Source organism: Acipenser ruthenus, chromosome 22, assembly GCF_902713425.1.
Source record: "Acipenser ruthenus chromosome 22, fAciRut3.2 maternal haplotype, whole genome shotgun sequence".
In the NCBI taxonomy this organism is placed as follows: Eukaryota; Metazoa; Chordata; class Actinopteri; order Acipenseriformes; family Acipenseridae; genus Acipenser; species Acipenser ruthenus.
In genome coordinates this window covers 4843805-5341814 of record NC_081210.1, presented here as the reverse complement: position 1 = coordinate 5341814, position 498010 = coordinate 4843805, and the positions used below count along the sequence as shown (strand labels likewise).

The 498010-nt window shown below is 39.9% G+C and overlaps 17 protein-coding genes, 1 long non-coding RNA gene, 1 other non-coding gene and 1 pseudogene across 44 annotated transcripts; 12 read left to right on the top strand and 8 right to left on the bottom strand.

Moving 5' to 3' along the window:
- Positions 1-66334: 66334 nt before the first annotated feature.
- On the bottom strand, positions 66335-120166 carry LOC117431443 (protein shisa-9-like). The gene is made up of 4 exons (XM_034052335.3): positions 119219-120166; positions 116050-116177; positions 76462-76596; positions 66335-67349 (listed from the first exon to the last, which is right to left on the bottom strand). The coding sequence occupies exons 1-4, from the start codon at positions 119734-119736 to the stop codon at positions 66976-66978; spliced, it is 1155 nt and encodes a 384-aa protein (XP_033908226.1). The 5' UTR covers positions 119737-120166; the 3' UTR covers positions 66335-66975.
- Positions 120167-130399: 10233 nt separating this feature from the next.
- LOC117431802 (serine/threonine-protein phosphatase CPPED1-like) lies at positions 130400-157739 on the top strand (annotated as a pseudogene).
- On the bottom strand, positions 152789-278611 carry snx29 (sorting nexin 29). 7 transcript variants are annotated; one of them, XM_058995860.1, is made up of 23 exons: positions 278103-278611; positions 275041-275105; positions 274371-274423; positions 274089-274213; positions 270480-270660; positions 269988-270058; positions 269650-269892; positions 268997-269297; positions 268504-268622; positions 267871-267964; positions 267365-267447; positions 259235-259298; positions 258661-258789; positions 253654-253739; positions 233024-233130; positions 222943-223059; positions 220542-220597; positions 219059-219140; positions 199952-200092; positions 184627-184766; positions 177167-177232; positions 176818-176963; positions 176399-176501 (listed from the first exon to the last, which is right to left on the bottom strand). In XM_058995860.1, the coding sequence occupies exons 1-23, from the start codon at positions 278110-278112 to the stop codon at positions 176485-176487; spliced, it is 2496 nt and encodes an 831-aa protein (XP_058851843.1). In that variant the 5' UTR covers positions 278113-278611; the 3' UTR covers positions 176399-176484. The 7 variants fall into 7 exon arrangements, 6 of the variants coding, with proteins under 6 accessions (XP_058851845.1, XP_058851846.1, XP_033908374.3 ...); XM_058995862.1 differs by lacking the exons at positions 176399-176501; positions 176818-176963; positions 177167-177232 and adding exons at positions 152789-153230; positions 173206-173379; XM_058995863.1 differs by lacking the exons at positions 176399-176501; positions 176818-176963; positions 177167-177232 and adding exons at positions 167763-168567; positions 173206-173379.
- A 565-nt stretch (positions 278612-279176) lies between these two features.
- Positions 279177-281060, bottom strand: LOC117431007 (tumor necrosis factor receptor superfamily member 17-like). 2 transcript variants are annotated; one of them, XM_034051574.3, is made up of 3 exons: positions 280773-281060; positions 280096-280263; positions 279177-279828 (listed from the first exon to the last, which is right to left on the bottom strand). In XM_034051574.3, the coding sequence occupies exons 1-3, from the start codon at positions 280888-280890 to the stop codon at positions 279509-279511; spliced, it is 606 nt and encodes a 201-aa protein (XP_033907465.1). In that variant the 5' UTR covers positions 280891-281060; the 3' UTR covers positions 279177-279508. The 2 variants fall into 2 exon arrangements, with proteins under 2 accessions (XP_033907465.1, XP_033907466.1); XM_034051575.3 differs by having other exon boundaries at positions 280096-280260.
- Positions 281061-283123: 2063 nt separating this feature from the next.
- Positions 283124-295071, top strand: gspt1 (G1 to S phase transition 1). Its single transcript, XM_034051622.3, has 15 exons — positions 283124-283539; positions 285861-285911; positions 286274-286315; positions 287086-287319; positions 287846-287879; positions 288000-288077; positions 288392-288572; positions 290689-290843; positions 290957-291097; positions 291370-291463; positions 292991-293071; positions 293401-293574; positions 293873-293962; positions 294137-294305; positions 294498-295071. Exons 1-15 carry the CDS (start codon positions 283347-283349, stop codon positions 294548-294550), a joined length of 1770 nt encoding a protein of 589 aa, XP_033907513.2. The 5' UTR covers positions 283124-283346; the 3' UTR covers positions 294551-295071.
- A 1752-nt stretch (positions 295072-296823) lies between these two features.
- Positions 296824-303450, top strand: LOC117431706 (ribosomal L1 domain-containing protein 1-like). 2 transcript variants are annotated; one of them, XM_034052969.3, is made up of 9 exons: positions 296824-296956; positions 297804-297943; positions 298267-298405; positions 298939-299087; positions 300272-300373; positions 300676-300769; positions 301114-301251; positions 301604-301804; positions 301931-303450. In XM_034052969.3, exons 1-9 carry the CDS (start codon positions 296936-296938, stop codon positions 302276-302278), a joined length of 1332 nt encoding a protein of 443 aa, XP_033908860.3. In that variant the 5' UTR covers positions 296824-296935; the 3' UTR covers positions 302279-303450. The 2 variants fall into 2 exon arrangements, with proteins under 2 accessions (XP_033908860.3, XP_058851839.1); XM_058995856.1 differs by having other exon boundaries at positions 301114-301257.
- LOC117431848 (small nucleolar RNA SNORA55) lies at positions 298556-298690 on the top strand. The gene has a single exon (XR_004548726.1). It is a non-coding gene; the product is annotated as a small nucleolar RNA SNORA55 (small nucleolar RNA).
- Positions 303451-304591: 1141 nt separating the features above from the next.
- LOC117431804 (phosphoinositide-interacting protein-like) lies at positions 304592-306952 on the top strand. 2 transcript variants are annotated; one of them, XM_058995858.1, is made up of 3 exons: positions 304592-305069; positions 305543-305704; positions 306051-306952. In XM_058995858.1, exon 3 carries the CDS (start codon positions 306078-306080, stop codon positions 306408-306410), a length of 333 nt encoding a protein of 110 aa, XP_058851841.1. In that variant the 5' UTR covers positions 304592-305069; positions 305543-305704; positions 306051-306077; the 3' UTR covers positions 306411-306952. The 2 variants fall into 2 exon arrangements, with proteins under 2 accessions (XP_058851841.1, XP_058851840.1); XM_058995857.1 differs by having other exon boundaries at positions 304592-305704.
- A 949-nt stretch (positions 306953-307901) lies between these two features.
- Positions 307902-308396, top strand: si:dkeyp-72e1.6 (transmembrane protein 238-like). Its single transcript, XM_058996603.1, has one exon. It carries the CDS (start codon positions 307902-307904, stop codon positions 308394-308396), a length of 495 nt encoding a protein of 164 aa, XP_058852586.1.
- A 4193-nt stretch (positions 308397-312589) lies between these two features.
- On the top strand, positions 312590-321378 carry LOC117431258 (RNA polymerase I-specific transcription initiation factor RRN3-like). The gene is made up of 18 exons (XM_034052021.3): positions 312590-312933; positions 313663-313769; positions 314059-314115; positions 314929-315018; positions 315279-315408; positions 315553-315612; positions 315745-315808; positions 315922-315991; positions 316264-316362; positions 316487-316579; positions 316719-316854; positions 317126-317256; positions 317375-317505; positions 317837-318021; positions 318320-318428; positions 318556-318708; positions 319117-319204; positions 319542-321378. Exons 2-18 carry the CDS (start codon positions 313674-313676, stop codon positions 319695-319697), a joined length of 1848 nt encoding a protein of 615 aa, XP_033907912.3. The 5' UTR covers positions 312590-312933; positions 313663-313673; the 3' UTR covers positions 319698-321378.
- Positions 321379-324098: 2720 nt separating this feature from the next.
- LOC117431257 (pyridoxal-dependent decarboxylase domain-containing protein 1-like) lies at positions 324099-345976 on the bottom strand. Of its 3 annotated transcripts, none has more exons than XM_034052017.3 (24): positions 345888-345976; positions 345237-345473; positions 341561-341637; positions 341222-341281; positions 340461-340541; positions 340110-340259; positions 339551-339740; positions 337362-337430; positions 337037-337115; positions 336863-336947; positions 336509-336557; positions 336161-336262; positions 335562-335687; positions 335297-335347; positions 332976-333039; positions 332699-332772; positions 332389-332494; positions 331962-332133; positions 331491-331609; positions 331065-331186; positions 328053-328145; positions 326948-327044; positions 326723-326827; positions 324099-326582 (listed from the first exon to the last, which is right to left on the bottom strand). In XM_034052017.3, the coding sequence occupies exons 2-24, from the start codon at positions 345255-345257 to the stop codon at positions 326329-326331; spliced, it is 2346 nt and encodes a 781-aa protein (XP_033907908.3). In that variant the 5' UTR covers positions 345258-345473; positions 345888-345976; the 3' UTR covers positions 324099-326328. The 3 variants fall into 3 exon arrangements, with proteins under 3 accessions (XP_033907908.3, XP_033907909.3, XP_033907911.3); XM_034052018.3 differs by having other exon boundaries at positions 332699-332769; XM_034052020.3 differs by having other exon boundaries at positions 340110-340256.
- A 23-nt stretch (positions 345977-345999) lies between these two features.
- Positions 346000-356262, top strand: mpv17l (MPV17 mitochondrial membrane protein like). Of its 2 annotated transcripts, XM_034052023.3 has the most exons (4): positions 346004-346737; positions 353436-353506; positions 353815-353844; positions 354535-356262. In XM_034052023.3, exons 1-4 carry the CDS (start codon positions 346437-346439, stop codon positions 354718-354720), a joined length of 588 nt encoding a protein of 195 aa, XP_033907914.2. In that variant the 5' UTR covers positions 346004-346436; the 3' UTR covers positions 354721-356262. The 2 variants fall into 2 exon arrangements, with proteins under 2 accessions (XP_034782482.1, XP_033907914.2); XM_034926591.2 differs by lacking the exon at positions 353815-353844 and having other exon boundaries at positions 346000-346737.
- A 1796-nt stretch (positions 356263-358058) lies between these two features.
- Positions 358059-374166, top strand: LOC117431720 (bMERB domain-containing protein 1-like). The gene is made up of 6 exons (XM_034053012.3): positions 358059-358425; positions 365035-365158; positions 368538-368611; positions 370736-370850; positions 371318-371400; positions 371748-374166. The coding sequence occupies exons 1-6, from the start codon at positions 358326-358328 to the stop codon at positions 371861-371863; spliced, it is 612 nt and encodes a 203-aa protein (XP_033908903.2). The 5' UTR covers positions 358059-358325; the 3' UTR covers positions 371864-374166.
- A 1743-nt stretch (positions 374167-375909) lies between these two features.
- LOC117431719 (meiosis regulator and mRNA stability factor 1-like) lies at positions 375910-392006 on the bottom strand. Of its 7 annotated transcripts, none has more exons than XM_034053006.3 (27): positions 391880-392004; positions 390569-390784; positions 389206-389985; positions 388006-388180; positions 387656-387861; positions 387383-387500; positions 387080-387252; positions 385902-386363; positions 385103-385263; positions 384803-384964; positions 384120-384318; positions 383792-383970; positions 383615-383695; positions 383285-383521; positions 382892-383011; positions 382204-382379; positions 381754-381977; positions 381215-381357; positions 380890-381023; positions 380518-380720; positions 380044-380271; positions 379670-379903; positions 379038-379259; positions 378479-378539; positions 378291-378392; positions 377953-378123; positions 375910-377842 (listed from the first exon to the last, which is right to left on the bottom strand). In XM_034053006.3, exons 2-27 carry the CDS (start codon positions 390722-390724, stop codon positions 377610-377612), a joined length of 5340 nt encoding a protein of 1779 aa, XP_033908897.3. In that variant the 5' UTR covers positions 390725-390784; positions 391880-392004; the 3' UTR covers positions 375910-377609. The 7 variants fall into 7 exon arrangements, with proteins under 7 accessions (XP_033908897.3, XP_033908902.3, XP_058851835.1 ...); XM_034053011.3 differs by having other exon boundaries at positions 381754-381974; XM_058995852.1 differs by having other exon boundaries at positions 391884-392004.
- Positions 392007-392799: 793 nt separating this feature from the next.
- LOC117431102 (nuclear distribution protein nudE homolog 1-A-like) lies at positions 392800-401984 on the top strand. Of its 2 annotated transcripts, none has more exons than XM_058995850.1 (9): positions 392800-392946; positions 394162-394288; positions 394816-394969; positions 396214-396362; positions 396590-396726; positions 397076-397261; positions 397413-397498; positions 397591-397727; positions 397923-401984. In XM_058995850.1, exons 2-9 carry the CDS (start codon positions 394203-394205, stop codon positions 398014-398016), a joined length of 1029 nt encoding a protein of 342 aa, XP_058851833.1. In that variant the 5' UTR covers positions 392800-392946; positions 394162-394202; the 3' UTR covers positions 398017-401984. The 2 variants fall into 2 exon arrangements, with proteins under 2 accessions (XP_058851833.1, XP_058851834.1); XM_058995851.1 differs by lacking the exon at positions 392800-392946 and adding an exon at positions 393103-393271.
- Positions 401985-402215: 231 nt separating this feature from the next.
- On the bottom strand, positions 402216-434816 carry LOC117431454 (myosin-11-like). 3 transcript variants are annotated; one of them, XM_034052368.3, is made up of 43 exons: positions 434709-434816; positions 430824-431192; positions 429549-429705; positions 423352-423379; positions 421014-421116; positions 420575-420601; positions 418928-419020; positions 418643-418706; positions 418246-418344; positions 417751-417894; positions 417453-417548; positions 417031-417149; positions 416666-416818; positions 416393-416566; positions 416112-416285; positions 415853-415967; positions 415384-415577; positions 415151-415272; positions 414622-414691; positions 414075-414235; positions 413531-413639; positions 413107-413238; positions 412803-413009; positions 411363-411500; positions 410976-411099; positions 410691-410862; positions 409973-410185; positions 409437-409581; positions 408885-409091; positions 408696-408800; positions 408288-408440; positions 407698-407946; positions 407340-407552; positions 407030-407242; positions 406620-406781; positions 406369-406497; positions 406165-406253; positions 405927-406050; positions 405486-405694; positions 405233-405341; positions 404933-405105; positions 404452-404484; positions 403483-403618 (listed from the first exon to the last, which is right to left on the bottom strand). In XM_034052368.3, the coding sequence occupies exons 2-42, from the start codon at positions 431172-431174 to the stop codon at positions 404460-404462; spliced, it is 5844 nt and encodes a 1947-aa protein (XP_033908259.3). In that variant the 5' UTR covers positions 431175-431192; positions 434709-434816; the 3' UTR covers positions 403483-403618; positions 404452-404459. The 3 variants fall into 3 exon arrangements, with proteins under 3 accessions (XP_033908257.3, XP_033908258.3, XP_033908259.3); XM_034052366.3 differs by lacking the exon at positions 404452-404484 and having other exon boundaries at positions 402216-403618; XM_034052367.3 differs by lacking the exons at positions 404452-404484; positions 420575-420601 and having other exon boundaries at positions 402216-403618.
- A 5642-nt stretch (positions 434817-440458) lies between these two features.
- LOC117431018 (centrosomal protein 20-like) lies at positions 440459-443294 on the bottom strand. Its single transcript, XM_034051590.3, has 5 exons — positions 443187-443294; positions 442611-442808; positions 442030-442114; positions 441546-441655; positions 440459-440956 (listed from the first exon to the last, which is right to left on the bottom strand). Exons 1-5 carry the CDS (start codon positions 443245-443247, stop codon positions 440883-440885), a joined length of 528 nt encoding a protein of 175 aa, XP_033907481.2. The 5' UTR covers positions 443248-443294; the 3' UTR covers positions 440459-440882.
- Positions 443295-443660: 366 nt separating this feature from the next.
- Positions 443661-461362, top strand: LOC117431639 (multidrug resistance-associated protein 1-like). 2 transcript variants are annotated; one of them, XM_034052816.3, is made up of 31 exons: positions 443670-444037; positions 445107-445283; positions 445767-445892; positions 446177-446314; positions 446577-446702; positions 446859-446920; positions 447121-447252; positions 447510-447740; positions 447860-448037; positions 448421-448582; positions 448911-449003; positions 450064-450267; positions 450632-450778; positions 450879-450966; positions 451827-451896; positions 452541-452667; positions 453125-453301; positions 453533-453700; positions 453838-454015; positions 454678-454744; positions 455035-455176; positions 455259-455466; positions 456112-456422; positions 457059-457258; positions 457343-457469; positions 458079-458180; positions 458281-458427; positions 458731-458889; positions 459054-459220; positions 459330-459524; positions 459669-461362. In XM_034052816.3, exons 1-31 carry the CDS (start codon positions 443990-443992, stop codon positions 459775-459777), a joined length of 4566 nt encoding a protein of 1521 aa, XP_033908707.1. In that variant the 5' UTR covers positions 443670-443989; the 3' UTR covers positions 459778-461362. The 2 variants fall into 2 exon arrangements, with proteins under 2 accessions (XP_058851831.1, XP_033908707.1); XM_058995848.1 differs by lacking the exons at positions 454678-454744; positions 455035-455176; positions 455259-455466; ... (7 more) ...; positions 459330-459524; positions 459669-461362 and adding an exon at positions 454201-454661 and having other exon boundaries at positions 443661-444037.
- A 123-nt stretch (positions 461363-461485) lies between these two features.
- On the bottom strand, positions 461486-484290 carry LOC117431640 (multidrug resistance-associated protein 1-like). 2 transcript variants are annotated; one of them, XM_034052818.3, is made up of 31 exons: positions 484016-484290; positions 481431-481607; positions 481195-481320; positions 479307-479444; positions 477447-477572; positions 476712-476773; positions 476130-476261; positions 475616-475822; positions 474343-474520; positions 473937-474098; positions 473162-473254; positions 472444-472647; positions 471780-471926; positions 470622-470709; positions 469558-469627; positions 469207-469333; positions 468922-469098; positions 468398-468565; positions 467766-467949; positions 467364-467445; positions 467146-467263; positions 466840-467047; positions 465937-466247; positions 465371-465570; positions 464993-465119; positions 464621-464722; positions 464347-464493; positions 464075-464233; positions 463779-463945; positions 463490-463684; positions 461486-463148 (listed from the first exon to the last, which is right to left on the bottom strand). In XM_034052818.3, exons 1-31 carry the CDS (start codon positions 484055-484057, stop codon positions 463040-463042), a joined length of 4533 nt encoding a protein of 1510 aa, XP_033908709.3. In that variant the 5' UTR covers positions 484058-484290; the 3' UTR covers positions 461486-463039. The 2 variants fall into 2 exon arrangements, with proteins under 2 accessions (XP_033908709.3, XP_033908710.3); XM_034052819.3 differs by having other exon boundaries at positions 469558-469624.
- Positions 484291-490705: 6415 nt separating this feature from the next.
- LOC131699509 (uncharacterized) lies at positions 490706-492743 on the top strand. 3 transcript variants are annotated; one of them, XR_009308184.1, is made up of 4 exons: positions 491073-491154; positions 491884-491998; positions 492251-492319; positions 492431-492743. It is a non-coding gene; the product is annotated as an uncharacterized LOC131699509 (long non-coding RNA). The 3 variants fall into 3 exon arrangements; XR_009308186.1 differs by lacking the exon at positions 491073-491154 and adding an exon at positions 490706-490787 and having other exon boundaries at positions 492251-492743; XR_009308185.1 differs by having other exon boundaries at positions 492251-492743.
- Positions 492744-498010: the final 5267 nt, after the last annotated feature.

The window sequence follows — 498010 nt, the reverse complement described above, 5'->3', positions numbered from 1 at the left end:
TTACAGCTGTTCTGCAGCAATGGAAGTAAATTAAGCCTTGAAAGTTGATGCTAACAATTCCTACAGGTGTCCCAAGTTTTGTTGATTACTTACAAACCCTCTGTCTGTATAAAAGCAGTGTTGGAACAGACTGTGTTACTACACCCTCTTAAGCATTATTTGGACAGTATTGTACTGCGGGAAGTGGTATATTGCTCTCATAATGGCGAGAAAAAAGGCAATTAACAAAGGAAGACAGACAGACCATTATAACCCTTAAAAGTGTAGATCTTTCCTTTAGAGAAATTGCAAAGAAAGCCAAGGTGTCAGTGAGTACAGTTTCCTACACCATCAAAAGGCACTTGGAAACTGGAGGAAACTCTGACAGGAAGAGATCTGGCAGACCCAAAGCCACAACAGAATCAGAAGACAAGTTTCTGAGAGTCAACAGCTTGGGTGATAGGCGGCTCACAGGACAACAGCTTCAAGCACAGCTTAACACTGGTCGAAGTAAGCAAGTCTCAGTTTCAACTGTGAAGAGAAGACTTCGAGCTGCAGGTTTGACAGGTCGAGTGGCAGTAAGAAAGCCATTGCTAAGATGGCAAAATAAGAAAAAGAGGCTTGCCTGGGCCATGAAGCACCGCCAGTGGACCACTGAAGACTGGAAGTTCTTATGGACCGATGAATCAAAATTTGAAATCTTCGGTTCATCACGCAGGGCTTTTGTACGCCGTCGAGTAGGCGAAAGGATGGTTCCTCGGTGTGTGACACCAACTGTCAAACATGGAGGAGGAAGCGTGATGGTCTGGGGCTCTTTTGCTGGATCCAGAGTGCACAGAGTGAGTGGCACCCTGAACCAAAACTGCTACCACAGCATTTTGCAGCGCCATGCAATACCCTCTGGTATACGCCTAGTTGGTCAGGGGTTCATCCTACAGCAAGATAATGACCCAATACATACCTCCAGGCTATGTCAGAACTACCTTAGAAGAAATCATGGAATGGCCAGCACAGTCTCCAGACTTAAACCCCATCGAGCTGGTTTGGGATGAACTGGACAGAAGGGTGAAAGCAAAGCAACCTACATTTGTGGGAACTTCTGCAACAGTGTTGGGAAGAACTTTCCGAACAATATTTGATTTCCATTGTAGAAAGAATGCCACGAGTGTGTTCGCTGTTATATTTGCAAAAGGTGGCTACTTTGAGTCAAAAATTTAGATTAAATTTTGTTAAACAAAACGATTCCATGATTTCATTACAGGACCATGATCTCCAATTGTTTATTTGTTCTATGCTTTAATTTCAGAGTACATTGAGACATTAAACTGCGTAAATTTCACTAACAACTGGAAAAATGGAGGTGTTCTAAAACTTTTGACCAGTAGTGTATATATCCCCAAATCCTGTGCAGCTTGTCTGCATTCTCTCTAGCAACACTAAACATCACACCTGTATTTTGAATTCATAACAATATTCTAACAGTTATAGTGCAGTAAATAGTTTTTTATTTGTATTAATTATTGTAGTCTAACTGCAACAGTGTGTATTTGCCCTCCTGCCTAATGAGTTTCATTAGCCCCCCCCCCCTCCCCCCCTCAGTTAATGTGGCCTTCTTAATTATAACTTCATGAACACAGGCATACAGTAGTCTCCACAGCTGGGTTGGAGGATCTTTTGCCAAAGTTATCTGAGTTACTTTAATGTCTATTATTAAACATCTGGGGCTACATAAAGAAAAGTAAAAGACGTGATTAAAATGTCAAGTGCTTACTTCTGCCCATTTTCCTTTGAAATTAGTTTTCTAAATCGTATTCATCCTTTCCTACCTCCATCACTCTCTGCCTCCCTCTGTCTCACTGAGCGCTGGGTACGCCAGCTAGACCTCATTATAATTGTGTGTCTGCTAGTGGTATGTACTGTAATAAGAAGTGCTAAGGAAATGCACATTTCTCCTGCACAAAATAGATGTTTAAAACCAGCCCTGTGGCCACACTTGGTGAAGCTATTGACCACACCTAACCAAACCATCAGCTAGATGGCGCTGTTGCACCATAAGTGGCTCTTTTTAAGGGGAAAAGAATAAACACACTGTATTAAATTATTTTTTAATTATTTTTATTGAAATTTATAAGGAAATATTCAGTTAATCCAATATGCAAATATAGAGTAACAGATTCTGATTAAACACAAAAATCATTAAAAAAAGTAATTAAAATCTTAAATTGTTAAATTGGATAAGTATGATATAAATATATACCTATACACCACAATATTCTGAAATAAATATAATTTTGACATGTTTATTCATACATGCTAATTGTAAACAAAGACTTTAAAATCCATTTCAGAGCCTTTTCATACATTAATTGTGTACATATATATTTTATGCAAATGCAACAATGGTACTGTGTTTGAAAAATCTACATATTCCCAATTAAAGTAAAAAAGAATAATAATAAACCAATCAAAATATTTGAATCACATTCTAATGGCACACAGTGCACCTGAGATTATGAAGGTGCAGCCAAAACCAGCTAATTTTTTTAAACCCTTAAGTGATATAAAGGTTAAACAGCATTTCTGTAGAATTAAAAAAAGCCTTGCATAATGAGGTGTGAATCATTTCCATGCCTTTATAGCTACAATTCGGTAATCCGGATCAGACAGGCCTGGTAAATTTAGCGTGCAACCCACATGCCTCAATCATAGGAGGCGTAGGATTTAATCAGTGCTAAGAATAACGTGGTTTCAGTGGAGGAGCCTGTCTCTAGCTGCCTCTCCCTGTCGAAGGCAAGGAACGCTTCATTCAGGGCTTTAAACAGCAGAGCTCAGTAGTGTTTTAAGCATGACTCATATTTTTCTCTTCCTTTTGAAATGCAGAGTGGGAGCAAGCTGGCAGTCAAGCTGAATGTTGGATGTTGAAGGCTAAGGGGCTTGATGGCTCAGTGTGTTATTCCCAGGGAAAACTGTACAGTTCAAAGAGTAAACGCAGTACATATCAGTGTCCACTAGGTGTCTCTAGTGTATATACTGTACCCTCAGTGCCAGAATACCTAATGTATGCCACACAAATATTATTTTAATTCCCTCCTGATAGATACAAGTTTGGAAATGGTGGCATCATTCTGTTTCCCATTGTCCCTTTCTATCAGTTATTTAATGAACAACCCCATGGCTACTATTCACAAAGGAGTCAAGAACTGTTTAATGAATACAAACCTTATTTAGCCCTCTGAACAATAAGTAACCCTACAGAAAGATAAAGGTAGGATAATGGATTAAATAAGAGTTACATGCCTTACAATGAAAAAGTCACACAAATATTTGACCAGTCTACAGGTTTATCATGCCATGCAGCAGCAGTCTACTGTCTTGAGTGGAGTTATCATTTCAATACTACAAACAAATATTTAAATGAAGCAAGAGTACAGTTCTGTCAATAGGAAAATGTATCTCTAAATTCACCTGTGTGCAGTATTCTGTAGGTGAAGGAATAGACATCAGTTACAGTACTTGTTGCAGTTAATGTCGCTGGGTTGTGGATAAACTCCAACTGTAGATTCGACAGAACACCTTAGCGGCTGTGTATACAGAAGAGCTAGTGAGGGAATAAGAGTCTTGTCTCTCCTGTGGATCTGAGACTGAAGAGTGTTGAGGAGGAGCTGTTTTATGAGACCACATTCTCAATCATCCAGTCTGCTCCTGGTACCAGTGGAACGTTAAAAAGGTGCCAGGCTGATTTTTTTATATTCTCCAGTTGTATCGGTGTGGCAGTGGGTAGTCAGTTACCACACCCCCTGCTTCTAATCCTTGTTCTTTATCAATTTTGGGAAGTTGTTGGTTTGTTGTTTTGGTTTATAGTTGCTAGCAGGTTGATGCCTCTAAAACACAAAGCAATGGTAATGGTTATCATCAGTGTGAATGTGTAGTATTTTTTCACTGAATATGTGTGGTGTAACAAGCATAGTTTAAACAGGAATAGCCAAGTATAACAGTGTGATTTATACATGAACATGATTAACAATCTACTGCTGTACTAACACTGAGCTGTAGCATTGCTACAACAATAACAATAGACTCTTCCCTATAGGTATTATCATCCTGACTTCTACAGGGAAGGTGTGCTTTACTCACTCAAACATGTGTACCATTTCATGCATTGAGCATGGACTTTGAATCAAAAAGACAGAGGTGTCACACCCAATGGTCACTAGAGGGCAGTAGAACACCGCTGTCCCCTTCAGTAAGGCATCTGGACATTTGACTGGACTAGAGTCTTCTATAACTATATTTATAAGAACCATCTAAAATAAGCAGGATCATGAATAAAATGTCAAGAGATGCGAGGTTTAAGAGCTCAGTATGTGCAGTGATTTATGTGATGTACAGTATGTGCTTGCATGTACTTTTTATGTGTGTTTGACTGCAAGCATTTCTGCTTGTGTCCCGTATGAGATTTGGGAAGATGCAGTAAATATCACCTGCACTATTGCTGCTGATGAATACAGCATTATACCATCAAAAACATTGTAGTTTCAGTGATGCAAAACAGCTGCAAAAATGGAATTATATGACAACAATAAATTACAGTGACAGGGTAATTTCTCGCATGCAACTGGCAAAATCGTGGTGAAAGTGCAGTCTAGATGCACTCTGCCCAGTACATTTATAAATCATTTTAAGTGGAACTGTAATTACAACTTCCGAGGGAGTGTGTGTATATTGTTGTGCGTATATATTATGTGTGTATGTTGTGGGGTTTGCGGGGGTGTTGGGAGATCAAAACAAGGTAATAAAGCAAATACAGCTAAAAGAAAGACACTTTTGAACAGTGCTGTCAGGCATTTTGTGAACCGTTAGTAGAATTTCAGACAGCTGTTCACGCCTTAAGATTGCCCATTGAGCCAGTAAAACTGTCTAGAGTACTCTCTTTGTTGCACATAATTGTAAAAAGACTGTCCAGACTTTTATAATCATATACATCCCCTTTAGGTCTGGAATGAGTTTGGGTTGCTGTAATCTTCCTTCCCTGGCAGGAGTTTTGTCTGTGTTGAACTCTAGTGGCAAACAGAGACATAATCATTACATAATTAGAAATACCCATGGAGCATAATTTAAGGGGAATGGAATCTCTGATATTTGAAGTCAAATGGATATATGAAAAGATGTGAATCGTTGATTACTGTATGTTCAGGAGTTAAAACAATGTGACAGCGAAACGATCCATGTAAATGGACAACAACAGTAATAGAATATGACTGAAAGAATCATAGGAAACAGCTGTGTACCAACTGTAAGGACACTGGACCATATTTCCCCTGTGCTTGAATGATAGGGCATGATTATGTAGTAAGATCAAAGATATTATAATATTGCATTTCAAGAGTATTTACCAGTAATAATCCGTTTTCATTCTATTTACAGTCTAACCCAGTTTTGCCAACTCATTAGCACCTTGACAATACATGTTTCCACTTTTCCGCAGAAGAGACAAGCCAGCCTCCAACTTGAGACAAAGCGGAGCTGAAATGCATGAAGTGTGTGTATTCGAAAAAACTGACAACCGACTTGATTTGTGTATTGTGAAACTTAGCGTTAAACTGTGAACTGTCAAATGTGATCTACTTTATAGGCAGTCGTTTATGACATGTTAGAGTTTGATCTAAAGCACAGGCCTTTTTTTAAATTTAGTAGACGCCAATTATTATTATTTTTATTATTTTCTGTCAATTTAGAATATGCAATTTTTTTTTTTTTTTTAAGCTCGGCTCACCGCTACCACCCCTGCGCTGACTTGGGAGCGGCGAAGACAAACACACGCTGTCCTCCGAAGGGTGTTGCGTCAGCAGACCACTTCTTTTCACACTGCAGACTCACCGTGTAACCACCACAGAGCTACAGCGTTGGAGGACAATGCAGCTCTGGACAGCTTACAGGTGAGCCGGCAGGCACCCGGCCAGACTACAGGGAAAAATGCATCTGTCAGCTGGATTTACTGTTCCGGCGTTTGATTTAAGTGTTCTCCTCCAGTGCTGTTTAGCAAAGCATTGAATGTGATTGGCAGTAAAAAAGAAAACTGACTTGGAAGCCTGGTTGTGAAGAAAAAGTGGTGTGCTGGAAGCGAAAATGAAATGCAAGTCAAGATAATAAATCAACACAGTGGTATGGAAAAACAAGTCAAATAAACTGATATTTTGTCTCCTATGATTTGCTCATAAAGCACCACAGGGACTGGGGTTGTCATTTAAAGATATTATAGGTATTTTTCAGCATGGCTTAACATGCATCTATAGGTGTTTATTTATTTTATTTTCAATTTACAATGAGTGATTTTCAAGACGGTTGATAATACCTTGCTTTCTATCGAAGACGCCTCATATTCTTATATTTAGTCTAAATGGTGCTCCGAATATTTTAAGTGGGACTAGAATATATTCTGTCCAATGGGCTGCATTGCAAAGTAATGGGAAATTAAATGTGTTTATTCATTATATTCCTCTGCAGCTCAACAGTGGCAAAGGTATTCAGAGGGGGCCGATTTCCAACCCATAAAACTGGTGCTCACTGATGCAGAGAATAGTCCTGTATATATTCTGCAAATCATCTCTGATATAATGATGATGTATGTCAATATTGGGATCATGGCTGAACTGGAATGACTGGGGCTAGCGTCTTATTCATCTTCTTGGTATTTTTTGTTGCACAAAAAATATATAAATGTAAAATTGAGTGTAGAGATAGTGAAGTACCAACATTAATTCTGATTATGGGGGGGAATGTTTTCTTCATATGATCTGTATTGTCTGCTTTTAATAGTTTGGTTGCATTTTTGACCTGACTAGTCATTTTCACAGCCATGCAGTGGGAGCATTTGTCAATGTTTGAACCCAGGTTTCCAGCACTAACAGCCCAAGATAACTAGGCAGGTTGAACTTCTAAATAGGCTACAGAATACCCAGGAGTGAGAGCGATAATGTTAATCAGATTCAAGTGGAATGATCTCAACTGCTGTTGTCAAACAATAACAAAAGCAGGAGACTGCCAAACCCGGAAGAGCCTCTTTGTGTGGAAAGGCACAGAGAGAGTCTCCGGCTCTCCGGCTTTCTCTTCCAAGTACATGATTTTGGAACTGGTCAAGCTTCAAGTCGCTATGGTACTGTAATTATATCAAGGCACATCCAAATCCATTGGTATTTTTTATAGAATATTTGCGTTGCTGTTCCTGCTTTACGAAGACATTTTTACACGCAACCTGCATAGTAAACACAAGTGTTTGCAGCTGACCAAATGCAGATCATTCCACAGGGATAGGACCAATCAGTGGTAATGTCGCTCAGCCTGATATTAGCTGATCGCATTAAAGAGAATATGCTAGTACAGTATTATATAACACATTTAAGAGCAATTCAATTGAAAACTCTCTAGTACAATTGTTTCAAACCACTATTCTGTACAGGTTGGTAGACGCGTCCTGCAATCCCTGAGGAAGAAACAAAAAAGGTACAAGTAACATTGAGTATCACAAAAAAAACATGTAAACAGTGAATGTCTTGGAGGATTAACAGCTTCTTAGTATTTAAAGCCTGCATTTAAAGGTCAGTAGGAACACATCTCCCTTTCCCTGTAGCACTGACACTGTAAACTATTTAAAAGATTTGAGTACACAGGAAATTGTTGTTAGTGCACTTGACTGGGTGGCGCCGCAGCTTGAGTAGGCCTAAGTTATAAGACAATCCTCTATTGCCAGCTCTGTAGCTCAATGGTGTTGCCCCTCTCCTTCCAATACAGTGCTGGGAATCTGGTTTGCAGTGAAATTGATCACTTGCACACCACCAGACCATTGTTACTAAAAAGAAATGAAGCAAACGTGGTTACTACAGGTGCGTTTGCATCACATACTGTATTGTATTCTATAGCTGCCCAAACTACAAACTGCATCTCGAGAGCCTACACATTTATATTGCACCACCCATTGTCTTAAAACTAAAAACAATACAAACACCCCAGGGAAAGTAATGTACTGTAATAGCATATCTATCCTGTGTAAATATATTCAAAAGACCTGACAGAATCTAATCTCTAAAAATGAAACCAGGCTTATCGCCACTGTACCCAGAGACCAATGTTAAACACTGACTTGTTAAAACAGGCTTGATTTCCACTGGATCAGGCTTTGCTGCAAGTGGTATTAAATGGTGGCTTATCCTCCTTCCTGCAGTGTTAAACAACAGATAGGAAAAGATGTGTGTCTGAAAATCCTCGCTCAATACCTTAGAAATATAGGATATGTATGTGTGAGTTTAACTAGGCTTTGTTACTTTTTGTAACAATTTACTGGGCCTTCACTTTTATTATGGTCAAGTTAGGGGTGTGCATGCAACCGCGACTCTGAAACCAAACCATATTGAATTAAGGGCTATTTGTGTTAAGCCAAAAAGTAACTATTTTAGATACATTTGAAAACATCATACAAATCTCCCAGAATGTAAACATGGCAGAGCTAAGAAACCAAACATTTCTATGCTATGGTTCTTTTAGAAAAGCTATGCAAATTTAGGAAATTTCCCTCACTGTCCCAGTTTCACTGCTAATTTTAGTAGTTTATGTTTTAATGGGCTATAATCTTGGGAGGCTGTGCAGTGTGAACGAACAGGTAAGGAGAAATGTTTCTGCTTTTTAGATTGCACTGACTGTAGGGATGCTAATATAGGTCAGGATTTGGTGTCACATTGCCACTGAGTGTCCCAGAACCCCATTACAATTAGAGATGGCAGGATTCATTTTTAGAGTGAGCCTTTCTCTCTGTGGAGCTCTCTGAGTCTAGTGTTCACAATGTAGCAGAGAGAGAGAGAGAGAGAGGGGTGAGAGAGCGAGAGAGAGAGAGGGGGGTGAGAGAGAGAGGGGGTGGGAGAGAGAGAGGGAGAGACAGAGAGAGAGAGGGGGTGAGAGAGGGAGAGAGAGAGAGAGGGAGAGAGGGGGTGGGAGAGGGAGAGAGAGAGAGGGGGTGAGAGAGAGAGGGGGGGTGGGAGAGGGAGAGAGAGAGAGGGGGGTGAGTGAGAGAGGGGTGGGAGAGAGAGAGAGGGAGAGACAGAGAGAGAGAGGGGGTGAGAGAGAGAGAGAGAGAGAGAGAGGGAGAGAGGGGGTGAGAGAGAGAGAGAGAGGGGGGTGATAGAGAGAGGGGGTGGGAGAGAGTGAGAGAGAGAGAGAGAGAGGGGTGAGAGAGAAAGAGAGAGTACATCAGAAAGCTGTGGGATTGCATTTCTTTTAATTATTATATTTGTTTCTTGTTACTGCTTGTTATTCCTTGTACCTTGCAGATCACAGGTTGACTGTTGTAAACAGCATGCAACTTGATTATCACAATTAATTGTATAGATTTGAGGACTGATTAATAAACAGCTCAGCTCTGCATTGGGCATTTCATCTTTTGTTAAAAGAATAAGCTAAAGTACCCTTTACAATTTCCACTCACTGAATGGTACCACAGTTACAATAAAAGGCAGAATAATCTGATTAACACATTTCTTTATTATTATTATTATTATTATTATTATTATTATTATTATTATTATTATTATTTATTTCTTAGCAGACGCCCTTATCCAGGGCGACTTACAATTGTTACAAGATATCACATTATACATTACATTTTTCCCCTTGTTTATTTAATATATAATTTTTCACAACAGTCTGGGGCAGACAAACTGCTGGTTTAAGACAGCATACGAAACTGTAGGCTTCATTCTTAAAACTTCATTACATCTTTGGATGCACAGAATTCAAAGACAGTATTTAGCAATCGCTTTGGAAACACTCATATTCGCGTTCTGTTTATCACGTTACCATTTGCTTCCCACCTCAGCATAATTGTGTGCCATTTAAAATGTTTACAATATCAAAAACATTAACCTAAAGATAAAAGTATAATATCTAACTATGATAAACTTTTTTTTCTGTATAACTTTCTGTCGCTTTGCAGTTCTTCCTCGCATTTTTCTTTTGCAAGTAAGAAATGTATCCATTTCAAACACCGAAAACATATTCAACCAGCCGCAATTGCTTTTACTAAAATGCAGACGCGGTAATAAATAAAGCACAAACCGTCAAAGTATTAGTATTGGGATTACTGTTTATGCTTACCAGAGCATTTAAACTTCCAAAAAATGCAGAGACATTGTGCTTCACTGATACAACAAGTTGAAAACAGCAAAGATCATGAGCAGGCACAATCGCCAGACGCCTGCTTCACCTATATATCAAAGTGGAAATCCATGCAAAGTAGACATGATAGCTTATTTGTATGTTTTTCATCTGCGGGTCACTTTGAGCAGCTAAACAAAGATTGAATACTTATACACATTGGTTTAAAGAATATATAATACCGTTAAAAAATCAATTCAAGATCATTATTTTCTTTTACTGTCTTTTTATTTGTTCATTTCTGAGTGGTCCTGCGTACCCCCTATGACCCTTAGAAGTACCCCCAGGGGTACACATACCCCAGCTTGAAAACCCCTGCCCACAAGCTGAGGTCCTCCGACTCTGGCCTGCTTGTTATCCCCAAGCAAAAGTGCACCACACTTGGAGAACGCTCGTTTAGCTTCATGTCTCCGACTCTTTGGAACTCTCTCCCAGCTTTGGTGTGTGATGCTCCCACCGTCGCTCGCTTTAAATCAACTCTCAAGACCCACCTGTTCTCTCTTGCTTTCCATGCTCTTTAAGCCTGATATCTGCTATTAGCTGCTGTGTTGCTGCTACCATTTCATGTATTATGCTACTATCATGTATTATGCCCTTTCCACTGTATTTAATGTATTATGCAGTTTCTTTTCTTCTTTTTCTTTTTCTTCTTCTTTTTTTTTTACTGTATAGAATGTATTAGGGCAGCAGTGTGGAGTAGTGGTTAAGGCTCTGGACTCTTGACCGGAGGGTCGTGGGTTCAATCCCAGGTCAGGGACACTGCTGCTGTACCCTTGAGCAAGGTACTTTACCTAGATTGCTCCAGAAAAAACACAACTGTAAATGGGTAATTGTATGTAAAAATAACGTTATATCTTGTAAGTCACCCTGGATAAGAGCGCCTGCTAATAAATAAATAATAATAATAATAATTATGCATTTCTCTGTATTTAAAGTATTATGGATTTTCTTGTTGTTATTGTTATTGATGGTGGTCCACTATGAAAGGCGCTATATAAAATTAAGATTGATTGATTGATTTATAATCTCCAGTGATCCTTGCAAAGTATTTTTCTGTGTTGTTATCAAAATCTGATGTGGTTTGGGTTCAGGTCTCAGCTTCATGCTCACCCCATTTTCCTAACTGTTTCCCCTTTGTTTTCTCAGAGAGCTACATCCTATGGTAACAGGTCTCAGGTAACACTTGTTAAGTGTGTGCAAAACATTTAGAGTGAACCTTTTCTATTGAAAATGTTGATGCCATTACATCAGTTGCACCCTAGATTTTGTGTACCATGTACAGAATCCCATTTACATGTGATAAAACAACAATATGTGACTTCCGCCATAATATTCCTATTTAATTCCAATTCCTATTGCTTATTATTTTGTTTTAGATATGACCTTACTTTATCTTCTTTAACAGGAGATAAGACGACCATTTGAGAAGAGTGTCTAGGGTGTACTGCCAAAACTCAGGACCTTACCAAGTTACAGCACTCAGCTCAGGAAATACAGTCCAAAATAGAAATGAAACACAAAAACACAATGGCAAGCCAGATCAGTTTCAAAGAGGACGAGACATCTGAGTTTTAAAACCCTTAATATTGACAGAAATTGACTTTTTTCGTATCTTTTCAGAACAAGAAGGATGTTAAGCTGAGTTATTTTCAAAGAAAAGAAATAGACTTTCGTAAGTCATGTTTCAGAAGTTTAAATCTCAAGTTAATATTTCATGAGAACAGATTGCAATTATATTGGTTTGTGTCAGATACAGAGTTGCATTTATTTTTGCTTAGGCGTCAAGCTTCCGAGATTATGTGCTGCAATGAATTCCCCCTCTTCTATGGATGATGAATGGAAGCTCAAGAGACATAAATAAGGGGCAATCATTACAAAGTATTTTTTTTCTGTTGTTCATGATACAGAAGCAAACAATACGGTTCTACAGATTGCATCTTGAATTATGTAGGAATATATTACAAGCAAATACATTTTTCATGCTTATATGCTTTCCACATTTAGATAATACTTCACATACTGTATCCTTAAAAGTCAAAGAAATAACAAAAGTACAGTTGAGGGCTAAAACATCTTTCACCCCATGAAAAATAAATGTGCTATTAGTGCTGAACTGTTGAGAAACACTTGATACGGTTATTTTAAATGGTCAAGGTTCTGTAACATAACAGCATTCCCTCAGATTGTTTTGTTGTTGTTTTCCAGACTTTATTTTCTTTTTGACTCTGGTCTTTGCATAACACTTTTAGTTCAAATGTTACAGATAATAGGACTCTGCGGATCTGAGTATTACTGAGTATTAGTAGTATTACTTAATGTGCAATATGCTCATTCCTCCGATTGGTGCCATGAGAGGATAGAGTCACAGTATAAGGAGCTCCAAGGTATGTTAAGCAACCTTCGCCCCTGTAGCAACAATAATAATAATAATAATAATAATAATAATAATAATAATAATAATAATTAGTCATTTAGCAGATGCTTTTATCCAAAGCGACTTACAGAGGCTAGGGGGGTGAATTATGCATCACAACTGCTGACCTCTGTTTTATGCTTTATCATTATAATAAAGCTTCATTTTAATGTAATATATATATATATATATATATATATATATATATATATATATATATATATATATATATATATATATATATTACACCCTGCAGCAAACAGCTTTGATAAATTATAAAGGGCTGTGTGGAGATATGCGAGTAGTTAAATCACTGGAGTTTATTAGGTTAGATAGTTTAAAACTTCACCAATAAAAAATGAGTCACTCATCTGTTTGCATACAATATACTGCCGCCACCACTGGGAGCCTCCCGTGTGTTTTTCTTGTCAAAAAGTGTTTCAATGTTCATTCAAATAAATAAAGCAAGTTGACTGAGATATGAAGAATGCAAAAACGCATCTTCAGGTGTCCTGATTGATTCACCTTCATTCAGTGGGCTGCTGGTGACACTTTCCAATGAAAATACAATAAAACCTGAATTAGCATAGGCTGTGTGAGTGTTATTATTACACTCATGGATAAGGAAAAAGACAGGTATGATTTTGGGTTGGGGCTGGTGTCTCACTTGATTATATTTCTTGCCTTTTTAAGCACAAACTTTTAACTGTCCCATTGCTAATGTTGTGCCTCATCCAGGTAGAATATGTGTGAATCTGTGCATAGTGGATAATGACAGTTGGAATTAACTCTCTGCAGGGGCTGTTTGATTGAATGGTGCAGTGGAACAGTAAAATAATGCATGGACTGTAATTGTTTTTAATTGAGTCATTTAACATTAATCTCTGAATGTAGTTGCTACAAGCATCAAAGCGCTTTGTGATGGTGGTCCACTATGAAAGGCGCTATATAAAATAAATATTGATTGATTGATTAAGGACAGTGATGTTCCTTTTATTATTATTATTATTATTATTATTTATTTCTTAGCAGACGCCCTTATCCAGGGCGACTTACAATCGCAAGCAAATACAAATACATTCAAGTGTTACAATATAAGTCATACAATACAGCCTTTCCAGCCATTCGTTACATTGTTGATCCCATATGTGTGGATGCTGAAATCAATATTGACTTCCCGTATTTTTGGCTGAGCTGTTTTAGACAAGCATCACGCATCCTGTACAACTGACAAGCTGCCTTTCAAGTTAAAAAACATGCTCCTGACATTACAGTGTTTGATGCCTCATTAATGGTCACTGTCTACAATCCTCTGTTGTGTCTTCATCGCTGCTAGATATTTTCTCATGTTTACAGAAGCCAAGGGGAGAAGCAATCTGTTACTGCCTGTTGTAGCGATGAAGGATGGTATAATAATTAATAATAAAGATGGTAAAACTAACAGAGCACTATTCATTAGTCAGGACTGACATTTTTGAGAAGTGGAAACTTTGAGATTTAATACTAGCGGTGTATATCTGATAAGACAAAATAATTAAAAAAAAAAAAATACATTACAATTACACTAGTAATTACATATATGTTGGTGTGGTTATAATGCACAAACTTGCTTAAAGTTTGTAGTTGGTTGTGTCTTTTGTAATGATGTGGTTGTGTTATAATATAATTACTATCTAACCACACAATTAGAGTGTGGTTTACCAGACACCTTATGTAAAGTGGTACCGAATAGGAAGAGAACACTGACGATGGGTCATTTTGCCTCAGCTTGCCAGGTTAAAAATGCTCTCTGCATCCTAGTGCACATTGCTGGGTTTAGCTCCCCTCACATTAGTGTTATTGGTAAATGCTGCAATGATACTGTTCCAGTTTCAGCTACAAAAATACAGTAATTGATTTTCCTCCTGCCTTTCACTTTCTTTCTGTTCTGCAAATCACGAATCATAAAGCAATTCATAAAGGAATCACTATTGGCTCTTTGAAATAAAAATAATATGTTTAAAGATTTACTCAAAATTGCACCACGTCCACAATGGGAAGAAAAACAGCACCATGTCTGCCTGTCTATCTGGCTTTTTTATTAAGGATGGTTGCTGTCCCAATTTATTTTAGTTGCAGAGGACAAAAAATTAGATTACCTGCCAATCTGCCGCAGACAGTGTTGCACCATCGTGGGCAGCCAGTGTGGCTCTGTTTTGATGAGTCTGCAAGATGATAAAATGGGTTTGATAGGATGTGTCATTTCTCATTGATTATGCCTCCAAGTCCATCATGGAAGCTGGGTAGACATGTGGTTCATTATGAGTATCAGTAGATTTTGCAGCACATAAAACTAGAAGTCAAATATGGTAACATGGCAAGCTACAAAGGCTGCAGTGCAAATCTACCATGGTACTGTTTTTATCAGGAAGAGAAAGACAGAGAGAGAGACAGAGCAAATTTAAATCTCATTACATTACAATCCATAAATACATCCACAAAAGCAACGGGTGCCGCAAATTAGTCTTGTAAGTACTTAAGCACAAAGGCAAAATGGTAATTAAAAGACTTACGGTAAATAACAACGAATAAATCTTTTTAACATAATGCCGAGTTACCATGAATTAAATTAAGGTGGATTCAATAAATTGAATTTTCCCTGCGGGTCAAGAGATTTGTAGTTTAAATCTGAGCTCTGACTACTGTATTGTAGAGAGACAAGAAGATTGTGAGCTGACTTGGCACACATACTGTTTACAGCACTGCCTGTCTTTAGACAAATGAGATGAAAAAACAATTACTGCACGGCACGACTTGAAATAAGGGAAAATAAAAATAATAAACAAAAAATCAAATCAAATAACCCTTCAGATGGAAAAGATGATGTTGTCTATCATATCTACTATATATATATATATATATATATATATATATAGAGAGAGAGAGAGAGAGAGAGAGAGAGAGAGAGAGAGAGAGAGAGAGAGAGAGAGAGCATCAAAAGAAACTTATCACATATTTGAGCAGCAAAAGAAACGTATCACTCATATTTGGATAAAATGCACTAGATGTGATCGAAAAATGACAAACTCTGTCTCAGAGCAGGTGCAGTGACTTTTTATTGTGCTGACCAACAATTGACATTTTACTGTCTGAAGTTATGAGTGGACGGGGGATACTGTGAAAGTCACAGGCTAATCGTGTGTGTGACCCCCGTTGGAAGCAACACAAGCAGTACATCTGCGACGCATGCTTTGCACCAGGTTTCAGATGCTGTCTTGTGGAATCCTGGCCCATTTCCCTTGTAGTGCCTGGATGAGCATCTGCCTGTTCAGTGGTCTCCGAGCCCTAGAAGCCACACGTCATCCAAGTTCATCCCACAAATGTTCAATTGGGCTGAGGTCTGGGGAATAAGGCATCCATGGCATGACTCTCACGTTCACATTCTGCAAGAAAGCTGTCGTGACACGAGCAACATGGGGACGTGCGTTGCCTTGCTGGAATGTTGTCACATTAGGATGGGCTTGCAAGAAGGGCACCAAATGAGGCCTTAGGACTTGGTCAACATATCGCTGTACAGTCACATTGCCATCAGTCACTACCAGCAGAGTTCTGAAGTGACTAGACACTCCTGCCCATCACACTTGGACCTGCCCACCGATTGGTCTCTCGTACACAACAATTAGCGTATCGTTCCCCACATCTACGCCATACTCGCTGACGTCCATCAGGGCAGTCTATGCAGAATCTCGATTCGTCACTGAAGAGGACCTGGCTCCACTGAAGGCGAGTCCACCTAAGGTGTTGTTGGCACCACCTCATCCTGTTGCGATGGTGCACATTGCTGAGAACCGGACCCCTGTATGGTCGTCTGGCCTATAGATGATGACTGTGTAACCACCTTCTTACAGTTGAACTGCTGATGTGTGGATTGTTATGACCTGCCGTATCAGATGCTATTGGTGTTTTTCTGTGATTTTCTTTTATTCAAGCTTGCAATTCAACAGCTGAAATCACTCCGATCAACGTCCAATCAACTGTCTCACTAATTAGGTGATTAAGTGCATATGCTTCAGTCACAGTCACTCAAGCGTGTCATGGTCAAGGATGAATGATCCAGTGATTAAAAAGAAACCAAAAACATTTCATCAATGTCCATCACTTATATACCTTATTTTTTCCCGAAAATAAATGTGTATTGATAGTGATAAGTTTCTTTTGATGCTCAGTATATATATATATATATATATATATATATATATATATATATATATATATATATATATATATATATATATAATCTGCATGTTAATCAAACAAGCCCCAGATGGGGTTCCTGTGAAGTTCTGAAAACACATACTTTGGTATGGTTTGGGATATGGCTTCATGCACAATCCACTTGTGCCTTCACTAAACTTGAAAAACAATGCACTGCCATTGAATAGCATTGTTATTCAATATATTTATTGCTGTCATAACTGTGTCTGAATTGCCAGCTACTGCGTATTTTCAAATAACGTTCCTTTGTTCTTTTAACTAATCCTAGCAAGACAAAAAAAGTTACATATATTATGATTTGTTTATTTAGCAGATGCCTTTATCCGAGGCAACTTATAGAGACTAGGGTGTGTGAACTATGCATCAGCTGCAGAGTCACTTACAACTTCTCACCTGAAAGAGCACAAAGTGACTTGCTCAAGGTCACACAGTGAGTCAGCAAATGAGTTGGGATTTGAACCACGGACCTCCTGTTTACAATCCCTTTTCTTTAACCACTGGACCACGCAACCTCCTTAACCAGCTATTGTGTGCCATTAGAAGAGTCTGGCACAACAAATCACTTATTTGTCTTCACAGTTTGCAGTGGAGTTCAATCTGGTTTCGAAGAAAATGTTGCTGCGGGGCTTGGAATCATCTGTTCACTTTGGCTGGATCCTCTTTTCCCTAAAGTATGTGGAATTGAAACTGTTGGCAGGCCGGGGAATGTCACCCTTCTGTTCTCTCCTGAGACACCATCGCCTTTTTGCCTAAAACATTTCAATCACATGTTGTTGCCCTTTACAGAGGTCATTATATTTCTTTTCTTTTTTTTTTTTTTGTTTATTGCAATTATAGAGCTTCACATTCATTTCTCATGCAGTCTTCGTTTATCTAAATACAGTCAGTTACTGTATAGCTGTGACCCTCTTTAAGCTCTGGGCACCTGCTCGCTCTTCTAATATCTCTGCAACCTTGTTTCTATCCATTAGCTTAAATTGGAAGTAACTTGACCTCCAGAGCAAATGATATTTGCTCAAATGTACAGTACTTTTGCGTAGATGCTGACTTAGATATGCTGTTTGTTGTTATTTATTGAAAAGAAAAATGATGCAGTAGCAATTATTAGGTACTGAGCGCAAGAAGCTAGAGACTGTGGATGAAAACCTGAATTTCAGTCAGGTGACAGGAGGAATTTGATACAAGAGGCCCTGGGTTCTAGTGCAGCCCAAATTCCCTTGTATCTTTTTCTTTAAGATCGAGTTTAAAATGATGATGTAATGATCCCGTAGACAGGACTATGTCACTTTAAGAGGTTGGTCTCTTACCCAGAGTGCCAAACAAAGATAGCGACAATGGCGTTGACACTAGGTGTGAGAAGTATGAGCTCATTTGGGTACAGGCCCAAACATAAACAAACCCTCTACACTGTACTTAGAGCACTATTGCAAAGTATGCTAAGTGAATTGTATGCAACTCTACTCTGCTCTGCTGTGGTTGCCTATATAAACAGAACGCTGCTTTCAAGTCTTGTTGTGGTGAGTTTTCCTAGAGCTAGCCAGGGACATTTAGGGAAATCGCCACAATGGCAAGACTATAGAGCAAGTTAACCAATTCAATCGAGAGTCAAATAGGATAAATAATTACAGCTTATCTGAAACTTTGAGCCAGATTACACACAACAGAAAAACAATCAAAGAAAGTAATTGGATCGGAGTCAGAAGCTGATTGAGTTAACCATCAATAAATCGCCCCTGGGGAGCATACATTTGGGATGAATACATTTATGTTTTTTTGGGGTTATACTACAGAAGTGGTGATGATTCAATTAACTTTTAATGAACCAACATATTTCCTTTTGAATTCCTGTAAAGTAAGCATCAATTCAGGATACAGTCAATACTTACTCATAAAGAAGATTTTTTGTTTTTAAATGTGCTTATTCATGGTTAATCAATGTTGAATTGTTTACATTCCTTAAAATGTAATAGTAAAATGTATGCTTGTTCTTATATAATTACTTTTGAATCACAGACAGTTCTACTAAATGTGGAAGCAAGGCGAAATGATAACTTATAGTTCAGAACTGCTCCCAAATTCAAATTTGGCCTGACTTCCCAATTATAGTTTTGGAGCCCTTCCAAGGTAATTTTGACAGCTGTTGTAGGGAATGAAGAAAATTTTATAATCCTCCTTAATAAACCTGTTCCTGTCTGTGCACCTGTCTAGCATACTGTAGGTTAATGATTCTGCCTGTTACTCCCATCTATCACTCCCGTTATAAGAGAGGGCAATGCATGTCTTCCTTTATTGGGAATCATACAGTCATAATGCTAGATTTACTCAAAGGAATGTCACTTTAGTTTCAGTCCTGTTGTTGCCATTTGACACCTTTTAACTAGCTTTATGTCAGTGCAACTCAGGGTTATACTGAATGTTTTTCTGATTTGAGTATGTTGCTGAACCCCCCCCCCCCCTCCCCCTCCCCCTCCCCCTCCCCCAAGGTACAGGAACCTTCCGCACTGCAGTCACCTGATTCTGCGCAGGAACTTGTGTTCCAGACACTCAAGGATAAGAATGATTGACTGCTGCAGCTATTAAGGGAAGGTAGGACAGACAACCTAATTGGGTAATTAATCATGTCACAGTGCAACTGATATAGAAACTGTGATACCCTTAGGGAGAAATCAAATAAAACATGCTATAACCAGTCACAGAGTTATGCTCCTGGACTTAAAATATATGAAGTAATCTGGTCCTCCTATGGTTTAATCTATATAGATAGATAGATAGATAGATAGATAGATAGATAGATAGATAGATAGATAGAAAATATAACAGTCTAAGTTTTACATCAATAGTTCATTGAGCACATACATAATGTTATTTCCATTTTAAATAGTGAGCAGATAGGTTTGTTGGTTGTTTCAGTAGTATTGTTCCTTGGGATAACAAAATACTGAGTTCAAGTCACATGATTTCATAAAAAATTGGATCATGTGATTTCATGATTTTAATTAACACAAGACCAGTGAAAGACACAACCATGCCCTGCTTGAGTAATGAAGATCGCCTGGTTGCTATCGGCATGATTGAAGGCGGCATGTCTGTGAGAGAAGTTGCCAGGAGAATGAGATGTTCTGCTTCAACAATCAGCAGACTAGTCCAGAGAAACCAGGAAACTGGCTCTGTGAGGGACAGGCCACATCCTGGAAGGCAGAGGGTCACCACACCAGCCCAGGACCGTCACATTTGACTGATCCATCTGTGTAATCGTTTTCAGACTGCAGTGGCTACAGCATGAGAAATTCCAGGAAGAAATAACCCACACATCAGCAGACTGTAGCTCGCTGTCTGCATGAAAATGATTTGCATACTCAGAAGCCGTTCAGGGGTAACATGTTGACAGCTGAGAGACAAAATTGCCATCTTCTGTAGGCCAGAGAACATCTGAGGTGGCGGCAGAGAGTGGTGGAGTGTTTTATTCACAGACGAATGTTGTTTTGCCCTTGACAGATCTGATGGAAGACAACGTGTGTGGAGACGTTGTTAAAGCCAACCAGTGGGGTTGTGGAAGTGTGACGATGTGGGGAGGAATCTCCTTTAACGCAAGAACGCCTTTGGTGCAGATTGAGGGCAACCTTACTGCTCAGCGATACATTGACAAAGTCCTTGAGGCAACAGTTTTTCTGTTCCTGCAAGCCATTCCGGAAGTGTCGATTTTCCAGCAGGACGATGCAAGACCACACAGTGCTAGGATTACAATTGCATGACTTCAAAAAAACAATGTCGAGGTCTTGCCGTGACCAGCAATAGAACATCTTTGGCAGACACGGGCGAGGAAAATGAAAATATGTAGTCCCCCAGAATGCCACTAGAGGGAACCTGGCTCTAATAATGAATGAGTATCACCTGCCTGTGATTAAGCAGGCAGGTATAAAGCAGTTCAGAAATGTTTGTTCTGGGCAGTCAGTAGTCAGTGTGAAGGTAACGGGCTGTCAGTAAGTAAGTGACTAAGGTTTCTGTAATACTTAAAGGCAATAATTACAATTTTGACAAATACTAACAAGGGAAGGTAGATTACAACAAATACATTCAAATGCCATGATACTAATGTAAAGCTTAATTCTTAATGTCAATTATGCAGTTTCTTATTAATACCATAATCTTATAACACTGTATTGCTACAGCATGTTATTATTATTATTAACATGTGTAGTGTTAATGCATTTTAGAGTTTTATAACAGATGTTTCAGCTAAAGTGTTGCTTTTAACTTAAACAGTCTTATCACAGGTGATATCGTAGTATCCTATGCATCACAGAAAATATACCTCCCCTATATCAACTACTCAACATTCACTTCCCCTACTTGCTATGAACGTATTTCTATACCAGTCCCCAAACTCCTCCTTCATCTTCCATCACTGAACTTCACTCCAGATTTAGTAGTGGCACTTTCTATGGGAATTTATAGAATGTAATCCAGTTTGCTTGTAATCCTCATGCTTTCTCTGTCTCTATAATGCTAGTCCCATGAGATGCACGTCACTCAAAGTTCATTGTAATCACACTTTAGTTAAACTGATCCCATCCACCTGCATGACGTTCCACCATTCTGCCACGCAGTCTGCAGCCACACCACCTTGGATCTCGTCAGCTAGCAGAAGCTGTTGCTTTTATAAAAAATATATATTTTCATTTTTATTCCTGACACATGTCTTTTGGCATTTTCTTAACACGTTGCCATACACTCTTTACCTCATTAACCTGTGCATTAGGTAAGGTGTCCATTTTATTACATGTTTGATTTTGGTTTCCTCTGATGAGTTAATCTGAGGTTGGCGTAGTCGGACTACATTCTCATGAGCAGCATTAGCCACAGAGTTTCTGTATGCCCCTGTTGAAGGAGGTGCTATAACTTGGCATCAGGTAATGCTATTCTGGAGGGGGGCTCCTTTTCCACAGCATGGTGTTGAGGAGCAATGTGATGGAGAAAAAAGTCCACTAGTGGTGTTAAACCAAATTCCTTTCTTCTGAAAAAATGTTCAGGGGGCATTAACCCAGTTTTCTGGATAAAAAGCAACACAGCAAAAGTAAAACTCTGGTTAAAATTCTGGATAAATTCCCCAATTACATTGCTACCCACTGCTGTTTAGTATGGTGTGAGGATAAACACATAGGATCAGGTTTTGAACATTTTTGGAAGTGTAACTTTTCATCTTTTCCTTTGACCCAATCAACTCGATTTCAGGACCTTTAAGCACACCTACTGTAAGATCAGGAGTCCAATCACGGTCCAGGAGGGCTATTCCACTCCAGGTTTAACAGGTAAAATGAGATTATTAGCTTCAGGGTCTGGTTGGAGGTTTAATTGGTACAATTAAACAATTTAGAACAGGGTTGGAACAAAGACCAGGAGTGGAAGGGCCAACTTTGGGCACCCCTGACCTAAGGTGTTCCATGCTAGTCTTGTACCATTGAATTGCACTTAAACTAAAGAGTTACCATGTGTTTAATACATATCGTTTTACTGTTTTAAATGGTTTTAAAGGGTTGCAGATTTAAATACACTGTTGGCATGGTACATTTCCACATGCTTCTACTTTTCTTCTCTCATGCTTTCCTGTACCCTGCCATGATTAACTATGGTTTTTACATATACTTCACCATACTATGTTTTGCTACACTTGGCTATGATTTTAACATGGTGTAACACAATAAACATACTCAGAAGAGCCCTGTATTTTTTTGCTACTCTCTAAATAGTAAATACACTGAAGAGACCCAGTGCCAGTTTTATAAAGAGCCCTTCTTATGATAATTCAAAAGAGGCAAGCTTGCATCCCATTCATTTAAAATTAATAATTATTGGGTGGCCATAGAAACAGGAATCTGTAATATCGCTTTCTGCAACAGCCTGTAATTTCTGTAGAGAGATAAGTAGCTTGCCCCTGCCTAGTCCAGCTGTATCTTGTTATCATGTAAATGACAACAATCTCAGGGTTCTCAGTAAAACCCAAACACACACACACACACATGCACGCACATGCACACACACACACACACGCACACACACACACACACACACACACACACACACACACACACGCATTCTATTCCTGGAGTCTCCTTCTGGCCACACTGTTGTCCAAGAGCAATTTCACAAGCCAATATCCCAGGCGTAAGCAAGGCATTTCAATTTTGAATCACATATTGCTATTTGTATTATTTTTTGACACAGCAGGTACCAGAAGATTGCCAGTTCTACAGACACAATGCTCCACAGTGCAGAGATGCAGATTCTCATATTTGGACCACTAGCTAACGAGTCTACATTTTTAGAAGAAATTGCATTTTTGTTTCTCCTGACAATAATACATTCAATTATGTATTCATCTGCACATAATTTATACACCAAGTTGTACATTTGTGAGCTGGGCTGGAGAAATAAAGGTATCTAACACTGACTTACTTTTGATATATATATAAAAAATGTAGGTTTCAGATACATACGTTTGTGAACATAAATAGATAATAAGGGCTAGAAATTTGTGAAAACCCCCAAAACACCTTGTGCTGATGTATCTTTATAACAGGTTTTTTACACATTTCAATTGTTTTAGTCACTGATGAAAAATATATCTTTTTATTTACATTTTACTGGTCCACAGTTGTGTACAACTGGCACTGAAGTTTCAAACTAACAGGAGGTTGTATTTGGACATGCTTTACAACCATGTAAACCAACCAGCATTATCCCAACTCTTATGTGTGGCAGCTGGCAATTTCTTCCCATAATGGCTAGCAGAATTTGAATCTGAACTGTGATACAGCTTAGTGTTTCTAGCCACATGCACAATGACTAGAGACAACAATGTTGCAGACAATACTGTAATGGGTGTTAAAGTGTTGATCTGGAACCAAACTAGCAATCTACTCATGCCAAGAATGTGCAAAGCCAAACCGGAATTGTGCCCATTGAGTCTTGGGGTGTAGCTATCCCCTCCCCAGTGTTCATGGGGTTTGTTTGATACTCTGCAGGAACATTGTCCCTGGGAGAGATGAAGCTGGAGAGCTCATAATTCAAGAGAAATTCAACTGAAGGATATTGCTGAATACAATTATTGGATGCTTTTTCCCTTCAGAGAGCACAAACATTTTATAATCATTTGTTTAGTACATTGTGTTTGGTTTTGATTCCATGGGTTTTGAACTTTAATTGTCTTTTTTTGTTTGTTTTTATTTGTTGATTTCTCTCTATCTTGTCTTATTCATTGCTGATTTCCTTATTCCTAAAAGATTTTTTAGGGAACTTCAGCATTTTCATGGGATCCATTTTTTGTTTTGTTCTGGTTTAAAAAACTTAACTCCTTCATAAAATTGCAGCATTCTTTGACATAGCAAAGATTTCAATGTTCAGACCACCAATTGATGCAGGGAATGAAAGCAAGTATTTCAGAGGTGAAAGGTTAATACATTAAACCACATCTCCAATTAGTCACCCTCAGTATTTCTATGTGTCTTCTTAACATATTCTCCCCTTACCCACCCCGTGGTATCCATCTCAGGACTGTTTTGCATTGTATTTTCCCTGTTAGAAACAAACCCAGTGCTGTGACTTTGACTTCTAGGAAACACCTTGAAGCTGAGAAACCTGAGCCTCAATACCAGGCCTGTCTATGCCTCGGAACCAAAGAGGGATCTTTAGGAGGTCTCTGAGGAGCATTATATTGAAGGAGTAATTCCTGTATTTCCTTTCGCCCTGCCAAAAATAATAAAATGACAAACTCTTGTCTGGGAGAGACGAAAAGAAGACTTAAGAAAGGGCAGTCAGAGCTACAATAAGACAGAGACAGACAGTCTCACATTTGGCTCCCAAAGAGTAACTGCAAGGGACTGGAAGATGTAATTAAACTGTCACAACTTTGTGTGAAAATAGAATATCCTGTCAGAGAAAGAAATGGAATGAATTCAAAGGCTGTATTTAACAAGGACACTTTTTCTGTGTGATCGAAATGTAATAAAGCGAACTGTATTGTGGTTTGGTGAAATAATCCAGGATGAAAACTATGGACTGACAAACTGCAAATGCAACAGACAAGCACTAATGTAGAACGGTTTCTGTTTTCCCTTGCTTGAAGGAAAGAAAATACAAGGGGTGATTAATGAGAAACCTCTGTATTTTAGACTGTATTGACAGTGTTATGGTGGGTTTTTCTAACACAAACTCAAGCAGTCTATTGCAAAGTGACCCACATAGAGCATTTAAATTGAAAGGGGAGTATAAAAGAAAAGAAGGAGAGAGTATTTCATGCTATGGGAATATATGTTTCTCAGAAAAGACCTGGCTTGACAAATCTCACAATTAAGAGGCAGTTTATTATGCCAGTTCATTTATGGTAGTTGAATGAATGTGGTCTCTAGTGAAGCAGTAATATGTGGAGGAGCCTGAATTAGAAAAATGAACTTTGACCCGAGGACAGGCTACTTTATTCATCAGTCCAGACTGCTGCCTGGACTGATGGAGGTTCAGATAGAGGTCAGGTAGAAGAATTGTGGAAGAGGATCAGGGAGACAGTGTTACTGGAGCTAAAACCAGTAGGTGTGCAGTAGAGACATACTGTATACTATCCACACATCAGTCACAAGGTCTATTGGTATTTGCATTACGTAAAACAAAAGTAAAACCAAACTTTTGATGTTACATAAGATACTGCCTCTAGTGTATGGCATAGTCAATGCATTACGCGACCTGAACACAAGTGGCACTGAGAACATTGAACGACAGGAGAGTCCTAATTGTAATGAATTTCACCTCAGATTTATGCCTGAATATGTTGGCTTTCTATTTCGTCTTTGTTACCTGGCCTTTTTGTTTTATTTATTTAGTTTTTCAGTATGTAGAACTGACACGTCATATCAAGTGTCCCAAATTGCATGTAATTAGCACAAATGAATGAATTAACCTTTTAGACTGTGAGGAATTTATTCTGTTTTTTTATGGATGAAAGAGCCTTTTGTGCTTTTCCTCTGCCCAAATGTTTGCTTTTTCACAGACTTTAAATTGTGAAATCAAGGAAATTTTTTCATTCAAATGTATAATTTCTTCAGAGCCTGCTGTTTATATGTGTTTAGACTACTAAGTTGCACCTAATATCTGTACCCTACTTAACACAGTTCAAGCCAGTGCAGCTCAAAGAACAATTCAGTGTTTATTCTGCGATAGGGCAATGGTTATTTCAGCACTCTGCTCTCTGAACATGAAGCTCATTACCGAGGCTGCTCAGAAAGCAAGCTAACCCCATTCCCCTGAAATGAGAAATATTTAAATGGTCCACAGCACCATGTCTAAAACGGGTCTAAGATTGATTGTGGCTTGTGATATTTCTTTTTTAAACCACTAGGAATCTGACAAAGTTGAGACATTTCAGTAATGCAATGCCCATTCAGACTGCTTCATGAGACTAAAGAGTAAGATTTGCTCTTTTCCAAAATAAGAAACCTGAAAAGATTACTGTGCAGAAAGATAGAATATCTCATGCAAGCTGCATCCTAGCAGCGCTCACGGCAGCTGATGAATACAGCTGAGAATCAATCTGTCTAAAATGAGTGCTAGCAAGGTCAAGTGATGGTGTTAATAAAGAGAAATCAACACCCATGTTAAAGTAACCTTGTACTGCTATGTTTCTAGCCTTGCATGTAGTTAATCTTAGCAGACCTTAATTAACTACAGAGTCGCATCTGCCTTATCCTATGTTCATTAAGTACTGTGGTTGTGTTTATGATCAGTTACCGCTTCTATTAATTATTAACATACCAATTAAAATGAAATAGGAACAAATGTCATTTTATGACTAGGCTATTATCTGTTGCAAAACATGAATTGGTGTATGTAAATTGTATCCTAATTTAGTAAGTTTCCCCTCTTTTTACATGTGAATTAAACAGTTTGTGGGTTGCCTTGACTGATGTGTCATCTCATTATCTGAAATTATATTCAGGCCATTCTCTTTAAATCCTTCTCCCTCTTCACATGGTTTAATCCCCCACCAGTTTTCAGTGAAATGTTTGTTCCAGAAAGTATTGGGACAGATGTATAAATGCAGAAAGACTGGTCTATTTACCTGTTTTACCCCACTTAACCTCTGTCTCGTCTCGGTATCTTGTTTTCTTTGAGTGAATTATTGTATCTCTATAAAATACATAGAACATATTTGTGTTCTGCACTGCCATTACGGAGTCTGACTCCTGTTGAAATGAGGTTAAGAATGTGTGGCTACAGATAAACTGAACAATTTGTAAACCAGGCCTAAACTGGGTTCAGTCCCAGCCCTAGCTATACTGCCTAATCCAGCTACTTGGGTGCTTATCTGTAGTCATACAAATAACAACTTGCTGTTCTAACTTCTGAGTTTGTAATGTTGCCATACTGATGTAACGCAGTCTCTAGGGCACTTTTGTAAACACGTTGTTATGGCTCATTCAGTTATCTCCAGTGAAATCTGTAGAACTTAGTTATTACTGTATGTAATGTTACTTTGACATTAGTTTGACACCACAACACAACATTCTGCTTAACCTTTTCATGACAGCAGATACTGTCGACCATTAACTTGGAACAAACCAAAAAAAAAGTGTTTCTGAATATGACCGCTTCGCTTGCCTTTGAAGGAGATTCAAAAATCCCCTTGTGGGGCTCATAATAGCAGAAGGAGACCTGAATAGCCTAATCCTGAATACAGATTAATTAAGATAATTGCTTAACAGACGGTAGCTGAGAAAAGTATTGTGAAAAATGAGGCCTTCATTAAGGCCCTTTAATTTCATATGCCACTTGTTAACAAAGACCCTGATAGTTGGATGATGGAAAATGTCCCCCTAATTTAGTTACACTAATCAAGCAAATATTAGCATTAGAGAGAACTCCCCCGTGATCAGCAAGTCATTAATCACGATGGACAAGAGCAGGGCTAACTTTGCTATGCTTTATCCACACCGACTTTATTAGATTTGACCTTTTGTGTACCGAGTCGTGGTATTTTTCTTTTCTCGTTGTGTGCATTTTTCAAAGTGGTGCACTTATCCTATCTCTGTTATATTGTCACCCAGATGCACATTGTAAACAGCAATATTGAGCCTGAATGTAAATATGCAGTTCCTAGCTATTTGATCCCTTTCTCAGATAAACTGCAGTTCTAAGTTTGTCTCGTATACGAATTTAGGTGCTTGATTAAAAGAGCATGATGTGTTACCTGCAGTTCAGGTAAGATCTGATTGACTTATATCCTCATCCCTTCTATAGGGGTCGGGAATTGAAGGTGTTTATATGAACTTCCATCCACGGATTTGAAAAGATTTTGGTTTGCAGTCCCCAATATAGAATGTCCCTTCAGAGACTTGAACTGCACATGGGAGTTACTGCAAATACAGGGCTGGCTAATTTAACAACGCTATTCTGTGTGAAACAATAATAGGAAAATAGAAACATGCGTTCTACCTGCTCCAGTCATTTAGCAGCAATTGCAGGGCATAATTGCTTGGTTGATTACTTTGACCAGGGCAGAAAACTAAAAGACGTGTGCCTCTGGTGAGGAGAGACTTGTGACTGTATTACTTTCCCTCTCTTATACAATGTTGCTGTCAGCTCCACATGGCAACTGTCCTGGCAATGTCCTATTCCCCCTTTAACTTCAAGATCAGCTGTGCCAAGCCAATGCAGCTGAACCAATCTGACCAGGGCACTGCTTGATCTTTTGGAAAGCATTTGGGGGTTCTAGAGAGGATGTCAACACTATATGTTCATTTAAGTCTTAGATGCTTGGCTATGGAAGCACATGCCATTTGAGTGCCTATTAACCACCTTGTGAAATTGCAATTTGCAACAGGGGTATGCAACTTTTTTTTTTTTAAATATTACAAATCAGGCATGCCGTTTGCTTATCATTCATGTGAGCACATTTACTCAAAAGGGGTGTGCTACAAATCGCAGGTGTCTTCTATTTATGTATATCGTGCATGCGTTTATGTATATGTAAATGATTAACAATATGTAAGATAATATGTAACACAGACAAGGCTGGCTAGTTTATATGCACTGTATATGCAAGAAGCATGGCAAGAAGAAACAACACAAACCAGGGTAATGAAGTCATACAACAAGAGAAAATAAATATGTTTCAGGCAGGTGGCCTGCAATTAGACTGCCAATGCTCTCTCCGAGTGGCAAAAGAAAGAAATCCCTTCTCGCCTGTGTTCTTTGTCAGCTTGACATGATGCTGCATTAAGTGGTTTTGTTGAATATATTTTCAACAGTTCTCTCACTAAACCTGCGTGGTCATTCCCATGTTTTTTTAATTTTATACAAGTTTACTATAATCTGTCAATGCACCATGGTTAATCATTCTTTGTGATCTATCTTGCTTGCTTGCTCTTTTCCATGCTTTAATGTGCTGTGTAACATATATGCATTAGAAAGTATAGCACAGAAAGGAAACTTCACATGGTTCAATTATACATGCAGTGACTGAAGAAGAGAAATACATATTTAATACCCTTCTTGTGAAAAGCTAAATATTGTGTGACAATCCTGATCATTAATTCATGCCCGACTTCATCTCCAATCTAGTCTATTTCTGTTAACTTCATTAAGACTAAATCCCCATACAAAGCAATGTAATTGCCATTAAATGCAAATATAAATTCTGCTCTTTCTAATTTGCTAGGAATTGTGAGAAACACAATCATGTGAATCATAAGAGACACAGCGATTAGAAGGGAGCTCCAGAGGCTGCTGAGAAATCCATTCCCCCATAAGTCATGTGATTATACGACTCCTAGCAACCAGAGAAAAGCTTGGGGCAAATTTCTGAAAATAACTAATTTACAAAATCAGATACGTCGAACTACAATGGATTTGAGACTTTCGTGAAGAATTGCACTACTTTCAAGTTCTTTTAGTCACAGCAGCTGTGGTTTAAACAATTCAGCTGTAGTTTTTATTCATTCTGGGTCTGGCGGTAACTTTTTTTAGCTTGAGCTTATCCTCTGTATAGCTAATTGCTAAGGGCATTTCCACGAACTGCACACACAATTGTCAGCCCCATTTAGTCGCCTGCCATGTTATTTGAATTGAGTTGAATGTTAATTACAACAGTACCATTTATCACATTACTGAGCCTCTGACATACATCAGGACGCTGGCTGCTGTAATTGTAAAAAAATTTAAAAAGCCATTTTCACTCCTGACCTTGCTTTCTGAGAAGGATGTGTTTCTGAAGCTAATTTATTTGTGTGGTTGGGGCTTTATATTAGATGATATAGAACTGGAGGGGAAATACTTAGAGTTCAGAGGTGCTTGGCTCTTTGTTATCACAACTCAACTGCAGTGGTATTGCAGTGAAAATGACTGGTAACATTTTCATATACTCATGGTATCACAATGGGTGAACCAATACACAGAGTTGTTTTCCTAGATTGTGGGACACTACAGCTTTAATATGATGACAACACCTTGTCGTCAATCTCTTTAATTGTATTCAGTAATTGAAATGACAGGGAATGCAGCGCACGTTAGATGAGTGAGTTGTTAATACCTATATGCCTAAAAGCTGCCCAGCTGTTAGGAAAAGTTGATTACAGATTTTAAAAACAGGGCAGCTGATTAGAACAGATCTGATTGTTCGTTGCCTGTAAATAAGACTGTGTGTTGAAATTATATATAGCCTATCCAGCAGGGTTTAGTATGTGAGAACAGTTTTATCACACGTCACAAATCTCTGCCCATTTCGCTTTGGTCAGTGCTCACTGGTTGATCAACGAGAGTAGACTTAAGCAGTGAGACATGAAAACAGCGGCATGGAGTAATTATTATTTTCTTAAATTCTGAGAAACTATCTGAATATTCAAACGACCATTGCTGCACATGAATTTGAACATTCACAGTAGTGTCTGACATAAATTACACAGTTGATAAATATTATAATTATTTATCACACAGATAGCGCCGATTTATAAAATGGAAAGTGATGTGTGGGACAGTAGGGATTAAAATAAAAAAACAGGATCAACAGAGTAAAGTGCTGCTTCAGATTTGGCAAGTGAATAAATGTACAATGCCAACTTTTCTACAATTTATTTAAATTAAATTTGAGTTTGCATACATAAACCACAGTAAAAAAAAACAAAAAACAAAAAACAAAACCTGATGTCTACTTTTATACTGTTTCTGCCTGAAATATACTAATCCTTTTCTGGAATAGATCATGGTATAATTCATCTACACAGAAACACAACAGAGAAGCACACAGAATATATTGCTGGATAAGTAATCTAAAATAAAATAAAATAAAATAACAGGGATATATGTTCTAATCCAAGGATATCATTGTAGCATGGCCAGGTCCTGTTGTGAGTGAGCACCCAGGGTCTGGAAAGTACGGGGAGGATTTCAGAGAATACTATGGAGATTGAAATGGCCAAGTCAAGTACATCATTTTGTTTAGTAGTGCCTGGTACATTAAAAATTAGAGGGGTATTTCAGCCCCTATTGTGCATTGTTTGACTTAGACCTTTTTATATCATTTGTTTATATCACAGTTGTTTTCTTTATACACATTTTGTATATTATCCTCCCTTTTTTTAGGATATCTTGAAACAAAACTCCCTCTCTACAGCAGTTATGGCATAGTGTAATATTTCTTAATACTTGTCATTTAATGTTTAATGAAAGTGTTATATTACAGTACGTGACTGAGTGATACACGCAGAGGGTACAAATCTTTCAGTATTTTCAGCTTCTTTGTTTATGATAAATTGGTTATATTTTATCAGTTATTTTTTAAGGCTTATTTTGTATTCCTAAATATATTGTGTACTGGCTGCGCATATGAGTACCTGCACTTTTTTGTTGAGAATTTCACCTCTGTGTAAAATAGATATGTAGTTTATCGCTGATACAATAATGTGCTCTGTTAAAATGAAAATCATTTTAATGGGACTTATCACAAGCAAAACACAAATAGAAGATTGACAAATAAAATAGAAACGCTTGTCATTACACTGTCAGACCTTGACAGTGAGTCAGCAAGTCGTTTAAATTGTTTTGGAGGTGTATGTGGCTAGTCCCCAATGCATGATTATTGCATCTAGTGTAAATCCTTGTAATGCAACATCAGTTTTTTGGTACTAGCCAACCAAGAGCCCACTATTGAGTGTGTTCTGTCTGCTGCCTGCTAGAACGGAGTAATACATTCTCTGTGTTAAAAAGATGTTATAGAAGTAAGAAAACCAATAGTTGCTTCTGTGGGCTGCACCATTCTAACACAGACACATTTAAATAATCAAAGAAAAATAAAACACAGCCCTTCATACACACACATTCTAAGGCACACAAAATAAAGCCCATATGTTTCTACCAATCCTCATTTCCTCTGCATGCAGTATGGCTGCTCTGGTTACTATGGCAACCTAAAGTCCATAAACTCCATAGCTGGTAATAAAGCAGCAAACCCTGACACCCACAGTACCAATACAAAATACATTTTGGGGTTTGGTTGCATTTAATGTCTTTTCTCATCGTATGGTGGTAGGGGACCTTGTAAAAAAGAGAGAGCGCATTGTTAATACACCATTTTATTTTTAAATTCTCCAGAACGCGGGTCATTTTGTAAAATGTAAAATCAATTTTAAGCCGAGCCTAACTATCAGCACCCTTAAAAGACACAACACATTGTGAATGCCTGTCCCTGCTCGCTTTGACTTGTGTGGTTTTAAAATGACTAGTTTGGCTTGGCCCACGATAAAGTTAGCCAATCAGCATTGTATTTTATTCCAAAAATAAAAATGTATTTTCTAATACATAAACCAATGGCCGCTATTAAGTTTTTGAGCATTGTTCAACCTTGAACAATCACTAATAAATGGCACACCGTGTCTTGTTCTGTACACAATGGGCACTGATCTATGATTTCAGGGTTGATTCTCTCACAAACTTGTTTGCGGCAATGATAGTGTTCAGGATCCTCCACTGCAGGTCCCCAGAACCTTTTGGAATGGGTGGGTTTGTACAACGCACTCCAAGCAGGGGAGACAGACAGACAGGTGTGCTCTCCAGCTCGTGTCAGCCTGATCTTTTAGCTGACTGAATAAACACCAGCCTGATCTTTTAGCTGACTGAATAAACACACCTTCACGACACACCTTACAGCTGTTTTTTCTCTAAAGTCTGGAAATGTGCATTGTTCCAATTCTTAAGTTAGCAGCTTCCTTGTCTCTTCACTCCCCTCACAGACCGAGGGAGTCACTGTTAGATGAGGAAACACTGGCTGCTCTTCAGACAAATGCTGCTTTGCTAAAAAAAAAAAATTAAGAAATGTACAAGCCCAGGAGAAAGTGAAGCTCTAAAATCTAAAACAACCCGTTCTAAAAAACTAACGCAATGGAGTCCGACCTGTATAGCTAAAAGCTCTCCAGATTTCCACTTAAAACAATTAAAGTCTATCAAGTGGGAGAGCTTTGTCACCCCTGCTTGTGTAAAAGCAGAATAAAGCTTGTTGGAGGTAAAAAAATAAAAATAAAACTGACTGAGAGAGAGAGGGTAGGTTTACGGTATGTATGTGTGAGAAAGAGAGATATGGCAACACATCTAGCTCCGATGGAAGCTTTAGGTCTGTAAGGAGTCTTTAGAGACATTAACACAGATTTATATCACCGGGCTAGAGTCATTCCATTATTCCATTAAAAACCTTTGGGAGATTTTTGCACATAATGCTTTAAAAGCAGTGCTGGATCCTGACAGCTTCTGCATCTTACTTTCTCTCCAGTGTTCCAGCCATGCGATTTTCTACCCACTCCTGTCAGATTTATTTATTTATTTTTTTCACCGATTATGTTCAGTTGGTAATACAGCAGTGTTCACAGGACAGCTAAATGACTGTGGGAGATATGACACAGTGAATTAGCACCCTGGCACTGCTGAGCAACAGCCTGCAATGTTAAGGGGCTGAGTTAAGAGTGACAATAAGCTCAATGCAGGCATTTAAACCTGTTTTTTTTTATTATTAAACATGTGGAACATTGGTAGTAACAGCTGCAGAGTAGTATTATGAGACTGTAATGTAACTGCAACAGCAACTGAACAAACAGGTGGTTAAAACCAAATCGTTTCATGGTCTCAACTCAATGCCAAATAGTCAAACATCATGAAACTACCACATATTTTGACACAATTGGCAGTCCTAGCCACATTTCTATCTGATCTCAATCTGCTGCTGTTGGAATTGAAGCAGTCTGAGTCCATATTGCCTTGAAGTGAATCTCAGTGGCAGATGGAAATGTAGAATTGGTCAGAGAGAGTCCCAGGACTGAATAACGTTCAGGTCAGGATTGAGTTGCGTTTGAGTTTGAGTCTCCCAGCATTTAAAAAAAAATAATATCCCAAAGCAGCACAGGTTCATCTTCATTTCAACACTGTAGTTCTGTTCCCACAATACAGCACAGCGATGGTGTTATTTTATCATTGCAGTTATTGATTACACTTCTTAAGCACCATTTTTGTTCTCTTTCCAGTGTGCCTGACAAGTGTGAATTAAAATGCTCAAGCTAATTTTAAACACTCTTTCAAGCAAAACAAAATAAAAAAAAAATAGAGATGTGAAATTAGCTGTACCACAGCCTCTTCATGTTTCTCCACAGCACATATAAATTGTACCATTGCTGAAGTAAAGAGGGATGTTTGTGCTGGGAGTTTTAACCCCGTTAATGCCAGGGTGCACTTGCAACAAGATAAAAAAGTAATGTATTTGAAATACAACATTGGATCTCAGTATCTAAGCTCTAAGAACTCCTCCAGTGTTGTGACCATGGTTAGCATGTACTTTGATTGTACTGTGCTCAGTGACACTGACACAGCACCTCCAAAGGGGGCTGGCACAGGCCTTTTGAAATGTTTAGTGGGAAAGCTGCTCAGTCATGCAGGTTGTATTCCTGGACTGCGGACAGTTGGAGGTGGGGACCTAAATGATGGATGCCATCGAAGCCTTCATTAAGAGGGGGCTGGATACCGAGCAGATGTACTTAATGATGCAGAACGCCCATCTTCGGAAGCGCTGACCCTTTTCTTCACAAATGTTAGAGGTGGCCAATGAGCTGTGGGGATTATTGGCTCTAGCTAGGACGCCCCTTACCAGCAGTGAAGACAGGAGCTGGTGGAGGGGAGGGCTGTACATTAGCTATTAACAAAGTTAAGCTTGCAAAGTGTTGTGTTTGAGAGGGCAGACATCTGTCTGCTCAAATACGGACATAGAAATTCATGTTACTATCTGATTGACACATTTTAAAAGAGGGCCACTTTTCTGAAAACAAACCATTGAATACCATTGAAACATTTACCATTGAATATTACAGTAGTTGCACAATTTCAGTTTTTCAGAAATGTCTGCGTAAAGCTTTTTAAATCGAGACTTAAATTTGAATTGCAGAAGTAACAATCATACAATAATCTGTTATGTTGGTGCAGTTAAACACAACACAGAGTGTTCATTTGCTGTAGTGAATATTTAAAAGAATAAAAAGCTATGGTAACAATAAAGGATTACATAACTCCAATCTATTCCGGAATGTCATGCTTCTTGATTCGTCTCCTTTGTACCCACAAGTGTCCTATTCATATACCATAACCAATTCCACCGTTTCATTTCACTAACGGATAATGTCTTTATGGTAGTGTTCCCCTATGTAAAGCCAGGATAAGCAACTCATGTAATATACAACAGCTCAAGCTTTCTATTGTGGAACAGTCCTCACGTCCCTTTCTCATCTCGCTGAGTAACATAATTACACTCTTTACTCTAAAGGGCTGATAGTTCTGCAAACTTGCACAACTTTCTATATGAATCATTTTGAATCCAAGTGTTTTGTTTTTTTAATAAGTCATTCTAATTATGAGTATTCATAATTAATACAACTATTGTTTTTTTTTTGAATAACAATATAATAAATATGTGAATAGAAAAAGACAATGAATAAAAACAAAACAAAAAAAGGTGAATTAATAAAAAAAAATAACTCCTGGCTTTTCCAGGCAGCGGAGGTGGGGATAAAAGTCAAGGTTTACAAAAATGCACACATGTACACAAAAACATTTAATAACGTCTGTTACTAATGCAGGAGCTTTTGCTCAGAACAAACCAACCTTTTAGAAGTAAGAAGGTTTTTAAGGCTGTAATACTGGATTCTTTTTACAGCTAAGAGCCATAATTAATCTTATCAAAAGGCTTGCATGTGTGATAAAAGTTTGACTAAGTCGTCTAAAATGTATTTATTTTAAATTTAAATCTGCCCTTGTTAACGTTCCCGAAAGTCATACATTGAAATGATTGTAGTTCTAAGAATACAATTGATTGAACACGGTATAATTATTGACATTATAAACACACACAAACCAAAAGATCAATAAGTGAAAATGTCAAAAAAGTCACATTTAGGCGATTTCTCGCTACCCCTCATTTTATTAGCCTACATGGTCCTTAGAAATGTGGTCATGAAGGCCACTTTTCACACAATCACAGTATTAAATGTATCTTACAACAGCTGTTGCCACTCCTATTCTCCTATAAACCCGCTGTATTGGGGACAATCTGATAAACTGATGGTTTAAAAAACAATTATATGTGGAAATACAAGGCTGATCTCACCGCACTGATCACGTTCCAGGTATGAGCTTACAGTTTGAAAAATGTCAGCTGGGACTAAATACATTAAATTCAGGTTAATGAGTGTACAGGGACATGTTTTTGTTTGGAAGAGACAAGTTTTTTTTGTTTTTTTTTCACTTCACACAGCTCCGATTCAGAGAAGCAGAGAAGCAGATCAATTCTGGAGAGGCAGTCCACAGTTTCTCCAGGGTAGTGTTGCCAGCCAACTGAACTCTACCAATCACATGCCTTTTCTTTTCATATATATACACCTGTATTGATTCTACTGACTGTATAGCCAGAATGAATAGCCAAATAAAAAACTGATTAGTTACGACTGACTAATGACTTTGGGCTTTTTTTATTTGCTCATCTTGGTTAGATTTATAAGGCAGTGCCAAGGGCTTAGTGAACCAGAGAAGGGCATTTGAAGACAGCCATGATACCTGTTTACAAATGTTGTATTGATATTGAGACATTCAAATATGTGTGTGGAACTACAGTATGAAAGTAGTTTGGACCAGTTCTCAATGAAGACTAGTTTACTATATTTCCACTTTACTGTTATTTCAAATCAAATCAAGGGGTGGGACTATATCTGTCTGTCTTTGTCAGTCTGTCAGAATCAATAACAGAGAGCTATCAGGCACCTGGAGGCAATGAGTGACAGACTGCATAAACAAAAACTATTTTGATACATGATACAAACTAAATTAAATGAAGTTTTTGTCTGATCCCCCAGTGTTTCTCTGCAGTGCATGTTTCATGAAATGCAATTAGCCTGTGGATATAAGGGACACAAATACATTGTAGGCAGCACGAAGCTGGAACAAGGCAGAAGCTACGAGTTGGTGGAAATCACTTCAGTAAGTGACCCGGTGTGAGATGTCTCTGTACTACAAGCTGAGGGGCTTATTCAGGGGAAGAATGATTCGCTTCACTTGCAGCCATTCTCTCACAATCGTCCCCCACTGTCAGCATCTGCCTTCTCAAGAGTATAACTGCAAGGGCAGTCCAGAATCACTTCCAAAGGCTGCTTCATAGAGTTGTCACTGGGGTGGAGGGGGTCACTGTATTCATGAAACATTTTCCTACCTGATGATCTTTTCTCCCAATCATAGCAAAGCTGAAGTTATGGATTTGGTTGATATTTTATACTTTTAAAAAGCCCTTACAGGTGTTATTGATGATCTTTTTGTTGAATATTTATTGAATACTAAAATAAGTGTTTCATTTATATCAGAACAACCACATCAAAAATCAATATACCGCAGATCTTCTATAGTAAAAAGTACATTCAACTGGAGCAAGCGACTGCAGTTTGCTGTACAATGCCAGTTTACATACAACATGTAATTTAAAAATCGTCTGTCACAGATCCACATGTAGTTTCCTTTTACAGCGACATACCCCTTTAAGTAACCCGTTTTACTGACTGTCAAATAAAACAAAATCCATTCTTCTTCATGTTAAAATAACTACAGATTTGAATTAATCTGTTTCTGATGTACAACGAGTTCTTAAAATTTCATTGTGGACTTAATGAGTGCAATTCTTGAATAAACAGCTGTCACGAGGAATTCTCTTTTCCTGGACTCAAATGTGAGTTAAAAATAGCAAAAATGCAATTTAAAGCCTGCCTTTAGAGGCTACAACAGTATTTTTGATTTGCATTTACAGATGACAGTATATAATTAAGGGTAATAATAATAATAAAAAAGATCATTTAAAAGAGGGAGCAAAGAAAACTAAGCTTGCATTTATATTATGGAATGCATCTCAAATTGTAGGTAATAAAGGTTTGCCACAGTCTAGATGATAATACCATGTAAGCACACTACTATTGTATGATTGATCAAGAACTTTTCTAAGAATGTGATAATGCATTTGTTTTGTTTTTGGTTATTCTTGAACGGAAAGCTGTCCTTTAAAGCATAGTAAAAGCTTTGCATTTTTTAAAATGATAATAGCAAACTTGCATGGAAAACAAAACTCTTAAGATATGTTATATTTTCCCCATGGGTATGAACACACAAGAACAAAAAAATAATAATAGTAATAGTGTACATTATACCAAGTGATTAAAAATGAATTTCCCCTAATCTGCATCAATTTTTCATTTCAACGTGTTGCTGGAGACCAAAGAAGGTTAAAGTTTTTTTTTCAAGATGTGGCGTTACTGCGAGAACTGGCGATCTATACAAGGAGATCAATACTGTAATGAACATCTGAATTTGACAGGGAAGGGAGGAAAGGAGCAATTACTTTATTTTTGAAAATGGCAATACAGGTCAACTGTCCCCGGGGCTGGTGGAACAATGAACACTATGGTCAAGCCAGGACAAGATTTATGACTTTTAAAGCATTAGCGAGTTTGTGCTTTCAACTAAATACACCATAATGTAATGTCATTTTTTAAAAGAACATGCCAACATAACTGATCTGATATTTAAATTCAGATGTCTTGAGTCACCAATGCAGTTTCTAAATAAATAATGTATATATATATTATTAATTTCAGGTGTTTGTTCATGAAAGGTATACAAGGAAAAAACACACAGTACAGTACAAATCTCTGTATTCAAATGAATGGCTAGCTGACACAAAGCTGCCTTACAGAAGCAACATTTTTAGATCAGAATACAAAAACACCATTACAGTCAAGGCAGGTTCCATACAAAGAATACCTGTGGAAAGTTAAACAGATTCATAAATATTGGTGCTCAACTATTCGTACTCAATTACCTTTGGTATTACAGCACTGTAACTGCTGTGTAAGAGTACCGGAACCCTAACTATAGTTGAAGTAACTGCACTATAACTGCATCAGGGCATACATTATAGTCAAGTCAAATTGTACTTACAATGAATTATATCACGCTGCAAGCATTTCTACCAGCATGGTCGTAGGTTTTGCACACAGGGCAATGAAACAGAACTTATTGAAAGCATTAAAATGGATAACTACATTTGCTGTAACATGGCATTGTCTGCATCTGTCCAAAATGGTGCTGCTACATCTGATTAAGCCATTATAAAATACCAATTTTACACTGGCAGCATGAATTAGTGCTAATAGCAAGGTGGTCAACTTGCACTCTCTGACTATCCAGGGACACGCCCCTTTCAAACTCTGACAACTATGTTACTTATTTTATAGCCAACTGCTATAACCAACTGTTCTTTGACCCATATACTACACAGTCCATCATGTAATATACAATACTGGTTCAGCATAATAGTGCCCACTAAACAAAATACAATTAAATAAGCAACCCACTATAGTCCAGGCCTGTTGTTACTTTTCTTTTCTAATCTATCCAGCTGTATTTTTAGGTTCATCAGTAATCATACTGACCCAGACTAATCCGGTTGGCATTGCTTATTAATTATAAATACACCCTTCCACAAAGGCATCGCCTTTGATAAAATGCAGTGCTTGACAGGGTTTGTAAGGGCGCAATACATTTCCAATCCCCTGTTGCCGAGGGTAAAATATTATCATGTAAGTATTTGGAGATTTCTTCATCAAACACATTTTCATAGAAGGGCTAGGTGATGCAGTAGGTTAATTAAATCATTTTTTTTATATATCTGGAGGTCTGGGCTTTCTGTTAAAAGTATTAATATTTCACTGGTCTCATCTAACTCCTCAGTGGAAAGTAGTCTACAAAACCACCAACTGTGGGGTGGTCACACATCCTACTTTGTGTCATATTTTTAGATCCTATGGTACATGTTGTGTTCCACAAGCCATGAGCAAGCACTGTGGGTGGCAGCCTAGGAGCGACTCCACTTAATCTCTATGTTGCTTCCTCAGTAGAGACATTAGGACTGAAAGATGGACATAAGAAACATAATATGGAAAAATCACAAACGAGAGCAAGCCATTCAGCCCATCAGTGCTTGTTTGGTTCAGCTCAAAACTTTGATCAAGGGTTAAAAGGTTCCAATGATTCACCATCAACAACATGGCTAGGTAACCCATCCACTACCCTCACCACTCTTTGAGTAAAGAAGTGTCTTCTACCCTCAGTTCTAAGCCTGTGTCTACATAATTTATAACTATTTCCATCTACTTGGCCAACCCGGAAAGTTGCCATACAGCTGTTGCCAGACAATCCCTCAGGAAGAAATGAATCGCCATGCAGGTAGTAACACTAGCATCTTCAGTACTAACTTTTTATTTTCCCATAAACCTTCAAAGGGGGACAGGTGTCCCCTTCTCGTCGTGCAGAGACAACCCATGAGTGGCATTACCACACAGCACCTGAAGTGGATCACAGACCTTACTCACCGTATCTGCTAAACTCACATCCCAGAACTGAATGCTCTGTTTATCAGCAGTGCCTGATAGTGCATGATATTACTTTATTAAACTACATTGGTACTAGGTTACACTCATACACCAGAAGCAGCTGTCTGGAAAGGCCTTGCAGACACACTGCAGAAACAAAACCGAAAAGTAGGGCTGTTGGTTCAAGACAGCTACCGGCTACATCACACAGTGATGATGTAATGGTTATATTATTTGTTTAATTAATCCTCTTTATGGGGGATTTAAGAAGCTATGGGGAGCTTGATCCAATTACATTTGCTGAGAATGATCAATGATTTTGTAATTAACAGAAAATACATGTTCATGATTCGAAAAGCACAAGAATAAGACCGGTACATTGGAGTTATATTCCAATACATGTGTTTAATTGATGTATAATTACCAGCAAGAGAACACAGAACTGTTAATATGGAAATAATGGCCTGTATGTTTTCCTTAATAACACTGAGTTCTGAGCAGATGTGCTTTTGTAACATGAGGGCAAGTTGCTAATTCTCTGTATTGATCTGCCAATGGGTGTTGAATGCTACAATGTTGGGACCACTTTGCACATTGTTTTGCCCTTGGAATGGGGTTAAACTTGTTCTGATAGGGATGACATTGTCATATTACAAATCTCATTTCAAGACCCAAGCTGCTGATGAAATATGTGCCCATATATCTCCTTGGATGGCCAGCAGACAGTTGACTGCAAAAAAAATGAGTCTTGAACCGGAACCACTCACCATCTGTCCATGTTTCACTGCTTCATAATGTGACTGGTCCTCTGTAACATAGTGAGGTAAAGACTTTGAAGAGTGGATTAGAAAAAAAATCAAGACCATCTGCTACAGTACTTGCTGTAGGGGGGATTCAATATTAAAAAATAAACAAATCTAGCACCTGCTCTAGGATGACATTGAAATAAACTTCCCTAGGAAGTTTTGTAGATGTGTTTAAAATCAATGGCTCATTAATAAGTAGAACATGAACATTTCCCACGTCAAAAAACTGTATTTATTTATTGAATTGTCCACTTTGACTTTTTAGGACTTCAAAAAAGCTGCAAATAAAGCTGTCATAAGATGAACCTATATAAACTGCAGCATTCTCCTTATTTCCCTGAGTTTTTAGTTGTGTTATACTGTAGAAAAGTATTGTCTTTAGGAAATATTTGGGTGACAGATTCCACATCAAATAATCCGGATATGGTCCATGGTATTGCATTGAATTATCAGTGTGTATTGATTTGTACCATTATTATATAATTGGAATGTGAAAATATGAAAATACTAGTCTAACAATGGGTCACATGATTGTGTTGCCAAGATCATTGGTAAGGGGATTTAACTACCTCACTACAACTCATGAGACCTGAACCCCCTTCCTTGTTGTTTTGTATAATCACAAAATGTATTTAGACTCTGGTGGGGGGCTGTGGGGTTTGTGTTGTAAGAATAAAATCCAGGCTTCTAGAAGTGTGTGGATAATAACTTTGATTTCCTTTCGGCTCTTTCAGAACTGCAGAGAAAGTTACATTTAGCTACAGCAGCCATATCAAATAAACTCTTTGCAGGCGAACTGCGGATCAATCCCAACTATAACAATTTAATTGGCCTTTGTGTAGGGAAGAAGCTGCTCAAGCGGTTTTGACCCTTGTGTACGAGGAGGATGCAAACTCCAGGACAGCGTTTCCAGTGACTTAAGCGAGTGAGTGAGCCCACTTAATTTGCTCTTTTTCAAACGGTGAGCTCTGTCACAGATAATTAGATTGCACGCCTCGCTCTCTCTCCAAGCGATTGCTTTACCTACCCGTCGCCTCTAAATGAGACACACATCAAACACTCGCTGAGGCTCTGGGATTACGCACTCTTTTCTCTCCAGCTTGTGGTAGAATACAAAGTGCTGCAATCCTGTGCAGATATCGTGCTTGTATCTTTTAATTCTGTCACAGGGGCTAAACAGTATTGTTAAACCTAAAACAGGGCACTATTGACAAAGCTGATATGAATTCCTATCTTCAGATTCACAGATGCCTTGTAGCTAGTCCATTCCCTGTAGAATTTACATGTCCAAACTCAAAGAAGTCTTACTGATACTATAATTAGGAATCCATACCTAATTATACAATTTGACTAAAATAGATTTTAATTGAGGTATACTAATACACAATATAAAATCAAATAAACCTACAATATGCTATTGTATGAATTCTGTTGAGGCTATAAGGTACCCAGAAGTCCATTTCTGACCTTGATTTCAGAAACAAAATCCATAAATGACACTGTCTTAGGTAACCAGTTTAATTCTGCATTAGGAAAGCAGTGACACAGGGGGTTGTGTGATTCTATCAGACCTTGACTTCTTTCTGATGACTAAATACATTTGAAATGCCAAGTTGGTTGCTGGACAGCAGTCTTTAAGTTTAAAGAATTGATATGGAATGCAAAGCTATCTAACATTTCAGACTGAAAACTCTAAATACATGTGATCATTTGATTGACAGGAAAATCTTTGTGACCAAAAGTCAAGCAGACGTTGGACACAGGAGGTAACATTTGTGTCAACCTTCAATCAGTGACAGCTACCAATGGCAATCAAGCCATGCACTTTAAACCTACCTCTGTGCCATGCTTTTAACTAACCTTCTCCCCAGTCCCCACCTAATTTTCAGTCTTGCCAGGGGCGCTGGAAGTCAAACTGTCTCCCTGCCAACCTTTCAGTGATGGCTGAGAGATGTACTGTCTGAAGATCTTTTGAGGCTGTATCAAGTGCCCTTGCAAGAGCTGTCCTGACTGCAAAATAAATCAAATGTAATCAGGCTGTTTTGTTTAACAAATACATTCTGAATCATGCAACGTTCTTATACTAGTAGAATGTTCATTCCAAAAAGTTCTGAGGTGCCCCATTTTCCTGTAGTGTGTGTTCCATAGCAATACCACAAACAGTGATTTAATCAAAATAGTGCCTGTACTAAAATGTTACACAGTATATAATTCCCTTTTTAGTGCATAAGGAGTGTTCGTAAACAATGGAAGATGATTTAGGTTCAAGAACTTCTGTTTCTATTTATATGAATTGTCTTTTTTATTTATTTTTCGCACGCGTGTGTTACAATTGTTAACCATGGATTTTCTTTTTAACAAAATTCTCACCAAAACTGTGAATATTGTTTGTGGTATGCCCTATTTTGTGGCCTTGATTGTAAGTGGGGAGTAACTCTTTATAAAGCAGTGGTCATTTTTAAAATAAGGAAGCCTTGCAAGCTCATTCCAGGTGTACTCGAGGTGTCTGGGATTAGCCAATGGCTGACTGGCAAGGGGTGGATATTTAAAAGAAGGGAAGGCACATGGTGAAGGGACTTATGCTGAACATGTCAGGGGAAAGTTGTATGTATTGAAATATCAAACACCAATTTATTTACTTTTTGTTTTGCTTTTATAGACAAGTTGGGTTTGTTGTGGAACTGGGGAAAAAAACATACAAATATTGGAATATATTTTTCATTGGAAAAAAGCTTCTGTGTTCACAGCATCTAAGTCTCGTTTTGGTATTTAGTCATTGTTTTGCTTAATATTACAATTAAGAACTGTTTTCTGGGGAGGAAATATTTCAGTTTTCAGAAAAATGTTTTTAGCTGGTATTAGGAAATAAAATTGTGAGTTATCAACTCTTTCTTAAACCCAACTTTTTTTTCATCAGATAAAGTTTAATGCAATGATAAAGCCACTGCAGGATCTTGAAAGGTTAAACCAGCTAAGCAACACTACTATAAAAATGCACTATGTTTCTTGTTAGAAGACGGTACAATTGGCCAGTCAATGTTTTGGCGACCTACATGTATTTCCACACTGTGAGCTATTCACTGCAGGAGACGAATGAGAATTACTCACACAACTGACTGTATCATTATTGGTGATCCACAGAGACCAGTACTAAAACACTAGCGAGTCTTGCAGTCTGGAGCTAGCTATAACTCACCGGCTTGGAATTGGTCCCCAGGGACCTGAGATGATAAAGACATTTGTAGAGAAGAAAATAACTCTACTCCATGTCTTCCTCTCCACTGAATAACATTTTATAGCCCAGTTAGCAAACACTAGACTGTGATAAAACCAGCAATTCCTTGGCCCTGATCTAAACTTTCAATTCCACTATAGGCTTTCCATTTTCACTTAAAAATCACTGACCTTTTCCACTTCCTTGTTGAATTTCACACTGCTAGACTGACAGCAGAGAAATAGCACAGGAGGATATGGTCTATCCAGTAAAGACTGGCCAGCTCCAGTTTTGCAAGATACAGCATCCTTGTATCATATAAGAAATACAATGTGCTTAAACTGCAGGAAAAGACAATATACTGGGGTACCTGAGCTGACATACTACTGTACCTGGGTGCCTTTTTAGGTTTACAGTTAAGTAACGTCTGCCAAATTGATACCACAGCAGGTTTGCTTTGTCTCCCCTTGTCAGTCTCTGAAATGCTAAGCCAAACCAGCATTGGATACATTGAACAATGATGGGTATCATAATAAACATCCAATAGAAACCTTTAAAATCTTAGTATACCTTATTATAGATCACAGCATTTTTTTGTAATTAAGTTTTTATTGAAAAATGATATACAAAGAGAACAGAAAGACATTGAAAAGACAGTAATTGAAAGGAATTCCAATGGTTAGAAAAGGCACCTGCCAAGTCACTGACAAATGCAGCACTGTGTGAATTATACTCATTACTCAGCAAATTATTAGATCAGTAATCATGCTAGTTTGCATCCTAGCAAACTGAAGAATAAAGTGGTTAGACTTCTGTTGAGCTGTAGTATTGGAATCCACCACTGTGAGATGCTATCCACATGGAATTGTGTCACAGAGAAGGGAATTTCATTGGTTTAAGATGGCATTCAAAGAGGTACTTTATAGTACCTGACTTATTAACTTAGGAGAATTAGGGAAAATTGGGATTGCATTGTCCTTCATACATCGCAGTCCTGGAATTCCTTTACCTGGTGGTGCATAATGCTTCTTCTTCTTCTTCTTCTTCTTCTTCTTCTTCTTCTTCTTCTTCTTCTTCTTCTTCTTCTTCTTCTTTTGATTTTAAAAGAAGATGACATACTCATTTGAATATATTTTTGTAACATTACATTTGTAATTAAACTATGTTTGCTGTTGTATAGAATATATAATGTATTACTTGCTGCCATTTCTGTAAACAAGGTATAGATCTCGGTGTCTTGTTCTTGAATCTTTTTTTTTGTAGTTTTTTTAATTGCTGATTTGAAACCGTAGCCAAAGCTAAGCCAACAAATGTGTTACGATGACTTAGAAAGCTAGAAGCTTCCTCTAGCTTCAAATTCAGCCTCAAGAGAGCAGAGGTTCTTTCAGGTTGCCTTGCAGGTTTCTGAGGCTTTCTGGCACCTCAGAAGGGTTCTTTAATTCTCACCACAGGTTTATGATTTGCAGTTCTCAGCATTGTACAGCATTGAAGCCGGTGTGCAAGACTAGAATTCTCTCCTGATTAGTCTCCTCATCGTCCCATTTCTTTACAGATCCCTTTTCATGTTGTTTTCCTTGTCCTTCCTTGTCAAGTCTAGGAACCTGACCATCCAATTCTAGGTATTTTCTCGATAGCTTCAGGACTTCTGAATTTAATTGGCTGCAGTTCAAGTCCCTTCCCTCTAGCTGAATCATCCCCCTTGACAGTCATTGATGTCTTTTCCACCACCAACAACATTTTCACCAGTTTGAAGCGGCTTGAGTTGCATTTCATAGCTGCAATGGGGAGCTGAAGCAACATGTTGTACATCATTAATCCTTCTGTTGGAGAGCTTCTTCTTCAGACTTCTTTTTATAGTTGCAGTGTAAACAATCTCATCTTCAACTGAAAAACATTGCTCAACTTCCTCAAGACATGTAAAAAAATATACAGAAGTATTTTTTTCAGATTTAGTACAGCAAAACTACCCACTTGACCACACTCCTTAAACCTAAACCAAGAACGTACCACAAGTATATACATGAACGCCACCTGGTGGACTTTTATTCATACAAAACTTAATGATAAATACCCAAAGATATTGGTATCCCATTCAAATTAATGTTGCGTCCAGGAACCTGATAAAGAATCCAGATTGTAGTTCTAGTAATTTTCAAGTGTAGTCCAAGGATAGTATGTAGAAGTATTAAAATAAACTAATACAATTTTGACTACAAGTCTGTATCAAAGTCTCAAATGGTACCATAGCAATTAGTACATCTTATCTACTACATACATTTCATTCTACCCTACACTGCAGTCATTTGTACCAACTGAAAATGCTTTTACAGCAAGGATTTATGTTATTATACAGTGCAGTACAGCTGTGGAAGCTGTCTGGTTACCAGTCAGCCTACATTATTGCTTTACCTGGGTCAGAGATTTAACACATTTGCATCAGGATTTCATGAAGGAAATTGAAAAGCGAATGCATTCATCACAACTGAGGCCTCAGTCTAATAAGTTACTGCAGTCAGCCTAAATACAGTGCTGGGACCTGATCCAGTTGTGTCAATGTGTTCATTTACATCCCATTTAAGGACAGTTTGTCCACTTTTACTTGCATATTATTCTCTCACGTGTTATACCAACACGACCTCTGAATGCATTTTAAATTGTGTGTGTGTGTGTTTTTAACTGCATTCTTTACAGTTGGTAGGGGTATTGAATTACCAGCATGAGAGACACAAGCCCTTTCTTTTTATGCATAAGACAGCTTAGCATAAGCAATAGCAATGTTAGCTTTCCCACTATCTTTTAAAGAAAGAGTTGCATGGGGGTTTTGTTATGTCGCATCCAAACCCAAAGATAAAAGACTAGTGTGTTAACCAACTGCGCCCCATAGCCCCCCTTTATGTGTTTCTAAGGTTGAGAAGAAATTGATAATAAGTGCTTGGTTTGGGATATGGACAGGCTTCCAAAATGGTCATACATCTGTTCATTTTGTTATTTTATTTTTTTGCTTTTTTAATAATGTCATCGAAATAGGAGCATCACTATGGAAACAATGCCTGGAATGGAGATTGATGGCATTGTGCTTGACAATCTCCAATAACCGAATTAACCCCCGGAAAGCTGCAGAGCATTCGCTAACAGGGACGGAGATAAGAGCCAGAGGGCCTTCGCTGAGTTGTGACAGCGCCAATGACAGATTAGCATAATCCTCAACTCTATTGTTTCATTCATCATCTCAGGTTAATAGGTCTGAGGGTGCTGTCTCGCCGAGATCTGCCAAAGAGGCAAGGCAAACTGGGAATGATGGTCATTTGTCAAGGCTGTCAGCTGAGGCAAACAAGGGTGGTACAGTATCCTCCAGGGAGTGTGGCCCACACAGTTAAACTGTCAACTAAACTAGGAGGGAGGCTGTATACAGTATACTGTATTACAGGCTCTGAGATCATGAGACTTGAGTACTAAGCTCTCTATTAGTTTGTGTTGTATATGCTGGCAATCAGATCACACAAGGACCAAATTCTGTATTGCATTGGCTAGTGCTTAAATCACCCATATCTACATCCAGCAGTGCTGAATTTAGAAATGCTCTATAATGTTTTTAATTTCCAGGCTCTCAGCTCTCCATTCTGTACTGAATTTGCAGTTCAGAGTTCTCTAGTATTTTATATTGAATCTGTTCTCTCAGATACCCCCAAACCTGAGTTTTCTACACTATAATGAATTTGCTAAGTCTCAGATCATTAATAAGGAATTCCTTCATCAGTATGGAACTTTCTTGCCTTCAGATCCCCAGTAAGTTTCCGAAATTTAACTTAGTGTTATAAAAGGCCCCAGTATGATTTATATTTCATCGTTTACAAACATATAATTAGTGGTTCATTTTTGTATCTTGTTTTTGTATCTTTAGAAATGTATATCGGCAGATATGTTTTTGATACATCATGTTAAACATATATAAAGTATAACCCAAAGCTAGCACCCTAGGCACGTCTTCAAAGGGGGATAGGAAGGGGTGTGGCTGCATTCTCTTTATTTTATTTCATCTGAATTATGCACACTCCTCCTGAGCAGCTGCAGTGGGGTTTTTTTCAATTTGCCGGAAGGAGGTCCTAAGGGCAACATTTATCAGTCCCATAACTATTATAATGCCCCTGTACACTACTGTTCAATTTATCATTCTGTTAGTGGAGTTTTGTTCTCTGAATTCAATACTGTTGAGTCAATTCTGATTCTTTGTACACACACGTACTACACCGTAGAACATATAGACACAATGAAAGACAAATCTCCCTAAATAAAAATGATCTAAACACTATGACTTATAGAATATGTTAGTGGAAAGAATTAAGATGTGCTAATGTCCTCTGCATTGTTTAATGGAGTTTTCTATTGGCGAGGTCTGATGCAGAATTTATTGGTCATAAATGCTATACATGCTTCATCTGTACGTTTGAGTGCAAGTAATTTGTTTTTATTCCAATTAAAGCCCTTTTGTACTTATTATTGTTTCTCCAACCGGTATTAGTAGTCTGCTTCACTCATAAGTATATCAAAGTCTTTAATAAGACATTTAAATCAATCAATAAATACATACAAATCTGAGGTGTTGCCAGTGATGGTACTGCAGGAACGTTGTAAATAATGTAAAGCATGAATAAATTACTGCATTTGCATTGGGGAAATTGCTAATGCAATGGGATACTGTAGTTTTGCTATTTTTTAGGTTCTGGGCAGATTGTCCTGCATAAGTCCATACAAATACAAATGAATATGACTGCGCTGTAATTTGGAAGGGGAGCTGGTTGCTTCTTCAATGTTAAAAAATGAATATGTTAAATTTAGTGATTAATATGTAATTGAATAAAGAAAATAGTCATAATGTGCAGTATTGTGTCTAGGGCACATTTGAAGTTGAACTCCATACTGGTTTCCATAATTCTGTTTGTTTTATTCATAGTAGAGAAACAAACAAATCTATTAGGTGAGAAAAGTGATGTATGTGTTCTATATAAAACATGCATATGACCAGACGAGTTGTTGGAAGAAAATAAGTGGAGTCATCAGTGCAGTCATTTCCAGTCACCTAACTCCGATCCCTGGCACTCTATGAATCTGAATCCTTAATTGCCTAAAGTCATTGTAAAGTCTATTCTCGAGACTGGAAAAATTGAAAGCAGGGGTATTCTCATTCTCCAAAGCTGTAATTACAACCAGGCGTAGGGCTAAGGGACACAAAACAGTGCTCCATGTGGAAGAATTTTAAATGAAGGTCCCTCTGGAGCCTTTCAACAGTTATGTCAGTTCAGCAACAACTGGTTGTCTTCCAATCCTACATTAAAAACAACCTCTGCAGTTGCAGGGAAGGCACAGCTAGACTGCCACTTAAGTGTGGAGTATAGCTCTTTAAGTTCTTGTATACTTTAATGACTGATGCTGGAGCACTACAAGACACACTATATGTCAGAACACTAGATGGTGTCAGTGATTAATTATTGCAGAGTACTGCAGTGGAATGCAGTATTTGAACAAAATAGCTTATGAATATTTTGCAGTACTAGTGGTGCATATGCAGTACAGATGTTGTATATGTAGCTGAGCATTGCAGATTCAAATGGCTTAAGACTTGTCAGAATGGAGAATGATAACTACTGTGTCCAGCCGTCTATTACTGGGATAGGGGACCTGAGGTTTAATGTCACTAATTTCATATCTGAATTTTCTTAATGTTCCCCTTCAAAACCCAGAGTGAAATCTAAGTAAATGTATTTGAGCTGACATCATTTTGTTTCTGTACAATTGTGTTTGTCTGCCTTGAAATCAAAGATAGTATTGGTTTTTGCTCTCTCCCTCCCTCCCTCCCTCCCTCCCTCTCTCTCTCTCTCTCTCTCTCTCTCTCTCTCCCTCTCTCTCCCTCTCTCTCTCTCCCTCTCCCCCCTCTCTCTCTGAGCTGGCTAAGGAAAGCGGATTATGATCTTTCAGTTGTCCTGCAAGAGCAGTGAAGAGTGTCATAAAGGGAAAACGAGAACAGCTGGCCTCACGATGTAAGGTGTCAGTGCTAATTATATAATAACACAGTGGCATTGATTCTCCACTGATCCATACCTTTTATTTTTAATGAGGTGTGATTTGGGTCATTTTCTTGGATTTTGCGGATTGTGCTTTTATTAAAGAGTTTTATTTTCTAATAGTCATGGTTATTTAAATCACATTTAATTCAAAAGAGATATAGGAAAAACCCTATGAGGAATTATCACCGAGCAAATGAAATGGAACACCAAGGGGGAAGTCAGGCCTTTCTGCTTACTGAACACAAAATATACAATGTCATCTCAACACAGGCATCACAAGGAAAGAGCCAAAACAAGCTGGCACACTCACAATATATACACGTCCAGCTTGTTATCTCTGTGGATTGATTTACAGACCCAGCTGAGGTGCAGTGAGAGTGTAATAAAAGGGTGCACATAGAGGGTAGGTAGCAGTAGTGGCTGCTGACTTTAATAAGTGGGGAAGCTATATATATAGTCAGCCAGATACACGTCAGTCATGTTTTACCACCCTGGTATTAAGAATAAACTCAATCCTCATTATATACATATAATAAATTAACGCACTTACCTGTCACACACCATTTCTGACTCTGTCATCAGTTTTCTGATACAAAGCCCATCTCTTCAATGTTACAATGTACTTGTTTATTCATCTCAGCCTAAGTCTGTCTATTGTGCAGTTGCACAGTGCTTCCTCCGATTTCACATGACAAAAATGCCTCAAAAATAAAGCAAACAAGATAAGCTACAGTAATGTAAAAGTTAATCATTAAACAGTTTTAGATACTGTGATGCATTTTTATTTAAATCTGTGATCTTTAGTTGCTTTTCTGCATTTTCTTTTGCAAGTGGACTGTCACATTAGGGCCTTACAGAGCACTATATTCTTGAATTTTGAATACTGACCGGATACTGTTGTTGTTGTTTTATCTTTTGCTAAATTGCATTTCCGTTTACATTTTATGCAGTTCTGTGCATGGGTAACATTTTGATTTCATTTTGCTGTCATTGATGGTGAATTTTACATACTGCTACAATATGTACCGTATTTAAAAGTATGTACTGTATTACAGTCCACGTGTCCACAGTCATCTCTTTTGGCAAGTGATATTTTCAGAATCATATCATTCTGAATTAAAATACTTCTTCTGTTGAAAATATAGTACTGTACCAACAAAACCAACTACAGTACATCTAAATGGATTCCTTATTTTAAACAGTCCTTTCAGCTATGTATTTTTGATATTGTATCTTTTTTGGGTTCCCTGAAAAAACGGACAAGGGTTGGAATGGGCCAAAATGAAATAATCAGATATGCATCACACTCATTTAACCGTCACTGAAGTCAAACTTTTATAGGGTCAAATATGTGAGTGCTGACTGTATATATATATATATATATATATATATATATATATATATATATATATATATATATATATATATATATATATATATATATATACATGTATATACAATATATACACACTTTGTATTACACGCAATAAAACGTTGCATGTTTCAAAAGCAAGGAAAATGATGTATGAACTAAAAATATCTACAACGTACTATATGGAAATCGAAACTTAAGGGAGTAGCCACACATGACACAAACCTGCCTGTCAACAGATACATCAAGATTAAGTCTAATTATGAGTGGTAGAGGCAAACTTGCATCATGTAGCCAATACAAATACAGTAAAACTTGACAAACAGATGGGTGATTGCAGGTTGAAGACACACAGAATCCCACCCATTTAGAGGCTACATCAGCCAATGCAGTAGACCTTGGAAAGCATGATGTATCTTTTTCTTACTTTTACAAAATGACACATAGGCTTAGCCTCCATAGCCTCTTATGACGAGCCACCACTGGACTGGGTAGACTGTGGTCCCATTTTAACTACAAATCTGTACAGCATAATTATTGTAATTCAGAAGCAGACCAACAAATGACAAATAACCAGCAATGATGACACAGAATGAAGAACACTAATGTCCATATTCATACAGCATGGCCTGGTTGCTATTTTTCTTCACTTTTTTCTATACTTTTCTCTGTCTTTACTGTTATTAGTATATGCACTTCATTTATTGTTCATGTGTTTTGATACCATATCTGGTCTAAAACAACTCTCTCAAAGGCGCATATGTTTAAGTACATCCTTCCACTGGAGGGTTCTAAGAAGTTGCTGCCAGTCCACAGCAGTAACTTTTGGCTTTTTAGTTTTTTGTCCATTGTTTTCCCATTTGTAAATATCTGCACAGGTATTATACATATATATGTGTATACACAATCTCAGTAACACATTACTGCACTGCATATATTATATGTGTCACTGAGGTCACATTGTATATTATTAGCTGAAACTGAAGACAAATTGAAATGCTCACCTAGATGGTTCAGATTCAATGCGTTGAAGGGGTTAATGGAGCCGTACCAAATCCAACAGGTGTTTTATATCTGACTTTCCATGTACTGACCTTCTAATAAACGGACACAGACTGCAGTCTTTAACAGTGGCTCTTACCTTGGGTTCTGCAGACATGCATCCAAGGGAGTACTGCCGGCTGCAGAAGGAGTCAATTATAATAATTTGAATAAATATCCATGCATATATTAATAGAGAGTGCTAATTTCAGATGGTAATGAGTTCCAGGAGGCCCGAGGAGGAGAAAGACATGCTGCCACCAGAGCAGCCTGAAAGGACTTAGGGAAGGTAGTGACACTTCCTGTGGAGCAGAAAGGGATGACCAGTGGTGGACCAACCAGACCATTACTGTCTATCTCCATTTTATTATATACCAGACATAAAGCTCCAAAGTGAGTTTAAGGACCTCACAGGAATGGGGGGCTCCCGAGTGGCGCATCCAGTAAAAGCACTCGCTAGAGTGCAGGATGCGCTCTATTCCACAGCCGACCGTGGACGAGAGCTTCCAGGGGGCGCCGCTCAATTGGCCGAGCGTCGCCCGGGGGGAGGGAGGGTTAGGTCGGCCAGGGTGTCCTCGGCTCACCGCGCACCAGCGACCCCTGTAGTCTGGCCGGGCGCCTGCGGGCTTGCCTGTAAGCTGCCCAGAGCTGCGTTGTCCTCCGACACTGTAGCTCTGAGGCGGCTGCACGGTGAGTTTGCAGTGTGTAAAGAAGCGGTCGGCTGACGGCACATGCTTCGGAGGACAGCGTGTTTTCATCTTCGCCCCTCCCGAGTCAGCGCAGGGGTGGTAGCGGTGAGCTGAGCATAATAAAATAATTGGGCATTTCAAATTGGGGAGAAAATAATTTAAAAAAAACTGACTGGCAACGACTAAATTAAAAAAAAAAAAAAAAAAAAAAAAGGACCTCACAGGAATGGGCTTAGGATAAGCATCATACAAACAGACACATCAGTAAAAAACATGAAAACCACAGGTAGTGTGTTTAACAGGAGTAGTGAATTCATTTCAACCCATTCATATTATTGGAGTTGTGCATGCTATTATGACATTTTCTGTACACTACAATGGACTTGAAAGACTGTAGGCATTGTAGTCCACCCACATTTTAAATGAATGCCATGTAATAGTAAAAGCAGAACTGCATCCAACAGGGAAAAAAATCAGAACTGTCAAACATAATAAAAGACATTAAGATGAATGTTTTTAGATGTTCCGAGGGGCGCCCTGTTAAAGGACTATAATTTCACATTAGAGTTTTCTCTTCTCTTCCATTTAAAATATGGTTTTTTTTTATGTCTATGGAAAAATAAAAAGCCAACAGGAAAAAAATAAAATGAATGTAGAGCACTGTGGCAAAGTGCCCCGCCCCTGTGTGCATTTGTGTGATCTGTGTTGTATGTATGCGTGCGTGTGTTAATGTTGGTGTATAGATTGGTACACGGGATATAAACGGGTCTGTGTTTCACGTGTGTTTAAAGTGTAGATTTGTATTTAGGCACGAGGAGAGCACAAATCACTTCACGTGCTGGTTAAATGTAATATGTGAGCACGGGGTTGCACAGAATTAATTCACGTGCTGGGATTCAAGTGAATAATTAATTAGTAATTGAATCCCAGCACAATAGTATATATAGACGCACATTTCTTGCACTCGGGGGTTAGGTGTTCGGTGAGTGGAGAACGGGATTGGAGACGGAGGTAACTGTGTATCGTAAAAGTGAATAGTAGTGAAATCTGCTCACCGTGTTTGTTTGTCTGTGTAGTCCGTTTCGTTTGTCTTTTTATTTTGGCGTGTAGTGCCGTGTCCTGTGTTTTTGTGCTGTTTTCAACCCTTTTATTTGTTAATAAACGCTGAGTGCAGCCATTGCACTCAGCTCATCATCAACCACTGTCTGTGTGTATTCCTCTCTGGTCTGACGCCACCCACTCTGGCCGTCTTTGTGACGCGTGGTGTCCTGCGTGGGATCGACAGCGCCTCCAGGACTCAGGCCAGAGCAGGAACCGCAGTTTGGATTTAAAAAAAAGAAAAAAAAAAAGAAAAAAAAATGGCAGAAGACGCCATCAAAGTGCGGGACTGGATGCTGGAGAATGCTGGGCTGGAGGCCCAGTCTCTGCCCATAGTCGTCCAGGCCCTGTGGATGATGGACAGTGAGAGATGGGAGGCCTATCAGGAGGAACACACCCCAAACACCTTGGAGGAAGGTGTGGAGTTTCTCCTCAGCTACCTGGAGGCAACGATAAAAGGAACAGCAGCCCAGGTAGCAGGCCCACCAGCAGAGGGTGAATGCCTGCTGTCCCCATCTCCACCAGCAGAGGGTGAGTACCTGCTGTCCCCATCTCCACCAGCAGAGGGTGAATGCCTGCTGGTTTTGCCTCCACAGCCCAAATGGGAGGAGCCTGAGCATCCACAGCCCAAATGGGAGGAGCCCAAGCGGAAGGAGCCCGAATGTCCTACGCCTGAGTGGGAGGAGCCCGAATGTCCTACGCCTGAGTGGGAGGAGCCCGAACGTCCTACGCCTAAGTGGGAGGAGCCCGAACGTCCTACGCCTGAGTGGGAGGAGCCCGAACGTCCTACGCCTGAGTGGGAGGAGCCCGAACGTCCTACGCCTGAGTGGGAGGAGCCCGAACGTCCTACGCCTGAGTGGGGGGAGCCCGAACGTCCACAGCCCAACAGGGAGGAGTCGGGGCGTCCACAGCCCAACAGGGAGGAGTCGGGGCGTCCACAGCCCAACAGGGAGGAGTCGGGGCGTCCACAGCCCAACAGGGAGGAGTCGGGGCGTCCACAGCCCAACAGGGAGGAGTCGGGGCGTCCACAGCCCAAAGGGAGGCAAGTCGGGGCTTCCACAGCCCTGGGACCCAAGCCACCAGCAGAGGGAAAATGCCTGCTGGTTCAGCCCCAAGAGCCAGAAGGGGAGGAGTTACAGGCTCAACCCCCTGAAAATTTTTGGGGGGGAGAAGGGCAGGATGCTGGTGTCCCCCAGCAGCCTCTCGCTATGCTGCTGAAGGCAGCACGGCGTGCACATGCCCAGCCGCCACAGCAGAGGGAGCCAGCACCGCCAGGAGCAGAGGAGCTGGAGCTGCCTCTACCTCCACCACCTCCAGGAGCAGAGGAGCAGGAGCTGCCTCTGCCTCCACCACCTCCAGGAGCAGAGGAGCAGGAGCTGCCTCTGCCTCCGCATCCACCACCGCAAGGAGCAGAGGAGCAGGAGCTGCCTCTGCCTCCACCACCTCCAGGAGCAGAGGAGCAGGAGCTGCCTCTGCCTCCACCACCACCAGGAGCAGAGGAGCTGGAGCTGCCTCTGCCTCCACCACCACCAGGAGCAGAGGAGCTGGAGCTGCCTCTGCCTCCACCACCGCCAGGAGCAGAGGAGCTGGAGCTGCCTCTGCCTCCACCACCGCCAGGAGCAGAGGAGCTGGAGCTGCCTCTGCCTCCACCACCGCCAGGAGCAGAGGAGCTGGAGCTGCCTCTGCCTCCGCCACCGCCCGGAGCAGAGGAGCAGGAGCTGCCTCTGCTGCCCGTACCTCCGCAGGGAGTACGGTGGCCGGAGCCCCAGAAAGGGGAGCTGCCGGCCACGAAGAAGGGGGAGGAGGTCTGGAGACCACTTTCCCCAGCAGCAGTTTCGCTGCAGGAGTTCTTGTGGCCGGAGCCCCACAGGAGGGAGCTGCTGGCTACGAAGAAGGGGGAGGTCGGGGGACCACCCGCCCCCGCAGCTTTTTCGCTGCAGGACGGGACCAGCATGCTGTCAGCCGTGCCACTACCGGCAGGGGAGCTGACAGCATTTCCAGCCATGGGCCCACTGAAGCCTCCCTTCCCAGCCCGAGACTTTGTCCTGGACTGCTGGGTTTTTAAGGGGGGAGGTGGCCGTTGAGGCCATGTGTGCTGCGCACAAGGGGGGGTATATGTGGCAAAGTGCCCCGCCCCTGTGTGCATTTGTGTGATCTGTGTTGTATGTATGCGTGCGTGTGTTAATGTTGGTGTATAGATTGGTACACGGGATATAAACGGGTCTGTGTTTCACGTGTGTTTAAAGTGTAGATTTGTATTTAGGCACGAGGAGAGCACAAATCACTTCACGTGCTGGTTAAATGTAATATGTGAGCACGGGGTTGCACAGAATTAATTCACGTGCTGGGATTCAAGTGAATAATTAATTAGTAATTGAATCCCAGCACAATAGTATATATAGACGCACATTTCTTGCACTCGGGGGTTAGGTGTTCGGTGAGTGGAGAACGGGATTGGAGACGGAGGTAACTGTGTATCGTAAAAGTGAATAGTAGTGAAATCTGCTCACCGTGTTTGTTTGTCTGTGTAGTCCGTTTCGTTTGTCTTTTTATTTTGGCGTGTAGTGCCGTGTCCTGTGTTTTTGTTGTTGTTTCAAACCTTTTATTTTCTGTCTGTTATTAAATGCTGAGCGCAATCACGCGCTCAGCTTTACCAAAACCCCATCTCTCTGTTTATTTATTTCCTCCATCTGGTCTGACGCCACCCACTCCGGCCGTCTTTGTGACAAGCACATAAAGTGTGGTCGGCCTGCAGCCTTTCTTACCGGACTGCCATGCAATCAAACATTTGTTCTCCTGCAGAGATTTGCATACCCATATCTTTCACAATTCTTTTGCGTTGCCCCTGGTTTTCTGAAGCCTCATACAGCAATCAAAGTGTAAGGAAACCATATTTGTCGTAAGCACACTTGACTCTGGCAATGTTTGCTTATTAAGTCAACATAATGGTACTTTAGGACCTCTCCTTGCTGTCATGCTTTAGCTCTGAGCTGCCATCTAAGTTGATAAACAGTAGTTGCACTTTTAAATACTAATAGGCCTGCTCAAGTGTTTTATGTATTCATTTTGCATCTCAAGTTGCCACCAGGGTCAAGCACTGACGCAGGCTTGAAAGCATTTTTGGTATGAAATTGCTGCAGTTATTCAGACATTTAAATTGTATGTTTGACCTATTCTGGCACATCCGAAAGCCCTGAGTAATCACTCATGAGCTGCATGAAGACAGATGCAAGTAACGCTCCATGTTACAGGGCAAGAAGGGCAAAAGCCTATTGAATTTATTCACCTTGCTTTGCATCTGCTTCAAATTTAATCATGAGAGGCTTAGGTAGAAGCATTAAATACAATGCTCTAAACTTTAAAAGGTCAGACAGTGCAGCCGTGTTAATAAATTGCATTTCAAGGTATTTTATTGTACAGACCGCTTTACAAAATTAAAAAACCAATAAACATGGTTGAATACAGTCTTTGCCTCTTGCTTATTGTGAAAAATGTGTCACTGTTGTAAGCTACATATAAAGGTTGCGGTCTTACAAAGTAATTATAATGCTTATTAAACTCTGCTATGATTCATGGACGTGACTTTTCTGCGCCGCAAACAAGCCTCCATCACCTACAGCTTGTTCAGGGATCATCTCTCCCTCATTAAGGGACTTCATTACATTGTCTGAAAGTCCATTTCCACTCGGCAGCCAGACAGCTCATCAATAAGCCGGTCCTGCTAAACCCAGGGAAATAAAACCAACTCCCCAAGCTGCAATTTCCTAAACAGTAAAATTGAACCCCATTTTGCTCATCTTTTTTTGTTGGTACAATGGCTGTTAATATTGATTATTGTGTCTTTGACAGTACACAATAACAAAAAGGTCCTTCTCCATGCTGGGGTGGCAATGTGAAGATACTGGTAAAAAACGCTGTTTGGTAAAGTCTCTTTATCTGAAATACCCATGAATTTAGTTACGGTGATTTCAGTCAGGCTCTCAAACTGGCACAGCAATTTAATGCTATGTTTAATACTGTACCTAGCTCAGTCATTCACTTGCTTTGTAAAGTGCCTTGAGGCACTCCAGCACATTTGTAAAGTTAAAGATTGTTGTTGTTATTATTATTATTATTATTATTATTATTATTATTATTATTACTATTACTACTACTACTACTACTATGACTACTACTATTACAGTTTTTAATGTTTTTTTGACTTCATGACTCCCACAATTCACACTTCAGGGTTCTGGGAGGAACACAGCATACTGTTTTCCCATCTGTAACTGTGAATTAATGACCTGCAAGAGGTTTGGAGTAAGTTTTGCTCAATTCTGCCAACCTCCAGCTAACTACAGGGAAAGTACATCAATTTGCCCTCTGACGGATGACCATTACATTTATATAAACAATTCTAAACATCTTAATCCTTTTTTTTCTTCTTAGCATCTTGTCTATTTCTTATTGTACTGCAGATTAATGGGTGAAATGGATTTTGTTTGGTGAGCAATCATTGCAAACTGTCAGTATGCCAGCTGTTGCTGAGTAGCCTATCATTATTTAAGAAATAAAAACAAGTCACACTTCTTCAGTGAAGCTTCTACTGGACAAAAAAAAAAAGTGGTTTTGTATTATTTTTTTAATGCATTTTATGATTGGGTGTTAAAATGCTTTAGAGTGATAGTACATTCATTTTGTTATGCTGTTCCGAAGTAGGTTTTTCTGTGTATTCTTCCACAGACATTTTAGCTTTAGCTTCAGGCCCACGGGGTAGACTTCTCAGGATAAGATTCAAGGACACATGAGCTTGTTGGCAGTGATTCTGCAACTCGAAGGGCGATAATGCATGAAGGTCCCCACACAGGAGGATCGATGAGACCATAGGCAAAATTGACATGGGGAAATGTCCCCCTCACCTTGCAGCAGTACCAAAAGCTTTATTTCTCAATCATGTATTCATATAATCAATCAATAGTCAGCACAGCAGTCTCCACTAGGCCCCAATTTCTCAATTGTGATACCCATTCCGATATCTAGGGTCTCAATACTATAAAATGATTTTCTATTGGAACATCGTGATGTTATTGTCGTAGAATGGTTGTGTAATACCCCCTCCTGTCTTCTTAAGAGGTAGTTGACGACTGCAGAGGCACCAATCTGATTGATAATTGTATTACTGTATATAATTTAGATAGAATAATGTTAATGCATACCCCAGCGACATAAACTGTCGTCACACACCCCCCCCCCACACCCACACTTTTGAAACCAAAGTTATGCCATTGGACGAGACGCTTATCAATGTAAGAAACACAGTGTTGAAATCACGGGGTTGGGGTTGGAAAATGAATGCACTTGCTAAAAGAAAGTGGGTATTTAGTTTTATTGCCACGTAAGAAATTTAAATATAGTACAGAGAATAAATAGTTTACAAATCAACATTCTGCCAAAAAAAAGAAAGAAAAATAAGGAAAGTCAACAGAAAATCTTAAAACTTTTTTTTTCTTTTTATCAATACCAACATTACTGTAAATGATATGGTATAACAAACACCAATCCACTTTTTTTTTTTAACCAAAACATACGAGTACTGAATTAATGGATTAATACCACAAATGAAAAGGGAGCTTTGCGCAAGCACAGGACGAGACAGAAAATAAACGTTCTGCGTTTGTTGGAACAGGAAACAACTTTATATATTAAAAAAGCTTTTCTTCTTTTTTTCCAAAAAAAGAAACATAGAATGTTTCTGTTTTCTATTAATCTCGTAACTCCGCAAACTAACCTCCCTGCATTGCACGATAACAAGAAAAGAAAAGAAGTGAAATAGTAATTATAGTGACAGTAAGAGTGGAAAGTCGATTGAAAAGCGGAAATAAAGTCTCCCTTGGTATTGTACTTTTCCGTAAACATGCTGTAGTTTAAACAGCACCGAATCAGTTTCAAATGATGGTTGAGTTATAATAGGTAACGCTTGTTCAACAGTTCGGAATCTGAATGTGCATAGTTGCCGATCATCCTGAAGTACCAGACACACTTTACTCACATGTTTGTTCGTTCAAATATTATACCAATGCATACCAACCCTAGCACTGTCCCTAATTTCTAATACTCTCTGATATGCAGTGTACTAATATACAGTACCAGTGAAAGGAATGATTCACCAAGCCTCTTTACTGGAACTAAAAACATACAGTACTTTTCGATCTCATTTTTCAAATACTTACTGAACATCTTAGGTACCCATACTGTATGAAGCCCTTAATTAAACGGTTTTGAAAAACTATAATATTGTATGCTTCTTTAATTTTGAAAAAAATGTGCAATATGTTGCACTCCCACAATATTTCAGCGAGTGCCATTTTGAAAAGTTTAATCAAGGCATCTCTACTAATGATTTGCAGAGCAACTGAATATTGGTACCTTTAGTGTGGCTAAAATCACTTTCCCTTTAAAGGGATTATGTATTTATTAGTAAGACAGGCATACATTATTTTCATAAGAAACTAAGCTTTTATATTGCATTTAACACCACCTGGAATGTCACAAATACACTTCACTTTAACTGCAAAGTAAATCTGAATTAAGTTATTCCACGCACCCTTAATCTCTCCTCAATTACCACACTTACAATCCAACTCACGCTGAGCATGTCCTTTCTGCTCAGCAATAGACCCAAATTATACCAAACTGTTAAGATGAAATCATTGCTTGTGAACAGGTTTCGGTACAGAAGCACGGTCATAGATGTATGCATATTAATAATGATCTCCATTGTTCCCTAACATTCAAGTACACTCTTTATTTTTCTCTTTTTTTTGGATCAGAACCTCCAAAAAAAAAAAAAAAAAAAAAAAAAATAGAACAAAAAAAAAAAGTCCCTTGTGTCTGAATTGGAAATTTAACAGAATTATCAAGTTGTTTAGTGATTTTACATGTAAGAAAATTGAATTTAGTCTATAACCACTGTTTCACATCCTGAGATTCTTTTTTTCCACATCACTGATCAGTAATAACATTCTGTGTAATGTGGCTCATATGTTCAAAAGCCTGGCTGTTCATACCAAATTCGGTTAATTTTAATGTGGGAAAATGTTATACAAAAAAAAAAAAAAGAAAAAAAACTGTTATTGGACCATCCCATAGCAAAGTATGTTGAACTGATATTTTTTCGTTATTAACTAATTGGAGATTTCCCAGGTGGAATCCTTTAGCTGAGACATTCTGGTGCGCTCCAGCATACCAATTTCCTTGTGCACCACAATCCAAATTAAATCTGCTCCCTTTAAAGTTCACAACTTTCTTGGCTCAGTGAGGAAATTAGCAGGGATTAGTTCACAAAGGAGTGTTAGCATAACTGTAATTGCAGATCTGTCTGAGTTATTTTTTCTTTTTGTTTTTTACACAAAAATAAATAGAAGTTAAACCGAGGCTCAGTTCTGGATGCAGAGCAGTGGAGTCATCCCTGTCCTGTCTAAATTCCCCCAAACATGACAAATATTATCAAACACCTGTTTTTATTTTCCAGTATCTGGAGATCAGCATGAGAGAAAAATGTGAAACAATGCATGAAATCTCAATAAAAAATAAATAAATAAATAAATAAAGTATCCCATTCAAGTCTTAGTTTATATGACATGGAGAGGGTCTATTTTACTGATCTAAAGAGTTCCTGGTCTTTATATCACTACCCTCAAAGTTATCAGCCTTTTTCATTGTGGATCGCTTGTCACTGTTTTGTTCTTGTATATAGTAATGATCAGCAGGATTAGTACAGAGGTAAAGAGCTGCTGGAGAAGAGTGTTTTGCGATGGCAGTGATGACAGATGGGCACAAGAAAAGCATTGAAAGGTCAGTTTAGACCACTATGTATAAATCCATGTGGGACAAATTAGGAATTGTTTTACACATGTTCCATGAAAACTAAGGATCTGTTCCTCGCTGTATCTTTGTGTCAGCATGTTGGACAAGCCAATTATCCCTCATCAGGCAATATTAAAGCACGGGCCATTGTAGGCCAATTGGTTGAGTGGAAACAAGAAAAAAAAAGTTAGAAGATGGTTATTTTTAAAGGTCAATTTACACCGTGATGTACTAGCATCCCTTCCCAAATGATCTTCATTGGCAAGGCAAAGATTCTGTACTAAAGGGGTAATGGTTGGACATGGGCAGCTACAATGGCTGTTAATAGAATGGTACCAAAGAGGTAACATCCCTGGATATACTGTGTCTGTTAATGGCTCTTCTAAAGATTCTACAGGGTAATCCACTAGCTGATTTTCTAACTTTTCTATGAAGTTGCACAGTATATTGTAATTTTAACATGCACATTCATTCTGTATTTGACTTTCCATGAAATATATACTGTATATATATAGTAACACGCTGGCACTGTGTACAATGGCCTCAGCAGTATAGTTATTCCTGATTTCTGAACTCATTGTTTTGCTTGATACTTAATTTAGAAAACAACATGCACTTGATTGGTGATTCACTGCCCTCTCTTTCTTTGACATTGGGAAAGGTTTTTTTTTTTTTTTTTCTTAAACAGCAGAGTAAATGTTTGTAAAATAATCCTCTGCAGCAACAAGGCCAGGTCACGAGCAAGACTGATTTTCCATTTCAATACAGCGCTAGTCTAGAGAATATTGTGGGCATTTCGATCCTCATATTTGATTTGATTTTTAGAATTTCATTGGAAGCCTTTTCTTCTTGTGACATCTGCCTCACCAATTATGTTCACATTTACTATATGGATTTTTTTAGAGTGGTTTTAAAGAGACAGGCATACAGTTTGAGATAGTATGGAAAAGTATGTTAAAGAAGTCAACTCAAGTCAAAGAGGACACATTGCTGTAAAGTGCAGCCTCAAATACAACACAATTCCACCACAGCTTATGGAAGGGTAAAATATATAATTATTGTTTTTGTACTTTAAATATTTGTTTTGGTTTCATAATAATGGTCTCTATTTGCAACAATAAATTATGTGTTGTTTAAATATTTTATGATTAATTAAATGAAGTTTAATCATATCTTCTTGTATATTATTGGTTTTGTGAATAGAACCCAGTGTTACAGTTTGTTAAACTGCATTTATTTCTGTTTGGGACAAATGCACTGAACTTTTGCACATACACTCTCTTCTTAAAATAAAACAGATATGCCCTTAATCCCTTTCATTATCAGAGGAGAACTTGAATCTTGGCAACATCAGCATCTAAAACGGGTCTGCTCATCTGTTGCAAAATGCAAGCCACCTGTTTCATACTAAAAAAAACAGTAAAAAACATGTTAATTATGTGCAAAAATGACTAAGCAGTTCAAAGACTATTTACCTCATTCCTCCTCTGAGGGTTCTCAAAGACCTTTAGAATTCAAAGACTATTTACTCCAAAACATCATTACTGCATTTTTTTCTGAATGGAAAAAAAAAACCCACAAAACCTAATACTTCATTCAAGCCCCTGCTTTTCAATTCAAATTGAATTAGTTGACACTGCAAGTTAGTTTTCATAGGGGATTTAAATATCCACTTCAAACGAATATGAAAAAGAACAAGCTCATAAAAAACATGGTGCAAATTGCATAGCTGTCATAAAGGAGTTCATTGTATCCCTACAACTTTCTTTTGTTTTGCTTATTTTCTTGAATCCACTTAACCTTATATTCCCCCTCATTTCACTTACATATCCACATGGCAGAGGAAAAAGCCATTCGCTTACTCTTTAGGCAGCTCAGATTAATTAAAAGCTGCTCTGAGAGGGCTTTCTTTTTTCAATACCTCGTCACAATGTTTTACTCCACAGAAGCACTTCTATTGTCAGAGAGCCTGCTAGCTGCTTATCTAAAAGTGCACAATTGTGTTCATACAGGACATGCTGGCTGGAGTTTTTATTTTTTGCAAGCCTGATGATTTTCTCTAGCGGATATTCCAAACAAGATGCAAATCAATAGCCTAATAAAGGATATCAATCAAATGCATTGAGAGAATAAATATTAGCTATTTGCTATGCTTATGTATTTATGTATGTATTTATTTTTTTGTAGTGAGGAAATGTTCACTTCGGTTTGCCTTTCGGTTTTGTTTTGATCTTGTGGTTCTATGAATTTTGTGGAAAGATGTTTCTTATTGTGTGACAGACTTTTGACTTAAATCTCATTACACCTGGCAAACCTTCCTGTCGCCATTTTACCTCAATCTCACTCACTCACAAATGGATTTAGAATTCAAACAAGCAACGTATAACATAACATGTGGTTTGCATTATACTGCATGTGGCTTCATATATTAAAAAAGGGCTGAACAGAAAAAAATCAGATTTGACTTTCCTATTAAGATCCTTGCCACAATTATTTGGCCTCCTGCTGGCACTTCGTGCGGATAGGTACAGGGCTCATGTGCATGAGCTGAGCACTGGATGGATAAATCAGATCATCTACTTTGAAGCTATACCATGCACCATTGCAAGCTGTGGAAAACATATATAGAGATGCTTTTTCAAGCTCAGTACTATCGCTACACTGTTCTGTGCTCTCTGATTGGGCCAGCCATTTAGGTCAGTATCTCTGATTGGCTCGTAGTTTCTTGGGTCACAATCCTGCCGGTTACAGAACGCATGTGAACACCTGAAAGAAAGTACATGCATGTGTTACATGTCACTTCACACAGGATCCTTTCTATTCAAATATGTATACTGACGGGGGGATTTGTGGGACATAATTACTAAACCTCTAGCTGTAAGCACTGGATTTCAAGTAGACTTCAGGGAATGAGAAATCCAAACTTTTTTTTTTAACAGATTAGGTGACTTGAAAGAAGAAGAAGCAGCAACATAAAGACCGGAGAAATTGAAATTTACAACTCAAGACAATTCAAAATCCCATGGACAGCCAGGGATGGCTGTTAATATTAGTCTCTAGATGAAGTGTTTCTTTTCTTTTTAAAATAAGATAACCGTACACTGTAGTTCAGATGATAGATGGTACTTTTTTTTTTTGAAAAATACAAGAAAGGCACAGCCCCACATCATTAGAATGAGTCAGGAGGGAAAACACAAGCCACAGGAGGACCAAGCTGCCAACAGGCACCTCTTCTGTGTATATACTCCACATGGACACGTCTTTCTTTCCAGCGTCAACGTGTTCAATCGTCAGTAGAAACTGAGCATATGTGTGTGTATATATATATATATATATATATATATATATATATATATATATATATATATATATATATACATATGCTCCACTTCAACAACACTGCACTGCATTTTTGTACATGTGGTAGACCGCCTCTCTTGTCAGTTACTGGCTGAGGTATACCTGCCATGAACACATTTTATTGTCAAGCTATCGCTGTAGAGAGCTGATATAGGGTCCAACTGCCCTTCAGGGAACAAATCCAAATGCTCTTTCTCTCGTCACCTCCCTTCTTTTATTTTCACATCTCATAGTTTCGTATGCTGCTAGTTGTATCACAGTTGTGGATTCAGGTACATTCCACTGTAGTGTACATTATATATTATATATACACTACAGTGGAAGCAAAAAATAATTAGCTTTCCAAGTTCTAAGCTCCATTTTTTTTCTCATATTTTTTGATGATGTTCAGTTTTTGTATTAAGGTATTGCTCTGTTTTGGGTCATCCATGCTTGATGGACTTTGTACATTTGCAGCATGCATGCACACATAGGACACACACGCTCGCTTGCCTGTGGGTCTGTGTTGAAAACTTTTTACGTGGCTATTCTTGTTCATCACCACTGCACACTAGGGCCAAGCTACAAACCATAAACCCAAAGTCCCAACACCCATTCCACCCTCCCTCCCGAGGGTCCCTCTTTCTCTCTACTGCTCTCTCTCTCCTTCTTTCTCTCTGCTAAGGTGGGTTCACACAGTCACCTCCGTTTTGCTGTTGGTTACAAAGTAAGGCTGCGGGGGCAGGAAATGCTGGCTGCGGCTGCTGTGTAGCTCGTTGACCTGCTCCACTGTGCAGTGCTTCTTGTTGCTGTAGGTGTGCCGGCGGCTGGAGTCATCATTGGGGTCCCAGCCCTTCATCGTGTTGGAGCTGAAGGCCAGCGGGTGCGTGTGCGTCTTGCTGATTTTGTTCTTGTGGCCGTTCTGTTTGACGGCGGTCAGGTCGGTGTTGTACGGGTTGCTCTCCTCGTGCTCCATGCGGGTTGGGTGTAGTGGCAAGGTGCCCTTAGCTGCCAACTCCGCCAGGTGCCGCCGCTTTGAGTAGAAGTCATTGTTGGCCTGCTCTGCTGTTGGATACAAAAAAAATATATATGTATATATATATATATAAATGGGAAACATTAGACGAAAAAAAAGTCAGTAAAGAGTAAGAGCATGGATTTCAAAACCGATGCGTTTTTTTGCAGCTGAACCAAAAACATACTTGTTACAACTGTTTCATTTCCTGTTAGTCTGCAAACACAGGGGCAGCTGATTAGGACTGTGACTGCAGTAAAGAGGATTATAACAAAGACGACAAACTAGTACATGAAAATATCAATATCAAAAAATCTCTGACCCATTTTATATGCCATTGCAAATTGCTATGGCTTGTATCAGACATGCTGCAATATGCATTTTTCTTTCCTAGGCAGCTGTGTTTTCTATACCAGGGAAGAGTTAAAACAGGGAAGTGTGCTGGCAGCGCTGTAAGGATGCAGGTCAGTGCCAACCTTTGGAACGTTTGACCTCTGTGCATAGCAAGGTTTCAGTGAGGCTCTATTCCAGAAATCCTCTATGACTCACCATGACATGTAAAGCAAGTCAACAGACAGCTGAATACAACATCTCAATGGCAATTATGGGAATATGGGGGTGTGTGTGTGGCAGTGACATTGCTAGGATTTGTGTACTGAGGGGTCATAACCATTTTAACTTAAGGAATATTCATTCAAGGATATTTTTTATAGATAAAATAAACTTTGTGATAAAGGAACCAACAACAGTTTCATGACTATCAAACCTTCCATCAAAACAGACACATGAGTTAAATCTTTGTGAATAGGGGCCCATTGCCAATGTACAAATCAGTGCTCTAGGGGAGTTATTACACAGCTTGTTCCTCTGCAGAATTGAACTTTTGTCCATTTGGGATGATGGAAGCAGAATGCTGCAATATGCTACCTTTCATAAAAGAAGAAAAAACTCTTCCTGCACAATTGTGCCTCAGTGCTGATGGGGCTGCTGTTGCCAGGCCTGTGGGTCTGAATCACACTCCTGTCGCCAATCCACTCCTCTACATTGCTGGCGCTGGATTCATATTGAAAAGGCTGTCTCTTCTGCACTGACCCCTGAGTGATAGCGGGATTACTTCCCTGCAGGCGCTCCAAATGAGTAAACTAGGCAAGCCCTATCATTTAATCATTAGCCAGCACTGGGAAAGCTAATGCAGTAGCAGACAGATCCTATTCCAGACCCATAAATAGAGAGTTATAAATACACCTGCATTATTTTCTTCTCTCTTCAGCTCATTGTAACCGAGTGTGACACACAGCATAGGCCAATTCCTTTAACTCAGCTGGTGAAATATTTAGACCCAAAAGGTCTTGGGTTCCAATTTACCATGTGTAATCTATGTATGCATGATAAGCAGCTAACTTGAGGGAATTAATGTGCTTGGCATGTAGGCACTTCTTTACACAGCAGAATTAGGTTAATGCTTTTTCTTTAAGCGTGCCCTATTCTTTAGGGGGCTTTTTGGAAACCTAGGGCCTCGTTTACGAAAGGGCGCTAAACATTATGGTGCACCATAATTGTAATTAGTGTGCACGTTCACGATTTCCGTATTCACTATTGCAATTGTATTCATTATCACGCAACAAAGTTGGCATATTTTATTGTGCCGCACTATGATAATCAGAATGCATATGTGAGTTGCATGGTAATCCATGCTAATGCATTTAAATGAGGCACCACCCTCTGAATAATGAGGTGAGCTTTATTTACACTGTATTTACTAAAGGGCGATAATCGTGCACCTTAAAGCAAGCGATAATTTGTTTGTTTGGAAACCAAACACTATTTAAACCTATTTTTCTGGGCTGAAATTTAATATAATTTCTTAGATTAAATTGTATAGTTCATTACATTGGCACAAATAATAAAGTGCTTAAATAAAACACTGGACCAAATAAGGTATCATCATTTTAAACAACCCCCTAATTAACTCTGAGCGCTGTAACACTAGAATACTCTAACAGTGACCTCGAATTTCAGTTACAAAGTCATGTTAGAGTGCTGTCAACACTCAGATGGAATAGAATGTGAAAGGTATTCATCCAAGAAGAAGGAAGGAAGGAAAGAAAGAAGAATGGATAACCTTGACGGGATAAAAGCAACACAACAAAACATAAATTAAAAAAAAAACAAAAAAAAAACAGCGTAGGTTCTTTACCAGGACTTCCCAAGTGCAGGACTCTTCCTGTTGTAACTCAGGTCTAGAAATAGCATTAATAAATGACATTGTTCTTTGCTTTCTCCTGCTATGTACAAGATGATATACTTCAATTAATGTTTTATTGATTGTGGACCTGTAAACACCATAAAGAGATGCTAAATTAATACACTATCTCCCTGATGCAATGCCTTGTTGTAAAGTAATACGAGGAATTCCATTCCACAATACCAGTACCTGCTGAACTGCCTGTCGTGTTTGAAAGGATGCTTGCAGTATGTTTTCACACTGCATTGATTTTATTATTACAGTTAGGGAAGGATGTTCTACTGTGCTGGATTGTTCTGAATGCATGCACTACACTGTGGGATGAACACCGCGGTCAGCGCCTGGTTTTCCCTGGAAGTCTCCCATCTGAGACTTCCAATAAAGCTGCAGCTACAAATAAGTAGGTTGAAGGGTTTGCATAGTTTAACTGACAGTAAATTGTGAATCTTAAAGACTAGGAGGTCTTGGCTGGCGAGGAAGGAATGTTGTTGTTTTGGCAGGGGTTGGAGGGATTTGTATGAAAGATCAAGCCTATGATAGTCAGCATGCCTCTGGTCTTTCCATCAGTAATAGTAAATGACAGACTGGGATTTATGACCAGGTTGAATCTACCCATACCCCTAACTGAACCATGAATTTAGATAATTTTTCATTTTTAATCAGATTATTTTTTTTTATGTCTTTCCAGAGAGAGCAGCCAACCAAGTTGTTTTTTTATCTTAGAAGAGCTCCCGACAGTGAAATGCTAACCAAGAATGCATGGACGATGGTATCGGGAATGACAGCTTCCATTCAATGTTTTTTTTTTAACGGTCTACGATGACGATCAGAACACCACCTTCCTGTGGTGCCAAATGGTTTGGTGGCTTTGTCATGTGGACTGATCTCCACAACGGGCATGAGAAAAACACAAAAGGCAAAGGTTGAGATAAAGCAAAGGTTAAGAGATATCCAGTTCCTATCAAAACCCTGTGTAGTCCCCCTCCCTTCTGTCAGGGGTGCCCGTTTAACCCCTCTTGTGACTCCTGGGCTTCTGTGAGGAGGTGTCCATTTAACCCCCTTTCTACCCCCTAAGCCCGAGTGACTTTTCTCCACTCTGGAGTTTTCTATAGGTGGTGGCCCCAATGCTGGCAGTGGTGCTGGGCCTTCTGTCAGTGCTGGCTGCACTGTGCCCTTCAGCGGTGGCAAAGCTGGCAGGAGCGCATGGCCTCTGGCAGTGGTGGAGGCGCTGGGTCAGGCAATAGCTCCTACCCTTCCAGCTCTTGAGATGGCATCAGCTCCTCCCCCTTTTGCACGAGATGGCAACAGCTCCTCCCCCTTTTGCACTGGAGACGGCAGAGGCCCCTCCCCTTCTGGCTCTGGAGACACCAGCAGCCCCTCCCCCTTTTGCACTGAAGACACCAGAGGCTCCTCCTCTTTTGGCTCTCTGGCAGGCAGCACCTCCCTCTCTGGCACTCAGGCAGATACACCTCCCTCTCTGGCATCTAATCTGCCATCCCATGGGGATTGGAAGGCAGAGGGGCCATCTTTGGCCTTTGGTCAGGCTGCTTTTTATACATGTGGCCACTCCCCAATTAGCACCAATTACCTAATTGGGGAATGGCCACACCTGTGATTGCTGGCAGGGATAGATTTACCCCCGTCCCTGCCAACCTTACATTCCCCCACACACACACTATTTACAGCAGCAGGGCTTCTGTCCTGCCACGCCCCTCAATTGGCTATTCCTTACATTTTGCTGCAGCATTTATGCTAGATTAAGTGCAACCACAACCACAGGTCACGTGGGTCAGCATTTCCCCCATACTGGATGCAGCAACTGGATTTGTCAGTCTCCCAGGCGGAGTTAAGGGGAGAGTGGAAGGGTACAGGTGCTTGAATGTGATTGTCTGTCTTTCTTTCTCTCACCATCTGCTTGTCTTAATTAGGTCATAATTGTAATATCAGGTCCCCCTGTCCAATTACGGAGGATTCTGTTTCAGCTGCCTAGGTCTTTGTCATTGCATTGTTATTTATAGTGCCATTGCACTCAGGCATCTGATTTTCATTAAAAGAAGTTCACATAGCAGCCTTTCCAAATGGGCAAAGTCTGCAGTGTCTGCCCTCTGTGCCAGTCGATTTTGTGCTTTGTCGTATTTTGCTCTTTAGTATCCCTCATGGATTCCTTTCATTTGTATGTGAGATAAAAAAAAGATAATAAAATAGGATAATAAAATGAAAATGAGTATTATTCAGTATTTAAGTAACCATGATTAAAGAGGGAGAGTAAAAGAAGAGATGAATGTCTGGTCTGTAAAAACTAAATGTCGGGAGAGCTTGAACTGGTTGAAGTGGATTAGAAAGGGCAGCCTGGATCAGAAGAGAAAATATGAAGAGAATCGTCTTCTAATGACAGCGATTGATTTGCGAGATATCATCTATCTGTGCAGAAAATAAAACCAGCCTCCTTCTCATAGGAGCCCTTGACAGCACTATATGGTGCTTGATATAGGCTTGCAATTATACTCCTCATTATTGTGACATGAATATAGAACTAGGCTGACTGTCTCTATTGAATAGGGGTTATTTCATTGCTGTTGCATACTCTTTAAAACTCCTGATTGCATGGTTCTTATCCCTGTGTGCTCCTGTCTCCTGACAATATCTGAGACAGATATGAAGGCGATACCTTTATTTGCCTTTATTCACCCTTGAATTTAGTAGGAGTGCAGCCTTTTCAGAGAGTTCCAGTGAACTGCGAAAAACACAGTGAAAGAGGTCCACAGGGGAGCAGGTTCATGAATTTTAGGAAGATGTTATTAAGATCTATTAAAATAATGTAGAAGCCATTAAGAGCGATGCTGATATCCTTCATGATGTCTATCAAGGGAGTGTCTGCTAATTCTAAGCACGACTATGAAGGGTAAAGGTTTATTTGCATGTTAGGTCTGTGTCCCTCCTAATTACAAAAACATCACTGACAGAAAGGGCGAGGTCCTCTCAATACAGCGCGGGTCTCCAAGCCTACGAGTTATAAAGATAACAATGTCAAACCCTTCTTGTCATGAGGGATAGCTTACTGACATTTTCATGTAAATTTGACATTAAAAGAATGATTGCCAAATCCCATGCTGGACATTAGAAAGCAAATCAAATAGCTTTCTCATTTAAGACTCAGGTTGTTTTTTTTTTTTTTTATCAGTATCTGCTTTTCCAAGGCTCTCAGAAATCCAATAGTGTGACCTCAGCGAAGTGTTTGGGGACAGTATTGATTACCTAGACTGTGTTCTGATCTGGCTCCTGTTTGAGGAGAGGGGGCAATCAGAAAAAAATAACAGAAGTAAATAACATTATTTCCCAGGGAGACCGTTGACAAACCTGTGCTGGAGGTTTTGGGATGTTGTTGTTGTTGTTGTTGTTGTTTTTGTTGTTGTTCCAAAAATCTATGATTCATTATTTGTTGTGGTGACAACGTGTCAGTCATTTCTTCTCGCAAACATTATTTTTGTTTCATTTGCCAAGCAGTACAAATAAAAGATTGTTGTGAGAAACATAATGAACTTAATCGATACACACTATTCAATCTTGTCTAAACACTGAGTTATGCAGGTTTTGCTTTTCAATTACAAATGTGGCACCTGAAACCACGACTCATAACTACAGTTTATCAATAAATGTAAACCTTGGCATTCACAAGTAAAACTTAAAGAAATAAAGTCAAGTAGAGAAAGATCATTGTGTAACTATCCAGTTAAATAAACTATGTGATCAATGATACTCAGCAGCTCTAGTGATTTATATGTATTTATAACACTCACAATGCAAATGTCCTTAGCTAAGCTAAACAGCAGTATCAAATAGTGTGGTTAAAGTCAAAATACACTCTGGTGTTGCAATGACTACACCTTCACTAGAATCTGTGAGCTACTTATTAAACTAATCTTAAGAATCAATATAATTATAAATTCATAATAAATAAATAATAGTACAAAAATATATAATAACATGTTGTGAGTGACTTGGTTCATACTTCATAAATTAAAAAACATGGCAAGATCTCCTTTAAAATAAAAATAAAATAAACATCAGAGAGGCTTGATTATCATTTCAAAGTCTGTCTTTGAGACAGACAGGGCCTGGGAGCTCTGTTCTGGACACAGAGAGAGAGAGAGGGTCAGAAGGAATGTGTTGGAGTGTCTGCACTTACTGTCCTTTCAAGATATTCACACAGGACCACTTTAAGCGGATGTGTGCATCTCCAAAGGAGCAGTGAAGCCATTTACTAAGAGACAAAGCTGGGATCCAGGTATTCAATACCACAACTGCACTGCAACCAGGAGAGGAGTGCAAAGGATTGACAGCTCACTTTTTATTTTAAGATTATTGCTGTAATTATAGAATTTGACAATATTAGTACAATACCCGAAATGATATTTTAATGGGGAAATTTGGTTCGGGGATTAAAAACCCAGATGTCCTGCAACAACAGAAAAAAAAATCTCCTTCTTCAAAATGACATTTTTAAATTGCAAAGAGAAAAGTTGGGGCTTGAGATATTTAAACTAAGAAGAGAATAAAGAAAAAGGATCTAAAGTTGCACACATATATTTTTTTTATTTATGACAGGGAACACCACATACAGATGCTATTTGTTTAACTAAAATATTTGTGGGGGTGTTTTAAGTGTTAAATATGACAATATTAATGACACATACTATTAAATGCCAGTTCTTATTTTCTATTACATTCTAGTTATTGTTTTCTAAATAACTATGCTACATACTAATGTTATACTGTAGCTTTTTAATGTAATTAATTCCATTCAAATATTACAGTAGAAAAATGGTAACTATAGTCTTCATTAACACAAAAATGTTTGTATTTATTTTATTTTTGATCAAATAAAAATGTTACATTATTATATTTTAAATGCCAGTTCTTTACAGGATAATCATGAATGTATTTCCACTGTCCATGCATCACCTAGAAAGAGAGAAAAAACACAAATTTATATCTAGCTAGTAACTTAATAATATTATTAATTAATAATATTAATATTCATTTGCAAACTTAATTAGAGTTGCCAAGTTAATGCATGACTAATTCAATTTGCATACTTTTAAAGTTCCCTGAGTTTTTAAATATGACCCTTTCTAGCTTCAATGCCTTGTTTAACTCGTCTGTATTACTGTGCATTTTCAGTTTTCCAGCGTCTGGGTGTTTAAAATAGTAAAGAGTTGCACATGTTGGTCCCACACCACTGGAATTCTGTTTCCAGCCAAATGATGCTGTGTCCTTGGTTATATAGGAGGTGAAGGCCCATAAAAAGCATTCATATGCTTAGAAGTTGCAGCAAGCCTCTGATTTATTGTGAAATCTCCAGGATTAACTCTAACCAGGTTACTTTCAGGCACACACACCGTTTAAACATAACCCATTCCTGATTCCTTTACAGCCTCCCGAATATAGCTGCCTTCACCTAGCCCTCACACTTCTGCCCTACTGCCTCTAACTCTACCTCATTTTTAACTAATTTTGTTCACTTTAGTCGTGTTAATCAAGCACTGTGTCATCAAGCATCATGCTTAATACATATACTGTACATACACAAAAGGACTTGTATCTGTTTTATTTAAAGAGTGTGTCGGTGACCATACATCTTTTTAAGCATTCATTGGTATTCTGTCCATTTTCTAGAACACGGTGATTCCCTTCAGCCTCCTCCTGCTCAACCTCTTTAGAGAAATCTGACAAATTCAGCCATGTTATGCAATGTAGCTACTGCACAAACAATGATACAAACCATGCATGCCAGTGGAACCTTCTTTTCCATAAACCGATACAGCTCTCCACAACATCCCTTGTTTTGGCTTGGGCATTATTACATTTCTGTTCTGCTCTGTTTTTTGGGTAGATGCATGGTGTAAAAATGCAATGGCCTGCAGTGGATAGTCACTGTCCCCAAGCAAAACACCCTTTACTTCACATTAATGGCATGCGACATCACATGCTACCTGAACATTAATAGAATGATAGCCTTTGCTATCCTCAAACAGTGGTTAATGTTCCAGTTGGGCTTGTATCCTCACATGGGTTCCATCGATAGCAAATCCAGAATGCCAGCCAATGTGTGGAAACTCATTTTGCTTTTCATTGTAGCAGACAAAGATGTTGGGAAGACAATTTGGCATTAACTGTACGAGAGCTTTTGATACACGGTGGGGAATCCTAGAGGCAGTAGATTCATGTACTCCAATAAAGTCTCCTAACATTTACAAAAAGGCAACAGTGGCATAAAACTGTAAGGCCATACAAACTTGAATTCCTGGTGGAACAGCTTTGCGTCTGTCTGCCAGTGGTTGGAGATCAAATTCCAAAAAATCTACAATTTCTTGGATGTCTTACCTTCTAAAATGGAGCATCTGATATAACTCAAATACCAAGAGGATTCTGCCTCTGTAAAAGCTCCCTCTCCACTAAAGCTTTCACCATCAGCACTTGCAGTAACAGTGACTTAGGCTTGACTTAGACCAATATAATTCTTGTATTAGACCAGGATAAGCCTTCTCCATGCAAGCTTAAAAATGACTGCTTAATACCATTTTTAAGATCAGTCTAATTTTAAAACAGGCATTCTGCAATAGTCTTTTATTTTCAGACTGGTCCCATAATACCTATAAACGTCTTTATTGCACCCTGCCCCTGGATATTTCCCTGGTGACTGGGATACAATAAGTGTCTCTAACTATACACTAATTACACTGCTATAGCATGTGTGGTTAAGTACAGTGAATTTACAAAAGGACTAACAACTGACAACATTTTTCTTTTGTAACTGATCATGTTGTTGCATTGTAATTACACAACCATTACAGTGTAGTTAGAGGCACTAAATGCACACTGGTCTTTAATAAAGAAGCAGCAGCAGGGTGTCTTACCTACTGCCTTGAGCGAGGCATACTTGTTGAGCTTAGCGGGCGGCTGCTGCTCGTAGGGGTTGGTCAGCTGGCTCAGGACCGGGTAGGAGTGCGGGTGGGACATGGTGGGGACCATGTTGTTCATCTGGGAGGTGTCTGCAGAGGAGACAATGAGCAGGGAATCAGCTTTATCTTACTGCATCAACACAAGCTGTACAGGAATCCCCACATTGGGTTTAATAATATGATGACTTACATCTCAAATATTGCAGTTACAGTGTAGGTATATCACAAAACTGTTTCAGTTAATGCAGCTTTGACTTCATACAGTGTGGAAACACAAGGGGAAACCAAGCACGGACAAGAGATGAGTGGTTCAAAGCTCAGAATGGTGAACTTGTCCCATTTGACCCCGGAGTGGCCCAGATCCCCACAGGGGGTGGGGTTCCAGAATGTGCCTCCTCTTGGCAGCAGTTATGTATCAATTGGCCTGCTGAAGCAGTGCCTAAAACAAATTATTTCTTTCTACAGCTCACAAGCCAACAACATGAGGACTCATCCATGACACAGTAGTGTTTAAAAGAAACGTAGTAATTAGGTTAGACAGTGTTGCAACCTGAAGCCAGTGTGCACAAGGGTAATATATTGTATCAGTTAATATTGTACATAGGTGCACTCTACTTTAACTGTTTAGTATATACAAACATCTAAAATTGGTTTATAAAGTACAGTACATTGTAATCCCCCTGGTACTCTGAACTAACCTATAATCCGAACAATAATATCATGATAATGTATGCAGGTAGCAGCTCTAGAAACCAAACCAAACGCTGTTTCCAGTCTGCTATTCTACCGTCGCTTAGAAGCTGCTTTGCTACAATAGCTTAAATTATTGTAGAAAAAATAAGGTCTGTGATTGACAACTCAAAGATCTGACACATATATACAGTAAGAAGCAGGATTCATTTTTTAAAATTTTTTTTAATTTAGAAGACTTCCTCTGCCTGGGGTTGAAGATAGAGAGAGGTTGTTGATTAGTCCAGGATCATGTGGTAAGCTTTTCCAGTGTGATGGATTCAGATAAAGAAAAACAGATACTTTTTCCTCATGGTTAGCTGCATGTCACAGTTTATATTGCTTCACACAGGAAACCTGTTGTTTTCCAGAAGGAATTACCATTCTTCAAATGATCTTAGAAACTGCATTTCCAAGTTCACACTGTTTCCCAATTTAAATATACCTACGGAGTACGGTTGACTTTTTTTAATTTAATAAAGTCTGATCAATTTTATCTCCGTTTTTTCAAGCTAATTTGAAATGGCCAAATCAAATGTCGTCTGACAGCTGCAACCCACTTACTGACCAGGAGGAATGAAGATCCAACGAGAGACTTCCACTGTTGGGCCAATCTTCTTTCTACCCAACGGAGACGCAAACCCGCTCTGATTTTCCACCCAAACCCCATGGCAGTGCAAGGCCAATGCAGACCTCCATGTGGATCCCCAGCCAATATTAGCAACTTTGTCTGAATGGGGTTGGAACCAGACTTGGCATGGCTCACCCTGCGCTCCAAAAGACAGTGATTTTACTGTGTAAGTCACTGGGGACCCTCATTAAGAATGCTATTTAATAAAGGAAATATAATTTTGTGTAACTCTCTTCAAGGCAAGCTATAGAGTGGAAATTATTTGTTCTTTTGTAAAAATCAAACCAAATAAGGATGTCAGTTTGTCATTGTAAATATCAACAAGTACACATCTAGGCAAACAATTAAAAATGCCACTAGCCTGGTGTGAGTCATTTTCCAGATACATAATGACCCTGTACCAGACTACTTGAGACAATACAAGATGCCTTTTATCACCATTAATGCCCAGTTCATAACAGGCTATTGGGAGTAATGACCCCTTCTGCATAGGACTAATTTCAAAACAATTATAATTAGTTTGAAAATGGGATTTTGATGTTGGGGGGGGATCAATGGCACTACAAAGCTATCTACTAATGAGAACATTAACAGTTGCATCTTCAGCTCTCAGAGGTACTCATTTCAATCCTCAACAAGAAACAGGATTTCATTTGAAAATGGAAGAGCACTGTGACAGGGTCTTCCTCGTGTCACGCGTGTGGGTAGCCGCTGTTCAAGCATACAGAGAGACAGACGTGGTGGTGTTGAAAACGCCGGCACAGGCGCGCAGGTTTTATTCACAAACAGAAAACGAAAGTAAAATAAAGGTGGTCATGTGACGTTACCAACGATGGTAACGCACAGAGGACTAGTACATCAAGCTGTACAAAAAGTGCAAAATAAAACACAATACCACAAACTATAACTCAAAGGTGCCGTGAAAATGGCAGGCCTTGCAGCAGCCCTGAACCATCTCCCGCGGGATGTTTTTAACCTGACGGACACTCGATCAAGACCCGCCCACCTGCTGATTGAGGTCCAGCCCAGCCAATCACCTGCTGCCCTTCCCCTCAACCAAGCCTAGCAGGCAGCAAGTCTCAATCGAGCGTCCGTCTGTAAACAATAATTCAATCAAACAAATCAACTCCCAAAACGACACAAAATAAACCCATTTCCCCATACAAATGATATCAACACTAAAATGCACATATGCAGGGCAATCGCCCTGCTACAAGCACTTATCCATATCAGACTGTACTATGGTAGCTTTCACATGGTATTAGAGCCATGTAAAATGGAATGATCTAAACACAGAGGACGATCACACTTGTTTAAAATGAAGCATTGTACTTTCATTGGGTTTGAAATAGGGTCCTTTTGGATTATGATTTGTGACGGATTAGTTACACATAGAATACTGTACTGTTATTCCACCCTTACCTTGCTTTACAGTACTCTTGTATTATAGCTTTCTACAAAAACAGTACATAGAATAAAAAACTTGTTTTTACTAATATATATTACTGCTTATTACTTACAGTACTATAACCATGTATATATTTGTCAGTCACCAAATGGACACTAATGAGTATATACACCAATGCCACCTGCTGGACATGTAACATATCACTGCTCATTCTGTTAAATTAAATATTACTTCATCAGAAACTTGACATCAGACAGTGCTGGAATTTTGGTTTTGGCACAGTTAACTTCAACACTGAGGTAAAATAATAAGAAACACATGTTTGGCTTATCAATGTAATGGTTTCCTCTTAATCTGGAGCACTATTGCGTTCCTTGACTGAAACTGTTTGTGAAAGATGCTCTAAAGATCTGATTCTTCTTGTGGTGTGTGGATCCTGCAGTGCTGTAGTTCACCTATAAAAACACCCACTCATACATTCTGAGCCAAAGCCATAAGAATCTAAGGTTGACAGACATGATAGTTAACACCTTCGGCTATTTATGACCTCCATCTCAAAAATAAATATTACTGCAGTTGTTGTGTCATTATCTTGGCCTCCAATTGTGTTCCAATATATTTATTAGATTTGTTCCAATTTACTGCACTTTAACTTCGGTTGCCTTGCAAGAGCTATTCCTGTATTCAGTTCTGTTTATTCTGGCTTGAAAATTGACAAACAAAGCTGTACCTTTATATTAAAGTTTAGGTATCATAGGCCAGGACCCTAATTGTGACCTTTTTTTTATTATGGCATATTTATATTTCTTCATTATACAATCTACCCTTTCTTTTTTAATTTGGCACTTTCTGAATATAACACATCCTCACATGGCTGACATTTTCTTTTTAATGGGCTCTTTATGTACAAAAAGGTCAGACTTTCTAAGTCAATTTGAGTTTCCCAACAATACTCAGTCATGTCCTATGACTACCCTCTTAGGGATGAGGGAGCAGTTCAGTCATGAAGTTCAGAATTTCAGCAAATTAGCTACAGTCCATGGAGGGCTGTATTGAGATCACCAGACTAATTGCACTTGTGGTATAAGTTGGATTCGAACACAGGCATCGGGATGTCAAAGGTTTGTGCAGTAAAGCACTCTGCCAGCTCAACCCCCTTTGTCAATGCACCTATTGTCTCTACTGTTTGCCTTGTCAGTCTCCTGTCTCTGTGTCTATCTGTGAGCAATGTGGACGGACATGAGAGGTAAAAAAGAAATGAATCGAGAGAAACTGAAGCCTGTGACAATGAGGAGGACTGACAGAATGACAGGAAGGGATATAATTGAACCCAATTTGTTGAGGCCATCATAAGCAAAATGTTGCAGGAAAGAGATGTCACCTTTCACAAATGTCAGATTCAGTGGTCTGTGTTTCAAAACGCTGATATGAAGAAGCAAGTAACGTTGTCTGTTCCATTTCAGAATACACTTCAAGAGATAAGGGTCCTGGCTCCAGCGACACACAACTAGTTTAACATTAAGACAATTAACAACTCCTTCAACGTAGAAAAACGTGTCAGGCAACTATTACCCTTTATAAAGGACTAATGGTAACACTTTACATTAAGTGTCTCTAATTACTGTGTATTTACATAGTAGTTACTTAGTAAATATATTCTAATGTTACAATGTGATTATGCATAGTTACAATGTACTTAATGTGTAAATCTTTTTGCACGATATATACAAGTACACAATTGTATCAGAAAAGGGTTAAAGTTAGGGTTACAGTTAGAGTTAGAGTTAGGGTTAGAGTTAGGGTTAGGGTTATATCATGCAAAAAGCTGAACACATTTAGTACATTGTAACTATGCATAATAACTCCACTGGCTCCCGATCACTGCTTGCATCCAGTTCAAGACTCTTGTACTAGCCTACAGATGCCTTGACCAGACTGCACCCAGCTACCTCCAGACCCTCATCTCTCCCTACACCCTCAATCGACCTCTCCACTCCGCCTGCACTAGAAGACTGGCTCTACCTCCTTTACGCTCCCCTGCCTCCAGAGCCCACTCCTTCTCCACCCTCGCCCCGCAGTGGTGGAATGACCTTCCTACAGATGTCAGGACTGCCCAGTCCCTGACCACATTCAGATGCCTCCTCAAGACTCACCTCTTCAGAAAGCACCTGTAGAACTCCTCTGTTTTTCCCCTGGGACACTTATCACCCTTCCTTAAATGCGCTTTACTTGCTCTTATCTGCCCCCTATTTTACTGCATTTAATCCTGTACTTTAGAGTACTGTGGGGCAGCAGTGTGGAGTAGTGGTTAGGGCTCTGGACTCTTGACCGGAGGGTCGTGGGTTCAATCCCCGGTCAAGGACACTGCTGCTGTACCCTTGAGCAAGGTACTTTACCTAGATTGCTCCAGTAAAAACCCAACTGTATAAATGGGTAATTGTATGTAAAAATAATGTGATATCATGTAACAATTGTAAGTCGCCCTGGATAAGGGCGTCTGCTAAGAAATAAATAATAATAATAATAATGCTGTAATCTGCCAAGTGTTATTTAATCTGTAGTATTTTGTATTTAATTATATCCTGATGTAACTATCACTGACACTGTTATCTGCTGTATTATTGAATCGTATTTTGTCAGACTTGTACTTGCTTGAACCAAAGTCATTGTATTTATCTTGCTCTTAATTGTATTATTACTTGTACTGCGATTCTTGAAATGTATTTGTTTACGACTGTAAGTCGCCCTGGATAAGGGCGTCTGCTAAGAAATAAATAATAATAATAATAATAATAATAATAATAATAATAATAATAATAAGTACACATGTATTTACTACGTAACTACTATGTAAATACACAGTAATTTGAGACACTTAATGTAAAGTGTTACCAAAAGGCCATACACAACATGTATAACTTCCATTACACAGGTGACCATTTTAATACCTATTGATTTGTTCTGCATAGATACAGATTTTAACATCCATTTAAACCCTTTGGAACCAAGAGCTGGAGAACCAATTATGGCTAAATGTTACATATTGAATCTTTAGGTATCTGACTTCCATTTCAAAAGTATTTGTGATATTCAGAGAGGTTCATATTAACAAATAATCACCAAACCATGCATCGATGCGTAACACCACTCTATATTCATTTTTTAAATGGAAAAACTGTTATCAGGTGAGATTTGCTCAACTGCTTATTACTATGTAACTCAATGACACTTAAGTCGCTACATCTCAGCTCCATTAACACTGCTGGACGCAGCCTCACCAGCAAGGCAATATGCAGAGTGGCTGCAGGCTGAATTAAACACAAAGGGCCTATCCTCTTCCTCTTTTGATAACCTGACAAACTCAGATTCCCAGGAGGAAAAGAGTCAGAAATATGGCTACAAACCAGCACTCTCTCCTTCCATTCCCTTCAGCTTGAGGGGACTCAGACCTGGTTGAAAGGGAGCTGAGAGAGACTCCTACTCCCGTGTTCCAGAGAGAGCCTAGTCTGGGTAGTGCCAACATGAATAAATAATGCAGAACTGCAGAAATGCAGTGTGTAGTGAGAAAAAAAGAGAGGCGATGGAAAAAGAATGGAAGACAACTAGTAAGAAAAAAGAGAGAGAGGGAGGGAAAAACCTAACAAGTTTGTAATAAATCTCCTCCTAGCGGTTGATGAGTTAATAATACTGACATCAGCATAAGACAAGTACTTATCTCTCGACTACAGAGCTTGTTCTTTAGTTGAATGGTTAGATGTTTGTCTTTGAACTGTATGGTTTACAGTTTGCGTCCACCCCTTGCCTTTCCATTCCATTCAATGGGCGTAGTTTCTGTATCCAATACCTATATTATGGTACAATGTACCTAATGTTGAACAAAGTGTGTGTGTTTGGGTTTGTGAGGGATGGAGGTATTGGCAAATTTGTAGATGCAGTAGTGTGAGTTGGATGATATCAATGTAAATTACTGTACGTCATAGAAGGCATAATATCAGGATGGGAGAAAACACAACAGAGGCATGAAACACTGCAGGACTTCTCCCGGTAATACAGACATAAGCGTCAGTATATTCGAGCAGCAAGCACTATTTATAAATATATATAGTCTAAATAGATCAGAGTGTAGGTGTATATGCACTGTTTCACAGTGAATACTTATTGGAGCTGCTTTACTGTCAATGTTTGGGAGACATTTTTAGTCGTGAGGGTTTATGAACAGGAATTTTCAAGAAATCAGCGGGTGAGGGGTACTCAGCGGGTGGGGGGACACTCATGTTTGTAGAGGCTTGCTAATACAACACAATACAACACATTATTTTGGGAGTGTTGATAGGGTATCATTCTTTAGGATTCTAGATCAATATCTTGTCAGCTGTACCTAAAATAATGCATGTGCTGAATCCACGTGATTGCTGTTGATGTTTTCAAAGTGTGAAGGCCACTCGTGATGTACAGTAGGTAATGTGAATAGGATAATAGACACATGCAGGTACATGTGTTCTAGTATGTAGAAAATATGAATACTGCAGTTGCTAACCAACAATTCATCTTGGTTGACTTTGTATAGCATACTTTTCACCATGGCCGTTATGAATACCAAACCCTGAAGCTGGACGCTTCTTGGATTGTTCCACCAGATGTAGGAAGTAGCCACCTGGCACCTCAGTTCTGGAAGGATGTCCATGACTCTGATTCCTTTTCTATGTTTTCATTTAAACTTATCATCTGTAGTAATAACTAAAGAATCATCTTTCTAGATTTCAAAAAGGCAGCCAGTTCAGACAACACCTTTATCAGTCTTACTGATAAAGGCATTATCCAAAACGTTGTGTTTACTTGACTTAAAATCACTGCACCTTGAGATGTTTATCGTGAAAGAATCTAGCAGCAGATATGAATTTCAAAAGCACCTGCAGAATGATAGATTGATATGAAGGTCAGCACAATGGCTGTCTTTCCTTCTTCCCGTAAAAATTTTTAAGGCACTTTTAAGTACAGGTGGTGCCAAACAACGGAAGATTAATTCAAGGATATGGGCGGAAGCTAATCTGAAGTTGTTTGTTACAACACTTGTAGCTTTACTGGTGTAAACTGCATTGTTGAGAGAATGGCAGATTGATTCTAAAATAAAGCTACTGCAATTGCACGGCCATCATCCGGAGCGAGAGTGGGAACAATGAATAACAATGAATTTGTGAGAGTTTCATCTCTCTGTAATGTCAATGTACACACTAAAACACATCTAAACAGCACTGTTCTGTATGTTGTTAATGTTTAACATGGCAAGGTTATTACAAAGTAGAAAGAGAAACGTGATAAGAGAGCAGCTGTACTGAAAATCAAAAATGCAATAATATTTTGGGATCACGATTACCCAATGGGATTGCCCTAGCAGAAGGGCACTTGTGCTCACAGGTCATTTTATGTTCAAATTGGAATCCAGTTCTCTGTGAACAATTTCCAGCTGCCTCTCGAAATGACTTGTAAAGCGATGTACGCAATTTAATAAGAGGGATATGAGGCTAGTCATTCGGAAATATCAACCTTTTTAAAAAAAAAAGAAAGGAAGATTGGAAAATACTTTTGAAAGCAATATACTTGTCACGTTCTCTTCTTACGATTCTTATTTCTCTGTCTCTCTGAAGCTTGTATGCAATGCCTTCTTGAGCCCCAGGGAAGAGAACGCTGTGTCTCACACCAATGGCACCAATGGTCCATAACTGCTGGAATACTGCACCGTGGAGACCAGTACAAGGAAATGTGCTGTGGCCCTATGTGGAGATCATAATACAATAAATATCCTGTTTATCTCCCTGTCTATATCCATTTTAAATTCCACAATGTATTAATTGTTGGACGAAATCAAAAAAGTGCACATAGAATTGTACAGTATGTAGGATCAACAAGCTGAACAATAAACAAAGGGTTTAAAACCCTGAAAATGCAATACATAAAGCAACCTATATTTCGTATGTTAACATTTTAAACTGTTTGAAAAAATAAAAGTCCTGATACATGAAGAAAAACTAAATACTAAAAGGCTTTGAGCCTTTTCTCCTTACAGTATTAATAAAGTAGTTATTTACAAAGCTACCAGTGTTATTTCATTTAATGACAAAGTCCTTTCCATTTCCTCCCAAAATTAAGTAAAAAGCACCAAACAAACAACCTCCAGACTATTCACAGACATAAGTTTATATTTCTATTGCAAGGCAGTGACTTTTAATTTTATAGAACTTCAAACGTCTTGCTGACAGACACCAATGTTATTTAAAAGCATTTCAGGCCTTTGAATCCAGTGATAGATTGGTGCCAGCCAGTAGAGGAAGCTTGTGGGTCACACTGCAGGTTAACTTAGCCTTGAGAATCCACCAACATTAAGGCCAACCATGGATGTAGAAATAACCACAACTTAATGAAACTTGAGATTTTAGATTTTGCCATCCAGGCCAGTAAAATACAAGCATGCAGGAGCCAATAGATTCTCATTAAAATGAAAGGAAGACCAGTGATGAGGTTGCTCAGGATTCCAATAGATTTAGCAATGGATTTAACTTTGCTCTCAATTCAGTCAGGGTATAAATAGTGCCCTTCAATACGGAGGGCTTGTAACAGTAGGAGACTCCGGCTCTAGTTAATAGCCTCCAATCACAGATGAAATGAATCCGAGATGGAAGACGTTTCTTGCATAGGACACAGAGAGGCCCCCTTGTAGGTCACTGCTCCCAGAGATCGCCCACAGCTCTCCCGTCACTTTAAAGAGACTGACAGCTCCTTTGAAATTACACATGGTCACACTCGTCCTTGGAGATGTGAGATCATTAGCTGCTCTTCCTCCTGTCACTCTGCCTAATGTATTCTCTCTCTGCCGAACAACAGGGCTGGCTGTATTGCAGTGTGTGTCATGCAATTAGACATTGATGCTAACCATATTAGGACTGGAAGCGGTTATCAGTTAACATTAATTATGTATGCTTGTCAAAGTAACTGATTTGGCTAAGGGAAGTGGAGCAGAAGGAAGCTTTTCAGTTTCGCAAAGAGGGAGGTTGTGGAGCTAGTGTATGATCTTGGAAAAGCCTAAAAAATACACTGCACAATGATTATGAGTAAAAAAGAAAAAAAAAAAGGGTACCCGCTATAAAGGAATGTAAATATTGCTTGAAGGAAAGTATTTCTATTCCCGTCTGGCTTCCCCCATCATTTTCAATCCTACAGTTGTTATTTTTTTGTTTAACACCTAAAGATGCTGCAAACCCCCAAGGTCTTCACAAAAAGCCAGTCACAAAAAATAGAAATTGTTTCAGTACAGCAATTTTGAAAACATCACCCATGCATTGGGGGAAAGCAGCAAGCTTCAGAAAGAGATACATGAGATGCCAGTCTTTAAGCAGAGCTGTGCACATGGCACCAGCATTTCCCAAATAGAATGAACTTTACGCTCCATAAACATTAACACGCAATTCTCACATTTGCGTGTAAATCAATTCACTGCGTGCTCTTGTTTAAAGAGCTTAATGAACACGGATAGACCCTTTCTTTGTGAATAACACTTTTTGTTTCAGTAAACAGATCCACTGCTTTAACAGTGTTGTGGTCCTTCTGTATATCACGCTGTTGATAAAAAAAACAACAACAAAGAATTTTAAGAATCGCTGTTGTTTTCTTTAGTGGCTCCCTCAGAGCGATCAATGAATGACATCATCTACCATAGACAGCAATTACATATAGATTCAGTGAGCCCATTACTTTGGGTCATATGACCATTCTGAAGCACTGGAGCAGTGAAGTGAATGTATATACAGCAAGTGCATTAATTACAATATAGTAAAACATTAGCAATTCAATATTTTTTCATATATTGTGAGTTTCATAACACACAATTCCAATCGTGTGAAGTAGTTATCACTGTGCAGGGTGGGGGCATTATCAGACAAGCAGTGTAGAATCGACTTTAACAAAGTGTGACACCCAAGCCTAGAAGAAAAAAGAATTTAATAACCAGGAACAATTATCAGATCTGTCTCCTACAACTACAGGGTGAAGATTTAATTCAGCACACATGGCACAAATATAGAAAAGTCCAACTTTTAAATAAAACCTAAATCAAAAATGTGTTTAAAAGTCATCTACCTGTCAACTTGTCTTTGCGTTGCCACATGTTGCAGTCTCCTTGAGGAGGTGAATATGTCTAAGTGTACCGAATTCTTTTGAACCACCTCACAAATCACAGCCTGGATTATGGATTGGTTTATCTGGCTTGCTTCCAGTTTATAATTTCAGTTAAATTGACTTTCTTGCAGTGAGGTTTTGAAGATATGCCTGGCCTATCACTGTCCACTTAGTGGCTGTGTTAGAGATTCTGTTTTTACCAACGATAAACTAGGAAAAAGGATCCAGGTGATTGTAGCGTTGCTTTCTCATGGAATCCTGTTACTGGAGTTTTGCAGGAACCCTGGTCAACTTCAGAACACATCCTGGACCCCCAGCTCATAGCCAGGGTACTTCTCTATAATCCTGGTATGTGGCATGGCTACCAAGCTCTCTGGAAGTATGCTGGGTTAAACACAGATGTGTCCTCCACACAGACCTTCTTGTCTCCAGTGCTTACCCCACAGCCTATCAGTAAAGTCAGACTCTCACACAAAGTCTCCCAATCCACCCAACTCCACCTGGAACCTGTTCAGATCACTCCCAGACTGGACAAAGATTTGCAAAGCTGTGGCCCTGACTCAGCTCACACCACCAATGATGTATTAACTTTGTGGTTTTCCCAGGATTTCAATAATTTGTTGCTGTATTGAACATCTTAGCTTTTAGTGGGGTGAAAGTAATTGTGGAAAGAGCAAAATAATATTCTCTTTCTGTGTGATGCTGCTTATACACACACACACACACACACACACACATAGTGCCAGAGCCATGAACCCTTAGGCTACCTTCTAATCCTAAAGCCTTTGCATGACAAATATATATCTATTGTGTGTGTGTGTGTGTGTGTGTATACATCCATAATGCATACTGAAAATTTGGTTTTGTATAAACCTTCACAAAAGCTATTCTGGCATGAGACACTGCTTCATTACTTATAATGATACAGCATCCACCACTCTTAGCAGTTGAGTAAAAAACTATTCATTTATTTTACCATATATCTATAGCATTACTATACTTTGCATTCACCAAGGGATAGTGCTCTGAAGAGTACAATATCAACAAAAAAAACACTAACAGCTTCATCAGACCCCCTTTGATGTAATGTAAGGAACTACGCTTGATTGGCTCCACAGCCTGATGGTATGGGTACTGGGAGAGTATGTGTGTTTTTTAATGAGAGGGACGGGGTACATCAGCCTATGACAGTACTGGTTCTCAGACAACATGATGGTAATGACAGAGGTATATAAGCAGGTACAGCAGCAGTGTCCCCCAGCTGGGATTGAACCCACGACCCTCTGGTCAAGAGTCCAGAGCCCTAACCACTACTCCACACTGCTCAAACTGGTATTCTTTAAAGAGCTCAGCCCTCCAGCAATATCTAATGACGTTTGCTGAGTTTCACCCAAAAAGTGAAACATCACTACAGAATCATCATTCTCTCTCTAGGGACCAAAGACTTTTTGGATCTGAATCACCAGAGAGGTAGGGTAGGGGGAATATGCATGATTTAGTCAAGTCCTTTTTGATCTGTATTGGTATTGAGCCATGACAACAGGATGAACATGACTGCTGCTCTTTGAAACAGTGCCATGACATTTTCCATGACCATAAAGCAGACCTAAAGCCGATGAAAGGACCTGGACAGCCATTCCCTAGCAGTTTCTAACAGAAAAACACAGCATGGTAAACATGCAACTTGACACATTATTCAGAGGGTTGCTCTTGGCACCCTTTCTCCGCCTGTATTACCTGAGGTCAGCGTTGTCGTGCTACAGGTGAACCAAAAATGCTTCACACAGTACCTTTGAGGACTACGACACACAGTCAGGCTCTTCACACAGCAGCCCAGATGAGACTGGCTGCTCTCTTTAAATTCTCTGCAACTGGCTCTAATTTACAATGATAGATAGATAGATAGATAGATAGATAGATAGATAGATAGATAGATAGATAGATAGATAGATTGTTTGATTCTAATTATGTTTTTTGGCATCTACAAGAATAGTCTGATCTTTCTTTCTTTCTTTCTTTCTTTCTTTCTTTCTTTCTTTGTTTTTGCTCGTAATTATTCTGTAGGAAATACTAGCTCATTCAAACATTATGCTAATTTCCTTGTAATCAACAAACCCCAAACAAGTCAAAAGCCGACACATACTATACCATTCCTTCATATCATTTATCTTCCCTTATTAAAACATCTCATACTGTAGTTCATGCAGAAGTTTCCTATTTATACGCATTGATTGAGTGAGTAATTAGAGAGAAGATGTGGTGTGATAAATACATGTTAAAATAATAATTTTTAGTAACTGATTATTTCAGTGCATAATTGGTGGAATACATTTTATCAAGAACTACTTAAACCAAGAACCAAGGCAAATGTAGTATCAAACAACCTGAGCTCTGCAAAGCTGTCTTTTAAATTAAATATATATATATATATATATATATATATATATATATATATATATATATATATATATATATATATGATACATAAGTCACTTGACCACTGTTTCTTCAATATGGTTCAGCCAGACAAATGGTCCCTATAATTACAGTTACAGTTAGAGTTACAGTGCACTGTCAGGTGCTAAAATGATCATTTAGGGTCTACACCTACCTAAATTCTATAATTACTTTATAGTACCCTGTATTACATAATTTCACTGCAGAATAGTACAACTGGAGTAGCTATACAATACAGGCCAACTTTAAAATATAGATATTGTGCAGTAGTTACTTAGCATGCAGTTATATGGGATGTTAACCAAGATATAAAATATATGCATTAACACCATCTTTTCAGCACAGTTAATGTACTGGTTTTTCTTAACTGTATGCAGTTTCTTTCTAGAGCACTTTAAAAAGTGCTGCACAGCACTCAATTAAAACCTCTGATTAAAGGTATAACACGCTAAAAAAAACAGCCAACATAACAACGTACATACAAATCAAATAAAAGCTCAAACGCAGATTCGAAACATCAGCCTGGACTAAAACTGCTATGATACGAACAGCCAGAGTAAACACATCCATTCTCAGGCTCGGCTCTTTTGCATTGGGACAGCTCTCGATTGGTTCTGCTCATATTTATCAGGTCGTTACCAATACGTGTCCTATGCTGGTCATAATTCTACAAATATTCGCCTTCTTCATGGAGTCCCACAGGGTTCTGTCCTTGGTTCTGTTCTTTTTAACATTTATATGCTGTCACTGGGTGATATTATTCAAAAGCATGGGGTTCAGTTCCATTCTTATGCAGATGATACACAGCTCAATTTAAAAATAAATTCTAACACATACAGTCCTATCTACTTGTCTGGCAGATATTCAAACCTGGATCTCAAATCATTTTTTGAATGCTAGTAAAGCTGAGCTATTGGTTACTGGCTCTAATACCCAGCTTTGCTCTTTTACTGGCTCTAATACCCAGCTTTGCTCTTTTACTGGGTTTGCATGCTCTTCTGGTGACTGCCTTGTAGATGCCTCTTTGTTAGTCCGCAGCTTAGGTGTTCAACTTGACTCAAAGCTTTTATTTGAAAACATATCTCTTCAGTGGTAAAGACAGGGTTTTATTATCAGTGTGTCGTTTTCTGCCCCCTAGGGATGCTGAGATTCTTGTTCATGCATTTGTTACGTCTCGTTTGGATTGTTGCAATGCTCTTTTGGTTAATCTTCCTGCTCGCTCTTTGCATCGATTGCAGACAGAACACATTACTCCGGTCCTTAAGCGTTTGCATTGGCTTCCTATTCAGTCCCGTTTTTCCTTTGAAATATTATTTTTGACCTACAAGGCTTTGCACAGTCAGGGTCCTAGTTATATAATGGACCTTCTTAGCCCTTACATCCCTGGGAGGCAGATTAGATCCTCTAACTCTGGATTGTTAAAATGCATGCTTCCAAAACGTGTTGCACTCGGAGGGCTTAGTTTTAGCTGTGTTGCTCCTTTTCTTTGGAACAAACTACCGACTTTCATTAGATAATCTGCAACAGTAGCCACATTTTAAAATACCCTTAAGACGCACTTATACTCCGCTGTATTTTTTTTAAACTCTTTGACTCTACTGCAGTCTGCACTGTTTATTATAATATACTGTACTTTTATGATGATCGATTTTATCTCTATATTTACCTATTTTATTGTATTTTATTTATTGATGTATCTATAGAACTGATTCATTGTGTTTTTGTAATGTTGATTTGTGTTTGAGTGTTTAGTTTTGTACAGCGCCTTGAGACACCTAGGTGTGAAAGGCACTATAATAAATTAGTTATTATTATTATTGTGGTAAAGACGCTCTTTTGAGGTGCATGGGGTCACCAGTTTGCCCCCAGCCTCCATCCTGTTACACTTAACAGCAGTAGCTGTATAAAATATTAGCTATTTTGTAGCGTAAATACTGCATACTAAGCACAGTAGTAATAGTGCAGCTAAGCTACACTCTGCTGTTGTAGGGTCTTCATTTGCAGTTAATTTGTTGCATATTAGGGAATCAGCAGAAAAATAAATAAATAAAGATTAAATTAAAGACACAATTTAGCGGAGTAAACAGTTTTAGTTTTTTAATTGTAGACTGCGTTGTGCAGCTGTGAGAGCTTCATTATAACACCTCTAAAGAAAAAAAAAAAGCAACTTCTGCAAATACTATTTCCAGAGAGGGTTGTATCTTTTACAACATGAGTAATGTGCTTCAGACATTCATTAAGAAACTGAACTGATGTTCCTCAAGCTGCGTTCTGACCTTTCTTCAGGGAGTTTCTGTAACTTGTTTTCACCGGAGAGTACATCATATTAAACTGTATCTGTAGAAGTATGTACATCATTTTGCAACAAGGATCGATAATTTTCCCGTGACTGCAGAAGTTAACAGTCTTACCTTGTATCAAAGCTGTTGCAACTAATACTTTAAGTGCACAGCTCTGATATCATCATCAAACATTATTATTCTGCAAATTCCTGCCTTTTTAAATATCGGTCTTGTGTTTTATATCAAAAAGGTCTCACGGTTACAGTTTAATTACATGCACCTATTATTAACCAGAATTTTATTTTACAGAACCCATTTGATACATGTCTTCATGCTGTGCCAGTGCCACTGTCTGATGACAAGAAGTACTCCAATATGTGAGGCTTCAGCTTGAGTACTCTTCAGTGGAAATACATCTAAATGAACAAATAAATAAATAGATGTACCACTGCCGCCCATAAGAACAAGGAATCTGCAGGAATCAGCGTATTAATGGTGCAAAGCCAAGGATCTCACATCCAGTACACTGGGTCAGAGCTGCCTGTGCTAGGAGGGGATGGATATCGATGGATGTCAGAAGCAGTTCTCAGTCCACAGGCACAGATGGCCAGAGCAAAAGCTTTGAATGCCTCTCATCCTATTTGCCATGTTTTCTGGAACTGAATAAACTGCACTATAGGAGTGCCTCAACTTTTATATATATTATGGTTCATTTAACTGTATTTAACTCAAGAGCAAGAAAATCAGGAGAATGTTATGCCAAAGGACGTTCAGCCGTCACATTGCCGTTTTCTTTCTTGCGTACAAAACCTGTTTCATAAACAAAGTGCTCAGGGTGCTTAGTGCGACACCATGTAGTAAAACTGGAGAGACAAACTGTATTCCAAGAGATGCCGACTGGCCGAGCTGGGTCTTTCTTTTATTCAAGACGCCTCAAACGTGAACTGATTGGAATACTGCTAGACAAAGATTTGTCAGTTCAAGCAACCTTTTAAAAAAATGCAGTATTTTCAATAACAATCCCACAGAACGTCTGTGAAACAGTCAATCCATCAATAGCCTTTGGAATAAAAAATACACACAGACTGCTGTAAATGTTAAAACCTAATTTTGATATTGCAATCCGGTTTCTATGGCTGCAATCAGCATGCAATTCATTATGACAGCATGGTTCAGATTATAACTGGTGTCTGGATAAGTCTCCGGTGTAGTTAATATCCCAGCTATTAAGAAGCCAAGTTGTTTTTTTTTTTTTTATGCTCATCCTGATCCACTGTCTTTTTAAAAATAAATTATATTCTTTAATTCTCCATGCAAATTCATCTCAGGCAATGTGCTCCTTTTCTCTCACTGGCACAGAGAAGCACATGTATACCTTGATTCAATATGCCCACCAACCCGGGTTGAAAACCCTGCCGCCCTTGATACTGTGTTTCCATGTTAATTTAGCCAACCTGCATTGGCTGCCCATCCAAGCTGCCCCAGATTTTATTTGTATCTTTTCCCAAAGTGGGATGGGCGGGAATCATGGAAGTATGTCACAACATTGACCAATCAAGTGACAAGTGGGCGTAAACATTTAATCTACATGCGGGGTGAGCAGGTTTCTCTGTGCTTTAGTATTATCATATCATTTTTTGGGCGGGGTGGGGGGGTTGGGTTGTAACAAAAACCTCCAAAGAATTGTTAGGATAGTCGGAAGCAAAGCAATAGCATCCATGCTTTCAGTTTTGTAAACAAATGAATGTGACCACAACCGCAGGGCTTGCTGGAAAAGAACCATCAACAACCATCAAAAACTCAGCTCGGGTAGACTACCAATGGGGGTTGAGGAGAAATGTGGGAAAACCTGGATCAGCTCAGAATGGTAGTCATGGAAACGAGGTATTACTATCTTTCGGATTTAATAAACAGATTGAGGTTGCCCCGCTTCCTGATAATCAAATTGTTAATACATAAGAGCTGTGAACAACTGTCGTGATCATTGGAGGGTTCTGTTTCACTTATTTATCTTTTTTGCAATATTTGGTGTCTACAGCTGCATCCATTACCTTGGCGGTACTGAACTGAATATTCGCAGCCAATGTGGATATTAACTGCTATTCAAAATCATTTTAAAAATGGTAATGTTGCATACGTGAGAAAGTGTGTTAACAATCTCACTGGAACCAGCTGCAGTCCCATCACTAACAATAAACTGGAAGGTACATTGATATGATAATAAGAGGTCAAGTCCTCTCCACTGCAGCACCATTTTAAATTTTTTGGCAATGCTGTGAAAAAAGTATAATAAATAAAATGTAGAAATTTGAAGTTACCCACAGACATACAGCTGTTTCAACAACCAAAACAAAATACTACTGGACTATGTGTTTAAAATAAAAGCTGCTTTCTCAAAACACTTTTGATATCATTAGGTTCAAAATGTCTGTGGGGATAAAGTGGTGACTTTAATGAAAAATACAATTTAATTGTGGGTAGCTTAAAACATTACCACAAAAAAAAAAACCAAAAAGATTTACCTTACAAAATAGTTAAAGTGTGTCAGCATTACAAGCATCATTTGACTAAAACATATACCAACATAGTGTATGCATTCATTGACATCTATCTACAGACCTTCACGTACTGCAATACATTGCAATCTCTGGTGGTTTTGTGCTATTGACACCTGTAGATGCTATGATGTATTAAGAAATTAGGGCAACTCTGGAATGTCTGAGAGGCAAGAATTACCCCCATTCTGGGGTCGCTTAGCAACAGAGGGATGGCAGCATTTCATTTGCTAAATTTTGTATTTCAGGATTACATAATGAAGTATCTTAAAAATTCACAGGTTCATGGCTAACAAAAGGAGTACATTATAAAAAGTACCGTTTATTGAATTTAATTATCTCTTCCAAATGTTTGCTAGTTAAAACATATGGAGGTGATGAAGCATTCACTTAGTCAGACCCTGATATACAATTTAAACAAAAGAAACAGGAACTTTGCCATCAGCAACTTTCAATGCGCAAAATTACAAAATTCATTGCTGACCTGGTAGTGAAGATTCAAGCCCAGGAATCTCATTAAGTTAGGTACGTTCTATAAATACTTTACTTTCTACATGTAAATGTATATGTATGTATATATATATATATATATATATATATATATATATATATATATATATATATATATATATATATATATATATATATATATATACTGTATATATGTATATATATTAGTTTCAAAATGCTGTTGTGAAAAAATGCTTGGCAAGTGGTCAAAAATAGAACGCTGAAAGAAACAATTAACCCAGGGGCCATTTTTTTTAAGTGCTTACTTTAAAAAAAAATATTAAGAATCAAAGTGGCTTATACCTATGTGTGAAATTGAATGGAGCATCACACATTCAACTTTGCTAGTCCCGATTCTAAACTTCGTTGTTATCTTGACTGCATATTAGATTCAGCTATCTTGCGACTGTCAGTGATGTAACAACGTGGGCGTCCAAACAGCCACCTCAACACTGAACTGTTATCTGCTGCCTGCCTTTTTCAAAATGACTCACCCTCCCCAGCTACTGCAACACCCCACCAAAAACAGAGAGCCCACCTCTCTAGATCTCTGCAACCAGACAAGCCTCATGAAATGGCATAAAAGAACATTTGAAATGTTGTTTGTAGATAAATACCTCTATTTGTCTTTCCGTCTATATAATGTATCTATTTACTACCAGGATTTACATTATTTCATTGAGTGTAGTAATAACTTACAGGATGATCGGCTTGGAAGATGTTCAGCTCTGGAATGGATAGAAGAAGAAGAAGAAGAAGAAGAAGAAGAAGAAGAAGAAGAAGAAGAAGAAGAAGAAGAAAGCAGTGATTCCAATCTCAGGTGTCTTTGGGTACTAATGGAATAAAGGTGGACCAAACCTGATACCAAACTGTGTGTATTCTATATCTTCTTCCAGTCTTTATCCAGCAGCAGTGTGGAGTAGTGGTTAGGGCTCTGGACTCTTGACCAGAGGGTTGTGGGTTCAATCCCCAGTGGGGGACACTGCTGTTGTACCCTTGAGCAAGGTACTTTACCTAGATTGCTCCAGTAAAAACCCAACTGTATAAATGGGTAATTGTATGTAAAAATAATGTGATATCTGTATAATGTGAAATAATGTATAATGTGATATCTTGTAACAATTGTAAGTCGCCCTGGATAAGGGCGTCTGCTAAGAAATAAATAAATAATAATAATATCCGACAGGCACAGTACCTAGACAGAAGAGTCAACTAGCAAAGCCGGGGAACATCTAGTCAGAGAAAGTTTGTCATTGAAATTAAGTTTCTTTGAATATTTCTAAACTCAACACTACTGAGTATGTAATAGTTACGGATGATATCTTTTGATTATCTTCAGAAACCATGTTTACTCTGGCATTTGGCTGGATCAATACCTTTTCTATTTTTTTAGGGGAGAAACTGTTTGCTTTCTTCCTTCCACATGACCCAAAATAAAATAAAAAGAAAGCAAATGCAGCATTTGATTGAGAACACTCTCCACCTCAATATAACTGAACAACTGGCCCCTTCATAGTCAAGCAATTGAGTGTGTGGCTCTCGACTGAAGCTGTATATAGGCAGAAAGAAAAGATAAGCACTGAATATTAATCTGGATTGGCAACTGCTTAACTGCCTTTTAAATTACTGGAACGCGACTCAGACTAATTGGCTTATCTGATGGTGTGGCGGAATTATTTATAAGCAATCAACTTCAATTCAGACCAGAGTCATTTCAGCAAACAAATTGTGTCTATTGATGTCTGCATTGTTGTCTGGTCGTCAGTGACTCCTCTGTGTCAAGGCTTTTTTCTGTTTCTTTCTTTTAAATGTTTTAGTAACTAGTTTTCCTAAAATATGTCAATCATGCATCTTAGATATTAACCCCTTCAAAGCTGACAGCATGGTGCTGTTTTATAATGATATACAGTACACCTTGCTGGGGAGTAGCCAGTATCTTACAGCAACCTGAACTGAACAGCTGTTACTAAAATGGGTGAAAATCGAATGTCAATTAAATATAATTTGCTCTCCAAAGAATATATGTCACTTGATTATGTTTCCATAAAACATCTGTAAGAAAACAGTGACAATAAGTGGTTGAATACATAAAACTATTTTTCTTTTTTTTTATGGCTGTACCAACGTGTGGCTACAGTCTTCATCGAGATATCATTGATCTGATTTATTAGCCTCTGTTTCTACTGTTTTAACAAATATGTACATTTTGAACTGAGGATCTCCAGCAATCCCAGTGATACAATTAAATGCCATGTTGCTCTGATAGGTTTATAAACAAGGACATCTGAGAATTACTACAGCAGTTCAAATTGATCTAAGTGCCTGCTGTATATAAGGTGCATAGTATTCTCTGCATCATCGCAATCAATCCCTATAAATCTGTCATGTTTAAAATGCTGAGGAGAAAATTAACAACCTAACCAGGGAGAGTCCTTGGGAACAGTTTTAGGAGCTCAGAGCCCTGCACGTGGATTATAAACAAGAATGTGCTTCTCATTTTTAAACATTTAAAAAAAATAATAATAATAATAATAATAATTCTAAAAGCAAACTAGTTGCATGAAAAAGTGAAAGAATTTAGATTCAAACATTTTACATTGTACACAGGAAGCATGCATTCTCAATCTACTGCTGTGTTTTATAGCTCAAGAACTGATCATGATTTCATCTTGAGATTGCAATAAACTGACTGAAATAAAATAAAACGTTACCTTTGTATTGCTCTGTAAAACATATACAAATTCCTCAACACATAGTACCTTGTAAAATCCTTGTGTGCTCTCATTGTACAATCCTCTTGTGTGTCTCATTTGAATAAGAACAAACGTGCAGTTTAATAGCAGGCTTTAGCTTTAGTATGTTTTAAACACACCAGCCTTATTTAAAATAAAGTTAGTAGAATTTGCTAGATATTTGGTTTTAATTCTGCCACTATCATTCTTTAAAACAGACATTTATATAAAAAATAATCAGTTTTAATAAAATAACAGAGCTGATAAAAACAATATATCACAGATTCGGTAGATTATGGAGATCAGGATCTGTGTTTGTGCACACAGTATTTATGCATTATATCACACACCTAAAGAGTCCTAGATATACACAATATAACACATGAGGCAGCTGCGTCCTATGACATGGAAGACTAGGCTTAAAAGTAGGGGGCGTGGTTTATGTGAAAGTTTCTAGCAGTACTGTAGTTGTACTGATATCATATCAGGGAACAATAATAATATTGGGGAAAGAGGGTACCTTTGTATAAATGACTGCTGTTACTGTGAGGTTTAATTAGATGTTCTGCTAAATGTGCAATTATCAGTTCCCCAGGGAATTTCTGTGAATTACAGATTTCTGTGCCTGTTTAGACTCTCTGTTTTTTACTGTAAATTAGAGTGACATGGTACTGAGTTGCAGTCCATTAGCATTAGAAAACATTATGTTAAATTACAGAGCTTCAACCGGCCAGTTAAATTCACCGAAACACTGCCTCACTCGACAGCCTGAAACATTGGCTGCAATAAAAAAAAGCCCCTCTGCTTTGCGAAAAGGGTGTCAAAACTGCATAGAACACAGGGCAAACAATGAATGAATATTGTAAGTAGAATGCACTGGCGATCTTAAAAGAAAACCGAAATTTGAATTTTCCGGCCACCCAAAGACTTGTAGTTTAGCGAGCCAGTTCCTCACAGGTGCATCCCTCCTATGCAAGCAATAGCGACTCAGATAAGTATATGACAGTTTCAGTGGTTTTTCCAATGTTGCAATCGGGAAACAAACAGTATTTGATTCCTCCTCTTGTGAGTGGGAGACATGGTAGAGTCTTGTCAGACAGGAACTTCCTTTAGTATGGTGGGTGACATGTTGCTGCAGGCATTTCCACTCACTCATTCTGCAAACAGGAGAATCCTTTTCCACCTCTGTGCACCAAATGCACTGTATTTGAAAACACATTTATTTTTTTCTTCTTCAATTTCAATCAATATCTGCCTGGGGCAGGACCCAACAAAATAAAATAAAACTGCATCTGAATTTATTTTTTAATCTGAGTCAAAAGCACTGGACTGAAGCCTTCTTTTTTGTTTTTGCAGGATGTTCCGCTGTCTTCCTGTGTTTTGAAGCCAGTGACTACAAGGAAGATCATTTTTATTTGCAGCATTTGTGTGTTTCACTTAATGGCACACATTTCCGAAAAAGGATAGCAGTTCAATGTTATAATGAGCTGAGGCATGCCACGTTTATCCTTGACATGCAAACTTCTCTTAAGCTAAAATGTGTAGACTTTGCTAATTTGGTCTCATTACTGGAATTTACAAAACTGACAGAGTGGCTCATTTTTATCACCCCAGTATTAATTAGGACTGAAATTGCATACATTATTGATGCCTTTGTCTATAATTATGCTAAAATAGTGTGCTGTCGATTAACTATTAACAACCAGGTAATAAATATGTTAATATACATAATTTATTTTTCTGTTAATTGTTAGTTAATATATAATAAGCCAGATAAAACTGCAAAAATCAGAGCCCTATGGATTATCAATTCCCAGTCGATCATATACTTGAAATTGCTTCGAATTGTTACTGTAGTAATGTTTAACAAATTAAATCAGGTATTTATATTATCGGGCGTCTTAACAACAATGCAGAAGAGCCAGGCTCGCCTGCATTTGTGGTTTTAGAGTTTTTAACCTCCTCTCACCAACAGAATCTGTAATGGCAGTGCATCACACAACACTGCCTGTTACATTCATTTATAAAGATCTTAATGTATAACCCTTAGGTCAAAACGAACAATGTTTGTTAACAGTCAATAAACGAAAAAAAAGTGGCCCTTACAAAAAAACGTGATCAAAAAAGTTGTATAGACTGTACTCGCTATACAATCTGATTTTTTTTTTCATGGTGCTTGAATCAGTTTGCCCAGAGAGGCTTCTATAGTCATCACAACATTAGGAAAGCAATTAATTTAGATTTAATGAAATTACAAACTACTCTAATTAGGACTGAACTACCAAACCAGCAACTAAAGAGCTCCCGAAAATGTGTAGGAGGAATGTTTCCTTTGAAGTTTTTTTTTTTTTTAACCCTTCTTAGTACCCTGCCTTAAAAAGCATGATTAATTCATAACTTGAATGTGAAAATCTCATCCATTATTCAGCAGGCTTGCACTTGAACAGAAGCAGATTGATTCACATTCAGTCAACTAACTAGATGTGAACACTGAGATGCTGCCTTAAAAGTGATCCAATATTTTAGCACGGAGGATCTAAGTAGCAATTAAACCGTTTTTAGGAGCCAGAAGAACATCACTCGAAAGCTAGATGTTATTTGAGAACAAAATGCTTTTATTATTATAAAAAAAATTAAAAATACCTGCAAACATTTCAAAATATGTATTTCCAAAATTTCTTCCAACACACTCTGCATAACTGCCTGTAAAACAAATGTCTTCTTCTAGGTAGATCTGTCGTAAAAAATATCTTGGAGACCCATCACAAAAAAACAGCAAATGTCCAGTCTCCAGTGTTTTTTTTTTTCCTTCAGCTGGTTGTTTTATCTGTGTATGTGTAAGTGGCAATGTGACTGACAGCTAGTTAGTTATTCAGTTCAGGAGTGCCACAGAGATTCATTATGTGCACATTAATGCCTTCAAATTCTTTCCACACAACACAATTCCATGTAGTTCCAGACAGCGCATGGTATGTGGTATAGAATCTCTCGAAATCAACTAGTTCTGGGCATTGATTCTATCAATTAAAGCAATGGACTGTGGAACTAATGGTTAGATCTAAAGGATGTTAAGCCAGGTTAGTCTAGCCGTTAAAGTGCGCTGATATTAGAGACCATATTCATACTGTAAAGCATTTACCACTGTGCTGAGTTAGCACTGCTGATGTTACAGCAGGAAACATACATTCATGCCTGAATTAACACTTCTCACAACCCCCTGTTCATGCATGAATGAAATAAATAAATAATAATAATGTATTATACATGTGAGCAGCATCATCTGTTATAGAGAAACATGGCATGAATACAGGTAATTAAATTCACATGAATTCAAACTGAATTACTTCAGAACTCAGAAGAAGCACATAAGCTATCCAGGTGGTATTCCTGCGGTTTTCAGACAGAATTCATTAGGAATTTTTCAGCGATTCATGAATCTGTCTCATTTTTACTTGTGAAATGGCGTAAAAGTTAGACAATAGTCTATATTAGTCAGCTCACCAGGTCACCCTAGAGAAGCCCGTTGTGTTCAAACCTAATGTGTTTGATCTGCTCTGACAAGCTTTTCACTGAACTATGATTATTTGGGAACTGGCCTCCTCTGAATCATACCAACATATTCCCTGGGAAACGCCAGAGATGGTTTTGCAGGCAACCTCCTAAAATGTCATTTTTTTCTTATTTAAAATTTCGCTCTGCGGTTTTGAGGTGCTCATTAGGTTGAGAATGACAGCTGATAGCTGTCGGTTCCTGTGCTCATTACAGAGCTTGGATCTCATGCAGACAGGGTGCCTAACCTCAGGGGGTTTGACTGAGGTTTTTCTGGTGACCCACAGGGATAAGATCCCCCCCCCCCCCACTGCCACCCATTTTCCATTTCCTTCTTTCCTCAACTGTAGATGTATCTCAATATCTTTATCTTTTATAATCAGCCAGTTATATAACTTTACGGCTTCTGAACAGCATGTCACAGAACAAATACAACCTACGGCACACAGTTTATAAACGGAACTGTACGCTATGAGCCCTGATCAGTCACTCAGAATTGTAACCATTTTAACCACAAAAACATAAAGATATTGTTGTTTCTCAACTAGAAAACCAAACAAAACTGCTTTAGATCTCTATATGCAATTGTGACAGGGTACACCCTGCCCCTGTGTGTATTGTATTATTTGTTGCATTATTGTTTACAGCCTGGATTGGGTTAAAATGCCCCATCCAGATAAAATTAAGAGAATGCGTGGTCAAGAGCGAGTGCTGTTGATACATGTGATAAAACCCATGCCGAATGTCGTCGAGGGATAAACTAGTTAACTGATAGCCAGTTAATCCCTCGGCCACAATATAAAAACCTGCAGCTTTGGCTGAACTTGGTTGGTGGTTCAGAGGCGGAACATGAGTAACAGAGAAACTAAAAAGAATAATAACCATTGCTACTAGTGCTGGCTTTATACCAACATGATACTTGTTGTATTTAGTGTTTGTTCAGTGTGTGATTTGTCTGTTTTTGCCAACATGCCATTTTGTTTTGTAAAAGTGTTTTCGTTTGTTCAAGCCTTTTATTTTTTACTAAAACTCGTAAGCAGCGCTTTCATACCCTGCAGTACTGACTGTTTGTGTCCATTCTCTTCCCGGGTCTGACGTCACTGCAAAACTATCCGTGACATCAATATATATATATATATATATATATATATATATATATATATATATATATATATATATATATATATATATTGTGAGCGAGCTTGCCACTCACTCGGGTTCGTGCCCCTTTAAGAACTGCGACCCAGGACAGAGAAATGGAGGGTTTAAAGCGCGGCTGCGCTATTTTTATTAAACAGAAACAAAATAAACACAAAACAAGAACCTAACTCCGTTTTGGAGCGCTTACTAAACAGGTACTTTCCCTGGTAACTTGCAGGATGGCTAAGCCGTTTACCTGGCACCACAGAACACACACGCTAACACAGCACTTACTTTTTTTGACTGCTCAGAAGCAGAGCACCTCATCTGCCTCCTTCTACTCAGCAGCCTTGAGCAGACTGACTGCTCCTCTTAAATACCCTGCACCTGGCTCTAATTTACAATAGCTACCAGGTGCAGGGGATAATTAATAATAAAACAATTAACAAAACTAATTAACTAAATACAAAAAGGTGCCATTTTTCCTTCAGGGAGGTTTTAACCCCCTCCCTGCTGTCTCACACAACACACTGCCTTACAATACAATACAATTTGTAGCACCTCACTCTATGCCACACTGTAGATTTAACATGTATTAATTATAGCCTTCAACACTTCAATACACTTATAAAGTGCCTACAGGAACATGCCACAAAACATCACTGGAGCTAAAATTAGCAGCAGGTGGTTAAACTATACTATATTCCTCTGCTTTTCCCTGAGGTTATGTGTTCTTCCTTAAACGGACATGCTGGGGGGGCATAGACACGTTTTCAATGAAATAACCAGTCGGAAACTATATTCCACGCAACGCCACACTTTGTTATCTTTAATTACAATTCCTGGGTCTGATCTTCCTTTTAGTGATTTATATGTTGTGTGTAGCATGTAGCTTAATTCCCAATTTGACACAAATTGCACTAGATCTTAACAGACAGACAGTCGGACAGGCAAGCTTCCATATATCTAGAGATTGTAATACACTCAATAATCTGTGCTACAGAGAGCCCTTAGCAAGTTTCATCACAATTAGACAAGCTTTTGTCTCGAACACTCTGCAATCACATAAATAAAGACAGTTGGACTGACAGACAGACAGATTGTTTATACAGAGTATTTATAGAGTATGATTCATTCAAGATATATACAAAACTACAAAGGGTTACATATAGACGTGTATACCGCCCAGTCCCACTGTATCGCAAGGTGGGGGTGTGCATTCACAGACGTCTGTGACGTCTGTTCATCATCGCACAATAAGTATGTTCATCATTGCACAGATAAGTCTGTTCATCATCACACAGATAAATCTGTTCATCATAGCACAGATAAATCTGTTCATCATAGCACAGATTGTTACAAGGATTGCTATTAGGATGCATCATTAGAAGAATACAGTGCCTCTTTTGAAAGTTTAGCTGAAAGGTGGAGAAATTGATTTAAAAAAACGTGATTGTAGGGTTTCATGCTACTCTCATCAAAGTTACTGAAGGTACAGACATGAAATCTAGGTTTCTGAGAACTGACTTAAACATAATTCCAATAGATTCAGCCATCCCCACCACAAAGAGAATGAGTGTAATGGAGAATTGAAAAGGGTAACTTGAACTGAGCTAGTTATTAGAATGAATTGGAAATACCAACAGTATAAAAAGGTAAACTGATTATATGTGTTCCCTGTGTTATTAACATCTGAATTGTATTTTATGGGATGAAGGTTTTCTGCTTTTTTGGATCCTGGTGTCTAATTAGAAAAGATAAAGTCAATTACGTATTCATCTTTTGACAATGGGCTTTCCAGGAATCCAGCTGATTAGGAAAATAATCTGCAGCACTTTAGATTCTTTTGGAATACATAACCATGTAATAACATTGTAATAACCAGGACATAACTAATGGTTCTATCTCTTGCGCAGTGATTACATGTAAATGAGCTGAACCACAGCATTACACTGTAATTACATTAGGCAAGAAGAAGCTGTTCAATAAGGTCATCCCCATGCATTTGCACAGTAGTTACCATGTACATTAGTAGTTACATGGTTATTACAATGTAATGTACATGGCTATAAAAGCCCTGCTTCCTAATCATCCTTGTTTTGCAGTAAATAACAACTCAAATTCTCAGAGTATCTGTGTGTAGTATGCCTTAAACCATTAAAAAATAAATGTTGTGGCCACAGAGAACTGGATTTCTGACATCTCTGTAATAAGTATTACAGTATAAAACACTGTGTGCTTTTCCTAGGTTTGTTCACCCTGTTATATTTGCATAACCATTTTGCTGTTTTCCAAAGCCAGCAGTGTCCTACAATGACTTGGTGTCGGTTTATTATAATCTTCCATAGTTTAGCTTCCTGCGCATTCTGCTTTCAGAGAGCAGACCTTGATGGCCACATTGCTCCCGTTTTGTTAGGTTTTCAGGGACTCTCCTTCCTTGAAACCTGCTTATCCCCCAAGTCAGCACATACCCAAGCTCACTCATAGTATTGCCTGTCCAAATGTTTTTTCTTTTTTGTTTATTATTATACACAACGTACTGTATAAAGCTGATATTGTCAGCACAGGCGTATATAGTGGCATCCTTAGTAAACATGTAAGAACCACATGGGGCACTACATCTTGAGTGATTTCCTCCTATGCTTTGTCGGATTTCAATGAGATCTGGAAACGTGATGTTTTGATCTAGATATACTGGGAGGGATTGCCATTTATTGAAAGAAATAGCCTCTTTAGGACTTCGGGCCATGACCCACACTGGCTATCTGTTTTCTCGTTTTACTTTGAATGGGATTGTGCATTTTATTAGTTTGCATGCTTTAAGCCTGCAAAACTTTCATTGCCATAGGAGCTAAAGATTAAAGGATAAACAGATAAATCCACTCTAATCAAATTCCACAGCTCCTTCAATATTTGCTGTCTTTTTCCAGCTCTGGAAAATCTGTCTGTGAAATACTTGTCTGCCCTTCGCTCATGCCTTCTGCCATCTCCCTGCTTGTTTCCTTCATCTCTCTAACACTTTTCTTCAACGAGAGTCAAGAGGCCATAGCACAGGAAAGACACCACAAATACTTACAGTGCATCATAAAACATGATAGCTCTGCAATACTGTATGTAACACACTCCTAAGCAAATGGCTTCCCTAGAATGTAATTACCAAAAGCTACACCAGACTTGTTACAGTGGAGAGAAAGAAGAAAACTTGGCTAGTCTGATCTGAAATATGGCTTAATGACGCTTATCTTTGAGAACGAGTCGTTACGTTCTCTTTTTTATTTTATTTCAGCAGTAGATGATGATTCACGTGTTGCGCTGGAATGCACCAGGTTTCAATCTTTGGTAATATCTATGAATTATCTGGCAGGGCTGTGAATTCCACTAAAGTGCCTCTCAGCTCCAAAGTTAATGGAAACGCTAAATACCACCATTTGAAAAGCCATTAAACAGCTCTGAAATGCAAGTCAATGTTTGTGTGTTTATGGGTGCCCTTCCAGGGAAAATACCATTGGGATACCATTATAATAATAATAAACATTGTGATTTGACCACCATGATTTGAAAATGGTCACAGCATCATTATGATACCATTGGCACTGACTATTGTTCTGAATATGTCCCTGTGCTACCTTGGGCCTTAGTTCACTTCAATGCTATTGAAGATCTTTTTTGGTTATGTTGTGTCTGAATAAGATACAATAAGGGAGGACTCTCAATAGCAAGGGTTATCTGTGTGTGATTACTTCGGTCATAAGTGTGTTACAGATGAGCCAGGATAGTTGCCATTCTTGATAGAGAAGAGCCTGACTGGGTGGCTTGTCATTTCAATCATGGGAAGAAGTAGCTTGCTGCATAGCTAATATAATTAGGACACCATTCAGTATTACAAACCACCTTTCCTAACAAGCTATGCCAGTTTAATTAGCATATATAAATTTACCTTCTTTCCATCCACAACTGCATAAACGTAGATAAATCCCCATTTCTCATTATAAAATCATAGCTTTCATTGGCACGTAATGCTTTAGTGATACGTTTCTCATTTGTACAGTTAAACAGGCAGCATGTGGTCTCCTCTTTACTGTATATCGCTCAGATATGATATAGTTGTATACAGATAGCCTGGCAGATGTCTATGTGTAAATGTAGATAAAGATAGATTGTGTATATTTATACTCAAGCGGTAATCAATGTTTTAAATTCAGCTCACATCTCTCGACAGTAGAAGCTGCAGGGAATATCATAAAATATTTAACATGTATTTAGCCTTAAAAAAAGTTAGTGATTGCATTACTTAAAGCATAGAGTCAAGCGTTCCTAAATTGCTTCCTAATTAGGCACTATTGTTTTTTAATTTTTTACTTTAATGTCAATTAAATTTTTGCCATACAAAATCTTATCCAAAAAAACATAAAAGTCTAAGCAGTGGGCTAGAGGGGGGTTACAGCTTGTATCTGCAGTAATTACAGCAACTGGGTACAATACAACCAAGCCAGCCAAATTCAAGACTGATTACCCCAGGGTACAGTATCACTCACAGGGGGAACACCAGTGGGGTTAATGTAAAACAGTGTTACAGCTGGTTCTCTACTTTATTCCAAAAGTCAGCTACTTGTTTGTTTTCCATGTATTATCAAGAAAGCTTTTTCTTTAAAAGGGGGTTTTAGTACACATTGTCTATTAACTACACTATTATTTTCTTGAAGAGATGTAATACCCTCTCCCCGAAAGTCAAGTATTACAGGTGCTATGCTACATCTCAGTAAGGTACTAAACCTGTGTATAATAATGATAATGATGATGATGATGATGATGATGATGATGATGATGATGGTGGAGAGGCTGATGACTTTTTTTCCTCCTGATTCCAGAGTAACATCTTCAACAGCAGACGCGTCTCGGGAGCCCTGTTGCGATCGGCCCCTTATAGTATGCGTTAATGAAACTTCAGTGCATTAGGAGTGAATACAATCAGACTGGCGAGGTCTTTGCTTTGCAATAGCTCCGATACAATAAAAAGTGTCTCAGTCCCAGGATACAGGCTGCCAGAAAGAAGACATGATTCTGTAGCAGAGCCAATTTAGATATACACCTCCAATAAATCAAGGGTTAAGAATAAAGTGTGCATCTGGTGGCATTCTTCCTCTTTCTATTCCCATTGCTTGACCGGCTGACTGCCGCTCTTGCTTGCCCAGCACACCAGAAGCAGATTTCAAGGGTCAGCAGATAGGTTGGGAGGAGAGATTTCACAGCTCCGGCCACTACACCAATACAATATGCTTAATTTTCTTTCTTTGTTTGGCAGCATGGGAGAATATGATTCTGTAATGCTTATTATATAAGCAGTGCTATATGCCTTAAAATGGTGTGTTTAGATTAGTGCTCATTATTGAGGTCTCCAGGAATTGCAGTGCTGAAAGCGTGCTTTATTAATAAGGTGCAGGGTCACAGTGCTGGACAGCTGATCATGGGGAATTTAGAAAGGCGCTGGAGAGGTGAAATGTTTTTAAGGTAAACTAGAATTCCAAGATTTTCAAAGACTTGACCTTACTGTTGAGCCGGTGTAACCAGTAACCGCTGTACTGACCCAGTTTCAATAGCCTAAACGCCCTTTGCAGTGCTCCTTTCCTGCTGCAGCCTTTGATTGAGGCAGCCCGACAAAAGTCAGTATTTCATTCTGTTATTTCTCTTTTTCCTTTGAGCATCATGTCACTCAAGCTTAGAATTGTGGGAATAGAGGCAATAGAAACAGGAGCCCATTCATTAAGGGGTTCAGGAGGGATCAGGAATTAGGAGAGTTGACTAAGTACTATAAATACATACAGTTATAGAAAGTCTTTCCTAGTGTCTTTACAATGGTGTTAAACTACTTGTCTAATGTCATAACATTGTTTCTATTTAGTGCAGTACTAGTGAAGCATCAGTTCTATTTCAGTATGGTAGCAGCCACTATAATGTTGGGTTATTATACACAAGAAAAGAAAAGCAATGGTCAGTCAAGCATGATACAATGATGAGAAACTGTAGTACAATATTGTTAAAGCACTGAAACATAATATCTAGTGAAACTACTATGCAACCATGCAAAAAAAGAACCTTATACAATTGTATAATGAAACCTTTAGGGTAATTTTGTGCAAAGTTCAAACTATCAAAAAAGGTGAGGTTGACAACATTAAAAGTACTGTGAGGGTCTGCTTTTAGAAATGTACTCTGGATTTAATACAGCGAGGCTGGAATCATTAATATATAATGAGAGCTGAAATGTGTCCCTTCAGGCTCATAACTACACATAGGTACAATTAATTTGCACCACTTGCACTGCAATAGAATTGAAACAGCCCTATATAAAACAGCTTTGATCCCTGTGTGGGGTGTATTAGTGGACTGGTGATGAATGAGGAACAGTTCCCATTAACTAAAGAATGACATTGTAGTTCACACTTTCCATGATATCATTCGCTTCCATCTAACAGATAAGTAAAGGACCTTTTCATTTACTAGATTAGGTTTTGAGTTGTGCTGCTTTAAAATCCCAGCACCACATGTCAGATATGTCATTTGCATAACACATGAATGAACAATACAAAATACCGCCATTGGAACAAAAGTGTGTGTGCTTCATATCACAGGTGAGTGAGAGACTTGTTCAGCCACAAATTCAAACCATCGTTTACACCTGAGTTTTGTCGTGTAAGCACACCATACACAGCAAAAGGTCACTAAGGCTGTTACCATGGATACATGAGACAGAAAAAAAACCCCAGAAAAACAAGTTTAAAAGCCCCAAATTACCCCGGAATTCAAACATATTTTTGAATTGTGAATTATCAGGTTTTTTTTTCGTCTTCATTTTTTCTGATATTTAAAAACCTTCACTTTAGAACACAACTGCTTATCTTAGCCCAAGGTTGTTTTAGGGCTGAGTGCCGGTAACACAACAGAACTAAAACAATGAACGTTGCGTACAATGGGTAATTGACTACGGGAGCTCTGCACATTAAAAACCATGCCTGCCAAACAATACTTGACATCTAAGTGTAGCAACACAATAGCTTGGGCATAAGTATGCTTGTTTGAACTTGTAGGAAGTGGTTAAGCTTAATGTTTGTGGGCGACAGATTTCTTTCATCTGTAAACAATCACTTGTGCCGTGCTGCAGCAGCGCTGACTCACTCTGACACTGCAAGCCCTTCATAAAATAAATACTGCTGTGGATATGGATACTGACTGTTAAGCCAGATGGGATCTGGTTTCAAGTTGGGTGGGAGATCTCCACCGAAAAGTGCTGTAAGAAGTAGTGACAGTGGCTAAAAGAGAAGGGGCCGGCTTTAAATAATGTCCCAGCATAGCTGAACTATATATAATACAAATATAAAAAAGGAAATCTGCTGTTTCCTGTCAACTGATCACTTCCTGAGCTGCGGGTCAGCCTCAATCTTTGGTCTGGGATACCACCAATAAGGCTGACCTGGAAAACAGGAATTGGTCAAATATGGAAAAGAAGTATAAAAATGGTCCCAAGAGCAAACACAGTAGTGAATTTGACCCCCAGCATCTTGTCTAGATTATGTGCTGTGAGATATAGAGTAAACACAGAGCAGGCATGTGGGGATTTTCTTTCATACAGTCCAAAGGCTGCAACTGAATCTGTCAAAGAAAGTGCAGGAACAAAATGAGAAAGGAGTCAAACATGAATACAGCACACGGATTGGAAGAGTAGTGAAAAAAAACGTTAAGACAGAAAGGGCATCACCAAAATTAGAGCCCATAATATCACATTAAGAATAAAAATCTTACGTGGAAATGGGGTGCACACATTCAAAAGGGTTCTTAACTGCACAAAATGTATAACATCCTCTCAATCGTGAACTACCTGATGCTTTTCTAATATCTATACTAGACATTTCCCTTTATTATTCTCTTACAGGTAAAGATGCACTAATATAGTCACCCTCTCCTGGGCATCAGCAGCTTTAATTCTCTCACATTTAAAACCTCTTCCCGTGCCCCTCAGCTAATGAATAAAAGCACGGCCTGGATTGCAGCCTAATTTATTCTAATGAAAACTTCTCATTTCACAAAGCCTTGTTAGTTTTCCTCTACATCCCTTGACGTAGCAGGTCTTCAGCCACCAAACCAGAGATTATTCTGGCTGATTGGAATGCGCCAGCACACACTAAACTTCAATCGCCACTGCCAGCAAATCAGAGAGGTTCAGGCTCACAGGTTTGCCAGGGTTAATAAAATCAGAACAATTCACCGCTTTGAGATGAAAGGATTGGGAGGTAGGGGGGGGGGGGGAGAAACAAGAAACTGTAACCGTTCTGGTCTCGCTATTAATACACTTAAAGCTAATTTCCTCATCATTAACAGAAGCTGAAAAAAGAAAATCGATTGGATTATTAAATAGCTTTACCTGCCACGCTTTAGAGACCCGGATCATGGCACTAAGCTGAGCTGTAGAGGATCCAGCAAGAAGGATATTTTGTTTTCCCCTCCCACTCCAAAATGAAGATTTCTGAAGCACTGCCGTCAGAGGTTGAGAAACCTGTGCAAAAGTTTACTGTGGCAGAGCTTTTTACTCCTTGGGGTCTTGCTCACTTTTTAAGGCAAATACACACTAAAGGATCTCGCATTCACTGTTAGAAATGCTGGATTTCATTGCCTTGGTACGCACAATGGCCAATACAAATCAAGTAAAAAGCCCCAGTAGATGGAACACAATGTGCAGTCTGGACATGTTTAAAAAATATTTATTAGTTTACCCTTGGAGTGAATACAGTAGGCAATGCTCAGCCCATGTTTTATAAATTGTTGTGGAAGTTTCTTTTCAGTGTTTAAAAATTGCTCCAACGCCAATATGTTTTTAGACCAATTTGACAATCTCACCAGAGCCCATTGCGTTGTTCACTGCATAGAGAAAAGACCATGCAGTGCTTTAGTTATGGACTGTAACATGTACCCCTGAGTATTTGATTAGCCATGCTGTGAAACCATTCAGTATTATAGTGCTTTTCTGCAGGTTATTCCCCAAAAGTAATCTAAAAATGACTAAGAATAAAGAATAGATATGCAGTCTCAGGCACTATCCACAGAAGTGATTGAAAGTCCTCTACAACAAACATGGAGGGTTGTTTTAGGCCATTTGGGGTATATCTAAGTTAAAGACTTCCAGAAGAGATAGACCGCAAAGCTGCACACACTGGCAGTCTATACTGCGCTTCTCACCTATTGAATGTATTACCTGCCAACCACACTCATGCTTTTTTAGCTAGGAACATACTTTACCCTGCATATTACTACAGTACTGCTTCCAAGCCACCAATCTGAAAACTTCTTACTGTGACTTGAGCGAAAGGGGGAATCTATACTGACGGTTGTTAATGTCCATGCAGATTACATTCCACCTAGAGTCATACTGCTGCATATTATCCCACAGTCCTGCTGCTTGTACCTACAGTACATGCAGCACTTTTGAAAGGGCTCATGTAAGTGCCAGCTCAAAATGATTTAAGGGTTTAATGTTCGTGTGTCAAAACTAGATGTCTGCTTCATACAAATTCCATATAACTTCCTTACTAGGAAATGACGTGCTGGTTCATACATATTGATGCCTTGTCAATGGCATTCTATTTTCATCAGCTTTTCTTCTGCTTCATCCATCTAATGCTGTTTTTAGAGCATGATATCTGATGAACGAGCTGATTGAATGCTATGCTCTTTTACATGTGGGTAGAGGATATGGTATTGTAAAACTATTTATTTGGAAACAGAAAGTTCAAGGCTATCATTTATACTTGCATTATCAACATAAAGTTAAAGATTTAATTCCATACAATGCATACATAGGATGAGTTTAGTTTTGATTGCAGTGTATGGGAGTATCAGAGACTAACAGAAAACATGAAACTTAATCGGAAGGCATGTTTGTACTTAAAATACACTGTCCAGGTACAATTGAATTACAGTTACTAAGATGTATCCCATATACAAAATGGAACATTATAAATAACAAGCTTTTTACACTTTCAGCAAAGCCTTGCTTTATATTAGCCTGACTTCTCACCTGTGGAACAGGTATGGCAGAAATCCAGTCAGCCAGCCTGAATAGTCAGAACACGATATGAATCTCAGAAAAGCCCCCCTAGGGAGTGGATATGAAATCACCATCATTTGTCTCCTCTGGGTGCACTAAACAAATATAGAGAGATACCGACACCTTCCCAGCTGTTGAAGCTGATATAGCCTATAGCCCCTCAAGCCATGCAATAACCATTTACATCCCACTCATTTAAAATACATAAACATTTACTCTGAAATCCATCAACGAGAGGGGACACAAAGTAATTGTTGCTGTGATTGGAATAGTTCTAGCCTGTTCTCTTTATGAGCCAGTAGGGACATCATTCAGCTTTTACATGACTCAATGTGAAATGCACAATGGGATCAGCTAGCATCAAAAGGACAGAAGTGATAAGCGAGATGAGGAACAGTAATCTGTGATAAGATATCTTGCTGCCTCTGGTACTGACATTTACTAAAGAATGAAGGCTGTGCATAGTGCTAAGGGGGATATTTTCAAAGCTTATTATTTCCAGTTTATCTACTAAAATGTGTATTTCCCAATATGGGTAATATTAGTCTTTACACAAATGACGAGGCAGCTAGTTTAGCAGGGCTACAGTAGAACTATAGGTATCAGTATTTATAAGTTTATTTTTTATATTTCAGTATGTGTATGTTGCTTCTTATTCATTTTGCATTATTCATAGTGTGAGTGTAATTCATTTCCATCAATGCTTTTTTCAGTTCCATGGCTAGATCCTTTGAACGAATCAGTAGACTGGGCAAGGTGTTTATTTCTGTGCATTTAGTTTTAATGCTAATGCACAAGCTCTTAAAATAATCTACATGGTTTTTTATGGAATAAATTACACTCCACACAATTGCCCAAGAACACCTGTGTTCACCTATTGGGTTCCACAAAAACAGAAGTCTAAAGTCTTCTGTTCTGTTGGGACACAGAAGCACAAGGAGAATTGGAATAACTGTGAATAAAAAAATATATACAATTGTTGACTTACAGTGTGTGGATAATTTGCACAAAATATTTTTTTTTAATAAATCTTATCCATCCCTTAGGTTTAGCGCTGGGAATTACAACTGCAGTCAAAACTAATGCCAGCTCTTCTTTCCAGTCAACCAATAAAAAAAATGTAATAAATAAATAAATAATAACAGATTTGTTGTCATCCAGGACAGTGGTAATACCATTTGATTCTAGTCAGCCCCTAAGTGTTGGGAAGCCACAACATTTAATTAGTAACCACACTATGAGACGCAAACCATAGTTCTGATACGTGCAAATATTTATATTACTGTTATAAATAATTAAAGTATAATCGGTCTAAAACAGATTACTACCACCATATTTCTTTCTTGTATGAAGGTTTATATACCCCAGAAAACTTTAAACACCTTCAGTTCCATGTGCTGTCCTCTCCTATCTGTTCATGGAAGACCCTTTTTTACAGTGGTGTGTGTTGCACTGCTGTAATGTCTGATGGTGTAAATACAGTCAGATTTAACCACTCAAGCAAGAGACTAGGTAGATCACCGTCGACAGTCTTAACAAAAGAAATGCATGCAGAAAAAAGAGCCCAGAGATATGCAAGGTCTGTTGAATTACTGTAGCTTTATAGCCAGGCATGCTGATTTGAGACCAACGAGTGGTCAGTTTAAATGCGTGTGCTTAATCTGCAGTTATGCGCTGAAATATCTACTGATGAAACAGTTTTATCTCTGAAAGAATAAAATAATTGATTTGCCAGGGTAAGTACCAAGGAGAACAGCAAGGCGGCCAAAAGGTTGAATGATTCTGAGCCTCAACATTGTTTTCGCACAGCGGCTTCTTTCAGCACCATGGCTAGCGCATTTATGCAGTTTTCACGTGGGAATCGATGTGAGTCTTACAAAAAAAAGAGCAATGTCACTACTGCTCGTAAAAAATAAGCATGCTCATATAACTATCCAAACTAGACTTATCGTTGTTTTTCGGCAAGTGATAGCAATTCTTAGAAGTGACTGTCTGCAATAAATGGTAGATACGGCAGCTGATGTAAATGATGATTTTGTGGTATAAAAAAAGGAGTTAAATACATCGCCCTGTAGTTAAAAACAACCATATTTGATTAATGAGTTTCATAGAGTAGTGATGCATGGAGCTCCGTAATGTCCGTATATTCAATGGAATAAACAAAAGCTTTAACTTAGTTTTGAATTCCCAGCCATTATCTAACCCCTGAATACTTAACTAATGCTGAGACTATTTTATCCATTATCCAATGTTTCAGAAACCAGGCTATATCTATGCCCAAAGAGATAGCATAAGCACCCAGAACACACGTGTAAGTGGTAGTTCCATAACTTGTAATCGCATTTTATGCACCTGATAGTGCACAAGCCTAAAACCTTTGTATAATAACCCTTAAGAAGATGGGTGAGATGCAAGCAATATATCCCCTAAGGGAAAAGCACAGTAAGTCGCTTGATTAGTGAAGTAATGTCGTTACGCATCTGCCTATGTCCGCTTCGATTCCCAGTAGACACGGATTCAAAATGAAAAAAAGACATTGTTTTCTTCTTTCAATAAAATAAACATGTTTATAGCCCAACACATTTATTATTTGATTATCCCCTGGACGTGTATCTTCAGAATTACACAAACGTGTAAAATGTATTTTAATAAAGATCATCAATGCGGCTAGCTCATTTTGGATAGAAATGTATTAGGTAGACGTACAATTGAGAGTGTAGTGTTCATGAAATAGCTGTCCTCACTTGCAATAGATAATAGTGCCCAGGGCGTAAATCTTATTAAATAAGGACAAGAAAAAATAAATCCCTTTACAATAATACATCTGACCATTCCCTCGTCTGAAATACCAGTTATTTATACATTCTGTTGGAAATTGCCTCCAGCAAAACTGTACAATACCTTATTATGCTTTATGAATTAATTAAAAGAGCAATGTTTTCGAGTAATATTTTGCATCTTCTTTAGCTTTATTATTAGTGATGATTCACACCTTATTCTGTAATGGCAGTGTGTTGCAAAGAGACACATACAATGCCTGATGGGGAAAAAAGCCCTTAAGCAATCCTCATCACTTGCCTTGAGTGGAATAATGAGGTGTAAAATAAGTATTCTGGGAAGAAAAAGGCAACCACAAGCGACAGATGATTGCTCTTATTTCTGTTCACATTACAAGAAAATCCGATACTTCCACCCTACAGATCTTTGACCTGGAAGTGATTGGTAAACATACATTAAACCTCACTGAAGACCTTAGTATACACTGTATATATCCGTGGGACTCACGCAGATTGTTGGCGGAGGATCTGGACTGCATGTTCTCGTAGTGCTGTATGTGAGCCCCGAGATTGCCATCTCGCTCCAGATGTTCTCCCGTGCAAGGACCTTGCGGGCGCATCACATCTGCTAGGGCTCTGGTGATAAAACAGAGGTGTTAGTTATCACAATTGCACACACTGAGAAAGGTATATGGGAGTTATGTCCGTAAGAAAAGTCGCATGCACTGCCTGCTGACACGATCAAGTTGTAATTTAGACTCAGGATCCTGTTTTACATTTTCTCCAAGGAAAGAAAGAAAATAGTATATCTAGCTTTTACGCGCTGTGAACTAGGATGGGTTAGGACAAGTAAATGGGGTAGGTTTAGCGTTAGATAGAAAAAAATGCACCACAAGTAATTTTAATTAAAGGAGAAAGATATTTAATTAATTGCGATTTTAAGTAAATGCACCTTCGAGTTTGTGGTTGGCAAAATAGTCATGGTTTATGATCCTTGTAACAACATTTCCCTTCAGTTATATTATCGCTGTACTAGGTCAAGAGTGACTCATCAACAGCTGCCGTGTATATAAATTATAATTAGGGTTATGTAATATATAACAGATGTGACAACACATGAAACTTCAGAACTCATAGTCTATACTATCTAATATTAAAGCATCCACAGGAGCGACACAGGGGTATACAGTAGTAACTCAGATCTTGCGAAACGTATGTCTCAGTTTTACAGTTAATGTCCAAGTATTTGCTTTTCACTCTGCAGTGGTGATCCGAAAGTCTTGAAGATAATGAGAACGGAGCTGGTTCCAGCAGTGCTCTGGTTATCCGGTGCTAACTGTTGCAGTTGCTGGTGCTTGGTGTCGCTTTGGTAAAGTTGCTACTTGGAACATAAAGCACTGTATTCAACAGCACCAATTTAACTTATAAACCTTACTCCTTACTGAAAGTATAACTTATTTGTGTGAAATGTTTTTTTTTGTTTTGTTTTTTGTTTAGTTAGTATCTCACATGTAGTTATCTGTGGTTGTCAAGTTTACAAACAGAAATACATTATTAACCATTTTCATAGTGAACACGTTGTCAAGCCACGGCTCCGTATCTTCAAAAAGAAAGCACACATAAAGAGATAGCCTACATATTTCTAAAAATATCTTAATGTGCCGTGTCCAATGTATCTGTGATACACAGCTTCTAAACGCGTTGATAAGAGACACGCTCTCCTTGGCAACGGCTGTATGTGTAGTTCAGTTATCTAGATTAGGCGTTTTTAATACATTGTTTAATGCCAGATCCGCGGTGAATCCGATGGATTGATGAAGCCATTAAAAGTCTTCCCCTTGTAAACAAGTGATATAGCCTAGTGTACAGTACATGGACTGTCTGACAAAAAGACAGTGTTGTTTGTCATTCTAGTAGTGCTATTTTTTTTAAATTTAGAATAGAAAAAGAACGCACGTCCCTAGCACGCGATGCGGTAGTTCATATGAGCTACCGCCACATCCTCACATTTATTTTTTTACCATACGGGGGCATTTGTGGGAACTAAAGCTTTCTAAAATATTGAAAAAAACCAAAGGAAAAAATCCTTTTCTGCAATACAAAGTAAAAGATTGACGTGCTACAGGGAATCAAACTAAGTTTTCATAAAATAAAATAAAACCTTAAAAAAACCTTTAAATAACTCAGAAGAATAAGATTACGAGACAACTGTTTGGAATGTCATACTTTAAACGATATTTCTTAACAGAGCCCACACCAAAAAGGAGGGGAAGTTCGGCTGGAAGTTCATTAACAGTGTGTTCATTAACATTATTCCTTGCTATTCAATGTAAACCTTGTTAGCTTATTCTAACAAGGTTTACAAGCCTTACTCTGCAATAATCTGCAGCATCTCTGAATACCCAACCCTCACACTCACACGACTATTGTTTGTGCTAATGTTATCTATGTATTTATTTATTCGACTCACCAAGCTCCTCGCAGTTTTATCTAGCTGTGTACGATGTGGCCTTAATCACATATCAGTTTCTGTGCCAAATGTAAGTGCGAGTGAATGGCAAAACATGGCCAAATATGCTGTCCACACTATAAACCCACGTATGTAATACATTGTAAACACGTTTTAGTATGTATATGCTTTCCATAGTAACCCAATGTTTATTTTGGTTTATTTTGTTTTCATTTTTGTGTCTCTAAACTGTGTACTCTTCTTAAACAGTTGGTGATACAATGTATGTGCCTGGTGCTTGAAATAGTGCCAGTAACACAACCATTTATACTTCTACTGTATATCTCTTCTCGTACCTACATGACTTGGCACAGTTGTGGGTAGCCCACTTAAGCACTGCATTTTTCCAATACACTGCGCAATCAACTGTTCTGAATGACTGTAACCGAGTAACTCAAGGACTATGTTGAGAGTGGATTTTGGAATGTATCTCGTTCCATCTGGTTACAGATGTATTACATATCCTATAGTAATTCCTTCTTGTTAAAAGTTAAAATATAGATCCAAAAGTATTTGTTAACCGTGAGGTACTTGCAAGTTACAGGTCCGTCCCCCCCCCTGCTTTGGTGTATCCAGTTGACCTGATTAAATGAATACAACCGTTCAGCATTAATTTCTTTTTAACATGCTTTATTTCCACAAGCTCGGTGAGATAACGCGGTCCAACAGGTTATATTGTAAGATGACACTGTACTTTACATTTGTAGCGGTTTCATTAAACAGATTTAGTGTTTGCTTTATGTAGTTGATAAGGTATTGATTAAGCCGCAATCACAACAGTGCATGGAGCAATGACTGGTGAATAAAGAACGACCAGAGGAGAAATAAAAGCAACCATGTCATATACTAAAAAAGAGCAATTATTTGTTGGTTTAAACGTTTAATAAGTGGATACATTGCGCATTAAAATGTAGGCTAATCTACCTACATTAAAAGCAAACTTGTAGTTAATATAGCCATTGAGCACACGAGGAGACGACGCAAGAAATACAATTTTCAAATCTATTTCTGGGTAAACACATCGCCTTGCTTTAATAGTACAGTATATCGGAGCCGTCCACGATCGCTTGCGGCTTGTCACTTGCACTCACACACACACACGCACGCACGCACACACACACACACACACACACACACACACACTGTAACTCTTCTTGTTGAACCCTACCTGGACATGTTTTCTCTTTGAGGTCTGTGTGCTTTTTCCAGACCCAGTTTAGTGAAAATCCCAACCAAGACCATGATTGCGACTATTCCACAAATGATATAGACAATCAGGTTAGTTTTATCCTTTGTGGGGTCGTGCGTGGGATCGTTTTTCTTTGAAGGGGGCTTGCCGGTCATAAGCCAAACCGGGGTATCGTAGTTGGTGCAGGTGCTTTGATCCAGCCTGCTCTGCCTGAATTGGCAGCAGAATCTAAATCCACAGGTCCCGCAGCAATACAGGTAAGTACCTGCGCTGCAGTTAAACGGGGGGTCCCAATGCCCCATTACATCAAAGTAACCCCGACACCTGTCTGCTGAGGGTGGAGGGTCTGAAACGCTGTTAGCCCCGTCTTTAGACCCGTTCGACCCCGAAACCATCACAATACTCCCCAAATTCTGCCCGGATTTACCCTGCGCCTTGCACATCAAAGCCATACATTCCACCAAAAAGTAACACAGCAGAAGCCCTATTCTGTTCATCGCGTACTCCTGCTTGTCAAATTTCCTTTGACAGACTTAAAGAAAAAAGCAAACGGCGTGAAGTGAAGACGATCTGGTCTCACAAGAAGCCGAGAAGCATATCCACAACACGTAGCCAACGGCCAATCAGTAAAATTATGTTATATCTTCTAGCTTTTGTTAATACTACTACTACTGCTGCTGCTGCTGCAGCTCCTCCACAAAAAAACAATTATTGCGTAGCTCACGCGTTTTTATTTTGAGAGCTTGAAACTCTCCGTAATACTTCTCCTTGTGGTTACTTTTGCAATTTGACGAGAAGAGCGCGCGCTCACACGCAGTTCACCTCTGAAACTATGATGAGCTGAACGGCAGATGCGTGTTAGTGAGTGAGTGAGTGAGTGAAAGGGAGGGAGCGAGACAGGGGTGGTATCTGTTATAGATCAATACCTCAAAGGGAGTGCGTTCTAATAAGAAGGGTGGCAAAATCAAACTAGAGGAGGGCTTTCACCCCTCAGCGCCGTCGTCACAGCATTAAACACACTTGCTGCGCTTTGCTTTGCGCCTCGTATACATACATCAACATTACGCGGGGGTCTATCTCCACACTTACCAAAAAAGCTCTATTTAACACAGTGCTGTTTCTGTTCAGATTTGGTGCATAGGAGGATCCAAGCGCGATCAAATGTAGACCTACTTTGTGATGTACAGCAGTATACAAAATAAAATACAGTAGCTTAATGCCACTAAAGTGAAAAAGAGAGGGCGCTATCATTAATAGTTTTGAATTCAGGTGAGCGATTTACAAGAAATAATGGGATACGCACTTTTAAGTCTAGGAGTTCCCAAATCTCAAATGACACAGCATAAACATAAAACTGCATCACATTTACAAATGGAAACATTTATAAAAAGCACTGGATAACTTTACGTATTTATCTTAATTAGTCTATGCTGCGATAGCGTCACATGGAATGCTACACTGAATACATCCATTATGACGAAAACGCCCATGAAAGAGCTATAACTCTGCGCAGTATATAATCGCTTGTCAATACTCAATACTCACAGTAACACACACACACACACACACACACACACACACACACACACACACACACACACACACACACACACACACAGGTTATATTGAAGTACAGCATATACTGTCTGAACTGGTATAATAATAGATTGTAGTAGGCAGTGACGCACCGGGGGTGTTGACCCGCCCGGACTGGCACATTTGTTTATTTCATTTATACAGCTGAGAGGAAAAAAATATACCAGCATTCCTACCACGCGCAAAGATATTACAGTTAATGTGCACAGGCTTTTACTTAAAAGAAATATCAGCAATGGCATTAAAATAATCTCGTCGGGGGGGGGGGGGGGGGGGTTGATTTAAAAACGTGTCCCCAGGCCGACAGTTTCTGTGGGCGGTGCTGCAGTGGGTGTAACGCCTTATAATTGTATTGAGGCACCTGAAGGACAGCTAAAAACACAAGATGGAATGCTAAAGTCAAACCGTTCCTGCCATTAGTTATTTGGGCAAATCACGCAACGTTACTGGGCTGAGCAACAGCTGTGATTTCCTGTACCTTATTGGGTGTATTGTCACATCTATCCAATTTGTTTGATATAGTACAGATCTAGCCATTTTGCACCTGATGCTTGCCTTACTATCTGTTGAACTAGCATATACAGCTACATTGCTATACAATTTGTTTCCTCGAAACAAACTTAATAAGTACACATTTTTACAAGAGCAGCAAAAAGAAAACAAGACACCTGCCACTTTGGTACTTTGTGTTATTAGCTGCTGGTAATATATGTGTAGGCCAAGATCAGAGAAGTTACAGGCATCACTCAGATTTCATAATGTGCTATGTCACATGATTCCCCTTCATTTCATGTGTGTGTCAAAATGGTCCACACTTTACATTACAATTGCAGTATTAGAAAAGGCCAGTAATGAACACTGGTACAATATGCATGCACTGCTTTTTGTAACGGATCATCTTTCAATGTAATGTCTTAACCATTTGATATAATGATACTACGAAGCTTCAATTCGCTACATATATATGGCAACAATTAAACACTATGGAATTTTCTTGCTTAGATCTTATGACACAAGCAGCTCCATGCAGGTCATTAATTTAACAAAAACAACAAGAGGTAGATTGTAAAGCATTCTAAGTGCAGAGGGTTCCAAAAAGATGGCACGGTTGGGGATGGGAATGAAAGATCTGACACATCAATATCACACAAAATGTTATCATTGAGACTAGGCTTAAAAAGTAAAATTATTTCTTAAGATTTTTGGCTAAACAAGAACATGTCTGAGCATTCACAAGTCCAACAGTTTATATGAACAATATAAATCACATTCATGCTACCTATTTCCAGAATTGATCCCCAAATCCTCTTTATATTCTGTGTCTAAAACCAGTTCTGAGCTGGAGTCCGGTTGAAGCTGTTTTAAGATTCAAGAGCATAGGTTAAGAAGCATTAATTGAGTTTGGCATGTAAACTCTGTAGCCTACAGTTTGATACAACCAGTTCCAAAAGGATCGAATCCTTGTGCATGAAAACGTAACAAACGGGCAGCGGGAATGTAGCTTTACTCTGGTCTCAGTTTTGTAAAAAGCCCAGCATTTCTAGAAAGTATTCGGTGGAAAGCACTTAAAAATGTCAATTATATTTGGTTGTGTTTAAGTGCTATTTTTTGGCTGTATTGAAGAGTGGGTGCTGTCACAAGTGGTATGTTTTTGTTGCTTGACCTTTTCTTCCACATAGGCACTGGCGGCTCCATCTGAGTCTTTCTTTCTCTCCTGCTCTTGACAATTTGATTCCAGGAAAACTGCCACTTTTTCAAGCTGCACCGTGCAATCATGGACTGCAGGGAGTGGACGGCATTGTCCATAGCTTTGTGACAGCCTGCTTTCAGATCTGAGGAGAGAACATGTGCCACTGTTTGTCAGTTTTGCTGTGATTATTATTGCTGTAATGGAGACAGCATTATGGTTTATTGTATTATTATTTTTATTTCATTTGGGTTACTGGGATTAATTTCGTTTTTATTAGGAAGACGAAACAAACTTGCATCCCAAATGATATTCAAGTAAAAGTCTTTGTTATGGTGCTGGCTGTTTTCTTAGTTTCAAATTTCAATAGCTCAGTGTAGAGTACATGCTTGAACCACTCTGTAGTTGCAACCAGCATTTTTAACTGTCATCCACAAAACTGACGGCTCTACAAACATTGTCACTGAGAAAAAAGTCGACTGCTTAAACAATGAAAGCAACATATTTCTCATTCTATTGTAAATGTGTCAGCGGAAATCGCACTCCAATGTGAGAACTGGCAAACAATGAAAGTAAATAAGACAATTACTGACTTTTATTTTCACGAGGACTGATGCAAGTGGTCACTATAGACATGTGGTCCTAATATAGGGCTGACTGTATATGACAATAAGAAAGAGCGATCATGTGTTCTGGGTTGTGCCAGGAAACTGATATTGTTTGCATCTCAGGATGCTAATAACCATATCTTAACTCAGTAACCTTAACTTATTTTTAAGGTGTGAAAACAGGGCCCTCAATTTAACCATATTTACTGCAGCTACAAGTATAACTATAACTACAAGCTTGTTTGCATTTAGCTCAGCAAGTATATTATAAGCCATTAGTAGTAGTAGTAGTATTTATGTATTTATTGATGTTATTATATCATTTCTACTTGCTCATACGAAGTATAGAGATATGTTGCTTTAAAGATCATTAAAATCTATCTGCATTGCTGCGAGCACTACCACACCGCAAAGCTTTCTGATGCAACATTAAGCTTTACAAAAGCAAAACGAAAAGAAAGTAAAACATTGAAATAGTAAATAAACCGGGAAATGACAGATTTCAAATAACAATAAAGCCAATGTTTACAAGTTTGCATTAAAACCCTAATTAGAGGGCATTACCGTGGCAGTTGACCTTGTCTGTATAGTAGCACCTTCACCTGTGGTTCAGCTTCTTACCTTCCAGTTGTGGTCAACTACCACATGCCCATTGGTTAATATTTATCATTGCTGTATCGTTGGCTGGTTGAAGGAGATTGTCATTCATTATTCTGTTTGGAATGGTGACAGACCTCAAGTGCAGCAGTTTCACTTCAGTATTTCAAAGTCCTTTGACAGGAGCTGTTCATGTGCTGTGGAGACACTCGATAGATCTCTTTATGTGCAGAAGTTACCTGTACCGAAGAGAAACAAAGCTCATCTCAGCTGTGGTCCCTCAGTACACCACCCTGCTCTCCTGACATTTTCTGAGATGTGTTTTTGAATATTTTTGTTTTTCTTTCTGAAAGCTGCACTGAAGGCAGATACATTGGAAATAGATTTTACACATGTTTAATTTCTTACAGTGCAACGTTGAGGTGTTACATCTGTTAAACACAACCTAATGAGATGAACAGAATTTTTGCTCATTCCATTTATCTTGGGGGATCAACCCCACCCCCAAAAAAGGAAAATGATGCTTTATTGTTGAAATGTCTTTTTTTGTCATAAATGTATTCATCTTCCTGCACATGTGGGTCAGACTGTGTTTAACAATCCATATACTTTAATGAAGTAACCTTTCACCATTGGGAGCCTGAATCCACTTCACTTAAGGTCACAAATGGGTTAGTCACAAATCACAACAAAATTCTTCATCAAAACTGCTCACAGTATTGTCAGATTACTATAACACAATTATTTTAGCTCCTTTCCTATTCCATATTTACAGGGGTGGGATACAAATTGAGTAACACTTGCAATAACCTTCTCAATAGGGAGTAGAAACCTATGGTCTATACTTCATAATGGCTCATCCCTGTAGAGACTGGCGATCCATGTGAGACCTCAGTAATTTGTGCAGTCTTGAATAGCTGGCAGGCAGATGTTTCCCATTATGGCTGAATCTGACTTGCAAACGGGAATCTTAGCCACTTGAAAACAAATGAATCAGTCATGCAAAAGTGTGTGTTACATATTACACAGGCTTAGTGTTTTTATTCAACCCTTGTATAAGTATAAGTTAAGAACAAGCACATTTTTAGTTTCATTTCTCATTGTTTTGTGTTTTAAGTTTTTAATACAGTACCCGCAGAGTGTAAGTATTACTGGGGCTCCTTGCCCAGATGGCAGACATTAGTCTGATCACAACAGGAGCCCAAGGCAACTCCATCTCTGATTCCTGACCTAATTTATCTGCCGCTGTTTGAGGTACCTTCCCCACTGTGCTGGGGATCAACTGTACTGCTACACAATCAAGGTGAAGGCTGTGGGTGTTGTGTCTTCAAGAACTAACACACCTGTTACTTTGTTATCAACATCAGAAAAGTCATTGAAAAGTAAATTGGACAACGTTCACTGAACTTCTATTCAAATAAGCAATGATAGGCACTTATAATTGGATTTTAAAGGGGGAGCCATTTCACAGAATTGCTGGTGGCAGTCTTTTGTTGATCTTTCCAAGGCTTTTGACTTTGTAGATTCTGGAAGTTTCCTCCACATGAAAAGAAGGCACACTGTGTGTTAAGCTCTGTTCCTGCAGTGTTTAATATATACATAGATCTACTGAGCATGTAAATGCACAGAGGTAAAGGCGACGAGAGGGAGAAAAGAGGTAAAATGAAGGTTTCAGAATATAAAGATGAAGAAATTACTTGGAGAGCACAGAGCGAGCGAGAGAAAGAAAACACTGTAAGGAGGTTATGGAGGGAGAGCAACAGCAGGCAGCAAAGAGAAGAGAGTAATGCAGGTTTTACAATCAGGTACTTCAGGATGCAGTGAACCATCAACCTATGGAACTGAACAGGGGCAACGATACAGAACAGCACTAATGAGTTAACATTCCTCTGTAGGCAAGTGGAGATCTCAGGGGTGGGCAAATACTGTAACTGCTTAGTGTAAACACTCTGCTAAAGCTGCAGGGGTACAAACCAGAAGTAATTTACTCCTGCTAAACACATGCTCTTGTGTCTCAGCATAACCAGATAAACAAGCAGACATACCCTTAAGTTCACTGCTGTATGTATTGAGAAAAGCATTGCAACACAAAGCATAGTGAAAACATGACAAAGCGCAGCCATGCACGGCAGATAACATTATACAATGATCAACGGTTCTCATTGTATGTTGTATAAAATGTGGCACAGTGACCTTTTTACTGAGCTTGTCTGAAGAATCCAAAGTGCCGGGATCTGAACTGCCTTCCTCATTCCCTTTAAATCATGTAACATTGTGACTTTTCAACTCTGCTAACCCTACCTACTCTAAATTCGTTTTATTATTATTATTATTATTATTATTATTATTATTATTATTATTATTATTATTATTATTATTGTGAAAGGGGCTATAGTCTCATGTTATAGTAATAAAGAGTGTAACTTTACAGACGTCGTTTTCACTGAAACTTTTGTGTTTTAAAAGTGGGTAAAGGCTTTAACGCTAGATAAATTGCTCTGCTGTTAGTTTCCGATATCCCAGTTTAGTAAACACACCCCGGCTGACAAATGTGTATACAGCCTGAGATCACAGTAATGTTGGGGGAAAATGGCAAACAGATGGACAAAGATAGAGGAGGATGCGCTACGCTGCTGAATCCAAAACACAGGATAATGGTTTAGTTTGTAATTCACCATAGCTCATGTTATTTACTAGTGTTATCACACTGAGGTTTCGGTCTACTTTTAGTTTAACTTTTCATTTTAAATTGAAACAGTAAACTTATAACAGCAAAATGACCGTTGTGCCTTGTGCAAATAAATATAGACATCAATAAAAACTAAATACATTATCAATAACTTTTTACACAGTTATTATACCAAATTAATCATGATAGATTACTGATTCTAAAGTATTTTGCGTGTTTAAATACATCGCACAGACTCTCGCACCTCTATTTATCAATGTTCCAAAAACTCACTCTTGGTCACATTTTACTAAACATTTTTAAATTAATAAATGATCACCATAATGAACATTATCGTATTCATCAGTTCCTACCTGTAAACAGGAACACGTTTAAAGTTTGAAACTCTGGAGTTTGGTGTTATTTACATTATCGTCGATACACTGTGGTTTGAGGTTCAAGCTACATCTGCATATTTTAAGTGATGGAAGCTGAAAATACTGAAAAACACCCTTTTCTTATACCAATACAGTACTAGCATAATTGTAATACCAAAACTGTATTTATCTCAAGTACTTCAATTGTGGGGAAACCTCAGCATTTCTAGAAATATATTTCAAGGGCAATTCTCATCCCTCTCATTAAATCTGCATGATGCCACACTTGCTCACCGCTGCCTCAGGGGCCGGCTGTACTAAAGGGATCTGATCCTGAATCCAGGCTCCGATCTGAGTGGAGCTTCAGTGCTCTTGGAAGACTAAAGTCGTGGCTTTGTAATTCCATGATTTAGAAGCGACTAAATAATATAACTATGTGCCACACCCATCACTCATGACAACATTGTGCCAACAATTTGTTGTTTTGAATGACTGCCGCTGGAATGTCTTTGGATCTTTCAATTAGACATACAAGGGATGTAATGTTTTGTTATACTTGTTTGTAATATATTTTATTATTTCATATAGAATAATCTTCATGCATGCCCCAGCTACAGAAACTGTCTCTCCCACTTTTGAAACCAAAGTTACGCCACTGGTCTGTTAGCCCCGTTGAGACTCACTGGGTTGCTTTGAGCGCCCTATGAGATATTCGGATACAAACAAGCCCAGTATAAAGCTAATTTGATACGAATCATATGTAGTTTAAAATAAGTGAGTACACCGTACACGACATCGTAGGAACCTGTTACAAACTGTTAATTGCAAGATGATATTTCCTAACTTTTACTTTATTTTCAATTTACGCCTTCTTTCAGTACCAATCAATAATAATGAGAAAGCATCTTCAAATTGAATTAGATAACTTCTCTGAGCACTTTATGTTGGATTTTTTCTTTGCTGATCAAAGCAGGGGATTTTTTTTTTTTTTAAATGAGTCAAGCTATGCGATTTTAATAAGGAAGATTAAATAGTATTCCTTTCTGAATGTACATTACATCTATTTATCTGCAATCAGCAACACAGTGGGGGGGACAGCTAGTTTATTTTTTATTTATTTATTTATTTTTAATACCATGTGAGCAGAGCATGCCTATTTTATCTGGAGCGCGGAAGCAGATAGGGAATCGCAAACAGTGGAGAGAATGAAGGAAAGAGCAAAGCACAGCGGAGGATATTATGAGCGGTGAACGGAATTATGTCATTGTTCCGTTCCGCTCACATTCTCTGACTGTAACTACTGCTACATTAAACAAACAGCGGTACGACACCATTTGTTTTTAAATTGTTTTACAGTAGCAGCGAGGGACATTAGATTACTCTTATTTCAGATCATTAGATTTTTATTTAAAGAAAACCAAAATTTAAAGAAATGACAAGAATCTATAATTGAAATAGTATCAAATCCCAAAACGTACAGCACAGCCCTACACATGAGCCTAAATTTCGTTTTCAAATCTATGGTACCTTTTCTTTAGAGCATGTATAAATAATTGTACCTGGGCATAAGTAATATTAATAGTTTCTTCCACAAGTGAATCCCTCCTTGTTGTTTTGCTGTGCAATGTAATTTTCTGTGCTGTCGATATAATCACTGGACAACGATGCACTATCAGTCAAAAATAAATGAATGCCACCGATGCCTTGAGATGCTGAGCATGAGCAATTACATCACATAGCAACCGTCGCCGACTTCATTAGAAAATAATGATGTTTTGAAAACATATTTTATTCGTTTGTGATGAAAACTTTGACCATCTTATATGTGATTATATTATGTGTCTGGTGTGTGTGTGTGGGGGGGGGGGGGCAGTTGGTCAAAAAGTGGAAGACATAATGCCATATAGATCATCTGGGGGGGGGGGGGGACTTCCCCCCTGCCCCATAGCAAATGACGCCCTTGATTGGGTGTTATAGTGTAGTATGGAAGATATTTTATGCCAAAATGAATAAATAAATATACATATTAAAATAAATAAATAAATAAATGTCAAAAGACATGTATTTATTTATTCATTTATTTATTTCGAAGTTTATTCATTTATTAATTTATTTATTCATTTTTCATTTTGGCATAAAATAGTATATTATTAGCTGGCAGCAGTCTAAATGGACTATTTTTCCAAACAGTGATTACAATAATGTAACTGACAGTGTTCCTGATTGCCTGGCTGTGTTAGCTTTACAGTGCATTATTCCTAAATTGACGGCCCTTGCTGTGTCATACACATATTTTCACATATTTTGTTGTGTCAACTTCTATTAATAAAGTTCTGGCTTCCAGTATTCTTCCTCTTGGCATTTCATTTATTGATTGGACACACCTTAAAGTGACTGTTTATGATGAATTATTGTTAGTCCTGGGGTTTGGTGTGAATAATATCATTACTTTATGAAGTGACCCTTAATGAAGTAGGGATTGTATTGCTAGTTTCGTTGTTGATATATTTCAGTTGACAACCCGTTTGTTACTAACCTAATTTTAGGGTATGACCACTGTATTGGTAATACATGATTTGCATTCTAGTTTAAGAGGTACAACCTGGTCACATGACTTCTGACATTCACACAAGCAATTACAATAGCCTGGCACCCACTGTTATGCTCCTATTTTTTAGGCCAGCAAACTGACAGCTACCTGATCGAGGATCACAATTGTAACCATGTGGGATATTCTCTTTAGGGGTTTACACTGATGTGTATTTCACAGTAAATGCATGTTTTGCTCACTTTTTAAACACAAATAATGTACATAATTATTCCCAAAGTGTTTAGTAATCGTGGGTTGCTTTCTCCTGCTCTTCAGAACTGCTAACTCTTCAGGGAGCATTATTCATAGTCAATAAACAGCTTTCTGTGTGTGTTGAACATCACAAGAGAGTTAAATAAAGAATTGTAAGAGAAATTAAAACAGTATTTATTTGCATGCAAGGAGGATGCCCTATATCCCAGTGGTAAACTTTGTCACACTAAACTCAGCCTTGCTTTCAAAACCAATACTTCTCTGCTAGTCGAGTCTAATGCGTGATAGTTATGTATAATGCAAATATATTCCTTCAGTGACGAAAGCTTATAACTGATGCCAGACGTAGACCTGAGTGGGCTTGCTAACACTGTTGAATCATGGGGGGGGGGGGGTTGAATAATAAACTGCCATAAAACTGTCAATAGGTTGTATTGAGCGACTTTATAATTTACTTTCTAAAATTGCTACAAAAATAGTAGCGAGATAGGAGGAAAAACAGGTTTTCAACTAATGCAAATTATACCGAGTAAAAGGGGTTTCCCTGTGACGTTTAATGTCATCATAGCCTAATTTGCATGTGTCACAAAGTTTTCGGATATTCACAAGACAATTTTCTATTACATTTGTTTTACTCGCTCGCTAGTCTACCAAGTCAACACGTTCAAACATGTCAGCCCCTATTCCTAAAGTAGCTGTGCGATTTGTACATTTTTTGCTGTGATGGATCCCCGTATAGAACGTCCACTTCAGGAACGCTTCTGTTTGGAAGCCTCTGTTGTTGCTCTGACAGCTATCGCCATCGTTAAAAATATTAAACAGAGATGGTGGCTGCAAAGACTAGCCCTGCTGCAACTGTAATTATAAATATAATTGACTCCAGGTCTGATATACACAAGCTGCAAGTGACCCGTAAGGTCCATTAAATTGGCTAAATTACATTTTGAAAAACAAAAATTGTGCAAATAATTTTTTTTTAAATCGTGTAAAAATGAAGCATCTTGACTTTAAGGAAGCATTTTTTTAATAAACAAAAATAATAAATAACTTAAAATAAATAAATACCAACAAATGGGTAGAAAAGTTTAACTGAAAACATGTAAACAAATCAAGGGACTTGTGCCATCATTATATGGTTAGTGGATACATAATATCTGCTATAGGTAATGCAAATGTTAAAAAATTTGAAAATTGCAGCATTACACTGTTGTTTTCCATCAAGTGCAGAGGCAACATCATACTCATTTAATAATTTATGATAAGTATTAGATAGTTTGACGTCAATTGAATGGCAAAGAAAGGGCGCTAGGACCAGAAATATGCTCGCTATAGTTTTCCATGCAAATGTTGAATAAATTGTTGCATAAAACATATAAAACCACCTCTGCAGAGCAAACTTGTCACGTTGCAAACAAGTCTAATAAAACCGTTTTCCATACCGTTTTTTTGTGTGAATCTTCTTGTGCGCATACGTCTGCGTGTGTTAAAAGGTTGGATGGAAAAAGAGTTACAGATTGATTTACGGATGGATGGATGGATAGATACTGTGGTAGTTAGATCTCTCCTATCTCTGACCCAGACTTCATTTCCACTGCCAAGACACAAGGAGTGTGATGGAAGCACATGTTTCCTATCACCATTCACTCCCTGTGCTGTCCACCTGACCTTACTTTTATATACATAACTTCACTGTAAATGCAAGTAAACTCCTCAACCACATACTGTTCATACTGCTGTTTTCAGTTAGGGATTTCCAACTCAAAGCAGTCATCCCTGGTCATCCATTTTTCAGATGTGAAGCAGTGTGCATTTTAACATGAGGGCATTTTAGAGACAGTTGCTTCTCATGAATAATTGACTTTGGGGAAGCCTGGCAGAATCAGACTGACAGTGATCAAATTTCTCTTCCTCATCCCAGAGGAGCAAGGCAAGTGGAAGGGACCCTTCTACTTCATCCAGGCTGCAGACCCCCAGGTGGGCCTCATCAAGGCCTGGGCTGTCGGAGACTGCAAAGACGGGGGTGACGAGTGGGGACAGGAGGTCACGCCCAGCCAGCAGGCCGTGCAAGCCGTCAACAAGCTGGTTCCCAGATCCAAGTTCATGGTGCTCTGTAGAGACATCCAGGTTCAGATCTCTATTGCTCAACATGCAAACTCCCATGGCATCACATATTTTGTTCATAAAGTACAATCAGGTGATTTGGACAATCAATGTTGCTTTGCTTATTCTGGAAATAGATATTGTTGCATATTCTCATTGCATGAGGGAATTGTAGACTGGAGTCTAACAATAGACTGAAGCAAGTGCACAAGGTGCTTACAATCTATTAGCGCTTTTAATCAGAAATCAATGCAAGTGGGAGATTCAACAGGGGGGGTTGATAACAGTTAATGTCCATGCTGTTCTAGTATTTGGTCTCGCTGAAAGAATGACTGCCTGCAAATTAGTGCCATTTAAATGCCTGTCCATTTTTTTTTGCATTTCACTGCAGGATAGTTTATTTTTAAACAGATCCCGCTATTCCTTTAAGAGGTATGCAGGTCCTTCGCATTCTCTTATAAGACCCCTGCACTCACCGCTTCTTACATCTTACAATAAATACAGTGTAAATTAGAAATCATCCTGCTTTGTATAGCAGGTGACAGCCTGTTTAGCTAATAGTTTATCAATAACAGAATGAAAAACAATAGAGCAGAGTGACAGTTTCCTTCTCTCTGTAAGATGACTGACAGTTCAGTAGATACAGTACACGGTTCCTGAGACAAATTCATATCACGGTATCTGTTTCAACTTCTGGCTATCAACAGCAATGGAAATTGAAAGGTTGCTAATGTAGTGTATTTGCAAGATCTTTGCATATTTAAAAAGGAGTAGTGAAATTCACTGCAGCACTGTGTGCTTTAGGTCATTGACATCATTGTCCAGGAATAAGTAGCTGGTTGTGTGATTTCATATGGTAATGTAAGCACTACTTTTAATAGTCTTAGTCTGCTTTTTTATTTTAAATGGTACAGTAGTAGTTGCATCGCATAAATACCATGGAGTCACCCATACACCAAATATGGATTTTGAAAGAGTTGAAAGAAAGGGTCAGCGGGACCAAAGCATTATTCTATAATGCAGTACTGTTATCTGGTTCAGAACTTGTCTGGAACTGCGCTGATGCTAACGCCTGGAATTGGTTTTCAAGTTGGTGCGTAATTCAGTTTTCAATTCAGGATTTTTCACATCAACACCGGTGGCCAGACATAGAAAAGGTGCTTGAGCACCCCCTAGAATTTCATTTTACAGAAAAGTTTTGTTCGCAGAGGATTGAGTTTGAGCAGATGAGTGTGTCCCTACAGGAAAACTCTCTGAGCCTGTCTGCCAGTATTGTTGAAGAAAAGAAAAGGCTAATGTATCAATTGTATTGAGCAGGCGCTGGAGAGCAGCAGACTGCCTGATAGGCACTAGGCACAGCATTGCCATGGAAACCTGTATCAAACCCCTTCACACTACTGCTGGTGTTCTGTTACAAGGTTAAAAAAGAAAGGACAAGTAAAGAAAACAAATCTACTTTTAGAGTGAGGTCAAAAACCGACCCGCAACAAAACAGATCCTTATGGAAGAAAATATACACAGTACAAATACATTGCTATGTTCTTGGTAATTAGAACTCCCACTTATACACAATTACACAAGATCACACTGCCCACTGGGCCACACTGCTTCCCAGCTGATCAAATCTAGTCACTAGACCACACTGCCTCTCAATCCCTCTGCTCTAACCAATGGGTCGCATATAGTAGCCTCTTGAAATATGAAATTGTGTGACGTGGGGCATGGTTGTGTATGTCTTTTTGTTCTTGTGTACTTAAAAATCCATTCTCTTTGATACAAAAAAAGGCTTGCTTTACATTTGCAGTCTCCTGCTGACTTGGGCCTAATTCCTCCTTTCTGTGATGGCAAAGAGAGAGAGAGTCCCACAGAAATGACCAAAATTGATTTCTCAGTGACATCAATAGCCATTTTAGTTAGAGGAACAGAAGGGAATAAAACAAAATCTTCCAGCTTCAAACAAAGCTTGCTGCCTGTGCACTGTACAGTAATAGCAAATATGAAAGATAGTTATCGCTGGTGACATTTCATTAAATCTGGTTGGGGTGGAGGGGAGGGGAAAGGAGGAGAAAATCAGGAAGTAAATTTCCTGTCTCAGTGGTACTCTTCCCTTCTTCCCTGTGACTTTACATATATTGGATGAGGTCCACAAGCATTTTAATGCTGTCTGCTAGGGGTTTGGGGTGGACTATCACTCCCAATGACTCTGCTAGGTCCCACTGAAATTCACTGGATGTTAAATTCCTATGATTTTGGAGCAATTATTTAGTGTTACCATGATGAAATAGAAATAGTAATATTCAGATAAATATCAGTTTCTTTCATTGTTTATGAGCAAAAAATAGCTTGACACAAAAGATATACCTGCAAAACTACTGGTATACTTAGAAAAATCTACATTCACAAAAATTGCATTACCAGCAAAAAAACAAAACAAAAATCCATAGTGTTAAAAAAAGATATATGAAGAAGAGTTCTCTTCTTCTGAAACTGTAAAATGGCAGTTGTAAGATAAAACTGCAGGAGACCCATTATAGGAGCTGGGTGTTAGCACATCCAAGCACTTAGACTGGCTCCATAAGACAGTGCCAGCCAGGCACTAATTGAGGCCAAGGTAGGACTAAAGCAATCAGTGACTAAAAAAAGTAATGCTACTTACTGCCCACTTATGGCGTGTACGTGTTCCTTGTAACGTCCTGCAGCGTTGTCCAGTGAAGAGCAAGCTTTATGAGTTTCTAGTTTTTCTTAATTCCTGTATAATTTGTAAGCGCTGTTTTTTTCTTTTCTTTTTTTTCAGAAATTAAAACTGTGCATGTCAGATCTTCGACAACAAGGTAGCATCTTTGATAATGGTTGCCTGGTTCACAAATGTAGTTAACTGCAGTTGCTTGTGTAAACGTGGCAGCTTTAACACACTCAGTATTCATTTTACTATGATTTTATTATACTGTTATAAGTACCTGATTTCTATCTGCCTTTCTCTGTTCATTCAGTCATTCATTTATTTACTCCATATTCTCCCTCCTTTCAAGTGTTAGTTAGTGGACATTGTAATGCAGGAATCTAAATGTTAAATGATGTTTTTATGTGCAAAACAAAACCATCTATAGCAGTAGGAGGCCAGTTACATGTTTACAACCATCAGATTTGATCAAGTCCCTTTGAAACTAACAAGCTAATTCTCAACAGCAAAAATAAAGCCGAGAGCAAAAGACAGAAAACTCAATTTGCTATTAATATTTGTGTTAGCAGCTGCCTTTACAAGATAAAACAAATGGCATGAAAGGCATGTCAAGAACAACAGAAGTTGAACCAATGCCAAGTCATTTTTTTTTTAAAGAGTTTACAAGCGGTTTTCAGTGATTCCATTAGATTTTTGCCATTGGAATTTCCTGTGGATTTTGTCTTACATTTCCACTTCAGATTCATTCTTTTGACAGAGAGACAGCATTGTTTCTAAGGATTTTTATTTTCCTTTTACCAAAAGCAGATACAGGGTTTCAAGAGAGAGTGACATTTAGTGAAATTCAATTTGGCCCTTTTGAAAGCATGCCTAATGCTGCATGTAGGTTATGTGTGCATTGAGGACTTTTCTGTGTAACACATGATCGTGCTCCGCTGCTTCATGCACTGCCTGCTTCTCCATGACGCCCTTGAAACTAGCGGCTTCATGTTGATCCAGATAAAACTCCTACAGTATACACCTTGAACTGCACGTTGGTTGTAACGGGTAGCAGAAATAGTGTTGCCTTTTTGGGAAATAGTTTTTGCTGAAAATCTCATTCTGCATAAAAACAATGAACAGGACAGAAAAATTACTGAATAATTACCACAGAGTGCTGTTTTCTGGTTCAAATAAATATTAAACTCCTACTTGAAAAAAAAAAAAAAAACACTGGCGATTGAACCTGTTTCCATAGTAACGGGACTAATTCAAAGCCAAACCAGTCTAAACTGGGACTCAGTCAGTCTCACCATTCTGCTCAGATGAATAAAGTGACCCAATGAGCATTCAATACAATATGGTTGTCAAACTTCACTGACTGCAACAAAAAAACCCAAAAAACCTTTGTTTAATGCCCAGATTGCAGACTGAACATTAAAAGGTCAAAGATAATCTATTTCTAAAAAAAAAAAACTGCAACATCCCCAATTTGATGTTGAGACAAAATGAGATCTGGCAGCCAGGGTAATTTGACTGGTACATCATGTGTTATTACATGAAATATCATGTCAGCCAGAACCCACCATATGTAATTTCACTATACTCATTTAAAGAGTTGAGATTGCCCTTTCCAAAATCGAATGGATCCCATATTCAATTACATGTCGGAAACTGAAACCTAGTGCGGTACCAGATATCATGTTTTAGAATGAAAAAACATGTTTGCTATCGTTCAAAACTGCATATTTAAGACTTATATAGCTAACAGAAGTCCAAAACAGGTAAGATGTTTGGATTTTAGACTGCTATTTATTAATTGCACTTGGTTGGAAGAAAGTACAATAGGAGCTTTATTGATCTGATTGTTTTGAATGGTTTGGGGGTTTGCTTTGTTGTAGCACTACAATATGTTTCATTGGCAGCTGTGACAATACCATTAGCTCAGTGCATTATGCTGCTTCTTTTGCATCAGTGCAGGCATTTGAAAGTATACAGAGCCTGCTTCTGCCTTATTCCCATCTCCCCCAGCAGATGTAGCAAATGGGTAGTGTGAATTGAAAGAATAATACAGTCAGCAAAAAAAGAAAAAAGCTACAATCTGGCTACATTTACCAAAATTATAAAGTCAACTTCATAACTATATTTCAAACACTTTGCTTAGTGCAGTCTATGCAATTCGTGTTTTAGGAAAGCTGTAAATCTACATTAAAATACAGTAATAGCTGAAACCTTTTGAGTATGTGGTTGTTTACCATTTAAACCTCATATTATACATGATACAATCCCTGTTTATATACAATAATAGGCACCTGTCAGGTCACCTGTTTGGGTCTGCTTTGCATAAATATGCTTTAGGGTTGGCTCCATATCAATATCAAACTGTATGTTTGAATATGTACAGCACTATAGTGGGCGAGAGTGAGGAGTGTTAATAAAAACAGGATAAGGATCTGGTCTGAATTGCTGAAGGTAAGTATTATTGTTTTCTGTATGGGTGAAGGCATTGGTGCATGCATCTGGGTTGGAGCGATTCAGTCCGGGCGGAGCACAGTGACCTATTTCTCTGTCAGAACGCCTTCCCCTGACAGGACAGGCACATGCAGGGTCATTATCTTTTTGGAAGCTGTTCAGTATACCAGACCCTGCCTGCTGATATAATCTATCCCAGAGCTCCGGAAGGTGTCTTTGAGACCAATCCTCTGCATAACATTGCTGTATAGCAGCTTCAGTACTGGGGTCAAAAATAGGATCTCATTTATCCTAATAAAACTAGCTGAGATTCACTTTTCACTAAAAGTCTGCTACTTTCTGTTGTTAATTTCACATTTTTCTGCTTCTCTTTTACCATTTTTACTTGGCATTCAATCACATTGAGGTTAAAGTATACCAGCGTTTTTGGCGTGTGAGTGTAGGAGCACCCTGCCTCTGATTTGTGTTACCAGGTAGTGAAATAGTTCACTACCCTGTCCACCCATTCATCATTATTATGCCAAAACCATCAACATTATAAGATATTAGACCTCTTCGGGATCCTAGAAATGGATCTGGAGTTTGGAGTGTTTGGTAAGCCGAAGATAAAAGCTAACCAGTGCAAACTGCTCTGCGGTCACTAAGTATGTCTCTAAAATATTGCCGCCTTTTTGTACTGTATCTGCAAATCGTATTTGCCAGTGACAGCACACTGCACAGCAGATAAGCTGTGCAATGAAAGATGGGATCAAATCAATTACAGGCTTTGCACACAGACAGCAGAGGCATTAATATGTTGATCTGGGTTGTAATTTCTGACAAGATATTTGTCAGCGTTTGGGGGCATGCAGACAAGCATGGCAGATACAAAGCTGTACTTCCCAGGAGTGGGGAGCTTCAGTGATGTTGATTTCTTTGTGTGTGCGTACAAACATCTGATCAGAGTAACTGGAATAGGCACGGAGGAGGTTATATAAAACTCGGGTGGCAAGAACAGCTAATACATTTAATTACATGCGCTGACAGTGGCTGCAGGGAAGTGTCAGCATTATTCTGGTTATCAATCCCTGGGCTGAGACTGTTACTACACTGTTTTGTTTATTGTCACGGTTATCAGCAGGGTAACCTTGACTGTCTGCTCTTGAGATTCATGGCTCCTTACTCCTGGATCCTGCTTCCTTTTTTTATTCAGGGGATTTTGAATCCTTTTCCTATTTACATGGAGTTCAGGTTAAATGGTTAAAAGATTTCTAATGTAATGTAACTGGAAATGTTACAAGACTAGGGACGGTGCCATCTTAAATGCAAAAATCATTAAAAAAAAAAAATCTCATGATAAACAGGACCCAGTTTGCACGGTATGTTATTGGCCCTTTTCAGAAAGATTTTTTTTTTTTTTTGCAAAAATAGTTTTTATGAATAAAATTCATGAAACATAAAATAATGAACACATTCACAAAAACTTTGAGTTCTAGCATTGCTTATAGGGCCCTAAATCTCATCCTTTTTTAGATGTTTTTTGTTTGGATCTTTATTTCTTTCACAACAGTGAGGATTATAAGGTCTGAAACTTTGTATACAGAGTTTTATAACAAACAATTCCCCCACCTTCTGCCTATTAATATATCTACGAGCCATTGGTGGGTCTACTGTAGGCAGCTGTACCTGAATGTCATTGTTCACTTTTACAAAATGAATACCGTATTTATCCAGAACAAGGCAGTTTGCTGCATTAGGTAGCAAACTGGAAGTGTGTGTTAATTTGATGGATGAAAGGAGTTTAATTTGATTTGATTTTGAAAAGGGGAGCCAGGGGTTTCAAGTGGAGACTCATTCCTCCGGAGGTGCTCAGGGTTTATGGCTGCTGATTGCTGCTGGGTGGCTGAGGATTTCTTTTGTAATCAGATTGCTTTTTAACTGTAAATGTCATGGCTGACGAAACCACCTACAGAGGAATGGAACACGTCTGACAGCCTCTGTTACATGTTTGTGACCTCCGGCTTCAAGCTGTGAGCTTTAGGTAGCATCTTATAGGATTTAGGAAATGTGGAATTGTGCATTTGCATGTATTGGCTCAGTACGGGGTAGGAATTTTGTCACTGTCAGGGAGACACTATATAACTTGGACACATCTGGCTTAATCGGTTAAATGATCTTCAGATGAATGGCACAGCATGCCTTACATTGAGACATGTAATCTCCTGGATGTTTTACCCTGGTCAGTGCAGCCATTTCAAAGCAATATGTAGTAGGGGCGTACACGTTTTAGAAAAAAAAATCATGCTCTTTCTGAAAAATCACTTCATTACACATTACAAGTGAAATGCAATCCTCCTTGACTTCTCTCCCGCAGCAATTTCTTCTGAAATATGTAAAGGCATTTCTGCCATTCTCTTTATGAATATGAAAAAGGGGTCTTGTTGGATGAATTAAATAATTCTCCAGTAATATGTTCCCAGTTGTTTATGGAGTGCGGCACACACTTGCCAATGAGCTCCCAGTGTCAGTGAAATGCCAGAGCTGGAACACAAACCCAGAGATGGTGTCTCCTGGCCCTTTACTCTAACCAGTTTTGGGTTGTTATTTACAGGGATTGTCCTGCTGAACTGTAATCAATCCCAGATTAAGAGAATCTGTAAAGATGCTGCTTGTCTTGAAAAAGCTCTGACCTTGTTCTTTCATGTTTCGAAGATAAAAGAGCTCTACAGTATGTTCTATGAGAGGTGCACTAGTTTATGTTAAGGGCCCTCAGATTGCTCACGTCTTCCACTTTCATGTCTGGTGATTGAAGGCTCCCATCCCTCTCCATGTATAGCCGCAAACTTCCAGGTGAGAAGGAGATTTAGCATTGTTTCTGACTCGTATATTAACATCCAAACCACAGCTGTTCAACTGGGTACTGTAATTCCTTGTTTCTGTTAACTTTTGCTAAACGTTTGGGTCTCAGTCCAGTTGCCTTTCCAAGATGCCAGACCTGTACTATAAAAAAACAGTTTATTGAAACCTTTTTATTTATTTATTTATTGGTTTCAGTTGTTATGTATTGTGCTATGTTTGGTCAGCAAATGGAAGCATTTCAAAATGTCTTTTTAAACTGAATAATGCTAGCATCTCAATGGAAATGCTCCATCCTTTGGGCCTATCACACCTAAAACCATTAGGTGTCTTTAGCACCAAAACCTCTTCCCACATAGAAAAGGTCATTTCATTCAATTAACTTGTTCAGAAGTCACAGCGTGCCAAAGGAAAGGGTTGTACGACAAAGTAAAGGAAGAAGGCTGATGGAAACACCATGCCTACCCCTTGATGGGGTTGACATAAAACGTCCTGTACATCTTAATCATAGCAGCCTGTCCTTATTTTTCATACAATAGATGGATTCAATATTTTGTGTTTGCAATAAAAAGGTTAATATATTTCTTTGTTCATCTCCGGATGATACAGCCTGTTATTTCAAGAATCTACAGTACTTTCCTTCTCTATATTGGCTGATTTTGCTGTCTTTATAAATATAATAGTAGGTTCCTTGGGGCTGTCATTACAGAAAATGAACCCCACTGGACATGTTTTATTTAATTTTAAGCTTTGAAAGATGCTATTGTCTGACCCGATTAGCATCAGCATCTGTTTCCTAGTTTACAGTAGCTGTCTCCTGTATCTTATGCTTAATACGGCTTCTCCAATGTTTAATAATTTTAGCCAATTTAATCTAATATATTTCATACAGCTGACACTGATGTAGAACAAAGCAATTTAATTTATTATTTTTAGTTTTAGTAAAAACAGCTACCGTTTCTATTCTGTTGATTGTTAAAATGTTTTTAAAAAATGTAAATCACTGATACTAGTTGTTGAGTTTACCAAAAACTGGGACTTAACAAGTATTTTCACTGTGGGCTTCAGAGCAGTATGTTTGTTACAGCAGGAAGCATTATTTGATCTCTATCAAGGATGATCGGAAGGATTAGCGCAGTTTCTCCAGTCATGTTCATGTGTTTTTGCAGGCACGCAGTGGCAGGATGAGCAGGAGAGAGACATGAAGGTTGCCCTGAGGGGGATGGACCCTGCAATCCCCCTGGTGTTCGTCAGCGGGAACCACAACATCGGCAACATACCCACGCTGGGGACCATCGCACAGTGTCGCCGCAGCTGGGGAGACGACTACTTCAGTTTCTGGGTGGGTGGCATGCTCTTCCAGGTCCTCAACTCCCAGCTCTTCTTCGATGGCTCAGCTTGCCCTTATCAGAGGGACACCCACAAAGCCTGGCACTGAGTAGCTGGACTCTGCCCAGCACCGGGCCTGTCGGCACTTCGTGGTGTTTCAGCTCATCCTCATCATCCTAAGCTCCCCAGAGGAGGACAATGACTACTTAAATCTGGAGAAGACCTTCCGCCTGCAGCTCCTCAAACGTTTCCACAAAGCAGGAACACAAACCCAGAGATAGTGTCTCCTGGCCCTTTGCTCTAACCAGTGTTGGGTTGTTATTTACAGGGATTGTCCTGCTGAGCTGTGATCAATCCAGTTTGCCACTCAATGCCATCAATGTTTGCCACTCCACCTATTTTTGTGGCGTCTGCAAATTTAACAAATTTGCTTACTATACCACAATCTAAGTCATTAATGTAGATTAGGAATAGCAGAGGACCTAGTACTGATCCCTGTGGTACTACACTGGTTATCTCACTCCATTTTGAGGTTTCTCCTCTAATCAGTACTTTCTGTTTTCTACATGTTAACCACACCCTAATCCACGTGCATGCATTTCCTTGAATCCCTACTGCGTTCAGTTTGAGAATTAATCTTTTATGCAGGACTTTGTCAAAAACTTTCTGGAAATCTAAATAAACCATGTAATATGCTTTGCAATTATTCATTATGCATTATTCATCTTATTATAGTTTCCATATAACAGAAGTCAGGCTTGTTGGTCTGTAGTTACCTGGTTCGGTTTTGTCTCCCTTTTTGTGGATCGATGTCAAGAGACTGTTGCATGATCTTGGTTATCATGCCTAATTAGAACCCCATACAGTGACACGGCATACATTTGCTAGAATTATGCTCTGAGCAGTTCCATTGAATATAGCTCAAGATATGTTTTTTGGATGGATGCTTACTTTTGAGTATATCTTCATTGCTGTGCGGGCAGTGGGGCAGCAGTGTGGAGTAGTGGTTAGGGCTCTGGACTCTTGACTGGAGGGTTGTGGGTTCAATCCCAGGTGGGGACACTGCTGCTGTACCCTTGAGCAAGGTACTTTTTGCCCCAGTAAAAACTCAACTGTATAAATGGGTAATTGTATGTAAAAATAATGTGATATCTTGTAATAATTGTAAGTCGCCCTGGATAAGGGCGTCTGCTAAGAAATAGAAATAATAATAATAATAATAATAATAATAAATACATGTTATCAAAGATAAAGTAGGGTTGGTTCAGACACAAAGGATATCAAAGCTGTCTGGTAAACAGACCATGTACTGTAATTTCAGATGTTTGTTGATAGGGAGAGAAGGGAAAAATGTTAATGCAGCTTTTTATGTTGGATGTTTCCAAGGCACTACCTTTTGCTGCTTAGATTAAAAAAATTAAACTAACTTTGGTTATCCGTTGAGCACAGCTTCAATTCTGCTAACCCAAGACATGCTGTTTTTTCCCATTGAACCAATATTCAATATTGGTACACCAATCTGGTGTTTCCATAAAGGAAGCTACAAAGTTCACAAGCAAGGTCATATAATTTATCACCTATTGTGAGACGCATCATTTTAAGTCAAGGTTTCACAGAAAGGCATCGTAATTATCACTTTGATTACTTCTGTATTTAATTGCTAGTCATGTCAAACCTGCAAGCAAAGCACCATTGATCACTGTAACAAAGCATGACAGCACAATAGCTGCTTTATCTTTATGAGCATCCATTCTCATTATAAAGTGACAAGAGAGAACATTGGCACATCAACAACCTTGTGAGCACTTTCTCAAATGGATACAATTGAGTCGTTGTCTTCTTTCAAGTGAATACAGATTTTCCAAACAATGATCGAGACACTACAGTACCTTGATGCTGGAATAAGAAGAAAAAGACTTAAGGTAATCTGAATGGTACATACAAGGCCATTAGGTTAGTAAACATGCTTCACATTCCACACCAGAAAATATTTGAGATACAGTCTTCATATTTGCAGGGCTACAGCATGTAAAAACCTCAGATGAGAACAACCAAAGAGACCAAACTCTGAACTATTGGCAACAGATTTAGCACTGATAAAACCTCTTCTCCTTATACCGTACATTAAATTGCTTGAGCAGGATGGAATTAAGTGGATTGCCAGCGGCTTTATAACTGGAAGAGGATACTAATGCAAATCAGAAACACAACTTCCTTCCTGCGTGCATGAAGTTTTCATTACATTCGTAATAGTTAAAATAAATGTAACTGACCTCTACAGTTAAGCAAGTAAACGCTGTGCTTCATTTGACTTCATGGTGTTTTGAATTTAACCTTCCTGTCGTGGCTATCTCTGGTTCTAGAACAGCAAATATCCTTTTTGTAGCGAGGTGACCAGAACTGAACACAATATTCTAGATGAGGTCTTACTAATGCATTGTAAAGTTTTAACATTACTTCCCTTGATTTACATTCAGCACTTTTCACTATATATCTGAGCATTTTGTTGGCCTTTTTATGGCTTTCCCACATTGTCTTGATGAAGACATTTCTGAATCAACATAAACTCCTGGGTCTTTTTCATAGATTCCTTCTTCAATTTCAGTATCTCCCATATGGTATTTACAATGCACATTTTGATTACCTGCGTGCAGTACCTTTTTTTGTTTGTGTAATAACCTATTTAATGAAATGACAAGAAGGAAAGACATTGTGAAATTCAGAGACAACCGTTTGACTAGAATCTGCAGCCAGCGGAAATTGAATTGATTTTGCTATTCCAGTTCTGTTCACCATGACCTGTAAGGTAAGCTTGAGAGGGGGGGGGGGGGCAGGCATACTGTGTATCCATTTGATCCATTATAATTTTAAGCAGAAAATTCAGTTTATGCTTTTCTGGGGATTTAACAACATCCTCTCCCCCCTCCCCTCCCATTAAAATGATTCTGGTTTCTCATATTCTGTGGTTTCTATGACAACAAAAAGCCTGCTTTTATAAATTCATTCTCCTGGGGATCCTTCCCTTTTTACAGCAATAAAATATTGTCAAAATAGCATAAATAAATAGTTATCGAGGTATGGCAGATCCACAGATGGGAGGCGACACCAATTATTCTCCCTCACTGAGTGCTGGCCTCAAATTATCAACTTCAGCACCTCTGCTTCTGTGTAAAAGGCTTTCTCCCTGAGCACTAAGAATAGGAGAAAAGCAAGCAAGGAGGCAGGTACTATACTTGGGAGTCTCTCAAGTCAAAAGAGGATTGTGTAGGCTGTTTTATTTGTTTAATTTTTTTCTCCTTTTAGGGACAATTTTAAAGAGACGCTGTGTTAAACCCTGTGGGAATGCCCTCATTTGGAGCAATATGGGTTGATTCAAACTGAAAGTGCAGCAAATGTTCCACTCCAAAAAGCAGAGTATTAAGTGCACTGTATTAACAAGTGTAGTTTAATAAATACTACAGAAACACTTTGTTTTTCTTGTTTTCCAGTATTCAGCAGCACTTTAGCTGTGACATGCCCTGCACTTCATTACAGTATTTATTTAGTACCAGCTGCTTGTGCAATATTGACTTTAATCGTCTTTTGCCAACACTGAGCTAATCCTGCATCTTTGAAATCACATAATAGATGCATATTTCTGATTGTGATGGGGTGCCAGCTCGCTCCTATAATTTGTGTTTTGTTATTGTTGTTATTTTTACTGTTTTCATTATGTTTCTGTGATTCTTCTTTTGTTTTGGATTGGCAGGGAGGGGGTTAAATTCCTCCCTGTAAAATGCATGTGAGAATGTGGCTGGAGCCTTAAGTGTTTAATTGTTAATTATTAGTTAATTGGGCTCCAGCCACAGACTATAAAAGGCAGGTGAAACCCTTTGTGTAGAGGGTTTTTTTTGGGTGAGTTTGTTTGTTGGTGTGCTGTTTAGTTTTTTTGAGAAAGAAACTGTAGTGAAGGCTAATGCCCAGCCTACATTTCTGTATTTTGTTTAAACCTTTTGTTTGGGCCCTTGTGCCTATTTATTTGATTATTTTTGTTTAATAAAGATCATTATTTTGCCCCTTCCACTGTCTCTGAGCCTCAAACCTCTGTCATCCTGCAACATGTGGTGTCAGAAGCGGGATAGCGCCACCTAGATGCTCAGAGCAGTATTTTTTTTAATTTTGAATTTTTTTTAATTTTTGGATTTTTGGAGGTTTGGCGGTGCGCAGAATGGGGAAAAACCAAAGGCAGCGAAGAAAGCAGCAGCAGCAGCAGCGGCCGCCACCACCAACCCAAACCCTGTGGGAGGACCCAGCGAGCTTGTTCCCGTGGTGCTCCTGGTGCGGGAAGGAGGACCACCGGTGGGGGTCCTGTCCGGATGGGCCACCAGCTGACTGGTGTGGGCGCTGTGAGCTGGATGGCCACAGCTGGGCAGGATGCCCCCACAACCAGGAGCAGCTACCAACCCCGTCCTTGGCAGCCACCCCACCAACACTGCCTTCACCACCATCACGGGAGATCTGGGAGTGGTTGGTGCACCCCGAAGCGGACCTCTTCCACGACCTCCCCACAGCCCTCAGCACGCTGTGGCATCGAGATGGGGAGAGGTGGGAGAGAGAGCACCACCCGGGGTCCCTCCAGGAGATAGCCGTCATGGTCCTGGCATACCTGGCGATAGACATGGGGGAGATTCCCCTCCTTGAAGAAAAGGGGGTGGAGCCCGAACGTCCGCAGCCCGAGAGGGGGGAGCCCGAATGTCCGCAGCCCGAGAGGGAGGAGCCCGAATGTCAGCAGCCCGAGAGGGAGGAGCCCGAACGTCCGCAGCCCGAGGGGGAGGAGCCCGAGCGGGAGGAGTCGGTGCGTCCACGGCCCGAGCGGGAGGAGTCGGTGCGTCCACGGAGTCTTAAGTGTTTAATTGTTAATTATTAGTTAATTGGGCTCCAGCCACAGACTATAAAAGGCAGGTGAAACCCTTTGTGTAGAGGGTTTTTTTGGGTGAGTTTGTTTGTTGGTGTGCTGTGCTGTTTAGTTTTTTTGAGAAAGAAACTGTAGTGAAGGCTAATGCCCAGCCTACATTTCTGTATTTTGTTTAAACCTTTTGTTTGGGCCCTTGTGCCTATTTATTTAATTATTTTTGTTTAATAAAGACCATTATTTTTCCCCTTCCACTGTCTCTGAGCCTCAAACCTCTGTCATCCTGCCACACTGATGTAATAGATGTAGCCTGCACCATCAAGGGCACCCCAGCTAATTAATTGCTATAAACAGACGTGCTACAGTACATACAGATATGGCAAAATTATAAAGTGACCTTTTATTTTTAAAGGGCAGCTCAGATTAATCTTGTAGTATTGGTATGTTTATACAGTTAATACTGTACACATAATTGTGTATTATATAACGGCAATATTAAAAAAAGATACTTAATTCTTGTACCAGGTCTTGCAACTCATTAACAGATGGGTCTTGAGGGAGTAATTATATTCCCGGGCCAGTTAATTAATGGTCAGTATTGTTCAGTGTTTAATAAATTAAGCAACTCAAGTGTGTTCAGAGCATCTGAAAAAATATATACAGCTCTGGAAAAAATTAAGAGACCACTGCAAAATTTTCAGTTTCTCTGGTTTTACTATTTATAGGTATGTGTTTGGGTAAAATGAACATTGTTGTTTTATTCTATAAACTACTGACAACATTTCTCCCAAATTCCAAATAAAAATATTGTCATTTAGAGCATTTATTTGCAGAAAATGACAACTGGTCAAAATAACAAAAAAAGATGCAGTGTTGTCAGACCTCGAATAATGCAAAGAAAATAAGTTCATATTCATTTTTAAACAACACAATACTAATGTTTTAACTTAGGAAGAGTTCAGAAATCAATATTTGGTGGAATAACCCTGATTTTCAAGCACAGCTTTCATGCGTCTTGGCATGCTCTCCACCAGTCTTTCACATTGATGTTGGGTGACTTTATGCCACTCCTGGCGCAAAAATTCAAGCAGCTCGGCTTTGTTTGATGGCTTGTGACCATCCATCTTCCTCTTGATCACATTCCAGAGGTTTTCAATAGCGTTCAGGTCTGGAGATTGGGCTGGCCATGACAGGGTCTTGATCTGGTGGTCCTCCATCCACACCTTGATTGACCTGGCTGTGTGGCATGGAGCATTGTCCTGCTGGAAAAACCAATCCTCAGAGTTGGGGAACATTGTCAGAGCAGAAGGAAGCAAGTTTTCTTCCAGGACAACCTTGTACTTGGCTTTATACATGTGTCCTTCACAAAGACAAATCAGCCCGATTCCAGCCTTGCTGAAGCACCCCCAGATGAGTCAAATTTTCAGTTTTGCCCAACACCTGGTCATCTAATGGTAAGACGGAGACCTGGAGAGGCCTACAAGCCACAGTGTCTCGCACCCATTGTGAAATGTGGTGGAGGATCGGTGATGATCTGGGGGTGCTTCAGCAAGGCTGGAATCGGGCAGCTTTGGCATGAATCAATCATGTTGTCAGTAGTTTATAGAATAAAACAAAAATGTTCATTTTACTCAAACACATACCTATAAATAGTAAAACCAGAGAAACTGAAAATTTTGCAGTGGTCTCTTAATTTTTTCCAGAGCTGTATATATATATTGTATATATAGAAACCTGTGCATGTGGCAGCTGTTGTCCCTCACATAACTAATAATTTGTCATGCAAATAGTATTTCATATCTTGCATTAGTTCATATATAAAAGCTGCATATCCCTGTGGCAAGTCTGTTTCACTAACAATGACAATAGCAAGTAAAGAACAAACTTCATGCCATGTATATTTATAAAGAGTAAAATCTGTCTGTAAATATGGATTTGTATCCCTCAATTAAAATTCTGCAATTCAGATCTGTCTCATTAAATGTACACAGTATTGACTAATTCACCACACTATTTTAATAAGAAGCACCGGGAATGATAAAGAGTTATTGATTGCTCTGAAAATCTGATGTAATTCCATTGGGAGTCAACACCAGTGTTGAAAACAGCGTATCTTTTTTGCATAGATTGTTGGGATGCATGTTCTGAGGTCTGGTTTATGAACAGTTTCAGACAAGAAATAAACAACTCCATTTTGTAACATCAGGTTTGCTTTTCTCTCCAGCTCAGCAGTTGTAATGATCTTAAGCGCAGTCAAATCAGTATTTTCCAGGCACAGATTGACAGTCTGCCCAAAAGGTTTCAATGCGAGATATCGCTGGCAGTGCAGCAGCTGAAACTGCTTTTAGGGACTCTGATTAAGTCGAGTGCACAGGAGGGTAAACTATTTAAGAAGTGATCCCTCTGGAATCGTATTTTAGTAAAACTAATATATTGTGGGGCAATGACGATCTAGCTGAAATCACTTGGCAGCATTTACTGATGTCCGTCACTATTAAAGAAGAACAAGTCTGAGCTTCTCTTGCATAGCCCGGAGCTGATATAGAGCTAATGCACAGCAATGACAGCAAAACACAACCCACTGCTCAATTTTCACCTATTAAATATTAACGCTGGGAGCAGTGTTCCCACTTCAGAATGAACCTGCTTTTTCCATAGCTTTTTTATTTGGTTATAAAGTCACTCTTGAAATGTTACATAGTTCTGCAAAAGGGACAGACCCTAGATCCTGGGTTTGAAGGCCACATAGTCACTGGATCGGTAGGTGTTTCCCATTTGTTTTGTCCATGTTTACTGGCTGTGCATGGAGGATATAGTCAGATACAGGAGTAGTGTTACTAGGAATAACACAATCATGTGTTTCATGATCTTATAGTGTTCACTAACAGCATATCGCAATAACTGCTGATCAGCAGTGTAAGATTTTTTTTGCTCCTGTGCCAAAAGTGTTTGTCAGGCTGCCCTTTCGAATTTAATTCATAAGGGGTTCTGTTACAGGGAATCAATGGCACAGTGTAATGAATAGTTATTCTTGTGTTTTGGGTTTTTTTTTACTTTTAAATGTCATTCTCGTCAGCTATGCATTTTCATACCACTGACATCCTATATAAGTTTCTGTTTTTAAATGTTTGCTCAATTGTTTTATTTTCGGTATTTTTAATTTTCATACTTTGTATAGTGTAGAAGGCCAAAAATCTGTGCTTTTAATTTCTGGGCATTCTGAAAAGTGAATTGGCACATTCTTTCTTATACAGTATTATCCCCAAAAATGATCATTTACAAGACTAGACTACTACTAATAAAAATGATATTGTGTCGTGCCTCCTGCACCTCTCCAGATGAATGGTGAATATTGGATTGCTTTATTGGATACCGTGAGCTTGATGCATAATAAATGAGTTGCAACCTTCCTGTAAAAGTGTCTCTTGCCAACTCTGCTAATTACAGGGCGCCAGGGCTGCAGCAGTCAAACTGCCACCTGGCAATGTTGTTTCTCACTCTGCTTCTACACCTGCTCCTGTAGGCAGAAAGGAAACTAGACAGGTGACACTGTCAAACAGGCATTTGAAATGACAGTGTCAGCCCTGCAAAAAGCCTTTGGCATGGAAAGGCAAACATTAATTCTGCACAGGAAGGACCATCTTAGCTCTGGCTCCTGCCCACAGCGTTATACATGTAAGGGCACTCTATTTAACCTAAATGGAGAGACATTTTCAACAGTAGTAATTCTTGATTGCACTAGCCCTCTAGTTACATCTCTATGTGGAAGAAAAGCAGAGGGGTGGTGGGAGTCTGATGTTCTTCCTAAATTCTACTTACTCTGTCCAAGCTCAATCCCACTGGATTCACAAAGCGTTCCTGAGACCTTGTAAATGGATCCGTTGGAAAGAGGGTGTAACAGCTTTCTATTAGATCTCCATGAACTCGTCTGGATTTCTTATTCTGTTTGGACTGTCAGGAGGAAGATGCTGAGTAGACATTCATCTTCAGCCATCCAAGGTAGCTAGAACAGCTGCTCATTCATTTTAAAAGGATTTGAAAGTTATGTAGCAGCCACTGCCACAGCCTTCTATTGAACAGCTAATCCGTCTCACAAGGCTGAGCCTATGCAAGAGCAGTTAGTATGGACCTGCTTGGGACCTATTGCTTAGGAATCAGTAATAAACAAATGCATTTCCCAATCAAAAACAATCAGCCTTACTCACATACACGCACATTTGGGAGTCTCAATGGGCATCCCTTACAAAATGAAAGTTTCCAAGCCAAGGCTTTGCAGAGTGAAAATGACATGTCGCAGCTCAAGAAGCACTGCTTCTTGTGGCAATGCAAGACACTCTGTGACTGTCAGGGTATTCTCTGTTGAAATCAGTGAACTGTTGTTCCAGGATTGCCCCAGTATGTCCCCCAGTATGTCCCCCAGTATGTCCCCCAGTATGTCCACTAGCATTTTACACGTTGATTTGTTTTCAAAACATTGTTCCTTCAGAGCCCCAACCTGTGACTATGTCCCACAATATTTTCATTTGTACACTGAAATTCAATTTCTTCCTTGGTGTCTGTGTACCACATACAGATTAGCTTTCTGTACAGTTATTGGAACATTCTACAGTGCATTAACAAACCCCAAGCAGAAACCTTTGCGACTACATGTAAGCCAGTATGATCTTGCTATCCTTGTCACAGTAGGAGGCTATAATTACTTTTTCAAGCTGCTACAGCTCCGGAAGCAAAGTGAAAATATTTAAATAGGTATATCATGAAAGTCCGGTCGTATTACTTACGTAACGTAAAAACATCAGAAAGGAGCTGTGGGCTGAAGTTAGGGACAAGAGGCTGGAGTGCTTCTTAATTGTATGAACTTTCACATTGAAGAAATGAGAGGCTTTTAATGAATGAACGGCCTTGTTCAACAAGCACATTACTGAGCCACGCTTGCGTCATAAATGTACAGAATCATTAAAACCACCTGCATGCACAACGGTCTTTTGTGCTACAAGTTTCTTAAAAGGTTCTTTGATTTTCTGTAGTTTCAAATTTGGACTGTATAATTGTTTATTTTCCTTTTGATCTGTCTGTGATATTATGTTTCTGGGGGGGGGGGGGGAGTAGTTTGTTAATATAATCCAATAATTATTATTATTTTATTTATTTATTTATTTTACTTTTACTTTTTCTTTGAAACTGATTTAATGAATTACAATTCCTGCTTTTGATTAGATCAGCCATTCTTTTGTGAACTTTGCATGGTGGTAAATGCTTTGTGAATATATTATTATTATTATTATTTATTTCTTAGCAGACGCCCTTATCCAGGGCGACTTACAAGATATCACATTATTTTTACATACAATTACCCATTTATACAGTTGGGTTTTTACTGGAGCAATCTAGGTAAAGTACCTTGCTCAAGGGTACAACAGCAGTGTCCCCCACTGGGGATTGAACCCACAACCCTCCGGTCAAGAATCCAGAGCCCTAACCACTACTCCACACTGCTGCCCTACATGTTGTGGCATGCATGGAGAAATTTGACTTGTGATACGTCGTGGTCCAGTCTTGAGCACTGGGAGCTCACTGGGAGCTCTGTGTCATTGTATTTAATGGTTTAATATCCGCTCTGAGGTTTTGGTCCCCTTCCGTGTGCGCCTGTAGTGTGCCGGGTGGGTTGTTAATGTTAACTAAAGCCTGACGTGTAATGGCTTTACAGTCTATTGAGTCAAGAGTCTGATTGAATATTAATAGTACATAATTGATAAATGTCTTGTTGTGCAGGCTGTCTACTTACTGTATTCCCTAAAGCCTGCATAATAACCTTACTGGAACATTGCTCTGTAAGATGAAAGATGAATTAACAATGCACCTATTTAATGTTCTCTCCTAGAGCTAAGCTCTGTAATAATGATTATGGGGCTGGAGAGGACTGCTAGTGCAGTATCTCTTCAATCTTTGTCAATTTATTAAAAAATAAAAAATTATTAAAAAAAGAATAAAGAAATGTCTTTTTTTTAAATTACTCTGTCATTAAGTGTTTTTTTTAAATATATATATATATATATATATAGTAGCGTGCACGGGGGAAGGCAGCAGCAGGGCTGGTAGGTGAAGTAATCACACACGAAGACATAAGCCCGATATACACTCCTTGCAAAGGAGCCGGCTCTTTTGTACAGCGGTATCAGCGCTATGCTTTAGTGTGAGAGGTCCCGGGTTCACGCCCGCCCTCCGCCTGTGTGTGGATTGCCTCGCCCTGTGTGATGCGCCTGCCTACGTTAACCAAGATCGCTACAATATATATATATATATATATAGTTCCGAAAAGAAATAGCTGATATTGTAATTTGTTTTTAATTTCTTTCCCATTTTAACACAGTTGAAGGCATACGAATTGCATATTTCAAAGTGTCACCCTGAGAATTTGTTGCCACAGTTCGCAAGGGGAGTGAGAATGATATTGCCGATTATTGAGGAAAGCTATTTCACTAAGATAATTGACTAAACCCAGCTCACCATGGAGAATGTCCTGAGAGACATTAAAGTCTTCAGGACAGAATCAGACTGCTGCAGTATAACCCACTCATTGATTCCCATGGAAATCACCAGTGCTAAGATGCACAAGGCCAGGGTTTTAAAGAACCAGAGGCTGCTTGTTGACATGTTTATCTGATCAGGTTGGAAATTAAATTAAAAGGGGCCCAGGAGGCAAAAGTGAATATACTGAAATGAGTTATTACTTGTAAGATATCGAGAGAACAGGCATCGGGAGCTTTCAAATGCAAACACCTCAATATGAAGGTTAAACAGTGATATAACACAGACACATCACTACTAAGTCATCTGGGTACCTGAATTATTAAAATGCATTTTATGAGCTGTACAAAAAAAAACCAAATAGGTGATATTTACCTTTAATGATTATTTTGATACAGTCTTGGATTATTAATTAGCTGCACAATTGTGCCCAGTGTTTCACTGCCCTGAGAGCACATTTATTTGCTGTCTAATGGTCAAAGTGCTTCTGACTGCTTCTGTGTGAAGAGCCTAAAACAGAGTAATGCTGTTACTTGGTACAAAGTGACTTATTACAGTATAGCCCTGCAATATGGTGTTCAGGGGCAATAGGGAGACAGTGGGAGAGGCCTATAAAAATACAGCACAGATTGATACTACATTTACAACAATATGTAGTTCTCAGGACAGGAAGTGCAAACTAAGGCTTTAAAGGAGTTCCAGATTATGAGGTTTTGAAACACTTGTGAAGACAGTCCCTTTGTAATCCCCCAGTCTCTTAACACGGAGGGTTGTGTAACAGCTCACTGGAGATAACACTATCAGAGCAAATGTTTCCAGGTTGGTCTCCACAGCAGTTTATCTGAAACAAAGCATGAGAAACTTCTTATATGGTTGTGACAGTGTAGTTATGAGACAACATTACTGCACATCAGAATACAAACTTTTTTTTAAGTTTGTTTTGATGATTTAATTCAGTATTCATGAACCTTTTTCGTAACAAAGTCTGGAACATCAAACTTCAGTGACTGAAAGAAATGCATAAAAGAACAATTTATTAATGCTCCACTGAGAGAATTCAGAGACAGATGCATTCATATTGCAAAACATGCTTTGTTTTCTGTTCTAATTAAATGTATAGCTTTAAACAAAGGGCTGGAACAATTTTTATAGTGGGGGTGCTGAAATCCATTGAACAAAACTGTAAACCCCTGTATATGATGGAAGCCATGCAAAGCCAGGGGTGCTGCCACACCCCCAGCACCCCTAGTTCTAGCACCCCTGCCTTTAAACCACTGTGGTAATAACTGACTATTGCAAACTCTGAAGTTACCTTATTGGATCCACAATTATATTTCCAAGCAGCAAGTTGAAATAAATTGCACAGATGCTTTTAGTATTCAAATAGCTGTTTTTCAAAGGCATTTTAGCCAGGCTAAAGAAAATGCACAAAACTAATTTGCTTCTCATTAAATTAACATTTTTCAGGGTTGTAATTTACAAGTTGCTGGGAACACATTACATAAAATGACAAAAAGTAACATTTTCTTATATGAAGCCACCCTCTGCAGTGTAATTCAGAGCAGGCTGTGAACAATTACAAAAACTGCAGGAGACTGCAAAAAAAACAAAAAAAAAAAACACCATAAGTACCATAGGTTGCCTAGCTGAGCTCAGTACTGATTTTGCTACCTGAAGAGGGCAGATGTCGGTTTATTTTCATTAATCACTTGAACTATTTAAAGTATATGTTTCTCAAATGCCATTTTGAAGTGCCTAGTTTACTGCTATCTGTGTATATCAGTTAAAGATGTGAATTTTCCTTAGTCACAAAACGGCAAGTGTTGTTTTAAAGAACAAGTGAGTGGATGGTGGAAAACAGAAGACCAAAGACAGATGTGTTCAAAGTAGAGCTCAAATATAAAATAGGCTATGATCAGTTATAATTACATTATTAATCTAACTGTATTTATTTAAATAACTAGCATATACGATTTTGTCCACTTAGTTTCATAACACGGTTAGACAGTTGTAACAGGGCATTGCGAGCTATTTAATAGTTAATGTCACTTCACTTAAAAAAAGAATTAAACATTATTGTATTACTCTTGATGGTATCAAATTAAACTCCAGGTACGTTAGTATTCAGACAGTCTTTGTCTGGGTTCTAAGATTACAGCCTGGATGATAAGTGACTAGTTTGTCAGACACATTGGTAGCCGCTCTTGTCTATTCTATCTTTTGGCAGACGCCTTTTTAAAGAAGGAGAAAAATAACATATTTGCTAATCCTTAGAACTGTCGGCAGTAAAAATAACACTCTCAGAACATCAAAAAGGCTCAGTCACTTTTATGCTTCTTGTCAGCGCTTGGCACTATCCTTGAGAAAACCTGGAAAAAAGAACTCCCAGGTTCTATTTTTAAATTTCAATTTGCAAGTTATCTTGTGGAGCGTCTTTACAAAAATCTCTTCATTAATGCAAGATTTGGGTTTCTGGCACATTTTTATACATGCTTTTATCAAAGCTAACCTGCACACACACACGCTTTTATCAAAGCTAAACTGTACACACACCACGGCCTCTGCTGGGTGAATCAGAGCTGATTATGTTATTGTCACATTATAAAATGTGTTTGACCCTGTTTGACATTTGGCAGTGAAGTTACCTTTGAAAGAGTCAGTAGAGGACAGAAACGAATACAAAGATAAGAAATGTTTTGTGAAATAATGCAAAGAAATGAAAAAAAAACTTATGAACATTAAACTATATCAGTGTGGCAGTGCGGGAGCACTGCTTATGTAAATAGTGTGTGCTTGTGTTGGTGATGGGAAGGGGTTAATTTCCCTTCCCTGGAAAACAAGTGACAATGTGGTGGTGAGATAATTAGTTAATTGGTGCAAATAGATGTTCACACAGGTGCATAAAAGGGAGCTAGAGGTTCCATTTGGGCCAGCAGCCCTGGAGAGTGTTTGTCTTCAGGTATTTGGGTGTGGTGATTGCCTTTTTTGTTTTCTGTTATTTTAAAGCCCTTTTTGATTATTCAAATCAAGTTTTCAGTTCTATTAAGTCTTTTTCAACTATTGTGGCAGGATAGTGTGAGTGCAGAGGCTATCAGGCAGCATTGCAGAGACTCAGAGGCAGGAATCACAAGTTGAAAGCGTAAATGCGCGTATTTATTTAACACTAATGAACCCCAACAGGCAACAGAAATAAACAAGTTAAACAAAACAAAATAATTCTCAAACACCTACTTTCACAAAACAAAAAAGGCAATCACCACACCCAAATACCTGAAGACAAACACTCTCCAGGGCTGCTGGCCCAAATGGAACCTCTAGCTCCCTTTTATGCACCTGTGTGAACATCTATTTGCACCAATTAACTAATTATCCCACCACCACATTGTCACTTGTTTTCCAGGGAAGGGAAATTAACCCCTTCCCATCACCAGCACAAGCACACACTATTTACATAAGCAGTGCTCCCGCACTGCCACACTGATATAGTTTAATGTTCATAAGTTTTTTTTTCATTTCTTTGCATTATTTCACAAAACATTTCTTATCTTTGTATTCGTTTCTGTCCTCTACTGACTCTTTCAAAGGTAACTTCACTGCCAAATGTCAAACAGGGTCAAACACATTTTATAATGTGACAATAACATAATCAGCTCTGATTCACCCAGCAGAGGCCGTGGTGTGTGTACAGTTTAGCTTTGATAAAAGCGTGTGTGTGTGCAGGTTAGCTTTGATAAAAGCATGTATAAAAATGTGCCAGAAACCCAAATCTTGCATTAATGAAGAGATTTTTGTAAAGACGCTCCACAAGATAACTTGCAAATTGAAATTTAAAAATAGAACCTGGGAGTTCTTTTTTCCAGGTTTTCTCAAGGATAGTGCCAAGCGCTGACAAGAAGCATAAAAGTGACTGAGCCTTTTTGATGTTCTGAGAGTGTTATTTTTACTGCCGACAGTTCTAAGGATTAGCAAATATGTTATTTTTCTCCTTCTTTAAAAAGGCGTCTGCCAAAAGATAGAATAGACAAGAGCGGCTACCAATGTGTCTGACAAACTAGTCACTTATCATCCAGGCTGTAATCTTAGAACCCAGACAAAGACTGTCTGAATACTAACGTGCCTGGAGTTTAATTTTATACCATCAAGAGTAATACAATAATGTTTCATTATTTTTTTAAGTGAAGTGACATTAACTATTAAATAGCTCGCAATGCCCTGTTACAACTGTCTAACCGTGTTATGAAACTAAGACTAAGTGGACAAAATCGTATATGCTAGTTAGTCAAATAAATACAGTTAGATTAATAATGTAATTATAACTGATCATAGCCTATTTTATATTTGAGCTCTACTTTGAACACATCTGTCTTTGGTCTTCTGTTTTCCACCATCCACTCACTTGTTCTAACTTGCTTTCCTGTTTGTAAATGCAGCCGCTGATAACACATTCAGATCTGATGCCTGCATGATCACCACAGTATAAGCAGACCCAGGGCAGGCTAATGATTACAGAGTCGTTAGCTAAATCGACCGCCCTTTTAATAAGCCCATCTTCTCATTTACCATGTCAACCTGTTTTCCTTTAGTCTTTCTCCTTAATTTAGAGTTGAGTTTATTTATTTTTAAATGTGTACTGTATTTTAATGCTGAAATAGCCAGGGCAGTAAGAAAGCACACTTTCTCAAATGCCAATATACTTATATTTCTTGCCAAAATTATTGCTGGTAGTTGCCATTGTATTTCTTAACTCTGCACTTAAAATTGTATTTAACCACAAATCTACCCCCTCACTCAAGCCAGTAGAAGCTAGGCAGGGAAGGAAGTCGGCTAAACTGTTGTTGACTAAGCGATTTGTCAGCATGACTTGTAGCTCTGTCTCTCTTTGATCTACTTTCCTAGTTTCAGAATACTTAAACATGACAATGTCCATGAAGCCAGGTCTTATTGGCTCAAGTCCATGTGACAACGCAATCCCAACAAACATTCTATTGTTATTATTGCTATTGTATCAACCAAGTTTTGGAGGGTGCGGTTACTTCTTTCGCTAGTGGAAAAGTAAGATGTTAATTGGGGAAATAGGCTCCTAGAAACTGGGATGGTGTTCCGCCTTCTTAACTCTATTTCCTTTGCTTTGGGACAGGAGTGAAAGCTGTGTTCTCCGGACACTACCATTGCAATGCTGGAGGGATGCACAATGGACCTGACATGGTGGTGACTTCTGCGACAGGCTGCCAGCTGGGCACCGACCCCCACAGGCTGACGGTGGTGGTAGTGATTGAGGTGATCCATCGCTACTACAGCCTGGATGAGCAAGACAGGCATGGAGAAAGAGCTCCGAGACCTACTGGGATAGCTTTCCAGCACTAACGCAGGGCTTCACACGAGATGCTGGAAACGATGGGCATGGTGTCTTTTCGCCCATTCGTATCAATAAAGAGCTTCTCAGGTTGGATCAGGAGTAAGGAAAAGTGAAATACAAATGACTCACAGCACACTAGGGGTTTTCTAGGCTCGTATTTGTTAACAGATGGTGTTCTCTAGGCAAGAGGAAGAAGGTTTCAGTTCAAATGTATACCGAGGTTATAAATACAAGCTTAGTACATGGGTGTGTGTCATGTCACTTTATCTGTTTAAACATAGACTAATATCTCATAAACCTTGCAGACCAATGCAGCAATATGTGTAAGCAGTAATATGCATATACTGCATGTTTTGATTGTCTGCAGCATTTTAAATCAACTCTGTGTTAATTCCTCAAACTACAGGCATCTAAAATAGATAAAGTTCCTTATATTAAATGTTCTTTATTCAAATGCTGAATGTGTCTTAGTATTACCGTACACTATTCTACACTACAGTTCTAGAAATTCATGGAACACACAGAGAGAAATAACAACCTCTGATTGGTTAAAAAGCATCACATGACCATGCGTATATATAGCGTATACCATGGCTTGCATACTAATGAGCCACTTCACACTGAATAAATCACTACGCACCACTACATTCTAAATTCCATGACAAACTGCCATCTTATTTGTTATTAGTTACAAAACCACTGCAAAAATGAGTGACAGTCCACCTATTTCCTTTAATACATTTGGGGATGAAACTCCAGATAACTGGTACAACACCAACTTTGAGTGAAGACAGCAGTCCACCTGAAAAAAAAAATACAAATAAAATAAGTGCAGCAGCCACTGTCAAGAGTAGACACATAACAGCAGATAAGGAACAGCTAAATGAAATATGAACATTCATTTTAGTATAAGTCCCAAAAAATCTCAACAACATAAGGGAATTTTATACCAGTGCAAGAAGTTCAACTGGGGACCAGTATTCAGTCTCCAGTTTTATAACGCTGAGCTGGACTAAATAGTTATTTTAACAGTGGAAGTTAACATCTTTGCTGACAGCGAGTTTAAAACCAACAAGAAGGTATTCCTGTCAGTTAGAAAAACTTTTAGAAAAGCAGGTAAAGACAAGGCCAGACCCCTCCCAGCCTCCCCCAAATTACCGGCCTGGATTTGAAGCGTCACAACTAACAAAAACATCTTTTGAGATCTGAAAGGATGAAAACGGACTTGAATATGTGTGCCTTTTGAAACTCCACCCATCATCGGCGTGTGCTCAGTCCTCTGGTTTCTAGTGAGATGCCACTTTCGATGCAGAAATTCACAATAAACGGACATGTGCAATTTATTTTTAATAAGCAAACAATAAATGAAATTATATTTGGGACTATATTACACTGTGGATGTGTACACAATAAAAGTTTCTGGTTTTGTCTTAATTTAAAATGTGTTTAAATTATTTTCATTATTTTTCATCCCCCAAATGACAGTTTGCTGTGTTATAAGCAGTATAAACCACTTCGGGCCATGCTGTTCCGATGATATATACCACTTCTGGCGTGGTATATATCATGGTAACCACATGGCCCGTCGTGGTTTATATCTTACATATTACATAAACACAAATATTTTCCTCTTGATGTTAAAACACTAAGGTAAGTGTGTGGGGTATCCTAATGTCGTGATTCACTTGGTAAAACACGGTGGTTTTGGCAGGAATGGCTTTAGTGGCATTTGACAGCTGTGTTATAAACGTTTCAATAATTCATCATCTTCCACCTTCACATGAGTGGTGTAACTACATTAACATGAGAGCGGTTATGTAACCAAAGCTAAACTGAGTCAATAAGATATTTAAACATTGATACTGTTTGACGAGAGAGACTGAGATCAGCTGTGTTTTTTATTTCCCTTCAACTATACAAACACTTAGTCATATCGGTATTTTCTATCATGTTTTGGTGAAATTGAGTAGATTTGACCAGACTGTTTTATAAATGCCTTCTGTTTTATAACAAAAAAAAGGCATAGAAACAGACACCCGAGGTACCCATGAGCCTACTGATAAACTTTATAGGATAAAAATAAATAAAATAAACATGGCAAATGCTTTCCACAAGTTGTTAGCATGTTTTTATGTCTTTCAATATATAGAGAACTGGAAAACAATACTTTAGAGCCCTCAAATTAACAGTACTAGCTCGTCCCGTATTTTCTTTAAAATGCTGGGGAAATCGATTTTTTCAATTTATATTCTTTAAAAAAAAAAATGCTGGTAGTAGCAGGCCTGTTTGGATCGCAGGGTGACATACTTAAGGGACAAGCTGGTTTCACAACAGAATCGAACACGATTGTGGAGCACAGCAGCGTTAAGCAGGGGAAATGGAGCAGAAACGTTTTTCTCCCAGCTAAAAGTGAATTTAATTGGGCATATAAGTCAGTATGAAGAGCCTCCAACACCTCTTTTAACACAACAGCAAATGGAAAATTGGAAATTGCAAGTCCAGGGTTTGACTGCTGACCAAAGGAATGTGAGTGGCCGCCTGGAGAGAACTATGATACAGGGTGACATCACGGAGGCTGATCAATACATACTTTTAAAGGAAGCACAGTGGCTCATTGTCTTAATGAAGCATCAGGAGGATTTGCTGGGTTCTATATGGCTTGAGAATATCAAGTGCATTGGGATGCAATGCCAGAAAAGGCCCTTTACAAATGTTTATTGATTGATTGAATAGCCAGAGGATATTTTTATTGCTCAAGTCAAATCACATCCTAAATGGCAAGAGATAAAATGAACCTGAAGATACAAGTTGTTTTTGTTGTTGTTTTATGGGCCTGTTATCCTTATCACGGATTTAAAGAAGTACCAAATACCAAATTGCAATTAAGTGATGCTAAAATTGCCCAAAACATTAATTATCTTCATCACGCTTTTTGTTTTGTTATTTCATACATCTCAAAAGCTGCTACTGTATAAAGATAGCGGCCTCCATAATTAAAATGTAATCACAGCCTCTGAGCTACTGATTAATATTTTTATCAACGTGCTCTTTTCTTTTGGATAACAATGCCCTTTACAGTGTCTGTCTTGATGCCTGCAGTCTTTTAGAGTGATGTGTATGCATTACAGTTTCACATGTGCTGGCTTTGTAAACAAGAAGGTGATGTCAGACCTCCCTTCCAGCCCACTTCCCTCATACTGACACACAACAGTCGCCATGGTGACCAAGATCAGGTCTGTTTACCTTCCTGTCTGAAAGAACATAGAAAAACAGGGAAAATGGCACTAAAACCACCCACGTAACGTTGTTAATCATTTAGTGCTTCTGGTATGCAAGTGTGTACCTTTTTTAGCATTATTTTTTCATCACCCTACACTATTTAATACAATTCATAAGGTGTCAAGTTTTCCTCTCTTGGTTGTGACCATCAAGAATCATGGCTCCCTTAGTGGACTCAGTGTGCCAGGGAGTACAGAAGACTCTGGTCCTACTACCTGTCTAATAAGATCACAGATTGTGCTACTTTTTACAGGATTATCACATTCAAAATCTTCAACAGCTGTGACTAATACCCCAGACTCCTCTGCATATTCCATCCATCATGTTTCACACAAAAGGCTTTGATCATTTTTTACTGTCACTTGCCAAGCTGCTCCCTCCAGAAGAGAATTCTCCTAACATGCCACACATTATACTACCTCCCAATGCCTAAAATATAAATACTTCTATGCATAAATACATACATACTGTACATTCACTGGTACTCCAGGGAGAGAAATAGCTTCCTTTGCATTGCAGTTTAAGAAGACACACCTGAGCTTGTTACTGTGGCTAATCAAGCTCATAGTAAAACCTGGAAAGGGTGAAATGCAATAGGAGTCTTATTTCCATCCCTGTACTCTCGTACACTCGTACAGTGTTTTAAAATGCCCATTCTTGACCTAAAGGAACGCTCTAATGAATCCGTGACGGATTGCTATGCAGTCAATGTATGTTACATCAGGGAACTTAAGCATCACTTGTCTTGCCCATGTCTCTCTGATTGCAAACAGCTACGACAGCCCCTTCCTTCAACACACAATCACAACTAATCTATCTGCACACACCACTATTTTCTCCTGGTTTACAGCAGTGCATTTGTGTGTGTGCATGGTGAATACACCCACTGAAATGAAAAACCAAAGCTAGTCCCATGAAACCTTTAAATATTAGATACAGGTTAGTTTGTCTGTTTAACCCTTCAGGATAGCAGGATTAACACAGCTTCAATCAAACTTCATCAAACCAGGCATTGCTTTGATTGAAACGCCTGTTTATCTGTTTTTAAAACTTTAGATTTTAGTTGTTAATGTAGCATCTATATGCTTGCACTATTTTGCCACAGTAGACAACAGGATTACATATATTGTAAATGCTATTCAATTGCAATTATGAGATGCTGCAATTGCTCAAAACAAGATGAAATGTGTATAATCACATTGTCTAATCCTTACTGAAAATAGAACACAGTGGATGGAAGTCACAATTACAATTATTGCTTTACTGAAAACTGTTTTCTTAAAAAAATGACACAGATGTAGGCATTTCCCCTTCTGTGTGACTTAGCTTAGGTTCTCATGATGTTAATCGTTTTTTTTATAGAAACTACATATCAATTACTGTTTGACTAGTAGTAGGGGTGAGGTTACAACTGATAATTAAAAGGTGTTAAAATGCAAAAACTATGATAAAACTTTAAAAAGCCTAGCAGCATTGTACAATACCTATTCCTTTTGGGGGGGGGGGGGATACTGAAAAAAAAAAAAAAGTCTTAGCACTACAACTGTCAGGAGTCTCTTCCTTGGCCACTTTCTCACTGGCATGCACAGAAATGGCAGAGAGTCACGTCTGCACTTGAAGAATAGACCGGGGCACGAATGAGTCAACTCCTTAACCCCAAACTTGAAACAGTTTAGCAGAAACTAACATCAAACAGCTTACAGACAAGCTAGCCTACTGGTTACAGCTGACAGACAGGGAGGTTGAGTGGACTAGTGGCTATATCGGAGGGTCGAGGCAACAGTATAAGTGTCACACTACCAGAGCTGTAACAACTTGAGTACGGAAGCAAGTAGCTGTAAGTGAAATGAAGCAAATTCCACAAAGTGAAAGAATGCGTCAGCCCCTCACACTCCTGTGATTATTAATCACACTTAAATGAGCTAATCCGCTCTCTTGGATTGTGAAGAACACACTTGTAACTCGCTGCGCGCCTGCTCTCCCATGGAAAGGCAACGTGTCACTGTTTTTCTAGAAACAGGTGTCAGCTTGTGAGTTAAACAAATCTTACCCAATGGCTGGTTGGCAAGGCCCAGCAGCCTCCTTACCATCTGCACCTTGAGATCACCATCTGTGGAGGCCTGAGTGTTCCACAGAGTTGCGTTTCAACATAGAGCCCGACAGCGCCTGGACAAACAAGCTCCTTAACCCCTTCACAGTGCAGTCTGTTCCTTTATTAACAATGAATTCAAACTCCATAAGCACAAGTATGGGAACAGCATCCACACACAGTTAAAAAAAAAAAAGCACATATTTTTCAGTAGCAGAAAAAAGCAACTCATCATGACTGTATTCATAACAAATTTACATATAACAAATTCCTCATACACAGTTTAATCAAAATCAGACAAGCGGATCCTAAGATATACCACTTATATAATTTGAATATGTACATCACCATTGACAGTATGCGGTATAAAGCCTATTTGGGTCACATAAACCAATAAAATACCTAAACATCATCGAAACCAATTAATACAGTGCCTGTATCCTCCAAGCCCCATTTTTTACCCTGTCATAAGAAGTGGGACTTATCACATACTTGCACTGAGGTCTTCAGTTGATACCAGGCACTGGGGACTTGTAAGACATATTAAGGAGGTGCATAGACTGAAAAATTCAACTTCTGTGAAGACAAGGGACATGCTTGCTACTGAATTTCATTGTTGAAAATAAATCTGTAGAAAGTTGGAGGATTTCACTGTAAGGAGTTTAGGTACAATGCAAGGCATTGCTTGTTCACCCCTTTTTTAACTCCTTTGTTGTTAAGTTCTTAGTTAAGGAAAAGGATTGAAGGAATTAGTGGGTAAAGCTGTCTATTCACAGGGCAGTTGAACAAAGGATTTTGAGCCTGAGAAAGGACTGACAGCAATGGGGAGCTAAGGCTTATTTGTGTCTTACAGAACAATCGGTCTTAATGTGTTCCAGTTTTTTATTTTACAAATGCTATGGGTTGATTTCAGTGAAGCGAAGATAATGTGCTTCACTCAAGAAAAAAAAAAATGTTGTTACATATACTAAATATAGTATTTATGGTAATGAACATTTCTGTTAATTTCCTTTTACTGACTTAGATGAAGGAAATATATAAACAGCCGTGTCTAGGAGTTCATTAAAAGAAAATCATTATCAAATCGCCTACATGTCCTGTATTAGTGAGAAACCACGAAAGCTAAGCAATTTGATTACATGCAGATTAGACATATTATTAATTAATGCTACTTTGAATTAGTAAGAAATGCTTTTCTACATTACAGTAATGGTTTCTACACCCCCTGAGAGGACTTGCCTACAAATATAATGGTTGTTTCTAAATATGTTATATATAAAAAAAGGGATAGATAGTTCGAAGGACTGCAGCCTTTATCTACATGCTGTAAGCAAGGCAGGTAAAGCACATGTGAAAGTCACAGATTGATAACAGGAACAAAATCTATTTAATGAACAGGTACAACTTTTACCTAATGATGAATACTGCTCCTCCAGTCAAATCTAGTTCAGGACAGATCTGCCAGTGGCAAGCATAGCAATGATTAATTCATGACTTGCTCAGGATAGCACTGAAGAAGGGTCTGTCTCCTCAATGGATACAGCACAGGAAAACACAAAGAATCTCTAGCATTTGGAAACCCATATTGAATACTTTTTAAAGGTGAAATGATGAACTTTATAAACAAAGACCATTTAGGAATCAAATGAAAAGCAAACCAATGTGTAGGGCTGAACTGCTCCTTCACATCTTTAGAGAAAATATGGCTCCTCTCCAAGGCAGGCTTGAGGCATAGAGTCTGAATCTGATGAGAGTTTATCATATTGCTGTCTCAATATCACCACTCAGCAGCAGGGGCCCCTGCTACCCTCTCGAGCTGTGTTGACAATGTTGTAAGATAGTGGGATGTTCTCCTGGATTTTACTGTTACTAAACCAAACTCGTACTATCCAAATATTGCCCTACAATGTGTAACCAATACATCTTTAGAAATACTAAAAGCAAGATGGCACAGCATTTCTGAAGTTCTAGCTGTTTGGCAAAACATGGGGGACTCTTTATAAGTTTGGTCCAACACTGGAAGTGTTGGACCTTTAAAAGTAAAGAAAATGTATTTTGAAATAAAAATGTCAGTGGCACAAAGGAGTATAAATATGGGTGTATAAAGGGTTTAAAAAGGGACTGTTCCTTTTTTTTTTGGTTTGTGTTCATAAACTTATAAAAAGATATTCCCTCCGCGCTTAATATGACAAAAAAACCAACAAAAAACACAGTAAATCAGGATATAATTAGGCATTCTTGTACATCAAAACAGATGAAAGAAAAAAAAAACTTCAAACAGGAGCCCCAACTCCCACACTGCAGCACACAACTAAACAGCAAAGTCATTCAGAAGAGTTTTACATTACAGGATCCTCTGCTGTAAACCATTCCCTAGAGACCTGGCCCATCTAATCTGGGTATGGCTGTGCTCAAACGTGCAGTCAATACATTAACAACACGCCTATTGATATTTGCCAGGTTTTCCTGCATCCCAAACAGTATTTTGGTACTCTTTACTGAGATCCTCATTAACAGAGCATAATAGTTCTCTCTTTTTTTTTCTTTTGGTACAATGATTCCAATGTAACTTCAGTCTGTAACGATCCCCCTGTCTATCAGCAAAGATACCTTTCTTTTTTAATAAAAAGGAATGTATATCCACCAACATCAACCAGTGTGTTCCACGTTTCCCCTTGGTGAATTATGTTCTGAATTTCAGGCATCAAAACAGGCAAGGAAGTAAAACTATGTATTTCATTTGAATTTACATTTTAACTAATAAAGCAGGCGCCAATGTTTAGAATGTGTTGGCATTCAGGATATCAAAGTTTTTTTTATTTTTTTCAAGTTCAGGAATTATTAATTCAATTGGTGTTTCAATGAGTGTTACTAAATATAGATCACCACTACAACATTACAAATAACCCTGATTTCATGGCAGTATATGTGCATAGACTTCTCGTTAGATAACAACAGAGCCACTACAGAAAAACATTTCGCTGAATACAAATATCACCTGGTGGGAACCATTTGAATCTGCAGGTTAGTACTGATTGGGTTCAGATTGCATTATGCTCTTACACAGCTGAAGCAATATTGGTGCAATAAAAGTCTGTTTCATGTTTCTGCATGATCCTAAAACAAAGGGTCACAAGATGTTCAAAACACAGCTGGAATAACTTTGAATACTTTAGTAGTTTTTTAACAACCTTATTCTGCAATCCAGTTTGTAAAAAGGTTCCCAGTGTGTAGCATTGCAGTCATACCTCTTTGGGTTGCAAACCTTATCGGATAGCAGAAGCTACGCTGGCATTCTGATCAGCAATAAAGAAGTGTGTTAATGTAAAATAAGGGCCGCAAGCAAATTGGATAACTAATGAAACTTCACTGCAATGTGTGTGTGTTTTTTTGTTTGTTTGTTTTTTTACTTAACAATGTGCGCCTTCCCTTGTCTGAGTTGTTTCAACCATAGAAACAGAAATTAAATGAATTGCTAGAAGCAAGGTTGAGGGTGATTTTTTTTTTTTTTTTTTTTTAACTATAATTGTAGCAAACATAGTACTTCCAAAAACTGTTTCTGCCATGCACATCTATTCATTACATTGGTCTCAAATGTGCAGTTTTGAAAGAAACACATCTTATAGCATGCATGTATTTCCATTTCAAAACACGATATCTAGCATTACACTTTGTTAAAAACAACTCTGCTTGCAAGCCATGCTTTTACACTGGCTTGTACTTCTTGGGTCATTTCACCTGGAGAGTGTAATTGTCCACACCCCTTCACTTGCTTCTTTTCCGTCAATAGCCAATCAGCTACTTCCCCATACTGATGGGCAAGCTTTCAGCCAGTAATATGCTTTGACCCTGAAGACACTGCTGAGGTGAAATGACCCAGGAAGTGCAAGTGCAAACAGATAACCCAAGAAGAATAGGGCATGGAAACCCAGCTGTGCGCCCAGCCTCTATCCCATAGCATGTATATTCTCTAAAGGTAGTTTTAACTGCAAGGGTCTTCCCTCCATGAAACATTCTTGGCTTGATTCTCAATGCTTTTTATTCCATATCATAAGTGCAACTATTTAAGCAAGGAAAAACGTACCCTATAAATATAAAGACTTGTTAATTTCTCTACTCTTACCTGGTTTTGAATATCATCTGCATGTTCCATTCATTTTGGTTTCATAATAACAGCAGAGTAAAACATATGCAATATTCAATCCCCAGTGGGGGACACTGCTGTTGTACCCTTGAGCAAGGTACTTTACCTAGATTGCTCCAGTAAAAACCCAGCTGTATAAATGGGTAATTGTATGTAAAATAATGTGATATCTGTATAATGTATGTGAAATAATGTATAATGTGAAATAATGTAAAATGTGATATCTTGTAACAATTGTAAGTCGCTCTGGATAAGGGCGTCTGCTAAGAAATAAATAATAATAATAATAATATGTAATACTGATAAGCGGAAACAACGCACAGAGCTCACATTTTCAACAGCAAGTTCCAGTTTGCAATTTGCCTTGCAGATTCATTTTTTGCATGAATTTTCAACAGTCAAAAATAGATCAGTTAGTTCTGGTGAGTTATATTCATAAATGGTTTAAACTCCTCTACTAAAATCGAAGCAGGAAATAAAAAATAAAAAAAAAACACTGTTAGTCTGCAATATGGATACAATTTTATGGTGATTTTTTGTTTTAATCACTATGGTTAAATACATTTTAAAAATGGTTTCTTTCCCAAACATTTGCATCAGTTAAACAGATAAAGAAATCACGGCAAAGCACAGGAAAGTATTATAAATAAAAAAATAAGCATAGGTAAACATTGTAAAAGCACGGTACATGGTGACTTGTATTAGTATGGTAAATGTATGCTCTGGCAAACTGAAATTACTGTGGTACATGTTTCAGGGACAAAAACATGGTAAATGACTAAGGGAACATACAGAAGTATAGAGCTTCCTTGTGTATGTCAAAAACCTGACTTAGGATAAAAATAAATATAAATATTGACATACAGCACTATGGAGAGAAACACATTTCTATACCAGAGAGCAAGAGAAAGCTTGACAGATACACATAGATAAAGTAAATATCTTGACAGAAGCAGCCATGTAAAAGCAGGTTAATGGATTCTCCTGGGCAAAACCAAATTGCCTAATTCTCCATCTCACTTCTGGCAGGTATTTAATTTAAAAGACCTTGATAAATGAAAGCAGAGTGGCGCAACTCCCACAGCAGTCCGGGCACTTCACTCTGGACGAATGTAACTTATTAGTAATTTCCTGTTAACAAAACAGAGCTACAGCACATGGGAGAATAAGAGAGGGGGGAAACAGAATGAAGAGCTGAGCCTGTCATCATTCTTCAGCTCCATGAGAACCATGCAAGGAGGTGTCATGGTGAGGCAGGCTGGGGAAATCAGAGCTGGGAAGCTCACTCGGAAGAACAGCAAGCAGGCATGCTGAAAGAGAAAAGCCAATATATACCAACGGCGAGTCCAGGATTTCCATCCACTGCTATGATGCTTTAGTGTCTATTTACAACATCCTTCCATACATTAGCCACCTGTGAGCTTTATCAGAAAGGAAGGAGACATCATTGACAGTCCAGTCTAGCTGTAGTGACACAAGCTTCCTCCCCCCTTAAAATCTGCCGTTACATACACGCGGTATGTCACTTGGGCAAGTCTGTAACCACTTTAGATAAAAATGACAAAACCTGTAACCTGGCTATTAGTGAGAACATGGTTTGAAAAGTCAGCAGCAACCAACTGCACTTGCTGTGACAGTGGCTTGTTGGAATGACTGAGGTGCTGTCAAAGAGGGATCCATTCCGATTAAAGGAAAGTGCAAGGTCTTCCCATGCTACAGGCTAACTAACTTACAGCATGCATCTTTTTTTGTTTCTGTTGTATCTTCTCTAAGACACATTCCAAACACAATAACCAAGCAAAATACAACCTCTTTAGCGAATGATCCAGTCTGAATTAAGCTCTGAATAACTGATTTACAGGTGATACGTCCCCATCTGCTTCATTAGTGCAGCAGAGCTTGGCGTGAGATCCACTGATACCGCAGGGAACCCCAACCACTCAGCAAGGTCAGATTCAAGCTGGCTTTTAATCATTGTATAGCTTCCAGTATGGCATGGTAGTCGCACAATACTGTGATGCTACTTTCAGACAGAGTTGAGGTCGCTTTGGTACCACTTTCCGTCCCAACTCCCCAGACACGTCAGTCTGAATCTGAACTCCCCCTGTCATTCAGACTGTGAGGGCTAAACTGAGACGATAAATATAAACAAATTCAAGACCATGCAAATTAGCACCGGTACTAGCAATATTAATTACAGAGACCACTTGGTGTGTTTATATTTTAATCTTGAAATAATTGTACATGTTTAAATACAAAGCAAAAAGGTGCATACATTTGTAACAGAGTAATAAAAAACAGCATTTTGTTCAGCCTTCATAGTTTCTTGTGTAAAAAAGTACAGTGACAAGTTTTTTCGATTTCGTGAGGGGTTAGGGAATCGTTTGATTGGTGGTGTTCTACAACAATCTTACCAAAAACTGCGGGCTAGGGTTTTGTGTTGGGTTTACTCATCTTCCAATAACAATTTCCTGCCTATTATTAGCTTTCTGATTCCAGTACCAACCATTGGATAGATGCAGTTCTTCTTGTAAGTGTGTTTCTAGCTGGCGAAACTGAAAAACATTTCTGGCAACTTGTTCTAGCAATTTTTCAAGCGACGGTTTTGACTTGAGAATCTTGCATGTCACCAATAACTAAATGCTTCAGCAGTTGTCATATGTTTCATCAGACTCTGACTCTTTTAACACCCACTTTTCTCACTGTCTCAAGAATGTAAAGCAGAATGCAGTTGATAAGTTGATACTGAAGTTAAAAAGAGGTCTGGGCATGATACCGCCCCATTATGGACACTTTAGTAAACACAGTAGACTGATTAAATGTGTGTGACGTGATTTTCTTTTCACAAGCGGGCCAATGTTTGCACAAAATACATTTGCTTTGAAACACCCCTTCGCGTTAGTTATGGGCACTTTGCTACATGATGAAAAAAACTCCAAAAGTTGCCAGGACAGAGCATTCATGGGAACAGACTTTGCAGTTGTTTCCTTTAAGCAATGAATGAGAGGTTCCACTGCTTTTAAAGGTTTTACATGATGTGTGCTTGCTTCTTATTTTAGATAAGCAGAGTGAATCCCCATGAATTTCATTGTCAATGTTTACATTCAATCTGTATTAAATTTCCACGTATTTGCGAATACTATCTGGGGATTACAATCTTTGTTGTGTTGCTTGTAGCAGCTTTTTATATCATTGTTCTTACTAGATTAACTTAAAACTACCTTTAACATGGCCACTAGTAGGTTAAAAAATAGAAGTCTGAAATGAAAAAAATTATACAAATTTTAAAAAATAGCAATGAAAACTGTAGAAAATAATAAAATACCTTTTTCCTAATTTGTATAACTGTTTAAATTAAATACCACAGTTAATTGTAATAACATAAAAGGACTGCATGCTTTGTAAATGTGTACTGTGTTAAAAAAAAAAAAAAAAAAAAAAAAGAACAGGGTATTTGCTTTTGAAGAAAGAAAGATGTCTGCACACAATGCCGCTACATGATTTTGTAGTTTAGAAGTATCCTTTAGTCTGACTGACACTAAGCTTGACGTTGCAGATACCGAACCCTTTCCACCACAGACTAAGTGCATGCTGTAGAGCAATATAATCTGCCTGGCAGCACTAGAGGGTGGTGTGGTTGGCAGTGTGAGTCATAGGGGGGGTGCTGTCATAAGTATTTTTACAGGTGCTCAATTTGCCCACCTTAGTTTCCACAGTAGCTTGCAGCTGATGGGTCACATTACCCAATTGCAAGCACCCGCTTTCCCGACACATGCTACCACTGAAACATCACCATGGCGTTTCTCCAGGTCAACCACCCCCAGGCTCCAGGCTCAACCAATGGCTTTTACAAGAACATTTGGGATTTATATTTCATAATACATCCAATAGAGAGTACTGTCAAACACAGCCAAGGGATTGTTTCCTTCATTCCTCAAAATAATTTTCTGAAGCTAAATAATAAACTCATTAACGTTTTAAACATTTTTTAGTACCTGATATTGAGATAAATACGATAATTACCAGGCAAAACTATTTAGTTTTAAAATACTGTAGCACTGCTTTTCAAACCCAATTCTGCTGTACAGTGACAAATTCTGATTTATAACCTGTAAATACACTGTCTTGTAGAACAGGGGTGTCAAACAGCAGACCCCAGGGCCAGTGTTATCTCATAGCATATATACAGTATATACCTCTCATTTATTAAAAAGTCATTAAAATTTGAGTCTGGGTTTTCCAATAGATAAAATATAGTTAGTGACCAAATATTTTAATATTTTACTCTTTTAGATCCTAGAATACATATGAGCACCTGTCTTCTAGATTTCTAGAGATTTATCCTTTTCTGTGTACTGCAGTGATTATTGAACTGACTGCAGTAGCTGAATACTCAAGAGTTCTAATTACTGTGCAATATAATTAAGTGTGTAGTTTTACAGTTGCAGTGGAGTTGCTAAACAACTCTTAAAGGGTAGAGGATTGAGTGAACTTGGGTTCTCTTGGCACTCTGACAGACAGCTCCAGCTCACACAGGCATAATGAATTCATCCACATTGGCAGGAACATCGTTTCCTCCTGGGCTGCTTCAAGTGCTTTCCTTTCAATGTGGGTTTCCAGTTTCATCTGCATAACTGTGAAGTGAACCAATGTCCATTCAGTGCTGGTCTCGACCACATTCAAATGAGAGTCGATGTCAAGTTAGCAGAGTATCTCTTGTCAAGCAATGTGCACGACTGTCCATCAAGAATAGAAATCAGGTGCAGTTTACCTGATTAATACTGCTACTAAAAATAATTCACCTACCATTCTTTTTGCTGTAGCCTGTGTCAAAAAGTATACTCGGAGCAAGGACAATGGAGTATATGCCAAGGTAGTATGAAATCCACTATTTGATCAGTAACCAGTCTCAGATAGAGATCAGGGTATTTAAACCACAGCACTGAAACATACAGTACAGTGGCCCATTAATGTGGAATACCCCCTTCAAAGAACTGTGCTGAAAAATAAGGCAATTTCTGGTTTAAAACTGGTTGAAATAAAAAATTGTGCCAAACTGCACCTTTTGTAGTTTTTTTGGTTTTTTTTTAATCCGACATTTGCCATAGGATCACAACTTGGGAGCAGCATTCTGGGCTGGATCTCTTTTGATAGTGGCAATAGTTGTAAGTGAACTCCCATTTTACCATTGAAGCCAAGCCTTTTTGAGTCAATCCATCCTGAGCAAACTCTCATCAGTCCTTAAATATTATCTGTATTGTTATTTGTAAAAACTCAAGGCTAGCTGCTTTAAGAGACTCTGTATGCCTGTATTTCTAGAATAATTACTCCAAAACTACTAGATGATAGTGACTGATGTGATATTTGCCCCTGTCACATGGGATGGACATAAGAACCTATATCAAAGACTACACTTACAGGTACATTTTGATCTTGTTGTTTTGTTCCTGTCCAAGTACCAGGCTAATGTACAATATGTAGTGTCAGCCTTAAATATTACTCCATAAGTCAGTTTTTTAGCTTGATATTGTTATATTAATTCATGAGTCAACTGAAGTGGCCCATTCTGCACAATTTAGGCAAAATCCATGCCAATTCTTGTGTGAATCAATATCTGTCATTCACAACTTTAAACACCAAGGAACCTGACTAATACCTAAAGAAAGGCTTTGGTCCAGCAGACTAATATTTCTATATCTGCATGTAATATTACATGTGTGAATAAATATTCGATTTACAAAAAACAAATTCTTTAGGGAACATGATATCTGTGCTTGATATCAGCCAACTACAACATTGCCAAAGGCTTGTCCCCATCTTTACTCTTAAGCCCATGTGGTGCAGTGCACATGTTGTTTAGTGCAGATCTGTAAGTGGAAAGGAATGCGGACTCCCCAGTGGTTGAAGCTGGTAGGCTGTGGAGTGGTGTCAGGGATTCTGGAGGTCACCTGGTGGGGGTTCGGCCTCGGTTCTCGGGGTTTGGGGTCGGAGGTCAGAGGTCTCCACTCTGTGGTTCCAGGTTGCGAGTCTCTTTTTGTTGGCCGCGAGACAGTTTGGGGAATCTGGAGGCTACACGGGATCGGCTGGGCTTGTTACCGCTGTCCGTCAAAGGCGGGGTGTCCCTTAATAAACAAGAAGACAAGTCAGAGGTGGAAAGCACTCTTTCTGTTCTTTCTGTACGGAAATAATTTGAAGAATGACAGACTGTGATTGTAATTAGGTAGCAGTGTGGAGTAGTGGTTAGGGCTCTGGACTCTTGACCGGAGGGTCGTGGGTTCAATACCCGATGGGGGACACTGCTGCTGTACCCTTGAGCAAGGTACTTTACCTAGATTGCTCCAGTAAAAACCCAACTGTATAAATGGGTAACTGTATGTAAAAAATAATGTGATACCTGTATAATGTGATATCTTGTAACAATTGTAAGTCGCCCTGGATAAGGGCGTCTGCTAAGAAATAAATAATAATATAATAATAGGCACCATAAGTACAGCTTGGAAGGGTTTAAACTTTGATGCATCAAACATCACTTCTGTGCTTTTATAACTCAAAATGACATGCGATTGCACAGAAGGCTCTAAATGTCGGCTCAGTGGGGGTTCCCTGGAAATAGTTATCCTTATACAAATACAATCCCTTTTTCAATTTAGATTTTGCTATAACAGTAAAACTGATGGACACTAACCATTGTGGCACTGTGAGATGGGCTACTGTCCACTGAATACTAAGTTGAGACCATCTGTTCATTTCACTTAATCCAATTTCAAACCTAGTCCTTCAGAGCTGAACAGCTCATGCATTCACCCACTGCCACCGAAAACCCATTATTCACTCAGAGAATAGTAAATGTGCCCATTAATTTGCCGGGCGATATTCTATCAGATAAAGAAAAGCTGTGGTCATTCATTCAGATGCTGTGCTGGCAAGAGATGCCACTCGATGTGCCCAACAGCCTCTCCTCATCCCCTGCAAGTTCTATAAAAAATCACCTAGCCTATTGTATGTTGATGTTCCAAGCTTGTTTCCAAGGTCTAAATGATTTAATGACCAAGATGCGTGGAAATGGCATTTGAAGGGCTTTTTGTCAAAGCCCTTGCTGTTTTGTGGTATTTACAAATCGGCTTGAGTGTTTTTTTTTGTTTTAGGCTGTTTTCTCATTATTTTCCTTTGCTCTTTCTCAGCAAACCTTACTTGCTCTCTAGATCTGCCATTGCTCCATTCTTAAGGCACTTTGTGACTTGCTCCTGAGCGGACCCTGGCAGTAGGGGATCGGTTAATGGTACCAATCAAGGGAACTTTCATGTAGTTCAAGTTAATAGGAATACAGTTACATTGTTAACATTTTGGATCATGGGTGTTAATGCTGTCTTTGTGATTTCATTTTTTTTTCTGCTGTATTACCTTCTTATTAACAGGCACCCCGTAGATCCTGGCATTAGTGAACACACAAGGCTGTCTGCTATTCAAAACATGCGAGTCTATTGTACCTAAACACCTCAATACAGCAAGTTATTCTGCTGGTGAAAGCAGCAGCCTGATCTTGAAGGACTGTGAAGCTTTTAACACCTCATTGGTGTTTTAGTGGTCAATAAAAGGCCTCCCCTACAGCCCTCATCAGTGTCAGCAGCCTACTGGCAAAAAAACAAACTTGAAACACGAAATTGAAACACGCGCCTCCGTAACACAGCCTCCCGTCTTCAGCTCTCTCCATTTTACACCTCCCACCCATACGAACGAGAGGGGACAGCTGTGCTGCCTTGTGACTTCAGAATCTGTTGCTTGAATCACTCTTAATTATTAACAAGTGCCTTTCATTTATATCAGGCACAAAAACAAAAAAAAAACTTTTATGTCACAGGATTGACAAACTTTTTACGTTTATTACTCTCTTTCTCCCATGTCAGGTCTCAGAGATCTTGCCCTGTCCGTAAAGTTTCAACCAAAACTTCTATATAGGTCGTCACTCTGCCTGCATGTAAGCAAATGCAAATGTCTTCATGCATTTTATACCTTATTCATGCTAGCTAAATAATATGCACTCATCACGTGTTGGAAATGTAACTGTTAATGACTGGACTGGCATTTATGTTGATCGGTAGTCTGGATAGGGTATTAGTATGTTTCATTAGGCTATTTGGAGTAACGTCACCTAGTTTGGGGTTAGCAATGGGTGCTAGTCAAGCTGAGACTCTATGTTAGTGAAGGTGGTTTAAAGATTAGAGCAGATTTAAGGGGAAGCTGTGCAATGAGAACAAGCTTTGACTAAAGAAAGGTATGTGAGCTAAAGAACAACCTCACGAAGACAGTCACCTTGTTTTTTGGGAAATATCTTAAATCAACCTTGAGTATTTTTTTATTTGTCCAATTATAATTTTCCCCCCCCGATTTTCTCCCAATTTGGAATGCCCAATCTCTTTTTTCCTCACCGCAGCAATTACCCGAAGATTCAGTGGGCGTCCTCCGACCCCACGATCAAGCCTGCTTCCTTTTTCACCCAGGAACGCAAGAGAGGATGGAGGACAAAGGCCAGTCCTGCAGGTGTCAGCTCTGAGCTTACTGGGTGCCTGGTCAGCAGGGTTCACTGTAGCGCGATGAGGAGAAACAGTCCCTGCTGGTTTTACCTCCCTAACCGACGGGAGCGCCTGGGCCAATGCGACGCTCCCTTCGGAGTCCCAAGTGAAGACCAGCCTACTGTTAGAGTTAAAGCACACCACACTGATTCTGACTTTTAATTTTTACAGCTTTCCCTTGTCCCTTATTGCTTTATTATATAGTATAGCTTTCTTTAGCTAAGGCATCTTACTTGTATTTCTTTTGATGATCAGTATTGGTTTCACAGCCTAAATTATTCATTTCAAACTCAATAAGGACAATCATAAAAGAAGCTCACACTACAGGTTTCTGGCTGCACAAAAAGGACTGCAGCATGCGTTCTTGTAGTGTACAGCTGGATTTTGTGGATCGCTCACAGCACAGTGCAATCAAACCCTCTCAACAGGTAGCCCAGGCACTTCTATTACTCTGTACTTTCCTACAACTTTGGCAATTACTGTGGGATGGATGCATCTCGCCCCTGATGTTTCCACTTCCTTCTTTGATGTGCCTGAAGCTTGAAAGCTCATCCACAACCCAGAAGGCAAAGCTCTGATCCTGCCAGCAGACTGAACAAATCATCAGGTGCACTGAACAGGCAGCTCCCACAGGGAGAATCCATCGAGATCTGCATCTCATTTCCAAAGGGCTCCTGGAAGACAGCAGCAGCACACAATCCCTTTTGGTTAATAGATTGACAACTACATTGCAGAACACTACAAAATATGATCTCAGCCCAGCACAAATAGTATACACCTGTTTCTACACCAATACAGAGACACACCTCATCTTCAATATGCAAGCTGCAGGTTGTCTGTGTTAATCCCCTTTTCTTTCTTGAAGGTTAAGTATCAAACTAAATAGAAAGTGATCGCTGGCTGCACCTTGGCTCTTCTCTAGGCCTTAAATAAACAATAACCCACGGGATGCTTCCCGCCTAATTGTTTAATATTGCATGGATAAATTACTTAAAAGACTGGACTGCATCCACAGAGTCACATTAGTTTGGCGCTGACCCAACAGTGCATTTAACCCAGAGGAGAGAGGGAAACTTCTTGGAAGAACATGATAGTGAGGGGGTCCATAGCATTGACAATCCAGGATAGGGGGTGTCCTAAGAGACAGGGTCCCAGAGAAACAGAAGAGAAGAGAAGAGAAGAGAAGAGAAGAGAAGAGAGGGTTCCTTTAAGTATCTTCAATATTTTTTTCAGATATATAAATATATGGGTCACCAAAGCGACAGGGCACATTTGTACATTACTAACAACAGACAAACAATCTTTCTATTAAAGATGGACCGCCTCCTGCAATACCCACCAGGGTTTAAAACGGAGTGTTTCTTCAGTGCGAGAGAAGGGCATTCCAGGATAAGGCGGCTCTTTTCTTAAATGAAAAAAAAGTACTCAAACTTGTTTTTACTCTAAGGACACAGAAATATTCCTTTGATTTGGATACCTAAGTGGACAACTACTTGAGTAGGGCAGCGGCTGTTAGCCTAATAGGAGTGGCCATTACAGTTAAGGCAGTTAAAGCCCAAGTCATTACTTCTTTATTGATCAACATGTGCCTATCCAGACTGCACTCAATACATTTTACAGGTGACCAGATCTGCCTCTTTTGTGCAATTCATTTGGCTTGGATGCCACTATCAAGGGGTGTTTTTCCAGTAGCTTCAAATGTAATTTTAATTGTTTGTTTATTATACTGGAAGCTGTTTGCAATCCTTCTGAGTGGTTCTGGGTCCTGTTGCATGAATACTGAGTCACTGGTGGTATAATTTTTCTCGAAATGCTTAGCTTTGTGCTTGTCTAGAGAATCTTATGTACCAGTACTGAGCAGCCTTCCTCGTTCTAATCCAATCATGTGACAATATTACCTTTCAAGTCAGCCACGCCTACTCCCCACAATCAAACAAACAAACTAAAGGTAAACAAGTGCAGATCCACCAACATCGAGCGCTTGTCAGCACAGCATTAGCCTCAGGGCAGCATCTGAATTAATGACCTCAGCTTTTAATATCTGATCAAATACGACACAGCAAATTATTGGACACATTTATTGTAGAAAAAAAGAAAATCAGGAAGTCTTAGGATCCAAAATGTAGCTACAGTATGTAATTACCAGTAACAAAGCTTTGTGTGAAAAAAAAAGTTAAAAGCATCTCTTAATTTTAGATCGAGAGGTTTGTGTGACAAACAACATAGTATAATTATAAGCTGCTGAAGCTCATTATAAAACGTCCTTTATCTAATATGATTTGTGCCCTATTAAAATGGCACTTATTTTAAATGAGTTTTAGCACTTAAGAAATAAGTTGCTAATTTGTTTTGCAGGAGTGTGGGTATGATGCTCCCTCTCACACAATCTGAAGCATTAACTGTGAGCGAAACTCCCGCTTGCCTTTCTGCTGCAGTACACTTTTCTTCACCACTGCTAATGTTGGCAAACCTTAAACTAGCTTTATAAATAGCTACACGGATAGTGAATATGACCCAGATTAGTTTAGTTAACGCAAGAGTCTGGGAATGTTCAATCTGTCCCAATATTTTAGTTCAAATTTAATTTCTCCAAGAAGTAATTTGCATGTATTAATTATCTTGTTTAATAACATTGCTCTTTTTTTAGGAATTAAAGTTAGGTACTTCGCATAACTGGGAACTTGTTTTTAACACAATTTAAATCGACATATACAGCATCTTGAAAAGTAGTGTTGGATCACCCCTGCTGGCTGCCACGCCTAGTCATTTTGCATTGGTAGTAAATGGATAACAATTGGGGCCTCACTGCCCTTGTGGGACATTTTGCATTTTAAAATGGGATGACTATCTAATAGGGGACACCATGATATTTAGTAAGCAAGGGCAATAAAAGCTTCCAAGAATCTCAACATTGTGGCCAAGTCCAAGTTCCGTTAAGTTTTTTTCCCCAACATAGTGGTGCAAAGGATATAGAGAAAATGTATGGTGACGGTCATTTGTAAACCCTCCCCGTTGAATCGTGTACTGTTCCACTAGGGATTGAGTTTGAATGTGGAATAGATTGCGAATACACAGCCTAAATAATACAAGCACCATCAAATTATGTAGCATATAAAAACAGCAAAATAAAAACGTCAAGGCTTACATTAGGGCATAGGTCTGTAGGTCTATAATCTATAGGTATTATTAGGTACCATGGGACTTTGCAGAGTGCAGAGCGCCACCCTTTATTCACTCCCCCAATTCCAGACCAGAGTGCAGGAATCTGGCTAAGGTCAGGGCATTTCTAAATCATTATTTAGTTTTGTTATAAAACCCAACTGGGGCAGCTCTAACAGCTAGCAAAGCCTTGCTACAAAGAGAAAAAACGATCCATTATTTAGCAGGCAGGGGAACAGGAGATGGGAGATGTAAAGTATCGCCAATGTAATTACATTTCAGAATGTTCAATATTTGTCATAGTTTTATGAAAAAGAGAGGCTTTGTTTTTGTTATTATCCCCAGTCCTTAGAGACAGCACTGTTGATTCAGTAGCTAATGTTAGAGCCAAAGGACTTTGGGGCATTGTGGCCTAGTGGTTAGAGCTGAGGGACTTGGAAGTAGTGTGTTCTAGTAGTTAGAGCTCAGGGATGGAGGCAGTGTGGCTTAGTGGTTAGAGCTGGGGGACTGGGAAGTAGTGTTGGCTTGTGGTTTGAGCTCAGGGACTAGGAGGCAGTGTGACCTCTAGTCCCAGTTAATAAAATATGCTACATTTTAGCATACCACAAGAGAAAAGATAGCTGGCACAGACACACTGGAAGTGGCGATGATTTGATAAACGTGCGATCCTCCTGGGCATTGCCAGGGCAAGCAGAGTATATGTGGAGCATGCTGGTGACATATCAAACCCACCTACTACAAACATCACAGGAGCCATTTTTCAGTTTCATTCAGTCAAACCAGTGCTGGTTTTCAATTCAGGCTGAACACAAAGTTATTATGGAAGAGACAGAAAGAGATTGCATTATTTATTTCTCTTTACCCAAGCGTTTCATTCTGATTTGATTCAGGGAATTCTCGATGGGATTGCCTAGGTAGCTGGGAAGCAGATTTGTTTCTTTATTTATAAATGTATTTATGTCTTTATTCATATTATACATTTATTTATCTGTCTTGTTTGAAGAGCACAACAATTAATTATGAGGTGGTTAGGGACACCTCCTCACAGAAGCCCTTTTACACAAAGGTGTGTGGTACACACAAGGCATCAGAATTGTTTAGTCCGACCCAATACAAATGAATCCCAAGAAATAAATGATAAATGTGTTTTGATCTGTCTATGCACCCAATATAAAAAAAACAATGGACCCTAGAGGTCAGTTTTGAAAGCCTGCTCAGTGTTATACTATACTGCTATTATATATACACTATACTGCTATGATATAGTTGCATTTTAAAAAGCCTCCCCTGTTACTGACTTTAGGAACGGCTTTCAACTGAAATAGTGCCAATGAAAACCTGTCCATTGCCATGGCAACAGCCCAGCGAGTGCTGTGGCCCTGGCTTTTAACAGCTGCCAATAAAACCTTAACTTTAACACACAGTGAGTTTTCATATTGCAGCTGTCACTTTTTAACAAACAAGATATGTCTGTTTTGTTGTTTGAGGTACGTAGCTTCAGGACGAAAGCATTCCTTCCCCTGATCTGTCCCCAACCTACATCTCAGCTTTCAGTTGAACTTCCCCCGAGGCCGGCCAAGTGTGCCCAATTTAAAAACTGAGTCTGTAGAGAGGATGACAGCGCGCTCCTATTAGGGGAACAGAAATATATGAAATCCTGGAGAAAGACCATCTTGATAAATCTCATTTAGCAAACTCAGTCTTCCAAATCTGTTTAAAAATATTTAACAGTGAAATAAGGGAGTTGGTGTCGCTCTTGCAACAGAGAGGAAATCCTGGAGCTGCACTATGGTGTTTAAGTGGGGGGCTTCACCACTGAAACCTATAGCACAACGACCCTTTCAACATGCACGGTTACACTGCGAAACAACTAAAACCACATTTTTTAATGGATATATGATATCAAAACTAACTCTACTGCCCCTTCCTGTACAAGCGCAAAGAATGATGGACTTGGGGGAGCCTACCGAAAGGAAATCATTTCAGAACTCTTACACCCCTTTGCCAGGGTCCTGAAGACCTGTAAAACAAGCTGTGTTCGTCCTGATAGAAACCTCTGGGGTACCGAATGGGTACAACCAACCAAATACACCGATGACCTTTACAATGACACTGACCCTTCACACAAATGTTTCATTCTTGGAAGTCATTGATCCCTTAATACAGAAGCTTCTGTATTGAATTAGGCTAGCTTTAAAATGCTCAATATTAAATTGAATGTTACTAAGTTCTCTATATTTACTATATTGGCTCTCGAGATTCAATTGAATTTAGTTCAGTATTGCTGAACCTAGACCCAATAAAAATCTACATTAGATTTGCAAAGGGGGTCTTGGAAGGCAGCATCAGCAGTAAAAATCACATTTACAACTTTTAAATTTGCTGTCTCTGAGATACCCAGTGCTAAATGCTTTATACTGTATTGAATTTGCTAGCTCTGAGATCCCCAAACTCTGCATTGAATTGCAAGGCTTCATGAGTCCTACCATATACAATTTCATTCACAACGGCAATATGAAATCAATTTGCAATAGTTTTTTTTTTTTCTAGTACTGGGAGTGTAAATGAAAACAAAAGCATGCATACACATGAGCCTTTGATTTGCAATTTAATAGCATCCATCTGTCTCAACATATATTCAAGGGAACACAGATTCTCTCACTGTGTTTGCTTTTATGCAAGTCATTAGTTTGTGTGCAAACACATGCTTTTTCTTGGAGAGGCTGTCGGTACAGCACAACACCAGAGTAACTGATTTAAACTAATTTACCACTGCCTTAAGCTGTGATATCTCCAGGCCATGCTCATGCATCTGCTCCTTTGGATACACCAAAGGTACAGTAATGCGTTTCTCGTAAGCTCTTCTGAAAACCCTACCTTTTAGACAAAATCAAATAGAGGGACTAGAAATGAATTTGCACATACTAACTTTTATTTTACAAACAAAGGAAGCTTTATTATTATTATTATTATTATTATTATTATTATTATTATTATTGTTGCAACACGCACTGACCACCAGGTGGCACAGTGTGCGGTACCGGTTGAAAAGCTTATTAAGCTGAATACAAAGATAAAAAAAACAATGTTAAAGGAAATTTGATAAAAGCCATCCTTCCCTCTCTCACCTCTTCCTTGAAAACGAAATCCTAAGACTAAACTAAGTAAAAAAAAAGGGTGAACGTTATGACAAGGTTTCTTTCTCAATCTACTTCGTATTCCTGAAGATCGCTCCTCGTTCTGCAGCAAGCAGCATGCTCAGTCAGGTGGCTTGCCAGGCCCGTGCATTCTATTACCAATCTGAATTCCATGCTGGCAGCGAGCTGCATTCTCATTACGGGATACCCCGGGGCCTTGGCGTAGTACCAGAGCCAGTCATTGTTAACTAGAGCTGGGGCCACGGAGCATATGGGGAAAAGGGGTGAGGGGCTGCCCTCAAGTCAACAAAAGAGGTCCAGGTTTTCTTTCCCCTTTACACCTCAATTCAACCCTGTCTCTGAGCCAATTACATACACCCCCTGTGGCAAGCACGTCAACATAATTTAATCCAGTGTTGAACCAACACAAAAACAAACCCCAGTTAACTCATTTCAAGGTCATTTCATTTCTCTATGTGGTAGCTGAAATGATGTGTCCAAAAGTTTAGACAACAAATGTGATGTGATATTTTAAGAATTATACTATAATCTACTAAAATTAAAAAAGAATAATGACGAATGATTATATAAAGCCAGTCTAAATACAAAGTGTAGTTTAATGGTTGTCCCCGGAATACACAAACCCACAAAAGAACAAAATCTGCATTAGTTTTTGTTTTTTCCATAATCCTGTTGCACTATTTCTATTCCATGTTTGAAACATCATCTCAGCCTGTGCTGGGATGCATTGCAGAGTCGCTGTCTTTGATCGGGGTTGACGGGGGCTCAGTGATGAGCCTGAGCCCCCCAAGGAAAAGGACCTGCTCCCTCTCACCAGGAAGGGGGGGCAGAAAACTAGCCCACAGACCCGCGCTCTCACAGCCTCATTACACAGTCAATATCCTGCCAACACCTCTCCGAAACTAAGAGAGCGAGCTGCCAGACCCCTGCTGAGCCACGCAGACAAGATTTTACAGCAATGTATCAGCATATGAATAATACGGGCCATTTCATATTACCGCATGACTGTGTTAAACCGTTCTCTCTATATAGGGCAATAGCAATAGTGGAATGTTTCAGCTATTTTAGAAGTTGTTTTGTTTTAGGAACTAATACAAACAGTACACCAAAGTTGCATCTGCAGTACAAACAGTCAACTCACCTCAATATCAAATGAGCCTATAAAATGCATATATTCATGACACTAGGGTGCTATACGTTTGTTGTATAGTAATATGTACAGCTATAAAGTAACTAATTCGCTTATATATGTTGTTTGATTTCAAAAGCACCTTCCCTCATATTCTCATATCTATACATTAAATTGTCCTCTGTAAGAGTTTTTTATTGATAAATAAGGTTTTGGAAGACTGGCATTGGTAGATACATCCATTCACATACAGTACAATAAAAAACAGGTTCAGACAGTGTATGATTGAATAAAAGAAAATAATACTTTGGGGTGAATGTCAGAGTGGATACTGGATTCACAGTCTTCTCAAGACTGTGTTAAATGACCCATAGTTTAGCTTGACAGTACTTAAAGTTCTGCTCAATTTAGCAGATTAATCAAACAGCAGCCCTATCCAGCCCAGTCTGTCTCCAGCAATACTCCAGTTCTTACACTGAGTAGCTGAGTCAAGCACAAGACCAGGAATGCTGTTCATTATCATTTATTTTGACTTCAGTTAGGACGTTGTGTTTCTAAAGCACTCCTCACAGTGCAGGATGAGAATGCTGGAATAAGTGGGGCACACTATAAGGTAACCCTAAAATGATGCTAACTTTCTTATTTTTGCAATGAGTTGCATAAAACAGGGTTTACAATTTACTGACAGACTGGACCTGGACGCGGGACATTTGCTAGGAAATCGGGACTGTCCTAACCATATAGGGACTGTTGGCATGTATGCAAATGTATTTTAAGAAGAAACCGTTTGTACAATGCCTTGTGTGCCTTAAGGGGTTAAGTGGGCACTTGCTAAACACAGTCCAATCTTTCATAAACTTCAGTACCATTTTCATTCCTTCAGCTCAATTACTGTATAAATCACAATACTGTCTGATAACAATCGAACTTGTATGTATTAAATCGGTGCTTTACAAAATAATCTAGCAATAAAAATAATAGACTGCATTTTTAATTAAGTCGTTGTCAGTCTTTTGTCTTTTTAGCACTTCAGCATTTCTAAATTATAGAGTTTCACAAAGAAACATCACTAAATCATCCAATTACAATTTACTGATGTCAATTCAGTTTTCTTTTTTAGCACACTGGAAAGACAAGAAAACAAATTATATAATTGAAATGGGGCATATAGAAAAGGATGGTAATTACAACAAATCTTTACAAATTCCCCAAACTGATTTCCAACCTTGACTCAATCCTATAACCCACTGCAGATTGGCCCCCCAGTGTTTGGCACCTAGCTGTTATTGTCCTGCGTTTGGCATGCTGGAGGACTGTGTGTCAGTGTGGTGGAGGAGTTGCAAAGGGACTCACATGCAGAAGGGCAGCAGCTGGAGCAGGTTCTCCTTGGTGGGGCTGGCTGTGAACTTGGGCAGGGTCTGGATCACCTTGTTCATCACACTGCGCAGATAGCTCTGCAGCTGTTTCCGCCGGCTCTCCACAAACTTTGCATCCTGCATGACAAAAACAAAACCCGGAACAGGTCAAGGATCCAGTAATCAGAGACCACATACACTTTATTTACATTGATTTGTAATGCCTTATTTGCAAATGTGTTTTTGTTTTCTCTGTCAACACCCTCTATGGTATATTTACAGTATATATGCATGATCTGGTATTTCTGAAAAATCCCTTCCATAGAATTATATATTTCTAATGCCTTTAAAAATACTAAATCATTTCAGCTAGAATTCTTTTTCAATGTCTTCAATACAGAAGTACTAAAAGTACCAATTGAAGACATTGTTTCTTTAGGGATTTTTAAATGTATCTATACTGTCGTGCATGTGCAAAGATTAGAAAGGCAATTATAATGATTAAAACTTGACTTAATGTAAATGTGTCAATTCCCTCAGAAGTCAATAGTGAGCCCCTAAATTAAATCATGTGTGATCACACCAGTCAATGGAGTTCCCCTTGGGACTCAACGTCATTACAAATGTAATTGAAAAGGAGCGGTCGAAATGGAATGCCTGGGTGCAAGCACATTTTCTACCAGATATGTTGGAAATGGAACTGGAGTTGAATAGAATGGTGGCCATATTACACAATTAATGCAATAACACATATACTGTATACACACCTGCTACCAGTTTCATTGTGGTCAACTGTATATTGTTCTACAAAGGGAAGTAGCATCAATAATATACAATTGTCTATTTTACTGTACATTTTCCTCATGAAACATGTCTAAATATTTGACAAGAAACTCATCAACACAAATCTTCCCATTGACCGGTTTCATTACTAATGGATCTATTTTTTCACTAGTTCCAATTTCCTACTGCCCCTATAGGTAACCTACGATCTTGCTCAGCATGCACAGCACCATAACATAAAATGTAAGAAGAGTGATTGAAATGAAATGAAACACTGCACATGCAAAGCAGTGCATTTCGAGTGAGGGATGGATGGACAAGACTCTCACACACAGGGGGTTCATCGCTGATTGATGCACTCTGTTTCATTAGCTCCGTTGTATCTCATTTGGTAATTATTCAATGCTTCTTAACACCTAACAACTACATATTTGAACTCTTGAAATGCTACAGTTCAGCCAAGTGAAGCGCTTTCCAGTTTGCAGAAATACATTGTATGCCCAGTTCCTTGGTTCAAGTCAAGACAGGTACAGGACATTTTAATATTCCAGGACCGGGTAAAATACGCTGGTCAGAATATGAGTGAAATGCATGTTAGCAGCAGGATCTCTATCAGGGTATTGACTTTGAAATCTCCTTCAGCTAATTTGTTCACAATGTTATTTTTCCACAGTGCATTGTATTGAGCTATATATATATATATCTATCAGGATGTTTGATTTACAGTATGTCTTCATAATTGACTATCAGCAGTATTTCAATAACCAACATCAATCTCCCATCATGTAGACGCCACCAGACGTGGTACAGCAAGAATAACCACAGATAACCACATAATCTAAGTTATAGGGTTTAGAACCTGGCTAATTCTCAACAAAACTTCAATTTGGAAGAAGTTACAGAGGAAGGCAATTGAAGGGAATTGATATTAAACCTACCAGAGAGAGGAAACCATTAGCTCTATCAAAATATAGTCAACTATTCCAATTGTATTTGTTAAGACTCCTGAAGGCTGATTGTGGGGAAAGATATCAGTGTTGTACAGGTTTCACAATGCTTTACTAAGGGTTCCAGTGCAGAGCACAACATTAATATGCTTCACCAGCTCATTTTCCCCACAATCAGCCACGAGAACTCTTTTTAGAAGGGACTGTCAAATTATTAGAAAGTATGGCAAACCAAGACAGAAAATAATCTTACAGACGATACATAAATAGGTAAGAAATACAACATTAGGAAAATAGAGAAAGTATCCCTTTAATAGACAAAGATATATAATGATTTAGTGTCTAAAAAATGGTTTAAAACCATGGTAAAATGTAATATAGAGCATTCCCATAGTCCTGCATATGGGCATGTGTATGTGTGTGTTTGTGTTTGCATGCAGATCAATAAGGATACCCTGGCACATACACAGCACCATGCCATGCTCTGAGGGGGGTGGGGGGGTGGGTTTGCAATATGGCTCTTTTCAAGAGAGCTGGGTGCGATCAAACACAGCCCTTTCAAACAAAGGGTTGAAACAAGCTTTCGATGTCTAACCTGCGGTGTTTGAAGTGATCATTCCAATATCTGGCACAGCCTGAAAGATCACTGGGAAAAGAAGCAAGGTTTGTGAATACACAGTGCCTGGCTTTGAAACTTTGTTGCTTTATTGCTTTTGTTTTTCAATTTTGAATTTTTAGCTGACTAGAGAATTCTGTAAATAAGAAAATGTGCAAATTGTGCAATCAGAGTATTACGATGCTAGGTTTGATGCTCCAAGTTAGAAAAAAACAAACAAATCAACAATAATCAACAACTTTTTACATGGGGTTTTAAACTTGTATTCATACATTTGTAGAGGCTACTATACTAATATAGAATTAAAGAAAGTTACTGAATGTAAAGCGTGTAGGTCAATAGGGAAAGCAGCTGGTTGGTTAAAGTCGAAGGGGTGGGTATAATTTCACTCTCCAAGAAGTGCAAGACCACCTGAAAGCATGGCTTGCAAACAGAGATTTCTTTAGCCAGTGTAGTACCAAATGCCATGTTTTAAAATTGAAAACTGATTGACTGAGGTTTCCTGCAACTACTCTGAAGTAGCTTCTGAATGACTGTCATAACTAGCTTTGTAACATACAGTTTCTTTACTTTGAAAAAGACCCTATATATGTTACCCTATTAGTGTACCAATATTGTCCATATTAGCCGCACTGCACTAATTCAGTGTAATACAGTACCACTAAGTAGGTCCTTGACGATGCTTCTCAAGAATGGTATAGCAGAACTCAAAGAACTAACAATTCCTAGCCAGTTCTGATAGACTTGTTAATGTCTCCCAGTGTGTAAATTAAAGTAATCCAAAATACAGATGTATTTATTTTTCACATTTCATGTGTAGCTTTTCTGCTCAATATATCCCCTTCAGCCCTTATAATATTGTGATTAATTATCTTGGTGTTTACACTAAATAAAATAAATTACTAACTATAAATTACATTACCTGGATTTTTCATTTACAAAACTACATTTAGATTAACTTTAAATCATTTAGAAATTGCTTGACTCTAAATTACACATGTTGAAATTACTCAACACAAGTAATTTGAAGAATTTCCCATCAAACAGACACATTTGTTTATTGGTTTTTAGGTAATTCCATTAATTCTTTTTATTAGTTTTTTAATCAAGTCTACGAAGCAATTTAAAAACAAAAGTGAAATATTACTTAAATTAATTTCCCAGGCAGCATAAAAAATAAAAAAAATAGATGATTTAAAAAATAATGGAATTCAAACACCTACAAGGATCTAGAGTTAGACAGTGATCCAGGATGCAGCTCATGTATGCCTGCTTGGTTAGGAGAAGTTCTGTTTATGGTTGTTTTCAACTTCATCACTTAATTTTTCGATCAACACCTCCACAAAGAGAGGCAATCGACTAGTTCCCCAGAATGACTTCTCACATCCCTTTGCGCTTTTCTCCTCGCAAGCTTTCTTTCCTTTCTTGGTGTTCCTGGCAGTCTGCCCGCCCGCCTTCAGCGTTGACGAATGATGGGTGATAATTGTTTGTACAAGGCAGAGCCACTCAAGGGACGAGGATCAACTGCTGAACTATCTGACCTTCAGCCCTCGCTCTGTGAAATTAAGATATTAGCTCATTGTTTATAACCCTCCTCCCCTGGAACCTGGGCACTGATAGCCCGCTGACCTGAAATCATTAAGGAAGTCATTCTGTTTCATTTCCAAAAGACAGAAGGGGGCGCTTTGTGGAATGGCTTCTCAGAATCAAGAAGAGCAGATGCAGTGTGAGGTCTGTGACATTGCCTGAGGTTAGGTTAAAAGGTTAAAATACTGCAGCACCATCCGTCTGCATCTAAATAATGACACTCCAAACTCAACTCTCCAGCACTGGCACCCTGGCCTCCGCCTGACACCCCAGAGATGGATATAAGACTCCTACTGCACAGCAGTTTCCCCCTATCCGGGTTTTAATATGGGCTTGATAGACCCCAGTGTATAGGTAACAAGCTTAAATGTATCTTATTAAACTCAGTTAGACCAGGAATGGATAAAACTGCTATCCAGTCTTATTTCCATGCCTGCACCTGTATAGTGACCATTCCCCTATGCACGCCATTCTCACATCTCTTGCACTGTCATTGTTACGCCTTAATAAGGAGCAGAGAACAACATTGCGTTAGAGTTACTGAACAATGTGTTAGAAATATATTCAGTTCTGATGCAGACCTGTCGTATCCCTCCTCTAGGTGACCTCTGTAAGCACAGTCCCACGGATCAGACCAGCCTTATCTTGTCCAGAGTGAATTAAAAGCTATGAGAACAGCTATTAAGTACAGTTCAGTGCTTGTCTGACAGGACAGGCTGGAATTGCAACAGATAACAGCCTGAAACATCGGCACTGCAGGATTGTTCAATCTACATTCATGGTGGCTTGTAAGGCTGTGTGACAGAGGAAGATGGATCAGTGATGGAAACAGGTTGTGGTTAATTAATAAAAGTGGCTTATAAGCCAGTGTAAGCCACTTCTATTAAAGTATACCTTAAAATACGGAGTGTTACAACTCAATGTTTATCTAGATTTTTAAATAAAAGAAATACAATCAAACTTACAGTGAACCGTAGAACAGAAAATCAATACAGAGCTACAATACAGGGCTCATAATTTGGTGATGTGTACTTTGATTGAATCCTTTAGTACTAGGCAAATACATTATTATATATTATACACTCTGTTTATAAGAATCAGTGATATAAGAATCAACTGCATATAGGTAATCAAAGCCACTGGGAAACAATCATTCCCATACTAACCATGTTAAAATACTCTGCTTGTAAGAATCAAGCAAGCCGCTTATAAGAATAATTATTTCGGGGCAAACTGTGTCAAGTGCAATGACGTGTACAGCCAATAAAGTTGTTTTTGAATTTGAATTTGATCACATCCCGCGTGATTAGGCACATACGCAGCGTGGCTCGTGCAATGATGCAGGGAACACTGGCACAGGCAACGCGGGCAGAAGGGGGAGGGGGAGGGGGAGGAGTGTGGCGTGGTGTGGTGAGGAGGGGGGAGGGGTGGAGTGTGGAGTGGCGCGGTGAGGAGGGGGGAGGGGGTGGAGTGTGGCGTGGCGTGGTGAGGAGGGGGGAGGGGGAGGAGTGTGGCGTTGCGTGGTGAGGAGGGGGAGGGGGAGGATTGTGGCGTGGCGTGGTGAGGAGGGGGGAGGGGGTGGAGTGTGGTGTTGCGTGGTGAGGAGGGGGGAGGGGATGGAGTGTGGCGTGGCAAGGAGGGGGGGATTGTGGCGTGGTGCGGTGAGGAGGGGGGAGGGGGAGGAGTGTGGCGTGGCGTGGTGAGGAGGGGGAGGGGGTGGAGTGTGGCGTGGCGAGGAGGGGGGGATTGTGGCGTGGCACGGTGAGGAGGGGGGAGGGGATTGAGGAGCTTTGAATCTCAGCTTAGTGAAAAACTGTGAGATTTGCATCGCAACTGAAAATAAGCCACAGATGCTTAAATGCAGTGGTACTCAGGACAGTATTTTACTGTCACGCAATGTCATTTTAATTCAAAGGCCATTACACATAACACCGCACGGCAGTTAAACTAAGCACCTTCACGAGACGATCACTTCTCAAGTATACTGCAGTAAAATAAGATTCTGCAGCCTTGCGTAAACACAATCGTGATCAAATAACAAGCTGCTTACCCACAAGGACTTGTTTTGATTGTTTTGATGTATTGTCCCCAGTGATTGAGCACCAGTGCCATTTGTATACTGTATTTAAACTGCTGATGCGCAGAGGCACACTTTTGCTAATTTTAATCATATCGGTCAGCTTTTAAGAATCAACCGCTTACAAGAATCAAATCATTCGGGACAGACGTGATTCTTATAAATGGAGTGCACTGTATTACTTAATAAAGGACATCTCTTTTTTAATGCAATTCTATCTTGGTTTAAAGTACAACAGTTAGATCAATTATACCCTATTATTTACCAGAAGCAAAACGTAGGTGAGGATTTCTTTATACAGTACCATTGATATAAAGAGTAGGACAGCATTGCCAACCATTTTCTGAACCTGGCAAAAAGAAAACCATTATCCTGGGTGAGAAAAAACTTGTCTAACTCTTCTAATGAGCCCTGCTTCATTCAATCTGTTGAATGTGGTCTTCTTGACCTTCTCTGACCTTGTGTGATCTGATCTGTGGGGTGTATGAAGCGTGATGCATTGGTGGTTGCTGGTAGTGGTTTTCCTCCTTGAGATTGCTAGTGTTGATACTTGGAGTTTCACAGCACTCTGTCTTTGTCAGCAGCCTACTTGGAAATTAACCCTTTACTGCCTGTTTCTTCTTTTTTTTTTTGCTCTGGCAAGAATGCATAAAGTCTCAGGCTGTTCACATGTTCAGGTATCTATACTAACTTTCTCTCGCCTAGCTTATATTTCCTCGACTTAGCACATTCGTCAAAATATCAGCTTGTGTTTTTCTGTTCAGCTGGCATTTCATTATCCTTTAGTTTCTCTAACTGTCTGCTGATGCTCACACAGCAATTGTGTTTCTCTACAGCTAAGTGGAAACCACTGACAAACACACAAGTCACTCCCGAAGGGTTATGTAACATTACCGTTTCAATTAGGGATACAGTTCATGCCAGGTATAGCAGGCAGCTTTCAGAGATCTAATCAGTTTGTTATCACAGTGAAAGCACACTCCATTCTCATCTCACGAGCCCTGTCACTCTACTAGACACACTCCATTCTCATCTCTCCAGCCCTGTCACTCTACTAAACACACTCCATTCTCATCTCACGAGCCCTGTCACTCTACTAAACACACTCCACTTTCATCTCTCCAGCCCTGTCACTCTACTAAACACACTCCATTCTCATTTCACGAGCCCTGTCACTCTACTAAACACACTCCATTCTCATCTCTCCAGCCCTGTCACTCTACTAAACACACTCCATTCTCATCTCTCCAGCCCTGTCACTCTACTAAACACACTCCATTCTCATCTCTCCAGCCCTGTCACTCTACTAAACACACTCCATTCTCATCTCTCCAGCCCTGTCACTCTACTAAACACACTCCATTCTCATCTCTCCAGCCCTGTCACTCTACTAAACACACTCCATTCTCATCTCACGAGCCCTGTCACTCTACTAAACACACTCCATTCTCATCTCACGAGCCCTGTCACTCTAATAAACACACTCCACTTTCATCTCTCCAGCCCTGTCACTCTACTAAACACACTCCATTCTCATTTCTCCAGCCCTGTCACTCTACTAAACACACTCCATTCTCATCTCACGTGCCCTTTCACTCTACTAAACACACTCCATTCTCTGCTCTCCAGCCGTCACTCTGTCAGTGAACCAACAAGATGCGTTTGAATTGACCACTGAGTTGATGTTATGACAAGATTATTCACAGAAGACTCTTGCCACTCAGGCACAATGATGCACTTGTGTTTCAAACTAAGCTTCCTGGCCAGAATGCAGGCAGCAGTAATTTAGAAGTAAACTATGTTTAACCTTTGTAAATGTTATTGCTTCAGCTGCAGATGTTGTGTGTTATTCTAGTTACTACAGCTTTGGTGGCAAAACAAACCTTTTAAAAAGGAAATTGGCTTTTTTTCACACCATTGAAGCTAGTACAAAGGCAAGGGCACATTTTCAGTGAGAAATTAAACAACTGTTATGGTGTACAACTTGCAAATAATAACTTTGCTGCAACAGAGAGCAGTTAAAGTAGTTTCTTGAATAAATAACTTACTTCAGAATAAGGCCCTCTCTCTCTTCGTATACCAGCCTTTCACACTTACTCTAGCAGAGATGGCTCAGCACTTCTTAATAATGTGAACAGAAAAAAATATTTGTCACCAACAGAGCTGAAAATTACTCTGTGTTAGGAAAACCATATGGAGATGTAAACTTGCACTGACAAACAGATTTATTTTTTTGCCCTGTAGGCTTTCCTTAAGGAGGTCCTGTGGACACTGTGATTTGATAACAAGGGAAAATGTTTAGCTTTGCCAAGACTTGGGCCAACTCATATGCAAATTTAATAAATCATATTAGCTCATCACACTTGAAGTAATCATTAATAGCCTTCTACTGCTCAAGTAATACAACAGCATGCCTACTTGTAAAACAGGTTCAGAGTGGTACTCTATACTGGAGAGGTTGCTAGGATTTTTGCTCTTTACTCCGTTTGCTTAATTTCCCTTTCTATGTCAATATCATTATGAATTCTTAATCAGTTTGCACTTTTTTGATGTGACTGTGATATGCTTGTTATGTGAATTTGTATGTGTATCTTATTCTTTTCCAGCAGCCTTGGCAAATGCGTATTAAGTCCCATCACAGACACAGATCCTTATCAGAGTGCTTATTAGAGGCATGGCTTTGCATGGTTTGAATTCTGATCAAACTTTAAATACACTTAGAATATTAAGTGTGTCACAGGATTCTAAATCAGACGATAGCAATTTACATTCCAAATATGCAGAACTAAATCCTCTGAGAGCAGATGAAATAGGAAAGACACAAACCAATACAAGAAGGTTTTGCAGGGGAGCAATAACAAACAGTGATGTATCTGATTGATGCCTGATGCATTGGTTGTCACTGCCTGTGTGGGACTGCTTGTTGACTGTTGAGCAATCGCTGAGATGAAGGCGTCAGACTTTATCACGATCAGAACTATCCCTTTCCCATCCAGCAGCAGTTTTCATACTTTTCATGCCTGTGTGTGTGTGTGTGTGTAACATATTTCAAAGTGCCAGCGGCCTGCACTGCAGTAATAAGGTTTCTTTTAAACTCAGCGTGAGCTTGAATTACCTTTACCCCCCCACCTTACTGTCTCTAACAAGTCTACTTCACAGGCCCAGCTCCTTGCACTGCTCTTGATGGGCTTAATGACCTCCCCTTCACTGACGCGCAGATGATGAAGCCAGGAATTTAGAACCTGCTGCTGCTGCACACGCAGGTATTGTACTGTACAGGGGGGGGGGGGGGGGGGAGGAAGAAAGAGGGGGAGATGTGAGAGGCAGGGGGTCAAACAAAGACAGAGAGAAAAAGGCAACAAGGAAGGCAGAAAAAAGTGAGTGGTACAGAACGTCAATGCAATAATAACGTTTTTGTATTTTTTTTTATTCCAGAGTATATGAGAGAGAGAGAGATAGTATAAAGTGAGAGAGAGCTTTTCACCTGTGGTTTAGCCCTGCTTTGTGTTTGGGGCAATGTTAGCCCTATTAATTAAAAGACAAAATTGACTTGAAAGCACTTGCTTGTGCACTCTGGAGACTGTCAAGTGCTTATTAAGATTCTGAAGATCAGAGCTTGAGTATGGAGGGCAAGCTTTTACTGTTACATAGTATAGTTGTACTCCCATTTTCTAATTAGCACTGAATGGCAAAGCAGTAAAGTACATTCTCTCGTACTTCTGAAACTGCAGAGCGTATGTAAGTGACAAACAAAGGTTATCAAACATGCTCAAATTGTATTTTACATACAAATAGAGACAGAAACCAAAGCAATCCTGCATGCCTTCAAAATTGTGGACATGGCAAGTCTATGTCATTAAATCCACATGTTTGCCAAATGCACATTGGAGACTGAGCCCGCCCAAGCTTGCAAGCGCATATGCATAACAAACTAGTGCAACTGGAAAGACAGCACATCAAAACAATATTCCTTGCAGTATGTATTTACAGGGGCTAATAGCTGGCTTAGTTACAAAACCTCACTGTCTAAAACGTGTCAATAAAAACACATATTATGTCACTATCATAAGACACAATATAGGATTCCACATATTCCCACAATATACTTCTAATACGAAGGTGTACAGTACAGTATGAAAAAGCCAAATGTATTGCCTTAAATCCCATTTACTTTGCCAACACACAGATACCAGCTAAACAATAATAATAGTAACACAACAACGCAGGGCAGCTTTGAACTATAAGCTTAATAAGGTAGGCCCTTGTATCTTGAATGTGTGTAGTCAGTCAAACTGTTCCATCAAACAATCAAAACAACTGGCCATGAAAAATAGCTGGAACAAAAGCATTTTAGTGTATTTGTTTATTTGTATCTTTCCAAGCCATTGCATATATTGATTACAGATTCTATTGATTTTGTCAAAACTGTTATTTTATTGGAATTCTCTATTTTTACAATATCCATCCATAAGTTTGAATTCTGTGTAAACCGATAATTTCAATGGCAATTTTTTTTTTTTTTTATCAATGTTTTCATCACACTGTATTAGCATAGGTGCCTATTTGCAGTAAGGGTTTAAGTACAGTTCAAACACTCAAGAGAACTGACCAAACAAATGTTTAATACATTATTAAGCAATTAATTTTCCATCATGGAAGTAACAGCATTGTGAAATGTAAAACTAACTATCATGGCAAGTGCCTACAGGAATGATTCACAGTTTCAGTGATGAGACCCCAGCAAGTCACCAGCTACACAGATTGTAACCGACAGGATATTACGTCAACGGTAAAACCTCTTGCTTGCAAACGTCAGGTGGTATGAAATCTCATAGTAGGTACCTGCATCAGTGGCTCCGTAGTCAGAGTGCTGGCCTCTACCTTTCTATGTTTGTACTCTAAAGATGGCGATTTGTATGGAATCCAGATCAGCTCTAATGCTATCTCTGTTCTCTGTTGGGAAATTGCCAAGCACTGCTGGAGCAGTGAACAGCTGGTACTCTTCAGGAGGAGCCTAGCAGGGGCCAGCCTGCCGGTGACAACAGCTTCACGCAAGACATCATAGTATTGAACCCCTGTGGTCAGAAACGCTTCCCTACAGAGCAATTTAAACAGTTTGCAGTCACAGCCAATCAATGCTGTCCTGGATGTCCATGGTGGCCCTACAACCTGTTGATGGTGTTATGGCAAATTATTCTATTTTTTTTTTAACCTGTTTTGTATGCAACACACAGAGGAGCTGTTAGATTATTGTTAAGATTAGTTTTTCATTTTCACTGGTTTTCTGAAAATGTGTCTTTGCTTTAAAAGAGGACCCCAAGATGATCTAAACAGCAGGGATGGAAATAAGACTCCTAAGGCACAACAGTTTCACCCATTCCAGGTTTTAATACGAGCTTGATTTGCCATAGTGTATAGGTAACAAGCTCGGGTGTGTCTTATTAAAGTCATAAAGGATTGGATCAAACTGCTATGCAATGGAAGCCTTATTTCCATCCCTGAAACATCTGTGTTTTTAATACAGCTGCCTGATTTTTTACTGTATACTTAATTGTATTAATGTGAACAAGTGAGTCAATAAATCACCCCTGAGGGAAAGCCCAGCTGGGCTAACACCTAGTTAAAATATAGTGGCTATTAAATGGGATACAGTTTAGATCATTAAAATAGATCTTATGGTCCAATAGATAAGAATGTGAATGTAATTCTATTAGGTACACAATAACAGCACTCATCAAGGCACAAATACATGTGTGTTTCTCCCAGTAAAATCCCTAGCGGAAAAGATGCAGCTGCATGGAGGATGCATCATGCACCCCCATATAAATATAGCGTGTCATTACAGGAGTCACTCTTGTCAAAGCCCCCGTTCTTGACATAGCCCGCCACACCCAGGGGAACTGACAAGTGTGGATCTGGTATTTTCTACAGCACTGACTGCCACATCGTTCATTTGGTTAGTCAGTTCATTTCACACAATCAATCACGCACATGTCAAAAATATTTAGTGATAGTTTTTTATAAATCTATCAGAATAAGTCTATTCAATTGATCTACATGGCTGTTGATCTAAGAAAAGCTGTCATTTATATCATTAAAATAGCAGGTGCTTCACATATTTTTACAAACAGGAATACCGTAAAGAGACTCCCATGGAGTTCAATGATTGATTTCCATTACATTGGTATTTTAATTAATTATCTGTATGGAGGCAGCATTTAGATCAGCCACTGCTTAAATCAATTGAAAACCCCTAGAGACAAACTGTTTTTCCTGCTATGGACTGAGGCAGTGGGGAAGCCTAGACATCTCCTAGCCCAGCCAAGTGTCAGTCAGCACTACAAAGTGGTGCAGTGTGGAGAATAGAGATTACAAATAGTAACAATCATCAATGTGCAAGTAGGATTGAGTCATTTACTGAAACGTGGGAAAAGCTTTTATGGAGTGTGTCACACATACCCAGGGGGGAAAACAAAATAAACCCTAGCCCTACGAAATGTAATTCTGAAAGAACGGATTACAGAAAAAAAACAATAACTGGATTAAAAATGACGTGACAGCTAATCTCGACAGACCGAACGATTATCAACAAAATCCTATTCCTATCAAGTCTGGTGCTTTTTATTTCAACTTTGAAGAAAAAGCTTGCTTTTTTCTTCTTTATTTTGTATTATTGCCTTTCTGGCATTACAGTAATGTTCAAAAATGCATTTTTATATTAAATCACTGCCAGTACTGTTATTATGGCTTTTTACCGTTTGAGGAACTATAGAAAAAAGCAGTCTCATGAAAATCAATCAGCCACACAAGCATTTTGTTTTCTGGACAATATCACACTGCCTCTCCCATACCCTGCCTCCTTGCATTCAGTCTGCTTCCCAGTTCACTCTCTCAGGTAAGCCTCCTGGTCCTCAACTTCACAGCCCTTTCTTTGCTGGCAAACGCTGTATCACTTATACATTCTGGCTTCAACAAATACAGCATCAAATGTCAATTCTATCACCTCTGGTGAAGAAGAGGAAAATTGTGACTGGACACTTTCTCCTTTTAAATGCAAAACAGAGGGATTTAGAAGATGGCACCTTTTCATGACAGAAGTGGGATTATCATATGCTGCTGAAAAGGCCTAGATCTAGCGCTGCTCTTGCTGCTCTGAGTGGCTGCCAGTGCTAAAGCTTCACACAACATCAATCTCCTGCTAAAGCTTCACATAACATCCATCTCTGCAGCCCTTCCAAATGCTCTAGTGACTGACGGCACTGAGGGTCTGTATGAGTTTTGCCAATGATTTAAATTTGCAAAAACGTTCCCTTCTCTTGCAACTGTTGATGACAAAAAAGATTTTAGCTGCTCAGTTAAACAAGTCGAAAGTTAGAATTTATATGCAGTTATTTTAAGAGTCTCTTCTACAGTAGCTTCTTAAAAAAAAATGATGTTTTAAGAACCAGTAAAGCTGTCTATTTATACAGTTATATCCATTTGAAACATTTGGCCAAACTATCAATACATGTGCCTGTCCGTCAAAGGGGCAGAAATAAACAGTGTGTGAAAACTGTGAGATTACCATGTCTACACAGTGAAAGATTTACTGACTTTGAAAGGTGGGAGTGAAAAATTCTGCTAATCCCCCTTTCCCCCTGCATATCTGTCCATAGGGTAGGTACAGCACTGACAGATTTATTCCCGGTGTTCTTGTGAAGAGGGATATACTGCCAGCTCTGTGCACCAAAGCCCTCAGTCTGTTACGGCACAGGGCAGCACAGAGATTAATTTCTTGTTGATTTGTTGCATTTCCCTTGTCGCTGACTAAGCAGAGAAGACAGAGAACTCGGGTGGAGAGTTTCACAGATAAACAGTTCATTTACAATCATGTTATCACTTTCATTCTGTCAGCAGTTCATTTCTTACAAAAAAAAAGACAAGCTGCTAACAAACAGAAAAAAAGTTTCCAATTGAGAACTTTTTGGTTCCTACTTACTTGCCAAAACCAGTGTTGGCACACTGTCACGAATCCATTAATGGACTGTAGTTAAACTGCTATGAATATGCCAGCAGCCTAAAAGGTTTGCTCTATGTCATGAGGAAATCTGTTAAGTAGAAGGTCCATTATAGGCGAATCTAACATCTGCTACACTGCGTAGACCTCCACTATCAGACTATGTGTACCGTATTATCATCAAAAAAAAAACATGTACCAATGTCAGAGTATAAGCAGAGAATGGCTGAAGACAACAACATAATAAATTGTGATTGTAGATCAACATTTTAAAAAAGAAACCATACTGAAGTCTTGCAGGTGGATTCTAAGTGATTTGTACTTTTTTACTGTCTCTTCAACTCTATTGAAACATGCGCTTATCCCACATATAGAAGAATGCCACAAAAGTTGGAATAACTCTTGGAATAAAAAGGTGCACATTCAAATATTCAACCTGTATCAACTGATCACAGCCTGTTCTGTTTATTTACTGTACCTAAAAAATGTAAGCATGACATGCAAGCATCTTCACTGCATCCCCATGGCCATGGGGTTACAAATCCCACAATGGGGCATTAATAAATAAATGACTCCTTTCAATTAAATAGTTAATTTCTTGACTGCACTTTCACTAGTTTATCTGTCTTCAGTCAGCTTGATACGCCTGGTTCCCCTGACCTACTTGTTCTGCTGTCTAAAGAGAACATGATGAAAATGATGACAGTGTCAAACACGTTAATAATGTTTACGATGGTGGATATCTCAATTTAACATTCCTTTGGACCTCTGCACCTCCTCACTAGGAAACCCATTGCCGGTATCTCCTTGAAATTGGACCGGGTTGTTATTGCCATGGCAATAAAACAGCAGAACTGATAAAGGAACAGTAAGTGACCCTGTGAGGTGCTGCAAACATTCCAGTGAATTACACACTCCATTATACACCAGCATAGTGCATTGCCAACATATACTACACTGCAAGAATGTGCCACTCTGAGCAGTATGCAGCATACTCCATCTGCCTCTATCAAAAATAGAGCCCGCAGGAGAGCATATCATATTTGAAGAAATTGTTGTTTCACTTTTCTGATGGAAGCCAAACTCAACCTATTTCAATATACTAATCTGTGATGCGGCACGTCTAATTTTGATATGTAATTTGTAACCGTTTTATAATATAATGCATTATAATGCAAACCAAGTAATGGCATCCGGTAACAAGGCCATTGCTATACAATTACACGTTAGTTACAATGTAAGAGAAGGAACCATTGATTAAAGATAAAGATCCATGCTGTGATCAGCAACTCACCCCAGGCCCCCCTGGTACTTTACCTTGTTTCCAATGGCCTTCTTGGGTGGGAAGTTGAAGGTGTCGACCTGTGGGAATCGGGATCGCAGCCTGTGATGCAGCGTCCGGAAATCCGTGTAGCGCCGATACACATTCCACTCGTTATCCAGGATCCGGATATACACCTATAGACCAGGGACAAGAAGATGAGAAAGTTGCTGATCGCTTCAGAACAGTGCTGCGAATGTCACACTTTATTTTATGCAGAAGACTGACTTTAAAAAAATAAAAATAAAAAGGTAAAGCTTTGTGAGTAGGGCTGGATAAGAATATAAAAGAAGATTGTTTGAGTGCCCATCCCTCCTGACCGGAGGTCTCTGGATGCGGAGAGCTGAGGGATCCATCAGCACTGACAGCGAGACTCTTATCAAGAATGCCAGAGAACAACCTGTCTGCAGACCCGTCACCATAGCAATCTGTCACACGGCTTTCTGAAACATCCTGGTGACAAACTGGTGAAGACAAGTGCACTCTAGCTACCTGGACACTAGTGACGGTGTCTGTCCATCCACAGAAATTCACTGAGAGGTGACAAAACTAGGCCTGTGTTGCAAATCAAATGTAATCAAATGTAAACTGGAGTAAAGCCTTTTTACAAATGCTGCCATTTTTAGCCACACACAAAAACAGGGTTGAGAAACAAAGACACAGAGTGAAGTAGGAAGACGATAGAGTGTGAAAGTGGAAAAGAGGAAAGGAAGAATGGGGGGAAAGCCTGAGACAGGAATGGGGGAAAGAGTAGAGATGAGGAAACAGAAAAAGTGCAGGGAGTGAAGGAGCGATAGAGAAAAAACAACATGAGTGGGTCTAAAACAAGGATAGATACCTGTATGCAAAAAAGAAGAAAACAGGCTGAAAAAGGAGAAAGGAAGAGAAAATGACAGCTGCAGAGAGAGAGCGGCTCGATTGTCATGGCTCGGTTATTGCTGTCACCGTGTTCAGGGCTATCTGTTCAGCAGCAGTTTGATTAAACATATTGCTCAAATTAACAAAGAAATCTCATCATCGCATCAAAGCGTCACTGGCACAGCTCAAATGTTTTGGTCAATTTAACCAGTATGTGTTGCACCCACATCTCCCAATGGGTCACCCCACAAACAGCTTCAATTGAGAGACAAAGCAAGACCACACTTAGGAAATAATAAAAAATGAGAGCGACAGTTATTTTTGTGGTGATATGGAAAAACTTATTTCCATGGTCATCAAGTACTCTCATTACTCTCATGTTTGAATAGCTCAAATACAGGAAACAAAGAAACACCTGCCATAACACTATCAATAGGATGCAGCAAGGCCATAATGAGCAGTCAAGACAGTACCGATGTTCTGGAGAGATGTGTGACCGTTTATTAAGGATTGCTGCGTCTAATTCCTTCAGGGAAGTTGGGGTGTCTGAAGCAAAGTCTGTTTTTTTTGGATAGGAAAGCACCTGCCCAAAGTCTCAACTGTCCAACCAGTAATCTGTCAAAGACTACAGCTTGTATTTATTACAGAATATATGCCATAACATAACATGTCCATCAGTTATGTGAAGGGCAACCGATTTACACAAGAATACATAACATATAGTGCAATGATTCTGATGTCTATCCATCCCCTGTAAAACATTGTGCTCTGCAGGCAGCAGGGGGCGCTCTACGGGAAACAGAAAATCTCCTGGGGGGCATCAGGGGATAAAAACAGATGAAAGATCCTCAGTATTTAAAACTGCACAATAAAACAAGAAAAAATACCGTAACCGTGTGATAGGAGTTTGACCCACAATGCCTGTTGAGGGAGAAGAACACGATTTCAGCGCAGCCTTGCTGAATTGTTTTGACAGCTGTACAGCTTTAGTGTGATTGGCATTTCACACATGAATATGAAACTTTCATTCTTAATTAGCATTGCTTTCTGGGACATTACTTTCACTGTAATTTCAAACATTGGCAGCTGCCTCCGAAGTGCAGGCAGCGATGCAGTCAATGTAACCCTTTCCCTGTAGAAGAAATCATTCTTAGATCCTCAATACTGAGCTTTGTATAATTAATTCAATGGCTCTCTGATCACCATTACCACAGTCCTCTATTGGATGTGCTGGCTCTCAAGTCCCCTGTAATGTGTTCTCTAAGCTGTATTGAATTTGCTGACTCTCAGATCCCCAGCACTGAGGTTTCTTATACCGTATTGAATTTTCTGGATCTCAGTGTGTTCATACTTGATTATTAACACATCTGAATTCAATCAGCTTTAAAAATGTGTCAGCCCTTAGCACAAGTCAGTCTTTCGCATTTAATTTTTTAATAAACCAACAAACAAAAAATTAAACAGCCCTATTCCTGCTGCATTATTTTGTTTTCCAGTTTTAAGCTAAATAATTCCAAGCTTTCAGCTAGAAATGCATACAAGTAATAAGAAACAACAGGGGCATGCTGAGTGCGATATCAACAAGGAGATAACGGTGCATTAGCGAGAGGGCTAGACTTCATCAGGAGAGGCAGAGCAGGCTGACAAATGAATCCCTGCTTTTAGAGAAGTATAGTCGCCACCGCTTAGAACGGGCATGTTTGTGTTAACGTGATTCACCCGCATTAAGCGATGGATGGTATAAACTCCCACGCAATAACCTGACATTCAAAATGCCCCCCAATCACCAGCACAGTAAACAAAACAAACAAGCGTGTATGCGGTTAAAGATCTTTATTAAGAAACTCATTACACTAATATAAAAGATGTATTAAAACCTATGAATGTAATAAAAAGTAAGTGCAAAAAAGTAATGCAAGTGCAGAAATGTGCAGAACAGGAAGGTACATTACTGCAGATTGTTTCCAGCAAAGAACTCTGTGATACACATCTGAACGATCTTTTTTTGCAAGTATGGACGGCAAACTTTCAGCATTTTCTAAAAAATCCCAATTCAGCACCCTGTACGGTGTAAGTGGGTGATACAGTAGCAGGTTAAAAGGATGGTAATTTGGGCCAAAGTGTAACAAATTGCATGCAATTGGCTTAATTATATCAGAGCAAAAGTAAATGCCAGTTTGGAGACAGAATTGATAAGAAAACCTACATAATCTTTACATTGCTAGGGCAGTGTTGAGGCTTCGTTGTTCACTTTCTAAAAGAAAGCCAAAAACAAATCACATTGATTGGCAACATGTAACCTTCTTTTCTACTGCACATCCTCTTATTACAGGAATGTCAGGGATGGGAATACATGACATAGTAGTTTAATAAGACACACCTGAGCTTGTTCCCTATACACCGTAGCTACAAGCTTGTAGTAAAACCTGGAATGGGTGAAAGTGCTGTGCAATAGGAGTCTTAATTCCATAAAAAGACTGCATAAAGACTGCAAAAATTTCCATAAAGACTGCATCTTGCTATTCAAAGGTTGTATTACTAATTTAGTAGTATGGAAAGAGTAGCCAACTCCTTGGGAAAGCTGTAAACAAAGTAAACAATTCCATAGGTTCAATTCATGATTAGCACAAACACTGGATATATTACTTTGTCTTAGTCCCTGTACTTTTTCAGCACTGGTATAGAGATCTTTCATAGCTGCTCCTGAAATACTGGTCTTGGATGTGTAATGTAACAATTGTAAGTCGCCCTGGATAAGGGCGTCTGCTAAGAAATAAATAATAATAATAATAATAATAATAATAATAATAATAATAATAATAATAATAATAATAATAATAATAATAATAATAATAATGTATCTAATGGAACATTACCATGGGTCATGTTTCTGCTGGACAGTTAAACATGACAAACTGAAAAAAGTTTTTTTTTCCAATTAAAATATTAAAATAAGCAGTATATTAGCTCACAAGATGGATAATTCAGGCAAATAACAACACATTAGTAACACTTCAATAATAGACAAGCAGTTAAGTGATGGGAGTCGTTTACCCGCTGTGTGCGTGTCCAATGTGTGCTGTATGTTTGGGCACTTGTCTGCATCTTGGTACTGTATGTGTGGATGTGTGGATTTTGTCTTTGGGCAGACATCAAGGCTAAACATATTCATATTTTGTTCATTTTTATTTTCATAACATATTCAAAGTATTTTCCATTTACACATAAATGACGTGCACATTAATACACGTCGTACAGAAGCAGCAGCACACCAATATGGCTTTTCTAATTGAAAACAGAGATTCCCTGGATTTTACGGTTTAAATGAGCCAAATAATGTCAGATTTCAAAGTATCTTTACCACACACCATAGATTGTTTCATTGGATTTTTCCCTGCTGTATTGAGGTCTAGCAGCTTACCAGCTGTTTCAATTATTATTCATTTCAGGACAATTAAATATTTTCAGGGCCTAGAAAGCTTTTGTTTGCCGAGAGCGTTAGTCTTGCTTTGAAATGTGGACAATGCTTTACATGAGAATGGCACCAAGTCAGGCAATTCCAGAGCTCCTTCAAAGCATTTCAACTCAGAATAATGAGGAGATGGGCCTTTGACTAACTTATGAGAGTAAAAGCCTTTTCTCTTTGAATGTCTTTTACACTGAGTGATGGTCCCTTCAGAAACTGGTCATCTTAAAAGTGCTGGAAACTTTTCAGAGTTTCTCAGACCTCTCAAAGTAATTTAATTTTTTTTATTGAGGCGCTTTCAAATAGCTCAGTGGCTTAAACACAACCTGTGTTTTCTGATTTTACTGTTGAAAAAGGTGTGGATTGAGTTAGAAAAAAAACACTTAAACGGTTGTAAACAGTAATGTATTCATTGCATCAGTAAAATAAAATCATTACCATACATTAATTAAATTGGGCCCTAACTGTTGCTTCTGGGCAGCTATGTTGCTCCATGTTGACAGGTCATACAGAAAGTATAGTACATGGATAATATAATTAAAAAGACTGTTCTTCCTGCAAGCTATTAACCTTCTGGGTCTCCCAGGTCTGTACGTGAATGGAAATAATGCACAAGACCATCTGCATTAACTGGAAGTAGAGTACACAGATTGTTCAAGAATAAATAAACATAGACATGACTGCATTGTTGCAAACAAGAACAGATTATAGCAGACATTCCATCTGCAAAAACAAAGTTATCAACATGAGACTGACAGCGGGCTCTGCAGGACTATAGGATTTCTGAACTATGGAAATCTGAACAAAGACTGCAATGCTGCTCCAAAGCAAGGCAAGGGCAGAGCCTTGTGTTAACAATGGTTATGCAATTATGAGAAGTCTGGGTATATACTGAAGCTATTTCATGCATATAAAACACTCACTGGTGGTATGTACTAAATTCTAAAGTAGTATGCATCATTAATGAAAGAAACTTCAGAAGACCCAAAGGACTTCTAGTAAGTTAATATAAGCAGAGGTTTATGTGGGCAAGAGGACCACAAAATTCAACCAGGAGACAGGTTCAACTATAAATTATTATTACTTCTTATAAAATATCTGGTACTGTTATTTGACTTTTTTAGGAACTTTACTTTCACGCTCCTGTCAAAAATGGAATATGTCGGTCAGTCAATACCTTGACATAATAACTAATAATATGTACAAGAAGGTAAACAATTTTGGCATACCGACTTCTGGCAAGGGGTACATGCATTTATTATAATCACAGCACCAGTGCACCAGCCAACTATTTTCACTAAGATGTTTAGTGAAAAGAAAAAAAACACAAGATTAAAAATACAAAAACACAGAAATCAAACAATTCTTCAATGATAATTAATATATTACAAATGAGTTGCCTGAACACATGCTTGGGTTCTTTAGTTGGAAATGCACAGATTTATCAAAGTGCCTATTGAAACAAGTCAGTACCCAGGATGGAAGCTGCATTCAACGACAGGCCCGAAGGCTACCTGATCTTTTCCCTTCCTGGGTGAAAGATGGATCAGACCTTTACTAGGAGACGGAAGATTTCACCGTTTCACTGTTAACACAGAATAATATACAGCTACTAGACAACCTGTCAAGTATCCAGTTACTACAATACTATCATTTCATTCAGAGCCCCATGGCAGCGGGATTTAAACCAATTTGCCATCTGTGCTTTTAACCCTGCGGCTTGCAGCTCAGCCTAAAGCAGAGGAAACCTATACAACAACAAAGATAGCCCCTGCCAACCAACTCTGTTCATCTGTGCTGATACAGCATGCCGGCTGTGACTTAAACCAGAGCTGCCGTGCTAAAACTGGGATCTGAAAACACTGACAATCAGGAACAGGAACCTGAATTGTATAACCAATACTTAAAGGTATTGACACATCATTAATCCTTATTTATAGAGACAGATTGCATTGGCCTCTTTCCAAATGCCACGGGACACACAGAGAAAGCAATCAGACTAGCCCGAGGTAGACCTGTGGCAAAGGAGCCATGACCTGGTAACATGGGACTCGAAATGGAACATCTGCTTTAATTGAAGGTAATTAATTTCATCACCTTGTTTTTTTTCCAGCAAGGACAAAAACTGGCCTAGAAAAAAAAAATCTATCTATCTATCTATATATATGTGTGTGTGTGTGTGTGTATCACAGTTAGACCAAAAAGAGAGTGGGCAGAGCAGTCAGAAGTTCACCTTTAAATAGTAGTATACTGTTATGTATGGTCATGCCCTGACAAGGAAAAGAAATGGAGATGTAGACAGGATGGACATGCCTGAAGCCAGCAGATTCCCAAGCTCTGTGGGACGCTGAGCTTGAGGAGCTTCTCGGCTAACTGGAGGACCAGGGCTGTTTGCTTCGCCTGCGGCGAGTATGGGCACACAGTGTCGTGCTGAGAGCTAGAGGTGGGGAGGAGCTGCCATCGTCCCAAGAGAAGAGGGGGATGTCTGCTGATGGGCTCCCAAGGTCCCAGGAGGAGGAGCCACTAATGTCCCCAAGAGCCAGAGGCTGAGGAGCTGCCGTCACAAGACCCAGATGAGCAGGAGATGTTGTTGCTTATCCTAGAAGGAGGAGCCCTTGGGGGGGGGAGTGCTTTCACCCCACCCCCCTGAATTTTTTGGGGGGGGAGACAAGGGCCACAACTGGCGCCTAGTGCACAGCTGGCAGTGGATAAAGGGGGATCCAGCGAGGCAGCCGGAGGGTACAGCACTGCCAGTGCCACGATTCCAAATGCCAATATCACTTCCAATTGGGGGTTCAATGGGCACCCCTGAACAGAAGCCCTGGGGTTAGCTTGGGGGTTCTATAACAAGGTTTTAAAGGGGGATGTTTATCATTTGAAAGTTCTAAATAAAAGTGTGCAAACCTGTGCTTAAATGTATTTTTCTTTAAGTGTTATTCCTGCCGCTAGCCTTGACCGTCTAGCTACCTTTCTACAGACCAGCTAACCAAGAAAATATTATTGCTATTGTAGAATTTCAGTAAACAGATAAACCTGATGTGACTCACTTTGTCTGAAGTGCAAAACGGGAACCTCAAAATATCCAAACTATACAGCAGGTGCTGTATGACGCAGTCAAATGTAGTTATAGTGAGGTGAATAAGAAGCTGAACAACACCGCTCAGCTACTGTTAATTAACAGCCCTGTCACTGAAGTTTCGAATATTTTGTGATACATCCTGACCAGCGTGCAATCTCTTTGCCCGTAGACTTTAATTGAAATGCTGCATTGCCATGCGAGATGCGAACACACATCCATCTTCTCAATTCCAGCCCTTCTCTAATTGAGCATGGCAGGTCGACATTTTTGGAGATTTCAAACGTCACGATATAATAGTGTTTAATCAATGCCCGGAATCAATTGTAATTGAGCCCAATCAGTACGATTCAAGCTGTGAATAAATGCAATAAATGCATCTTGATTAAAGGCTTTGAAGGATCTAATGGATATGAATGAATAAAACCCCTAATTGAATTGTGTGAATGTTTTCTCAAGGAGGCTAATGGCATTGCATGCTCCTAAAAAGTGACAGTGACAGTACTGTACAGTATAAACCCTAATAAGAGTTCACCATAGTAAACTTACAGTGATTTTATTATTATTTGTTTATTTAGCAGACACCTTTATCCAAGGCAACTTACAGAGACTAGGGTGTGTGAACTATGCATCAGCTGCAGAGTCAAATACAACAACGTCTCACCCTAAAGACAGAGCACAAGGAGGTTAAGTGACTTACACAATCAGTGATCACTGGCTGAGCCGGGATTTAAACCGAGGACCTCCTGGTTACAAGCCCTTTCCTTAACCACTGGACCACACAATTTGTGCTCTTTACAAGTCTTTTCCTATGAATCAGATTTGTTTTGCTTTACCATGTTATATTGCATTACACTTTGTTAAGGAGAAACAGAGATGCACCAACTCCTTTTCAAGGTTGTTTACAATTTAGAAGGGATTGAAGACTAGGTCTGTAGTTATATTCTTGCTGTACCACGTCTGGTGGCGTCTACATGATGATGGGAGATTGATGTTGGTTATTGAAATACTGCTGATAGTCAATTATGAAGACATACTGTAAATCAAACATCCTGATATATATATATAGCTCAATACAATGCACTGTGGAAAAATAACATGATGAACAAATTAGCTGAAGGAGATTTCGAAGTCAATACCCGGATAAAGATCCTGCTGCTATAAACACTAATTTCACTCAGCCTGGGCGGGGTATGGTGTCTAGTCTTTTTATAACAATATGTGGTCTTTCGTTCTGAATAACCATTGCTAAAGTCTCCCAATGATGGTATTATTGAAGCAAACAAATATTACATTTGTTGGAACATAAATGTCACTGTATATTAGAGCACAGAAATACAAATTTCAAGAGTGTCATCATCATAACCAAAGGATTAAACATCATGGCCAAAAGATGTCACAACACTGCAACCCCTCTATTTACATTATAGTGGGAGTTGAGTTGAGCTCAGACCAGCTTGGTTTCCTATCAAGCATTTACCAGGACTAACCTTCTTGCTTCTTAGATGATTAGATGTCAAGCAGACATAGCAGGAATAAGGTAGCCATCAATATCTATGGAGTCTAAAGAAAGAGTTATATGGAGCTTCCCTCCCAAATCCATTTCATTCTTCATTCTGATCAGGCCAACAAAGTTTGCTTATAAAATCATGTGATTAACATTACAAGCCAGTGGGATCTTTTCCGGTGCATTAATTAAAACAGTCCTGCCTTGGCTGCTGGTTGGCAATCTCAAGTCATTAATGTGGAGATTAGTGGGCCAGTCACAGGGTACTTGATAAAGACTCTTAGCCCATCACTCAATCCCCCAACTATGGGATCAACTGCCTTTTAATTTCCGTCTCCAGAAAGGTGATGAAGTCAGTGCAAACTAACTTCTGCACACCAGGACATAGTAAAGTAACAGCTGGTTAAATGGAAGTGGTTAAGGTTGCCTGTGATATAAAACGCTTATAAAATGACCTGCTTTTATGTTACCTGGAGTTACATGGCGGTATCTGTCACAAGGTAAAATGATAATTGTTCAACATAATCACTGACTCTGGTTTGTCCATTGGGTTATTAACCAGGTTGCCATTTTTTTTTTCTTTATTTGTGCATACTGACCCGTTTTGCCTCGTGCTCATAAACGTACACAGTGGAAAATGCTTTAAAGCTATTCTTTCTAACAGCCACAGAAAACAGGGGATCTATTATTTAAACAGGAATTTTAACACATTTTCACCCCCTACTGAGGGGTTAAGGGAGAGGCGAAAGTACTTAAACGCTCGAGAAAGCTTTTTAAACGAGAGGCCAGTTCCCGGGGGAGGGAAGTCCGAGAGGATGAGATTGATTTACGGTGCGCCGAGCAAACGCAAAAACACGCCAGGGCAGTTCCTGTAAGAGTGATAGCCTGCTGGGGATTCCAGTGAAGCATGCAGTGATGGCAGCAGCCCCCTTTAACAGCACTAGGAGGTCATGTTTTGAATCTGTGCGCTCCAGAGCACTGTAAACTAATACTGCAGTGTGGAAGTCAGGTTACATTTCATTTTGTTATTTGTAGTGATGTCGTTTTGAACAACGCTGCCGCTACTGTTTCCATAGCTGTTCAGAACAGTCCCAATGGATCTTTAAAGAATATATTGCTTGGAGTGCTGTTTTTCAGTTTAAGTACTTTAATAATGTGATATTGAGTTTAATAATGTTTTCCCTATATGTGTCTCATTCGTTTTCAGCTGTATTCATTGTATTTGATCATTGTGTGCATGTAAGCAAATTATTTGCCCAGGCACTGTATTTCCTCATTCTGATCACTCCCCACGCTGAGTCATGCTGTAATATAATATACAGCAGTGTGGGCAGCAGTGTGGAGTAGTGGTTAGGGCTCTGGACACTTGACCGGAGGGTTGTGGGTTCAATCCCCAGTGGGGGACACTGCTGTTGTACCCTTGAGCAAGGTACTTTACCTAGATTGCTCCAGTAAAAACCCAACTGTATAAATGGGTAATTGTATGTAAAAATAATGTGATATCTGTATAATGTGAAATAATGTATAATGTGATATCTTGTAACAATTGTAAGTCGCCCTGGATAAGGGCGTCTGCTAAGAAATAAATAATAATAATAATACAGCAGGAGAAGCGAAGGGAACTGAAAGGTCAAACGTCTGTCTATTTTATATTAAGGCATATTAAGGAACATTATGTTACACAAGAGCTATTACTGAACCTCCTTCAGCTTTTTAACAATACCGGGAATTAATGAGTGTCAGACATGTAAGATCTGACTAATTATCCTAAATGAAATACCTGAAATGAGTAAAAGCACTTCTATAATCTGCATGCAATGTGTGTGTGTGTGTGTGTATTTGAATCAGAAAAAAAAGCCTGACACACAAATACATAATTACAATTGTGCAACACTAGACAGAACAAATGTTTGACATTAAGATCACTGATCAGGAAAGAAAGCAGTTTATATTTTTTAGCGTTTCTAAATTAGACAGCAAAATCACTTGACTGCTGAAATATTACGCTGTTATTTATCGGCAAAAACTAATTTTAAATTAAACTACTTAAAACCAGTACAAAGGCTGGCCTGCCATTTACTCAATATAAATCTGGGCCCCTGGTGTGCCCCACTCTTACAGTGAAGATGTGTAAACGTGGCAGGCAACACTGGCAAGAGTAAGGGAATGGGACCGTGTCGATCTCTACCATACAGAAGGCAGGACAGTGCCTAACCTTGAGTGACATCCACCGCACCTGTTGCTCCATTCTCTGCTCCCCAGCACTTGCACCTTGCACCTCACATTCCCAGCTCTGCTCACCCTAATAATGAGCACTGAAACAACCCATTCTCAGCCATCCAGCAGTGTCACCCTTCACATTGATAACGAGCATGACTCCAGATACTCCACTCAGCTCTCCAGCACAGCCACTGCTCTGATCCTAAAAAAAACTAGAACACTTCTGTAAATACTTTCTAGCTCCCCAGCAGAGTCACCCTACACGTCAATAATTAATGAGACATCCCATTCCCAATTCTCCAGTACCATCGCCACCAACACTAACACAGTCAGCTCTCCAATGAGCTGTAAAACACTCCCTTTGCGGATTATTAAAATTGAAAAAAAGCAGAGAGAATAGAATTGAGTAGTTTAAAAGACAGAGGCTCCAGGCTTCACTGATGACCGAACAGTATTAAATTGACATAAGCTGAATCCCTGATAAGGTATTTTTACCAACGGCAGGCATATTTGACAAAAAACATCAAGTAACTTTTTTCTTCCAGAGAATTATACCTAACTTGCGGAAAAAGATGCCAGGTGGGAATAGAAGTGACAGGATGTATGACTGGTGCATGTCATTTGGTGCTCTGCCCAGCTACGCTACTCTTGTGTCCCCATCATCCAAAAGACACGGGTAGCTTCGCATTAACCAACCTGAGCTCTAGCCTTCTAAAATACTAGCCACTGAGTGACACTATATGATATGCAACATCCCATTAAAATGAACTCTGGTTATAACCGATTTCCAACAGTTGACTAGTAGCAGTACCAAAAAATGAAAAGGTAAATGTTAAAGGGGCAATGATCAAGCACGTTTGTTAGTTCATAGAAATGAGATTTGCAGATTCAGAGCATTGCTTCTTTACTCCAGTGTAACCCCTAGGTCCAATAACAGCACACTCATGCACAGTGCAGTCTTTCAGTAATACAACACAACACTGGTAGGAGTCTGTAGCTGAAGGTGGCAACTTTGAGAGATGTGTGTGTCCCGTGCCAGTCTCAATACGGAGAGACCCTCGTCAATGCCACAGAGCGTTTTCTTAAAAGTAAAGATTTCCGTAACACTGGTGGCAGCCAGCTAGGCAGTCATGTTTCCTGTAATCAGGAAAAGCTAGAGTTTAACAACAGAGGACTCCTGCTTAGCCCCATCCTCAAGCATCTGTACAGCGCCCCTGGCTTATCAGCTCTGTATCCTCATTAAACTGCAGCAAAAAAAATTACACAGCCTTTAACCCTCCTATTATGTTCAAAATGTCAGGATGCCTGTTATGTTTCGGGTTCTGTTGACCCGGGGTAATTTCAAACAAACGTACAGCTCTCTACAGCTTTATAGAAAGCATGTTGGTTTCATCAGGTATCAGGCACTGTCAGTTTCTATAAACTTATTACGCAGCAGATATGACCATCTGCAAATCAGTAAAAATATCTCAATTTGTTTTAATTATAATTTTAACAAAGAGTTTGTACTTTCGGTTCTGTGTCGCCTCTGGGGTCTCGGAATCAATAAACCGAAGCAGGTGGAAATGGCACTCTGAGTGAAGTCCACCTTCTAACAGTAGCAGACCCAAAACATAACAAACCAGTGACCCAAAACATAACAGGAGAGTTATGTGACCTGCATTATTTTGAAATCCAATTTTCTAGAGCTAACATATGAGGTTGGAATTTTTGCTTTTACAGAGGGTTCTTCTCCTCTGTCTGGGGGTTTAAAATAGAAAAATAATAGAAACCAAGTTGGCTTTTTTTTGCATTCAAATTTAAATAATTTAAGAATTTCTGTATTGGGTGATATTCATTTGAACCATCTCACAGTTACTATGGTAACCATTTGCCTATTGTGAAAATGGTGGCATTGCAATAGAACTTCTTACTTGCATGAATAAAGCATTTTGCCAAGCTTCTACTTCCAATCTAGCAAAAAGCTATTGAAAACATGCAAAGCAAACTGAAAACGATTTTGTTTTTTCTTTTAATTTAAGTAAAAAAATTATATTTAGTATTGCGAAAGAATGCCATGGGTAGACTTGGGCCCCTGCAACTTGCAAATAATGGCCAATCGAAAAACGCCAATGCAATCTCTTAAAATCCGGGTTAGTGCAGGCTGATCAATGTGTTAATTATAACACTTTCAGATAATTTAATTCCTTTGATCCAGAAAACTCACTGACGATGTGACCTTTCAACTACAGTGTAGTACAGAGTTGAAAGGTCACTGCATCACTGGAATGAGAGAGTGGCCAGCCACTTGGCATTCTTCTAATTTTGCAGAAGTGCCAGGGCATGCGATACAGTAGATTGTAGAGATGAAGGGCATAATCTCACATGGGAGCGAGGCTTGAATATGCATCCCTAAGTGTTCTTTAAAAAGTGAAAAGCGTTGGGAGCAGGGCAATTATAGTGGAATAAAAGATTTGTTTCCTGAGAAGGAACCCTTCATTATTCTATAATGGTCGGTACTAGACAAGCAAAGCTTATAATATAGCAATCATTAGTATTTGTAATTAAACTTTAGAACAAGGTCCAGCCAATCGGAATGATGCAAATTGTATATTGCACTCCGATTGGTCAATGTTAAGTTCTTTTTCCTAGAAAAAATGTTTGCCTAGAAAGTTAGCTTATCTAAACTCTGCAAAAAACTATATTGATCTAGGTTGGAGGTTGGAGCAGAAGTAAAAAGAGGTAAACTATTAGAGAGAGTTTGCTGTTTATATAACTTCTCATCTACTGCATTTATTATCTTGAGACTGGTCTGTATCCTCTGGGATCCCAATATTCTACATGTGTGTGTAATACACTACACAGAGGCTAATCGCTAATGGAACAAAATCAGACATTAACAAAAATTAATGCATTTCAAAAGCTTTCAGCAATCCATCATGGTATATAGGGAACAAAGAAACATTGTGCAATTTCGCACAGATGCATATGTAATACAGATCTTATCACAGACCGGCATTGTTCAAATTGGGTGCATCATTATAAGACATTTTTATAAGACATTTTTTTATCATTTCAATACATTATAAAATGTCACAGAAAGCTGTTTTTCATTTGCACTTGGGTCAACTCCATAAAAAACGAGTCTTACAGTGAGCGCTAAAAGATGACCATGACAGATATATTGTGATCGTGTTAAACTGCAAACGCAATTTAGTTAACAATTCACTTTATTTCAATAATGTTCAATAAAGGGGAGTAATTCATTAATCTGACAGTGCCTGATACCTGATGAAACCAACATGCTTTCTGTAAAGCTGTAGACAGCTGTAACTATTAAAAGGAACGTATTTCTAGGTAGATCGACAATTACATTGCATTGAAAAAAAATTCTTCCTGAGGTTTTGGTGGCCAGTCACAGCAGGGAATTAATTTGATTGGCCGATCCATCTCCCAAGTGCTGTGCAAAGGAAGAAATAATTGTTGGGTAATTTATTGCAATCTGCATTTGGATAGATCTTGCTCATTCTCTACACCTTTTCACTGTATTTTCTTGGGGAAATTAAATTGGAAATTATGGTGGACCATTCCCCAAAATGCCCACATGATTAGGTGATTTAATGCTGCCACACACCAGACGCGATCCGATTTTTCATTGGGCAACAAGATATTTTCGCAGTGACCGGACCATACATACCAGAAGCGACACAGCCAGATCTATATAACTATTAAAAACTGCTATACACAACTATGATCAAGATTGGTACATATTTGTCAACATGATGTTGAAATTAGGAGTGTCTTCACTGAAGGTATTTCAATATATATGGCAATAAATCATACGCAACAGGCTTATCTAGTTCCTTCTAAATGGACTCGCATATATTGTCTTTAAAATCTGTATCTTTATAATTGCGATGACATTGGTCCTATAGCTCAGGGCCTTTTTCCAAGTATTATTTTTGTCCTCTGTCATTCTAGATACTACTTCACTCTGCTGGACCACATGCATTGAAGCTGTTTTCTGATTCATTAATTCCCTAGTTGTCGCACGATAAATTGCAAGAGTTAGGATTCAATCCTATTTATTTTGCGTCGCTCCAGTGTTGCCCTGGTGTCACTCCCACGTCGCCTGTGGTGTCGCCTGTGATGTGAAAGATACTTATCAAAAGTATAGGTTATTTTGTCACATCGCTGATAATAACACTGGTTGAGTATCAACAGATTGTCCATAGGCATTGAACAGAATAAAACTGTTATTTCATTAGCTTCTGCCTTTTATTCAGTGGATCTATGATGTATAATAATGTCAGACAAATAAATACAAAAACAGTGACGAGTCTTTTGAGTGCCTAGAAGCAAAACAAACTTACCCATCCCACAATGCCCTTCAAATTCAATTGTAACAGCGCTCCTACAAGTCTTAGTTGCTGAGCAGTAGCTGACAGATCAATCTGCAACTAGGGCCCTCAGGAGCCTAAGCAAGGGAAACTAAATGATTTTCTAAACATTAAAAGATATATTAGCACAAAAGGTGATATGTTTATTAGCCATTTACAGAGGGAAAATGTGTCTTGTCTAGCTCCAAATCTCCTGGATGCTGAAGACTGAGTAAATCTGGCACGCACGCATACACAGCAACACAAAAAAAATGAGGAGGCAGCACGGCCTAGTGGTCATAGTGAAATTATAGAAGCCTGGGCATCTTGGGTTCAAATCCTTGTTCAGGAAGAAACTCACTCATTCACTACAGACACCAAATGATCTACGTCTGTACAGCTTTCCAGGGTAAAAACAGCTTACAGCTAACAGTACACTTCAAAATACAGGTGCAGAAACAACTAAAGACAGTGATAAAGATCTATAGTCAAAACCTTTGTCAAAGAATTTTACTAATCTCATTTAATTCCTGTTTTCTACTTACCAAATACTTAGTATGCTGTTCTGTGACTGCAATAACGATAATGTAATGTAATAGATATATTAAAAATTTGTATTTGTCTGTTATAGACTGTGTTGTGCCAAATGCAATAAATAGCGTGGCTACAGTGTAGCTAAGAAATGTTATTCTGATGAAGGTGCCAGAAGGTGCCAGATAAATGCTCATGTTCTCAGAGGACTCTGTAACTGTTCTTTAATAAATATGTTATTGCAGTGCTTTTAGTGCTGCTCAAATCAAATTTAACGGTACCCTCATCAGTTTTGCAATGATTGTGAGTTGGACGTTAATCAAAGAAATGTGTACTGCTGTTCACAACTTTCAGTGCTCAAGGCAATTTGTAAATTAATCAAAAAAAGTCCTGCACTTTAAAACCATCCATTCTAAGAACTGTCACCCTGCACCTTGATAAGCCCACCAAAAAGTGAATAAAGTAATACATGGATTGTGAAATTGCGTGCTTACTGTATGCTTCTATGTAATTGTAACTTGCTCCTGCCTCCCCCCTGGGACGCCTTTGTAAATGAGCTGTTTGCAGCTCATATGGCTGAATACAATTCGAAAAGAATAAATTCAATAATAATCCTTTGTTAGAAACTACTTTCAGTTCTTTGTGCATTGACAGAGTGAGCAACTCCCGGTCAACACAGAGGATAAGTTATAGCTCCCTGATTTATAAGGCTATTCATGCAGTCAAGAGAGAATTTATGAAAGCACTTATGAAACAGAATCAGAAAGGGATCATGCTATTGGAGACCAGGCGGTAAGCAGTTCAGCTTTGTAAACAGTACAGTAATGTGTCAGTTTGGATAATTCTGGAACAAACTGCATCACCTTACAAGTCTGGACATCGATAAGATTGTGCGATAAGATAAGATAATAACAGTAGGGGAGATTCATAACCACAATCCACCTGCTACTAATTTTTACAACCTGTTTTAAAACTACATTCCTTAGAATCAGATTTTGGATTTATCTGACTAAGGCAGGTTGTTTGTTTAACTTAAATTATCAAAGTTGGACTGTGTTTCATTTTAGCCTTGACAGCTTTTCTCTCTAAAGCTATAATCTCCACATGTATGATAACATCCAGTACAAAACAAACACTTGGAAGGTCATGAATAAACATAAACAAACAAAGCCATCAGTGTGAGTATACATTGTATCAAGCATCTGCTCTTTCAAGTGACTAGCACTAGCAAAAACCATTCGATTCCTATCAATCACAGAACGACACAACCATTACAAGAGTTAAAGGAGGAATTCTCAGGTACTTGCTGAAATTGCTTCAAGGTATAAAGATGCGAGGAACAAGCCTTATGGCACACCAGAAACAATGTCAAACAAATACATGCCTTCTCACAGGGGATAATAATATCAAAGAAAATAAAACAAATCTCTGAAGATCCTTACGTTACTATTATGTAGATTTGTTAAATAAACGAAATTCCTTATCAAAACTGTAAGTTATTGTAATTCTCTGAATATAAAACGCATGACTGTTTCTCTTGCATCCCTTGCATAATGAGCATTATAAACCTGCTTGGAAAAATCCTGCTCTCTGATTGTTTAGCTGTGTTCTATCAGCCATACATTAATCTCACAAAACCTTTAAATTCCTCTGCCACTTACCTGTCCCAATTCTATAACATTTAATATCTATATAAGTAACCACTAACTTAAAGGAAATGTCAGACCCAGAATCAAATTGTAATCTTTTTAATGAAAAACTGCTAAGAATGATATGAAGATTAATTTCCTGATCTGGACAAAGTGCCAGTAATTCAACATTTTCTAAAAGAAAAACGGCACAGTAAAATAACAGAACCAGCACTGACTCAGCTCCTGCTTGTCCGGAATGAAAAAAATAAAAAACAATAAAGTCTTCTAAATGAGCTGTGAATATCCTACAAACCTGTCTCCAAGAATAGGGTAGACTTGCATTTAAAGTACTTTCTAAGGACGAGTTGAACAGTCTCCTCGGGGAATTTTATGTCCCTTCCGTGAGGAATCAAGCTGTGTAAATCTGCGAGCTGGTGTCAATCACTTTTTGAATGACCTACCATACGGCACAAAAGTGAATTTAGAGAAAGACGCAGAATGTAACAATGCTAACAACATATTCTTAACAATAATTAAAAAACTAAGAAAGTTGAAAAGACAAAAAAAAAGCACTATATCCTCCAGCAACACCAGCAGAACTGGAGAAGCTAAAAAAAAAAAAAAAAGTTCCTGCAAGGCACAAAGCAAGCATTATCACAGACACTGCAGCTTTCACTTGCAGCTCCCCTTCTGGCAGGTTTTCAAACTGCACAGTCTTTCAATTTTCAAGTGAACATTTATTTCAAAAATCACTGCTCTACTATTAAAAGTTAATTAAAGTTATATCAGATTTATTTATGTAAATTTACCAATTTTACATATGTATGTCCATTAATGAGACTAAATTAGCAAGTTATATGTTAATATAACTGATATACATGAATGATTTACTTAATACACATTTTAATCAGTATTTATTATGTTTATGAATAAACTGATTGATTAAAATAAAACACTTTTAGACAAATGTTTACTTTTCACTGGAACTATTTCCTTGTGCGTAGTGATATTTACTGTTATTGGAAACCTTTTTTTTATTTTTATTTTTTTATTTGCTGTGTTAATTTAAAAAGCAAATAGATCTAATAATTTTATAATTTATAATAGCATTAAGGCACTCCAGGGGGTAGGTTGACATGATATAATAACTGCACACTCTTGTACACTACCAAAATATTATAGTATACAACGCAGAAAGTTTCACAACATTGGGCAGCTTATATACAATTGGAACTAGTACATAAACACACAGAAATGCTCCTAACCTTTGTATAAAAAAGAGGGTGTTATATCTTGATAATTACAGTATTTGCTTTATTACACTTTGCTATGCTTTTACTATGTGAAACTTGTAGAAGTGCAGATAAGGCTTGTAAGTTTGAACGGCCTAGCTAAAGTTCCTCAGTACTTGGCTGAGTTTTTGTTGAAGATGCATTCCTGCCTGGCCGGCTCTTACCTGGTACACGTGGTAGGCGTTGGCAGCTCGTCCACGCATGAACACAGAGGGGATCCACACGTTGATGAGGGCTCTGTGAGCACTGTGAGGAAACACAAGGAGGAGACACATGTATACACTGACACCACAGGAGCAACATTATCACTCAGCCACTGAGAAACTGTCAGATTTAGTAGAGATATCTCACCTGAATGAGCCAATAATTACATGGTAACTCTGTGATTATAATCACTAAATATGATAATTAGATTACTTATATTACTTTTATTATTTGTATTATTATTCATTTAGAAAGTTAAATATATAATTGATAAAAATAGCAGCCTTTTCATCAAGTATTAATTCATCTTGTTAGGTTATACATTTTTACATTAATTACAACATTATATTTACCCAGGATAAAACCCCACTTGAGCTGCATAAATCTGACTTCCTTATAACAATGAATCCAATAACAGGGAACCTGCTGACAGACAGTATAATGTAATAACACATTTAATTATTTAAGCATATCAATATAAAATGTTTGACAGGGCATCTGAACTATTCATTTAGTGTTGACTTAAACATAACTCAGCTGCATGGGGCTTTGATTACTCCCGGGAGAGGAGACCACTGGAAAGACGTTAAATAAGTCATTGTCTATACCTTGCCATTAAAAAAAACTGAAGTCAGACAGGTTAAAAAAAGCAAGAGTAAATTAAAAAAAAAAACAGTGGTTGCACTACTAAAACAAACCACGACATGTTTAATTAATACATGCCAGAACAATGTGTATTACATTCACACTGCCGATTCCCTACATGATTGCTCATTTGACAATGCATGAGTGCCTGCCTGCCTGCGTGTTTATAAGTGCTTACAGAATGACTGAGCAGTGATTTAAACATAGACCTTCAATAACTGTGTATACTCAGGTACTTGGTAAGGGACTGTGGCAGAGCATGGCTCTGCCCTTAGAAATACTGGCAGGGATGGAGTTAAATTCTCCTCCCTGCCCAGGTTGATTGCTTCAGGTGGGAGCAATCCACCAATTAATTATTCAATTAAGGTATCAGTCACCTGGCATAAAAGGAGGCCTCAGCCTTCCATTTAGGGAGGAGAGTTCTAGAAGGAGAGGAAGCCACTGTGTTTTTCTGTGTGTGCTGTGGTTTTTCGTTTTTGCAATCCAGTGAAGGCAACGCCCAGCCTGGAAGCTTTATTCTTTTGTAAGTTTCATTTTGTTTGTATTTTGTGTTTTGAACCTTTTTGTTTGGCCCTTGTGCCGGTTTATTTTGTATTTTTGTTTATTAAAAACTTTATTTTGAACTTCTAAACTGTCTCTGAGTCTCAACCTCTGTCACAGGGACTTTATTTATTTATTTATTTTATTTATTATATATATATATATATATATATATATATATATATACACACACACACACACTTAAAAGGGTATTTAATCTTAAGCCTACTGCATGAATAAGGCATCAAAGCAGCTTACGTTTCAAAATCAGACAAACTGGGATCGTCGGAGGTCTGGCTGAGATCTCCTGGAACCTGGAAGAAACAGGAAGAGTGTATTCATATTAGAATTCCCCTTTAAACCATTTCTATTCAGCAGGTAAAGGGGGGAGTTGGTAAGATGGGATCTGTTTGTTGTGTTGACCTGACCCTCAATGTGTTTAAAAACCTGGTTAAAAAACACTCCAGATGGGTCCTAGAAAGCTTCTGCTTTATAGAACAAAATGTAATACTTTGAGCAGTTATAAATCAAATGATTTGCAGTGATTTATCAAGAGTGCTGCAGATGTTAGGGGTAGGAAGCAGGCTTTGAATGTTAAGAAGCTCTTTGAAGATCTGTTGGTGCTTGGGAGGATAAGGACATTTAAACTTAATTTGTATTGTTTTCTTCATGGATGATACAAGAAAAATAAATCATATTACATTTGTAAATGATTGTGTACTGTAATTTAAATATCTCACCTTTCTTTGATATTGCAATGCAGCCTTGCAGGTTTTTTCACTTAATTGATTGACTGAATTTTTAAATGCCTTTTTTTCCCCCTCTCAAAAGACCAATACATATTAAATTACATTTTACATGACTTACAAGGACATTTTAATATTTGGTTTATTATTGACCTTTTTCTGTAGTGCCAGGCCTCAATCACCATGGCAACAGTACACACAGGCCAGTGTTGTTAACACATAAGCAGGCTACTCTAGAACTGCTTGTGGATGTAGGGTTCCAGAAGGACAAAGGGACTATATGGCACATGAGCTTTTGTTTCACAGCAGACACCTCCAACATGCTTCACAGGGCCAACAGACACCTAAATCTGGAGTTGTAGCATGCCAAGGAGCATTCTAACCTATTCTGTTTTACAGTTTGGTTATTGTAAACCACTCCTCTCAGATAATTAAGACATAACATTTGTGGAGACGCCCTAACCTTACCCAGTGCTGTATTAGATTTGAGAGGAGCGTAACGCTCTCTGAGGTAAATTATGTTATAAAGCAACTGTCTGTGAGAATTACATGGTTCACAACTGTGCTTACTACGTCATTTTCATTGTCATCCAGTAAATGTATCTGGAGTTGACTATTAAAGCAATGTAGTACAAAAGCATAATATTTATAATACAAGCTTGCTCTAAAATTTGCCATCACGCCTACAGCTACAATACAGATTTTAAAAATGTTCTTAATGCTAACTGGAGTGAATGCTGCAGTATGCAGTGTTGTTGCCTTTGAGGATCTGTGTACAGACTTTTGTACTGCCTCCAAGCTGCTGATTCAGAGCCCAAAGGGACCCAACCCTCCACACTGCCAGGACAAGGTTTAGTTATTTGGAATTCTGTCACAAGAATCCTTCCGCATGGAGCACAGGGAACACTTCAAGCTACTGCCTCCTACTGTTAGAAACAATAATGTCACTTTACACTGACTGGGTCTTGTTATATATTTTCTTTCAAAAGAACCTGCATGTTTTCGGACTGTGTGGTCTAGTGGTTAGAGCCGAGTAGCAGGAGCTTGATGTGGTCTAGTGGTTAGAGCTGAAAGATTAGAAGACCGTCTATCCATACAATCGAATGTTTATTCCAATATTTATTTTAATAGCATTTTGAAGTCTACTTGCAACAGAATGCAGTGTTTGTGATGGACAGATATTTCTTTGCTATTGCTATCTGTTGTGCTAGAACATATGCAGTGCCAATGACTCAGATAAAGCAAAGCCCCTTTTAACTTGGTAACAGTCTACAGGGATCTCTCCTAAGGCAGACACCATACAAGCCGAGGAATATCCCCAAACTATTACTACTGAAAAACAACAGACAAAAGGAACACCATCAGGTAACGGTAAAACATCTAACGGAATAGAAAATCACCTTATCAAAAGAATATATATTTTACTTCTGCTCTTCTTTCTATGATTTTAATAAGGGGGTAAAAAACAAGTACTCAAAAGCATATTTAAATTTCCTTTACCGCTTTCTGTAGATTGCTTAGTTTTCCAGATTGTACTCTCATTTTGACTCTGGCCATTTAACCTGCAACAGCACTGCAGTTCTCTTCCTGTGTAGCAGGTATTATGATCCTACCTGACACCACTTCAAATCCAATGTGGTGTAAAGGTCCCGAACTCTTTTTCACTCTGAGCAGCTAATGTTGTTGTAGGTTAAAGGGAAACAGCAGAGAGGAGAATGACAAGGGACTTGGAGAAAAATACTGGCAAGAAACTGTATTTGAAATCCTAATGGTTTAGTTTGTACAGTACAGTAAACTAGCCGTGAAATTAGAGCCGCTGTACTGGATTGGTTATCAGAGACTGGTTCAGGTCTCCTGCTGTCTGATCCCAGTGCCCACAGCAGAGACAGCCATGTCTGGGCAGGAGTACTCACTGGGCCCCGCAGGTCGATCAGCTCCTGCCTCATCTGGGCCACCAGGTGATCCTTGGCCATGAGAGAGCGGTACAGTCGCTCGTTGAACTCAATCAGCTCACCATGCATCTCAGCAACCTGCCGGGGGAAAAGAAATAAGATCCATCATGAGAGAGAATACTGCATGGTACAATGCAATGTGTCTAAAAATATACATCTCATGAGGTGTGCCTAGTGAAATGTTTAAGCGTTGACATTGTAAGATCTGTCTTATGAGGCAATCTGCACCCTCTGTGTTATTAGTGCAGGCCACCGTTGACAGCTGCTACTTTAGAAGCAATGGACAGATCTCATGAATTTTCTATTTTGCTTAGCTGGAAGGAATTGTCTCAGACAAAATCGTACCACTTCTTTTTAATACTGTATGTGCAAAAAAAAAAAAAAAAAAAAAAAAAGAAAAAGAAAAAAGCAAGCAAACTTTTATTTTGTATATACAATGCAATATAACCCCATCACTGCATAATTGTACTTTGCTAAATCTCTGACTGATCTCAAACCTACACACTTTAACGCTAATTGAATTATTCTAGCATTATTCTCGTCTCTGACGTAATCATTGAAACCTGAATTTCATTTGTAATGGCAGTTTATGTTTCTTTAAAATTAGTTTTCTGTAGTTCTGTTTAATACAGTAGTTGCATTGCCCTATGCTACAACATACTGCCTCTTGGCATAGTCTTCCCTGAATATTAGTATCCCAATAACCAAATGCAATATTCTGCAGCATTAATGAACTCAGCACTAAGGGGCTTTTTCCATGTCTAAATTTAATTAAGAAGGTTGAGAAAACAGACAGTCCCACAATGGTATGTAGATGTGCAAAGATGAACAAACAAATTCATTTAGAGCAATTTACACTTAACAAGTCGGCTGCTGATAAATATTCATATTTAAAAAGTTAAATATAGACCAATTACAGTGTGGATTTTTAACCGACAGCTGTGAACTGTCAAGCAGACACTTTTGCTGAAACATCTTCCTGCCTCTCAAAGACAAAAAGCAGCAAGACATGTGACTCAGTTCTCTCACTTACTTTTCTTTAACAGAACTGGCTGTTTCAGCTGATTCACAGGCACATCTTCAACTTTACAACAGTGTTCGTTTGTTTATTTCCGTGGTACAACATGATGAATTTTGTAAATAGGCAAAGTAAGACTGGAAGACAGAAGGTATTTTAAAAGACTGTGATGTCCACCTAAGTTGTTTCTTGTTACATTGTTGTGTGTTTGCAAAAGGAGTAAAATGATAAGTGGGTCATATTGGGACCACAGACCATCATGGTACATTATTATGAAATATGATTTTTTACATGAGTAATACATACAGTACCGTATATAGTTACTCTAGTCACTGCTAGTTTCCAGAAATAATGCTTTTTAAAAACGGGACACAACATACAACAGCAGATATAGGTTTCCAAGAGTTTTTGTTTAAGGAACTATAACTATAAAACTACCCTTTCTCTCTTACTGAACTGTTGAGTTTCACTCAACTACTCATATCATCTCCAAGTCACTGAGCAGATCTATTTCCGTGCATGGTGCATGCTTCAATACAGCAATATGGGTATTTTTTGTACACCTGTACCATAGCACCACCTACTGACAGATATTTACTGTGTTGTTGCATCGGCACTAAAAAAAAACCTCATTTATTACATTCCATTAACAGGTTCCTGGTGGGTCTATCTTGTGGTCTTCATTGAGAGTTAAGTTCTCAAAAACAAAATGAGCATGAAAATACATACTGGGAGGAGTGGAAAAAAACAGGGCCCACACAGACTCTGAAAGAGTCTCATCTATATGAAAATAGGTGGAGTTAGGCCCCTCTCTTTAAATAAACAAAGTGGGAGGGAGAGGGGTGCTGGTGGGTTTGCTTGCTATCTGGGTCTGAATGAGCCTCAATGGAGCTCTGTGACGGAGTGCCAGTTACAGTTCCTCTCAGCAGATCACAAGCGATGAGACACTTTATTGTCTTGTATACAAGCCTCAGCCAAAACTACGCTTCATGTGGTACAGACCGTAATCTATTCTATTTGCATGAATTAATGAGTATAACGAGTTACTGTAAATCAGATACTGTGCTAAGTGAAAAACAGCAATTCAAAAACCATCAAAATCCCCCAAGGTAGCAAATCCACCAAATTTAATAACAGCCATAACGTCCCGTTATACGGTACGTTCCTGCCCCCTACAACATTTTTGATTGACATTTAGCAAGGTAATTTCCTCCCAGCCCAAATTCAGGCCAGCCCGAGGAGTGAAATTGGACCAGAGAATTGGGAGCCAACTCGAGTAATTTAAAAACATGGAAACAGAGGTGTGGGAGGGCAACTCGAGCACATACCCGGGTCATGTGGTTCATGGAAACGTGGTACAAAATGACCTCTCTGTTGAATCACTCTGTATATTCTTCATGTTAACTCGTCTGTACATAAAGACCACTTTTAGTTGGTCAAAGTTTGACAGTTAAAACAGATTTTACTGCTAGACGATGTAATAGAACTAGTGACAAAAAGACAACTTTAATCATATTCTGCTCTAAAGCACTGTTCAAAAACACTCAATTTACTGGGCGAAGGTGATCTCTAAAGCACAGCAAAGCGGACAATGGGGCCCACAGTGTTCTTATGCATTTAATAATAATAATAATAATAATAATAATAATAATAATAATAATAATAATAAAAATAAGGCACAGAGAACGCACACACTCTCATAAGGAAAGCTCTCCCCAAGTCATGTGCCTCACTCAAATGCCTTTTCTGTCCCTAATTACAGCAGACTCCGCTCTCGTATTCCCTCATTGTAGAACAAAGGCTCCCTCTCCACCCGCTGTGTTTCAGGAGTCCTGAAGTGCTGCTAAAAGGTTCTATTCTACTGCCCAGAACACAACTCAAAACACCTACTTCCCCTTTTCAGTTAAGCTAAGCAAAGTGGACCAGAAATAAAAAGCATACAATGCCCTGCCATTATCTGTCCTACTGTACACGTAATGAGTCAGCTGTAACCCTTTATTTTTCCTTATTGAAAATGTATTTTGGTGCTGCAATTATTTTATTATGTTTAAAAGTAAATGTCAAGTGTTTTGGACGTACAATTATTTCGGGTCCTTTTGTGCTATGCTCTGGTCTGGTCTGGCTGCACAATGTGAACGTCTCAGATGTTTAGTTATAAAATGTGCAACTCAAGACTCAAAGCAAGCCTGGCCAAGCCAAGCAATCATTAACCTTAAGGGTAGACCTGGCCACCAATGACAAGGGAAATTCTCTCTTACAATAAAACAAAAAAACACAACATTCTGCATCTGAAAAAACATTATTTTAACCTTTCACTCACTACAAGCACAGCTGAGCTTTACCAAATACGTTTTGATTTGCTGTTACCAAGACAACGGTTGGGTGGGAATGCTACTTTTGTAGAATCAAACTAAGGCAAAACAACATTTAACGTACATTGCAATGACAAACTTGTTTCCAAATAAGTACTTTTTTTTGTTATGGGCATTGTTTTGACTCTTTTGCTTCCTGGAGGTGACCAGACAGTAAAGAAGATGAAGGATTATTAGCAGATTATTTCCCTGATATTTGCAGAATAAACAGCCAGGGTCGTGGAATTGGAAACTGCAGCTGGGCTGTAAGCAGTGCCCTTGAGGCAGCGAGAAAATCAAATCATCTTTATCAAGTGAAGTGCTTAAGCTAAACCCTAGAGCTTGCACTAGCTTGAAAAATATTTAACAGTGCTTTTATCGGTCTAAAGGCTCAGAGAAAAAAATGAAAAAAATAAACAACATCAATTCTGAAAACAATGCGTTCTTTCCACAGCTGTGCTGTCTAAGCACATCAGATTCCTGGTGTTCTTCAAAAGTTTGTTTTTTATTTTCCTAAATATTATTTTTTAACTCTTGAAATTCCAGCACATTTTGAAGATTTATTTTCTACAAACGATGTGTTTGAAGAGACATTGATCAGAGGTTGCTTTTCTGCTCCTCTTTCAAATTCTTTATATTAGAACTAAGGATGAGTAAATCGCCAAATCTTAAAATCTTTCGATTCGTTCTGTTGCAATCCTGGGACTTTCTGCTTTTAAATTAAACTAAGATAACATATTCAGACGAAATCAATAGCCCACCTAAAATGTCCTAGTGTACAAAATAGATTATTGATTATTGACCACCAAGCTTTGCAGTCAGGTAACATCAACAACCACACACAGGAGTCATTCTGTGCTATTTTTCCAGTACGCCATTTCAGAAACTTTCTTATTGACCACAGAATTAAAAAAAAAGACTATAAATCATCTATCAATAATTGATTGTCAGTTTTAGTCCTCAATACAATTATCCGAGCTCACGATGGTGTTGAATGACACAAGAGGACGCAAAGCACGCGTTCTAAAAATGTTTATCATGCTTTAAGTTTTGTGTCATGGATTTGTCGTCTTTATCAAACATTGTGTGACCCTGAGCAAGTCACTTAACCTCCTGGTGCTCCATCTTTTGGGTGAGACGTAGTTGTACGTGACTCTGCAGCTGATGCATAGTTCACACACCACTAGTCTCGTATCTTGTAAAGCGCTTTGTGATGGTGGTCCACTATGAAAGCAAAATATAAGAAAGTTATTATTTGATTTGAGGGACACATATGTTCCTTGTACCTTAAAAGGGTTAAAAGACAAATTTGAAACCAGAGATGAAAATTGATAAAAATGTCACAGCTAACTGAATTTAAAAAAAAAGCTGCCACAGCATACAGGCGAATGGAAATGAGTTAAGATTAATCACAAGGGAATGCCGTAGCAGCGGAGGGGTGATTGAGTCGGGATAGTTGCATCATTAACTTCTTCCCTGAGGCAGAATCACATTCAGTACCAGGATAATTCATAAGTAAACCCCTTCAGATATAAGGTTCTTAAAACAATAAAGTAAATTAAAAAAAAAAAAAATTCATAATCAATACAGACCGACTCCTGAAACAACCCCCTTGGATTCAAGGTAGGATTCATCCGTGTCAGTGGAAACAGGAAAATATTTGATTTCTAGTTTTGAAATAAAACTTTGCACTGGAGAAAAATGGATTACACTTACGTTTAGGGGTCTGTTATATAAGTAGTTACATAAAATAATATATTTTATAACAGCCTTTGTAGTAAAAATGATTTCAAAAGTGCATGTTAGTGTTATTCTTAGATTTTAAAAGCAAACAATGTCCTGTTAATGCAATTAAAAGAAAAAGCAATAGAGTGAAAGACTCAGAAAGCCACGATGGTAGCAAGACAGAAGTGAGAAGCTGAGGCAAGAGGCAGGGGAAGTAAAGGAGAGTATATGAGATACTGTATCAGAAAAAGATAATTGGAGAAGAGAAAGAAAGAGAGAACTATACAGGTCAGGACCCTCCTGCCAGCTGTTTGTTTGGGACTTTGAAGCACATATGAGGAAGGGTTAAGAACATGGTTTGCAAGGACTCCTTTAATAATAACAAAATCTTGCGCAGGGGAACACTGATGGCATTTTCAGCACATCTAAATGTTTTATTGCAACATGAAAAGACTCTGCACATACACCCCGCTAGCCACTGATCTCAGACACCTTTCATCCTGTCCAAACTAAGAAAAGCAGAAGAAAATGCATTTCAGTGTAACAGCTTTGGAAGTAGATTCGGGCTTAACTCAGAGCTTAATTGGTTTTATCTGACATTAACTAGGAACACCCCTGAAGCCACAGGTTCACGTATAACTAACTAAGCTCACAGTAAAGGCTGGTAAGCAATGGGAGAGTTATCTGTTACACTGTGGGTGATTTAGGAGTACCCTGTAAGGCATGCTGTGAACCTACTTTACAGAAGGGCAGAAAGAGACAAGCAGGTTTTGTCCTGCATAACATTCATAGGATCACTACCAATAAAATAAATGATCTCTTAGACGCCCTTATCCTGGGTGACTTACAATTGTTACAAGCTATCACATTCTTTTTACATACAATTACCCATTTATACAGTTGGGTTTTTACTGGAGCAATCTCGGTAAAGTACCTTGCTCAAGGGTACAGCACCTGGGATAGAACCCACGGCCCTCTGGTCAAGAGTCCAGAGCCCTAACCACTACTTCACACTGCTGCCCTAATAATAATCTAGCAAATTCCTTACTAAAACATAGGCTTCTGAAATTGAAAACATTAATAAAATGTTGAGCTCTAGAGAAATTAAAACTAGACAGGAGAGAGACACAAATCTCAATTGTGGAGCAAATTTGAAGAGGCCCTCAATGCGGAAAATGATGAGTACAAAGGCTTTGTGATGTGCTTGCAGTGTGATGCCCTTTACAAGTATGACAGTCAAAAAACTGGGACTTCTAATATGTGTTAGCATGTTTGTGGACATCAAGGAATCAAATTAGCCAGTTCACCACAAACAGCAGGGCAATCACAATAGTGCACTTTCACAAACATGAATTTAAGACTAAATGTTGAACAGTATTTGGGGATTTGTTACCTTCATTATGCATCAAAGGAAAAGGTTCCTCCTAGGTTCCAAAATCTCAGCAATGCAATGCTTAAGCAGACAAAAGCTTTAAAAAAAGGAATTATATAAGGAATTACAAACATAGAAGATAACCGAAGTAACTTGGAAGAAGTTGAATTAGACAACTAAGAAAAAGACTTAAAGAAAGAGGACTTAATGTGTAAGACTGAGGCAGAAGAGGATGACTTGCTAAAAAGAAAACTTTTTTAGGTATAATTCACAGCTTCAGACTTTGTTTGAATATAAAAGCAATACAGCAGGAAACAATACTGCTAGCATAATACAGAATGGAAACCATGCATTAAAAACAAACTCAACTCAACTGACACAACACCAGCGAAGGTTAGGACTGTGAGGTTGCCGGGGATAGTGAGATTATGATATAAATCATAGGTATTACACTGTGCTGTAAATTTACAAGAAAACAAGAGTGAGGGAAAGAGAGTAAGGAGATGGAGAATGTTTCTCAGTTAATTAGACAGAGCCCTGTGGGGAGCAGACAGTCGGGTTCATTATAATTAGAGGATTATTACCACCTCAACGGTTCCCAGATTCACCGCTTTCATTCGTACTGCCTAAGCAAGGCTCAATAACATAACATTAATGAGAATGACAACAATAAGATGTATCAGGTAAATGCAAGGTTAGAAATAGAAATGTCTCCCAAGATGTAGGCCTATTGCTCAGAAGCTTAACTAAAATGGGTGTCATTACAATGCAAATACATTTGAAAGATTTAACCTTCAATATACTGTAGTAAAGAATAATTGACTTAAAAAGTTTCCAGAGTTGACGAGAACATTATGTTGGTTATGAGCTGGGATGGTCCTTGTGAGACTTAGAGGTCTAATATCCATCAAATGAATGAGGATGTGGTTGGAAGTCTTGGTCTACAATGGTCAGATGCTTGAGATGGGACTACATATGTATGTGAATATTTATTATTTGTTATAATACAGATTATTATATTAGAATACAAGAAAGGATAAATGGAACTGAGTAAGTGTCTCCTGAATTGCAGGCCAACATACTTAGACCTCCTGTATTTCCCACATGCATTAATGAACATCATTTTATTCCAGCAGTCAGCTCTTTTTAACCAACCTGGGCCATTACATAGTGTTTGTTTATTTACTTCTGATTTAACACTTTCTTCCAGCAGTGCTTAGTGAACTGAGCTGAGCTGATACGATACGATTACAAGGACAGGTCTCTGTGTGTGTGGGCAGGCAGACAGGCAGGCAGACAGGCAGGCAGGCAACACCACGATCTCACGCTAATTATAAACCCACAAAACTGCTGAGGAGTCCCATAAAATTAGGTTTGCTTCCCAATTCACAGTGCAGTAGTAGTGGAAACTTGGAGAATGATTTCAAAATTCTGCCACACTAGCTTCAATCATCCACAGAGAAAGTTAACAGTGAGGGGCTCTCTAGCCACCTGGTTACTTCAGATCAGATGAGTATGGGGCATGGGGGGCTTACTGGCAAGCAGTTCTCTTGATTTATGTTAAGTGTGAGATACAAACAGGCAAAGATGAGATTGGACGACATAACTCAGGGCAGCATGCAACCAAATCTCGCAATTTCCCAGCAGTCAACAAAGCGAACAACTGTAGCCCACCTTAATATAAAACTGATTACAATAATAAAAGGTCAGGAAAGAACTTTATAAATATAAGTTATTGAAAGCTTGTTTTTACATTAAATAGGACTTATCTTTTGATTGGACTGATGACACATCACTTTCTCAATTAACCTGTAACCTAGAAGTATATCCTGACTTTCCTGAAACAGGCTCTCGTTTTTCTTACTTTTGTGGTGTCTTAGGATATCAAACACACAGACGACACATACTTTAGTACTTAAATATTCTATATCTGAGGACAGTTCAGATTATATTTCAAAGTAGTTTCCAAACAGGAGACTTGTTAAAGACTTTTATTTATATAATTATGGTAAATATTAAATTATAGTATAATGCCTCCTTGAGCCAGAGAAAACTAGTTTCAAACTACTTTAACTACACAGAAAGAGGACAATACTCCTACCACAGTAAAGGAAGGGAGAGAAACATATTTAATAGGCTAATAATGCACCTTTTAAAATGGAAGATCCCCACTAGCTGGCATAATGTGCTACGATAGAATCACATAAGAATCATGGGTAAAAAATAAATATCTTTGGGGTGCACAGAGGCATAACAGGCTTTGGTGTAAATTTTAAAAGTTGTGTTCTATGTAGGGGCAGTGCATTTTCCAGCACAATACCAGGCAACTGATGCCAGCCCACCCCACGAGAGGATATTGTTCCACCTCCATCAAGTCTCAGTGCTGTAGAGACAGGGATGGAACTGTAACTCCAAGGCTCATTTGTCCTCCTTTCTGGCCTCAAGCCTCCTGTCTGCAGTCCTTTTTGTTGTGACTAATTGCTTCACATCCCTGCTGTATGCCAAGCAATTTTTAGACAGAAAAAAACACAACTATTTGGTATTTATTTATTTATTTATTTATTTTAAATGGCAGTGTATGTCTCTTTAGTGATCCATCTCGCCTCTATTTAGAGAATTTAGAGAAATGAAACCTGTCGCTGGGAGCTACATAGGCAGCTCTATCAACATGAAACAGTACCGTATAAAAAGCTGAACCATCAGAGGTAGCTGTGGGTCTGCTGACAAGGACAGCTGGAGGTACAGGCAAAGTTGTGACTCAATGGGACAATATTACTAGGCACTAATAAGTCTCATTGTGTTGAATGTCCAAGAGCACACCATCCCATTTAATGCCCACTGCACAATACTGAGGGGCTGAACTTGCAAATGCTAATTCACAGATGGACTGGGATATGCCTTGAGACAATATGAACGGTCTGCAGCCCAATATGGAGCACTTGAAGAAGGCATCAGGGCTGAGAGGAATCCTGAAGCGTGCTATTTGATAAATTGCTATGCATCATTTTAGGTCTCATCTGGGACGTAGTTGACAGAAAAAAAATCTAATAAACTGGAAAGCAACTGCAGCAGCTGATCCGGAGTGAAGACTCCAGTATTTTATTATTTGCTCCAACATCAATACGTGCATATACAGGCTGCTCATCCATTACACAAGCTCTCTGTGACACTGTATCAATCCATTGACTAATTGAATACAAAGTATACTACCCATTGCCCATAAGGTCATTTCCTATACTTCTGTTTAAGCTTGTCCATAATCGTGACATTGAAACTAGATAAACTCTGTATTGCTCTTATAAAACCCTTCATCCGAAGGATTTTCCTCAGTATCTGGTTGCATCTCTAGGACAAGCTTACTAAAACTGTGCTCTCAGATGAAATGCTGGGGTTAATTAGAGGGTTAAATTAGACTCTCTTCCGGTTCGTATCATCAGGAGTGTTTTTTTAAGAATCTGTTCGATGCGCATTTGTGTTCTGGGAGCTGCTCTGGTTCTATGTAGTGATTTGTGGCTCTTGATTCCATGGGGAAGGGGGCTGGCAGAGGAGTTGTAAGGCGGTCCAATGGGATCCTACCTCAATGAGCTTGCGCTCGTAGCTGGCAGCCAACTCCTCTGAGTCTCCGGCCGGTTTGGGCTCGGGGACGGGCGGCTCTCCATCGCAGTTCCGCAGCGTCAGGAGCACTGAGAGGGGGGAGAGAGGAGAGGTTACAATCAGCCATTAGTACAGACAGTAGACAGGCGGTGGAGCGTGTATGTGTGTATTTATATGGTAAGAGACATGACACAGAGTTCTAATTAACATTATTCCAATGATCAAAACGTCTTCATTTTGTTGGTTAATGCCATTGCTGGAGAAAAACGGGTAACGTCGCCCAATAATCGGTTGGGTTAAAATACCCTGTTGGTATTCTAACTGGTATCTAACTGATAATCCAGTGCCTACTACTCAGCCCTCAATCAAAGTCGGACACGCCTGCCCATTATGACTGAAACTGACTTGCAATAGGAAGGTGCAGTTTTTCTATATTACAAAATCGAATTTGCATTAAAAAAATAAATAAACTGATGTATGTGTGTAGCAGTTGCCTGACTGCGGAGTGTGTGCGTGCGTCTGTGTGTGCGTGTAGTATCCCCGCTCTCCCACTACAGAGCCAGTCGACCCCCAACACCAATTAGTGTTTTATTAAGCTCCATTCCACATGACTGCAAAGACAAACCTGCACTGAGAACCTGTGGGTAGACTGCAATACCATAGCCAAGCTGTTAGGGCAAGGACACAAGCACAAGTTAACCCCAGAACTGCCTGGGAAATTGATTCATCTCCCCTCCTAAAAAGCATCTAATACCGAACACTTATTAATAAATGGGAGCGTTGTCTCCCAGCCTGCTTTTATTTATGTTTATTGATGTGGATTCCTGTTTGAAAAAATTCAGCTCTGGTGATAAAAGGAATTTAAAAGTGGGTTTTATGGGTTTAGTAGGAGAAGAAGACAGCACACAGTCATTTACTTAATACATACTTATATATCATTTTGATATGTATTATTTTTGTTTTCCTGCTTCGATGCTTCATTCTCATCAGTCTTGATTTGGATAATGCCAGTGCAGCAGACTGGTCTCTGGGAAGAACACTTGTGTGGGCGTATGGATGCTACAGTCGTTTTCTTTCTAATTTTCTATCAGGTTAGGAACGACAGCTTTCTGATAAACTGCTCTGCAACAGTGCTTCTCGTTTTAGTGCCCTGAATTAGGTCTGGTGATAACACTCACACACACGTAGTTTGCTAACACTGAAGTCATTGATAAAGACACCTTGTTGAAAGCTAGCATCCCAGAAGAAACACAAAATGTGCAAACGTCAATAAAACCCTGTGTATGAGTAGCTCTGGAACCAAATTCGCCCTCCCCAGATTGGGACTAATTTCTGTCAGAAAAAGTGTGACTTGGATTTGAAAAAAATATGCTATATCTTTATTAAAAATAAGAGAATAAAACCACAATGTCAAACTGAGTATAAAGAACAACCCATTAGCACAAAATGAGGGCAGATCAATGACTCCTGTTTGTAGTTCCCTTCTGCATAATTACAGTACCCAATAGTGGCCAAATATCAACACACTTATCTTGAGAACAGACAACTCCAAGCTCTGAAGCAAAACAGAAAGGAACGGGATTACTTTATTTTGTCTGAATGGTTTTTTTTGGCTAATATATTTTACAGAAAACACCAAAAGAGCTGACGTTTTAAACACAGATTTATTCTTAATTGTATTAAAGGTTTCAAATCACCTCCTTTAAGCTTACTTTAAGCTTTGGTCTCGGCTCACCACACACACACACACCGTGTGGTTCTTCAAAGCCTTTGTGCATGTGTGAACTGAATCATTAAACAAACAGTATTGGTGCACTCCCGAGCACAGCTGATGCATGCAACGGTTTCCTGACGTTTTCAAAAGTTTAATAGAAAAACATCACTTTGAATTTGCTTTCATGTTTCTTAATAATGTCAGATCACTGAGGAATTTTAAATTCTAGCTTTTGGAGAAACGCAAGCAAAACGGTATTAAAAAGCAGAAACGCACACGAATACACAACGAGAAAACGTGTGCCTACCTCCATGTATTGAGCCACAGACATTCCTGTAATAAACAGCAATCAAAACACATCTCCTCTGGGACTTACATTTTTATGTGGTTTGAATCTGCAAGAATGCAGTACCACAGAACCACAGTTTCTGTTACTCTGTACAACCCTTCCCCGAAGGTCATAAGCCCAAACTCGTGAATTGGGATGTGTGGAGAGCACCACACCTACCCACATACAAAAGTGCATTGTATGCAGTCCACTTGTACACAAATTCTTAATTCCACAAATAAGATTTAGATGGGGCACTAGGATCCTGGCAAAAACACTTGACAGGGTAGCCATCAGTGGTCACAATTCTAGACCTCTTGACCTCTTGCACAAATTTCAGCAAAAACAGTGTTTTCTTAAATTGAGCAAACAGCAAAACCAAGGTATCAGGGTTAGAGTTTAAGCAACCATGCCTCTCCTGCTGTCTCAAAGATTAAAGAAGGTCATGGGCCATGGCCTTCCTGTGATAACTTGACCCACCCCTGCTTACCAAGGGGGTGGAACAGCTTTTAGAAACAGAAAATCCACAATTGTGTGGGAAAATACTAAGGATTCCATCTAAACACATAAAGACTTTTATAGTTATTAGAATATATGTAGCCTACAGACCCCTGGCTATTCTGAATCTCTGAGAATATTTGCCTTCAGGTTATACTGCATAAGACTAAACCAGAAGAAAACAACGAGGACTGATACCTTGACATTTCTCAAAGCAGCAAAATAAAGTAAAAATTTTTTTTTTTTTAAAAAAACAGTAGATCTTGACTCCCTATAAACACAGAACCCTTCAATGCACTTCTGATTGATTGACTGGATGGTAGGTTTGCCTTGACATGTAACATCAGTTCTGGAGGCAAGGGCCTGTACTACCTTATACAGATCCTAATGTCTTACAACGAGAGGATTGAAAGAACTGAGCAAGAGCCTGAGCAACAGTACAAGTTACAAGTACTTTTGGGTAGCTAGTTGACAAAAAAAGCATAATTATCTCACTGCTTGTTTCATATGAAAATCCAAGCTGCACGCCTTTCACCAATGCACTGAGCAATCGCTTTCCTGTGAGAGAGATGAATCCGGAGGGCTGTGTTAAACTGACTATGGCAAGGCTGTGGCTGACAGGACCCTGGCTTTACCTCCAGGTGCAGCACTGAATATCTGATGTGACTGAACTATCATCAGCTCCCATCTGCTCTTATTCAAAGTGACTGCCTTACCTCTAAATGCCTCATCCTGACTGTAATGCAAACTAGCAGCCTGGGGCTCCAGTGACAGAAAGGACACTGCACAGATCTACCTAGGGAGCTGCTTACTGTTACGTTTTTGGGTATTTTTTTCTTTTTTTTTTTTTAACATGAAATCTCTAAGATCCAATCAGAATCGGAGTAAGAGCAGCGCACACACACACACAGTTTCCAGACTGCAAACATGAGTTTGTGTGCCCAAAACGTCACTCTGCGGGAGTTATTAAAGTCCGTTATACCTGACGAAGCAACACAAAATCTGAAGAATGCACTACTACTAATCTATGAATCTACTTTCCTACGAATCTACCTTCCTTCTCATTTGTCGCATTTTAGTTAGAGTAAGCTCTCACTAAGTTTCAATGATGTACAGGCATAAACTGGTGCTGAATGAAAGTTAACACACAAATGACATCGTCCTTAACAAAATGAAGCACCCTGAATGAATCACTGTATTTTTAGATCACCTCTACAGGTATGGTACTCTTTGTTAAAAGCATGGATCGCTGGCCTATGTGCAATCAGAGCTTTGTAAAAGTGTTGCATTAGTAAGCCTGAAATCTCTTCCACCCTGCATGCATTAGCATCTTGATGACAACAACGCCAGGCTAATTGCAATGCAGTAATCAAGCTAAACTACCTTCATTTCGGAATTATCCACTGACTGTTTCAACTGCATCTCTTTTTATTAAAGCCAGCATATGATTACTTCAGAAACTGCATCTGCTTTGGTAACACTACATTACTGATCACTGCTATTATGATAATTTTAAAATGGCAAGGTAATTTCATACAGAGACATAACGATCACACAGGATATATTTGGGATACATGAATAAAAGGAATACTTTTTTTTTTATATAAACAGCAAGCGCTGTACGTGACTGCCAGGAAAACGACATAGCCGAGCCTCTCGCGTCTTGTTCTCAGAAACAAATGCTGTAGATCAAAGACAGAAAAGAAAACCCTTTCTAAACCCTTTCAGGAACTGAAAAAGTACTGAAGAATTCCCTAAACAAGCCGGTGTGGAAACAACGAATAATTAAGAGATATTTGTTCAGATTTGCCTATTGCTTTTTAAGTGTTTTGTCATTCTTCATTAACAACCTAGTAAAATTCACTAACTATATCTTCACTATCAAAATCAGACACTAGGACACGACTAGCCCTATAGAAACTTTTAAAAGGTACCCACTACGACAGTGTTAGGCAACAATGCTGCATACAATTCTATGTTTTTTGTTAATTGATTTTTTTGGTTTTGTTTTTAAAGCCTGTACTGTATAAAGATAACAATGACATAATTGGAACTTAATCCTATGACAGAGGATTTGAATACAAATCATTAAATCATGTTAGTCTTGTTTAACACTAGAACTACCAAGGCGGTCAATTTGACCGCTTGCTGTTTTTAAATTTAAATATAATTTACCCCGCCTGTTTTAATTTACGGAGCTGTGCGTTTATGACTTTTCCTAATATGTCTTAATTATCCTTACAAAATTTGAGACGCGGGGTTGCAAAAATAAGGGAGATATAATACCCTCATACCTAGAACGACCAGACTCAGTCAAATTGACCGCTACATGACAACAAATGTATTTTGCTTATAAAAGTACTGTATTCTGTTTTATTATTTGTATTTATCAGCAAGGACTCGTCTTATCTAATCACATTTCAAAAGATCGCTGGCAGGTCTGCTGGGATGGTGTCTGTAATCTGAGCTCTCCATTGTACCTCAATCAGCTTTAGTTGTATTTCAAATCAGGTGTCCACTGAGTGTCAGTCATGTAAGCAGGTGGGGTAATCTCCTGTGATCTATTTTTAGATTCACTCAGGTTACTGTATATGTCAGAACTAATCACAGTTCAATAAATAGATCGGCACAGTCTGCAGGCTTTAGTTTACATGGCTTCTGTTCTGAGCTATGAAAGAAGAAAAGAACAAATTGGAGATCTTCAGTGGAAAACCAAACAGGTGGCTGCTGCTTAGGAATGATTAGACCTGGCTTGTTTTCTCAACTGCTTACAAAGAGCAAAATCAATAGATTTGAAGAGCGCTGAGCAGCGTGACTGAGTGATATTGACAGCCACCTCACAGGCTATTAGCACTCCCCTGCCTATCGCTGACCCTCATAGAGAACACAGCTCAGCACCCAGCCAGAGAGGAGCAGAGCCTGAGCGAACAAGTCCCAGCTCTCTCTCTCTCTCAGCATATTGACTGGGAACAGCTGTATAATTAATTACATCTGGCACGTTTAATGCTTAAACGAATGCAAATATATATATTTTTTTTATTTCACTTATGGGTCTATTTAAATCCTATACATTTTTTAAAAAAATATAACAATAAAAAAAAAAGTGATTGGATTTTTAAATATCTTTTGGGAATCGTTGGAAAAAACTCAGCAGGAGAATCTCTTTGATATGCCAGTGTGAATGTAGCCCCCTTTTGACATCCACACTGACATTTGAAACCATGTCCACCATTTTTGACGCAAGGAAACTGTCAAGGTCACAAAACTAGTGACAGACAACTTTCAGAGCCCATAAAATAGACTTAAATATTAGCATTCATTTTTCTTTCGCAAAACGCGGTGCACATTTACCATGTCAGATGCATGACATTTCATAAATCAAATGCTTCCTTAAAGCGTCTAGCTGGGACCCGTCTAAAAGACCACCTCTAGAAACCAGCCACTGGAAATTAATTAGCAAACTGTGCTTATTATCTCTGGGTTTATGTGACAAGTAATTTTCGCCCTAGGTATTTACCATAACACAGTGTTAGATTGCTTTATGGAAATCAAGTATTTATAGTTCCTTCTGTTAGAAATCAGGGGTTTGAAGATTGTTGAACAGACAGCGTTTTTCTAAACAGACATACAAAGCGATTATAAAGTAATTTCTCCATGTTGTGCTGGGAAAACTAACAGGTGGAGGCACCAAACAACTGATGAGCACACAACAAGACTGCCTACACTTGTTATTATGAATGGTCCCTTTTACCTGCCTTTGAAGTGGCTTCATAATCCCTCTGCATTTTAACATCAGACCTTTAGTTTTGAAAACCCAATCTTCACTCAACAGCACGTTGATGCAGACAGGTCTTCAGTTTCTGTCAGCTGATCGCCATTACTGTCTTACCACAGTGATTGAATATAATAAAAGAAAAACAGCCAGTCACTATTGAAATACATTAGCAAGTGTAATCTGCCGGTTTTCACGTACATTGGCGATTTTGACAGACACAGTGATATTTCCGCTGGTGCGACAGTCGATGGCATTATGTCCTTATCATCCTCTATCAGAGGTCTATTTGAATAGCAAATGAGATTAAATAGTGGTGAATGGGATTGATTACCGTCACTCACATTTATCATCTTTGCAATAGAATAGAGGTGTCAATATGTGTCAAGGAATGTCCCATAGAAATGCACAACGCAATCTGCTTGAGTTTTTTATTCTATTGTCTGAAAGACACGATATATTTGGGAGAGGACATCAAAGTACAATACAATGCATTTGAGCACAAAAACAGTGGCATTAAATGCCACTGAATCTGATAAATTCTAGCTAGCATAAGAGCATTCAAATAAATATCAAGAGGTACAAAATTCACATTAGCCCTGATATGATACGCATCACAATACACAAGTCATGTTCCAAAATGTTAACGGATAACCCTTGCTTGCAAACTCTCCTATTAACTAGCAACTAACTTGTCTGTTTTCTGTACAGATCTGCAGTGGAAGGAACTGTTCTTTTTCTGACTACAGTAATAAAGAATATCCCCGACACGTTGCTTTTCAGGTCTTAAAATGCTGCTATCTTCCTGCACTGTATGTTCACTGTGTCCACGGCCCAAATGTATTTGATATGCGGTTTCTGTCCCTGCCTAAACAGTTAACTGCTTGAGAACCTCTATTCATAGGCTGAAGAGGCAGGACACTCGTTCTCTACCTCGAGGATCCGAGGGGCTGAGGGACACACCAAGCGGTTAGTTTTTTGTAAAAGATGAGCACGGCTAAACGGAAGGACGGCTGGTTTGTAATGTTTAAATATTCAACACCCAGGTATCTTTCTGGTTTTACGGTACATGCCCAAAACAACCACGGTTGTTAGACCAAGAAAAAGTGTCTGGGGAGGGAAAAAGCAAAAAAATAGCTTTTATTTCTCTTTCTCACTTACTTAATCCCTTTCTTTCATGGTCTCATCTTTTTTTTGTAATAAACTGCACTGTATATAAAAAAAAAAGTGAATGAATACATAATCGCTCAACATCCTGTTGAACTGGGCATGCGCAAGCTGAAGGATTGGTATTTGTTCATAAAATGTTCCGAATGTTTGGTTCAAGCAATCATTTTAAGATGCTATCTGCTCCGACTTCCTATACAATTGTAAAACCTTCTTCATACAAAGGAAAACCTCCGGGTGCTTGGAAATAATAACACGTGAAGCCACATTCTGTAATGAAGCTATACAGCACTTTGTGTAACGCAGGATAAGATATTGCATTGCCATGTTGAATTTGCAATAATATAATAAGGGAAGATTAAGAGCCTGTTAGGTAGCTTTTGTGTGCGTAGTAGTGATGGGTCATTTCACAAGCCTAGCCCATTCAGTTTGTCTCGTAGTATACTTTCTAGCATATCAACCCCCCTTTATACAGTAAACATTTTTTCATATGCATAGATAGGCTAAATAAATTGAGTTTTTTCAGCTAAGACAATTACGAATTAGGAGGGGGGGCACGATTGAAGTCCTTAAAATATTAAAAGGAGTTAACATACTTAACCCAAACCGGTACTTTAAGAGCCGTACTAGACACAAATGAAACCCAAACAGGTGCTGTTGAGATTCAGCCAAACTCCTATGAGTGCGAGCTAAGATAATCAACCCTTTAACTTTTCTTGCCGACAGATTTTGTTTAGCTGAAAGTGAAGTTAACAAGCAGAGGCATGTCAAAACATCAAAGACGATGCAACTTAATTACTAACCAGCCATAGCCAGCCACTTTCCATTCCTACCGAACACTTCGCAAATGTGTTTCTGCGATTTAATTATTGATAACTACTTATCACAAATTGCCACCCCAACAGTGTTCAGCCTCCAGCCATGATTCATATTTTACTGCATATTGATTCTCGTTACACCCTTCAGTGTGGGACCACAGGATTCACAGCTCTGAGGCTTCACTGCGCGCTAATCTCAAGGGGTGTGCACAGCCAGTACACTGACAGAGGCTACAGAAATGACCACCTCACAGTGCTGAATGTCCTGTGGCTGGTCTGCTCTTCAGCTGCCTACCCTTATCTCTCATGATGGTTTTATATCTCAACGAGTATCCTTCTGGTTTTAAACTTGTGTTAAGTGCCTTGATTCCCAGCATCAGAGATTGTATATGAATTTCAAAATCATTGAAAGGCAGTTCAGGCTGCTTCAATAATAATCTTGCTACAGTGTGCATATGAGCATGTAAGTACTGGCAAGCCATTGCTTTTTTTTCCCATTACTCAAAAATACAGATGAATATATTTAGTAATGGGCAGCAGTGTGGAGTAGTGGTTAGGGCTCTGGACTCCTGACCGGAGGGTTGTGGGTTCAATCCCGGGGGGGGGGGGGGGGGGGGGGGGGGGGGGGGGGGGGGGGTGATGAAACAGCCTCCACTATCTGGTTTCGCATATGATTTTGAAATTCGCCTGCAAAAAAACAAAACACCAAAGCATATCTCCCAACACACCAATCTGGGGTTCTGTTAGATAAAGATGTTCCAGAAAAGCCCACAAACACAACAGCACCCTACAACAAGCTGGGGAAACAGAGTATGACCAGGTTTGTGCATGAAACCCTAACTGCAGCCTGCCTGCTGAGCTTCCAGCCTCATCATTAACATGCTGAATCCCACTCTGCTTGCCAGACGCTGCTATGCTCTAGTTTGCTTGAGAAATGCCTGGATCGCCTCCAGATTTAGGCTGCTGCTGCTTAGCAGCTGTTTCAGTTTTCAGAGCCTGAAGTTAGTAAAAGAAATTACAGTAACCCGATTAACATTCGTTTAATCTTATGCAAATATTTAGCTGTCTGTAGGTAAACCCGAGTTTTTAGGCATTCACATCCAAATTATATATATATATATATTTGCTTTTTTGTGTTTTCAGCACTACCAGACTGTTATAAATTAAAAGCTCTGCATGGCAGCATAGTGATTACTGTGCAGGTGCTGTATCTCAATCCAATGAATTTCTCAGATTCCACAGCTACTCACCCTCTTTGTTCCCGAGTGCATACAATAAACCTTCCATCCTGGTTACTTGCTTATGCAAATTGAATCCCTGGTATTTATTCTGTACTACATAAAAACATTATACAAGGACCATATCTCAGAACACCCCATTTACGCTATTTAGCGTTAAACTGGACTTTTTCAATTTACCAGCATTGTTGATACTAATTAAGTGTAACCAGGAAATGTTCCATCTACTGTGTGTGTGTCACATCTGGTGATGGTCTGCCTCAGCTTTCTAAAGTAGATCTGGCTCCATTTACCTGCACCCTTCACAGCGTGCTTGAGCAACTGTGGTTTGCCTTTTGCACCACGTTTTAAATGAGATCTTCATTAAGAAAAACAAGAGTATTGATCACAGGCAGCACATGGTTTTATCAACTGGAATGCTGGTCCCAACTATTCAATCAATAAAAGAAAAAGAAAACAATAACAACACTGGTTCATTTAAAATGATATAATTAGCAACTTGAATAAAGAACCCATCAATGAAAAGACTGCACATACAATCAATGTAGGTAATGATTGACATTTTTTGACATCACTCAAACAGTGATATTACATATCAGTTGTATGACTGTCACGGGTCTGCAGGTTTTAAACGTCAGTTTGTGGAAGGTTTTAATGTCTCGGAATGCAGGTCACTTGGGCGGTCTGCAGGACCTCCATCAAATTTTGACAATGAAATGGACTCCAGTCCTCCGGTCAGCATGTTTAGTCTGAGAGCTCCTGAACTGGTAAAATGTCATTTTTTTGTAAACATTTCCACGTGCATAACAGATTTGCTTTGAAGTAAGTTTTTTTTTTTTTTCTGTACAAAGTCCAGTTTCTTTTTCATTGAAAAAACTTCAGCTCACACAAGCACTTTCCGCAAAAAAAAAAAAAAAAATAGACAATGGAACTTCACAAGACACATTGAAGAGATTGAGAAGTAAACAACTCTGCCACCTAGTGGCCCAACTGATGCTAGCACATCAGAGCAAAGCACTTCCTTCTTACAGAATAACATCTCAAAGCCTCATTGAATTAATTTACCCAGTTTTCAATGCAAGTAAGCCAGCAAGTAGGTTAACTAAGGATACAAGAAAGGTTCAAATGAAATCTACATCCCTGTACAAAACACAATAGCAGCCTTTCTTAATTTCTAATGTATTTAACGAGAATCCAGTATGACAGGTTTAAATTAAAACATTCCAAAGCTCGAGTTGCATTGAGCAGTCACTAGACCTCAATCTAATAGTGAGGGATGTGTTTTACTGGAGATCAATATGGAAGTAACCCTCTTTCTCTGAAGGCAGTCACTCTCAAGGTAACAGACAGCCAAGGTTTTGATTGATACAGTAGACATGCACAACCCTATGAAACAGGGGAATCAGATTCTAGTTTTTTTTTTTTTTTTTTGGTTTTTTTTCATACAGACACTGTTTTTCACCTTTTGTTTAGATGTGGGCTGAGGCTACTAGAACTCATTTCATTTGTTGGTTCCCTGGCTGGATCTGCCCCAGATTTCGATCAAATACGCACGAGGAAAGAATGATATAGAAGTATAAGTTTTTTAATTACACATTGAGCCAAAAATGTTAATTCAAGCCACATTACACGCCTATGCCTTTACAGTTTAAATTACGATGCTTTCTTTCAAAAAGAAGACGGCGATGAAATGGTCAAAGCGAGCAACGATAGCATGTAACATTTGCTGGCAGACACTCTATAATCAGAGTGCTCTTTCCCAACATATGTGTCAGCCTAAATTTATAAAAATAATAATAATAAAAAATATAGAAAAGTTCACTGCGCGTCTATTTTTAGGCTAAGAAGTGTCTGTCTCCATGGTGACTCTTACAATAGCCTTGCTGCGCTGTTAAATAGCAATTATGTTGAGCAATAAAACCCACTGAAGAGTACATGTACACCCTTTGATCTCCGTTTCACAGATTGTGTTTTCTTAAATATGTATTTCACGCTTTACAGCTGCTCCAAAGATGCACAGATGCACATTGAAATGTATCTTATCAAAAATGATCATATCTTTCACTGCCTGGAATCAGATATATTCAATAGCAGTTCCCCTGTTTTTATAATTGTCTGTTTGCAACACAGGGAAATTAGATTCCCATTGCATAGCATTTTAGTCCATTCCAGGTTTTACATTTTAGTTGCATGTGACCAAATACAGGTGAACCAAGTGTGAAGACCTAACACTGTTCATTTTTATCTAATATGTATCTCTTCATTGATCTTCCATTTTCCACTGAGTAATTGGAAATGGGTGTTTTAGAAGCAAGTCTTCAGAAATCTCAGGTTTGGTGTTTTCGATGTTTCTCAGTTACTTTATGTGGTGCCTTGATGTTCTCACACTCACACGCTACGTTTTCATGCAGGTAACGCTACAGTAACTACATTTAAAACACGGATACAGTCTTCCTTTTATCTTCCAGTTGGTTCATTCTACATTTCAATTCTTCAAATGAACCACATTCTAACTAATCCACAGTAGCCAGCTGAAACTAATTGCAGGCTTTCCAACTGAAAGCCAGTCAATTTGAAGGGTTTCTTTAATAAAATGAATAAAAAGGTTAAAAAGGATTCTCATCACTGCAGAATGTTTTTTAAAACACGCTGCTAAGCACCTTGGTTAGCACCAGCGAAAGCATGTAGCTGTGTAATCTGACCATCCTTGTGTTGACTGACAAGCTTTGAACAACAAATGTAATTTGAACCTTGCAGCTTTGTTATAATGTCTTTAAAACGAAGGTGTATGCACTTTATAAATGACAAAAGAAAATGACCCATTTTTATCTCTGTGTAAAGCATGGACCACACTGCCAATATTGTTTTCACGGCATAAAGGCCTGTCTTAAAACTCGGTATAAAACCTGCAAGAATGCCATTATTCCATCATTATGTGTCACAGAATGGTATACCAGTAAACAGTCACTTAGTCACACATACAACTACCATCAATTACAGATACAGCATAATCTCCTATTACAGGTACAGTACAACCTGTGCTCCCATGTCAACACTGTCGACTGTCTTTGTCTTAAAAGTCTACCAAATGAGTATCGCTTTGCATGAGAATGCTTTTATCCCATATTCTCTGTAATCTACATAGGAATTCACAAACCAAACATTATAGGTATGGTAAAAGTTAGACATACTGATTGTTTGTCTGAATGGTATTATTCAGACAAACATTATTTGCATCTTTAAATTCAACTCCACCAGCATTTCCTCATATCTGAACAGCAATGAATGGCAAAGTACTATAGCTGACATCGAAGAGTAGCACCAGCCAATAGCACACTAATGACAATATGGAGCATGGGGACCATGTGCTGGACCTACCATTACATCTACCAGCGTGCCAGCGACATGCTGTGTGTGGGTGGGTTGGAGATAACCCGATTCCAAAGACTACCGTATACAAACTCTTAATCTGAACTTGATTGCAGTCTATTTGTTATGCACGTCGTCTCAAATGATTCCTTGGTATGACAGTCATAGGATACACAGCAATTGGAAGGGAGTTCAAAGCAAGCAGCAAAAATGAAAAGCATTGCATTCAAGGCAATATGTACCAAAATAAGGTAGCTTATTCCTTTAAAAATTTTAAGGCTGGTTTCACAGACCCCAATTATTACCAATTTTAGACTAACCAATGTAATTTTAGGCATGCAAGACTAATGCTAATCGGGGTCTGTGAAACCATCCGTGAAAGACCATGGACACAGACTAAATAGAATCCCTGCAATCACTATATAGAATATTCTGCCACACAGGGCTGAGTGCAACTACGGAAGCACTTGCAAAGGTTCCAGAACATTTGTGAACCTTTTTCTTTAGTTTGGCATTGGCATACTGGACTGATAGTGTGGTGACCACGTTCAGCTAATTGAACACCACACAGGTTCTGGTTCTTATTTCATTTTGACTAGAACAGCTTCTTCTCCTCTGACTTGGAGCTGAAGGACTGTTACTCTGCCGTTGTACCAGAGGTGTTTTATTAAAGTCACTTTGTATCTGCGTGTTAATTAGATTTTTCTTAATGACTTAACGCATGTAACCGATGCATAGCTCAATATAAGCAAGCAGCCGGTTCCCTGATTTCCCCAAGGAGATGGCTGCGGATGACTTTGTGTCAATGTGTTTTCCTGATGAAGCATTCTGAATGAGATGCAGAAATGTCCCAGTATACCCACATTTAAGAGGATGGGATGGATACTAACCATAAGATATCCACCATACCATTTTATTCCCAATGGTCTACTTTTGATAGCTGCCAAGTTGCACTGCTCTAAATACTTTTTAAATGAACTCTGGAAACACTGCATGTGGCAGTTTAATGTGTAGTTGGATGAGACTTTGAATTTGGATCCTGCTGAGTTTGAGGATAAGAATAGATCCCGTGGTGCCACCATACTTTAAAATCCTAGGTGTCCCAGATAAACTCCAAGACAAGTTTGGGTTTAAACAACATCTTGCCTGGCTGCATTACCCGTTTTAATTCAAAATGTTCTCACTTCGCTAACCCCCCAGCAAGACGCTGTTGTATCTCCGCATATCAGTCCTGTAAAAACATCTTTAAAATATTAAAAACACACAACGGGAGGCATATTAAAATGTTGTTTACTTGCTAGGTATTGATTAAAATACTCATCAGCACTGGAGAGGTCAGGTAACAGGATTCGCAGCTCCGACAATGCCAACCACCTGTCCAAATTAGTGTAAACTGACCCACACACAAATGCATTAACACACTGTCTCTTCAAGCACCCCGAGTATGTATAAACTATAAACCCTGTGTATAACAGGCCTGACTGAGCTCCATTTTTCATACCTCTCACATTTACTACACTATCAAAACATTACAGTGTACTACACACCATGTGTCTGTTGTTGTCATAAAACTGACTTCAAGTTTTAACTCTGAACAACTCTTTGAATACGCCAGCTCTGCAGACACTTTTTGACACCTCCCTGCCCTCCAGCGCCAGGCCAGGGTTGGGGTGACAGCTCTCTGCTCGTCCACATGCAGCTCGGGCTGGCACACGCTGCCACCTTATGCGACCTACCATGTCGTCTAATTAAATGTCATTCTTGGAGCTGCTCGGTTCAGTGCCTGGACGTACACAGTCCTGCTCTGCAACTGAATATGATGAACCTGCTCCAGGTTTAAAGCAAGAACGTCCCTTCTTGGGTCTGTGGATGACCTTTGACTCCAACAGTGTCGCTCAGTACTTTACATCAGCAAGGCCTACCCACAGACTGGATTGCTATATATATCTAAAATGGTTAGGCTTTCCCTGTGAAGCAAAGCTTACATAAAGGTATGCTTTTCTTTTCTGTACGCCAATAGTCTCACCTAAATTGCCTGGCAAGGCTGGCTATAGAGCTTCCTTTAACTAGCATGGTAACATTTTAATTTAATTAAAGAAATCCTTAAAACATAGGAGATAGGAGATGGAAGCGAACAACTGGCGAGACGTATGACATTATTTAAATCATAAGTCCTTTAATGTCCAGTTAGTTTATTAGGAATAAATACATTTAAAGAGAGGAGTAAGAGACAAAACTGCAAAGAAAGAAAAGCAGACGAAATATGTTTTTTTTCAGAACCGAGAAAGCAGAGAAGCAGCTCGGGGCTGGGATTCACAGCCACTGTGTTTTATCTGAAATTAAACCATACATCACTGTAACAGGGGAAAGAAAGAAAGAAAGAAAGAAAGATAGATTTTTTTTTATTTAAATACAGAATATATTTTATACAATGTTCAGCCAGGGGCATCGGTTCAGTTTCATTCGTCAGGTTATTAACTGATACATAATAAAGCCTGTAATAAAGCTATAATGTTGTAATTACCAGTATACACACACAGCACCTGAGACAGTTATGGTAGCTCGTGTGTATCTGGTCGTGTTTGCAGCCAGTGTGACAGTGACTGCAGTACATTAAACATAGTTTTCCCAGCCTTTGATCCAGGTTACATGACAGTGAGCGATGACAACCCACGTGCTGCTCTGGCAAACATTTCAGACATACCCCATCCCCAGGGAGGAATCAAGTTCAAACAGGGAGCCCCACGGCGCCAATTAGGCTGCTGTGTCCAGCGTGGCCACTGTCGCTCAGTTCAAAGGCTCTGCAGCACTGTCAGATCCTGTCATGCTTCAAGCACTGCTGATCATCAAAAGTGTTTGTTTAAAACAACACGGTGTTGTTGCTTTCGTGTGCCCAGCACAGCTGTTCAAAGTTTTCTCCCTGGGTCGTATTCTAGTAAATGATACTAGCAGAGCCCACCATTAGAATAGAAGATACATGACCAGATACATGAGACTGAAGCTTTGGTCACTCTTTTTTGATGAAAGACACTTGGATTGAAAGACATTTGGCATGACAAGGGCGCTGGCTATGAGCTTCCCTCAGTCCAGACCTGAACACTCTTGGCACTTAGGCTTGGGTTTCTTAAGCAGAGACTGACAATGTTTGTTACCTAATTACGTGGTGGTTTTGTGATGCAGACTAATGGGGGTTAAAAAGTAGAGGAGAAAATAGTGCCGCTATAACATCCTGAAAACATTTTACACTTTAAAGTCTGTTTCAAAGCTCTTTTCAAAATGCCCGCTCCAGTGCACTGGGGTTTGAGATCTGTCCTCTAAATCACTGCAGGAAGAGCGATTTAAAACATTTTAATAAAAAAAAAAAAAACATAACAAGTGATCTGGCTTTTCTGTTCCGTACCACAACACAGATTGTTATTGATGTGTTACCTTTCTGACAATGTGGGCAATAATCCTTACACTACCAGTGCACTAGAGCGGCTATTTTGAAAAGAGCTCTGAAAACCGACTTTAAAGTTATAAGTGTAAAAAGTGGTCAGGATGTTGACAATAAAAAAGGAAAATGACAGGTACTTTATTTAAATAGTTGTAGCAACACGTGGAGACGTGAAACGCTATATTTTTTAGAACCCCGCTACTTATTCTTTAAGTCAAAATCAATTTACTAATTTGACTTGTGAGCTAAGCTGAATTCTAACCCAGGCCTCCAAAGGCGAAAGACTAAAAAGGCTAGTGAATTACCCTGCTGTAGAACTACACTGTAGCTTTTGAAGAGAGGACTCCATTCTCCAGTGCTGTCAATCCTTTCAACAGCACTACATTTTCCACACACACAGAAAAAAATTATATATATATATATATATATATATATATATATATATATATATATATATATATATATATAATACAAAAAGCCTCTTTTCATTTTTTTCCCTCAGCCATTGCCAGCGATACAGTACATTCATCATCCTGTCTCTCCCCGTCTCGCTATTATCTCAAAACCTTCAATTTGAAGCACATTCTCCTCAAGTTATCAGCTCTGTGCCACTCTCTTTTTTTCCCCCCACATCCCCAGCCCACGATAGGCTTCTTTTCTTTGCCATTGTCAGGCTTTTCATGCGAAAGCTCATTTACGGCAGTAACATCATTCATCAGAGTGAACAATGCTCCCTCCGTGCGGTGGGCCTCTCTGAAGGGGACGGCTGGATAGCTGCATACACAGGATATTTGTCAGGGTCTGCCCCCAATCTCCATTTTCTGCTCTGCAGACACAACCCTGCTGCAGTAAATGAACGTTTTCCACACCACTGTGTCAAAATAATTTGTCACCAACAAAAATAATAATAATTGTGTAGCTCGGCTCCATTTTATACGAATTCACGACTGGGATAAAAGGAAAAGAAGTCTGTTTGGGTTCATTAAAAAGGGCCTACGAGCACGGCCGGCACCATTTAGAATTGTCATTTTGTTTTTAATATGAGCTTGGTAAAGACTTGTATACCTGTTCCTCTACTGCTGCTTCTATTAAAATCCCTCCAACCTTTTCCATCCATCCATCCCATATTTCATACTCCTTAACCAACTCCAAATCCCCCACCATTAACAGACAAACCACACAGCTCATGTCACCACGTACAATTCCTTATTACTACACTGAAGAGGGCACAAGGCAAAAATTGTGTCTACTAGATTAGCTTCTTACAGTCTTACCTCAGAACTGTGTGATGAATTAGACCTTTCTGGGAACTTTCCACCTTTATTGCAGCTGAATTTCCATCTGGCTGCTTGGCTAAGTTCTTAAGCGTGAACAAGGGTCAGCCTCACAACTGGCATGTACCGCCACCTTTCCTGCCAGTCACCCGGAACGAAGTCCCCATTGGCAACGGAACAGCAAAAGGCTGCCTGTGTCCTCCCCCGTCATTGTAAATGAGCTGCGAGCACTTCGAATCAGCACGTTGCCCGAAACTCCAGCCCAACTCGAACTTCAAAGCCATAGGAGACATTCAGAAATGTGTATGGGGAGCTACAGAAACAGGACGTTGAAATGTGCACTTCACACAACTGCTGAAACAGTATTACCTGTTATGATATTAAAAAATATAAATGCATTCTTGTGCATTAGATGCCCTTCTCAGCTAAAAGGAGTGCTGAAATTGTTCTGGAGGGATACATTACTATTTATCAATGATTCTTGCTGAGGTCCTTTAGAGAAGTCAGTTTTCCAAAATGTCACCTAAACCTGATTCGAACAGGACTAAAAATCACCACATAAACACGACATCGGTGAAATGCTGTCCCGTACAAACTGACCACGTCAGTGTTATGTTAGAATTGATTTAAGTTTTTCTGGGGTATTCGCCTGAAAGCAATACTAGCCTTTACAATAAACCACAATAGAATATTAAGATTGGCACGGTCAGTCCTGAGATTCTACAGCTCAGCAAAAAAAAATGAATGCTTTCAAACAAATTATTTAAAGATATATATAGAAATACACATCACTCCGGGGACGAAAAGATTATTCGACATGGTCATGGTGCGTATAGCTTTTGGTAAAGAAGACAAAATGAATTGAAGAGACGCTCAGTTGATACTCTTCATCCTTCCATCTTGCACAAGTTATTTACATCCGGTTCATTATTTAGAAATCGTGAATAAGAGCGCCCTCTCTGCCCATATCACATTTCATTTTGAATTGACCCACTTTCCTTGATGAAAACCAGTCCATGTCTGGGTGGTTACTACACGTCCTCTGCCTTTGACCAGCTCCAAGGACATCTGATTTTTAGTTGGGTGCGAATCTTGCTATAGTCACTTATGTTCCTATGGAATATGCAGAATAAATTAACCAGACATGTGAGGGACATATGAGAATAGGATAGGTGTTTCCAAACACTGCAAGTGCAGATTTACCCAGAGAAGATTATTATTAATAAGGAGAACTCAACAATGAGACAGCAAGGGGTTAAGATTTGAAATCTAAAAAAATCTAACACATATATATATTTTTTATTTTATTTTTATTTTTTTAAATAATTGTGAATCGAGTCTGCTTGTTAGCACTCCAAGGGCTATATTCAAAGGCTAAAAAAACATCTCACAAACACATTATTATTAGTCTGGTGTGAAAGGTCTTTAAATAACCTTAAAAGGTTTGACAAGATTACAAAAACTGCTTTTATTATGCACTCAGGTATTAATTCCCTGCCTGGTGACCAATTAACAAACTTCTAAATGCCAGAAATGTACTGAAAAACATCGAAGATATAGGCAAAAAGGTTTAAAACTTTCACATTGAATGCTTTAAAGGATATATTTGACTCTAATTAGAGAATTTCAAAAGTATACCCACTAGTGAGGTTGGGCTTCTAACAGGATGCATATCAGCCCTTGAAACTCTCTTTTGACATCTGGTTTGTCTGTTAGCTCAAAGGACTGAAAACCCTGCTACTAATCTTAATGTAAGGAATTACTTGGGCCCTGCTTCCCTCCTTACCGAACCAGCCCATTGGTATGTACCAGACCGCAGTTTGTGTTACTGATATAAGGCCAACTTTCCCCATGCATATTGTATCACTTGTACCTTTAAACTAGGAGCCTACTCTTACTGAAAATAGGAGCTACGTGCACTTGTTAAACTACACGTGTATGGGCAGCTACAATTCTCAGTTTGAGATTCTTGCATTTAGCTGTCTAGAGGTATTGTCGCTACTTAGTTAACTATCAATGGCGCAACTTTTAATAACAATAAAAAAAAAATGTTTACCATTAGTTGAAATACTACCAGTTTTGTCCCATCTGCTCTGATTCTGTCTTTGAAAAACCCTGCTATACATGCCAAACTCATCCAAGTACAGAGAGTACCATTTATATATAATTAACATCTTGACGGATGGAGTCCTTTAATTTTCCATTGCAGTAGTGCCAAGTGGTACATTTTACAACCACTATGCAATCATGGATTCAGCAGCATAAAGTGAGAAACAAACTAGAAAAGTCTGGCACGTTGTTTGGAAGTACACCTCCTGACATCCCCAGTCACTGTGCTGATAGCTGTATTCTAACACACACACTTAATCCCAGGAAAGAAAACTGGGCAAGTGTATTAAAAGTACAAATACTGAAGAAAAAAAAACTGAATTAATTTCTGCCTTGTTACGTGGGCTTCCTTTGATAAAACACCCTTACCTAAATACCCTTTAAGCATAAGTAATATGTCAGTGCTGTCGCTGGGGTATAGTCTGCATTCTGCTGCAGATACTTCCATCATTTTAAATGCATCTCTGCTGGAGGCTGGAGGAGCTGATTATAACATGCATGCATAGCTTGCCGACCACAGCTATGGCACTGCCATTCAAATTTCTATGCTTGATTTCTCATACGTGTGGCTGTGGAAGCTGTGAGAATATTTTTTCATAAATCCACTGGGTGGGCATAAAAAGAAAACTTAATTTAGCTGCAATTATGAAGTGGTTACTTAAGAATTACATTATTATTAATCTAACAAATAAACTGACCTACTTCCCACACGGCATTCTAACCACAAGCTTCTCAAACCCACTACCTTCCACACTGCAGCCCAGCACCCTTCTGAGATACTCAAACCCACTACCTTCCACGATCCCCATCTCCAGTCTAGCCTTTTCATTACATCATGCCTTGTTTTCCAGTGTGTCAGTAATTACAGTAGTAGAGTCAAGTTTCTTACCATCGTTGGTCTGCCCCCCTTCTCTCTTAAGCATCTGGACAGCGCCCACATACTTCTTGAGCTGGACTTTCAGAACCTCGTTCTCCCTGTGAGATAAGCAACACTTTGTGAGTGGTCAGCACAGACATTTATCTGTTAATATATTATACAAGACGTACACACTTGAGATGGGAACAAAGCTGCACAGAAAGTGTCTGTGAATGCAGACTGAAAAAAGACCATTTCACCATTGCAATTCTGGAAACTTCACAAGAAGAGTCCAAAACTGTATGTGAAATCACACAGCCCAGTGGCAGGATGGCAGCACAGAAAACAGCACCTCCTCTGGAGAACTGTTGTCTGATCAAACAACCAGTATCAATATTTACTACTGGATATTGATGACAGCTTCTAGGTGTTGTTACAGGAGCATAGCTAATGAATTGTCAGGCTACTGAATTCAACAAGTACACTAAAACATAAAAGAAACATTGCATAATAACATAAGCAAGAACGATACACATGGCATTACTGTAGCATAATGCAACAATGACTCAAGTGCAAGTGCAGACTGGAGTCACAACTAATAGCAGGTGCATGGTTCCAGGCGACAGCTGTCCTACTTCTGAACTTCAAGCAATCCAGACCTCAATGTGCTGTGGAAAGCACTAATCATTTTTCAGATTTAGACCTCGGAGGGTTTCTGTATTCTAATTAAAATCTATATGAACAAAGATATGTACCCTAGCACTTATGAACAGGTTGGGAAGGCACCATCTGTTACAAGCACAGACTGAAAAGATTCATTTTCAATCTTTTTTATAACTATTTGGCATCTGTTTGCAACATTTTTTATGGTGTGCATTCAACTTCCTCAGAAGACACACATTTATATTCTTGCTCTGCAGCAATCCGATCCCTGGACAAAACACACTGCTCACTAGTTAACTACTACAAGACCAGCATACATGAACGGGCATGCTGTACGCTGTTTTTCGACCGTCACCTAAATATTTTATTCCAAAACCAAGGTGAACGTGAGATCGCTGGCTCACACACGCACACCAACCAAACTATCTAACCTCTCTGAAACCATCAGACAGAATTTTTAATTTCAATCAATAACAACATTTTTATTTGCAGTAGTAAAAGGCAGTTAGTTTTCATTTAAAACTTCACTCTGATTTCCTTTCCTTTTTTTGGTTTTCTTTGATTAACCTTTAGCAGACTGGTGTGATCTCCTTTCAACCCCACCTACTCATATCAAATACAGTATACACAGAGTTGGGGAGACTGGTAGAGCTGAAAGGTCACATTGTCACATGATTTAAATGGGGTGAGGAAGTGTGTTCCAGCACTACGGGCTCCCCAGAGAAGCTCAAAGCCAGATAAATGCAGATAGACCCAGCACTGAAGCAACAGGACCATTCGCAATGGTTGCAAACACCAGGAAACAGTAAGTGCAATGCACACAAGCAGTTACAATGACATTTAAAAGGTGCTTACTTTAACATACATAGAAACTGTACTGTACTGTGATTCTTGAAATGTATTTGTTTACGACTGTAAGTCGCCCTGGATAAGGGCGTCTGCTAAGAAATAAATAATAATAAATAATAATAATAATAATAATAATAATAATAGAAACAATAACTAGTTTTAATAGGGACAAGCTGGTCTGGTGATCCGGTTTATTTTGATTAACTATAACAGGTTTTTTTTCTGATATAGCCATAGTTACTGCAATTAAAAAAGATTACTGTTCAATATAAGCTTTGTACTGTATCTGTGCTATCAGTGCCACCTATTAACTGAAAATGACTGTGTCACTCTGCAGTACAGTGCTCCCCCTTTATAAGGCAGCCCGTTATACTGCGGAACATAAGGTTATGGCTCCCATTTGCCCCATAATGTCATTACACTAACACTGTTATTCTTGTTATAAGGCGGAACACAAACAGCACGGTCTCTTAACTATGGCTCCCGACTACAGCATTATAAAAGGGGAGCACTGTATATCTGTAATGAATTGCATTAGGCCTAGTGTCTCCTGCACCAAACCCCCTACCCACAAAATTAAATATAATGATAAGGAGGACCCACCACACCTATGTCACGCATTAGAAGAGCACTGTATCTGGGTACTGAGGTATATCTGCAATAATAAAAAAATACATCTAAGCGTGACACTTGTTTTCCCTCAGAGCCTATTTAATTAGGACAGTAACTTTGTCCTCCAACTAATGATAACTCCGCACGAATCTACTGCACTGTGACTCAAGAAAACTTCTTTAGGAATGTAATGACTTCATACAGCTCTCAAACACCACATGCACCTTAGTTATACAGGGTAAAATATTTATTTTACAATATTTCTAAATAGTCTTACCACTAATTTAAGTATGTGGGTAAGATATACAGGTACACAAAAGAAAGCTGCTTTTCATTTCATTACAATCTTTTTTTTTTTTTTTTTTTTAAAGCAACTAACCTAGCCTATAATCACAAACTTGACATTAATCACAATTGAATGGTTCTCAAGGTACAGTAATCACATATCTTTCTAAACAAGGGATTTAGGGAAGCTCCCTAATAAAAACTGAATCTCAAAACAATAATTGGATAAATATAGTAATAGTTACAGCTGTGTATAATGGTATTTAAACCAGGATTTTTACATATCCGCCCTTACTCTGGTCCCACCACAGTCAGATATGCGACGGATTACTGTATATCTAAAGTAATAGTACTGAATAATGAGGTCCTTTCATTCCACTTACAGCAATATGGAATGGCTGTTTGGTCCACATATATTGATGGAATTCCAATGGGAAACCTATAGAGCCTGTGGGCATGGTTGCATGTTTTATATTTTCTGTTATTTAATTGTGAAGATGAGCTCACGACCCCTGGACGGTGCAGCTGCGTTCCCTCCCAGCCAGCCCCCTCAATGTGCCCACATAGCTCCTCCACCTTTGTACGTACAACTCTTTGTACGTACAGCTGTGTGCCTCACACGCTGATTTCAGGGCAACGCTGTTTACAGGAAATCAATCGGTTTCTTTCCTCATTTTGGACCGATATTAAACACTTTACTGGCAGGGGTAAAATCCTGCTTTCTCCTCTGCCATCCAGTGGCTTTCGTCTCTTTGCTCCATGCTGGACCCCTACACAAATGTTTTGGCCGATTAGCCTTTATTCTGTGGAACATCACACTCATCTACATGACTTTGCAGCTGTAGTGTTAACTCAGAATTCATGATTAAGGAGCACAATTAGCAACAAGTGCAAAGGCAAAATTGAAACGAGCAAGGAAATTGCTTGGTATAATAAAATGCACCTTCTCCTAGCGGCAACTATGCTTTCTTGATAGTGTTATACCATTTAAATTTTACTTGGGATGTTTGCAATTGTAAGTCAAACGTGTGGAGACAAGGTACTGTGCAGACAAGCAGCAGTCTAACTGTTCTCTGTATCTGTATCAACTGCAGGGATTCTTTAAAGGGAGGACACAAGGGCTTCATTCATTTGAGTTGTCACCGCTGCTCTCTGCAGGATATTTAAGGCGTACGGCTCATTGTTCATTGCGATGCACAGCATGACCAGTCTTTTTGCTGCAGGCAGACGTTGTGCTGGAACAGACAGTGAACTGTAAACCTCAAAAAGATTGGGTTTAAAGAAGATGCCCTACATAAAGCAATTCAACTAAATGCATTTCTGCAATTTAGGTCGTTGAGCCTGCAAGCTCAATAATGGCTGTGAGGAAAGAGTCCCAACCTGATCACACATAAACAAATTGTAAGGGGCTGCTCTGGTCCCCTAGAGCAATGATACACAGGTAGCACTACGAAGCATGGTGTTCCATTCCCTCGCCAAGCTCCATAAAACACAAGCAGAGTGCTCCACTTTGCTGTGTTTTCAAAGCCCTATATCTAGTGTAGCTGGCAGAAGTATCTGAAGGTGTGCATGTTACTGTCCAATCAGCTCAATAAGGCAACTGTCCTGGGAACACGAAAACAATGCAACGTTCAAGTTTTTGGTTAAGAAAATTCACGTGCATGATCTTAAGGACTTTGGAACAACAATACTACAGAAGAATTTAAAGACCAGTAGTTTAATACAATACACTCTCCTTGCAGCTGCAGTCTGAAATCACTATAGTAATGCAGTATGATTAACTGAAATGACCAAGTTATTCACATAGTCAGAGATACCAAGTTATAAATATTTGCATGCATCATAAACGAATGCCCAATTACCTGTTTAAAAAGTTTTTTAAAACTACGCTGATCCTCAATTAATATTTCTTTTTTAATGCATTAAAACTGGAACCATTCCATGCAACCTGTTCAAAAAGCAAGGACTGCTGCAGGTAGAGATTTCCTGCAGGAGCTGTGCTATATCTCGGGGTAATCGGCTCATTGGCTCATTTTACACATCTGTCTCAACAAAGCCGCATCTCTTATGAAAAGCATTCCTATATGCAGCCACCAGGTAATATTCCCTCGAACAAGAAAGTATTAGCTGAACTGTGAAAACATCACCATGACCTAAATCCAAAGTAGATATTATATTGTAACCCATGTCCCCAGATTAAGTCCAAGCATGTTCAAAAACGAATAAAAAAATGTCCATTCAGACAGCCTGATCAAACTCCATTCAATTTCCTAGGTGTTTAAACTTTAACCCCTTAAGGTACACAAGGAACCGAGCGGCTGTTTAAATGGTTTCTTCTTAAAATGCATTTGAGAGTGACTCATATAGAACGAGGAAACTGAACAATTTGGATGACCTGAGCCATGTCAGTAAATTTTAAACGTGTAACAATAATAAGAAAGTTAGCATCATTTTAGTTAGCATCTTTGTGGGATAGATGTCCCTTGTACCTTAAAGGGTTAGAATTGGGAAGTTATGCACAGGACGTTCACTGTGAGCTTGTTCTGGTAAACTCAAGGACTACTAAATTAATTAATGTCCACACAGAGTACTCAGATGCGACAGTGTTGTGAAGGTGTGAGGCCTACCTACCTCCCCAGAGCCTGGACCTTGCCTGCGTGCCTCTCCTCCAGCTCAGCCAACCTCTTCTTGAGAGAATCCAGTTCCTGCCTGAGAGCAGCAGAGTACTCCATCTCCCCATCCAGCAGGCTGCGCAGAGAGCTGTCAAACAGACCAAAACACAATTACAGCTCAATCGGACCAGTGACTTGCACAAGGCCTGAAGCTGGAAGTAATAGACCAGAAGAACAAACACAAATGGGACCTAGGTATCCGTTCAACACCTTCTGGTTTGTGACCATTACTGACACAAAACCAAAATCTCCCAATCACTGGTGATTCATTTTTTGCTTCTAATACCAGGGATGGAAATAAGACTCCAATTACATAGCCATTTCAGCCATTCCAGGTTTTACTACGAGCTTGATTAGCTGCCGTGTATAGGTAACAAGCTCAGGTGTGTGTTACTAAACTCATAGTAAAACCAGGAATGAAGCAAACTGCTACGCAACAGGAGTCCTATTTCCATCCCTGTAATACTGAAGTCTAGTTTGAAGGGTTAGCTGAAGAACTTGTGAAAAGGGACTCACAGCCAGAAACCATTTACCTGTTCTGATCCTCCAGCTCATCCTTCCTGTTCATCATGGCGACTATGGCTTGTCGAAGTTCAGCTGAAGAGAAGACCAAAATAAATAAATATAGAGTTAGGATATGACAGAAAGAAGAATCAAGACATGAACCAGCAAAACACTGACAAACAAAGCCTTCGACAAAGCCATTGTAGTCTTGCAGTTGTAGTGTGTGGCAGTATGAAGCTGCGAATTTGAACCAGTTGAACCAGTCCATTTCTTTTTTTCTTTTTTTAAAAACAGGAGTGGAAGATTTTAGTTGGTAGCACCAGCAGCTGGTCCTTCAGCAAGAAATCAGAGGCAGGGAGATGCGTCCTGACATCCGACTCTTCAATTAACATGGAAATCATAAACATTCAAAGCAAACGCACGCATGAAATCAAACCCACTCTGTTCCAACTGCAGCAGAACACTCCCGAGGCTGCCTGGAATGACACACTGCATTTCAATGACACTGCTGTCCGCAGACACAGTATAGTGACATGCCTTCTCTCCTAACTTACAGCACAGTTTACATTAAGTGAGAAGACACACCGACACAATAAGAGTGTGTTACCTGTATTGATCACCTTCTTTTTACATTTAAAGCACATATTAGCAAGTACGTACATCTTAACTTTATGGTGTAGGCGGATATTTTAAAGTAAAAATCACTGGGCTGCGTGTCCAGTTAGTCTGGGAATGGATTCCACAGTTAAAGCCATTACCTCAGCTCCCTACTCGGGTCAAGCCCCTAAAGGAATGGGAATCGCAGTAATTGTTTAGAAGAAAAATAAACCCTATCTGACCTGTAATTACACAGGGTGTCTCCCACTGGAATTGCTCTCTGTGTCATTGCAGATAGATGGGAGGCATGCTTTTGAACTCAAAGGTGCACGTCTTTGTAATAATTAAAGAAATGGTTTTAATACGGCGCTAATGAAACCCAACGGCGCATAATAAGGCTGTCATTTCATCAAGGAGTTCTGGTGACCTGATGATGACAATGTCACTGCAACCCTGAGATACAAACAGATATAGGCAGATAATATCATGAATAATGATAATGGCATCATAAAAATACTACACAGTGTACAGTGAATGTGATTTTGGTTGCTATGGTTCTTTGGCTTAATGAGAACAGAAAGTTATAATGTAATGTCTCTCTGAGGATTAATAGATGAGTATCATTAGAGTGGCAATGAAAAGTACAGCAAGACGGACAGCCAGATGATGCCAGAGCAGAGCGAGGGTGTTATGAAATGGAATGCAATCCAATGCAAGTGGGCTTTTATACATTCAGCCCAGTTTTAACCACAGGCTCTCTAATGCCAAGTGAATTTAAAACGTTTCATAATGCGATTTAAAAATGTATCACTAAACAACAGCACAAATCCGACCCAAACCATGTAAATATATTAAATGAAAAATGACAACCATGGTATCGCAATTGAATTATTAGGTATTGGAATTGATAACTGTGTATGTGCAAACTTGGTTTTTATGTGAGAAAAATATGAAATAAAAAAAGGATTAGTTACCAGAAACACAACCCCCTCCTCTTATAACCTGATTATTAACATTAAAGATTACAGTAGTGCTGTGGAAAGCATTTATATTACCAGCTAATCACCTAATTAGGCTTCACAGGAGCAGAGCAGGGTATATTTATGGTAAAAAAGGTACATCAGTCTCACAGAGTTCACATGAAAGCTGCTGTTGAAAAGAAATACGCTGAAGATATGAATGCGCAGGTTGATCAAAATCACTTCAGTGGTCAGAGATTTTCAATAAGCAAAGCACGGAACAGTCCTCAGAAAGACAGAATCTGGCTAAATGCTTGCTTTCCTTTAACAGAATATCCTTGTAAGAGAGTTAAAAGTAGTCGACTTCATATTCCAGGGGTTTGAACCCCTAAAACTGACTCTAGCCCACAAGGACCATTCTACAGAAGGATCCGAGGTTATCAACTAAAAATGAAATGATTTATACCTGAATTATGTAAGTGAATTCATTAAATTAAGGATTATTTCAGAAACCGCATCGCATGAAAAACCAATGTTCTACCTGCTTAACCAATTGGTCAATCGCAGCGAATCCTTTAGTCTAATGGATACATATGCAGTTTAGGCTGATTATTAAGGCCCACTTTATAACCATAACAGATCTATTCAATAGACATTAGTCCTTGTTATAATATGGAAGTCGACAGAGTTTATCCATTGGGTCCTATCTTTGTGCTGGAACCTGAATACATTAATAAATACAATGCAGAACTCTTCTCTTTCCCTGCAGTGCAGTGTACTGTAGGGGTGCTCATCCACATCTCTCCTGCAGGTGTCCGATTTGGATTCCTGACAGCACGCTGGCGGGCTGGCTGACAGGCTGGTTCAGGTGAGGTGGAGCTGTCTGAGTTTTCCAGCAGGCCAGACGCGCTCCCCTTGGCTGTTTCCATCTGGAAAGGGAACACACAGACAGCCCCATCGCAGGCAGCCCAGATAAAAGGGCAGGAATGATTAATTACTCAGGGCATCTGCACACACAACTTTCTCCTCTTGGTTTTATACTTCACAAACTTGTCTGGCCTGGGATTCTCGAACATTGGAAAGCGTTTACTACCTGAACCCTATATTTGCCGATAGTAGAGGTTATCCTTTTCTGACTTCACTATAAACAGGTTGTCCTGTCTGCCTCTTACTTGCTACCTTTTAACTGAAAATCTATATTCCATGGAGATAGGGTGTCAATGCATTACCCGTATTAACATTATGAGTCTGTGTGGTACAGTGGTTAAAGAAACGGGCTTGTAACCAGGAGGTCCACAGTTCAAATCCCACCTCAGCCACGGACTCATTGTGTGACCTTGAGCAAGTCACTTAACCTCCTTGTGCTACGTCTTTCAGGTGAGATGTAGTTGTAAGTGACTCTGCAGCTGATGCATAGTTCACACACCCTAGTCTCTGTAAGTCGCCTTGGATAAAGGCGTCTGCTAAATAAACAAATAATAATAATAATAATAATAATAATTACAACTGAAAAGTAAACAAATGCCGGTACGGTACTTGAAGAGTTGTTACATCTAAATTGAGGGTTGATGAGTGTGATTTAGAATACGGTGCATGAGACGGAGAGAGATACTTAATTGACTGCATGGCAACGGAATGATTTATTTGCAATTAGTGTACAAAGCCATGATTCACTGTCTAAATTACTTCCCCCAAAAAATCTTACCCGTTGAGTTCTAGAAGAGCAAATGAGAAATGTAATGGATTAATGAGAAATGCAATGGATTAATGTGAAATGCAATGGATTAATGTGAAATGCAATGGATTAATGAGAAATGCAATGGATTAATGAGAAATGCAATGGATTAATGAGAAATGCAATATTTTAGAAACCTGCCTTGTGTCTGAGCAAACCGCATGAAAAGATCAAAGATATTGTGGTGCACATGAAACAAATGTTTGTACAGTAATTGTCTGATGCCTTCTGGCTCTTTTTGAGTTAGACATTTATTAAAGGGTCCAGAATGTTGCAGTATAAGACACAAGTGTGTTTTAAATTGGATCGAATGTCATGATAGTACTAGAATAAATGAGCACTGTGCTTTTTGATTGAATCTGCACCATATGCCTTGTGTCCATGTACCTGCCCAAAAGCGTTCTTAAATTAACGGGATTCCTATAGTATGAGAAATGGAGCCAAAACAAACAGCTATTTCACATTAGAGCACTATAACCACTGAACAGCATTCACTGCAAGTGTATTACAGCTGACAGATAGCACACACAATACATCACAGAAGTGCTCCGGGATCATTCACTCCATTAAAGGTTTAGTTTGCCAACATTTTCAAGCGCATATATTTGGCTCTGGAGCACATTGGGGTATCTGTTAGGCTGATTTCACATTGCATGCTGCTTTTGCATGACAGGGGGAATTCTTTTTGCAACTGAAACAGGCAAGTATATGCTGGCACAGTTCAAAACACAGGTAGCTACAGTGCAGTAACCTGTTTCTAGTTCACCGTTTTTAAAGTGTATCCGGAGCTGTTAACTCGCTAGCCTATGGAAAGCTCTTATTTCACTCATGCGACACAAACTTTTGTATAAAAAACGGCAAAATCGGAATGGCTTTCTGCCAGGATTTGAGAGTCAATCACAATTTGAAAGATTAAAAACCTGTCTAATCGTGCCTTTAATTTGAAAGCGCTTTGCGATGACCGTTTCATTAAAAGGCCCTTCATAAACTCAAGCGGTTGTGGTTGACAGAACATTCAGAAATGTATTGTTTATGGCTGTTTGTTTGTACTGGGCTCTTAATCTTTTAGCCCCCAAATCCTTTTTCATCCCCTTGAGCAGCAGACACATTGTGGTGGAGCTGGCCATTATGATTTTTGGCTCACTCCATTGTGATGAAACCTGGGAAGGACATTTATTAGTGCAGTTATCTGTATCCGAACTTAGCGGCATTGCGAAGACTTTAAGACTGAGGGGACTGAAGAATGGTGTTCACCTGGCATTCTGCACTGCTATCCAATTTGCACTTTGACATTATTAATCTATTATATTTAAATGCATTCAAATGAAGAAAAGCTCAAGGAATTGGGCAGGATCTGGATACTAAACGGGTGCAAACATTATAATGTGATGTAAGCTTTTGCCTTGCACTTAGGCAATTGCTGACCCTCCAAAAACGTTACACCTCCTCTTACAAGGTGCAAACCATTGTAGAAGCGAGTAATTAAGAGCTGTATAAAAGCACACACCTGCAGAGACCTGCCATTGGCTTCAGGATGGCTGCTGTAGTACACTTCCTCATGCGGCGACACTTGGCTCTTGTTGAGGAGAGGCAGGAACACGTTCGGAGGACAAAGGCAAGACGAAGAAGACCCTGCATATTCAATCCCAGGGTCACTTTGTTTGGGATGCCGGAGGATGCGGTGCTAAAGGGGTTCTTGTCTCACTCCGCAGATCATCCTAGACCTAATAGCTGAATTGAGGGATGAGCTAGACCCCAATGTCAATCTAGGGACCGCTATCCCTGCACATGTACTCCTAACGTCACCTCTGGGCTGCTAGTGCGGCCGCTAAACAGACCGGTGCACTCATTGAGACCCTCATTAGCATAATTGCGGATCATTATTTGTGCGTGTTGAGTAATTTGCATTGCTCTTAAACTTACATAGGGTGCAGTGCAAAATAACTGCCTGGCCGCAATGGTACTTGTTTTTTGCATCTGCAATTATTTGCACTGTGCCTATACTTACATCTACCCCTAAAGGTGGAAAGAGGTCCATGTAAAGCTGGTTTAAGAGTTTTAGAAGGCTGTATGAAAATCGTACACTGTTTATATAATTAAACCAGACTTTAGTATTATAAAAGAAACATGAGAATTATTTGTCTTTGGTATTCGGGCACCTATAATGATTCTGTTCGTATTAGTACACAAAAAGAAAATAAGCAATCCTTGTTTAATGGAGAAAATGGCAGAGTGTTGGGAGACCGTAAATGAATACCTAAATTATTTTCAAGCGCCAGGGCGATAAAAATCACACAGTAGCATTTCCAAAAGCACAGATTCCTGCAGAGAAAATAAATCTGAGGCCTCCTTGGACTTTTCCCATCTTTCCCACTTAATTTCAGCTTCAAGTACCTTGATTAAAACAATGTTATCTTCTCCCCAGCTCAATCTACTCTATCTGCATGCTCAAGGGCAAAAAAAGTCTTTAAATCAACAGTGCCACCTACTGGCAGCCCCTAAAACTGTAGTATGTTCGTGTCTGAATCTGAGCTGTAACAGAGTTTGACAATGTAATTTATATCCACCTAAAGAGTATTTGGCTCAGCAATGTAGGACACAGTTTTTAGTATTCAATTAAACTTGACAGGTGGAGACTGCAGCTTTAAAAGGGGAGGCTGTGTGGTCCAGTGGTTAAAGAAAAGAGCTTGTAACCAGGAGGTCCCCGGTTCAAATCCCACCTCAGCCACTGACTCATTGTGTGACACTTGACCTCCTTGTGCTCCGTCTTTCGGGTGAGACGTAGTTGTAAGTGACTCTGCAGCTGATGCATAGTTCACACGCCCTAGTCTCTATAAGTCGCCTTGGATAAAGGCGTTTGCTAAATAAACTCTTTTTTTTTTTTTTTTAATTAAATAACAACAGTGTACAATATAAAATAAAGTTGACTATATGTTCAACTTACCATTAAAAAAATGTAATCAAAGCTACTGTCATCAATATGCAATATTATGCAATGTGATATAAATAGATTAACAAATGGGTGTTTCCATGTTTAACATTTCCAAGGGCCCAGAACTGGCAAGAATCTTATTTCAAATCATTACGGCAAATCAACACAGCTGAGTGAACCTCCAATTAAAATGCCTGGATCTGCCAATTAACATCAAAGGATGTTATCTTCTCTGCTGCAGCCAGACAGCCCAGCACTATCAACTTAACATCAGGTCAGACCACACAGCTGAAAGTGGGTCCAGTAAGCCAAGCCCAGCAATACGTATTTATTAACGAAGCGATCAGAACAGAGGGGGTGTACAGAAGACAAGGACACACGCCTGTCCGCAAAAAACAGGGAAAGCAATGCAATATGTTTGAGACGGACTGTTCTAAATCAGACTCTGTTGATTATATTAGTGTGCTGCTATTACTCTTTCATTGCGTCCAGGAACAGCAAGCATTGACAATTCCAATTAAATACAAAATGAGCCGATTCCACAATATTGACATAAAAAACAAATGAGATTTTAATTTTTGATGCGCTTGATTTATTTTAATTTTGTTATTCTATAACATCTTCAGCCTTTTTTTACGATCTAGCCTATTAACAGGATATATGAAAAGACCCTTTCAATAATTCAGTTTCTGACCAGGATAATACAGTAAGATAAAGGGAAAATATGGAACAATTAAAAAGCCAAACCAAGCTTTCTACCCTGATGGGAAGACCAAACAACGGATAGACACGTTTATAAATGATGAGGATTCAATATGCTTTGTGTACAAACCTAGTTTAGAAAGTTAAATCCCACTTCTTTGTACCTTTAGATTCTTAACAGAAGTCAAATACCAGAGAAAGAAATGCATATGTACGACAGTTCCTCTGTCAGTGGAAGGAATGAAAAAATTCAAATAAATAAATAAATAAAAACAGAAAAATGCCTTTAGTATGTATTTTACCTTGCATCTATTCATTAAGTCAGAAGAACGTCTACAGAGACACCGGCTTGTTATTTTTGATGTAATTTTAAAAACAATCCCACTGAAGCACAAGACATGCTCCGAGTCAGACTTTTAAAGATAACGGTGCTCTCTTGTGGTGGTTCTGAAGATGTCTAAATTTGAATTCCTTGGGTCTCAATTTGAACACTTCAGAAGGCAAGGAAACTCTTTCGGGTCGCAAGAGGATATTTAGAAATAAAAACAAATACAACTGAAAAATTGCGACGGACTCCGACAGGCAAAATTGAACATTTTCTTTTTTTATTTGTAACTTGTTATCATACCAGTAGTGTTTTTAAAGAAAGAAGAGCTGTGATGTGCTGCAATATTTCAGGTCTGAGGTCAGCCCACATAAAAGCTTACCACAGTATCTTTTCAGTTTTACCATGCTTTCCCTGTGCAGTTACCATAGTTTACCCTGGTTTGCCATGTTTATTAATATGCTTTACCATACCTTGCTATTCTTTACAATGCTTACCTAGGCTTTACCATGATTTATTACATTTTGCTATGCTTTTAGTATAGGAAACTGGTCAACTGGAGGTTGTTACATCACATGATATGTGTCTTTTGATGAATTAAACGAAGTGTGATCTTCACCAAACTGCTCAAGGCTGGCTAGCTTAACAACAATCTCAAAGCTTATAAAATATCAAACTGTCTTTAATTCATGAAACGTTGAAACGTCGCTAAACTGTGTAAATACAACAGAAAGAAGCTCTTGTTTGTGAACAATGACCTATCATTAATAAGACTATCAAAGTCATTTTTTCAATGCTCTTGCAGTTGTGGAAGGCTTTGTTAAAAGCACATGATGTTTATGATCATTAGCTTGGACTGTTTGTATGATTATTATATAAAATACAGCTCTTTCAGAAAAAGCTACTTACTGACTGTCATTGATTCTGGCAGGACAGTGGGAGGCAGCATGCTGATCATAGTGTTGTTTTTCACTGGGGGACTGTCCTCCATGCTGTGTTGAGAAAAACACACAGGCAATTTTGCTCACAATGTGGCAAACATGACCAAAAGGGAGACCTCTCGCCAAATCACTTTCTGTTCTCTGTCACTTTTCCAGCAGAAGAGTTACAGTACAGTATGAAAAATACATCAGATTCCTTTACTGCTACAAGCATGAAAAAACAGGCAGGTTAAGTTCACATTTATGCAAAGGTAATCTCATCCACTTCAGGAGAGAGAGAGAGAGAGAGAAAGGTGAACCGTCTGGATTTATTCAAGCATCAGAAAACGAAAAGCAAACGGTCTTTCAAGAATTTCTACTGTAAGTTTACAGTGTGTAATAGCAGAGTTTTTATTTTAGTGTGGCGCCTAGTGAAATACACTTAAAAGATGAACGATCTCTTAAGCAGCTGAAGTTCAGTAAGGCATTCATTACCTGAACTGAAGCTGGGATACTCTTTCAGCGAGCTCCACAGCCAGGGTAGCATTGTCCTGCTCCTCTCGGTACCCCTGGTCCTCCACAGCAGCCTCTGAGACACAGCAACACAAACACACGAGGGTATTGAGCAGGGGAGTTGCACCAATGTGTGTATTTCTATTAAGTAGGTGCCAAACTGAGGGTCAATTAAGTATAATTACAGCAGCGTTGTTTGCTGAAATGGCAATTACAACGCTATTTTGTATAATTACTATTAGTTACAATAGTCTGCAGTAATTACAAATATACCAAAAAGTAACAAACGACTACCGACATTAACGAGATATTGTAAATAACCAAGCAATAATCACAGGTACAAATACAGAAATATACTATACAACTTTTTTTTTTTTTTCACAGGGGTCTGAAAATACAAGAATAATGATCGTATGACAAATAAGTGTGTAATTGAACTAGAATTCATCAATTATATGGTAGAATTACAATTCTGCAGGTGTTCCAAGGTTTAGTTACATTGTAATTGCAATTAATTTTGAATTGCACAATTTCCACTGTGATTGACCGCCGGTGTGGTGGTGCCGGACTGCTCAGATCGCTGGCCCCTGCTCATACTTGTTAAAGCAAACATACCAGACTGGGAGTAGGCGTCCCCAGTGCTAACGGGGAGCAGGATGTCAGAGCTGTCATTGTCGTTGAGGACCTGCAGGGGGCTGCACGTGGACAAGCTAGACAGGCTTCCCACCAAGGGCCTGAGGTCAGCAAAATAAAAAAAGTCAGTCTCTGAAAATGACAGAAACAGCAAGGAACAATGACTGCTTCAAGAAATCATCTACACACACAAACAAAAATAATTCATGCTGTTTTAGCATTGTTGTTTTACAGCAAAATACAAGAATGCTAAAACTAAGATTCCAAGTTATTCTTAAATAACTTTCGAGGTATTTAAACTATTTTCAAATGTTTATTGATTACATATAGTTTAGAATCCTGAAAACTTTTCAAGGCAGTTAAAGAAGCCAACTGTTTTGTTAACATCTAACTTTATAAAAAAAGTGTTTAGGGGTTGGTTCTCATCAGTTACATATATTCTGCATTGTAGACAGAAACATCACTGGACACTCACTCCTCTTCCAGCTCTCCCCTTGAGGCTGCCTTCCCATACAGCTCCTCATCCTCCTCCTCATTGTCAATGCTCTTTGTGTCCATCCGGCACCCGTAGGGGGTGTGTCCTCCCCCCCAACCCCCCACTCCATTCAGCATGGGGGAGTGGTCATGCCGCTCCATCTCCTCCGAGCTTGCACGCCCCTTTCCGCTCTTCCTCACCCCGTACTCCTCCTCTTCATCGCCCCCCTCGTCGTCATTGTCAAACGAGATGATGTTCGTAACCTTCTTCTTCTTCTTGCGCTCCTTCTTGAGACGGCTTTCTGAGGGCACAAAAAAACACAACACTGACCAATCGGCTGCATTACCACCTGTATGGTCAAGGTGCATTGCAATGGATTTGGAGCCAGGATGTCAAACAGCAATCTGCAGGAAAAGGAAGCAAAGGGATGACAGACTTTCCTTTCTGGAATGTTGTAGTTCTTTGAGATGAATTCCATCTCTGTCATGTGGGTGGAGCCAGGATGTGTAAAGGCTATTGATTGGTTAACTGCTTTGACTGTTAATCATTAGGGTAAGTGGCTTAGTCTGTGGTTCCAAAGAGAAAAAATATACAAAAACTTGCTTTATAGAGGGAGAGGTGAATTGCTGCTGGGAGGCAGTGCCCCTCCTTACCTGCGGAGGCGCTGCGGGGCAGCACAGGCAGCGGCTCAGCCTCCTGCTCCGGCCGGGTGTTGGAGGTAGCGGTGGTGGTGATCTCGCGGAGCAGCGTGCTCACCCCCTGCGTCGACTCCTTCCACAGGCTGCTCACCCCCTGCGTCGACTCCTTCAGCAGGTGAGAGACGGAGGGCACTGCCCGGTTCTGTCCATTCAGGTCCGTGTTGTCAATTTGAATCGCAAAGAGGATCGAGTTCAGCCCTGTTTACACACACACACAAAAAGAGCAGAAATGTGTCTCATTACATATACAAAGCACAAATGCAGACGGACAGAGATGACAGGCTGACACCTACCTGCAGCCATAGTGGGAAGCATACTGGCTCTTTCCTCGTCCATTATAAAGGCCCAGTCTTCATAGAAGGCACTGGATATATGGAATTAAACAGACAATTTGTTATCTGAGCAAATCTGATTACACACCTAAAAAGACTCCTGCAAGTTCACAATATTTAAGTTTTGGAATATGTCAGCTCTATTCTGCATGACATGTCAAGGGAAATGAAGATATTTATACAATCATATATAAATATGATTAACTGATTGTTAACAGATATGAAAATAAGACTCTTACTGCATAGCAGTTTCACCCATTCCAGGTTTTACTACGAGCTTGATTAGCCACAGTGTACAGGTAACAAGCTCAGGTGTGCCTTATTAAACTTATCGTAAAACCAGGCATGGATCAAACTGCTTTGCAATGGGAGTCGTACTGTACTTCCATCCCTGTATAATCTTAAGCTAGCTCATTGTTTTGCAGAGCGCTGGGTTCAGAGGTACTGGGTTACCCAAGTCGTGTGCGGTCGGACAGCAGCATGAGCAGGGAGCGCTCCAGCGAATGCTCGTTGAGTGCACAGCGCAGCCACGCCCGGCCACGCCCCACCTCGGAGGTGATGTTGTGCAGTGAGTAGAAGCGCTGCAGCTCATGCCTGTTCAGGTGTTCCTTCACGTAGAACCAGAACGACAGCTCTGGAGAGAAGAGAAAAAACAGCAGCACGTGTTTAACTGCGACACAAAATGGAAACACACAAACAGAGTCATTCAGAACAACTGGTCTTACTGGGTCTAACACTTGAGTCAATTCTGACATCATTCGTTCAGTGACAATTGAACAGCAAACCTACTTTAACTGCATTTAGTTTTAAATTCCATTTCCAATGAGTAAGTAGCATAGCTCTGTGTGTGTTCTCTGAGCATGGCACTGCGGGTAACGTATTCCAGTCTTACAAAACGTAAGCAGCGTGCTGAGGCTAAAAACACTTTTACTTTAAAATGATACAGCCTGTCTGTCCTAAGGAGGCAGAATCTGCTGGCGAGCACGTTGTACAGTACATCAAGGAAAGGAAGTCAAACAAATTCTGTTTATTTTTAATACCAATAAATGTCCACTTCCTTTTTATCTATTTTTGAGATTTTCAGTTTCAACTGCATGCAAATCAGAAAAAAAAACACTTATACCTTGTTATTAAGTAACATACAAGAGACACCTATTTCTGTTGCCCTGCCTGCTTTACATAGGGGGCTGCTGACTTTGTCAATTATATTCAGCACCCAAGAGTACTACATCGCCACCTTGTGGTATTACTACATAGTTCAATCTGAGAGAGGAAAAGATTGTCAGACACTTTTCCCCTATGTTAATGCCAGCTTGAATGCCCCTGAGCGAGAGGAGGTATCTGTGAAAGAACGTCAGTTTCAACAACGTCTGACAACAGTCTCGACTCTCTTCTCGTTACAGCTCTTGTGTGCTCTCCGTCTTCACCAAAGTGTACTGAACTCACCAGGAGAGATCCTATCACTCTAACAGCTTAATTGGCGTTCAATGTTTTTTCAGGGCTGACAGACGCAATCTAAAGCCCGTCGTCTCTCAATGTAAATCAGTCCGCAGCCTCACTCGGACAGTTCCCAGGCAGGCAAATCTGCAGGACACAGATGATCCATCACGACCGTAGAGGTTATTTAACCTGGCTTAATCCTGGCATCAGGAATTAAGATGAATGACAATGCAGCAGAACCTAATTATTTATGAATATTATATTTCCATACTCGAGCCCTACTCTTTTTGGAAAGAAAGTTTCTGTGATCATGATAACAAGTTCTTGTTAAAGATTCAACTTCATGAAATGTCCTTCTACACAATGTTCTTGCAAGACTTTGATACTGTAGTAACTCCACATGTCCTGCAATTGCACTGGTGCACTGTTGAGCGCTCCGTTAATGACAGCAGTAAATGTGTGAACCCACACTTCCACCAATGTTGGGTTTGTATCTACATTTGAATTGATCCATTTTAGGGTGCAAGTGCTCTCAATCCATAAGTGAGCTACTTTATACAGTAGGGAAAACTTCAAGTTTCTTATACTAACCCCCTCTGGATGGCATGGAAGATGCAGGCATTCAAACACAAGATTTTAATTATGTGCCCCAATTCTAACAAATCACTAATTCTTACTTTTTTTTGCAGCAGCATACTGTAAGCTATTTATACATAGCAAACTCCTCTTACTGGGGGAATACTCAATTTTATTAGTTTGCATAGATTGCCTTTGCTGCTCTGTGGCTATTTTTCCAATTGCCTTGATGTCAAATTCATTGACAAACTGGTGTATATCTATTTTAATAACCATTTTCACTAAAGATAATTCAATAAGACCTTGACGTGTCATTTTAAACTTACGTTAAACTGCAGCAACAATTTCCAAGATGAAAAATCAGGCCAATATTATTGGCTGGGAAACATTACAATTCAAAAGCAACAGGGATATATTAGTAGCTGTCACTACATTTTAATCTGATTAAATATAATGCAAACATAATCAGAATCCTCTATATGCTGGTAGAAAGTAATAGCCACAATCTGTGTATTTACAGAGTGAAATATTTGAAATACGTGTTTACAAAGAAGAGTAATAATGAAGAAGCCGGTTTCTAGAACGTAAGGATTTATGAACTAAAAGTGTTTGTTGTTTTAAAGATAACTTTATAGAACAGAATGTTTATAGTCTTATTAAGTACAATTCTGACATCAAATCCAAATCTGGCTTCAGTACTGAATGATTATAAGACTGTTAGCAAGACTAATATATATATATATATATATATATATATATATATATATATATATATATATATATATATACACATATATATACACACACACACACACACAGAGTAATGCTATATTCCCATAAATGGCAACGTTAACAGCGAGTTGTGAAAACCACTTAACTGAAAAGCAAAAATGTCATCCTTTCTATGGTTATCAAGCAGGACAAGAGACACTGAAATCAAAATAAATCAGTGCAAGAAATGGCTACAGCTAATGAACAAAATCTAGACATCTTACGGCTATATTACAAGGGAATCTCCCTCTTTCAGGGTTTCGTTCTCAAACCTAAAACTCAAAACACCGAAACTCTGGAGATGACTGACTGACCAAACATAGGATTTAATCATCACTAAATTAACTGCTTTTGCTCTAAATAAAATCCCCAACTAACTTCTCAGCCTCTCAATGTTCATCGCTTAAAAATACTTTTAAAATGTAACTTTTAAAACAGAATTAGAGAATGCATATCAAATTTGAAAATGCCTCAAGTATAAATGTATGTGGTCACTTGACATGAGATCCACTTGACCCTTTTTAAGCTGTGTGAGAGCTGTGTGCAACTATTCAGCAACAATCTTTGAAAAGCAGGGGTGTCTCAGTGGCTTCACAAGGGGCATGCTAGTATAGCCCATAAGATATTTCGAGGTACTAACCAACAGCAATGAAAACAGCTCTCGCTTCACTTCAAGCTGTGAAACCGATTCGTTTGAGCACCAGCATACACTCACAGGTGTCAACCTTTGACCAGGTTTCTTGACTAAATCTGTAACACTGGTTTTCCGAGACAAGATTAACACCTGGTACTGTTTGTTGTGTCCTTCCTGTTTTGTTGGTTTCCTATGCCTTAGAGCGATGTCTGCTTTATGCACTCTTTCATCTCAGATTATGGACAAGCCATTAGTCATATATTGAACTACAACATCATCACACAATTGTAGTGAACTATCATCTTTCCACATTTTGGACATTTTGGCTGGTTTCACAGAGCCCGGTTAGCAGTAATCTTGGACTACCAATTGTTACCTACGGAAGTGATAATTAAGGTCTGTGAAACCAGCCGTTTAACACTGTTGTTTGACAAGAACAAATAATGGCTAAGGAAATGAAAATATTACACAGAACCTGTATTTTATATATTTGTACTTTATGAGACAAAAACCTAAACTGACGTGCAATGCTGTATTCAAAGGGTATTGGCAGAAGATGCATTACATCATGCATGTACTAGTGCACTTCTACTCATGCGCCTCAGTATCTTATGGGAACAAACTTCCTGGGTTTGGTGTACCTGTTTCTGTTTTGTTGGAGAACCCTGTTACTTGCTTGATAGCGGCAGCAGTGAGTGCCAGCCCTCGACTCCTTCTCAGCCCGTGCAGCAACACAGCTTCAAACTGGGCACAAAGACAGATCACCCTGAGGACAGACACACAACAACGGGTTACACTGCCCCCTACAGGCAGGAGGACTATAACATCAGCAGGTCACTTCAAAATGAATCAGACTCAGAGATGACTAAGTTTATTAAAGATATTAAGTTTATTAGATGACTAAGTTTAGTTTATATTCTTACCGGCTGTCTGAGTCAGAAGCAATCTCCTTCTTTCCTCCAAAGCGGATTTGGCACTGATTACATAGATAAACGTTTCCATTAGTAAAGATGTGGTGCAACTTGTTCCAGCAATGTTTCAGCTTACACATCATAAGTGAGATTGGCATAACATAAGCAGCTATCATCTTTCAGTTTTATTTTACCAAACTTGACCCAGCAAGTTCAGAAACAGAAAGTACATGTTAGTTGTTTCCACTGCCTTGTACCATCTAGCAATACAGAGCGTTCTGTTCAGATTCTAAGATGGTTTGCATTTTGCAGACCTAGGCATTGAATCAATTCTCTTTACAGTTGCTGTCCAGTGCTAAAGGGGAAAAAGAATGAGACTTAACAGATTTAATCAAGGTTTTAGAATAGATAGGCTATTCTAAATATGGCTGTGTTTTTTTTCAGATTAAGATACAATGACAGTGTTTACTACATTCTTACATGGTACTCTAGAAAGCAGTTCTCTCACAATGTGAAAACAACAGTCCTCATTAGGATGCGATGGGGGGGGTTATAAATGACTCTTAGCTCTGTTGTTGGAGGTTAAGAATGCAGAAATACTTTGCTGGAGTGTTCATCTACATGGTTTCTAGGGAGTCTTTAACAATTACAGAAGATGTCATGTTTTATTTGTACATTTTACCTGCTTGACTGCATCCAGTAGTCGCTCAAGTAGATGTTGTCTCTTGGCGTCATTTTGCTGAGTTCCTATAAAAAGAGAATTTCACTGAAGTGTCTGCAGACTCTTGTTGTTTTGCAGATTGGACACAGGAATACAGGCCCTTCTGTTACGAAAAAGGTCCTGCTTTTCTGTCCAAAATCAAACAGGACGGTGAGGTAATTCCATTGTTTCACTGCCCAACCCTGGAACCACCTACCTTATTTATTGATCCAATAAATAAACACTAAGTTTATACAGCTCAGGACAGTTTATGTTGGACAACTGTCTTGTGCTCCCACCAGCTCTGATGTTCAGAGAAGCAAGCTATATGTATTTTCCTGCGTGCTATGCACATGTTTGTATTGGTGTGGCTGCAATGTGATTCACAAACCATTTATACTGACCCTCTTGTCTCGAGACATCCTCTGTTAACACTATGCACACCACTGTAAACTAGAGAGACATCTGATGCTATCAAGAAACACAGAGGATTGTTCTGCTTGAACTATGTTGCACTCACTGCCATTTCCCCATACACAAAGCAGAATAATCCGGTTAACCTTGAGGTCTGTACGAAAGTTGGGGATTAACTGATCCCAAACTTTGTTCCCTATGTTTTTTCATTGCAATTAGTACTAAGACAGTACATCCTACTGCCTGTAGCGTGGGTTTAAAAAGCAAAGTGACAAAGAAGACTGAACTACCTGCTACAGACAGTACTCATAGATTTAAGCTACTTTCAGGCCAATATGAAGCATGCTGTTCAGTGGGTAAAATACAAAACTGTTACAATGCTTAGTGGTGTGCATGAGTGGTTAGAAAGTCGCTTGGCTCTGCCGAGCAATGAGATTTGGCAAAGGGAGGCCCCTTAACAGTAAGTGTTAAAACTGTACATTGCATCGATCTCACAGGTTCCACACACAACAAGAAGTGGTACTTTGGTTAAAAATAGATTTGTCCACGGCAGCAGAGGGAACAAGCAGAATATCTTTATAACTAGCCTGTACAAATCCAGCAGGTTTCACTTCCCTACCTCAGATGAAAGACATGAGGATCTTTGCTTCCTCATCCCAGGGCCATTCTCAGTAAGCATATAATAAAGTGGGCCCGGCATTGTTTTTTTGTTTTGTTTTTTTCTTCTTTGCTCAATCGGGCATTTCAATCTCTAATGACCAGGCTATGGACGACAGTGCACGTGTCTGCATGCTTGTGACAGATTAACTTGTATACCAACACTTTCAAGAGAACTGCTGACAGCAGCAAACTTTCTTACACTGGTCAGCAACAGCTTGTGTTGCTACAAATCTCTCTACTCTCGTTTTCCAGTTATACACAGAGGGACACATGATATTTAATTGCTTTTCCCTCCAACTGCTGAAGCTTCCAAAGGAAAACCTATGTTCAAAAAGTGCCAGTTTATAGCCTACACCTAAACCTGAGGTTCATTTCAAGTTTTGTTTTTATTTAGATAGATACATGTTTATTTTGACAGACACAGGTAAGCCCCATTGCAAGCTTAAGCATACACAGCGAGGCAAATGGATTGTTTAATAATACCAGTGTTGACGGCACCAATGACTTGTCCAGTCTTGTCTAGAGCATGTGAAAGTAATTCAGAAGTTAGAATACAGAAATTGAAAGTATATTTAAAAGATGCACTGTGCAACTTGTTCGGATTGAGACTGAAATATAATGCCTTAAATCGTGTCTGTTTAATACATTCTTCCTAAGTAGACTCTATAGGGAGTAGCTGGTTTACACTCCCTTTGAAATATGTCTGATGTTCCTGTAACTTGCAGCAGTTGTGGGTTATTGGTGTCGTGGTAATGCAATAATGCCTCCCAACCTGATTCCGTTGGCAACAGTGACAGCAGAACTAGAACCAGTGTTTTAGACAATCGAAGGAGCAAAACCTGTTCTGCAGAGTGTACATCACCAAAACCATCCCTGTTCATTGTACCAGAACTAGAAACTTCATCTTGCTCTAGGTTTCAGTATCAGTACAACAGAGTTTGCATATCTGCCTTCCCTGTAAAAGAAATAAATCTTGCAGTGTCCAACGATCATGCCTAATTATGCACTATAATCCCATTGATCCTGTAATACCCAAGTATATTTATGTATGCCCAATTCTTTTTGTATTCATGTAGACACTGTCTTTAAAAGCTTAAGTTTCTGATTGCTTACAGGATGCTATCCAGTACAGGAGGAAAAGAATTACTGTACATGCCAGTGAACATTGACAATCCTCAATGAGCTACAAGGGGCCTGTGGTTCCTGCTGGCAGTGTAAAAACTACAATACGAATAAATCAAATCCATCTCCATTCTCAGGTAGGCAGCAATTAGAGCTGGTGACATAGTGTGAGTATCCAATTCTTTAAGCGATTCCTGGATGACAGATTGCTGGTATTATACTTGACAGTAATGGGGGGGGGGGGGGGGGGGGGGTACTTTTTCACTTTGGAAAGGGGCTTTCAGGAGTGGAAGTTCAAGTGTACAGCTTTAGTTCAACCGCTTGCTGATAATATCTCCCTCGCATTTCTGCTTTTCGATATAGTACGGCTTTCTCAACAGACAACCGCAACGGCTTTGTCTACTTTCATATCACGTGACATTTTGCCAAGTCCTTAAATCACACTGATCATTAGTTTACTGAAATACCTGCTTCTCTGTACCTCGTACCATACATTATTTTAGTTGTGTTTTTCAGGGTGTTGTTTACGTTAGTGGTGTTTATTATTATTATTATTATTATTATTATTATTAATATCAATGCAGACCCTGTACACCTCCAACGCAACACCAGGCTACCCTAGTACACTTCCCCACTGTTTGTGTACGTGCAAGAGATCAACACAGAGCAGCGCTTTAAATAATTAAAGGAAAAGCAAAACTACTTGTAAGGAAATGTTCGATCTTAAAACAAACAAAAAAATAAATAAATAACATCACAACTAGATGCAATAACCGACATATAGATCAATTTACCTAACAGTGGCATGCAAACAAACACATATTTTGCTATCTTGTTGTATCACTTACCACTCATCATTCCAGTCCAGTTTATTAATGGCGTTAACTAAAACGATAACAACAAACATGTACAACGGCATACACTTTCAGTTAATCCCAAAACACATCACTCCGTTCTTTATGAAGCTCCGCATACTGAGAAGTTAAACACAAAGCGTGTCCTCTTTTTAAAGGTTACCAATCCCAAGCCCTGCAGCTTTCACGCATACAGCAGCTAGGTAGATAGTTGCAGTGGACACTCTGCCTTCGGATTAAAGTATCTGTCCAGTGGATGCAGGGTACATGGCCCCTGGTGGCTCCCAGGCCTGTCCCGTGATGCAGAAATAGTGTAGCGTACTCAAAAAGCTAGGTGGGCGTCAGAGGGTCGTAATGTCTCGGGGGTATGGGGTCGTCTGTGCCGGGGTGCAGGGAGATGAAAGGGGAGGGATAGAATCAGCGCTTTGGATAGGAAATCGGCAATCTGTTCCTGCTCGGGAACCAGCACAGGCGCTGCGGGTCACGTGACACATAATACCCTCACATGACAGAACCCTGTCACGTGGAGAGGGAGAAATAAGACGAAGAGAGAACTGAGATGGGTTGCTTGTCAGGAAAGCGAAGCGCAAGTGTAAAATAATTTCTCTAGCACAAATTCGTGAGCAGCGATTAATTATTACTTTGTTTATTTGTTTGCAACAGGAAACATGCTATCTTACTGTAGTTTCCAATTCTGACTTCTTTAGATCAAAATGCAACAGTGACAGCATTGTGACCCATGTGACCTAGTACAGGGTGTAGGAATTTTACAATTTCGTGTTCTGTAACAGTCTAATCTAGTGCAAATTTTGCACTACTGGGCCATATTAACAAAGCTTTAGCACTGTTTTAAGGATTGTTTTGTTAAGGACTTTTTAAAAACTCATTCATATGCACTTTTTTAAAAACTGTTTCGGTGAAAATTAGACGGATTTTCTGAGTTTTCAAAGAACGGTTCAACCCTAAGAGAAAACAGCCTATGAAACAGTACTTAAAACATTTCTTGAGGCAGTCGATTTTGTGAAGAGGATCCATTATTTCCAAAGTAAAACAATATACTACAGTAGCAACAATGGCAATTTTTATTTTATTTTAAGCACAACAAGTTTCTGAGTTTATAAGTACAAATAACAGTAACAAAATGTGTTGTTTTCCCCTGATGCTTACACAAAGACTGGATTACTGTATAAGAAATACATTGTATAGAGGTTCCGGTAATAAAAAAGCAAGCAAAGGTGAAATTAAAATAAAACTGTTCATTTTAAACACATAACCGTGGTCCACATGTCATTCCTCGCATTCTTAGTTTATTGTTAGTAGTTTTATTTTCTCTCACTAAAATTGATGCAAACAGCCCTTTGTCGTGATTGTCTTACAGTCCATAGTTTCACGTTACCCACTCAGGCTGTAAAGATGGACCCCCACACACCCAGCACTGTGCCCCCAGTGCTGTCTAGGGCGCAGCTGCAGAATTGGGCTGTTTTCGTGGTCACCAGGATAGTGGCTCCTTCTTCTGTGGCTGGGACCGGCAAGCAAGACGGGTACGGGGCAGTGATGTCACCATCGTGGGGGTTTGCTTCATTACGTGTTACAATGACCTCACCGAGGGCTGGAGCTTCCACTGCCCCAAACTTCCTCGCGGGGGGTCCTGTCTCCATGGTGACCCTGAAAAGGCTGTCCCCCTCACTTCCGACAGCAGCCCTCTTTTGCTTGTCAGCTTCTGCAATGAGAGCAATAACATGGGTAGACTATCTATTTGAAGGTATTCACGCGATACAAATCAGAGACCCTGCAAACGTCCACAACACATACGATTAATTGTTAAAATGGTATCAATACCCCATCTGGGATATAAATGATGATTGTTCAGTTCTGCATTTAGTATTACAACAAAATGAATCCATGTAAAATCCATATTCTGAGTCTGATTACCATACTGAAATATTTAGTGGCATTCCCAGCATTTAAAGTCACTGATTTGTGTTACCTGTGTTTTTGTAAAAGTCTTGCCTGGATTTGTTTTTCTGGAACACCCGAAGAAGGAGGGTGACGGAGAAAACCATGGCAACTAAAAACACAGCAACCCAGATCATGATCCACACACCCTGGCCAAGCTCGTTAACCGCGGTCTCCAATTCAGATTTATCTGGATCTGCTGTGAAAATACAGGGGGGGTGGGGAGGAATGCATTACAACTGTCAGCTGCAGTTCAACACCACCGTTTCCTAAATCATCTTTACACAGTAAGACGTACACATACTCACGCGTATTTCCTTTTACATTTAGAGGAAACAAATTGATATGTGGGAAAACATGTACCTGTACCACAAAAGCACATGTTGGTTCTGTCTTTTTTCACGTATTTTTACAGATTTCAGATTTCTTTTTTACATTTTAAAGACATTTTACAGAAAAAGCAGACCAAACAGTAATATATATATATATATATATATATATATATATATATATATATATATATATATATATATATATATATATATATATATATATATATTACTGTTACATTTCTTTTAAAGTACATTTTCAAATTGTCACAGCATTACCAGCAATACAATGCTTTAGGAAGAACAAACACTGCACAGTGCTGGTGAAATTGTAGCACATTGCTTTGGATATGTAAAATGTTTTTTAGATTCAACTCACGTTTGCTGCAGTATGCGCGGCAGGCAGGAGGGGGCGCTTTGGAACAGCGCAGAAAACAGCGTTTGCAGGTTTGGAGCAAAAAATCAAAGTATTCATTCGGGGAGCAGTTGTTGGCCATTAAAAAAAAAACAAATGTAAAAAGCAAACCAAGAAAAAAAAACTATTTAAGAAAACACTTGAAATGCAACTGCCACAATGTGTGCCTCTTGCAGACTTTGTAGTGCAGGAGACAGAGTTACCCTTTTTATGAAGTGGCTAAGACTTCCTGCCATGTAAATATTGTGCGCATCAGGGAACCCCCCTCTTAGTCCCTACAGAATTACCATTTTATATGAAGGCTGTGAATCAGAATGTACCACCTACCCACAGAGGGGGGGAATTAACCAGGGCAACCCCACTTCCTTCTTTCTTTAAAATGTTCTTCCAGAAATATTGAGATGAGGTAATCTTAAAACATCAACTGTATACAACACATTTTAAACCCTTGACAGTATTTATATACTTTACAGTGTATTTTGGTAACACTGTTTTGTGAGTATTGTCAAACAATTAAAACAAAACATATTTTAAACACATCTCAGTGTTTGCCAAATATTTATGTTTAAGTTTTACAGTGTAAAATAATAGAAAGACTGCGATATTAATAAGTATCTGCACCCTATTTGTATGCGCTATTTAAAAAAAAGGTGAAAATAGGTTGACCACAAGATGGCGCTAGTTGTACATGAAATGTACACCGTATGCTGCACTGCTATTTTGAAAACATGTTACAATAGAAATAAATGTTCATGACGGGAGAGAGAACAGAATGTATATTGACTTTTGTTTTAATATAGAATGTAGACATAGCGTAACAATATATAGCGGGTGCAAAATCCTCATAATACGGCCGTAAATCATGTTTAGCAGCTTATTTCAGATACAATCAGCTCTATGCATGCATGAGCTACAGAATCTGCCCCCCCATACATCTACCCCTTTATGTGCACATATTTACTCTATATCTGTTATTATGTTTTTCTTTTTGCACACAGAGAATAGCATCTACAATGTTGTATGTATTTATTTATTTTCAAACAAAGAGTTAACAATGGTTTCACATTTGTATCTATATGACTATGATGATACTTAAGGAAAGCAGAACTTGGATCATTTTTTTGTGTTTGGTATTAACGGTCACATTCGCAAAGGTTAAGACTATTTCTGTAACCTGATATAAACCATGTTAGACCTGGCCACTTTTTAAAAAATATATTATTATTATTATTATTATTATTATTATTATTATTATTATTATTATTATTATTATTATTATTAATGTGCTTTTCGTGTAAGTCCACCTTTAGACTCACTGGCTAGTTAGCATGGTGCTATTGCTATAAAGTCCTTACAACTTTTAGGATACTTTAAAACTGGTGTACTACCTTAAAGAAACGATAACAGAACCATAGCTGATCCCTCTTAGGCAACACAGTGAATTTGGAACACATTTGAAACAGTAGGCTATATTTTTGCCTACAGTAATGCTAGGACCTTGTGTGTATTTAATTGAAACTGGCCTTGTTCAAACTAGGTCTTAAAGGCCTGGTTGAACATCCCAAGGAAGTACATAATTAGGGAGCTACTTACCTGGTTGGAACAAGGTTCTGGACTGGAATAGGGTTAGGGGCAAGTGAGTCCATTCAAGTATGACCGTGTTGCTGTGTTTCTTTTTACTTTTTTTTAACAGTATGCTTATCCACTTAGGATATTTATTATCAGTCAGTTTTCGGGTTTCTTTTCCAAGATTGGCTGAATTACTTGATAAATGCCTATTGTTTGTATTTATATACAGAGCTTTATATTTGTAATCATAATTAAATTAAATGTACCAGTGAGCATGACTACAAATCCGTGGATACAAAAGTATTTAAGGTGCTATTCAATGATTTTAAAATAAAATAAAATAAATCTTTATAGAGAACACTAAGTGCTGTTTTACAATAACCTTACAAGTATTTTTTATTATTATTATTTTTGGTACCACTGCACCTCCACGGTTTATTTTCATGAAGTATGCTCGCTATATAATGGTTAAAAGAGCGACTACATTATAACGGTGAAAATACAGCGGATGCACAACATTCCAGGGGTTACAAGTCTACTCCTAGCTAAAACTGCATTTCCCAGAATTATCTCGTACGAGGCCTGTCGTAAATGAAGCGTAATTATTACAGTGTTCCCAGGGATTTGTAGTTTTTATGTAAATAGTTTCCATAATATCAGTGTTTACTCACCAGCCTAAACACTACAACTCCCATGACGCAACGGGAAGATGTTGCTCCCCTCTGGTTGGGTAGAGTCATCAGCACACACGAGGGCTCGCGTTGAGTCGGATCTCTCTCTCTCTCTCTCTTTTTCCGGTGTCGCCGTGAGAAACCGGCTGTATATTCTGAAGAGAAAAAAAAGATTTACAGATAAAGAGAGAAAACTTCAAAAAAGACTTTAAGAGGGGAATAACCCAACGCATTTGAGGTATAAAAATACCTAGTAGTTTGAAGGAACAGTCCGGTAAAATAAAGACTTAAATCCACGATGGACCCGAGAGACACTGCCCCGGATTCGTGGGAACAGGAGGATGATGTGGAGGCCCAGACCGACGCGCAACTTCAGGCCGCCTTCAACCGGCTCAACGTGAACGCCAAGCCGTTCGTCCCCAACGTCCACGCCGCCGAGTTCGTGCCGACCTTCTTAGTGAATGAGGTCTCTGAAAACACAGACAGCGGTGGTAAGTTAGCAAGCCTTACCCAGTTACACAATAAAATAGCAGACGCAGAATAATATGCATTTCTGAGAACCACCACACACGTTTTTAAAACAACCTAGTTTATTGCAAACTATCAGTCATAACGGGCGGCAATGAATCATAGAAACAGTCATCATTATCAGTAAAGAACCACCCCTGTTCGTACATACATACCTGAGTGTTTTACTTAGATAATATGTTTTTTTGTTATTCGTGTGTTTTAATTACAACTAACCATAGCCTCTTTGGAGAACCCGTAGTTTTATTGGATACAACACGAGTATATATTTGAAAGGTGTATGACAAGACTCCAGTATTGGTACCTGGGCCTAGGTTGCAAAAATAAACAGGTCAATAAATATTGTATGTTAACTTAACCCCTTAAGGTACACAAGGAATTGAGCTGTTGTTCATTTGAGGGACTCGGGTATCACGAGTAAACTGACAGTTTGGATGACCGGTCAGTACATTTTTAACCTGTTTCGTGCACCTCATTGCAAAAAAAAAAAAAAAAGTTATCATTTTTATTTGTCGGACACATGTCCCGTGTACCTTAAAGGGTTAAATAGCATACTTTATGAAATGTGTCTGTCCTTTGTAGACTCTAATATGTAGATTTATAAGTAAGATCTTGCACGACTCGATACTTTTTTTTTTTTTAAACTATGGCAAATTTAGTCATTGCATGCACTGTCATCCTTCACAACAGTTTACAATATTGTGTGGCCTTTCCCCTATAAACTATACTGCATTTTCATTGGATCTGTGTTAAACAAAAACAAAAAACGTCGGTGAGAGGTTACTCTTTAAAAACAAATTAAAAGCGTTTCTGTCGTGCATCTCATGTTTGTATTTGTATTTAACACATTTTAAAATGAGCCTGCAATAGGTAACGCAAGGTGTCCCTGGAAGTTACATGGACGCTGGCTGAGATGACACAGCTTCTGCTTTGGGTGTATGTACCCCTGCCTGAAAATCACCTGCATTTTTATCTCTGCTGCTTGTCAAGTGCAGAAGCAGCATTTTATACAGTGCCTGCAAGATTACTAAGAAATGTGGAAATAAAATTCCAATTATTATTATTTTTCAAGTTGAATCTCTTGTGCCCTTTGGTCCTGAATTGGAGAAACCACCATCAGTTCTGCCAAACGCACTGCTAGGTGCACTTGAGAAATGTTTTACAGCCAGCAAAAAAACGTTTCATGCTCTTAATTTCTCATACAACATTTAATGAGGGAAACACTATGTGACTCAGTGTATTTGACCTATAGATATAACCTGTGATGGAGATACAGTGGCACCCTCAAATGGCTATTCATGATTCATGCTTTTTTGTGTCTAGAGAAATGGCCATTCAATTGTGATGTAACTTGCCATTCATTATCACAAGTTCTTACAGTCCAGGTCAACACCTCAGCTTGTGATTGGTTTGGGTAAAGAGAGGGGTATATGTTAGGAACCAGTCCCTTCAATGTCATGAAATTGCAGGCAAATGTACACCTGTCCTGTTTGTTCTTACCTTAATATCTAGTATGGCTCATCAAGTTCTGTTTTTATTTTGATGAAACTTAATGGCACACACATTCCTTAATTCATGAAATTCACTGAATTTCTCTTGTGGATAGTCATGCTAAAAAGGGCTTTATCTTGAATGCATGAATTTGATAAAATTTTGACATGTAGATAAAACAAGAGAAGAAATCAAATGTCATTTGGCTTGTTTTTAAATGTGGGGTATATATAACATTGATTTTTACTAAAGAACAATTGGCATGTTCTATTTGAATAACCTAATGGTACCCCTTGAGTGAAAATGGTCATGTGTAACTGGGAGGAGCACAGACATTCAGAATCGGACAAGGAAGTGAAATTGAAGATAAAGGATTTGTACAGGGAAGCTGGTTTGGTGTCTGCACACTTGCTTCAGGCCATTAGTCTGGTGCAGAAGTTTGGATTTTTTTTTTTAAATTAGTTTAAACATGTGCGTTTCAAATTTAAGTTTTAGTCCTGGAATATATACTGCTTATCTGCCAAAACATCATTGAAATAAATGTTCACAAGTAGTCTTGGTTTGTTTACATTCCTGCCTATGTGCATCCCCATTACCAGGAGAGCCTAGAGATGCGTTTGCATTATCTTTATCAAAGGGGAAAGAGCCACAGCTGTTTTCTGTTTTGCATTAGTAAACAAAAAAGAAATGTAATCAATTCATCACACAAGACAAGTGTCCTAGTCTGTCATTAATGGCCAATATCAGAAAAAAGTGTTAAATAAATCAGAGTTGTTTTTGCTTTGTCTTTCAGATGCACCTGCTGCTGAGTCCCCATCTCTAGAAGAGCCAGTATCCTGTGGAGGTGAGTCCAAAATGACACCTCCATGTGTAGACAGTTGAAATTACAGTGTAGTCTGTGCAGACAATGTAGTGGGGAGGAGGACGTCTGTCGACTTGGGATTTATCTTGTTTCAGTGGGTGGGCTTCCAGTTAGTATCCCCCACCCCTTCATCTTATCTGACCATTTACACTCGTAAGCCAAAGATGGTGGAGCATGTTTAAGTACTGGGAATCAATCATTGTAAATGGAAAGATTAGAAATAGTTACCCAAACATTTTCCCCTAAAACTACAAAAAGGAAGAAGTTTATTCATGTATGTTAGCAGATTGCTTTCTCTAAATACTGTTGGTTACTGTAAACACGAGTGTTCTCTCTTCCTATAGGTTCTGATGGAGTCACCAGCATGGAAGTTTCAGACACTGCTGGTATGTATCTATAGCTTGTGTGCTTACTGAGTTGTTAATGTTGCATTGTAGCCAGCGCTTCTATAAATGTGGAGGGTTTTGGGTGGTATTAACTTTAAATCAAATGGGTAAGTTATTTTTTAGGTACACATTATTGAGGTAAGAGGTTGTGGTAGGAGGGTAAAATTATGAATACTGCTGTTTATAACTAGAAAGTGGAGCCTGGTGGTTAAATTGGGAGACTCCCCCCCCCCCCCCCCCCCCCCCCTCCACTGTCTATGGAACATTGACAAAGAGATGAGCTTGCCAGTCATTGGACTTGCATTCAAGTACTTGAATTTTGTAGTGATCCAGTACTCTGATGTTTAATTGTCACCCCAACAAACAGGAAATTAAATCTGCCTTTACATGGCTAAGGAAGTCGTTTCCTGAAATACATTTTGCAATTCATTACAGTAAATATTTCTCTAAATGCCTTGGTTGTTTAGATGTGCACATGGCCACTGTTTAGAAAAGCTGTTTGTAAATTGCAGCCACTTAGCAAATAGAGAGAGTTTTGTCCATGATCAGTGAAGTGCCTAATTAATCTGACAAAAGATAAAACAGAGTAATTGTTTGCTGGATTTGTGCTTCTCGTTAGTGGACAAATGGTTATGGAAAATGTCTGCTAATACTGGTCAAGATGGATGTTGTACATACAATCAAGGGCACATTGTATAATTCTAAAGTTAATGCAGATTTAGTTTGGAGGTATTATTTAGTTGCTTAATTTCTTTATCTCTTGCCAACAGCACCAGTGGAGAATGGAGAGGCAGAAATGACAGCAGAAGAATCGTGGGAACAGAAAGATGAGCCAAACGAAGCAGAGCCAGGAGGCGGTCCTTCGGGGGATGGAGGACCAGCTGACGAAAGTGCGCAGGAAATGATGGAGGACGAAGAGGAATTACCAACACCTAAAGTGGTCGTCGTACCTCCGGACGCCCCTAAAAAAGAGCATGTGAATGTGGTGTTTATCGGGCATGTGGGTAAGTCAAAGGAAATTACGAGCAGCAGGCTTATCACATCCAGCTTGCGTTGTTGTTTTACTGGATGTGTTCTATAATGCTTGTGAAAACAAAATGGACTACTTAAATCTTATTAAAACTGTTAGACCAGGGTTTTTAATCTCAGTTAATCTAGTGCAAGTGTCTGATTCTCTAGGCTGTGATTAAACAGTCACTCTCTTGTGTTCCTCAATAAGTCTGGTCTCTAAATTGTCTTAACATCCTACTACTACTGGCATTTTAAACCAAAAGCTCTATTTGATGGTTAAAACCAGCAGGTTTAAGAAGCAGCTCATGTGTTTTAAGTGTGGGTGTTGCATAGCTATTGTATTTATTTATTTATTTTTGCAATGCTTCAGTGTTCTTCGTAATGGTTGGCTATTTTGGCATGTGGGTACAAATGATCCTCTCTTGTTTTATGTTGCATCTTTATATGTAAACACAGGAAGTACACCTTGGAGTCAATGTTTTCCTGAAACTTGATTTTTTTTATATATATATTTTTTAGATGCTGGTAAATCAACGATTGGAGGACAGATTATGTAAGTACTTTTAAAAAAAAATAAATTTGTAAGTAATCTTTTGTGATTTGACTTTCCGATATCAGTGCAATAACTGAAGAGTCGAGACATTCTCTTAATGAGTGTTCTTTCTTTTTCCAGGTACCTTACAGGGATGGTAGACAAAAGGACCCTGGAGAAATATGAAAGAGAAGCAAAAGAAAAGAACAGAGAAACTTGGTCAGTTGAGAAACTTTTTTTAGGATTTCTCTACAAAAATCCTTACTGACTTAAAATGACGAAACTCATTTGAATAGTGTCTCTTGTGTATGTATTGACTCAGTTAATTTCAAATTGATATGTATTTAACATCAGTATTAAGTCATTCTTGTTTTATCTCCAAATCCAATGAATGCCCTGGAGACACTGATAAAAGCTGTCCATCCCCTAAGGTTAAATAACCTTAAGACACCACAGCCATACTTCAGTGCTACCATGTGACAGCGTGCATGGTACAAATGTGTGACACTGCTCTTTGCCTTGCCTCTTTGCAGGTACCTGTCCTGGGCATTGGATACAAACCAGGAAGAGAGAGACAAGGGGAAGACGGTGGAGGTGGGACGCGCCTACTTTGAAACGGAAAAGAAGCATTTTACCATTCTGGATGCTCCAGGCCACAAAAGTTTTGTCCCAAACATGATTGGTGGCGCATCACAGGCTGACCTGGCTGTTTTGGTGAGTACTAGTTCACGAAAATCTTGTATACCCCATGTTAAGTTCTGTGTACTGTATTTATGTATTGGCTGGTTCTTGGTTACTAGTAGCGACTTCTCTGTATGCAATCTGCTGGCTTTGAGTTCTCTGTGAATTTACCTCTCCTATGTGTATTAATGCTTTTTAACCCCTTATGCCAATAGTGCCTCCTCATAGCGGCCAGAATATTTCAGGCTTTAGCTATTCACAAGCTGTTTCTCAAAGCAGAACAAAAACAAGTAACATGTGTAGTTTTTTTTTTTTTTTTTTTTTAAATCATATTATAAAGCATTCAGTGTTTAATTTGGAGGCGAGTTCAGTTTCAGTTTAGTTAATATCTGTTTACTATTACTAGCATCCCAGTAGTATTTATGAGCTCTTCATCTGAGCACGAATAAATCTTTCTTAACCAGGGTTCGTACAGGGATTGGAAAACCTTAAAACCGCACTTGGTAATATTCAAGGATTTGAAAAGCCTTAAATTTGATTGGTCTGGAAAAGCCTTGAAAATCGTGGAACCGTTGTTCCACAGTGTTTTAGTTGCATCTTGCTATGAAAAGTATTTTCTGTATCTGTATTTGAAGGAGACGTGCATGCAGTGTCTCTCCGTGGATTCAGTTAGATTTCCTTTTCTTTTTGCATGTGAACATGTTGCATCACAGAACTGCTAGAAGTATGGTAGTGTTTGTTTGTTTAAATGCTTTCTCTTGCATTGGATTAATAAATCAATTTAAACATGCTTTATAATACAATTATCTGTTTGTACAGTTTAGTATTTTAATAGATTTGTTTTACTGAATGCATTGTTTTAATAACCTATTTTAACCTTTATGCTTTTGTACCGTCTCTAATACTATAGCTAGCTAAGTTTGACTGAGTTAGCTTATAGTATATGTGTTCGCATTTGCGCATGCATTGGGTATTTAGTTTGAGGGCTATTTTAACACAGAAACACCGTAAGTAAAAGTATTTACAGTGTCTTTGTATAGCACTGTTCAGCTCTTATGCAGAATATAACATTACGTACCAGTATAATTTCCCTCCTGAGCTGGTATTAGTATATTAAAATATTAGCTACTTTACCTTATCAGACCTTGTAGGGACCGATTTTCATAAATTAATTGGATACTTGGAAATGTCATTTCTTTAAGTTTATTTCTGTCTTTTTTAATTTCCGTATGCTCAGGATCCCATCTACCTTTTCCACAGTCTCTGCATTTGAGTCATTTTGAGTGATTTTGTATTTGTCTACATTATGCATCAGATGCACAGAAATGTATTGTGATTGGAATACTACACTTGTGTCAATTTCTCAAGCTTACCTGTGTAGAAACGCAAGCCTCTTTACCGTGGTACCCGGTTGAATATATAAATTCCTCTGTACTACCAGCCATATTTAAGTGTTAAACACACAAAATGGCAATGTCCGGGTGAACTTATGTGTAACATTTACATACAGAAGCTTATTGTAAAATACTACGACATCTCGAATTAATGTACATTTTGCTCTGCAGTATGACGTTTTTGGTGTTTTGTAAGCTATCGTACTTTAAGGCATTGCTTTCTCATCAACGGCCAGGACGGAATTGCTTTTTTTGGTTGAGGGGAGTTGGTAGCCTATGGTGGAAAAAGTGGCAATCTAAACAGTAAATATTAATGAATAATGCGAAAAGAAATTGCAAATGATATTGGAGAGCAAAGAAGCCAGCAAGCAAAAGAACGTTTTATTTAATGGTGGAGAATATTTAATATACAAGAGTTGTATTGGGCGTGATAAAAAAAAATGCACTGAAGATGACAAACAAAAGTTCAGTTTTACGGTTGACACAATGTACTTAAACCTTTTTGAGTTAGTTCTTAAGTTCTTACCTTTTGGATTGCATTGGTTTGGATGGAATGTTTTAATTGGCTTAACCAGAATGCGCATACTTCTAATTTGGCAAGTACTGTATTTTGTGTCCATTTATGTGCTATACACAATTTCTTTATGTATTTTTCGATTAGTATGGTGGGCCTGAAAAAAGGCCTGGAAATGTACGTTTGCATAAGTGTACAAACCCTGCTTTAACCAAATTTATTGTATTGTTTTCCCATGCAGGTAATCTCTGCCAGGAAAGGAGAGTTCGAGACAGGTTTTGAAAAGGGTGGCCAGACGCGAGAGCATGCTATGTTGGCAAAGACAGCAGGAGTAAAACATCTGATAGTCCTTGTCAACAAAATGGATGACCCCACAGTGAACTGGAGCCTGGAGAGGTGGGAACATGTCCAGTTCAACCAGATGTATAGATGTAAAAATATAACGCCTGTCTAACCTGAGGTCTTGTGTGTAATCATGAGTTACCAGCAGCAGTTCTCTTCTCCTGCAGGTATGAAGAATGTAAAGAGAAACTAGTGCCATTTTTGAAGAAGGTTGGCTTTAACCCTAAAAAAGACATTCATTTCATGCCCTGCTCTGGCCTGACAGGGGCCAACCTGAAGGATCCTGCAGATTTCTGCACCTGGTATTCGTAAGTAGTGTGTTATTTTTCTTATTTCAGATTCCTTTTATTGGATAAGCTAAAAATGTCATTTCAATTGGAGGTTGCTTTTGCAGTGTCAAGTAACATGCAAAACATTAGTTTTGTTTATTTATTTAATGAATGCGTGTTAATTTCCCAGAGTTTACCTTATTTAACCTTGCAAATCTCAGTTAAGCAGATCAAAAAGACCTTGGATCTGCTTCTGACTTTAAGAAAAGCCTACTCTGTGCTAATACTCAATTTTTCTTGATTCTTTGCAGAGGGTTACCATTCATTCCACATCTGGACAATCTGCCAAACTTAAACAGATCAAGCGATGGACCTGTCAGACTACCAATAGTAGACAAATACAAGGTAAGCTTAGGAGTTGTCTAGGTTACTTTATTGTGTAAGCCTGCTAGTGCCACACCCTTCCAAAAAAAGTATATGTTCTTCATTGCAGCTATATGACTAATGGAAATATTGTTGGTATCTGCTTCCATTCTATAGGTATGTCAATTGTTGCTGGGTACAGTTAAGTGATCGGTCACCAATGTGACTCTCCTGGTAGAAGCGCAGCAGCAGGTTCGCGTCCTGGCTGAGCGAAGTAGGGCGGTCTTCGCTGGTGGCTCCGTAGGGAGCATCGCATTGGCTCTGTCTCTGTCAGAGACTGTTTCTCCTCATCGCACTACAGTGAACCCTGTTGGGTAGGCGCCCAGTGAGCTCAAGGGCAGACACCTGCAGGGCTGGCTTTTGTTGTCCTCCAGAGGTTGGTAGCTCGCTGACATCCGCCCTCGAGTTCCTGGGCCATGTGGGGAAAGCGATTGGGCATTCCAAATTGGGAGAAAATTGGGGGGAGGATATAATTGGACACACACAAAAGAAAATAATAAGTGTTTTAAATGATACGACAAAAATCTGTCGTGCATAAGCCCTGTTTCAGACAATAAAATAATGTGCAATGAATGGATTTTAGTTTTGTAACATAACATATCTTAGTAACTTGACACATTTAAATTCTCAAGTAATTGGCAAGGACACGTTTTGTTCTCCACTGCGTCATTGTATATCTTTGTTCCTCAGGCATGTCTGCTCATTGGCCTGTGTCTGTAAGTGTGCTTGAATACAGGCAGTGTTAACCTGGCTCGAACCAGTTGGAAGATAATTATGCTTCCTGGCATTCAGTTCTCTTGTGTGGGTGTGTGTCTGGCATGAGTGTAGAGTTCCAGACCTGATTTTGGAAATTCCTCCCTTATCTTCTGGCCTGCATTATTTGAACATGGTGATGGTATGGGTGTGCTAGATTTGGGATTGATGTAGTAGTTTTATTCCTTTTAATGAGATAAACGTCAAGTTAATTGGTTAGACCTTTATGGAAGCTTGAAGTAATTATTTTGACACAATGGGGTTTGTGTATTTTTGTTTGTTTTTTAGAAACCGGTTTAATCTACGAGGGGACAGTAGTAACAAAGTATAATCAGATAGGTGATTTTCTATAGTATCAGTCTGTCCCGTCCCATTAAGGATGATGCAGAAAATCACCTTTTTGCTACACTTTGTTAATACTGACCGCTTGCATGACCTAAAAGCATGGTACCAGTGTTTCAGCTCTGTATTTGTAGAATCTTATTCATATAAAGCTAAAAAGTCACTTAATAACAAGTTAAGGTATTTAAAATATTGGAATGTTTGGGGTTAAATGCTTATGTTAAATGCATTTGGTAATTTTAAATAAAACTGCTTTTTGTTATGCAGATTTCAAATTGTCATTGGTATCTTTTTTGCTTAGTTTATTGAGCTTGACAACCTTTGCGTTGCATGCCATTCCTAATCATTATAATTTCAGGGCTGCCATCTCTCCATGTAGACTATGAAATTTACCTAATTTGATTTCCTTAACAGGATATGGGCACTGTGGTCCTGGGCAAGCTAGAGTCTGGGTCCATTAGTAAAGCACAACAGCTTGTCATGATGCCAAACAAGGTAAGTTCTTCTGGACGGATTACTAAGATTTTATTTATGATTTTTTTATTTTATTTTTTTTATTTTAATTGCAAGAGTGAAGATCTGTTGATACAGTATGGCCATTACAAAAGGAGTCAAATTGCAGGGCATCCTTGGACAAAAACAAATGGTTGTACAATTTTACCAGTGCTTTGACAAGTCTGAGTCTTGTCAATGTCCTCTTTTTAGTCGTACTAAATAATTTTTAATTAATTTTTTGTTGGGAGGCAGGGAATGTTACTTCAAGACAAGATACAATCTGAACATCCAAGTCTGCTAGTACTTTCAAAGTACAATTGTATTTACAGCACACAGTGGAAGTCCTGAGTTTGCTCTCGGATGATGTAGAGACGGATGATGCCAGCCCAGGGGAAAACCTGAAGCTGAGACTGAAAGGAATTGAAGAGGAGGAGATCCTGCCAGGGTTCATTCTGTGCAACGCGGAGAACCTCTGTCACTCCGGACGCACCTTTGACGCCCAGGTGAGCAGGCAGGACACCAGGAGACATCTGGTTGGGATGAACACTTTCCCACTCAATATTGAGATCTACTTCTTGCATATGCTTCAGAACAAAATTGTCGAGTTAGCTGAGCCCTCGCTGTGTAACTTGATGATTTAATTACAAAAAAAAAACTCTCGCAGTGTTTCCTGGAACTGTCTCTTTCATCTGTCAGCAGAGAGGCCGATGTTGCCAGTGATACGCTCCTGAGGTATACCGCATCGTATCAGACTGTTGGTGGTAATAAAGCTGTCAGTTAATGTTTGTATCCTTCTTACAGATTGTCATCATTGAGCACAAATCCATCATCTGCCCAGGTTACAACGCAGTGCTGCACATCCATACATGCATTGAAGAAGTTCAAATTTCAGTAAGTACGGGCAGCATATTTTATTTTGCCCTTGTCTATGAAATTTATGGATCCTATACTTTTTCTGTTCAGGTACCTAAATTTATAAATATATACTTGTATGTATAAATGTATTTGGGTGGGTGGGGGGAGGGTTTGAATATGCAAAGTAATTATTCATTAATCTCTGTCTAGGCCTTAATCTGCCTGGTAGACAAAAAAACGGGCGAGAAGAGCAAGACGCGACCTCGATTTGTGAAACAAGACCAAGTGTGTATCGCTCGCTTAAAGACTGCAGGAACCATCTGCCTTGAGACCTTCAAAGATTTCCCCCAGATGGGGCGCTTTACCTTGCGGGATGAAGGTGAGAGTTCTTCCAATCTGTACTTTACATGATCACGTTTTTGATATATGTATAACCATTTATCTTGCATACCCTAGTATGAAGATGGGCCAACCTTGGAAATCAACATGCACATTTATTAGTACAATTCCAAAGTTTTTGATAAATTATTTAGCTTAATTTGTAATTTGTTTGTTGTATTTGTTTAATTAGGTAAGACCATCGCCATCGGCAAGGTGTTGAAGCTGGTAGCAGAGAAAGACTAAAGAGGGCGTTGTGGGAGCCCTACCCAGTTAAGTGTGAGGAAAGTGGACTCGGCAACAGCCTGCTTCTCACTGCCGCCTTTTAATCCCGTATCAAAGATTAAGAAATCACAGTTTTAAAAAAACTAAAAATACAAAAATACAAATATTAAAGTCCACATGTGTCGGCTTTCTCATATTGAGAGCTCAGCTATGCCATTGTTAGTTCCCCTTATCCATTTTACTACGAAACAAAAAAAAAAAAAGAGAATTCTTTTTGCTTCCTTTGGAGAGAAAGTGGCAGCAGCTACCTTTTAACAGATGTGAACAGGATTGCTTGGAATAAAATAAAAACAAAAGAATAAATTAAAAAAAACAAAAAAACTATTGAAACCAAAATAATGTTAATATCCTGGTTGTACATGTCTCCCTTTGCTTATATCAAGAGACTGGTTTCTTCACAAAAAATCCGTACAGAGTTGAAAGCGTGTGTTCACATGTTAAGGCAACTACAGTGACAATAAAATATTACATTTAAAAAACAATTTTGTATTGTGACCTGTTTCTTTTATTTTGTATTGTGCTAGTTGCCTTTATTCGGTGGACCCCCCTAGTCATGAAGTCTATTTGCGACAAAGCTGCAGACTGCCCAAACTTCCTAGTCCTGATGTAGGTTGTGATTGTATCTTCAGATGGAAATCCATTGTCTGGGCTTCTTCCGATGAAGTGTTTTTTAACCAAAGTAGAGGGCAAAAACTACGCAAATGAGACCACTCCTATCAAGTGAACTTTTGTCATTGACCATGTTTGTGTGCATATCAATAGGTTTTATTTATGTGAGGGGGGGGAAATGGATGCCTGTCTTTCTCTTCTCATGCATTTGTATTAATAGATTGTCACTGGCAGAATAGTGGTTACCCAAGTAAGAAGTGTAAAAGACCCCCTCCTATTGTAAGTGGGCAGTTTCCCCACCATCCATACAGTGGTAATGCTTCTCCCTCGTGCATGAGGGGTATACTGAAGCCAGCTCAGTGAAAATCCAGAACCTTGCACCATCCTGATAATGTTCAGTTTCCTTGCTGGGAGTTGAAAATACAATGCTGATTGTTTTGTTGAGTTGAGCTAGACACTGAGCCAGCTATCAAACATTGTTTGCTGGGTTTAATGTACATTTTATTGCACATTCTGAGTTTTAAAGTTATTATTTCCAGCCAGGGTTTGAATCTTGATTAAATCTGTATTCCCCCGATACCAAAAGCAGCACCTGGTGGAGTAGTGGTTAGGGCTCTGAACTCTTGACTGGAGGGTCGTGGGTTCAATCCCAGATGGGGGACACTGCTGCTGTACCCTTGAGCAAGGTACTTTACCTAGATTGCTCCAATAAAAACCCAACTGTATAAATGGGTAATTGTATGTAAAAACAATGTGATAGCTTGTAACAATTGTAAGTCGCCCTGGATAAGGGCGTCTGCTAAGAAATTAATAATATCACAAAATAAATGTATACATAATATTAAGGGGGTGGGGATGATGTATAACAACCTGAATAAATACAAACTTCCCTGAGAAGTTGTAAAGTACAGGATGGACCTGAGTAAGATAATCTCAATAGAGGTGGATGATCAGACTGTAAATCGAACATACTCATTTGCAATCTGTATATTAAGCACTGCTCTTGGCTTTATTTTTATTAAAGAAAAATGCCTCCGTTTGTGTCTGTTACTCAAGTCTTTCCATGTAAATAATGTTTTTTTTAAAATGAATATTTTTTGAACATGAGAGGAGATAAAAGCTGTTTTGAGTCAGAAACACGTATTTTTTTTTTACTTTTATTTCGTTCACAATTCTCTCAAAACCAAAAGATACAATCTGCAAACTTCTGGAAGGGATTTGGTATATCAAATCAAAGTCCCGCTAACTCTTAACTTGAATGGCCAAGAAATACATCCCCTTTGATGTGAATCCCTACGTATGCTGTTTACCATGTCTAACGGGTTTCTAAACTGAAAGTGAATTGTGATTCTCTGGTTATTCTTAGTTTTTATGCTCGAGTTACACACCAAACTACAACCTTTCTCACGAAGCCATGTCAGTATTATTAATCTAGGGGGGGGGGGGGAAATTAATGCCAAGGTTTTAAATAAATATATATATATATATATATATATATATATATATATATATATATATAACTGCAGCATTGCATAATAATTTTCCATGACTCCACTTTTTGTGTGTTCAATTTTACCAGCAGGCAGTGCTGTTAACTAACATCTAGTCTGCGCACTTCTTGTTTTAATAAAGTTTTCCTGTTGACGTGGAGGCAGAGCCGCAGTCTCTGCGCATGCTCGGGGTTCTACAGCAAGGCACACACGTGTAAGAGATAACATCGCGTAGCAGGTTGTAAGCATGGAGCTTGATCTATCACAGGTAACGGCGCAATCCACGCATGTTAAAGTTGATAGCTAAAAATATATATTTTAAATCCTATGTTAGACGGAACGGGGTATTATTGTAAGGTTGAAGCAACGTGATGTTAAGTCGGTGTACTCAGACTGTGTCTAATGTAAATTACAACATATCGAACCACACTTAACTTTTGGGAAATGGTTAACTAACAATTTAAAACAATCACATTTTAGACGCATCGTTTTGCAGTTTTATAAGTGACTGCTAATTAAACACGTTTGATATCTACGTTACGTGTTAGATTCTGTATGTTCAGGATATAACTATGACGCCGCGGTGTTACGTAGAATTCAGTGCCATGGAAATCAGTTTCGCTGTTTCTATAATATTGTACTACAGGTGGTCTGGCGCATTTAAGCTAGTTTGTTTTGGCCGAATCCCGAAGCGACCACTTTTTTCTAAGGTTAAGGGTGAGGGTTCGATTCCCCATAAAAAAAATGTAAAAAAATTCCAGACCAAACGCGATAAATTACTGTTACGGAAAACGGATTTCTTCGTAACACCGATACTGTGGTGATATGTAAAATAAGAAAAGTATTGTGCTTTGTATCATCTAATATATGGTACGCTGCAGTCATGTATATGTAAAATAAAAAGCTTAGCACGTGGGCAAGCCTCTTCAGCATTTGAATGGGTTTACATGAGAGTACTGAACAGGCCTTTTGGAAGAGTTACTATGTAGATACAAAACCGAGTCTACATTGAAAGTGTGCATGCTAGTTTCAACTTTGCATCTAGTATATTTCCAGCCTGGGGAGGGTTGTAGGATTGTCAGACGAAGCCCTGAGTGGTGTTGCTGTGTTTGCAGGTGAGGAAGGCAGTGCAGGCCTTGTTTGCCTATCTGAAGAGCATCGAGGGGTCCCAGTCCCTGCCGTTGAATGAGCACCAGCACATCTCCCTGTTGGTCACTTTGTGGAAGATCCCACCCAAGGAGCACACCATCCACATGTGAGTGACCACTCCTACGTCCTGCACTATCACAAAACTAGAGACACACATAATCAGGGTCAGGGTCACTTCCTGTTTTCAATCCCAATTGAGAAGCTAATTTTAACAGAAACACTGCCAATTGTAAGTTTGATCAATGATGTGTTGCAATTGATTAAAAGGGAATTGGAATTTATTTTAAAAGGGAATTGGAGTTGAACAGGAATTGCCCCCAACCCTGTAAATAATGTTACACATTTAAACTGACGTAGACCAGCATGATCGAGATGAGGACGGTCTATTGTGTTTGTTCTAGTTTTAGATCCTGTTCCCTTTCCCCACAGCCCCCTCCCTCACGGGATCCGCTCCGACAGTGCTGAGGTCTGTCTCTTCACCAGGGACGAGCCCCAGATGACCAGCGAGCAGACTGAGAGGTTGTACAAGAAACTGCTGGCTGAACACAGGGTCAGCAGCATCACACAGGTACTACCCAGCACTACTGTCTTCAGAAACGTGACCTGAGAGATTTTGATTGTTTCATTAAAGATTTGAAACTTGCCAGGGGAAACACAATACAAACGTATTTAAATACCGTAATGTTACAACCGGTGCATTTAACAAGGGCTTGTTTTTGCACTTTCCAACCATCCCCGCCCTTACTCTCTCAGTGCTGGGCTGGGGTCAGCTGAGGTGCCAGAGAGGTGCAAAGTATATCCAGACGGGCGTTCCACTTCCATTGGGGCTTGTCTCTACAACTTTGCAACAAAGCCCTGCCTCTGCTCGAGAGGGCGCTGTACTGATTCCCAGACACCGTCTTTCCAGGAATCTCCATGGAACATCAGGCAAAACGCTTGACTACAAAAATAAAAATAAACACTCCACATTAACTGTCTGAGTTGGGTCCTAGCTGTTACACATTATGATACTAGTGCAGAATGTTTCTATGTGGTCATTTGTATTTTAGAATTGTAAGTAAGGCTCCTCTCTGACTGCGCTCCCTTTCTCCCGGGTCCCAGGTTATTCCCTACCAGACTCTGAAGAAGAAGTACAAGCCGATCGAGGCCAAGCGGAAACTGCTTGGGAATTTCGACCTCTTCCTGGCTGATGGCCGGATTCACCGTCTCCTGCCCTCCCAGATCGGGAAGCACTTCTACAGGAGTAAGAAGTAAGAATGTCTGAGGGGTGGGGTTGGTTGAGGTGGATTTCAGAGAAATGCAAGCAGGGAAGAGGAGGCTAGTTTGCACTGGGGATGGGAAGTACAGGGTCCTTTGTTTGCTCGGTAATTCTGGGTAGAGGTCTGCTTGAGCCTAAATTTAAAACCTGATCCGAGCCGAGATATTTGCATACCTCACCATCTCTACAAATATCATAATTCCAAACATCCACTGTTGGAACCAAGTAACTTACGTGTACAGTCTATTCCAGATTTCCAGTTAATACATCAATAAAGAAAAAAATCACTCTCAATTAATCCTATCTCATTGACTTCCTTTTCTAATAATCCAACACTACATGATTTAAAAGAAGACAACAGGCTTCTTCGAAACTTTTACCATAAATAGACCACATTAAGATGCTCTTGCAAATTTGCATACTCATTTTTGACAAAAGTCATGACATGGCTACGACTGACTTGGCCAGCTACAGGACGAATACATCCCCTTTCAGTGTGCTGCTGCAGAGATGAATTTCCTGTCTTTTTACTGTCATTTCAGTAATATTGCAAGATTTGCATTTGACAAAGCCGCATGGACTTGTATTATCGCTGAATACAACAATGTCGTAGTTTTGAACAGTGGATTTATACGTACCCTTTCCAGCAACAGAACGTTCTACTGCTACACATTCTCCTGTTAATAGTTTTTTTAATTTATTTATTTATTTATTTATTTTTACTCCATCAGCCTCGAGTCTCTCCTTCGTACAAATTTTAGGTTAAGTGACGTGCACTCTAGAAGTCTAGATTTTTTAGACAGGCAAAAAAGGAAGCAGGAACTGAATTTGAGCACAAAAAATTTAATTTTACTCATTTAAAATTAAAAACGCCGTAATCCACTCACTGATAACACACTGACCCGAGCCTTGAACTGTAACAAATTACACCCGACCCGACCCGAACCCGACACTTACTTTCGGTGTCCTGTTTGGCTCGGTTTGGGTAGCAAGGCTCTAATTCTGGGGGTGTTAAATGTATGCACTATCTTGTACCGTGAAGTGTGTGCTCCTGTTTAGAAAGTTGTAATGGAACTACTGCTGACTATTTGGACCGGTCCATCTTACTAAATATTAGAAACTCAGCAGGACCTCCAGTTAAATAAAGGGTGTAATTAATATTTTGATTCTTTGCAGGGAGCCTATCTCTGTTAACCTGAAAGTGAAGCAGCTGGCAAAGGAGCTGGACAGGGTGATCAAAGGAAGTACCCTGCCGGTCAACCACAAAGGCTGCTGCTGGTGAGTACTGCATTGCCTTAACCATAATACTGTAAAGATGAAATATAAATACTATAATATGGTGTTTGAAAGAGCTTGTTTCTGCACCCTCTGTTCATCCCTGCCCCTCCTCTCAGTGCTGGGCCAGGGTCAGCTGAGGTGCCAGAGAGGTGCAAATTATATCCACTCAAGATTCAATGTGTGTTCAGAAGCACTTGTCAGCCCTCTGTTGCCACTGCTGTCAATTGTAACTGAATGTTTAAGGAAGTCCCTGGCCGCCTCCCTTGCTGGGGACCCCGTTAACGTGAGTGTCTGTGTTGCAGCATAGCGCGTGTGGCTCACTCCGGGATGACGGTGGATCAGATAGTAGAGAATATCTCTGCTGCTGTCAATACGATAGCTGAGAAACTAAACAAGGTGAGTCCAATGCGCCCCTTTCAGCAATGCATATTTTTTTTCACATATGGGTTTTATTAAACAGTGAATACATGTACAACCCTCCTTTAGAACCTGTCTCATGGTAGAGCTTTTAGATGACTGGGTTTCTTAAACCCATTGTAAGCCAGTACCAAGTCCTTACTTAATTTAGGCATAGTGGGTTATCCAATGAATCAGTTGTGTAGTGTGCCATTTCATTGTTACATGTGTTTTTGTATCTATTGCTTAAAAAAAGTGCTTTTTGAATATAGGCTTTGCGTTATGATGCAGTGTATTGGAATTGGTGCCTCTCTATATAAAGGTTTTGTTTTCCCATGTTGCAGAAACGGAATAATATTAAAGTCCTCCACTTGAAGACCCAGAAGTCGGTGGCTCTGCCCATCTTCTCCTCGAACCTGCGAAGTCTGAGCGAGCTGGACAAAGAGGCAAACGCCCCACCAGACACAACGCAGAACACTGGGGTAAGGGTTAGGGTAAGGGTCAGGGCATAGAGGGGCTCTCCTTGCTTCAGTACCGTACCTCTACAGCAGAGGGGCAGTTCGAAAGTCCTGTCTTTAGGTTCATTCTTAAACTCCAGGAAACCTGGCCTGCTGCTTGTCATTTATCATGTTTAAAACATTGAATGCATTGGAATAATAATAGCAAAAAGTTGTACTGGCAAGATGCAGGAAATCTGGAACACTAATGTATTATTTTAGGGTTATTTCGAACCTGGGGTTTTAGAGGCAATATTCTATATAGTGTATGTAGTGGGTGCTCTGTACTCTGTGGCTGAATTATTTAAAAGGGTTCCATTTGTTTTGTGTGTTGTAGAAAAAGGGGACGGAGAAGAAGAAGAAGAAGAAGAAGAAGAAAGCAGAGAAGCCAAAAGACCAGGCTAAGGAGGGAGTGAACAGGTCGGCAGTCGTGGACCAAGTGGACCAAGAGGAAAAGCCTGAGGAACCCAAACAGGAAGTGGAGGCGATTCCTGAGCTGGTTCCCATGGAGACCCCAGCAAAAAAAGCAATGGTGCAGGTGCGTTAAAGTCTGAGCTTTAGCATGATCAGGGAGGAAGCAATACCATGAGAATGAATTGAAGTCGACAGTGACTTGTTTTAGCCAGGTCAGTGTTCTAACCTGTGTCTCTCGCTGCTTACACAGAAGACTCCTAAAAGTAGGAAGACCCCAGCTAAGGAGCCAGTGGAAAAATCAACAGAGACCCCAGATGCCAGAGAAACTCGGCTGAGAAAAAGGCAAACGCAGACACCTGTAGCAGCATTGGTTCTTCCAGAGACTCCGAAAGACACGAAAAAGACCCCCGGCAGGAAGGCTAAAGCGCCGAAGACCCCGAAACCAGCAGTAACTGAAAATGGATCGGCCCCAGAGAAGCAGCAGAAAACCCCCAGGAAGAGAGCGGCGCCTGCGGAGAGCAAGCTGGCTAAATCTGCCACAAAAGCACCGAGAACGCCCAAACAGAAACAGGAGTCGGATGTACCCCAGTCTTGTTAAATAAAGAATTTATATATATACTGTAACAAAGGGTACGTGTTGACCTTGGAAGGTTCGGAACACATTACCGAAGGAAGGTTCGAACCTTCGATTATACTATTTTGCATAATGACGTCACCAAAGATACTAGTTTATATTGGCATGAAAATCCTGTTATTTTACAGGTTATCCATCTACATTGTTAAAAAACTGTCTCCTATTTTCTGTTCTGAATGCCCCTTTATCTAACCTCCATTTGTGACGCCTGGTCCTTGTTTCTTTTTTTCAGGTCGAAAAAGTCCCCTAGGTCGACATTGTCAATACCTTTTCGAATTTTGAATGCTTGAATCAGATCACCGTATAGTCTTCTCTGTTCAAGAGTGAATAGATTAAATTATTTTAGCCTGTCTGCATACCACATGCCTTTTAAGGGATAATTCTGGTCACTCTTTGCACTCTTTATAGAGCAGCAATATCCTTTTTGTAACGAGGTGACCAGAACTGAACACAGTATTCTAGGTGAGGTCTTACTAATGCATTGTAAAGTTTTAACAATACTTCCCTTGATTTAAATTCAACACTTTTCACAATACATCCGAGCATCTTGTTTGCCTTTTTTATAGCTTCCCCACATTGTCTAGATGAAGACATTTCCGAGTCTACATAAACTCCTAGGTCTTTTTCATAGATTCCTTCTTCAATTTCAGTATCTCCCATATGATATTTATATTGCACATTTGTATTGCCTGCGTGCAGTACCTTACACTTTTCTCTTTTAAATGCAATTTGTCATGTGTCTGCCCAGTTCTGAATGCTGTCTAGATCATTTTGAATGACCTTTGCTGCTGCAACAGTGTTTGCTACTCCTCCAATTTTTGTGTCGTCTGCAAATTTAACAAGTTTGCTTACTCTACCAGAATCTAAATCATTACTGTACATTAGGAATAGAAGATGACTTAATACTGATCCCTGTGGTACACTAACATTACCTCTTAAGGTCACTTTACAACGTAACCAATGGACAGGATGTGTCTTCTTGTTATTAATTTTTCTCTTGTTTTCTACATCCATAAATTGATATATTGATGGTCGGTGTTTTTTATCCAGACTTAGAAAGTGTATAATGTATCAGCCAGCGACAGTAATACTCTCGCGCAAAAACCCAGTTATAAACTAAATGTCAAGTTATTTTCCTTCTGTGTGTTTTTTGTTTTGTTTTGTTTTTTGTGTGTGTACATTACAATAGAGTAGAAATAGAGCAGATATCCCTCTTAGCACAGCAGCCGTCCACACATAAACACCAGTGTTGCCCTGTTGCGAGCAAGAGCTGCTGTTTACAGCTGGGAAGACTGACTTTTTTTCTGTGATCCTAAGCAGTGGCCGAGGGGGAATGCTTCTCCCCAGCCCGAGCTCTCTCGAGTCCGGGAATCTTGTGCCAAGAAGACGGCAGTACGGCATACCTAAACCTTATCGGTCGTGCTTTTGGCGCTGTCATCCCGGCGCAACATTTTTCATTGCAGTCACTTCATTATGTCGAATTCATAAAAATAAACCTTGCTAATTTATTACAGCATTATTAATAGTTAAGTCTTTTTTTGCGATTTAAACTTACATTGTATTTAGAAACTAACATAATTCCCTTTTTTTTTTAGTATGAATTAAATGTGTTTATGGTTTATCCCTCAATATGAATTAATCGTGGTTATCAAACACATTTCACAAATTGGACTGAATTGCTACGGGATTTAATACCACAACAAATATTTAAAATGATTCAAAATGCGACACTTCTTGTATTTATCTTTAACTGGAACAAACAAAGGACTTGGATAGCACTGGAGAAACACACGGCATGCCACTGTACATAATAGGGTGTCCCAAGATGGGCAGACTGACCGCACCGTTCTTTTTTAGAGGACAGATCTCAAACCCCAGTGCACTCGAGCGCCCATTTTGAAAAGAGCTTTGACAGCGATTTTAAAGTTATAAGTGTAAAAAGTTGTCAGGATGATTATTTCAACCGTTGTAGGTTTGTAGTGACACGTGTGGACGCATAATGCTGTATTCTTCGAAAACCCGCTACTTATTCTTAAGGCGCAGTGGTGTCCCACTGACAATCGCGTTCATTTGTACAGTTTGTTTTGTTAATGGTATACCTTATCCCATAGCTTGCACTCTACTTCAATAGTCAATAGCAATTTTAAACTGCAGTGTCTCATAATCATTTTCAATTTAACACGAAATAAAATGCACTTTTAACTGCTTCACTCTGTGTGTCATAGCAGTAACAGAACTTGACTACAGTACTGTTTGTTTACATTACATATAAACAAACATAACTTTATATATATATTTCTGTATATTGGGCGGAATACGTGTGTGCGGTCCCTCCCCTGGGGTGTGGTCGGGGCTCCTGAGTTCCAGCTGGGTTCCTCCATCTGAAGAGTCGGAGCTGGCAGCTGGTAAGACTGTCAGACTTCAGCAATCCGGGGAGACAGAACTAGACAGGTATGTGAAACTGACTGGTCGTTTTAAACAGTGCATGCAAGCAATGAGACGTATTGTGCTTGGATTGTTGCAAGTATTTTCTTGTTATTAAATTGCTAAGTTTTTCAAGTATAGTAGTTTTTGTATTGCTGTAACGCTGTTTTTTTATCCTATCCCATCCCATCCTCCCCTCACACCACGGCATTGCGTGCTGTAGCAGTTTACACCTTTCTTGCTGAACTCTATTCTCTCAGGTCTCCTAATTCCATATAAGACTGGGGCAGCGGTGGATACTGTTCATGCAGCAACGCTGGAATAAAAGAAGGTCAATGCTTTCTTCTGCAGAACCAAACACAATACTATTAAAGACACGATTCGAGTACCAATGTTAGTCTCAAAACATAATGCACGCTCTAGGTCAGTATAATAAAACATACTGTAAGAACAGTAAACTGCAAAAATACCATGCACATTTACCATAATAATTCTCCTATAATCAGACTTAAACATTAACTTAAACATAAGAAGATAGAAAATATCTTGAAATGAATTTGTGCACGTACAACATATGGCCACCAGGTGGTGCCAAAGTAAAAGAAACAACGTCCCGTAATAGATGGGGAAAAAACCTTTAAAACCCTTTTTTTGTTTGTTTGTTTTTTGCACATCCTTAATTACAACTAAATACATTTTTACAAGTGATTTAACATTGGAAATACTGCAGATGGGTCGTGCTGGAATGTGGTCTTATAGGTGTGTGTCATTAACCTGTATATCTTCTTCTGTCACATGATTTAGAAACAATACTGGATAGAGCTGGGTACCCCTGTAATAGATGAAAGTGGATTGAATTGACCCATCAGTCTCCAAGGTGACATATTGAGATCAAAGAAGCCTAGGTGATCCCTGAGCCTTTCCAAACTCCAGACAGGCACGTCGCTTTCAAAAACCCTGAGAAAGGTCAGATATCATTTCCCCACTTAGTTGTAATTATTTGTATTTTCTTTATTTTAATCGTATTATCATATTTATGAGCAGTATCTTAAAAGTGTATGCCCAGTAGCTTTATGGCTATTCTATAAAACATAACAAAAAACACAATTTCTAATATCATGTGTTCCTGAATGTAATGTATACCTAGAAGCAGTAAGAAGTCTTTTTGATGTAATGGCAAAATTCCGAATGTGAAAGTTTACAGCTAACTAGGTTAAAAATGCAACTAGCACATGATGAATGGCATATTTGAAAGAAATAAAGAAATGATAGATTCTGCATGGTCTCATATCTGTGAATTCTGCTCCCTCAGTGCCCAGTGCCTGTAACCCTGAGGGTCATGTCCTCCCGCAATGAGGCGGACTCCATGAGCCCGGTGAGGAGGGCATTGCAGCCTGAGCCAGTCATGGCGGCGGAGTCCAGCTGCTGGGTCTACTACCACAAGCCCATCATCGTCATGTTGATCGGGGGGCTGCTGTTCGCTGCCGGCACCGTGATAGCCTTCCTCTACTTCTCGCAGGTGGGAAGGGTGCCGTACGCGCTGGGCCCCGTGTGCCTGTCCATCGGACTCATGTTCCTGGTCACCGGGCTGGTCTGGGTGCCCGTCATCAAACAGAAAGTCCGGCAAAAGCGACTTATTAGGGAGATGTATGCCAGGAGATCGGCCACTTAGCCAGAATATGGAAGACACTGAAATAAGCTGTTTCCATTCAACTATTTTAATGCGCTAACTGTAACAAAACAAGAAAACACGTTCGAAGGGGTGTATGAAAATATATCCTGTACGATAAATGATGCGCACAAATGCAATGGAAATGCTTTCTGAGCGAATTTGATCTTTTTTCAGTCATATGGAACGCAGGACATCTCCACCGGGACTGGACACTTAATTAAAACTTAATGACACACATGTCAGTCAAATCTACAGCTATGACCAAATGTTTTGCATAGAATTTTAGGATTGAGGCATAATTAAAAAAATAAAAATAAACTACCATTTAACCAAAGAAACTACAAAATATATATAGCAAAAGTCTATCGGAAGCCATAATAGCAGTACAGTATTTCATGTTAGATTTCGAAATGTCACATTTTTTTCAATTTTGTAATTCAATATGGTAACGTAACATTATTCAGCAGGTTTCATTGTACTTTATGAAGCAACATTGGTTAATTATGTAGACTGCTGGAAAACCTTTGAACACAGATGTAATTGTAGCCATAATTATAAAAAAATAAATATTCTTGAATCAGCTGTGTGTTTTTATTTATTTATTTTTTTAATGTAATATTAAAAAAAAACTTGTTGAGGAGCACCGAACGGAGCAGTTACGGTAATTCAACTTAAATAACCTTAAGCGAACTTGCTTCAACACTTACAAAACGATTGTAAATAATAAATTGACTCGTGCCACTTTGGTCAGTTCTTTCATCACACATTCTACCGCTGATTTCGGGGTTTAGCTGAAAAGGCTGTCTCTCTGGCCAGTGTATATCTGAATTGCTTTATTACCCGACTACACCTCTACAGTGAGAGAGGGTTACATATAAATAATTAGGCCTACCTCTATATATATATATATATATATATATATATATATATATATATATATATATATATATATATATATATATATATATATATATATATATTTGACTGTATAGATTTGGTGTTTTTTTATTTTAAAGGTGTTACTTGGTTAATGTATAAAACACAGGTCAACCCAACTTGTGTCATATTCTTGACATACAAGAACGATATATTTATATTTATTGATTTAGTTTTACTTTCTGAAAACCCATGGTTGCCCAATACAGTAATAACTATGATTTCATGTAATTTAATTGTATTTTTTTTTTTTTCAAGGGAATCGCTATCACTGGATTCTGTGAAAGGTCATGCACACATTCTTTTTGCTACGCAAGTGACCTGTATGACGCCACGTGCTCCCCCCCTGTCTCAGTTCTGTTGCAGGTAAGTTTCGACAAAGCAAACGTCGCGGCGCTAACACTAGGCGTGTGTGCAGTGAACTGTGAACCCCACACCTGTCTCGGCTTACCTGTATGAACAGAAAAGAAAATAATCCTTGGAAACTCTTTTCAAAGGCAGAGGGGAAAGAAACATACACATATCAGGTGTCATTTTCTCTCATACCTGGGCGATATGGAAGCGGTGGGACTAGGACGTTGTTCCTGTGCCTTTTGGCTAGCGGTCGCCTTTGATATCGTGGGACTTGGGATCCTGCTGCTGGGGGTGTTTGCCAACCTCTTTTTTTACGATTTTCTTATTTACGCCGGAGCCATTATCATATTCCTTAGCCTGATCTGGTGGGTGTTTTGGTACACTGGCAACATTGAGGTGCCACCGCAGGAGTTGGAAGACGATGTCGGTCTTTTGAAGAAGGGCACCGGGGTTGTGGGGCTTGTGAGGAGGTTCTCAAGCCGATTAACCAACGGTTTCAGATCGTCGTTCGGAAGGAATAAACCGACCAACAGACAAAGGGGCAACCCCCAGACCCAGCGACCATCACCAGCGGGGCCAGCACAGCAGACAGTGGTCTTGCCGATGGCACTGCCTGGTAATGTGCACACGGTTTCTGCTGCCGTGGCTACCGAAGTGCAACCGGACCACACAGCCACGCAAACATCAGCCATATAATCAAAAAAAGGTACGTTTTCATTTTATTTATTTTATGGTTCTTGTTATAGGATAACTTCATTTTTGTAGTTCACTAAATTATTCATTATTCGTTTCTTACGTGTTTTACGAGCAAGCTATTGTAGAGAACAGGTTATTACCTCTTGTTAATGATTTGCCATTATTGATACTAGGCTACTGTGTAATTTCCTGCATGACTGTGGGGGATGTAATATACAGTCCTGCATACACTGAAGAATCAAATTAAATGTACAGTACCAAATGAATACATCTGGTTTTTAAAGAACGAATTGAAAATATTGGAATGGAATGCGACCATAACAGGTCACATATATATTTTATATTTTTGACAATCAAACATGTGATGTGTATTGGAACAACCATTTTATTTTACCTCCTAAATTAGTTCCTCTTCCAAAAAAAACAAAAAAAGACGCTTTATGTTTTTATTATTATTATTATTATTATTATTATTATTATTATTATTATTATTATTATTATTATTATTATTATTATTATTTTATCAACCAATTACAGGATTTTAAATTTAAACAGTATGAACTGAAAATATATACTTAACGAACTTCTCTCTTTTCTTAAACAGGGAAATCCACGTTAATAGGGAAACAAACTTATCGATAAGCCATGTACCCAGCCAAACAAACGTTTTACTGCATTGACTTGAGTGCTTGAACATTGAATCAGTTTGGCCTTTTCCTCGTTTTCTCTGTGAAAATCACATTTTGATTTCACCTGCCTGTTTTCTGGTTGATGAATTTATTTATTTACTGTCACCATCTTTTGTACATTAAAATTTGATACCAAAAAACAACAACAACGTTTGAATGTGTCTTGTTTTCAGCCCAGAATACTGGATTTAAAGCCTGTGGGTATCACTTCATAAGAGGTTTTGCTGTGTAAACCTGATAAAGTCATTCCTACAGGATACAGTAGATTACAATTTCAGAGAAACAGATTTAAATGTCCAATATATAGTATTTTTATGGATGTCTGTGTACTGTATTCTTCTATGATGTTGCTGTGCATTCAGCTCCATCACAAGAAACTGCCTTTCAGTTTGTTTGTTTGTTTTCGTGATAACATTTTACAGGCAATGCATACAGCTTTCCTAGTATTTTTGCCATTGACTCCTGAGAGCAATCTTCTGGAGTACAGAATGGTTTTGAAGCCAGATCTTATATGAAAAATAACATTTATAGACAAAGATACGGTTTTCTACATGCACCATTGTATTGGTTAGGTTTCGTCATCTAGATAAGAGTCCGCCATTCAAACCAGATAGGAGTGTGTTTCTTCTCGTGCTTACATTTTGCATTTGTTGAATGTGGACTTTCCAGCCTACTGTACTTTGGCTTTCCAGTGCACCCTAAGTAGCAATACTCTGAGACTGATTGCTTTTCCCAAGGCAGTATTGGCCACGTTGAATGCTAATGGGTAGAACTAGGTGACAACATTTGTCTGTTGTGTAAGTAAAATCTTTAGTCATGTACGTGTTTAATATTTTAACTTTTTCCTGTGAATAGCTTCCTGTTTGTTTGATTATCCTCTGCATGCACACCAACAGTACCCTTTAGACACTTAGTTAGGCAGATCACTAGACCCACATAGTAATGGTTAGTATTTAATTATATTGGAAGTCAACATTAGTCACACTGCACACATCTGAAAAAGTTAATCATTAAAAACCACAGTACTTTATATGCCTACAACCTGCATGGTACATTTCTCCCCAGTTATTTTAAAGTGTGTTTCATTGTTTATTGTTCCAGTGGGTATGATGGGTTAAATCTTCTGCAGCTATAACTTTGATAAGGATCAGAATACTTGAACTTTGCACAGTTTTATAGGTGTTGTCCACCAATAGTTTCAATCCGTTTGTGAACATGATTTAAATATAAATAGATCAACAAAGTCTATACTATACTAATTGGACAGTGGGACTGGGAGACAGGTCAAGTTTATGAGTCAATAATTGCCTGAATATCATGGCATGCAGGTACAGTTCATCTTCTCTTTTTGAAACGTATTGTTTGCAGATGTAGAGCTCATTAAACAGGGTGCAGAAACAGTCACAATGAAAGCATCCTTTGGCCTATACTGTAATTACCATTGCTATATTATCAGAAAAGGTTGAATATTACAAAACAACCAAACTCATTTTGACATTACAAAAATCAGAAACAGGTAAGAGCAAAGCTCCACATTTTCACTTAAAAAAAAAAAACTTGGCACAAAGAGATGGCTTTGGATTATCACAACAAAGCAATCATCTACATGCTTTTTGTATTTTCCCAATTCAGGATTTGTAGAATACTGTTTTTATATACAGCGAGTGCCACCTGCTTTCTATTTAAATCACAAAAAATGATACACCAAAAAGCACATGTATTTTTTCAGCCTTAGAACAAAAAAAAACCTAGTTCAGTCGCCCATTGCCCCTTTTTGCACAAAATCCTGTCTCTGTAGTAGAATCCCCCCCCCTTTGGGTTACATGGCAGAGGCATTAATAATACATGTTTTAAATGTTTCGTCAGTAAGAAAATTAATAGTTTATGTCGTTCACATTATCAATTTGAGGGTTGACAGCCTGTGTTGGTCCCTGTAGTATGTTTCTACTCTGGGCAGGCTTGCTCCAGTGTACAGATAATTTACAAATTAAAATGTATTTATACAGGTCAAAGCCTCCTGAGATTTGCCATCTCATTTGCTGCTGGGGACTTGTTGGTGGCAACGAACAGCATGGTAACGTCAAGATAAACTGCATTGGTTCACACATCTGAAGATATCTGCACAGTTCTGGAAGTAATTTGTGGTACCAAATCAAAGTTATTCACCTCCAAACTGCTTGCAACTAATGACCTTCAAAAGGACAGTCCCTTCATTGCAGTGAAATGGTACTGACAGTTTATCTGGAAGTTGCTGATCAATACATACAACAACCCAGAGAGAGAAGTGAGAACAGCACGCGGAAAGCTTTCTGTACATCCCTACACTTTTTTTTTTTTTTTAATCTCATTTTAAAAGTACACAGTGCCACTATTGGCTCACTGTTGTTACTGTAGTTTCTTGGGTATTTTGTAATTAAGCACACTGTGGGCGAATGTTGTTTTTGCTTCCAGGTTAAGGGGAAGTCAGATTTGAATGATCTATACAAACCTGTTTAAATGAGCCATGTTGTGGTTGTATTTCAGCTGGCATATTAGTCTGATATTTGAAAAACAGAGAATTAGTGCTACCACTACAATACCAGCGTACTAACTGGAAGACACTCCAGCAGAACCATTAGCAGTATTACCTGGTTCGGCAGGAATCAGAGCCAGTTCCCTGAACACTGCCAGGCAGCTCAGGGGCACTGTTGATTCTGAAATGCTCAGGAGGGTTCTGTGTTTGCAAACAGAGACACCTTGGAGTAACCGGTAGTCACCTGACTTCTGTTGCCAGGGTTGAGACCCACAATAAAAAGGCTCACATTTCACACGGCCTGATGCAAGAGATAATATGTTTTGTTTTTTTCCCCGATGGCCCCTGTCCTGGAAACCTAACAAGCCTTTTCAGCCAAAATAATTACCTGGCTGTTTTGATCTCTGCTATACTATCCAATTAAGCCTATAGCTCACCTGCGTCACTCAAGTATTGTGACCTCATCTCAGTTATTTTGAAGTGTTTATTTATCTAAATTAATTTGGGGAAACTGGTCCTAATGTAGGGATATTGGGCAGTGATACAATACAAGGAAGAAGCAGATTCTGCAATGTTTGTAATGTTTTACAATGGCACACTGAAAATATGTATTTGAAATAAACACGGCAAGCATTTATTATTCAATGTGTTTATCAAAAAATATTGCAATAAATAAACGTACAGCATACAATACACACTATGGTGGCTCAAATGTGACTACAAGTAGGGGAGATGTCTAATGATTTAGTCTTTGCTTAAGGTGTACATTTAAAAAACAACAACAAAATTTAGACTGTTTTCCTTGTCATCATGTTACAGGTCAGTGTTTACTTATGCTTTTCAAAATTTAAAGTTTTTCCGTCCCACACTTCTGTTGCATTCCAAAAAAGATAAGTTTAGCTGCGCCTCCAAGTTAAACTCGACAAGCGCGCCGGATAGCTGCATTTTACCGGCGTCAGCGCCTACAGTTGGCTACACTTATACAGCAAAAAAAAAACATTGGTTCCAAACGAAGTCAGTGTAAACGTTTTACTATAATGCACTGATTTGTCGGAGGGAAATTGTTTAATTTGTAGTTGATCGTTATCACAACAGAACAAACATGGGTTTTTATAATGAATAAAATGCAACAACACGTTGTGACAAAGCAGTGAATTTTCATTTCCAGGTCAGAGACGGGAATAGAAAGAAATATCAGTTGTTGTTCCGGGTACGTAGCCAGCAGGACTGCACATGGAGTGGAAGGAGCCATCGCAATACCGAGAAAGCGAATTGTCTTTATTATATTATTATACACTGTCAAACACGTCAGCAGTGACATTAAGTTTATGAAAAGGTATGTAAACCACGTTTTGTTATACAGTAGTTGCGCTACGTGTTTTACCATTGCTCTGTACATACATTTATTTAGTGTTTTTTTAGGTCGTGTTCTTGTATTAAATAATAAACGAATGCAAATTCTATATTTTTTTCCCGGAATTGACTCGACGAGGTGATTAATTAGATCGTAATAAGTTGCAGCAAGTTAAAAGTCATTATACGTCATGAATTTTCTGACACTGTAAACATGTCAAGTCATGTCAGAAGCATCTTAGGAAACAACTCCTTCCATCGTAAGTGATGAGCTGCATTTACTATGTCGCTTTCTCTCTTTTCTTTCTTTCTGTTGATTAATTAAACTTCTTAAACCTCCCAAGACTCCTTGTTTTTGCATTTTTCTTAACCTTTAACCCTTTAGGGACAAGGGACATAAGGGTCCCACAACTAAAATTCTTATTTTTGCAACGAGGTGCACGAAACTAGGGTTTACACATTACTGAGAGGTTGGATCTGGTTATCTAAATTGTCAGTTTTCTCGAGATACCTGTCACTCTCAAATGTATAAACGAAACCGTTTGAATAACCGCACAATTGAATTAATCAGTTTGATACCAAGTGGCACCTCTTCCAATGCCCCTCATGCATTGAGGCATGTAAACAAACTGGACTGTCAATTAGAGCGCACAGAGCAGAGGAGTTAGTAAAGTCAGATGCTTTATATTTGATTCCGTTTTGGTTTTTCAAGGCGCTGAGAGGATGGAGGTGGATGGCGGTGAATTCATCAGCTCCCCGATATTTAAGACTGTGAGGTTTGGGGGGACTGTGACCAATATTCTAGACAAATTCTTACAGGTGAGGTGACCCAAGGTTAACAATTAACATTTTGATTTGGGAAAATTAGTAAATTTAGTTCTAAATAGTTCCGTTCCGAGAATCACTTGTAGGAGCAAAATGCAGTGGAAATATCCTTTGTGGTGCATGGCTCGATGTGGGAAGTAGGTGTGTAGGTGTCTATTTACACGTTCTGTGTTACATGTAATGTACTGGACTCTCTATAAGAGTGTATGGCAATGGGCTCAGTGCATTTGGTAAACAGTTAAATATTTCTTATTGCAAATTATATCTGTGTGTGTTTTCTTAGGGTGACACCAATGATTATGAACTGTTAAAGCACCAACTCTTAGACCCAGACATCAAGGTAAGGAGACTTCTTCAGTAATATTAACAGAAACTTGTGGGTGAAAGAAAAACACATTTTGTTCTATGCAGTATTTCTTACTGATGTATGTAGCGGGAGAACGGGGTTGGAAATAAAACTCCCATTGCTCCTGAGTTTTTTCCATTCCTGATTTTACTATGAGTTTAATAAGACACGCCTGAGTTTGTTACATACACACTGTGGCTGGTCAAGCTCGTAGTAAAACCTGGAACTGCTATGCAAGGGGAGTCTTTATTTCCATTCCTGGGAGTACTGGTTAATAGTTACACTGTGGGTTGCAGCTGTACAAAAAGTAATCACCAGGATACAATAATTGAAACAGAAAATGATTTACAAAGTGCATCTAAACAACAAGAAGAGAACATAACTGATATCTCATACCTCCACCAAGTTTCTCCTTAAGACACACACACAGACAGTTTAAAAACCAACAGAATAAGACATTGACATTGAGAAATATTTCTATCTAGGGGAAACAATGGCCATTGAAGTTGTTATGTTTGTGGGACGGTGGAGGTGCAGTTACTGACTGTGATACTAAGACCTCATCTCCACTAGACAACCTTAGGAGGAGCCTGGTTGTTTTTCCACTGCGGAGCGCAAGTCATGCAATGAACGTGCCGAGTCGCATGTAGATCATGCGGTATTAAGAGGTGCTGTATTTGAGTTGAGAATGGCGGGTCCTGAGGCTGAACCCTCAGGGGTCGGATGTGCCAGTGGAAAAGGGGTATGTGAGTCTGTGTGATCAAAGTGCTGCCTTGTGTACGTGTTTTTTTCATTGTTTCCTGGCAGGATGCTCAGATTATCAGATGGCTTCAGGAGTTCCGGAGCTGTGTCACCCACCTGACCAAGGACTTTGAACAGCTTGTCTCCGTCATCCTGGTGAGAGTCAACACTTTCCTTTATCTCTCATTTATCTCATAGCTCTGTAGCGCAGCAGGAAACAACACTAATTGTATTAAGCAGATGTTGAATTGCTCGAATTGTGCTGAAATGTATTCTGTGATGTGTAACTCTTTCCACAGCTTTGGTTTGTGTTTCTGTTTTTTAAATACATTTTTTAACCGTGTTGAATGTGAGTAGATTCCTAGACAGGTAGTATCGTGGCTATGAGTAAAAAAAGATGAAACCCTCTCTTGTAGAGACTGCCCTGGCTAGGCCGAAGCCAGGATGTGGTTGAAGAGTACTTGGCCTTCCTGAGTAACCTGGTCTCAGCCCAGACTGTCTACCTGAGGTCCTGTCTTAGCGTGACTGTCTCCCACTTCATACCCGGTAAGCTCTCATGACCATGCGTATATTTTATATAGACTGCTGTGTTCCACTCCACACACTCACACTCACTCTCAATCTTTTGACGTTAGGCATACATTCTTGGTATATAAACTGCTAAGTGAAGTTTTTGTTTGTCTGTGACAGGGAGAATTGTTATCAAGGAAGGAGATGTGGACATTTCAGACTCGGACGATGATGATGAAAGTAAGTGTTCCCTTTGTGAAGAAGTTTGTTATACATAAAAAGGCTATGCTTGTACCGTATGTATCATTAGCTATTGGTTTGCAGTCACTGAAAAAAAAAAAAAAAAAAATTCCCCCTTTTTTTTTTTCTTAGACTTGCCCAGGAACTTTGACTTGTGTCATCGGGCCTTGGAAATTATAGCCCGATATGTTCCTTCGTAAGTATTTGAGCATGTTACTTCAGCAATAGAGCTGTACAATATTTTTCAGTTGTGACTCGAATGAAGAAATCTGTTTGGCTAGCACTGGAAATGCCCCTTCTGTTTTGCAGAACGTCCAGGTTTCTTATGCCAATCCTCCGTGAGAAGTTTCCTTTTATCAACAAGTCTGCAAGAACATTGGTAAGAAAACTACCTTTAACAAGCACTGAATCCAAAGCATTAACACATTGATTTCGGTACTAACTGTTTGAGGAATCTTGTAGAACTAGCTTTTTGTCCCATGCATTTAGTATGCTTTATATTTTAAAATGTACAGCTCTACTGTGTTGCAGACAGACTGAATGAACCTTTACACAAACATGACCCATAGGGCTGAGTTTACTGTTAAAGTAGCATGATGAGAATGTTCAGGGAGGTGGCGTCGCACTAATGCCTGGCCTTGTGTTGGGCAGGAGTGTTACGTGCACAACCTGCTGCGGATTACCGTGGCCTTCCCAGCCCTGCGGCAGGAGATCCTAGAGCTGGTCATCGGAAAGCTGCTCAGACTGGATGTAAGTCTCGTCATGGGGGGTGGTGGTGATTGGGTGAGATTATAAATACTGAGACACTCATTAGGTGAGACCAAGAAGTTGTTAAGCATGAAATGTGTTGTCTGATTTGTTGCTCATCCTTCAGGTAAGTGCCCCGCGGAGTGATATTGAGGACGCAGAAGAGAATGCTGCCCAGGGGGCTGATGGGAACGGCCAAGAGGAAGGCCTCTTCGATATGGTACGCAGCTAACTCGCCTCACGCTCGCATACTGATGGATTAGAAATAGAGGGGCATGACTGTGTTACACTCTTGTGTTACTAGGACATGAACACATTGTTTATAGAAGCATGCTAAATGAAGTCTCTTTTGAATGTAGGATGAAGATGAGGAAAATGTGACCAACTCCTCCAGGCCTCCGGGGGTCGATGTGATGGCTCACGCTTCGGCTGACCGGCTGGATATTCTTATGATGGTCCTTCTGGCATACATCAAAGACCTCAGCTATGTGAAAGGTAAGGTGGGGTGGGGTGGGGGAAGTGAGAGCATACTGATTACTGGAACCATTCTCATTTTTTCCGTTTACAAGGAAGAACACATCTTTCTATCTTGCAGAAATAATACATTTATTGAACCGGCTTGATCTTTGAGAACAGTTTCCATAAAGGGGTTTTGGGTAGTGGAAAAACAACATGCATCACTGGAAGGGGCAGATTCCAGGGGCTTGGGTATTGTAGTGAGCTGACCTGCTGTAAAAGGCTCATTGCAGCCTGTGCTGATTTCCAGGCACGCTGGAGCTGACTCTCACTAAGGAGCTGTATCGGGACCTGATTGCTGTCTTCGACAAGCTCATCCTTCCCACGCACGCCTCCTGTCACGTGCAGTACGCCATCTTCTACCTCTGCAGCTTCAGACTGGTGAGTCCAAGTATACCACCTGATCTGGGAGACTAATCAATGATTGGAAGTACTATTGTAGTATTACTGATTTGTTGCTTTGGTTCATGGTTACCATGGTGCTGTGATGGTTCCACAGGGCCTGGCTGAAGCCTTTCTGGAGCATCTGTGGAAGAAGATGCAGAGCCCCAGCAACCCGGCTGTGATCCGGCAGACTGCTGCAGGCTACATCGGCAGCTTTCTGGCCAGAGCTAAGTTCCTCCCCTTACCGTGAGTGTCTCCACACTATCCTGTGCTTCACAACCTCTAGGCCAGCCTCACCTTGTACTGGGCTAGTTCTGGACCAACCAACAAAGATGCACATTTGCGAGCGATAGATTTTTATTTACAGTATAGTACACGCATTAATTCATGTAAAAGTAGAGGAGAAAAATGTGCACAGAATAAAGCCTATATCAAAAGAAGTAGACAGCACTACGTACATATAAAAACATGTGCAGGTTGCGTTAACTGATCTTATTAAAGCAGTTTTAAACACATCTGACAGGAGAGGTGCTTTTCCAGGGGACCCCTGCTGAATTTTAATTCCCCCCCCCCCCAGGACAGTGAAGGCATGCTTGGACCTCCTGGTCCCCTGGCTCCACCAGTACATCGACAGCCAGGATGCGGGTTCGAAAGCTTTTTGTGACGTGACCCTGCACGGGCCCTTCTACGCTACCTGCCAGGCAGTCTTCTACACCTTGGTGTTCAGGCACCGGCAGATGGTGGAGGGGAACCTGCGCAAAGGTGAGCACCTTACGGGGAATGAAATCTTCACCATAGAGGTGTAGAGAATGGGCAACAAAATTCTATGACTTGCCACTGTGGATCATAGACCATTGTAATTTAGCCGTCTGTAAGGGCTTCTAGCCATAGAATAGTGTTAAATGCAGATGTACACCGTACAACTGGATACTGGCGTTCAGTTATGCTATTTGAAGGTGGGAGAGTTGCAGCAACATTATAGCTAACCTGTAGTTCCCTAGTATGTCGGTTTACAAAATTATATCCATTTAATTAAGATTTCATTTTGCTTTTTTGTTAGGTCTGGCATACCTCCAAATGCTGAATTTCGAACGGATAGTAATGTGCCAGCTGAACCCTCTGAAGGTGTGCTTACCGGCTGTTACAAACATGTTTGCAGCAATCACGAGGTAAAGAGTGAAATTATTTAGCCTGGAAATTCGATGCAATTTGCCGTTTATAAAAAGTCTGCAGGTGTTTTGGGTTGATCGGTCCCCTCTTGTCAGTGAAGTGTTTGTGTGTGCTTTTACCCTACAGGAAGTACCAGCTGGTGTTCTGTTACACCATCATCGAGCGCAATAACAGGCAGATGCTGCCGGTGGTGAGGAGCAGTCTGGGAGGGGATTCCCTGACCGCCAACGCCAACCCTCTGGACAGCTTCTTCCCCTTCGACCCCTACCTGCTCAAGAGGTAACCATGACTCCCATTGCAAAGCAGTTTTGATCCATTCCTGGTTTTACCCTTCAGCTTGTTACCTATACATTGTGGATAATCAAGCATATAGCAAAGTATGGAATGGGTGAAACTGCTATGCAGTAGGAGTACAAAACACACCCAATTTAGCTCATTAAAAAGGCTCTGGACACATTTTTCTCAACTTTGCTCTCTGCAGTTTTAAAATGTATTTGATCTTATCATGGATGGGCTCCTTCTGTATTGTGTAGGTTACGATAATTCCAAGGTAAACCTGCATTCATAAAAGGGCTTTCAGATAGTTGCCACGGCAGCGCTCTGCAGGTATGTGTTGGCGCAGGTGTGATGCTTGAAGAGTCTCTGAAGCCTTGCTTACCTGGTATCTCTGTGTTTGAATGCTGGCAGGTCAGGGAAGATAATCCAGCCCATTTACCAGGTCTGGGAGGAGGTGAGCATGTGTGATGGGGATGAAGCCAAGCGTCCGGCTAAAAAGGTAACTTAAGAGAGCACGCTTCACCAGGAGAATTCAGATGTGCCTTTTCAACACTGCTTCATTTTAAGCGCTGGCCTTCTTGTATCCTATGTGTGTCACTTAAATACATATTTGAATTGAATTCAGAGAGGATCTAGCTGGTTCCTGAATTCTGTTTTTATCTGGAGATGGAAGATGGTTTTTACCAATCCGGATCGGGATGTTCACTGTAGTGTTTTTGAATTCTGTTATTCTGTGATGTGTGTTGTGTTCACTGTAGTGTTTTGTAAGTTCTGTTATTCTGTGTGTGTCGTGTTCATGCTGTACCTCTGCTCAGTGTGCTCCTGTCCCTCCACAGGACTCTGTGACAGAGGAGGAGGATGATTTCCTACGAGGGGAGAGCCTCCAGAGTGAGGCAGTGGTGGGCTTGACCCCTGGCTCCTATGAGTCTCACATGCGCAGTCCCAGCAGCATGGGCTCGTCTCCCATCGCCTTCCTGCAGCGCCCCTTCTGACACGCCCCTCGGTCAAAACACACGACGGGCGTTAGTGAAGCAAATGGGCAGGACCGTGGACACAAAAATCTTTACTGCGTTTCCATATTTCTTTATGTGTCCCTTTCAGGAAAGACAAGCACTACTAATTTCTTTTTAGGCACTAAGTTGCCTCTTGAGTTGCTTTGATGGGAATCTGTGTAAACCTAACGTCAGTAGAATCGTTTTGGAACCAGAACAGCACATCTGGTATCGTTTTTTTTTCGGTTAAAACTGAAAATCTGAAGCCCTATTTATGATTCAACGTTCCTTTCAGGGCCAGCACCTGACACTCCTTAGACACCTTTAACAGGTGGGAGGGAACATGTTGGGTTAGAATCCACTGGTACTGTATTTTCACTTGTTGATTATGACTCAGTCAATCCCTTAGCCAGCTCTCTCTGGATAGCCAGTAGCATACCTCTGCACAAAGAACTGGCCAGACCTAGCTATTCTAATATGGTACCGTTTCAAATAAACTGCTAGACAGACAGGATGTGTTGTGTGTAAATATGTATTTTTATAAAGATATAAATATGTATCTTTATGTTGTAATAACCTATTTCTTCACAATTTCATTAGTATGGCACTGAAATTAATTTACAAAGTGACATCATTTAACAAACATTATTTAAATACAATCTCTTTTAGAAATCATGTGTAGAATTTATATTTTTAATTTCAAAAATACAGAGGGATGTATACGGCTGAATCTAAAGGTTTTATTTAGGATTTGTTGTTTTATTAAATTGTGAAACATGAATATAAAAAAGATTTCAGAGACATTTGTATCAAGTTGTAACCACTTTTGCCAGATACATTGAAGTGGCGTTCTTTACAAATGTGTGTATATAAGGGTCTGAAAATTAAAAATAAAATAAATAATATTAAAGATAAATATTAATTGTATGTTTCATATTCAAGGTGGAAGTTACAAACTTGTGATGAAACTGAAACAGACAGGCACCTATACTGCAGGAGCCCAGCCTTGTGCTTGAGCCAGAGCTTGGGTCAATTCTAATTGTAATTGTGCAATTTTGTAATTCATTTAAATCACATTGTCATTGTAACGGTAGTTGAGTCTTGGCACACAGTTACAGTTCAATTACGCATGTATTTTGTCATTTGATCAGTGTATTTTCAACCACTTTTGGTTATAAAAAATAAGCTGTAGTGTATGTTTCTGTATTTGTACCTGTGATTATTGCTTGGTTATCAATGTGTGTAGTTGTTTGTGTTACTTTTTTGTGTAATTGTAATTACTGTCTGCAGCATAATTGTAACTAATTGTCATTTATCACCTGTGCCCATAGTGTCCATAGATCAATTACTGTGAGCACTGTTTATTCCATTGATGAATGCAGTGCATTGTGTGTGGAATATGCAACAGAATGGACAACGTCAGCTGGTCAGAGCTGGGCATGGCTGTTTTTAATGTTTTTTTTTGTTTTGTTTTGTTTTGTTTTGTTTTTGTTTTAAAAAACTTTCTAGAATGTTGTCTGCTTTAAATATAGAACAGAAACATTTCATGAATAACGTTCATTTATGAAAATATAATTTGCAGGATAACAATGTATTCATCTAATTTATTGGCCCTTCTCGGTTCTAAAATCGATTAAAATAAATAAATAAATAAATAAATAAATGTCTGTAAGGAGAGTAACATTTCTGATTTCTGATTCTCTTGCGTTTTCCGTCACAACTTGGCATCATCTCAAGTGCATGGCGGGGCACGTAGTCCTTGTTAATGATGTTTAAGCTGGAGTTGTAATGGAATATAGCCTCAATTTGAACTACAGTTCCCAGACACCGCGGCGCGGCGGTGTGTTTACCGGAGGCAGGACTAGCTGAAGTTTCAGGAACTGCTTGAGGAAGAACTTGGTTTCATTCAGTGTTTAGTGAAATACATTAACATAACACTATTTTTTAAAATGCCGCTTTTTATCAACAACGAAAGAGTATGCCTTCTTAATACTACTGTGGAGTTTTTTTTAGAAAGTATTCTCTCCTTAAGTAGTTTTTTTGTTTTGTTTGTTTTGTTCATTCTGTACCTCTAAGTTGCATTCTGACTGGGGTTACGTGAGTCTGGTGTTGAGAGAAGGAGGCAGTGACAGCGACGCATTTTATTTTAAAAAGTGTATGTTCTTTTTTATTTTTAGGAATCAATAGAAAGACAAACTAGACATCTATACACTACTGTCATGTTGCCACTAGTACAGTAAATAACATAGCGTATTGAGTGGTATGTATGGATCGCTGTAGTAGTAGCCTTAGAACTAGTGTTATGGAGTTAGGCTCTGCCACTTCCACGAAACGTACAGTGAAGATGTACAGTTGCCATAGTAGTTAATACTGTGTTGTTTGAACTTGTTTAAAGGTGTGACTCATACCGTTTTATGTATCTAAGTAGGTTGTTACCATGTTGAAAATATCTTTAGTTACAGCTTATTGGTTAAAACAATCAATGTATACAATTTCACCGTGATATGTGTGGTCAAAATTTTCCAGTGTTCCTGCAGCTAAATCTATCAACATGGTTACATTATTTTGAGTAGTCAGTACAACTGAAGGTGTGACGCAAACAGGACCGATTCGATTCTATTTGAATGTACAATTGCAAACGATTGTGGCACGCTTTAAAAGCACACTCCATCTTTCATGAACCATATGAACAATAACAGGATAGTGTGAACTCAGCAGTCTGCAATTCTGATAAAGAAGGTTAATCATGGCAGTTTAAGCATACCCCATAAAAAAATAAAACTGAACCTTAATGTGAAGGCGGCCATTGCTTTGTGTGTGTCCTGTAGGACAGTGCTAAAGAGTTCAGAGACTGCTCTTGACACAAAATGCCTTCTGTACCTTCAGCAAAGGGAGTTTGCTATCACGACCCCGTCTGACTGTGAGTATAGACAATGCTAACACAGCTTTGCTTTTCATTTAATAAATATCCCATTGCCGGGTGGGTTGATGTTCCCAATCCTTATGAACCGGTAGGATGTGCAGTTTTAGATCTGTGGTCCCTACTCAGTGTATGGACTCTGCTGCCCCCTGCAGGAAGTGGAGCGACGTGCCTGGCTCACTGTGAGGGGTCGAGCACCTGGAGTGAAGTGCCCCTGATCGTCAAGGCGGTGAGGTCGTTAATGAAAAGCACAGAGGAGGGAAGGTGTGTTTGTACCTGTTTTATTTAAATCAGACTTTTTCTTTCATCCTGTTCTTACCTCCCTCCTTACTGTTTGATTTAGACTGGGGCTGCACCTCTTCAAGGGGTCTGATGATGAAAGCCACACTTCTCACAACCTCCTAGGTCAGCTCAGTCATTTATATTAACAGCAGTTGGAACTGGGAATCAGATGCTGTATGTTTCCAGGTAGATAGAGATAAAGTGTTGGTTTTTATCTTTTGATTCTCATTATTGTGGCAGCAGTGTGGAGTACTGGTTAGGGCTCTGGACTCTTGACCGGAGGGTCGTGGGTTCAATCCCAGGTGGGGACACTGCTGCTGTACCCTTGAGCAAGGTACTTTACCTAGATTGCTCCAGTAAAAACCCAACTGTATAAATGGGTAATTGTATGTAAAAATAATGTGATATCTTGTAACAATTGTAAGTCGCCCTGGATAAGGGCGTCAGCTAAGAAATAAATAATTATATATTTTTGGTACATTTCCAGCATTTGATTGAATTTATGCCACTTGCATTGGAAATGAGAAAGTAGGAAAGATTTCTTAGGACAGTGTGATGAGAAGTGAAAATGCTGAGGCACAGACAGAATACAGTTTGACAAATTGAAAATGAACAGGGAATAAAATAGCATTCATCATTTGTGTGCATTCTGTTATTTATGTCCACAAAGTACATTTTATTATGCATGTCTGAATGTTTTAACACGGAAAAATATTTAAATCAATCGTTTTTGTCTCGAGTCGTATTTGGGGGCGGGGTGTGTCGTCTGTGAAGTGTTTTTGTTGCTTGCTGTGTACAGTGTGCCGGTGGGGGTAGATGTTGTCATCGTGTTCTAGATCTGGATTTGTAATGCAGTTTACATTCTTGACCACTGCTAAAGCAGCAGCTGACTGGGACTCAGTATCTGATACACCACAGAGAGATGGTTCTGTCTGGATAGACTTGGCGATTGGAGGATGCAACCAGGTGAGCACAAAACACAAGTCACTTGATTGTCTGTAGACTAAACTGTGGTGTGGTGGGGAGGGTGTGTGCTTAGGTTGTTGTGTTGGAGGTTGGCCCACAAATATATGGATCTTTAAATATAGGGCAAAATCGGTAAGTTATCACTTTCATACCTTTTAAAAGACAGACCTACACAAAGAGTGCCCATTTTAATAAGGTTAAATCCCTTTGCAGAAAATAGTTCGGTACAGAACTGTTTTATGTCCAAGTTTTAATAAAGTAGTCAGGATTGGAACATAATTAGTTTTTCCAAAAACAAAATCTGAACAGGACATTGGGTTGGATTCATTGTCACAGCTTTAAAAGCAAACGTTAAACAATCCTCTTAAAAAGGAAGCATTTTAACAGCAGTCCAAATGACTCGTTCTTTTTAAAATAATCTTTAAATACAGTGTTAGTGTTTAAACAGCAACAAATAAAATAAGGTAAAAACAACAAACATTAGCCCTCCCATCCCTACAGTATATATTAAATCAAGACACAAACTTAATTTCTTCCCAGTCTCTGTAAATCAATATTCTTCATTGCACAAAAAATACAAAATAAGTGTGCATAAGGAAGACCAGATCATTAAAAGATCCATAAGCACTTTCACAAAAAAAAAACTTTCCAAATAATCTTACCCTTTAGTTCTGTTGGTCATCTGCAAAAAAATGTATCTGGGTTTGGCAAGTGTTACATCTACTGTTATAAATAAAAACAAAGTACACTCCACTGCTTAGCACTGGCAAGTGTTTTTGATAGCACAGCCTGGACTATTTTCATGAGTACAGAGGCAGAGAGAAATCCTGCATAAGAAGCACACTGCATGTATTGCTCTTTTTTTTCTTTACAGTTTCCACCCTGTAGCCCTGCTCCAAATTGGAGACAGAGCTATATGCAGCCTTTATAACCCCCAAGACAAACTCACATACATTAGTAAGGGGCCACTGCAGCCTCTTGTTTGTTTTATATGCCAGGTGCTTGTGTGTGATTAATGATATCAGGCAGTAGTTAACCAATATAAACACAGCACCTTTATTAATATAATTGTACCCAGTTTGGTTTTACTGTTCTGCTATTAGCCCTTGGACCTTGAACTGATTGCTGACCTAATGAATACCATATAAATATATGAACATACATTCTTTAAATGCCAAGCATCCAGATATTTAAATCATAAGGTGAACTAGACATACAACTAAATGCATTGGTTAACAATGTATTTTCCTTGGCTGCAGTTGCTAGACGGAGACCATTATAACACGAGGCACCTAAACTTCTATGACCAATTTCTGAAAAATATTTAAACTACATTAATCTTGTTACTACTAGACCATTTTTATTTAGCTTTATATATGAGAGCATCTCTGGAAGGTTCTGATTTTCGTGAAGTTTATGAGAATAAATAAAATAATTAAACATCAAGGTTCTGGGGAGCAGGAGGCGGTAGGCTTTTAAAAACGTTAATAAACATTATTTAATTAATTAATTAATCTGAAATTATGTTTGTATTGGGAAGTGTCTCTTAGTCGCTGGATACTTGAGCAGCTAGTTTGTATTTTGCAGTAGTGCTTTGCCCTACCTCATTTCCAGTGAGTGGTAGCTGAAACGGCACCAACAGCTTCTTTGGGAAGCCAGAGGGATGGAATAAGGGTGTGGGGAGCGCTAACCAGGAGAACTACAACCTGAAAACACCACTCCACATCCTGCAACAGGAGGAAATCCCAGAGGTGAAACTAAAACTAGGTGCCTTGTAAAAAGACATTACCTCTGATTTGAACCCCAGTAGAGTACAAGCAAATGAACAAACCCAGAACAGCAGCAGTGTTTTTTTTTTTTTTTTTTTTATAGGATTCTGTACAATGACACATTCACAGATTGACAGGCGCTTCTTAAAGAGATGGCCAACTTTTACTTGAAGCAATTATAATCGCAAACAAGCAATTACTGTGCCAAGCCATTTGTGACATCAGGTTTTCAAACTTTACTTCAAGAGATGCAGAATTCCGTAAGTACAAGGCTTTTGTTGTACATAAATATATTGGAAGGTGCTGTATTCCTGTACTGCATGATAAACATTTAACATTGCTAAACTTTTAGTTTAGCCCAGATGAATCCAGGATTATATTAAATGTTCAGAAATGAATGTTCTGTACTATCAAACCCTGAATAGTGAAAAAAAAAAAAAACAATGCTGCTGCAAGGGACCGGTTTGTTATCACATTCTTTATATTTTGAGTTTCAGGTATTCTCAAGTTGCAAATTCACTTCAGGTTACAGATTAACTTTTTACCGTATATATTATTTTTCTCAATATAAAATAATCTGGATATATTTGGCTTCCCCCACACCCAGGCTAAGATGCTGCCACCCCACACCTCAAACCTCTCCCCTTAACCTGTAGGCATCGTGTTCAAGACACACAACTCTCCCCTGGCGTGCCTATCTCAGTATACTGGGATTCTCTGTCTCCCTGCCCTCTACCTCTGGCTCTCGCTTTCCCTTTTGCTCGCCCTCTCCTGGGGTTACTCCCCTCTGCTCAGTCTCGGGTTCAGGTTCTTTTTGGACGTCGGCCTCCCTTCCCTCGGGGGCAGTCTCTCTAAGCTCCTCCTTCCCCAGTTCCTCTACCTGACCCACTGAGCTTGTCTCACTGACACCGTCTGAGCTGACCAGTGACCTTCGGAACAGTTTCTGACCTGAAGAGGAGAGTGAACACAAACAAAATGAGTTACTCCATTAAGTACTGTTACAAGCATAGTCTTGTCTTTTGGAACATGCCATCATAGTGTATGTGTGGCCTAGTGGTTAGAGATCAAGGACTGGGAGGCAGTGTTACCTGGGATCCTGTGTTTGGTGCGGGCAGAGGTGGGAGTGGGAGGCAGTGATCCTCCGGTGCTTTGAGCCTTCATTGAGTAGGTAGGCTCTGTAGAGTCCACAGAACCTAAAGAAGGCAGAAATAAAAAGGATGTCACGTGGTGGGTCATATTCCTTTCAAGATGATGTCCAATGTGCTCCATGGGTTTTTTTTCCAATCCCAAAAATTTGATCCGTCTGTGCCTACCTGCCGTCAGGTTAAAGGTCCTTCCCTTCACCAAGCTCTGGACGGGCGAAAACCAGTTCAGGACGGAACCAACAACTGGGAGCTGACGCAAAACTCCCTAAAAGAAGAGGACAGAAGATGGAATTAAACCCATCGTAGCAGAAAATATCATGCTTTTAAATCAGTAAACTAAACGCGATGGGTCATTCCATGACAAATCACCCCAAACATGTTGGATTTTAAACCCCACTGTCTCTGATTTACACAAAACTTGGTTCTTAGGGTTGTTTTAAGGCACATATTTACATTTTATGATTGATCGGGTCAAGGGATCAAAATTTAGTGCGGTCAAAATGTGGTTGATAGGTACCCCGCCTTAATGTTAACCAACATATAACTCAGAAACTGTTTGTGCTACAGACTTGTGGGAGGTGTCATTTAAATCGTATGGCAAACTCAGAAAATACATTTGAAAGAAAACAAAAGGAAGTTACACCTTAAAGTTTTTTTTACCTTGGGGTGAAACAGTACCAATTATTACCTACATCATGGGAAGTTCTCAGATTCTGAATTGAGTGCAAAACCTTGATTAACATCTTCCATGCTTTACCGCATTACTATGATAGCAGTGCTAGTAATATCTCCATGTCACATAAAAGTAATTGTTCACGCATGTCATTGACCTTTTTTTGGTAATTTTTGGAGATTTTTAGTACTGGTGTTTCACCCCAAGGTCAAAAGGTCAAAAACTTTAAGTTGTAACTTCTTTTGTTTTCTTTCAAAAATATTTTATACCTTTTTGAGATTTTTATTTTTGGACTTGCCATGCAATTTTTAATAAAATAACACCTCCCACAAGTCTGTAGAACCTTTTTTGAGTAAAAGGTTGGTTAATGTTAAGGCAGGGGGACCCGTCAATCAAGTCTGGTGTAAATCAGAGATGATAGGATGTAACCTGTTGTGTGATTTGTCGAGGAATGACCCAGATACTACATATCCAAACAGTTTTTTTTTCCCCTGAAAGAAAGCAGATGTATATAAATTCTAAAATGAGTTTATGCAGTGACTCATTTCTGCAGAGTCACAACTAGAAGTGAGTGGTGTAAGGAGGTAGACAGGCCCTCACCTCCTCCAGGAGCTTCTCCTCTGTGGCTTTCTGTAGCTGCAGCTCTGCCTCTAGGATCCCCTTGCGGACCACCTCAGTCATGTTCTCCAGGAGCTGAGAAAACAAGGCAAGTCATTCTCACTGCCTGACTGATTACAGGAGTCACTCCCAATACAAAGTAGACAGTGGTGTAGCAAAATCTGAGTTGTCCTTTGTCTAGCCTATAACAGTAATGGTTTCCCCAGGTGAGAGTTTTTTTTTTTTTTTTCTCTCCTGGATCAAGACACTTACAGTCATCACCCTTCAGGGTTTCCCCTGGGTTCCAGATTTTTGTAGTCACTAGTGACTAATCCTTTCTAAAAACATTAGTCACTCCAGATATTCAGTAGTCACTATTGGCACACAGCTCAAGTCTTCAAGGGTGTTAGGAATCCTGTTTTTATTTTATACCTTAAATCACTGTATTGACCAAAACAATTATTTAATTAAACCATTTTAATAATGCTCTACAGTTTAAATAAATTGGTAATTTACAGCTGTAAAGTTTTAGAACCTTAAAACTCAAGAACCAGATTTATTTGCCCTGAAAAGCTACATACAGACACAGAATGCATTATGAATTACTTATACCATGTATGTCTTTTTACAATAAAAAGAAAAAAAACATTTTTAGAATATTATATACAACCCATGGAAACAGAGTTTTCCAATAAGGCTGAAGCTTTGCTGCTTGTTTTCTTTTTCTGTTATCTGACGCTTGTGAGCTTTGTTTGTTCTTTTTTGTCTGGTGTTCCGAATCCAAGTCTTCATCTTCTACAACTTCTTGTTGTGTTTGTTCTGTTTCACTCTTGCTGTGGCCGCGCTGAAAAAAACAGTGGATTTTCTTCTGCGACATTTTACAGTATTGGCTAACGGTTTTGTTTTTTAATTCGCGCGCACAAGTTTACCGCAATCATGTATTTATATTGATGATAAAGTTATAGAAAAGAAGGCAAAGAAAAGTTCACTAGCCACGCACCTCTACAGCTGACCTCAATACAAAAACATATTACTAGCATTTTTAAATTATTGGTGACTAAAACGTACAGTACTGATGCTAATTAGAAAATAATAATAAAACGCTTACCTAGTATCAGTGTGATGGATGTCCCTGCTTGTTACCACGCAAATCACTGATGATGGCAGGGAAATTGGAGAGAGCTTCAGTCGCAAGACATTTTTGGCGTTTTTAATCTTTGGTGGTATTTTGTCTTGATCGCCCTTTGCTAGTAATGTACTAGTATTGAGCAAACAATCCACATTTTTTCACTGGATTGAAAGCTAAAAACTCTTACTACTCTCACACCAGACGTACGGCATGTCAAACTAGACCGCATGACAATACTGCGGTTTCTGACTGGCCTTACATTCTGTATTTTGAAATGAACCAATAATACTAAATTACAATAAACTTTAAAATAAATATCGACTTGCAGGCATGAACGCACACAGGAAATAAAATGATTTAAAGACTAGGCTTTTAGTTTTTTAAAATGTCTTTTTTTGTATCCCAGACAGACTGCAGTAACCGCCCAACTAATATTACATTTAAACAACAGGGCTTATTTAAAATGTACATATTTAATATGTAAATTAGTCATGTGTGCACTGAAAGCTCTGTCACAGCACATCAGTCTGGTGTTAGCGATTAAACGTTGATTACATGACAAAAGTTTACAATAGATTGGCAAGTGGTACTAAATAAAATGCGTTGTCTGCCATTTCAGAATTTTTCTCGAGTACCCCCAGGGGTACGTGTATCCCAGTTTGAAAACTGCTAGAAGAAACCACATTACCAACAGATACAGTTTAATAGTAGCAGTATTTAAATGCTGTTGTCCTGACTGGTAAATTCTTCCAGCTTCCCCTTTTATTTTGACAATTTCCATATAAAAAATGGAATTTTTATCTTGACATTTTTCATTCTTAGCAACCAAAAAAATATTTTGTATAGTTTTCAAAGCAAGTTTTGCTTTATTTTTTTACAACACACGTTGGTGTTGTTGATATGATAAACGCGTATATCTGCTTCAGGTACTGTATTGATTTTTTTTCAAGGTTAAACGATAATACACTATGTATTTTGTTGGTTTTGTGGATTTGCTATGTTTTTAACTTATTTTAAAACTGCACATAATTATATAGTTTTGAAAATGCTACTTACCAAAACCATGCTGCATGTGAACTGTATTGCATAATTTCCTTTATTTCCGATTCCAGTGGTGTTTTCTCAATGCAAGATGTATTGTAGGCATATATACAGTGCCGTATAAAACCACATACACTGTATATATATATAATTTTATCATGCTACTGGTGAAATGGTCAAGAGACAGTTGGTGCTTAACACATACGGAATAATTTTGGCCCTGAATTTTAGCATTTTTGGTCATAGAAGACACATTTCACATATTTTATAACATTACCGTAGGCTACTTTTTTTTTTTTTTTAGTTAATGATGCGTTTTCGTTTCACAAATTTTCTGCACACAGTATTTTTAAGCACAACTATAATAACCTATATTTCAACAGTCACTGCCGAAGCTTATTACTTATTCTTCCAGAAGTAATGGTCGGGTGTAACAGTGATACAAGGTTATATTTGCGCCGGGCCATGTTGTTAACAAGCCTGATGTTGTTGTCCAGGCTTTACTGTGAAACTGACTGTAACCAGGGAGGGTGTGAGCGCATTCTACTGGACTGGAGAATAAAAACACAGAGTTTAATTATGAAAACGCAAGTGTAAACAAACAAGTAAAAAAGATTAGCCTGTCGTCAGACATGTCATGGTAATACAAAATGCATTCATTTACTGCATATTGGTATTGATTGCGTCTGGTCTGGGGAAGAGGGACACACGAAAGCGCGTAGTCGTGAAAGCTCAGCAGCAGAAGTTATCAGGTTGCAAAGAAGCGACAGCAAAACCCCTGTCACCCTTATACAACAGTATCTTCTCCAATTTCCCAGGCATACTCAAACCGCACAGCCTCTCACCCTGGAGTTCTCCTCGATCTCTCGTCCAATGGCAGCGATCATCTCCACCAACTCCGCCACATCCAGATCTTCCGTTGCCATGCCAATGTACAGGCAGTTTTTCTCTGGGCCGAACTCTGGTCCTGTGTCAGAGAGACGGGCCATGTTGTTATCCCCGAGTCTTTCAGAGCTGCGAGCCCAAACACTCATCCCATAATGGGGGTGACAATATAAACCAGACTATCAGTTTGTGCAAATTCTAGCAGAATTGCTTAATACATCATACTGGAGTCTGTAGAGGGTATTAACAACATGATGCATTGAACTGGTAAGAGGTTTGTTCTTGCTGCTCATCTTCACAGGTTATGAATGTCATGTTCTTGAGGTTACAAACCAGTAAGATCAGATCATTCTAACAAACCCCTAAAACAGAGAACCCACACTCGCCTGTAGAGAAGGTCAGGTCAGAGTCCAGCTCCTTTAGTTTCTTCAGCAGCACGCTGCTTATCTTCTCCAGCTCTGCCTGCCTCTTATTCTCATCAGGCTCCTCACTGCTCAGCTCGTACCTGCAACCAGAAACACACCAGCATGAGAAAGGGGCAGGTGTCAATTAGTGTTGTAGTGCTGTTTTTTTTTTGCAAGCATCTACAAGCTTACTGGCTTCTCAGCAAGAGATTGCTGCTATCTTGTTGCAGAATGCTAGCTTGGAGTATTTCTAAAGCATGCTTAGAAACAGCATGCAAGGCTTGCTTGCGAATAGCTTATGGAACGCTTGTGCTACCTTGTGGCAAGCTCCCAAGAGAACTGCGGATAACACAAACTGTTGGAGTAATAAATCAATTTTCAGAACAGACCGTCACAAGTTATTTGAATCAGTTCATGACAGAGATCATTGAATCCAGGAGGAAGTGAACACACCTAACTGTTCCCAGCCCTGGCCAGCTGAGGTCCTCTATGTAAGTGAGTGCAGCAATGCAGTGCACCTCTTCTCTGAACTCCTCTCGCAGCCTTAGTGTGCTGATCAGAACAGGGATCTTCTCCTGCAGACACTCGGCCAGCGCGTCCACATCCTCATTTTTTGTTGCCAAAACTGAAATAAAAAAAAAAAAAAACACATGTGAAGGAATAGGAATAAGTCTCCTACAGCACAGCAGTTTCACCCATTCCAGGTTTTAATAGCTTGATTAGCCACAGTGTAAAAGTAACAAGCTCAGGTGTGTTTTTAAAACACATAGTAAAACTAGGAATGGATCAAACTCTTATGCAATTGGGAGTCTTATTTGCATCTCTAATGTTATGTGTTAGAAATTGTTTACAACTAACAGGAAACAGAGTTCCACATTACCTGCTGATGTCATCAGGGGGCTGAACCTCACACAGCTTCCCTCGTCCTCCAGGTTCACTATGTCCACTCCACTGGCTGGAACCAGCAGGGCCAACTGCTCTCCCAGCTGCAGACACAGATTATAAAAACACTGTATAAAAATCACACAAATCGACACATGGGCTTATACCAGGGTATATGCGGCTTACTGTCCAAAAGCAGTTATTCCTTTGGTGTTTATATCGGCATAGAAGCATGTGTACGTATCTCAAATATAAGCGCAAGGTGCTTTTCATTAATACTATAAAAGAACTGACTGAGCGGAGCTTACCCATCGGTTCAGGGTGTCCTGGATCTCTCGCTCATTGCTTAGGAGCGTCTCTAGTGGACCCCCACTCTGAGCTGCTAGGGTGGGGGGCAGAGAAGGTGGAAAGTTAGCATGGCCAGAACCTTGCATCTCAACATTCATTTGATCTGTTTTCCACAGGACGTTATAGGTAAAAACACACAATGTACAGAGGAATATGAACAGCCTCTGAACGTCATGTGGGGTGGTGTGTTATGTTATTGTGTGCTTTGACACAGCTCACCCAGATCAATCCACTCACCTGAGTTAGCATCGGTCTGTGAAAACCGAAAGACAACCACCGGGGAGTTTAAATCATCTTCCACCTGAGAAAGAGGAACAGAGAGAAAGACAGACAGGGGATTAGTATTAGTGACAAACTTCCCTTGCACTCTCCACAATACCACAACTCAAAGCTAATAATAGGTTCTTGGTAGTTATATACCATTATACTCTTCTCTGAAAATTGGCCTTTGCAGTTGTTTCACAATAGGGCTCCAATGAATTGTTTTGGTTGAGTGAATTTGTTGTTTCTATTTTTGAAGAGACATTAATTCACTAAAAAGATAAAAATGAAATGGGACACAACTCTGTTGCTATGACTACCTACCTTTTTTAATTGTATCTATTATTGTACTCTATCAATTGCAGATTTTTATCAACGGGTCTAAGACTCAATATCTGGATGTGCTTGAGTATTAATTATACCTTCCTACCTTTCTTTCGTTTTGTTGCAGGGGTTTCCTTTAAATCTACCCAGTAAAAGCCCCCTCACCATGCAATCCATTTGTTAACAAAAATCTAATCCACTTTAAACCCATGTAGTAAATACACATTAGTATTATAGGAGAGATGTGTGCTTTAATACATGCAGGACATGAGTCACCTTTTAGTTCTGAAAATAACACAGGGTTGTAGTTTGCAACCTTCAATGGACCACAGGTCACAGTGTGCCTTTCATCATCACAGTGGAAAGTTAATAATTAACCTGTATTCTATATTATTTATTTCTTAGCAGACGCCCTTATCCAGGGCGACTTACAATTGTTACAAGATATTACATTATTTTTACATACTATTACCCATTTATACAGTTGGGTTTTTACTGGAGCAATCTAGGTAAAGTACCTTGCTCAAGGGTACAGCAGCAGTGTCCCCACGACCCATCGGTCAAGAGTCCAGAGCCCTAACCACTACTCCACACTGCTGCCCTGCCTATATCAGGTTTGGTTTGTAATTCAGGTTAGTCTTTAAAGCAGCTAGCTAGGAGGAGTTCAGGAAATGTCAATAGCATGTACACTCACTGCTATATAATTCATGACTGGCACATTCTGTGTCAGGATTGGTTAGCAATGAGTACAGTATTATGACATTATTGTTCAAAGTTTAAGCTCAAGACTGCCTGGTAACCACAGATGTACTGGGTTGAGGTGAACTAAACACAAGTGTTTGGCCAAGATCCAGAATGCAAACATACTGAATATCATATAATATGTTTCTCAGTTTATATATATTGTCTGCCATGCACTATGGGAAGACTCGCACTGTTTCACAGAACAGACCAGAGGATTCTGATTCCTCAATAAATTAATTCTTCAAAAATCTAGTTTGCACCACTACATCAAAATGCACCTCTTAAACATAACTGGTTTGCTTTGGCTGAACCCTTGTTTTGTTGAGTATTGAAATGTTGGTGTATGGAAATTTACTCACTCAGTCTAGGTTGATCTAGAAGTATGCTTGTACAATAGGTTGATCTAGAAGTATGCTTGTACAATAGACCCAGACAGCCTTAAAAGAGTGTAGGGCCTAGGGTTTTTAAAACCTATTTTCACTAATAGATTATCTTTACTCTGAAAAATCTCAAACATATTAAGAGATTTGGGTTATTAAGGAACAGGAACAAGGGTGACTAGCATTCCGACATCTTTTTTTTGATCTGCAGTAAGCTACAGTGGTTTTTGCTTCCTTTGCAAGGAATGGGGAGAAAGGGAGGGAGGGGGAAGCGGGTTGGTGCCACCTACAATGGACAGGATTAGAGTACCCAGGATGTCCCCGAGTGAGCCTGTAGTGACAGGAGGGACCCTCGAACGAGCCACCAGCCCCTGAAACCAAGGAAGGGACCTTCGCTACTTATCACTGACTAAACAAAGGATTCAGTGTTTTACCAGTTTTAAACCCTCGAGAAGACACACCTCGTTGCCACGGAGGTCCTGGTGAATGCAACAGAACAGGAGTTCATTTCACACTTGCACCTCGTGGCAGGTTAAAACTAACCACCGTCTTTTTATTATATACAGTGCAGCCAGTTCCCTTTAACAGTTACCTGAGCTCTCTATGAAATGCTCCAAATGTTTTAGGAATCATACACAGTATTTTTTTTTTATGTTGGGTCTTAAAATGAGTGATGCCTTTAATTAAATGCATTCTTGGCCTCCACAAAAAACAAAAACAGCTGTGTGGGACTTACACATTTTATATTTGGTATACTATTGACACTTTTAGGACATACATATTTACTGTACTTATTCATATATATAAACCCTCCCAAAAAAATCACAAAGACTGCATGAGAAGACATACCGCTTTTGTAATTGCTGTCTGCTTTGTCAGATGATCTAACAGTCTCTGGCTCTGTAATGACAAAAACACAAATCATTCTGCTTGCAAAATCCGGGGTTAGCAGAACAATGAAACTTGGCAGGTGGTTAACTAAGAGAAAGCAGCACTGTCACATGAGCGCTCGAGAGTCCTACAACAATCACATGATCTGCTGGAGTGAGACAGACCTGAGTAACTGTAAGAGTGCAGCCTGCAGCTGTGCAATATGATTGGATGGAGGGCTCACCAGCTGGGAGGCGTGTCTGATGCGCTCCACGATGCCATCATGCCCCAGGTACTGCAGGGACAGCCAGAGCGGCAGCGCACGCAGCTTCTCCACAGGCTGGATGGAGGTCAGGCCCGCCGCCAGCGACTGAAACACAGTGGCAGAGGTATGTCGTTATTGTTCCAAGGAACTGTTAATATTACTGTATATATACACATTGCATCTATGAAGCACCTATACAAGAATAACAGTAAGCATTGCTAAAAAAGGGAATGGAATTTATCTGAGAAATTTCCTGGCGGCTCCAGGGAGTTTTCCCCAAGCTTTCTCTACGGACTGTGGGTTAGGATTCAATAAGCTCTGCCACAATGTTTCTCATGACATCAGAGAAAATACCTTCAACTCTATTTCATGTTCAATCCATGATCAGCAGACTGAAGGGAGAGTACAGGACAAACTTAAGATTATTATTATTTTTTTTATTTTTAATGGTTTTCCAATATTTTTTAATTAATAAATAAATTTTATATCGTGTAGTTAATTAATTATTCTTTCATTTACAAAATGATGAAAGACAAAAATAAATGCATGCATGTACGTAACATGTGGTTGTCACTGACCAAGGCAGGGTCCTCGTGTCGGTACAGGGTGATCGCAGGAACGGCCGGCAGCCCCAGCCAGGGTCCCAGGGTCAGGGTCATGCTGTCACACTGAGTGGCGGCCTGGAAGAGACAAGAACTGCATGTCACAGTACAGTCACGGGAGGTCATCAGGTCAACAAACAGACATTTCAGGATTGACACTTTATATAGTTTCACATCATAGCTATTTCATTCTTTCAAGTGAAAGATCTAAAACAGTATTATTAGACCGAGGATGAGAATGCTGCATCACCACATTATGCTATTATCAAGTAGTGGAAGTATCTGAAAAGTATTATTAGGTGTTTCTGAAAAACATTGACCTACCATTACTGAGGACTTGACATATGGCAAAGCCAGGGTTGCCAGGTTTACTCTGGGGGGAAAAAAAGCAAAACAGAAATGACACAAAACCTTTTTACGAAAGCAGACCAAACTGAAGACTGCAGTGTTTAGTACACCTCAAATTATGTCTTTGTAAGCAACTTGTTTTAACACTAAACTTGCATAGTTTAGAAAGCCTACCTTATCATCAAGGTCGTTTTAATGGGTCCCCATATCTGCTTGCCACAGGCATTAACCTGCATAACCATATGGGTCATTACATCTTTAAAGTGCCATCGTTTTCCTACAGCTGCTATACGCACTACAGGTTTTCCAGTTAGCTGATGTGCTACCTACCCCTCGACATGAAGCCACATGCTGTACTGGGCACAGAGCTCCTTCAGACGGCCCAGCTTGTCAGTGTGTCCTGCAGCAGGCGTGCCTGGGGACCAAGAGAAACGGGCAATAGCCTGAGCACGTTTTGAGGGGGTTTCCTTTTTGGAAGAATGTGGATACCTCTTTAGTACTCACCAGCGTTAGCAATAAGTAGTAAGGGCAGCTTCCCAGAGTCCACGTTGTCTTTAATGAGTCTGTCCAGCAAAGCAACATCCTGCAATAAAAACGGCATTGTACTGTTTGAGTGCACTGCAGCTGCCAAACCTCTGATTACCAGTAGCAACTACACTCAGACAACCCTTCAGCAGTTTTATGCTCATTAAAACATTGCTTATTTAAATTATGCATTTATCAATGGGATCCTTCAAAAAAGCCACATTGTGGAGTTCAACAAGACATCAATGGCTCAAGAGTCATCCGTTGAACAGCCCTGCAGTACAGCAATCCAATAAGGACCTACCATCTGGTGCTGAGAGCCGAACATGGTGTTACAGGGGACTGTGCAGAGGCTGGAGAGAGGCAGGCCCAGCTAGAGAGAGAGAGCAAAACATGGTCAGCACCCCACAGTTGGATATACCGTCCTAGTCCTGTCTGTTGAAGGAGAGTGGCACAAAGGATTTCTACTTCCTGGGTGTATGCATGGTGTGTGTGTGTATATATTGTCTGATTTCTGAGTTTGATTATTATTATTATTATTTTTTTTTAATTTAGTCGTTGCCAATTAGTTTCTTTTTTTTATTATTTTCTCCCCAATTTGAAATGCCCAATTATTTTTTTATTTTTTTATTTTTTAGGCTCAGCTCACCGCTACCACCCCTGCGCTGACTCGAAGCGTGTGACGTCAGCCGACTGCTTCTTTACACACTGCGAACTCACCGTGCAGCCGCCTCAGAGCTACAGCGTCGGAGGACAACGCAGCTCTGGGCAGCTTACAGGCAAGCCCGCAGGCACCCGGACAGACTACAGGGGTCGCTGGTGCGCGGTGAGCCGAGGACACCCTGGCCGACCTAACCCTCCCTCCCCCCAGACGACGCTCGGCCAATTGAGCGCCGCCCCCTGGAAGCTCCCGTCCACGGTCGGCTGTGGAATAGCCTGGACTCGAACTCGTGACGTCCAGGCTATAGAGCGCATCCTGCACTCTAGCGAGTGCTTTTACTGGATGCGCCACTCGGGAGCCCCTAAGTTTGATTATTTAAAGCATCACTGTGTTATGTATTTGAATCTGCCTATAGTACTGTATCATGTTTTTTCAGAAACACTGTGGTAAAGACAGAATGTCAATTAAATTGAAAGGATTAAGCTGCCTGGAATGTACTGTTTGCTGCAGTGAGATTTTTACATCACTCTGCCCTGGTAACTGCCAGATTAAGAACGCTCTCTTTTATTTATTCTGTGTGGCTAACCTTCTTCAGTCTATATAGTCATACCTGTCATATATAGTCATATAAACAAACCTGCTGTTAAGCCCCTGGCCACTAACATTTCATTGGTCAGTTTTGCACCCTGTTTCTGCAGGTTTCACTTCCACTCTCTTCTCTTAAAGGATTTACATTTGTTTACTTGCAATGCAGCTTTTGCATATTGGTGATTAGTTCACAGGACAGGAGCAACGGCCGTGTGGAGGAAGGACCTTAGTGGTTTAGAAGGAGAGGAGTGTGCTTGTGACCTAGTATAGAGTACAGGGCTTCTCCTTGGCTCACGGACAGCCACCCTTGCAGAGGTGAGGCCGGTGCGGCTGGGCCTCTAGGGTAGGCAAGGGAGCTTCACTTGCCCCCAGAGGGAGTCTTTTGCAGAGGTGGCACAGCATAGTGGAAGAGGAAGGAAGGACGGAAGGAAGGAAGAAACACGAGACCAGGAATATGGGCATGAACTAGGGGTTAAATAGGCAGATTGACAGATAATATGGGCCAGAACAGGGGGGAGGAGCCCTAGTACCTACCTGCCCCCTAAACCACACTCAAAGGTTACAACAATGTTGAAGAACAGGTTTAAAAAGCTATTGATACCAGCACTTCAGAAAAATCAATTCAAAACAATACACAATGACCAGAAGGGCATAGCATACAGAGACAAAAGCAGACATAAGACATAAACAGCAACAATCCTGGTGTAACACAAAGGAGAATTTCCAGAGCAGGAAAAATGCAAAAAGAACATCATAGAAAATTGTAGGGCAATTTAAAGTTGGCAGCTTTGCACTGATGGAAACCAGACATTTACCACGGCGCAATAAAACTAGGAAGTACAAGGCACCAAGAGGGAAACAAGACGAGGAAGCTGCCAAACACAGTGTACAGTAAGTGTTACTGCATTATCTGTTAGATACAGCTCCCACTCATCTCATCTGCTGCCCTCCTTGTGAACATTAAAAACAAAAGACCCTCTCTTGATGGATGGCATCCTGGAATTTCCCCCCCACAGCAGAGCAAACTGGCCAACTGACTTCATAATCACCCCGTATGCTCAAACCCAGATCCTCTTGCCAAAGCCCCCAACCTGTTTTACACTTGTTCTATTTATATTGCTAAGAAATAAATAATAATAATAATAATAATATATTCCCACTTCTGACCTAAATCCAATGTACTGCCCCAGGGGCACAATGATACAAAACAATACAAAGCCTTGGAAGGTAGATTGGGTTCATACCTGGTTGCAGAGGTGCTGCCCCAGGCCTGACCTGCAGGCGGCGCTCTGGTAGATGACAGGTTGTTTGTTGTATAACATGTTGAAGCCCTCTGTGCTGTAATCGTCGAAGCGCGAGTGGATAACGAGCCGGCACACCTTCAGGAGCCCTTCCCGGTCATCCTCGTGGTAATACGCTGAACCGTTCTCATATCTACCAAAACATTTGAAAAACCCTGAGCAGCACATCTGGGATTGGCAGAACTCCAGCCCAGTTAGTGTAGGGCGATTGATACCATAGGGCACTCGCTGGGTCCAACCCTGGTCGTGCTGAATTGCCAAATCATGGCTGTGGGGGTCACCGGTTGCGCTGCATTGGCCTTTGAGCTCCCGTAAGTTTTGGAGGAAAAAAAATTGGCCTGGCATAGGTCACCTCGTTATAGTTCAGTGATTCTACTGGTCAGGCGTATATATATATATATATAATGTAAATCGATATTGCCCTGGAATCAGAAATTTGAGTCACACATAGTACACATGCATATTATATGGTTTCCAATATGTCTAACAGGCGGCTTCATACCTGAACAGTCTGCAGAGCCAGAGGGTGGTGTCGGACAGGATGCGAGTGGTAAGTTTGCGCAGCCTCTCCTTGTCCAGCACCGAGATGTAGGCGGCCAGACTGTGCCCCAGCAAGGCCATGTGACCCTGCTCTCCCACATTCTGCATCCTGCTGAAAAAACACTGCTGTTAGAATACTGGGAGCTGTGAAGCACTCAGAAAGCCCAATCACTTACATTATCATCTACGTTACTTGTCTGTTCTTTGAGAATAAAAAAATGTATGCTATAAGGCATCAGGAAAAACAGGGCTTTTTGCATGGGGGGCTTTAACTTGTATCACTGACTGAAGTGTCACTCTGCCCTCTCCTTACCGGTGAGACTGCGAGTCCTCATTTTCATCTCCATGCATGAGGTTCTGTACTACCTGGAGAATATGGGCCACATCCTGTCCGCTGGAACCAAAGCACAGAGAGACGGATACAGGTGTATTACAACTGGACATTCATTCATCCAGCTCTTTCATGCACTCCAATTAATCATTAGCGTCCTATTTTCAAAATGAAAAAAAATGAAATGAAAAGAAATTGACAATATATATATATATATATATATATATATATATAAAACAAAAAGTCATTTGTGCACTACAATGCTTGATATTGATGAGGTGCTGACCAGTATAAGGTAATTACATGTAATGAAGGTAGAGTCTCTATGGCAATGCAATTCTTTCAGCCAAACTTACCAAAAGTGTTTCCGTAGAGAGATTCATGGTCGCACTCTCGTCATTTTGTTTCAAAAGGATTTATTATTTAACTCCTGCTCATTTGTTTTCTTCTTCAAAAAAAAACTCTTTAAAGTTAAAAACATGATTGTAAAAAACAAACAACATGTTTCGACACTAACGTGTCTTCATCAGGTTCACAATGTGAGCAGGAGTTAAATAAATAAAAGGAGTTAAAAAAAACCCACATAAAAACACATTTCAATTCAAATGTAATAATAATTACAAAAGCATGAGAATCTATAGTGGCAAGAACAGCCTATTGAAAACAGTGCTGCTAAACTTTGAAGCGAGACAATAAAACAGTGTTGTTGTCAATGTCCAGTGAAGACTTTGATGTTTCCATACCTGCCTTGCAGTGGTCCTGGAATATCCTTCCTGCTGTGCCTCTGCTGCTCCTCACTCTCCCTGCATAGAAATACACATATTATTACAGGGAAGGGTGCTGATCTGGGAGCATTATTATAGAGCAAATGAACTGTGTGTATGTGTGTGTGAATTTCTCCACACAGCCACTAATTAGTACGCTCCTTAAATCCTGCAAAGCTACTGGGGATGAACCCCATTTGGACAAATAGCTACCTGCAAAATAAGATTTGGTCAAATGGAATATGGCAGATTTAAACACTGGTCAATATGCATGTTTGTCACAAACTGACCACAGACTGATACAGCAAGATAACCCACCTGTGACCATCTTCCAAAATCCTCATGGCTTCATTGAGGTTCTTCCCCATCTCAGCTAAAGTGGGATCCACTGTAATCTGGACAAACCGGAAGAACACGTTAGACTGCCCTCTCTAAGAGTTGCATACAGAGTTTGAAGTTCCACAGCAGGAACACATTTGCTTGAGGCACTGACTGGAATCCAAACAGGTCAGTAAAGTCAGAGCACCTTGTTAAACTGGCAGAGCTGCAGAATGTAACATACAGCTGAGGGAAATAATACAAAACAAAACACAAAAGTGAACATACATCACAGTCGTAACCTTCGATCCCAACACAGCCAGAACAAGATACTGTCATTTTATATGCCAGGTTGTGTCGGGGTGTGTTGTAGAAACTTTACTGCTGTGTTTAATCATCTACTTAGTGTACAGCAAATATTGAAATAAGCCAAGAGTGTAAAAAAACAGCAGTGCTTTTTAAACTTCCTCAAGAGGTTCCTGCAAAGCACATCCTGTTGGCACCAGGATTTACAGTTAAATACACAAGAACAGTGTTTATTTCAATTCGCAAAAAAAGTGGGCTGTACATCTGAAGCTGTTGAAGAAACAGGAGATCCACAAAGGTTTTGGATGATCATCCTCAAGGAGGTCACGCGGTTGAGCACAGATCATCTCTAGATAACAATGGACAATGGACTGCCCCCATGCAAATAAAAGGCCTGGCCATTTCTTTCCACCGGGTCTCATGCTTAACCAATCTCGACCTCTGCTGTATTTACTTCCATTGTCAATATGAGTTGGCCCCGATTCCTGCCTTAGGGAAGAAACAAGAGTTTCAACAACAGGTGAACCAAGCCTCACTGCACACAAATCAGTAGGATGACTGGAGTCTGGGGCAAAAAAGAGAAATGGAACAGGAAGTGAGGTAGGATAAAGACAGCAAATTAGGAGGTGAAGGTAGCAGGGACAAGAGGACATTATTCATTCTATAGCACTAAGCTCAGATGTGTTTAATCCATGTTCTTCTGACTTCTTCCACAAATAGAAGAGTACAAAAAACAAGGCATAGCCTATCCTCCTAGATTTCCCATACATGTCTTTCTAATTCTAACCTGATTGCTGTGAGCCTGGGATGTACCCTTACAGCACAGTACTATCCCCATACAACACACTTCCTACAAATAGACTACATGCCGATTATTATCAAGCCCCAGCAAAAAACATTCTGTTTACAGAATCTGCGCAGCTTGCTTGTAATGCAAAGTGGAAAGAATATATTTGAGTAGCAAGGCTATTCTACACAAGTCTCTTGCCTCGTGTTCTATAAAAACTGTGGCTCCTTCACCCAGACTAAAATAAACACTTCTGGAGAACTGGTAAAGACCTCAAGGGATGCCAAATTTTTTTTCAAAGTTGTGATAAAATGGCTACTCTGCAGGACAGAAAACAGATTAGTCCTCATGCATTTGTCCCTGGCGATTATGTGTCTCATTGAAGCTCTGTCTACCCCAGATTTCGTGTCCTGGACATGTCAGAACTACTATAAAACTGCATAATTGTAGCTCAGCTGCAGTTCAATGTTAAAACCATTATTAATGTTTGGTTTTTTTTGTGTCTTTTAAATAACAGATTTTAGGTAAGTCTTTTAATATAATGTTTGTCCTAGATTAAAATCACATTAACTTTGATGCAGACCTATATTTGCTACAGGCACACTGACATTAGTACAAGGGGTCTCATAATTTCAATCCTGAATCCTGTTCACACCCGAGTTGCAGTTTGACTAGGGGCACACATATGAGTTAGGGAGGAAAATCCTCCGGAGCTAGTTCACTCTGCTCTTCAGCAACCCATCTGGGGTTGAAGTGAATTGGGCATTTTAAATTGGGGGCAGTTTTGAGATTTCAGACACTTTAAAAGATCATGATTATAATCATGAAGTGGCTTTTTACTTGGGCATAGTATGTCAACCAATTAGGACTGTAATTCAGATAGATATAATTTGTCCACCTTTATTGATAAGGGATAAATGCTCATAAAATACCATGGTGTCAGACATACTCAGATGAACTGGTATCTATGATGTTTGAGAACACATGTTTTCAATATGCACTAATACCAGACTCATTATCAATACACTACAACAGAAGCAATCTTCAACCTTGATTGGAATTATATGTAGTGTCAGACATACATTTATTGGTGTCGGACATACAATTTGTTTTTGATGTCCAACACCAATATTTTTAATTTACAATAAATAATAGCAGGAGTGTAAGTTGGTATATATACTAAGGCAAATGTGTTAAATGTTGAGATTGAAAAAAGTAATTTATCGCTGTTGGACGTACACGGATACAGTGATATATAAATGATCAATAACACAAAATAAGTGAAAGCTAAGAAATGTATTAGCATTAGAAATCCACCTTGGCATACCCAAGTACAACTGCAAAACTCAAGGAATTTCTATTCATTTTATGTGGAAAAAATCAAACACGTTTCATGTTTCTTTTTTTTCAGCCTTAGGTTTCTGGACATTGTATGGTTGCAATCAGTTTCGTGTACGCGTCAAACCATTGACTTGCTCCATAAATAAGCCATATTTTCTAAAGATAATTACCTTCAAAATGACACCCCATATGTATTAGAATGATTTTGAAATGTTTACTGTGAGGTTGCATAATTTGTGAAACTGGCCTTGGGTAGAAATAATGAAAGCAAACTATGATTACAAATCATACCAAAACAAAATGAATAAATACATAACTAAACCTTGTTCTGTATGACCGGTTTAAACCTTTACAGAACAAGTCAAACAGGAGTGTGTGTACTCTCTCAGGCGCCACTGGAAAATTATAATTACTAATAGTCAGTTAACAGTGTGGCGGCTAAGAGTATTGGAACACAGGCGTTCTTATTTTGCTACCTCTGCCTTAGGTTGTATGAATGCATATTTCAATACAAAACAATTCAACAGTGTACTAAATCCCTGAAAAATAGAACAAGTTTCACAAAATGTACTGTAACAATAAACGCTTAATAATAAACGCGTAATAATGGATCCAACTGGATTTAAGTGTTGTGCACAAGGTACAGAAATAAATAAAAACAATGTAAACCTTAATGAAACAGTGCAGAATATAGATTGAAGTACAGTATCGTGAAATCTGCTGTACTGGAATTACATTACTGACATGTTATAGATTTGCAGAAGGACCAAACAGCTGAACAGCCACACACATTATTCTGTCACAGGATAATTATGGATAGATACTAGCAGGCCGTCCATATATACGCCCTCTTTCAGTCAGCAAACCACTGCAAAATTAAGTGTTGCTGGTTCTCGGCCGGAAAAATAAAACCGGTATGCTCTTGATATGCAGAAATGAATCCAGGGAAGCCGTGACCAGCAAGATTGTGCCCAAAATTCCACTTTGTATTTTTTTTTCCAAACATTGAAGAATTTTATCTCACACAAAGACACACTGGCATTGTAACGTCAGAATATAATGATAAATCACAAGACGAAACGCCATACGCTATCAATGCAAATCTAAAACCGCTACAACTGGACAGTCAATATTGTTTTGCTGTTGAAAACATGCACACAATCTAATAAGCTGTCAAAAACATTTCACACAACACAAATAAAAAGATGTCATTCCTCCACAGTAATGAAGCCGGTACAGTACCTGCTGAAATGACGTGTCCATGACGACGGCAGACAGGGACAGAACGATCGCCCCGTCTATGGATTTATCTGATATTTCAGTGATATTATAATCCGGTTTCCTTGACACTCTCTTCTCCACGACAGAAGGTTTCGTTTACTTCCTGGAGCAGCTCGGCTTTCCACGCTGGCAGCGTTGACGTCTCACGTCGTTACCAAGCAGCGAGTCAACGCCAAGATGCGTAACGTCGACGTGCCTCTGTAATATATTTATAAATACAGATTGGTAGCCTACATGTAGAATTCTCAAAAGGCACAAATTCGACAGTGTGACTCCGTTATGACATCATGTTATGAATTTATGATTGATTTTAATTTCTGTGGGAAAAAATGCACAGCAAAGCAACTCACATTTTGTTTAATAAATAATAGCCCTAAGTAAGTTGAATGAATGCCGATTCAATTTGAGTAGGTCTACGTTCAAATGCATATGTATTAGTATGAAATTGCATGCCTTCCTCTTGCATTATTTATATTACACATGAACAAAGTCCATTTTGCAAACAACGACACTAAAAACACTAAATACAGCATATGCGCACTCTATCCGGCTGTTAGTTGGTTATGTGCTTCAGTTAATAACTAGATACAGTACAAAGAAAATAATACAGACCTTTTCAATGTGTTTGATTACACATTCATTTCTCGAAGAGGAAGGGGCTGGTTTGGGGGCGTATCCAAAAGTGGGTCTAGGTGAACCAGAAGCTGTGACGTACACATTTTTTGTACATTAAAGAAGCTGTGGTAGTGAACAGAGGGAAGATCTGCATTTTAAACACCGAATGATATTTCAATTATTTTTTTGTTTTGTTGGTTTTTTGTTTAAGTGACAGTGTGTTCAGTGAGCTGGAACAACTGAGTTTTGGAATAATCTCTAGTAGTATCGTATTTTTTTTCATAGACTGCCTGCCCATCAGAGCACAAAACAGAAATCGATCAAAAACCGTTTTTCAAATCCTCTTTCTGAGAAAACGCAAACTGTCTGACTGATTTCTGTTTTTCACACGACTAACAAAGCAGTCATTTCGCTCTACCAGTTAGGGATTATGCAATAGGCTACCGGTATAGCCTGCTACAGTGCTCAAGAAAACCAAAACTTTAGCTAAACATTGCTAAATAACATAATATTGTATTTTTCAACCAAATCATTATTTTGACGAAGATGAGGCAGGCAATTCTATGCAAGATGAGACGGTTTCCGTGGTTCACCAACGTAACTCTCTACGGCTGTCTGTTTGCCAGCGGCGACTTGGTACACCAGTGTTTTACCAGAAGGGATCTGGACTGGAGACAGACGCGCAATGTGGCCGTGGTGGCATTTAGTTTCCATGGCAATTTCAGCTACCTGTGGATGCGGAGTTTGGAGAGGTGTTTCCCCGGGAGAGCTGTTAGCATGGTCCTGAAGAAGGTGTTATTGGACCAGACAGTAGCGGCACCTTTGGCAACCAGTGTCTTTTACACAGGTGGGCGCATGTTACATAGGCTATGGCTACTGTAATTACCATCTTTATGAATATGTATTTGTCTACATGCAGTACCTCATATCTTATCAATAATGTACTATATATCAATTCAAAATACACACACCCATAAAGATGGTACATTTACAAGATCTGCAGTTCGAAATTCCATGAGATATTGTGCACGTACTGCACTCAACTTAGACTCTTGAGGACTCCTTGAACTGCACCCGACTTTAGATTTCCTTTACGTTCTATATATATATGGTTCATTCGAAAGTTCTATTAAGAACCATTCTTTTAGAATCCAGGGTTATGCAGTGTGTTGAACATGAAACAGAAGCGATATTGAACCTCTGGTGTTTCATTTGCAGCCATGATAGGGCAATACATAACTATGATATAAGGAAAAATAATACAGATCAACATATAAAAGTATATAGATATTTAATTAATTAGCTATTACATAATCTATCTATCTATCTATCTATCTATCTATCTATCTATCTATCTATGTTTATTTTCAGATGTTAGTTTTATATATGTATGTACTGGAAATATACTGGACCTATATAAAACTAAAATGTGAAAATAAATGGTTTTAGGCAGGGCAGGCACAGGGTATTATCTAAGAAGATGTACAGTAGAATACTTTGGTTGAAGGATGTGTGGGCATCTGTGGGAGGGTAGTGGGTGGAGCTTTAGGGAAGGACCAGAAATGACAGCACACAGGAGCCGGAAGTGTCGTTTAGTCCTTGGAGCCCTGTACCTTCAATGGTACAGGCAGGATTTTATTTTAACAAACAAAAATAGAACAGTCCAGTATTCCAGAAAATAAACAAGAAAACCACCTGGAATACCAGCGATGGTAAACTCAGGTTTCAAATAAAAAGAATAAACAAAAACGTCCCGTTACACACAACAATAAAGGAAGCACTGGGTTTCTCTGTGCTCCTGCAGTGGGTTTCCTCTCACCGCCTCCTGGCCCCCTTCCACGGATTACTGGCTTGTCCTGGGTTTCTTCCACTGCGGCAATCCACCAAAGTCCCTTAAGTTTCAAGCTTCTGCGAATTACAGCAGTTTGATAAAACAAAACAACAACAAAGCACAGCACGTGTTTTCAGTTCAGGACAGGGGGCCGAATGGCAAAACCATACTGCTTAAATACTGCCAAGTCCCACCCCTGCAATCAGCACGCTGCCTCACGTCAGCCAATCGATGAGAACAGCACAGCTGATTGCAATGATGGGACCTGACGGCCGCATGGTCCCACCTTGGGCCAAGATGGCCGCCTGACCCGGAACTTCCTGTATGGTCAGAGTTCAGCCTCCTGACCCAATCACGGTCAACCCTACACAGCGCTGCCGGTGGTCGGGAGGGCGAATTACAACAGGGACTCCTTTCAATCCTGTCACACATCCCCCCCCTCAGAGTGGAGCCGTAGGCACACTCGGCCAACCCTAACTCCCCTAAATGACCCCCCTCCCTTGAAAAAAAATCAGCATTTTGATGCTCCTTACCCGAACGATGTTTAACAGTGAAGTTAAAGGGTTGCAGCGCCAGACTCCACCGAGTAATCCGGGCGTTCGTGTCCCTCATCGTGTTTAGCCACTTAAGAGGAGCGTGATCTGTGACAAGAGTGAAGGACCGCCCCAGGAGATAATATCGAAGAGAGTTTGTGGCCCATTTAATGGCCAGGCACTCCTTCTCAATAACTGAGTAGTTGCGCTCCCTTTGAGCCATTTTCCTGCTAATGTATAGCACGGGGTGTTCTACCCCATCGATCTCCTGGGACAAGACGGCCCCCAGACCGACATCCGAGGCGTCTGTCTGGAGGATGAATTCCCTGTCGAAATCTGGTGAAACTAGTGCAGGGGCTTGGCAAAGTATCCGCTTTATCGTGTCAAACGCTTCCTGACACTCATCTGACCATTTTACAGTGTTTGGGGCGCTCTTCTTAGTGAGGTCAATCAAGGGGCTAACAATGGTGGAAAACTCGGGGATAAAACGGCGATAATAGCCTGCCAGCCCCAAAAGTGACCTCACTTGAGTCTTGGTTCGTGGGACCGGAGTGTCCACCAAGGCCTGGACCTTGGAAGCCACTGGTTTCACCCGACCATTACCCATGCTAAAGCCAAGATATTGGGTCTCTTGTTTGCCAAACGCGCATTTGCCTAGGTTGACTGTTAGCCCCGCCTCCCTCAAAGACTGCAGGACAGCCGCCAATCTATCAAGGTGCTCCTTCCAGGTAGAGCTAAAAATAACAACGTCATCAATATATGCTGCCGCATACTGATGATGGGGACGTAACACCTTGTCCATCAGTCTCTGGAAGGTAGCTGGGGCCCCATGCAAACCGAAGGGCATGGTCTTGAAATGAAACAAGCCATCCGGGGTAGCAAATGCGGTTTTCTCCTTGGAACTGGGTGTTAACGGGATCTGCCAATATCCCTTTGTCAGGTCCAGAGTGGACAAGAACCTCGCCTTACCCAGTCTGTCGAGGAGCTCATCCACTCGAGGCATGGGGTACGCATCGAACTTAGAGATAGCGTTCACCTTTCTAAAGTCCACACAGAAACGAGTGGAGCCATCCTTCTTAGGTACCATTACCACAGGACTACACCACTCGCTCTGGGAAGGCTGCACTACTCCCAGCTCGAGCATACTGGCCACTTCCCGGCGCATTACACCCCGCCGACTTTCCGGGATCCGGTAAGGCCTCTGACGCACCCGAACACCTGGCGGAGTAATAATGGCATGTTCAATAATGTCAGTTCTACCGGGCAACTCAGAAAAAACATCACTGAATTCCTCAATTAATTGACCCAGCTCCTGTTTCTGACGGGGAAGTAACTGTTCCCCCATCGAAATTTTAGCTGTTTGACCAGATGGCCCTGCCTCAGGACCGAAATCCTCCTCGGGGCTATCATTAGCAACAAACAGGGCTTCTCTGTCTCTCCAGGGTTTTAACAAATTTACATGATAAATTTGGAGTGGTTTTCGATGGTCGGGCTGCCTGATTTCATAATTCACTCTCCCTATAGCCCGAACCACCTCATAAGGCCCCTGCCACTTGGCAAACAACTTAGATTCGGCTGTGGGAAGGAGCAGCAGTACCTTATCTCCAGGTCGAAAAGTCCGAATTCGTGCTTTTTGATTGTACTGCTGCTGCTGCTGATGCTGAGCATTGCGCAGGTTCTCTTGAGCCAAACGACCGACTAATTCTAAGCGATCTCTTAGCAGTAGTACGTATTTGACTACATTTTTAGAAGTAGAGGTTTGGTCCTCCCACCCTTCTCGCACGAGATCGAGAATGCCTCGGGGTTGTCTCCCATATAGCAGCTCAAACGGGGAGAACCCTGTTGAACTCTGTGGCACCTCTCTCACTGCAAACATCAGGAAGGGGAGGAGTTTTGCCCAATGTTTTTGTTCCTGGTTCACAAATCGCCTCAGCATTTGCTTCAGGGTCTGATTAAACCTTTCCACCAGGCCATCTGTCTGCGGATGGTACACAGAGGTCCTGATGGGACGGATTTTCAAAATTTTGTATACTTCTTTGAGGGTATCGGACATGAAGTTGGTTCCCTGATCCGTCAGAATCTCTTTGGGCACCCCTACTCTAGCAATGATCTCAACTAGTTCTTTAGCAATGGCGACGGCACTAGTGGAGCGCAGTGGCACCGCCTCTGGATATCGCGTAGCATAATCCACCACTACTAGAATGTGCGTATATCCAGAGTCGGCGGGATGCACTGGGCCCACTATGTCCATGGCTATGCGATCGAAGGGAGTACAAACCAGGGGCAGTGGGACCAGCGGGGCCGGGCGAACCCGCCCCGGCGCTACTCTCTGGCAATCGGGACACTCCGCTACATATTTCCTCACATCCACGTGGAGTCCCATCCAATAAAACCGGGCCAGTATTCGTTCCAAGGTCTTTTCCCGCCCCAGGTGGCCAGAAAAGGGAATATCATGTGCCAACCGCATGACCTCCCGGCGGAAAGACCCCGGAACCAATAATTGGGTTACAGGCTGTCCTGTGCCCGGGGCTTGGGATACCCTATACAGCAAATGCCCCATCACGATGAAGTGAGGAAATGTGAGCGGCCCGCAGCCTTCAACTTCCTTCCCCTCGACAGACCGAACCCGCCCCCGGATGTGCACCAGAGTGGGGTCGTTACTTTGCTCCCACTCTAGGTCCACACCCCGGTCCCAGAATTGCGGTATGCCGAGCGGGGCCACAGTAGCTTCTGCTCTAGGGATCTCAGTAACCCGCTCCTGCTGGTCACACTGGACACCCACCCCCTTCTGTGTTCGTTTGACAGGCAAAGCAGATTCTCCCACCAATCCCCAGCCTTGCCTCATTAATGCCCCCTCAAGTTTCTCGGCCCTCCGCTCTCTTTTAGTTTTATGGGGCCGGAACCTGGAAGTAAATATGTCGGCCTGCAAGGGGAAGATCTGGCCAATTGGATCCCCCATTGCGACCACCTTTTCTACAATAGGTGGCCGAGCCGCATTGACCTTAACTTGTGTATAGTAAGGCCAATCTCGACCCAAAATTACTGGGTATGGCACCTTTTTAGCAACGGCCACGACTACGTGGCACGTCCGACTTTCCACAGTCATTCTAACTTTAGTGGTAGGATACGCCTTGGTTTCTCCATGAATACACGAGATGGTCACAGACCCCTGTGGCCGCCAGGGCGTACCCTCCAAGAGAGCAGACCGAATTATAGTGTGACTACACCCTGAGTCCACTAATGCGTGGGTACTCATATTACCAACAACTACATTAATAATGCAAGGCCCCTCCCGACCCCTTCCCCTGTACTCACCACCCTCTGCGTCCGGACATCGCAAGGCCACGTCACACTCCATTGCGGCAGGACAGAATCTCGCGATGTGTCCCACCTCATGGCACCGGAAGCAGGTAGGGGAAGGCAACGCTGTGGGAGACGGCTGCTTGTCCCTTGGTCCACCACTGGGGGGGGGGGTCCAGGGATTCTCTCTGGCCCAGCTGGGAGCTAACCTCGGTCTCCACTGTGGAGTCGAGGCGCTCAAAGGGACGGGGAAAACTGAAGGCCTCGCTGCAGTCCTTGGGTGCGCTGGTAAAGGGCGATGCTTCACTGGGACTGCTGGGGCTGGACTGGGGTCCACCCGAAGCAGTGAATCCTCGAAAGCCTCCGCCAGTTCGACGGCCTTGTCCATCGTCTCGGGACTGTGGCGAGCGACCCAGGCTCGAGTCTCCGGTTCCAACACCTCCAGGAACTGGTCGACCCCCACAGACTCCATGATTGGTTGGGTGGTCCGTTCAGTGGGACGCAGCCAGCGGGTCAGATGGTCCCAGAGTTGCTGGGCCGCAATGCGGGGCCGGGTTCCCTCTGGACGCTTGTAGGTCCGGAAACGCCGGCAATGCGTTTCCGGAGTGATATTGAGGCGTTGGAGGATAGCTGCCTTCACCTGGGGATAATCCTCCGCTGCCACATTGCTCAGGGCCCGGTATGCTGCCTGCGCCTCACCAGTCAGACAAGGGGCGAGTTGTGCCGCCCAACATCTGGCTGGCCACCCTGACACTGTAGCCACCCGCTCAAACGTGGTCAGGAAGGCCTCCGGGTCATCTTCTGAGGTCATCTTTTGCAGCCGGATTTTGGGCGTCGGCTGCGCTGGTCCAGCTGCTGCGGCCGGGACCTGGGCTTGGGCCTGGGCCTGGGCCACTACCAGGTTCTGAATGGCCAGACACATGGCCGCCATCTTGTCAGTCATCGCGGTCAGATGGGCTGAACGCTCAGCATCCCTCTGAGCATCCCGTTCTTCCCGACGCCGCTCTACACCGTCACGGTGTCTCTCCTGATCCTCCAAGACGGCTTGCAGGGTGTGCCGGTCCATGCTCCTCCCGCTTCTGACACCACCTTGTGGGAGGGTAGTGGGTGGAGCTTTAGGGAAGGACCAGAAATGACAGCACACAGGAGCCGGAAGTGTCGTTTAGTCCTTGGAGCCCTGTACCTTCAATGGTACAGGCAGGATTTTATTTTAACAAACAAAAATAGAACAGTCCAGTATTCCAGAAAATAAACAAGAAAACCACCTGGAATACCAGCGATGGTAAACTCAGGTTTCAAATAAAAAGAATAAACAAAAACGTCCCGTTACACACAACAATAAAGGAAGCACTGGGTTTCTCTGTGCTCCTGCAGTGGGTTTCCTCTCACCGCCTCCTGGCCCCCTTCCACGGATTACTGGCTTGTCCTGGGTTTCTTCCACTGCGGCAATCCACCAAAGTCCCTTAAGTTTCAAGCTTCTGCGAATTACAGCAGTTTGATAAAACAAAACAACAACAAAGCACAGCACGTGTTTTCAGTTCAGGACAGGGGGCCGAATGGCAAAACCATACTGCTTAAATACTGCCAAGTCCCACCCCTGCAATCAGCACGCTGCCTCACGTCAGCCAATCGATGAGAACAGCACAGCTGATTGCAATGATGGGACCTGACGGCCGCATGGTCCCACCTTGGGCCAAGATGGCCGCCTGACCCGGAACTTCCTGTATGGTCAGAGTTCAGCCTCCTGACCCAATCACGGTCAACCCTACACAGCGCTGCCGGTGGTCGGGAGGGCGAATTACAACAGGGACTCCTTTCAATCCTGTCACAGCATCTTTCTCTAATAATTGTCTTTGCATTACAATACATTTGTTGATTCAGGAGTCAGTCTACTTGAAGGCAAAGAGGATGTTCTGCAGGACTGGAGAGAGAAATTCTGGAACACATACAAGGTGAGATGAACCTTGATATACTCCCCCTTTAAAACCTTGACTACATTGCAGTATTCAGCCAACTGGTGACGCTTCAATTAAAATCCCAACCCAATGAAAAGGTATAGTCACAGCATCTGGTACTCTATGTAATCTGCACACTATTAGCTTTGTATTTTGATTTCAAAGTCATTTTGTATAAAAGAAACAGATTTGGGCCCTCAGCAGGTTGACGACATTTAGAGTCAATCTGTTAATTAGTGAACAATCCTCTTGACAATTCAGCACCATTGTACCCTAATATAGCTTTTATTTATTTTGTATTCCAGACAGGACTCCTGTATTGGCCCTTCATGCAGGTAGAAGTGGTTTGATTTTCTTTCTTCCTTGTTTCATTTTTACTGTTTGTTTCACCTTCCTGAACAGAGCAGGCAGAGAAATATATTTTTCCAGGACATTAGTTTTCACTTCCTGAGGCCTGGTTAGACGCCAGCCAATAGGCTTCAGCTGAGTATTCGTGCTTTTAAAATGTTGTCAACCGTTAACTTGGCACACTCAAGTGAAAACACACACTCAAGTGAACACACACACACAAGTGAACACACACACACACACACTCAAGTGAACACACACACACTCAAGTGAACACACACACACTCAAGTGAATTGCGTTCAATTAGTCTCAGCTTCCATTTTGAAACAGTGTTACACTATTACAGTAGTATAAAAGTCACATTCAAAGTCTTAGTGGTATCCAGTTCTAAAGTATTTTGGTATCTCTAAGTGCTAATGCATTTATTACTTGAGGTTGTATACCTGCCTGAAACCAGGCGGTCAGTAATGTATTAGCTCATTAAGTAGTACATGCAGTAGTTACGTGCAGCAAGTTGGTCAGAGTCAGAAATACTCTGTAGTGTTTGGGTTTATATATTAGAATATACTGTGTATAAACTAACTAGGACAAACAACATAATAAAATGAAATAAAAAACACACTCACAACTACAATAGAAACCTGAACCCGTTCCCTTTTTTGTCTCTGCTCCCCAGTTGCTGAACTTTCTTCTGGTCCCGTTGTATCTGCGTACGTCCTTCACGGGCTGCTGTGCCTTCCTGTGGGCCACCTTCCTGTGCTTCTCGCGCCAGTGTGGTGATGGGACCATGAGCGCCGCGCTCGCCTGGGTGTTGTCACCGAAGGAGGCCCCGTCCTTGACGAATGCTAAAGAACAGAAATAAAAAAACTTCAAAACCTCAAACAACCTCAACAGAAACAGAAAACAAGATACCAGGAATGACCCCAAACAGTCCCTGTTTTAACAACAACACACCAACGCCACCAGTTCCCATGCTGTAGGAAACAGGTGAACTGATGTCTTTATTTATGTTACTGGACCAAAACTTGAATTTCACTGCTGCTATCTGCCTTCTGGTGTTTAAAACATGTAATATTTAGATACTGATAAAACCGTCCCTCTTAATTACTTCAGGAAATGAAGCGAGCTTGATTTTATTTTAATGTTCTGTTTCTCTAATTTGTGTAGTTATTTCTTATCTACTCTGTCTTCCAGCTGACTTTCCTCTGCACAGGGCATCTATTCAGCTGTGCGGGTTTTTCATTTCTTCTTTCCAAAATGTCCTACAATATACAGAGGCAGCAGACAAGAGTTAAAAGGTAGCAAAATGACATCACCTTTTGGAATGAGAAAATAAAAGGTCTGGCAGTCATTTAGCTTAGACTAAAGTGGGGTTAGCTCAAAAGCTTGTAAAGATAAATAAAATAATGATGAACATCATGAACTGCAATGGGAAGATGCTTACCTACGTTTTGTGGTTTAATATTGAACACAAGTTGAGATGCTTATGCTTGATGTAGACTACAAGGATGACTAGGAAAATACAACATACATGAAAAGGCAAAAGTGCAATAAGTTGGTACAGACATTGGCACCGTTTTAGTTAGTATGCAAGTTAGCTATAAGTAAATGTTATCCAGGGTTTTAAATCTGCACTTGTATTTTGTAGCAATGTACAGCATTCACCACACTTCATTGTTATATATGGCAATCTATGGCATCCTGTTTAGTGAATGGGCTAGTTTGCTGGGACACGGTTCAGTAATTCCAAGTGCCTGGTTTAATTTATTCCTTTTCAGTCCTTGATTTTCTGTTTCTGTGAGCGCTGTGTCTCGCCGTCGAGGCAGTTGAATTATTTTGCCAGTTGTTTGTGGAAATTGCTGCCTTTGTGGGAGGATGAGAATATAGATACTTCAGTATTTTTATCATGTGATGTCAAGGCAGGTCTTTTGCCACTTAGCTGATGTGGAAGTACTTTATTTAATTGTAGATATTTATACATGTACAGTACTTGATTGACATTATGAGTCTGATTTAAAATAAAAAAACAAACATGTTCCTGTACTATTACAAAGTTAAAAAAGAAATCTGAATGGTCAACTACAGAATCACACAAGAACCTCTGTTATTTGTACATGTTTTGTAACATTAGTTTCTTCTTAAAATGAGATGTGGAGCAAACTTTTAAATCGGCTCCTAATTTTGTGTCATTCCCACAAAGTATTTATTAAACGGGAACAGGAAATAACTCAAAACTGTCTGTGTTATCAATATGAATATGTTGCATGCATTGTTTTCCAGATTTTTCTATTTGTATTAGTAGTGCTACCGATACCTAATATTTTAAATAATAATTCTAAAATCTTCTTGTGCATTGTATTTAATTTAATACAATTTGTGTGCGTTTAAATACATTTTAACTGGATTAGTGTTACTGTATTGGTCATCTTATTTCTTTTTACAACATTTGAATGTAATATTTTGTAATTTATCATGTTTGTGGTTTAAACTGTTCCCTCCAATATTAGTCCATTATATTAATACTGTCAATAATATAAAGCCTTTCGTGCATGCTTGATAATGCCCACCTTATTGAAACAAGAAGAATATTGGAAGTGTGTGACAAGCTGTGTGAAGGTTATTCCACTGGTCGGGTACCCTACTGTAAAAGTGTTAGTCCCTGTCACATGAATTTTCAGTTACTGCAAGACTCAAGAAATTCAAGTTGGCATGATGGCTTAACATATTCCAGTACACTTCCAGACTTCCCGCTAGGACTCAGAATATTGATCTACCTAACCATCAATGAGGAAGGGATACATTTCTTAGAGAAAGCATCCCTGTTGATTGGCACATTCAGCGTTGGGACTAGTGTGGGCAGATGAAGGTCAGAGTGTTATAGACAGAGAAAGGCAAGCAATACATTAACACAATTGAAAATGATAAAACATCTGCAGAGCATATCTTACATATCGTATTCAAAAAGCACTATGTCTTTTCAATAAATGTGCTGTAGAGTAGGTTTGATGAATAAATTGTGATATTTATTTGGTATGAATGCATATTTCCCCTGTCTGATTTATAGTTTGCTTTTTTTAACTAAATAGATTAATTAAAATGGCTTGTAAATCTGGTATTTTTCCACTTCCATCACAAAATGGTAATGATCCATTTCGAGCTGAGTAGTGGAGCCAGCAATGTGACAGCTGGAGGCAGGGCAGGTTCACATCCACCCTGACGGGCAGAGATTCCAACACAGAACCATCTGTTACTGGCTAGCATTTATAAAGCAGGTCCTCAACATTAGCTTGTCAGGGTGCTGAGCAGCCCAGGCTGAGAGCATCACATTGGCAGATGAACCATCGCACACTCTGATAGGTATTTTTTTTTTACAAATGTACCGCAGTTCTTTATGCCTTGATATTTACTACCAGCTATGTTGTTGTTATTCAATCTCTCTCTCTCTCTCTCTCTCTCTCTCTCTCTCTCTCTCTCTCTCTCTCTCTCTCTCTCTCTCTCTCTCTCTCTCTCTCTCTCTCTCTCTCTCTCTCTCTCTCTCTCTCTCTCCTCCCCTGAGACAGATAGGGATGTCTTATGGTGAGGTCTACACTGCAGGTTACTATGGATTTATACACTGCGTTTCAGCCAATCAGGTGTACAGTTTTCTGCCTTAAACTTGCAACCAAGCCCTGTTTTAGCCAATGCTTTCCACTGGTAAAATCTATTACAATCTGTTAGAAACCTGCTAAATTAAACTGTGCCAGCATGTCAGGAAAGTGGTCTTTGAAATAAGCCTGAAGAAACCTATGTAGACACATTAACATTTTAAGACATCTTTACGAATCTCAAACAATGCATTTGTAAATATCGAATGTGATTAAAAATATATAGAAATCTGTAACACGGTGAATTATAAGTTGATGCAATTTAGATTTTGAATAATTTACACCTAACCTATCCTGTTAGCGATAGGCTCAGAGGTAATATCAATGTCCCAGCAGGGAATGACTGCGTCATGTCAACCAAACAAACAATGCTGTTTCTAGGCGTCTTTTTAAATCATGTTTAATTTCATTTATATCCAGAGTTACATGTGGAGTTGTATCTGCTTCTACTAGCACATAGGGATTGAATGACAGACACACTTCAATAATGTACAGCTAAAAATGTCCGTAATAACATACTGTCGATTCACCTTGTTTGAACAAATGCTCTCCTGCGCTTGCCTCCTGGCCTCAGTGCGCATGCTCTCTGCATCCTTCGCCAGTGCAGAGCGCTGCGACTTCAACACAGCCCTCCTGTAAAATTCTTGGCAGCCCAGAAAAAATAAAAGCAAGATGCTGAGACCGTCTCGGGTCGGTGCTGCCGCGAAATGGGAGGAACGTAACTGAGTCAGAAAAGCACAAAGACAGACTGGCACAAATAATAAAATAAACCGAAAAACAAGAGCAATAGGAAAACATAACTTTGCAGAGTGAAATCGAATCAATGCAACCTGCCATGGAGTTAAAGAAATCTATTTCGGAGACGGAGCGAGCGCTCAAGAGCTACGGGGCGGTGCTGGAGACGGAGTGGAAAACAGACAAAGGCGAGTGTTTTTTTTGTTTTTTTTTTATTTCATTTTGATTGTACTTTTACTGGGGTTGCTGGGGAGATGTGCGAGCCCAAGGTGGCCTATAGGAAGCAATGCAAAGTCTTTAGCAGCGTATTAGATCACAAGACATTGCATTGCTAAACAGGGCAGAAACAGCATTCTGCTTTGGCATGCATTTTCTTTGCTCTGCTTTGCTAATTGTAGTTATCTTATGTGCTTCTACTAATCTCGATAGAGAACAGAAAATGCTTATCAAATGCTGTGCTTGCATGTGGTGTGATGCTGCTTTGGGTATGCAGTTTCCCTAAACAGTCTTTATTGTTGATCTCTGTTGACAGTGCGCGACGTCAGTACACACACATGCTTTCCTTTTTAAAACGCAAGTACTCGTATCTAGAATAAAATAAATGTCCTTTTCAAGTAGTCGCAGTCTGGAAAAAAAAAAAAAAACAGGCTTAGGGCAGAACTTAGTTTAAATAAGCCACAACAATGAGTGTTAGTGTGTGTGTGTGTGTGTGTGTGTGTGAGTGTGTGAATATATGCGTCTCTCCCTCTCTCTCTGAGTGAATTCCTTAGTGTTTTGTTTGTGTGACCTGTTATTGACAATATATTCCCAATAGGTTTATGCTATATACTGCAATAATAATAATAATAATAATAATAATTATTATTATTATTATTATTATTATTATTACTATTATTATTAATATTATTATTATTATTATTATTATTATTATTATTTCATTATATAGCATGTTTTATTTTATTAAAGTAGAATACATTATCTGCAGTATTCATATTGATCCATACACACATGTATCATTTGCATGGCGGGCAGAATGACTGGCTTTGAATCCAGGTTCTGTCCATCACTATATTAATGCAAAATAAACTAGTTTTGATACATTATGGTTACATTTTGGTTATGATTACTTTTCATACACCAGTCTTCACTTTTTAGTTTCTGTACAGTAATTCCTCTCCATGAAAACGTACATTCATAATGATACTGACTACAGACAAGAGAGGGAGAGCAGAGAAGTGCTCAAGGATGAATTCTATTGAGCTGAGTATGAATAGAACACCTCTGCGCTGTCTGTAGCTGTGCTTCCAAAATGTTCTGTCCCCTTGCACAGAAAACAGCCTGCAAGGCTTGATGTAATTTAACAAGGCTAAAAATTAGACTGAGCATCTAACAATGCACTGTAAGCTAAGGGTCATTACATGGATGTCATTGGGTGAGAAAGCTTGCTTTATAAAAAAAAAAAAAAAAAGGCAGAATGTGTCCCATATAAAAAAGTAATCTGAGTGGAGGTGCATCAAGAGTAAACAAGCTAGTGTCCTTGTCTACAGCTGTCAGCTGCCTTTGAGCATTTTAAACTAGTACTGGACTGTCAACAGTGCCTGCTTTCTGCACTAAACTATGGAAGAAAGTAATAGATTTGAGAGAAACAAGAGAATGATTGTGGGAAGCTGTTGCAGAGCAGCTAATACAAGTTACAGTATATAACCATGGTGTAACTACATTTACTGTACTTTCACTGCAGGTTATTTAGACAACTGATTGCTGTCTGAACCACAGTGAGATTGTGTGCCCTTCTGTAGCAATTCACTAGTGGCACTGCAGTGGCAATGCAATGGTTTTGTACTAAGGGGCAATAGTAGGGCTGATGCAATATATTGTCTGCTAAAGGTACTGCAATTAATTCACTCTGTTAATTCCAGGAATGTTCATTTGTTTCCCTCCAGTTAAAAAGTTAATTGTATTGTGGTTCTGGTTATTAGAGCTAAGGTCTGTGAGCACAGAGTTCCTAATGTAACATAACTCAGCTCAAGGCAAGACATTGTAGATTTTCTGTGCCATAATTACCATTAACCTCCAGTTTACTAAACCATTGCAACAATAATTCAAGGAAGCTTTTCACACCCGTACACTATCCACTTTACAAAATCAACACAGCACTACCACCTGAATGGCTAGGAGCAGCAAGAAGGACTGAAACGGTTTGCTCTGATGGAAAACCAATCTGGTATTTTCTGTTAGCCATCTGCTTTATTTGCTTGCTACTTATATCTCCTGAAGGGGCAAGAGGGTGAGCTTGAAAAGCAACACAAACATATATGAAGAAAAAAAGAACTGCATTTCATATCAAAAAATGAAGTTCCCTGAGGATTGACAGTTGCTGGCAACAACAGTAGCCAATGTGGAAGAGGATGTTGTGGTTGGCCCCTTGTATTTTGGGGTCACTCAGCTTGTGTCTTCTGGCCTTCTTGCCCACCCAAGAAAACTGGGCTCTATTTTATTGATCAGAATACTGCCACCCAAAAATTTCTAAACCTGCTTTTTCGTTGATATTATTTCACTGTATTTTTGTTGTATTTAGCAATGCTGTTAAGTGAGTCAACAGACCAGCTGTAAGGGAAAAACGCCAGAAAAGTATTAAGATTAGCTGCTCATTAGACCTCTGACATTTTGACCACAGGTGGAATGCAGTGGGGTTTACATAAGAAAGCCCTGCAGTGCTCAGTGCTAACAGATCTCAGAGTGCGCAGAGCCTCACAGCATCGGAAATTAAATATTCATTAAGCATTCCTGTTTGGCCATTAAGGCCAAAATGTTTAGAAAACTGCAGTTTGATTGAATAAGCGTGGTTTTAAATGGCAGGCAGGATGCAGAGAGATTTGATAGTTATGTAAATAGAAAATCCAGCGCAAGTTAAATCGAAGTATGGGATCCCTTAGAGGCTCAGTTCATTTATTTTTACTGCTTAATTAACTGTTTCCTTTAATTCAATACATTTGTGCAGGGAATCCCACTGAGCTGGCCTTTCTAAAAGGGACTGGTTTCCAAACTGCTGTTGTTATGTTGTATTCTTGGAAAACATATTACAGTGAAATCTGGATTTAGAAAAACTGTCTCCCTGTTATTCATCTCTAACCATTGGATCACAATTATTCCCAGTCCCTCAGCTCCAACCACTTTGCTACACAGCTGCCCATCTGCTGAACTCCAACCACTTCTTCCCAGTCCCACAACTCTAACCACTATGCCAAACTTCCTTCAAGTCCCTTATATCAAAACTGGATTTCCATTGCAGTTAATCTGCAAAATAAGGCAGGTCCCTAAACCGGACACATTGGGGATAGATGGGCTTATTAAAAAGTTTGTTTTTCATATTTTAAAAAAGCTTGTAATGCCATCAACTGTGAATTATCGTCATAATTATGCAGAATATTTTTGTTTCTATAATGAGGTGGGTTTTCTGGGGAATTAGTTCACACAGTGATTAATCCTGCCAGATATTTTTAGACCGGGGAGCTTTTGGCCACTGAATCATTCTGCTCCATTTATCAGGAGAAGATAACTCTGTGCTGGGAATCTTAGAGAAAGCACTTCACTAAAACATAGAACTCAGGGGGGGTTGAGAGGTGAAACTGCAGAGCAGAAAGAGCCGTCTGGGGCATTTGAGGCAGCTACGTCAATGCGATATCAAGAACTTTATACTGGGGATCTGAGAGCCAGAAAATTCAATAGCAATTCAAAGAAATAAAATGTACATGTATATGCTGTGTAAGATGAAATATAGACTACAAATATGTTACTGAATGAAATACTGTATTGTAGCAGTGATTATATAAAAAGCACTGTTTTTGAATTATTACTGATTATGGAAATAAAGTGCTATGAGGTCTATGTTTTGTTTCTGGGCAAGCAGGGTAAATGAAAATGACTGAATTCAGACCTTCGAAATACAGCAGCATATGCAAAGGAGAAGCAGCACAGGTTGTCTTCACAGCATCAGGCAGGGGTCTGAGTTGTTTGCTTAAATATTTATGAAGCTCCAGCTGCAAGATTCTCCTTCCACTGCAGTGAAAATAGACAGTGAGGTTAGAGTCAGTGTATCTACAGATTTGTACTCTGTAAAGAGGCACTGACCTGTATTGCTTTTAAAGCAGTTTTTAAATATAGGTTGTCAGTTCTGCTATTTTCTGTAAAATGTTGACATTTTTTTAGTGTAACGAAAACTAGAAAAAAGATTCCAGCAGAGATTTAGATTCATGTAATTGCTTATTCATGGTATATGATAGAATGCAGTACCTTCCCCGGGACACAGTTAGTCTCAGCAGTGGGAAAGGTTTGAAAAGTGCATTTGACAGATCTATATACTGTACTTTATACATTTTAAATGTACACTGAAGTACTTCAATACATAAAACAAGTATATGAATGTATTCAGAAACAGGGCAATATTGTTATAGACATTTTCATAAGTTTAATTACTCGCCTACAAAAGCTTCTGTCCGATTATATTCTTGTACAGTGCAATACAATTTACATTTCTATAGCGCCTTTCATCACAAGAATCCCACAACGCTTCACACACACAAAATACAAATAAACAACTCAACCATTAAATTAAGAACAGTCTCATACAGATTTTAATAAAACTGAATTTTAAAAAAGAGGTACAAAATGTGGTTTTAATTGTAACATTTAAAAAACTAAGATAAAAAGCTAGTTTGTAAAAACACATTTTCAATTGCTTCCAAGACACAAGAAGGCAGAGCATTCCATAATTTAGGAGCTTTACTGAGGACAAATTTTACTGCTGTCCATGTTCCTAATCTCTCAGCTCCAATGGCTAGTGTGCACTGCCTCTCAGTTCCTCAGCTCTATCCACTTGGAGCAGATTACCCGAATTTGATGGATTGTCTAATAATTTATGTCCCTCGGCTGCCGCACAGGATTTTTATTTCCCTGTAAATGTTTTTGTAAACCAACAGAATTACAGAGTATAAATTAGGTGGACCTTGGGGCTTTTTGACAGCTCTGGGAAAGACATTTGTACCAAACAGGAGGTGAATTTAAATACCGCAATGTAATGAATAGTTTTATATGAACTCATTACTGACATAACTTGTGAGTCTCAGTGTTGTCCATAGGGAATGAGAGAAACAGTCTCCATTAAAGTGAAACATACAGCAGTGAATGAATGGGCAAGGCTTTGATCACTTGTATGGAGGGATATTTAAAGGAAGCATGCTTTAACAGCATTTGCATTAATGTTTTATACAATTACTAAACTGGCATAGATGTATCCAAGGCTTCATTTGATATTCTTTCGTATGCTTTTTTTTTGGAGGGGGGAGATAAAGCTAAGCTTTGAACTGTTGTATCAGGGAGGAGGCAGCTAAAGTGGGTTGATCTAACAACACAAATGAGAGGATAAGAAGTTTAGAAGGGTCTAGCATGACAGTTGCAGGCATGTGAAATACCGCCAATAGCAACAGTGGAGTATTTTTATTTATTATTATATGTTCCTTTCCAAGGGGTCCTGTCATAGCAACACAAACAGACAGCAGCAGCCACAATCAAACACAACACCGAAGTTGAACATTCGATCATTTATGTTTTTCAAACTCAGGTGCTTGGATTAATCATACCACTGAAATAGGTATTTCCAATCAGAGTGCATAGGAGGTACTTGGTATGAGAGGAATACTGATGCTTAGTACCCTTTATACACAGCATATAATGGGATCAATTAGGATTTTTGTATAGCACATAGTGCCACCTGGTGCCCAAACATTGTAATTTCTGCAGATATAAGAGAACAGTTTCAGCGCACCCCAGTGATGATGATGATAATAATAATAATAATAATAATAATAATAATAATAATAATAATAATACAGCAAGCAAGATTCTAAAAGCCCATTGTATTCTGTGTCACCTTGGCAAGTTCTGGAACGGTTCACATTTTCATTTAGTCAGCTTTTTTCTTTTCTTTTTCTTTTCTTTTTTGCCAGTAGTTCAGATTCAAGTCTTGTGCGCTGTGCAGAGTGGATATGCCTCAGGAATGAAAAATCCCAAGAAGCTGGTTAGCTTGCCAGCCTGTGGCAATTAGGGTTGACTTTGTTGTTTTAGTTTTAAAACCGGACTGGAGCTGCCTCTCAGTGTGTCCGTATTAAAACGTGCACTGCAGTGTTCAGCTCTAGTTACTTGGCAGTAATTCTATTGGAGAGATAATTAGTATTGGTCCCTGGCTGCTGCAGTGTTAGCATTGTGTGTGAAGTCTCATTGCAGAGCTCAGAGCTGTCACACAGGCAAGCACCCCACCAGCATTCAAACACTGCTGCTACTGCTGTCGGTCACAGAGTTTCCCTGTCCAGAAGCTGCATGCTCAAAACCGTGTTTGAAGGTCATGCATGAATTACTCTCTCCTCTCTCCAAAGCTACTTTGGTTTCACCGTAACTGAGAATAATGGAGGAAGGTGGGATGGCATTCATACATTGTAATGGTTTTACATTTGAGAAACACCTTCTTCATTTTTTTTTAGATAACCCCTGGCTAATTATTTTTGCACGTCAAATGATATACCCAGCTGTACATTCTGATAAAGTGCCATTGCAGGTGTAGACATCACACGTCCAGATTGCTCATCAAATATTTATTGCATCATACTTAATACCGTTTTTAAATGATGGAACGCTTAGATAGTGCTGCTAATATAATTTCAGATTTTGCATAGCCATGGTATAACAATGATTGGAATCTATGTAAAAGAGATTTCAGCCCCTTCTTCCCCTGTCCCCTGCAGACCAGCAGGACGTGGTGTCAATGGCAGAGACCTCCATGTCTCCGGATGAGATGGAGGTGGAAATGGTGCGAATCCAGCGTCTCCGAGAGGTCCTGGTGCGCAGGGAGTCCGAGCTACGATTCATGTCAGTATCGCTGCCCTCCTTCATGTGCTGTTGTTATATACCATTATTTATAATGTGGACAAACACCCAAATCTCATCAATTTCATGAAACCTTACTGTATTATCCTAGATGTACACTCTAGTAAATATCTTAGAATCACATGCACATGGTTAAACACGTTGAATTTAAAACAGTTCTATTCAATTGAAGCTGGGTTTCTTTGTGCTTTGATTCTTTTATTGGACTACGAGCATCATGAAACATGTCCATCTCAGTGCAGACCCACTGACTACTGTATCCAGTGAATATGGATTTACCGAAAAACAAGGATTCACGTATGTTGGTTTATTGATGAGGGCTAACTTGAATTTTTCATGAATTTCCATCTGAGGTAGAATACTTGAGAACTCCCTTCCTGGTTTAATGCTTATGTCTGCCTGGAGCAAAACAAGGGGTGTTTGGCAGCTTCAGTCTATAGCAGCTATAGCTACACATATAGAAATAAGTTCCAAATCACAGATCATGATTAGTTAGTATCAGAGACAGCTGAACACACAGTATGATAGTTTGGATCAATCACAAGAACTTCTGATTGGAGTGATGTTTCTATAAATACTGGCTAGTAATGTATTTTAATAGCACATCACTGTGCTATGGCCTTTCGGTTCAGTGTTGCTTCAAACTGTTGTTGAACACAGCCTGATCAACACACCTGTGTTGCAGACAGAATCGGAAACTAGGCAATTCTAGAAGCATCTCAACAGTCTAGAATAAGTTCAGAGTGAGGCAGTGAACAGTTCTCTGTCTGTAGGGAATCCTCCCCATCTCTATAAAAACACAGCCAGGATGACCCTGGTAAAACGCTTATATGTGAAACAGCAAGGCAGCAGTTACAGAGCTGAGAGCCTTACCTTAAAGAGGAAAGCAATCAACATTCAGACAAAAGCCCAGCCATGGCTCCACCAGTGCTTGAGGTGTCTTGGGCTAGTCGACGAAACACCGAGGATGGGAGGTGCCCACTTGAAGACCCCAGAGATGTACCCTACTTAGCTCAATCCAGACGGCTGTCATGCTGATGCGCTGGGGAGACCGCACTATGGTTGATCCCCGGAGCCAGCATCGCAGCCGTTGTGTGTGCTGATGCGCTAGGGAGGCAATAAGCTGATCCCTGGAGCCAGCATTACACTTCAGCCATCAACACCAGACAGAAGGATATCTACATCATCATATGGAAGGAAGTGCAAATGGATGGAGACACATATGGATCACATTAGTTTACTGTGAAGCTATGTCTTAGTTGGTGCTTATCTTGGCGAGAGCCAAGTTCAAATCAGCATGAAGTTTTAACATCTACTCTCATGTAATGGAAATCATGACAATCACTCAAGTCATCTGGGTAGAAAGACCTTGCTGTCTATAAGGACTATGTTTATGGTCCCTGGACAAGTCCTTAAATAAGTTTGGGAGAGTCTGTTATACATTTAATGTATTCTGATGTACAAAGAACACAAACACTGCTCTTTAAGTAACACTGTCACCTGAAACTGTTGAAAGCAACCAACCCTTGGAGAAAACAATTAGGATGGTATTATAATACCTGTGTACTACCCTATAAAAGAAACCCTAGCAGAATTAGCAGACTGCAGTGTTCCCGATTCAAAAGTGCTCTTGTTCTTGTGCTACTGAGTACACAAGCCTTGCATTGTCATTGAAGATCCATTTGGTAAAGGTTGGCAGGGATATGGGTGCACAAAGTCTGGCACAATTTAAACCAGGGCTGACTACTGCTTTGAAGATTCAACTGAGAGACTTGCACAAGGGACTGGAAGTGGACAGGACCCATGAAACCTTTTTTCCAGTAATAACATGAGAGTGAGCGACAGACATAGAGAGAGGAAGAGGTGCCTATACTATAACAGCCTAGCTGAAACTACAGAAACAAGATAGTTAATCTGCAGTCTATGTACTATCAGCTGTCTATGGTACTGCATTCTAGCTATTTACTGTTACCTGCAGGTTGATTCACTGTGCACATTGAAAACGATGTGACCTAATTTAAGTTGCATTCTTAACTACACCACAGGTCTTTTGTTCGAATTAGCCTCACTTCCAGTACAGCTGACCTGCAATCGTTTCTCATAGGAGATGGCTGCACAGCCGCCTGTCATCACCTCAGTTGAATTATTTATGGCTCTTAACATTACCCTGGGTCAGCAAATTTCAGTACGCCGAGACATTGTAAATTTATAATTATAATTATAACATCTAAATGCCTGTTCAGATATGCAATTATTGTATTTTTTTATTATTAGTAATTTGTGTAATTGATTTAAAACAAAAGCAAAAAAGAACCATCTTAAAAAGATACTGCTCTTTTTCAGACATTATAGACATCATCGATTCCAGTTCTCCCTAGAGACCTTGCAATAATGTCAGCTTCCTGACTTGCAATCAGCTTTTCCATTAATCGAGTTTCTTTTCCTTTATTTTTATACGTTGGAGAACGAGAGCTAGTGAGAGCAGAGTTGTCAGTCCTCATTAACTCGTACAAGGTGTATCGTCATCATGTTCAACCAAATTAATTTCCAGGCCAATCTTTCCACGTGTCCAGTTTGTAACACAGGAATGATCTAGTCTGCTAACGCTTCTAGTTAATCCATCTATAAATACAGATTCAGCTTTAGAAAACTGCGTGGTGATCAGCGTGGCCAACAGGTGTGCAAAATTAAACAAGTTCCTGGGACAAAATGTGCTTTAAAGATTTGTGCATATCTATCTATATCTGCTGTGTATCTATGATATGCTGTTTGGTTCAGGTTATTGTTGCACTATTAGGGATGTCCAGCATTGCTGCGAGCTCCCGCCTCCTCTCTCAGGAGAGCTGCAGGACCCATTAGAGCCAGTCGTTCATGTCACATGTTTGTTTTTCTCAATCACAGTTGTTGACATCAGGAAGTGCACAGCGAGTGAATCATTGGCCCCTGTACTTATCACCTTATAATTCAATTCAGAGCTCAGTGACAAGGAGATTGAGGGATACAGAGAGTTGTGTTATTATGAGGGTTACAGAGTGATCCAGGGAATACTGGGGATACTGCACTGCTATAAATCAGCTCACACACAATGCGTGTGTGGGTGCATGTGGATTATGTAATTCTGTATAATGAACTGTAGACTATTGACTTTGTAGTTGAAACTTATTGCACCCGGGTTAGAGAAATGATTTATTGTAGATGATAAATTGAGAAGTAAAAATTCCAGTTTGCTTGAGTTACAAAATCACAGCTATGCTCATTTTGTTCAGCTTTCCTCAACTTGACTGTTATCTAAGATTTCTACAGTTTTTTTCTATATGTATAGTACATCTCAACTAACCCAACTCTCCTGTGCCTGGTTTAGGATGGACGATATCCAGTTATGTAAAGACATCATGAATCTGAAACAAGAACTTCGGAAGATTGTGGAGCTTCCAGGTTAATACTATAGATATATATATATATATATATATATATATATATATATATATATATATATATATATATATATATATTTGTTTGTTTGTTTGTTTGTTTGTTTTATTCAGCATTTATTTTTATAAAATGCTGATTGTTCTTTTCTATACAACCTGCTGGGATGTTGTGTCACATCACATAAAGTACAGTAATCCGTCACGTATCCGACTGCGGTGGGACCAGAGTAAGGGCGGATATGTAAAAAGTCGGATGAATGAATCCTGTTTTAAATACCATTATACACAGCTGTAGCAATTACTATATTCACACAATTATTGTTTTGAGATTCAGCTTTTATTAGGGAGCTCCCCTAAATCCCTTGTTTAGAAAGATACAGGGTATTAATGCTTGTGACAGAGTAGACGTCTGCAGTGTGGGTGCGTGCATTCGCTGCTGAGTGACAGGCAGGAGAGCGAGACAGAGGTTGAAGTTGATACACCCGCAGGTGAACAGGATTTATTTACATATTAACACACTGAACAGCTCACGTGACACGACCAGCAATGGCAGCGCACGGAGCACATACAACACAGTGTACGAACACTTTGGTGAGATCTACAATCTCTGAACTAGTCTTCTCTGTTCAATAATAAAGAAACTCCTGCTACTCGAGTCAGGTACTTCATTAATTAATTACAATAAATACACACTATTTAGGGGTCCTGCCCTGCCACAGTGCCGTATACGCTTACATTAGTGTCGGGTAATTACACAGTAGCAAAATGCATAGGTTTACGAAACAAAACAACTTTCAATTATAAGCACAACTCGCTTTCCTGTAGCCGTTTTGCATTAGTGCTGCACACGTGGGTGACGTCGCTGAAGAGCTTGATCACATCGGATAAACGATTAGGGCGGATATGTGACAGATTACTGTACTTTATTTTATATAGATAGATTTTTAAATGCTGACTTTTGCTATAGTCTCAATTCCCAAATGTGTTCCATAGCTGCTCAAAATCAAGCATTCTTTCTGGAAATCAAATTTAAAAAATGCTGTTTAGTGCAGAAGATTTATATTATTCTGCTGCATTCTAAATAACGTCTATATCAAATTAGAAAAGTAAGGAAGAGGAAGACATATTTTATTCCAATAGTTAGTTTGTATAATTTGAGCTGGTGTTCGAGAAGTAAATTTCCACTGGAGCATCAATAATATTTTATAAGAGAACACCTTTACTCAAACCTTTATATGAATTAAATAGCAGTCTTGGCAATCTCCATTGCAGAAACACGTTTTGGTAAAATTAAGAAAGCATTTGCCACCAGTGGTTCTGCTTTCACTGGTAGTAAATGGGAAATATTTTGGTGTACTGTATGTGTGAGATGGCTTGTTCTGAGTGGGGTAAAATGGACAACAAATACCCTCCACGCTGTCACACCACAAACCATACACTATGTAAAATGTTTAAACCCAAGCCACTGCTTAGATTGAAACATGACAGCATACCTATAATAATAGAACAAGAGTGATAATCATTGATCTCTAGCTCACAATTCAAACTTATTTTGATAAAAGGAAAGTTTCAAGCGAACAAAGAAGAGAGTTTGTTTAACACTGTAAATCATTCAGTATAGATTTATTAATAGTCAGAAGTTGGGTTATTGGGGTGTGGGGACAGTTTGGTATAGAAATCTGAAACCCTGTCTGTTTCCTACCATTATGAAGCCATAATTGATCCATCAATAAACTTTTGCCAGCAAACAAGCACACAGAAACATGCAGCTGCCGCACAAAAATGATCTGTATAGACCTGTACAAGACCTATCCACATCATTCACGTTCCATGTTTTCAGGAGAACCCTCTCACCTGCTCCAATCCAGGAAGCATCTTTGAAAATCTGCATTCACAAAGGGTTTATCCTATATAGATATCTTCAAAACAGAAATGAGATTTTCCCCCCAAACCACAGTAGAATTTATCGGCTTTTGAAATTACGTAAGGGTATAGACTTGTTAGAAATAGGCAGCTTTAATTTCTGCAGCTGTGATCAGCCAGGCTTGATAAGCTTCCCAGTGGAGTCACAGTTTTTTAATTCCAGTCTATTGATCAGTAACCCTGCTACACACTTAACCCCTTTCAGAGAAAGCGAAAACCAAGAAGCACAAGCAGAGGGAGGAGGAATTGATCCTGAAAATCCATAAACTAGTTCAGAAACGAGATTTCCTGGTGGACGACGCAGAGGTGGAGAGATTAAGGTAAGACAGGTTTCTAGGTGGGGTTTTGTTTCCTGTGCTGCAGAGTTTTAGAATCAGGCAGTGACATCACTGCTGGATAGCCGAGATAGAGATGTTAGAATGATGTGTATGAAGGTGCAGGCTGACAGCAGTGGAGAGATGAGAAGGTCCAGATGAGACTTAGTCTTCAGTGAGGCAGAGTGAAAATAATACTGGAGGAAGGGCCTTTTCTTCTAAAGCTAAATTATGGAATGATCAGCCTTTTTCTGTGAGGGAAGCTGGGGCCCTTACTGTTTATAAATCAAAACTGAAAACATATTCCTACAAAATAGCTTTTTTCTATCTCAGTGTTCCTATTTTACAATCACAACTATGCTTTCTTTTTGTATTGAACGTTCTGGACTGTTTCCATCCTCATGATTAAAGTGCATGTATGTTGCAATGTGTTAATTGACATGTAACCTGACCCACACTACCCTGACTCGCAGGGAGCAGGAGGAAGACAAAGAGATGGCTGACTTCCTTCGTCTAAAACTGATGCCACTGGAGAAAATGACCAAAGTGACTGACAGTGAGTGCTTCAATTTATACACAATACATTTTCACATGGGATTGAGTATCCAAACTCCAGAGTCTGTTGTCATGGCACAGAGTCAAAAAATGTGTCAGGTGACTTGCTCCCAGCTGTCCACATTTTCAAACCATGAAGCCATTCTGCCTCCTTTCTGTATCAACGACTGAGCAACATAACTGTTGTAATTTGAGAAAATAAAAGCAGGAAATAAAAACACAGTAACCGTCACAATGCATTTCACAAACTCCAATGCGCTTTAGAATTCCCTTTGGTAGAGAGTACTGAGATATCAGTACAATGCAATATTAAATCTTCAACACTCTCTCTTACTCCCTACCTGACAGGTTCTCCTAAAAAGAAGGTGACCCCTGAACCTCCACCCAACAAGCCCTCCATCGCTAAATCAGGGGCAGCCATAATCAAGGACTGCTGTGGAGCCACACAGTGCACCATCATGTAACCATGACAATTCTGAGGCCCACCCTGCTGGCAGGAGTCTGCTTTTGCAGGGGGGAAGGGGATAACATTAAGAGATTACATTAACAGAGATACAATGGATGTGTTTAGCCCCAACCTCACGGTGATATGAGAGATCTTTTTCTTGAGGTGAGCCCAGGTTTTTTTTGCCCCAGTATCACATTAGATTTGTCATAACACTCAAAATAATAAAGTTCAAGTTAAGTTCAACTAAAGCCTGAAGTACTGCATGCAGTCACTGAACGTGGAGTTAGAAAAGGAATCTCTTCTAATACTTCTATGACTTGAGATTAAAACATATTCAATTAAACAAGCAAGGACCCTTTAAAAAAGAAACAGCTGAGTGTTAATAATTCAACTAAAAAATTAACTTAAAAGGCAGTATGGAATGAAGCCTTTTTTTTGCATATCTACAGCTAGAAAGGGTGGCTTTGTTGTCAAGAGCAAGGACATAGGACTAGAATTTTAATGAGTTTGTTAATATTCCAAAAAAAAGAATTCTTGTTGCCTAATGCAATACTAAGACTCAGTGAGCACAAAAGTCTGGCTTCTGTTTCAGATCTGGAACAAGAGTCCTCTATCATGTGGAAATTAGGTTAAAATGTGGTAAGCCTACCACTAAAAATAATAAAATAATAAGTGGGCACAATTGCATCCAGTCTAATTTATTTTATATTTACAAACAAATATTTATTGAAGTATTAGGTGTTAGGTTATCTATGTTGATGATATTTATACAGGAAAGCCACATTTGCGCATTGGTCCTATCCCCACGCTGGGAAGACAGTAATAGATGTTTGGCTGTGGGGCATGCATGCTTGTTTTTAACAAAAACCCTGAAGAAAAGCAACCAGCCAGGACCCGAGGCGGACAGCCCAACTCTTCAACAACCTGGGATCTTTAATGGGCAAGATGGGGATCTTTGGTCGATGCGTCATTCGTGTGTACTTAAATTAGCACCGATTAATGGATGGAAGGATCATCATTTAATTCCTTTGAAATATGGGCATTTTATAGTCCTAATCGGCATCCTTTTCTATGGGCAAAGTATGGTCTTGTTAGAACACAGCTACAACCATACAGAACCCAAAGAAAATACAGAATGATTTGGTGGCACCACAGATGCAACTTTCAAATCAAATTGATGCCAGTGCAAAATCTACATCCAAACTAGTCTATATATTGCAATTGTGCTACATATCAATTTCTTATTTTTTAAATAACTTGTACAGACAATGAATTGTGTTCTGATTAAGTTAAGACTAAAAAGGCACCTTTGGTGCTCTACAATTCCCAGTACTAATTTGAGTAGGGGGTAAAAGACCCATCATGCAGACCTTTTAAATCATGTATACAAAAGTTATTTATGACTCTTGAGAATTGGTCTGTCAGTCTGTTACTGAAAATAAATGACTTAAAAATGGAAACACACATTGTAGAAAATGTTTAGAAAAAATAATAAACTACCCAAACTGCTGGCTTGGGATCAGGTGGCTTAGTGTAGTTGGAATATTCCTCGATATACTTAACCAATCCTCAATAATCTGTTTTTTGATGCTTGACATCTCTACAAACCGTTGGACTACAGTTTACCTCCAGCTACTAAATTGTTTTTTTCCTTCTGTTACAAACCTGAAAACAAACAAAAAAAAAAAAAAAAAACACACACAAGTCTGTTATGGCTGCAGTAAGATTTCTCCAGTAGTGAGACCTGTCTTTGGTTGTCCTTTAAATCACATGTACCACTTCTGTTACCTGTATATGTAGACTCAGAACTGTGAATGTTAATTTTCTGTTTTGTGAAGTTTTTCTATATAAAAAAAAAAAAAAAATTGGTACTCAAAGTACTCACTTCAATGGTTATTATTCTGCACACATTTCAGCAAATTTATTTACTTTTATTTATTTATTTTTTAAACTACAAAAGTTGTCTCCTTGCACTGGGTGAAAAGTTTAGACATTGTTTAAGAACCAGTGAAATACATTGGAGTTGCCCAGACACTTTCAGCACTGTCCATTAGTATGTAGGCTCCTCCCTTGAGAGACCATCAATTAAATAAAACCAAAACACATGGAAAACATTCAATACCATCAAGAAACTTCAATACCAAGTTCAGGACAACTAGAAAAGTTAGCGGTTCATATTTTTCACCCCAGACACAAACTTCAGGAGACAATTAATAACAGAAATGTATGCTTGCTGTGAGATTTATTAACAGTAATTGGTCCCTTCAAACAAAAATAAACTGCTATTGTAACTTGTCATCTATGCAACCCCCCCCCCCCCCCCCCCCAAAAAAAAAATCCCACAAGGAGGAGTCATTTGGAAGGGGTAACAGATGAAAACAATGATAGTCCATTAACAAGTGCAGTAGCAGACAAGGGAATAAGGGAAACAATATTGCCAGCATACACTTTATATAATGTGTGGAACATGGAACATGTGGAACTGAATTTCATGTTCAAATCACTCCAATACAAAAAAAAAGTTTATGAAAATGGCATCATTAAATAATTGAGGGCCTTTTTTTTTTTTTTAAACCAGCATTACAAAGGCCTTTTTTTCCTAAAGAAACCAGTTGCAGATTTTAAATAAACAAACCAAAATTATGCAAACATGCATATAAAAAAAAGGTACAAATCAGCACTCTTACATTGAAAGGAAACCAAATAGTACATGTAAATTACCAATATCATTTATACTGCAAGCGTTATCCCATCCTAATACTGAGTAAGCTGTAACGGCAATGTTGGAAGGGGGGGGGGGGGGGGGGGGGGGCGGGGGACACACACACACAATAGTTTTCTTGAGGGGGTATCCACTGCTAGCAAACTTGTAAAAGCAGTAGGCATTACATGCATAGCCATACCATCTCTGCAGCATTAAAATGACATTTCATTCTGTAAAGATTTCTTCTCACAAAAAAAAAAATGCTGACATTCAAAAAAATAACTTCAGTTATCTTTAAAACATTTAACTTTTTATTGTTTAGAATCAACTTAAGGTTCTCATACTTAATTGACTGCTGAGTGAGAGGTACAAAAAGAATCACTTGGACTAAAAATGGTATTTTGCACTGATTTCATATTTTCAGAATTCACTAAAAAAATTCTCCCTGTTTCTCTCTATAGTCTACTTCCAGACATAGTTAAAAATGTATCCCTCTCTGAATCCATAATCCCATTCTACAAGGCAGGACAACTATTGAAACTAAACGAATTGCAATTCCATTCCCAAAACTCTGTTATTCTCTGCAGAAAGGAAGAACTGACCTGCCTTAAAGTGCTCAGATACTTTCTATGCATTTCTGCAAATAAAGAATTCATTCAGTTTATGAGGGCCTCTGAAGTGCAGTTGGAGGGGAAGAAATAACACCAATGTTGGAAGAGGTACTGTCAGAATAAAAGTAGACACATATATCCGGGTAACTTGGTTACCACAATGTGGACCGGGACTATCAGATTGTTGTGGTAGTCCTGTGAATTTCTGCCCCATTTCAGTTTTCAAACTAGAAAACTTGAGCTCAGAAGCAGGCATGCCTATTTTATTTGAAATTCAGTGCCCTATAAAAACTCACAACAAACCCTCCCCTCCCCCCCCCCCCCATTTCATTTTGCCTTACACATTTGTACCTGCAGTGCTAGCTTGTATATCATCACTGATCCCACAGCAGACTCCACAAACTAGGAAAAGTTTTGTTCTCATTTAAAGTAGAACAAAACCAAGAGACATGTAAAAACAACCATGGCGAATACAATCCATTGTAAAAGCCAGGCTCTAGTCAGAAAGCCTATATGGGCCTCCTGTCAACCAAACTACCTGATCCTAGGTGGGAGACCAAAACAGGTTGGACCACTCTGATGTTTCCAGGACCATTCTCACTCAAAAGACAACCGACAAGGCTTTCAAAATTGCACAACACTGGACTAAATGACCATTAGAATAAAAACATACTTTTATTATGATACAAAAAATAAAAAAGAGGCAGCTAGCCACTCCCCTTGAACTCAACATACAAACATAGTTACTTTTTTTTTTTTTTTTTCAATTGTTTAATTAAAAAGAAACAAATAAACCAACAAGGTTAAAGAAACCAACCTTGACATTTCCACCGATACCCAGAAGGTGTCATCCCGGTTGGAAATGGCTTACAAAGTAATTCACCTACCCCCCACCATGCCTCATCATTCCCTCAGATTCCTTTCTTCAAAACCAGCTGCGATTTATGCATTAGATGCATATTTCACACCATACCTTGCCTTGTAAACGGCAGTCCACAACTTCACAATAAATTACCCAAACGTAAATCAAATGCTCAGCCCCTAAGTTAACAAAGTGTGAAGCACTGTTACACACCAGTATCCATTTGAGCTGCTTTGGTAGAGGCTTAGGCATGTCCTTTTCACACAATCTTTCCTAAAAAAATCACCATCAAGGCAAAATTACAAACTTACATAGAACATAAAAACACCACAACAAAGATAGTCCCTGGTTTTCGAGTGGATCAGATCAGTATAAATGTGCCACAAACACATACACACAGACTCTCTCTGCAGACTAACAGACTCCTGGGTCTTAAAAGTCAAACTCATTGCAATGAACAAAATATAACACTGTCCTAAAGCAGTCAATTGCAGAATGAATACAAAATACACAAACTTCAACTGGAGCAGAATTTCTTGTGTTAAACAAAACAAAAAAAAACCAACATGAAAGTCTGGATTTTTACCAAGAGGTTTGAAGCAAACACTGTACATACTGGTATGTCAAGTTTGGTCAGTTAATAACAAAGGTGAAACTGTATACTAGGCTCAGTCAACAGGTATGCACCAAAGCTGTAAAGCCAAATTAAATTAGACAAAAACGAAATCAAAACTGCTGTTATGCTAAATTAGCACCAGTAATAAAGTGCATTTAACGACAGATACAAGCTCCTTTGAAAATGCAGGTTTTAAGAGAAGCCCAAACCCCATGCTGTGGTGAAAGGTGCAGGTTACCTGGAAAAGGTACCTGCCAGCTAAAAGACCCCCTCCCCCACACACACACGTGCCCCCTCCCCCCCAGAAGAGCATTTTGGCCACGTTTACAGTTCATTTTTCATTCTACTGTAAAATCAGATCTGAGGACACTTGTTTATGTGTGGTGAATTTGAGCTTTTGCACTGTTACACACACACAATACATTTCATGAGATTCTGGTATGCAGTTACAACTTACTCAGTTTAAAGCTGTAATCTTGTTTGCTTATTTACACTAAATCACAAGTATAAACCAGTTTCTTCTGCTTTTTACATTTAAAGAGTAGGAGAAAAAGAAAATGCAAACTTAAAGATGCAAGTTTTTCTATAACTAAATGGTGTCTTTCCACTTTTCACCATGGCTTTGCATGAAGGTCTCATAACATGCATGCCATTTTAAAACAAAACCTGCAGAGGCAGAGCCACTGCTAAATGAAACATTACACCAGGCCTAGACTGTTTTGATCAATTAAAATAGGTGTAATCTTTTGTGAAATACGGGTAATGACATTAAAAAAAAGTTTCCACATACGAAAAAAAAAAAGTATACAGCAGTACACAGCTGGCAAATCATAAGACATTTCTAAAGTATCAACAAGAAAAAATTATGTATATATATATATGGCAACTAAAAAAGGTAGATTACAGAGACACGTTCTGTTGGTGTGGATATATCTGGCTTCATTATGTGTGCGTGTGTAATGGTGGTGGTTAAAGTCGAGTTACGGGTGCAAAGGAGAAGTTAGCTGCCAGCTTCACTTTGTTGCGAGATGTCTTCTTGGCTGAACTCTCAGTTACAGCTCCTTTCAGTGTGCAAGGTGGTGGGGGTTTGTTGACTTGAGAGATGATTGGCGAGCTGGGTTTCTGGACATGGCTGGTTAGAGACACACCCCTTGTGCCACTGGCAGGAGTTATGGTGTCAGAGGTCAAGGTATCCTGAATGACTGAATGCATTTAAAAAAAAACAAAAAAAAAAAAACACCACACTAAATTAAAACACAGTACACGGTGGGATAGGAAAACAATTTTGCAGTTGCATTTTTCAAGCTCATACCTACGCTGTTGCTTGGCCGCTCCTCAAACTGGATGAGGTCAGCATGCTCCAAAAGAACTAGGTCGGGGTGCAGTTGGGGAGAGGGCAAACAGGACGGGACTGGACCGCACAACAGGTCCACAGGGGAACCACCGCTCAAACACAACAGCTCTGGGTCAGTGCGGCTGGAGCCTGAAAGGAAACAAGAAAAATAACCTCAACACGTTTACTAAATGTTTAAAAAAAAATGACACTGTTCAGTACCCAGTTTAAACATAATGTGGCTCCTTAAACAAATTTCAGTTTATCTTAAACTCCATAAAGTACTGATTTTGCAGAAAAAATGTAAAAGAAATTACCAGGGCTTGGCGTGCTCCTTGTGCTCTCTGCCGGGTCCTGAAGGTTGCTGCCATCAGGCACAGAATCACTGTCCGTGGGACAGCAAGAGGGACTGGAACGGACTGCAGGCAGAAATGTGACCAGGAACAGGGTGAGAGTCACGACATGCAGACACAAAAAGACATAGCCCGGACATACAAATTCTTACCTTTCATGTCATTCTTCAGAACAATTATCTTTTTGTGTCCATGACCTTTTATCCAGACCACCTGATGGCACAGAGGAGAGCAGAGCAACAAGTTCAGGTAGTGTGAACAGAACCAACACTGTCCACAGTGCTTATTAAAGAAATCAACTTCTACATTCAGTAAGGACACACACAGCTACAGCCAATGGTTTTGCATCACCTAGAATTAAGACTGTGACCATTCTATATGAACAATTCACAACAAAAACACTATAATGAACAAAATTACATTTTATTTATCATGTAAATCAAAGAAACTACAAAAATTACACACGTCTACACCAGAAGCCATAATTCGTGCTACAGTATTTGACGTTAGATTTAAATGTCAAATGTTTTTAAATTTGTCAGTTTTTCGTTCTGTATATGGAAAACTATAAAAGCGGTATGTAATTCAATATGTTCACGTAACATTATTTCAGCATGTTTCATTCGACTATGAAGCAAAAATTGTTAATGCCACAAGGTAGTGCAAAACTTCTGGCAACGGCTGTACATAAAATAAAATGAAGGCTGTCACCTGTGGGATGGCTCCCAAAAGCTCCTCCACTGTGCTGTAACCATAGGCGCGATGCTGCAGCCCCTTTCCTGTGTACTTGCTGAAGGCACTCGGAAATTCACTTAGGAAGATCTGCTGGTAGTGGTAGGTGTGCAGCAGGGCCCTGACACTGCGGGCAAACTGGTATAGCCGTGTCAGTCTCACACACTCCTTCTGCACATCGTCTTCCTCACTCACAAACACCTGCCAAAGAACACCTGTTAAAGCGCATCAATTTCAAGGTGGCCAGAACATTGGATAGGTGGGCATGCAAAAGAGCCGTCCAACATATGCCTCAAGCGATGGGAAAATGCAATAATGCCCATCTTGATTACATTTGAGGGGGGGTGACCTAGACAAGCAGTTCAAGAAAAAAGATTTGGTGGCAGCACTATTCTTTACTATAACTGGCAGATACAGTAACAAAGGGAAGCAATAGGATTAAATCAGAATGCAAGAAAAGACCATGAAATGAAATGTAGTGATTGAAAGCTGAATGGTAGATACCTTAAACATGACTGAAAACTTTAACACAATTATTAAGAAAATGTGTGCAAAGTTTGGAGCAGGGTTCACAAATTTAAAACAAGCTGGGGTCCCTCTCATCCTCTCACCTCAACAAGGTAGGGCAGGCTTTTGAGCAACTCACTGAGAGACACAAAGCCGTACTCGCAGGGGTTGAGAAGGGTGCCGTGGATTGCCTCATACTGTGTGAGGAGCTGGTCGATGCAGAGATGGCTTGAAGGGTTCTCCAGGGACATGAGAAGCACCAGCAGCTGGGTAGTGAGGGAGCGCAGAGACTTTCTGTTTATCAGCTGGATCTCTCGGCCAGCCGGAGAGTCCACCATCTGAAAACCAAGATAAAAGAAACTAAACTTTAACTGTACAGTTATTTTTTGTAGTGGGTGAATCTTGTAGTTATAAGACTTTAAAAATTATAAAATAAGACCATTAAACTGTCCCAAAGAAACAGGACACTCCATTTTACCTTGACCACATGACACAGTTTCTGCAACAGCGCCGGCACCGAACTGACATCAAAGTCCTGCAGCCTCATCCCATAGCCGAAGGTCTTGCCATACTCAGCCAGCAGGTCACTCATCAGTATGCGGTTATCCGTCTGGGATCGGAGCAGTTTCACAAACTGAGCAGCCAGCGCTTTAACCTTCTCCACCTCAGTCAGGGCCAGGATCTTCTCCTCCCCACACTCCAGCACCTGCACAACACAAACCGTTCAGCTAGGACCCTTCACGGCACAACACAATTCAAAACCATTCTAGCCACCGCGCCACAGTAAATCTGAACAGGATGCTTAACAATAACATTTACCGTTAGGTGCCAGAAGAAAAATGAGGGATGAGTCGGCAGAGGTGCAAGTAAACTTGTACCTAGCGATCAAAATATTGGTGAAGAATATGCAGGAAAGAAGATCTAGCACTACATCCTCCACTGTGACACTCACCAGCAGCACCTCTGGGATGGCTTCGAAGAGCTCCATCAGTTTGCTGAACCCATAGTAGGTCAGCTTGCACTGACGCCCAAAGTGGTGGTGGTACGAAGGGATGAACTTGTTGAAGGGCATGCGGAAGTGAGGCTGGTGGCGAATGAGATCCACCACCTCCTTGGCAAACTGTTTTGTCCTCTCCACCTCCTCCTGGGTGCGTTCTAATAATCAATAAATAAGCAAAAAAAATGAATATTACCATTACAAAAAACAGTACCGTATTAGGTAGCTTATATAAGGTGGTCTTGTTTTCTAAAGATCTTAAATAATTTGGTTTTGGGGAGTCTGAACCCAGCAAGAATCCTTCCTGAACTTGGGATGTGTACATACCTCTTTTAGGAATTGAGATAACCATGTCACCGTCTTCTTGAGTTACACAGACTGTCGTATCTGGAATTTCTGCTAACAAATCTGTCAGCTCACACACTCCGTATTCAGTCACATCCCAGTCTTTGGAGAAACACCTGCCAACAAACAGAGCAGGTCAATAATTTGATTAACAGTTCCATTCTTAAGGCAGGAGTAATGTGATACTCAACTTAAAAATAATAAATTAAATAAATCTGCAAAGAAGCAGATGCATTTTTCCTTCTGGAGAAAGGAATTTCTAAGATGCAATTCCAAGTTACAACTACAGTGAAACAGCACCACTCACCAGTGATAGGCCTGCATGAAGTCCCGGATGACTACTTCTTTGCTGGCTTGGGATTTAAGAAGCTTCAAGAGATCCTGGGTGAAACGCTTCACATGGGCCCGGTGTGTCAGGGTGAGCAGACGCTTGGAACCCATCCCAAGGATCTACAACAATTACACATTAATTCACTAATTAAAATTAAGGATTAAGGGTAGGAAATAACAAAGAACAAAAAAAAAACTGCATCATTGAACGTTGCATAAAATGAATGGTACTCAATTGGCAAGGATACACTTGTGCTATTAGTCAAAACACATATACATATATACATATATATATATACACATATATATATATATATATATATACATATATACATATATACATATATATATATATATATATATATATATACACATATACATATATACATATACACACACACACATATACATACATATATATATATACACACACACATACACACACACATACATATATATATACACATATATATATATAATTATAATCCTAACACTAAACAATGATGCATGCCTAACCTGAAGCACATGGGGCACGGCCTCCAGCAGCTCGAGCAGCTTGGAGTAGCCGTAGTCAGAGACGCGGCACTGCTTGGCAAAGTGGTGGTGGTAAGTGGGTATGAAATTGCTGATCGGTATGATGCAACAAGGCTGGTTCTTCATCAGGTCGACCACCTCCCTGCTGAACTGAATCAGCTGGGGATTCCCAACTGGACTCTTGCAGCGCTGAATCCATGGATCTGCTTTAATCAAAAGAGAACAATCAGTTGTTGAGTTATAAAACATAAAAATAAAATACAAAAAAAAAGTTCCAAAAGTGTTCCCAATAAACTTCATAGCCGATATGAAATTTAGAAGTTGGCAAGTGAATTGTTCAAAATGGATATTTTTTGGTAAGCCATTTGCACTCCATGAATGTTCTACACTAAAATAAAAACATTTCAGAAAGACACGGTGGTGTGTGCTTACCTGCGTTAGGTGGAGGTGGCTTGTTGTGGATCCACTTCACAACCTTAATGCCGTTCTGAGCAGTGACAATATTGATGCCAGGGATGCAAGTGATAAGGTGCTCTAGAGGGACACCTCCTTCCCCCTCCTCCACCAGCTTGAGAGGGCTGAATTCTGACGCATAGCACTCAGGGAAACTAGAAAGATAGGAGGCATGCAATACTCACACATTGTGCAACTTATTTTCCCAACCTGCCTATCGTTTCCTTGTCCTTTTCTTCTTATATTTGAACGCTAGAAGCTAGGACAGAGATGCAACTCTCGTTTCTAAAAAGATTTTGGATTTTCTATACAACCCGACAGCAGCTAAAAAGACACGACTACAATTCTAGATGTCACAGTAAAACCTTGGATATCCAAACATCAATTTTACAAACAACCTGGTTATCCAACAGCCATGTGGTAAATTGGTCTTGTTGCGTACAAAAGTTATTCCTGGTTATTTTATTTGCATCTTTCTCTCTGGTATTGACAGAACTGTACATTTTATTATTCCAGGGTACAGCAGTTGTATTATAAGTATTTCCAGAGGCTTCTGATGGGAAAGGACAATATAGGTTTTACTTCCATTTGCTGTTCTTGGTTAAACCAGGTTGTGGGCAGGAAACTGCTGGTAATGCAATCCCTTCTAGGAGAATAGCACGCTCACCTGAGCAATGGGACAGTTCCCTCATGTGTCTGCAGCAAGCCATGCACCTGGGATGCAAAAGTTTTCATGGACAAAAAAACGAAGGGGATTTTATAGGAGTCTGGATCAAACTCACTCTCACTGTTAAGAGAAAAAGTAGAGAGGGTGGTTAACAAAAAAAGAGTCATTTTCACAACGAACGCCAAGAAACGAGATATATATTTACAGTATTAAGATGTTGTGTTCACAACAATTTTGGAATGTATGTATCAAATGATTATTGATATGAAATATGGTAATGTTCTATTTCTGTCTTCATTATTTAAAAGCAGATATACAACATATAATTGTACAAGCCTTTAACTGTCTGATTAGATGTAGTATGGCTATATTAGTTATAAACATCTACTGTACCTGAAATCATAGTTAGTGCTGTGCTGCTTGCAGATTGGTTCGTGGTATTCAAGCTCCTCAAACACCACTGGGCTGCAGGTGGCCGATGAACCATCATGTGACTGTGAAGACCCCAGGGGGCTCTGTCGTGCCTGACTGCTGTGAAGCAGGCACACTAGCCTGCTGTTTCCCTGATCTCGCACAGCCACAGTGTCTGTTAGCTTGTTCAGGTCAGACACACCCAGCTTGTGCCCAAATCTGAAAGGAGACAAGAGAAAGAAATTCAAATCTATAAAATAAAAATATTTTTAAAAAAAAAAAGGGATTAAAAAAAAGTAGTAGAAACCTTACTTTTTCTCATAAATTTCAGTGAATTTAAACAGGGGCAGGCAGCAGGCTGGGGCATCTTGCAGAATAGTGATGATTTCAGAACTGTATGATAAAAGAATAAATAAATAAAAAACACACATTTAAGAAAATAAGAAAAGCATTCAGTATTTTAAAATCTCCCCCATCAAATGAACTTACCGGAGGAGGGCAAGAGTCCTGCTGTTGTTGCCAGTGACCAAGGAGACCTGAATACGTTTGCCACCAATCTTGTAGCGGTGCAGCCCGCTCACTGCACGAATAGCTTCCTGTAAAGTACCAAACTGTACCGTGGCCCTCAGCTGATAGTCTGTGTGAGGACTCAGCTCTACACTCTTCACCTGCAAGCCCAGAGGACATACATGAAAGGTACCACAATTTATTTCTAAATACATACCGATATGTTAGAACATTTCTCAGTAGCCTTTGTTAGCCAGAGCGATGCAAAACAAACTGTAGGGGAAACACTGCAATATGGTGCAGGTCTTACCCTGCCATGCTTCGAGAAAGTGTCGTGCAGGATCTGTTGCAGGTCCTTCCGGGACATTCTGTAATCCAAGTTTGCCACTTGAATGTCGACTCCGTTTGTAAAGGGGCCTTGGGTGGCTTCTGGGCAGGGGCTGGGATTTTGGGTTGGCGCTGTCAGCGGAGAGGAACGATTAGAAAGGCAGGGGGATCCACTCCTGGAGCTGGGGAGACACAGCAGGACATAAACTCAGTTCATATATATTACATTCTTTGAGGAATAGAGTTCTAATGTACACAGTTTATTTTCTATGTTTGCACAAAGGTTTTTTCCTACAAAAAAAATAAATCAGTGCATGAATTGGTTTTCCGTGTATAGCAGTTCAGTTAAGCTACACCAGGAGACCGATTACTGTATATCAAACAGCTAATGTACGTTATAAACATTAGGGCAAAACTACACTTCTTAGACACCAAGCAAAGGAGTCTGATAATGGAATCTTTGTTTGATGTCTAATGTTTAATGCTGGATTAGGGTGTTAAAGAAAAAAAAAAAAAAATACATTACATCTTTTCCCATTCTAGGTCATATTAGAAAGGTTTATCTTTCAGTTTGTGGAACTTGTGTTAATTTGGCTTTACAGCTTTGTGTGTTTCAGACCTATGCTAGGATGTCGCACCAGTCTGTGAAGACTGGTTTATGCTTACCGGGATGACCAGGATCCTTGAGACAGGATCAGGGGGCTCATGGTTCTTTGCAGGTTTAGCTTGCTGAAGGCTGAAGGGGTACTGACGTAAAAGTCACTGGAAGTTTTTTCAGCTTTCTCGACAGGGGAATCTGTCACACTGCGAGGAGTCGAGGAGTCTCTTCTATGATAAAATAGAATATCTCCAGCGATTATTATATTATACGGCATTCGTTGCAAATATGAATCTGAATACAGCATTTTGTAGCTTTAAATCAAGCTAAAAATTTTTTCAAACCTACAGCACACACACTGCACCCACCTCCGGCCTATGTAAGGAGACTCCCCAATGCCCACACTCTTGGTGGCTACTGAGGTGATGCAAGTGGTTTCGCCATTGCTCTGTGGGGAGGGGGTCTCATTTCGGCTTTGCTTGTCAAGTGTATAATTCAGTTTGGGCTTTGATTCCATGAGGCACATCTCCTGAAGATGGAAAGAAAGAAAAATAAATAAATAAATAAAAAAAAAAAAAATCAGGCTTGCATTTAAGTGCTACATTACAGTGTATTTTCTTCAATGTACCACAGTGATGTGGAAACCAGTGACCCAAAAAATGAGTTGATGTCTTATGAAACTCCGCTACATGCAAGTTATTTCTTGGAAATTTTAGAAGCTAATGCTAATTTATTTATTTATTTTGACTGATTATATATATTTTTTCAGGGACAGAGTTACTTTGAACCCCACAGGTTTTCAATGGTATATTACTACATTTCCACAATGTCAGATGCTGTCAACAGTTTGCTGTTGTGACGGATAACATCTGTCACAAATATGTAAACACGAAGAACTGCAGTAATAGGATCAAGATTGCCAGTCACCACCAATACAGCACATAAGCAAGTAGTTTTCAAGTCCTTTGAAGTCCAAGATTTTAGTTTTAACCAGATCCCATGTTGACCTGGACTATTTACAAGGACTGCTTTTGAGAACCATGATCAATGGCATTTAAATCTGGTCAGGGGCAGTCTTGCTCTGTCCTTGGCTGGGCTGTAAGCAGAAGCGGGAGCTGGATGGGGAAGGAGGATGGGTTGGTAGGGGTTGAAGCTGGGGACCACTACCTGCAGGCTTTTGACCTGAACGTTGTTCTTCACTGCTGAGCCGTTGATGGCCTGAGCCCCCTTCCTGGGGCTGAAGGTCTGCTCACCCACAGGGTCTCTGATGCTCTGGCACAGCCTGGCAGTACGTCCTGCATGCTTAGGGGATCTGTGTTTCTCCACAGCCTGGGAGGAAGAGGATGAGGAAGGGGGGCCTTTAGCCGTCGTCTCCTCCCCCTGTGACCGTTTCTTGTCCCTGGGGGACAACGAGATGCTGATCTTGTTCCCGAAGACGTCCTCGTTCTCCATGCGCTTACGGGCCCGCTCTGCTGCATCCTGGCTGCTGAAACGCAGGACGGCGCTGCCCGAGGAGATGCTCAGCACCTTCCCCCCACAGTTATCGGACAGGCGCCGCAGCCTGTAGCTGACAGTCTTCCCATCCCGGTGGGTGGGGAGGTTGTAGACATACAGCAGGGTGTGACAGGGCTGGCAAAAGCAAACAAAAATTTGCTGCCTTTTTTTTTTATGTAATTATTTTTCTTAAACCAAAAGTTATTACTAGGTACCTCATTGCCTTACACAGGCAGCAGGGTAACTAAAGCTAGTCACAGGACACTCTACTGACCCTTCGAAGTCATCCATGTTGGGTTTTGCAGGTCAGTTGAATACATTTTATATTATTCAATTCTTTCATGTTAAGCGTCACTCCCAATTTTAAATATCAGTTTCCACTTTGAAATTAGAAATGGATTTGTCAGTTTAAAAAGAAAGGAAGCATGATATGAAAGAAATGTAAACATTTTGACCCAACAGGCTTGTGTCCTTATTGTGAGTATATAAAATGACAAAACCTAATCCACATTATTGTTTATATACCAAACACAGTCCATAATAGATCAGGACTTATGCTATTAAAATAAATTCAAGGGTAAGAAATTCCAGTAGATTTCAGTTTGTCTTCATGTTGGAGCTGAATAATTAGGAAACAAGACCAATACATAAAACGGCACAGTAAGAAAAAAAGAGAAAAGACATGTCAACAGTTATTACTTTAAAAGCAAAAACTGAATTGTGTGCAGCAAAATCCAAACGCAAGCACCTCTGTCAGTGACGAAAAGGGGTCATCCTAGGGTTATGATGGCTTCAGAAGTGCCACGATCTAACTGTATAGTGACTAAACAAAACAAAAAGGTGGGGCCTACCTGGGTTTTTCCTGGTACTCTGGGTGGCAAGTCAGAGACAAGTTCCTCAAAAGTGACGTGGCGATGTGCATGCTGCAGGAGAGCATCAGAGGCCTGGTTTTTGTGTACAAGGATAACCTGAAACCCATGTCTGTGCCGGAGATCACTCAGCTCACACGCAAAGTTGACATCAGCTGCCAAAAAAATGTATGTATATAGTATATAATATTATATATATAATCTTAACAATAATGATAATGAATCTGCTGACAGGGGGAGGGGGGGTTAAGGTTTGCAGAATTCATTTTTTACACAAACACTCACATGAAACCAACACTACAGTGGCCGGAGAAGCGTGTGTGTCAGCAAATCGTCGCAAGCTCTGTCTCAGCTTGTCATCAGCAGCATTCTTGGCAGTGGCATTGATGTGGGCAACCGTCACCTATGGCAACAGGAAGTATCAGTTCTGTTACTTCAAAGCAAGCAAGTTACAACATAAGTAACATAGGCTTGCTATGCTAGCTAGACCTAGAGGGGAAAATAATCAATATGCAATTGCAAATACAATATTAGCCAACCAGACTGCTTCTACAGTACCTGACAGTTGTTGAGCTCCTGAATGACCTCTTTGTTCTCTTTGCTGATGTCACACACACAGATGAACTCAGCTTCACGGTGCCCCTGGAAGAATTGCTCCCGGATTCTCTGCACCACTGCCACAGCAGAGCGCCCACTTGGCACGGAGCAATTCTCAATATCCCAGAATACACCAACAGGGGGCGAATTCTCACTGTCAGGAGAGCCTGCAAAAATCAGCCACAGCAATCTTTAACTTTGTATTCATCTCTTCTCCATTATCTCAATGCATCCCATCCACAAAGGACCTGTTCTTACCCCACCCCCCCACCACTTGCTATATACACAAAGTTTTACATCACTAAGCTTACCATATTTCTGAGTTGATTTGCCAAGGCTTGTTCCAAGATGCAACAAGCCATCAGTTGCAGTGCCTGGGATACCACAGCCATTGCACATGGGAATAGGGATGGGGACAGACTGGGTTGGTGGAGGGGGGATATTTGGCCAGACTTTTGCGGTGTCTACAACAGGAGCTCTGACAGACTGCAGGAAAAAAAAAGGCCATGAACACAAACCACACTTACTTTTAGAGGTTCACTACTTTTTAAAACTTTCATCGTGCAAATCTTATGCAAGAGTTAAAAGTAAAATCATGTATCAACTACACTGCTCCAAACAATTAAACTTTAAAATGCACAAAACAAGTATTTATCCAGTTAAACATGAATTCAGAAAAAGAGCATCAAATGCCTAGTTTGCACTGCCTGGCGTTACAGGCTTTGGCTGCCCACGGCTAGCCGCCGAAACAAAGATTTATTGTCTAGATATGGTAATGTGGCACTAGCATAGTTATCCACTGAGAGAAGGTTCAGGCACCACATCCGATGGTCTCGATCTGGAGGATCGGGAGCTTCTCGTCTGCGTATGCCTCTATGCCTGGTATTTATACTATAGTTGGTTCAGAGACTACATAAGTCTGATTTGTTTCTGTTATCTTAATAGTTATAGTTGTCAGCAGTAGAATGAGTTATTCAGCCGTTACTCCTCAGGAGCAACCAACCACAAACTACTCTCTTTACAAGGTCACCGTTTTTCATTGTTTACCATAGTTCCTTTCTCACACATTTTCTCACATACCTCATAACTCAACATTCTTGGCCTAAGGCCACTTATGCTGAAGACATCTCAGCAAAACTGTTTTCCTGTCATTCACATACTACTTTTCCTGGGGAGACCGTAGTTAATCCTATCCTTACAGAAAGAAATCTGCCACAATGGCAGAGATTTCCCTGTGTGTTTCTTCTGCACACAAACCTTCTGGCTATGTGCAGACACACTTCCTATGTAACCAGTTAGGCTTCATCGAGTATAACACAAAACCTGCCCAGATAGTCGCACTCAGCCGCTAGTGGAGTAGTGGAAATACCATTTTGCTGCTGTGGGCAGCCATAGTCGGGAGCGCCAGGCAGTGGAAACTGGGCACATGAGACCAAGACAATAGGTGTAACACGAGAGATATTTTTACAAAGTGAGAGGTAGGCAGAGTGAAATAAAAGCAAAATACCAACCTTCCTCAAACATTCTCCACAGTAGTGAGTGCCCTTTAGACAGTGTGCGTGCTCAACATTCAGGTGCAAAGGATTTGTATAAAGGTGTGCTGAGGTGGCGAGATCCCGTCGTGAGAAGTGTTGCTCTGCTCTGGCTCCATCCAAGAATTCCTCTCTGCAGGGATAGTACCTAGATGAGGTCAAGAACCCATCATGGGACGGGGCGGCAACAGAGGACCCAGCCGTGATGAGCTTGGTCTGACCAAAGCCACTGTGCACTGTAGGAAAGGGGTGTAGCTGTCTCAATAGACCTGCACAGCAGGGCAAGTGCGGGTGGGTTCCAATGGACTGAGATGCTGCTACTGTGGGGTGCTGGATCTCGCAGCCAACACCACGAATTTGAGAACACACGTCCCGCAGAGAAGGAAGGGGAGGGCGGAGAGCAGATCCCACCTGGCAGGTGATTGTATCAGAACTACTGGCATTAAGGGGGTCTAAGGGTTTGCTGATGTGCAAAGAAACACCACCACCACTAACACCACCAAAGCTGCTGCTGACAAATCCAGCGTCACGGCCACTGTGTTGGTTCCGCAGGCTCCCCTCATAACAAGCACACACGCTTACTTTAGGGTTAGCACCCCCCTGCTGCTGCATTTGCTGGGGCACCTGCTGTTGTGACTGGAAACAGGATGGGGGATTGGGGAGAGGAGCAGTAGGAAAGGATTTGGAGCTGGTATGGTGTGGTGGCGGGGGGACATCCTTCAGCTCCAACACAGGCTTCCTGTTTTCCATGTAATCCTTCTGTGAGGAGGGAGTGAAAGATACACCAAAATAAATAATAAAACAAAAACAAAAAAAACCAAACCGAAACAGGCTCCACATTCATAAAACCCCAAAACAACCTCACAAGAACATCAGACAGGCAGCAAAAAGCCATTGGTAAGGCAGAAGCAAGGCACAACAGCAAGGGTTGTAGGTCATGTGTAAACTAACATACAGGATTGGCACTATATCTGGAAACAACTGGGATTGCGTGTTTAATAACTTTTATACATATGCAGTTCCCTATAAGTTTTTAAAATATATATTTTCCTACAATATTTAAGTAACCTTCCTAGCACAGAATTACATTTTTGTTTTGCATCCCAAACTAAAACAAGTGTTACATAAGGCATCCCTCTGCTGCTGGTATGAGGTATTACCATAAGATAAGGATGGCTTCAAGGAGGGAGAAAGCTTGTCTGTAGATTGCTAAATCTACCTTGAAACTGGTACATTTCTGATGAAGCAAAGAAGGCTATGAAAAGAATGTAGGAATCTTATTGTAGCGTAAAATTGATGATGGAAAACGCCATCTTTAAGATCCACGGAGTTCTCCAATTACCGGTTTCTCAGTGAAAGGGAGGGGGTTCTGTTCAAAGGAAGAGAAGCAGTCTGAGAGTTTCCAGAGCCAGGGCTGGGCTTCATCCTCTGTGTGGTTCTGCCATTGGAAGGGTCTAGTAGTGCACAACGCTCTCTCCTTTCCCATTCCTTCCATCATACAGCCTTGCAAGGGAATTCACCATTCTTTCATTCATCTCTCCTCTTTCATTCTTCCCTTCTGTTCAAGTATAAAAAATAAAAGTATAAATAAAATGTCAATGATGTTAACACACTCCAAGGGGCTGTGTATGTTTGGGTCTAAAAATGTATTTTAGCAAATATATATAGCAACCCCAGCGTGGGGAAAGTGGTTATTAAACTCATATTGGGAATATTTAACCCATTTCTTCATGTAGCATTCCTCAAGTGGAAATGACCTTACTAATTAGTGTTGGTCCTTAGAGACCGTACATATCTCCCTGTAGTCACCAACACACAAAATCCAAATAATACACGAAAATGTAACCTCTTATGGTACACAAGCTAAGGAATTGAGCGGTTGTTCAAACGGTTTCTTCAAATACATTCGAAACTGACCATTTGGATGACCAAACCCAGTAAATTTAAAATACTGTTTCGTGCACTTCACTGCAGAAATAAGAATTGTATTTGTCGGACACATGTCCCTTTAACTTAAGATTAATACGGTACGTAAACAAGGCTCACTTATACAACTAAACGAAACTGCATTTATACACTTTGCAAATGTAACCTTCTATTAATAAACATACAATAACAAACGGTTTCGGTTCATGTTGCCGCGTCGACGTGAAAATTGATCTTGTTTGGGTAAGGCAATGTGTTCGCGTTCAAATTAAAGACATTTACATACATTTGCTTTGACTTTCGAATCGGCTTAATGAAAACACAATTTGTCGCAAACATTGTGCTTGCATTACAAACGCAACAAAATCCAGTCAAACCGGGGGCAAAGGTTTATTTATTTTATGTCCGTTTCAAAATAACGAACACGTATTCGCAAGTACCAATAGGCTTACCAAGTCAATCCTTTGTTATTTATAAATTCGAAAACAAAAAATACCTTACAAGGCTAATTTGTATTGTATATAATGTGTGTGTGTGTGTTTTACTCGTTATCCGAAACACGAGTCTCCGTTCGGCTTTGTTGTGAGTGCAATTAATTATTACTCGGGTTAACTGTGTGTTGGTTATATTGTTACTTTTTATTTATAAAAACTAATGGAAATTAATCCCTAAACTCACATAAGCCTCTCTCGCTCCAGCAGTGTATATAACGTGTGCAAGTATTTACCTGCCTTTTCTTTAATTTGTTAATTTCTTCACATCCGCTCCCTCTTCTTTCCCTCCCAAAGCGCTCTCTTCGTCTCCTTTCTGTCTCCTTGGAAACCGGAGCCGTTTTGTAACCTCCATTTAACGTAGACAAAACCGACCTGTCGCAAAGAGTCGCAGATTCTTGTGATGAAAGCAGTACGGAGATCTGTGCAGAATCTGACCATTTAGCTAATGGGTGAGTTCACGGAGATCATTCTCAGAAGATCACTGGCTAAATTGGTCAGATTCTGCATAGAATCTGCGCAGAATGATCTCCGTGAACCCACACATTGACCTAGCTTCACATTTTTTCTAAGAACATTCTACTTTTTCAGGACTTGATTTAATTAATTTCAGATAATGTGTTGGTCTATTCCTTCTTAAGAGTTACTTGATAGGTTAAAAAAAAAAACATATGGAAGCATATGATGTCATTTTATTGCATTATTATGATGATGATGTGATGATAGTACAGCAGGGGGCACTAACCCTACAGTGTTGAATAGGTTTAATTAAAACGAAATGCTTTAAAGAAAAACATAGTAATAAATAAACACAGACAAAAACAGATGCAGTCTAAGAAATACACCTTTGTTTTAGTTCCTAATGTATCTTCAGAATGTCAAAATGGAGAGGAAAAGGCTATTCGTGTACTATTGAAATATGGGCTAGTAAGATGGCTTTGATGAGAGAAATAGCCTATTTTAAGCATGGCATAATCGTCTCTATGTTAAATACTGTACTTAATTTATAAGCTACTTTATTTTTATTAGCAAATATTATAATGCTAACACTTGTTCATTATTGCAAACTATGTCTCTGTTACCACATTCTCACCATATGTTACAAACCAAGGTGTTTCTGATTCATATCAGAGACTTCAAGAATGCAACGGGGTGTCGCAATTTGGCACTTTGAAAAGGAGTGAGCTGAAAATCCGCGCATTGTGATTGGTCCAGTCTCTTTGGGTCACACGATGTAGTAACCTTTCGTTGACCAATAGAAAGCACCTCCGGGCCGGGCTGTGATGGTTTGGATTTAGAAACGGTGAGTAGTTATCCTGCTTTGAACTGCAACCCATTTTAACTTTTATTTAAATTCCTATTATAAAATAAGATTCAGAACCCTCTTTGGGGGAGGCGGGCGAGACCGTATGGTTACTGTTAACTGCAAAGTTGATCTTTATTTGTTTAGATTCGCCCCCCGCTGCTTCTAGTTAAAGAAAACGCTTCAGGAAGTGTGTAACTCCTGTGACAAAGACTCCAGACTGTCGATGTGGTTCTAACTCGGAGAAGGGTGTGGAGTTTTCTAAAGTTGGGAACTGCCGATCTAGCCGGTTTAGGGTTGTTTGTAAACGGCTTTCAAGTTTCATGTGGGTTTAGCGTATTATTGTTTATTAAAAGACAAAAATATGCTTCTTTGCTTTTTAAAAATAATAAAGTAGACCGGCTTTATTACAGTTTACTTTACTTACCGTACCGTAGTTCTAGACAACCAGCCACAGCAGAAACATGTGTTTTTCTGCATTGGGTTATGTTAAGACACATTTGTTTTGTGTGTAATTATCTGAATATATATATATATATATATATATATATATATATATATATATATATATATAATATGAACAGCACAATTCTATGTTTGCCGCAAATGATAAATGCACATTATTTCTGTACGGGATTTTACATGTGTGTGTAGTTTTAACTCAGATTTGAATCAGCAGTAAGATTTATGTATGTATGTATGTATTTATTATGTTTACGGCCTGTATGCAGGTTCTGCAGAGGCTGCAAATGTCATATAAAGGTCAAGTTGATAAAACATATACATCACAATAACCTAGGTGCTGCTTTGTGTACTTTGCTGCTAGCCCCATTAATCATTAGGCACTTGTGCATACAATAAAATAAATTGCTCGCCTCATTATCTAGACGTCGTTTTGATAGTATAAAGGGGTGCATTGTCAAAGAGAAGCAGAGTGAGCAAAGACTTGTCCTGATGCTTCGTAATTGCATCTCTGCATTGGTGATGATACTGCTGTCTGTAGTGTCTGCCTATCTCAGACCTGAGAGTTTGTATATAACAGTTTTATCTGGTTGTGTCAATCAGATCTTTAGAAATTACTTTTGGTGCATATGCCATATAAGTGGTATTCCACGAATGGAGTAACATGCTTAGTTTTATCGGGTTGATGTTTCGTAATGTATAATGTTACAGCATCACTACATGTGTATATCACATGCTGTTTTATGGACCCAGGCTCTGTAGGTCCTTGAGAGACCCAGCCCTGCAACATCAGCATGGAAGATTCGCGGTCAACACAGTTCAGCTCCATGGAAGAAGAAATCGCTTACTGGAAGGGACAGGCGGAGAAATACAAGCAGAGGTAAGTGGAAGGATGCAGGATTAACAGAAGATTTCTGAAGTGTAACGGCAGTGTTGAGTGATGCCACTGCTTTTCATTTCAGAAGCTTTTGCATTGTGTTTTGCTGGTCTCAAATAGTGTGAAACAAATGTAATACCTTAATATAGACCCATAACAAGTGCAACCACAAGCAGTACAGTCTATCAGGGTTGTAATTGCCTTGACAGGTTAGGGGTTAAGAACTTAAAAACATTATACAACTGTTTAAATGTTAAACATCCGCACATGCAAAGGGTTTAATCGTCAGTAAATGTACGGCATTATATAATTGTCTACACATCTTCATGGATTTCAGTTTCAAACAAATGCAATGCAAGCAATTCTGTGAGAACAGGTGTTCAAAGTTTTAAGTAGTTAGAAGTTCTGCCCCACAAGATTTCTATGAGATATTGTTGGCACTCCAAAGCTTTCCTACATTGGCTAGCAGGGGACTCTTGGAGTGCTCTCTGGCATTGTACCCACACCTCAGCCCCCTCTCCTCTTCCCAGCTCGGAGGAATCGCAGGAGGAGCTCCAGGAATTCCAGCAGATGAGTCGGGATTACGAGGCGGAGCTGGAGACGGAGCTCAAACAGTACGAAGGCCGGAATCGGGAGCTGCTGTCGGAGAACAACCGGCTCCGCATGGAACTTGAGACCTTCAGGGTATTGTTTTGAGCTTCTTTAGATAAACTAGATTGGTGTGTTAGCGTGCTTGCAACATGATCCTTGCAAACTATGTGAGGTAATCCAATTGTGCTAATACTAATGACATTCTTTTAGTAAAGTTACTGAGAGCATCAGAATTCTGACTGAGATACACACTTGTAGAATATCCACACCTATATCGCTTTCCATGTGGCTGTTTCCTGGACTATCATTAAGAATTTGATAAAGCTTCTTGCTTCAGGTTTCTCCACTTTCTGAGCCAGTGCTAAGATCGCAGGCTGTAGCAAAAGGCTATAGTAAGGAGCATAACCCTGGAACTTGAAGAGATCACATGACATGTAACACTGAAAACACTGAGGCCAAAAGCATGTCAACTTGAACCTCCATCTGTGTCGTTGTGCCCTTCTGGGCAATCTTAAGGTGAAGAATAGTATTGGGGTTACTGTACAGAAATCTGAAGGCATATTTAAGGAATCTTGGTATCACAAAAGCTAAAACTGTGTTTGGTGGAATGTAACCAAACTGTCCACTAACATATATTTTATATGTTAGAATATACAGAATCCTAAACTATTGAGGACTATGGTAAACCAACACCAAGTAATTGTATTTTAGTGTAACCTGCAGGGAAATGATTCTGGGACACTGCTGTTAAGGACAGCTGCTTGTTGAGCTCTGATGGTTAAGAAGTGTAGTGTATTCTTCATGAGGGAAAGATGAGTGCAGTGGATTGACAGGAACTGAGCGGAGTGGAACTGGCCACACCATGTTAGTTAGGTCACTCTGAGAGTTGGCTGCAGAGGCGTTTAAACAATTTGTGATTCACTCCCATGAGTGATAGTCAGGGTTTAGAACAGAAACTCCATTGATAGTGAAGAGGCAGCTGATCTTGTTTGTAGTCTTTGTCTGGATATGAAAATGCTTGGTGGAGCAGAGCATTGCTTTTTGGCTGGTATGGTCTAATGAAGGCTAGGCTATATCTTATGAAGGGCATCGTTTTATTTCAAAGTAAAGTCATGGTGTAAAGACAATTACTGTAAAAATGGTGTATTAAAATCATGCGATTTTACTGTCTTTCCTGTAAATAATACAATGAATAAAGGAACAATTGTAATAAAATAGAGAGGAATAAGTATCATGTTAAAATTCATTACATGGTAAATGCATCCATTTCAAGGAGCAAAGAAGTAGGGAAAATACAATTATTTATTTTTTTGACATTGCTGTTCTTAAACCTCCAGGAAAAACTTGAAGCCCAGCATTCAGATGCGTACTTACGGATCTCGACACTAGAGGGCGACTTGACACAGACTACAGCCATCAAGGACCAGCTGCAGAAATACATTCGGGAACTGGAGCAGGCCAACGATGATTTGGAAAGAGCCAAGAGGTTAGCCTTTTTTAGATTCTGCTCTGTATAGAGGAGGACACATCAAAATATGACTGGGTGGCACTTGAAATTGACATTGTCATCTGGGTCCATGGTTTGACTCCAAGCATGGGACTAAACCTGCAAAGTGAGTTCTGTATGGACTTACCTTGCATCACAACTACAGACATCGCAGCTGAGCATCCGTCGCTGGACAAGTTAAATTTGCTTCTCTCTCCCTCCCTCAGGGCCACCATCATGTCTCTGGTTGACTTCGAGCAGCGCATGAACCATGTGATCGAGAGGAACGCCTTCCTGGAGAGTGAGCTGGACGAGAAGGAGACCCTGCAGGTTTCGGTGCAGCGGCTCAAAGACGAGGCCAGAGGTCAGCAGAGCGGGCAGGCAGGGCTGTCTAGATTGAACATGCACACCTTTTAGTTTGCTTAATATTTAAACTAATCGCAGATGTCGGCCCTTAAATTCATGCAGTACGCTGTTCACTTGCTGTGGTGATTTTTGAACAACAAGTTTTTTTTATTTCTAAATGAGGATCGCTGTTTAACTAATGTTAAGTAACTTCTTTCCAGACGTGCAGTTTTGCATGACCGTTGCACCACTTGCTGCTTTGTGAAATTTGGCACAGTCATAATAAGTGTCTTGGGTGTAAATGATACAGTTCTGTTTAAACATGAAAGCCCTGTGTGAGCTACCTGTGCTTATGTGCGTTTGTGCAGACCTGCGTCAGGAGCTTGTAGTGCAAGAGAAGCAGGAGCGGAGGCCGTCGCTCAGTCTGGGGAAGGACAAGGTGAAAATGGAGCCCCCACAGCGGCCCCCAGCAGCACTCCCCTGTCTTCCAACAAGCCCTGTGGGGCTCCGAGGCCCAGGAAGCACCTTCACCACACCCGCCTCCTGCCGGAGAGGTGAGAATATTAGTAAACATTTGCCTGTCAATAGGTTTTGGGGCCTACTAGCCTCCCAATGAGGGACAACTCATTTACACCAGAAATGCGTGTCGCATGAGTTTCTGGGTACAGTGTTAATTGTGCCCTGTCTGCTCTTCTCTGTGTGAAGGAGATGGCCATACTGGAACACCTCTGACCGCCTCAGCACGGATATCCGCTCTCAACATCGTGGGGGAGCTGCTTCGGAAAGTGGGGGTGAGAACTCGAAGCCGGACAGCCACTTGGTAATATTGCTGCTGTGTTGCCTGTTTTTACATGTTCTCTTTTTTCTTTTGTTTTAATTTTAGAATCTGGAGTCAAAGCTGGCTTCCTGTCGAGATTTTGTTTATGATCAGTCGCCAGGTCGGACTGCTCCTCCATCCATGGCTGGGGGGTTGAACGAAAACAGAACGAACCCTGCCGGCCTGCCACTGTTCGACAAAGGGTCAGTGTGCGTCCTGGAAACTGACTGCAGAACACTCATCTCACTGCGCTTTAATAAGAAGCCTTAAAACACTAAAACCTTATAACCCTTCGTCTTAAACAGTGCTCGTAATAAAGGTACCACTGACAAATTAATGTCATCATATGTCTCTTATAATAAACAACCTCCAACGTTTGTTCCTTTCTCTATTTGCAGGTTGGCAAAGCGGTTGGAGTTTGAACCGGGATCCCCGAGTGTCCAATCGCAGATGAGACAGTCGCCACAAGGAGTGGTCAAGATTTTACTGTGAATAGACCCTGCTCTGTGTTTTACTCCAGAGAACCCTGACTGCACACTGTTTGTTTTCCCACCTACCCCCTATTAGCATCTTTCCTAACATACCGATTCATGGCAGTTTAGTCTCAAGATGGCAATTTCTGCTGCTTGCTGTAAGATGATCCCAGTATCTGGAGAGATTTCACCCTGCTGCTTTTATAATGCAAGTGCTCAAATGTACTGGTTTGGAAATAGGATCAAACCACAGGGATGGAAATAAGATTCATATTGCACAGCAGTAGGAGCTATTCTAGTGTTTACTGTGAGGTGCTCAAACTGCTATGCAATGGAAGACATTCCCTGCTATTGTCACATTTGTTTAAGTGTCTCTAACTTTACAGAGAGTTTCACAGAAAAGTGTTTGCTTTTGGAAGATCGGTCATATATCAGTTAGGTACTTGTTTTACAATAGGCATACTTTTCCTTATATAGCAGTGGGAACCCCTAAAAGAAGTTTGGCTGTAGCTCAGGATTTAAGCACCACCTAACACACACACACACAGATTTTACAGCAAACAGCTGCAGAGCTGATATTTTTAAACATGAAATATGTGTTTTTTAAACCGTATGGGGCATGACTGCTTTAAAGGAGGATGTACAAGTTTTAAATGCGTGCATTTCTGAAATTTTATATTGAGTCTAAAGGAGGAAGCACTTTTCTTAAGCTTTTCCAGAAACTACAGTAGAAGCTGATTAAACTGTTGCATTACAGCCACTGTAGGTGGACTGGGTTTTTACACCACGTGATTTCTGTGAGCAGCTGTTTTTTCGCTGGCTTATTGAAAATGTTCAGGAGAAGTGTTGGATAGGAGCACAAGAATTTGAGTGAAAGCACATTATGAAACACTTTTTTTTTTGTAAATGCATGCAAAAGTCACTTGACACATAATATATGTTGGGGAAAATGTATATGTCGTAGAGCAATAACACTTTGTTGACACCCTGCATCACCGTGCCAGCATGGTTACCCTGTGTTGCGGGTCAGTCTCCAATGCTGACTAAATCCACTGAATTAATTAATTTCTGAATTAACCTGTTATTTTATGCTACTGTGAACCTAACATGAATTCTACTGTTCTGTTATTTCTCTGGTGTGGTAACCATTAGCCCTGCACGACTGCACATTCTAAAGAAAGCACAAACGCGTCCATTTTAAGATCACAAGATTGGCAGGGAGTTAGAACAGGTTTGCACTTTGTCACCCCTTTTTTGTTTTCTCATAGTTGCTATTGAAAGTTTTTTTAGGTAAGAATAATCTTAGTTTTTTTTAATGAGTAGTTCAGGAACCACGTTGGGAATGAAACAACGCATTTTTGTTAACGGCTGACTATGGTCTGAGTTTTATCAGTTCTATAAAATGAAAGTATAAGAAGTAACTCAGGTTTTCTTGTCCCTCGCCTATTGTTCTGCTTTCTCATCTCTCCACTACACAATGCAAATATAAAGTTGCAGTCTCTGTTCAGTTTTACACAAGCAAGAATTATTTTGTGTCATTTTTCTATTTAATTGTATAGTTTAACCTTCGGTCCAGTTTGCTTTCATTCCCTAATAAGGGATCTTAAAGCTTGTCACTTTTTTTTTTTTTATATAAACATATATCTTTTATTGTGGACCTCGAGAGGTTGGCTAGATTATGTTTTGTTGCACTGCTTCATTAGCTGTGCTCTCAAGCGGGACTATTCATATTCATCTTGGCATTGATTTTAACACTAATGTCTGTTGTCTAAAACTGGTCATGCTACATTGGTGTGGAGACTAAGTTATCATAATCCTGTTTGTGTACGTAGTGTGTATTTTAGCAGGCTTTCCACCACAAACCCCTCATTGTTTTCTATGTACTGTGTCGTGAATTGTACTTGAAGGCGCAGTATAATTTATTTGTGATCATTGTTGTGTGGTTACCTTGTTGGCAGGCAGGAGAATGTAACACTGGTACTTGTTTCCCCCCTCAAATGCAAAAAAAAAAACTAACACCCCTGACTGCTTACTTGAACAGTAGTTTTCCATCCAGAGCTCCAAACTGTGATAGACAGTAGCTAAGATGTTTGAATGTTTGATGCTTCTAGTTTTACCAGTATTCTTTTAGTGTTGGTGTATAAGATGTTTATGATAGTGTTTGGTTTGAACTCCTTCTCCATCCACCCCTGTGTCACTTTAGAATTAATATTCATTTCCCTGTATTGTTTTCTCTTTCTTGTCCTTGTTGCTATGGAAACACTGGTATAACATCGAGAGATTCTAATTTAAGTAGTATATATCTAGACTGGTTTGCTTTTGTGTTTTACCATTTTGAATGAATGTATTTTTATTTTCTAACCTTTATTAAAACCACTGTAACTGTTAGTCATTTCTGTCACAAGCACAAAGACTGAATAGCTCTTTTAATAGGATCAAAGTAGAAGGTAGAAACTTTAACTCATTATTTTTCTGAAAAAAAAATGGTATGTCATTTAACTTGCTGCATTGTGTCAACAACAATTGCTACGATTCATTGTTACAGGAAGAAGCAGGATTCCTTTTTTATTTATTTTTTATACCGTTTTGCTATTTTTTACTACAAGGTGTGCATTTCTGAAAAAAAGCAGAACATGTAGCTGCTCATATGTAGCAAGATCCCAGGGAGGTATCGACAGTCTCAGCCCCACTAAATATTAATGTTGAGGAGCACAAAATTATTGAGACAACTTTGTCCTCCTTGATGACTGGAATGGCTTTTGGCTCCACACAGAAACTTCTTTTGAGAATCCTGCTTTCAGAGTTCAAACAAATACAAAGAAATGAATCTAGCGAATGCAGATTTGGGGAATTGTTTGAATAGTCGTTGCAGGACTACATGCCACGCATTGTAAGCAAGCTCACAAACAGTTTGAGAATATGATATGCATTGACAACAAGGCAAACTGTCGCTATAGAGAATGAGTTTATACCATAATACCTTCATTGTAATATTTATAACACCTGCTGGTACCTGTGCTTGTTTTAAAGTGCAGACAGGAGCTGTGTGTTCTAGTCTGATCTGTTGCTGTTTTATTGCTTACTACTAAAACAGGTAAAAACTGTACTCTTAATTTGCTCTTAAATGAATACAGTTATGATGCAGCTCCACAGTGTGGTCCAAAGTCACTTGACCAGTTCATGAATATGCATGTGGAAAAAGTGTGCACCGTAGAGCAATGAAACTTAGCAGGTAGCAACAGTAGACAAAAATGAATGTTGTGCAGTTTCTTGGTGACCCCCTATTTGTTTCCACTCTTGCAGCAGCGGAAGACAGCAAATTCATTGCAATTCCAAGAGCTCTGTGGTGAACAACAGCATGAAGAATGATTTGCAGTGACTTGTCAGCTGTTTTGAAGCAAGCAGGTTGGCTATGCACGATATTCAGTGACATGCACCTACCGTCCATTTTATGGCACGATGTTGTACACTTAATCCCAGGCATATCCGTTAGCTGGTGAGATCAGAGGACTTTGGAAGCATCCAATAGGGTGGGAGATTGTGCTGTACAGAACTCCAGCTTAACACTGTGGCCTTTTCACAGTATCTGTAAAGGATTAGCATCTAATTGTGTCACATGGTTTCACTTTACATGGGTGAAAGAACAGTGACACACACCTGCAGTAAAGGTACTTGAAAAAACATGCTGTAGTAATATGCTGTAAATGCAATTCTAATAATTCCTAAAACACCTACACCAGGTGCATATAAGTGCATATATTGCTAACATACAGCTGCTAGCAAGGGAAATTTTCACAGCTGCTGCACCAATACAGTAGACTGATTCTAAATGTCAGGCTGCCTATCGCTGAACTAAACCCAAACTGTATGACAATGTGTGTTCTTTTGTCCAAAACATTACTGAGGTACTGTTTCATACAAAGGCACAGTTTGCAAACTTTTTTTTATATCTTAATATGTATATTAAAATCCTTCTTGTACATAAAAGTTTTGTCATGTGTAATCATTTGTGTTTCTAATCAACACGACCAGATTGGCATGTACCAGCCCTGTTTGTCAGACTGCTGAAAGTACTCCAGATTTGAGCCTACATTTCACTTTCATAGAAACTTGTACCCATGCAGGCTTAATGTCAGGACGTAATGTATATATGAGGCGGCACACAATTGGGTGGGACCGAAAGCTACCGGCACATTAAAAAGAAAAACACAACACTCATTTTTACATTCCTTGTGGTAACACAGTCTTTTATTTTTTTTAATATGTGCAAGTGCTTTCACAAATATAGATTTCAGTGTCTTGTAAACCATATAACAATACTATTAAGGGAAAAACAACAACAAAAAAGTTAATAATAATAATTATAATATATGTGGCATTTTAAAACAATTCTTGTGTAATATCCCTGGGGGGGGATGAAAGATATGCAATGGAAGGCACATTCAAACTGGAATCTGGTCTGTCATTGGTTACCTTGCACAGCTCCATACTTTAATGTTTTGAATTTACAAGACACTATTAATAAAAAAATAGGGCAGAATCAGATTTATTAATTTAAAAATTCTAGAATTAAAACATGTAGTTGTATTGGTGGGATTAGGTTGACAATTGTTTCGTTTTTTTTTTTTTTTTTAACTGTACATGTCTATTTATATACAGTATGCGTGCTTTGGAATCCAAGTTAAGTTGAATCACTTTTGTGTTATAACTAATTCAGCTCTGGGCTGATGATCAGTGGCAAATAAAACACATTGTAAAATGGACACACTTTACTGGGATATAAGCTGAGAAGTTTACTTCTCAGGGAAGTATACAGAATCTAAATTTGTGAGTGTGTGTGGACAGTTTAGTACCAGCAGGTGGCACTATAACCTAACCCACCAGTGTGATTGCATTACCTGGATTTACAGGTAATCACAAGACCAACTACAGAATTTCAAAACAGGCAGTGAATTGTTTATATTCTTGCACCCTCAGCCCAAATAAACTATTGGAATAAAATCCCCTCTAAATTTGCAGCGTTGAGTCACGTGGTAAATGTAATGTACCAGTATGTAAAACCAACACATATACTCTACTTTTTAATACACACACATATATAATTCACTAACAATGGACTATTATATTTCATGTCATATTGTAGACTTTAGTTATCATTTGAAACAGGTACATAAAGTGACAGGTAGAAGTGGAATGAAATTTGACCTGTCATTTTGTTAACCTGTGCTTTAAGTATATCTATTTAATTTGGGTTGGTATGCATGGTCAAGTCATTGTTATATGTGATCTGAAGCTTTAAACTAATTTAAGCACAGTTTTAAATGGCATCAAACTTGCAAAGCAGTCTCGTTGCTGCCACACGGTGTTTGGAACAGCGTATTGCGCTTCGTTTTCAGTGCTGGTGTGGTAGTACAGTAGCTGGTACAGTAAGTAAAGTTTGATAGTAGCGTTTGTCGTGGTGATTCATTTAGTTGTGTGTTCATTCGCTGGCTTTTGTCCCGTTGAAATCTCTGTCATGCCCGTCAGCCTCCTCGTCTGAACCGCCCGCTTCAATGACTCCGCGTCGGCCACCTCCGCCGCCTCCTCGACGCGGAGCGCTGAAGGAGACCTCGTTCCCTCGCCTGGAGCAACGACAGCACAGTCACAATAGTGATAACCATAACCATGAAAAAACAACAACTGATGCCACTTTTGTTTGTACAAAAACTGTTTCTTGATGATGGGTTTTAATCCAAACTGGATCACATATTTAATTTTATTTATTTATTTTTTTTTCTATTAAGCCCTTGGCGGATAGTACACAGCACAAAAGTCGCACTCACAATAAGAAATCTGTGCATGGGAGAGTGCCATTGTCATCTCTATTTTCATAAACGATTTTTTTGCAAAAAGGCTGCACACTTTTGGATGATTTGGTAAAGTTATATATATATATATATATATATATATAGAGAGAGAGAGAGAGAGAGAGAGAGAGAGAGAGAGAGAGAGAGAGAGAGAGTAATAATAAGGGTTAGTGATCAGCTGTTATTACTAAAACCAAGATTTAATTTGAAACCATGCACCTCTATCCTTATAGTGACTTTTAAAAAGTATTATTTAATGCTGAGACTGCACATGCCACCCCAGTCGTTATTTGTTTTCTATAACAATATTGGCACCATAATTGGATACAGAATAAGTAAATACATCCATACAATGAAAGCATGTTCTGCTTATTAGGAAGCCCATGTCAAAGAGGTAATGAATGACAAAGCAGATTAATTGAGCACTCAAACTCATTTGATTCCATGTGAAAATGAGTTAACTTTGGAATGGTCTCCAAGTGTACAGAGACCCACAGACAAGGCTGCGTGGGGTGGGGGTAGAGGTAGACAGCACAGTCAGAGAGAGAGAGAAATAGAGAGCTGGCGATGGGTAAAAGCAGCTGTTACATAGCTTAACGCTTCTGTACCTGTCAAGTCACTGCGAGATGTCCTGAGTGCCTCTGCAACAAAGACAGAGCAGTCATGCCATGTTGATCTCGTCAGATCGCAGAAGCTAAGCAAGGTCAGGCCTGGTCAGCACTGGATGGGACCAGAGCTCAACCAATGCCTGTTTTTTAATTGGGGGCAAACATCCCACTGCATTGTCCTAGGTGTTAAAGTTGGGGGAAAGAGTCCACTACAATGGCAAATTAAATACGTTTTTATCTGCCCTGGTGGTACATCTGAGCCGACTGTTTTATGTTTAAATATCTTCAGGTAAAAGAGGCCATAAACTTTAGATAAGGCGAAGACAAAACCGAACAAATGGGCCCAGGTATCTAGAACTAGGCTTCCTAGTCAGTGTTATCTGGTGCTTTGTAATTATAGTATAGTGCATTTTCTGCAAGGTTTGCCATTAGCTGCACTGTTTCAGTCAGACTACACAGCTGTTTGTATGGAGGGGCTTACCTGAGCTTGTTCTTCAGGGCTGCGACCTCGCGGCTCATGGCCTCGCTGGACTCTGTGGCCTCGTCAAGCTCGCGCTGCAGCTTCCTGCGGGCAGCGGTGATGCGCTGGGCCTCCTCCTCAGACTCCTCCAGCTGCCTCTTGAGCTGCTTCACCCGCGCGTTTGCCTTCTCCGCCTGGGGGAGAGGAGTCAGAGTTGTGAGCGACTAAACACATTGCAGCCAAACCATTGTATATTAAACACATCTTCTGTATTCTGTGGAAAATGTCTCCAGTACTGTGGTAGGTATTATAATTCTGTACCTGGTCTTTGTACTGCTCGGCCTGTTTCCTCTCATCCTCCACCTGCATCAACATATCCTTCAGCTTCTTCTCCTTCTGTCTAAGCCCCTTGACGGATGCCTGTTTCTCCCTGCAGACACAAAGAGGGAGGGAGACACATTGAGAGACAGAAAGGGGGAACAGAGGCAGTGAAAGCGGGATCTTGAGGAGGGAGAGTTAGACAGAGAGAAGAAAGACAGATGTATAAAAGGGAGGGGAGGAACGGGCAGTGGACCTGGCTTCCTGCTCCAGCTGCTCCTCCAGCCCTTGGACCTTGGCCTCCAGTGAGGTGATAGAGGTCTTGAATTTGGACTTGATGGCTCCCTCCATCTCCTGCAGCTTGGCCTTGAGCTCCTTATTCTGCCGCTCAAGCTGCTGCCGGGCACTCTCGTTCTTCTGGGAGGTGCTGCGCTCCGATGCCAACTCGTTGTTCAGCTGTTCCGTCTGGGATGGGGGGGGGGGGGTTGAAGAGAGGAGTGACTACCCACAGAAGCAACCGCAGAAATCACCTGGCTATAGACATCGTAAAAACACACTTCCCTTTTTCATAATTTTATAATTAGGCTTCCCTACAGACTGACAGACTGTAGCCCCTGACTTTTAAATTTGAATTCCCTCCAACCTGCTAACCTGCCCCTCTCCTTTCCCTAGCTCCATCCAATGGTTCTCCTCTTACCTGCTGCATTGCTTTCTTCAGCCTGTCATTGAGCATCTCCATGCTGCTCTGTTCCTCCTCCAGCTCCTCCTCCAGGGCAGAGATCTTGGCCTCTAGACGCCGCTTTTCGTCCACTATTGCTGACCTACAGAAGACACATAGTGGACTCTGGTGAGATACACAGCAGAGGTAGCACATGCTCAGCAATACTAGGTGAAAGACATTACACCCCACCCCTCTTGTTTCTCCCCTCACTCACTTTCCAGATGTGTTGCTGGACAGTTCGTCGGCTAACTCATCCCTCTCAGCCTCTGCCTGTTTCCGAGCACGCTCTGCTGCTGCCAGATCCTGCACACACGCACACAAACATAAACCCAAGCAGATGAAGCATTAGGTAAACAGCTTGAGGAATTATTACATTTACTGATTAGCTTAGACAGTGTCATTGGTAGGGGCTCAGTACCTCCTGCAGCTGCATCAGCTCTGCCTCCAAACTCTTTGCTTTCTTCTCGCTCTCCTTGGCGGTGGCCAACACTTCCTCCCGGGCGTTGCACGCGTCCTCAAGCTCCCGCTGGAAGTCTTTCACCTGGCCCTGTGGGCGGGATTCGCAAACAAGTTCAAGACATATGTTCTTTTGCACATTAACGTCAATATGTTTTTATCAGTGATTCCCTGAACTGTTGCACAGAACTGCAAAGATGCTGGTGTGCTCACCTGGATCTTGCGGAGCTGTTTGATGGCTTCATCTCGTCCCTTGGTGACGGCTTCCAGCTGCCCTTCCATTTCCTTGAGATCTCCTTCCAGCTTCTTCTTGGCGGTGCCCACCAGGACTCGCTGCTTACGCTCGTCCTCCAGCTCTGTCTCAAGTTCACGCACCTAAAGGTGGAGGCGGGAGAGGCGTAAGCACCCACCGAAATCTCCCGCACTTTGGTATTCATCAAAACTGGTCACGTTTTTTCCATTTGTCAGGTGTACTGATAAATGACTTCTAATAAGGGACTGATCATTTTATAGTGATAAGAATGACTAAATGATGTGTGTTTCTTGACAGGTTCTCCAGCAAGTGTTTGTGTGAGCACATTTTGTGTGCCTCGGGTCCTGTGTGTTTTAGTGTGTGCTGGTACCTGTTTTCCCAGCTGCCTCCTCTTCTCCTCGCTCTGCTCGTCACGCCCCTGCAGGTCCCTCTCAAACTGGGCCTTGAGTGCCTGCATGTTGACCTCCAGTCGGAGCTTGGCGTCCTCGGTGGCCTGCAACTCATCCTCCAGCTCCTCCAGCTGGGTCTTCATCTCCTCCACCTGCGTCTCCAGAGCGCGCTTCGACTTCTCCATCTCGTGGACCTGGGGAGGGACAGAAGGAGAGGCAGTGTGAGTGACTGAGCGAGCATCAACACCAAAATAAACTGGTACCAATTAAATAAGTCATGGTTGCACTCACGCTCTTGCCAACGTCATCCTTGGAGCTGACCAGATCTTCCATCTCAGTGCGGAGCTGCTTATTGATCCTCTCAAGCTCCTCGCGGGAGACTTGGGCCTCATCCAGTGCCCGGGCCAGGGACAGAGCTCGTGTCTCCTTCTCGCGGGCCTCCGCCTCAGCACGGTCCCGTTCATCTGCATACTTGTTGGAGATGCACTTTTCTTCCGCCAGCATCTGAGGAGAGAAGTGTGTGAGAGGGTTGTGAGGGGAGGAGAGGAGAAGTGTAGAACTAGAGATATTCATCTCAAAGCATTAGTGAGAGAGATAGAGAAAGAAGCAGTTGGGAAAAATGCTTGAGAAAGAAAAGCGTTAGACTAACCTGGTCAAACTTCTTCTGCTTCTTCTCCAGATTGGAGACCAGCTGTCTCTGGTTGTCTAGATCCACAATCAGGTCTTCCAGCTCTTGCTGCACGCGGTTCTTGGTCTTCTCCAGCTTGTCATAGGCTGAGGCCTTCTCCTCGAACTGTGTGTTTGCTGCCTCCAGGTCACGCTGCAAGCGTTTCTTCCCCTCTTCCAGCAGCTCCACAGAGCTCACAAACTCTTCTAGCTTCTTCTTTGAATCTGATAGCTGGGGAAAAGACCGGAGGAGGGGGGCAAAGAGGATCAGGCATGAGTCCATAACAAAACTATATGGTAACAGAGAATAGTCCCCCTCCCCAATTGAGTGAGTTAGGAAGAATAATCCAATCATTCATTCATTTCCTAACCCTCTAACTGGGATGGACTCTTCAGTTTATACCTTTATTCATTTAACAATAGTTTGTTGTGATCACCCTCCCTTAACACTGCAGTGACGCTTCTAAACGGCATGCTGTGTGGGATGTGCCCAAGATTTTCCTCTTCAGGGTTCCTCTCTCAACCATGTGGCTCCTATCAAACCCCTTCCTGACCCTCCTGGACTCTGCTGACCTGTATGTTGAGTGTGGAGATGTTCCTCTCCACGTTTCGCTTGGCCTCGACCTCTTCATCCAGCTGCTCCTGCAGTGTGTTTCGCTCTTCCTCCACCTGTCTCATCCGGGTGGTCACGTTCAGCTTCATACGAGTCTCCTCTGACAGCAGTTCCTAACATCAGTACAGTAAATATTTAATATCGTATGGTAACGGTTAATATCAAAAGATAATGGTTAATATCACAAGGTAATGATTAATATCGTAAGGTACAGGTTAATATTGTAAGGTATAGGTTTATGATTCAAGGTATGCTATCATAACATATGCAGTAAGACTAAAAGAATGCATGATAAACCTTAGTTTGCTTTAGTATAACAGATCAGATATTAGAGGTAGACACACAGATAAACAGACAGATGTTTATACCTGTGTGTCCTGGAGCTGGGAGCTTAGACTGGACACATCCTTGTTCAGTTTGATGGTTTTCCCCTCAGCCTCGTTTAGGAGATTGGTTACGCTGTCCAGCTCATTCTGTAGAGAGAAAGAAGAATTCCCACTTATACACACATACAGCATTCCTTATATACCAGATTCTGTAGACTAAGAGATACATACCGACAGTTTGGAAACACGCTCTCCCAGCTCTGCTTTCTGTTTCTCCCCATCGTTGTATTTGGCCTGCAGGTCGGTCAGCTGCCCTTCCAGCTTCTTCCTCTTGTGTTCTACCTCCTGCTTGGCCTGAGACAGTGAGCTCACATCCCTGGCCAACTCGCCATTCTCCTTCTCCAGAGCCTGCTTCGCCTTGTCCAGGTTAGCCTTCACCTGCAGGTCAGGGATATGACAATACATATGAGCGAGAGGGACCCAGTATCTGGAGATTTGTAGCTCCCTCAAACTCTTCCCCACAAGTACTTCATCTGTTCTTATCAAACCAGCACTGCTTAGGTCAGTCGAACCCTGAGCCTCTTCCATTCCCTCACCTTCCCAGCGATTTTCAGAATGGCTCTATTCCTCCCCATGACTGTTACACTCGTTGACTCATACCAGTTTGTATGTTACCTTTTCCCAATTCACGGTACTCATTTAGTCTGCCCTACCCATTTTAGTGTTGCCCAATCCCTCTACTCTGTACCCGTTTGGTATGGCCCATTCCCCCCAGCCAATTACCCGCTTGGACTGCTCCAGCTGTTCAGTGAGCTCCTCCACAGCCTGTGTTTGTTTCTGTCGCATTTCCTGCATTTGTGCCTCGTGGCTGCGGCTCTCCTCCTCCAGAGCCCTCTTCAGGATTGTCACTTCCTGCTCACGCTTTGTCCTGCGAGACACACACACAGCACAGCTCAGGCTCCAGTACAACTACAGTTTTTGTAAACTCGCCAATGATGTAATTAATCAATTCCAGGTAAATGTAAATGTGGTAAAGTTTGAATTTAGAATAATGATCTGGCGAGATGTTATGTTTTAAGTACTGGCACTCAAGTTGAGAATGAGAGCTTCCCCACTCTGCAAGTGCAGCTCAGTCCTCAATCTTGACCTGACCTGGACCCCCCCACCCCCCTCCTTATTGTGCCTCTCTCAGCCAGAGAATGCAAATTGAGCTGAATTGTATGGTGATTTTATGGTGTGGATAATTGTCCACTGGGGGCTAGGTTGCTACCATATTTTTATTTTAAACACTGATGAATCAGGCCAGGAAATATCTTTACCGGAGCTCCTGCTGCGTAGCTGTGCTGTCCAGGGTATCCTCCAGCTCACTCTTGAGTGCCTCCAGCTCCTCCCCCAGGTCCCGCTTGTATTTCTCAGCCTTGTTGCGAGCGGCACGCTCCGAGTCCAGGTCCTCCTGCAGGTCTGAGATGTGCCCCTCCAGCTCCCGGATCTTCTTCAGTGCATTGTTCTTCTGAGCTGTCTCATCCTCCAGCCTGGGAGACACAGCGTACAGATTAGAAACACACAAATTCACACTGTTTACATGGATTTCACAATTCCCATTAAATTTGCCCATTGTAGTGTATGTAGTTTCCAGTGAAAATTCTGATTTCTGAAACAACAGTGTAAATATACATATTTGTATTACTTAAAAATAAATACAGCAAACGTTTTTCTTATTTTTGCACTACCTGTTACACTAGATTCAGGAACCTGGCAGCCAATTTAGTTTGTGTCTGGTAAATGATTGAACACACTTCATAGAGCTGCACGATGTCTTTAAAAGACGAAAAAGACACCAGCTGCACAAGTACAAGAAGGGGACATTTCAGCCCTAATCATAGGCCAGATAAAAAATTGCCCAGGTTGACCAAATAAATCAAATTGCCTAATTCCTTTTGATTTTGATGTTATTATGGCTAATTTATGGCCAATTTTAGAACATCTATGGACCAAATTTTGTTTAAACTGATTGCGGTCATCATGTTTTTTCCATACCGCCCCAGGGCATTCTGCAGCTCCTCCTCTTTCTTGGCCAACTGTGCCTTCAGCTCGGCGATCTGAGCCTGGAGGTCGGCAATCTGCTCTTGGAGATCGTTCGACTCTGCTTCCAGCTTCCGCTTCCCCTTGTCCAGCTCCTGACGAGCCTTCTCCTCCTTCTTGAGACGCACTGTAGGAGAAACGAGGAGCTACCTTGAGGCTTTCAGTCGCCGGCTGGATACCATATTAACCACTTGTAAGATTACAGGAAAGGAGGCGCAGGCAATGGAGACAAGCCGTTACCTTCGAGCTCGGAGATCATGGACTCGTGTTTGTTCTTCAGCTTGGTCAGGTTCTTGGATTTCTCTTCCTCTTCTGCCATGTTTGTGCTTAAGTCCCCAATTCTCTCCTCCAACAGCTTCTTCTCCTGAAGTCATCAATGAACAAGGAAGATATCTGTCACACTGAAAGTTTGTCTACTTGACTTATTTATTTCGTTTTTTATAATTTTGACATAGAATTCTGATTGAACGTTTTGAAGTTATGGATAATATACATACACATGGCAAGGACTTAGGGTGCAAAAGTCTTGCTCCTAAGTTTTGGGGTTGGAACCATGATCATGTGGCTCCCATTACCTGTAGAATGGTTACCTCGGTGCTCCCTCACACACACAGGCATCACACACACCTTCTGCAGCTTGTTGTTCTGGTCATCCATGATCAGGACTTCATCCTCCAGTTTCTTGATCTTGCCCTCGGCCGTCACCTTCTCCAGCTGCAGCTTCTGACGGGCGTCCTCCTCCTCTTCCAGCTGCTCCTCCAGCTCCTAAAAAGAGACATCATCAGGGTCTCAGTAAGGGGGACATTGGTCAGCACCAGGGTTACGTTTTAAAGAGTGATAACTTTAGGGTTAGCAACAGTGTTAGGTAATCAGTCAAGCAAGAGGACTCAAGTATTAGGACTCCTTTATTAGGGTTGGGGATACATTTAGGTTTACGTGTAAAGTCAAGGTTATTTATTTTTTCATGTATTAAGCCAGGATAGGACTGTAGAGATGTTACATCGTATTTACATAAAAAAAGACACAGGAGTCTCGGTCGACACAGGATATTATAAAAGCAGGTTTAAGCTCTAAGGGTTAACATGAAGGGAAGGATCAAGTCTGAACATTTAGCCAGGGTGTGGGTCAAACTCAGAATTGCAGGTCTCCATTTGGAATCTGTACAATACAAAGAGAGTCTGTGACTTCAGCCCATGCAGAAATACCACGCAGATAAAAAGTCTCAGTGGCGGGCAACTGCACAGGGATCCATGCACTCTAGGGACCCTAGAGGGGTCCAAAAGTTTCCTTCACATTTATATTTGCAGATGTTCTTCATATTCATATAATTGTAGCTACCAGTGCCAGTAATTACGTTTTTATTCTCCATCGTTTCATCAGGTAATGCTATTGTCTTAATTACGTTTTTATAAAAATGGTTGAATTAAAAAAAAATTAAATTTTTTTTCCTTCTCTCGTAACTGTCTTTGCATGCAGGCTTTGCATGGAGGCACTGTTTTATGTTTCGTTGGCGTCTCTTTTTCAAACTATGTGACCACTTGTATTTTAGCCTAGTGGTCTCTCTGCAAAACAGTTTCCTACTGTCTTCATGGAAGGTTTTGAGATACTGTTCGCAGTCTTTTGCAGTTATATTCTGTGTGCATGATTCATCCTGTAGTTTAGGGGGAAGCTGTTTATGGGGGCTGCTGGGTACAAAAATAAAAACAATTAACATGCCTGTATTACTGATTGGAAAAAAAATAATTCTGTGCAAGAATTTCTGTGAATTTCTGCAAAATACAGGAGGAACTGGTGATTAAATTTGTTAGCTTGTGATTAAAAAGAGTGCAGTACTGGAAGTAAAGATGCATGCAAAATTCAGGTAGATGAGTACAAAAAGCTTCTTGTTACATATAGTCGTAGACTGTTTCATACACGCTAACATTCTAAGAATAAAATATTATTAAATATTGAACACTTGACTTGGCATGTTTTATGTTTATAAAAGTATTACATAAAGGTCAGGGCACACAATAAGGTCCTGCACCGGAGCCCATCTTTCTCTTCCTCCGCCAGTGCAAAGCCTACCTGCATCTGCTGCTGCATCTTCTTCTTCTCTCCCTGCAGCACCACGTTGCGTTCCTCCTCCTCCTCAATACGAGCCTCCATCTCATGCAGGATCTCCTCCAGCTCCTGTTTCTTGGCGGACAATCGAATCCGCATCTCCTCTGCCTCTGCGTACAGTTCTGTCTCTGCCTGCAGCTGCTCCTGGAGGAGATTCTTCTCCTCTACCAGCTACGGGGGAATGAGAGAGACACACAGGATCAGAGAGAGGCCTGGGGAAGAGAGAGAGCATGCGACAGAGAGAGCGATAATCCTCGAGCAGTGTTACCTGTGTATGTTTCTGAGACAGATCCTTCAGCTCCGTCTCTGTCTTCTGCTGCAACTCCTTGGTTCTGTGCAGCTCGTCTTCTTTCAAGTGCATTTCCTCCTCCTGTCGGGTGACCTGCAGCAGTGGCTTGACCTAGTGGGAATAGAGAAGAGAGCAGGGGGTTTAACCTGGGGTTGAATAGTTCCTAGCTGCCATAGCAATTGCGCTGGGACATTTACTTTAGAAAGAAATGTAGAAATCAGAAATATTTAATATTCCACTAATGCTTGAAGAATAAGAGAACAAAGCTTAGCCATCAGGTGGTGTGCACTATTAAAAGAGTCTTGTAAATCTGTACTGTGTTTTGTAAATGTGTGGTGAAATACGTCCTGTCTAATGCACAGTAAGTACGGTTACAGAGTTGAGATGTGTGAAAGGACCCCACCTTGGTGAACAGTCTCCACCACTGCCAGTTGCGCAGTTTCAGGTAGGCAGCACAATTTCTCTGTATCACCTTCATAGCAGTCAGCTGCTGCTGTCTCTTAGCGAATGCCCTACAAAGGAAAACAGGTCAATTAGATTATTACTATTAATAAGTCATTTAGCAGACACTTTTATCCAAAGGGACTTATTGAGACTAGGGGGTGAACTATGCATCACCACTGCTGCTGCAGAACCACATACAATAGGACCTCAGTTTTACGTCTCATCCGAAGGACGGAGCACAAGGAGGTTAAGTGACTTGCTCAGGGTCACACACAGTGAGTCAGTGGCTGGATTGAATTGAGAACCTCCTGGTAACAAGCCCCTTTCTTTAACCACTGGACCACCTAAATATGTGTCACTTGCTTACTGACCATTTGAAATGTCCAAAAGTGGCCCTGGGAGCAGGATACAATCTTTCAATATGCAGAAAGATTAACCTTGAAGGCACAGGGAAGACATTACAATATTCAAAGACATGACAGCAGTCTCCCTTCCATACTCACTTCCTGGCAAGGTGGCCACGGGCCTGGGCCTGGAAGGAAATGATGACGACCGTGACCTTCATGTCTCGTTCCTCTTCCAGGTGAGCCAGCACTCCCGTGCGGAAGAAGATCTTGCTCTGACCAATCCGGTAGAGGTTAGGGTCCAGCTCCAGGGCTTTGATCTGTGTTAGGGGAGGAAACACAGCAACAGGAGTTTGTTTCATTACTGTCAGCGCTGATCTGGAACAGCAATTTAAAAATGCTCCCCATAAATGCTTTAGGTCCTATTCTACGCTGGAGTTAATAAGAATGATAAGACCCAGCAGTCCTCCTCCTATCCCCAACTTCAAAATACTGCTGCTTTACATTAACATTTAGTGGAACACACAAACAGCCAATCACGCTGTGATGATGATGATGATGAGAATATTTCCCATGGACCCCAACATGTTTGATTCTCAAATACAAGCCTAACATACGTTTGAATAGTAAAAGTGTAATCATCAGTAGAAAAAATTATACATAATAAAAATGAGGTTCAGTAAATCCATAATTATATTTCACTCACCATAATAGCGCAGGCCTGTTTCCCGTCCATGAAGCCTTTAGGAATAGACCCAGCAGCCAGAATTTCGTATCTGTGAAGAAACAACAACAATAATATCAATATTAATAATACAATAATGTGAATTATGGACTGTTTTTTTTTTTTGGCAGCAATGAGCTCAAGATAAAGATGGTCTGTAATGTCTTCTAATTCACAATGTGGAAGGATAACATTGTGATTATATGTCATTGAAGATTCATAAGGTAACGATACTTGATAAGTTTATTAGAAGGTGGTATAAATGTAGGGAAATGTAAACGATTAGAGTGCAAATGGCAAAAAAAACTAAGGTGACTTTGGCAAAGGTAGAGTTGCTAAGCCAATGACCCACTTGGCCTTAGGCTTAGAATGTTGAGTGATAAGGCACGTACAGGAATGTATGAGTAAGGAGAACTTTGGTAAACTGTAGTGTTTCAAGCTCTCTCCCAGCGTAGCGTAACTTGATCAATGGCCTTATCTCTGCTAATGTTAAAGGTTCTTGAATGTTCACCTCTGTCGGAACTCCTGGAAGAGGACGCGGTTGGGGAACCCTTGTCGGCAGATTCTGATCCCTTCCAGGACGCCATTGCAACGAAGCTGCTCCAGGACGAGGTTAGCGTCCAGCTTCCCAGACTGAGGGGGAGGGAGAGAGAGACAGAAGGTCAGACACAGTTTTAACGTCGTAGGTTTTTGGAAAGATATTAATAAGACACAGTGGGTTTAAGGGCTCTTTGTTGTGCGTACCCTCTTCTCGTGGTTGGGGATGATGCACCGCACAAAGTTGGGGTTGGTATTCCTCAAAGTGGTCATCAGCTTGGTCAAGCTCTCTTTGTACAGCTGGCCCACTGTGCGGAACATGCCCTTCTTGGTCTTGGAGGCACTGGGCGCAGAGCTGTCTGACATTTTCGTCATCTGATCCAGCCCAACGATGCGGTCAACTGGGGTACACAGGGGTAAATCAATCACTCTTTGTCATGAAACACATGTTAGGCATTTGGTCGTATCCAAGAATTCAATATGTTGTACAAATACAGAAACATATCAGTAATTCAGTGGTACCTTTTGGAAAGGGAGTGTGGAAGGTATCACGAATAGGAGTTGGAAACTTAACAGCCTTTGAATTACATTAATGCTATAAAATGTCAGTATTACAATGATATTTGAATGCCAGCAAACTTGACAGGAATATCCTGTCATTCCTGCAGATTCTCACCATCTTTCCAGAGGTCCGCCACATATGGGCTGGAGGAGTTGTTCAGGAGGGCGGTTACGTTGTCATTCAGGGGGTCCATGTTCTTCGTCAGCCATTCACTGGCATTGTAATTAACCTACATGGAGTATTTGAAAGAAATCTGTTATAGGTTAAACAGGAAATAGTTTAAACATCTCCACCTTGTAGATGTAGATTCACAGCCGTAACAAAGATGAACAATACTGTACAAAATACATCAATTATCTTAAGACCGTCTCACCTGGCCGGCGTAGTGAAACACAAAGAATTCGGTTTTGTCCTTGAGCTGCTTGGGCTTCTGGAACTTGGGATGGTTGGCTTGCTCACTGCAGAGTTTCTCCACAAAGGAGGTATCTGTTGCCTTGGGGAACCAGCACTCCTCATCCAGCAGAGCCAGGATACCTGGGGGGTTATTCTGCAGAAGAGAAGGGGGGTGGGAATGAGATCTGCTGGTCTTTCCATGAGCTAGACGCAGGGATTCAATTCTATCCCAAAGTTGATCCACACTCATGATAGACTCACCGGTCTCTCGATCAGCTCAATGCAGGGCTGCAGGTCCAGGCCGAAGTCGATGAAGTTCCACTCGATGCCCTCTCGCTTGTACTCCTCCTGCTCCAGGATGAACATGGTGTGGTTGAATAGCTGCTGCAGCTTCTCGTTGGTGAAGTTGATGCAGAGCTGCTCGAAGGAGTTCACCTGAAACACAGAGAGGGGGAAACAGGTCAGATGTTATAGCCAGTGACACAAGAGCTTAGGAAGCTCTGCCCTTCGTCTCAGAGTAGAAGTTACTCTCACCTCAAAGATCTCGAAGCCGGCGATATCCAAGATGCCCAGGAAAGACGCCCCCTGCCTCTTGGTTTTGTCGAGTGCTTTGTTGACGCGAGCCAGAATCCATTTGAACAGGCGATCGTACTTTGCCTTGGCCAGGGCCTCCACTGCAAAGTCCGCCTGCGAGGAAAGAGAGACCAAACCTCAGAAAAAGTACAAAAACATGACCTGTCTAGCCAATTTTTTTAATTGATATATGTAATGAGAGATTACTTTATGACACAAAAAGGTATTTTTTTTAATTCATTAGCTGTTAAATAAATACATTTATATAATTTAATTATTGAGAGTGATTAATAGAATACAGTATATAAATGTTGATAATGACCAACCTGCTCTTTGGTCTGTGCTTTCTGGACCACTTCTCGACCCACTTTGATACGTGGGGTGAGGATGGCTCGTGTGAAATCTGTCACGTTTATCCCCAGCAGGTGGCACACTTTCTGGGCGGCTGAAGATGCAAAAATGAATACAGTTAGTGAAAATACAAGACACTGAAGTTTATAATAGAACTGAAGATTGAAGAGGGTAAGAGAATTTAGCTGGATACGTTCACTAGATTTTATTCAAAATATATTCGAACCAAGCTGCATCTTAACCCATTAACTCATTTGAGGACAGGCTACTTAGTAATTTTTTGGAGTATTTTTATCTGTCATCTACCTGTTATTTGAATTCTCTTTAATTATATAGTTATGATAACTTCCCTTCCATCCCTTGGGAGGTTGTTTAACCAGAGCAGCTGCTGGAGTACCTGTGTTGTCAGGCATGGAGGCCTGGTCATTGTTCCTCTCCTTCTTGAACTCAATGTTTCCAAGCTGCAGAACAGAGGAGACAATCTTCAGGATGCCTGAGGGCAGGAGAGAAATGGGAGAGGGAGTGAGGGAGAGGAGCAAGAAAAACACACTGCTTCCAAAAACAGCTCTATCAGGAGCTCTCTAGTTATGGCCATCAGTCACAGGTCACCAGATATTAAATATTTAATTTACAGGGTGCACTACCTCCACCTCTCACCCCTCATCTCACACCCCAGACCTCCGCGGGTCCCCCACCTGTCTGCTCTTCCTCGTTGAAACCCATAATGCTCATGGCCTCCAGAGTCTCCTCAAACATCTCACTGTCTGATGCTCCTGGGACTGGAACGTGCCCTGCCATGAGGAAGCGATAATCCCCAAATCCTTCCAGCAGCAGATCCTCTGCAACAGAGAGAACAATTGGATTCTCCGGTTCCTGACAAGTGCGTTTACCGAAGAGTGGGTTGATGACCATGGGTAGAGAAATATCTGAACCCCTTTTATTCCGAATACACCTACATTTGTAGTTATTGTTACACGTAGAATACAACTCAGAAATAAAATTTGGAGAATGAGCAGGGGATTTATTAATATTAGATTTATTTAACAGGGCAACAGTCCTCCATTCAGAATACTGGAGGTGGACAGAACTGGCCAAAGAAACCCACCACTGTTTAAGGGAGATTAGTATGTATATTATCAATGTATAGAATCAATTACGAATGAAAGAAAGAAGGCATGGAAATTCCTTACTGCGTTGCTGCTCTCCAGCCCCTGCCAGCAGATAGTAGAAGATGTGGAAGGCTCTCTCAATCTTGGCTTGACGGATACAACGGGATTTCTCCAGCAGATCTGTAGTGACGCTGTTAAGGACAGTACCTTCAAGAAGAAACTTCTGCACTCTAGCAACAATCTTCAAATTAAGTGTCACAGCATATTCTAATAGCAGCAGAACTGGAACTACAATGTAGTTAATCTCTGCTGTTGTTTTTGCTAAAATACTGTATTTAGACTTTGGACAGAAGAAAAAGTTATTCCCACAATTATTTGTGGGAATGTACAGCTCAAGTTTATATATATTTTGCAGGTTAAAAATAAAGTTAATCTCCACCCAAGTGGGTCACAGTATACCAGGCCACAGTAAGGATACAGGTCTCAATATTGGCTCCCACAATGTAGCCAGTCACGTCAAAGTTGATGCGGATGAATTTACCCTAGGGGGGGCGGGGATAGAGCAGAATTTAATTAACATACATTTGGACTGTAAAATCAATACGAAACCAATGAAGATGATCACTGGTACAGGAATTTCTAAACTATTTCACTTGCTTGAAATGCACAGTATTAAACATCAGTTCTGATTCCCCACTACTAAGGAATAATACAATAGTACAATAATAATAGGTGCAGCATGGACAGTGAGTCTGCTACTTACGAATCGGGAAGAGTTGTCGTTCTTGATGGTCTTGGCATTCCCGAAAGCTTCCAGGATGGGATTGGCCTGGAGCAGCTGCTTCTCCAGTTCCCCCTAAAACAGCCAGGACAGCAAGGGGTTAACTATCCCCTGGGAATACGGTGTTCGGGTAGCAGCTTTGCAAAACTGCTGCCCCAACGAAGTGAGGCAAAGAAAATGTTTTCCTTTTGCTGCTTTTTGACAGAATAGTGTGCAACACTGTGGACACTGTAACCCCCTCAGCACTGTGCATACACAGGCCTCACAGGCCTCGACTGGCTGTCCTGATGTGAAATGTAACTCGTGGCAAGCAGGATTGCAGCACAGTGAAGCACAGTGTCTTCCCAGAGAGCCCAAATCACAAGTACAAGCTTACCAGAAATCATACTAAATTGTCCAACATGTTTATAAACCCAAAAATAAATTAACAAAATATTAACTGTAGTGAAATATTTATAGGATAAACTTCAGGGATGAAAATGCATTTCACTAAAGCCCCAGGCCAATAGAGATCAATGGAAAGATAGATAGATATACAATATATACAAATATATAGAGATAGATACTTAGATGCACAGATAGATCATGGACATACATGCACTAGTTTGACTCCCTCACACACACAGAGGATAATATTCACAAATGCTCAAAGTGACTAATTCAGCTATTGTTTCACAGAAGTCCTGAAAAAAAGGCCCAAAAGCAGATTTGAGGGTTTGAAATAGTCAGACCCTGATTATAGTCTGTGGCAGTAAGTTAGAGAATGGACTGGTTAGTTTGGCAGGTGCCATATGCAATATATTTTCAGGTTGAACCAAACTTTCAGGAAAACTGGAAAAGTTGCCTTTTACATCCAAATTAAAAAAATAAACTCTACACACACTGTGCATTAACTTCATACAGGCAGCTAGCTGTCATCACCCCTAGGAGTGCCACAACCCTCCTCTACCCCAGGGATTTATTTGGGGTGGGGGGGGGGGGGGGACTGACAGGGGGAGACAGCGAAGCTGGCTAGTGCTCACTCTTCATTCTGTGGTTAACCTTTTCAGTACCAGGAGCATCCTAAAAGCGGTCATGATGCTGAAAGGGTAAACATGAAAAACAATACTGTTCCAAAAACATTCCGTACCGCCCAGGACAGAAAATACTGCAGTGAAGCTATTGGAAAGTATAGCTAGTGTAGCACATGGTAGTACTCACTTTGAGTTGTTGTGGAAAGTACAGTATGGACACAATGGCTCATGTTCTACATATTCTAATTTCAATTTAAAATCTACTTGCATCACATTCAGTTCTTTAAAAAAACCATTGTCTTTCTAAACTACTTTAAAGTCAATGTTGGTTTATCTGATTATTACTGATTTGATCATTTTATTAATTTATGTATTTATTTATTCACATATATCTGTTTAATTAGTACAATTCCTATACTAACCTAGAGCAGATGTAAAGTTGCTACCTCATCTGCCTTTGATGCCAGCATGTGATATGAGTGATAGGGAGAGATAGCCATTATTTGTGTAGCTAATAAAGCATTTACAGTTTCACTACAGTATTCCTCCTGGGCGTGTAACCGTTGCATGCAGTTCTGTATCAGCGTCACACAGAAACATGTTCCCTGTTACTCACGAAACCAAACTGCGTTCCTGGCTGTTGCTATTTGGAGGGAATTATAATACAGAAGTTAAGGTCAGCGGTTAGTTGTACACAGACACCATTTTTTCTTCCACAAAAATAGAATTATGGACAAATAGTGGGGAATGGGGGACTCTAAAAGTAACAGTGTAACACAGGCCCACCTCGGAGGAATATAACTCAGTGCTGAGTGGATATACTGGAAGAGAAGCGATCCCTAGAATCTGAACTATGGTATGCATCACAATGATGGTACCACAAGATACGTAGCGTTTAGCAACATGACTCTACAGCACCACAATGGCAGGCCTAAGTCTAAATCCAAAGTACTGTTAAACCTCGATCTCTAATTTATTCCCCGCTAGCTCCTCCACCAGTAGGGGTCTCTGTCAGGTCACCTTGTTGAGGAGACTGGCAACGAGGAGATACTCACAGTGATGCTGGTCTCCTTCTTGCCTTTGTGGGAGGACGCGATCACAGCCAGGTACTGAATCACCTTCTTCGTGTTCTCTGTCTTACCCGCTCCAGACTCACCTCTGATTGTGTGCAGGAGAGAGAGAGAAACAGAGAGAGAGAGAGAGAGAGAGAGAGAGAGAGAGAGAGAGAGAGAGAGAGAGAGAGAGAGATGTAAAGGAGGGGAGTTCTATAAAGCCACTGCATAAAACTCTCTCCAGCACTGTCATCCTGCATCTAAATAATCAGCATTAATATAAATGTTCCATTCTCAGGACTACAGAGCCTTCACCGTGCACTTGGTCATTTATCCCATCTTTGATCTCAGCTCCATGTGCAGTGCTGTGATGAATAGCTCAGGCTCGACAGCTAATCCTAAGTGGACATTTTGAAAAGAGCTTTGAAACAAACTTAAGTTATACGTGTAAAAAGTTATCAGGATCTTAACAATGAAAAGAAAAACAGTTGCAGCAACACATGGGGGACGTCTAACGTATTTTTCGGAGTTCTGTGTCAAAAAAAAAGCCTGAATTCTCTTTAATAGAAAAAAGATAACTAACGAAGCCTAGCATGCATGTCCTAAAGGGGTCTCCCTTAGTATAAAACCCAATCTTTAACTCAGCAATTTCAATCTCAGGATTGCGAAGCAATATAAATCCTATAAACCTCAGTGCAGGGTTTAGCTGCTTGCTCCCATAGCCTGTCTGCTGGGGAGGACATACATGCACGCACCAACAGTCGCTCTTCATTTGAAAAGATATTGCGCCCCAAGGTTCATGCTGTACATGAAAGCCAATATGCTAAACAGGAAAAAAATGATAATTTAGATATTGTAAACAATCCACAGGAAAAACTTGGTAGCGTGCAGGAAAGTGCTTGTTGTGATCTAGGAGCAATGCATCCTGGCGTCCATCAGCTTTAGATTTAAAAAGCCAGGGGCAGTTTCATGCCTCTCTCCCATTTCCTCATCTATCAAAAGAGGCTTTGCAGGAAAAGGCTGTTTGGAGCATGATAGTTTATAAGAAATGAAAAAAAAAGCACTAGTGAGGTCTATACATTGATACCAAATCTAACTCCCATTCAAACCCTATCCAATAGGAACCACATTCTGACAGTATAGTTTATACTTTACCCTGCCCCTAACCTTAATCCTTATATGGATTTACAATCCCCTCAATTTTAATCTAACACAAACTCCAATCCTTACCCCTAACCTGGTTCAACCTCCATTGTCCATCCAATCAATTTTACAAAACTTCCACTTTGGACTGAGTTCAGCTCACTGAACTTGTAACCTCAGGTGGATTCGACCCAAGGTGAACGGACAGTAAATAAACTACACTAGTTTAGTCAACTAGTTAGAGCTCTACCTCCTGGGATCAATAGCCTGTATGCTTAACCTCCACCTATATCTAGTCCTTGGTCCATCTTCACTCTGCTTTGGTTAATTTTACCCAGTCTGAATTTCTCACAGAACGTTGGAGTGATTCCAGAATGCTTTTTGTTCTGCAGGGGGGTTGTCATTCTCACAGTGACTTCCTGGAATAGCACTTTTTATGGGCTGTTTTCACAGGCAAAAAATTCCAGACCATTTATATATATATATATATATATATATATATATATATATATATATATACAGGTCTCAAAACCAGTATTTGAGCCACATTCATTTGGTTATATATTTATTTGTTAAATTGTGTTAAAGTTTTTGTGCATCAAATGCTTTCTCTTGAAATTATTTGTACAGTTCACTGAAAAGTCAAATCCTATTTACAAGAACTTCTAATGGGCGGTAACATGCTTAACACAAATGCAAGCAATAAACAGGATTTAGAGACTCGTTGCTCCTGAGCTTGTTGTCTCCCTGAGGACTATGTACCACTAACCCCTATCCGTTCTATATTCCCAAATGTTGTGGCTTCCAGCTGGCTCTGCTTCCTGCCTCCCTGCCCTCTAGTTCCTCTAGCTAGTGGGTGAAGGGGGGAGGGCAGCCGGTTTTAAAATAACTACCAAAATGATAAACTTCCTAGTCATTGTTACATTAAAGTTTTGGCTTTTCGGTTATGTTTTAAGCATGTCAGATTTGAATTCAGTTCATTTTGTTTTCTCCTTGACTCTTGGGATACCCAGTAAAGAACATTGTGTGGATGGAGGTGTGCAATATCCTCATTTATACCCTGTAGCTGCTGCAGGGACGTTATGCTGTTAATCGAATTGTGTAACTAAGCATAACTGTAAGCAGAGATTCAGCACCATGCCTTTCATAGCCTGGATGGACAGATTGATGCAATTTAAAAATCAGCAATCTTACTCACGTGCAGAGGATAGACTGGTCTTCACGCTCTGTAATGAGAAAAATATTGCATAGGGGTTACATCAAGCGTCTTTTAGTTACAGTGTTATAGCTCAGTAATTACACTGGTGGTTGTGTTAATTACAATGTCACGACCTGATTGATGACAAAACTAACATTTTAAATGATTGCTGATGTATTTTGTAATGATGTGCAGTTGAGGAGATTTTTGGAATCGGGTCCGAACTGGGTATCTATCATTGGAACCGGGAATTTTGAGTACAGCTTTATTCAAAACATAATAGTACTGGAACCAGATCCTTGATATTTGTATCCGGTTAGTCGGTTCCAAAGCAGGAACCGGGTGCCAGGTTTCAAAGGAACCGGTTCGCACATCACTAGGCTTTTGTACTAGCGTGGTATGGCTGTCCCTTCGGAAGGTAGTTAATAAACACAAACGAACATAAATATTGTTTTTTGAAAACGATGAAAGGGGTCTTGTTCCTTCAGTTAATGCAATCGTCTGATGCCAAACAATGCACCTGGCATGGGCAGCAGCATGAAGCTGCTGGCACACAAGCTGTGTTATCTGTGCCACTCAATTGGGAACATTTAATTCACCTTCATCATCTTCAAAGGGATCTGTTACCAGCGAGTCGTTTCATAGCTGAGGAAGTTCCCTACCCCTTTGGTAGTAAACAGGAATGGCCCTGTCAATCGTTCTGCTTTCACTGAAACCATGTTCAAATGTACTTAGCACGAAATGAACACTATGGAATAATGGTCACATCTACATTGCTGACCATTCAAGAAACTGACTTTGAACGTCATCGCGGACACCAAGGGAATTACATTACAGTAGGTAAGCTGAGTTCCCAGACAACAGTTCACTTTCTAAAAATAGAAAGAATATAAAAACATCTGGTCAAAAGAAACATCCATTTATGGATATTTAAAACCTGTTTCTATGCAACCCAAAACAAACATGAATGGGGGGCTGGAGGAGCAGATGGTTGAATGAAAGTGTAGTGCAGTGTATTATTATTTTACTTTCACAATCTTAACCATCTTCACAGTTACAGGTGAACCAAATACATGATCTCACTGTTAGTCACGTTCCTCGCTCACATAAAAAGGGGACGTTGTTTCCAAAAATCAGAGGGGTACCCCCTGCTAAGCACAGCACTGCCCTCTGCTGCCCCTTGCCTGCAGTTGCCTCTCAGTTGTGCGAATCCCTGGGGTTGGCGCGCACACTCACTCCACACTGTGAGTGAGTGCCAGGTCGGTGCCATACATCCTCGCCACACTGTAAATAGTGCGAGATACTTCTACTCGTTATGGACATAGCTCAGGAGGATTTGGCTCCAGTCCATGAATGTTAGTTGCGCCTGATTCTTCCAAATTAAGGCACAAATTAAATGCAGCACTCCAGCCCTTCAGTACATTTTGCAAAACATACCTAAACAAGCACCCTTGTAGTTTGAGCAAAGGGTCTGGGAGGCACTGTGGTCTAGTGGTTAGAGCTGAACTGTTGGGAGGCAGTGTGGTCTAGTGGTTAAAGCTAAGGGACATGGGGGCAGCACGTCCTAGTGGTTAGAGCCAAGGGATACATTTCACGATGAGAATATTCATGAATCACTATTATTAGGTTCAAATGCTTCAAACAATGAAGTACCTTTTAACTTGGAGTTTACTGTAAACACAACTAATTCACACTGGTAACGGTCCAATGCATGTATGGGAATAACATGGCATGTTCTCTTCAGCTGACTTCAAAGAGAAGCTATCTAGATAGTCACAATGAAGGAATACTTGTCTCTGTTGTGGGAAGCATAGATTATATAAAATCAGTAAATGCTCTGATTACACATAATTCCACCAAGTTGAGTAATTTGCAGGACAAGGGTTATCCAGCAGATCTGACCACAGATGAGGGAGCAGAGCTAGCTGCCACTCTTTGGGGGATGGGAAAGGGAGAGAGAGAGGGTCAGAGAGAGAGTAAAATGTGTGAGATATTTACTAAGGGGGTGACCTTCTTATTGGAGGTACAGTTAAACTACAGTTGCCTACAGTGTGACACTGCACCAGTGTAATTTGTATCAAGGCACCCTACACCCACATTGTTCACACAGCTCTAGTTACCTGGTGGATTTGACCATCTATGCCCATTACCATCTGTGATGTGCTGCCAGTTCCCCTCTTGTGAAAAGCACTATGACCTCAATGGACTTGTTCCCCATGTCAGATAAACCTTAACAGTTTTTAATAGAGGACCCAGTCTATCCTCTTTAGCCTGTCCTATGGTACATCTCCTGGGTCTTTTCTGTTGATTCTTACACTCCAGTCTGTCAGCTCCTGATTACCAAACACTGTAGTTTACAATCACTCCTGTGTTAACACTAACATCGCCCCTCAGGGACACTTTACACCTCTCGCCTAAATCCCCAGTGCAGACCACCCTCAGTGTAGGGTGCCAAGAGCCAGGGTATCAACACTGTAAATTAGCACTGTCATTTTGCAATTGGATATGATTTTACAAAGTGTTACTGTAACTTTACTATAAATCTGCAATTCTATTTGAAAATAATACAATTTACAGGATTTTTTTTTAAATATATATACTGTATATATATATAGAGAGAGATTTTTTTTGTTTGATTTGTCTTAAAGATGTCAGTATTAGGGGGAGCCTGTGAAACCAAATTCACAGCATTCCATTGGATTAAATCAGATTCCATGGGATCAGTGTTTATGGATCAATCTGCGCTATTTTTCCACATTCTGAAGGTAGCGACACTATTGGAACTCCCTCTGTTTACGTGTGCATCATGCAAGGTTTCTCCACTGTGTTTACACTGGGGCTCTGCAGCCTGCACATGAACACCACAGTATAAACATCCAGATCTGCATCATGCATCAAGGCAGCTGATTTATGGAGTTCATTCAGAATATAAACCTAGCAAGACTTTAGGACATTTTTGCAAACACTTCTTATTGGGGATGTGCAAGAAACTGCTGATTATAGCTAAAATGTCTTTCCCGTAACCCAGTTTCCCAAAGGCAGAGCACACAGTAAATGAAAGTCAAAACAGTAAATATTTTGCGCAAAACATCCCATTATGGTACATGGTGTCAGTACCAAGGTATATGGCATTGTCACTACATATCAATTCAGTGTATTGACAATGCACTTACTATGCATCTTCGGGATGCACTTGACTGCTGATATCGGAGGTAATCCTAGCTCAGCTGAAAGTTACAATTTTCCGTGTCTGAGAGTTTCACAAGGTCAGCGCCAGTTAGATATGATTGGGGGTGACAATGCTGGAATCCCTGCCAGTCTTTACTAAGGTGACTAGAAAACTCAGAAAGATTAGCTCAAATGAGGTACAAAAAAATAATAATGCAAGTGCCTACAAGACACAGACACAGTGTGGTATTACACTGACACACCTGTAGCATCTTTTACCTCTATTGCTTATGGCTAAGCCCAATGCCTTCTCATTGATTCAGTTTTGTCTATAAAGAAGCAGTGGCAGCCTAAAAGGATGGCTAACAAATATATAGTAAACATTTCATTAGCAAAAAAAGAGAGAAAAGGCATTCCACTCTCGCTCTCTGAGTTACACACACTCCAAGCCAGGCGGGATATATATTGTGTGAGAAGAAAGTATATATGACCTCACTTGGATAGGGAGGAGAAACGCCTGCTTTATTGATACATGACTATAAATATCACAATAAATCAAATTCAATCAAAGAACATAACATCACCCTCAAAAAACGTATTTATACATTAAAAAGAACTAACTTTGCCAAAAGACAAAGAAGGCTGCAGCGAAAAAGTCTAAACCCAAAGTGGGGTTCCAGGGCAGGAATGCATTACATAAGATCATCACCATCCACTCACATCAGGTCATTACAACTCACTGCTCAATTTTCTGGAACCCAACTGTGCATGTGTGTATGTGAGTGACTGTTTTATTACTATCTGGTATCAACATCATAGTGTACTGTATGGGTGTTAGATTCCATTGAATTCCCTACATGTTTAAGATGTAACATGTTTGCACTCTAACATACTCTAACATAATCAAAAAATAATCATACCAAAAAACTCTCCAACAGAGGTCACAATGAATCAAAAGAATGTTTTGGAAGCTATGCATTGGTTTAAGAAAATTGAACCCAACCCCTTTAATTATAAACTTTATATAAATAAATACCGATCGCATACCCGTAATTTGGCTAAATCTTTTTGGATGTTTCAGTTGACAGTCGGGAACTGAGAAAAACAAGATTAGTAAATGGATGTTGTCATTGAGTTTCTTTCCCAGAACAAACAAACTACACAAGTAAAGCGTAAAACAAAGGTACATGCTGGACTGTGCTGCTGACATTAATAAGAGTGGAGGAGGGTCCCCGGGAAAGGCCAGGGGGGAGGGGGGAACTTGGCAGCTTTACCTTATAAGGGCAACTGGAGCCAGGGAAGCCAGGCAGGCAGCCTCCATCTCAAGGCTGCTTCCAGCTGACTCCTCTTGCCTCAAGCTTGACCCTCACCACCACCCCCACCAAAAAGAAATATATCTCAGATATATCTGATATACTTTAGCCACCTTGACATATTTAGGAATATGTTTAAAACATAAAATGCCTTGATTACAGAATGTGCACAAAACTAGAAACATCTGCCTCAACGCAAAAGAGCAGTAAAATACATTTTGTCGTCACTGACATGTAATAGACCCACTCTATGTTTAGAACTGGCAGGGTTACAAATACAAACCAGTCTGGATAAATACCAAATCTATTTCCTTCAGTTGTGCAAAGCAAAGAAAAACTAATTTAGATCATTTTGATGTGTGATGCAGATAGTTAATGGCGTGTGGTCATCGATTTAGCAGAGAACATCCTAATTGACAAAGTACATGATAAAGCCTATGATGCCTCACCCTGTAGCTTGGTTTGTCCTGATGGGGATCCAGGATGAGTTTTTAAAGCTCCATTAGTACCTCCAAGGAACAAAGGTCTGGCTTTGCGTATTTATCAGAGGATCCAGCTAAGAGACCCTGTACAGTATTTAACAACTTGTTGCATCTACACTGCAGTTAAGTGACAGCCGTTTGCATGTGGATTATTTGAAGTGTTTTGTGTTTATGTTTGTGTGTGTGGACACGCTGTGGAGGATGGGGAGGTTTGTAAACAGTTCACTTAGCTGGGAGCCTGTGTGATGAATCTTGATGTAATTAAAAAGTTGTTTCCTTTGAAAGGTTCATTGATAATATTTGTTTAGGATTAGAGGACATGACCCTTGCAGAAAGCCTTCCAAACCCCAGATTTGCTCTGGGCTCACCGGCAGATAATTACTCTCCAATCAAAGCGCTGCTCATTTGCTTTCTCCTCATCCCCCCACCCCCAGAAAAGGAAGGAATTTTGTTTTGTTGCTGCTAATGTAAGTGAATGTAAACAAATATCTGTTCCTAAAAGATCAGCAGGATAACTTATAGAACAGACCTTTTAGAAATCCTGACAAAATCTGGCCTAAACCATGAAGCACAAAATATAGTTAACTAGCGTATGTAACACGCTCCAGTGTACACGGAGAAACTGCAGATACGGTAAGACCTTATCAACAAGAAGCCTTGATGCAGAGGGACTACCCTTTGCAACTCAATGTAGAGGAACTATCAACAAGTCAACCCACACTTAAAGTTCAACCATGACAAAACACCACATTTAAGCAAACCCTCCCACCCCAAATACACACAGGTCTGTCTTTTTAATAATTGTACTCCTTAAATGTTCACGAAAAGAAACACACACATTTGCATTCCTGTATTTGTGGGGACTTCTCATTGACTCTCACCATATTTATATTTATTATTTCTAACTTCAGTCCGACAAAACTCCACATGGGTGAAAGTCAACAACAAACTAAATATTCTGGCACTTTTATATATATTTTTTGAAAGCATATTTAGTTCTTAGGTGTTTTACAAAGTGGGGACAAATCGTTTTTTCAGGAGTTACTAACTTTGTGGGTGGCAGCTCAGCACACATATGTTCTGCCCCCTAGTGTCATTATTTTTTTATTTAGCAGATGCCTTTATCCAAGGCGACTTATAGAGACTAGGGCGTGTGAACTACGCATCAGCTGCAGAGTCACTTACAATTACGTCTCACCCGAAAGACAGAGCACGAGCAGGTTAAGTGACTTACCTTGTAACATGTTCCTGTATGCGTTGTCGGCAATGGAGTATATATGTGGAGGGATCTCGTGGCGCTTCTTCCCCTTGTACATTTCAATGATTTTCTCAGAGTAGATGGGCAGCATTTTGTAGGGGTTCACAACCACGCAGAAGAGACCTGAATAAGTCTGTGGAGAACAGCAGTAGATGATGGTGAGCCTCAAGGGGTTACTTGTAAAAACACTCCCAATCTACATTTAATAAATAATCTTTCAAATATTTTGCATCAATGTTGTTTGTAGTTTGTTTTGCAGTTTAATGTACAATGCTGACCTGTATTTATAATTGACTTTTGTATTCATTTTGCAGACAATATTAAAGAATAGTTGCGTGCAAGTCACGATACTGTATGTGACGAAAAATGTCAAAACCAATGTTAGTAAATATATCTGGTTCTTAGTTTTGAAACATGGCCACTTTCTTTTACGAACACTGTTAGCAAAATTTCACCAAAGTGTTACCAACACATCCTGTTAGCGAATTTAAATTTAGTGAGATATTGTGAACGGGAGATTGCTGTTTTGAAAATAGAAGAGGTGTGCCCTTGAGCTGTAGAAAAACTCCATGAACACTTTCACAGGACAGCAAGGCCCCTGATAACAATGTTTAGAGTGTTTCAAGCAGCAAAGACAAAGGGGCCACCCAGAAATCAACTGTGACTAATTGAAGTCTGGTCTCCAGCCAGAGGTCGGTAGACTTGGGCCAAGACTAAGTGATCTTGGCAGAAGTTCTGCAAAAAAAAAAATGTTTCAGCTTTTTTCCTAATAAACTTTCTTCAAATCCGAAATCTTCAATGTTCCTGTCGTACCTTTCTCTTTACACAAGAAAAATAACTGCAGGGACTGAAAAGTTCAGCGGACTGAGCCAACTTTATATGATATGTAAAAGCTCTCAGAGAAAGTACACTAAGAAAGACACTGGGGCTCTGTAGCTGAGGTCTCCACCTAACTTATTTTTATTTATATTACCTAGCCATGATTATAACCTATTAATATTTATTACACAGTCTATCAGACTCTTCCAAACACTTTTTTTTTAAAGTTTAGACTTATAAGGTGCTTGCACTGGTGGCTTCAATTGTACAAGAGTACCTGGCCTCTTCTTTCTAAATTCAGTTCCTCTTTCTTTCTCACGTATTTAATAGGCTCTCGAAGAACACTATATGCTGACACAGCATCCTTGGCCCTACACTGACACAGATCAGCCAGTATTGCAGAATTCCTATACAGTCAGTAGTTGCACTCACGTAGATGAGCCCGGAGAAGTACCTCTCCCTCAGGTTGTGCAGCACGGAGGCCTCGTTGAGGCAGGTGAGCTCGGCCATGTCCTCCACCTTGCTGAACTTGGGAGGGTTCATCTTCTGGATGTCGTCCTTGTTGATGGTCACCTTCTTGCCATTCTCAGCCAGCTCCACCACCACCTCATCCCCGCGCTCCTCCTTGATGCTGGCTGCCTCGAAGCCCTGCTTCTCAGATGGGACCCACACCAGCTTCTTGGCAGCCCAGTCAGCCTGTGCCAGTGGGCTGTTAATGAAGTTCTTGTCCAGGAAGAGGAACTTCTCATCCTCGCTCAGGGCACCGTCTGCCTTCTTTGCCATCTTGAAATCCGGGGTGAGCTGCAGAGACAGAGACATTTGAAGGCTTTATAAGATAGACTTAAAAACTGTAAAGGCTGTAAAAACATTGCGAGTTTGAATGACTCTGAATGAAATGCCATTGGAAAGCAGCAGGTGAACTATACCAACACTGTAAGTGCAGTTATGGTGTAGACAACCAACACTTTACTGAACAAATGTGCTGGGCTTCACTGAAGTTTTACAGTAGTTACTTAAATAAATAAATAAATAAATAAATAGAAAAAAGAAACGGAAAAATCTAATTGGGACCGAATATTTTGTAATAACGTCAAAGTGGAAAAGGAGTTCATGAACATCCAGTATATGAGAAAAAGAGTCTCTGCATTCAAAGTACTGAATTAGCTTCATTAGCTATCAGATCTCTCAGCTCTTAACATTTTTCATCAAAAAGCCCGTGGGAGTTCATTCAATACAATTTTAAAATGTAGCCTGGGGCACGAGTCAGAAGTTAGACGCTCATGGAACCATTATGTCTTTGCACTAATAACACTAACAATAATAACAATAGTTGTTCTGCATTGTAGCGCTATAGGGAGCTCATGCTGTGGTTACCATATAAGGGCAGGTTCTCTCTGACAGCAGTGTTTCTGCTCACCCATACAGCGATGATAGCTAATTTCATAACAAAGCCCTTATAGGGAATAACATGTCGCCAGTGCTCCGGCAGTCACAAAGTTCATGCCCAAATGATAACAAGATTAAGCAGAGCATGGGCAGAGTTGAGGGTTGGGGTTAAATGTTTTACAAAAAAATGAATTCCGTTTCCCCCTGAAATTACAGAAAGGGATATTCTCAGGATGCCCCGTACATTATTAAAAGCAGCTGTCAATCAACTGCAGTGAGTTTTTATTGCAATTGTTTAAAGGCTTTTGCACTGCTCTCTTTATTGTTCAGTTTAACACCTTTTCACTTTGCAAAGGTCTGCATCAATGAGACCACTTTCCAGATAAAACGTTACCGCTTCACTGAAATTGTGAGACACTTTTGAGTCGAAATGGACTCCTGAAATGAGTCTCTCCAAGAGTATTGCACCTTCAGAAAATGCATTTCAAATATAATTTTGAACAAATCATTGATAAGGAAGTCAGTGAAAAGTGTAAGTCAGATGACATAATGTATTCCATTTTTTAACTAGGATAGAATAGTGAGTACACCATTTTCTTTTTTCAAAATGCTTGATGTGGGCAATTGGTGGACCAAGTTGTATTCTTCTGTTGGCAGTTTTATTGTGTTGACAATACCTGCTTATCAATGACCAGTGCTGACAGCACTTGGAGGTCTTGACAGCACTTGTGGCTACTACGCCATTGCTGACTAGAGCTTTTAACACTTTTCATTCTTCCAAATCCTGGCCGAAATTAAACATATGTAACAGAAGTGCATTGACTTAGTGCAAATACTAGCTGAGTAGTGTAGCTAGCTTGCTGTGTACCCGACACATACACTGCCATTTCTCACTGCACTTGCAGTGCTGGGGTTAAATTGCAGTCCAGAGGAACTACTGTACACAACTCTGAGGTTTGTACAAACTTTATCACACTTCCACTGCTGTTGTTTTCTGTACAGCACAGGAACTACCTTATTGCACATTGCAATGTGTGAAAATGTACAGTATTTGCAGACTTATGCTTAGTAGTTCAGTCACTAATTCAGCTGGAGTTTTCCCGAGCTCTAATTCCTACTCTGATCACCTAATTCCTAATCATTGATTTTGCAGTGCTGTTACAATGCTGTACATAATCATTTTCTTATGAACAGTATTTAGCCTATTGAGGAATGCTGCCCACTGTCTGTACTCAAACAGAACCCTGTACCGGGAGAAGGTGGGGCTGGAATTAAAGCAGGCTCCCCCACAAACTGATAAGCCTGTATCAAAAAGAACTGCAGAGCAAAATGCATTGAATTGGAAAGATAACAGTAAAAACAACACCAAAAACCCTATGAAAAGTGCATGAAAAATCCTATTCGAAAAGTGCATGCAAAATCGGGTAGTGAGACTGCAGTTTAACTACTGCCCAGTAAATGCAATTTAAAATTGTTAGCATTTAACGGCATTGTAAAAAAAAAAAAAAAAAAGTGGTTAGGTTTGAATCAATCAATAGTCATGAAGTTATTCCTAAACCCATTTTTAATCATATTGATGAATATATACCACAGTAAAATTATCAGAATAGGTTAGATTATTATAATGACCTAAAATAGTACTGTATAATTGCAGAGGCATAAAAATGGTAGCATGGCAGGATTACCATAACCAGAACAATGTTTACTGTTCAAAACCATATGTGGTATACAGGGATTCCCTTGTATGGGTTTTATTCAGTTCAACTCGTGTTTTCCAGTCTTGCATTGAGAATCGTAACTTCCTCCAACTTCCGAAGCTATTGTTTTTATAAATAAATGCTAAGGGCTTGGTTATTGAGCTCCTCACAATTTCAAACATGTTTCTAACAGGAAAAGAAAAGAAAAAAAGGTTGTTAAACTTAAAAATATCTTGGGTGCACATGTGTGACAGAAAGGGTGTAGCAGCAGCAGCAGCAGCAGCAGCAACACCAGCAACTTAAATTAGCAATAAAACAGAGATATTGGATGCTTTAACATGTCATATTTTCTGTGGGAAAAGTAGTACTGTAACAATTAATGTGTATTTGTGCTCCCTTTAATTAGCATGTTGTCCTGGGTATTTCTTGTCAAGACCCTAAACATAAAAAATGAACATGTTTTTAACATGAAAACAGAGGACCATAATGTCAAATTGCCATGAACTACAACTCCAGTTAGCTTAATTTAACACATATCAGAGCTGCCTGCTGATGCCAAATGCCTGCAAGGCAGTGGCCTGATCACGACCCCTGTAATGCTAGACTTTAGATTGCAAAACAAGTAAAAGTTTTTAAATCTCTTGACACGATTACAAACTAGCAGCTAGCAAAAATATTTATCAAACTGACACATTCAAACTACGTCAGTGTACTTTAAACTATCTACAAAGCACCGACAAAGCATACAGACCCCCTTGCTACAGTGTTACCGCATCTAATTAGCCGTGCTTGAAAGACCTTTAAACTATATTGTCACTGTTGCTAATGTGTATGCATTCAAAGAAAATCAATATGCAATTTTTTTTAACAAATGGATTAAACAAGATAGATTTTTCATTTGCAACCCCGAAGAAATTGCACAAGTTAAGATATGACTTGTATAGGTGCGTGAGAATCTGTTAGAATGAACGCTCTCTGCATTGTGAAGAAAGAAGAGTAAGTGCAAAGTTTATTTTTGCTTCCAAAAGGAAATAAGCCATTAAACTATGTCACAAAACTAGTAAGAAACATTTTAGCGTACACTTTACTTTAAATTACTGATCTGAGCAGTGTGTTTGAAAAAAGTTTTAAGGAATTAGAATTTTGTTAAAAAAAAAAAAAGTCTATGTTTAAAGGACTAGTGAGCATGGCCCACAGAGTGAGAAATAAAGGCAGAGATAGGGTGTATACTCACAAGGGTTGCTTGTCTAGTGAAGCTTGATTGGAGAGTCGTGAGCTTGTGGGGTATTCCACAGATGAACAGTCCAAATTATCATCTCCAGCTTTCACCAGGGTATTTAAACAGAGTCATCTAATAGTAGGGAGGGCTGCAGGGGGATAGCCCCTCCTTTTTCAGTGATGCTCGCTCTCTCTCTCTCTCAAGTACAGTACAGTACAGTGCAGGGGGGGGGGGGGGGGGGCAGATCTGCATAAGGTAGGCTTGTCTAACTCATTGATTTTATCCTGGCAGAAATCTACAACAAAAACATTTTTTAAAAATTACAGAATCAATTGGATTATTTAGAACCCACGCTTATTAAAAATTCCCTTTCAGCCCGATACTGTACATATTGTTGGCTGTGAAACTCTTTAGAAAGATTAAATGATTAGTGGTGAAGAGAGTCTAAAACACTGTAAAGTGGCTATGCTATGGTTGACTACTGGAAGATAGAGAGTGCCACAACTGCCACTTCACTACAAGTAGGCAACTTCCCAGTTAGGTGACTTGATAAACCACAAGGGTGAAGTGCATTGTGTATTTTATTGAACCCAGTACATGGTTAATAAACAGGTATACTTTATAAAAAGCTGACATGAGAAAAAATTTATTTTAAATAACTACAGTTCATATCTTATTATCTTATTCTATAGGCGTTCACCATATAAAAATAAGTAAGAATAATATGTGTGTGTGTGTGTGTGTGTGTGTATATATATATATATATATATATATATATATATATATATATATATTCCTTTGTGGTAAGCACCTCATCACGATACAGTTTTGGTGCACGAATGATTATATATATATATTGTTTATCACTCTTTTTTGCCCCCTTTTTTTGCCTCCGTTCTCCTCCTGCCTGAGAAAAACAGTGTGTTTTATTTAGTCATTTATTTATATATTCTGACAGGTTTTTTTCTGGCCAGATCTCTACAGGGTGAAAACCCACAGATAGAAGATCACACACAGAGTGCGTGTAAAGGGTTTTTATGTGTTAAAGTTAAAATAAAAATACACTCCACCACAAACTGGAGAACATGGTCATCGCATCTTGTAAGGGCTTGGGTCCAGTATAAAATACTTTTTATTAAATAAAAAAAAAAGCAAAATGATCACTAGATTTTTTTTTTTTTTATAGAGAATGTGTTTAACAACCCCCCACAGCCCTTTTGCAATTGACTTAACCACACATACGATGTGTCATATTATTAGGAAGCCTATCTGGAACATCATCTTGCTACTTTGACAGCTAAAAAAAAAATACAGCTATCAGCAAATGTGTCAGTAGCTGTGCAGTTGTCTACTGTGGGTATACTGTGCATAATGTGGGGCTGCGAGCATATGCTCCTGAAATTTATACATGGGCAAGTCGCCTCGCACTGGTGGCGTGGAAAAGAACACTGTTCACAAAACAAAGAGCAACTTATCATTGCATTGACAGCTATTATTCATGCTGAGACCCAGGTCCATTGTTGCAATTTCTAAGAAAAAAAGATACAACTGCACCTCTGCATTTTAAGACACTGAAACTGTTTCATCCTAGGGCAGCCTTTATGTATAGCTGTTTAGTGCTTATAAAGTTATAGGAACAGTTTAACAGTTTGTTATTGCGGGATCCCTTCCATTCCTACTAAGGTGGTGTCCCTTGAATCAAACATCTGAAGAGAATCTCCCACCTGGGGCTATTTATGTCCATAAGAATCCCAGTCCTCATTCTTCACAATCCACTTGTAGCTCTTGTGGAACTATACCCACCGCATCCCTGGGTTTTCTATATAAGGCCAGAGCTCCTATTTTCTGTTCTAAATCATGGGCAGGGTGTTTTGTTTTACAGTCCGAGAGAGAGAGAGAGAGAGAGAGAGAGAGAGAGAGAGAGAGAGAGAGAGAGAGAGAGAGAGAGAGAGAGAGAGAGAGAGAGAGAGAGAGAGAGAGGTATGTGCTTTGAAAGGGAGATTCTTCAGAAGAGAATTGGATGTGTGTGTGTGTGTGTGTGGGGGGGGGGGGGGGTGTAGATGGAAATCCAAAAGTGCCTCTGGTCCTCATCAAGATCAGGACAATGCAGTGCAAGGAAGCAGCAGTGCTGTCTGTGGGCAAGGGGGCTCCTGGCTTGCCATATAAGGGCAGCAGAGTCTGTGAGGAATCCCTCCAGCATTCCCAATTTGGAGTTTTTAACCCAAGAGGCTTGGGAAGCTGACTAAATATGGTGTAACTGCATGGAGATCTTTAAAACAAATTGTACAACAAGCATGGAGGCAGCAGGCATGCATTCCCTTCGCTGTGTACTTACATAGCTCGAAGGATTGGAAAATTTATTTAACTGCGACATATCAAGAACAGCAGAGGTTAGGGTTGATTCTAACTGACGCATACAAAGTATATAATGTCTGTCTAGCTGGTTTTTTCTGTCTGCCTCTGCCTTTTTCTACAGTGTAACATTGAAGTTGTAAAATAAGCATTTTGTTTTAGATTTTCTCATTCAAAGTGTTATGCACTGATCATGTCCCACTATCTGTCTGTCCATCGTGTCTTAGAGAAGACAATGACTACCTTGAATTTTCATGAATCTTTTCCAAATATTTATCTTTCACTCCTAGCTTCTATAGGCCTTTGCATTTGGGTTTAATCATCTAAACTGTTTATATTAATTTTGAATAGATTCATGTATTTGATGTATGTGCAGTGGTTCTCTTTGTTAACTTGTTTACATATACAAGTAGTAATACAACTATAACACTGTCTAGTCTCATGTAATACCTCATTGCATTTAAACACATTTTACCTTGGATTCATCTCATAAAAAATCCTTTCATTTCAAATGTGGCGAAGCCAGCCCAGCTTGGGCATCACATTCCCAGAGAAGGCTGTTTGCAGCCTGGGTTTTCTCACAGTACACCCTCAACAGAGTACAGTAGGATAATGTATTGGTTTGTTGTACACTTCACCTCTGGAGGTCAGAAACTTGGTTTAGGTCATATATATATATATATATATATATTCTATAAAAATGTGAGAGTATGTCTAAATGTATTATACATTTATCAAATAATCTTCAGTTGTGAGAACAGCAGTAACACTTTCCTGCTTTGGCATAAAAAACGATATCACAAATCCAAACTATTCTTAATGTATTGCATTTTGAGGTGAAAAAAACATTTTTACCCCACAAAGAGGCTTGCCAACCAACAATATTAATTATTACACAATGTGAGACAGGATTAAACTGTAATATCTCTCTCTCTCTCTCTCTCTCTCTCTCTCTCTCTCTCTAGTCAACAGCCCTCAGATCCTCCATTTGGAAAGAAGAATTTATAAATTATATTTTCCAATGCCACACCTCCTCCTCTTTTTCCATTCAAATGGACAAGCTGGGGGCAGAAGGTGGATTTAAAGTAGCAAAGTTGTCATTTTTATAAGCTGTAAATATTTAAACTATCAAAACTGTACGTCCCATTTAAGGTACAATGTTGCTATCGATTTACACTCCTTTAGATTTCTGGATCTCTCTGACCGCAGCGGAATGAATTTTGTTTCTGGCACAGAATAAAAAAGACTTCTTGTATGCTAATCTGAATTGACATGACTTCAGCAGTGCACAAGGCAGTTGAATTGTTTTTAATCTCGGCCCTCCAGTCAGTTGTGTTAGACCATGGAGTGTTCTTTCAAAATTGGACAGTAAAGAGAATTATCAAAGTGTGGCTGATCTGCAATTTGACTTTAACCTACAATTGTTTATATGAAAGAAAATTAGTCCAGCTCAGACATATACATATTTTTTGACATTTTATTTACAGAGATGATCCAATAACAACATGTAGAACACCTAATGATGTGTCATTATAATGTTGTGTTAGTAAAACAGTCTCCAAAATACACATAATGACTCATTCCTTATTTGTTTTCAATACAGCCTTTAACAACATCAGCACGGGCACTGAATTCCTTCTCTGAACTTTAGTGCAGTTATTCCTCAATCCATCTTGCTGTTGTGTGGATCAGTTTCACTGTAGTGCACAGCAATTCAGGAAACGGAATGGAGCAAAAGTGATTCTGTAATTCATACTGACAGACTAGAGCGGATTGAACAGTCACTCTGCATTGTGTGCCCTTACTACATACTACTTCCACTGTCCCTAATGAGTACACTTGGGAGTTAAAATCCAATGGTTATTGGTGGTTTGTAAGTAACCAACAGTGGTCTTAGCAGGATGTTGGTGTTTACCTTTCATGTTTGGAAAAGTTAGCCCTGCAGCGTTTGATAAGCTGAGACTTCAACTGTTACAGCTGTATGTCTGTCCCGATGAGGCTGAAATAAAAATAGTACTATATGTTCTCCCTGGAGACGGGGAAAAAACCAAAGGGGTCATGGGAGCTGAGCAGCTCAGACTATTGCGTACATTCTTTATATCTATTATTTAGAAGTTCAAACTTTTTACCTCAAGTTCTGGGGCTGTAGGTAAAGGAGCTGTGGTTTTGTGTTTTATATTTTCTTTCTTTCTAGAAGTGCCACACAGACAAGCCCGCTGCTGGCACCCTGCTTAGCTTCAGCTTGAGATGCTTCTGCAGAACATTGGTGTGTACTAGAAAAGATCACAACTTTACTTCTGACGGCAAGATTCTTCAGCGACTGTGTGTACAAAGCTATTATAAATCATGTTAGTGACTGGAAGAAGTGATCTGGACACTATTTCCAGTGTTTTATTTAAATATTAACATCAGTGATAGTTGCCCTTATACAGTTTTGCTTTGCAACTTTGCAAAGACATCTGGCAAAAGTTAAGGAGGAAGGAGGGGGATCTGAATTTTCTTCATCTCCATTCCTGGAAATTAGCTGAGTGTGTTGTCTGAGATATTCCCAGTAAGTTTCCTGTTATTTTAATGCAGGGTAATTTAAAAATGACAGTTTAGATCAGAGAATATTGTGTATATCTTCATATATTTATCATACAGTACCTTTATCCTGTATGAAAATGAACTGCAGTTAGAAAATTTGTTTTTGTTAACAGAAATAATTTCTACTCCTTCTAATGGTTCCTCAAAAAGTGTCAACCAAACCAAACCCAACCCTCGACCCACGTTCAAAAACACACTACATTCCATCAACTCGTTCAGGAGCTACTGCAAGTCAAAGAAAGCATTAGAGAAACTAGAAAAACAAAGTAGTATAATATACAGGGAACTGCTTTAACACTCTATATTGAATTCACAATTCCAAAATAAAAGTAAAAATGAACACTAATCGTTTGGGGATATTTTTTTTTTTTGTGTGTGTCAAAGTTAAATGCATTTTTAATTTTTAGATGATAAACCAACCCTTTTTCTTTTAAAGTTAAAAGCTGCCACACTCCCCCTCTTGTGAAGTGACACTGCATTTCACAGCTTGTCACTCCCTCCAGAGGAAAGTGGTCCCATTCTGCATCTCTTAGCAGGCTTTAAAAACTGAATTTTAATCATCATTCACAAGCAACTCCCCCTTTAAAAAAAACTCCAGATTTAGGAAATGAGTGTTTTGGAAAATGTACAACTGTAGGCACTTGTATGTAAAAAAAAAAAATTAAATGCTACAGGATACAACACATTTTGGTTAGTAGACCAAATTCTGTGCTTAAGAGAAAACAGCTGCTAGATTGCAAAGGAAGCTTGTAAAGGGAGTTCTAACTACACCATCTGCTGGAAAAAACTGTACATTACAAGTACAAAATACACACGCTCCATTAAAATAGAGTAGTAATAACCTTTTAATTCAGGCAAAAGTCACTTTATTAAATTTGTAAACATATTGAACGTTATTGCATTTAAACCACAACAGTCTAAACACTGGCACACATACAGAATCGCATGGTTTCAACAGCATGGCTTTCTTCATCCTGTTCAATAGAAATAGTGGGATGTCTGTCCTTTGGAATATCTGTTAAAAGCACATTGTAAAAAAGAATAAATTAAAATAAAAAAATAACCCTCAGAATCTGGCCTGGGACTTGCACACACAATCTTCAAATCATTCAACTTGTGTATTTCACATTGTAAATCCCCCCCCCCTTTCGTTTTTTTGGGGATTGTGGGGGGGGGGGGGGGGGGGGGGAGTGCTTGAAGATCTATCCATGTTACTGGAAGCATGACTTCACTCTGTCAGGTCAAGCCCTGTCATCTACATCCACCATGCAGTGTGAAAGGCCCTGCGCCGCTTGGTCCAGCCATCACACCCGTCTCTGGAATATCTGCAGGTCAGGAAATACGACACAAGAGTGTATAGAAATCACATTACATGTAGCAAGCACACTGTTTAAAACAGCAGTGTGCAGGTTTGCTGTACTATAACTACAAAGCAATTGAACACTTTCTATGTTTGCAGTATAGCATAACTGCTCTGGTCTTTTTATACTGTCCATAATGACAAAATATTCCTGGCAAGTTTCAAAAGCATACTACTGGGAAGAACATGCAATGACTGGATATGGCTATCATACCATCATTTACATTGAAATAGCCAGCAATGTGGATAAGCTGCATTCCACTGTTTGTTTCTCATTTATAAAATGCAAGCCATTGCTGAAACAAACAGACGTACTTATGACAGTGCATCCCATGTAACAAGATTCCAGACCACTTTTCAACATAGTCAGCTGTTGCTACCTGCCAGTTTCATTGCAGATACTATTCTTCCCAGCATATTAGTCAGGGATGGAAGTAAGAATCCTATTGCATAGTAGTTTCACCCATTCCAGGTTTTAATATATGCTTAATTAGCCCCAGAGTAGAGAAAGCTCAGGTGTGTCTTAAGTTAACTCCCCCACAGTTCTGTCCTACCTCGTGTGTTCTTCTCGCTTGGCACAGATGGGCCCCTGAGGAACATCCTTCCAGCTTTCTCCCCCTTACTGTCATTAAGAAAATGGGACAGCATCCCATAGAGGAGAGGTCTGTGGAGAACAAACAGCATTCTGTAATTCACAGTCTTGTGGGGTTTGACTGCATTGTAAACATAATATTTATAATTGAAGTGAAACTTAATTTCAGATATAAACAATACAACTGCTAGCACTGCTCGGGTTCTCCCGATGCAAGTACGTTTGTATGGACTGGTCCAAATTCTGTGCATTTCTTAGTTCAATTTATGTTAAATGAGTTATTTCTGTTTAATTCAGGCTCCCAGGCAGTCTCATGAGAAGATATTGAAAAAGGAACTGTACAGTGGCTCATTGGGGGGGAATCATTTCCTCTCGTGATCTTGACACAACACATTTCTATTTATTTTATTTCCACTGTCCTTACTGTAGAACAGAGGAGTACTTACACACACTTGGAGCTGGGGTCTTCCACCACATTCAGCTCATTCGCCATGAACTGTCTGTCCAGGGGCACCTCGGGCTGACCAGACTCTGCAGGGGGCAGAGAAGAGGGGGTTTACAAACGACACCATTATTAGAAATCACCTCACACCATTTACAGACAGCAATCTTAGATTTCTACAGGGCCCCTTCAGAGACTATAATCACTCTGGAAATGTGCAGACCACACTGAATTCACATTCAGGGAATAATTGACTCTTATTTATTTATTTATTTTAATTGATTTCATATTGTTTTAATGTCTCTAACTGTCTGTGTATTGTTGTTTGTTGTATTTATGTTGCCTCTTGGCCAGGTCGGCAGTTTAAATGAGAACTTGTTCTCAATGTCTTTACCTGGTTAAATAAAGGTTTGAAATGAAATGAAATGAAATTACATCGCAGTTCCAAAGCCAGTAATTTTAGTTTTAGCTTTACCGGACACACATATTAAGACAGACCTAATGTTTCTTTTGTAGACGTCACTTACAATTAAGACTCAAAGACCTGGAATGGTTAAGTCACTTGCGGGTCAGTCTCTCTCTCACCTGCAGTCAGCACAGAGGCGGTGTAGCGGTACTTGTTAAACTCCAGGTACTCGCGGATCAGTTCGTTGATGAGCAGGTTCTGGTGGGATAGAGGGGGTCTCGACTCGCTCTGGTCGTCCAGCGCGTTAAAAACCTCGGCTCTGATTCGGGCTTTCAGCTGTCCCAGGACGCCTCTCGACTCCAGCGTCTCCTTTAATGCTGACGAGGTGGAAAAAAATGCAGTACCAAAATAAATCTAGGTTAGCTGCAAACGTTTTTCGCTTTTACTTTAAGAAAACTATTGATAACAAAAATCGTAATTAAGAGTTTGACAACGATGCACTCGTTACCTCTGGCAGCCCTAAACGAGGTCGTGTACTCGCCAGTTGTTTTTTTGTTTTGTTTTTTGTTAAGCTGATGCTCATGTACAAAAAGAGTTGCCGTGTAACATAGATTCGGAGGTTGAACAGTAAATACCAAGCAGTCATATAAATACTGCCAGCTATAGCTTGAAACCTAAGTTTGACCTCGGTAGTGAGGTCTATTTTCAGATAGCTAATGAATCAGCCAATTTAGGCAAGTTACATTTTTACTTACCAGACTTCAGCTCAGCAATGGTCGCCATCGTTACTACTGTAACTGCCGCTGCTGGCGTCATGGGTTACACTACACGGGGGAGGGGCTTATGGACACGCCCATCACGCCAGACAGCCTGTAAAAGGACTAGGAAAATTGTCCACAAAAAAAAAATGTACATTTGGTCATATAGGCGAGAGGGGTATTGCTGCAGACCACAGACTCTCACTGCCTAGCTCTGAAAGGAAGCTCACACTGTCAGAAATCTGGCAACCCTACATTTACACTAGTATATTGAATATTGTTTTTGCTGCTAAACCTAGATATCGCACATGCTTCAAAATGCACTAAGTTATGTTGTAAACAATGTGCTGGTAGCTATGCTGAACCAACAGCCGTACATTATTATCTGACTAAAACACATTTCACTGGCACATTATTATTCACCGTTTATAGCGTGCAAGGAGATCAAGGAGAAAAACAAAATAAAGATTTGTGTCTGACTATTTGTTGCATGCCATATTATTTCTTATTTTGTTTGTTGTTTCTTTGTGTGAGATGGTGCAAGTAGCTATTTTTTTTCCCACCCTCTACACGTTTTACACCCTAGTTTGGCAGGAGTCCCAATCGTGACTGCTAGCGAGTGGGTTGAGTAAGTACCGGGTGTGGCATGTGACCAGAGCGCATACAGCAGCACCAGCCCCCCCCCTGGCTGCCTCGAGTTAATGCTGCTGTTTAACACACACAAACACACTCAGGAAACTGAAGCAGCCCGGCATTTTACTTTTTGTACAGCTTTTTAAACAGAAATAGCATTGCGGTCAATGGGGCTCGATGGCTTTTGCAGCCTCGACGGTTCCGATCCATTCTGGGTAAGTGCTTCCCTCGTTTATTTATGCGAATAGTTGATTTTCTTTGTGTGTTGTGTATCAACAGTAGTACTCTGTAGGCCATGTCAAACTGAAGTCAGTGCTCAGTCAGGCGCTTATGCGTGTATTAGATACCGGTGTCAGAAGTCACTGAACCGCTTTTAGTTTCGTTTACAATTAGACCTTATAATCATATATCAAGTAGGGCTTCTGGTTTTCAGTGTTTTACAACGACTTTTCTACTCTCCTTAAAAATGCAATTGATACCTTAGCCATTCGTGTATATCAATCACAAATGAGAAACGCGTTAATATAGTAAACGTGATGTAATTTACTGGTACAACTAAATGTGCTTTTACATCTTAAGTCTTATTTAAAAGCAGAAGCGACTCATCTGTATTATTAATTTAACTACATTTACGCATAACGATTGTCCAGCATAAAATAGTTTATTTTTTCATTATAGCTTTTAATAAAGGTTAGTCATTATTAACATGTTGCGATCTCGTTTGTACGTTCTGCTTGTAAATTAAAAATGAAGGCTTGGTGACACCAGTGGCTTAACAGGTATCAGTTGAATTCTTAAAGGAGAGTAAGTCGTGTTAAAACACCGAAAGTCATGAGCCTCCTAATCATAACGTAGTCTGGTATTTGTGGTTTCTTATTATTTGATTGTATTTTAAAGTACCGGTTTGTGACAATTAAAACAAAACCAAAAGTAATTTAGTGGTGCAATGAGCAACAGTACTGACTGTGTACAGCTGACCCACTTTATTTGATGAATAGGGTTGGTTCGTTTGTCATGTAAATAAATGAAGAAAAAAATAACGCTGACTTCACGAGTAATCATTACTTGGCATTTTCACCAGAAAAGAACTTCCTGCTACATGAATATATTATGTCGTCTTGTTTCATTGAGCACGCCCGCCACTGTACTGTTATCTCCGCTGAATTATTTTGATCCACCTCTTAAAATCACTTTGCTGAAAATATTTTATTGCAGTAATCATTCATTTATGATCCATCTGTGCTTCTGTAGAATTGAATCTCTCTCTGTCCCATTGCCTGGCAGGACTGGAACCGGACGTGGTACACCCCCAACCCAGACCTGACCCAGTGTTTCCAGAACACAGTGCTGGTGTGGATCCCCTGCATCTACCTCTGGGTGTGCGCACCCTTTTATTGCCTATACCTCCACAACCATAACCGTGGGTACATCCGCATGTCCCATCTCAACAGGGCCAAAACTGTGAGTATCTACCACATTTTATATAAAGTTGTCATGCCATGAAACACCTCCACTGTTGTATTCAAACACACACTAGTTTCCTACATGTTGAGAAGCTGCAGCAGTTTTTGGCATACATTAAAGAATTGGTAGGAATAAAATTAAATGAATATGCAGAGTGGGTCAAAATCCAATTGACTTGACAGTTCATCAACAAACGAAACACCATAAAGCAATGGAAATTGACGGTTAGCAACAGTAGAACAAAGGGAGGTGGTCGGGATGGTCAGAAATCTCATTACCCACTCAATATTGGAAATGCAGTATAAATTTCAAGGATTTTGTGGTCTCTTATAGCATATAATGATACTGTCAGTGCACAAACTGGTCAAGTGACCCAATGAACCACATATAACTTTATCGGAGCCTGGAGTAATATATTGAAACATACTTGCAATACGAATTGGTACAAATCTATCTTTAAATTGCCTTTTGATTCTGCAGATTTTCGGGTTCTTGCTGTGGATTATCTGCTGGGCAGACGTTTTCTACTCTTTCTGGGAAAGAAGCCACGGTACATCTGTAGCGCCAGTCTACTTGGTCAGCCCCACGCTGCTGGGAATCACAATGGTAAGGGAGATTGATTTTTGTCTTATTGCACTAAACTGCACAGCTATGGCCAAAAGTTTTGCATCCTTCATAAAGTCAAATGAAACCTGCTGAATAATGTTACGTTAACATATTGAATTCCATACCTCTCTGTAGCTTTCCATATACATTTAATGAAAAACTGATTTTGTAGAGTCTTTGATTACATGCTGTTAAATAAAATATCAAAATTATTTAGTTATTTGTGTGTTGTGGGTGTTGTGGTGGTACAGGTCTCGCAGATTTCATTGCTTTTTCCCTGTCAGTTGGTGGCCGTGTTTCTCGTACAGTACGAGAGGATTAAGGGGGTCCAGTCTTCCGGGGTGATGCTGGGTTTCTGGCTGATCGCGGTGGTCTGTGCTGCCATCACTTTCCGCTCCAAGATCCTGCAGGCTCTCAATGAGGTGAGGAGATGCTGGGGGGCTACAGTACAATTCAATGCATTATGGGCTTGCAGCATCCTTAAGAAAATAAGTTAATATAATAAACCGGAAATATGGAGCAATATTTATTTTGATCAAAACAGTACTGCTCAAAATTGGGTCTGTTTATTGCATGACAATCTAATTGTCCAACATCTTGATTCCCAGCGCAAATAATTTAATGGAATTGGGCTCGAGCAGTCGTCATGGTGGAAATAACGGTCTTTCCTCTTGTGCTGTGCAGGTGTCTAGTGTCAGTGTGTTTCGCTACACCACCTTTTATACATACTGTGCCCTCCTGCTGGTCCAGCTGATCCTCGCCTGTCTCACTGACCAGCTGCCACTGTTCTCTGAGCATGTGAAAGACTCTGTGAGTATCTACACACATGCACGCACACTGACACATGCACGCACGCACACTCACAATCACACACACACTGACGCACGCACGCATACACACATTGTTTTTATCAAATAAAACCACAACAGAACAAACAAAGGTAATTATTATTATTTTTTTTTACAGATGCCTTGTCCAGAATCAAGTGCTTCTTTTCTGTCCAAGATCACGTTCTGGTGGATCACTGGGTAAGATTTATTCGCAGTTTAGTGGTAGTGATGAAACTTCAAGTTCCCTCCCACCAGTCTTCCAGTGAGCATTTTAGACTTCTTTATCTCAGTATTGGGAGTTGTAATACACAAACAGATGATTGCTATCTGCAGTTTTCTTACCTCTCGTCTCTATTGTTCGCATGCGTGGCTGGGGGTGTGTGTGCGTGTTTCTGCAGATTGATGACGCAGGGCTACAAGCGCCCCCTGGAGGAGCGTGACCTCTGGTCCCTCAGCGAGGATGACAAGTCTCAGGGGGTCGTTGCCCAGCTGGTTCGGAGCTGGCAGTATGAGTGTGCAAAGATCAAAAGGTTAGTTACCCCAACCAAATGCAGTGCATTATTTTTGCGCTCATTTGTGAGTTCCTGCCTTGCTGGCTTCATTTTTTTTAGTTTTTTTGCATTATTTTAACTTTTTATGACCATCAAAAAGGTACAATTTGAAATTGCTAATTTTAGGGTGTCCTGGCTAGACAGCTGCACTGTTCACTTTTATCACTAGCATTAACATGAAAGATCCAATAGGCATTCAGTATTCAAATGAAACACTCTCGCTTTCTCTTCCTCAGGCCATTGGAGATGGTGTACTCTCCGAAGCATACAGCCAAGAGGGAGGCCGCAGAGAAGAAGGAAGGTCCAGTGGATGAGGCAGAGGTCCTCATAGTGAAGAAAACCCAGAAGGGCAAAGAGCCGTCCCTCCTGCTGGCGATGTGCCATACCTTTGGGCCCTACTTTCTGATCAGCTTCCTCTACAAATTCATGCATGACATCCTCATGTTTGTCGGGCCTGAGATTCTCAAGTGAGCATTCTGCCATCTGGCCAGCTGCCTGTCTGGCTTTCTTTGTTTTCTACTTACTTTGAGATCCCTTGCAGCCTCTTCTGTCTGCTGGGTACTTATCCTGCCTGTTTCCTTGGCAGGCAGCTGATCCTCTTTGTAAAGGACTCCAGTGCCCCCTACTGGCAGGGCTTTTTCTACACGGTGCTGCTGTTCCTCTGTGCCTGCCTGCAGACACTCCTCCTGCAGAAATACTTCCATGTGTGCTTCATGACGGGCATGAGGCTGCGCACCTCCATCGTGGGGGCCGTCTACAGAAAGGTGAGCCAAGATAGACCTCATTCACTCCGGATGGAGGTGTGGGCTAGTATCAGAAAGGGATGTAAACGAGTGAGCTTTACAGTGATCCCTATTTAGCAATCAGTGCAGGAGCGTAATGAAACAACAGTATAAAACTAGCAAGGAATTGTTCACGACAGCTGCAACTAAGTTTTTACTAACGCCTTTGCTAATTAGGGCCTGTACAGTGTTAAAGAATACACAGCCTAAATGAAGTGTCAGAAATGTGCAGTAAGGGACTTTTTGCTGGGTGTCTGCAGGCAGGTGATTTCAATCAGAATAGCTGTGCTGCCAAAGGTGTTACATTTCGTGGTCTGCTGTCGGTTCTGTATTGGAATGGAGTGTGTTGTGGTCCCCGGTTTCAGGCTCTGATCATCACTAATGCTGCCCGCCGCACTTCCACTGTGGGGGAGATTGTGAACCTGATGTCAGTGGATGCCCAGCGACTTGTGGACCTGATGACCTACATCAACATGATCTGGTCAGCTCCTCTGCAGGTGGTCCTAGCTCTCTACTTCCTCTGGCAGGTAAGGAACTGGGCAACCAATCCCCATGAATAAGAGTTCCTGTGCTGGGTATCACAGCTGAGGTACAGTATCAAGTGTGGTGGGGCCAGGGAGCCTGGCTTCTGCGGTGGGATCTTTTAATATGATTATTGCATTCATTATGAATTGTATTGTTACGTACCAGCTTCTACAGCAGCTGGGAATTTAGCTACAAGTCATTTGAATATGTTGAAAACTTTAATATTGAAGCAACCAAACTAGGGGTTTATAGCAAGCATCATTGGAGGGTAAGTGGCAGATACGATAGCATTTGAAACGCTTGTGTTATTCAGTGTGTGTGTCTCTTTAGAATCTGGGCCCCTCTGTGCTGGCAGGCGTGGCAGTGATGGTACTGATGGTGCCGGTGAATGCAATGATGGCCATGAAGACCAAGACCTATCAGGTGAGGCTTTCTACTCTTCATCGCCATGAAGATGATTTTAATACAGCTCTTTTTAAACTAGACAGAAATACACCACCAAAGAGACTCACATGCACCTCAGTACACAAATCACTGTCCTGTTTTAGTGGTAGCTATATTAAGATCTGCTGTGATTTGGAACCAATTGTGTTTTATGGCAATGGATTGTATGCTTAGGTTTAAAGAGAACATCATTTTGGGCTCAATTTGTTCAATTTGAAATGTAATTAGTGTCCATAATACCCAATAATGTATAGTTTTTTCAGAGCCAAATGACATAACAGCTAAAAGCCAGCGTCCATGATGTTTATTCATGTGTAAAGTAGGATAACAGTCAGCAAAATTGGCAGCATACCAGCATTCTTAAATGAATTATTGCTCATAGTTAAGCCATTTCAAGGCTAAAAAAGACTGCGGTTAAACCAGTAGCTTGCTGTTCAGCTTTGTCTCTTAAAAGATGATACAGAATAAAGTAAACCAGCCCTGTAACAGAGTTTAGAGCCAGACCTGTGATAGCTCAACTTCAAAACCCTGTTATACCATGAGGAATTTGCAATATTGGATCATCACAATGTTCTGGTTTTAGCTGCAATTTGCAACCATTTTCTTGTAACGTTGTCTGATATGCTCTTGAATATAATGGTTATGACCGAATAGTATGTTCTAATATGATTTAATGGAGCTGATTTTTAAAGCTTGTAATTCCAGGTGCTGAAGTAGTTTTTAATCCCCCCGCGGGATGAATATTCCCTGCAACATGGATATAGGGAAGATGCTCACATGTGTGCCCCTTATCATTTTAGCTACAATTGTGCTTTAACACGGTTGAAGGTATCTGACCTCGGTAACCTATTTTTTCCATGAGTTCTGACCTCTGATTGGTTCAGCTAAAGAAGGCAATAGCTTCAGTAGACTTAAATTCGATAAATATACAATTAAGACCAGAGACTGGAGTTGCCCACTCCTGATCTTGCTGCCCATGGTTTAAACTTGTCAAGTTACAGTACAGTCAGGTTTAAACCAGACAGTCTGGTGTTTGCAGGTGGCCCAGATGAAGAACAAGGACAACCGGATCAAGCTGATGAATGAGGTTTTGAACGGGATGAAGGTGCTGAAGCTGTATGCCTGGGAGCTGGCCTTCAAGAACAAAGTGCTGGAGATCCGGCAAAGCGAGCTCAAGGTGCTGAAGAAGATTGCATACCTGGCAGCCATCTCCACCTTCACCTGGGTCTGCGCCCCATTCCTGGTGAGTCACAAACCACTGTCTCCAGACCCAGCACCAAACATTTGAACTGGCTTATCATTGTACCTGGGGCTTGAGAACCCAATCCAGCAGTGGTTTTGAACTGTGTTTTTAATAAGTTCTGGTTTATGATTGTTTATGAACCCCTTGTTGAGTGTACAAATTTTTCAGCGTTACTTGTCCATTTGTTAGAAGTTGGTCGGCATACTTTTAATACTTTTGTATTGCACGATGACCTTCTTTGGAACTGCTTGTTATCTTTGAATGAACAGACAGCATCTGCACTGATTTTCTTGATGCAGTGCTGGAAGGAAGCCCTGAAACACAAGCCCTCATTATGATCCCGTTGTTGACGTTCCTCTTCCAGGTGGCGTTGTCGACCTTCGCTGTCTATGTCCTGGTGGATGAGAACAACGTACTGGATGCTGAGAAGGCCTTTGTTTCCCTGGCGCTCTTCAACATCCTGCGGTTCCCTCTCAACATGCTGCCCATGGTCATCAGCAGCATGGTGCAGGTCAGGCTATTGTAATTTTGCAATCTTCCCACACTGTCATTGAGCTGTAAACCTGATCTCAGTCCAGTAACAAAGCCCTTTCTCCCTGCGTCTCCTGCAGGCGAGCGTGTCTCTGAAGCGGCTGCGTAGCTTCTTGTCTCATGAAGAGCTGGAGGAGGACAGTGTGGACAGGAAGGCCATCTCTGGCTGTAAGTGCCCATCCCTTTACAAGAATGGATCACTGTGTCCTGATCAGTTACTAGTACTAGTACTGGGCAAAGAAAGTATATCTTCAAACCAGTAAAGTTAGTGAGGCTGAGCAGTTTTGGGGTTTGTCTCTTTGTCAACTTGATACCAGCTGGTTTGACTGGAATGTGGTGGGTGTCAAATTGCAGTTCGAACAGAACTTGAATTTGAACCACCTGTATGTTGTTGCTGGGGGGAAAAAAGGTAACTCTGACAACGATATACAAAATGTTTGTAATCCGGTAGGTTTTCCGCCTAGATGGGATGGCTGTGCACTCATCTGCTCATCACACTTTTGTCACAACCAGGGCAATCTGTTCCTAATGTTACAGATTGACTCTCTACTGCATCTTGCTATTCCTGTTCTTTTGGATTTCAGAATCAAGATTGATGACATACTTTTGCATGAGTTTAATGGTCTGACAATCGTTCTTAGGCAGTGCCTGTGAAACCAGACTGTCGTTACTTGGATGAATCTTTAGCTTAGCGATCTGTTTGTTGCATGCCTTGTCACTGAAAATGTTCCAGCTGGCCCCTTGCATAAGTCACAGAGGAATCGTTGACATCTCTTGGAGAGGAATGTGAGAATTTACAGTATGATCTGGTAGGGATAGGTCTATGCATGTACCATAGTTTATCCTTGTTTGCCATGTTTTATTAATATGCTTTATGATACAGTACCTTTCTATGCTTTCGCTATGCTTTATTACGTTTTGCTATGCTTTTTACTAGTGGTTGGAGCTGATGAAAGCTGCCAGGAGATCTTGGTTTCAGATGTACCACATCCAAGCCTTCTAAGACTGGTGTTCTGTTTGTTTTTCAGCCGCTGACAGCATCACCATTGTGGATGGGATGTTCAGCTGGTCAAAAGATACCCCCCCCTCTCTAAAAAGGTAAGAAGATTTGTCGGCATGGAAGCATGCATATATCTCGCCTGCAGAAACCTTTACTGCATGTTATTGCTATCCTATGTATTGTATACTTTGTTTTAAATGTCAAACTACTGATCTGAACTGCAGGGAACAGCCTCTTCATGGTATAAATAGGGTTACTCATCCAGCTGCGATTATGCACAATAGTCTCTTGCATCTCTTGAGGTTGGTGATAATTTGCAGGCATTCCTGCATATAGCTATGGCCAAAAGTTTTGCATCACCTAGAATTTTAGGATTGACATAATAAAAATAAAAAAAAATTAACTATGTGAAGATCATTTTAGATATTTTATTTAACATTCTGTAATCAAAGAAACTACAAAATGATGTCGTAAAAATACTGGAAGCCTTAACAGTAGTGCAGTATTTCATGTTCGATTTCGAAATGTCACATTTTTCCAGTTTTTTGTTAAGTATATGGAAAACTATAAAGCGGTATGTAAATCAGTATGTTAACATTATTCATCAGGTTTCATTCGACTTTATAAAGCAAAATTTGCGAATTCTATAGGGTGATGCTAAACGTTTGTCCATAGCTGTAGATTAATAATGGTATTTAAAGCCATTTCCCTCCTTAGTGAAACCCCACTCTTGTCTTGGCAGGATCAACGTGTCGATCCCTGAGGGCGCGCTGGTGGCCGTGGTGGGTCACGTGGGCTCTGGGAAGACTTCCCTGCTCTCCGCGCTGCTCGGGGAGATGGAGAAACAGGAGGGCTTTGTCTCCGTCAAGGTACAGAAACTTAACCTGTTACTGCACCAGGAAATACAGTGCAGTACTGTACCGCTCTACCCCCCCCCCCCCCCCCCCCAAAAGCAAACATGAAACATTCTCACACACAGAAAAAAAAAGCAATTAAAAGCCTTCCATGCAAAGACATTGTCCCCGTCTACAATTCTAGCGGCCTTGCCAGGACATTGTTGATAGGCAACGTGTTTTGATATGCAAGATGTTGTGTGTGTTACGTTGTTTAAGGAAAACAAAAGAACAAAAAACACGCTCACACTTAACATGTTTCTGCATTTAGTGCGTTGGTCCCTTGATAGGAACTTTCCATTTTTTACAGGAGGGGTGAATGTAAAATATGTCTTGTTCAAGGTACATGTTCTTCTAGCAACTTTCTCTTTCTCTCTCTCTCTCTCTCTCTCTCTCTCTCTCTCTCTCTCTCTCTCTCTCTCTCCCTCTCCAGGGCTCGGTGGCCTATGTGCCCCAGCAGGCATGGATCCAGAATGCCACCCTGCGGGAGAACATTGTGTTTGGGCAGGAGAGGAAGGAGAGCTGGTACCAGCAAGTGGTGGAGGCCTGCGCACTCATGCCTGACCTAGAGATCCTGCCTGCGGGGGATGAGACTGAGATCGGGGAGAAGGTACGCAAACCGCCAGCTGTGGATTATGAACCATGGCAGCAGTTCAAGGAAAAGTGCACTTCAGAAAAGCCAAGGTCAGATGAAGAGTTTTGGAAACCAAACCGCTGTTACTTGGACGTTTAACAGGCATCAATTTAGGAATAATGACCACGCTGATACAGTCTGTACAATAGGAGTCTTAACTGTGTCTCTTGGTCTGAATCCCAGTGTTGGTTCTCCCTCTCTTCTCAGGGTGTAAACCTGTCCGGTGGTCAGAAGCAGCGGGTCAGCCTGGCTCGAGCCGTGTACTGCGAATGTGCCGTCTACCTGCTGGATGACCCCCTGTCTGCGGTGGACGCCCACGTAGGGAAACACATCTTTGACAAGGTCATCGGACCCAAGGGGGTGCTGCAAAGCAAGGTGAGTGGGGGTCTGCATCTGCATTTTTTGTGGTACTGACTCCTGATTGGCTAAGGGATCCACTGGCAGTTTTGTGGTTTTTTAACCGGGTGGCATTTTCAAAGTGACACATCTCTGACTGTGAAATGCGTTTGCAGACCCGGGTGCTGGTGACCCACGGGCTGAGCTACCTGCCGCAGGTGGACCTCATTCTGGTGCTGGTGGACGGGGAGATCACAGAGATGGGCTCCTATCAGGAGCTGCTAAACAGACAAGGTGCTTTCGCCGAGTTTCTGCACACGTACGCCAACGCAGAGCAGGACAGAGGGGAGGAAGGTAAGGTCTAGACAGGGATTGCTGCAGTGTTGACAAGCCTGCCCTGGCTGTGTCAGACACACTTGTCGCTCCTCTCTAACTAATCACTGCTCTCCTTTCTGTCATTTTTCCTATCGCCTCTGGTTTAACATTGACCTATGTGCGTTATGTCCCCTTTGTTCTTTTGTTTGCCTTTTGCTGATCAGAAGAAGGGAGTGTGAAATAGGAGGAGGAGGTGAACAGGAAGGTTTGTGGGTCACTCTGCTGTCACTGGCTTGCATACTTCGCATGTAGAGTTTTTTTTTTTTTCTTTCTTAAACCTTGAAAGATACGACTGTAACTGACTAATCTGTGTCCAAAGGAAGTAAACGTTCAGAACTCTGCGCTGTTCTCTCTTTCAGTGTCCTCAGTTCCGGAGTTAAGATGCACCTTGTCTAGATTATTAAAATTGACCCCAGTGTGTGACTGCCTAGTTCAAATTGCTGACATTCTGATAAATTGACAGTTCGATCCGCTTCCTAAAGTAGATCCCTCTAATTCCCCTGCTTCAGTGTGTGTTCAGTGCTTGTGCTTTGGTTTGGTTTTTTTTGTTCCACTTTTAGATCCTGAACCCTGGTTAAAGGCTATAGAAAACATTCATTCACTGCTTTTTAAAAACATTTTATTTTTTGGGTGGGGTGTAGATTCGAACAGCCCGACAAGTAAAGACTTGAAAGGATTAGAGAATGGAGCTCCTGCAGCTCTCTTCAGGTTAGTCTGCATTTTTATAATGAATTCCACCAATAACATGCAGTGGTGTCTGCCTGACTGTAAGGGGAGCATGTAACAGCTCCTGCACTGGGAGGATATATGGAGATTTCAACGGATACACTTATTTGTGTATGACCGTTCCTCATTGATTACCAATGGAGCGTAATATGTTCTTGTTAACGTTTGATAAGCCCTTTATTAAACGCTGAAATATTGATTTTAAATAATGCCATAGAAAATGACATGGTACTTTTTAAAATTTTGATTGAATGGTCCCTGTCTCTATGCAGGCCTCGCAGTACAGGCTCCGGAGCTGGTGTGGATTCAGACAAGCACAGAAGCAGCAATGAGGTGTCTGGCAAACACAACAAACCAGGGGCTGGCACTGAGGCCGGAAAACTGACCGAGGCAGACAAGGCCCAGACCGGCAAGGTAGGAGAGCTCTCGCATTTTAACCTTGTTGGTGACGATAATGTTCCTTTCGGTAAATTGAAATGTTTCTCTCTTCGCCCAGGTGAAGCTGTCTGTCTTCTGGGAGTACATAAAGGCAATCGGATTCTTCCTGTCCTTTCTCAGTGTCTTCCTCTTCTTCTGCCACCACTGCTTCTCCCTCGCCTCCAACTACTGGCTGAGCCTGTGGACTGACGATCCCATCATCAATGGAACGCAGTCCCACACTAAAATGCGCCTGGGCGTCTACGGATTGCTGGGGCTGTCTCAAGGTACAGGACTGGAAATCAACTTCCAGCTGTTTCATACATGACAGAATGTTGTAGGAAGATGTATTTAAGGGGTTAAGAGTTAAGGTGTGATAATCTTGCACAAGTGTTCTCTCTTTTCAGTTTGGCTCTCGGCAAAATAGGTTTGAGATAGCAATGCCTAGCTGCCATATCTAAAGCAATGCGAGATAGCTAAAGGGGAGGTGAAACCACTACCAGAGCTCAGGAAAATAGATTTTTAATCATAGAAACGGTCAACCGTGTTCTGAGAAAATAGGACGGTGTGCTGTAAAATCAGCTGAAAAAACGAGTTTAGGTCACAGTCATGTGGGATTAATTACCACCACCTTTTTTTCTGTACTAGATGTATTTCGTCTGTGTAACTGCATAAAATAACCTGCTTGTGTTTTCTTTCTGTATGCTGGAGTTAATTAATCCTTCTGTGTTGGGATTAAGTAAAAGGGTTTACATTTTACTAAATGGTTATGCTATTTAATTCCCGAGAATTATAAGTTAAAGTAATTTGAATTAACAAAACACAAAACCCAACAATGTGATTTAGTTGTTAATGTACCTGTAGTGGTGTAGCTAGACTGACCCTCCCTCCCGTGTGTGTGTGTGCGTGTGTGCGTGTCTTGTTGCTCGCAGGCGTGACCGTGTTCAGCTACTCGATAACCGTGTCGATCGGGGGGGTCCTGGCCTCACGGCACCTCCACCAGACCATGCTGCACAACGTGCTGCGCTCGCCCATGAGCTTCTTCGAGCGCACGCCCAGCGGGAATCTGGTGAACCGCTTCTCCAAGGAGACGGACACCATCGACTCGGTCATCCCCAGCATTATCAAGATGTTCCTGGGCTCCCTGTTCAACGTGCTGGCCTGTTGCGTCGTGATCCTCATAGCCACGCCCATCGTCGCCGTCATCATCCCGCCTCTCGGCCTGCTTTACTTCTTCGTGCAGGCGAGTGCATTTCATTGTCAAAAACGTACCTCTCTTTCTGGGTGTAAAATCACATAAAACAACTGCAAAATAATTCCAGAAATCTTAGCCTTTTTGCACTTCTGGTGGCTAATGTGCAGTTTCTAAAAGCAGCACATGTGTGTTCATTTTAAAACGTGTTATCTGGTACTGCTTTAATTAAAGTAAAATGTCTCCGCTTCTATGCCTTTTTCTTGGGTTATCTGTTTGTACTTGTACGCCCTGGGTCGTTTCACCCCAGCAGTGTCTTCTGGGTAAAAGCATGTCATTCAATAGGGGAAGCAGCTGATTGGTTATTGACAGGAAGACAATTTCATTCTCCAGAGGAAATGATCCAGGAAGTACAGTAAAAAAGCATGGCTTGCAAATAGTTTTTATTTATTTATCTATTTAACCCAAGTAGTATGTTTGTTTTTAAATGAAAATACATGTTTGCTAAACCATGTGTTTCTTTTAAAATGACACATTTCAGACCTATAAAATAAATAGAGTGCATGGTGGAACTATTTTGTTAGCTGCACAATAAACAGGTGCGGTCCAGACAGGGGTTGCAGTGATGAGCTTCCTTTTCAAACATGCAGCAGCCTTGTGATGGGTTGGTGTGTCTGTGTCCCACAGCGTTTCTACGTGGCCTCGTCCCGGCAGCTGAAGCGCCTGGAGTCGGTGAGCCGCTCGCCTGTCTACTCCCACTTCAACGAGACCCTGCTGGGTGCCAGCGTGATCCGTGCCTTCCGAGAGCAGCAGCGCTTTATCAGGGAGAGCGACAACAGGGTGGACCACAACCAGAAAGCGTATTACCCCAGCATCGTGGCCAACAGGTACGGACGGTGCTTTCCCTCACATGTTTAGTTGGGATGTCGCCTGTGATTTGTTAACTCTGCTGTTCTCGGTTGTGTTGGCAGGTGGCTGGCAGTGCGCTTGGAGTTTGTGGGGAATTGCATCGTCTTGGCTGCGGCTCTGTTTGCCGTTGTCGCCAGAGACAGTCTGAGCCCGGGCATCGTGGGGCTCTCGATCTCCTACGCACTGCAGGTGAGTGCAGGGCAGGGCAGGGCTGGGAGCGGGTGAACACTCATGGTTATTGCCCCCTATGGCAACAGGGATATAGTGGAGGTGTCGTGTGTGTGTGTGTGTGTGTGTGTGTGTGTGTGTGTGTGTGTGTGTATAGCATGTGTGATTACCTTGGGAACCGTTTATTTTATTGTCATTAAAATTGCTGTGGACGTTCCTTTGCACAAATTCGTGAGTCTAGGTCACACTTGACTATAGCATGAATTCTGGCCTCTGATACTTTGGGTTATTGAAGGCTGTGCAGTTTATCTTTGGAACTACTTACCTGAACTCAATTACATTTTAGCATCATGGTGACCTCCCTTTTAATGGGATTGATGCCTGAATTACTGAGCTACAGCCGTATGAAGGGATCATTAAAAAAAAAAAAAAAAAAAAAACCTGCCTGGCGCTGATGAAACTGAAAAAGCTTTTTTTTTTAAAGCGTTTAGTGTACCTCCACTTTTATTTGAAGTTATGCAAGGGCATTTCTTATGCAATACCGTTCTACATGCTATGGAGGAAGGCAGTGACTGTTTGTTGCTGATGTAGTTTTCTCTTTTTTTTTCCCCTCCTTGTTTCTTTTCAAAGATAACGGCATCTTTGAACTGGCTAGTTCGGATGTCATCTGAGATGGAGACCAACATCGTTGCCGTGGAGAGAGTGAAGGAGTACTCTGACACAGAGAAAGAGGTAATGAGAGGTAATGAGGGAGTTGTAGGAATATTGCACTGTGCTGTGAGCGATTGGAAGACAGATGTTGTGTTTTAAATTCCCCCCCCCCCCTCTCAAGGCGGTGTGGAGGGTGGAAAAGACGGCGCCACCCCAGGCCTGGCCCACACGCGGACACATCGAGATCCGAGACTATGGCCTGCGCTATCGAGAGGACCTGGAGCTGGTCCTCAAAAACATCAGCTTCACCATCGAAGGAGGAGAGAAGGTGAGGTCTTAAACCGACTGGTCTTGGTGTAAGGCTTTCTTATACAACAAGATATGAAGGCAACTACCCTAGGGAGTGTACTGTTTGTTTGTGTAAATATTCAGCTATTGTAACTGTTGACCTTCAGTTATTGAATTACACAGGGTTTTGCATTACCTCAAGGTCATGCCCACCTGTTGTCTAATTGAATCTTAAATGAACTGATTATTGGATAAAGTGTAAAGATTTGTTTGAAGACATTATGCACTGTGCAGTGCTATGCCAGTGTTGGTATTTGAGTCCTTGTTCGGGCCTCCCCTGCAGGTGGGGATTGTGGGGAGGACGGGGGCAGGGAAGTCGTCTCTGACGCTGGGTCTCTTCCGGATCATCGAGCCGGCGCAGGGGAAGATCCTCATTGACGGAGTGAACATTGCCGATCTGGGACTGCACGACCTGCGCTCCCGCATAACCATCATCCCGCAGGTAACCATGTCAGCAGCTCCAGTGGCTACAACTGAGGCACAGAGAGGCTGTGTGGCCTTGTAATTAGAGATAATGAATTAGATGAACTGTGGGAAAACTTGCACCTTCAGAAGGTAGAAGTTTGTGAATTCACCAAAAATGTGTCCCCACTTTTCACCCGTCAGGATCCTGTGCTGTTCTCGGGCACCCTGCGGATGAACCTTGACCCCTTCGATGCGTACTCCGACGAAGAAGTCTGGAACTCTCTGGAACTCGCTCACCTCAAAAACTTTGTGTCGGGGCTCCCAGACAGGCTGAACCACGAGTGCTCGGAGGGAGGGGAGAACCTGAGGTAAGTGGTTTTATGAGCCTGTGGTTTTATGAGCTACAGGAAGTATTTTTAGAGTTCAGGTCTGGGTGTCTGGCCCTTTTATTTATATCCCATTTTAATCTCTCTAAAGTGTGGGGCAGCGTCAGCTGGTGTGTCTGGCTCGGGCTCTCCTTCGGAAAACAAAGATCCTGGTTCTGGACGAGGCGACAGCAGCCGTCGATCTGGAAACAGACAACCTAATCCAGTCGACAATCCGCAGCCAGTTTGAGGAGTGCACCGTCCTGACCATCGCTCACAGACTTAACACCGTCATGGACTACACCAGGTACAACACGGGGGCAGCGAGGGGGAGAAGGGAACAGCCGGGACAGGGGTAGGGTAGATATTGTTGGGGGGTGGGGGGACAGCTGGGGCAAAGGTAGCAATAAATAAAAGTTAGTTTGACATCTATGTTCTCTGTCCATTTCAGGGTCCTGGTCCTAGACAAAGGTCAAATTGTGGAGTTTGATTCTCCAGCCAGCCTTCTTGCCAAGAAAGGAGTATTCTTCAAAATGGCCAAAGACTCTGGCCTGGTGTAATCACACCAGTGACTGAACTGGGTCCTGCTGGTTGTTTCATTGTCCCTGCAGGCCAGTAGCTTTTGCGAAGCAGGGAGAGATGTTCCCCACTGGCACCCTTTCTCTCTCTTTCTCTCAGTAGGTATGGCACTGCTAACTGTCCCTCCACATGCTAGCCATGCACTTGGCTGTCCCTTCCACTGATTCATGGCTCTCCATTGCCCAGTAGAAGGTTTCTTGGTATGCAGTCCCAATTATAGTACATAGTAGAAACATAAGTGTAAGACAGTGGCTCCCTGTTTCAGTCCTCAGGTTTTTCAAATGGCCCTAAATATGTATCTTAAAACACCAGCACTCCTAGCCTCTGTGACCTAAAGGGCTGGCTGAAACTACAATGCTTGCTGTTAATGTACCTGTAGGAGCAGGGTTATAAACCACTGGCATTTAAGGTACTTGCACTGTACTCTCAATTAAGATTGATTTTTGCCACCCATGGCAAGTCTTAGCCAGTAGGTGGTGCTGTTGGTACATACTGATCCTTTAACAATGTAAGTAGCACCTTCCTTTTTAAAATAGATATACACTAGTGTACTGTAGTCTGTGGTTTTTTTTTGTACAGTTGCCTGTGACATAATTTAGACTTCTGATAATGCAGTCTATACCGCTTAACTTAATTGATATTTGCTTTGCATTTAGTGGTGATATGACTCCACAAAGATAACAGACAGGGCTTGAGATCATATATTGTACTGCAGTCCTGAGCAAGACAGGGATGTTTCTGTCGGTTTCAACCAAAATCTCTTTTGTCCAAAGTGCAATATAGCGTGCATGCGTTTTTGTATGTGTTCCGGATGCTTTGCATTTTGGGGTCTCAGTCCGTGATTCTTTGGCTGGTATTTCTCCTTTACCCAGTGGGAGAGCTGTGTCGGCTAACGCTGCTCTGTGTTTAGCGTTGGCTTCTCCTGCTGGAGCTGCCTGTCCCCTCTCTCCATCCAGCAGTGGAGCTGTGGGGACCAGTGCAGCTGGTGCATCCTTGAGCATGCACTCTCAAAGGGTGTACTTTCCACAGTCGACTGCCATGTAATCATAAGCACTCAACAAACACACAATGCTGAGCTTTTCAAAAGGTAAGGGATATTGTACATCCCATATTAAAATGCTATTTCAAGCTTTTTGTCCTTTTTTAAACCAGGTACTTGATTACGGGTGTAACGCACTCATAATACCACTATTTTCAGATGAAGATGTAAATAAGTAGCTATCATAGGTCTCATTGCTTTTTTTTGTACTCCCAGTGCTGTGCTTCAATGTTGTTATATCTGATTTAATTGTTACTTCGCTGTACCAGATTGTTTTTGATTGTACGTCCACTGACTGCACAACAGCATTTTATTTAAGCATGTTTTTGTATAAAGTGCTATTTTGCTATTTGACAACTTTTTTTGTTGAGAAAAACTGAAGGTGATGGTATTTTACTTTTACAGATTTATATTATTGTAAATATATTCAGGTCAATATTATAAAGCTTGGTTTGTATTGATAATCTGCTGTCCTTATGTGAAAAAGAGAAACATAAATAAATGTATTTAGTTAGAATTTTTGGTTACTTTTAGTATTGCGTGGTTTCTTAAAGCCATGGTGAAATATTTGATAACACACACTAATACCTTGTTTCCGTGCACCACAACCCAGGTTGAAAACCCTGCTGCCCTTGATGCTGCGTTTCCATGTTAATTTACCCAACCTGCACTGACTGCCAGTCCAAGCTGCCCCATTTTTTGTCAGACCCTTTCCCAAAGCGGGTTAAAGCAGGATGGGTGGAAGTAAGTCACAGCACTGACCAATCAAGTGCCGAGTGGGCGTAAACTTTTAATCCACATCCGGGGTGAGCCGGTTTCTCCAGGCTTCAATATTCTCGTATCGTTGTGTGTGTTTTTTTGGTTTTTGGCAACAAAAAGCTGCAAAGAATTGTTAGGATTATTGGAAGCAAAGCAATAGTATCCATCCTTCGGTTTTGTAAATTAATGTGACCATAACCGCAAGGCTTGCTGGGAAATAACCGCCAACATCTGTGAAACTCGCATTGCCTGGAAACAAAGTCTCATCACTCAGCTCAGGTAGACTGTCAATAGGGGTCAGCTCGGACTTGCGGTCAATCCATGCACATGGAAACGAGGTATAATTCATCCAAACCAGTTTTATATAAACCTTCAATTTACAATTACAGTGAGCTGCATGATCATTTGAAATACATTTGATGTCATGCTGTTGAGGGAGATGAATATATTTCAGAGAGTTCAAACGCATGATAGTTTGACATCCATGTCTGCTTTTAAATATAGTACACATACAGTACATGTTTAACATCAAGAGACACACAGTACTCAATTGTAAATCCAAATGACATGTACGACATACTAAGCTTCCAAAGAAAACAAAAAGCAATTGTAACTATCATTAAAAAAAGAACTAATGGAGGGCTGGAAAAAATAACAAGCTATCAAGTTGAAAGCCAAAGACAATGCAGCCTAACTGTGATTTGCTGTCCAGACATCACTCATTGTATTACAGTAGAGGTTTGGACTGACAGCCTGGTGTGAAAGGACCACTCGTGGGATCACTTCTTTTTTTTTTTTTTTTTTTTAAATAATTTCCTTCAAAAAAATACAAAATTGTACAAACTTTATAATCATATTGTCAAAAAAAGCATGAATTAAATAAGACAGAAGTATAAATATAACACCTAGTTTTATATACCTATACAAAAGGATATTTATAAAAGGTGAAAAATATGTTTGAAGATGTGCTAATGTTCAGTTTTTCTCAGTTTCTTCCCTTGATCTGTTTGTTTGGCAAGATCCCAGCAGCTACCGGCTCCCCCTCGTATACAGAGGCCTACAGTATGTGGTACACCAATACAAACCCTCACATTGCAGAGGTGCTCCTGGCAAGGCACAGAATTTAGCTGTCTGTATATGTCAAGTCACTCCCCCCTGAATTTTACTATTTAAGCACCACCCCTTTTTTGTAAACAAAATGGTACAACTTGATTAGAGAGAAAAAAAAAAAAAATATATATATATATATATATATATATACACACACACACACATACACATATAATTTGAAATAAAGGATCACAAACTAATATTAAATCAACGTGCCTTTGATGGAACTGTTCCCGAAGCCTCCACAGGTTATGCAGCTCATTGTCTCGTTGCTGGGGAAAGGAGAGTTATGTGACCTCCAGAACCTCCAGTGGAAGACTCTGTAACTGAGGGTATTATACCAGGCTGGCCTCCCGGCACATTCTGAAGAAGTGACCTCTCTGTCCAATAAGGTTTGACGGGGAGTCTGATTCCACAATCAGCCCCTTGTCCATCACTATCACCCTGTAGAGGTAAATGGACACACTACTATTATAGAAATTAAGCACCTTTCACTAAAGGCTAAGTTATACATTAATAAACTACAGCTTTGATTCCTGGCCTACCCTCTTTGCTCTGACTGGCCAAAGTTAGCCCTTCTACTCCTGGTCTTTGTTCCAAACCTGTGCTAAATTGTTTAATTGAACCAATTAAACCTCCATCCAGACCCTGAAACTAATAATCTCATTTTACGTGTTAAACCTGGAGTGGAATGGCCCTCCAGGACCGTGATTGGACACCCCTATCCTACAGTATTCCCCTGTCCCGGCTGTTCCCTTCTCCCCCTCGCTGCCCCCGCGATGTACCTGGTGTAGTCCATGACGGTGTTGAGTCTGTGAGCGATGGTCAGGACGGTGCACTCCTCAAACTGGCTGCGGATTGTTGACTGGATCAGGTTGTCTGTTTCCAGATCGACGGCTGCCGTCGCCTCGTCCAGAACCAGGATCTTTGTTTTCCGAAGGAGGGCCCGAGCCAGACACACCAGCTGACGCTGCCCCAAGCTGTTGCGGGTAAGATTTACAAATAAATGATTAGATACATTTCTCCTGCTCCACGAGAGCACCTCAGTCCCGAACCGATGTAGTCGATCATTACCTCAGGTTCTCCCCTCCCTCCGAGCACTCGTGGTTCAGCCTGTCTGGGAGCCCCGACACAAAGTTTTTGAGGTGAGCGAGTTCCAGAGAGTTCCAGACTTCCTCGTCGGAGTACGCATCGAAGGGGTCAAGGTTCATCCGCAGGGTGCCCGAGAACAGCACAGGGTCCTGGGTGAGGTCAAGAGAATAGTTTGATCAACTACATTGTGACGGGGATACAGAAGGCGAGGTTGTGACATAGGCTATGAGAAGATTACACACCGCATTTTAGTTGATTAATCCCCAATCATGTGCTACCTGTGGGATGATGGTGATTCTGGACCTCAGCTCGTGGAGCCCTATCTCAGCAATGTTAATCCCGTCTATGAAGATCTCCCCTTTGGCGGCTTCCAGGATTCTGAAGATTCCCAGAGCAAGAGATGATTTTCCAGCTCCGGTCCTCCCAACGATCCCTACCTGCAAAGAGACAAACCGTCATCATCTCAGGATGGGGGTTCATTGGTGGTTTAGTAAACTGATGTTACGGTACTGACTGTAGCAACTGTATCTGCAGCTCGGAGCTCTCTTACCTTCTCTCTCTCCTGAATGTCGATGGAGATGTCCTTCAGTGCCCATTCTAGCCCCTTGCGGTACTGCAGCCCATAACCGCGGAGCTCAATGGTGCCAGTCTGGGGCCAGGCAGGGGGCATGGGGCTATTCTCCAGGGTCCATGCTGCCTGCAGACACAAGCCAAGGTGAGTTTGTTATAGGAGGATACTGGTTGAAAAGATGGGTAGATACTCATCAATTCATGTGTCATTAACAGAAATGCCATAATTATAAAGTCCTGTCCCAATAGCTCACCTCTTTGGGGGTGTCTGCGTACTCCTTCACTCTCTCCACAGACACTATGTTGTTCTCCACATCTGTCCAGGATCTCACTATCCAGCTCAAGATTCCTGTCACCTGCAACACAAAGTGCTTGCATGAGCAACATGGAACTGGTCGCTTTCCCAGCAGATGATGTACATTTAACATGAATCTCAGAATTCTGCGAGTTTACTTGGTGGTTTAAAATAATGAAGGCAACTAAATTATAAGTGGAAGCTATGTCAGTTCATCCCACAAATCTCAAATCACAAAAAAGTAGCTGAAAAAGAAACCATAGCATGTTATATTGTACAACTCTGGCTATCTATTCTGAAGCTCCTTTTTTGAGGCCACTGAGGTCCTTACCTGCAGGGCGTGGGAGACTGACAGACCCACAATCCCTGGACTCAGGGTACCCTTTGCCATCACCGAGAAAATAGCTGCAGACAGAACAATGCCGTTTCCCAGGAATTCCAGATTCACAGCCAGCCATCTGAAACAAATAAACACGTGGCTTAAGGATTAGTATCATGGATTTTCTCATATGCACCACGTTTCTATAATTGCATGCTTCTCTATTAATTGGTATGACTTTTTAGCCAACAAGGTTGGAGAGCTCTGGACTATACTCCTGTAAAGGCCACCTTCTGGACATTTATGACATTGCTTGAAGAAATCAATCGTGTGTTGTTTACGGTATATCTTCCCTGCTTGAATTTCCAGTATGAGTGTCCGTGTATTTACCTGGTGGCGACGAATCTGGGGAAGTAGGATTTCTGGTTCTCGTCCACCCTCTGGTTAGTCTGCAGGATGAAGCGAGGCTGCTCCCCGAAGGCGCGGATGACGCTCGCCCCTTGGACTGTCTCGTTGAAGTGGGTGTAGATGGGGGACCTGCTCACGGACTCCAGTCTCCGCAGCTGACAAGAGGTGGCCACATAGAAACTCTGGAACAGAAATAGCAAGACTTGAATTATGGAGTTCCACACTAAATAGAAATACCTGCAATAACGCTGTCAACATAGGGGAGGTCAAGCTTCGGCAGCAACGATGGCACAGATGCAACATCTTTTAAGGTTTCGCTTCTAATTCCTGTAGGAATGGAAATCTTCTGTTTCCTATACTGGTCTATAATGTCATCAGACTTTATGTAGTCTAAGAGAAGCGCCTGTCAATATGTTAGGTCAGCTGTTCATCTGTACTAAAACTGTAGGGAGAAGTCAAACACAAACAATGCTATGTTCAGTATTGCCTCTAGCTCTCTCCCGCTCTTCCTCTTGGTCTGGCGTCTCCAGAAAGCGCCCCCTGCCTACCTGGATGAACCCATAGAACAGCCCCAGCGGTAGGATAATGATGGCGGCAATGGGCGTGGCCAGGAGCACGATGATGCAGATCTCCAGCAGCTTGAACAGGTAGCCCAGCATCATTTTGAGGCCGTCTGGGATCATGCAGTCGATTGCGTCCACCTCCTTGGAGAAGCGATTGAGCAGGTTCCCGCTGGGCGTGCGCTCGAAGAAGCTCATGGGCGAGCGCAGCATGTTGTGCAGCAGGTCCTGGTGGAGGTGGCGGGATGCAATGATCCCACCTACAGAGATAGCCACCGTGGTGCCAAAGATAGCGATGCCTACAGGCAGAATGAGGGAGGCAATAAATACACCCTTGAAACACTTCAGAAACACAGTTTAACCCTTTTATCCATGAAATATTGAATTCCATTGCTTTTTATATAAGGAAAAAATTGCATCCTCATATGAGGCCATCCTGCATTTGTGTCTTTCCTATGTTCCCATATGAAGACTAGAAGAGTTTTTTAAATCCATCCCATATGAGGTTGCCATGCGTGAAAGTGTTAAATACTTTATTGAAAGAAATCACAAAGAAATTAGCTTTCTGTGTTTTCAAGCATGTCAGTGCTGGTTTCTTCATAATTAACAGGGCTTGTATTTTTAATAATTTAATTCAGGATTGTTGCCACAAAAAAAATGTAAATGCTACTGGTATAAAAACACCCAATTTGGCTGTTCGTGATTTGTTTTGTTTTTATGATTGTCATCATTATAGGAAATGGGTTGAGTCCTTACTGTTGTACTTTATTTATTTATTTTTTTACTTAATTCATTCCTAAAGGCTAATATGCTACAGTCAATAAAAACAATGCCTAATAAAATGGTGCTGAATTTGTTGCTGAACCTTGGATTCAGGCAGGGCTGCCTCACCTTGTGCGAAGCCCAGCGCTCCATAGACACCCAATTTGAAATCAGTGTCCAGCTGTGTCCCATTGACGACAGGGTCATCTGCCCACATGCTGAGCCAGTAGTTGTAGGAGAGGGAGGCGGCCTGCTGGAAGACGTACAGGAAGATGATAGGAAGGATGAGGGCCAAGCCGATGGTCTTGAAGTACTCCATGTAGATGGCCAGCTTCACCTGCAGTGGAGGAAGAGATGTAATTACAGCGTAGGAAGAAACTTCTCCTACAGGGCAGTTAACCACCTGTAACTTCACCAGAGTTTTGTGGTACCTACCCTCCCGGTCTTGGCTCTGTCAGCCTCGGTTAGTTTCCCAGCATCCTCTGCAACCTCAGGCTGGTCAGTTTCGGAGCTGGGCTCCACGTTCTGGAGACTGGGGCTGCCTGTGTCTCCGCTGCAGGCAAACCAGACATGCAAAATCAGCAACTACAACACTACAGGAGCAAACTTCTACAAAACCCTCAACACCCCAGCAGTAACTGCAGTACGTCTACCTGACAAGCTGCTCCTGGGAGAGGTCTCTGGAGACAGGCATGTAGTCGGTCACACTGAGTCTTGAAGATGATTTTCTGGTAGCTGCAATAGTCACACAGGGGTCAGCACTGACATACAGCATCTCAAACAGCACTTGGCTGCAGGGACCACTGTACTGCACCAGGCAGACTTCAATTGTGTTATGTGTAATACACTGTATCTACATTGTAAAGATGGTACTTTCTTAAGCAACTTTATTATTATCAATGGAGCGCAGCAGCCACTCGGAAAGCTTGAATCACAAGTTTGTTTTGTAGGAAATGAAAAAAAAGAGAATCATACCAGGTAACCCTTTAAGAAAGGGTGGGCTCTATAAAAAAAAAAAAAGTGTAAAATAATTTTTAACTGAACACATGACTCGCCTCTGTGAACGGTGCTCTCCTTGCGCTCCGTGCTGGCGTAGGCATGGATAAACTCAGCGAAGGCGCCTTGTCGGTTCAGCAGCTCCTGATAGGAGCCCATCTCTGTGATCTCCCCGTCCACCAGCACCAGGATCAGGTCCACCTGCGGCAGGTAGCTCAGCCCATGGGTCACCAGCACCCGGGTCTGCAAACGCATTTCACACTTAGCCATTCATCAAACATCGCTCAAAATTACAAAAAAATATATATTATTGTATCATACAGTAAGCCAGTAGGGAACTAAAAAAAGTTCTATCTGTAAACATAAGTGCAAAAGTATTTATTAACTCAAGTCTTTAATTAACTCCTATTTTAGAAACGAGAACCAAACAGCTAAGTAACAATCCACGTTCTCTTCAGCACTCTCAAGGGGTTTGTTCATCATTTTGTAACATCAACATGATTTTATCTGCTTTCAAAAAATAGGAGTTGATTAAATGGAGGAAAACGGTTTGAAAATATGGCCCAAATGCTACCGACAGTTCAGTTTGCACAGTGCTCAAGACAGGCATAGCTTCCTATACTGAACAGTAGGGCAGTTATTTAGCATTCTACATGGTGGTTTCTAGAGTGTTACAGGAAGCTGCTGTTACCCTGTCCCGCAGCACCCCTTTGGGTCCGATGACTTTCTCGAAGATGTGCTGACCCACGTGGGCGTCCACCGCAGACAGAGGGTCATCCAGCAGGTACACATCAGCCTTCCTGTAGACAGCACGGGCCAGGCTGACCCGCTGCTTCTGACCGCCGGAGAGATTCAAACCCTGAGTGACCAAGAGAGAGAGACAGTGAGGGGGAGAGAGAGAGATACACTTGCCCTGCACCCAGTCCAGTTTTTAAGCCTAAATAAATCAGGTATCATAGGTAACCATCCTTATAAAAGTAACAGCATAGCACAGTGTATTAAAGCACAGTGAAAGCATGGCCTACCATGGTTAACTATGGTAAATCCATATTACTACCATGGCTAAGAGTAGGCTACTGCTAAATCTGCTCTGAACTGGGTAAGGTAAAAACTGGTTTCTAACCATGGTTGCCTTAGACATAAAGAGTGAGCCTGGTTCCTTAGAAATCCCCTTTCTCTGTGTGGAAGTCTGTATGGGTGTGTGCCGGTGCATACCTTCTCCCCGATCTCAGTCTCATCCCCCGCAGGCAGGATCTCCAGGTCAGGCATGAGCGCGCAGGCCTCCACCACTCGCTGGTACCAGCTCTCCTTCCTCTCCCGCCCAAACACAATGTTGTCTCGCAGGGTGGCATTCTGGATCCACGCCTGCTGGGGCACATAGGCCACTGAGCCCTGGAGAGAGAGGGAGAAAGAATACTTTACTGTAAAGTACTGAGAAATACTTTTAGCGAGAGTTACTGCACACAACAAGGAAACTGTTCTCATGTTGTATGTTGTTACCTGGAGTGAGACGCGTCCGTTTTTCTTCTCCATCTCCCCCAGCAGAGCAGAGAGCAGTGAGGATTTCCCACTGCCAACATGTCCGACCACCGCCACCAGAGAGCCACGCGCCACACTCACATTGATCCTGGGGAAACGCAGCAATGTAAATGTGGTTCTGAGCGGGGAACAGCTGGCATTGCAGTGTGGGCACTGTGACCATTTATTATAGACTTTCAAACTTATTAAAATACTTTCAATTTTTCGCTCTCAAAAAATACTTTTTTTTTTTCGCTCTCAAAAAATAGGAGTGTATTTTACTATACAAACAGTACAGCATAATTTAATATAATTAAGGGGAGACGGACTCACTTCTTTAGACATGGAGCTCCGTCTCTTGACCAGCTGAAAATACCGTTCTCCACTAGTACACTGCTGCCTGCTGACAGAGAGGTAAGCGTCAACTTCAATCAGTAATTGCTGTACAGCAGGAACGAGAAAGTTTTCTAGACTTTGCTACCATGGGTCATTATTGTCCATCTAATAAACTGAATTCTGTTTTATACAGAAGAAAAAGAAACCACACTGTTTCATTACCAGACCTCAATTTAGGTATATGTTCCCCTGTCTCACATGAATTACAATCAACACTGAATTCAAGTGTTTTTAAGCTTACTTATAAACAGGAAATATAGCAATACAACTAGATCACAGCTTTTCTAAAAGTCACAATATTTTATTCTGGCCACTCATCAAATTGCAGTCCAATCCAATAAAAAAGCACACTCATTGTGGTTCTGAAACAGGTGCAGTTCTAAGTGGGTGACACCATAGTTTAAAGGGTATATAAGGGCCTTTTTATTTTATTGTGTTACATGTTCACATGTGTTGCTACAACTGCTTAAGTAAGGTGTGTGTATTGTTTTAAATATATATATTTTAAAATTTTGACCACTTTTTAAAATGTTTAAATTGCATTCCCGGCCTCAAGATGGCTTCACATGTACCTGCATGGACCTTTCAGAACTACATTTCCTATCATCCTTCTCCTCACTGGTAAATCCATCTCAGTTACATATGTAAAAAAAAATTAAAACAATACACACACCTTTACTTAAACAGTTGTAGCAACACATGGGAACATGTAACACAATAAAATAAAAAGGTCCTTATATACCCTTTAAGGATCTGTTATAAAACATCTATAAATGTGTTATAAAAAGGTGTTATAAGAAGCATTTAACAGTTATCTATAATTAACAGGCAATAGCAATGCAGTGTTATAAAAACACTGGCATTTAGAAAATGTATCCAAAATGTTATTGTAACAAACTGTTAATTAGTTTGTTATTGTTAACTTCTTTAAAAATACATGTATAAATAGGGGCTGGTTGTAGGTTAGTTCTGTTGCAGGGTAAGAGCAGACTCTTTCTCACCAGGATGGGATGGCGTCCTGTCCACATTGTCCGATTTCAGTTCTTCTTGGCAAAGGAATTTGCCCAAACGTTTCAGTGAGACAACGGCCTGAGAAATCAGTTTTGATCAGTTTTCTCAATATTTAGAATACAGAAATGAATAACAGTTAACTAAATCCCTTTTGGTGTCCTTTGTCCAAAAGCTCCCTCCACTCATTGCTGCTGTCTGTTCTTTATAAGCTCAAGTTAGTAATCATAAAGTATTAATATGTAATGTTTATCTGTGTGTGTGTGTATGTATGAGAGAGACTGTGTGATGCATGTATCTGTGTGCGTCTGAGTGTTTGTGTGCTAGAAAGAGAGTGTCTAGTTCTTGTGTGTGTGTGTACGTATATAACAGAGTATGGTACGTGTGTGTGTGTGTATGCGTGTGTATGAGAGACGGTGTGGTGCATGTATCTATGTGTGTGTGTGTGTGTGTATGAGAGAGACTGTGTGATGCATGTATCTATGTGTATGTGTGTGTATGAGAGATGGTGTGGTGCATGTATCTGTGTGTGTGTGTGCGTGTGTGTATATATGAGTGTGTGTGGTGCATGGATCTGCGTCTGCATGACAGTGTGTCTGGGTCGTGTGTGCATGGATCTGCGTCTGCATGACAGTGTGTCTGGGTCGTGTGTTTGGGAGTGTATGATTCAGGGTGTGGCATCTGCGTCTCTCTGAATAATAAGGCAGTGTATCATCTCTCAGTAAGCCGATTTCAACTCCTTTTTTTATTTCTGCTGTTTTCCTGCAAACTAGTGTAATGACAAAGGCTTGTTTGTTAAACAAAAACAATGTTTCAACTGTTAAACTCCTTTTGGCAGGGGTTTAAATGTGAAACAAGCTCAATCAAATACTGAGATGTTTACTAAGGGGTTTCATCAAAAAATAGATTTTCCCTGTTGTTACAAAAACGTTTATTTAGCCTAGATTACCTGCGCAAAACATTAAGTAATAATAAAATTAATAAATAAAGGAAACCTTGAAATAACCATAAATGTAAGGAATGCAATAATTCGGTCTAAAGGTTCTCTTGAGAACTGAGTGTCTATGAATCAATCTGTTGAATCTTAGTGGCTTCACTGCGAGTGAGCTCTGTCCCTGTGCTGGGCTGGAGCGCAGTGGCCCCGGACTCACCTGCATGGTGGTGCTCATAGAGAAAGGGAGGAGACTCAGGGGGGTCTTGAGGATGTTAATGAGCGCCATGGAGACAAACACCTTCTGCGCATCCAGGACGTTCCTCTTGTCAATCAACACGTACACCCCGAACATGACGAACGCAATCTGTCGACAGAAAGTCTGTCAGCAAAGAGTTGGGTCCATTCAGTGGCTGTCAACACAGCACATTCGAGGGCAATCCATTTACAGAAGCAATTTCACCCGGATGTGCCAAAGGTTCTCTTGGAATAAATCAACACAACATACAGGGGCATAAGAAGCCAGCTGGTCACTTTGCAATGCTGCAAACACATCAAGGGTCCTGCACATAAGGAGCTAGTGTGTGTCCCTGCGAGAGGCCCAGATGAGAGGAACGTTCACTTCTAATTAGCTTTTTAAACCCTCAATGTGGAAGTTAATTGCCAGTGATTGGTAAACAATTGTAAAGGTGAGGGAAGGACATATTTTCTTGTTTTGACACATTCATGAATGGATTTATGTACTACCTGCCGAAATACTTCTTAAAGGCAAACATGAGTATGAGTACCATTAAACCCCTACTCTAAACTGTGACAGACTAATAATTACAAAAATGCACTTTTTAAATCATGTTTTCCTACATGTTACAGCGTGCTGTGCGTACCAGGAAGGTGGAGGAGTTGAATGAGGCGATGGAGATTGAGTACAGGATCTGGGATTTCTTCAGTGCCTTTAGCTCCTTGGCCCTGTAGCCCAGCACGCGCTCCATGAAGGCTTTTTCCCAGGCGTAGAACTTCAGGATCTTAATCCCGTTTAGAATCTCGTTCATCAGCTTGATTCGGCCATCTGTGTGCTTCATCTGCACCTCCTGCCAGTGAAAACAACCACGACGTAATCAGAAACAGGCCCCGGAATACCTGTAAAGCTCATAATGTCATCTTAAAACTATTATGGTGTAATCAGAAACAGACATTGAACTGTAAGAACCCATCACAATATTATCAGAAACAATTGTAGTTATTACAAATGTTATTAACAATAATTCAGAAATATCTTAGTTGACTGAAGACTACAGTACAAACAAGCTGCAAAATTGATTTGTTCAATGTTAGAGTATCTGTGCTGTCTTGACTGTGTTTTATCATTTTGTAACTGGACTACGGCCTCCCTGGCAAAACAGTTGTTTTTAGTTCTAAATGGAAACCACACTATTCATAGCACTTTCACCATGGTTGTTTTTCATATGGTCAACATCCTGACAAAAAGACCCATTCAACCCACACACATTACTTTCCCTTGGTGCACTAGACAATACTTCAGATGTAGGCCGGCCACACTAACAAGCCTATAATAATGCCAGAGCTATAATGCTTTGTAGATACCTGTAGTTTGCTCCTCTGCTTGGCAATAACACCATTCAGTGGGAAGATCAGGATGATGGTGGCAATGCCAGCCAAGGCAGATGGCCCTAAATGCTGAGAAAGGGACAGAACAAAGGAAATGCCGATGCTTTATTTTCAGAATCTTGATACACAAAGGGCCCTTTATATTTATAAAACAGTGGCAGTACTGTTTGGATGGCATGGTTGTCACTGTGTATGACGGTGTGAAAACCCCTCACTTTATTTTTGTGATTTACTTTGTACCGGTCCTTGTTTTCATTCCCATATTCTACAGTATAAATACGCATAATTCCACCAACTACTTCAATAACAGTATCAGCTTTATTTTCATATTTGTTTGGTTTATTTTTGGTATAAATGTTTAATAGGGTTTCAGTTAAATGTGTGTGTGTATTAACTGGACCCAGGAAAGGGTTCATTTTGTGCCTTGTTTCCATGTGAGAACGTGGATAGAAGGAAGGAAACTGTGTGCCATAATTGGAGATCCAATTAATGAACAATTCAATTTATTTTAAATGGTGTGTATAAAAGGCTGCAACTAGCCTGTATGTTCAGCCTGCTGGAGGCTGAGGCTTAAGAAGAATCTCCAGTGGGTTGCTGCCAAAAGTGTGACAGTATATTGTTATTATTAAAGCAATTAATAATAGCATCGCTATTTCATCGGATGCTTGATTTCCTGGCCTTTTGCCTGATCGGTTGCACCTAGCCCTCACATTGAATATCATTGGTGTTTGCGCCTCTCGCTGCCCCCTACCTGCCAGAGGAAGAACAGACACAGGGTAATCTCGATGGGCGCCAGCCACACCGCGTTAAAGTAAACCACAAAGTCCATGAGCTTCTGAGTGTCGGCAGAGACCAGGTTCACAATCTCTCCAACCGTGCAGGTCCTGCGGGCAGCGTTGGTGATCACCAGGGACTGGAAAGACAGAGGAGAGGGAGTGAGAGAGGGAGAGGCTGGAGCAGGAAGAGTCCCCCCATTCTCTTATCAACCAGTAATATGGCTAAGGTATCGCTCCTATTCTGGGATATCACAGAGGTATACCACTTGAATGAATGTGACTATTGGCTTTGGTAACACAGCAGCTGTAGTTATCAGTATTAGTATCATTTTGCAATTAACACAATGCTGGTGGTCAAAGGTTCTGTTCTAAGCCACGCACCTTTCTATAAACAAGGCCCATGACGGCAGTTTTGACTCTCATGCCCACGGTGAAGCAGGAGTACATGTACTGGTGATTGAAGAGCGACTGCATGCAGGACACCAGGAACATCAAGGCTGCGTAGAAATACCCCTTCCATAGGGGGGCGTTGGCATCACTCATAAACGCCAGCAGCAAGCTGGGGAGCAAAGCACAGAACCAACAGATAAGCATGCCGAAACCGAATCCATTACAAAAACACCAAAAGTAACTTGACGTTTTATTGTAAAAGAAAACCAACTCTATGTACAAATGTTTCAAATTTAAAAAATGTTTTCACAAAATGAAATACAATTTCTAATGCATTCTAGTAGAAATGCATAATAATAAGGACAGCACAGAGGTTTCTTTTAATTATATATATATATATATATATATATATATATATATATATATATATATATATATATATATATATAATGCACTCTTATACTGCCGTTCTTGTTCTTGACTTACATATGTTACAGGGTAGTAAAGCGTTACAATGCAAGCTTAATATTTGAATACAGTGTAGTTTACAGTAAGTGCAAATAATACTACTGGAATACAATATGAACTAGGATGCAACAAGTTAAGATTATAACAAGTTATATCTACAATTATATAATAGTGAAAAAGTGCAAGGATGGTGCGTTAGCTGAGGATCCAGTAACGTGATGCATACTGCAGGTCAGGTGGTGTAGCCGCATATCTGCTCCACAGATTCAGCAGTCTGTGTCTGCAGGATGTGGATCACGTGCAAGTGAACCGAATACACCAGCGCCGCAGCCTCAGGCTCAGTTATAAAGGAGCAGTCTGTCTGAGGACACTCGGCTGTCCCCAGCATTTCCTGTGGTTGCTCGGTGCAGCTTCTGCAGTTCTGCAAGGAAAGCCTCCTTTCTGGAGCATCTTTCTCCTTGCCTGCAGGGCTAAGAGGGGGGCAGGGCTGGGATACTGTGGGGGCGAAGCTCTCCAGCTCTCAAGCCACTGCTGTAATTAACACTCACATCAGCACTGATGTGTTATTCTCCCCCCATGCTCCAATAATAATCCGTCGATCGTTCAAAAGAAATAAGAACTGAGAATTGTGCAGCTGGCTTGCTCACTCTGATTTCAGATCTGGATCAGGTCACAAGTGAAATTAGTCTGGATAAGAATTCATCACCCAAATATAAATGAATTCCTTGTTGCATGTACAGTGCAGCATGTTTAGAGCTGATGTGACTGTAGGTGTGTGTGGCTCACGCTCTCTTACCTGAGTACCTGTGGGATGGAAAACATGAAGACATCGTGCACCACCAGACACAGGGTCCCTGACAGGAAGTAGGGGCCAAACACCCTCGCTAGCGCCCTCAGGAGGCAGAAACCGGAACTCTGCTCCTTCTGGAGCTTCCTGAGCAGCTGGGCCTGGTCGGGCATCCTGGAGCCCAGTGTGGCAGTGGGGGACAGGGAGTCTGTTTTTCTGTGAGGAGAACAGAGAATCAGGTCACTGTCGCACAAGTCAGGAGTGTTTTCAATTTGAATACATCAGGTGAGGTGTACATGCAAAAGAATGATATTGCAGTATGCTTTGAATTTTTGCCACAAGTTTCAATAATTTGGCTTTTTCATGTTACTTAATGATATTCCTCAGAGCACAACTTTAAAAGCAAGCTTCATGATTGATTAAGGGCTGAGCTTATATCATCATGAGAACCAGTGAGTCACTGTGTGTTTTGTGAGACATGGAGAAAGGCTGATTCTTGTACTATTCTTTTCTCATTTCTTACTGTTGTAGCTTGGCACATTCCACGGACCACTCCTGCTTCAGGTCAGAGATGATCTTCTCAGATGTGTCATCCTTCCTCAGAGACCACAGGTCTTCAGCCTTCAGTGGTTTCTTGTAGCCTTTTACCACCAGCCTGGGAACAGAACCAGTAAGATTAGAGACCAGCACAAGGGACTGGGTTTTGTAAATTGTAGGAATTGCTTTGCAACCCATATAAAAGTTAACCATGGTATGTGTGCTTTATTTTTACAGGCTTACAATGCTTTTCCCATGGTTACACTATGCATTTACCATAGTTTACCATGATCATTAATATACTTTACCATACCTCGCTATTCTTTACAGTACCTATTCTTCACCATACTTTCACTATGCCTACACTTTGCTTTGCTTTTACTATAGAAAACTTTTATAAGGGAGACTCTAGTTGGTTTCAACAGTAAAGACTTACGGTACTGACTTATTTTGCTTGGCTTTTGCACAATAGTCTTTATTTTACTGCAGTGCTTTTAGGTGCTGTTTTATAATAAATGGTATTTTATTGTTAATTGTAAGTATGCACGATGAGAAGGGGATCTCATACCCAGTGAACCACCAGAAGAGTATCTTGGAGAGGAAGGAGGCGTCCTGGTCTGGACAAGGGTTCTTCAAGGAAAAAAATAGCACAGGCTGGTTAGTGAGGACCCCTTTAGAGTCGCCGAACACACATTTTCCCTTTGCTGCTGGAACCAGCAAGACAGTGCCATACAATCAAGAGCTGTGAGAACTAAAAACATCAAGGTTTACTGTAATTTAGGATCATTTATAGACTGCAAGATTACTAGAGCTTTGTGACTAATGTTGGGCACCATTACACAGGGGGTGGTAGTGTGAGGGAGTGCTGTGGCTGGGCCTATAAGCTGCTTTGTGATTTCCCTTTCCAAACAGCAAATACAAAGCAGATTTAAAGCCTGCTCCTACTGCGCAATAACTCTCTGACACTGTCCTGCTGACAGTGGGTGGCCTCTATTTAAAACACACACCCCCACAGAGGAACAGGCTCCAGGCCACAGTGAGTAACTCGCCTCAGGAAGTGAGGGAGACAAACTTCATCAGTTCGCATAACGGGAAAGACCACTGGGTGTTACAGACATCTCTCTGCCACCCTCATCTAACCTTCTATATTGGGTAGTTATAGTTCTACAAGCATATACAGGGGTGTTCCAAATTCACTTGACCAGGGAAAAAACATGCATTATGGGTAAAAGCTGTCAGGTAGCAATAGTAGACAGTGTGGTTAAATTCCTGATCAGAGTCTAAAAAGTTTAACACCACTCACTGTCTCTTTGACGGGCACTGTAGAAAAGGGGGGGTGGTCAGCGAAACAGGACAACACCAGTTCAGCCAGCTGCAGGGCAAAGTGGGAGAAAAATGCAGCATAACGCACAGCGTCCGACGAGAAACCCTGCAACGAAAAACATGCATCACACTCTATACAGCGTCGGTTCATTATGGTAAGAGAGGATCTGTGCCACCTCAGTGCTTCCTGCAGTCAGCCTTTATGTGGTGTAGGGTATTATTTAAGAGTTCTGTCTAGTTGTTTCCTTCCATGGACAGAGTGGAACCATTTCGGTTTACATTTGTGTGCAAGGCTATGCTTGATAATATCTCTGCAGCATATTGAAGGCTTGTTGGAATTGTCAAAGACTGTAAAAGTGTTAAATTTGTGGAACAAAGAGAATCGTTACGGAGATGATAGGTTTTTAAAAACTTTCAAAAAGGAAAACTGAAGCTGTGATACTGCCTTTAATTAAAAATATATATATCTATAATAATGTGAACCAGCCCAGTGTTTAAAGCAGATAGCAACCAAGCAAACAGACAGTTTGTTGTGTCTAATTTCTGTAAAACACAGTGATGAGTCAAATGAAAGGCCTTGGTTCTGAAACTCTAAATTGGAAGGGAGGCAACCTGTGAATGGGAATAAAAATCAAGATTCAATGTCCTTCTGGAAGTCAGGTTAAATAGAGAAAGGCTGCCCTGTTTCATAAAAATGTGCACTGTGATCAAAAATATGAATGATTTTTTTTTTATGTTAAGGAGTCATGTAAACACAATCTATAGATGTACTGAAACTTCTATGTTTGTTAAGGTGGGTAGGGGGTGGTACTGTATGTCTAAAGAAATACACACAAAGCCTGTCCTTTCTCCCTGTGTTTAGTTATATATATAAAGCTACATAAAATAAATTGACAACTTGTTTAAATTTGTCTGACCCCAGAACACTGGCCTGGTACTCTACACTGGTATGCTGTGAGTGAAACCAAGCCTGACTGAAAGCCAGCCTCACTGTCAGCTTTTTTCTAAAGGGCACGAGGCACTTCCTCGCCACAAATGCCCCTAATTTCCCACGCTGTAATTGTGGCCTTTTCTCCTATTACACTTTGGTCCATATAAAAAAAAACATCTGTGGTTGAAATGTCGTTTTATGAGCAGTGAGCACAGTTGCTGTCCTACATGTAGATTATATCTTATTTTTGTCAAGCCAAAACACTTGTTTCCTCTGTGAAATATCTGCACCAGAATTGTGAATTTCTTTACCGTTCCTGAAAAGAAATACTTATGGTTGCTGGGAAGCTGCTTTCTGACAAAGGTTACTGTTTTAGATGGCCTGGCCGTCCGAGCCACAGGAGGTCTTGGTGTCCCAGAGAGCCACGTCTCTCCTCACACCGCACACACAATCAGCCTGCTAATTTACACAAGGAGGCTGTGCCAGATGCCGGGCTGAAAATATATACTTTTTTCTTTTTTTTTTTTTTTTTTAATGAGTGTCTGACCTTGGTGGTAATTACTGTGTCTGTGAAAGTTCTGGAAACGGTTTGCTCTGACCTACTCATTGAATTACAGCAGGTGTGGGATGAAACTTCCTATCCCCACAAAATCTAGACTATACCCAGTTGTGTTTTATTGTTTATTTAATTGTAATAATTAATACAAAGCCACATGCAACAATACCAGATATTTCTGATAGGAGAACAATAGCTTTGGTGTATAGAAGTTACAGCTACAGAAACACAGATAGACTGGGAAGCAGCTAAACAGGAGTTGGTCCATCATTCATAAATACCTGCCATAAAATTGTGTTTTTGTGTTGAGTGAATGAATCAGGATCAGATGTACTCGCTCCTGGTGCTCTTACCTCCTCGACTGCAAGTTGGATCTTTGCCCTCAAGGGCACCAGCGCACAGATGACGGCCAGCAGCCAGTAGATGAACAGGAAGATAGAGGATCGGCAGCCCTGGGTCCGCTCGTACTGGATCAGCAGAACCGCCAGCACCTGTGGGAGAAAGGTACAGTTCCAGAACCTTCTCTCTAGAAACAACCACTGTCAGTTAGCCTGCAGGTACAGTGCTGATGCTCACAAGTTTTAAAACAGACAAATATGGTTTGATTATAAAGTTAGTTTGGCCACTTCTTTGCAGCTGCTGCTACTGCCTAACTAAATAAAGGATTCTATAATGATGAAACCCATCCCTGAAACAAATGTCAGGAACAGAGCCCCGTGGTGCATGATGGGACTACATCTACACTTAATCCTGCTAACCATTCATTTCATTACAACAGCAGTGACTCAATAGTTACCCTGTGGCAGGGCCGAGGCCCTGCACGTAAAGATGTATGTATTGTTCATTTTTTGTTGTGAATAAAGTTTGGTTGTTGTGAATGTATATGCATGTGCAGAATGTGGCCACGTGTTGACTGACTGATTGATTGAGGGTCAATCAGCCCTGGCCGCATGGCATATAAGCCAGGTCCTTTATTTTGGGTTTTTGGGAAAGGACTGGGAGTAGCAGGTTGTGCTCCCTGTTGCTGCACAGTGATAGTCTAGCTTGGGTGCATTGATTTAAAACAAAAAAGTATTGTTTGTTTGGTTAAATCTTTTGTTTAATTTGCTAATAAAACACAGTCACGCTGAATTGCAGTCTGCTATTCGTGCCACTAGCCAGCCTTGATTGCAAAGCTACCCATATATTTAATGAATGCATAAATCTCACTTATCTATCTATCAATCATATGTCTCCATAGCTGGAACACTGACAGTGGACCATCCCATTCTGAATAATATCCCTGCCTACACATCTTTTCTACTGGTGATCGACCCCATTCTGAAAACAGGATGTATGATGCAGAAGCACCAATGGTCAATGAATAACATCAAAAGGCAGCTTTTCAGAGGTTTAAAGAACTAAACCAAGCAAGACATGGTAACACGGATTAGCAATAGTGAAAATAATCAAGTTTGTAGCGACGTCGGCAACACACAAGGTGACTCTATTAAACTCAGGTTCCCAGACTTACTAAATCCAATTCTATGACTTGTCTCTTTATGTTTCATATCCATGTTTGTCTTTTTTTATTGACATTGCTGTCTGCCCGGACCACACATTATTACATTATTATTATTACATTTCTTAGCTGACGCCCTTATCCAGGGCGACTTACAATTATTACATTATATCACATAATTTTTACATACAATTACCCATTTATGCAGTTGGGTTTTTACTGGAGCAATCTAGGTAAAGTACCTTGCTCAAGGGTACAACAGCAGTGCCCCCCCCTGGGATTGAACCCGCAACCCTCCGGTCAGGAGTCCAGAGCCTTAACCACTACTCCACACTGCTGCCCCGCACACATGGGCGGGCTGTCTCTGCCCCTCTCTATACTGCTCATGTGTCTGTGGTGAAGGACTGTCTAAATTCCCAGGGAAAAGCGACTATTTAAGATGAAAATGGTGCTGAATTTACTGGTCATTTGTGTTGAGTGACTGCCAGCACAGGAAATTGTCTGTTTTGTCTGTTCAAGTTTGTCTATTACAACCAATAAAAAAAATACTAATACCTATTCCTCTTCCCAAACCGCTGTGGTAAAACATGAAAAAGCAGAGCAAAGTGCAGTAGAGTAAAGAGAAAGCATGGCTAAGCATACTTGGCCTGGGAGTAAATGTTAGCAGCTATCGAGCTGTGTTTGCAGCAGTATGCTCTCATTCTTTGTTAGGTGTAGAGCCCAGGAATAATGTGAATTACCACAGAGAGGCTTCTAATCACAGGGCTGACCAGGAACACCAGGTGCTGCTGGATCTCACTCTGTCTCTCCAACAGAATGTAGAAAAACTCCACGAATCCAAACGAGGCCAGGAGAAAACCGAGGACCTGAGGGCGTGAAGAAAAAGGGTTCAGGTCAGATTCAATCACAACTTATTACTGAAACTATTTTTGCTACTAAACATCTAATGCTGCTTCATGCACATTTTCTCCCTTACCACTTTGGTGCAACAAAGGCAGGACAAGTGGATGTGCCCACGGTCATGGCAGTAGAGGTACAGGAAATAGAAAGGTGCGCACACCCAGAGGTAGATGCAGGGGACCCACACCAGCACTGTGTTCTGGAAACACTGGGTCAGTTCTGGGTTGGGAGTGTACCATGTCCGGTTCCAATCCTGGAACAGTCAGGGAACACAGTAAAACAAACAACTCCACATGGTGTGGTTAATATAAACTTGTTGTTCTTTACCCCATCAGGAAATGATGCTATTTATGCAGAATGATTCCCCTCCAGATTCTTCATATAGGTGTATTTAAGTCCATTACCACACTAGTTGAGAGCACAATAGTAAAGCAGGGAACCAGACAGGAAAGAGCAGGCTTGTTGGTCCCAATAGCCACCCCCTTCGTAATACACAATATGTTAGGATCAAGTTGGTTTAATGTGAAGAGAGGCCTTAGAGTACTGTACTAGCAGAAACACAAGCACATATGCAAGTGAGATGGGATTGCTTTGGTACTGAGGTTCAGCTTGATGACTAATTGACAGGGCAGTTGTCTGTCTGAAAATGCCCTGCTTTCCATCATTAGCCTGTGCATTTCTAGATGCAAAATTACGTCTTGTTTTTAACATCCCTGTTTTTTTACTTTCCTGTGAGAATCAGATGGAAATTTACTGGCATGGAAATCTGAAGTAACGGGTCTCTGTAAACAAATTGGTGTTGTCTGGGACGGAAGTGGTTAATTCCAGCCTTAGGCTCACTGACTTCACTCTCTCCATTCTTAAGGATAAGTGGATCAACCACAATTCACTCCAGCTGGTCCCCCCTTACGCAACATCTCCTACAGAAAGGACCCAGCCAAAACCACAGCCTTACAGTGGGTCAAGTGGGTTTTCCAGCACACTGCAGAGTACAGGCAAACTCAGAACATCACATTTCTTCCAGCATAGGCACAGCTGGTAAACTACCGGGAAAGTGATGTAAATTGGTATAACCAAAAGCAAGCAATGTAGACTTCTCCAGAACATGCAGTTTATCTGTAAGGTGACCTGAGTTACATGTAACACAGTGAATTCACTTTAAATATTGACTTTTTGAATGTTTCACTATCCTAGAGGAGCTCTCGCCGCTAATCAAGTTGGCGTAGTCGGAACTTCAGTTATTACCTCCCGTTAACTTGAAACTATACTTATTTTAGTAGCACGTCAGGTACTCTGTTACATATCATTTTTAATGCAAATGAGTTGAACCAAGAAACACTTCTTAATAAATTAAAATTATAATATAGCATTATTAAAAGTTGGCTTAATTGAATTACTGAAAATTAATGAATACTACAGTTCTGCAAAACATATGTGTGCTGTAAGATAGTTGGCAGCATTTTAATGGTTAAACAGATGTGTGTTTACATGTTGTTTGTGTTCCTGGGTTAGGGAGTACAGTGTTAAGCATCTCTGCACTGTGAAGGAGCACCATCACCAAGGCTCTATACAGACAGAATGTCAGCGAGGGCAAACTGCGAGTCACAATGTCAGAGAAAACTGCTGGAAATAATGTCAACAATCGCCCCTTATAAAAGTCTCAGTTCCCCATGCCTTTTCCATGTTGTGCATTCACCATTGCTTTTACAACACATTTGCTTTAACATACTTATATGTGATTTACCTTGCTCACACGTGCTTTATAATGCGTTCATACTTTCACTTTTACTACCCTTACTATCATGTTGCCTTTTCAAAAAGAGCATTAAAGTTCCGGGATCAAATACAAATCATTGTTAGAGGTCCATAAAAGGGGCATTTGGGTCTGTGAAACCAGGAGTTCATCTTTGAACATGCTGTTTTGGTTTAAAATGTCAACACAGACATTAGCAAACAAAACAAGACAAAAAAAAACTGTTGTGAAAACATCTATGTCCACATTGCAAGCTGTTACAGAAATGCAGTAACTTTAAAAAATGAAAAGATAAAAACCCTGATCAGAAGTTTAATTTTGATGATGGTTGTGCAAATACAATAAAAGTAATTCTGAAACTCTGGGATGGAAAAAAAGACTTATTGCATAGCAGATTCACCCATACCAGGGTTTGATATGTGCTTGATTAGCTACAGTGTACAGGTAACAAGATTGGGTGTGTTATTAAACTCAAAGTAAAAACAGGAATCAAACTGCTATACAAACTGCTATACAAACTGCTATACAATGGGAGTCTTATTTCCATGCCTGAAACTGCTGATAAAGTTCTAAATAACTAATCTGAAAATATGGCAGCATATATAATTTTTGTTATGAATAGAAATTGTTGTATTTTTTAAATCCTCCCAAATAAAAACTGATTAATTCTGAAATAATGGGAACATTTTTTATTGAAATGTTGACAGTCCAATATACTGTATATGCTATCCTTTGAGATACACATTTACAGTGTGTGTCAGAATATGTATTCCTCTTGGCATATCTTTCTATAGCATATACCAGGTTTTCTTTATAGAAATTAAAAAAAATAATCCTAAGGGAATAGATATTTGCATAAAATGTCAGCTGCACCTACCTTTTCTTAACCAAATCTGAGGCATACTTACCCATAGCGGGTCTAGACCACTGAGACTGCAGAAAGAATCCATCCCTCTCTCCTCTGCTGTTCACTTTAACAAATAAATCCTCTTCAGTCAGTCAGTCAATCAAGTGCGTCAGCGCAAGTCTCTTCTACTCCTTCTTCTTCTTCAGCTCCTCTGCACTGTGTAGCTGCTCTGAAATCCCAGGTCTCTCTGAGCATGTCTCCCTGACCCTGTCCTGTTTATGATAGGGACCTGTCCCGTCCTGCCAGTTAGTATGACCCCACAGGGTGGGTGGACAGAGCATACTCTTCTCTCTCTCTCTCTCTCTCTCTCTCTCTCTCTCTCTCTCTCTCTCTCTCTCTCTCTCTCTCTCTCTCTCTCTCTCTCTCTCTCTCTCTCTCTCTCTCTCTCTCTCTCTCTCTCTCTCTCTCATTCTTCACCCAGTTGCGATGGGTTTGGCTCTAGCAGGTTCTAAGCTTTGTGGGATGCCAAGCGAATGCTGATTAAACAGTACATGCTTCTGTCTGCCTCCATTCTCTCTCCCTGTAACTCTGTAGGCATATGCTTTTACAGTGTTGCAGTCCTTCTTTAGCAAACTTCAATGGGCCAAAATAATTAAAAGAACCATTTGAACAGTATGTTCTTTAGCAATCTGCTCCACATGCTACAGTATATAGCATATGCAACAGATACCAGAGGATGAAAAGCAGATACTTGGGAAGCGACCAGGGTATTAAACATAGATAAAGAATGACCAGATTATTAGCCACCAATCAATGTAGACAATATCATATTCCAAAGAAAGTGATTGCTGTGGAAATGCTGACATTTACATGAAATAAATCAGCTTAATTATTTTTTAACTGCTTTTTACAAAACATAAAACCAATTACAGAATATACGGTAACAGACGTCTGTGGCATCTAAGAAATCTGTAAAAAGCTGTCATAAGACCCCTGTTGGATAGTAGTTTCCCACATTCCAAGTTTTGCTAAGAGCTTGATTAGCCACAGTGTATATGTAACATGCTCAGGTGTGTTTTAATAAACTCCCAGTAAATCCAGGAATGGATCAAAGCACTATGCTTTGGGAGCCTTATTTCCACCCCTGCTATGTATTTGTCTGCAGGTCTGGGCCTCCATTTTAGCGACTGGTCTCAGATACTGAATATGACGTTAAGGATCAGTTAGGTACAAATTAATTGCTTTAGTAGCGTTGTGTGGATTGTGGCATGTTGGTGTTGTTTCAGAGCTCTGGGAAAAAAGTGTGACAGAATGAAAAATGTATGTTCTGTCAATCTGAGGTTTGGTTCATGAACACAATATGTGTGTATATATATATATATATATATATATCTTAACCATATAAAGCACATTTTATCATTTCTTATTCTAGCTTTGACATCCTTGCTAGAACCTGTCCAGCTGTTACCGAGACCCTGTTCATCTCTATGAACATTTTCATTCCCCATCACACTTTGTTAGCTCATGTTGGGTGATCTTGTTCAGGTTTATGAATTTTGCCTTTTTGCTGAATGTTAGGATCGATGGGCTTGTGTGCAAGATAAGATAACAATAAGCCTGGCTTTACATTCAATCGGCTGGGTTGACGTGATAAAAACGTGGTCTTAAACTGCAGTCCCACTAAACTATTGTTCCCATTCTGTTGGCCTTAAAGGCCAAAGGCTAAATAAACATTAATAAAAGCTGATTTTGCACATTTCTGCGTCCTTGATCAGTAACCTTTAGACTTCAGGTTTTGTTTAACTTAGTTGTCAGGTTAGATGGGTATTGCAGCTTTTTGGGAGCATTTTACATCAAACACAAATCATGCTTACCTTTTTAAGCCTAAGTCAGAAAACAATCATTAATAGTTAAATGTATCATTTTTTATTTTATTTTTAATTAAAAAAAATCTAAAAAAATCTATTTAAAAATACTTTATCCTGTACCAGCCAAAACAAGTCAGTCCAATTACCCCAGTCTAATTATCTCCAAGCCCGTGTGTTGTAACAAGCCTGGGTTTGTTTAAAAGAAATCAACTTAAACATTCTCTGCCCAGGAGAAATTAAGATAACTGCTGGCGTCTGTGCCACACTGGCAACAACAAGATTACCACAATTGGGAGTCTTTTGCTTTTCATAATAGTCATGCTTTTTTAAGTGTACTTTAGCAAATTGCATCAAGTTGGTACTTAGAACTTGACTCTGTACACATATCACTCACACGTGCTCGGATTTGGCAACGCTGGAAGCTTGAGAAACACTAATTATTTGGAAAGACCTCATTCTCAAGCCAGGCCTACACCACAGCAACCACTGTACAATAGTCAACACAAGCAGATACTGCAGAAAAACAAAACAGGGTACACTTCCAAACACAGGTACATTAACTGCATGTAACTACACTGTTGTTACCATTTAGCTCTTGTTATATTGGAACAAGCTGTGAATTTTACACACTCGTTTAGCCCCCAGTGGATGTTACAGCACAACCACAGGCACAATTTAGCAGTCTCTGAGATATCCAAGACTAAATAGCAAGTGGTCGGCACTGAGTTGCATTGGCAGATCAACGAGAGGATCTGTAGCCAGTGTCACTGCACTTGACCGTTTTTATGAGCACTCATTTTAAATTAAAGAAAAAATAATAATAAGCTCTGGACACGGTTGAGGCAGACCAGGTCAGAGGTCAACAGGAGTGAGAGGTCTTTCAGAAAAGGTTGTTTACAGTGAGGGGAAACTGGAAGGCTTCAGGGTCACAGAACAGCCCTGGAACATCGCCACATTGGCCACAACATATTGCACTCTGGGCTGGCAGTCCCTTCAAGCAGGGAGCTCTGATTGGCTGCCAACAGCTCTGGAGGAGTCACAACAGAGGTTAACCAGCACTGGGCACCTACACTTCTTGTGGGCTCTGGAAGGAGGAAAATCAGTCTAGTCAAAATAATGTAGTCATTTTAGGAACTTGTACACAACTAGAGCTAAATATAGTCCCGGTAACACCAGGGAGCAGCATGCCGTCCAAAATCATTGGGAACTGGAAAAAAAACGTAGTAGCAGCTCTTTCTTGAATAAACAGTGTGGCTGCAGGAAAATATTCCAGGGAACAATAAAGCAAATTCAGATGTTTCACCACTGGCCCCCTTATGGTAATAAAGAGTCTCTCTCTCTCTCACTGTGAGGTTATGTGGTGCAGGGAGAGTACACGCACTGGTGTTGTGATGTTTTTATCCTGTACAGTATAAAGCTGCATTTAGGATGAGAGCAGGATACAGAGCAGGATACAATGTCCTATATGTTCAATATGTCCATGCATTTTGCCACTGTTATTCTGTAGTGTCAATAGCAATAAATACACTTCTTCATAACTTCAGGATAATAATAACATTCTACTGCAATGCTGTGCAACTGCGGTGTAACAACACTGATGTTTACATTTTCTGAGCTTTCATGGCAGCTTGACTTCTTTCCAGTAAACTCTGTAATACACCTACAGAGCTGACCTTGAACATTCAAATTAAACAAATAAGGTCCAGCATATACCTAGATTCACAATAGCAAAGCCTGGCACATGACATGCCAGATCAACATCATGGGGTTAGTAACTGCTGGTTTGTTTGGTGGGATGATTTGAGGGCAGGTTCCATTGAAACCATTGTATATAACACTGTAATCATTGATGTATGGTACCTGCCATGATAAACTTCTCATGCTTTCTTGGGAAACTGAGGTTGACTGTCTGAATGAGATCTTTCTACACTAAATACCTCTCAAATTGTTTCACCCGGTGCCAATTTCAGTTCAGCCCACTACCTCCCCCTTGCAGTAGGCCCATTTGGGGGATGGAATCCAGCAGACAGTTGCTTAAACCATGTTTAATTTGGGCCGCAATATGACCTGGTTAATACTGTGTGCTGTTTAAATAAAACAAAGTCTTAATCTATTTGAACCATTAGCATTTTCCTTTTTAGCTGGTGTCTCATTTCTTAATTTCCTCCCCACTAAAACCTCTCTTGGGGTGTATTTACCCAGTGTATAGGTTGACAAAGAGTGCGCGTCAGTCCTCTGTGCAGTCAGTCTCTGACAGGCACTACAGCTAGTGCTTTAGATAGTTCCAGTCTCTCTCTTAAGAATAACACTCAGTGTAACACCAACAAGTAACCTCAGCAACTGTTTGGGAAGCATCAGTTTCAATGTACCGCTCATTGTGTTAATCAGCTACGTCTCCCTGTAATTGAAACAAACCCATTTCCACCTCCTAATCTGGGCAGAGGAGAGCTGACATTTGCTATCAATTATACTGAACCACTTTTACATAATCGTAGTGTTTAGTGTTTCTATTAAAGTCTCAATTAATTCCTTTGAAGCTCTTAACGGAACCTGTGGTTCTTGAAAACAAAAAAAAAACAGGCTTGTTCAAAACCAGCAAGTAAGTAGTAAACCCCCTAGCAGAGTTCCAGAGTTCTTGGTAACTAAACGGATAGAGTGCCCACCACTAGAATAGGCAGTTTACACTTTCCTTAGGACATACTGGTATTAAAAGAGATCATCGAAAGTGCCGTAAATCTGCTGTTTAACTGCACTGACACGACTCAAACGGCAAATCCAACATATTTATAATGCAGCTAAATTGCTGACATGTATGCATAATAACACTGGCACACAAAAATGTAGCTAGATTGCAATAGACTGTAACTGCAACATCACTAAAACTGCACTGAATCTTTCTAGAGCTATCCCAATTTAATGCACTTTCAAGGTAGTTCCACAGCACCGTTTTTATTATCGGTTCTTAGCTGTTTTAAACAAGCAAGACGACAACTGAAAAAAACAGTAGGTTCAAAATAAAAGGTCTTTTTGAGCACTTTTGTTTAAAGTGTAATGGTTTGATGGATTAAATGAACATTGGCATTCACAAAACTGCTGCTGGCTTCTTTACCAGTCTAGGAAAGTTTAGTGATCATTAAACTTTAAAACAGACTTTGAGAAAACAGCATTTAATTAACTGAGGAGCGCAAGCTTTGTGAAGAGGATCTATGACCTGTTTCCAGAGGAAGGGAATTCCGTCACTGTGACGCAGCCTCAGACCTCCATGTCACTTCTGATGCATAAATACCATAGACCCACATCCCGTCCAGCACAGGAACCACTGCAGGAAAATAATAGGGTGGATAAGGAGTGGGATGCTAACTCGTTAACAGTTTTAAATGCTGTACTATTTTTAGTCAGTTCCATTTCCTTCATAGTGGCCTTTTACAAGCACTAAAACACAATGATACATATTCAGGCTGCAGTTCTGAGAGCGTCTGGCTATTTAATTAAATCACATACTGTAAGGCATCTAGGGACACGTCTCAAAAAGACAGCTTTATTGGCTGTCTATTTGTAGTATAACTGACAACTGCAGATTTTATTAGTCAAATCGGACTAATGCCAAAATGAATGAATGTGAATTGTACTATGAATAGACTACAAATCATCTACAAATGTTAAGAAAAGCATCTTTGCTGAACAGAACAGCTTTGCCACTGCAGTCTCACCTACTATAATATTCCACTCTGACCACTGATTACTCAATCCAGACACTAAAGGAGGGGTATTGTTAAATGGATTACATCTGTTCATCCCAGCTTTAACCACATTTCTCAGTAACAATGCAATAATATTTGCAACTCAACATAATTACTATGAAAAACACTTTTCTAACAATGCCCAAGGTTCTCTTTCTCTCAACCACAGGATGCCATAGCTTAGTAAACCAGGGCAATGCTAAAGGTCTATTTTTCACAGGATAGGAAAAGTTCAAGAACTAGCTACTGAGGGGATATCATGCAGTGAATATGTGAGGTCTCTAACTGTCCTGTCCAGACTAAGCCAAATGGATAGAGCACAGCAGTAAATGGTCAAAATCTTGCAATTTTGAGCTACATGCTTCTAAATGTCTGCACTACTTAACAAATTCTCCCTGTCTTATATCCAGTTCTCCATTCATTTTTTCACAATAAACCTTGTCAGATGAGCTTCTGTGTGTCAGCAATTAATCGATTTTTTAATTTTTTTTTAGAATACTTCTAAATCAAACAATATTTTGGTATGAAATTAGTCACATATCTTTGATGAACAGGTAAAAAGTAACTAATAAGCAGTATCGAGATGAGACTTCACAACCCATAATCCACGACCCCCGTTTTGTGATGTAAAGGTAAAATTGCAGATTCTTTTTTTTTATGCTGTGCTAAAATATTTTGTTTTTCTTGTTTAGTTACAACCTTTTTTGTATATTTTGGCTAGACCTGCGATGCCCCAGTGTCTCCTCAGAGTCACACGAGCTCCGAGCTAAACTCAGTAAAGTGTTTAGATGGCTTCTTCTTCCTTCATGATTGGTGGGTGACTTTGCCCCACTTGTGTAGTCTGCCACAAAGTTAAATCTTCTTCTCTAACCACTGTTAACTTTATCACATGCTCTTTCTGTTCTAACAATAACAACTGTGGTGTACCATCTCAGATTGCTTAAAGAAACAATGAGAAATCAAATAAAATGCATTTATGTCCTCAGGATCAATGTGACTCAAGCCTGGTTGCCAATGCTGATAATGATGAGTGATTGTATACCTAGGTTACATGCAGCATACTGTAGTCTGGAAACAAAGAACAGTACTATAACCCCACATGGGCAGTTTACAATACTACAACTTGTGTTTCAGTGCCATCTAGGGAGCACTTTGCTGTAATGCAACTGATGTGTTTTGTGAATGTTAACTTGTTGAGTGATATCCCAACACAATACAAATGCAGGTAAATATGTCTGTTATTTCTTTATTAAATAAAAAAAAAAAAGAAATCACGTGGAAAATAAAGCACAGAGTAGTAAGATTGGTTAATATTTACAAAACAAGCACTAGGAGCTGAACATTAATATTAAGTCTAGTTGACCAAATGCAAAAAGCTCTGAGGTTATGGGAAAAAGATACCGCCATAGTCATAATGATGAAATAAAATCGCAAAGAGATTTTCTTTTTCTTTACGATGCTGGAGAGCAGTCCCGTACCAAACCATGTGCTCCCGTCTGTATTGTTTAGAAAGTGACGACACTCGGGAGCGCCGAGAGAACTTCTGAAACATGTTTTACCGTATATGCAATGACTTTCTTTTATGTTTCAAGGTAGTGCAATGAATTTCTTTGAACGATACGATAGTTTGTATGTTACATATTTAAAAATCGAAAGCGCTTTTACCAAGCCTGCGCAAGGCCCTCTTATCCAGCGTTTTACTGGTTGAAGTGATCCAGAGTGCCTGTCCTCCTAGTTTGGGGTGGTTTGTACACTGTATGGGAGAGGCAGGGGATACAAAGCTATTGGCATGTCATCAATATTGGACATCTACTGTTGCTATTTAGATAAATAATACTTGCCCATTGGACTGTATAATATATAAACAGGATTTTCAAAGCTTTTTACTCTAAATTTAAAAAGCTTTGAAAATAGCCCCTTGCATAACATACGTTTGTGAAGCTTTGAAAAGGGGAATTGATCTTTCTGTTGGATTTCATAGAAGCGAGGCAGGTAACCTGTCTTGGGAGGCATCTACAGCTGAGTGCCTTCAAGTGCAGAAATATGTTCTAGTTAATGCAGGGATATCATTAAGACTCCTGTTGCATAGCAATTTCACCCATTCCAGGTTTTATTACGAGCATTAGCCACAGTATATAGGTAACAAGCTCAGGTGTGTCTTATTAAACTCAGGTATGGCTCAAACTGCTATGCAATAGGAGTCTTTTTTCCATCTTTGTAATGGTATTAAATTGTTTTGCATTCAGTATGATGACATCTTTTGTTTTTTTCCCCCCCATGTTAAATTATTTTAACTCTGTGCCAATATGTTTCTTGTGCAGAAAATTTGGGACCAGGAAAAAGCTCACCTCAAGGTATTTAATGAGCTCATGGCTGACAATAGAATCTGACCAACCATCTTATTACCATTGTGGAGTCTTGCAAGGTTTGCTTTAGGTGAGTTCCAGTAGAGCTCCGGTGATTTCTGCCTTCATTGGTGTCCATAGTCTGGTTGTAAATATTGTCAGATTTTAAAGCATTTCATACCGCATACATCAGTGTAAAACATGACTGGAAATAGGAGGAAGAACATTTATTATTTCCACAGGCATCCTGAAATAGTATAAAAGGCTTTATTATGGCTCATATACTAAGCATACATTGTAATTAATTTAAGAACGGTTTAACTTGGTGTATTTGTTTTAATAGTTGATCAAGAAGTTCCGGGATGAAGAAATGGAACATCAGGATACAGGATTAGAACACGATGCTGAACTGGTAAATACAGGGATTAACAGAAATAAGATCAATAGAAGAAGAAACCACAATGAAGGGAAAGAAAAAAACTTTTCTTAAAATCCTGAATACTCCTTTTCTCATTATTTCCAGGCTCCTGCTTACTCGCTGATGAATAACCTTATCCAAGTTGGCTGCAAGGGTGCAATATATATGTCTGAACGCATCTAGAATAACTATTTATAGTTCAGAATTACACGCATAGAAGTTTGAATTGAATGTACAGTATGATTATTTTGTAAATTACAGTGCTTCCCCTTATAACGCTGTAGTCGGGAGTCATAGTTAAAAGACCATGCTATTTGTGTTCCACCTTCTAACGAGAATACTAGTGTTAGTTTAATGGCATTATGGGTCAAATGGGAGCCATGACCAGTTCCACAGTATAAAGGTCCGCCTTATAAACGGGGAGCACTGTATGTGAAATTGCATGAAGTGATTCTAACATTATGGTTATTTATTAAGTAAATAAAATGCATTTCCCAATTTTTTTTATTTCACAAATATGAATTCACTAAAAATCTAAAATCAATTTTTGTCCACCATTGATTAAGCAATAGAACATTGGCACAAAGTTAAAAAATATAGCTTACTGTACAGTACTGTCGAACTGTCATGTTAAATGGTTCTGCAGTACAGTCCCCGGTCCCCTCCACCCCCCTTAAAGATTATAGTACAAAAGTCCCCAAAAGGTGGCAGTAAAACTCAGGGGCTGAGTTGAAAGCAGGAGGAGCTGGTAACAGAAATATAGTAATACTACCAAACATATGTATTCCTAGGATATTAAAAATACAAAAAACATTTGGGTTTTTGTAAACATCAGACCGAGATGTGAAATTCAAAATTTTGATTGGTATCAATCCACAGTCATAGGTACAATGTTCTGTTACAGAGGAACATACACTCCTGCAACGGCTAAGAACAGCAGAGAAGCAGTTAGAAGGGTCTATTGAAGTGTCATTGTTTGATTAGAGAGCTGCATCCATGGACACGAGTCTGCAGGAAAAGCATCCACCTTGCTGACCCCTCATCTGTATCACAACCTGGGTTTATTGCTTTGTTTTTTCCTCACATATGTCCCTCTTCCTGTGAATGACTGAATTCCTCAGTCTGTTCTCATTTAGGAGACCTACACAACACCTTAACCAATACCACATGACATTTGCTCTTGAGTGCAGTAGAATTTATGGACTGTGCTTCACAAACAATGTGTTAGTCCTGGGGTTTACTACCTGAGACAAATGTACATTGAAAAAGTGTCATTCTGCTGCACTGCTGGCCAATTGGGTGTAGTCTGTCGCTACAACCAAAGCTGCCCATACTATTAATATATATTTTTTTAACTTCAATTTTATTTTTTTATTGTAATCATGCACATGTTAGAACAAGATGAATCTGTTTCTGACATACGAGGCTTGTGCAGTATCACCAGAAAAGTATCAAAGCATTCACAAAGAAAATATTGCTCTGCGTGGTACTGAACTGTTCCGATGAGGTGCTGTTTAATGGAGGTATTTGCATTTTAGATGAGTCTCCAAGTTGCAAGTACCGGGATGTACTTGCAAGGACTTGTTAATTTCAGTGGGCTGGGTTAAGGAGACACACAAAACCTGCAGTACTACTTGTGTTGGTAGAAAATAGCAGTCAGTTGGTGACTTTTTGTTTGTGCACCACAGATCCTAACGTTTCTCAACCCTGGGGTTCTTAGGCTCTGACCTAAACTTGAAATTGGATACAGCACCTAATTCTCATCTAGAAAGAGCTTTTTATAGATTTAAGTAAAGGCAAGCCCCTTCTATTTGTGGTGGGGGGAGCAGAATTTGTTTTTTGTATATGAGAGTTAGATACCATAAATCAAAGTACAAGCATATAGGCTGTCATTCCTATAGGAACTCACAGCTGTTCTTAGGTCATAGCAAAGCAGGATTAGGGTCCTGGACAGAAGCCAAACTTTTGCTTTCAACAACTTGTACAAAGTGTTTATTTCACCTGATTCTAGGACATTCAGTTAGGAGGCCCTTTCCATTCCACAGTCCTCAATAGGGTTTTTCTTTTGGCTTCAAAAATCTTTCTCTGGTATGAGCACTGCAAAACCATTTATTTTCCAAAGGGCTCCCAAACAGCAGAGCAGTAAAGTTTTGTTATTATAGTTCATATCATACTGTAGATAGAAAATAAATCCACTAAAATCTGAAATAATTTCTTACTTGACCATCAGCATTTACAATAATTGGGTGCGGTGAACTTTGCAGTAAATTACTGTTGGACCTTACTTGAGGCTTTACATCTCTTGCATAATTTTACAGGCGCTGTCTCTCCAGTGTTGAATATGTATATATTTTTAATCCACATAAGTATGGTACAGTGTTTTTGGTAGCTATTTTAGAGGTTGTGGATGTGGATTACGGTGAGGAGAAGTAAGCAGATATTCAGTATTTAAATAGGGTATGATTCTATTTTAGGCAAAAACAACCATTAAAATCGTAAGGGGTGCAGGCGAAGTAGAAGGCTATTTTCCTTGATGTGATGTCATTGGTATTTCATAATGGTGGTTCAGGTATCAAACCTGACCTCAATGGTTAATGTGCACAGCTCTGCATGGTGTAAGCTTGCCCTTTGTGAACCCATACTCTTTAAATAGCCCTGTCACTGTCAAACCTTGAGCAGGTCAAAGTCTTTAAGTGACTGAAGAGAATTAGAGATTGCACTATCCGCACTTTCATGTGTCTGAACACTTATGGTAATCCATAGCTTTCAGGTTCTTTCATGTTCAATATTCCCATACTGGCAGGTTAGTAACACACTCTCGCTCTCACTTTTGAGAATGGATAGGCATCTGGTACTGCCCAAGAGTGATAACTCAATCTCTCACTAATGAAGGCCAGGGAGCTGGTCTTGCTGGGAGAGTGATCGGTAACGCTAGGCTATATTCATAAAGCATTCTGTGTGAGTACTGAAGATGCATCCCTACTCTATGCCTTTACCAGACAGATAATGCTTCTTGAATACAAGCCATGAATTGACAGAAAGTTCTTTTTTTTAAGAACAGAACTTTCATGTGGTCTAAATCCTGTCCCATTTCCATTCCTGAAAAGCTAATTGCGTTGTTTTTGCACACCAGGTTGTTCATAGATAAACTGTGCGGGGAAGCTGCCTCAAGGAAACATTTCTATTTTTCAACGCTATCAGTAAACAGAAGCGTTTTAGTTTACAATTCTCTTAAAACAATACAGTTGACCTTCAAACGTTTAAATGCCATTGACCTCTTAAGTACTCAAACATTATTTTACCAGATACATTTTAGTTATACGAGTAGCAGAAATGCTGTACAACTAAAACTTATCTTGTATAGATTATTTTTATTTCACATTAACAGGGTGCTGACAGTTTTATAGCAAGGGGTCTTTTTAAACCCAGATGCCAGTCTTTAAAAATACCTTGAGCGAAACAGCCTTTTTGGCTCCAATGTGCAGCAACAAAATTACATTGACATCTAAATTAGATAGCTCTTTCAAACAAAGCAAGCATATGCATGGGTGCAAGATGTGTAATGTACCTAAACAATGCCTGTAGAGGCAAACCTCAGTACAGAGATTGTATAATCGTGCCTCATGGTGGCATGCCATTTTAGAACATGAACACATTAATTGGGGACAGAAATGCTTATTTCCAAATAAGGTGTAAGCTGTATGTAGTAGATACAGTAATTAAAGTCACAGCATGTCATCCGTTTATTGTGTGATCTGACCAGAGTAAATGCAGTTGAGCAGCTTCACTGAGTGTGTTGCACAATACTGGATGGTGCTTTACTAGTTACACCTCTTTGAGGAATGTGATGATCTATTGTCCAGAAAATCAGTGACACGCAGTACAGAAGTGCAGTGAACCTCAGAGAGAAAGGTGCTTCAGTTATGAGTTATTGTCAATGTAAAAAATCATGAGTAATATAAATTTATTGAAAGTCGTAAAACCTTTAGGATCCGGATCTTATTGTTACTTGGCACCCATAATTTAGCAGTAAAACATCTACCAGACCCCATTATTCATCAATTCCTGACTCTCTGCTTTACAGTCATGCCGAAAGTAAGATTTTGTGTTAAGATGTTTTTATCTTGTGTATTTTGTAATGCACTTAAAACTATCCCTACTGCTGTAGAAAAGACTAAAGCCCTTTATCCATTTAGTGCATGGATCAATGTCAGCTAGCAAAGTTGTGTGGCGTGTCCCTTGGGTTAAGCAGAGTCCATTGTGACTTTGCTGAGAACTCCAGATTTGTTTCAGCACAGGTCTGAGCTGCATTCAGGTTAGGGGTTTGCATTGTTGATAATAATGGGGAGTTGAAGCAAGCAACCAATCAGTAAAATGAAAAGCTGGTCTTTAACACCAAGCCCCGATTGTTCCACCTGCCTCTTCATAACGCTGTCCTCCCCTGCAAGCACAGCTCAGCTGTGAAGTAAGCACTAATTTATTAGTTGTGTGTGCTTGCATAAATGCCACCACCTGCAATCTGTCAAGTTGTCATAAATTTGCACTGAATAATGAGACACTTTGTCAATAGATCACAGCTCTGTCTGCAACAGCAGTTTCTGAGAATGAGTAAAGCACTTTGACGAATTGAACTGGTCAAGTTAGTTCATAAAAGGATTCCATCACGATGGCATTCAGATCACGGTGAAAAACATATTATAACAGTGCATGTCACAGAAACAATAATTAAAAATCAAATAAAAAGTCTGCATCATTATGTAGCCTAATTTTGTCCCTATGTTTTGGTGTTACAGTAGTTGGGTCTTAAACCAGCACACTTGAAATCATCTAATTTGCACAGAGATTCCACAGTATCCCAAACAATACAATTTGTTCCGATTTGAATCTTGGTGAATCTTATTATACGGTACAATGACACGCTATTGAAGACCTATGTTATGTGTGAAGACAACACTTATTTTAAGTCTCTCAAATTTACAAGGGATTGGTCTCTGTTCACAAAAACGTTAAGGACTGTTTCATCATAAAAATATATTTTTATGGATCATTTTGAACAGTAAATCGTATGAGTCATTGCCAGTACAGAGATCACTTAATAATGCACAACTTCCATTATAACAGCATGGTGCAATGAAAATATTCAACAAGAACAGCATATTGAAAAACTTTGACCAGAAACCACATGTGGTCCCTTTGGTCAGCTCAGCAAAACATGATGCTGAAAAGACTGACCTCATCGTACCATACATTCCAGATTCACTGATTTCCAAACATGGCTCACGCTGTCATCTAACAGTTTTTTCATATGGCACGTTTTATTGCTCCATGCTTGCTCTGTCTATTGCATACATTTATATTTGACCAAGTTTCCTATTTTCCCCAATCTGTAAAATAAATATTTTGTTGTGCATTGTAAAGATCTGTGCCGCACACTTGGATGGTTAAGAGGTTGTAAAGTAATGAAATGTCACTGTCAGTACTGAAATATAAATGATCAAATACAAAACAGAACCATGCAATGATATGAAAGCAAAAAAAAAAACAAGATAAACAACAATGACTCCCATTCTCCTGCTACCTGTGAAATGCACTTGTTCATGCATTGATCAGTCACATTTCGTTTCACACTGCAGCTATTTCAACTAAACACATTACTGGCATTGCATATGCAGAACCCCTGGACTG

Excerpts from the sequence above, each read along its gene's own strand:
- LOC117431258 (XM_034052021.3), top strand. The coding sequence starts at position 313,674 with ATGGAGGTGGATGGCGGTGAATTCATCAGCTCCCCGATATTTAAGACT. Across the intron at positions 316,855-317,125 it reads AGACCTCAGCTATGTGAAAG|GCACGCTGGAGCTGACTCTC; the intron begins GTAAGGTGGGGT and ends GCTGATTTCCAG. Across the intron at positions 317,506-317,836 it reads GCTAAGTTCCTCCCCTTACC|GACAGTGAAGGCATGCTTGG; the intron begins GTGAGTGTCTCC and ends CCCCCCCCCCAG.
- LOC117431454 (XM_034052366.3), bottom strand. The coding sequence starts at position 431,174 with ATGGCAAAGAAGGCAGACGGTGCCCTGAGCGAGGATGAGAAGTTCCTC. Across the intron at positions 417,150-417,452 it reads CTCCATGCCTGACAACACAG|CCGCCCAGAAAGTGTGCCAC; the intron begins GTACTCCAGCAG and ends TTGCATCTTCAG. Across the intron at positions 411,100-411,362 it reads AGAACAACAAGCTGCAGAAG|GAGAAGAAGCTGTTGGAGGA; the intron begins GTGTGTGTGATG and ends TGATGACTTCAG.
- LOC117431102 (XM_058995850.1), top strand. The coding sequence starts at position 394,203 with ATGGAAGATTCGCGGTCAACACAGTTCAGCTCCATGGAAGAAGAAATC. Across the intron at positions 394,289-394,815 it reads GCGGAGAAATACAAGCAGAG|CTCGGAGGAATCGCAGGAGG; the intron begins GTAAGTGGAAGG and ends TCCTCTTCCCAG. Across the intron at positions 396,727-397,075 it reads GCTCAAAGACGAGGCCAGAG|ACCTGCGTCAGGAGCTTGTA; the intron begins GTCAGCAGAGCG and ends GCGTTTGTGCAG.
- LOC117431719 (XM_034053006.3), bottom strand. The coding sequence starts at position 390,724 with ATGATGGAAGGAATGGGAAAGGAGAGAGCGTTGTGCACTACTAGACCC. Across the intron at positions 389,986-390,568 it reads TCCCTTTCACTGAGAAACCG|AAGGATTACATGGAAAACAG; the intron begins GTAATTGGAGAA and ends CCCTCCTCACAG. Across the intron at positions 382,380-382,891 it reads GGAACTGTCCCATTGCTCAG|TTTCCCTGAGTGCTATGCGT; the intron begins GTGAGCGTGCTA and ends CTATCTTTCTAG.
- LOC117431007 (XM_034051574.3), bottom strand. The coding sequence starts at position 280,890 with ATGGCCAACAACTGCTCCCCGAATGAATACTTTGATTTTTTGCTCCAA. Across the intron at positions 280,264-280,772 it reads CCGCGCATACTGCAGCAAAC|CAGATCCAGATAAATCTGAA; the intron begins GTGAGTTGAATC and ends GTATTTTCACAG. Across the intron at positions 279,829-280,095 it reads AGACTTTTACAAAAACACAG|AAGCTGACAAGCAAAAGAGG; the intron begins GTAACACAAATC and ends CTCTCATTGCAG.
- LOC117431443 (XM_034052335.3), bottom strand. The coding sequence starts at position 119,736 with ATGAACAGAATAGGGCTTCTGCTGTGTTACTTTTTGGTGGAATGTATG. Across the intron at positions 116,178-119,218 it reads CAAAGAGAAAACATGTCCAG|AGCCCTAGCAGATGTGATGC; the intron begins GTAGGGTTCAAC and ends TTTTATCACCAG. Across the intron at positions 67,350-76,461 it reads TGCCTCGCTCAAGGCAGTAG|CAGAGCAGGCCAACAATGAC; the intron begins GTAAGACACCCT and ends TGTATCCAACAG.
- LOC117431639 (XM_034052816.3), top strand. The coding sequence starts at position 443,990 with ATGGGGCTCGATGGCTTTTGCAGCCTCGACGGTTCCGATCCATTCTGG. Across the intron at positions 444,038-445,106 it reads ACGGTTCCGATCCATTCTGG|GACTGGAACCGGACGTGGTA; the intron begins GTAAGTGCTTCC and ends ATTGCCTGGCAG. Across the intron at positions 450,967-451,826 it reads CAGGAAGGCCATCTCTGGCT|CCGCTGACAGCATCACCATT; the intron begins GTAAGTGCCCAT and ends TTTGTTTTTCAG.
- LOC117431804 (XM_058995858.1), top strand. The coding sequence starts at position 306,078 with ATGTCCTCCCGCAATGAGGCGGACTCCATGAGCCCGGTGAGGAGGGCA.
- mpv17l (XM_034052023.3), top strand. The coding sequence starts at position 346,437 with ATGAGGCAGGCAATTCTATGCAAGATGAGACGGTTTCCGTGGTTCACC. Across the intron at positions 346,738-353,435 it reads AACCAGTGTCTTTTACACAG|GAGTCAGTCTACTTGAAGGC; the intron begins GTGGGCGCATGT and ends TTGTTGATTCAG. Across the intron at positions 353,507-353,814 it reads AATTCTGGAACACATACAAG|ACAGGACTCCTGTATTGGCC; the intron begins GTGAGATGAACC and ends TTTGTATTCCAG.
- LOC117431720 (XM_034053012.3), top strand. The coding sequence starts at position 358,326 with ATGCAACCTGCCATGGAGTTAAAGAAATCTATTTCGGAGACGGAGCGA. Across the intron at positions 358,426-365,034 it reads GGAGTGGAAAACAGACAAAG|ACCAGCAGGACGTGGTGTCA; the intron begins GCGAGTGTTTTT and ends TGTCCCCTGCAG. Across the intron at positions 368,612-370,735 it reads GAAGATTGTGGAGCTTCCAG|AGAAAGCGAAAACCAAGAAG; the intron begins GTTAATACTATA and ends AACCCCTTTCAG.
- gspt1 (XM_034051622.3), top strand. The coding sequence starts at position 283,347 with ATGGACCCGAGAGACACTGCCCCGGATTCGTGGGAACAGGAGGATGAT. Across the intron at positions 287,880-287,999 it reads ACGATTGGAGGACAGATTAT|GTACCTTACAGGGATGGTAG; the intron begins GTAAGTACTTTT and ends TTCTTTTTCCAG. Across the intron at positions 290,844-290,956 it reads GTGAACTGGAGCCTGGAGAG|GTATGAAGAATGTAAAGAGA; the intron begins GTGGGAACATGT and ends CTTCTCCTGCAG.
- LOC117431018 (XM_034051590.3), bottom strand. The coding sequence starts at position 443,247 with ATGACGCCAGCAGCGGCAGTTACAGTAGTAACGATGGCGACCATTGCT. Across the intron at positions 442,115-442,610 it reads CGCCTCTGTGCTGACTGCAG|AGTCTGGTCAGCCCGAGGTG; the intron begins GTGAGAGAGAGA and ends TGCCCCCTGCAG. Across the intron at positions 440,957-441,545 it reads AAGCGAGAAGAACACACGAG|ATATTCCAGAGACGGGTGTG; the intron begins GTAGGACAGAAC and ends CCTGACCTGCAG.
- snx29 (XM_058995859.1), bottom strand. Across the intron at positions 274,424-275,040 it reads TACTGGATGCAGTCAAGCAG|TGCCAAATCCGCTTTGGAGG; the intron begins GTAAAATGTACA and ends CTATGTAATCAG. Across the intron at positions 220,598-222,942 it reads TGATCGACCTGCGGGGCCCA|GTTCCAGGAGATCTCAGCCA; the intron begins GTGAGTACTCCT and ends TGTTTCTTCCAG.
- LOC117431257 (XM_034052017.3), bottom strand. The coding sequence starts at position 345,257 with ATGGACACGTCATTTCAGCAG. Across the intron at positions 332,495-332,698 it reads AGGACACCCTGAACCGATGG|CTGGGAGAGCAGTTGGCCCT; the intron begins GTAAGCTCCGCT and ends CTGTGTCTGCAG. Across the intron at positions 332,134-332,388 it reads CCCCCTGATGACATCAGCAG|TTTTGGCAACAAAAAATGAG; the intron begins GTAATGTGGAAC and ends TTTTTATTTCAG.
- LOC117431706 (XM_058995856.1), top strand. The coding sequence starts at position 296,936 with ATGGAGCTTGATCTATCACAG. Across the intron at positions 297,944-298,266 it reads AAGGAGCACACCATCCACAT|CCCCCTCCCTCACGGGATCC; the intron begins GTGAGTGACCAC and ends CTTTCCCCACAG. Across the intron at positions 298,406-298,938 it reads GGGTCAGCAGCATCACACAG|GTTATTCCCTACCAGACTCT; the intron begins GTACTACCCAGC and ends CCCGGGTCCCAG.
- LOC117431640 (XM_034052818.3), bottom strand. The coding sequence starts at position 484,057 with ATGGATTCTTTCTGCAGTCTCAGTGGTCTAGACCCGCTATGG. Across the intron at positions 472,648-473,161 it reads AGCAGAGGAGCAAACTACAG|GAGGTGCAGATGAAGCACAC; the intron begins GTATCTACAAAG and ends TTTCACTGGCAG. Across the intron at positions 463,946-464,074 it reads GAATCACCATCATCCCACAG|GACCCTGTGCTGTTCTCGGG; the intron begins GTAGCACATGAT and ends GACCTCACCCAG.
- si:dkeyp-72e1.6 (XM_058996603.1), top strand. The coding sequence starts at position 307,902 with ATGGAAGCGGTGGGACTAGGACGTTGTTCCTGTGCCTTTTGGCTAGCG.